Source organism: Pinus tabuliformis, chromosome 5_2 (genome assembly GCF_031772625.1).
Source record: "Pinus tabuliformis cultivar Carrire ecotype Pingquan chromosome 5_2, CPIR1, whole genome shotgun sequence".
Lineage (NCBI taxonomy): Eukaryota > Viridiplantae > Streptophyta > Pinopsida > Pinales > Pinaceae > Pinus > Pinus tabuliformis.
Genome location: NC_142306.1, coordinates 156890639 through 157467354, shown reverse-complemented (window position 1 = coordinate 157467354; position 576716 = coordinate 156890639). Strand labels below are relative to the sequence as shown.

At 40.0% G+C, this 576716-nt stretch overlaps 3 protein-coding genes and 1 long non-coding RNA gene across 5 annotated transcripts; 3 read left to right on the top strand and 1 right to left on the bottom strand.

The window, feature by feature from the left end:
* The first annotated feature begins 134032 nt into the window (after positions 1 to 134032).
* Positions 134033 to 162351, top strand: LOC149158000 (uncharacterized). Its single transcript, XM_089433848.1, has 2 exons — positions 134033 to 136828; positions 161800 to 162351. The coding sequence occupies exons 1-2, from the start codon at positions 134033 to 134035 to the stop codon at positions 162349 to 162351; spliced, it is 3348 nt and encodes a 1115-aa protein (XP_089289974.1).
* A 20141-nt stretch (positions 162352 to 182492) lies between these two features.
* Positions 182493 to 532322, top strand: LOC149157997 (Protein kinase superfamily protein). 2 transcript variants are annotated; one of them, XM_089436080.1, is made up of 11 exons: positions 182497 to 182920; positions 182994 to 183105; positions 207028 to 207170; positions 255613 to 255726; positions 299240 to 299428; positions 299520 to 299675; positions 361265 to 361530; positions 361811 to 361908; positions 426786 to 426964; positions 500862 to 500972; positions 531899 to 532322. In XM_089436080.1, exons 1-11 carry the CDS (start codon positions 182852 to 182854, stop codon positions 532088 to 532090), a joined length of 1629 nt encoding a protein of 542 aa, XP_089292206.1. In that variant the 5' UTR covers positions 182497 to 182851; the 3' UTR covers positions 532091 to 532322. The 2 variants fall into 2 exon arrangements, with proteins under 2 accessions (XP_089292207.1, XP_089292206.1); XM_089436081.1 differs by lacking the exon at positions 500862 to 500972 and having other exon boundaries at positions 182493 to 182920.
* On the top strand, positions 221133 to 221893 carry LOC149157999 (uncharacterized). The gene is made up of 2 exons (XR_016262019.1): positions 221133 to 221448; positions 221643 to 221893. It is a non-coding gene; the product is annotated as an uncharacterized LOC149157999 (long non-coding RNA).
* LOC149157998 (uncharacterized) lies at positions 302066 to 303555 on the bottom strand. Its single transcript, XM_089437590.1, has 4 exons — positions 303219 to 303555; positions 302752 to 303114; positions 302355 to 302602; positions 302066 to 302235 (listed from the first exon to the last, which is right to left on the bottom strand). The coding sequence occupies exons 1-4, from the start codon at positions 303473 to 303475 to the stop codon at positions 302066 to 302068; spliced, it is 1038 nt and encodes a 345-aa protein (XP_089293716.1). The 5' UTR covers positions 303476 to 303555.
* Positions 532323 to 576716: the final 44394 nt, after the last annotated feature.

The following is a 576716-nucleotide window of genomic DNA, read 5'->3' as shown; positions in this document are numbered from 1 at the left end:
TTGGGCCATATGAGATTGAAAAAATCTTTAGTAATGGAGTGGTAAGAATCAAAACCATTGATGAACATCAAACTCCTCTTATTGTGAATGGCCACAGATTAAAGATCTATCATAAGCCACTCTCAAAAGAGGAATTTGTCAAAATCTTTCAAGATAGTTCTGCAATAAGGCTGGTGAAGAAGAATCCTTCTTCTCCACCAGCCTAGCCTTTGTTCTTTTCTATTTTTATATGAAAAAAAATGTGTATAAGCCTGAAAACCAATCACTGATTGGCAGTCTTATACAGAAAATACAGGGCGAAAATCAGGAACTCCTGATGCCCTATATTTTCCAAAAAAAAAAATCTTCTCTCATTGTATTCATAGTTTCATGACATCTCACTTCACTTCATTTCACCTCATTTCACTTCACTTCATTTCATTTTCATTTCATCATCTCATTCCGTGTTATGAAACTAGCTCAAGAAAAGATAGAAAAGATAGATCAATGCCTTAGAATTCAGCCTCTTTGAGGGGGCAACTTCCTTTACATTACATAAATGAACAATTCTTGGATGATACAAATGAAAAGACCTCCTTTCTATATATAGGAGTCTAAGGGGTCATAACATAATCAGAGCTGACATAACAATAATAATGTAAGGGCACAATAGTAACAATATGGGCACTACATGGGTACATCAATATAATAAGTGGGTTGTAATAATAACAATAAGGGGTTACACTAGTAGTATAGGGGCCTAACATGCCCCTCTCCTTCAAAAAGCGTTTTCCTCAACGCTTGAGTAGTTCTTGATGCTTCTGTATAAAATTCTTGTCCTCCCATGTGGAATTTTCAGCAGGTAAGTTCTTCCACTTGATGAGATACTCTAAAATTGATCGATTTCGTAGCTGTCGGGTTCTTGTTTCTGTGACTGCTCCAGGTTCCAATATGATTTTTCCTTCCTCTTCAATTTCTGGCAATATTGTTTGAATTGGGATCTTTTGCAACTTTTGAATAAGTGGCCATACTTCTTCGTCCTTCTTCCATTCATCCCTTGCTTCGTTTATCCAATCTGGTTGGATAATAGAAATAGCACAAAACAATGCTTCCACATCCTCATCCTTGAAGAGTCTTCCCATTCGTTAAGGTCGCCATTTTTTAAGTGCATGTAGTATTGCCAACATTTCATTCTCATAAACAGTTTGCTTGAGATGTAGCAGTAAAAATACTCAATCCCCTACATCAAAACATTTTTCACTACGATGTTGATCTACTTGTTGTTTCGTTTGATTTTGCACCGAAGTGGCGTTATCCTTTAAAGTTTGGAGAACTTGTTGTTGATGCTCGATGTGATCTTTCACTGCTTGAACCTTTTTCTTCTTGATATGTCCTTCTATCTCTAGAGTTTGAGGAGTGGTAATTTCTTCCAATCCTTTACAAGATATGGTCGAATTCATTTCTTGATGCTCGATGTTATCTTGCACTTCTTGAACATTTTTCTTCTTGATATGTGCTTCTATCTTGATAGTTTGAGGAGTGGTAATTTCGACCAATGAATTACAAGATATGGTTGGATTCATTTCTTCTTTCTCGATGTGATCTTTCACTTCTTGCACATTTTTCTTCTTAATATGTCCTTCTATCTTGAGAGTTTGAGGAGTGGTAATTCTTGCCAATGCTTTACAAGATATGGTCTTATTCATTTCTTCTTTCTCTAGGGTGGGGTCCCGGCGTATAGCTTCTTCTTTTGATGTTTCTTGATCCTTTTCTTCCTCCTCTTCATATTCTATGTAAAATAATTTCGTCTCAGCACACTTATGACCTTTAGTGCATTTGCTATCACAATTGTAACAAAGCCCTTTTTCTCTTTTTTCTTCCAGTTGTTGTGGTGTAACCCTTGTAGGTTGTGGAAGGCTAGGAGAAACAACATTTCCATCTTTATAGTTGTGAGGGGTATGCTTCCTGGTTTCCATAATTTTCTTTCCACTATGTCACAAATCCCTCTTACTCTTTCCAATTGTTGTGGTGTTGCTCTAAAGAAGGTGTTGCTCTTTGTATCCTCATAATGTGCTATCATTTCCTCCATGAAAATTGACCACGTAACAAGTTGTTTACGAGAACAAAGTCCTTCATACCATAAAAATTGATCTGGTTCTAAATATGAAGATGCAATACATACCTTTTGTAACAGTTGTACACCATGTAGATCAAAATATTGCTCCATCTGAAGTATCCAATTTACCGGATCCTCGCCATCAAACTTCCTCATCTTGCTTTTTCTTGATTTTAGGATCTCGATCTTGAAACGACTGTAAATCTATATTTTTAGATCTTTAAGTTCTAAAATTGTGATGTGTAGTAGCCCTCTGTGTCCTCTTTCCAATGCCACCAGTCTGATCCAAATTGGATTCTCCAAGAAAGAGTTATGCACAATCTCCCAAGATGACCTGATTATAGACCTTTCCAGGAGAGTGAACTTGTATGAAGTGCCACGTGTCACTGTTTCGACCTTTGGATCTGAAAAATGCATACAAGAAACTACAGTCCGTCCTCTTTTTGTACCTTCTTACGAAATTTCAATCTGATCCTCAGAGAGAAAGTTATGACGCTTTTCCCCAGGTCACCTGTTTTGAATGTAATTCAGGAGTCTGCAAAAAGATCAACTTCCTCAGATCATATCTCCGCAAATATAGTGCGAACAGCTCTGAAATTCGGACCCTAGGTTCAGCGCGATTTCTTCTCAAATGGGTTTTTCTTGCAACTTCTGAAACGTCGCAGAAAAAACGTTATAGCGAAAATGCCACAATGACCTGTTTGGAGCAGCGAAACCCTAGAATCCAAAGCTCTGATACCAAATGTTATGAAACCAGCTCAAGAAAAGATAGAAAAGATAGATCAACGCCTTAGAATTCAGCCTCTTCGAGGGGACAACATCCTTTACATTACATAAATGAACAATTCTTAGATGATACAAATGAAAAGACCTCCTTTCTATATATAGGAGTCTAAGGGGTCATAACATAATCAGAGCCGACATAACAATAATAATGTAAGGGCACAATAATAACAATAGTGGGCTTCTATGGGGCACAATAGTAACAATATGGGCACTACATGGGTACATCAATATAATAAGTGGGTTGTACTAATAACAATAAGGGGTTACACTAGTAGTATAGGGGCCTAACATTCCGCCAATAAAATTCCTTTTATGACCATTTTCATTCACTCAGTCATTATTTATCCGTCTCCATTCAGTCATATGATCACTGTGTCAGTTTCCGTAGCTGAACCCAGTTTCCACAGCTAGAAGTTGATTCCGCAGCCACCACTCTATTTTTCAACACTGATAGTCAGATGTTAGTTAAATGATCATGAAAATCAAATGCAGGTATGGCAAAAGGAAGATATTTTGAAGATATAAAGCACCTAGAAACATCATCAGGAAGCAGCCAATCAAAGGTCAGTGGACGGAAGTGGTAAGTTCCAAGGTACGAGCAAAGTTCATTTCAAATAGCATTTTAAAACACATTTTACATAGTTATGAAACCACCAGCTCCATTATATGCAATGATTCGCCTTGATAGCTTCCATAACCACTCCATATCCTTTACATAATTCCACCACAAACCTTGCATTAATTTCTAATGGCTTTATGATCCATCTCCGAACTTAACTCGTGTTCAATCGTACTTTGAAACTCCATCTGTTAAACCGAGTAATTATGAGGACGTGATCGATTTGGTCACGACTCTTTCCTACCGCACAAATTCCGCAGCCATTTTGTGAGCATGCTAACGTCTATTCTGCAGCCGTCTAGTTCAAAACTTTGTCGGGTTCACGCTATTTCCATACTGCCCCATCGAAGTTGCATTTGTATTGTTGGTCTACGCACATAAGCCTTCATTCTGTGAACTCATTCTTGCTACCTATTCTCTGTCCCTCCATTTACGACTACTGGTTTTTCTGCACAGTCCTTCTACATTCCCCGCAAGCACAACCGTCTCACCTCCATCAGTCTATCATTCACGCAGACATATTTTAAAGTAGGGGAAGGAATGGGTCCTCTATTGAGAGCAGAACCGGAAGGGCCCAAATTTATGGAAGGGTATCCACAATTGAAAAGCATGCTAAGGAAGGCACGGTGGCTACAATTTATTCAGAAATTCAGAGGCTACAACAAGGAAGTTACGAAGACTTTTGTGAGGTCTTTTGATGGTGTGGAAGCTGAGGTTGGAGACCTTAAATTCTCAGTCACAGAGGCGTCCATAGCAGCCGCAACGGAACTCTCACAAGAGGGAGAACGGTGGTTCAAAAATAAAATCTTTGACGAGAGAGCATGGAGGGTTATCCTACGAAATCCAGGATGGATATAACCATCTTCAAACATGGAATCCCTGTCTCTGCTTTAGAAGAAAAATGGGCTAGTCTATTATTGATAATCCAGAAATTCATTACCTGTGAGGGACGATTCGGCTCAATGTATATGTACCACACCTGGTTGCTGATGACTTTTCTAGAAAACCAAACTATTCATTTTCCCTACTTCATGTTAAATAGCCTGAAGAAAATGTCCATCACCGTCCAAAAGAATCTGGGGGACATAGAACCCCACTTGTATCATCACGGCCTTGTGAAAATTTTGATTGAAAGACAATTAAAGGAAAAGAAGGACACCTGGGAGCAGTTTTTAGTTAGAAATTTCTTTCAAGATCCACATGAAACCCCTGAAAGCAGCTCATCAAGGAGAAGTAGAAGAAAGAAAACAAGTGTTAGAATTCAGGACACTCCTACTAACATAGTTAAAGAAACTAGTAGGGAAGAAAAATTGTCTGAAAGTAGGAAGGAAAGAACTGAGGGTAAGAAGCCAAGAAAATCAAAAGGGAAAAGAAATATTGAGGCTATCTATCAAACCCCAGAACCTTCCTCAGAAGAGGACCACCAAATACTGTCTGAAAGACTAGTTTACCTTCAAGAACAATCAGCTGCAGCAAAGAGAAAAGGGAAAGAAAAACAAAGTGTGGAGAAAGAAGACACTAGTTCACAAAATTTAAGGAGGAGCTCCAGACTTAAAGGAAAATTGAGGAAAGTACAAACGAAATGGCCCCACTTTATTGATTTAGGAGGAGAAACACCGAAACAAACTTCAGCAATCCCTCCTGGCCGTGGCCCACACCATACTCCCATTCCTCAGCCAGATTTTGAAAATAGTCCTTCTTGGCCAAAGTTTGAGATCAATCTTTCTCAACCAGATTTTAGGGACAGCCCAAGGAAGACTACACCTGAGATAGATCCAATCTAGCAAAAAATGTATGATTATATTGAGACGTTGGAGAAAACAGCCACAGAACAAGGCACTTCATCTACCTAGCCTAATACAGCTCAAGAAGCTCAAATCCAATCACTAAAACATGAATTTTTTGAGCTGGAGGTCTTAAATAGACACATCAAAAGAGAAAATGAAACATTGAAAGAACAAGGCAGGTTAGATAAAAATATTCACGACAACACCATGTTGCATCTTGGGCTATGGCAGAAGAAAAATAGAAAATTAAAGAAAAAGAACAGGAGGTTGAGCAGGGCTCTCATCAACCTCAAATTCAGGTGTCTAATGAGGAAGCCGAGGATGACAGTGGTCCCAAGAAAAAAGAAAAGAAGGCTAGATGTATTGGCAGAGGTCTCAGAACACATGAACTGAAAGGAGGATGATCAAAGTTTTGGTTGCATGGGGACATGCAACACCTTCACAGTGGGGGTATGTTGAGCTTTGAAATTACACCTCTCCTACACATTTTCCCAAACTTTTTCCCCTCACTAGTACTCCATAAGCTATCAGAAATCATTGCATATTGATTCTAAAAGAGCATTTAAGTGGTTTTCTAACTATGTTTTTGTGTTTGCTGTTTGACTTAGATTTTGCTCATTAGCTGCGGAATGCAACCACTTTCCGCAGCTGATTCAACTTTCCGCAACTGTTTTTGTTAAACTCCAGGTTGCAGGTGTCATCAGGCAAAATGGGACACGTGGGCAGATCAGGAATGACCTGGACATGGATCAGGTCCTATTGGTTCAGCCGGATTCATCAAGGAAAGTTGTGGTCAACGGTGGTCAAGCAGTGGTCAAACAGAGGAATCCTACAGCAACAGGACTCTGTCTTCAAGCAAGTGAAGGATTCGTGGCCGTTCCTAGATCCTTGGGGTCATGTTGACAGCTATAGACTACCCCACGATGTGAATCCAACAGCCACTTTTGATAGATTGAATAATCTCTGCAACCATTATGCTAAATCCATGGACGTTGTCTTTTACGTGTCCTCTGTTGACGTAGTTTCACAGGAAAACAGTTATAAAGCTTCTGTTATAAATAACACATTTCTAAACGCATAGAGTTAGTCTTTTTGAATGTAATTTTGCTGTTAAAGTTTACTGTGCCATGACATTAGTCCCACTGTGGTAACGAGAGAATTATTCCTCTGTTTTGAATTATAAAGAAGACTTTGTTTTTATATGATTACGTGCGCATAATTTTGGATTGATAGCCTATTGACCAAGGCCGTGCAGAGGGCCCCTGCACGCTGAGGTTTTGTTTCCTTATTGCTGTACAGTTTTTATGTATTGTTTCCTTATTTTCACTGCACATGTTTCATAGTTATCCACCTATGTATATATTTCATCTGTTATGATATTAACATTTCATTCCTGTTTATGATTTTACAAGCTTTGTATATTGCTGTTAACGCTGATCAATGTGTGTATGTTTCAGGATAGAGTAGGCCCAGGCATTTTCATATAATTTTCGCAATAACTAGTGACATGGGATTAGCCTCTCTACTGACTTTGCTTTTCTTAGTTTTTTTTTTAATTCCAATTCTGTTTTTTTTTTTTTCAGTCTTATTCACTTGCTTTGTTAGTTAGCTTAGATATCAACTTGCTCATATCATTGACGATTATCTCCGAAAGCCATAGCTTAGACTACCTGGCGAGGAATCGGATTATGAATGATGTGATTTAATTTTAGTTTTACTTTTCTGCAATTAGACATCAACTTGCTCATATCATTGACGTTATCTCCGAAAGCCATAGCCTAGACTACCTGGCGAGATATCAGATTATGAATGATGTGATTTGATTTTAGCTTTACTTTTCTGCAATTAGACATCAACTTGCTCATATCATTGATGTTATCTCCGAAAGCCATAGCTTAGACTACATGGCGAGGTATCGGACTATGAATGATGTGATTTGATTTTAGTTTTACTTTTCTGCAATTATACATCAACTTTCTCATATCATTGACATTATCTTTGAAAGCCATAGCTTAGACTACCTGGCGAGGTATTGGACTATGAATGATGTGAATTGATTTTACGTTTACTAGATTGCAATTTTTGATTTATTTGAGTGCAGTAGCTTAATTAATTTTTGTTTATTTAGACAGCAGCAGAGATAATGGTTTCATGATCAGTAGTTCATTATTTGCTTGATTTAAATAGCAGCATATTTTTATTCTTGTTCAAATATTAATTTCATCACTAGTATGCTCTAAGACCCTCTGAAGTGTTAAGTTATGGAAATAATTATAGAGGACATAATTGCCTTAAAATCTATATCCATACTTGCCTTCTAGAGTATTCTTAAAACTCAGGGATAGGATTTCCATTCATATTAGGAGATAAACGAATATAAAAACCCCCAAAACAAAATAAAAATTGAAAACGACAAAAAGGTAAGAAAGAGGTTGTCTTGCACATATAGTGCACCACACTTCATCAGTCTACGACTCCCGGATTGATAATTAATGTAGCAATTTAGAACACACTAAATTGACTAAACAATCAGCAAGATAATTCCTCACTAGAATGATTTAGTCCAAGGCCTAACTCCCTATATCCTAACCTTGTGCAAGATATGCATGAAAAAATAGTAATGAGAATATTGCTTCGATACAACTGATTTGGAATATGTTGAGAACAAAATGAAGATAGAAACATGTCAAATAACATAAAGATATTGAAAAAATAATAGTAGTACAGTGAATCCCAAACTCCATTAATGAATGAACTAGTGAAAACACCACAATATTATAAAGCTTTGCAAATTAGCTAGAATGTTGGTAACTTATCTCTAAAAAGAGATGTGTTGACTATGATTATACACAAAAATCCCATTATAATATGTTGAAACTACCTTTTAATGTAAATTCTAATAAATTTAGAGGAAAATACCCAAAGATAAAAAATCCCTAACCTCAGGAGATGTGGTGGTAAAAGGAATTTGGACTTTGAGGAGCCTAGTTGATATGAAAACTTCTTGAGGCTGCAACTTTCACATATGAAATCCATTTGGCACATTGCTTGGAATGTTACAAATATTATTATGATATCAATGTATTTTTCCATCCTACATGGAGACCTTTGAATTATTACTAGGCCATGTCAATTGGAAAAAAATGCATAGAATGTGACCCAAAAAGCATCAAAAGTCTAGGACTTGAAAAACTATTGTAAAGTTGGCAAGGTGTACAACCATTTCTAAGATGGTGGTATATTTTGATGGCCACTTATATCCACTTGGATCAGTCATCCCCTTATAAGAATAGATGGTCTCCATTGCATCAAATTCCTCCATCAAATGGGTAAGCTTATGTTGAATCTAACTCTTAATCAACCACTTACCCTAGTGAAGACATTATCCTACTTTGAAAACATGATAAAGTTGCATGACCAATTAATGAGTGACCTTCATTTTGGGATTCCATGATCTGGTTGATTGGAGACTACTCAACACATTCAAGGTTGATTTCTATATGATCTAAGTACTCTCCACTTATTAGGTGTCCAAAATAACTGGAAAACATGGTCGAAGAAACTCCACATTAAATACAAGTGACAGTAACCTAAGAAAAGAGAGAATACTCAATTCAAAATAAATCTCATCCTTAGACTTGATCCACACTAGAATGGTATGCCCTTCCTATGGGGGCCTATGAGTCACTCTTTCTACAATTGTAACCATATTGTATCTCCAACATGAAAATTACATGGAACTTGATGTTGATCATGTTGTTGATTATGCTTCACATTAGTTTCGCACAAATATCTTAAACTTTTTGTTGAATGTGTTGAGTTCTTCCAAAAAAATTGGTTGCATTGTTTGCCCATATCTAATCATGGGAGGACTCTTCATGTGTAGATGCAATATGCATAGTTACATCAATTAGGTCCAATGGCTAGAACCCTAAGTACACCTAAAAGGGGTTGTGGGAAATAGAATTTTGGAGCACACCATAATAGTTATGCTTAATTAAAGAAGGATTCCATCCCATGTATATTGATGCTTGAAGTTATACATATTGAGGTTGTGCACAATCATCATGTTAACTACCTTTATCTATCCATCAGTTTTTGAGAGAGACAGTTAATTTGACCAACCTAGTGTCTTTCATTGACCATATTCTAGAACAAGAATTATTGAGGAACCTATTGTCCCTACTTGAAAAAATGGTCCATGCCAACCAAAAATGAACCCAAACACAATTGAAGAATAGCTTACTAGTGGCTTCAACTTATGTACTCTTGTTGCAACTTGGTGCAAAAATGGTCATCTTAGAGAACCTAACAACCACTACAAATATGCGATCATTAGCATGCTTGGTTGAGGATAGGCCAAACATAGAATCCATGGAGACTAACTCAAAATATTACTTGATGTGTTACCTTCCTAGGGCGACAATTTTCATATAAAAACGTCATTTGGAGCATTTCTCAAAATGCTACAAACCTTATTCCACTACATGGAAATCTTTGAAATATTTTCTAGGAAATGTCAATTTGAAAAAAATGTATAGAAAGTGTTCAAATAATGCATTAGAAATTCAAAATTTGCAAAACTATTGTAAAACTAACAAAGTGGGAAGAAACATGTGACATTCTCTAGTTACCCAAGGTATTACAAGATTCTTGAGTTCTTCAAAGGAGCCTATGTTGACTTTTGGGTAGCTGCGGGAGGTATTCCTGATCTGGACTTATGCAGAAATGCAACAAAATATAGAAATACCCATGTACACAGAGATGCGGCAGAAATAAAACTTCATTTCATTAATTCAAAGAACTGAAATATGCTTACATACAGAAATAAAAATAAACTAGCTCAAGCGATGGTATCTTATCTTTGAGAAGAGATGTGGCATCTACATGCCTCTGAACTGTGTTACAATGAGGCTCAAAGGCCTATTTATGATTGAGAAACGATGGAAAACCCTAAACATACAAAAACCTAACCCTAGGAGATGAAGCGTGGGCCCCATTTGGGTAAATTGGTACATCAACTTCTCGGGGTCGTAACTCTAGCATACGATCTTCGTTTGGCTACCATAATAACTCGTTCCGAACCTTTCGAAGAGGAGGTTGAAACCAAATTGGTAAACTAGTTTGAACTTTTTTGGTCTCACTGTTTTCCCTAAAAACGTATTTTATTCCCTCAAAATGACTCCGGAAGTTTAGGACCCTAAAAACTACCAAAAATAGTAAGTTGTGCTAAAATTAAGAAAACTGAAAAGAAACGATGGTGGGGGTCCAAGTGGAATAGGCAGGTGGCCACCAATATCCACCTAGATCAGTCCTCACCCCTTAGGAAGCAATGGTCCCCATTGCGTTGAGTGCCTCCATGAGATGGGGAAACTTCTGCTGAACTTCGTCCTTGGTGAGCCACTTGCCTTGGTACAGGAGTTGGCTAACTTTGACAACTCGATACAGTTGGATCTTTTGTTGGTGAGTATTCTTTATTTTCATGTCCATGATCTGATCATTTGTGGCTTGTTCCATGCAGTCTGGGTTTAACTCTGTTGGTGTGAGTTGTTCTGCAATGTATGATGTGTCCAGTAATGGTGGAAAGTATGGTCGAAGCATGTCCAAGTTGAACACTAGGTGCAGGCCAAGGAATGGTGGAATGTTGAGCTCGAAACAATTATCCCCTACAGCCTTAGTGATGGTGTAAGGCCCATATCGGAGCAGGCAAAGCTTGCGGTGGGGCCCAACAAGGTGCTTCTTCTACAAATGTAACCAAAATTTGTCACCCACCTAGAACTTGTGTGGCACCTGATGTTGATCATGACACTGCTTGTACTTAGCATTGGATTTGTCCAATATGTCATGGACCTGCTAGCGAATGTGTTGAGTGCACTCAATGAAGTTGTTAGCCCTGTCAGCTTCAGATTGGACATGAGCCGAATCTGCCTATGTAACTGCAATGGTATGGCTACATCAATGGGACATAGTGGCTTGAATCCTAACCCCACGTAAAAGGGGTTGTGGCTAGTTGAGCTATAGAGAGCTCTGTTGTAGTTGTGTTGGACACAGGGTAGGATTTCATCCCATGTGTGTGGATGCTTCAAGTTACACATACACAGAATGTGTACGATAATCCTATTGACAGCCTATGTTTGGCCATCAGTTTGGGGGTGGAAAGTTGTGGACTTACTAAGCTTGGTATTCAACATCAACCAGAGAATTGACCAAAATGTACTTGGGAACCTGCTATCCTGATCTGAGACAATGGACTATGGGATCCCAAAATGTACCCACACTCGTTCAAAGAAGAGCTTAGTAGTGGCTTCTATTATGATACTCTCCTTGTAGGCCGCCATAATGGTCATCTTAGAGAATTTGTTGACGACCACAAAAACTGGCTATTTGTTGCTTGATATCCAAACTGGCTTCAGATTCTGGTCATATATTCAAATCTCATTCATGTCCAGTTGTTTTTGAGTATCTTGAAGACATTGATTTTGACAAGATTTTTGAGTTGTCCTTGTTCAAAACTAAATCTGAAAGTGCACTTGATTCTCTAGTTCCCAACCCTGATTTTGCAGTTGCCCTTGAAGTTGAGAGACACAATAAATTGGTTGACAATTTCATCCTAAGATCTCTTCAGTCAGATATTCACGCTAATAATCTTGCTGAGTTCATTGAAACTATATCTGTTCATATTGGATCCACTATCACGGCGCATGAGCAGTCCAATCCTCCTTTTATTTCTGTTTCTCCTATAATCACTTATCCGGAATCTACAGTTGGTTCGCCCTCTACATCCCATACCACTTCTTCTCCTCATACTCCTCATACTACATCTACACTTACTCCACCTGCTACACTTACCTAAAGCAATGGCTGCCCGATTTGCTCCTCTTGCTCTTCCCCAAAATCTGCATGATATGCCAGCCGATTATCAGAGTAAAATTCCCATGTTTGATGGCACTCCACAGAGTATTTCTGCTCAGCAACATATAGACAAAATGACGACTTTCTTTGATCTATATGAGATAGATGAAGAGGATGTAACTATGCATTTGTTTGTACAAACATTTGATGGCGAAGTAAGAAAGTGGTTCAGAGGTTTGACAGCCCGGAGCATTGCTACCTTAGAGGCACTTCAGAGGCAGTTTCTAGATCGATGGGAAATCAGAAAGGATCCACTTCAGATTAATGCCGAATACAACAACCTCAAGCGTAATCATGGTGAGTCCGTTCAAGACTACATAATCAGATTTAATACAGTGTACAATGCTATTCCCGATGATTTGAGACCGTCAAGAAAATCAGCACTTCTCAAATTCCAGGATGGCTTTGATCCGAAGATGGCTTATTCATTGTGAGATAGAGATCCGCCTACCTTGGAGGATATGCAGAAAATTGATGTTAATGTTGAAGCGAATTTGAATGATAAAAGAGCAAGGATGAAGGCGGAAAAGCAAGTCACAATCAAAGAAAGAAGCTTCTACATCAGATCAGCTCCTCCGTAAGGTTGAAAAGATTGAAATGGAACTTGAACATACTCATCTCAGCAAGCCGGAAACGCAGATCCGTAATCCTAATTTCCGAGGTCCACAGCAGCCGCAATATAGAATCAAACAGCGTGAAACAAGAGCACAAGAGGCAGCAGTTCAGCAGCAAATTAAACCTCCTTTTCAACAGAATTTTGTTAGCCAAGAATCCGAGGATGAAGGTGATACGGTGGGAGAGGAAAATCACTTTTTCACTCCTGATGATCTGCCTACCTATATTACAGAAGAAGAAGAATTTGTGAGAAATTCAGTCATTCATCAGGATGAGCATTATATCTTATCAAATGAGGCAGTACTTGAGGAAGAATCGGAGGAATACCAGAGAGGATATCTCAATGCTTTGTCCGCTCAGCAGAGGCAATTAAGAAACCGAGCTGTTCCCATAAATCCCATTCAGAAAAGGAAAGATACTTTAGCAAAGAATGATTCAGCTTCCCCACAGACAAAAGGAAAAGACATAATTGATCCTTCAGCAAGTCAATCATCATCAGCAAGCAAGTTAGATCAGCTAGCGAGTACACCGAGAGATAAAGTTGACAAAAGAGAAGTTCCGGATAAAGAAGGTGAGAAGGTTTCAGCTTTCAGTTTGGAGAATGAAATTTCAAAGTTGAAAGTGTCCATTCCTTTGACGGAAATCATGAAGAACAGCACTTACCGAGGCCAAATCTCCAAGATGTTGAATTTTGATCCAATGCTAGACACGGTGAATGTAGAAGATGATCAGCCGGAATTGATTTTTGGGCCTGCTTTAAATGGTGAGTCTCCCGAAAGTGATGTTCCTCCATTCTATATCAGTTTACGATTGCATGAGTATGTTTTACATAATGCCATGTTTGACTCGGGAGCTTCGCATAATTTGATGCCGAAAGCAATTATGGAAAAGCTGGGACTAGACATCACAAGGAAATATCATGATTTGTATTCATTTGATTCCAGCCGGGTAAAATGTATTGGTTTGATCAAGGACTTGGTGGTGAGCCTAGATCAAATCCCAGCAAAGAATGTTTTGATGGATGTGGTGGTGGCGGATATTCCTCCGCGGTTCGGCATGTTGCTTTCGAGATCTTGGGGAGCCAAGCTCAAAGGTACACTTCAGCTTGATTTTTCTTATGCTACAATCCTGGTCTTTGGTCAGATGAGGAAGTTATATAGGGAGCAAAAGATGAAATACATGATCACTAGTAAGGAAAAGCCAGTGAATCATCCTGTAAATTATGTACATACAGATTTGGAATCGTTTGTTTTGTTTACTGATAATTTTAATGAGATAGATAGTCAGTTGGTTCAAGCAGAAGATATACCAGAAATTACAGAAAATTTTAGAGAAATTTTGAGAAAAGAAAGTGAAGAAAGGTTCGTTGTCATGAAGCCAACAGCTGAAATGAATGGGCAGCAAACAGAAAATGCAGAGACATCACAATTTCAACATTTAGAAGATGATGAGGATGGTCTTTGGACCATGGATTTTGATGGCGCTGTGGGCAGCGATAGTGTTGGTATAGGTGTGTGGATTCGAAGTCCATTTTCTGTCCAAAACAAAGTCCCAAGCAAGGTACGAGTATGCTCTTACAAATTGGCATTTGATTGTTCAAACAATGAGGCGGAATATGAGGCTCTCATTGCTGGCCTGAAAATCCTTCGGAAATTGAAGGCAAAGAAGATAGCAGTATATGGTGACTCCGAGCTGGTTATAAAGCAAGTGAAAGGTGAGTTTCAGGCCAAGCATCCTCGTATGCGAGCATATCGAAATGTTGTCCTAGATATCTTGAAGTTGTTTTCTGAACATACTTTGACATGTGTGCCCCGTATCCAAAATGGTGTTGCGGGATGCATTGGCTAAGGCAGCAAGTAATCTAAAAATCCCCATGAATTCCAGCAATAAGTTTGAGATTTATGTGAAGCACTGTCCTACAGTCCCAGACAATCAAAGATGTTGGCAAGTTTTCCAAGATGATGAAGAAATCAAGGATTTTCTGCAAGTTGAAGGTGAGTTCAAAGACATTTCCATAGACACAGAACCTGAGGAAGTAAATCAAATGGATGTATTGCAGCTTAAAGACAATTTCATTCCTAAAGGATTAATTCCTTTGGAAAAGCTGTTTGATCAAGATGATGTGGCTCGCAAACCAACCTTGAGGCCAACGGAAGAAGGTGTCGAAGAAGTGAATCTCGGAACAGCTGAAAATCCAAAGATGGTGAAACTATCGAAAGCATTGTCGCCAAAGGTAAAGGAAGAATATATCAGATTGTTGTCTTCGTTTTCTAATGTTTTTGCATGGGATTATTCGGATTTGAAGACTTATGACACAAGTATTATTCAGCATACCATTCCCATAAAGCCAAATCAAAAGCCTTTCCGACAAAAGTTGAGAAGAATTAATCCTAAGTTGTTGCCATTGATTGAGAAGGAAGTTAACAGGTTGTACAAATCTGGAATTATAGTGCCAATCAGATTTTCCGATTGGATTTCCAACTTGGTGCCCGTGAGAAAGAAGACCGGTGAGATCCGCTTGTGTATAGACTTTAGAAATCTGAATAAGGTGTCGCTAAAGGACAATTATCCGCTGCCCAAGATGGACCATATACTGCAGCGGGTAGTTGGGGCATCAAGGATGTCGCTACATGATGGTTATTTAGGGTACAATCAGATTTTGGTGCATGAGGATGACCGCGACAAGACTGCATTCACTACTCCATGGGGAACATTTCATTATGCCAAGATGCCATTTGGATTGAAAAATGCAGGTGCCACCTTTCAGCGGGCGATGGACATGGCCTTTGCTAATGAGAAGGATGTCTTTTTGGTCGTTTATCTTGATGATTTAACTGTGTTTTCTAAATCTGATGAAGAACATTTGTATCATTTAACAATGGTGTTTCAAAAGTGCAGAAAATATGGTATCTCATTGAATCCAAAGAAGAGTCTTTTTGCCATGAGTGAAGGCAAGTTGTTGGGCCACATCATTTCCAAAGATGGCATTCGTATAGATCCTGCACATGTGGAAGCCATTCAGCAATTAGAGCAGCCCCGAAACAAGAAAGAGATTCAGTCCTTTAATGGCAAGTTGAATTTTCTGCGTCGCTTTATTCCGAATCTTGCCGAACACCTTAGAGAAATCAATAACATGCTTAAAAAGGACAGCCAACTCAAATGGACCGAAGAGGCGGTAAAGTCTTTCAATTTGGTAAAGTTAATTTTATCTTCAGCCCCAACTCTAATCAGCCCGGATTATACACAAGATTTTATTTTATTTTCATTTGCTTCTGAGCATACATTGGCAGCTGTGCTGATGCAAAAGAGAGATGGAGTTGAGAAGCCCATTGTTTTTTTCAGTCGTATTATAAGGGAAGGAGCGCTGAAGTATAATATCATTGAAAAACAAGCATTGGCGTTGGTAAAAGCCTTGAAAGATTTTCGTGTGTACATACTGAATTCCCACATTTTGACATATGTTCCTAACGCAACTGTTAAAGATGTTTTGGTACAAGCGGAACCGGAAGGAAAACGGGGTAAGTGGATTGTTGCACTATTGGAGTAAGATGTGGAAATCAAGCCTACCAAGCTGATCAAGGGCCAAGGTCTCGCTAAATTGATGGCTGAGACAAATCTCCATGTCCTAGACATTAATTTGATTGCTGCCTTGTCCGACGAAGATGAAGAAAATTCAGCGCTACAGGTATCTGATATCTTTATTTCCTCTCCTTGGTATGTTGATATTGTATATGTGCTTCACAATTTGTCTTCACCTCCTGGGATACCTCAAAACAAAGCTAGGACATTGAAGTTAAAGGCTGCCAAATTTTGCATCATCAAATCTGCACTATATTGGAAAGACCCCGGTGGCATATTGCTGAATTGTTTGGTTGAGGAGGAAGCTAAGAGAGCTGTAGAGGATTTTCACAAAGGTGACTGCGGGGGTCACTTGTTTTGGAAGACCACGGCAAACAAGATCCTAAGGGCAGGTTTCTATTGGCCTTCGTTGTTTTCAGATGTATATAAAGCAGTCAAGAGTTGTCATGAATGTCAAATTTTTCAAGGAAAGCAGAAATTACAGCTCTTGCCTCTCAAGCCCATTGAAGTCAGTGCACCATTTCAGCAGTGGGGCTTAGATTTCATCGGCGAAATTCATCCAGCATCTTCCGGGCAACATCGATGGATATTGACAGCCACCGATTACTTCACGAAATGGATTGAAGCCATTCCCACCCGGTAGGCCACGGACTTGGTAATTATTTCTTTCCTTGAAAATAACATATTGTCACGTTTCAGCTGTCCACATAAGTTGATTACAGATAATGCAACAGCGTTTAAATCAAACAAGATGGTTGACTTTTGCTACAAATATAACATCAGCTTGGGGCATTCAACCGCTTATCATCCGCAAGGAAATGGGCTGGCTGAATCTTCGAATAAATCTTTGGTAAACATCACAAAGAAACTGCTGGAAAACAATAAGAAGAGCTGGCACAAACAGTTAGTAAATGCATTATGGGTTGATCGTGTAAGTCAGAAAAAGTCAATTGGTATGTCACCCTTTGAACTAGTTTACGGGACAGATGCAGTGTTTCCTACTTCACTTAGTATTCTGGTAGCAAAGTTGCTTCAGGAAGTTGGTGCTGAGGAGGATCCAATGCAAAGGCAGATTAGTCAAATGATTCATTTACAGCAGACACGGGAGGAGGTTCTTCAAAATACTCTTAAGTTGCAAGAGCGCATAAAGAAAATCTATGACAGAAAAGCAAAGCCGGATGACTTCCAGATAGATGATGTTGTTTTGAGGTGGGATGCCCGAAATGAAGACAAAGGGAAACATGGAAAGTTTGATAACTTATGGAAAGGTCCTTACAAAATTGCAGCATATCGTGGTCCAAATGCCTTTCTTCTCAAGGAAATGAATGGTGATGATTGTCTCGGAGGGTCGGTCAATGGCCGGCTGCTTAAAAGGTACCATGTCTGAGCATTTTCTGCTCTAGCCATTATCATTGTAATTACCATTTTACTTTATATTTCACTGCAAGTGTGCACTGATCTTTCATCTTTAGTCTGGGGCCTGCGGTGAAGGCTATAATTCTGAAGATGGAGATTAGTTGGTGTGAGTTTTTTATGTTGTTTTTATCAGTCCATTTTCTGTCCAAAAGTTGAGTTAGTTTGGGTCAAAGTTAGTCCAATTTTCAGTCAGTTGTTAAAGTCAATAAAGTTGTCCCGGTTTGGGTCACATATGTAAATAATGACTCCATTGCCCAATGATTGAAAAGCACTGGTCTGCTCTCCCAGAGGTCTAAGGTTCTTGGTACCTCCAAGGAGCTACCATCCCCATTGGAGCCAATGTTAGAGTCGGTCTAGTAGCCCTCCATCAGCGATCAAAGCTCTTTGCATTTGCATAAGTAGGTGTCTCATCAGTGTCATCTCATTGCATTCCATTAGGCATGCCATAACCCTGATGGGGGAGTTGGTGTCTTTATTCCCCTCTTGGCACTGCTGGATCAAGTTGTTTCAGTCAATAAACTCTTTCAAGGTTTCTTGTCTTGTCTTGAGGTCAAAAGTCCTAGGTCTAGGGTTTAGGTCCAATTTTTCTTTGAGGTCATGTCTTTAAAAGTCAATAAATGCCCAGCAGGCCAGAGGGATGACTATCAAAGTATTTCTTCAAAAGATTTCATCTTGTACAGCTAATTTTTACCTTGGATTTAAAAACCCTGTTTTTAAAGACAAGGTCATTTTCTCATTTTTGTAAAAAGTTGTAAAAATTCAAAATTTTTCGAAAGTCAGCATGCAGCCCTGGTCCCCTTTGCCAAGATTTCTCAGAAGCTATCCCTGCAAAAATTTTCAAGAAAAAGAATCAGTTCAACCAATTTCAGGACAAAAGGAAACCATAAAGTCAACAGCATTTAAATTTTGAAAAAGTGTCAAGTTATAAACATTAGAAAGAGGGTTTGAGGGGAAATTAATTTAAATCAAGCCTATAAAGCCCCTCCCTCCCTCCATTTGATCATCATTTGCCTCAAAGCAATAGTGAAAAGCGATTTGGAGAGAAATTGGGTGAAATTGCAGACAGAGCCCGCGCGCGACCCGTCAAGACCTGCGCGCGACGTGTTGGGCAGGCGCGACGCGTCAAGGGGGTCATAGCAGTTAGAAAAAAGCACTGAAGTGACGTGTTGGCCGCGCGCGACCCGTCCAGACCTGCACGCGACATGTTGGGAATTCATCCACAAAAAATTGCCTGTAAACTGCAAAACGACCCCAAATTTCTTCAAGGTTGCTGGTAGGCCTCCAATCATCAAAATGTATTGTTTTCTAAAGCTTGAAAGAGCATGAGAATGTATTTAAAAGCCATTATTTTCAAATGAGGAGTCCATGTGTATTTGCTTAAGAATGTCAAAGTGCTAGTAAAGCTAGGGTTTGTTTTGCTGTTTTCAAGGTCATCCTTTTCACCCCCACTTTTTCCCCACATCCCTTTACCACCTCCCATATCATTTCTACCTAATCCCCCTCCCAAAAATACCAAAAGCCCTAAAACCCTACCCCTATTCCTAAAAATCAATAATATAACCCTAAACCCTATCTCCCATAAAACCCTTGCAAATTATAATTGTGTGATGGTGTATATGTCATGATTCCTTCCCTTAATTCCCTATTTCATATATTTTCCCTAATTTCCCTTAAAAGTCTCCCCTCCCTAACATCTCCCTTGTGTTATTTGTCCCCTTGAAACGACATTTCAACAATTAAAACAACGGATTTTTGAGCAGAAGCAGCAGTACATTTCAGCCACTTTGCTCTTGAAACCATGTCAGAAACCCAAACCGACTATGAGCAAAGTGATGACCGTGAGTCAACACCAAAGATTGAGGTACAAAGGAGGCCTCACAGGGGTGGTAAGAGTGGTCACCATGTGACAGAGGAGCCCACCTCTTTGACCTATTTGCAGGCTTGTCCACTTGCAGTCACATGTTTCCGCCACCTCTCATGTTATGAATTTTGCGAGAGGATTTCTCAAATTCAGCACCATAGGGAATTGGTCCGCTTGTTTGTTTTGCATCTGCATGATGGGCATGTAAATCTTGCAGGGGTGGATTTTATATTTTCATCTGAAATTATTGCTCAAGCAACAGGGATACCCAATGTGGGAGAAGAGTGGAACAAGCGCAAACTATTGGACAGATTCTAGTATGAGCCCTACATTAAACCTGTCTACATGAGGTACATGACTGGTGTATTTCCTTTCAGATTTTTGAGGGATGAGTATGCTCCCTTGATGAGGCTCATCATGCGCTATTTCACCTGTGAGGGCAGATTTTCATGTTTGTATTCGTACCATATTCGCTTGTTGATGCATTTCACACGGGTACGGATGATGAACATACCATTTTTCATGTGCCGGAATATTGAGAAGATGGTGCCCTTGATGCAGAGAAAGAGCCCAGCACAGCAACACAGGAGCATCTATCATTATGGTTTGATCCAGCTTGTGGTCATACATCAGTTGGCTCAGCAGGGTATCCCATGGGAGGATTTTATCTCTCGAGATTTTTTCACAGCACCAGCATCATCACCCCCTGAGGTTGTTCATGAGGAGGGAGGGCCTTCACAGCAGCATGATATTCCTGAGACCAGACATGTCAGCTCCCCTCCATGGGTCACATATCAGAAAGGCCACAGGGCCTTATTTGCATCAGCTAGGCGAGTATTTTCTCCACACCAGGTGGAAGGGGTCTCGCCTTCTTCATCAGCACCGTGAGTGTTATCTCCACACCAGGTGGAAGGGGCCTCGCTTCCGACAGTAGCATAGGTACAGGAGAGAGGCAAGAAGCCCAATATTGATGAGGGGCCATCAAGTGATCCAGGCATAGATGTTGTTGACCTTGATATCAGTTCTCCTAGCCTAGAGCCAAAGGAGATCATCCAGCACCTAAGGGCTGAAAATGACTCGTTGCAGCAAAGATTGGAAATGGAAAATTGGACAATCACCTACTTAGAGCAGCGCAACAAGCAACTTGAAGATGAGCACACTCTTGATGAGTTGCGGAGGATCCATGAAGACCGCAACTTGGCTCGTAAGAGACCCGGTGATTTGGTACCCGTTGAGCGAGAGGCTATGCTTCTCCAGGTCAATGCTCATTTGGAGAGGTTGCTGGCCAAGGCCAACAAAGATAAGGACCTGCTCCGGAACATGAAGAACCACTATTGGGCCCGAATGCACGTATGCAAAGCAAGAATGAAGGTGCTCCAAAGACGGTTGGCCAAAGCACTAAAACGAAGGAAAAGGCCCGATCCCCTCCACATCTTGGCTGAGGCTTCCTTGAAGGAGCATGATGCTAAATGACTTAACTCCAGCACAAATTTCAAAAAAAATTGAGCATTTTTGGGTCACTTGTGAATTTTTGGGCAAAAAACAGGTTTTCTCCACCAACACGTCGCGCGCCGCGCGCGACCCTTTCGATGGGCAACTCCATTTCGGGAAAACTCAGCATTTTTGGATTTTTCATGCAAAGATACACCTGCTCAGCAATTACCAAGAGATTTCATCAAATTTTGAGCCTCCAGAAGGTCAAAAAACAAGCAAAAAATGACTTTCTGCCACCTTTTTGACACACAGGAAGAAGTCTTGGGAGATTGCAATTTTGGAGGGGCAAATGGCCACCAAATTTAGAAATTCCACTTGGGTTGGAAAGTAGACATCCAGAACTTTCCAACAAGCCCACTTTTTCCTCATTTGGACACCTGGAAGTGCCTCAAAAGTAGCTCCAAAGGCGCACGACGTGTTCAGGATCGGGGCGGGACATGTTGGGCAGTTTTCACAGAAATTCACCTATAGCTCAGCAAAACACAGTTTTGACTGGATTTGACTTTTTGGAGTAGATTTTGATCCTCCTTGTTGTAAATTGGCTATTTGTTCCTTGATATCCAAACTGGCTTCAGATTCTGGTCATATATTCAAATCTCATTCATGTCCAGCTGTTTTTGAGTATCTTGAAGACATTGATTTTGACGAGAGTTTTGAGTTGTCCTTGTTCAAAACTAAATCTGAAAGTGCACTTGATTCTCTAGTTCCCAACCCTAATTTTGCAGCTGCCCTTGAAGTTGAGAGACACAATAAATTGGTTGACAATTTCATCCTAAGATCTCTTCAGTCAGATATTCACGCTAATAATCTTGCTGAGTTCGTTGAAACTATATCTGTTCATATTGGATCCACTATCACGGCGCATGAGCAGTCCAATCCTCCTTTTATTTCTCTTTCTCCTATAATCACTTATCTGGAATCTACAGTTGGTTCGCCCTCTACATCCCATACCACTTCTCCTCCTCATACTCCTCATACTACAGCTACACTTACTCCACCTGCTACTCCTAGACCCAATCTACCTAAAGCAATGGCTGCCCGGTTTGCTCCTCTTGCTCTTCCCCAAAAATCTGCATGATATGCCAGCCGATTATCAGAGTAAAATTCCCATGTTTGATGGCACTCCACAGAATATTTCTGCTCAGCAACATATAGACAAAATGACGATTTTCTTTGATCTATATGAGATAGATGAAGAGGATGTAACTATGTGTTTGTTTGTACAAACATTTGATGGCGAAGTAAGAAAGTGGTTCATAGGTTTGACAGCCCGGAGCATTGCTACCTTAGAGGCACTTCAGAGGCAGTTTCTAGATCGATGGGAAATCAGAAAGGATCCACTTCAGATTAATGCCGAATACAACAACCTCAAGCGTAATCATGGTGAGTCCGTTCAAGACTACATAATCAGATTTAATACAGTGTACAATGCTATTCCCGATGATTTGAGACCGTCAAGAAAAACAGCACTTTTCAAATTCCCGGATGGCTTTGATCCGGAGATGGCTTATTCATTGCGAGATAGAGATCCGCCTACCTTGGAGGATATGCAGAAAATTGTTGTTAATGTTGAAGCGAATTTGAATGATAAAAGAGCAATGATGAAGGCGGAAAAGTGAGTCACAATCAAAGAAGAAGCTTCTACATCAGATCAGCTCCTCCGTAAGGTTGAAAAGATTGAAAGGGCACTTGAACATACTCATCTCAGCAAGCCGGAAACGCAGATCCGTAATCCTAATTTCCGAGGTCCACAGCAGCCGCAATATAGAATCAAACAGCGTGAAACAAGAGCACAAGAGGCAGCAGTTCAGCAGCAAATTAAACCTCCTTTTCAGCAGAATTTTGTTAGCCAAGAATCTGAGGATGAAGGTGATACGGTGGGAGAGGAAAATCACTTTTTCACTCCTGATGATCTGCCTACCTATATTACAGAAGAAGAAGAATTTGTGAGAAATTCAGTCATACATCAGGATGAGCATTATATCTTATCAAATGAGGCAGTACTTGAGGAAGAATCGGAGGAATACCAAAGAGGATATCTCAATGCTTTGTCCGCTCAGCAGAGGCAATTAAGAAACCGAGTTGTTCCCATAAATCCCATTCAGAAAAGGAAAGATACTTCAGCAAAGAATGATTCAGCTTCCCCACAGACAAAAGGAAAAGACATAATTGATCCTTCAGCAAGTCAATCATCATCAGCAAGCAAGTTAGATCAGCCAGCAAGTACACCGAGAGATAAAGTTGAAAAAAGAGAAGTTCCGGCTAAAGAAGGTGAGAAGGTTTCAGCTTTCAGTTTGGAGAATGAAATTTCAAAGTTGAAAGTGTCCATTCCTTTGACGGAAATCATGAAGAACAGCACTTACCGAGGCCAAATCTCCAAGATGTTGAATTTTGATCCAATGCTAGACACGGTGAATGTAGAAGATGATCAGCCGGAATTGATTTTTGGGCCTGCTTTAAATGGTGAGTCTCCCGAAAGTGATGTTCCTCCATTCTATATCAGTTTACGATTGCATGAGTATGTTTTACATAATGCCATGTTTGACTCGGGAGCTTCGCATAATTTGATGCCGAAAGCAATTATGGAAAAGATGGGACTAGACATCACAAGGAAATATCATGATTTGTATTCATTTGATTCCAGCCGGGTAAAATGTATTGGTTTGATCAAGGACTTGGTGGTGAGCCTAGATCAAATCCCAGCAAAGAATGTTTTGATGGATGTGGTGGTGGCGGATATTCCTCCACGGTTCGGCATGTTGCTTTCGAGATCTTGGGGAGCCAAGCTCAAAGGTACACTTCAGCTTGATTTTTTTTAATGCTACAATCCCGGTCTTTGGTCAGATGAGGAAGTTATATAGGGAGCAAAAGATGAAATACATGATCACTAGTAAGGAAAAGCCAGTGAATCATCCTGTAAATTATGTACATACAGATTTGGAATCGTTTGTTTTGTTTGTTGATAATTTTAATGAGATAGATTGTCAGTTGGTTCAAGCAGAAGATATACCAACATTACAGAAAATTTTAGAGAAATTTTGAGAAAAGAAAGTGAAGAAAGGTTCGCTGTCATGAAGCCAACAGCTGAAATGAACGGGCAGCAAACAGAAAATGCAGAGACATCACAATTTCAGCATTTAGAAGATGATGAGGATGGTCTTTGGACCATGGATTTTGATGGCGCTGTGGGCAGCGATGGTGCTGGTATAGGTGTGTGGATTCGAAGTCCATTTTCTGTCTGAAACAAAGTCCCAAGCAAGGTACGAGTATGCTCTTACAAATTGGCATTTGATTGTTCAAACAATGAGGCGGAATATGAGGCTCTCATTGCTGGCCTGAAAATCCTTCGGAAATTGAAGGCAAAGAAGATAGCAGTATATGGCGACTCCGAGCTGGTTATAAAGCAAGTGAAAGGTGAGTTTCAGGCCAAGCATCCTCGTATGCGAGCATATCGAAATGTTGTCCTAGATATCTTGAAGCTGTTTTCTGAACATACTTTGACATGTGTGCCCCGTATCCAAAATGGTGTTGCGGATGCATTGGCTAAGGCAGCAAGTAATCTAAAAATCCCCATGAATTCCAGCAATAAGTTTGAGATTTATGTGAAGCACCGTCCTACAGTCCCAGACAATCAAAGATGTTGGCAAGTTTTCCAAGATGATGAAGAAATCAAGGATTTTTTGCAAGTTGAAGGTGAGTTCAAAGACATTTCCATAGACACAGAACCTAAGGAAGTAAATCAAATGGATGTATTGCAGCTTAAAGACAATATCATTCCTAAAGGATTAATTCCTTTGGAAGAGCTGTTCGATCAAGATGATGTGGCTCGCAAACCAGCCTTGAGGCCAACGGAAGAAGGTGTCGAAGAAGTGAATCTCGGAACAGCTGAAAATCCAAAGATGGTGAAACTATCGAAAGCATTGTCGCCAAAGGTAAAGGAAGAATATATCAGATTGTTGTCTTCATTTTCTAATGTTTTTGCATGGGATTATTCGGATTTGAAGACTTATGGCACAAGTATTATTCAGCATACCATTCCCATAAAGCCAAATCAAAAGCCTTTCCGACAAAAGTTGAGAAGAATTAATCCTAAGTTGCTGCCATTGATTGAGAAGGAAATTAATAGGTTGTACAAATCTGGAATTATAGTGCCAATCAGATTTTCCGATTGGATTTCCAACTTGGTGCCCGTGAGAAAGAAGACCGGTGAGATCTGCTTGTGTATAGACTTTAGAAATCTGAATAAGGTGTCGCTAAAGGACAATTATCCGCTGCCCAAGATGGACCATATACTGCAGCGGGTAGTTGGGGCATCAAGGATGTCGCTACTTGATGGTTATTCAGGGTACAATCAGATTTTGGTGCATGAGGATGACCGCGACAAGACTGCATTCACTACTTCATGGGGAACATTTCATTATGCCAAGATGCCATTTGGATTGAAAAATGTAGGTGCCACCTTTCAGCGGGCGATGGACATGGCCTTTGCTAATGAGAAGGATGTCTTTTTGGTCGTTTATCTTGATGATTTAACTGTGTTTTCTAAATCTGATGAAGAACATTTGTATCATTTAACAATGGTGTTTCAAAAGTGCAGAAAATATGGTATCTCATTGAATCCAAAGAAGAGTCTTTTTGCCATGAGTGAAGGCAAGTTGTTGGGCCACATCATTTCCAAAGATGGCATTCGTATAGATCCTGCACGTGTGGAAGCCATTCAGCTATTAGAGCAGCCCCGAAACAAGAAAGAGATTCAGTCCTTTAATGGCAAGTTGAATTTTCTGCGTCGCTTTATTCCGAATCTTGCCGAACACCTTAGAGAAATCACTAACATGCTTAAAAAGGACAGCCAACTCAAATGGACCGAAGAGGCGGTAAAGTCTTTCAATTTGGTAAAGTTAATTTTATCTTCAGCCCCAACTCTAATCAGCCCGGATTATACACAAGATTTTATTTTATTTTCATTTGCTTCTGAGCATACATTGGCAGCTGTGCTGATGCAAAAGAGAGATGGAGTTGAGAAGCCCATTGCTTTTTTCAGTCGTATTATAAGGGACGGAGCGCTGAAGTATAATATCATTGAAAAACAAGCATTGGCGTTGGTAAAAGCCTTGAAAGATTTCCGTGTGTACATACTGAATTCCCACATTTTGGCATATGTTCCTAACGCAGCTGTTAAAGATGTTTTGGTACAAGCGGAACCGGAAGGAAAACGGGGTAAGTGGATTGCTGCACTATTGGAGTATGATGTGGAAATCAAGCCTACCAAGCTGATCAAGGGCCAAGGTCTCGCTAAATTGATGGCTGAAACAAATCTCCATGTCCTAGACATTAATTTGATTGCTGCCTTGTCCGACGAAGATGAAGAAAATTCAGCGCTACAGGTATCTGATATCTTTATTTCCTCTCCTTGGTATGCTGATATTGTATATGTGCTTCAAAATTTGTCTTCACCTCCCGGGATGCCTCGAAACAAAGCTAGGACATTGAAGTTAAAGGCTGCCAAATTTTGCATCATCAAATTTGCACTATATTGGAAAGACCCCGGTGGCATATTGGTGAATTGTTTGGTCGAGGAGGAAGCTAAGAGAGCTGTAGAGGATTTTCACAAAGGTGACTGCGGGGGTCACTTGTTTTGGAAGACCACGGCAAACAAGATCCTAAGGGCAGGTTTCTATTGGCCTTCGTTGTTTTCAGATGTATATAAAGCAGTCAAGAGTTGTCATGAATGTCAAATTTTTCAAGGAAAGCAGAAATTACAGCCCTTGCCTCTCAAGCCCATTGAAGTCAGCGCACCATTTCAGCAGTGGGGCTTAGATTTCATCGGCGAAATTCATCCAGCATCTTCCGGGCAGCATCGATGGATATTGACAACCACCGATTACTTCACGAAATGGATTGAAGCCATTCCCACCCGGCAGGCCACGGACTTGGTAATTATTTCTTTCCTTGAAAATAACATATTGTCACGTTTCGGCTGTCCACATAAGTTGATTACAGATAATGCAGCAGCGTTTAAATCAAAGAAGATGGTTGACTTTTGCTACAAATATAACATCAGCTTGGGGCATTCAACCGCTTATCATCCGCAAGGAAATGGGCTGGCTGAATCTTCGAATAAATCTTTGGTAAACATCATAAAGAAACTGCTGGAAAACAATAAGAAGAGCTGGCACAAACAGTTAGTAAATGCATTATGGGCTGATCGTGTAAGTCAGAAAAAGTCAATTGGTATGTCACCCTTTGAACTAGTTTACGGGACAGATGCGGTGTTTCCTACTTCACTTAGTATTCCGGTAGCAAAGTTGCTTCAGGAAGTTGGTGGTGAGGAGGATCCAATGCAAAGGCGGATTATTCAAATGATTCATTTACAGTAGACACGGGAGGAGGTTCTTCAAAATACTCTTAAGTTGCAAGAGCGCATAAAGAAAATCTATGACAGAAAAGCAAAGCCGGATGACTTCCAGATAGATGATGTTGTTTTGAGGTGGGATGCCCGAAATGAAGACAAAGGGAAACATGGAAAGTTTGATAACTTATGGAAAGGTCCTTACAAAATTGCAGCATACCGTGGTCCAAATGCCTTTCTTCTCAAGGAAATGAATGGTGATGATTGTCTCGGAGGGTCGGTCAATGGCCAGCTGCTTAAAAGGTACCATGTCTGAGCATTTTCTGCTCTAGCCATTATCATTGTAATTACCATTTTACTTTATATTTCACTACAAGTGTGCACTGACCTTTCATCTTTAGTCTGGGGCCCGCGGTGAAGGCTATAATTCTGAAGATGGAGATTAGTTGGTGTGAGTTTTTTATGTTGTTTTTATCAGTCCATTTTCTGTCCAAAAGTTGAGTTAGTTTGGGTCAAAGTTAGTCCAATTTTCAGTCAGTTGTTAAAGTCAATAAAGCTATCCCGGTTTGGGTCACATATGTAAATAATGACTCCATTTCCCAATGATTGAAAAGCACTGGTCTGCTCTCCCAGAGGTCTAAGGTTCTTGGTACCTCCAAGGAGCTACCATCCCCATTGGAGCCAATGTTAGAGTTGGTCTAGTAGCCCTCCATCAGCGATCAAAGCTCTTTGCATTTGCATAAGTAGGTGTCTCATCAGTGTCATCTCATTGCATTCCATTAGGCATGCCATAACCCTGATGGAGGAGCTGGTGTCTTTATTCCCCTCTTGGCACTGCTGGATCAAGTTGTTTCAGTCAATAAACTCTTTCAAGGTTTCTTGTCTTGTCTTGAGGTCAAAAGTCCTAGGTCTAGGGTTTAGGTCCAATTTTTCTTTGAGGTCATGTCTTTAAAAGTCAATAAATGCCCAGCAGGCCAGAGGGATGACTATCAAAGTATTTCTTCAAAAGATTTCATCTTGTACAGCTAATTTTTACCTTGGATTTAAAAACCCTGTTTTTAAAGACAAGGTCATTTTCTCATTTTTGTAAAAAGTTGTAAAAATTCAAAATTCTTCGAAAGTCAGCATGCAGCCCTGGTCCCCTTTGCCAAGATTCCTCAGAAGCTATCCCTGCAAAAATTTTCAAGAAAAAGCATCAGTTCAACCAATTTCAGGACAAAAGGAAACCATAAAGTCAGCAGCATTTAAATTTTGAAAAAATGTCAAGTTATAAACATTAGAAAGAGGGTTTGAGGGGAAATTAATTTAAATCAAGCCTATAAAACCCCTCCCTCCCTCCATTTGATCATCATTTGCCTCAAAGCAATAGTGAAAAGCGATTTGGAGAGAAATTGGGTGAAATTGCAAACAGATCCCGCGCGCGACCCATCCAGACCTGCGCGCGTCGTGTTGGGAATTCATCCACAAAAAATTGCCTGTAAACTGTAAAACAACCCCAAATTTCTTCAAGGTTGCTGGTAGGCCTCCAATCATCAAAATGTATTGTTTGCTAAAGCTTGAAAGAGCATGAGAATGTATTTAAAAGCCATTATTTTCAAATGAGGAGTCCATGTGTATTTGCTTAAGAATGTCAAAGTGCTAGTAAAGCTAGGGTTTGTTTTGTTGTTTTCAAGGTCATCCTTTTCACCCCCACTTTTTCCCCACATCCCTTTACCACCTCCCATATCATTTCTACCTAATCCCCCTCCCAAAAATACCAAAAGCCCTAAAACCCTACCCCTATTCCTAAAAATCAATAATATAACCCTAAACCCTATCTCCCATAAAACCCTTGCAAATTATAATTGTGTGATGGTGTATATGTCATGATTCCTTCCCTTAATTCCCTATTTCATATATTTTCCCTAATTTCCCTTAAAAGTATCCCCTCCCTAACATCTCCCTTGTGTTATTTGTCCTCTTGAAACAGCATTTCAACAATTAAAACAGCAGATTTTTTAGCAGAAGCAGCAGTACATTTCAGCCACTTTGCTCTTGAAACCATGTCAGAAACCGAAACCGACTATGAGCAAAGTGATGACCGTGAGTCAACACCAGAGATTGAGGTACAAAGGAGGCCTCACAGGGGTGGTAAGAGTGGTCACCATGTGACAGAGGAGCCCACCTCTTTGACCTATTTGCAGGCTTGTCCACTTGCAGTCACATGTTTCCGCCACCTCTCATGTTATGAATTTTGCGAGAGGATTTCTCAAATTCAGCACCATAGGGAATTGGTCTGCTTGTTTGTTTTGCATCTACATGATGGGCATGTAAATCTTGCAGGGGTGGATTTTATATTGTCATCTGAAATTATTGCTCAAGCAACAAGGATACCCAATGTGGGAGAAGAGTGGAACAAGCGCAAACTATTGGACAGATTTCAGTATGAGCCCTACATTAAACCTGCCTACATGAGGTACATGACTGGTGTATTTCCTTTCAGATTTTTGAGGGATGAGTATGCTCCCTTGATGAGGCTCATCATGCGCTATTTCACCTGTGAGGACAGATTTTCATGTTTGTATTCGTACCATATTCGCTTGTTGATGCATTTCACACGGGTACGGATGATGAACATACCATTTTTCATGTGCCGGAATATTGAGAAGATGGTGCCCTTGATGCAGAGAAAGAGCCCAGCACAGCAACACAGGAGCATCTATCATTATGGTTTGATCCAGCTTGTGGTCATACATCAGTTGGCTCAGCAGGGTATCCCATGGGAGGATTTTATCTCTCGAGATTTTTTCACAGCACCAGCATCATCACCCCCTGAGGTTGTTCATGAGGAGGGAGGGCCTTCACAGCAGCATGATATTCCTGAGACCAGACATGTCAGCTCCCCTCCATGGGTCACATATTAGAAAGGCCACAGGGCCTTATTTGCATCAGCTAGGCGAGTATTTTCTCCACACCAGGTGGAAGGGGTCTCGCCTTCTTCATCAGCACCGCGAGTGTTATCTCCACACCAGGTGGAAGGGGCCTCGCTTCCGACAGCAGCACAGGTACAGGAGAGAGGCAAGAAGCCCAATATTGATGAGGGGCCATCAGGTGATCCAGGCATAGATGTTGTTGACCTTGATATCAGTTCTCCTAGCCTAGAGCCAAAGGAGATCATCCAGCACCTAAGGGCTGAAAATGACTCGTTGCAGCAAAGATTGGAAATGGAAAATTGGACAATCACCTACTTAGAGCAGCGCAACAAGCAACTTGAAGATGAGCACACTCTTGATGAGTTGCGGAGGATCCATGAAGACCGCAACTTGGCTCGTAAGAGACCCAGTGATTTGGTACCCATTGAGCGAGAGGCTATGCTTCTCCAGGTCAATGCTCATTTGGAGAGGTTGCTGGCCAAGGCCAACAAAGATAAGGACCTGCTCCGGAACATGAAGAACCACTATTGGGCCCGAATGCACGTATGCAAAGCAAGAATGAAGGTGCTCCAAAGACGGTTGGCCAAAGCACTAAAACGAAGGAAAAGGCCCGATCCCCTCCACATCTTGGCTGAGGCTTCCTTGAAGGAGCATGATGCTAAATGACTTAACTCCAGCACAAATTTCAAAAAAATTTGAGCATTTTTGGGTCACTTGTGAATTTTTGGGCAAAAAACAGGTTTTCTCCACCAACACGTCGCGCGCCGCGCGCGACCCTTTCGATGGGCAACTCCATTTCGGGAAAACTCAGCATTTTTGGATTTTTCATGCAAAGATACACCTGCTCAGCAATTACCAAGAGATTTCATCAAATTTTGAGCCTCTAGAAGGTCAAAAAAAAAGCAAAAAATGACTTTCTGCCACCTTTTTGACACACAGGAAGCAGTCTTGGGAGATTGCAATTTTGGAGGGGCAAATGGCCACCAAATTCAGAAATTCCACTTGGGTTGGAAAGTAGACATCTAGAACTTTCCAACAAGCCCACTTTTGCCTCATTTGGACACCTGGAAGTGCCTCAAAAGCAGCTCCAAAGGCACGCGACGTGTTCAGGATCAGGGCGCGACGTGTTGGGCAGTTTTCACAGAAATTCACCTACAGCTCAGCAAAACGCAGTTTTGACTGGATTTGACTTTTTGGAGTAGATTTTGATCCTCCTTGTTGTAAATGATGTAATTTCATGATATTTTGACACTTATTTATCTCTTCTAGAAGATTCATTCATGAGATAGGTAAAAATTTAATGAATGAATTGGTTTCCTAGCTTATAGAGGCAAGTTGTTTTCATTGCCTAGTTTTCAGTGCTCAGTTTAGAATTGGTTGAAACAGCTCCTAGGATAGTGAGCTCGACCCCTAGAGGCAATGAAAGATGTTAGATTGCCTATATTATGTACTTTCTTGGTCATTTTCATGGTTGGACTCTTGAGGGAGAAAGCTCTATTGTATTACTCATTGTATCTCTGCAATTTTGGCAAAGGAAGAAAGACCAGGGTTTTGCAGTCCTTTTTGGGATTCCTGTGGTTATATGTATTGATGGTGTGTTTCTCTTTGTACTTGTAAGTTTGTTATGTGAATCATCTCCTTACTTTTCCTTCTGCAAATTAGGCAAATGAAGTGTTAAAGTAGAATTCTTGATTGCCATGCTCTGCTTTTAAGTTTGCTTAATATTTATGTTTTCATCTGTCTAAAGAGAACTCTTGAAGGTTTCTTGCTCTCTTTAGCCCCTCACCGGTCATTCCTATCCATTCACTTAATTCAAAGGCATCAATACAGTCTCCTACCTTGCCCCAAAGAACCCCCTGCAAAAACTGTGTCCAATCCCCGCACCCAAAATTGCCTTTCCCCGATTTTCCACCAAAATCCTAAAACTTCCCAATTCAAACCTTTTTATCAGTTTACTAGCCTAAAATCAGTGTTTCCTTATTGGTTATCTCGCCCGTTGAAGATCTTTACCGAGATAGACCGGAGAGAGCCCTCTCCTGCCCCGTAGGGCTAGCTACGAGGCTAAGTGGTTTGATGTTGCCTTGGAGTTTACCTTTTTCAGCCTGAGGTGAAATTTCAAGCGCTAACAGTTTCCATGCTTAGTAGAAGGAAGTCCCGACATGTAATCCATGGAGATGGATTCCCAAGGTCAACTAGGAGTAGGCAGAGGAGTACTTCCCAACATCCTGTCGAAGGTTTGGCCAATAAAAATACTTCTGCAACATTGCCACTATTTTCTCTACCCTGAAATGTCCAACGACCTAACTGTAGTGCGCCTCACAAACCATCTTGGCACGCTTGCTTGAAGGAACGCATATGTTTCCCATGTGGCATAACAGTGCATCTTGGAGGTGAAAATTTGGAACTTGCTTACCTTCCAGGAGTGTCTGGTGTGTGCTGCCGAATTTTGGATCGCTCTTGTAAAGATGCCGCCACCCCTCAATATCGTGCCCACAAGAGTCGAGCACAGTGGTTAGCGCCATGACCGACAGTCAGCTGAGGAAGTCTACAACATTGTTGGTGTTGCCCTTCTTGTACTTAATGTTCAAATGGAATTGTTGCAGGTATGTGGACCATTTCTGATGGTGATCATTTTGAAACTTCCCTTGTGTCTGTATGAACTATAGGGGTTGGTGGTCTGTGTGGATGACCATTTCCTTCCCCATAATGTAATGCTTCCATTGTCGGTAGGCTTACACAATGGAATACATCTCTTTATCATAGGTGGGATACTTTTGGACTGTTTCTAAAAGCTTCTCACTATGACATGCCACTAGATGCCCCTACTGAGTAAGAACTGTACCAATAGAATAGTCGGAGGCATCTGTCTTGATCTCAAATGGTTGATGCAGGTTTGTTAATGTGACCACTAGTGTAGAGGAGAGGCGATGCTTCAACTTGGAAAATGCCTTATGTTGGGATTCATACCAAAATAACTTTGCTTTCTCTCCCCCCTTGGTGACTTGACTTAAAGGCCAAGTGATATGAGAGAACCCCAACACGAACCTGCGACAGAAATTGGAAAGACCCAAAAAGTTGCGAAGCTTTGTTAGAGTGGTTGGGGTTGGCCAATCCCGAATAACTTGTATCTTGGCTGGGTCCACATACACACCCTTCTCATCAATGATGTACCCCATATATTGAACCTGGGTCATGCTAAAAGTGCATTTCTTCAAATTGGCACACACCTTGTGTTGTCACAGGGTTTGAAGGACCTATCGAATATGGTGGAGGTGCTCCTCCCAACTCTGGTTGAAGATCAATATGTCATCTAAACAAACCACCATGAATGCATTGGTGAAGAGTCGCAAGATATCTTCCATCAATCTCTTGAAGGTTGTGAGGGCATTCGTCAACTAGAAAGGCATGACCAACCATTCGAAAAGGCCCTCCTTGGATTTTAAGGCAGTCTTCCACACATCGAAGGGTTCGATAGGCACCTGGTGATAACCAGACTTCAAGACAATCTTGCTAAAATATTTGGCCCCCTTGAGTTGGTCTAGAAGGTCATCAATCTGTGGGATGGGTACCTATTCCAAACAATGATCTTGTTCTGCATCCGATAGTCAATATAGAGTCTCCAGGTCCCATCCTTCTTCTGTACCAATACAATTAGGCTACCACGGGGTGATGATCTTGGCTTGATGTGCCCTTTATGCAACAACTCTTGAATCTGCCTCTTTATCTCATTGTTCTCCAAAAAAAGTGTCAATAGATCGGTCAGTTGGGTAGTGACGCGCCCGGGGTCAGATCAATGGATTGCTTGACCTGACAGTGCAAAGGTACCCCGGTAGGTGAGGCGAAAAAGTCCCTGTACACCTCCACGATCTTGTCCATCTGTTGCTGCTATAAGTAGGAGCCATGTCTGGAATTCGTGGCCATAACCTTCTTCTTGCCTTGAGGGAAAATCATAAGGAAAACAAATTTCCTGGTCTGGGAAATGATCTTATTACATTGTTTTGCAGTGATCAAAGAGATGGTGGTAGGCAGGGCTACCTCCGGTATCCTATACAAATTATCCCCAAAGTAATCTGAATTAGAGTAGATTAGTAATGTTGTGCTAATTCCCCATTTAGAAATAAACCCAAGATGCTTATCATTTTCTTTTCAAGTGCTTAAGGATTAGAAAACTTTTGAAATTAACAGATTCCCATGAGAGTTTCTTATGTAAATGTTATAAACAATTTAACATAAAAACATATGTTTAACAACAATAATATAACAAAATGGTCAATATACAACACACAACAAGAACATGATAAAGGATTTCACCCCTCCTAAGCTACGTCTCCTTGGTCCAACTTCCAATGGTTTGGGCCTCCCTATTATGTTCAAATTACATCAAAAGTGTGTTTTCAATGCTCATATGCCTCTGAAACCTACCTCAATGAGTTCATAATACCAAAAATTGGTAGAATTGATTATTTTTTCATCAAATTTTGATAAGAACTGAAGGAGTTATGACTTCTCCCAGTTCTCCCACTATTCGTTCACAAAATTCTCCAAAACTAGTAGAAAACTACAAATTATCCCCAAAATCTGATAACTGGGAAATAATTTTGCCACACTATGGGCCATATCCTTTCGGCCTTATCGCAGATCGCAATCGGCGGGTGGAATGTCTTGTTTACCCGGTGAAATGTTGTGATTTCGATAGCGCGGACCCGCCGGAGTTTTAAACTGTGACATATAATGTTACCGCGTCTAGGGTCTTTCGCATTCGGGACTTAACTTGTGTCAGGGCCTATTCCTGTTACTTTTGCAATTGCGATATGCAATCACATCACTAACCTTGTTGGGGCTAGGGCCGATACTTGTTCTCTGATCCCTTTCATCGATTGCAATTGTGATTTGATTGCATCGCAACCCAACCTACCAGGGGCTTATTTGAAACACCTTTTCAACCTACCGCTGCGATATGTGATTTGCGAGGACCAATGGCGGGCTACCACTTGGTGCCTCCTTATTTGCTGAAGACTTGCTACATAATCTTAATCTTGTCATATAGGCAAGTCAAACCTAAACTTTGACTTGCTCTAACTTTTGCATACAAACGCAGTTTTGAGTGTCGTTCACACTGTTAGATTCAGAATGACGAGCTCTTCAATCTGAAGCTAAGATTGACAAGATTCTAACACTTTGATTTTTTAGCATAATTCTGAGCACCTAATCACTCCTCCCCACTAGAAGCCTTTGGGACCCCAAAAGGATCATTTTCAGTTATTAAACAGATGAGGGTACTGTTCCCTCACCTTCCCCACTTCAATCCATTTGGCCTTTGATGGATGTGTACCTTTGAGACACACCCGAAGATAATCAATATTTCCTCTTTTAGTTGCCCTTGTCCTTCTGTCAAGTATAGTGTCTTGCTGAAGCATATCAAGGTATTCTGGAGAAAAGTTTTGAATATATGGAATTTGAACATTCTCTCCTTGATCTTCAATCAAAGGAGGTTCATACAATCTCAAATTTTCAACATTAAAAATGGAATAGATTTGCATATATGAAGGAAAATCAAGCCTGAAAGCATTATTATCAATCTTTTCTAGAATTTTAAATGGACCAAACGAATTGGTTTCAGCTTTTTACCTTCATCTTGAAGCCTTTCGTATAGCCAAACTTCATCACCTACTTGAAATTGATGATTCACACGATGCTTATTATGCCTTGCCTCATACTTTCCTTGACTCTTTTCTAGTTGTTCTTGAACTGTTTGGTGAATCAACTAAATTTTCTCAATGAATTTATTTTCCCTATCTATGTCACTATGTCCATCTACAACTACATTTTTCTCAAAAATGAAATCCAAAGGCGTTTTAGGAAAATAACCAAGACATGCCTCAAAAGGCGAAGTTAGAGTAGAAGAGTGTTTTTCTCAGTTGTAAGTATGGTGAATATAATGCAAATGTTCATCCCACAACTTAGGATGTTTGTTGCAATATTGTGGTGAAGTAAAATTATGAGTGCGAACACAAACAATTCCTCTATCTCGATAGCAGGTCTAGCCACTAACAAGACATTCTATGGAAGATTTCCATAGGTTAGAACCAATTAATAGGTCCTACCTCTTAGTACTCTTATCCCGTTTGGTGATGACCTTGCTTGCTCGCTTCAGCTATCTCCCGTTTCCTTCTTCGAACACCTGAAACAAGTAAACAATAGCAAACAACAACCGTGATAATAGACAAATTGTAATTCAACCTACTTAAAAAGTCAAGAAGCATTAAGCTATAAACATGTAAGATGACACATTATGTAGGAAATAAATTGATAGTTTCATATATATTAGATCAAGAAGAGATTACAACCATTGTCTTGACATTGTTGTTCTCCTTCGACAAAACCAGGTTCCCACACACTTCCGTTAGCATTCCATGATGGCCTTAACAATGATAGTTTTAAGTCTCTTCCCTTTAGGATTCACACTTCTCCCTCACACACAACTAGAGCGCTACAACTATGAACAACTTGTTGTTTACTCCAAACTTAATTAGCACTAGCACACCAATCTTAACACTTCAACACTAGCTTGTGCTTGGGGAAAAAGGGAGTTTTATATAGCATGAATGGATGGGAGATGGTTCCTCTTCTCATGGGAGAAGGTCTTATCTCTTGAGGTAGTTCCATCCTTATAAGGGAAAGAAACCCAAACTGACATCCTCGACTCCATCCGTCTCAACCATTTACCAAACTTCCGTTATGAAGCTTCTAGAGTTGGAAGCTTCGACTCCTTATTTAAAAAACTTTCCAAAAGAGGATCGGCACGACTGAAACAAAGCTCAGTCGCTCCGGTCGGTGCTAGGGACAATGTTAGTCCCTACATATCGGCGCAAGGAGGAAAAAGGTCATTAGCGCGGTCTTGTAAACTGGGAAAAACAAAAGATTTTTGGGAAATGGTGCAAAAGGGAATTGTTCTGCTCATGAAGAGGGACACAATGGAAGTTTCTTCATGAAGGGAAAGCATGTAGGGTTCAGTGTAGAGGTCCTCTAGGATCAAGGAACGGGGAGTACAGGGACAGTAGCAAAATTTTGTGTAATAGATGCCCCCTAAAGCGTGAAGGCCGAACTAGAGTGAGGGATGAAATGATTTATGAATCAGCACGGGGAACCAGAGTCTATCGTTGGAAAACCTACAAGTAAGTACATATGCATATACATAACTGATAACTCTGTCAAATGATACATGAATCATGGTGTGGACGTAGCCATCTAGAGAATGATCATGTAAATGGATCCAACCATGGGCGCAGCCATGTGATAAAGAGGACCATATCGAAACCAAGGTATGGTTGCAACCATCCAATAATGAGAAGGATCACATATGATAACTCATAGTATGGTCGCAGCCATCTATATAAAAGAGACATGTATATCAACATAATCAAGTCACACCGCTTCGCACCTGGACTTTTGTAATATGAGCCCAGGGTCTTGTGCTCCAACATGACCTGATCAAAGTACAAATTCTAGCATGTGAATAGATGTGTTGACGTCGAACATGCTAGAAAATCGCTTGATTAGATGTGAAATGTTAACAAGCGCGAGAGAAACCACCAATAATGACAATAGTCCTCAAGGTACTATCAGCACAATCCACAAAATGTGAATAAAGGAACATGAAGTTGAACACCCGTGAAATCACCTGATCGAAAGCCAATGATGTGAACTTGTCATCGAGTGCGAAGAACTTTCCATTAAGGCATGCAAGCTCTAAGGTACTGGAAGGGAGTCTCTAAGCCAACTTCCAAAATAATTAGCTGAAGTCGACAGGAATCAACTGCATCGAAGGAGGGCCATAATGTATCCCACATCATCGACACGAGACAAAGGGATGCAAAATTATTTTGGATGATACAAAGAATCAGGGGTAAGTGTAATTGCAGAAGGACAACTCTTAAACATATTGGAGACATGACTAGAAGTTTGGCAGCTTTTGGTTCCAATAGGATCGATGGTCATGATGACGTGGCAGAGATTGAATGGAAGGAAAAAATGAATGGCCCAACCCAGGAAGGTCAATGATAAAAAGGAGCATATCCCATCCTAACACGAAGCAGAAAGTGTCATGTTCAAGAGTGAGTTGCCGACACAACTAATTGAATTTCCAAATTTTCCCCCACCATTCCTGGCAGGTACCCCAATTATTTTTTAATCGCAAGCTTGAAGGGGATATCATATGCTTGCATTGTAAGTTCATCCTTTAGATGAATCTGACCTAGTAAGTTTAATGAGCCCTAGGAAAGAGAAGCTCATGTTTGTCATGGTGACGAATCCAATGTCGTTCAATATTTTAACAAGTCCAACAAAGGTGTAACTCAGTATCTTTTTCATGTTTAGAGAGTTTGAAAAAGACACGGAAAAGAAAAATCCACATTGTTAATTTCATACATTTGTGTCTCTCGAGCTCGAAAAGGTAGAAAACGATACTTGAGAGAAGCGCTTGACCATTTCAGTCAAGGAGTACCTTTCTCGTAAATAGTGCATCCCAGCCCGAAAAAGGAGTAAACGTATACTGGGTGCACGACGTTTCGCATCCATTAACAAGTTCGAAATGACAAGGGCTTAGCTATCTTTTCGTGTTTAAAGGGTCAAAAAAGAGCTTGAAAGTGAACCCCCCATTTTATTCTCTTTTACGATTCAAAAGGGAAAAATACTCACCAATATTTTCATTTGAGTTTTACCAGTCAAGAAAAGAGTTGAAACGTGACTCAACATCATTGTCGAACATCCATCACCTATTGTTGTGCAAAAAAGGTAAAGTATTATCCAGTTCTTGAGGCAAAATAGGTCAAAATACTTAAAAATCCCTAATATTTCATGAAAAACTTAATAAGAGGAGGGAAAAGTAAATATTTTTTTACGATTTACCATTTTACCTTGCTGTGAAAAACTTTTCACCCACTTTTTCCCTAATTTTTCCGGAGGAGATTGCGGGAGATCCTGGAGGTCATTCTCCGAGCTGCCAGTTGCAGTAAGAGCCAAGGCCCTAAGCTCCATTTCCATACTATTTATTCTTGTTCTCATCCATTTTTTGGATTTCTGAGGGAGGTTTTGGCAAAAAAAAAATGCCCTCGGTTAGCGCGAGTTTAGGGCACGGAATCGGGCTAGCAGAGGGTGATTAAAACACCTAATTGCACCGTCCACGCAATTGTTTTTAAAACAGGCGCACCGATGTCGTGAACAAGGAAAAAAATCATTTTCCTCTCAAAACCAGCATTGAAATCCAAATTTTACTGGCCAAAAATGATTATTGACTTGAATACATGGTTTTTGTAGGAAAGAATCATCGAAAATGGTAGACTGGAAAGAACATGAGCATGAAGATGTGGACACTCAGGCACTGAATGATCCAAATTTCCTGAACGCTTTGAGGAACTGTGGGCTCCTCAAGTTCTTTCTCACACCAAGGATGCGGGCTCAACCTGAGCTACTTTGATACCTTATTAGTCTTTGGGACATAAATCGGGAAATATTTGTCATTGGTGACCAGGAGCTGGAGTTAGAAACTTCAGACATATATTTCATCACAGGATTGTCCGAGAGGGGGGAACCAGTCAACCTATATGGGTCACGATCGATTGGGGAAAGCATATCCATGCTACTTTCCGAACATTGCCCTGAAGCCCTCAAATCCAAGAGCGGCAAGATTGATATTGCCACTGTGCGAGATCTGACACTGAGAGTGCTATTGTTGACTATCAACAGAGTGGCGGGGTCCCAAGCAGTGCACGAGACTAACAAGTCAAAATTTATATATGCCATCGACTGTACAGCACCGACGATCTTCAATTGGGCAGAAGCCATGAAGATCAACATAAAACACCAGCTGAAAAAAGCTAAGGTGGGGAATCTGAAGCAATTTTGCTTCGGATCTATACTAGTGACCTTTTTCTTGGAACGGGTGTCGTTGTTCTAGTACTAGTTGACTGAGGTAGATCTGTCGATGCCACGAGACCCACGGATGGCCCATTGGAGTCGTTTGATGCCTAGGATCACTGGGGGCCAGCATATGTCTTACAGGCCTGCCTTCTTTTCATGGCTACGATGACAGTTGATCATCGTGGAGGATTGGCCATACAGTGGTACCAACTTCCATGGAGATCTGGACATGTCGCTGCTAGATGGGGAGGATTTTGACGATGAAGGTAAAAAATCAATTTTTTATTTTGTGATTTTTAATTGTTTTTTATATATATGTGTTTATAACATTTCATTTTATAAATGCAGATGTTGGACCAGAATGTCCTGCTGTGAAGTCCTCGATAGCCAGGCGCATCACCCGCCAATTTAATGTTGCTCCTTATCAGGAGGGGAGTGACAACAAGGAGGAGACCGCGAGGAACCTTGAGGGGTTGACTCATGGTATCCCAGAGTATGCTCGAGTGGGAGACATCCCTTGCCAATACCAGAGACACACGGTGGGAGTATTGGATCGGATCCACCGATTGCAGACTCGTGTTGCACAAGCACTTTCATGCTATCACGATCACCATGTTGATTAGTTACTAGGTCCAGCATTTTACATTTTTGAGGCCTGCGTGCCACGGATATATGAGGCCTGTGAGCCATTGATGTTATTTGAACACACATATTATTTTTGGGGTTTTTATGTATATATATATATATATATATATATATGTTGTATTTTCTTGCTTATTATGGTACAAATGTTTTTTTTTGGCTTTTCACATGTTTCGTAAATGTCTATCCAACACATAATTAGCTAATGCATCTGTCAATGTATTCATGCATCTATGTTATAGCTCTGATATCACTTGTTATAGATCTGATCTAAAAATATAAGATAATAGAAATAAACCCAAGAATAACAAGATCTGAATATAGAAATGCTTCACTTTATTAATCAAACCCTTAAGGTAGGGCAACACCATACATTCACTCCTTAAGGAAGGAGAACACTCCACAAGCCATATGCCTGTTCATACAATAATCCTTGACATCTCTTAATAGGGAGTCTCTAGCCTCTATATAGGCCTCATACATACAATACCATGGGTCATTACCATGGTTCCCTCAATACCATCTATCTAATATCATGGGCTTATTACATTATTGCTAACTACTTGTGGTCCCTTACATGATACGAGTTAACCACCTTATTTATTACTATGGCCCATCCCAGTATTACATTATTCCCTTGGGTACCTCCCTTTGTACCCCATATTATCTCCCCTAGGTATACTACATTCCACCCCCCTTAAAATGTTTCGTCCCTGAAACATAAGAAGAACACAAATAATAAGATCTACTCAAAAGAGTAGTCCACTGGTACCATGCACGTGCATCTAGCCATCCCAGAGAAATGTGAACCCTCGATCTAGTTGGTGCCTCGCTCGCTTGAGATGGAAGTTGACCCTGGCGACTCTTCTATGTTGATGTGTAGTAGGTGGATCGGTGCCTCTCTCTATCTGTCATGCCGAGGTTGTTGTCCTTGTGGCTAATTCATTGCCATCTTGTTGGTTGTTTTCTTGTGGGGTGATCTCGGTGGTGATATGCTGAAGTGTTAACCAACGGTGTATCTTTCTTTGATTCACCACCTAATGGAGGCTGATTGGTATCTGGTACATGTTTTGGTGCCTGCTGTTGTTTCTTATCTTCCAATATTACTTCAACCACTGAGTCCTCATCTGATGTATCAGTACCTGTAACATTTTCTGCTTCAGCCTCCTTGGATTCTCCATGTTTTTCTGGTACCTGGTTCGATGTTTGTGTTTGGATGTCGACCATTAAAGTCTCATCATCTGATGTGTCAGTGTCATTAGAGATTTGTGCTTCTACGTCCATAATCTCTACTTGGGTCTTAATGGAAATATCCTGCAATGTAATTTCCTTCTTTTTATACCAGAGCTTCAGGAATTTCTTCTGCACATTAATATTGACAGTACCCACAGATTCCATCCAAGGATATCCCAAAACAACATCCATGTTATCCATATCTGAAGTATAAAGTTCACAATGCAACACATACTTATCCATAGAGAGCTTCAAATCTTTATAAACTTGAACATCCTCTTTATCAACCTGTGTGTTTTCAATGTGTTTTGTTGGAACTTGCAATTTTCCTGCCAAATTAACATTGATAAAATTATGCTTGCAACTAGGATTTATAGACACAATGATCTTGTCCTTCTGAATCAATCCATGAACTTGCAAGAAGGAGATACCAACAAAAAATAACCCTTTAGGTTTCTTGGTTTCCCTCTTTCCTACAAAAATAAAATCTTTTTTAGGTTGTGTGCATGTCTGTCTAAGCTTAGTAAGAGGACCCAAAAAGTTAGATTTATGATCAAAGTGGTCATAAATGGATTTTGTGAACATCTGCCAAGTAATTGTCCTTAGATAGCATTTAGAATGCGACTGCCACCATTGCCATCTTTCTTGGTCCAAGTAAATGGTTGCCACACGTAGTTTAGTTTCATCATTTATGATGTGTTCCAGAGTGAAATATTGTTCCATTTGTGCTAACCATATTGCCGGATCAGAGCCATCAAATTTGTACATCTTCATCGAATTTCGATCTAGGCACTGGAATTTCAGATTCGCACTGCAGTTGTCCCGCCTTCACAAAAATTTCTGAAAAAATAGCTGATTTTAAATCAGCGATATCTCCCTCATCCATACTCTGATTTGACCGGTTTTTTTTTTGAAATTGGGTATTTTTTCACAAAGAACTTAGATCTATAATTAGATTCTAAAAATATTTCCCCAGAACATATAGATATGATCTACAAACTCGCCGCCCCAAAAAATGTCTGCAACATAGCTGATTTTTAAATCAACGATATCTCCCTCATTCGGACTCCGATTCGGCCGATTTTTTTTTCAAATTGGGTATTTTTTCACAAAAAACCCAGATTTGCAATTAAATTCTGTAGATTTTTCACTAGAAGATACAGATCTGATCCGCAAACTCGCCGCCATGAAAAATGTCTGCAACACAGTTGGTTTTTAAATCAGTAATATCTCCCTCATCCGGACTCTGATTTGGCCGATTTTTTTTCAAATTGGGTATTTTTTCACAAACAACCCAGATCTGCAATTATATTCTATAGATTTTGCACCAGAACATACAGATTTGTTCTGCAAAGTCGCCGCCCCAAAAATTTCTTGCAAAAGATAAAAATAAAAATCTGCTTTGCCCAAGAAAGTGCTCTGATACCACTTGTTATAGCTCTGATACCACTTGTTATAGATCTGATCTAAAAATATAAGATAATAGAAATAAATCCAAGAATAACAAGATCTGAATATAGAAATGCTTCACTTTATTAATCAAACCCTTAAGGTAGGGCAATACCATATATTCATTCCTTAAGGAAGGAGAACACTCCACAAGCCATATGCCTGTTCATACAATAATCCTTGACATCTCTTAATTGGGAGTCTCTAGCCTCTATATAGGCCTCATACATACAATACCATGGGTCATTATCATGGTTCCCTCAATACCATCTATCTAATACCATGGGCTTATTACATTATTGCTAACTACTTGTGGTCCCTTACATGATATGGGTTAACCACCTTATTTATTACTATAGCCCATCCCATTTTTACATTATTCCCTTGGGTACCTCCCTCTGTACCCCATATTATCCCCCTAGGTATACTACATTCTAGGAATATGATGATATGTAATGTAATCAAAATTCCTTTCCAGTAGATGAATACGTAGATACATTCTCAATATTTGAGGGTTTCTGACGGAATATTGCTCGTTGATTTGAAGGACAACAAGCTGTGAATCCAGGTTGACAACCAATTCCTGAATGTCAAGAGCAATGGCTTCTAACAACAATTCGATGACTGCGCTGCATTTAGAAATGTTATTAGTTGTGTGACCTAAACAAATACCTTGAAGATCAACTCACCGTGAGGGTCATAACTGGCCCATCCCGCGGAGGATAGATTCCGGGTACTACGGCAAGCACCGTCAGCAAAATCGATGTGAGTCATGGACATTTGCAAAGCAGGGAAAAACATAATAAACAGGAAAGTTGTTTGAAAACTAACACACCAAACCACACTACACAAAAATGAATGACACACTAATGTACACAAGTAACAATGCAAGATGACCTATGCATAGTACTTTTGGAGGGAGTCCATGCTTGGACTCGGGTAATCAATCAACACAGATGAATGTCAGATTTTTACCATTGTCATGACGAGTAAGCATTGCCTCGGCCAAATAATAGAGTAGAACTCATATAAGGTGTTTCCCCCATGCCCCCTGGGCGAGGGAAGGTTACGAGTCAGATGACAACCCCATTGCAATAATTAGCAATTGGTAAAAACTCGGGGAGGGAGAAAAATCATGAATCCATGAGGGGATAAGAGTGCCTTTCGTTAAAATAACTTGACAATGTCAGGAGAAACTGACATGTCAATAGGCGGCTGAGAAGAGAATTGCTCGAGACACATAGACATGATCGTCAGGTGAGGTAGGAACGAGGAACGATGATGAGTATCATTCCAAGGTGGTTCCTCGAGAGACATTACTTCCATGATACTTTCGTTAGCAAGAAAAGTCTCAGCTAAGGGATCAGGAGATTCCGAAGCACCAAGCCATGGGGATTGAGAATATGTATCGAGAGAAGTCCTCGAAACAGGAGAATCAAAGGATACGGAACTTGAGGCCAAAACAATCTCCATGTAATTGATTTCGGCAGGACTAAGTGGCATAACCTCACCCCAGGTATCAACAAGATCTGGTGAAGGTATGACCCAAGGATCAAATTTGACTGAGATCATGTTGACAAAGGCAACATGAGGAGGTGGGAGTGGAAAAATTCCCATCAAGGCAGAATCTTTAAAAATACCTACCCCCACACTCTCATAAGGAGCACCAGTGTGCTTGCATAGGAAACATTGCTATCCGAGGAGGAAGAGGTAAAGAAGGACAGTTGGTCGACAGTGACAAACTTCCCTTGATGGGGAAAACGAATCACACGAAATAGGAAGGAGGCTACAACATGCATAGCATGGGTCCAGCTCCGTCTGAGCAGAAAATTATAATTGAGATTAGCATCAACAGTCTACCTCGACGTGTATTGTCTTGCCCTCCAAAGAAATGGCAAGGTTAGCTAAGACACTGAAGGGTCACGAATCATGCCCGTCAAAAGATTCCAAAGTGTTTTGGGATTGGTTCAAAGTAGGAGAACCAATTTCCTTCCAGCAGGTGACTAACATGATGCAGGTAGAATCACCTTCATAGATGACAATCGTATGAATGGTTTTCTCATTGATTATTACCTGAATGAGAAAGACAGTCTGATGAGTCAAGCGCGGAACGTGGTTCTCTAGATCAAAACATATCAAATTGGAATCGGTGGGATCAATACCCCAAATAGCTGACAGCAAGGATTTCCACTAAGACGGACAGTTCTGGAGTACCTCGAGAGCCGACATGGCTGATGGAGCTTAAGCCAAATCCTCAACAATATTATAGTGTTGAGCGGCTTGAGCGTTGGGATTGTATGAGGATTTCCTTAGCACACCTCGAGAGGGTGGACGAATAGAGGAATCAAGGTTAGGGCACTCAATATGAAGAGGGCCAGAACTCGAGGCAGAAGAATAAGGGGTGGCCTCTTTCTCTTTCCTGGCTGTCAGAGCAGGAGTTTGGTAATATTTTGATATAGTAGCCACATTAATAGGCATACTCATCATGAAAAATTGAGACCATGAGTAAGTAGATGATTGAGGTTGGTCTACCATTTAAGTCTGCTGAGACGGAAACAGCTGTTCCAGGACAACTGGGATCTCTTTGAGAAAATGACTAACTTTGGACCGTCGGGGAAAATCCTTGGTATAGTGATCCTCCTCACAAATGAGGCACAGATACTTAGGCTTCTGTTGTGAAGAATCGCCAACAGATAATTTAGGAGGACCCTGTTTTGGGGCATCGACTTTACCGTTGCCTTTGCCTTTCTTCTTACATTTTGAGGATTTGTCCATTGTGGTAGACTGGATAGCATGGACCTTTGAGGTTTTACCAGGGCCAGGTGGATTCTAGGAGGAACTATTAGAAGCATTGTTCGAGACCGACTTCTGTTTGGAAGAAGATTTAGCAGGGGTCTGCAACACTGAACCAATTACTCCATCAACAGGAGGTGTAGCCTGTGACTTCGATGTTGTGGGATCGGATGATGGCTGTGGAGCATCGAGTAATAACTCATACAAAGTGCCAGACTGAGAATAAACAAGATCTAAGTATTGGGCACGAGCAATGGCTTGTTCTTCGGTAACGCATCCACCCATAGCTATATCACGAGCAATTGGAGTGACAAATGACTTAGTAAACCATTCGGTGAGCAACTGATCAACAATCTCAAATTTGATCAGGCGACGTCTACGTCTCCATTCATGGATGTGATCGGAGATGTGTGTCGCAGTATCTTGCTTAAGCGATGTAAGCAAATAGGTGCCAATTTCATAGTGAACTGACAACTGGAAATGCGTGAGGAAATCCATGGCTAAAGAGTTTAAGCCATGGTAAGTACTTCGAGGAAGCTCAATGTACCACTTGGCTACATCACCTGTGAGGGTTCGTTGGAAAAGGCGGAGACAAATAAAATCATCAACATAAGAATTCGAAGAGCACTAGAGGTGATATGTCATCACATGGGTTAGAGGGTCTTCTTTTTCTTTCCCATCAAACTTAGGACAATCGCTCAAGATCTTGGACGAAACCGGAGGCCAGTATGGCAAATGAAGAATTGGATCATTCGTAAAACAAGGCATATCTGGCAACTCTAGTGTGGCCAAGAATGGCAATTGAGTATTAAAAGGCATTGGAGGTCGATAAGCGGGTCCAACCGAAGGAGCCATCCCTACTGGTAAGGATTTTGGCCCCATAGTGAAGGGTTTTGGCCATATGAAATTTGATTCTACACCCACTGTAGGTTACCTTGGCCCTAGGGAGGATTTTGACCTTGAACACCTTGGAAATGTCAGGTCATAGGCTGTTGATAAGTAATGTGCAGGTTAAGAGGTTATTGACCCTATTGACCTTGGACATATGGATATTGTACCTATTATCCCTGAACATATGATTTTGAGCCTCCTGCCCCTGAACAAGAGGATTTTGGACCTGCTATCCTTGGACATAAAGATTGTACACTTGCTACCCTTGGACATAGGGATTCTGGACCTACTTCCCTTGGACAAAAGGACCCCAGGCCTGTTGCCCTAGGACATTACGATTTAGGGCCTGTTGTTGCAGGACTTGACCCTAGCCTTGTCCTTGCAAGGGTTGACCCTGTTGATAGGTATATAAGGGTTGCTACTACCCGGGTTGGCACTGTTGCTACAAGGGTTGACTTTGTGGCTGCAAAGGTTGTCCTTGCGGCTACAAAGATTGGCATTGTGAAGACATAGGCTGGGAGGTTTGTGGAGCATACTGCATCTGTTGTTGCATGGTTTGTTGCAACAGTTGTGAGGGTTTCCCCTGCGGTTGTTGCAGTTGTCCTTGCTACAATATCATCTGCCCTTGTTGTTACGTGGACGGACCTTGCTGCAATAAAGGTTTCCCTTGTTGTTGCAGAGGTTGTCCTTGCTATTGCAAGGGTACTTGAACAGTTCCGGGGAAATTTCTGAACTGAATCTGGCCATAGCCACCCTGAAAAGTGGATGTGTAGAGCTAAACGTATTGCCCAGACTGAAGGACGTAAGGCGAATTGACCATTCCTTGAGAACCATACGGAACGTAAGGAGTTTGGTACTGAAATTGAGCCTCATAAGGCTGGTGATACAGGAAAATGCTTGACCCAGACAGACCAACGGGATTTTGAACCTGTTGGTACTAGACATTGCTTGATCCAGTAGGACCAGCAGGGTTTTGGATAACACCAGAAGAAGGCTAGTTCAATCCAACCATGTGAGCTTGTGAGCTACTCATATTGGTGGTGCCTGACACCATAGAAACACTCAGATTCTGCCCCCCAAGCGGTGGCACAACTTTTCCACTGATTGGAGGAATCGAAGAACTGATAGTAACATTCTTCAAAACCATCGGTTGAACTGGACGGGTGAATGGGACGGACGATACAAGAGGGTTCGGAATGGTGGGTTGCACCGGGACTGAGGTAACGACCTGTTGGGAGGTCGGGTTCACAATGAAAAGACCTGTAGTAGGCATGGAGTTAGACGCCCAAACAGGGTTATGATAGAGTGATGAGGCACTAGGTGTACCTGAGAAGAATTGTGCCAAAGGCACATAATTAGGTGATAACTCCCGATACACATTGATGGGAATGCTCCATGTATATGCGACACTGTCAGGAGGAAATTGATGTTCTTCCTCCTCGACAGTGCGTGGAGTAGAAACTTCTGACTCATCCGAAGAGGCAACTGGAGCATCACCTTCTGTTTCCATAGCTGGGAACAAATGACGACGAACGACCGAAGATGTATGAGGGGATAATTCCAAAGGAACACCTGGCTAGTCATACGGACTATACGAACACTGTGGTGATATCACAACATGGTCAAACAAAGGATTCGGAGGATATATAACCAGTCCAAGCTGACCATTAGTAGTCGGCGAACTCTCAGGAGTTTGGACGGGATTGTCCGGAGATTCCGGGCCAATATCAGCAGGTGACCCAGTATCTGAAGTAGGAGGAGGACGTGATGACAAAGTTTGAATGCTCAGAATGATTCCAAGTTCAACACCTTGGTCCTCGAGTGACTTCAGTAATTCAGGAAAAGGCTCCTCAGGTAATCTTTCAGATGGAGGAGAGGAAGAGGAACTAGGTGAACCAGATGGTTCAGCCACAATGACCTTGTCTTAGTTAACAGGAAAAGAGAGATAAACTTCAAGGCTTTAAAATGTTCTTTTAGGGAAAACTCACGATTTGGTCTAAAAAATACTAACAGGATGTTATAAGATCGTGGGCAATCAATTTTTTAAGACGCATAAATAAACTGGTGCTCTTTCATGTTTTAAGAGTCGAGAAAGAAACAAAGATGACTCTATCACTTTTGATTGGAAACGAGCTCGAAAGGACAAGCGCTCGAATGATATTTTAAGTTTAATGAGTCAAAAAGATCAAATGACTACTCTGGATGATCTAGGTAAAAAGGATTACCAGGCAATCGTGAACTACAGAATACCTCCCGACGAACCAAGAAGTACGGGCAGGCAATCTCCCTGAATGTTGTGTTCGATGTATCACGTTTGCAAGGCGGCCAAGTCGACTTCCTATGGATAAAGGATTGTAGCCTAGAGGGGTCTCCCATTATATACTCGGCGGTACAGGGAGCACAAATCTGTACTAGCGTTGTCTAGTGTCGAAGCTAACAACAGCTGTTAGGTTTAAACACGTCAGAACACGTCTCTAGCCTAGACCTTCTAGATGTGATCGTTAGGTTTCAAATGTGCCTTAGGTTAATTGAGTTCATTTTAAAGTTTATCTTGAATTATGTCTCAGTTTTCAGGCCTTAGCAATGTGACTTGAAAAGCACTAAAAGCAGCTAAATGAGATAAGACCCTTTCAATTCGATGAATTGTCTACACTAGAGAGGGTAGAAAACACAATCAAATGCAAACAACCAAGCAATCGAAAGCAAAAAGATTTTTCACTACTTCACTTTTCGAGAAAATAAACTAATGAAAAATACATTCCAATTCCTAATTTCCTAAAAAGTGCACTCTAACAGTCCTTTCAAAAGAAAAGATAATTCTATTTCTTTTCAAATGCTAATGCAATCCTAGCCTTCAATGATACTAACTACCGTAACATATAGATGCATCAAACTAGAATTTTGTACTTTTCATGAAATGACAAAATGAATTTCCCATAAAATACTTCAATGAAAAAGTTTTTGAGACAATCGATTCTCAAGCAAATGAAAAACACGAGGAGAGAATCTCTTTCAAACTAATGACACAACGAATTTGCCAAAAACAAGACAAGCAATGTAATCTATGCTGGAAAAGAGACGTTTATACAAGCAAACGAAAAATTTTGAAACTTGTGCAATGGAGGTCAAAGTCGTAGAAGGACCATAAACGAAATGTAAGGAGTAAATGCACCAACAACTTGACTCACTGAGTTCACAATCAGTTGAATGGATGACAATCTAGATGCCCTAGTGCCACTAACCATCCAATGACCCAAGAAATCAAGTGAAAAGATGACAAATCAACAAGCAAACAAACCAAATGAAAAGCAGCTTTCTAGTCAGGGAGAAGACGGTCTAAAAATCTTACAGGGTAGAAATCATGAGAGCAAAACACACTGGCCAAGATCTAGAGTGAACTCTAATCTTTAGTTACAGGCATCAACGCGACTTCCTAACTGCCAAAAAGTGCCAAAGGGGGGTCGGTGCGACTGTTTCTCAGCATATCGCGCTGATCGGCGTGACTGTCAGCGAATTAAGCGCACTGAGTGAGGATGCTAAGAAAAAATAAAAATTTTCAAAAGTTGGGACCAAACTTGCTACTATGAATTTCAAACCCAGAGCAGTAAGCAAAGGAAAACAAACATAACTAAAGGGAAATGGTGAAACTAGAAAAGTTCACACAAAACCATGAAATTCCAAGAAAACAAACAGAAGGATTGGTTCCCCAGTATGGTCGCCAATTTGTGGTGAAGTAAAATTATGAGTGCGGACACAAACAATTCCTCTAGCCTAATAGTGGGTCTAGCCACTAACAAGACATTCTATGGAATATTTCCTTAGGTTATAACCAATTAAGAGGGCCTACCTCTTAGTACGCTTATCCCATTTGGTGATGACCTTGCTTGCTCGCTTCAGCTATCTCCCTTTTCCTTCTTCGAACACCTAAAACAAGTAAATATAGCAAACAACAATCGTGATAATAGATAAATTGTAATTCAACCTACTTAATAAGTCAAGAAGCATTAAGCCATAAACATGTAAGATGACACATTATGTATGAAATCAATCGATAGTTGCATATATATTAAATCAAGAAGAGATTACAACCATTGTCTTGACGTTGTTGTTCTCCTTCGACAAAACCAAATTCCCACATACTTCTGTTAGCATTCCATGATGGCCTTAACAATGATAGTTTTAAGGCTCTTCCCTTTAGGCTTCACACTAAACCAAATTCACACTTCTCCCTCACACAAAACTAGAGAGCTACAACTATGAATAGCTTTTTGTTTACTCCAAACTTAATTAGCACTAGCACACCAATCTTAACACTTCAACACTAGTTTGTGCTTGGGGAAAAACGGAGTTTTATATAGCATGAATGGATGGGAGATGGTTCCTCTTCTCATGGGATAAGGTCTTATCTCTTGATGTAGTTCCATCCTTATAGGGGAAAGGAGCCCAAACTGACATCCTCGACTCCATCCGGCTCAACCATTTACCAGACTTCCGTTACGAAGCTTCTAGAGTTGGAAGCTTTGACTCCTTATTTAAAAAACTTTCCAAAAGAGGAACGATGCAACTAAAACAAAGCTCAGTCGCTCCGGTCAGCACTAGGGACAGTGCTAATCCCTGCATATCGGCGCGAGGAGGACAAAGGTCATTAGCGCCGGTCTTGTAAACTGGGAAAAACAGAAGATTTTTGGGAAATGGTGCAAAAGGGAATTGTTCTGCTCATGAAGAGGGACAGAATGGGAGTTTATTCATGAAGGGTGTTGTTCCTTAAGAAACCAATTTCCTGGTTGTGGGGAAATTGTGCTTAAGACAGTAATAAATATTATTTACTATCACTTATTGCTTGTTGTGTTTTCAAATGAAGAACCTGGAAAACTTGGCCTTTAAATCTTAATACATGTATGACCAGAACATCTCAGAATGCCATTTGTTGCTAGATATAAATGATGAATGAAGAAAGTTTGAAGGAGAAGTTAAAGATAATATGTTGATCTTTCATAGAAACTACTATATGTAACTTAGAGGAACTATGATAATGAGAACTGAATCATAGACAATATGTTGGTATTTCACAGAAACTCTTATTTATAACTTAGAAGGGAAGTGAAGACTTCAAGTATAGGAGCACTCTTTTAAGGAATTTTAACTTTATCTACATAAGCAAATAAAGCCCTGCAGCTTCATTACTATACTTGAAAATAAGAAAACATAGCATGAAACATGACAGAGAATCTTACAAAATTATATGCAACAACTCATGGAAACTTTTGATTCTTTCATTAATCAATAATGATATCAAGAATACAATGGCCTAGTCTCCGGGTTCTCCAAATTTTGAACCCTTTCTTAGTAAAATTTCATCTTTTTATACATTGTGGAACAATTGTTGATTTCTGAAACTTCCCAAATTATCTAACTGCTTTTCTAACTATATGAAGTAAACACTATTACATAATTTTACAGAGGGTAAAAGACACCTCAAAGAACATGAAATAACAAGAACATAACTGGATTCAGAAGGGGATGATAACTGTTGGCTTGCTCTGTTGATCCACTACCGAATTCCTCTGTAAATGCCCTAATGATGCTTAATTCGTTTTAGCCATAATGAAACGTGTTTAGTTTGTATAATCTTGGGCTTACATGGGCATTCTGATTGGCCAAAATGCAAAGAAACATACCAGATTGTCTTCCTCTTCAGCTTCGGCTCTAACCCTGATTATTCACTTTACACAGTGAAATTAACGCGAACCTCTGATTAATGCGAAACTGAAAAGAGTTAATTCTGCTTTATAAACCTGTCAAATCCACCCACTCAGTGCTCCGTTGACTTTCATCGCAAATCGCAATTGACCCAGTATATCACTACAAACTTAACTTTACGCACCCTTAAGCCGCATAACTATGAAAATATGCATAAATCCTTCATATTTGCTCTTTTCTATTATATACCTTTTATAATGAAAATACACCATAAAACATGCTTTTTCCGATTTTCACACAACTATCGAGGCTTACCCTTCCGCCAATATATCACCACCGTAGATCTGCGCTTTCCATATCGGACAGCCTATAAAGATTTCGGGTGGGACAGAAGCCTAGAGAATATCCACCTGAAATGGGCAGTTTTCTCTCTCCACCCAACTGCTACATGTTGAACAATAACTGGAATCAGGTGAGTTCCACTAAAACCATTTACCGCTTTTGTTCCACCCGAAAACCTACCTTGCAACTTGAAATTTGCCTTTTAATATGCCTTGCAGAACTGTCGGGGCTTTTAAATATAAAATATATATGCGTTGAGTCCGGCATTTCTATTATAATCCTTTATAATAGAAATATATATAAAACTGCGTAAACAAATATATATGAAGGGCCTTTGATATATTAATAAAAAACTTTATAACCCACGATAAGACAGACGCGCTGTGTTATAAAATATAGTATATAAACTTATCGGGTCCGGAATCCCCATCGCCCATCGCAATCAGCGCTTTCCATATATATATATATATATAATATATTATGCGATATTACGGACCCACCACGATTATCAAACATGTTATATATATATATATATATATATATATATATATATATATATATATATATATATATATATATATATATATATATATATATATATATATATATATATATATATATATATATATATATATTATATCGGGTCTGGTCCGCCATCGCTCATCGCAATCGGCAATCGGTGAATGAACCAACATATGTATTCAGTGCTTTACGGACCCGTCGGGCTTTTAAATATAACATAGATATGTTTCAGGTCCGCCATCATAAATCGCAATCGGCGGATCTATATACATATATATAACTGCGGACCCACCGAACTTTATAAGACACAACTTATAGTATTTCGGGTCCGGTGTTAACTCTTTAAGACTTGTTTCCTTTGTAAATCCGATATATTTCTTTATTTCAATATGCATATATATATATCGGTTATGGCTTCATTTATGTTGCGATTTAACTTTATCACATGGGCCAATTCCTTTATACTTGTTCCTTTTGCGATTTTGATGTATTATAACGAATAAATACCTCATTACTTTTAGACTTTGCGGAGTAGACAATATATAGGGCTTCTTTGAGGTTGAACCCCCTTAATGATTTTAGGCCACACATTGTGATAAAAATGAATAATAAGCTTAAACCCAATATAAGCTACAACATCTGGCTCCAACTGGGGATAGTGCTTTTGTCCCGGAAGCACTAAGAACCGCAGATCAGTGCCTTATCCATTGGGCATGAAGTCATATATTGCTTCGCCAAGTCTTAGCTGTGTGAAAATATGTACAGTGAACCCACACCAATATCTGCAGTGATTAGATGCTTGCGCTCTTATAACAAAATATTAAGAATCATAGATCAGTAGCCTTAGTTGGGCATGGAGTCCAAAACTGTGAAAACCGTGAAATCTGACAACTGAAACCTGACAGTCTTGAAGTCTGACACCTTTGCAAACCAGTTTCCAACTGGGAAAGTCCCCCTTATTCATCAACTAATAATTAAACTGAAGAACTGCAACTAGAAACCAAATTCTCAACACCTGAGCTTATTTATGTACAAGTCCCTACATATGTACATGACTAACCTCAATCAGGTGAAGTCAATCTTCCAATGATACCAGATTAGCATTTGAGTGCATAATCTTGAACCATTCTGCCAATGAATCTTGAAAATGAAATTCATCCTGAATAAAAAATAAATTATGCATAAAGGCAGCTCACAACAAAAATTAGAAGTATATCCACAAAATGATATGTGTAGACTGTTGATAAATTCCTCCATGTAATCTGCCACAGGATCTTCAAAAGTATAAGAAAAAATATGTTCTTGATCAGCTCCAAAAAAGAAATTCTCTATGTATAAAGGTTCCTGCTCGATAAAACCTTCTGTTGGGATAATATGTTCAACAGAACAATCAGCAACATCTTTAAGGAAATGATCTATGTCACTTTCATGTCCCCTCTTTTCATCTCTAAGCTTTGATTAAAAATAATTTGTAATTCTAACTTCAGGGAGAAAAAAAAAAAAAAATTATCATTACTATACGACATATGATCAACTTTAAATAGATTGTTTACCTCTGATCCATGGGCATCCTTATGTTCTTCAATGCACTGATATACCATCTCTTTATTAGCTTTCTCCTTACATAAGATAGCCTCTTTTGCTATGATAGATGGCTCAATATATTGTTGTCCAACATATTCCTCCTACTGGTTTCTTCCTATATGTTCAACACCCAACTGATGAACTTGAAGAGCTTCATCCTGTTCCCCATTTAAACCATTTTCATTATAGTTAAGAGGATCATCAAATTTAACAAAATAGGAACTCTGGGGATTTATTTGCAACTCAATCATTTCTTCCTCTTCTTGACTGCTGAGCAGAGACTCTTGATGCATGTTTTAACTTTCTTCCATCTAAATACTCTCTTGATTTGCTTGGCACATAGTCAACCAATTCTCTGCTTGGGAGACTATTGAAGAGGCATGCTTTATAAATTTCTCTACATCATTTTGAGAAAATGATAGTTCCTCGCTTTCAAAGACTTGCTCATAGTTAATCTAGCTATAATATTTCTGAATGCTTGATATCTTATTAGCAAGATCATCAATTTCTTCAACAGGATTATCATGAGCTTTTAAAGTTTCTTTAGAGTCATAATATTCACAACAACCTTCAAAAAGAAACCTGTGTGGATAATAAATTCTAAAAGAAGAATTGAATGCTAAATGGAAATCTTTCGAAGATGAAATGCTTGAATGAGGCAGAGACTTGAACCAATCCCTAGCTTCTAGGTCCAAAGAAAACATAAACAACTTCATCTTAACATCTTCATGAATGATGCCGTGCTGCTCCATGCATTCATGAAACTCTTGGAGATGTTGAGCTGGATCTTCATATTCCTTTCTACTGAATTTTGGAAGATACTTATCCCGGACATAATATGCAGGGATATCATGAGGATAACCAGTGATCCTAGTAAAATGAAATGGATCAAATTTATGGACTAAGAATGCAAGGAGAGTCATTAAAACCCAAGAAAGAAAACTTCAAAATACAGTGAGTTGCCAATCAATGTTGTAAATGAAAATCACAGGTGTGAATGTACAACCAATTGTTGAAACTTGTCACTCTCAAGAATCAGCTTCAAACTGTAATGAATTCAAGAAAAAGTGTTCGTATTCTATTGCTTTGCAGTCTGTGGTCTTTGTTACAATGGAGTCGCCTTTTATTGCTTTTATTCAAAACAACCAAGTATTTCCTCCTCACTGAACAACCAGAGGAAAATAATGAAAACCCAGGGAAAAGTGTTCTTGTCTTCTCTCCTCGGCAACAACGCCAATTAATGTTGTTCCTTAAGAAACCAATTTCCTAGCTGTGGGGAAATTGTGCTTAAGACAATAATAAATATTATTTATTGTCACTTATTGTTTGTTGTGTTCTCAAATGAAGGACCTGGAAAACTAGGTCTTTAACTCTTAATGCATGTATGACCAGAACATCTCAGAATGCCATTTGTTGCTAGATATAAATGATGAATGAAGAAAGTTTGAAGGAGAAGTTAAAGATAATACGCTGATCTTTCACAGAAACTACTATCTGCTTAGAGGAACTATGATAATCAGAACTAAATCATAGACAATATGTTGGTATTTCACAAAAACTATTATCTATAACTTATAAGGGAAGTGAAGACTTCAAGTATAGGAGCGCTCTTTTAAGGAATTTTAACTTTATCTACATAAGAAAATAAAGACCTGCAGCTTCATTACTATACTTGAAAAGAAGAAAACATAGCATGACACATGATAGAGAAGCTTACAAAATTATATGCAACAACTCATGGAAACTTCTGATTCTTTCGTTAATCAACGATGATATCAAGAATACAGTGGCCTAGTCTCCAGGTTCTCCAAAGTTTGAACCCTTTCTTAGTAAAATTTCCTCTTTTTATACATTGTGGAACAGTTGTTGATTTCTGAAACTGCCCAAATTATCTAACTGCTTTTCTAACTATATGAAGTAAAAACTATTACATAATTTTACAGAGGGTAAAAGACACCTCAAAGAACATGAAATAACAAGAACATAACTGGATTTAGAAGGGGATGATAACTGTTGGCTTGCTCTGTTGATCCACTGTCGAATTCCTCTGTAAATTCCCTAATGATGCTTAATTTGTTTTAGCCATAATGAAACGCATTTAGTTTGTATAATCCTAGGCTTACATGGGCATTCTGATTTGCCAAAATGCAAAGAAACATACCAGATTGTCTTCCTCTTCAGCTTTGGCTCTAACCCTGATTATTCACTTTACACAGCAAAATTAACGCGAACCTCTGATTAATACAGAACTCAAAAGAGTTAATTCTGCTTTATAAACCTGTCAAATCCGCTTGCTCAGCACTCCGTTGGCTTTCATCGCAAATTGCAATTGGCCCGGTATATCACTGCAAACTTAACTTTACGCACCCTTAAGCCACATAACTATGAAAATATGCATAAATCCTTCATATTTGCGCTTTTCTATTATATACCTTTTATAATGAAAATATGCCATAAAACATGCTTTTTCCACTTTTTGCACAACTATCGAGGCATACCCTTCCGCCAATATATCACCACCGTAGATCTGCGCTTTCCATATCGGACGACCTATAAAGATTTCGGGTGGGACATAAGCCCGAAGAATATCCGCCCAAAATGGGCGGTTTTCTCTCTCCACCCAGCTGCTACGTGTTGAACAATAAGTGGAATCGGGTGAGTTCCACTAAAACCATTTACCGCTTTTTGTTACGCCCGAAAACCTGCCTTATAACTTGAAATCTGCCTTTTAATATGCCTTGCGGACCCGCCGGGGCTTTTAAATATAACATATATATATGCTTTGAGTCCAGCCTTTCTATTATAATCCTTTATAATAGAAATATATATAAAACTGTGTAAACAAATATATATGAAGGGCCTTTGATATATTAATAAAAACCTTTATAACCCACGATAAGACGGACGCACTGAGTTATAAAATATAGCATATAAACTTATCAGGTTTGGAATCCTCATCGCTCATCACAATCAACGCTTTCCATATATATATATATATATATATGTTATGCGATATTACGGACCCGTCGCAACTATAAAACATAATATATATTATATCAGGTCCGGTCCGCCATCGCTCATCGCAATCGACAATTGGTGAATGAACTAGCACATGTATTCAGTGCTTTACGAACTCGCCGGCCTTTTAAATATAGCATAGATATGTTTCAGGTCTGCCATCATAAATCGCAATCGGCGGATCTATATGCATATATATAATTGCGGACCCGCCGAACTTTATAAGACACAACTTATAGTATTTCGGGTCCGGTGTTAACTCTTTAAGACTTGTTTCCTTTGTAAATCCGATATATTTATTTATTTCAATATGCACATATATATATCGGTTATGGCTTCATTTGTGTTGTGATTTAACTTTATCACATGGGCCAATTCCTTTATACGTGTTCCTTTTTCGATTTTTATGTATTATAACGAATAAATACCTCATTAATTTTAGACTTTTTGAAGTAGACAATATATAGGGCTTCTTTGAGGTTGAACCCCCTTAATTATTTTAGGCCACACATTGTGATAAAAATGAATAATAAGCTTAAACCCAGTAGAAGCTACAACAAAGGGAAAGCATGTAGGGTTCACTATAGAGGTCCTCCAGGATCAAGGAATGGGGAGTACAAGGACAGTGACAAAATGTTGTGTAACAAATATCCTCTCAACAAATGAATTATTGTCCCATTTACCACTTCAGTTTGACCATTTGTTTGTGGATGGAAGGCTGTACTTTTCTTCAACTTGGTGTCAATCAAGTTCCATAAACTTGACCAAAAATTCCCAACAAATCGAGAATCATGATCACATACAATAGAAGTAGGCAATCCAAAATGAACCCATACATTTTGAAAGAAAAATTGAGTTGTTTGTTCAGTTGTAATTTTCTTTTTAAAAGGCATTAATATGCACATCTTATTGAACCTATCCATAACTACATACAAATAATCATGACATTTCCTTAACAAAGAAGACCTCCTACAAAATCCATAGAAACACTTTCCCATGGTCTTGAAGGCACTGGAAGTGGTGTGTACAATCTTAGTTTCCTATTACTAGTCTTGCTGACTGCACACAATGAACAACCTCTTATAACACGTGAGACACTTTCAAGCATACGAGGCCAATAAAAATATCTTTGAAGATTTGCCACTATTTTACTTACATCGAAATGTCCAACAATAAGAGAAGTGTGTGCCTCCCTTATGACATTTACTCTCTCTCCGTGTGGAACACAAAGTTTTCCAAAATGATACAATAGATTATCATGTACATGGTAGTCTAATTCCTCAACTTGGTGGTCTTGACTCAAGTTTAAATACACCTCTTGAAAGTCAACATCCTGTGCGTATTGTTCGACATAACTTTAAAGCAAAACAGAAATATTCTTGAGTAAAATGACTACATTTACAATCGATCTAGAAAGCATATCAGAAACTCTATTATATATACCTTTCTTGTACCTGATCACCAAGTGGAATTGCTGTAAAAATCCTATCCAACGAAAGTGCCCTGATTGCTGCAATTTGGTTTGAGATTGCAGATATTGCAAAGGTTGATGATCGGTGTGAATAATGGTTTCTTTTCCCATCAAATAATTCTTCCATTTCTTCACACTTTGTACCAATGCGTAAAGTTCTTTATCATACGTAGGATAATTAATAAAAACACCATTAAAAATCTCAGAATGAAATGAAATGGGCTTACCATGCTGTAAAAGAAATGCACCCATGGCATAGTCACTTGCATCTGTCTATATTTCAAAGGGTTGTTTCAAATCTGACAATGCCAAAACTGGGGCTGAACTGATCTTTTGTTTCAAAGCATCAAATGCTTTTTTCTGTTTTCCTCCCCACTGGAAGACAACCTTCACGCTGGTCAACGCATGTAGTGGAGCTGCTATGGAGGAGAAATTGGAAATGAACTTCCTCCAATACTGCGTTGCTCCTAGAAAACTCCTTACTTCTGTAACTAATTTGGGTATTGGCCAATTCACAATGACCGAAACTTTAGAGGGATCAATCTTCATCTCACCTCCTCCAACTATGTGGCCCAAATACACTAAGGAAGTTTTCCTGAATTCACATTTAGATATCTTTATAAATAATTGTTATTTTCTCATGATATCCAAAACTTTCTTAACATGCTCTTTTCGTGATTTGATGAAAATCAAAATATCATCTAAATAGATAATTACAAACTCATCAAGAAATGATCTTAAAACATCATTCATAACTCTCATGAATGTAGTTGGAGCATTACAAAGATCGAAAGGCATAACCAACCACTGAAACAATCCCTGTTTGGTTTTAAAAGGAGTCTTCCATATGTCCTCCTCAGCTATTCTAACTTGATGATATCCACTTCTCAAGTCTAATTTAGTAAAATACTTTGCATTTTTCAATTGGTCTAGCAAATCATGTATTCTGGGCAATGGGTATCGATTCTTTATTGTGATCTTATTTAAATCTCGATAATCTACACACATGCTCCAGGTTCCATCTTTCTTGGGTACCAATACAATTGGTGAACCACATGGTGAAGTAGCAGGATGAATTACTTCTCTATCTAACAACTCCTAGACTTTTTTTTAATTTCTAAACTTTCCAGAATTGACATTCGATACATACCAATGTTTGGAAGTGGACAGTCCTGTTGTAGTTGAATTTCATGTTGAATTCCTATTTTTGGTGGCAGTGCCTTTGGTTCTTGAAACATGTCCCCATATTGATTGACCACATCAACCAATATAGCTTTCAGCTTCACATCACAACCTGTAAAAGATTCTTGCTCTGTGTCATTCTTTTGCTTCATCATGAGGAGCACGAGACTCTTGCTGGAATTAACCAGTTGTTTCATTTCACCCGCGCTTGCCAAGACAGACTCAGCTTTCTGCGATGAGCTCTCACAATGTACTTCACTCCTTATTTGAACAAATGATATTTGTTCTCAAATTTATGGAAAACAACGTTCCTGTCATACAAATACGCACTTCCCAACACAATTCCTGAGATATCCAATGGCACAACATCTAATTCAAATTCATCAATGAAATTGGCGGTGATTTCCATGTGACCTGCAAATTGGAATCCTTGGTTATCCAACCCAACGTATACAATTTATGATGAGGCACGGTTTCCAGATTCAATTTCTTGACTAAATCCGCAAAAATTAAGTTGGCCTGAGATCCACTGTCAAACAACATATCGATTTTTGTATGCTTGGAAATAACTCGAATATGGAACAGCTCGATTCGGTTTTCCTCATTTGAAACATTGTGAGAGTTATTTGTTGTGCTTGTAGTTTCTACGGCTGCCTCTTTGCTGACCTATTTGCTTTCTTTTGCCACAGATTTTCCTTTGGTGACTATGGCCGCGATTTTTGTTTCATCCCGTGAGTTTGAACCAAAGTCTTGTTGTGCAGCAGCATTGGTCTTGTGTTTCCCTTTATTGTTGAATTTCTTCGGTCATAATTCTGGATGAAGCTTCCAACAATGTGCTTCATCATGTCCTTCCTTGGAAAAATTCTTGCACACAGGTCTCTCCCCTTCTTTCTTAACAAAAGCATTTTTCTTCTGCTTTCCTTTAAACTTCTTCCCTTTTTCAACACTCTGAAATGGCTTCTTCTTACCTTCTTCCTATATATTTTTCCCTCTTGCTTCGAGGTGTGTAGCTTGAACACAGACCTCATCAAGATTCGTGGGACTGAACATAATAATGGTATGTCGAAGATAGCTATGCAACCCTCCTATGTATTTTAGCAAGGTATCTTGTGACTGTAAGTCTACTCCTAGCATAAGAGCTCTTTTCCTAAACTCTTGAGTATACTCTTACACATTTTGACCTTTCAACTATCTAAAATTTTTCCAATTCATAATGGCTTTTTGCATATGAGTTAAAGGGTAGAACTGTCTTTTTATAGCAGCAATGAAATCAGACCAAGTAATAGATATCTTACCATGTTTATTGATCTCATCTTGAGTCCTTGTTTCCCACCATACAAATGTTGCACCCTCCATTCTCAATGAAGCCAACTGAATCTTGATATCATCCTCTTGATTTTGAATTCTATAATAAACCTCCAACTGACAAATCCAGTTATCCATCTTCTTTGCATTAACTTCTCCATTATACGTAGGCAACTCAAATTTAACATCAAGCTTCAGAAAAGGTGATTTACCAACCCCTTTTGAAGAATGATGATGAGTATGAGTAGTGGTGGTATTGGTGGAAGAGTTTGAAGATGCTTTCGAAGAAGAAAATGAAGATGGTGGAGATGGTGGAGGTTTGCCTCCATTCCCATTATTTATCTTCTTTTCCATTACCTTCTCCTGAACAGCCTTCTCCATTGGGAGGCTTTGAACTTTCTCCTTGTAGTCTACTATTCCTCTCTTCATAGAGGACCTTAACCATCTCTATCATATCAAAGAAAGCCTTTCTGAAGGTCTTCTCATCTTCTGTCATGATAGGTTCTCCTTCATGAGACATGGTCTCTGAAGACTCAACTACAACTTGAGGTTGTACTAGTGTTGGAATCTCAACTGCAACTTCTGCAACTTGAGGCTGAACTGGTGTAGAATACTTTGGCAACCTCGCTCTTCTTCCCTTTGACCCAATTTCAGGGCTTTCAACCAACTTTCCTTCACCTCTTTTGAGCTTTAACCTTGTGAGCATGACATAAACTTGCAAACAATTAAATCCTTCTTTCACAAAGCAAATATAGTAAGAAAAACCAGTGCTCTGATACCAACTTGATCTGAATTGGAGCAGATTAGTAATGTTGTGCTAATTCCCCATTTAGAAATAAACCCAATATGCTTATCATTTGCTTTTCAAGTGCTTAAGGATTCAAAAAAAATTGCAATTAACAGATTCCCATGAGAGTTTATTATGTAAATGTTATAAACAATTTAACATAAAAACATATGTTGAACAACAACAATTAACATCAATATACAATGCACAACAAGAAAATGATAAAGGAGTTCACCCCTCCTGGGCTACGTCTCCTTGGTCCAGCTTCCAATGGCTTGGGCCTCTCTATTATGCTCAAATTACATCAAAAGTGTGTTTTCAATACTCATATGCCTCTAAAACCTGTCTCAATGAGTTCAGAATACCAAAAACTGCTAGAATTGACTATTTTTGCATCAAATTTTGATAAGAACTGAAGGAGTTATGACTTCTCCCAGTTCTCCCACTATTTGTTCCAAAAAATGCTCCAAAGTCGGTAGAAAACTACAAATTAGCACCAAAATCCACAAACCGGGCAATAATTTCACCACACCGCGGGCCATATCTTGTCGGCCTTATCACAGATCACAATCGGTGGGTTTCAGCGGGTTGAATGTCTTGTTTACCCGGAAAAATGTTGCAATTGCGATATCGCGGACCCACCAGAGTTTTAAACTGTGACATATAATGTTATCGCGTCCGGGGTCTTTTGCATTCGGGACTTAACTTGTGTCGGGGCCGATTCTTGTTACTTCTGCGATTGCGATATGTGATCACATTGCTAACCTTGCCGGGGCCAGGGCCAATACCTGTTCTCTGATCCCTTTCACCGATTGTGATTGTGATTTGATCGCATCGCAACCCAACCTACCAGGCGCTAATTTGAAACACCTTTTCCACCTACCACTGCGATATTTAATTTGCGAGAGCCAATGGTGGGCTACCACTTGGCTCCTCCTTATTCATTTAAGTCTTGCCACATCATCTTAATCTTGCCATGTAGGCAAGTCAAACCTGAAATTTGACTTGCTCTAACCTCTGCATACAAACTCGATTTTGAGTGTCATTCGTATCGTTGGATTTAGAATGATGAGCTCATTAATCTGAAGCTAAGTTTGACAAGATTCTAACACTTTGATTTTTGAGCATAATTCTGAGCACCTAATCACAAATTAATAATCACAAAGCAAGGTCCAGAATCATATACAGCATGGCACTTCCACAAGTATGGTTGTCCTAATAATACATCACAAACTTCAAGAGGAGCAACATCAAACATTACCTCATTTGTGAAGGGCTTGATGTTGTGGGGAAGGTGCTTGATGGCATCTCGGAAATAATTCCAAGTGGGTGCAGCTGAAAATAGTGAGGATTCCCTCTCATCCTTTTGTTCATAGTAGGTTTCCCACTAGTCCTTGACGTGTGGGGTGGCTTTGAGAAGTGCAAAAGTAATCTTTTCCCAATTGGAAAAGTCATGAACTAAAAAATATCCTTCCAACATATTTAACCATTTATCTATGACATCTGCATCTATCTAGCCCTCAAATATGGGAATATCAAAGTTAACTTGTATCTTAAAAGGAGTGGCACCTCCAAAGTGACTGCTGGATGAAGATGTGTTGCATGTGGGTAGTCGTCGAAGGATCTGGGCAAAGTTTTCCATCATCACATTCCACTGTCGCTCGAGGGCTTCCTCGAGCAATATTTTGAAAGGATCTCATGCCCCCTCATCTTTCTTTTCTTCTGTCATGGGAGGCCGTCGAGTTTTGCGAGGATGACCTTGCAATGGTTCAACCAGATCGAGCCCTAACTCCTTATACCCTGACCTCGTTGGGGACATTAAAGAAAAACAAAGAAAGAGTGGTCCGCTTTGATACCACTGATCAAGACTTATGTAGGTACGCAATAAAATACAGAAATACCCATGTACACAGAGATGCGGCATAAATAAAACTTAATTTCATTAATATCAAAGAACTGATATATGCTTACATACAAATAAAAATAATGCTTGGGTGATGGTATCTTATCTCTGAGAAGAGATGTGGTGGCTACATGCCTCTGAACTATGTTACAATGAGGCTCAAGGGCCTATTTATGATTGAGAAATGATGCAAAACCCTAAACATCCAAAAACCTAACACTAGGAGATGAAGCACCAAAACTATGGAACCCGTTTGGGTAAATTGGTCCATCAAATTCCCGGGGTCGTAACTTTGGCATACGATCTCTGTTTGGCTATCATAATACCTCTTTTCAAAGATCTTGAAGATGAGGTTGAAAAAAAATTGGTGAACTAGTTTGGGACTTTTTCAATCTCTCCTTTTTCTCCAAAAACGTCTTTTAGTCCCTCAAAGCAGCTCCGGAAGTTTAGGACCTGAAAAACTGCCAAAAATAGTAAGTTGTGCTACAATTAAAGAAACTAAAAAGAAACAAAGGTGGGGGTCAAAGTAGAATAGGTGGGTAGCCACCCATATCCACTTGGATCAATTCCCTAGCTACACAAGGTAAAGAAAGAAAAAATAAATTTTAAATTAAAAGAAAGAAAAATTAATCTAATTTTAAATTTAAATTTGATTTGCAAAGAGATGTGCCTTTTTTTCACCCTAAAATCACTATAAAAAGACACTTGAACTTCTCATTTTCATATTCAATCATCTCTCTCTCTCTCTCTCTCTCTCTCTCTCTCTCTCTCTCTCTCTCTCTCTCTCGTGAGAAGCAATATGAGGAAGAGGCTGAAATTTTAATGGAGTCGAATTTTTGAGATAGGCAATGGTTGACCAGTTGAATTTTGTGAGTGTAATTAACTAATGATGTTCTAGAGTGTGTTAAATTAATATCATATATCATTGGAAGTTATTGTCAGTTGTAGAAAATTGTGCTTGTCTAATTAGCACTAGAAAATCAACATGGTATCATAACATAAATGATAGTGGTCAATGTTAAATTTTTTTTGTTGTTACAATATTTATGTGCAATGTGTTTACTTTTACTCCTACCTAAAGTTATGCAAAGAATTGCATACATTATGGTGGCCGATAATTCCTAGTAAATATGTTTAACTATCGAAATATAAAGAATTAACTCCATATTTACTTTTTACTTCTACCCAAATGTTATGCAAAGAATCATATAAATTATGGAGGAACTATTTAATGAATTCAAGCCCTATGTGGGGGTAAATTATAACCTAATTCCAATGGAGTAAATTACAAATTTTAAATATAAGGGGGGATTTAACCCCATTGCACCAATGAGTAAATGGTTAGAGAATATGTGTGGGGTTAATAATGACATAGATCCACTAGTTTTCATAAGAAATTAACCTATGAGATTTAAATGGAATCTTAGAGGATTCTCCTAGGATCGAGCTTAAACTTAGCAAAAGTGATTTGTGTTCAAGAGGGAGAAATTGTACAAACATCTAGAACTATGTGAAATGACTGGAAGAGATTCTAGTTAAAAGGGATCAAATAGTCAGGTAGAATGGAAGGATGCAACCTACTAGAGATCCAAAGGGTCTCTCATGATGATGAGGAACGGGAGGCTCCCAAGGATGTGGGTTCAAGTGCCTCTATACCTATGAAACATCCTTTATATCATCAAGCAGACCCAAAAGGGCCCATTGAGCCAATGGACCCACTTAGGGTCGTTGTTCTGAAATCCAAGAAGCAGTTTACATTGCTTCAAACTACATTGAAGGATGCATAGGGGCATATAGCCCCTTGTGGAACCTTTAGGGAAACCAAATGTCCTAAGAAGTAATCAAGATATGCAACACTAGTGAGTCACATCGTTGATTCCAAGCCATCCAACTGTAAGGAGGCAGTAGGCCAACGAATTTGGAAGGATCCCATGATGGAGGAATATCAATCCATCATGAAGAATAATGTGTGGGAAATTGTGTTGAGACCTAAGAGGAAGTCAGTGGTAACTTCCAAGTGCATATACAAGATCAAGCATGTGGTATATGGAAGCATAGATAAGTACAGAGTGATATTCATGGAAAAAGGGAGACAACTATGAAAAGACATTCATTCCAGCCGCCAGATACACTTCTATTAAAACTATTATTTTTGTTGCTTCTATTATGGGTTGGTAATTGCATCATATGGATGTGAAAACCACTTTCCTCAATGGACTGATTGAGGAAGAAGTGTACATAGAGAAACCTCATAGCTTTGAGGTACATGAGAAGGAGTCTCATGTCTACGGACAAAAGAAGGATTTGTACGAACTCAAGTAGACACCTTGAGCTTCACACTCTCAAATTGATGGATACTTGATGATTCTTGGTTTCACTAAGAGTGATGTTGATCCCAATATTTACTACAAGGTAATATGATCCTGTGATCTTGTTGTTATATGTTGACGACTTGTTTTTTATAAGAGTAGAAAATCTCATTGATTAATGTAAGAGGGAGTTGACCTCTGAGTTCGAGATGAAGGATCTAGGTTTGATGCATTACTTCTTGAGATTAGAAGTGTGACAGAAACCATATGATATCTTCCTCGATCAAGGAAATTAGGTTAGATATTTGGGATGATGGACTGCAAGTCCATGGTCATTCCCATTGTGACCAATTTGAAGAAGCTAAGAGGATTTGACTCAGATTTGGTGGATCACTCTATGTATCAACAATTGATCAGATCCTTGATGTATCTAGTTAATACTAGATCCAATATTTTCTTTTTAGTGAACACCCTGAGCCAGTTCATGGTGAAACCTATGCATGTACATTGGATTGTCTCAAAGCATGTGTTGAGATATATGCATGGTACAATTAGTTATGGATTGAGATATGTCTCAAATGGTGAAGTATAGTTGCAAGGATACATAGATTTTGATTGGGAAAGAAGTGTCAAAGATAGGAAGAGAACATTACGATGTTTCTTCAATTTGGGTTTTACTATGATATCCTAGATGAGCAGGAGGTAAGCATTTGTCACACACAACACTACAGAGGCTGGGTATATTATAGCTAGTTTGGCGAGTTGTGAAGTAGCGTGGCTTGGGAAGTTTCTCACAAGATTATTTGATCAAGTGTTGGAGGCGATCGTGATGTCAAGATGAAACACATTGAGATCAAGTACCACTACATCCGAGACATGGTATAGAAGGGAGCAATGAGGCTCCAATACATTTATACAAATAAGAAGGTTGCTAACATCCTCACAAATCCTCTACCTCGGATGAAGTTTGTATACTATAGAGACAAGCTTGTAGTGGTCAAGAATGCCTCCCTCATTGAGAGGGAGTGTTCATGTTGTAGCATCAAGGCAAACATTCTCCCTAGGTCAAGGATATTGACTTGCTTCCATGTAATGTGACTAGGGATAATTCCCTAGATATCATCAGGGCCTAGAGTGCACCCTGGTCAGAAGGATCTGACCATATTTCCAAGGTTTACTTATCTAGTGGGTAGAGTGAGTGCCAAAAAGCATCAGAAAGTATTTTTACCATTCAAGTGTTATGTGACAACATGAGGGAATGGTAAATAGGCCCAGGATTTCACCATTGGTCAAGGAAAATTTACCTAGTTCCAAGTGATGACTTAGTTAGTTTATGACCTAGGACTAGTTTTGTTTTTACCCCTGTCAGGGAATTCCTGACCATATTACCAAAGAGTATTTTGCTAGTGGGTGCTTGGATCCTTTGCGTGATGTTGATGTAAGATGATTTCTACATGGTTTTGGAATGTAACATGAAGTGGATGGATACATTAACATATCAAGATCATTCAATCTTTTTTTGGGATGGAGCATTTTTTTAACTAAGTGGACATCTTAAGGAATTCAAGGTGAATATCTCCCGAGATGAAAGGGAGTATTGATTTTTGGGTAGTTGCGAGGTATTCCATGGCTACACAAGTTAAAATAAAGAAAAAAATAATTTTAAAGTAAAAGAAAGAAAAAATAATTTAATTTTCAAAGATATGTGCCTCTTGGGCACCCTAAAATCAATATAAAAAGACACTTAACTTCTCATTTTCATACTCACTCATTAGTCACAATTTTCTCTCTCTCTCTCTCTCTCTCTCTCTCGTGAGAAGCAATTTGAGGATGAGGTCGAAGTTTCGAAGGAGTTGAATTTCTAAGACAATCAATGTTTGACTAGTTAAATTTTTCTACTATAGTTAGTTAATGAGGTTCTGGAGTGTGTTAAAGTAATATCATATATCATTGGAAGTAATTACCAGTTGCAATATGACCCAAGGTATTAAGGATTAGCCATTTCCTCAAGGATTTTATTTTGTATGATCCACCTTGAGACCCTCATCTCATATAATATGATCCAAATATTCCACTTCTTGCACCCTGAAGGCACACTTGGAAGGCTTTGGATATAGTTGTTTCTCTCACAATAGTATTAAGAAACTATCAATATATATACATTCTCTTCCAAAAATTTATTGTAGATTAGTATGTCATCAAAAAATACTAATATAAGTCCGCATGGGGTAGCTCAAGTGGCAATGGCTGTGGAAATGAAGTCTCACCAAACCCGGAGATCTTGGGTTCGATTCTTGTGCTACTCTCCCCAGAAATGGGGTGAATAATGGACATGTAAAAACTCGAAAATGAGAAGGTCCTACCAAGCTTCCAAAAAAAAAAATACTAATAGAAATTTTGTTTGGAAGGGTTTGATAACATAATTCATCATGCCTTGAAATGTTGAAGGTTCATTTGTAAGTCCAAAGCGCATAACCAAAAAATCATAATGACCTTCATGTGCTCTAAAGTTTGTTTTGGGAATGTCTTCTTGCCTCATTCTATTTTGATGATATCTAAAATGAAGATCCAACTTAGTAAAGAAATTTCTCTATGCAACTCAACTAATAATTCATCAATGATAGGAATAAGAAACTTATATTTGATTGTCATTTTTTTGAGTTGACTGTAATCTAGACAGATACACCATGAACCATTGTTTTTCATAACCATCACCACTGGTGAAGAGAAATCACTTTGGCTAGGTTGAATGATGCCAACCTATAGCATTTCTTGAACCATATACTCAATATCACTCTTTTTTGCATGTGGATACTTGTAAGGCCTAATGTTAGGTGGTACACTTCCATGCTACAAATGAATAGCATGATCTTGATATTGAATAGGTGGAAGACCCTTAGGCCTTTCTCCAAATATCTTAGAATGATTGTTAATAACTTTTTGGAGATCCACTAGAGTAGAGGGTATAGATGTTTGAATTTCTAATGAACAAAATTATACAATTACACCCCAGTGTCCCTTTTTTAGAAAAAAATTCATGATATTAGAACTTATTGCTTTACTAAGTTTCCCCTAGATATCTCTAAGCTCAATTTCCTTTCCTTCTAGGAAAAATATTATGAAAAGATCTTGAAAAATTAAGGGTTATTATTCCCAGTGATTATAATCATTGGACCCCTAATACAACGTCAATACCACACATTTGGATTATAATCATGGGACTATCCAACAAATACCCTCCCATATTCAGCTCAATACTATGGCACTTGCCTAAAAAAATTATGGTACCTCAATTTGCAATCATTAATTGAAATTATAGTGTTGGATATATAAAGCAATTATGAATTTTTCCCAATTTTTAATTTATTAAGTTGCGGGTACTTCCTAAATCAATCAATACTTTTACGTTTTTATTTTTGATATATCCTTCTATCTTGAGGGTTTATGCAGTAATGATGCTAACCAATGTATTATAAGAGATTTTTGTAATCTCTTATAGCTCTAGATCTTGTGATGGTTTCACTTTTTGATCTTCTACATATCCATAGTCTATGAAAAATAATTTATTCTCACTTCATTTATGCCATTCATTATACTTGATGTCACAGTTCAAACATAGTCCCTTTGCTCATCTTTCATCCATTTGTTGAGGAGTGAACCTTTTCATTTTAGGAGAGGGATCATGGTTTTCTTTATCGTTAATAATGATGAATTTTCTAGGGGCCATATTACTACCTTTAACTTTCCTTGCAAGACTAAAATCATGCTCTAGATATCTAGTTTCAAAGAGACTTACCTTATGTTGGACGCTTTCCTTTAAAGTTCCCATAAATAAGTCTAACAAATTATCTTCTGAAATATTCTTTACCCTAAGACTCAACTCTGGAATTGTTGAATGTGCTTTATAACTAAACATTTTTGTCAAATATTTACCAGTTGACTAAAGAATGTATTGCTCTTAATATCCCCATAATGTGTTGTCAATTCCTCTGTAAAAACTGAACCAAGATATAACAAAATCCTTTTTCCTTTCACAAATACATTGATACCATATAGGTTGATCTTGTTCTAAAAACATGGATGCAATATTTACCTCTTATAATGTTTCCACTTGGTGTAAATAAAAGTATTGTTCCATTTCAAATATCCATGTCATAGCATCATTACCATCAAACTTCCCCATATTATTCTTTTGAATTTAGTAGTTCCTTGGTGTTGACTTGAAGCCCTATTGATGTGGATATTGGATTGATAATTCATGATTATGGTATTGTGATTCAATATTTGTGCTTTACAATTGTGATAACATACTCCTCGTATGTGATTGAGTCTCAACACCATGGTTCTCCTTATTTTCAACATTTCCCTGGATCTCCACATCTCTGGTTCACCTTAACCTTTATACCTTAGCTCTAAACTAGATTCGGTATTCATAATTGTCAATGTACTAAAATCATTATGTATACCTTATGTTACAAGAAAAATAAGAAAGAAAAATATTACTACTAAGCATGGGTCTCATGCTCCATTTTGATGGTCATCTAGGTTAAGGATGTTCTTCATGCTTCTAGGATTTGTTATGTCAAAAGAATATTTTTCTTGAGTCAAAAGAGTCTTTATCATTTATATAAGACCCTATCGAGCAAGATGTAACATGTAAAAGATATTGATTTTGAGTCTAGAAAGTCCTAAAAACCTCTAAGCACAAGTTGGCCCAGGAAATGACAAGTCGGCCCAAAAAAAGGAATTTGAACCTCACAAATATGTATAAATAGAAGCAACATCGAACTCATTTAGCACCAATTCGATCTCTCTCATCAAGAAGTTCGATTTGAAGCTGGAAGCATCAAGGAAGCAAGTGTGAAGGTCTATAAGGAAAGAATATCTCAAGAAGAACGAAGAAAATTTGTTTTTGAGCTTTATTCTCTCACAGGTGCGAAATTTATGGTTTCAACAGCTTCAAGGGAAGCCGAAAATTGCAGATCCAAGTTGCAGGAGAGCCAGATGCTCTATTTTAATCTAGAATGACTTTGGAGACCTTGGTTTGTTTGAAGGAAGTATTCTTGAAGAGTTGACACATGGAAAAATTATGGTTTCTGTAGCTGTTATAGGGTTGAAGTTGCAGGTTGAAGCTGGGGGCCGAAGTTGAAGAAAGATTGACTATTGTTATCTTGGTTTATTTCTTACCTAATTGGAATAGCTTCTTGGAGGGATGACTTATTGATTGGAGGAGGACTTGGTCTAGGGTTTACGTCGTGGTTTTCTCATTTGAAGTAGATTCTATAAGAAGAGAAGAGATTTTTTGGGCTTTCCCCTTGGAGGGGTTTTTCCTTGGCTTGGAGCTTAATTTCTATGTCCATTATATTTATTTTTTTGTTCTTGATAATTGTTTTATGAAGAATATCCATTAAATAAACACAAAAAGATAGATAAATTTCACAATCAATTATTAAGAAAATGAGAAATTGAATTAATAGCTTCCCTATTGCATTCTCCAACATGGTATCAGAGCTAAGTTGAACAAGAGAAGTCAACTAGAAAGACAAAAAGAAATGGAATCATTTGCAAAAGGAAAAAAGGAAAGAAGAGCGCACATTTATCTATAAGGAGGGTTACTACATTGAAAAATACTTCATCATCAAGTTGTCATTTAAAGTTCTCTAGTATACTTCATCATCTTGAAAAAGAAGGAAGCAACAAGGAGTCTTGGGATCATCATTCACTCTTTGAATTTGTTTGAATACGTCATTGTTGAAGGCATCTTAGAAGATATCATTCTAGGAAATGTTTTGAATTCTCCTTGTAGGTCTTGAAAGCATCAAGATAGTTGAAGACATCTAGAAGGATGACTCTTGGGTGGTAAAGAATGAAGTCATGGAGTATCTCTTAGGAGAAGTAGTTGTACCAGACAAAGAGAAGACTCAAGAGTTAGCAAAGTACAATAAGGGAGAATTAAGGGAACAAAGGATCATTGTCTAATCCATTAAATTTCATCTTGTTCCCTTTGTTGTTGATTTGAGGACATCAAAGGCTATGTATGATAATTTGGTAAAGTTGTACTCTATAAGTACAAAAGGTAAAAATATTTCCTTGAGGAACCAACTATATATAATAATGAAATCAAAGGATGAAGACATGGCCACCTATCTAGTGAAGATCTCACAAATAAGAGACCAATTGCAAGGTCTTAGGGAGACTGTTACATGCATTTCCACCTGATTGGAGTAGTTTCGCAACTAGCATCTACTCAAGGAAAGATACCGCACCTTTTAATGAATTGTGAAATCAATGTATCTTGGAATAAACTAGGATCAAGGAAAAGGATGATATTGAATCAAATGAAATATCTCAAGCCTTCGTTGCAAGAACTAAGAAGTTAAGGAAAGGGAAGTTTTGAAAGTCTTAAGAGAACACAGACATGTCCAAGATTCAATGCTTTGGATGCAATGAGTATGGACACTTTAAAAGGATTGTCTAAACAATAAAGTGAACAAAAAAAGGAAGGAAAGAAGTGAAGCTCACTTAGCTGAAGAAAAGGGAGAACTTAAGAAGAAGTTGAAAGGAGAAGATCCCAAGGATCTTTATTATTAAAGGAATTCTCATCTTTGTCAGGTTCTTTTTAAATTTTTGTCTTTCTTTTATTAAGTAGAAAGTAGATTAACATGCATTATTAGTCTAGAAGAGTCTTGGTGTTCTAAAAAGCATGGCATCATAGGTAGAATCACATGAAAGTAGAAAAAATGGAATCTACTTGTTTTAATTTGTTTTGGGAAAGATCATCTGGTTTAAAGAGAATGAGAAGTTTGCAACCATATTTCATATTATAGTTCATCCAAGAATTTTCTAACATTGTGTTAGAGGTAGTCATTTTGCAAAGAAGGATCATAAAGAGCTTATAAGAAACACCATTATGGAAGATTCTTGGAAGCAACATTATGACTGGTATATATTCCATCTAGTATGGAAACAATAATTTTGAATGATGAAGGAATGCATATGGTCAAGTTGTAGTGTGAAGGGAATAATGAAAGTCTTTCCACTCTTGAAAAAAGGAAACCTATGCAAGAATAAATCTCATTCAAAAGATGGCTAGATGATTCTACGAAAACAAAGGTATGCATATTTGAAGTAATTCTTCCCTACGATATGGTTCATATCTACTAGAATCATGAGGGAATAATTGGCCATGAAAGTGTGCTCAGTAAGTCTTCCATATGGTTGCATGATGCTCGAAAGAAGAAAATTGACATGCTTTGGAGTGGATGGAGATCAAGACTCTCTCACAAAATTGCATGGAATATGACAATGTTGATCAACATCAAGTATAGCTCGAGAAGAAAGATGGGGAGTTAACTATGGCAACTGCAAGGAAGATATTGTAGATCGATAATCAATTTTGATCCATGGGCACCCTGATTAAAAGGAATGAATGGAAGGATTCTTATATAATGTGGAGATGAATCATATGAAAGGATGTTGATCTCAAAGGACTCAAGTATGCAAATAGTTTGATGAAAAGGGTCCATTGTGATAAAGTAAGTTTGGTATTAATATTTTGATATTGGTTATTTGGTTAACATATTGTTTTGCTATCTGGAAATATATTTCAGGAATACATAATGAAAATTGAGGAAATTTCAACTATTGGTATTATACTCAATTAAAAGAACATATGGATTGAGTAAATGTTCTTGACAATCCTTGGAGGGTTATGTAGTCAAAGTGTTCATGTCATCATCTTAATATTGAAAGATAGCAGTGCAAGAAGATAACCCGATGTTCATGTTCCTACATCTACAAAGATCACTTTAATGTTCAAAAGTAGTTATGATTAGCTTAAAGTTTGATAAGGCTCAATATAATTCCTTCATTGATGATGACCAAAGGAAAGTGATGTGCATGATTGAGGGCTTGAACCCTGTCGCGAGATTATAGAAAGAGGATGGCTTCATAATATCCAAGAAGGAAGAAAGTTTGACATAACAATACGAAGGAAAGAGGGATCCATGTAGCTATCTCCATGAAGAACTAGTAGCTGATACATTTATGAAGACTTTTGAATTTCCATGACCCTGGTGCTAGGATAGAATCTTAAAATCTCTAATGCCACCAAACTAAGCATCTCAGCAAAGCTACTTTGCACAACTGAATATAAACGATAGTAAATCACTCATGCACAAGTATAGACAATTTTTTACAAAATATGTACAACAATCTAATCTTCATTATATTAAACCAACTGAATAATACAACTCTCTAGGGATGCCATACAAGGGATAATGGCCCTCAAATATCCACGAGTACAATAATATAAGTTACAATGAAAATCTTGTTGCTTTAAAGTAGAATCATGACATCTATATTGTATCTCATCATGTTGGTCCTTCACTTCCGATCTACTCTCTAGCTACCCCTTATTCCATCAAGAGACAACACATAGAGACTCTAGGAGGGTTACCACCTATAACTGCTACAAGTCACTTCTGCTTCAATGAACACAGGTTGACCCAATTTTCTCTTCTAGTTTGGCCAATACTTGAGCTCCAATATGCCAATTTACTATCTTATTTCGTCCATAAAATAACTACACATTAGGCTCCAACAAATTCACCCAAACTTTAGTTGTCAACCTTTCTTTATGACTTCTTTTCAAGGGCTACTCTTTGAAATCTGCATGATGCCCTCCAATAGTCCAAGATGCCCAATATCTCTGTGATAACTCCACTGTGAAATTTTCTCCTAGTTGAGGTTTTTAGCCACCCAAGTCAACCCCAACACATTGGTTCCACAACTTGCAACAAATCTGATCCAAACTAGTATAAACCTAGACCTAATACAAGTCAAATCTAGCTGCAAACATGTCCCATGTCTGGTGTACAAACTTTGGTATTATTGTGACCTAGTTAGGGCATAGTTGTAACCCACATTAGCCCTACAAAACACCCTCATAGTCCCTTCTCTAGTTGTGGCTTTCCTTTATGATAATCCTTTGCCTATATGTTGTTTATATGGGCACATATCAATCCCCAAACAAACCTACGCATCCTTGTTCTTAGGTGTTATGGCCTGCAGCCTACCCACAACAGCCTTGAAGGCCTACGGCTCTGCACAAAACCAGATAAACCCACACTTAGTTGACACCAAAACATACTTGTGTTTACCTTCTCTTCTTTGGACCTGTTGTAGGATGGAATATCCCTTCAAATCGTCATTAAAAGGCTATCAAATAACCTTTCCTCTTTCACTAAAATGCCTTCTATCCTACAGTCAAACAGAAGGTCTCTTATTCCCTTAGTCGAGTTTACTCTTCTTGCTGCCCTTGTATTGCACTCTTGGATGTGTTCAAATGATACTCAATCACCTCGTATTTATAACAAACAAGATATCTCCACCGAATTTCCCAAGAGACATTACTTTTGGAAATTCCTCCTTCAATCCTAATGACTTGAATGCCCAAAAATCAATTATTAACTTCAAAAAATCATAACTAATCTTCTACAACTCATATTTCAATGATTCTCATTGTGTTGGATTGTCATCAACACCCTCTATCATCTCCATCCATTACATTTAGAAAATTCCTCATGGTTTTGGCCCAAACATCGATGGGTGAAAAACCCCAACCTTGGGATCCAAGCCCACAAATGACTTTTGTGGTTCTCCAACCTCCAAACCCCAAACCCTAGGGTTTGGAGTACCTCCCAAGCTATCAAAAATCAATAAATACAAGTTTTAAATCTTCTGGTGATGAATTCCCAAATTGGAAGCAAGTCATGGATCTCCTCTATATTTGAGAGGGAGTAAAGGAGTCTCCTTCAATAGGAGCAAGGATCTATTCTTTAATGAAGAGGGAATGGGGATATACTCTGTAGTTAAGAGGGAGTGATGATGAACATCACATTTTTATTATCTTCTCCATGTGTCGTGCACTTGACTATGACTAACAACCGTAAGTATAAGTGAAGGCCATGAAGGGAGAATGGTGGAGGATTGGATAAGCGTTTGTGATTTCCTTGATGATAGAAAAATCCAAGAAAGGAAATGGACCAACACTCTTTGAGGTTTAGCTAGGTATCCAAGACAAGAGTGGTCGAAGAGGACCGATATTCTTTGAGGGTTGGGAATCCAAGATAAGAATAGTCCTAAAAGAACACACCTAGTGAAGATCTAGATAGGGTATGTGCCTTGTAGAGGTAGTGTGGTATCTCACATAAATCCTTCGAACATTATGCTTTGGTATAATAAAGAGCTTGTCAAGTTAAGGCCTTACTATATTAATAATTTTAGTCATGATGTTGATGCTTAAAGATGGCTTACCAATCTGAATCTTCTTATGAGAAATCTTCAGTTTGAGAATAACCTTGTACCAGGTGTACAATTATGAATACCTCCCTAGTTAAGAGGGAGTGTTGGAAAATGTAACTAGTTTCGGTCTTCATAATTGTTAATGTACTCAAATACTTTTGTATATATTATGTTACAAGAAAAAGAAGAAAGAAAAATATCACTATTAAGCATGGGTTTCATTCTCCATTTTGATGGTCATCTAGGTCAAGCATGTTCTTCATGCTTCTAGGATTTGTTGTGTCAAAAGAATATTTTCTTGAGTGAAAAGAGTCTTTATCATTTATATAAGACTCTATAAAGCAATATTTAACATGTAAAAGATATTGATTTTGAGTCTAGAAAGTCCTAGAAACCTCCAAGCACAAGTCGGCCCAAGAAATGACAAGTCAACCCAAAAGAAGGAATTTGAACCTCACAAATATGTATAAATAGAAGCAACATCGACCTCATTTAGCACCAATTTGATCTCTCTCATCAAGAAGTTCAATTTGAAGCTGGAAGCATCAAGGAAGCAAGTGTGAAGGTCTAGAAGGAAAGAATATCTCAAGAAGAATGAAGAAATTTTGTTTTTGGGCTTTATTCTCTCACATGTGTGAAGGTTATGGTTTTTGCGGCTTAAAGGTAGGCCGAAAATTGCAGGTATAAATTATAGGAGTTTGAAATGCATATCTGAGTTGTAAGAGAGCCGAATACTCTATTTTGATCTAGATTGACTTTGGAGACCTTAGTTTCTTTGAGAAAAATATTCTTGAAGAGATGACACATGACAAAATTAGGGTTTTTGCATATGCTACAGGGCTGAAGTTGCAAGTCGAAGTTGCAGGTCAAAGCTAGGGACTGAAGTTGAAGCAGGAAGTTGGTTGAAGCAAGATTGACTATTGTTATCTTGGTTGGTTTTTTACCTTATTGGAAGAGCTTCTTGGAGGGATGACTTAGTGCTTGGAGGAGGACTTGGTCTAGAGTTTGGGTCTTGGTTTTCTCATTTGAAGCAGATTCTATAAGAAGAGAAGATATTTTTTGGGTTTTCCCCTTGGAGGGGTTTTTCCCTAGCTTGGAGCCTAATTTCTCTTTCCATTATCTTTAATGTTTTGTTCTTGATAATTGTTTTCTGAATAAGATCTAATAAATAACACAAAAAATATAGATAAAGTTCACAAGCAATTATTAAGGAAAGGAGAAATTGAATTAAGACTTGCCCTATTGCATTCTCTAACAACTTGAAGCCCTAAATTTGATGTGGATATTGGATTGATAATTCGTGATTATGGTTTTGTGATTCAATATTTGTGTTTTCCAATTGTGATAGCATACTCCCCATATGTGATTGAGTCTCAGCACCATGGTTCTCTTTAATTTCAAGATTTCCCTGGATCTCCACATCCCTTTTAGGCATATCTTCTAATATAATGGCTCGTAATTCTTTTATTTCCTCTTGGATGAAATTTTGTATATATTCCTTATTTTCATTCAGCTTCTTTTCCATTTCATCCATCATTTCTCTTTTAACATTTTCTTAAGACTTGATAAATCCAACTTTTTCCACATACAACCATGCATTTCAATTGACTTTATTCTCTAATTAGGAGAACCTAAATTCTAAGCATTCACTTTCTTCATAAGTCCTGGATAAGCCTTTAGGAGGTTTAATTGGTGTAGTATATTTTGGATCTTTCTTTGGAGACTTGGTGCACTCCTATTTATCACAATTTCTAGTCACACTAAAAAAATGGATCTTCTAATCAAAAGTGGGGTTGTTTGTAAGTTATGTACCTTTAAAACCTTAATTTGGAGAATATTTGAATGGATAGTTTTTTTTTATATGTCTGTGATATTTGAGCCTTTATGAATCTAAAAATTTGGTCTATAATACTATAATATGACTTCTTTGTAACTCCATAGGTTTGACTAGAATTTCTTAGAGCATATCTCTGAAAAATACTAAATTTGAAGCTGAAATTTGACCAAGATGTTATCAAGGATTTCTCCAAAATATGATCCAAATATCACTATATAAAACATCCCAATAATATTTTTTTAACGAAAATGCTAAGATGACTTATTTGAAGTCGCAAAACCCTAGGATCATGAGCTCTAATACCAAATATTATGAACATTGCACCTTGAAAATTATAAGAAACTAATAATTACAATCCTCTTTTGAGGGGGAAACATCCTTTTATAATCAATACAATGTACAAGACAAGATTATATTATCATATGACTAGATCTCCCACGATTCTCCCTAGTATATATATATATATATATATATATATATATATATATATATATATATATATATATATATATATATATATATATAGATATGAGACAAGGGATACAATTATAATAAAATGTAATCACGAGAGGTTCTACCCTACATAACGCTATAACAAAAGAAATATAACCATTCAATATATAGGGATTAATAAGGGATTTTGGGGTTAACAAGGGACTTATATAGGTAAAATACTTCCAAAGACCAAACTTCAGATATCTTCGCAAAACCATTTGGCAAAATAAAAATTATTAATTTCAAAATTTATCTTAGTTTTTTTCTAATTATATGTTGAATCAAACAAGGGATTGTATATGTGTTTCTCATAGCAATATCACTAAGTGGAACTATATCAAGCCTATTAGGGGAATTTTGAGGTAAAAAATGAGCCTTAAAACAAAAAATGTACTAACAAAATTAACTTTAAAAGAACCAATAGGATTCAAGAAGATGATGTCATCCCCGTGGGAGAATATTTTGGATGGAAAAGAAGAAAACTATTGTTTTAATTGTATTTTTGGCTTATCTCCTTGTTGGATGTGACAACACATTATTTTCATATATTTAAAAAAAAAAAAATTGAGGTGGGTCGTCTCAAAACTATGCAAAGACGATACTCGTTGGATGTGGAATTTAATTCTCCATCCAATAGGTATCTATAGTTGACAATATAAAAATTAGTTTTTATTTTTTATTTTTCTTTAAAGAATCATAACTCTTATTTTATTATTTTAAATATTATTTTATTATTTTCCTTAGGAGGCCCATTTTAGACCTCAATATTCCCCTAGTGTAGTGATCTTCTTATCTAAATTTTTTGCACAATTCACCAATCAAGGAAAAGGGATTTGAACATTGCATAAAGCTTTAATGTCTTTAAAGATGGGGAATGCTAGCTAAAATTATAGTTTATATAGTCCAATAACAAGTGTGAATTATTCAAGAATATCCTCCATATCATGAACAATTTGTTTAGTAGGTTTTATGATTAGTTTTTATTTTTGGATTTTTTTAGGATCTCCGGAAGAAGATCTCCTAAGAGTAATGTTGTTTGGATCAACAATAAAACTAAATTTAACTTTAAACAATTATCTATTGATACAAAATTCATGATTTATTTAGCAAATAACAGAGTTTATTTAATGGTGCAGGAAATAAAATCTCCATCCACTGTTAACTAGTAGTGATAAATGTCAATGAAATCAATTTAAGAAAGGTTTTCAAATACTTACCTAGTTGGTTTAAATTAATAGCCAAAATTATTAAATATTTGAGTTCCACCAATGATGAATGCATTGATAATTTGAATGTGCCAATAAAATTGTTCACAAGATGCTATAACAATAAAGTTGTCTACTCACTCCAATTGTTCAAAACTTAACTAAGATTTATAATTAGGAAATAATGCATACAAATCTTATTCATATAGAGCGATATTTCAAATTTCTTTTAAGACGAATTCATAAACTTGAATATTTAGTAAGATTTGTAATCATGATTGTTTCTACTATTAAACAAAACATTTTAGTTACTTATTACATAAGTATTCAATGTAGGCTAATGAAGTGTAGAATTTCTCACTGTACATCACTAGATTATGCAATATACTAAAGCAAAATACTTGATCTACTTCTACAAACAAACTTGCGGAAGCTTAATCGATTTTTAGCAAGATCAAATAAAACACATATAACAGATGAAGAAGAAACAATCACACATGAACACAGAAGAATACTCTAGGGAAAGCCTCAACTAAAAACCCTGATCTCTGTATTATCATACAAGTGGAAATATGTTCGAATTACACAAAGCTTTAGCTCACAAGCTATCCAGCTCTCAGTACAATCCCTCAATGCTGCTCATAGACTGAACAGACACAAAATATGCCTACCTCCAGTCCTCCAAGCCTCCTATTTTCTTGCGCAGTTTCTCCTGGGTCCTCTAGCTGCCACTTGTGTGAATTGACCTCTCACACAACTCACCAAACTCAGAAGTAACTACACAATCTCCAAGGAATGAATTCCTTCTGCATGCAAGAGATATCCTCAATGGAATATTCCTACAACTGATAGTACACTACCCCATCATCTAATCTCAACTGGGTCTCTGATTGAACTGACATGAATGATTTATTTATGAGAGAATAGACAGTTATCTGAAGTGCGGCAGTTACATGCATGCATGCATTAACTAACTGAACTCACAATCAGTTCCACAAACTGTTGGAACTCATCTAACTAGACTTAACTCAGTTAACTGAGCTAACTAATTACAACTCAAAGTACAACTCATCCTGATCTCCTTAATCAAGGGATAACTTCCTAAATCAAAGGGGAAACGGTTGCATGTCTTCACATAGACTTCATGTTTTATTTTCTACAAAATTAACTCAAGATGAATTAATTAATTATTTTACAAACGGTTGCTAAGATCAAATTCGGCTTTTAATTCTCAATTTTAGTTTAGGGACTAACTAAAATTGGAACGTATCCCGAAATGCTATTTTTAGCACTTTTTAGCATTTCTTGTTTCTATTTTCAACACTCCGTCTTAAAAAGAAAGGGATTATCAGTCACCCCAATCTTGTCTCTGTGGAACTTGAACTTGCATTTTGACAATGCCTTAGTATAAATATTTGCATCTTGTTCCTCGGTCGAAACATAGAGCAACAACATGATCCTCTTCACCACACAGTCTCGAAGATGATGATACCGGATATCGATGTGCTTGGACCTGTCATGAAATACTGGATTCTCAGAGAATTTGATACAACTATGATTATCGCAATAGATCACAGTTGGATCCATCCTCTGACCAAACAATCCAACTAGAATCTTCCGCATCCAAATGGCCTCACATTCTGCCTAACTGGCAGCCATGTATTCAGCCTCTACTGAGCTACGTGTAGCTGACCTCTGTTTCTTGCTGTACCAAGAAACTGTAGCTGAACCAAGGTTGAAGATTCCTCCTGAAGTGCTCTTCCGGTCTGATGGACTCCCTGCCCAATCTGCATCTGTGAAGCCCTGAAGCTTCACTCCCTGTGTTCGTCTATACCACAATCCATACTGAGATGTGCCTCTGAGCTATCTCAGCACATGCTTCGCTGCCTTCCAAAACAGCTTGGTAGGCTGAACCATAGCTTGACTCATTTGGTTCACCGGAAAGCACAAATCTAGTCATGTGTTCACTAGATACATCAATGAACCCATAGGCTGTCGATAAACAGTAGCAACTACTACCTCACCTGAAGTAGCATCCTCCTTCCTCCAGTTACTAGCTAGAGGAGTCTGCATGGGCTTGCACGTCTCCATGTGGAATCGCCTGAGTATCTCATTGGCATACTTGCCTTGAGACACAAACACTTCCCCGTCCTTCTGCCACACCTCCATGCCTAGAAAGTAGTGCATAAGACCCATGTCTTTCATCTCGAACTCTCTTGCAAGGTCCTCCTTGCAAGACTTGATCAACTGATCATCACCTGTCAATATCAGATCATCAACATAAAGAACAATGATCAATGGCTTACCTCTACCATGACGTGGTAAAGGTTCCCATCCACTTCACTCTTGATGAAGCCCAACCTAGTGAAATAGCTATTGATCCTAGTGTACCAAGTACGAGGTGCTTGCTTCAACCCATACAAATCCCTCTTGAGTCGGCACACATGCGACTCACGATCAAAGGTCTTAAAACCTTCCGGCTGCTCAATGTACAACTCTTCCTCAATCTTCCGATTGAAGAACACAGTCTTCACATCCATTGATGGATCTTCCAACCCATCTAAGTTGATAGTGCCAACATCGATCTAACAGATGAGTACCTTGCTACAAGAGAAAAAGTCTCATCATAGTCAATCCCCTCTACCTGTGAGAAACCACGGGAAACAAACCTTGCCTTATGTTTCTCAACACTGCCATCAACTGCTTGCTTTACCTTGTAAAGCCATTGGGAACTCACCACTAACTTGTGCTCCGGTCTTGGGACAGCATCCCAAACACAATTCCAAACGATGGAGTCATACTCCTCCACCATTGCATCAACCCAGACTAGTTGTTGCACTGATTCTTCAAAAGAAGAAGGTTTGATCTCTACACACTCCCCAACGAGGGCCATGTAACCAGTGTATCGCCCGGGTGACCTCCTCTGTCTGTGCTGAGAAGATGGTTGTCCCACATTCTCTCGTGCATCCATCATCAACCTGTCAGCTTCCCTTGAGCGTTTCCACTCATCTCTGGAAGACTCTGCATGAGTGGATGTCTCCACTCACGGATCCTCTGCATGCGGCTGCTCCACATCAGTCTGAGACTCCTCCTCCTTAGGAACGAAAATTTCCTCCTCTGAATGCAACTTGAGCTCCCTCTCAAGTGATACTCGCATGGATTTCTGCTGGTCAAACTTCAGATCTCTGCGTACCACTGTCCTTTGACTGGTAGGCAAGAACACCCGATAGTTGTGGGGTGTATCAGTGTACCCCACAAGTATCCCCAACTCAGTTGTTGGATCTAGCTTCTTTCGGGCATCTTTGGTCACATGGCAATAAACCGATGATCCAAAGATCCTGAAGTGACTCACATCTGGTCTCTTCTCGGAAAAGGCCTCCATTGGTGTCTTCATCCCCAGTATACGATGCGGGCTTCTGTTCTGCAAGTATACTGCTGTATTGCATGCCTCAGCCCACAAATGAAGTGGTAGGCTTTGGTCATGCAGCATCGCTCGAGCTGCTCCCACAATCGATTTGTTCTTCCTTTCGGCCACCCCATTCTGCTGTGGGTTATGGGGTGTCGTCAACTCTCGTTTAATTAGAAAAAGTCCTTAAACTGTTGGGAGACATACTCTCCACCATTGTCGCTACGCAAGGCCCTTATTTTCTTTCCAGATTCTTTCTCTTCCAAGGCTTTAAACTCACAAAACCTTGAGAAGGTTTGATCCTTCTTCTACAAAAAGTAGATCCAACATCTACGAGAAAAATCATCAATAAAAATAACATAGTACCTTTGTTTAGCGGTGGAGGCTGTAGAGAATGGTCCACACACATCTGTATGAACTTGCTCCAGGATTTCTCTAGCTCTACTGTCTTGATCCTGAAAGGAATATTTTACATACTTACCCAAGGTACAACCTTTGCATGTATCCATTTGATCCAGTTTTCCCTTGGGAAGTCCAGTAGAAATATGTTGCATGATCTCCAAGGCCCCATGGTGCAAGTGGCCCAATCTTCTATGCCATAGCTCGCCAACATCTTGGATCTGCACCAACTCTGCTTTGGAACTCAATGCAACATAGTTGTCTACCTCTAGCTTGTAGATATTCTTAACTCGAATCCCAATCCTCTTGGTCTATCCAGTGCCGATATGCCTCGGGAATTCCTTTCCTTTGCTAAAGACTACATCATAGCCTTTGTCTTCTAGCATAGCGACGGACACAAGATTCTTCTTCAAACCTGACACATACTTTACATCAGTCAGGGTGAGAGGAGCTCCATGCTCCCTTTGAAACACAATTGTACCTTCACTTGAAACGCGGTACTTTCCATCATCGCCCATATCGATCCGCATCTGGAGGTCTTTCTCCTCCAAGGTACTGAAAATATTCTTGTCTCTGGTCATGTGGAATGAAGCTCCACTGTCCGGGTACCAAACACACCCCACCATCGATGAAACCATACATGCGATGAGGGTGAAATCCAATTCAAACTATGAGGCCAGTGCCTCACCATATGATCCCTTTGAGGATCCTTTCTTGGATTTCTTCTGTGGACAATTCGTAGCATAATGGCCCACCTCATGACAATGAAAGCATCTCACTTTCGATTTGTCAATCTTATTCCCACCATGGGAAGAATTGGATTTGGAATGGGATGTCTTCCCTTTTCCTTTCCTCGCCTTACTCGCTAAGGCTAGATTTTCTTCATCGTCTTGCTTTGATGAAGACCCATCTCTGGTGCTTCTTCTTATCTCCTCCTGCATCGGATCCGACCAAGGTCATTCCTAATCTGGCAGTTTCTCTCTTCCATTTACCGAGTCTTGGTAGTTATGCTAGCTCTTAGGAAGACCGAGGAGAGCAAGACTCACCATGTCATCATCGGTTGTCATGATCCCTACACTTCCAAGCTCATCCTTGCAGGTGGTGAGCTTGTTCAGATATGTAGAGATCGTGTCATCCTTTTCGCACTTGATTTTCTGAAGCTTTTCTTTCAGCGCCAGCTTCCTCTAATCGTTGTTGTTATGATATAGATCCTTCAATGTTTTCCACATTGAAAACGATGTCTCCTTCCCATGGAGACTCGAGACTATGTGGTCTCGAACTCCCTCTAGAAGGATTCTCCTCGCTTTAGCCACACATTTCTTCCATTACGCCAATTCTTGGGCATTAGCAGTTGCTGGCTTGGGGACTTCTTGATCAATGAAGTATTTCACACCGTTGTCCTCTAATACCGCTTCCATGCAATCCTTCCAAGCTATATAATTTGAGCTGCCATCAAGGGCATACTCGAGTCTCAAACCATTGAACGCCATTGGTGAAATTTGAGATGTGATAAGAATTTGAATTCTATAATCAGGAACTTTAAACTTTGAACTTCTCCCTTCTTTGTATAATTTTCTTCACTTTGATCACCTTTGCTCTGATACCATGTAGAATTTCCCACTGTAGATCACCAGATTATGAAATATACTAAAGCAAAATACTTGATCTACTTCTACAAACAAACTTGCGGAAGCTTAATCGATTTTTAGCAAGATCAAATAGAACACATATAACAGATGAAGAAGAAACAATCACACATGAACACAGAAGAATACTCGGGGGAAAGCCTCAGCTAAAAATCCTGATCTCTGTATTATCATACAAATGAAAATAAGTCTGGATTACACAAAGCTTTAGCTGACAAGCTATCCAGCTCTCTGTACAATCTGTCAATGCTGCTCATAGACTAAATAGACACAACATATCCCTGCCTCTAGTCCTCCAAGCCTCCTATTTCCTTGCGCAATTTCTCCTGGGTCCTTTAGCTGCCACCTGTGTGAATTGACCTCTCACACAACTCACCAAACTCAGAAGTAATTGCGCAATCTCCAAGGAATGAATTCCTTCTGCATACAAGAGATATCCTCAATGGAATATTCCTGCAACTGATAGTACATTGTCCCATCATCTTATCTTAATTGGGTCTCTCACTGAACTAACATGCATGAGTTATTTATGAGAGAATATTTAGTTATCTGAAGTGCAGCAGTTACATGCATGCATGCATTAACTAACTGAACTCACAATCAGTTCCACAAACTGTTGGAACTAATCTAACTGGACTGAACTAACTAATTACAACTCATCCTGATCTCCTTAATCAAGGTATAACTTCCTCAATAAAAGGGGAAATTGTTGCATGTCTTCACATAGACTTCATGTTTGATTTTCTACAACTAACTAACTCAAGATGAGTTAATTAATTATCTTACAAACAGCTGCTAAGATCAAATTCAAATTTTAATTCTCAATTTTAGTTCAGAGACTAACTAAAATTGGAATGTATCACAAAATGCTATTTATAGCAGTGCTATTTTAAGCATTTCTTGTTGCTATTTTCAACATGAAGTTCAATGGGTATAGAAAATAACTTTTCACTTTTAATGGTGTTTAAATCTCTATTATAGAAAAGTTTGAGAGTGAAAAGAAAAACATATAGTGATCAACGATGGTAGAAACTTTAATAGGATAAGCTATTGAAAAACATGTTTTGGAAAGCCAAATATTACTCTGATGCAATATTTTTCAAACATGTATCGATGAGTTTTAACACATTTCTTGACCTCCATGTTTTACTTTGTATTAATCAAAATGCAATTGTTTCCTCCCATCAATAGAGAAGCTTTAAAACTTTACTTCATTGGGTATAAACTTTGCATTGTAACTAAATTTAAACTTTGGCCAAAGTCAAAAAAAAAAATCTATTATTTTTTCTTAATAGAAACTAGGTGATACTATATTAAACGAAATATATAGAAAATTATTGTAACAAGATTGCAAAAAGGCAGGAGCATGTTCAAGTATTTTCTTGTCCAAAATCAAGGGCTTTTTTCATAACTATATAGGACTAATGTAATAATTTAGGTTCGCATAGAAGAGATTTACAAAATAAATCGGTAATAGATATCGAGAATTCGAGATAAGTGCTATGCATCATAATCAACTTTTTTGTTAAGGAATCTTGATAGCTACTTTCTTCCTTGTCTGCCTTGAGAACCTATGAATTCAAGTTTGGAAGTTGAATTATTGGAGTTAAAAGAGCCATTCCAATGTGTGCAGTTGGAGAAAAATTCTAGAATTATGGAGCATGTCATGGTTGAAGGCATTCATTTTGTATCTAGATCACCCCACATCCATCTTGTACTTTTTACATGACTTTCCTATGCTAAATTAGGATGTCCTTTGATTTCTCTACCTATACCTCCAAATTAGCATTTCAAATTTGGAACCATTGAATTGAAATCATTTATCAACTCTTCATGTTCATAGAGGAACAACCTCAATTATGTAATCTCACAATTTACCATAGGGTTAAATTCTATGGAAAAACACCATTATATTAGGGGACCATAGACAACTATGAAGAAGCAATAGTTATGAATAAAGGACTGACATTGTGCTAATGGAGAAATAGACCAACAATACAAAGACTCTCCCAAATCCAAATTTTGATAGCATCTCAGTTGTCTCATGATATCCTTTCCAAGCCATATATGTACCCTTATTTTATAATGATGGTTCCTTTGGATGAACTAATCTCGCACCTAAGGAAAAATCCCACCCTGAAACTAGAGAAAGGGGGGAATGGCTTAAACGGGAGGGAAAAGAATGCCATACTAAATCAATGATGGAAATGTCATGTCACCCATCTAATGGCATGGATTTGATTACCTACCACCTGGATGGAAAATGAATGTTCCATGAGTAATATGATGGATGTCAAGGTATCAGTTGGAAATAATGTCTATAATTAATTACAATGTCATTATTTCTTCCTTGAAATGCTTTATTGGTGTAGAAGTCTCTGTGAGAATTATTACTTCTCAATATATGGTAAACTCCACAATTGATATAGATATCAACACCAATTGAATTTAACGAAATATCGATCTTAATTTGGCAGCTTAAGGAGCAAAACATGCTTGTAGATGCCTAATTGTATTATTCAAATCACCATTGATGATTAATTTTTAAATTCTAAGAGAACTAGTGAGGTTGTATCTCTATAAGAGAGAATAAAATTCTGCCTAATTGTGGAGGTCAAGCCTAAACTCCATGAGTAGGTGAATTCAATGATTCCTTTCAAGTTAATGATAACCCCTCGCACACCTACCACCCTAGGTATGCGTTTTGATTCCCCATAAGCATCAAATGTACAAGAACTGGGATTTCACCCATTGTTGGAATTTAGTTAACTTGAATTGAAGCTTCCAACCTAATTTAATATTGACGTGAGCTGATGAAGAAGATTGATAGGTGAATTATTAGAACCAAGTCTCCTCAAACTTATTCAATTTTGGGGTAGCTAAATTTTAATCCAACGAAAGTTAAGGTGTTCAGTTAATAGCAATATTGCATTAAAAAAATAGACTCGTGGGAAACCTTCTCATTATGGAACATGGCTAATTTCCTGCTAGCTAAAGATTCTAGCAAATAAATTTTGGCAAGGATAGCCATACTCTTTTAAATAAAGGCTTGTTTTGAAAAGGTCCCATATAGAGCTTTTTCCAGTTGTCTAAAATATGTGACTAAAAATATGGCCATTAAATTTTATGACCAAGTCCTTTCAATATAGAGTTCCAAACCAACCTTGTGAATCAAATTCTAGAATAAGGTGAGTAGAAGATTCACTAGATGAGCAACATAAGAATTACACCTTGAAGGGTCATGAATGTCTCTTTTGCACAAATTTTTAGTTATGAAGATATTTCCATGAACAAGGATTCAATACATGTCTATGTTGGCCATCCAAATGCCAAATTTTAGTCCAAATTCCATATTTCAAAGTGATTTCTACATAGAAGAGTTAATGTTCAAATCCTTGCTTCATTGTGTATTCATTAGTTCCCAGTGTCTATAATCAAGTTCTACCATGTATCTTGGTGCACTTCCTTGAAGGTGTGGTATTAAAGAATGGATAGGACTAAACAGGTGCACTAGAAATACCCCAAGATCCCAACCTTTCCAAATGACCAATAATCTTGACCAAGACGACATATGAAAGACAATATTTTTCCCTTACTTATCTAGTCATTGCTTAAGTAGAAGAAGGGTTTGATCATGATGTAATGGTTCCTTTCCCATAATTTTATCATACCATATGTTGATTTTCTATCTATTACTTGATATCCAATTTAGATAACTTTGAAGTAAGGAGATGGATACATGAACAAGAGTCCAAATTTGTGATCCTCCACGTACTAACAGAGCCTGATCTAGGAAACAAATTCTATCTCCTTGTATATTTTTTCTATATAACATCATCTTTCACCAATTATATTTCTTGGTCATAAGTTGGCACCCAAATGTAATATTCATTAGGGTAGGTTATTTCACCCTTAATCCTCCATGGTTCTTTGGGGCTTGAACTATATCCCAAATAACTAAACGAAACTAGCTTTGTTTGGGTATTCCTACTTACCAAAGAAAGCATCTAAGATCCGAAGCGATGGAAATATTAACACCCATTAGAGGTGATAAGGCTAAAAAGTAAAAGATGGGAAGGGATGATAAAATAGATTACAAGACAACTAGTAGGATTTAGCCATTATGCTCCTTATTGATTAAAGTTAGCTTTGTTTTAAGGAGAATATGCTACAACAAATTTTATGAGGGAGAGAGTGAACAAAGAGGGATGCCACGATACTTAAATAAACACTAATATTCTTGAAAAGGAAAGTAGAGAATTATAGAAATAGTGGAGAGCATCCCTTAATCAATGTTCCAAGCATACAAGGGGCTTTTGGCATTATTGACCAATCCTCTTGAGACCCTAGTAAATAGATCCAATACTTCCTTAAAATAGGATGCAATAACAGAGGAATCCCCATCAAAAAGGAGCGTGTCATCATTGAATTGAGAGTGAATTATCTTTTTTAGACCACTAATTATCCGGTTTCCAAATATATTACTAGCCCTTATTTCATGTTCAAGATTCCTATTCAAAGGTTAAGCCATTATGATGTACATAAGGGGTGACAAAGGACAACCATGCCTTAGTCCGCTAGATTCTTAAAGGAATTTCATAGGTCATATATTTACTCAAAGAGCTCTTCAAGGGTTCCTTATATAGGATACCACCCAGCTAATAAAACTAGGAACAAATCCAAATTTATGGAGAACATCAAATTGAAAGCTATTCCTAACTCGTCATAGAATTTTCCATGTCAATATGTATTATCATCCCATTTCCCCTCTTGTTGTACTAGAATGAATTTCTTCATAAACTAGGATTATGTTATCCAAAATTTGTCGTTTCCCTGCAAAATCACCTTGGATGTCCAAGATGATTTTGAGAAGAAGATTTTTCATCTGTTGGCAATTATTTTCAACATAGTCCTATAAGAAACATAACATGGTGAAGTTAGGTTAAATTTTGAAAAATAAGAAGGGTTTAAATAATATCAAATTTTATAATTTGACAATAGCTCTTAATGCATGATGAATCCATTTGTTCTAGGAGCCATATTTGGTTCTAGATGATTAATTACTTCCACGACTTCCTCTTTAGTGATAACCTAATTTAATTTATCATTATCTTTTGGATTGATTATTATTGGAATATGCTCAATCATTTTACCTATATCCTCTCCAACAACTATCCCTATTTCTAAGTAAAATTATTCCCTTTAATTGAAGGCTACTTCTTTGATTTTATTAGACGAGGTTATATTCTCTTGTTTGGTTGTCTTGATCTCCTCCTCATTATTCCTCCATAGCTTTTCTTTAGCTTGTTTATGGAAAAAATTCATGTTCCAATCCCTTGTTTGCAACCACATACCTTTTAATTTTAACCTCCACTTTTCTTCCTCTACTTACACAACATTCTAATAGCAAAGAAAAATTCCTTATTCATTAAGAAATCATTGCTCGAGAAAACTATACATTTTCCATTTTCCCTTGAATAACCTCCATTTTTTTCTTTAATTCATTTATCTTCTAATCAAGGAACTGAAATAAAATCTTGGTCCATTCCTTTAAAGCCAACTTAGTTGCTTTAAGATTTTATTACTAGATATGGATAGGGAAGTTACCCACCTATTGATGCAAGGTTTGTGAGACTTTGTCGAAAAATGACTAATCTTCAAGTTAGAGAAAACTAAAGAGAAAAGGAATGGGACCATATTATGTGGAATCCATGATAAATAGATCTATGGGTTGATGATCATATCATACCCAATATAAGATATGTAATGACAAACTATAATTTCTCTAAATGAAAGAAATTTTCACCAAAAAATTGTCCAACCATTCTACAATATGCCCAAGCCCAATTCCTCTATTTGTCCAACTGTATATGGCCTTGGCTAGTTTAATATCTATCAAGTGGAAGTAATATATTCCATTCATTCTCTACATGGGTCCCTCGCTATACTTCCTCCTATCTTCTCTTTCTGATTGAAGGTAGTATTGAATTCCCCCACAATAATGCATCTCCACCCATGTTGATAGTTGCAAAGGCACATCAAAGAGTGCTAACATAGGATTTGTTCTTAATAGATAATGGGCGCATAGACATCAACCACATAGCCTCTAGGGTTTTCTCAATTACTCGAGTCCCATTTGCTAAAGCACCTTCTCTATTGAGAAGTAACAAGTTTAGTTCTCTCAACACTCTCGGGGTTAGGCTCCATGGTTGAGCCAACAGGAAATGATCCCTTCAGTTGGATTTGTTTGGTACAAATATTCCATAGACGTAGACATTAACCACATTAATTACCTCACCATAGGGTAAATGAATGAGATGAAAGAGAACTAATGTTGAGTATATTGGCTTTGATTGAAATGGAATATCATAGGGTTCTACAAGTAAAAAGACCCCCTGAAGCATCGTTTGAGTTGGACATGTTAGTCCTTACAATCTCCTAGGCTAAAAAGGAAATCGAGAAGGGCAACCTCAAACCACTTCAGCTCAGTAGCTAGCCCTACTGAGCATGAGAGGGATCTCTCTAAGTCTCTTATCAATGATATGAATTTAAAGCAAGTGGATTTTATACTAGATACGAGTATTTGTTTGTTTGTTTGTGAGAATTTGGTTTTTAAGGATTTGCTGAACTTAGGGTTTGGAGCCACAAGTAGGTCTAGGTTGTGGGAATGCAAGAGCAAGCATAAGAAGGAGGTAGATATCAGAAGAAATGGTGTAATTTGAGTATTTGTCAATGTATTATAGAGGATATAGTGTGGAAGAAACTAATGAGCATAAATAAACATGATTTCATTGGCTTAGGAAGACAAAACACATAACTATGAAAACTAGATAACAGAGCTTGAAAAACAAGAATTCTGAGTGTTTTATCACAAGGCATTCATAGAAAGAAGAGATATAATGTAGATAAAGATTTTTAGACCATGAGAAAACAAAAAGAATGAAGTACAAGCACCATGAACTCACTGGGCTAGAGTTCCTTGAAAATAGTTGCAACCTGTCTCTGTATTAGCTGAAAGATGATTACATGCAATCCTCCTTCACAAAAAGTTCAACCCTCTTCTCCTGAAGTGAAATGATACATATAGACTCTCCTAGACCACTTTCCCACCTTCAGGAGTCGAATTCCTTGGTGGAGGAAGTGACTCCAAGATTATCTCAACCAACAAGTGAGAGTGAGAAGGTGAAACTCAAACACATCATGAAGAGTTTGTTTAGGAGTTTGCTTCTTTTATGAGGCCTAATAAACATTAAAAACTACCTATGATGTAGATGCATTCATGCCTACATCACCCAGCCTCGCAACTAGTTCCATTACATAGAGAATCTCGACTTTGACTAAGTCAAACTAGAAACTAGAAATTTACACAGTGAATTTTACAATTTGAAACACAGAAAAGTGTAGAAGCGCAGCACCGACTTTGAGCTATTTTTAGGTTCCTTCCAAGGGTCAAATGAAAATATGAGAGAATGGTCAACTAGCCCTTCAAGTCTAGTTTCCAGAACAGTTTGAATTTCAGAATTTGTAGCATGGGAAGACCTTCAAAAATCCATTCTCCCAAGGTCGCTCCAAAAGCGTAGCGCCTGTCAAAAAATGGTCCAAAATGCAAGTTTTTTGCCACCTTTTTTCATCTTTATCCAAAACTAAGCCACCTCTACAAAATCTGGGAAAATGCGTTTTTAGAGGATGGAAAGACCTTTCCAAAAATGTAGACATTTCCTCAAATGGAGGCCTGAGGAAAAAACGTGGAGCAGCTGAATTTCTGAACTTAGACCAAAAATTCTCAAAAAAACTCAAAATGCTGAGAATTTGTTGAAAAATTGGAGGGAAGGTGTAAAAATAGGTTTGTTATAGCTTCATTGATGCTTCAACAAGCATCTCCAAGTTTCCCTCATCCTTTGGTCTTTTATGGCCTCCTTGAGCTTGTTTTCAAGTTGCTTTACCTTGACATTCGCGATCATGATTTGAGCTTGGTAGTGGTGTGCCATGTGTCTGAGCAACTGATTGTCTATGTTTTCCTTCTCAGGGATCTTCTCCAAATGTTCATTCACTCCATTAAGCTAATATTCCTTATCTTGATGAACCTCTAGGGCGATCCTATCTTCTAGGTCAAGGTCCTCATTCAACAGAATTTGTTCTTGCTCGTTTTGCAAAGCTTTCTTGTGGCCTCTTGTTCTTGGTCTTTTCTTTTTTCCTCTCACCTCTGATGCTTCAGTCTCGCTTGATTTCATGATCTCCTTACCTTTGACAACTTGTTGCATTAACTTGGCTTTTTCCTTTTCTAATATCAACTCCTTTGCTTTAAGTTGACTGTTTTCATGTTCAAGGAATGATATAACATACTTTGCCCTTTCCAAATTGATCACTAGCTCCTTGATTTGGTAATCCTTATCCCTAATAGTCTGTCTCATGTTTGTGGTTTGATCCTCAGTCTCTGGATCAATTAGTTTAAACTCATGTTCAACTGTGTCTTTATCCTTTGTTGTCGATTCCTGCTTTGTTGATGAAGAAGGCTTGGCCAACATAAGCCTCTGCCCCTTCTTATACACTTTAGTCACCTCAGGTTTGGATATCTAAGTCTCTCCACTATTTTTCTAGACAACCCCACCTCTGTTTGTTGTTTTGGCGCACTAGGAGACTGAGATGTTGCATTCCTCTCATGCCATTTCATAGCTACTTCCAAAAAGGCTTCCCAAGCCATACCTCTCTCTGCCAGCTGGTGAAAGACAATGGTTGTGATGAGACTGTGATGGAACAAGCTTGGGGAGTGCTCTTTGTCCTTTAATTGTATTTTCTCATACATTTTGGAAATGCTCCTGAATAGATAATTACACATGTTGAGTGGCTTTTGAGAGGTGAAATGCATGAGGAGGCGAATAAGATATGCATACAACCTGGAGAATCTACCTTCACAAGTGAAGAACCTCATGACAGTTTTCATCAAAGGGGAATATTTCTCCAATAAATATCTGAAAGTCATGAGGTGAGTATGTGTATCTCTGTATGGCGTCTTCAAGAAAGGCTTGTAGTTTTCAAGATCTAGGCTCATTCCTTTGAACCAATATTCGCCATTGTCCGATAACCCAGCTACTATTGAGATGGAGGCCACTGAGAAACTGAACTCAACACCATCAATGACAGTAGTTTCTACTTTCAGTTGTGTTGCTACCCAGTCTGTTAGTTGCTCATGAAATCCCGCCTCGCTCACCCTTTTGCAAAATTCCAAGCAATGGACATCCTCAAAGCACTGTTTGATGAAAGGATAGGAGTTGATTGTGTTGCAGTCTGATGGTTCATATTGAGGATCCTCCCTCCTTTATGTTGTCTCTTTCTTTCTAGCGAAGATTCTGCCTCCATGATGACACAAAGCCCTAGTAGCAGGAAGCTAAAATAAGATGTGAGGTGTGAATGGAAATGAAGTGATATGTAGGTGATTTTTAACAAAATGATGGGAGGGGTCTTGGGAAAGGTGAGATGACTTTGAAAGATGATGAAAATGAGTGGAGAAATAGTGGAAAGATGATTTGCTTACAGGTGGAAGCAACAAGGTTTATGATGAAACTTTCCCAATAACCTCTAGGAATGAGCTAGGATTTTGCTTTTTGAGCGTTTAAAATTTGTTTTGAGGTGGGTAAAATGGTCAAAATGGCTCATTAAACATGTATGCAGGTGTAGGATATCATTTTACATGTTTTGGAAATTAAAAATGATGATGGCCATTTTCACTCTAACATTTCCCATGCAAATTTTGCTACAAACCCTAACTTGAAGAATCATTGTCATGAGATGAAATTGGGAAAGTAAAAGATGGAGGATGATGGTGTACTGACTTGTTCCTTAGCTTAGAAGTCAGTGAAATCAATCTGGAAAGTGAAAAAATGAAGTTTGGGAGAGTTTTGATGAATTTCAAGGCACTCTGACCTATGCGTAGTGCAATGTTCCTACCCGCAGCGCCAAAGCGCAGAGAAATTCTTCAAAGCGCAATGCTGATCTCCTAAGCGCAACGCAGTACTTCTATGCGCAGCGCCTGCAAATTTTTGCTAATTTCTCCTAGGAAAACAACTTTTTTTCTTTTTTGGGCGAGATAGCTTAATGATAAAGAGTGAATAGGATGTGAATGAAGGAGTTATGAGGCTTTTGAGTTTATATAGGCAAATTTTCCTCACTTTTTCAAAAAGAAATGGGACCCATCCTCCTTTAGAAACTGATTTTCACTTTATGAAAACAAAATTTACCTTTACCATTGCAAACCTGTGATGTCCTTTGCTTTCCTGAGTGCTGGAGCTTATTTTTCTAGAACCTTTGATAACATGAGAGAATGAGGAGTGTGTGAAAAATCAAGATCAATTCTCCAAAAGTTGCTTTGTCATGTTTTACTCACTGTTGCTTTTATTCATGGAAATGATGGACCTTGGAAACCCTAGCGACCTAATGGATGACCTGAGACCTAAATGGAATGATGATGATGACTGCCCATTTTTATTGTGATACCTTCATAAAGTGTGATAGGCAACCAACATGAGTGAATTTTCAAACAATGACTTCATCTTTAGACTGAAAAAATAATGACCAAATTTGCTGTGTAAACCTAGTATCAAAAAAATTTGATTTTGAAAGCCTAGAAAAACATAGTAAAAGCATATTTGATCCAGGTGACAGGCTAACAAGACTGACACTAACATTGGCTCCAACTGGGGATGGCAGCTCCTTGGAGGTGTCAAGAACACCATAGACCAAGTAGCCTTATTCATTGGGCCATGGAGTCAACATGCATAAAAACTGACTTTTGACTTAAGACTGACTGACCTTTTGACATGACAGAAAAACTGAATAAAAAATGAAAATAATACTGACTTAAAGAGCCTTAGGGCCTTCACTTCGGGCTTCAAACTCTTATGATAGCTATCTAAAATGCTAGAAGTAAAATACACACTGGTATGTACAATGATGATGAATTTTCAAGATTTTTTAGACATAGTAGTGCTTGAGAAGCCTACCATTGGTTGCCCCTCCTGAATAATCTCTTCCATCCATTTCTTCCAACAAGAAAGCATTCCTTCCTCTGAAGGCAAAAATTTTGTAGGGTCCCTTCCATAAGTTTTCAAACTTACCATGTTTGCCTTTGTCTTCATTTCTAGCATCCCACTGAAGGACCACATCTCCCAGATTGAAATTGTCTTCCTTTGTTTTGCGGTCATAAATCTTTTTAATCTTTTCCTGGAGTTTGGATGTGTTCTGAAAAACTTCTTCTCTTGTCTGCTGTAAATGAATCATCTACCTTATTCTCCTTTATATGTCATTAGTTTCACTATCCAATTCCTGTAGGATTTTCATTACTGGGACAGCAAGAGATGAAGGAAATACTATATCAACTCCATATACCAGCTGAAAAGGGGACATACCTATTGATTTTTTTGGTGCTGACCCTGTGCGCCCACAAGGCATTGATGAGTTTTTTATGCAATTCTTTTTTTTTACCTCCAGGACCTTTTTGATGATGTTAACCAAATATTTATTGGAAGATTTAGCAAGACCATTCCCTTGCGGATGATAACCAGTAGAATGTCCTAGCACAATATGATATTTGGCACAGAAGTCCACCATTCTTTTTTATTTGAAAGCAGCAACATTGTTTGTAATTATTTTATGTGGGCAGCCAAATCCAGATAAAATAATAGACTCCAGGAATTGAATGATGACAGAATCAGTAGCTTGCCTGGTTGGGATAGCTTCAATCCACTTTGTAAAGTAGTCAGTGGTTGTTAATATCCATTTATGTTGTGTTGAAGATGAAGGATGGATTTCGCCAATGAAATCAAGACCCCATTGTTGGAAAGGAGATGAAATAAAAATTGGTTGTAGTGGTAATGGAAAAAGTTTCCTTTTTCCTTGAAAAATTTGACATTCATGGCAGCTCATGACTGTTTTGTATGCATCAGAAAAGAGGGTGGGCCAATAGAAGCCAGCTCTTAAGATCTTGTTTGTTTTAGTTTTCCAAAAGTGATGTCTGCCACAATCTCCTTTATGAAAATCCTTCATTATATCTTTAGCTTCATTTTCTACCAAACAATTCAGCAGCACACCTCCAGGATCTTTCCAAAATAAAACACCATCCAGAATACAATATTTTGAAGCTTTGAGTTTCAGTGATCTAGCTTTACCTTTGGGGAATTCCAGAGGGGGATTCAAGTGCTGCAAGACATAGACAATGTCAGAATATCAAGGTGAGGACATGGACTGTTAAGTTATGGTATGTTCTATGCTTATAACAGTTTACTTCTTTTTCTTATTATATTCCACCGATTAGCAATCACATGTACATAAAGTAAAGTGCAGATAGAACATTAAACGATCGACAGAAAACAAGCCAAGACAAGAGACACAAGATGTGGCGGCTAGCCAGGGACAAACCCCACAATGTGTGGGGAAACCCTTTGATCAAATCTTCTTTTATCTTCAATAATTCAGCAGAGAGAAATAGTACAATAAATCTGATTCATATCAGCAGTAGCAAACCCTAGATCAGTAGCATCAGCATTAGCGGCTTCATTATCAAACTAGGGCAGACCATATCTCACAAACCGACAGTCGAATTGACTTCATTCCACCACCAAAAGTTTCAGCTTCCAGAGGAGGTTCAGATGAACCTACAGCGCAGTTCATATGAGGAGATCTTCTAGGCCACGCAAGTCAATCTTTACTTCTGCAGTTGCAGCTTCAGTTTCAGCAGTTTCCGGCTTCAAACTAGGGCAGTCGATATCTTGCAAACCGTTCGTCGGATTGACTTCATTCCACCACCAAAAGTTGCGGCTTTCAAAGGAGGTTCAGATGAACCTACAGCGCAGTTCCAAAGAGGAGATCTTCTAGGCCACGCAAGTCAATCTTTACTTCTGCAGTTGCAACTTCAGTTTCAACAGTTTCTGGCTTCAAACTAGGGCAGTTGATATCTTGCAAACCGTTCGTCGGATTGACTTCATTCCACCACCAAAAGTTGCGGCTTTCAAAGGAGGTTCAGATGAACCTACAGCACAATTCCAAAGAGGAGATCTTCTAGGCCACGCAAGTCAATCTTTACTTCTGCAGTTGCAGCTTCAAATTCAACAGCTTCCGGCTTCACATGTGTGAGAGAGAGAGACCCATTTCAGTGCAGTAGAGAAGAGACTCATATCTGCGCAGTAGAGAGAGAGAGATGTGATGAGATGAGTGAGTCCAAATGAGGAAAAGTCCTCTTATATTTATACACAACGTTGGTGGGTGAATAGATGCGACTGTTGGGCTTCTGAGCCTACATGAGTTGTAGGTCGGCTTGATAATAATTCCATAATCAAAATAAATTCATATCTCCATGAATACTTATCGGAATCGGATGATATTTATATCAATCCTACACCTCTTGACGAGAGGAATCTAATAAAAATATTATCAGCGATCAATAAGATGACCCACATGAAGTTTTGCCCTGGTTGCCAATTTTAACACTCCCTCTCAACCATGGAGAACTTCATCTGCACTCTGTCTATCGGTCGTTACTATTCATCCATCAAATGCACTGCCTTGTACAGCCTGACCCTTGCCCTGCTCTGCTCTATTTTTCCTGTTCTGCTTTGTCTTGTTCTGCCCTGCACTGATCTGCACTATTTTGTTTTGTTCTGCTCTGCTCTTGCATTGTTCTGTTCTACTCTGCTTTTGTCCGAATTATGAAGAAGAAGAAATGATCAAGGATGTATCATACTGACTCAAAGTCAGTCTCAGAGTATGTACCACTGGTCCCAGACCAGTCTCAACCAACCCAAAGTCAGCGTCATAGTGAGTACAACTCCAATGGTCCCAGACCAATATCATCCTCCACTGACTCAAAGTCAGTCTCAGAGTATGTACCACTAATCCCAGACCAGTCTCAACCGACCCGAAGTCAGCGTCATAGTATGGTACAACTCCTACCACTGGTCCCAGACCAGTATCATTGATCCCAGATCAATGGAGGTCATCCTAGCGTAGGGAGTACGGTAGTTACAACGATGCGTCCATCGGTACTACTATGGTCCCTAACTTCATTTCCCTGCTCATTGATCAGATGAGAGGTACTTCCCATGAGTCCCAGACTGCATGGGTAGGATGCCTCGACAGGAGAACTAATCAATCCTGTCCTCACAGGAGAACACATCAATCCTGCTACAATTGCCATGGAGAACACATCAATCCAGGCCTCAAAGGAGAACACATCAATCCTGCTACAATTGCCATGGAGAACACATCAATCCAGGCCGCCATGGAGAACACATCAATCCAGGCCTCACAGGAGAACACATCAATCCTGCTACAATCGCCATGGAGAACACATCAATCCAGGCCTCACAGGAGAACTAATCATCCTGCTACACAGGAGAGCGAATCATCCTGTTCCACAAGACAGCAAATCATCTTGTCCCACAAGAGAGCGAATCATCTTGTTCCAGTGTGCACCACCAGGGAAGGATGAGTCACCCTGTGGTCGTATGTTGCTCCAGTAATAACCGCAAGCCCTCAGAGCTCCCAGAGCTCAATGTATGCAACATGCAGGACCCTTGTACAAGGGTTTCTTACCGACTCCAAGTCGTTTGGGAAAATCACAGATTAGATCTTTCCTCGGGGCTTTGACAAGGTGTACCAACCTGTACATCATCTTAATGCGATGGAGCCTCCTTGCTCATCAACTTACCATATCCAAGATGATGTATATCTGCTGGAGCAATCGACGAATACGGGATTCCTCAATAATCGAATCCCACCTCTGGTTGTTATAGAGAATCACAGTGGTATCCAATGTAAATCCAAACAGCTCTCTGAAGAGCTTTCGCAACCAGACTACCTCACACGAGGTTATGCTAGCAACAATATATCCTGCTTCGGCGGTGCTCAAAGCCACCAACTTCTGCTTCCTGCTCATCCAGGATATCGAAGCAGATCCCAAGGTGAAACAGCACCCGGAAGTGCTCTTACGGTTCACCACACTGCCTGCCCAATCAACATCAGTATATCCAAGTAGTCTCACATCTCCGGCAGTGTATCTTAATCCATGAGAGATTGTGTCCTGAAGACATCTCAGAAGATTCCTGGCATCAATCCAGTGAGGCTCAACCAAATATGAGCTCACAATGCTAACAGCAAAAAATATGTTCGGACGGAGGTTCACCAAGAACATCAATGCGAATGAGTTTATGAAACTTAGAGGCATTTCCCAAATCTGGTCCGACATCACTACCATATAACTTCTAAAAGTTAAGATCCTCGAGGTAGTCACAAGCTTGCAGTCCATCATACCAAATCTTTCCAATATCTTTACCACATATTTCCCTTGAGATAGGAAAATTTCCCTTGGCTTCTGCCATACTTCAAGTCCTAGGAAGTAGTGCATCAGTCCTAGGTCTTTCATTTCAAATTCAGAGGCCAGCTCCCTCTTACATTTGTGAATGAGAGGGTCTGCACCTGTTAGAAAGAGGTCATCCACATACAACACCAGTATGAGAGGCTTGTCATATTCAACCTTAAAGTAAAGGTTAGGATCGGCTTCACTCCTAGTGAATCCCAGCTTCATCAAGTAGCTATCGATCCTCTCATACCATGCTCGGGGTGATTGCTTCAGCCCATAGAGAGCTTTCTTCAACCTGCATACATGAGATTTTCGATCATAAATCTCAAATCCTTCGGGTTGCTCCACGTAGACCTCTTCTTTGATCGAGCCATGCAAGAACGCAGTCTTGACATCCATCTGATGTAGGTTCCATCCTTGTGAAGCGGCAAGGGCTATGATCGAGCGGATGGTCGTATATCTGGCAACAGGTGCAAATATCTCATCATAGTCTATACCTTCCTTTTGGGAGAAACCTCGAGCAACAAAACAAGCCTTATACTTTTCCGTGCTTCCATCTGCTGCATGCTTTATCTTGTAAAGCCATTTGGAAGTAACAACAGTCTTGTCCTGGGGTCTGGGAACTACTTCTCAAACATCATTCTTTATGATAGACTCATATTCTTCGGTCATAGCATCCTTCCATACTTGATGCTTGACGGCATCTGAGAATGACGAAGGCTCATTTTGTATGATCGTGCTCATGATGGTCAGGTATCCTTGATACCTATTAAGTTTCTTACTTTGACGGAAGGTTCCTCAGGGTGCAACATGTCCTTCAGCATCATCAAGTAACCCCTTAAGCCATGAAGGCCTCTTCCTAGAAGAGGAAGGCTCATATGGAGGAGGATCAATCGGATCCATGGGTTCTTCTACATCGGGCATTGATTCATCATCCTTTTCTTTCGGTTCCCTGGTGTCGGCTTCTTGAGAGCTCCTCAAAGTCGGAAGATTGATCACCTTGCTGAGAGCCATATCTTCGTCAAAGGTGACATCATGACTAATTATGACTTCCTTTTGACCGGCTACATAGATTCTATAGCCTTTAGTATTTTCACCATAGCCCACGAAAATTCCCTTCTTTCCAGATGCTCCCAATTTATTTCTTTTCTCTTTCGGCACATGAAAGTATACAGGGCTTCCAAAAATTTTAAAATGAGAAACATCAGGTTTCTTACCGGTGAATTTTTCTTCAGGAGTCTTGGAACCCAATGCTTGATGAGGGAATCAATTTTGTACATATACGACGGTGATTGTAGTTTCAGCCCATAGAAACATCAGAAGTCTTTGATCATGTAGCATGGCCCAAACAGCTTCCATCATCGTGCGGTTCTTCCTTCCCACCACACCATTCTGCTCAGGAGTATGTGGTGTAGTAGTCTCCCTCTTAATGCCAACCTCAGGTATGCCTGAGTGAACCAATTGTAATATATCAGAGGTCTTGCTTTGGCTTGAGGGGAATGGTCCCCTTTTGAGCTTTCCTTCAGCACATCCTGGACATACACCTTCATTCCTATTCAGAATTCGGGCATCCCTATCACCATTTGTCTTACACCGAGTATAGCTTTATAATGAAGGTGGGCAAACCTCCGATGCCAAAGTTCGGACTGAAGAGATGTGTCATAAGACATGACACCTAGCAGACTTCCATCGACCTGATATAATGAATCAACACTAAACCCAAGAGTAAAGGCATCTTTAACATTATTTTTCCATATACATACCTTGCCATCGCTGAAGGTTACCTTGTAGCCTTTGTCTTCCGTTCCCGAGATGGACACTAGGTTCTTTTTGAGGTCAGGTGCATTTAATACATCCTGGAATTTCTGGCCTTCTTGAATGCTTGTCCTCTTCCTTGATTCCCAGCTCTCCTCTTACCTTTGATGTTGAATTTGTCATTCCTTTGATTGCCATCAGAGGGATTTTGATCATCGTCCTAGAGTGAGTCCTTTCTATCAGGGCACTCCCTTGCATAGTGACTTGCTTTATCGCAAATGTAACATCGTCATTTTCTTCTAGCCTTAGGTCCAGCCTTTCCTTTTGATTTAGTCCCAGAATTATTTCTTTTCTTTGCATGAAAAGAAAAGGCACCAGGAGGACCTTTAGGCATGGGCATTTCTTACACTTCTTCCCTTGTTTCTTCTTGAATGCATCTAGCCATTAATTCCTCGAAACCAGGAATTACATTATAGTTCAAAAGAGTAGTCCTGAACACATACCATTCAGATGGTAATCCTTCAAGAGTTGTGAGTGCCATTTCTCTGTCAGTAATAGTTTCCCCAATAGATAGGAGATCGTTCTTGATCTCGGTGATTCTTAAGAAGTATGCTTGCATACTTTCATCTTTACCCTTCTTGATTTCCCTCAGCTTATTTCTAAAAAAAAACAAAACTTGATTTGCATCATTAACTTTAAATAAACTCACCAGTCTGTCGTAGATTTCCTTTGAGGTGTCCAGTTCAGAGATGTAAGCCACCAAGTTCTTGTCGATAGAGTCCTGGATGATCTTCTATTGTTTTGACTTCTCCATTTTTTCATTTGTTCCAGGCAGCAGCGGATGCATTTGATGGAGGCTCAACAATATTGCCTCTCACATGATCCAACACTCCTTGATTCTCAAGGGTTAGATCGATAGAAATCTTCCATCCGTGATAGTCAGCTTTCTCACGGAGCTTGTCTTCAGCAGGAAAGAGTGTTGAGGACCCCATAGTTCTTTTAGGATAGCCTTGCCAATCTTCTCTTTGATGATTGCTCTTGCTCTTGCTCGGGCTTTGTCTTCACCTCAGCTCTGATACCATGTTAAGTTATGGTATGTTCTATGCTTATAACAGTTTACTTCTTTTTCTTATTATATTCCACCGATTAGCAATCACATGTACATAAAGTAAAGTGCAGATAGAACATTAAACGATCGACGGAAAACAAGCCAAGACAAGAGACACAAGATGTGGCGGCTAGCCAGGGACAAACCCCACAATGTGTGGGGAAACCCTTTGATCAAATCTTCTTTTATCTTCAATAATTCAGCAGAGAGAAATAGTACAATAAATCTGATTCATATCAGCAGTAGCAAACCCTAGATCAGTAGCATCAGCATTAGCGACTTCATTATCAAACTAGGGCAGACCATATCTCACAAACCGACAGTCGAATTGACTTCATTCCACCACCAAAAGTTTCAGCTTCCAGAGGAGCTTCAGATGAACCTACAGCGCAGTTTAGATGAGGAGATCTTCTAGGCCACGCAAGTCAATCTTTACTTCTGCAGTTGCAGCTTCAGTTTCAGCAGTTTCCGACTTCAAACTAGGGCAGTCGATATCTTGCAAACCGTTCGTCGGATTGACTTCATTCCACCACCAAAAGTTGCGGCTTTCAAAGGAGGTTCAGATGAACCTACAGCGCAGTTCCAAAGAGGAAATCTTCTAGGCCACGCAAGTCAATCTTTACTTCTGCAGTTGCAGCTTCAGTTTCAGCAGTTTCCGGCTTCAAACTAGGGCAGTCGATATCTTGCAAACCATTTGTCGGATTGACTTCATTCCACCACCAAAAGTTGCGGATTTCAAAGGAGGTTTAGATGAACCTACAGCGCAGTTCCAAAGAGGAGATCTTCTAGGCCACACAAGTCAATCTTTACTTCTGCAGTTGCAGCTTCAAATTCAACAGCTTCCGGCTTCACATGTGTGAGAGAGAGAGACCCATTTCAGCGCAGTAGAGAAGAGACTCATATATGCGCAGTAGAGAGAGAGAGATGTGATGAGATGAGTGAGTCCAAATGAGGAAAAGTCCTCTTATATTTATACACAACGTTGGTGGGTGAATAGATGCGACTGTTGGGCTTCTGAGCCTACATGAGTTGTAGGTCGGCTTGATAATAATTCCATAATCAAAATAAATTCATATCTCCATGAATACTTATCGGAATCGGATGATATTTATATCAATCCTACACCTCTTAACGAGAGGAATCTAATAAAAATATTATCAACCATCAATAAGATGACCCACATGAAGTTTTTCCCTGGTTGCCAATTTTAACATGGACATATCGGACACGTACAGGAAAGGGTCGTCAGCAATCAAATTGATATCTAGTGCATGTAGATTTGATTCCGCCATGAGTTTGGCTAACCCTTGTCCTTTGATGAGCTTTGTAGGTTTTATCTCCAAGTCATACTCCAGCATGGCTGCAATCCACTTTCCTCTTCTGCCTTCAGGATCTGTTTGCACAAGAATTTCTTTTACTGCTGCAGTAGGGACATAAGCAATGGTATGAGAATGTAGAATATAAACTCGGAAATCCTTGAGGGATTTTACCAACGCCAATGCCTGCTTCTCAATGATATTGTATCTCAATGTTGCATCTCTTATAGTGCGACTAAAGAATGCTATAGGTTGCTCATTTTTCTGATCTTTTTTCTGCATTAGGACTGTTGCTAACGTATGCTTAGAAGCAAAAGAAAAGATGATGAAATCTAAAGTATAATCTGGGCTAATCAAAATAGGAGCATTAGATAATGCAAACTTTACCGCATGAAATTATTTCTTAGCCTCCAAAGACCACTTTACCTCACTATCCTTCTTCAACATATTTGTCATTTCTTTCAAGTGCTCAGCTATATTAGGAATAAATCTCCTCAAAAAATTAATTTTCCCATTGAACGACTGAATCTCTTTCTTGTTCCTAGGGAAGTCTAGTTGTTGAATGGCCTCCACTCTTGCAGGATCAATGCGGATGCCATATCTAGAGATGATGTGTTGTAGTAGCTTACCTTATTCCATGGCAAACAAGCTCTTCTTTGGGTTAAGTGAGATGCCAAATTTTTTGCATTACTGAAAAACAATCTTTAAGTGATGCAAGTGATCTTCATCAGATTTTGAAAATATTGTAAGATCATCTAAATAGATAACCAGGAATACATCTTTTTCATTTGCAAATGCTATGTCCATAGTCCTTTGAAAAGTAACTCTTGCATTCTTCAACCCAAAAGGCATCTTGGCATACATGAACGTACCCCATGGCATTGTGAAGGTTGTCTTGAGCTGATCATCCTTGTGTACCAGAATTTGATTGTATCCAAAGTATCCATCTAACATCCTAGAGGATCATACCACCCTCTATAGTATGTGATCCATCTTAGGCAGGGGATAGTTGTCTTTCAAGGACACCTTATTGAGATTTCTGAAATCAATACATAAACGAATTTCCCCGGTCTTCTTTCTCACAGGTACTAGATTAGACATCCATTCAGAAAACCGAATGGGGACTATTATTCCAGACTTATAAAGTCTATTTACCTCTTTTTCAATCGATGGCAACAACTTGGGATTGATTCTCCTCAATTTATGGTGAAATGGCTTCTAATCGGGCTTAATAGGAATGGTGTGTAGAAATTCCCACTATATATCACCTGGTAATGCAATGTTCTAAAGCAAAACACTTGATCTACTTCTACAACAATTGAGTGGAAGCTTAATCGAACACGAGCAACATCAAGCATGAAAAAATATAACTGAGAATGAGAAGTAATCAACCATAACGCAGAAGATATATCACTGGGGAAAGCATCAGCCTAAAACCCCAACTTTGTATTATCATGCAAGTGGAAATCTTGTTCAAGTTACAAAAAGAATTAGCTCTCAAGCTATCCTGATCTCTCTGCACTTAAACAATACAGCTCAGAGACTCAATAGACATAGAATATATCTTCCTCAAGCCCTCCAAGCCTCCTATTTCCTTGCGCAGTTTTGATTGGGTTCCAATGATATCACATGTGTGAATTGGCCTCATCACACTCACTGTAACCTCAGGTCCAAATGCGCAATCCATAAGGAATAATATTCTTTCTGCATGCAAGGAATATTCACCAAGTAATATCCTAGCAACTGATAGTACATTGTCCCTCCATCTGATCTCAACTGGGTCTCTGACTGAATTGACATGCATGAGTTATCCATGAGTGAATACTCAGTTATCTAAAATACAGTAGTTACATGCATGCAAGAATTAACTAACTGAACTCTCATTAATTTAACAAACTGTTAAATTAATCTAACTGGGCTTGACTAAGTTAAACTAAGTCAACTTATTACAACTCAATAGTACAACTCATCCTTATCTCTTTAACTGAAGGTTAAATTCCTCAATTAATGGAGAAACTGTTGCATGTGCTCACATAGACTTCAAGTTTGATAATCTTAACTAATTAACTCAAGATGAATTAATTAATTAATTTCCAAACTGCTGTTGATATCAAATTCGAATTTTACTTCCTATGTTTATTCCAGGGACTGACTAAAATAAGAAGGGATCCTGAAATGCTATTTTTAGAAAAGCTATCTTTAGCACTTTCAATTTTCACCCATTCTAGCTAAGACCTCCAATGGCTGAACTGCTATTTATAGCCCGGCTATTTATAGTAGTGTTATTTTTAGAAATTTCTATTTTTAGCATTTCTTGTTGCACACTTTTCTACATGGTGTCTTGAATGATACTTTTGTCATAAACTTTTAGATCTGAGTAGTCCCAAGAAAATGATTCAGTAATTTCCTTCATTAAAGACATATACTTACCCTTTGTTTCAGGAGATAAAGACTTTGATAACTTGACCAATTTAGGATTTTCAGCTGTGCCAATGTTTACATCTTCAACTCCCTTTTCTGTAGGAACCATGGTGGGCTTCTTGACGACATCATCTCTATCAAATAACTCTTCCAAAGGCACCAAGCCTCTTGGAATGTTGTTTTCCTTGAGATATAATACTTCAGTGTCAGTTGAATGGATGTTTGGATCATCAAAGTTGTATGCATCATCAATGTGAGAATTTTGAAATTCTCCCTCCAATTGCATTAAACTGTCTATTTTCTTATCATCACCAAACACTTGCCAAAACCTCATATTATCTGGGACAACTAGGCGATGTTTGACATGGATGGAGTACTTATGATTAGGATGAATAGGGATCTTCACCATACTTGTTGCAGTGGCGAGTGAATCAGCTATGACATTCGGAGTTCTAGGAATAAGAGATAAAGTATATTTTGAGAATATCAAGTACAACATTGCGATAAGCTCTCATTCTTGGGTGTTTGGTCTGGTATTCCCCTTTGACTTGCTTGATCACTAATTCGGAGTCTCCATAAACAGAAATCTTTTTTGCTCCCAACATTTTCAGAATTTTGAGGCCAGCAATCAATGCCTCATACTCCGCCTCATTGTTTGAACATTCAAAAGCCAACTTGTAAGAGCCCATTCTCACGTTTCGAGGGATTTTATTTGATTGATGTAATGGACCATGTATCTAGACACCAATTCTTGCTCCTTCTCTTCCCGATGCACCATCGAACTCCATGGTCCAAAGACCATTTTCTTCATCCAGAAAAAGGATTTCTGAAGACTGAATTTTTTTATTTTTAGGATTTTGAACAGTTATCTCAAAACTTTCTGTTTTCTGCACTATTCTTTGAATTTCCTCAATAGGATTTGCAGGCTGCCTATATTCTTCACCAACCTCTTTACCTTCTGTTGTAATAGTTTCATGTATGCTTCCCATTACGTTGGGAACTTCTGAAATTTCCACTAACTGACTTTCATCATCAACAGAATTCATATCACTAAACAGAATGAAAGAGTCAAGATCAGTATGAACAACATGTATAGGATGATTGACTGGCTTCTCCTTACTGTTGATCATAAATTTCATCTTCTTTTCTCTATAAAGTTTCTGGAGCTATCCAAAAACAGGGATAGTGGTGTATGAAAAGTCAAGCTACAGAGTGCCCTTTAATTTTGCTCCCCAAGACCTTGAAAGCAACATGCCAAACCTAGGAGGAATATTGGCAACTATGACATCCATAAGTACATTTTTGGCTGGGATTTGGTCCAAGGACACTACCAAGTCTTTAATAAGGCCAAGGCATTTCACTCTTCCAGAATCAAAGGAATAAAGATCATGGTAAGGTCGGGTGATGCTCAGTCCTAGTTTATCCATGATGGCTTTAGGCATCAGATTATGGGAGGCGCCAGAATCTAGCATAGCATTATGAAGGATAAAATCATGAAGTTTAAGACTCAGATAAAAAGGAGGAATTTCACTATCTTCAGGAGCTCCTTCTAAGGCTGGACCAAAAAGGATTGTTGGCTCATCATCAGCCACATTAATTGTATCAGACATCTGATCAACCTTAAGCATCTTTGCAATCTGAAATTTATATTTGTCATTCCTTACCAATTCGGTGAGGGGAATGGCGATTTTCAATTTAGAAATTTCATTCTCCAAACTAAAAAGATTAGATTTCTTTTCTACCTCTTTTGAAGCGATGTCCTTCCTTTTTGTTTGGCCTTTAGCTTGAGGTTCCTTCCTTTGACTTTCAGTTTGCAGTTCTTTATCTTTCCTCACATTGCTAGTGGAGGCTTCATTTTTTCTATCCCGATTCAGTATGACAATGTCTTTGTCTTTATTCTGGCCTACAGGAGTGGTTTCTTTTCTTGGTGCATCTTTTTTTAGATTTTGTCTTTTTTGAGTTAGAGTGACAGGTACATTTCTATTCCTCAAATTGTACTGCTTTTGGAGATGACTGAGGGCATTCTAATATCCTCTTTGGTAATCTTCAGTTTGAGCAGCCCACAAATCTGCGCTTGTGAACACAAACTGCTGATCACTTGGTATGAGAGAGTCTTCATAAAACTGATCTTCCTCTGTTAGGAAAGTAGGCAGATCATCTTCTTGAAAGAAGTGATTTTCTGCTAAAATTTATTCTTCATCTTCTTCCTGACCTTCAGTGTAATTTTGCTGGAATGGAGCTCTTACTTGACCTTGAGGATCTTGGTTTCGCTACTCTTTCTGTTGATTTCTGAACTGTTGTTGTTGTTGTCTACGAAAGTTAGGATTCCTCACTGAAGGTTTAGCTTGTCAATCAGTTATGGATATTCTATCCATCATCCTCTCCATAGTTTTTATCATATTGTCAAGCTTTGCATCAGAAGATGATGCAGGCTCTTCTTTGAAGACAACTTTCTTCTCCACCCTCTCTGGCTTTGATTTTGACTTCTTAATGAGAAAATTGGCTTCAACACTGATTGCATTCCGCTGCATCTCTTCAAGAGTAGTGGGGTCTCTTTCTCTGAGCTGGTAGGCCATGTCCGGATCGAAAGCATCAGGATAATGAAGAAGAGCCAAACCAGGAGGAGGCTTCATATCATCAGGTATAGAATTGTACATTGTATTAAATCTTGTTGTGAATTCTTGAACTATTTCATTTGGGTTCCTTTTCATTGAATTATACTCAGCCAATATCTATAATGGATTTTTCTTCTCTTGCCAATGAGCTAAGAATAATTCAATCAATCTTTGAGAACTGTTAATAGAATTAGCAGCCATACTTCAAAACCATTTCTTAACATCTCCTGAGAAACTCTGAGCTATAATCCTCATTTTGGCATTCTCCTCATCAATTTCTTCTAAATCAATGAAATCTATTAACTTGTCAACATGTTGCTAAGTTGTAATTTCTGCACTTCCATCAAACAAAGGGAGTCTTTGACCATAATTCTGAGGCAAAGCAGCAAGTTGAGCAGGCAGTAAAAGAGGCACAAATCTTGCCATGACTGCTGGAGATAGTGAAGGTGCTACAATGGATTGTGTAAGTAAGGGTGGTGATGCTGATGAGGATGATGGAACTACTAAAATGGGTTGTGAAGGCAAATATGGAACGAATGGGGGAGGTAGGAAAAATGATGGAACTAAAACTTTGGGAGATGTAGCAGATGTGCTTGGAGGTGAAACATAGGATGAAGCTCTGGCTAGGTATTCAAGTTGATATTGAACAAAATCTTTTTCGGTAGTGATCTGGAGTTGGTCAGCAAGGCTTTGAAGCTTATCAAAATTTAACCATAGTTCATGATCAGTCTTAGCAGACAAAGATTCTAAAGAGATAGAATGAGTTTCAACCTTTAAAGATTCTAATGTTATATCAGATATACAGGAGTCAGACTTGGACCTTGTAAGTGATAATTCTATCTGCTCTTCAAAAGTAATTTGCTCAAAGGCAAACCGATTTTTAGGCAGAGAAGTTGTTCTTTTAATTTTACGAACTACACTTTTAGTGATGGTTAGTCTAAGTTTTATTAGCGGTCTTTTCGGACCTTCAACAATAAAGGGTGGATTTGGGTTAGGGTTTGACCTGGGATGCCTTTTGGAAGACAGAAGGTATACACCCTAAACTGACGAGATTTATGAATTCAGCCTAACTTTAAATACTGGAAACTGAGAGGTCCAAAACCAATTCTTTGAAAGCTCTTAGATATTTCCCAAGAACAATTTAACAGTCGTTCCCCGGCAATGGTGCCAAAAATGTTAGTCCTTGCAATCTCCTAAGCTAAAAAGGAAATCAAGAAGGGTAACCTCAAACCACTTCAGCTCAGTAGCTAGCCCTACTGAGCATGAGAGGGATCTCTCTAAGTCTCTTATCAGTGATATGACTTTAAAGCAAATGGATTTTAGACTAGATATGAGTATTTGTTTGTTTGTTTGTGAGAATTTGGTTTTTAAGGATTTGTTGAACTTAGGGTTTGGAGCCACAAGTAGGTCTAAGCTGTGGGAATGCGAGAGAAAACATAAGTAGGAGGTAGATATCATAAGCCATGGTGTAATTTGAGTATTTGTCAATGTAGTATAGAGGATATAGTGTGGAAGAAACTAATGAGCATAAGTAAACATGATTTCATTGGCTTAGGAAGACAAAACACATAACTATGAAAACCAAATAACAGAGCTTGAAAAACAAGAATTCTGAGTATTTTATCACAAGGAATTCATAGAAATAAGAGATATAATGTAGATAAAGATGTTTAGACCATGAGAAAACAAAAAGAATGAAGTACAAGCACCATGAACTCACTGGGCTAGAGTTCCTTGAAAATAGCTGCAACATGTCTCTGTATTAGCTGAAAGATGATTACATGCAAGCCTCCTTCACAAAAAGTTCAACCCTCTTCTCCTAAAGTGAAATGATACATATAGACTCTCCTAGACCACTTTCCCACCTTCAGGAGTCGAATTCCTTGGTGGAGGAACTGACTCCAAGATTCTCTCAACCAATAGGTGAGAGTGAGAAGGTGAAACTCAAACACTTCATGAAGAGTTTGTTTAGGAGTTTGCTTCTTTTATGAGGCCTAATAAACATAAAAAACTACCTATGATGTACATTTATTCATGCCTACATCACCTAGCCTCGTAACTAGTGCCATTACATAGAGAATCTTGACTTTGACTAAGTCAAACTAGAAACTAGAAATTTACACAGTGAATTTTACAATTTGAAACATAGAAAAGTGCACAAGCATAGCGTCGAATTTGAGCTTATGTTTAGGTGCCTTCCAGGGGTCAAAATGCAAATTTGAGAGAACGGTCTACTAGCACTTCATGTCTAGTTTCCAGAAAAATTTGAATTTTTGAATTTGGATCATGGGAAGACCTCCAAAAATCCATTCTCCCAAGGTCGCTCTAGAAGCGCGGCGCCTGTCAAAAAATGGTCTAGAATGCTAGTTTTTTGCCACTTTTTTGAATTTTTCTCCTAAATTAAGCCACCTCTACAAAATATGGGAAAATGGGTTTTTAGAGGATGACAATACCTTTCCAAAAATGTAGGCCTTTCCTCAAATGGAGACCCGAGGAAAAAGCGCAGCGCCAAGGCGCTGCACTTCTAGAGCAGCTGAATTTCTCAACTTAGACCAAAAATTCTCAAAAAACTCAAAATGCTCAGAATTTGCTCAAATTGGAGGGAAGGTGTAAAAATAGGTTTTGTATAGCGTCATGGATGCTTCAGCAAGCATATCCAAGTTTCCCTCATCCTTTTGGTCTTTTTTGGCCTCCTTGAGCTTGTTTTCAAGTGGCTTTACCTTGACATTGGCAATCATGTTTTGATCTTGGTAGTGGTGTGCCATGTGTCTGAGCAACTGATTGTCTATGTTTGCCTTCTCAAGGAGCTTCTCCAAATGTTCATTCACTCTATTGAGCCAATATTCCTTATCTTGATGAACCTCTAGGTCAGTCCTATCTTCTAGGTCAAGGTCCTCATTCAGCAGAATTTGTTCTTGCTCCTTTTGCAAAGCTTTCTTGAGGCCTCTTGTTCTTGGTATTTTCCTTTTTCCTCTCATCTCTGATGCTTCAGGCTCGCTTGATTTCATGATCTCCTTACCTTTTCCAACTTGTTGCATTAACTTGGCTTTTTCCTTTTCTAAGATCAACTCCTTTGCTTTGAGTTGACTATTTTCTTGTTCAAGGAATGATATAACATACTTCGCCCTTTCCAAATTGATCGCCAACTCCTTATTTGGTAATCATTATCCTTGATAGTCTATCTCATGTTTGTGATCTGATCCTCAGTCTCTGGATAAATTAGTTCAAACTCATGTTCAACTGTGTCTTTATCCTTTGATGTCGATTCTTGCTTTGTTGATGAAGAAGGCTTGGCCCCTTTCTCTCTGTGAGAAGAAAACACAAGCCTTTGCCCCTTCTTATACACTTTAGTCACCTCAGGTTTGGATAGTTGAGTCTTCTCCACTATTTTGCTAGATGACCCCACCTATGATTGTTGTTTTGGTGCACTAGGAAACTGAGATGCTGCATTCCTCTCATGCCATTTCATATCTACTTCCAAAAAGGCTTCCCAGGCCATACCTCTCTCTTCCAGCTGGTGAAGGACAATGGTTTTGATGACTGTGATGGAAGAAGCTTGGGGAGTTATCTTTGTCCTTTAATTGTATTTTCTCAGAAATTTTGGAAATGCTCTTGAATAGATAATTACACATGTTGAGTGGCTTTTGAGAGGTGAAATGCATCAGGAGGCGAATATGATAGGCATACAACCTGGAGAATCTACCTTCACAAGTGAAGAACCTCATGACAATTTTCATCAAAGGGGCATATTTCTCCAATAAATATCTGAAAGGCATGAGGTGAGTATGTGTATCTCTGTATGGCGTCTTCAAGAAAGGCTTGTAGTTTCCAAGATCTAGGCTCATTCCTTTGAACCAATATTCACCATTGTTTAGTAACCTAGTTGCTATTGCGATGGAGGCCACTGAGAAACTAAACACAACACCAGCAATGATAGCAGTTTCTCCTTTCAGTTGTGTTGCTACCCAATCTGTTAGTTGCTCATGAAATCCCGCCTCGCTCACCCTTTTGCAAAATTCCAAGCAATGGGCATCCTCAAAGCATTGTTGGATGAAAGGATAGGAGTTGATTGTGTTGTAGTCTGATGGTTCACATTTGAGGATCCTCCCTCCTTTATGTTGTCTCTTTCTTTTTGGCGAAGATTCTGCCTCCATGATGACACAAAACCCTAACAGTAGGAAGTGAAAATAAGATGTGAGGTGTGAATGGAAATGAAGTGATATGTAGGTGATTTTTGACAAAATGATGGGAGGGGTCTTGGGAAAGGTGAGATGACTTTGAAAGCTGATGAAAATGAGTGGAGAAATAGTGGAAAGATTATTTGCTTGCAGGTGGAAACAACAGGGTTTATGATGAAACTTGCCCAAAAACCTCTAGGAATGAGCTAGGGTTTTATTTTTGAGTGTTTAAACTTTGTTTTGAGGTGGGTGAAATTGTCAAAATGGCTCATTAAATATGTATGCAGGTGTAGGATATCATTTTACATGTTTTCGGGGCACTCTGTCCTGCATGTAGCGCAGTGTTTCTATGTGCAATGCAGTTCTTCAAAGCGCAGCGTCGGTCTCCTAAGCGCAGCGCAGTGCTTCTATGCGCAGCGCCTGCAAATTTTTGCTAATTTCTCCTCAGAAAACAACCTTTTTTCTTTTTTGGTTGAGATAGCTTGATGATAAAGAGTGAATAGGATGTGAATGAAGGAGTTATGGGGCTTTTGAGTTTATATAGGGAAAGTTTCCTCACTTTTTCAAAAAGAAATGGGACCCACCCTCCTTTAGAAACTGATTTTCACTTTATGAAAACAGAATTTACCTTTACCATTGCAAACCTATGATGTCCTTTGCTTTCCTGAGTGTTGGAGCTTCTTTTTTGGAACCTTTGATAACATGAGAGAATGAGGAGTGTGTGAAAAATCAAGATCAATTCTCCAAAAGTTGCTTCATGTTTTACTCACTACTGGTTTTATTCATGAAAATGATGGACATTGGAAACCCTAGCGACCTAATGGATGACCTGAGACCTAAATGGAATGATGATGATCACTGACCCATTTTTATTGTGATATCTTCATAAAGTGTGATAGATGACCAGCATGAGTGAATTTCCAAACAATGACTTCATCTTTAGACTGACGAAATAATGACCAAATTTGTTGTGTAAACCTAGTATCAGAAAAATTTGATTTTTGAAAGCCTAGAAGAACATAGTAAAAGCATATTTGATCTAGGTGACAGGCTAACAAGATTGACACTAACAGGACACTTTTCCCTTATTGCGTCCATATTTGCTACTTTTCTAAAGGATCTTGATTTTGTTTCCTGGCGTAGGACTGCTTATGGATTTTCTATTCTAATTAGATCTTTGTCTAATTCCAACTTTATTGTACTACCCAAACCCATATAACTGTAGGAGATCACTTTCATTATTTACTAAGGGATTTATTATTTCCTACAATATAAAGATTTTTTCCACCCTAATTTTTTGTAATTTACAGGCCTTTCCCTATCATTCTTCCTATTGTGGCCTAACAATTTAGATACTTCTCTTTGACAACAATCTATTCTCATTTATATTTACTTGGTTTTCTCTCATATTTTCGTGTTGTCTTACCTGGGGTGATTTCCATGTATGTTTCCTCATTACAATGTCCTTCATTTTCTCTTGCTTTAATAAAGGGATAAATTCATGTGCCATGCAATTCCTTTGATGGGAAATGATCAATCTCATCCTCAAATCCAAGGCATTACTTGGATGAAAAGGAAATACTTTAGGGTTTCCTTTAGTAAGAGGTATTCATGCAGATCTATTGATAGTATAATTGAGGTATTCATTATTTTCTAGGTTTGATGTATCTTCCAAATGGGAAATAACTTCATACATGTTACGATTGAGATTTTACTCGTTTCCTTTATTTTCTCTCTAGATTTGGGTGTTCACCCACAAAAGTGTTGACTATGTGTTATATTATCTTCATGATTAGTTGTGTTACTAATAGGGAGGCTTACCCCCATATAATTATCGTCATGGGGGCTCCAGGGTTGGGGGACACACTTTTATGGAGTTCCCCCCTCCCTAGAGGGGGCTTTCAGGGGGAGTATCCCTGAAGCAAAATTTTTGGAAAGTTTGCCTTGTAAAATATTGTAGTCTTATAATAAATCTAGACATTTCATCATTAGGTCACAGATTTGATGGTAGAATTTATGTTAGGGTTTTTTTCCTTAGAAGGGAACCCTCTTTTAAGAGGGAATTGTATAGAGGCTATGTAATCATCGAGAGATATAGAAAAATATTGATGGTTTTATTGGTCTTGGGTTTCTAGGATAAAATATTTGTGTTAACGCATGTGTTTGCTATTGAATCTTTGTTGTTTTATATTGAGAATTTGTATGCGGGAATTATTTGTGCAGGGTTAAAACCTAAAAGAAGGCCCAGATCCAAGGAATTTCAATTGATTGGCTTGTACTTGAATATTATTTGGATGAGGTAGGGATATTTATTTGGTTGTATAATGTTTCTTCTTTGGTTGTTTCCATTATTCATTACTTTCTATATAATCTTATTCAAGGGCCAATTTAGGGAATTTTTTAGTTAAATGCCCATATTTGACTTAATTAATTAATTAATATTATGGCTAATTTACGTCAATTCTAATTAATACTCTCCCTTTAATCTCTTTCTTCAATTATTAATCTCTCCTAATGTATCTTTTTCTCCCTCAACCTCCTAATTGTTATACATAGATAACATTACTAAATTCTAGTTATTATTTGTCTTGTACCCATCCACACTCATTACAAGTTTCATGTGTCCCTGATGATGGGTGAGTGTCCACTCGAAACATCAAACATTTCCAAAACTCTACATAGTTTGAATCTAGAAGAATTACATCAACAAACATCATATTTTCCTAAATTTTCATAATAAGACATTCATATGCCTTGGCAAAGAAGGAAAGTAGAGATTTGTGCAAAGAATTCCAAAATCCATTTTTATAAGGGAGATTTCAACCTTAAAATTGAAGATATTTTTTAACAAAGGATGTCAACTACATGCATCCCATGTGGAAGAGCCTGAGAAGACTAAAGTGACCAATCTTGAAGATTATCCAATGTCATAGAAGTTTGAAGATGTATTTGGAGAAATACCAAGTTTGTTACCAAATAGGCACATAGATTTCTCTATTAATTTAATGTCTAAAACTACTCCAGTGTCAAAGAATCCTTACAATATGAGTACACCACAATTAAAATAGTTGCAAATGTAGTTGGGAGAATTGTTGAAGAAAGGGTACATATTACCAAGTGTTTCACCTTGTGGATCACTAGTATTGTTTGTGAAAAAGAAAGATGAAATATTGAGATTACTTGTTGACTTTAGACAGTTGAACAAAGCCAATGTGAAGAATAAATAACCTCTACCTAGAATTAATGATCTAATTAATCAACTAAGAGGATCAATGATATTTTCAAAAATAAACTTGAGATCAAGATGTCCCTAGGTAAGGATCAAGGAAGAAGACATAAGTAAAACAACTTTGGGAACAAGATATGGCATTATGAGTTTGTAGTGTTACCTTTGGTAAGTTTTCATCTATTAAAATATTTACTTACAACTACACCAATCTTACTTAGTGTAGATCCAAATGAATATTTTGTGGTGTGCATAGATGCATGTAACGAAGGACCTAGTGGAGTACTTATTCAAAATGGACATGTCATTAGGTATGAGTCGAGAAAATTGAAACATCATGAGATAAATTATACCACTCGTGATTTGGAACTTGCTACCATAGTGCATGCATTGAGAATGTGGAGACATTACTTAATGGGAAAGAAATATGAATTGAGGATTAGATTATATTGGTATGAAATATTTATTCAAACAACCAACTTTAAATGCTAGATAGATAATATGGTTGGAATTTTTGAGTGAATATGATTTTGATATCAAGCACATCAAACTTGGGAAGTAGAACAAAGTTGTGTGTGATCTCAGTAGAAGGATACGTAGTATGCATGCTACAACCATTAGTATACATACTTCATATTTAAAAATCAAAATTTTAGAGGTTACCCATACAAATTAGCACTATCATATGTAAAAGAAAATCGATAACAAGAGGAAGTACCTCACAAATTTAAGAAATATAAGTTACAGGAGGATTGTATACTTTTGTATAAAAGTAAAGTGTGTGTTCTTAATTCTTAGGAATTGAGGAATTCAATTATGAAAGAAATGCATGATGCTCCATATGTAGGACACCATAGTTAACAAAAAATAATTTAATAATGAGAAGCCAATATTTTTGGATGGAATTGAAAAGGGATGTAGTTGATTACATTCTAAGTGTGTGGGATATCAAAGATTGAAATTTTAGCATGAACACCCAACTGATTTCCTATAATCATTACCAATTTCAACATGGAAATGGGAAGTTGTAACCTTAGATTTTATAACCAAAATTCCCAATATAAAAAGGCAACATGACTCAATAATGGTGATAGTGGATAAATTGACAATGAGTGCTCATTTAATTCCAGTAAAACTCAGTCATAAGGCAACTGACATTGCAAAAATATACATAAAGGAAATTGATAGATTGCATGGAGTATCAAAAGCAATTATTTATGTAGCCACAAGTGGATGCAAATATATATGTCTTGTTTGGATTCTCACCTAACTAGCTACAATATTTCTATGGAACCAACCACACCATCAGTATGTTGTCCAAGCTTCAATTTTGTGGGGTATGTGTCTAGTCTTGGTTCAATAAGAATGATCTCATATATAACCCGAGATTGGGAATACACCAAATCAAGTTGTTAGACTCTAAAAATGGCATCTCTTCCTCCATTATGACCCTTAATAGGGTGACATCCTTTGACATATATAAACATTCTCACAAAAATTCTTTTTGGTATGAGCTTTAATCATATGGCATCTTATCTATAGGCCTTAATCTTGTACAAATAATTACTAAAAATAGATTCTTCATAAATTAGAAAATATACGATGGAAAACACACACATTAAGATAGAGATTTTACCTTGGAAACCCAAACTAGGAAATTCAAAAAAATAAAAATAATACATTATTCTTTATAGCATTACAATACACACACCCATATTTATATATAACCCATTGCATCCATAAACTACCAATCCATTTACCCTAGATTATAATACAACCATAGTTCCTCAATTGAAATTAACAAACCATGGGATAAACCACCATACACCACAAAATTTCTTAAGGCGAAAATAATGTAATGAAAATTGCAAAAAATGTACGCAAAAAACCACCCCATATTTTTTTCGGGAGGCTTGCTCCCGAACCCATACACAGGGGATGGATTCCCAAGGAATAAGAATAAGAAATCAAATGGATTAAATAACACAAACAATGATAATGTTGGCATGTTTAACAAATATAAAGAAGAAGGTTAAATTTACATGCAAGCTCTCTAATGAAGACCATCTAATGCATAAATTCCCCAAACTAGAGGGGGGCCAATGACTGTTGGCATAGTGGGATGCCTAGTAGCAACCCACCTTGTTAAGTAACTTCTTCCATACTCATGGTTAGGGATACCCTCAGCGAGGGGGTAACCCCTACTCAAAATCATAGATTGAACAACATTGGTTAATGAAAGATAGTTAAACAAACTTAGACGGATGTGAAAAATCATGTGAGGGAAGATCTCACCACAAATAGATTTTACTTGAGGGATTTTTTAAGGGATTTGTATTATCATGTTTCGAAAACTTTAACCCTCCCCTCATTGAACCTGCTAGTCCTCTTCCTTTGCACTCGTATACCATTGAGAATTTGAGCTACATGATGATTCATTTTCTTTAGTAGTCCATAGTGCATAATGCCACCAACACCTCGATATTATGGGGCACCCACACCCCCAAATATACTATATTCAATCCAGGATTTATTCCTCCTATTACAAGTACCTTAGTAGTAAGCACAATCTTGATCACCTTAGGGGCATCAAGTAGAGGCTCAGTACATCATGTGCTTATTCCCAATTGTAGTATGGGACCTCAACCCTCTACATTATATGGTGTGGGCACCTTTTATTTTTGGATTTCATTGATCAAGATGTTTCATATTACAACAAGGAAAACCCTTGCTCTTCCCTGATTCCAACACGTGTGCTAGTAATTTGTCAATTCCTCTTCATGTATTTCCATTTGGTGGTGGTCACAGCCCCACATTCATATCTCCATTAGTGAGCATATATTTTCCATCTTTTGGATTGTTAACAAGGATAAATCACTTTCAAGGATTAGGGAATTCTATAGATAGATATTTTCCTTCCTTAGGGTTTTTGATAGGAAGTAATCCCTTCATTGAGTTTGGAAATTTAGTGAGTAGAGCCTTTTCGTCCTAAAAAATGTTATCATAAAGAAATCCATTTCAAGGATTTGGAAATTTGATAATTATAGGATTTCCTCCTTATGTCCAAGCTCCTCCTAATTTCAATAAAGGTCCTATATATTAACTGAACAATGTTTTAGCACATGGCATAGGTTATGCACTAGGAAATTCTTTTATGAGTACCAACAAAATGATGGGGTAGAACCCTAGAAGTTGGAACTCAATCACCTATATGGACTTTCATTTTGGAAACATTAAATATTCTAAATTTGGTGAAGCTCATGAATGACTTCATGCTTCATGATCTTTAATGGCCCCTAGTTCCTACCAAAATTCCCTCAAATTTTCAAAATTTTGAAGGAACCTTGGAGAGGATCCTAGGAATCATGTGAAGAATTTCCACCTTTGTGCTCATCAAACTCCTTAGTGTATGATTCCATAAGACCGAGACTCTTCAAACATACCCTAATTGGGGTGATTATAAAATGTAATATCAAGCTCATGAGAGCTTCTTTTAGGAATTTTGATGCCTTTGCAAAGGCATTCCTCGACCATTTTGAATTACCATTTTGATACAGAGAAAGGGCTAGGATTTTATCTTCTTTTTAGTAGGATAATGACACTCATATATCTAACCATATTCAAGAGTGGTGGAGAATGTTGGCCATTTTTTATATTCTTTGCATGACTATCAACATGTGTTGTACATTGTGCCAAGTGCAGTGAGGAGGTTATAGGGTGGAGGAGTATTTCTACACTCTAAAGATTAAGAAAAGATTTTGATGCGAGATGTGTGAGACTAAAGTTAACAAAGTATAATTTGAGGCATGTAAAGAGATCTCTCCACATGTTTTGAGGATGTGCTCCCACACTTACCTAACACACCAAAGAGATTGGAAGAGAGAGGAAGATTGACTATGTCATCAATTACTAGTTAGAAGAACTTTGATGAAGTCGATGGTTTATTGTCAGTTATATGCATATGAAGCATTGTATTAATAATGCTCATGCAAAGGAGATGAGTTCCTTTGACGTGTTTGTGTTGCTACTTTTGATCTTTGTTGCATCATGGATGCAAACTATCATCATTAGAGGGAAGGCCTACACTTGGGTGTTCAATGCTTGTTTCCCACTTGCATTCTTGCTCATTTTTGAACTTATGTTCCTTTTTCACAAATTTGAACCTGTTTTTTCCCAAATGAATCCCTATCCCCCTTCCATATCATTCTCAAAACTTACCAAATCCACAAATAACTATAAAACATCAAAATACAAAACCATTAAAAAATTCCAGAAAAAAGAAAAAGGGGCAAGGAAATGAGTTATTCATCCTACCTCTAAGTTATGCCCCATTTTCATCTATTCAATAGTTTGAGAAGATGTTAGTTTCACCCTTGATAGGATAATCTATATTGAGTCACCCATGTATGCCCTTCCCATAGGTTTGATTTACTCCATCCTTTTGATTTTGTCTACATGCTCCTTGAGTCTCACTTATACCATTAGTTTAGTTTTATCTCTATGGTCTCTAGTATGCCAACAACATTACTTGCAACCCAGTCTCCACTATGACATCTGGTCAAGTTACTGTGTTAGGGTTCATGATTGTTGCCTACATTAGTCACCATTATGATCCTTTCAAAAAATTATTGTGTTTGATACTCATCCTTAACCCATCTTGTTGTTTCAAGTCCAAGTCATTATCATCAATCAATGATCTTCATACCCCATGATGGTTTCAAACACACATCATGGAGCTTTCTCAATGAATTTATGCTTATCAACCATAACATGTCTGCTTTGAGGGTTTGATTTAGAAACCCAATACATTGGTTACCATTTTCATCATTTAATCTTGTTTATATTGCATATAATAGTGGGTTTCCATCATTCAGTCATGATTTCATTCCACTTTTAGGTGTTGAACATTAAAACATCCATTCACATTATTTTAGTTTGTACTTGTGCCTTGGTTCCCATTATCATTATTAACGGGCCACCTCTCATTCGATAGTGGTTTTGACCATTGACTACTAATGAAATGATGTCTCTCATGCTTAACCACAATGCATATCTATATATATATATATATATATATATATATATATATATATATATATATATATATATATATATATATATATATATATATATATATATATATATATATATCTATATATATATATGTATGTATGTATGTATGTATGTATGTATGTATGTATGTATGTATGTATATCCAATCAACGATTATTCACAAGTATAACTCCTTTCCACCATTGGTGTACGCTTACACCTTAAGCCTATAACCTTTTGTAAGTTATCCACGTGTCTTACCTATCCTATCACCGTGGGATGAATCTACTATAATTTTATGCCTTGACTTAAGGATAATGTTCCATCACATATTTTAGACAAAACTAACATCCATATTTAGAAGTACCTTGACCTTGCTTCATAGTTACATGCACTTTTTAGACTTCAAACACCATTTTGTAGTGATTCAGTAACTTCTTTTCAATATATTCTTAGTTAGTCAAGTGACTAACTATAGTTTTGGTTGTTGCAATTCTTTCTCAAAGCTTCTTCATGGCTAGTGCCTTAAATAGGGCCTTAGTGGGTATATCATTAGTTTTTAACCAGTGAAGTTGGACTAAAAGGCAAGTTCCCTTAGCCTTGTTGGCCCTATCAACTTTTAAAAGACCTTATAGCTTGGGCATATAGTTTTACTTCTCTTCTCCATAAGGACCGGTGTAAAGAAATGGGACTATGAATCCATTTTCCTTTTTATTTCCTACTTATTTCCTTTTAACGTAAGTTATTTGTTAGTCATAACCCCAGTTGAAAAGCATGAATCTAGAGATGGTGTCCACACACAAGACAATTCATTTGTCATCTTCCATACATAAGAGCAGAAGGTTCTCAACTCTTTTGATTAAGGGAATATATTGGGTGTTTTGAAGGCATGATACATTCATACTAAAACTTATGTTGTCCATTTACATTTTATCATTCCCCCAATATATTAAGAACAAAATGAGTTGATGGTTTAAGAAAGTGGCCTCCCCTTAAACTTAGCAAGCTTGCTCCCTGTGCATTTGAAGAAAAAAGTTTCATTTTGAAAGGATTTACATGTAAAGCTTGTTTATTATTCTCTAAGTGTTCATTCAAAAATTGTTCTTGGTTAATCAAATTTTGACAAAGTCACAATGTCAAATCTTATAATGATTAAACAACCCTAGACTAGCCTTCAGTGCAAATAGGGCATTATTTTCCCATTGATCTATTCATCGTGTAAGACACTCTCTTTATCTTTTAGGTTTTCCACCATATTGAAAATCACTACAAATCAACTCGTGAGCCTCTAGTGGTTCATCAACTAACTATCACCAAAATTATGCTTGTTTCACTTCATAATTATATGCATAAATATTGGGTAGTCAAGAATTATCTATCTATATTACTAATGTAAAGTTCAATTACCATTTTAGATTTGTTCTCTAACAGACTACAATAAATTTTAACTTTGGGGAAAGTATAGTTAAACCCCCACTAACTTCTATCCATGGTTTGAAATGAAGCATGTAGTAATCGAACAAATCCCTTGTAAAAGCTACTATAAGAGGATAATTGTAAACTTCACTGCTTGAAACAAACAATAGTAAGATCCTTTAGAATGTTCTAAATTTGTGGGACTATGTTTTTCTATGAGGGATTGATAATATTTGACATTCCATGATGCATATTTTATTAGGAACAAGGATGAAATCCATCTCATCTGTATAGTCTCCAAGGTAATTTGACACACCACATGGATTGACCGTTCCATTCTCTTTCAATTATGGGAACTAATGATCCATGGTGATGGTTTAGTATACCAAAGGCTTCATCTTTCACTAGAGAAATAAAGGAGGTGCGGTCCATGCTCTTGAATCTCCCCCTCTTGATGTGGATGTCGACATAGGATGAGTCATGAGGCTTTAACATTGACTATGTTGTAGGTTGACTTTGATTAAAGGCACTAGATATAGGAGCTTTAGGGGTGGTAACCTTTCGGGAAAGAGTGGCATTTGTGCTTTAAGAATTCTTGTGAACCACTTGCATCGTATCACCCTCATTATGATTGTTTATTAATGGGCGATTTTTAACCTATATTTCTCAAGGAGTAGGAGTTTACTTGAGGATTGAGTTGTACTATTGGTGGGTGGTCATAGATCTTATGGTTCAGAGTTTTGTAGTGAAAGGAGGTGTTTGGTAGGTTTATATACATACCCAAATATTTCATGTTTTTGTCCCCAACTCAATTAAATAAAAAATCCTTGAGGTATTTTTCTAATTTGATGCAAAACTAAACTCTCTTTTAACACATGGGATTTTAAAAATGTATAGGTTCATGGCAGATAAAACTCACTAGTAAAGTTTCACACCAAAAATGGTTAGAGATTCATTGGAACATTAAAAAATTCCAATCAATTTGAATAAGAAGGCTAGGTAGTTTTCTCAATTGAAAACACTTTTTCCTACACCAAACAAAATATGAGGGTAGTCTTATAGAGCCATGGGTCATGAAAAATAATGTGATGGACACGAGCCTTTTGAACAAACTCGAGGCAAAAAATTCAATGGTTAGGCTTATGGTATGAAGGCATTGTCACCCACGAGACTGTAAAATCTCTTTGAATTAGGCCCTAATAACAAACTCAAGAGCGAATCTACACACAAATTATCCTGTAAGGTTCACTCCTTGAATACAATACACATATTATCATACTCCAAAGCAGAAATATCAATGTGAAACTCCTCATGTTCAAGATTACTTTGTGATACATTAGTGGTGCAAACTTTGTCATGTTCAAGCTTACCTTGTTGCACACTTTGGGTATAAACTTCCTTAGTGCCTTTGTTGGTACCATTATAAGATCAAAGTTCTCTATGTGATCTCTCATAATAGTCAAATCCATAACTTTGATATCATAGAAAGGGGAGGCCATTTAAGGCTTCATAAGGTCTTATTCAAAAATTGATGATTAATTAGGGCCAACTTAGGCTAAATAGAGGCATAAGACAATTTCTAAATGTGACATAAATGGAGCAAGGTAGAGTGCATTCAATCTATTGCTTAGACATTAACCATGTGGTTGCAAATGATTGATGTATGTTTGACAATCAATAATATGAACCATCTTTTTAGGAAGACCTTGCAAGGAAATATAAGGGATACTTCCCCACATTTGTGCATGACATCCCCGATAAAACCTTAGTAAGGGAATTTCAAATTGGCACTTGTCGACATAAAATTGGTTATAAATGATGATCAATAATGATGACAATTGATTGAACTAACATGTTCGAGTATGCAATATGAACTTCTTGTATAAATTGAAATGAGTTCAATTTCATTATTTTTTGTGACATTTATAGGGATTTTGTATATAAACGTGTCACACTACACACTCGTAAGATTTGCACATCCAAACAACAGTATATAAATTTAGTGTAATTTATCTTTTTGTTGCAGAAAAAACAAAAATATACAATCTAATTTATGTTTCAAGCGTGACTCTAATCATCATTTGCATCCATTTATTAATATAATTTGTTCAAGAATATATATATTTATCTATTTTTAAATAAATGAGGAAGTATGAATCTCATCTCCTCATTAATATGCTACACATTATATTTTCATCATATTTATGAGGAATTTGAATCCAAATTTACACTAAATATAATCACAACCCAATATTTTTATCATATTTCTAAGGAATTTGAATCCAAATTAACACTAAATATAACCATAACCCAAAATTTTAATTAGTTGAATTCACAAAATGTTTTATTTTTTAATGTTTTTTTGTTTTGTTTTTTATTTTTTTATTCAGAGAAAAAGACACTCGTATTTTATTCATCAAAAAGAAAGAATAATATTACATATTGTATATGCTAAACACATCTGGGAAATACATCCCACAATAATGAGCTATAGAGAAACAAAACAACAAAAACCTGGGATCAATAAGAAAACGTTCAAAGTTAAATGTGGGAAGATTAATTTAGCTTTCTTTTTTGCCTTTCTTTTTCTGCACTTTCTACCATCCCTTCGAGTTTGGTTCAATAAGGACCAAAGCCAAATATCGTCCTAATGACGTTGGTGAAGGTTTTTTGTCAGAATCTGAACTCTTTGATACATGTTCTTATTTTGAGCCCCCCATCGCATCAAGGATCTAAATCTCAACTGTTTCGTTGTGTTTCTGATTGTGGGTTGCAACTTCAGACCCAACCTTAGCACCCTCTTCTGTGTGGTTACACTGATGTACCTGAACATTCACTTCAGCTTGGATAGGTTGGATTTCATAGTTTCTTCTTCTTCTTCTTCAAATATGAGATGATGTGATACTTGCCAGCCTTTTGGCTTATGGCTTGACCTTTTTTTCTTTTTTGGATTATTTTTAGCCTAGGGGTAAGAGTTCTGTAGGTGTCCTATTTGAAAGCATGTTTTACATCTGAAATTCATGTTCTCATAATCTAATACTCGAGTCCATTGGAAATTTTTATAATTTAGTTGAATGTGGTCAGAAAAACCTTTGTTGAGGTCTATCTCAACGCAGATTCTAGGAAGAAGAATAGACCTTTTTATGTTCTTTCTAGATCCATATTTTTGAATTTTCCTAGAGTGTTTCCAATATCCTCTAGGACCTTATGGTGCCAGAAAGGAAGAGGGAGATTTTGGAGTCTCACCCAAATCGACATAGTTGTAACTACCATGTTTGTAACATCAAATTCTAGGAACCATGGAGTAATGAAGAGCCCTTCTCTACCCGAAAACCAAGGCCCTTCATTTAGGACATACTCTAAGTCTTTTTGTGTATCAAAGTGAACAATAAAGATACCTTTTGAACACAAATATATGTCACAATTGGGCATCCATGAGGAAAAAATCGAGTGATGTAATATGCTAGATTTAGACCAGATTTCTTTAAACCTACAAATAATCAACCTTTGATTGGAGAGAAGAAAGGAGAGAATTTACCTCTAGAAGATTTACTTCCATGACTGTAGCGTGTTCCATTTGCTCAACAATATAGGGGCATGGAATATTTTGGATATTTTCAGCTAGGATGAAGGCCTTCCTCTTTACTGCATCCTTGAAGGAGACAAATCCACTGGGATTTCTGGTACCCGAAGCTCCGCCTTGCGACCTTAGATTCATTATAATAATGGTGTTCTTATAGACACAATAGTCCTTCATTTGAAATGATTCATGTAGTAGCTTCCCTTCAAATATCAGACATTGAGAAGATGTAGGTATTCCTAGACTTCTTTGAATACTCTATTTTAAATTTCCCACCTGTTATCACTCCAAAATTTCTTCTAAGTTGTCAGAAAAAGAAATGATAGAGGTAACCACAAACCAACTTTGGAGATCAGGATCTAGCCTTTCTAATCTCAGAGAGGGCTCTCTCTTTTTAATTTAACTTTGTTTAGTTATTTGATTTTAGGCTAGTTATGATTGTGCTAGGGTTTTTGATTTGAATTTGGGTGGTGGGATCACTTACTTAGATGAAAAGGGTTGTCTTTTGCCATTGGGCTATGGGGTCAAATGTCAGAAAAACAGGACTGCATTAAGTTTTTAAAACAGTGTCTACAAGGCAAGATAGAGGAGTTACTATAGATCTCAAAGGCTTGATGGTGAAATGGTTTCCAATTGGATCTAGGGAGCAATTAAGGGTTCCCTGGGCTATATTGTGAAGAGAAGTGAAAGAGGTCAACCAGGATGGGAGAGCAATTAAGGGTTCTCAAATCTGGATATCAGAGGAAAACATATAAATGACTAACTGTGAAAAACATAGTGTACTTAAACAAATTCTGACTTAAATTTCCAGTTAATTCATTCAAATTTAGATAACATTTAATTTTATGAAACACATAAGAAAGTAACAAAATCAGACAAAGAAAATACTTCAGTGCAATAGCTCGTCTCATGAATCTTGTAGTGTAATCTTTTTATTACTTGCTCCAATCTGTTGACTTGAAAATTGGTACAATAACCCTTAGGTTTAAGATCAAAATAACTCTACAAATGTATAGCAATCCACACTCAATACTTCAAATTATGAAGTATTTATACAAAAGAACTTATAAAATATCTCAAACTGCATTGAGAACTAATCTAGAAAAAAGAAATATCTTCATGCAAGAAGATAGAGACATCTATTGAACTGTTGTTTGTGGTCCTTGTTATTTAGGTTTTGTTGTCTTTTAGTCTTTGATATTTTTCCCTTTAAAATACTTGGCCGTTTGGTCTTCATGCCGGATGTCATATTTACTTATGACCTTTCATCTGATACACTTTCATCTACCTCCTCTGTTTAGTCTTTTAACTGTATGCTTTGTCACCTGCTTTCATTTTTAGCTTTTACTGTAAATCTTACTCACTATTTCATGCTTTTGTGTTTTTAGTAAAAATGATTTTTACTAAAAGACACATGCAGAATACAAAATGTTGCTTGGAGAATAGTTTGTAACAATCTTTTGTTGTGCTAGTGAAAATGATTTCATCTCTGTTTTAACATTTACTGTGTAAATTGTTTCCTTCTGCTATGTGATAATTATCTTTTCCTTCTGAATAAAGCCTTTTGAATACATTTCCTAGCGAATCTTGGAGTAAACAAGGTTTGGAACTAGTATCAAAACTGTTTATCCAAGCTCCCATTCTGCTAATACCCTGCAAAACTAAACATTTCGTTAATAAAATCCAGGTTGGCAGGGAGGTGATAATGGCTTTATTTGAAGTGAGATGTCTGTGGACGGAGTCCAAAGTGTGTTCGGGAGGTAATCAATGGTGAAATTTGGTTGCAGAGGCTCAGGGTGGTGCAAATGGCTAAGGCAACTTTCAGTGAAAAACGAGTGAAAAGAGTGAAAATGAGGGTCTTCGGTGTTTTAACGAGTAATGGCTAGAATTGGCGCGGAATTTCATAATGAACAGTGGATGGTTTCAGACTACGCAGGGAGGCAGTATTAAGGTTCCTCGCACAACTTTTGGAAATCAGGCGGTTTTTCCATGAGAGCACGCAAGTTAACCCAAAGTTGCCACGTAACCGAAAGGGGCCCGAGAAAAACTATGAATCTCGCGTGTTCTCAGGCGGGTAAAGCTCGGAAAAGAAATCAACATGATATGGATGCGTGCCGTCAGATCTAGGGGTGCAAGATCTAACGATTGTCGCGTGGTGGAAATGCAAGGAGGGAATAAGGGTGGAGATTTGTGGGGCCCGGGGTTAATTACAACTGATTTGTAATTAATTAATGAATATGGTGCGGGTTAAAAACATAATGAGTGGGTTTAATACAATGGGACACTTGCCAGATAATATTTGATGAAGGTTGAAGATAGCGATGGATCCCTCATGGAGCGATGGTGGAACCCTAGCTAGGGTTTTCTGCAGTTTTACGAGCCATGGCGGTTAGCAGGCAGGGCTCCCGGATTCTGTGTAACGGCAGTCATAGACGCGGCACCACTCACGTTTTTCTTGGGTCTTGGTTTCTTACTCGCGGTCCCCCCTGTGCATTCTCTGGCGCTCTGACCTATCCTACTTTCCAGCGAACGGTCCCCGTTTCGAACCCCGTCTCCGCGGCGCTACCGACAGTTTGGGATGGAGGACGAGGAGCTTGTCGATTATGAAGCGGACCCCATGCCGCATCAAGCCATCTGGGCACACTCAAGGTCGCCTCATCTGCTGCCGCGAAGCTTTGCACTTGGTCTATCGACGGGTGCACAGACTCAGCTTCCACATCTGTCCGCTTCTGGAAAAGAAAAGGCGCCGGCTCTTCCCCTTGTGGTTTCCTCGCCCCTCGACTGCCCTCCCCTCTCCCCTGCGACGGCTCACCTCTTGGGCACCTGCTTCCTCAACTCCCCTATCCCTGATGTCCCTCCGCAATATCTCGCTCGACCTGTTACTGCTCCGCCCCCTCCGCTTTCGCTCCCTCCGCCCCCTCCCCCATCGAGCTCCCACTCTCCTTCCGTATCTTTTATGCCGCTGGCGCAGCATCAGTCCACCTTTCCCCCCGCATCGCACATCCCTGGTACCAGCCACACCTCTCCACGCACTCCGATTCTCTCCGGGGCTTTCAACACCCCGTCTCTGCCGGTACGCTCCGCAGCATCCGCCCAGCACAGCACCTCGGACCCGTGCCGAAATTCTCTAAGGGGATTTCCTTTTGGCAGACGCTCAGAGAAAATTCCACAGGGTCGCTGTCACCGTTCTATCGACCCGGATTATATCATCAACATCGGGCCGGAAGCTCCTCTTCCGGACATTATGGACGCCGCCAACAAAGTTCTAGTTGGTAGAGTTCGTGGCCGAACATACTCTGCAGCGCGACTTAAACTTTGGGTGGAAGAAATTTGGGGACCCTACTTCAAAGAACTCCCAGAGGTAATGGTGCTCACTAGAGGCTGGTTCGCCCTCCATTTTCAAAAGCCGGCATACACTCAGTGGGTTCTATCCCAATTTTGGCACATTGAGCTCGCCCCGGTCTTACTCAAGCGATGGGATCCCCTATTCGATCCTGAACGTGAAAAATTGGGGGAAGGACCCATTTGGGTGCGTTTGCCGGGACTTCCATGGCAATTCTGGAACCTGTACACCTTCAAACTAATTGGGGACACTCTGGGTACCTACCTAGAGCATGACAGGTCATATGAGAAGACTGGTAATAGGACTATGGCTAGAATTCTAGTCCATATGGATATCAGGCCCGGCTTGGTGGAAAAAATTACACTGCATCACAATCACGTCTCACGTAAGCAGCCTCTAGATTACGAAGGTGTTCCTTACCGCTGTCGTAGGTGCCACAAAGTTGGCCACCTCTACAAGGATTGCCCTTTGATCTCGAAGATAAATACTGAGGAAGCTAAAGGAATTCGCCAGCCGGCCACTGATATACAACATGAGGGAAACAACATCCCTATGGAGCAAGCGCAGAACCATCAGGTGAACCCCTCCTTGAAGAAAGGGGACAGCGTATCAAAAGCGGCACGCAAGAAGGACCTGGCTGCTTCAGGACCGCCGAGGACACGTTCAAAGACTGCTGTCAATGCTTCACAACCTGCGGCGACTACACTCTCTCGACCGGGTAATGACTCCATTCCTACTTTCACACAGTCTTTTTCTATGAACATGCTTTCTCTCGTTCATTCTTCTGTTCATGATCCTCTTTCGGCAAATGCGTCTATTCCTTCCATTCTGTGTACCATTGCCCCTCCGCCACCCACCTTCTCCACCACCCCTCCTTCTCATAATCCTATATTGGGTGGCATGGACACCCCATCCTCTCCGGGTGCATCCGGCTCACACCACTATCATCTTAGACCTCGCGCCCGCCCCTGCACCTTGGGTCTGGGATCTTCCCCTGGACGCCACTTTAACTAAAGCGTGGTCGACCCTCTCATTTATCTTCGGCAAAGCTACACGCTGTTGCTGATGTCGCCAAGGGGCGCCAGGTTACTATTGAACGGGCACTTAGAGCTATCGAGCCCTTGACCTGTGGTGATCCATGATCTGGCTCTCCTTCAACTGCAGGGGATTAGCCAACCCCAAAAAGCGCGTGGCTCTGAAGAGACTTCTTCTAGTCTCTCGATGTGACATCATTTTCCTCCAAGAAACTCTTTGCTCGGCTGAGACGGCGGTGTGTTACTTGCAATCCTTGCTCCCTGGTTGGACCCTGCATGGACTCGATGCGTGTGGGAGATCTGGTGGACTTCTTATAGGTATCAACTCTCGGAACGTTAGACCCCTTTCGGCCTGGGGGGGCAGAGGTTTTCTTGGCATGGACATTATCCTAGGTGAACTGGGTTTACCAATCAGGATCATTAATATTTATGGGCCAAATCAGAATCGTCTTCCTTTCTGGCAAGATTTTCTCAATGGAGGCCACATTACACAGCATACTATATTGGGGGGGGATTTCAATTTTTCTCTGGGTGCTGGTGAGTCCTGGGGTCATAATGCCCAGTGTGATCCCATTGTGGATCAAATGCAATTGCTCCTCGACTCACACCATATTGTGGACATCCCCATGAACAAGAAGCTACCTACTTGGCACAATCAGCGTACTGGTGTGGCTGCTCTGGGGCGGCGGCTGGACAGATTTATGATGCATCAGGAACTCATATAGATTTGCCCTCTATACAGACAATGGGTGGGATCTGGGGGGCTATCTGACCACCATCCGATATTCCTACAGATCAGTCAGCATAACTTGAAGCCTCGGTCTCCATTTAAATTCTTTGCCGGGCACCTAAAAGAACCGGATTATATCAAGATGGTCTCGGACTTCTGGACAACTCAGCCCCCTTTACGAGAACGGAGAAAAGCCTCTGATTTTTGTGAGAGACTCAGAAAACTCACAGGCTTAACTGAGCACTGGGCGAAATCAAAGAGGCACAGGGATGATCAGACTCTGCTAGATACCGAAGCTCAGATTGCCTCATTGACTGATGAGAAGGGGGAGGGATATCTCTCGGATGCCACAAAAACCTCCCTACAACAATTGCTTGAGGTCAAAGCAAAAATTCTACAAGAAAAGGAGGAGCAGTGGCGACTTAAAAGCAGAGCCATCTGGCTCAAAGAAGGGGACTGTAATACTAAATTCTTTCATAACATGGCTAATGGCAGAAAGGCTACTAATACCATCTGGAGACTTCCATTGGAAACAGGAGGTTGGGCCAACACACACCAACAACTGGCAGGTATAGGGGTCTCACATTTCAAGAGGCTCTTCACGGCTCCGAATGATATAATCCTTCCAGACATCATTAGAGTTGCAGAAAAATTCCCTCGGTTCGTTGAACAGGATGACATTGGAGACCTTACAAATCCTGTCTCTGCACAAGAACTGGAAGGTACCCTTAAATGGTTCAAGCGAGACAAGAGCCCGGGACCGGATGGCTGGCCTGTTGAATTCTACCTGGCATTCTATGATCTGCTGGGTGCGGATCTTTTAGCAGTTGTTGAGGAAAGCCGGATCTCGGGACACATCCACCCTCCTATGAACCAAACCTTCATAGCCTTGATCCCCAAATCCGATGATCCAACATCCTTCAATGATTTTCGGCCTATATCCCTCTGTAATTGCCTCTATAAAATTATTGCCAAGATTATTGCAAATCGTATCAAGCCGATCCTCTCCTCCCATATATCTGCTGAACAATTCGCTTTTCTTCAAAACCGCCATATTCATGAGGCTATTGGTGCTGCCCAGGAAGCATTACACTCTATCAAGTTGAAGAACCTTAAAGGAGTTTCCTTAAAAATTGACCTTTCAAAGGCATTTGATAAGGTCAACTGGCTATATCTGAAAATGATACTCACCCATCTTGGCTTTCCTCATATGTTTATCAATTGGATCATGGGATGTGTATCCTCTGTCTCTTTCGCTATTCTAATAAATGGCGCTGCCTCTGATCGATTCTTCATCAACAGAGGTATCCGACAAGGATGTCCCCTATCTCCACTACTCTTTCTAATAGTTATGGAGGGACTGAGTAGGCTCATTGTGGATGCAAAGCGGAATGGGGAGCTGTGCGGTATCAAGATTACTGATCAATACACCATAACACACTTATTATTTGTAGACGACATTCTTATCTTCCTCAATGGCAGCATCAGAGATAGTATTGCCCTATATAATATTCTCCTTCTTTTCTGTAAAGCCACGGGCATGGAGATAAATAGGGACAAGTCCACCAGATCAGTGACGAGATGTACACATCAGGAATCCTTATTGGCTGAACAATTCTTCCCATATCTGGAAAATAACCTTTTAGAAGGCATTAAATATCTTGGCTTCAGACTAAGACCGGATGGATATAAAATGGAACACTGGGCTTGGCTAGTCAACAAAATTGAAAAAAGGATCACAGGCTGGCACCATCGTTTTCTATCCAAAGCAGGCAGACTACAGTTGATCAAGTCAGTTCTGGAGGCCACTCCGGTGTATTGGATGTCCCTCACTTGGATTCCAAAGGGCATCTTACAAAAAATTCAACAACTCTGCTACAGATTCCTATGGAATGGGAATAAAAAAGGTAGGGTTTTTGCTTGGACAAGTTGGTCTATTGTATCCATGCCAAAGAAATGGGGTGGTTGGGGACTTAAATCCCTCACTGATTTTGCGCTTGCCTTATCAGCAAAACAGGGCTGGTCTCTTCTTAAGATGGATAGTTTACGGGCTGAAGTCATTCACTATAAATACATCTGGCCATCCAACATCATTGATTGGTTCCGCAGACCCTCATGGAACCAGCAGAGTGTTTCAGCTATTTGGAGAGCTACCCTCAAAGCTCTGCCTCTCATTAAGGATAATCTGTTATGGAAAATTGGGAATGGTTCTCAAGTTCGAATTGGGCGTGATCCATGGACTGGGTCTGGGAACGCACACCTTTTGCCGGACGACCTTATCCGTCACCTCAATGATCGGGGCATCAAATATCTGGCTCAAGTTGGGGATCCTCACAGATCCACCATTTTCTCTCAGGCATGGGTCACGGACCCACTGTGGCAGCTGACCGATGATTGGTCTGATAATTGGCAAAGATATACTCAGGCACTCACAGAATCCCATATCAAGTTACATGAGATGGATGATGAGCTTATATGGGCACCGGCCAAATCTGGCTCTTACGCTCCTAAGCTTGGATACATTAAGCTCATTGAAGACAGACAGCCTGAATCCCTCAATAGCTGGTGGTCGGATATCTGGAAGCTACATGCTCAGCCTAGGACCAGACTATTATTGTGGAACATTTTGGCAAATAAAATACCTACTGGGGAGAACCTGAAAAAAAGAGCATTCGCGGGTCCGAACTGGTGTGTTCTGTGCAGAAAGGCGGAGGAATCTACAATGCATCTCTTTATGACTTGCGAGACCACTGGTATGATCTGGCAGCAGGTTACTCAGTCCCTCAATATCCCCACTGTCTGGCAGGCAAATGACTTACTAGCTGCCTGGACGCACTGGTGGTCTGCTGTGCCCTCGGAAAAGGCTAGGAACCTACCTCTTGTTGTGTCTTGGTATATTTGGATAAATCGCAACAATATTATATTCGAGCAGGGCAGGGTAAACTGGCAGCTCCTCTCGCCCACCATTTGCGCTGCCTACTCTGAAATCCCTTTTGAGTCAAAACCAAATCCTCCCCGGCATATTGTGCCCGAAATCATCAACAGAGAGATACCTTGGGCTTATTTCGATGGGGCCGCATCGGAACGAGGTTGTGGCGGGGGTATTCTTTTTCATGTTTCAGACTCACATTTTTTCCACCTGAGATTGGGACTCGGGAGGGGCACCAATAATCATGCAGAGATTATCACTCTGAGACATCTACTATACTTTGCACTATCTAAACATTATCGACAAATTCAAATTTTTGGAGACTCAAAGATAGTGATTGACTGGGCCAATAATATTTCTGTCTGTCATACTTATTCTTTGAAACACATCTTGGAAGAAATTGTTTTTCTCAAAACATTTTTTGACCGGATCACTGTTTCTCATATCTACAGGGAAAGAAATTCAACTGCTGACCGGCTCTCGAAAGAAGCGGCGGATCGGCCTTTAGGTGATTGGATGATTGAAGAATACAGTCCAGATGGGATGCACAGGTTTTATCATCGTCCGTATATTGATGGTCACCAACTTGGGGGAGGCTTCCCCATCTAAAATTTTTTTGGATATACAGAACTTTTTGTACACATCGGCTTTACATGACAGTCACTGTTATTTTTGTTTCAGTACATGACCGGAGGTCATACCTCACTCTTTGCTTCTCTACTGAACTCTAAGTTATATATCTGTTTATATTGTATGGATACAGTCCTTTCGTATCCAAGAGACACCTACTGAATGTATTTTTTGTAACATTTCAGAACTGTGGTTGATACCACACATATGCATATGCCTCGGCATCTACAACATGTAATCTCTATTACTTCTTCATAATAGAAATTACGAACTCTATTTTCCCCGGAAAAAATACAATGGGACCAGGGTTTAATGTGGTGGGGTTCGTTAACCGCACCAAGGGTGGTGGGCTAAAAGGGTTTTGTCGGGAAATATATGAATGGCGGAGTTAATTAAGTAAATGCGGAGGGGGAATTTAAACTTAGGATAAGGGGGGTTTTGTGGGTTTTTTAGATAAAATAAGGAAATTAATAAGGGGAAAATGATTTTTTCAACGGGGAATGGGTTTCACACTAGGGAAGAGGGGTTTTGGGTTGGGAAATGACCTTTGGAGGGTAATTTTCTAGGGAAATGTGTGAAACCAAGGGGTAAGGGTCAAAATGAAAGAGAAAAGGGTATATTCTCAAGAAATGACGGGATGATGGGGAAATTAGCAAGTATGTAATGGGGGATGAAATGAAATGAGGGGAAGTTAATTAAATCAGCTTGTGAACATCTTTTCACTTTCATAACTGCTCCTGCACACTGAAACATAGGATTAAGCATGATAAATGTGATTTTGCTTTAACAACTTTGTACTTCTGCAACCTTTCTTGTACTTACCCTAACATTTTTTCTTCACTTTATTGGGTGCATTTAGGCTAGCAGACCCTTTCTTTCCTTTTTCTTTTGTAAAGCAAACTATGTAATTCTAACCTTATATCTTCCAATGGCTTAGACTAAGCTTATGAGCACATTTTATTTCTCTACCTAACTACTGATCTGCCAATATTAAACAGTTTGTCTAGATCTTTATTCTCTATCTGTAAACATGAAATTTAAAGCATGAACTAGTCAAAATTAAACAATTTGACTATCATGGGCTGTGGCATTTATGACAAGCTGCACACAACCATTATTTTGCACAGTAAAGTAAAAAGTAGTGGAACATAGACTTGCACACTTTCATGATCTGTTTTTGTTTGGGGTTCATATTTTTTCACTTTTTTTATCTTTTCTTATTCTTTTTGTCCTTTGATATTTATTTTAGGACATACCCTCTTTACATTTTTTTTATTTTTAATATGGAAAACATTTTGCACAAAGAAAAAGTATGTACAATATTACAAGACTAACCATAGCCAATTCAAAATTATGAATCATATTATTATAGGACCCTAATAGTGGCTCCACATGGGGATGGCATTTCCTGGTGAAATGTCAAGAACTTTAAGATCAGTAGCCTTTGAATTGTGACTGCAGTTACCCTGTAAACTGTTCTTCTGTGATTTCTGCCTTATTCATACTTATGATGGTGAAACCTTCAAAGCTCAGGGCCTTCTCTCTGGGCTTCAACTTCAAAAGATCACCATCCAATCCAATCTAAACTCTACAATGTTATGTACAATGATCAAAGTAAAGTGAACTATTGTTAATCTGTGGGAAAATGATGCTTTAGCATTCTACCATTGATAGGTCCTCCTGGTAGATCTAATCCATCTATCTCTCTCAAGAAAAAAGCATTGTTACCCCTGTAACCATAAATGACATAAGGGCGTTGCCATAAGAAGTCAAATTTTCCATGTTTGCCCTTGTCTTCTTTTCTTGAATCCCACTTAAGAACTTTATCACCTATGTAAAAATCATCAGCTTTGGTCTTTTTATCAAATATCTTTTTGATTTTGTCCCGGATTACTTGTGATTTTACATATACTTCTTCTCTGGTCTGCTGCAAGTGTATGGTATTTATCCTTCTCTGGATATCATTTGGTTCTACCCGCAACTCCTAGATGATCTTCATCACTAGCACTCCCAAAAAGGATGGAAAAACAACGTCCATCCCATATACTAACTGATAGGGAGATGTGCCAATGGACTTTTTGGTAGTTAGTCTATCTACCCATAAGGCATTGACCAACTTTTTGTTCCATGTCTTTTTGTTGTCTTCTAGTAATTTCTTAATGATATTGACCGAGCTTTTGTTAGAGGATTCTGCAAGTCCATTACCTTAAGGGTAATAGGCAGTGGAGTGGCCAAGGGTGATGTGGCATTTGTTACAGAATTCTATCATCTTTTTGGATTTAAAAGTAGTTGCATTATCAGTAAAGAGCTTTTGGGGGCATCCAAATCTTGACAGGATAGTATTTTCTAGAAATAAGATAATGACAGTGTCTATGGCTTGTCTAGAAGGGATGGGCTTAGGAGGCTGGGTGTATTTCTCCAATGCAGTCTAACCCCCATTTTTGAAATGGAATTTCTGTGGAGATGGGTTTGAGAGGTAAAGGTAAAAGCTTTCTTTTTCCCTCAAATATCTGGCACTTATGACAGGAGGTCACATTTTTCTTAACATCTGCAAAAAGAGCGGGCCAGTAAAAACCAGCCCTCAGAATTTTGTCAACAGTAGTCTTCCAATATAAGTGTCCTCCACAATCCCCTGCATGAAATTCTTGCACAATTTTATCAGCTTCATCTTTCAGTAAATAGTTCAAAAGAATACCACTAATGTCTTTCCAAAACAAATCATTATTTATGATACAATACTTTAATGACTTCATTTTCAAAAATCTAGCTTTAGTTCTTGTTAAACTAGGAGGAGCTTGTAAGTTCAGTAATACAAATATGATATCTGCATACCAAGGTGAATCTGTAAAAGGTTCACTAATCTGTGGAGTCGCCATCTCTTCCTGATCATCAAGGGCACCAATGAAATTAATATCTAGGGCCTGACAGTTCGATTCAGCCATGAGTTTGGCTAAACCTTGGCCTTTGATAAGTTTAGTAGGTTTTATTTCTATGTCATATTCCAATATAGTGGCAATCCATTTGCCTCTTTTTCCTTCAGGCCCATTTTGTGTCAAAATGTCCTTAACTACTGAGTTTGGAACATAAGCAATGATGTGAGAATACAAAATATAGACTCTGAAATCTTTGATAGCCTTTACTAAAGCTAATGCTTGTTTTTCCATAATGTTGTATTTGAGTGTGGCATCTCTTAAGGATTTACTGAAAAATGCAATTGGTTGTTCATATCCTTGGTCATTCTTTTGCAGCAAGACTACTACAATGGTGTGTTTTGAAGCAAAAGATAAAATTATAAAATCGTTATGAAAATCAAGACTTATAAGGACTGGAGTTTTGGTTAGGGCTTCCTTGATGGCTTCAAATGACTGTTTGGCCTCCACTGTCCATTTAAGTGCTGAATATTTTTCTTAACATGTTATTTAGTTCGCTAATCAATTATGCTAAATTTGAAATGAATCTCCTAAGAAAAATAATTTTGCCTAAAAATGACTGCAATTCTCTAATGTTTCCTACATTTAATGAAAACTCTTCTCAGGTGATCTAGGTGTTCATTATCAGATTTAGAAAAGACAGTGATGTCATCTTGGTATACTACTAAGAAATCATGGATCTCCTTGGAAAAAGCTATATCCATAGCTCTTTGAAATGTTGCTCCTGTGTTCATTAATCCAAAAGGCATCTTCAAATACATGAAGGTACCCCAAGGAGTAGTAAATGCAGTTTTGGCTTGGTCTTCTAGTTGAACTAAGATCTGGTTATATCCAGAGAATCCATCAAGTAAGGAGATTCTGGATGAGCCTACTACCCTCTGAAGGATATGGTCCATTTTTGGTAGAGGATAGTTGTCTTTTAATGAGACCTTGTTTAAATTTCTGAAATCAACACAAAGTCTGATTTCTCTAGTTTTCTTCCTAGTAGTGACTAAGTTTGAAACCCAATCTGAGTATCTAATGGGAGCTATAATTTGGGCATCATACATTCTTTTAACTTCTTTCTCAATAGATGGCATAAGAATTGGATTAATTCTCCTAAGTTTCTGTTTGAAATGCTTATGATCCTCTTTGAGAGGTATTTTGTGTTGAATTATGCTGGTGTCATAAGACTTCAAGTCTTCATAACTCCAGGCAAAAACATCTTGGAACTCTTTAAACAGATTTATGTATTTTACCTTTTCCTCTGGAGGTAAGGCTTTTGATATTTTAATGAGTTTTGGTTTTTCCTCAGTTCCTATGTTACATTCTTCTATGTCTGCTCTTAAAGGTTCCATTTTCAGTTTTCTAGCTACATCGTTTGAGTCAAACAAATCTTCTAAGGGGACTAATCCCTTAGGCAAAAAATTATTTTTAAGATTAATAATTTCAGGATCATCATTCATTATTTCTTCTATCTCTACATTTTCTAAGTTATCTACTTCTAATCTAGTGAAATTAGTAGGTTTAGCTATATCTAAAATATTTACATCTATGTCACTATCTATGTCATTGTCTACTGTACAGTCTGTATCTATTTTACAATTCTGAAACTCACCTTCAGCATTCATGAAATCATAAATTTGAGAACCCTGGGAGAAAATCTGCTAATACTTCAAATTGTCTAGTATGACAGGCCTATGTCTCACTTTTGCGGTATACTGATGGTTGGTTGAAAGGGAAATTTGCAGGTACTAGCAAAAGTGGCCAGACTGTGGGCCTGCATATTTTTTTCTAGGAATGGCAACAAAGTTTGTTTCCATGAGGTATTTAATCAAATCTAGGACAGTCTCCCTATATTGACTAAGTCTAGGATTGTTTACAGAGTATTCACCATTAATTTGTTTAATAATCAATTCTGAGTCTCCAAGTATAGAAACTCTTTTGGCTCCAAGTTTTCTAACCATTTGTAATCCTAAGATCAGAGCTTCATACTCTGCCATGTTATTTGTACACTTGAAGTTTAATCTGAATGCATGTCCCTCAAAATGATTATTCTCCATATTGTGGATCCACACTCCTGCACCAGCCCCTAACCTATTCACAAATCCATCAAAATCCAAATGCCATAGGGACTCATGAAATTTTTTTTCGCTATCAGCTGTTTTGTATTTCAGTTCTTCAGCTGTGATTTCCTTTTTGTCATGGTTTGAATTGTACAAGATGAAAGAGTCCATATCAGAATGCATGGAGTATATAGGAAAGTTTTGTGGTTTTTCTGCACTACTCACCATGTATTTCATCAAGGTCTCTCTATACAGTTTCCTTTGTTGGCCAAAAACAGATATGGTGGCATAAGACATATCTAACTGCAAGGATCCTTGCAATTTTGCTCCCCATGAGTGAGATAATAGCATTCCATATTTGGGTGGGATGTTTGCAACTACTATGTCCATCACAATACTCTTTGTTGGGCACTGGACTAGAGTTACACATAAATCCTTAATCAAACCAAGGCATTTAACTTGGCTAGAGTCAAAGGAAAACAAGTCCTTATATGGTCTGGTAATGTCTAAGTTTAGTCTCTCCATGATTGCTTTTGGCATCAAGTTATGGGATGCCCCTGAGTCTAACATAGCATTATGTAATATTTTTTCATGAATGTTCGGGCTAATGTAGAAAGGAGGGACTCCCCCTTGCTGATGAGCACCATTCACCTTAGGGCCAAACAATAATTCAGGTTGATCATCATTCAAATTGACAACATATTCTCCCTCTCCTACATTTAAAGTTTCAGTTATCTGTAATCTATAGGATTCATTCTTTACTAGTTCGGTCAAAGGAACTGATATCTTTAATTTTGCTATTTCAGTTTTGATGTTGAAAGGGAGCTGAGCTTTGTTTGTTTGGATGATATCTTCCTTAACAAATGTAGTCTGTGTGTTTTTATCTTGTTTCTCAGTACTAGGAAATTCAGTCTGTGTTTCAGCTGTTTTGCTTTGATTTGTGCTGTTTGGATTGTTTTGAGTGACTGTTTCAGTTTGAGTTTCAGTGGAGGTTATATCTACAATTTTTGGGGTAGAAGTCTCCGATGTTCCCCTAGGGAGGATTTGTAAAATTTTAGTGACTGGAGCTTCTGTTATCTTTTTAGTTTGGGTCTGGATTGATCTTTTACTGGGAGCTTCATTGTTCTTTTTACTTCTTAAGCTATACTATTTGTGAACTTCATATATAGCTGACTCATAACCCTGTTTAAAGTTAAAGGACTCACCAGATTCTAATAGCAATTGTTGCAACATGTACAACTCATGTTCTTCTTGAGTAAGAAAAACAACATCTTCATCCTTTATTCCTAATAATTTTTTCTAGGTGTCATCCTCTTTTTCATGGTTCTGTGAACCCTCAGCATAGTTCTCCTGGAAGGGAGGCCTAATTTGTTGATCTGGTATAACATTCTTTCCAGCATTAGGATTCTTCCTAAAGTTGGAGTTTCTTATTGGGGGTGGTTATTGATTCTCCCACTAAGTTTTTCTTTCCATGTTTTCTAATCTATCCATTATTCTCTCTACACTCTTTTCTAAACTATCTATTTTTCCATCAAAAGTGGAAGTTTCCTCTTTAATCCCAACTCTCTTTTCATTTCTCATTCTGGCTTTCTTGGCTAATGGGTTGGCCTCTACACTAACGACATTACTTTGCATTTGTTCCAATGTTTCAGGGTTTCTTTCCCTTAACTAGTATGACATGTCAGTGTCAAAACCATCAAGGAATTTGATTAATGCTAGGTCAGGTGGAGGCTTAAGATTAGCAGGGATTGCATTGTAGATGCTATTGAACCTAATACAATAATCTTGAACTGACTCATTAGGACCTCTTCTAATGTTATCATATTCAAAAAGTATTTGCAGAGGGTTTTTCTTTCTTTCCCATCTATCAATGAATAATCTATGAAAAGCAGCTAAGTCTGCAATATGGTGGACAGGTAAAGCTTTGAACCATTTATTAACATCCCCAGTTAATGTTTGGGCAAACAACCTCATTTGGACATTGTTGGGTCCCTATAATACTAGTGATTACCCCATTACTATTGTAGTTATACCCCTTATTAATATTGTTGTGCCCCTACTGCCCCCATATTGTTATTTCTGTGCCCCATAGAATCCCTCTATTGTTATTTTTTGTGGCTTTATATTATTATTGTTAGGTCGGCTGGATTATATTGTGACTCCTTAGACTCCTATATATAGAAAGGAGGTTTTGTCATTTGAATCATCCAAGAATTGTTAATTTATGTAATGTAAAGGAGGTTTCCCCCTTGAAGAGGCTGGATTCTAAGGCGTTGATCTATCTTTTCTATCTTTTCTTGAGCTGGTTTCATAACATTTGGTATCAAAGCTTTGGATTCTAGGGTTTCGCTGCTCCAAACAAGTCATCGTGGCATTTTCGCTATAACTTTTTTTCTGTGACGTTTCAGAAGTTGCAAAAAAAACCATTTGAGAAGAAATCACATTGAACCTTGGATCCGAATTTCAAATCATTTAGGGTGATATTTGCGGAGATATGATCTGAGGAAGTTGGTCTTTTTGCAGACTCCTGAATTACATTCAAAACAGGTGACCTGGGGAAAATCGTCATAACTTTCTCTCTAAGGATCGGATTGAAATTTCGTAAGAAGGTACAGAAAGAGGACGGACTGTAGTTTCTTGTATGCATGTTTTAGATCCAAAGGTCGAAACAGTGACTCATGGCACGTCGTACAAGTTCGCTCTACTGAACTAGTCTATAAGCAAGTCACTGTGGGAGATTTCACATAACTCTTCCTTGGAGAATCCAATTTGGGTCAGACTTGTGGCATTGGAAAGAGGACACAGAGGGATACTATAGATCACAAATTCAGAACTAGATGATTGGAAAGTACAAAGATACATCAGAGGCAATATCGAGCTCCTACAAAGTGAAAAAATGTGTGTAGATTTTCTTAAATTTTTGCTTAAGAGAGGTTTGAAAATTTATTTTGAAGGAATTCAAAGGGCATAGTAGAGCATTATTATCGGTAACTGATGCCCCGAGGAAAGAAAATGCAAACACCTAGTAAGGAACCTGAAATCTCTAACATGACTCATGAAGAAGAGGAAGAAATGCAACATGATATATCAAAATTACAAGACCAAGTGCAACAACTGTCCCTTGCACAAAAAGGAACAGAATCTAAGATGGATGGTTTAAAGAAAGATGTAGAAGCTAAGATGGATGGTTTAAAGAAAGGTGTAGAAGCTAAGATGGACTGTTTAAAGAAAGGCGTAGAAGCTAAGATGATTGACATGGAAGCTAAGATGGATGATTTGAAGATAGATTTGAAGACAGACATGGACGAATTGAAGATAAATATGAATAAGTTGCTACAAGAAATGGTTCCTAAGGGTGAAAGGGTACTAAAGGAAACTCATGATGAGAACAAAAGAAATGTTAATCATGATTCCATAGACGCTAATGTTGGATCGAAGGCTCACCATATTCCAAAAATCGATATGAGGAAGTTTGATGGCAAGGATCCTGCCACATGGATATTACAGATGGAGCAATTCTTTGATCTCAATAATGTGCAAAACACACAAAAGGTACGTATGGCAACTTTATATTTGGAACCAAATCAGTTTGTATGGTATCAATGGCTTTTCTCTCGTAAACCATTTATCACTTGGGCAATTTTTACGGAAGAATTGATAGCACATTATGAGGATACAAAAAGCAACACTTTTTTTAGCCAATTGATAAGTCTCAAACAAAAGGGTTCAATAATGGAGCACATTGAGGAGTTCCAAAAATTGAACATAAGGGTAAAAGATATTCCAGAGGAGCATAGGATTGATGTGTTCATAGGGTCTTTAAAGGATAATATCCAACATGATGTTCGCCTTTGGGAACCTGATTCATTAGAGAAGGCATTCAGGTTAGCAAGAAAAATGGAAAGCAAAATTATGGCAACCAGGAAGCATACCACTCACAACTATAAAGATGGAAGTGTTGTTGCCCCTAGTCTTCCACAACCTATAAGGTTGACACCACAACAATTGGAAAAAAAAAGAGCAAAAGGGCTTTGTTACAGTTGTGATAGCAAATACACTAAAGGTCATAAGTGTGCTGAGAAGAAATTATTCTACATAGATTGTGAAGAGGAAGAAGAAAAGGAGCAAGAAAGGTCAAAAGAAGAGGATATACTCCAGGAACAAAGCCTAGATGAAGAACAAATAAATCCAACCATATCTTGTAATGCATTGGCGGGAATTACCACTCCTCAAACCATCAAGATAGAAGGACAAATCAAGAAGAAAAAGGTAATAGTGTTGATTGATTCAGGAAGCACCCACAATTTTATTCATTGTAAGGTAGCAAAAGAATTGAATTGCTTCCTATATCCAGCACCAGAGTGTCAAGTGATGATTGCAAATGGAGGAACAATAAATTTCTCTGGAAAGTGCCATAATATCAAGCTATCCATGGGAGAATATGTATTGACTAGCCCAATGCTTTCCATTCCAATGGGAGGTGCTGATGTTGTACTAGGAGTCCAATGGCTACAATCCTTGGGTACAATAGCTTTTAATTTTCAAGAACTTTTCATCAAATTTTCTACGGAAGGAAAGGAAGTTGAATTAAGGGGTATTGCAGGGAAACCAGGAAAGATAATCAGCTCTAATGGTATGACAAAGCTTCTAAAAAAGGAGCAAAGAGGTGTAATTGCACAATTATGTTCGCTAGATGTTTCCACATCGGAATCATCTATTTCTCCAGATCTCCAAAAAGTCCTGGACAATCATTCCAAGGTATTTGAGACTCCCAAAGGTCTCCCACCTATGTGTGATCATGATCATGCTATTCATCTGATTCCAGGAAGTGTTCCTCCAAACATCAGGCCGTACAGATATCCCTATGTCCAAAAGAGTGAAATTGAACGTATGGTTGCAGAAATGCTAGAGGCTGGTATAATTCAACCGAGTCAAAGTTCTTTCTTTGCTCCAGTAGTATTGGTGCACAAGAAGGATGGATCATGGCGCATGTGTCCGGATTATAGGGAGCTCAACAAGCTCACTATTAAAGATAAGTTCCCCATTCCTGTCATTGATGAATTACTGGATGAATTGCATGGATCAATTTACTTCACCAAGTTGGATCTTCGTTCAGGATATCATCAAATCAGAATGAAGACTGAAGACATTCCGAAAACAGCATTTAGAACTCATGAGGGTCATTATGAATTTTTGGTCATGCCTTTTGGCCTTACCAATGCACCTTCAACATTTCAAGGTTTGATGAATTCAATTTTCAAACCATTCCTTAGAAAATTTGTGTTAGTATTTTTTGATGATATACTAATCTACAGCAAGTCTTGGAAGGATCATGTTGAACATGTTGACAAGGTGCTACAACTATTGAGGAGAAACAATTATATGCAAAAAGATCCAAATGTTTCTTTGGAGTCCAGGAGGTGGAATATTTGGGTCATATTGTATCTCATGAAGGAGTTAAGGTAGACCCTAGCAAAATTAAAGCCATTAAGGAATGGAAAATCCCCACATCCATAAAGCATCTGCGAGGATTTCTCGGGTTGACAGGGTATTATTGCAAGTTTGTTAAGAATTATGGGAGAATAGCAGCACCTCTAACAACATTATTGAAGAAAGATGCATTTTCATGGACTCCGGAAGCAACAAAGGCCTTTGAACATCTTAAAGAGGCAATGTGCCAAGCACCGGTCTTAGCTACACCGGACTTCACAAAAACCTTTATTGTGGAATGTGATGCTTCAGGAAATGGAATTGGTGTTGTTCTAATGCAAGATGAAAGACCCATTGCTTTTGAAAGTCGTCCAATCAAGGGAAAGTTTTTAAGCAAAGCTATTTATGAGAAGGAAATGTTGGCAATACTCCATGCACTTAAGAAATGGCGACCCTACCTAATGGGAAGACACTTCAAGGTAAAAACGGATCATGATAGCCTTAAATACTTTTTAGAACAAAGATTATCCTCTGAAGAGCAACAAAAGTGGGTCACAAAGATGTTGGGTTATGACTTTGAAATCATCTACAAAAAAGGGAAGCAAAATGTGGTGGCAGATGCACTCTCAAGAAAGAATGAGGATGTGGAAGCATTGTTGTGCGCCATTTCTATTATCCAACCAGATTGGATAAACGAAGCAAGGGAGGAATGGAAGAATGACGAAGAAGTGTGGGCACTTATTCGAAAGTTACAACAAGATTCCAGTACGTCTGATACATTTAGCTGGAAAAATGATTCGTTATGGTACAAAGATCGCTTATACCTCTGTAAGAATTCCCAGCTAAAACAAAAGATTCTTATGGAATTGCACACTTCTCCCTTAGGAGGGCACTCAGGATTTTTAAAAACTTACCACAGGGTTAAGAAGGAATTTTTTTGGGATGGCCTTAAATCAGATATTCAAAAGTTTGTGGCTGAATGTTTGGTTTGCCAGCAAAATAAAGTTGAAACAATTAAGACACCGGGTCTATTACAACCTTTATCCATTCCAAGCCAACCTTGGGAGGAGGTTTCAATGGATTTTATCACAGGTTTACCCAAGTCTGAGGGAAAGAGTGTCATCATGGTGGTAGTTGACAGACTTACCAAGTATGCACACTTTTGTGCATTATCACATCCATTTAAAGCCAGTACAGTTTCTACTACATTTATGGAAACAATTCAAAAGCTACATGGAAACCCAAAGATTATTGTAAGTGACAGAGATCCCATTTTCACTGGAAATTTTTGGACAGAATTATTTTCTTGTCTTGGTACTCAGTTAGCTCATAGCTCATCTTATCATCCTCAATCTGATGGGCAAACTGAGATAGTAAACAAATGTTTGGAAGGATATCTTCGTTGCTTTGTATCTGATAAACAGACACAATGGGTCAAATGGTTGCCTCTGGCTGAATGGTGGTATAACACTTCCTTCCATACAGCAACAAAAATGACCCCATTTATGGCACTTTATGGGTATCAACCACCATCCATCACATCATATTTAAGAGAAAATTCTAAGGTTCAGGCAGTGGAACATCACATCGAACATCAACAACAAGTCCTCCAACTCTTAAAGGATAACCTCGTGTTGGCACAGAATAGAATGAAACAACAGGCAGATCAACATCGCAGTGAAAGAAGTTTTGATGTAGGTGATTGGGTATTCCTACGGCTACAACCATATAAGCAAATGTCCCTTGAGCAAGCTAAGAAGGATAATAAATTATCACCAAAGTATTATGGTCCATACAAGGTGTTGCAAAAGATTGGTACTATGGCATACAAATTGGAGCTTCCTGCAGCTTCTCGATTGCACCCAGTTTTCCATGTTTCATGTTTAAAGAAGGTTATAGGCAACAAGCTCCCAGTTCAAACAATATTGCCAAAACTTGATGAGGAAGGAAAAATTATATTGGAACCGGAAGCAGTCACAGAAACAAGAACTCGACAGCTACGAAATCGATCAATTTCAGAGTATCTTATCAAGTGGAAGAACTTATCCGCTAAAGATTCCACATGGGAGGATGAGAATTTTATGCAGAAGTATCCAGAACTACTCAAGCGTTGAGGACAACACTTTTTTGAAGGAGAGGGGCATGTTGGGTCCCTATAATACTAGTGATTACCCCATTACTATTGTAGTTATACCCCTTATTAATATTGTTGTGCCCCTATTGCCCCCATATTGTTGTTACTGTGCCCCATAGAATCCCTCTATTGTTATTTTTTGTGGCTTTATATTATTATTGTTAGGTCGGCTAGATTATATTATGACTCCTTAGACTCCTATATATAGAAAGGAGGTTTTGTCATTTGAATCATCCAAGATTTGTTCATTTATGTACTGTAAAGGAGGTTGCCCCCTCGAACAGCCTGAATTCTAAGGCGTTGATCTATCTTTTCTATCTTTTCTTGAGTTGGTTTCATAACAGACATCTGATTCATCTACCTCATGCAACTCAAAATAGTCAGTCATTTTGTTCACATGTTGTTGGGCAGTGTACTGACCAGTAGCATCAAACAAAAAGATTTTTCTTTGATAATCTTGGGGCATGGCATGGAGTTGTGCAGGTAAAACCAGAGGTGCATATCAGTCTGCCATGGCTGAGATTCTGGCTTGACTAGGGGGTAAGGATCTGGTACTTGAGGAAGGGCTTGAAATGGATGGAGATGAACTAGATGAGGATGAGGTGTTTGGCTGATGAATAACTGGTTTAGGGGAATGGACTGTGGTGGATATTATTGGTGAGGTGGTGGTAAATGAAGGTGTATTTACAGTGATTGAAGATTGTGCAGAAATTTCAAAGGTAGCAGCAGTGAGGGCAGCGAGTTCAACAGATTGTTGAAGGTAAGCATCGTCTATATGGCTTATCAATGTAGAGGTCAACGCTTCTAACTTGTCAAAAGTCTCCAAGACAAATTTATCTAAATCTAGATGGATAATCACCCTTTTTGATTCAATGATTTGAATAAACTCAGGGTCTAACACTGTTTCATGGATTGCATTCTCCGATTTAGTTCTAAATAATGAGAGGTCAAATGACAAATCAAAAGGGATTTCCTCTAAAGTTGACAACTCCTCAGGGAGTGAGTTTGCTTTGACTAATTGGCTACTACTTGCCTGAGTTTCTACTTTTTTAGGTTTTCTTAAAATCCTGTTTGGGTCATCAACTATGGTAGCAGGGTTTGGATCTGGATTTTCCCTGGTATAGTGAGTCTTCTTGGGAGCCAAAATTTTAACCTTTTTTAACTATTTTTTATGAAAATTTTCAAAAACAACTTGTGAAAATGACCTTAAGGGGCTTAAGATTAAATTTAAGGTTTCCTTAAAGTTTTATTAGATTGAGGATCGAAGTCCCCAGTATGGTCGCCACTAATGTTATCACTCCAAAATTTCTTCTAAGTTGTCATAAAAAGAAATGATAGAGGTAACCACAAACCAACTTTGGAGATCAGGATCTAGCCTTCCTAATCTCGGAGAGGGATCTCTCTTTTTAATTTAACTTTGTTTAGTTATTTGATTTTAGGCTAGTTATGATTGTGCTTGGGTTTTTTATTTGAATTTGGGTGGTGGGATCACTTACTTAGATGAAAACGGTTGTCTTTTACCATTGGGCTATGGGGTCAAATGTCAGACAAACATGACTGCATTAAGTTTTAAAAACAGTGTCTACAGGGCAAGATAGAGGAGATACTACAGATCTCAAAGGCTTCATGGTGAAATGGTTTCCAATCGAATCCAGGGAGCAATTAAGGGTTCCCTAAGCCGGATTATGAAGATAAGTGAAAGAGGTCAACCAGGATGGGAGAGCAATTAAGGGTTCTCAAATCCGAATGTCAGAGGAAAACATATAAATGACTAACTGTGCAAAACAGAGTGTACTTAAACAAATTCAGAGTTAAATTTCCAGTTAGTTCATTCAAATTTAGATAACATTTAAGTTTATGAAACACATAATAAAGTAACAAAATCAGACAAAGAAGATACTTCACTGCAATAGCTCATCTCATGAATCCTATAGTGCAATCTTTTTATTACTTGCTCCAGTCTGTTGACTTGAAAATTGGTACAATAACCCTTAGGTTTAAGATCAAAATAACTCTACAAATGTATAGCAATCCACACTCAATACTTCGAATTATGAAGTATTTATACAAAAGAACTTACAAAATATCTCAAACTACATTGAGAACTAATCTAGGAAAAAGAAATATCTTCATGCAAGAAGATAGAGACAACTATTGAACTGTTGTTTGTTGTCCCTGTTATTTAGGTTCTGCTATCTTTTAGTCTTTGATCTTTTGCCCTTTAAGCTGCTTGGTTGTTTGGTCTTCACGCTGGATGTCATATTTACTTATGACCTTTCATCTGATACACTTTCATCTACCTCCTCTGTTTAGTCTTTTAACTGTATGCTCTATCACCTGCTTTCATTTTTACCTTTTACTGTAAATCTTACTCACTCTTTCATGCTTTTGTGTTTTTAGTAAAAATGATTTTTACTAAAAGACACATGTAGAATACAAAATGTTGCTTGGAGAGTAGTTTGTAAGAATCTTTTGCTGTGCTAGTGAAAATTATTTCATCTCTGTTTTAACATTTACTATGTAAATCGTTTCCTTCTGCTTTGTGATAATTGTCTTTTCCTTCTGAATAAAGCCTTTTGAATACATTTCCTGGTGAATCTTGGAGTAAACAGGTTTTGGACCTAGTATCAAAATTGTTTATCGAAGCTCTTGTTCTGCTAATAACCTGCAAAACTAAACCTTTTGTTAATAAAATCCAGGTTGGCAGGGAGGTGATAATGGCTTTATTTGAAGTGAGATGTCTGTGGATGGAGTTCGGAGCATGTTTGGGAGGTAATCAATGGTGAAATTCGGTTGCAGAGGCTCAAGGTGACGCAAATGTCTAAGGCAGCGTTCAGTGAAAAACAAGCGAAAAGAGTGAAAATGAGGGTCTTCGGCGTTTTAACGGGTAACGGCTAGAATTGGCGTGGAATTTCATAATGAACAGTGGATGGTTTCGGCCTACGCGGGGAGGCAGTGCTAAGGTTCATCGCACCGCTTTTAGCAGTCGGGCGGTTTTTCCATGAGAACACGCGAGTTAACCCAAAGCTACCATGTAACCGAAAGGGGCCCGAGCAAAACCGCGAATCTCGCGTGCTCTCGGGCAGGTAAAGCTTGGAAAAGAAATCAACATGATATGGATGCGCGCCATCAGATCTAGGGGTGAAAGATCTAACAGCTGTCGTGTGGTGGAAATGCACGGAGGGAATAAGGGCGGAGATTTGTGGGGCCCGGGGGTTAATTACAACTGATTTGTAATTAATTAATGAATATGGTGCGGGTTAAAAATATAATGAGCGGGTTTAATACAATGGGACTAAGGTTTAATGTGGCGAGGTTCGTTAACCGCACCAAGGGTGGTGGGTTAAAAGGTTTATATCGGGAAAATGTGAATTTTGCGGAGTTAATTAAATAAAGCGAGGGGGAAACAAAACTTAGGATAAAGGGGTTTTATGGGTTAAAAGGGTTTTGTCAGGAAATATATGAATGGTGGAGTTAATTAAGTAAATGCGGAGGGGGAATTTAAACTTAGGACAAGGGGGGTTTTATGGGTTTTTTAGATAAAATAAGGAAATTAATAAGGGGAAAATGATTTTTTCAAAGGGGAATGGGTTTCACACTAAGAAAGAGGGGTTTTGGGTTGGGAAATGACCTTTGGAGGGTAATTTGCTAGGGAAATGTGTGAAACCAAGGGGTAAGGGTCAAAATGAAGGGAAAAAGGGTATATTCTTAAGAAATGATGGGATGATGGGGAAATTAGCAAGTATGTAATGGGGGGTGAAATGAAATGAGGGGAAGTTAATTAAATCATCTTGTGAACATCTTTTCACTTTCATAACTGCTCCTGCACATTGAAACATAGGATTAAGCATGATAAATGTGCTTTTGCTTTAACAACTTTGTATTTATGCAACCTTTCTTGTACCTACCCTTTACTTACCCTAACATTTTTTCTTCACTTTATTGGGTGCATTTAGGCTAGCAGACCCTTTCTTTCCTTTTTCTTTTGAAAAGCAAACTATGTAATTCTAACCTTATATCTTCCATTGGCTCAAATTAAGCTTATGAGCACATTTTATTTCTCTACCTAATTACTGATCTACCAAGATTACACAATTTGGCTAAATCTTTATTCTTCATCTATAAACATGAAATTTAAAGCATGAAGTAGTCAAGATTAAACAGTTTGACTATCATGGGTTGTGGAATTTATGACAAGCTGCACACAACCATTATTTTGCACAATAAAGTAAAAAGTAGTGGCACTTAGACTTGCACACTTTCATGATCTGTTTTTGTTTGGGGTTCATATTTTTTCACTTTTTTGATCTTTTCTTATTCTTTTTGTCCTTTGATATTTATTTTAGGACATACCCTCTTTACATTTTTTAATTTTTAATATGGAAAACATTTTGCACAAAGCAAAAGTATGTACAATATTTTTTTTTTACAAGGTCGGGTACTTATATATTAAAAAATTTCAAAAGAGGGACAGAGTCCCATTACATATGCCTGAGGTAACACAGTGGAATTGGCGCCAAATGGGCACGCAGGCCCGATTTCCAATTCACTGCTCTTGTTTCTTAAGTTATGAAAGACATAACGGCTATATTGCCGTAGGAACTGACCTAAAGAAAACAATATTTACAATGAATAGAGAGTTAACACTAGAATTGGTTAACTGAGTCATCTGGGGGCCGATCCTTCTTATCACTGCGCTTGGTGGATACTTCACCTTGCACACTTTGGTTCAGCATCCTTATATAGTTGACTGCTTCTTCTAAGAGTTGTCACTTCTCTTTAAGTCCTTCTATTTCAGCTTTTTGTTTTTCAAATTTCTTTTTCTTTGACTTGTTCTCAGACTCGACTTTGACTTTCAATTTGTTGAAGTATTTTATGAATCGAGCTATCATAAAGCAGTGCGCCTTGTAGAGAGTGCATCTGCTATTAGTCTCAATACGGTCCAAGGGATTATCAGACATTATTGAAGCAAGATTGATTGACTCCTTGAGCTTGAATCGTAGCTTGATCTACAGTCTACAGGAGGAAGAAGGGTGGGAAGCAGAGATTCTGTGGGTAGTTATCAAGAGGTTCTAGGTATTCAAGACTCTGTTGCAATCTCAGGAAATCTTGTAATGCTAAAGAGCACCAAAAACTGGTTGGAGCAGAGGACTGAAGGGGAGGATGGTAGTGGAGAGGATGGAGAAACCGAAGGGATTTGACAAAGAGAAAAAGGGAACAAGAACTACTGGCACTGTAGAAAAAGAGAAAGGGGCGAAGACAATGGGAGAATGGAAATAGAGCGAAAAAGGGACCAGCCAGAGGGAGACGATCCCCACAAAACTTGAAGCAATCTGTTCCACAATTACATGCCAAGAGTTAGTGAAAAAATGTTTAAGGTAGCTACAGACAAAGGCAATACCTCTCTCGGCTAGCAGAAGAGAAGATAAGACGATCCACTTCCAACCAAGACCACTGCGACACTTTCTGCTCCCTGCGAGCAGCTTGATAAGGAAGCAACAAGAACCTGAACCTAAAACTTTGACAAGCAGATAGCGGTCCCTGAACTTGTTATCACAAACACTGTTTTTCGAGTGAAACCTGCGAGTCCCAACCTGCTTATAAGCTAGCTCGGTCACCGTTTTCTCATGATTCTGATCACCCTTCTCAAGATTGCACCTGTTGTTAGTGTCAGTCTTTCCAGCCTTCCTCCAGTGATCAAACGTGCTCTTACAAAGTGATTTTGAAGTGTCAAGGTCAAATTTTGTCATTTCAGTGAGTCTTCAAGCAAAATTTGGTCACTAGGCATTAGGTCTAGGGTTTGCTCTCACTCTTTTCAAAGTTGCCCAAATGCCAATCTATGTCACTATTCAGCTGAGTCTATCATCATTCATAGAGTTTTCATTATCATATCAGTGTCTAATGAGTCATTTTACACCTTGTTCATGCTTCAGTTGCGCCTAGGTAAGGTCATTTCCCTCTCCTAGGGTTTTGAAGGCAATTTCTCTTGGACGGTCAAATCATTGGCAAAACTTGTATCCAGATGTTCATACACCTTCCCCTATCCTTCATGTACCTTATCAAACACTTTCCATCACTGAGATCCCCCAAATTCCTCATTTTCGCGCAAACCCTAGTTTCTAGCTACAACCTGGCAATTTTCTAGGTTTGGCCTATGTTTTGCCCTTTTGGACCCCTTCCCCTCACTCGATCTCTGCGATTCCACTTTCCCCTGCTTCCTAACATCCCTCCCTACTTCCAAAAATTTCCCCAAGAATTTAGAAGCCTCTTATCCCCTTCATTTCGCTCCATTTCGACAAAATTCCTTGTTTCACACATCGGGACAAGTCGCACTCAAATGATGTTCCAGAGCAATAAAAGATGAATTTTGGAAAACTGAGAGAGGTTTTTGTCCATAACATGCCAAAGAAGAAAAATCTCCTTCACTTTTTGCACAGGTGTCATGGTTTTAGAGAAATGTCAAAATTGCAATCGCCAGATCCAAGGAGGTTGGCCAAGGCACTAAAACGACGGAAAAGGCCCGATCCACTCCAAATTTTGGCCAAAGCCTCTTTGACTGAGCATGGTACTTTATTGGGGACTCCCAGCCCAAATTTCAAGAAATTTGGAGAAAATTTTGTCAATTGTAAATTTTTTGTGCCAAACACAGGTTTTCTCCACCAACGGGTCGCGCGCGACCTTTTCGTTGGGCAACTCATTTTTGGGAAAACTCAGCATTTTTGGATTTGTCATGAAAAGTTACACTTGCTCAGCCATTGCCAAGAAATTTCACCAAGTTTTGGGCCTCCAGAAAGTCAAAAAAACAAGCAAAAAATGACTTTCTGCCACATTTTTGACACACAGAAAGCAGCCTTGGGAGATTGCAATTTTGGAGGGGTAAATGACCACCAAATTCAGAAATTCCACTTGGGTTGGAAATTAGACATCCAGACCTTTCCAACAAGCCCACTTTTTCCTCATTTGGACACTTGGAAGTACCTCAAAATCAGCTCCAAAGTAGCGCGACCCGTTCAGAAAGAGGGCGCGACCCGTTGGGCAGTTTTCACAGGAATTCATCTACAGCTCAGGAATTCGCCCGGCTTTGACCAGTTTTGACTTGTGATGGGATTTTTCACCCTTTTTGATGTAATTAATGTATTTTCATGATGACATGACACTTATTTACCTATTCTAGAAGATTCATTCATGTGATAGGTAAAAATTTAATGAATGAATTGGTTTCCTAGTTTGTAGAGGCAAGTTGTTTTGACTGCCTAGTTTTTAGTACTCAGTTTAGAATTGGTTGAAACAGCTCCTAGAAGTATGAGCTCGACCCCTAGAGGCTAGGGAATGGGTTGGCATGGTCTATATTATGTATTTTCTCAATCATTTTCATGTTTGGAGAGGTTGGACTCTTGAGGGATAAGCTCTTATTGTATTATTCACTGTATCTCTGCAATTTTTGGCAAAGGAAGACCAGGGTTTTGCAGTCCTTTTTGGGATTCTTGTGGTCACATGTATTGATGGTGTGTTTCTCTTTGTACTTGTAAGTGTGTTATGTGAATCATTTCCTTACTTTTCCTTCTGCAAATTAGGCAAATGAAGTGTTAAAGTAGAATTCATGACTGTCATGCTCTGCTTTTAAGTTTGCTTGATATCAATGTTTTCAACTATTTAAGGGGAATTCAAGGTTATTGCTTGCTCTCCTTAACTCCTCATCATTCATTCTCATCCATCCATCTCTATCAAAGGCATCAATACTGTTTCCTACGTCGCCCCAAAGAACTCCCTGCGAAAACTGTGTCCAATCCCCGCACCCGAAATTGCCATTCCCCAATTTTCCACCAAAACTTTAAAAATCCCAAATTTAAACCTCTTGATCAGTTTACTAGCCTAAAATCAGTGTTTTTCTATTGGTCATCTCGCCCATTGAAGATCTTTACTGAGATAGACCGGAGAGAACCCTCTCCTGCCCCGTAGGGCTAGCTACGAGGCTAAGTGATTTGATGTTGCCTTGAAGTTTACCTTTCTCAGCCTGAGGTGAAATTCCAAGCGCTAACACCTGTCACGGGAATCATTTCTTATTTTGCCTACGTAGACTCTACTGATTTTGAAGTGACTAAAACCAAAATTTTATATGTCCTTCAAGCAGGATTTTTCCGACTCCGACATCCAATGCAGATCATCGCTTGATCTATAGATTCTCCTCGCAGATCTAAGAGGACGATCAGAGATTTTTTCAGTGCTGAGATGATAGGTCCTCCTATTCTTTTGATTGTGGTGGGTTGTGTTCATTTTGCTGATATGACTGGTGGAACAATGTGACTCAATCCCATCCAATGGGAATGGAAAATCAGGGGATTGTTTTTCATAGATTTTATTGATGTCTTTGACCTGCCCAACAGACCAATTCACTGCATTATTTGCATGGGAGTCGGCCTCGTGATTAAATATTCTCAGAACATGTTTATACGTGATGTTTCCCAACTGCTTGGTGTTTTCCACAATCCTTTGTTTAATTCTATTGAGAGCCTGATTTTTAAAATCTCCTCCCTGATTCCATAGCAGCGATGATGATTGTTGAGTCGCCAATTATTATTGGGCCTTTGGCTTGGAGATCTTTGAGAATGCAAGTGCCAAGAAACAAACTGTAAGCCTCCACTTTATTATTTGTCATATTACCAAGCCCCCATTCATAAGTAGAGACGACTTTCCCTTCCTGATCAAGGATAAATCCTCCAACTCCTGCTTTATCGGGGTTGTTTTTAGAGGCCCCATCGAAATGAAGAGTGAATGTCTTTTGATTTTGGATCCAATTTTCAATTTCATTTTGGCTTCCCCTGAGCTTCCAGCCTTTATTTCTTCCCCCTGACCTTGCTTACACTTGTTTTTTCACTGAACACACCAAAGGGAATTTGTTGTACCATTCCTTTTCTTCATTCTGCCAGTTATTTTGATCGTCTTTGTACACTGAATTGGCACTGATCATTTCTGCCACTAACCCCACAATTTTAGCCAGAATGAGTGTTGGGATTGGCTTTTGGTTTTTGAAGATGCAGTTATTTCTAGAGAGCCATATTTTCTAGCAGAAAGCAGATGGAAGGCATTTCCAAATGCGAATAATAGCAGATTTACCTTGTTTCGTATTTGGGTAGCGTTTCTCCCAATTCATGTTTAAAGTTTTGAGCTGATCAAAATTTTCCATGGGCAACTTCAGAGGGCTTAAAATTTGTTGCCAACAGTGCTGAGCAATGGCACAATCTAAAAATAGATGTTGGCTGCTTTCCTCCTCCTTGCGACATAAACAACACATAGATGGCCCTTGAATCCCTTTTTTCCTGAGATTTTCAGCAGTGAGGATTTTACCCTTCAAGAGGGTCCAAGCGAAAAATTTTATTTTTGGAAGGCACTCGTTCCTCCAAATTGTTGTTCGAAGGTTCCAATTTTCAAGGTTGTTGCTAGGTTGGAGGAACTTATACCTGGCTTTCACTGTAAACTTTCCTCCGCTTGGGTCCCAAACAAAGCTGTCTTGGGATGTTTTGTTTATTGGGATGGCTCCAGTCAGTGTTGTCTTCAATTCAGCCCACTGATTTTTCAAGTATTTGGGAGAGGAAGGTCCTTCCATGTGGACCAACTATTTTGATCCCAGACAGAAATGTCATAGAGAGAATTTATAATTTTTGCATCCATCCAATTTTTCAAGGGTCTATACTTGTTAAACACACACATGGCAGCAACATAATCTGAAAGATAAAACATGAGAATACATTTTTATTAACAAGTGATATACATTTATAGTACATGGTTTGACTGTTGGGTTCCACATCCCAAGGTCTCTTGGACTCCTTTTGTCTATTCGGCTTCCACACTAACCCATTGAGGATTAGGTGTCCAACATTCCCCCCCTTAATCTGAAGAGTTATGTATGAGTCCAAGAAGAGAGCTGTAATACAAAATGTGCAAAAATGCATGGCAACACTAGACTGAATGTGCTCTTTGAAATGTTGGTATAAGGGGCGGTGTTTTAAGGATGACCACCAACACTGGAACACTTAGTGCAGTTCCCGGAACTCTTCCAAAACTGGCAAGAAGTTGAAGTCTTTTGCTAGAGGAAGTGCTCCTATTGTTTTGAAGAGGGAAACCTTCAACCATGAAAGGGAGGTCTCACCCCGCATAAAAGGGAGAACTTCAACCTGAAAAGGGAAGTCTCAACCTGTGATGGTTTAAGGATGACCAACAACTCTGGAATGCTTAATGCAATTCCTGGAACTCTTCCAAAACTGGCAAAAAGATGAATTCTTCTACTAGAGGAAGTGTTCTCAATTTTGTTCCTGGAATTCTTCCGAAACTGGCACGAAGCTGAAGTCTTCTGCTAGAGGAAGTGTCCCAGATTACCAACTGAAGGCATGTTCAGGGGCATCTTTATTTTTGGCTACAACTCTGAAACTGGTGTGGCAGGTTGTGGCTTAGGCTCGCTTGATGTGACTTTGAAGCTTGTAAATGACCATCATTCCCCCCCCCGTCAAATAGAAGGTGAGATGATGGAGAAAACTCAACTACAAGACTGTTCAATACTCTGGAACAAGTTCTGACATGTGACTGAAATATCTTCTTGGCTGTTGATGCCCATTGCCAAGAAGCGATCCATCCTAGATGAATCTTTGTTCTTGCAAGAGACTTGTTTCTGAAGCATCTGTTTGAAGAATGATTGGTTTTATGACAGTGCTTACATGGATGAAGATCAAAACAGCGATCTTTCAGATGGCCTACTCGGTCACAGTGTTGGCATTTCACAATCTGTTGTTGTTGTGGAAGAGGAGCAGAATCTGGAACAGCTGGAGGTGAATTGTCATGAAGGAATCCAACACTTTGAAATTGAATGGGCTTTGAGTAGTCTGGAATATGAAAGGACAAGTCCTTCTCATATCCGAGACCAGTTCTTTGTTTGTTGTGGACAAGCTCTTCCCAAGGTCTGATGGTGGGCTTGGGAAGTGCAAGCTGAACTTTTGCATCTACATGTAACCTTGCTGCTTTATGGGAGTCTATTTCAATCTTCTGAACAGAAATAGGTTCAGAATGACTTCTTTGTTTTAATTCTTCTTGCTGTAGCTGAGATTCGAGCTGCAAAAAATCAATTTTCTCTTGTGCATTTTGTAGACAGACCTGAATGTCTGTGAGATAAACTTTGCTGATTTTTAATGTATCATGAGTAGTAGACAATATCAGAGTTTTGAGGAACTCTAATACTTCATTGATTCTGGCCATTTTCTCTAATGTTTAATTTACACTTTAAACCAACTATGAACCAATGTCACTACAAGGTATTCTCAAAGTTTGTTCTCCCAGAAAACTACAATAATCAAGTGATATTATTCCTTGAGGAATGAACCAAAAGCAAGATTTTAACTCTACAATTATTTTCCAAATCCATACACAACGATGGTTGGTTGCATTCATATACAAGGAAAGTATATTATGCATTCCCAAACAATGAGACTCAAAGGCTACAACAAATAAAATACTTGTTTCTTCGTTATGAATACTCAAAAATATATATCAGCAAGGATGCAAGCTTTACACATTCATCTATTTAAGAAATACAGTGCGCAAATTGAAAAGGAACTTGACCCAGCCACCTGTATAACAAATTCAACTTCTAGAGAGTCTGCTACAGCCCTAGGATTGCCTGTTATGACAAGGGAATGAAAGTAAACTTCATAAAATTGTCCATTGTTAAGTCTGCATCAGAACTTGATAAATTTCGTCCCACTGATTTAAAGGTTTAATAATAGCAATTAGCAACCCATTCATCTAAGAATTATCTTCATGAAGAATTTTCCCCGCATTAGAGTTGAACTCGCCCCTTTAGGAGACAATCTGGGTGCTATTCTTTTTGCAGCAACTTCTCTGGAATCACAACTTAAAGTTGTTGCCTCCACCCATGTGCAAGTTGAGGATTTGAAAAAGAGGCCTTTCACGCTTCCATCAATTCTTTTTGATCCCACTGAAGCAACAGACGTTAGTTTGGAAAGCGTTTATGATATTGCTCTTAGAGGGCTTGATGAACTCTCCACAATTGAGAGATCCTTTGCTTTGTTCAATTCAGAAAGCCTACAGATAGACCCGAAGCTTCAAAATAGAGAATACAATGCAAAACTAGATAAATCTATTGCCACAGTCTTGCATTTACTGTTTGGATATCTGCTTCTTTGTAACCTTGCTCACAAGACACTGGAGTACTTGATTCGGCGATATAAGATATATGCATACAATGTATATGATGAAGTGCTCACTATTGAAACCCTTAACCATTCAATGCATTCAGATTACTTGCATTGTATTGTTGCACACTCATCACAAAACCAGGTTATCACAAGTTCATAGCATGGGATAGTTTGCTCCCAATCCGCAGGTGTTCATGTTGTTGTGGGGACACCAGGTAGAGTCTATGACATGCTGCAACGTCGTGCCTTGCGTCCTGATTCAATCACAATGTTTGTGCTTGATGAAGGAGATGAAATTCTCTCACGTGGGTTTAAGGACCAGATATATGATATCTTTCAATTGCTACCTTCAAATCTCCAAGTCGGTGTTTTCTCAGCTACCATGCCTCCTGAAGCTTTGAAGATTACTAGGAAGTTCATGAATAATTGCAAATAACTTCCACTGCACTTCCGCATTCTAGTGCTTTAATTACATCATCCTTTAGTACAGATTGACAGGTCGATAATATGCATTATAAAATAATACATACCAGACACCAAAATATCAAACCAACTCAATTAGTCACGCGTAGACTAGTAATAACTCAAATCAACTACCAGCTATTATAGATCTCACCATCTAATAATGTATACTTCAGTGTCTTCTCCTAACAAGACTCCTTGAGCGATGGCCCCCATAGGGTGACCTCCGACGAACAGTTTTGCATCAAAATGGACCATTGCTAAAGGCCCAATCAACAGATATGTTTTGAGTCAATAATTCTGCTCCATTAAGATTCATTATTGCAACCTAAGCCTCCTTAAATGTTTCATACTCAATTAAGGCATAGCCCTTGACGAAACTAGTTATTTCTTATTCCCGAATTCCTCTAGTGGATGTTGCTGCCTAATTGAGGCTCAACTCAGCCACTCCTGTGGCAGATGCTCGGAGCAGTGTTGCAAAATCAGTCTTAATGCTTTCTCCTGGAATCAAATATAAACTAAAATCAAAATGAAAATCACAGAGATCAAGGAACACATTCGTTCTTCTTGGTAGAAGCTTGTTTCTTCTTCGCTGCTCCGAGTTTCATTAGGGTATGAGATCGATTAACCGCAGGTAGCGGTAGAGAGGAAGGATAAGTCTGAAACAAAATGGCAGACAAAGAATCAAGACAGATTTTCTATCAAGGGAAAGAGGTAGAGGATAGAGAATAATGGCAGTGGAGTTACGATGCAGAAAACTACATTTGAAACTTGCGCTCTAGCTCTACAAGGGCAGGAATGCTAAAAATAGGGCTGGAGAAATGACAGAGGTTGCAGCTAGAATTTAGCTGAGAAAATATTCATGAAATGCATAAGTGATGGCAGAAATGACCTGCACATAAAGGCCATAAAACAAATGGCTCAAAGTAATTATGCAGGGCAGGAATACGCCTGCTCTGATACCATGTTAAACACATACATGGCAGCAACATAATATGAAAGATAAAACATGAGAATACATTTTTATTAACAAGTGATATACATTTATAGTACATGGTTTGACTGTTGGGTTCCACATCCCAAGGTCTCTTGGACTCCTTTTGTCTATTTGGCTTCCACACTAACCCATTGAGGATTAGGTGTCCAACAATACTGCTGACATTGAATTCGAGGCTTCGATCCCATTATTCTGTCAGTCCATAGATCTGTGTCTTTTCCATTTCCAGGGCTCTTTGAAATGTAATTTTTTATTTGAGGGATGGTTGTTTTAATGAGTCTCCAAGCTTGAGTGCATGGTCTTTCCATGATCAGATCAGAGAGAATCTTTGAATGTTGTCCATTGAGATAATTTTTAAGAAGAGCCTCGACCCACTAGTTGCCTTTTTCGATTAACATTCGCCAAACAAGCTTGAAGCCCATTACTTTATTTGTTAAACTTGGAATCCTGATGGAGATGCCTCCTTTTTCAAAGGGAAGGGTCACCTGTTCCCAATGAACCAAACTGAATTTTTTTGTGTCTTGCTTCCCTCCTTGCCAGAGGAATCCTCTCATGATTAGCTCCATTTGTTTATGGATGCTGGCGGGAGCCAATATTACAGCATACTGATAAATGGGAAGAGCTGATAAAAGAGCTTTAATGAGGATGGTTTTGCCCGCTAAATTTAACCACATCAACCCCCAGCTTTGAAGTTTCCCTCTCATCTTTTCTATCTGTTTGTTCCATGTCTTGGACTTGACCCCTTCCTTTGCCAGAGGTAAACCGAGGTAGGAAAAATGGCTCCAGTTCCTTTGGACCGAGATGTCCATAATTTGGGAAATCCTTTGCATTACTTTGGGCGAGACATTCCAAGTATAGATTCTGCACTTCTTATTGTTGAGCAAACCCCCTGAGACAGCCAGAAAGGTTTCTAAAATTTTCTTGAATCTCCTAGCTATTATACTTGAGGCTCCTCCAATTAGGAGTGTATCATCGGCAAAGAGAGAGTGATTGATTTCTTTTATCCCTCGTGCTATGCTGATGCCAGTTATCTCCCTTTTTTTCCTTTGATTTTCAAGATGTATACTTAAAGTTTCTACCATAATGATAAATAGAAAAGGAGAGAGAGGACAACCTTGCCTCAAACCTCTAGAACTGCGAAAGTAGCGGCTGGGAATTCCATTGATCAGGGGGGCTGTCCAAGGGTTTGAAATACATTCGATTATAATGTTGATGAACTTGTTAGAGATTCCAAACTTCTGAAGAACTGCCACTAGAAACTAATGACTGACCCTATCAAAAGCATTAGCCATATCAAGTTTGATGACCATGCCTTTTTCATTTCTTTGTATGCTACTATGAATGGCTTCCTGTACTAGAATTACATTATCCATTATCTGTCTTTTTGGGACGAACCCTCCTTGATTCTCCAAGATGAGACTAGGCAAGATCTTTTTCAGCCTATTTTCCAGGATTTTTGTAACAATTTTATAGGAGGCGTTACAAAGAGAGATGGGTCTAAAACGATCAAAAGAGAGGGGGTTTGGCTCCTTGGGGATGAGCGCCAAATGAGAAGTTTTTGTGTTTTCTCCCATCTTGTTTTTTTTGAAAACGTTTTTGACCATCCTGACAAAATCTTTCTTTATTATTTCCCAATGTGTCTTGTAAAAGGCTACGGTGAAGCCATCTGGACCCGGGGCTTTGTCCAGATGCATGCTCCATGTTAATTCTCTAATTTCTTCCTCAGACACCTCCTTCTCCAACTCGTTGTTTTGCTGTCCATTGATTTTACTGTCAATATGTTGAAGGAAATCAGTGTTGTCCAGAGGCTGAACATCAGCCGATAAGAGAGATTTAAAATGATTGTGAGCTGCTTCTTTGATTTCCTCCCGCTCGGTTATTTCTTTCCCCTCAGTGTGAATTCTGTCTATTTGGTTGCCATCTCTTCTAAGCTTGAGGTTGTTATGAAAGAAGGAAGTATTTTTATCTCCCGCTTTGAGCTAGAGGCACCTAGATTTTTGTCTCAGCTCCTCCTCCTCATGTCTATTTTGCCTGTAAAATTCCATAAAAATTTATTTTCCATGAACTTGTTCTTCCTCTATTATTTGTTGGTTTTCGTTTTCCTGGCTCCAGTTTTCCAGCTTTCTATGCAACTCAATTTTTTTGTTTTTCTCTGTTAGTGCATTCTCTCTTGCCCACTTTTTAATTGTTGCTCTTAGATTTTTTAATTTGGATTCCCATACAAAATGAGGAGAACCAAGGACTTCAATTTCCCAGCTGTCCTTAATGATCTTGCTGAAATCCTCCTTGTTGTCCCAATTTTTGTTGTATTTAAAGGGGATTGGCCCAAAGTTTTCGAGTCTGTCTAGAATCAGAACCACTGGCTTGTGGTCAAAGGCTGTGGCATGGACAATCTTGCTTTTTATGGATGAGAATCCTACTGCTATACTCTCATGAATTAAGATCCTATCCATTCTTTCTTTGATATTTTGAGTTCCGGCTCTTTTATTATTCCAGGTAAATTTCCCATTACCTGGGGGGATGTCAATGAGTTTATGGGCTTCGATAATTTCTTCCAAAGCAGCTCTTGACGGGTCATTGAGATATTTTCCTCCCATATTTTCTTCAATGTTCCTTATTAAATTCAGATCGCCTCCCAAGACCAACGTACTTCTTTGACACTCTTGCACCTCTGTTTTGACGGAGTCCCAACATAATGCTTTGTCCCTGTAATGGTTTGGGGCGTAAATATTTAACACTGTAAATTCTTCGTTTGTAATCTTGTTTTTGAGATTAGTTCTGACCCACCAGTTATTTGATTTTTGACTAGTGAGCTCCCATTTCCTTTTATTCCATACTGTGCCTATGCCTCCTGAAGCACCCATTGAATATGTTGCTATTCCTTCAAAACTTTTTTGTTTTTTCAGTAATTTTTGAAAATCTTGGTTGGACATTTTGGTCTCTTGAATCAAAAAGATATTTGCCTGTTCTTTTCTAATGATATCTCAGGCTGCGTTGGATTTAAGAGAGGAGCCCAAACCCCTGCTGTTCCAAGAGACCAAAATCATTACTTACTTGATTTTTGGTGAGCCCCGATCTTCTCCTTCTGCTTTTCCCTGTTTCCTCTTTGTTTGGCCAAAAAAGAATCCATTGGTTGTTGAGTACCTGTGGCCATTTCTTTAGCTGTTGTTTCGTCTCTTATTTCTTTGTTCAACTTCCTCCCTGCTTTTTTTGGTTGCTCTGAGGTGTTGCTTGATTCTTTAACTTTGTTTCTTGTAAGGATTTGGTCTATGGTGGGCAAAGGGGATGAGAAGTTCTGAATGGGAGAGTGTATGACTACTAAAGCTTTGTCTTGAGAGGGAGAACAAGGGGATGAAGGTTCTTCTTCTTCCAAGGATTCGAAAGGGTTTGATGATGAGGGTATTGGTTGGGCCATGATGAGAGGAGGAGTGGAGGTAGCAACCAGTTTTTCCATGTGTTGTTTTGGATTTGGACCTAATTGTTTGGAGTTTGTTTTCTTTCTCTTGACTTGTTCCCATGTGTCTTCATTTACTTCTACATTCTCAGTCGTTTCAGTTTCTTTTAATTTGCTACATCTATTAGAAAAACGACTGTATTCATGGCATGCCTTACATTTGAACGGGATTTGTTTGTAGTCCAGATGTTGAATATGAGTTCACTGGTCCACTTTGATCTTTATTGCTTCCGGGAGGCCCTTCCCCAAGTCTACTTCTACGCAAATCCTGGCACAGGCATGCATATTGTCCTTTGGTTCGCATCTGTCAATGTATTTTCCAATAACATTTCCTATTGCTTTGACCGATTCGTCTCCCCAACAATGGAGAGGGAGGTGAGGCAGTTGGACCCAGACCAGAACTGCATTAGGGACATCCATTTCTGGATCGAAATTTGGGGACCATCTATTCAAGTAGAGGCCTCTTGAGTCCATGAAGTACGGGCCGCTTCTGAAAATAAGGTTCCGGTCTTCTTTGGTTTCAAAGAGGAACGTATAATATCCTCTGCCACAAAATCTTATTGCTATTTTCCCTTGAATGTTAGCACTCCAGTTACGCTCCACCCATTTCTGAACAGCTCTGGGGGAGGGCCACAGTCTAGTAAATTGACCGAACAAACCTCTTTCGGCTAGAGAGATAGCTGCTTTCCTTGGGAGGAGGTAGAGAAATTTCAGGGATATCAGCCAGTTTTTTAACAAACTTGGTTGTTGTTGGTTTGATTCGAGGGGCACCATTTTCAGAGATTAGTGAAGCAAAAATCGCATCTTGTTCATCAGTTTCCTGCAGCTGGGGGGAGTCGCACCCTGCCATGAGGGGTGAGGGACAGAGAGAGAGGCCAGCAACGGGTCTGGCAAAGAAGGGGAGGCAGAGCCCGAATGCGGGGATGCCAAGGGCGCAACCAGGAGGCCCAGCAACAGGGGCTGCCAGGCAGAGGGCTTGCAGAAGGCAGCGGAAACTATGGCTGGGCAAGGGCACGTGGGAGCTCCAGTTCAAAAATCGCCATTGATGTGTAGCATGATTTTCCCATATTACAAAAGATGAAAGTTACATAAAAGTATGTACAATATTACAAGACTAACCATAGCCAATTCAAAATTATGAATCCTATTATCATAGGACCCTAACACCACCAGATTTGATTCCCTAATCCAAAAGAGGGAAGTCTTTCCATTTATATTTTTTAGGAAAATTTGAAAACAAATGTTTTCAATCTTTATCTATTCATCATCCAACACATATAAGGAAAAACATGAGGGAGTAAACTCCAAATGCATTTATTCCTTCGTCTCTGCGAACTACCATACATTATAGATAGAGCACTCATGTAAGGCCAAAAAAATAAGAGAGAAAAATGCGAAAAATAAACCTAATGGCCACTCCCACAATGACGCACCATGTAAGAGAAAGAAACATCTAAATAATTGATTAGGTGCTTCTCGGTGCTTTTAAGACAAGTAACATACATAGAAAGGGTCTTGATATAGGAATATTTTGCAGGGCCAACACCACATTTGACTGCAAAGTCCTTTGGCACGCAACAACTAAAAATGACCACAACACCACATGTATAACCTAAAAATGACCATGACCTGGGCCATGCTCATGGTGTTGCTCGACCTCCTCATGTATTTGATCATCGAGAGCACTAGGAGTGAACATAGGCTCGGTGGTGGTGCGTTCCACATCACAACGAAAAAACAAAACCCTAGTGCTCCTCTCCATACTTCCCTCTCACCTGAATTCACAAAATGTCAACTATGAATATGGAATATTCATCTGGTATTAATTTTCCCATTAATGATAAATATTGTGAAATTTCCATGAATGCACGAACTGGATATTATTTTCCTAACTAATTAGTGGTTTATTTTTTTATGACAAATATCAAATAATTCACTGTTGCATTCTTCACAAATAAAATATGTCGCGAAATATAAAATTCAGGAACTAAGAAATATATGTGCACACATAAAAATCAACACAATAATTTCGGACTAATAGTTCCCGAAAAAACCCCGGAGGGAAAACTGATGTAGCAGATGAGGGTTTATTTTATTATTATGCAACAATTTAGAGAGTACAATATTTTGGATGCCCAACTGGAAATCCTCCGTCAAATATACTAGAAAAATATCTGGGGGATCATTTTATCCCTCTGCAAATTGACTGGCCCTCCACTGGCTTGCTCACACTTCTCTTTGGAAATGTGCACTGCCTAGCCTAAAATAACTCACAGTACTTGCTAATTGGCTCCAAGTAGGCCATCCATCCTCCCTCTACTTCTAGAAAAATTTGCTTTGCCTCCCGAATAATCTTTCCAGTCTCTGACAACTGAAACAGTCCCATTTTGACAACTTACACTATGGTTTCTGGCTACTCGCATTGAGCCTCTTTTGCGGATAATTCAGCCTCCTTCCTCCTACCAATCCAAAATTGGAGAAACACTAGAAAACCTTTGGAAATCTCTTCCTCAAATTCTCTGCTTCTCCCTCTCTCTGATGCTCGATCTCTAGCTCGAACTTCTCCCTTGTTGAATCAATACAACTGGGTAGCTCGATCTGCCTTGGCTAACTCGCTCTCCCTCTTGTGTCTTCTCCATCCCATCAACTTGCTCTTATAATCTCTTGTTGGAGCATCAAAAACCAAGATCTAATCGTGATCAATGACTAAGATCATCTTTGACTTGATCCAAGTAATTTTCTAGAAGTCTCTGGAGAATAAGTCGATCTCCTCAATTAATTCCCTTTAATTATCCACTTTTCCTAAGTTAGACTTAGCAAATAATTAAATGATGGCTAATTAATTTAGTTAATGTGTTTCGCAAGCTTATCTCATGAAACCTTTTCTAGGTTTTGGAGATCTCATTTTCCTTAGCCTCTTAGACATGAATAGAGAGTAGAACACTTGTCTGATGCTACCATATCATCCAAAAACTAACACTCCCTCTTAGCAAGGAAGGTTTTCTCCACTATACCCATTTGTGCTTTGAAATAGATGAACTTAACTCTCCCTAGAGATTTCGTGAGTATATTTGCAACCTCCTGTCTATGGGAACATGTTGTAGCTAGATTGCTCCACACTGCACACAATCTTTGATGAAATGGTATCGTATGTTTATATGCTTCGACCTATCATGAAACAATGGATTCTCAAAGAGCTTGAATCAACTCTGATTATCACAGTAAATACTGGTTGCCTCCATCTTATGACTAAACAAACTCACTAGCAGCTTCCGAAGCCAAATAACTTCACATGTGGCCTTGCTAGCTTCCATGCACTTTTCTTTTGCAGAGCTCGACACCACAAAATTTTGCTTCCTGCTGCACCAAGACACAACCCCTAATCCAACGTTGAAGCAAAACCAATATGTGCTCTTCTGATCCATTGAATTTCCTACCCAATCTACATCCATATAACCACATAACCTGACACCATCACCTCGAGTATACCTCAACCCATATTTGATTGTGTTGTGCAAATACCTTAGTATATGCATCGCTTTTGTCTAGTGCACTCTCTTAGGACCCACCATAAACTAACTGAGAGTGTTGACCATGAAGCAGACATCTGGACTACTGTTGACCAGATACATGAGGGAACCAATGAGCTATATATACAAGGTTGGGTCAATCCCCCTGTCCTTTGATGCATTGATCTTCCTCTATTTCGTAATCATAGGCATAGACGTAGGCCTAAAGTACTGCATCTTGAACATCTTCAGAATCTATGTAGTGTATCTCCCTTTACCAAGGAATATTTCCCCTTCCCTCTATCATACTTCTAGGCCTAGGAAGTAATGCATTAGTCCCACATCCTTCATGTTAAACTCTACTGTCAGGTTCTTCTCGCAGTCTTTTATCAACCCTAATGACCCAGACAGAAAGAGGTCATCCACATACAACACTAGGATGAGTGACTCACCCTCTACCATAATATAATAAAGGTTGGGATTTTCATCACTCTTAATGAATCCCATCTTCTGCGAGTAGTTGTTAATCTGACCATACCATGCCCTGGAGCTTGTTTGAGCCCGTACATAGCTATTTTAGCTTGCACACATGTGTGCCCCTCTCATGTGACTTAAAGCCCTCTGGTTTTTTAATGTATACTTCCTCCTCTATCACCTTGTTCAAGAAGGTTGTCTTGTCATCCATATGATAAATTTGCCATACCATATGTACTGCTAAATATATAACGGGTTGGGTGGAAGTATATCTAGCAACTGGGGCAAAGGTCTCCTCATAATTTATGCCTTGCTTCTATGCATACCTCTTTGCCACGAACCTAGCCTTGTACTTCTCCACACTTCCATCTGCAACATACTTGATCTTATAGATCCACCAAGAGCCCACAACTGACCTATCCATAGGTCTCGACACTACCTCCCAAACATTGTTAGTCATCATAGAGTTGTACTCCTCTACCATGGAATCCACCCACACCTGATGCTATGCAGCCTCCTAATAGCTGGAAGGTTCAATAACCTATGTCACCAATGCCAAGTACCTATATGGTTGGCTGCATTCTCTCTTATTCATCATATGAGCTCCTACAAACTCCTCCACATCTCTCAGTGTTTGACAAACTTCCCTGTTGTTTCAACAAATAGTTGTGGGAGGGTCGACCAACTCCTCATCCTGCCTCTGTTGCTCAGTTTGTTGTGATATCATAGGATCCCTTGCACTTGAGGTTGTGCTCATACTAGTAATTGTACTAGATCCATGTGATTGTCCTTGTTGTTGTCCTTGCGGCTAGACCAATAGAGCTTTTGTTGGCTCACTCTGATCACTTGTTGGCATCTCGCAAGATCCCTTGAAAGCTCTGTCCTCCATAAAATTTACATCACATCTTACGATAATATTCCTAATGCTAGAAACATAGACCCTGTATGCCTTTGAGGTTTCGCTGTACTAAAAAAAGAACCCCTTATTTGTAGTCTATTCCAACTTAGTGCATTTTTCATCTGGTATATGGTAGTAAGCTATAGTGCCAAAGATCCTAAAGTGACTAACTTCCGACTTCTTCCCTAAGAAGACTTCTTCTGGTGTTATCTTCCCCAATGACTTATGAGGAACCCTGTTTTGTATATACATTGTTGTGTTACATGCCTCCGCCATAGAAACTTGGGCATGTCCTGGTCATACAACATAGCCTTTGTCGCCCCAACTATAGACCTATTCTTTCGCTCCACTACTCCATTCTACTATGGATTGTAGGGAGCTGTCCACTCCCTCTCGATGCCCTCCTTCTCACAAAAACCTGTGAAGTCACTATTTATGTACTTTCCACCATTATTTGAGCAAAGCACCTTGATCTTCTTTCTTGTCGCATTCTCCACTAGTAGATCCTTGAACTCTTGGAAGCAATTAAAGACCTCATCCTTGGTATTCAAGAAGTGGATCTAGGTTTTCCTAGAATAATCATCGATGAACGTGACGATGTACTCGTACCCTCTAAGAGATCTAGTGGACATAGGGCCACAAATATCTGATTATATAAGCTACAACACACCATTTGATCTACTGTCACTTATTGGGAATACTGCCCTAGCATATTTCCCAAGTACGCACCCCCTACACAGATCATCATGTTTTGTGCTCAATTCTAGAACACATGTCATTGTGTCCCTAAGCATCTTTAGTGCTCCATGGTGTAAATGACCCATTCCCCTGTGCCATAGTTCATTCAAGCCTCTCTCACTGATAGTGTTGCTAACTAGTGCCTTCGGAGAGTCGATCTGCAACTTGTACAATCTGTTACTGTGAACTCCAATCCGCCTCACCTTCTTCCATTGGTGCCTGGTGAACACCTTCTTCCCTACAAAGTGGACTTCATATCCCTTATCCTGTATTTGGGACATTGAAAGTAGGTTCATACCCAAGTTTTTCACATGCAACACATCTGTAACACTAGTGCTTGCTCCTGAATCCCTTTGAATCTTGATGGTACCTATTCCAACTAGAGTACATTTAGGATTATTTCCCATCTAAATATGGAAGTACATCTACTCTTCCTTATAGCTAGAGAAGTATTCTCTAACTCCTGTCATATGAGCTGATGCTCCACTATGTATATACTAGACTCCCTTTGAAGTTGAGCTAGAGAGGCAAGCTATTTGAGTGAATTCATCCTCTAATATGGAAGATAAATTTGTAGCCTCCTGAATGTTAAATCGCTATGTGACCATATTGGAGAAACTGAGAAATTTATTGGTGACGTCCTGGGTATAATTTCCACGTGCTTTTCTCTTCTTGCCTTGCCCAAATCTGCAACTACAAATATTTTATGCCTAGATCTTCTCAACGAATCAACTGATCTGCTCACTCTAACCCTGTATTTGACAAATCCACTGCCTGCAAATTATTCTCTGAGCAAATCAAACTTTTCTTGCACTCTACCTTTGGAAATCTATTTCTGCCCAGTAATTCGCACCACCTAGCTGCCTTGTGTAAATATGAAATTTGTTCTTTATATCTCCCTCTAAAACTGCATGATCTCTCAATCTTTCACATCGAAACCTCTGATCTAATAAAAAATGCTCTGGTACCATGTGAAATTTCCACGAATGCACCAAGTAGATATTATCTTCTTAACTAATTAACAGTTTATTTGTTTATGGCAAATATCTTCACAAATAAAATACATTATGGAAGATAAAATTCAAGAACTGAGAAATATATGCACATAAAAAAAAATTGACATAATAATATATGACTGATAGTCCCCGGGAAAACCAGTGCAACAGATGAGGGTTTATTTTATTATTATGCAGGAATTTAGAGTATAATAGTCTGGATGCCCAACTGACAATCCTTTGGAAAATATATTGATAAAATATCTGGGAGATAATTTTCTCCCTTTGCAAATCAACTGGCCCTCCACTAGCCTGCTTGCAGTGCCCTATGGAAATGCCTACTACCTGGTCTAGAATAACTCGCATCGCCTGCTAACTTGTTCCAAGTGGGTCGTCCAACCTCTCTTTGCCTCTAGAAAAATTTTCTCTGCCTCCCAGATGAACTTTTCGGGTTCCGACAATTGAAATGACCCCTTTTTGACAACCTGCACTGGGGTTTCTGGCTGCTCACACTGGCTTCTGTGACCTCTTTTGCAGACAACTCGACCTCCTTCCTCTTGTCAATCCTACATAAGAGAAACATTGGAAAACCTCCAGAAATCTCTTCCTCAAATTCTCTGCTTCTCCCTCTCTCCGATGCTCGATCTCTCGCTCGAAATTCTCCCTCGCTGAATCACTACAACTAGGTAGGTTGATTTGCCTTAGCCAACTCACTCTCCCTATTGTGTCTTTCTCCATCCCATCGATTTGCTCTTATAATCTCTTGTTGGAGCATCAACGACCAAGATCTAATCATGGTTGATGGCTAAGATCGTCTTAGACTTTATCTAAGTCATTTTCTAGAAGTCTCTAAAGCATAAGTCATTCTCCTCAATTAATTCCTTTTAATTAGCCACTTTTCTTAAGTTAGACTTAGGAAATAATTAAATGGGGGCTAATTACTTTAATTAAGGCGTTTCACAAGCTTATCTCGTGAAACCTTTTATGGGTTTTGGAGATCTCATGTTCTTTAGCATCTTAGACATGAATCGAGACAAGAACATCTCTCTGATACTACCATATCATCCAAAAGCAAAAAAATATACACTTTAAAAAGTTCTGTTTTTTTCTAATAAAAAAATTATAATATTATTTGTAAAAATTATAATTACATATTTCAAATGATTATATAAGATTTTAATAACTATTTAAGAGATTAAAAAAATCATAAATCCATGATTATTCATTAATAATATTAATCTATATTCACCTTTGAAAGATCACAACATGCCTCTCAAATATCTATGAACTAGGATAAAATGTTTTGTGTGTGTGTGTAAGCCACTCTATTACTGAAGAAGACATTTACATGCCAACGTTCTTTGTGTTACTAGTCTGCCCATCGGGAAACTAACCCAGTAACACAAATTGAGTGTCTTGAGATTATATGTGTCCTGTTTCAATATAGTGACAGTAAGAAAGCAAAAATTGCTCCAATGAACATGGAGATACATGAAAGAAAAAAAATAAAAGCTTTGTTTTCCAAAGTTATTATAGCCTAGCCAAAACAAATATTCATTGAACATTGACTGTTAAAACATAAAATTGGAGTGCCTCGAAACTTGGAGAAGCCATGGAGAAGGCCATGGGTGCTAAGCCTCGCTGAGAAGCACCATCTTCAGATCGCTATCGAGCCACAAGCCTGGGCAACCATAATGAACCACCACTAAACTATCACAACAAACCATGACCAAGCGTGCCCAATGTACCACGATGAAGCCTTCCCAACAAACATAACCACAAAGAGTGGACTATGACAAAGCATTCTCAAAGAACCACAATGAAGCCTCCCCAACAAACATGAGCACAAAGATCTTTGAAGAGCCCAGGGGAGATGACCACATTGAAAGGCTTTCAAATCTTGTGCTACTCGCCACCAACCATGTAAAACCATTACCCAGATTGCTTACGAGAAGCCACAAGATCCCTTGAGAGGATAAACTAGAAGACTATGATGAGATTAAAACCGTTTGCTGACCAAAAGAAGGTAGAGCATTGTCTTGGAGAGCCGAATTGTCACTGAGAGCCTTGGTGGCCAGCTGAGACCCCATATCCACCATGCACGCTTGGGTGGATTTAAATTGTCAATCCAGGGGAGGATGGCAACAAAGACCCTCCAATTTCGTGAAGTCCAATGCAGACCAATGTATGGGCCAACCATCGAGTGCCTAGACAAAATTAGGATCGCGGGCACGACAACCATGAACCAACGACCAGGAGATGCTAAGCATACTAACATCATTGAAAAATTAGGATTGCAACGCACCATGTTTGGAAGCAGGTTTAACGAAGACGACAAGTGAACCATCACGCCACCACAGGACAACCTTAATGGGAGCTGCTTTAGATATTGATAACGTTGCATAATGAGATTGCAAGAGATGGGAGAATGTATGGAATCGAGGGGCAATTAATTACTTCCATCACACCAAAATTAATCCAAGCATGCCAAACCGCAAAAGGACTTATGCCATGGGCTAGATGGCCACCTGATCCACACATGCTCATCATCACTACGACAAATGGTTGAAGTATGCACCCATCGTGAGAGAAAGATAAAACATTATTCAAAATAGTCTCATATAAATTTAAAAAACGAATAATATAACATATGCTCTTCACAATATGTCTATTTCATTAAATTAACCATAAAAAATTAACTAAACAAGTAAAATGTGAATGAAATTAGTTTGTACCTAATTGTTAACTAGTATGTGGTGTGGTTTTATTTTCTAAATTAATTTGTACCTAATTGTTAACTAGTGTGTGGTCTTTTATTGTCCACTAAATCATAAATATCTTTCAATAATATATTCATTTTTATATTTGCATATATGTTTGTGAAAAATAAAGAATAAGTATAATTTAAAAGATCAGTAGAATACACTAAGTATGATTTGTAACTGATTTTACTAAAATAAATGCTTGGCTCTTATCATTGTCAATTTTCAACTGTACCAATAGGGTTGCCTTCAGTCATTCTATTGGCGGACATGTTCATAAGGGGAGTTATTCAGTGATTCTAGAGACACTGAAACCACTATAAATTTTGAAGAAACACACCATGTACACAACGATGAAAAACTCGCATCCATTCACAGCAAAACCAGAGAGCATTGTAACCCAACTATCGCAAGTTGTTTAAAAAGAAATAATATTTCATTGCATGACCATCTTTAGTGATGATGTGCGTTGAAGACTGTAAAACGTCATTAATATCCCATAACAACTTCCTTGTTGCAGCCACTTAACCTCCTCCTTCGGCTCTCAGGCCAGCAGTTTCCATTGCAAGTTGAGACAGAGAGGCCTGTGCAAGCCATACCAGGGCTCTTTGTGTACATAGAGGTCGCTAGAACGGATATATCCATTTCTGGGTTTTAGCTCCCCTGCCTCCCGAAACCCTTATTATTCCAATCTCTGACTCTAGAATTACATGAATCGTTTCATACGGAAAAGAGATCAGTGTTAATGTCGAACTAAATCCCCACACAGGGAGACGTGAAAACTAAGTGGCCACTCGTTTTTCTCAATCTGAGTATTTACTGCCTCTGAGATAATTAAAATGCAGTTGAAATTTTCAGGGCATTTATGAGCAGAGCAGCGTGGTGAGCAGTGTGGTCAGCAGTATGAGCAGAGCAGTGTGGGCAGCAGTGAGAGCAGAGAGCAGTGAACAATGAGCAGTGTGAGAGCAGGGAGTTTTTATGCAACAGAAGTATCGAGCAGCGAGCAAGCAGCAACAAATGCATTCAAACATGACAAAGGAACCAGAAATTTCAGAACATGTGGAGACAAATGATTTAGGACAAGTGAAAATTGCCTCATCTGCCAAAGCTGGGAAGTGGGTTTGGGTCAATGCCAAACAATATCGGGGCATTTTAAAACGAAGAATAACCCGTCTAAAATGGGAGCAAACAAAGAAGAAACGGTCTAAAAAGAAAAGTAATCGAGCCCTTCACAAAAATCACTCAAACAAGTCTCCTCCACAAGCACGTGGCAACAAGAAGTCCAAAGGAAAAGTTATTGATGATTCTGCCTTATATAGTCCCACATCCACACCTCTCACCTGGTCATCTGATCTTTATGTGAGAGAATTGTTAAATGCAAAACAAAAGTTGGAGGTTTTAAAAGCTAAAGGATAGGAAAGAAATCATAAAATTCATATAATAACGGTTGAGAACAAGGCGTTAGCAGAAAGCAATAAAATTTTAAAAGAACAAGTGGCATTGCTACAGGAAGCTCTCCTGATAGGGAAGACAGAATGGCAACGCATGAAGGCGGATGTGCAAATCATAAATAAATTTGTAGTGGAAAGTACAGAGGTGGTGAATATGAAATCATCCCAGGATAAAGGGAAAATGATTGCCCAAATAAACAACCATGAAGAGAATGCAAGAGAAGAAACAAAAGAAGATTCCACCAAAGTTTCCAAAACTTGGGCTCAAGTTATTAGCAATTATGCTAATAAGGAAGGAGAAACAAATATTCAGGTTGACAACATGCAAGATAGTGAAGGCAAGGAAAGACAAAATAGGGCAGCAAACATAATTGTTAAAGGGGTGAAAGACTACAGGAAAAATGAATGTACTCTTGACCTTGCAAGAGACTTCTTGAAAGACACGTTGCTATGGCAAGGTCAAATATGCCAAGCATGGAGGGTGGGTAAGTTTAACGGGGAGAGATCCAGGCCCATAAAAGTCATTATGCCTAGCTTGCATGATAAATATATTATTCTAAGCAAGAAACATCTCTTGAGGGGTTCTCGTTTTTTCCTATAAGAAGATTTAACTGTAAAACAATAGGAGGAAAGAAGGGAGGAAATTTTAAAGGTTAGGGCAACAAGAGATGAAGGAAAGAGAGCATAGATTTATAAATGAAAAGTTGTGATAACGCAATTTGGACCTCCTTCCAGAATAGCGCAGCAAGATGGTAATAAAGAAGAGGCAACAAACTCTTCAACTGGAAATCAGAAAGCAAGTTCGGTATGGGAAAACAGGGACAAAGACTCAAATGTGAGTCTTGCATGTTAAAATAAATAGCAATCAAGTCATACCCAGGTTTCCTTAAGATTAGTTTGTTGGAACCGCAGAGGTTAGCCATGGAGATGAGGACCTGGGTTAGGGCCTATTGTGGAAAATAGAGATATAATTTGCCTCATAGAAACACATGAGCATGAAGGGTGCAAGACACCTTTGTTTGAAGGATACTGGAAGATGACAGTGTGGAACAAGGCTGCGGGGAATGGCAAAGGGCATGGGGGTATCATGGTTTTAGTAAGGGAGAAAGAAGGTCGTCTCATTTAGTTAGAAAAAGAAGACTCAAATAAGCAATTCATTTGGTTTAAAATATCAGAAAATGGAAACCACATCAGAATTGCAGCATGCTATTTTGCACCACAGGTTTCAAAAATCTACAAAGGTAGAGGGCTTGACCACAAAGATCCATTTGTAGCTTCAAAAGCAGATATTGCAACATATTCGCAACTAGGTGAAGTCCTTATAGTGGGTGATTTCAATGCTAGGATTGCAAGTGAGCAAGCTAGCATTCCTTGTTGTAAAGATGATTGTGACTCTATTTGGCTTACAGAAGAAAGTAATCATCAGTGGGAAAGAATTTCAGAGGACAAGGGCTGCAATCTCTTTGGTGAACAATTTCTTACTCTATGTGGGGCCTTTGATTTAGTCATTTGTAATGGCTTGACTAGATGGGCAAAGTGTGGTAGATTATGTAATTTGCTCGCATGGTTTGTGTGAGAAAATGGAGGAAGTTTTGGTTAGAGACCAGCAATGGGATTTTAAATCAGATCACAAGTCAATTTATTTATGTTTTTCTTGGATTGGAAGAAACAATTAGAGTAAAAAATTCAGCATATCCAACAAAATCTCCCACAGGGCAGAATTCTTTTGACCCCAAAAAATTGTAATACCTTCAAAATGACACTAGAGAGGCTCTTTGAGAAGGAGAAAATTACAATTCACAACCTTCATAGTCATGAATTAACACATTTAATTCAATGCACACTTGCAAAGTGCGAAAGAACAAAAATTAAGAAGTCTGAAACAAATTGCTTTCCGGTTAATGCTTGGTTTGACGAGGAATGCAAAAAGGCAAGGAGAATGTGGAAAGAGTCAAACAAGGATAACATAAAGCTCAAATCTTACAAGCAGTGATTAAGCAAGAAAAAAGGCCGATTTCATGGTTTCTAGGAGGGAAGAAATAATATTCCTTGGGAAAAATAATCCCAAATTATTTTGGAAGGAGCTCCAATCGAAAAAGATACAAATTGGAAATAATATTACAGCTTCTAAATGGTTTGACTATGCAAGACAACTCTATGAACAGGTTCCCAAGGTTGACCCTCCCCCCTTGGTCAACACTGATACTGAACTCTTCACTGTACAAGAGGTAGAGATGGGTATCAAGAAGTTGGGTATTGGAAAAGCAAAAGACTTAGCTGAACTCCAAGCAGAATATCTAAAGTGGGGCTCAAAGATTCTTGCACCTCACATTACAAAAATCTTCAACAACATCATACAACAAGGGCTCCCCACAGATTGGACAACTAGAATGGTAATACCTATTTTCAAAAGAGGTGACATCAATAATCCCTCCAATTATAGGACCATCATGATAAACCCTTTGTTTGCAAAGCTATTTAGAAGCATGCTAGAAAACAAAATTAGCAAGTGGGCAGAAGAAAGAGATAAGCGTGCTAAAGAGCAAGCAGGTTTTAGACCTAAGAATTCCACAGTTGATCATTGCATAACTTTAAGGCACATCATTGAAAAAGTTTGGGAGAAAAAGGAAGAAGTCTTTTGTTGCTTTGTTGATTTCAGAAAAGTGTTTGATTCGATTCCTAGGGATAAACTTTGGCAGAGAATGGAGGAACTTGGGGTTCCTAAACATTTGAGAGTAGTTGTGCATAGGCTGTATGAAAAGGTGAAAGTCAAAATTAGAACTTCAGCATACATTTCTAAAAGTTTTAGAAGCGATATTGGGGTCAAGCAAGGTTGCCCACTGTCTCCTACCCTTTTTGGTTTATATATCGACAAGCTTGAGGAGTGGTTAAATTCGCAAGGGGGTGATGGTATTTATTTGTGAAAATTTGCTATAAGGCTTCTTTTGTATGCAGATGACCTTATTCAGATTGCTAAATTGGCTCTTGGTTTGCAAGAGCACTTACTATCCCTTGAGCATTTTTGTAGAAGGGTGGGGATGCAAGTCAATATCAGCAAAACGAAAGTAGTGGTCTTCTCTAAGGAAAGAAAACATAACCAACATAAGTTCTACTTTGAAGGCAACATTCTGGAAGAAGTTGTGGATTACAAATACCTCGGAATTGACTTCAACAAAAATCTAGTTGGAGTGGTTGTAGAAAGAAAAGAACTTTGGGATCAAAACAGGTGTAGAGAGGTAGAGTTATGGGACTGGAAGACCACTCAAACTCTTTTTGGGCTTCTAGTGATTCCGGTGATTCTCTATGGTTGTGAACTATGGGCTAGCAATACCTCTGACATGTAGTGGAGACAAATTGAGAAAATTCAGAAGCGTTTGATTACAAACAAATTTAAGATTAAAAGTGCAGTTCCTTATAATATCTTGTTAAGTGAAACAGGGACTGCTCTTATTGAAGCAATTGCTATGGTGCAAGTCATAAGTTATTTAAAAAAAACTGAGCAAATGGAAGAGGGTAGATGACCTAAGGTTGTCTTTAATGATAGATTGTGTAAGAGCAAAAAAACTTGGATGCAGCAAAATAACAAATGGTTTAGTAAATGGGGTATTTGCTTGAATGCGTGTCCCATAAACAACAAAGAGATAAAAGCTTTTGTTATGGAAAAGTTCCACAAATGTACTTGGGATAAGGAGTTAGGAAGAAAGAAAAATTACTATATTGAAGTGTTTAATCCCACTCATAATCATCAACCAAAAGCATACATAGAGGCCAATATTTCTTGGAGAGCCAAAATTCTTATTGCTCAGTTAAAGACTAATTCTCATCAACTCCGTTGTGAAATAGGGCGCTGGAAAAGGCCAAAGGAAGTGTGAGAGGAAAGGGTATGCATTTTTTGTTCTTCCGGAAAAGTGGAAACAAAAAAACATTTCATTTTAGAATGTGAGGCCTCAAAGACAACAAGGAAAGTTATGCAGATATGCTAGCAGCTAGCTCTTGGGATAATCTATTTAGTGAAGGGTTGTCGAGATGCTGGGAGCATTTATTGTGAAGCTTCATAGAAAAAGGGCCGAATACATTAAGCAGATGAAGAAGCAATCTGTCCCATAAGCTATCTTTAGCCTCGTGGACATTAAAATAATCTCTCTCTTTCTTTCTTTCTTCTTAACTAAAACATTCTTCATCAATTTATTAAATATCCAAAATAAAATAAATGCTTAGCTCTTAACTAAAGCATTCTTCATCAATTTATTAAATATCCAAAATACAATAATACCTAGTTGCCCTTTTTTTATTATAATAAAATGCTGCCCACCTCTCAAACAACGTAATATATTAATCCATATTCATGATAATCATGGTCAATTTAACTCGAATCAATAACCTATTCATGATAAGTACAATTAATCACCCATAAATAATTAATATTGCATTTCTCAAGCATGGCGTTCCTTTTCTTCCAAAGATCTAGCTACACTTGGTGGTTTGAATAGAAGTACGGTAAGTACCAAGAACGACAACTTGTGACACGGAAGTTCTGCGACAACTATCAAAACACTGAACTGAATCGTGCTCGGGTCCGCTGCCTTATATACCCGCGGCTTAACAGCCCACCGTTGACACTTGCATCAACATGAATTGGTCAAGTTACAACTTGACGCATGGCTCCTGGATGTCTATTGCAACTAATTCAAGTTCTATTTTGACGACATTTGTGCCCCACACATAAATTGGGAAAATTTGGTTGGTTGCTGTTAAAGGGTAAACTCGGTTGCACCCCAAACGTGGTACTCAGATGATCCACAATTTAAAACTGATAATTGTACGTTATTCCCCCTTCATATATTCTTTTTCCCGTTTTCCTGAGCTCGTAATCGGGCCATGCCCGACCTGCCCAATTGAAGTCGCAACTCTTATAGTGAGATGGCAATGATCAGGCGGGGTGGGTGGCTTTTGCCATCACAGTTACACGGCACTCCTTTGCAAACTAAGGTTTCGCCCTTCTCCTACTCCATGTGGAAATTCGCCAACAATTTGTTATTAATGTTTTTATTACACTTGGCAGCTGTTTGGCGTGAATAATAGAGCTCGCCCACAGAAATGGGGCTCACACTCCAAGGGCCTAGCAATATCTGCTACCTATTCCCAGACCCCAGACATATCGGACGTGATACAAGGTCAGACTTCCTTTAATTGTTGTTTGTTTGTTTGTTTATTTGCCTAGCACTTGGTGAATTCTCTCTAAATTCTCAAGATACTTTTCTAGAGAGAATTTGAAGCTCACTAATTTTAAAAGGCTGTTTCAGTCAGACGTCATAGATATAACAATTTCCCCACTCTTTATCATTACTCAAGCCCAAATTAGTCTATCGGAGTTCATTATAAAGCTTACTCTATTATCTAAGATTTCTTCTATTAGATTCTCTAATGCAATGACAGTTCCTGTCGAGATTAGTTGACAAAGTGTAGGTGCATATTACCTTGTCTTTGATGTCAATATTGCTCTATTTAGGGCATTTCAAGAGTGCTTGTGCTCCATCTTTAATCATGCCTTGCTTGTAATAACTTACATCCGGTTTCATCACGGGTCGGTGGTGTGCTCCATCAATTTCTTGTGTAGTAAAGATGTATAAACTAGTTCTGTTATACTGATTTCCTTACAGAACTGTCAATTCTAAGATTTGAAAATTGATTGAACTAGTTCTATTATACTGATTTCCTTACAGAACTGTCAATACTAATATTTGAAAATTGATTCCCTATGGGTTTAACTTGTCAAAGGATGAGATAGCCGACTTTCTTGTATCCGTGATTTAAATGCTCCGCTCTTAGATGTTGTTTATGTACCAAAATGCAAGGATTTGAAGGTTCCTTTGGGGAAATGTACATGTTTTACGGACCTTCCTCCAACCTTAAAATGCATGAACAAAGAGAGAGTTCAAAGATTAGTATAGATGCAAGCATACTCAAGTACCATGGGTATGCTATGATCAACTTCAACTTTTTTTTTTTTTTTCACCATGTTGAATTGGTAACTAGTTGGAGTAATGTTGGTGAGGTCCAAGGTCAAACTTAGCTACTATAACACCAAGAGTATATCCAACAGCCCATAAGCTAGATATACCGGTAATTTATGACTTAGCAAGAGCCGAGACTCTGTGAGGGTGGCAGATCCTACTCCTTGTGAACCTTATCACAACGAGTGAAAGATGTCCCCCTGTGGGATTTGAGACTAGGTGGAGGGGATAACATCCCATTGTGCCAACCACTCCTCATCCCATGAGGAGACGATTAAGTCCAACATTATCTGCATAGTGAAAATTTCCTCAGGGATGAACCATATTCCCAACCAATCCTTCTAAGGGGGCCATGCTGTAGTGGTCACATGGTTCTAATACATAACATAGCAATGACCATAGAAATGCCTAACATGTGTTTGCACCTCTTGGCCAAATAACATGTGGTACGAGGCTTTACCTTAGCTCCTTGGACCTCCTTACCTAAAGGGTAAACAAGAGGATTCATGCACAAGGCACAACTCCCTCTTAGCTAGGTTTCTCATTATCTAGACATCATTAGTGAACACAATGTCATCAAGATAGATAATGATGAAGTTACCCAAATAGATTTGAGTGATTTGTTCATTGGCATTTGGAACACCGTTAGTGCATTGGTGAGTTCAAATGACATTACTAGTCATTCAAACAACTCTTGTCAAGTTTTCAACGTTGTCTTCAAGTCATCTTCTTCCTTCACCCAAACCTAGTAATATCTCAGCTTCAACTCAAGTTTGGATAAATCTTTTATTCCATAGAGCTAGTTGACCTAATTATTGATGATCACAACTACTTGGTTGGACTTCTTTCTTGAATTGATTAGAGAACACTTACTAGCTTTCACAAACTTGTCTTAATTTGGTTTCATCTGAAATTCATATGTCAATCCTATCAACAAGGACTTGTGAGAAAAACCCCTCAAAATTTAAGTGGCACAACTCTAAACTCAATTTCTTCGTAACATACTTAGGTGCAGCTAAAAATTGGAAATTGCATTTCTTGGTGATGGACAACTCGATATCTTTGGATAGCCATACCAAGGAATGTCTATGTCTAAATCAAGTGAACAAGTGAGTGAATAAGAAGGTTCTTTGAGGGGGCAGCTTCCTTTCACAATATATTAGATGCACAAGATGAAATGACTATTCAAATGAGTCTACTTTAGGTACATGCATGGGACAAGGAGCTCTAGAATGCAATAACAGTGTGCTGACACAATTATAATTAATGAAAATACAATGAATAATGTTATGGTTAGAGGCTTAACATGCCACTCCCATTCAAATCAATGTTGCTCGAAATACCAATCAGTGGTGGATGTCTTTGTATGAAGAACTCATTTTGCCATGTTGCATCTTTTGTTGGTAGGTTCTTCCACTTGATGATGTACTTAGTATTTGCTCAGTTCTATAGTTGCTGGATCCTTTTTTCAGTAAACTGTTTTACCTTCTAGTATGATTTTTCCTTCTTTACGTAGTTCTAGCAAATAGTTTGAATTGGGATCTTGTCACCCATTACCTTCTTTATAGGTTCTTCCACTTGATGATGTACTTAGTATTTGCTCGGTTCTATAGTTGCTTGATCTTGTTTTCAGTAACTGTTTTACCTTCTAGTATGATTTCTTCCACTTGATGATGTACTTAGTATTTTCTCGGTTCTATAGTTGCTTGATCTTTTTTTCAGTAACTGTTTTACCTTCTAGTATGATTTTTCCTTCTTTACGTAGTTCTAGCAAATAGTTTGAATTGGGATCTTGTCACCAATTACCTTCTTTAAACAAGAACGTCAAAAACCAAATGTAAGTTGAATGCAGCTCCACTTTGTAAACCATACTGCCAATCCTTTGTAACACCTTATAGGGGCCATAGTACTTGTGTATTTGTTGCCCTTCTTTTGTTGCTCGAGGGAATCTGTATGCATGGTTGTAGCTTTATAAACACCCAACCTCTTGCTTCCAAGTGCCTTTTACTGCAATGTTCATCTATTTGGTTGTTTCATCTTGTTTTGTTCTATAGCCAAGTTGTCCTTCAATAGTTGGAGAACCTATTGTTGGTGCTTGATGTGATCTTAGTTTCCCTTTCAAGGGTGACTTATGCATCCTTGCTCACATGGTTTCAATACTTTGTGGGGTTTTATTTCCCATGGTTTAATATTGGTTTGAACCCTGGGCGTGAGTGCTCTAACTTTATTGGGGTTTTTTCCACACATGAAACACCTTTTGATGACATGGAATATCTATCCTAGTAGAGTGCTCCTCTTGTTCACGCATGTTGAGGTGATTCTAGTATTTTCAACTACTAGTTTGACCTATTTTTACTTTGATGGAGCTTGATTGCATAAGCACCCTAACTCATATTGGCTGTATTCAAATTTGGAGTGGTTTGTTATGATGTGGATTAGGGTTTAGGATGGAGCACTCAACCCCATTGGCACACATGTTTAGGCATATTCTCACATATGATATTCTTTTATTGCTGGAGATGCGGTTGACCCCTTCATATGAGGAGTTAGTTGAGTATGAAGATGACTTTGACACATGGTTTCATGACATTATCTCGTTTTTTGACCTTATCCTCCTTGTACCTATCCATTTGCACACTTTTTAAGGAGTGGTTACACCTTGGAAACTGCATTGAGGAGGTCATTGAGGGAATGACCTAGTCTCGAGGGCTATTTTTGGCATTTGTTCACTCTTGTAACTTGCTCATACACCTTTACTGAAGGTTGATCCACATATATGTCCATGCCTTACATGGTTTCATAACATTATCTTGTGTTTTGACCTTATCCTCTTTGTACCTATCTATTTGCACACTTTCAAGGAGTGGTTACACCTTGGAAACCATGTTGAGGAGGTTTTTGAGGGAATGACCCAGTATTGAGCGCCATTTTTAGCAATTGTTCACACTTGTAACTTGCTCATACATCTTTATTAAGTCTCGATCCACTACTTGAGGACCCAGTGCACATATTTCTATACCTTATGGAGCTGATTTGTCATCAAAAGGATCAACATTTACTTGTTGGAGGAGTTTGTGGCACATTGTTTGAGGATATTCTTGTAGAGTAACTTCTCTAGGATACACTGCAAAGCTTACTTATCAATGTAGATAGGCTTTATTCCAGGATTGTGCTAATGTCAATGCCTTCTACTATCATAGTTTTGACTGCCTTCTTACACTTCTGTAGGTTACTCAATGCTGCCTTCTTATATTTCTGTAGACAACTCAATACTTGTCCCCCTTTTAATATTGGTACACTTGTATATTTGTGACAACAGTGATCTCCAAAAATCAAATGGAAAAATGTGATTCAAATCAGTATGTGTTATATTGTTGTCTTAATTTAGCTTACCATGTTACTCATGCATGAACTTGGCAATACACAGTCTAGCTGGTTGATTCATTCAAGGTGCCAAAGACACAACAAAATTAATCATTGGCTTTGTGCATGTATCATTGATTGGCCTAAGACATGAAGGGAACAATTTTTCTTTTGACTGTTGCATTCAAATTCCTATTGCTGAAGTGAAAGATGATGTAGTCTAACTGAAAAATGTGCAATCCTAATCATAGATTTTGCAAGGCAAAACACACCTCAATTTGCCACTGTCACATATCACCAAGTCTATCAGGAAGAAAAGCAATTTGTCAAATGAGTTTAGGTCTCTTCTGCTGATCTGAAAGTGTGTAGAGGTATGAGCCCAAGATTTGGAAGTTTCACAAATTATAATGGTAGAGTAGGTCTTCAACTTCAAATCAGGCCGCACTTGAATTGATGCCCTAGTCAATAGAGAAGAGCCAATGAATCCACAAAGAAGTTTCCCTAATGTACTAAGCAAACAAACACAAGAAACCACAACCTGAATAGGTTAGATAATCCAGCTCTTGACCAGCTAAAGGTCCTGAAACTCACACAGTGATATCCACTACCCAGACGATGAAGGATATGCTTCAGGATGTGATGTCCTAGTGGACTGAGCCTTAGGGATGTCATGAAATTGCTTGAGACGAGGCTGCAATATACAGAGGTGACTCCTCCCAAAAGTCCGAGCCTCCAAACATGACAATAAAGATTAACCGAGTTTCTAAAGTGACCTTTTAGAGGATCCGAAGTTCAAAGATATACAAAGACAAATCAAAAGAGTAAACTGAAGAAGGGTACCCTAGGTAGGCCGAGCTGCTTCAAATAGGTAACCCAATGTGTCCCTTAACCCAAAGCAAAATAAAAGAACCAAATCCTTTCACAAATATTGAATGATTTCCACAGGTTCGAATCATATTTCAGAGCAAGGTCACAAGATAGTTCGTTTTGGTCTATTATGAGGAGGACTAATCATGCCTTTAAATAGGTTTCCTTACGAATGAGAGGGGCTTCAAAATGCTAACGGATTCTTATTTTGGAGGAGTCCTTTGCATTTTAAATTTAATTTGTTTTATTTAAAAGAAAATTTCACATACCTTAGGTGAAGAATAAGTTATTTGGAGAGGCTCTTGAAGGTGTTCAAAGCAATGTTGCACGAAGCGGGAATGTTTTTTGGAAGCAGGGACGTGGAAACATCATTTTCCAAAAATCTAGGAAGTGAAGCGTCTCAGAAGTGTCTACTTTTTTTAAGGGTGGTTCACGAACACTGTGTGGCCGCTACATCCACGGGAAAATTCCAGGCAGATCAACCCGAAGGGATCTACTCGCCGGCCAAACAAGCAGGGCCTAACCCCAAGGGCATTGAGGAGATTTGACCCCATGACCTCCCAACTAACGATGTACTTAGCAATGGGAACTTGACCAACTGAGCTAACCCTTGGAGCTTTTTCAGAAGCATCTACTATATATATATTTTATATTTTTTTGCATTTACATTTAAAAAACATCCAAAATACCAAATTAGTTGTAGAAACATAAATTGAGATAGATATGGCATCCATGATTCCATTGTACATCAATGATTAATTATTCGAGCCTCAACCATCTAGATTCTAACAATTACAAACATAGGTCAAATTTTTAAGCATATCTTAAAACATAAAACATTTAGAAGATAAAATCATCAAACATTCAAGTAACTTATCTAGCAAGTGAGTAACTCTCAACATGAGTCATGTCCAAAATTCAAATAATAATGTTTACAAAATAGGCCACTTGGCCACCACCAAGACTCAAGTACACACTAAACTAGGAAGAGTAAGATAGGAAAGTTCAAATTCACAACAAGACTACAAGTCTAATCTATGACAAAAGTAGTCAACTATGAATATATCTACTCATCTCTCCTCCTTCCACCACGAACAATACGTGAGCCTCCACGAGGTGGCAATGAAGAAGATGGTGAAGATGGTGGTTCTGGAAGTTGGGGCAGTGGAATTGATGAAGATGAAGCCCTTGTTGTTGGTGTTGAAGCATGGAATCTGGGAACCAAGGGATCGAATGGGGGTGGCATCTCAACTTGATCATCATCATCTTGGATAAGAGCATCTTCCAATTACTCTAATCGCAAAACTCCATCCTCCAAATTGGGCTCCTATGGATTTTTGTCCCAAACCTTAAGGTCTTTTTTAGTCTTTGCATCATCACAGTAATGGGACAACAATTGCAAGTTGTAGTGAACATAAACCAAGCTCTTTGCGAGGTCTAAATTTAACCTGTTCCTTTTGTGGATGAAAGAATAAGAGCTCCAACACCTCTTTGCAGAAGAAGTGTTTAGCACCTATGATAGCACCCGAAATGCCAAAGTTTGTAGAAGTGGAGTAGCACCTCCATGTATGTTCCACCACTCAAGAGAAGATAAATTCTCTCAATCTCTAATTGCATGCATGCTCCCAAATGGACCAGTGCGAAGCGTATAGTTGCTTAAATGTTTTTGTAGCATGGCAGACTTCTCCTCACCAGGGACTAATTTATCCAATGCTTTCATATAACCAGATAGAACCTTTGGATCTAGGTGTGGGTTTCTCCTGCTCCCCCCACTGGTGTTGGTGTTGAAAGCCATGATAGATGATAGTATTTGTAATGCCCCATCCTAAATTATTTTGGAACAGGATTAATTTCTACATTTTGGGGACGATTTTGGATGTGATGGGGCCCATTCGATTTTATTAGGAGGCTAGACTTAGTAGAAGTTATTTCGATGTGGTTAATTTGTACATGGGGGCCACCCACACTAGGAGAATACGCATTCCGTAGTTTGATTTGCATGGAGGGGAAATCGATGGTTAAGTGAGGGACACACGATGGAGGGAAAATGGAGGGAAAAGTGCTCCACGAAATCTATATAAGGCAACTCTCCTCATTTCAGCGTCTTATCTTTTGACATATTGAACTCAATCTTAGATGCTTGAGTTGCTTAGCTGGGTTACTGTACTGTTTAGCACACGAGTGTCTCCGAACAGAGATCTCAACCCTTGCTTCGGTGGACTTCGAGTGCCAGCCCTAGGAGGGAGTTCTTCTTCATCTTAGTTCGTAGCAACAATAGGGAGACGAGTTACAACAATTGTAAGTTGAGTACCAACAGCAGGGGGAGTTACAACAACGCGAGGATTTTGCAGTTACGGTGTGCGGCACTTTGGGAAGTTGGGGAGACAGGAGCATCCTTTCATCATTTTCAGAGGTATAGTGGGCAGCTATAGACAAGAGGGCCATCCTACATGCAACTCTCATTTCATCACACGCAGGACTGCATCATCTCCTCCATGACTACGCAGTCATTGGAGTGAGACTCTTTGGGGCAGCACCATCTGGGGGAGTTTGGAGCTGGGGTGCTGGGAGATCATTTGGAGGGCCATTTGAGGAGGATTGCTGGAGTTGGGAGAGCAAAGATTGACAGGATCAGTCACAGCAACAAAATTCGAAATTGGAGGAGGGCCAAGCTGTGAAGGGTCAATTTTTTAAGGTTGGAACCAAGGGAAACCCTTTCTGGGTTTTTCTGGGTTTTGGGCAAGGATCACACTCCTAATTTTATAGAATTTTCTGGGTAGATCTGAGGGGTCAAACAGGGGTCCCAACTCAGCCAACAGCTAAAGGAGCTAAGGAGAATTTGGGCCAAAATTCCGAGGTCAACATTTGGCTAATTCCTTCGTGGGTTATTCTGAGTTTCTTGCGTAGAAGCTGGGATTAATGTCCTGTAATTTTCTGAGCACCGGAGGTGGGGTTTCCAGTAGCATCTTTGCAGTAGACAACATAGTTTCACAAGGGCAGCGCAGGGCATCATTGCAGTAGTTATTTGTGCCATCTGGGCTTGACATATTACCACCTGGGTTTGATCACGCTTGCCATTGAGGCAAGCCCAGGTGCACCACTTCCACATTATTGTACTTTTGTCCCAGATTATAATAAAACGACTCAACTATTGGTTATTCTTGGAATTTTTATGGGTGCGCACTAAATGTTTCAATTTTATGGTGTTGTTTTTATTATTTGCTTTGCATAGCACTATTTTTCCTAGTTTGGAACATTACAATGGTATCAGAGTATGATCTTGGCCCAATTGTGGGAAACTAGCTAGAAGATCACAGAAGCTTTGGGTATGAGTACACAGTGACAGGTGAAACCGGAGACAAACCCATGGCTCAAGGGAAATCTAGCATGCAAAAATTCTGGGGTAGAATTCATTGGGACGATGAGCGGTTGGCCCAGTTGAGGAGGGTGACAGACCAAACCCATCCTCACCCTTACAACAGAGATGTTATAGGTGAGCAGGTCGTGGGGGTGAAACCATCTACATCTAGTGGGGAAAGTCGACCAGATCAGGGCACCAGATCTTCTTAAAAGGAGCGGCAGGATAGAGATAGTTAGAGGGTGAGACCACTGGGCGCTTTTTTTTGGTGGAGACTTGGCTTTAGATATCAGGATCCTGAGGAGGAGGTTGAGCATGATGTTGAGAACCCACAAGATGCTGAGGAGCACATCGATATACCCGGTGTGGCACAAGAGTCACCTTTATTAGAGACCTCTTTGATAGCCCCAGTTGATACCTTGGTGGATAAGATAGAGCCTAGGCCCTACACACATAGAGCCATCTATTGAGGAGGAGCCACCCATGGACGAGATGCCAATAGTTGCTGAGGTATTTGGAGCTATGACCGAGTTTATAGGCGAGAGGTGCCCACAACATTTCCACTAGTTTCAGGCCGATCTTCTAGCATTAAAAAGGAAGGTCGCATTATTGCGTGAGGCTATTCTGCAGCAGAACAAGGAGTTGGAGGGCATGAGAGCGGTTTGTGTGGAGTCCACGGCCAAATTGACTCATGTTGTGGAGTGGTTGGATTCCCTACTGGTCCATCTAAAGTGCACGTTGGAGTGTGAGAACAACCCTCTTTGGGCATACATAGATGGGGCTGGCAGCACTGTTAGGTTACCATGGCCCATTGGACAGAGAGAGATAGAGCTACCTAGTCAGATTTTATGTATTGACCAGGATAGCGAGATGAGATGACCTGAGTTGCACAGGGTGCAACACCCACATGTTGGGGTTGTTCTATGTGCGGGAATTCGTGCATTCGATCCCTCTCTTGGGGTTGGGTGGCGAGAGATTCTGAGTTGGTACCCGGTGGGGTCGGCTATGGAGATGGTGGTGGACCTCGGTGGAGCTCAGTAGGAGTTTCTAGGCACAGGGGATGCTGGAAGCCCCGATTGGCATTGGGATCCAGGAGGGACCACCTATAGGATGGCATACAGGCGGGACACAAGACGGTATAGGATGGCATAGCCATAGCCGAGGGTATCCAGTGGTGTACAGGGACAGGTTGCGACATACAGTGGCATGTCGAGGAATGCAGTGTTGCTTGGTGGTGTGCAGTGACGCATGGTGCGGCGCAGCGGGCTCTTGGAGCGTTGCCTCCAAGGAGGCATATGGACAGGGGCATTAGGTGTACCGTTGGATGCAGCTCACCTAGGATCGATGAGGACATTGTTGAGCATCTAGGGACACCATGCTTAGTGGAGACAGGGCTTCGAGGGAGTTATCAACAGATCCGAGGTGGAGAGAGTGTCATCTGTAGGATCACTCTTGGGCATTTCGGCAGAATTTTGATCATACCGTTTGGGACATACCCGCCCATCATCCTCCAGTGTTGCTTACAGTCACAGAGTGTTTGGTTGTTTCCCCTTGACACTCTCCATTCAGGCAGCAAGGTATGGGAGGCTCACCCTAGACAGTTGGATGAGACACTGCGTGCCATGAGCTGGGAGGAGACTCTTCAGTTGAGACCCTTGGTAGGTGCATGAGCTGTCGGATACAGGCTTAGGGATGGCGTGGTTGATAGCCGAGGTAGCATATATTCCACCCCTGAGCTCACACTTGAGGGACGGTGGATGGTAGACTTCGTCTACAGGAGGGTACCCAGACTTTGAGCAGTGTTGAGGTGTATCATTAGGAGTTGGGATAACGGATTTCATTGCGTGGTCTAGCAGGAGCAGGGAAGGTTCACAGGCATGAGACCTACTCCTTATACTTGGGGTCCACCTAGGGAATACATACAGGGATCGGAGATGAGGGCCAGATGGGTTCTAGTTGGTAATGACGTTACGCAGCGACATCCTGTGAGGAGTGGGAGTTATGAGTTGGAGTATGTTTGGGGAATCTGGGGATTCGGTTGGCCGACAGATCACTCCACTTTGTGACGAGCAGGGTCATGGCAGAGGATGATCCAATTCACTTTGGGGTTGATACATGGGGGACCACTGAAACCTCCACTGCATGGCGAGGCAGACTTGTCCTATTATGGCTCAGAGTTGAGATTGGTAGTGGAGGGGTAGATATTGGCATCATGGAGATGCTTGGGCATGAGCTTGGCTCCCAGAGATTTTTCGCCACTAGGCCTCAGGAGGGGAGGATACTGTCTGCGCATGATGGGGAGTATGTCATAGTCAGAGTAGCGCAGCATCAACATGGTGGCACCACTCTGGGACTAGTAGGGAACTGGAGCATCACAACTCTTCACAACTCAATAACCTTTAGGGATGCGCTGGCTACTATAGGGGGAGATCATACAAATCTTCCATTGGGCTTTAGCGAGTCACTGATGGAGCAGGGGACTTCTGGTACTTGCACCGGGCAGGATAATGAGTGGAGCGAGGGGAGCTTCATGTTGGACAGGATGGCCTGGGATCCTGGTATTGAAGGATTCTTTCATATCAGGATAGTGCAGAGGTCAGGCACGATCCAGTGGCACATTTGGGACCCTGACACATTTTGCAGTGACAGTGGGGAGCAACAGTTAGAGAGGATGCTTGCTTAGGCATTGCTTGAGGACAAGCGATTTTTGGTGCATTGGAGGAGCTTGCCGGATGAGGATGCTACTTGGGAGGGCGAGCACATACTTGAGCATCCAACACTGAAGTTGCTTGGGGACAAGCAACATTTGGGAGGGGAGGACTGTAATGTCCCTTCCTAAATTATTTTGGAACAGGATTAATTTCTACATTTTGGGGCCGATTTTGGAGGTGATGGGGCCCATTCGATTTTATTAGGAGGCTAGACTTAGTAGAAGTTATTTCGATGTAGTTAATTTGTACATGGCGCCACCCATGCTAGGAGAATATGCATTCCCTAGTTCGATTTGCATGGAGGGGAAATCGATGGTTAAGTGAGGGACCCACGATGGAGGGAAAATGGAGGGAAAAGTGCTCCACGAAATCTATATAAGGAAGGCAACTCTCCTCATTTCAGCATCCTATCTTTTGACATATTGAGCTCAATCTTAGTTGCTCGAGTTGCTTAGTTGGGTTATTGTGCTGTTTAACACACGGGTGTCTCCGAGTGGAGATCTCAACCCTTGCTTCGGTGGACTTTGAGTGCCAGCTCTAGGAGGGAGTTCATCTTCATCTTAATTCGTAGTAGCAACAGGGAGATGAGTTACAACAACTGTAAGTCGAGTACCAGCAGCAGGGGGAGTTACAACAGCGCAGGGATTGCGCAGTCACAACATGAGGCACTTCAGGAAGTTGGGAAGACAGGAGCATCCTTTCATCATTTTTAGGAGTATAGAGGGCAGCTACAGACAAGAGGGCCATCCTACACGCAACTCTCATTTCATCACACGCAGGACTGTGTCATCTCCTCCATGACTGCGCAATCATTGGAGTGAGACTCTTTGGGGCAGCACCATCCAGGGGAGTTTGGAGCTGGGGTGCTGGGAGATCATTTGGAGGACCATTTGAGGAGGATTGCTGGAGTTGGGAGAGCAGAGATTGACAGGATCAGTCACAGCAACAAAATTCGAAATTGGAGGAGGGCCAAGCTGTGAAGGGTCAATTTTTGAAGGTTGGAACCAAGGGAAACCCTTTCTGGGTTTTGGGCAAGGATCACACTCCTAATTTTATATAATTTTCTGGGCAGATTTGAGGGGTCAAACAGGGGTCCCAACTCAGCGAGCAGTTAGAGGAGCTAAGGAGTTTTTGGGCCAAAATTCAGAGGTCAACATTTCGCCAATTCCTTCATGGGCTATTCTGTGTTTCTTGCGTAGAGGCTGGGATTAATTTCTCGTAATTTTATGAGCACTGGAGGTGGGGTTTCTAGCAACATCTTTGCAGTAGACAACACAGTTTCACAAGGGTAGCGCAGGGCATCATTGCAGTAGTTATTTGTGCCATCTGGACTTGACATATTACCACCTGGGTTTGATCACACTTGCCATTGAGGCAAGCCCAGGTGCACCACTTCCACATTATTGTACTTTTGTCCCAGATTATAATAAAACGACTCAACTGCTGGTTATTCCTGGACTTTTTATGGGTGCGCACTGAATGTTTCAATTTTATGGTGTTTTTTTTATTATTTTCTTTGCATAGCACTATTTTTCCTAGTTTGAAACATTACAGTATTTAGGTGTTAGAACATATGCTAAGGCATGCATGGAATGTTTGGCATCCCATTGATTTCCACCTATACACAAATATAATTGTATAAGGTGATATCTCTAGGCTCAACAATGTCTTTAATCTGCCCCAACATGCTATCCATTTGCTCATACACCTCCCTAATTATTGGCCAATCTGAATCTGTAAACTTGATCATGTAATAAATTGGTTTGGTGAATTGCAAAACATATTTAATCTTTGACCAAAAGTAAATGTCAAGAATAGTGTCTTTGGCTACATTAGCACCATCTTTATCAGTGTTAATGTCATCCCTTGATTTAGAGGTCACCATATTAGTTAAAGCTTGTTTCACCTTCACTCGCTGCCGAAAGGCGAAGTAATAACTCGCAAATCTTGTTTTTGCAAGTTTAAGCAACTGCAACTTGGAGTAAGTGCCATAAAAGTAGTTTACTCTTGTATGCCCTGTGATACATTTAATGAGTTGCTTCCATCTCTTGTAAATCTCATTAATCCATTCACATTCTTTATGCTTCACAATATCATGCATCAAAAGGTTCAATGTGTGCACCAATCACCCAGACCAAAAGATGTGTGGATGAGTACACTCAGTAATTTTTCTTGTTGCCTTACAATTTGCTACATTATCAGTGATCACTTGAACCACATTATTAGGACCAACATCTTTGATTGATTGCAATAGGAGATCTACAATGTTTTGGGAAGTTGCACTGATGGAGGAGTCATGACATGTAATAAACACTGCACCACTAGTAGAAACACCAAGAACATTTATCAAATGTTGGTTTCTAACATTTGTCCACCCATCTGATACGATGGATACCCCACAATCCACCCACTCATTTGTAAAACGTGTCAAAGCTCTTTGAACCTTTGCTTTTTCTCTTTCTAATAACACTGTTCTAGCTTTCTCATAGTTGGGGCTCTTGTATCCTTTTGGGGCTTCATTGATGCCCTTAACCATATCATGCCAATAGGGAGAGTGAAGCACATTGAATGGTACACTGCAAGCACAAAGAAACCGAACTATCTTTCCATCCAGAGGTTGCAAAAGTGCCATGAGGAGATGAGCTACCAAATCTAGAGGTTGCACTTGATTCAAAATGAGTTTTTTGTTTCTTGTTTTTCTGTTGTGCAACTTTCTCTATTTGGATGTATTTTCTTCTTTGTTCAATTGAAACCTTAGGGAAAATTGCTATCCCCACGACACCCTTTTTCTCATCACTTTCCAACACCCCACAAAGATGCCTCCTCACACAGGTATATGAACCACTATATGGTTTTCCTCCATGACAACCATGAGGGCACAAAAACTTGTAGCTTCCACCACCTTTTCCCCCTTCAAGTTTGGTCACATAATTCCACAAGGGTGTTAATGCAACTTTCCCCTCTTGTATTTCAGTGTCCTCTTCATCCCTTTCCTCTTCAAACCCTTCCTCCTTATCATACATTGGTTCACTCATAGGGGGACCACTATCCTCTTGTTCTTCTTCCCTTCTATTCCTCCCCCCTCTTACCATCATGAAAACCAAAAGTGGAATGATACATAGAAGCCAAAAGAACACCATTTTGGAATATGAATATAGATGGACAATCTGCAATGAAATGAGCAAGAAGAAAGAATGGGAAAGAGTAGGAGAGGGAAGAGGAAAAATACAAACAACAATGATAGAAAAATGAGGGAGTTTGGGGTTTGCACTTACCTCTTTAGCTTTTTTATATGGAAGCCCTTCTTTACTCCTCCAAGCTCGTCCTCCTTCACTGCTCCTAGCTCTTCCTCCATCACTCCTCTATCACTCCTCCAAGCTCGTCTCGAGCCTCTCTTCTCTTCTCTTCTCCAAGCTCTCCAAAAATACAAGAGTGAGAAAATGAGAGGGGGGAAATAAGTTTTATCCCCATCTATTATTTCCCTAACTCACCTTAAACCCACTCCCAACTCAAGTTAAAGAAAAAAAATAAAAAAAAAGATTTATGGGCCGGCCACCACGGAATCGCCCGCCGGGCCTCAGAACTGCTTGGGATTCGTACGGATCCTTGCCCAATTCGTTGTGGATTCGAGGCAAATCTGCTGGCAGAATCGCGGTTCAGAAATTCGGAACTGCGGATCGGGCCAGCATGGTTCCGAATTTCCAAGAATTGTCTTATTTCCTCCGATCCGCGGTTCTGCCAGTGCATCCCCCACGGATTCGTACGAGACACAGTTTCGGGTTTGGAACTTGGGGGGGGGGACGTTTTCTTACATTATTGACTCGAGGTCCTTTTATAGAGGAGGATTTAAGGTTTGAATTCGACTTTTAGGTTTGACTAGGAGATAGACCCTTTTGTGGGAGGCCAACTTCCTTGTGAATTAGAATTTTTAATTCTTATTTTAAGTCCAAGGAATCTTATATATAAACAAAGACCCTTTTTGTGGGAGGTCGACTTCCTTGTGAATTAGAATTTTTAATTCTTATTTTAAGTCCAAGAAACCTTATATATAAACAAGCCTTGTGGAGTTTGGGGTTTAATATTTGGTTTTGATGAGGGACTTTGGTTGTGTATGCTTGAGACCCTTCATACAAAGGTTAACCCTTAAACCTAGATGAGAAACACTTGATTTGATAAATTGGCCAATGATGAGATGCCATTTAACCACCCCTTGGGGTTTTGACCCATTGACTAGGGTCTTCAACTTCAAATGTGAATATCTCACAAACTAGGAGGCCTTTCGGGGCGTGCCACATACCATCAGAAACATCTTGACGAGGATTTTTGCGGCAAACTTAGTGATTTGCTACTTCAAAAACCTTGAACAAGTTCAGGGTATGTCCTTAGTCCAGGGAACCTAAACCCTAGAGCTAGGGTTTTTAAGCATCCAATAGTGGAGCTTCCAACTTGATGTAATTTAGACAAATATAAGAGCATTCATTAACAATTGTTGACATCAGTGACAAGTGTTTAGTCAAAGTCAAACCCTAGGGTTGACATCAATGACAACACCATTCAACATTTCGTTCTTCCTCCGGCAACTCAGCCTCTTCAGTCAATTTGCACCATTGCTGGGAAACTCGGCCTCTGCAGATAAAATCGATTGTTGAAGGAAATGTAACTATGTTGGGTCTTCGTAAATGTACTTTTGATATTTGTATTTATTCAAGAAAAGAAATATTATTTTTGCAATATATGTCAATGAGTTTCTTGCTCATTGAAATAGGTCTAGCACATGTTAATGTGCTATAGGTGAGTCAAATAGTCAAAAGAAAACGTTGAAGACCTTAAGGGCATGTTACTATAGGTATACTTATGTATTAAATTCAAAGAAGTCACCTCCAATCAAAGTCAAGTCTCCTCCAAAGCAAAGACACCTCCAAAGAAGCCATCCGAAGCAAAGATAGCAAGTCAGCCTACAAACAACAAGTCATCCTAAAAGGAGGGACAATCCTTTATATATAGAGGCTGTCCACTCCATCATAACGTCAAGCAATCACCTCTGAAATCAGCGAAGGTAGGAAGCCGAGAAAAGAGTAAAGAAGGACGAAGAAAGGGTCTCCAAGTGCAGCGAAGAAGAAGGGTACACAACCGAGCTCAAGAGGATTGTTTCTAGGGCAAGCTGCAATCACACGTGCGAAGATAAAGAGGGTATCTCTGCTGTCTTAGCAGCCCTCCACCACAGTCACACATATCTCATTGGTTGGGCTAGAAAACTAGGCCTATAAGGCCTCTCACTCAAGTGAAAAGGAAGCACACTCAAGCGAAGAAGAAAAGAGGACCTCCACACAAGAATCTTGAAGGAATCCCCTCACATGTGCGAAGAAACAATGATACACTGCTGTCATATTAGACTTGCATCTACATCTCAAGAAGGGGCTCGGTTGGAGGAAGGATAAAGTACTCTTCATATGTAAAGGAATCTACCAAGGAATAAAGAGGAATCTCTTATAGAAGATACCTAACAAGGACTACTGTTAGTTGCCGGAAGTAGGACAAAGTGCCGGAAGAAGGAAGACTAAGTGCTGGGGAACAAAGTGCAGAAAGGGGGAAGGACTTGACTTGTGCTTGGAGGACATTCTAGTCAAGGGTCCAGGGTTTGACATTGATCAATAAGAAGCTTCAATAAGAGAAACTTACTAAAGGGTTTTCCTCTCAAAGAGAAGAGAGGTTTTGGCCCTGGCAGAGAGCCAACATCTTGTGTTCTTGTTCTTATGTTTTTGGTAGTAGTTTGATGAAGTACACACACATGCATTAATAATAAGAAGAAGAAGATTAAGCTAAAAAGAAAAGTAAAAAGACTCCACAAATTGTTATCAATTCAAGAAGAATCACACTACACCTAATTGCCCTTGATTTTTCAACATGGTATCAGAGCTTAAGGTGACACATCAAGGAAAGGGCATCTCAAGAACACTCATCACGGAAGGACATCTACAAAAGTTGAAGCATCTAGCCAAGAAGTCTCAATCACTTCAAAAATGTCTACCATCTATCTTTCATCAAGGAAGACTACAAAGCAAGAAGAGCCTTACATAAAGACACCTACAAGAAGAGCAAGTCAAAGAAGGACCTACATCAAGCTACAAGTCATCAAGCAAGCCCACTTGAGAGAAAGCAACTTGAAGAACATCAAGATCTAAGGGAGGCAAGTCATCAAGTCTTCAAGGAGAAAGCAAGTCCACTACATCTCAAAATCTATCAAGTAAGTATATGTCCCCTTCTGAATATACATCAATGTCTTTTTGCAAGGAAATCAACAAATTGGTAGGTACCAATAAATTTTTTGCATGGAAGAAGAGGACTGATTTACTTCTCAAGGAGAATGAACTCCTAGAACACATCAAAGGGAATGTTACTATTCCTACTAAGGAACAAACTCAAGCCTTAGCAAATTGGTAGGTACCAATAACTTTCTTGTATGGAAGAAGAGGACTGATTTACTTCTCAAGGAGAATGAACTCCTAGAACACATCAAAGGGAATGTTACTATTCCTGCTAAGGAAAAATCTCAAGCCTTAGCCAAGTATAATAAGGATGAGACAAGAGCTCAAAGGATTATAATAGAATCCATCAAAGGTTCTCTCATTCCTTATGTCTCCAAACTTGAAACATCAAAAGAAATCTATGATAAACTAGTAGAGCTATTATCGGTAAGCACAACTAGAGAAGTGATATCTCTACGAAATGAATTGTACAAGATGAAGATATCGAAGGAGGGAATAACTCCCTACTTCATGAAGATCTCTGAGATGAGGGATCAACTTCAAGAGCTAGGGGAAGTTATGTCCGACAGGGAAATGACAACTGTAGTACTCAATGCTCTACCTGAGGATTGGGGCAACTTCACATCAAGCGTATATGAAAAGAAGGAAGCCACCCCACTAAGTGAAATGTGGTCTGTATGCAAGATAGAGGAAACAAGACTTAGAGCAAAGGAAGATGTGGGCTGAAAGGAGCAAGCATTTGCTACCATGGCCAAGAGAAAGGGAAAATTTGGCAAATTTGGTCCACGAAGAACAAACAACAAAGATATGTCCAAAATCCAATGCTATGGATGCCAAGAATATGGACACTACAAAATGAATTGTCCTAAACTAAAGAAGGACAACAAAAAAAAGAAAAGGGAAGAAGCTCATGTGACTCAAGAAATGAAAGAAGAAGACAAGAAGCAAAAGAAGGAAGATCCTCCGGATCTCTACTATGACTAAGTCTACTTCTTTACTTAAGGTCTTATTTCAAGGTTTTGAGTAGGATAGAAGCATGTAGTAATAGAATAAAATTGCATGGCTAGAAACACCTTCTAGAATCTAGAAGCATGATGTACAAGAGTTCTAAATACTCATGTAGAAGGAGCATTTATAATAGAACTAAATGCATGGTTAGAAATATCTTCTAGAATATAGGATCATGGTAGATATAGCTCAAGATATTCATGTAGAAGGAGCATACCTAGTATAGGACCTCATCCACAATGAAAGAAAATTGATCATGATTAAGAATCTTAGGAGACCTCCATCATCAAAAGGAAAGAAACATTTGCAAGGTAAGGGTCTTCAAGATCCTATGATGGAATCTTCAAAAGAAGATTCATAAAAAAAACAGATGTCTCATTAGGAATCCCATTCATGGGATTGAAGAAAAGGATGATATGTAGGCAAGCTAAGATGAAGCAAGAAGGGCCACACCAAGGACAACCAAATGAAGCTAAGATGATCAAAGGAGAATCAAGATGAGGTATGTATGCATCAAAGTTTAGTCATGTTATTATATGTATATTATTGAGTCATGGGAATAGTTCTATGACATGATCAAGTATGAAAGAATCTCTTTCACCAATGACATGCTCGAAGGCATGTACTACAATGCAATGAAGGTCAACAAAAAGAAATACTCACATAAGGAGTATAAGATTACTGACTAAGAAGCAAGTGAAGAAGGAATGCTGACTAGTCCTAGAAGCAAGCAATGAAGAAGTGCTCCCACAAGGAGCATAAGGTGGTTGATCAATCTATCCATGAAGAAGCAAATGAAGAAAGAGATCAAGCATGTGAAGAACACCATGATCACAAAGAATCACTATCTGACAAAGATCCATTGAAGACATCTCCCGAAAGAAGGTAGGACAACTCTGACTAAGAAAGGAAAAGATCAAAGGACCCTTGACACCTATGAAGGCCTTGGAGATATGAAAGGTGCAAATAACTGATTCTACTCTACGAAGATGTCATGATGAAGAAGCCATCCAGCAAAAGCACCATTTAATGTTGAAGCAATATCAGGATGAAGTCATGAAGGGCTACTAGATCAAAGCATGGGAACAAGCAAGTACAAAGAAGCATCCATGTGAAGAGTAGTCCGAAGCATAGACAAGATGACAAGGAATAACCAGATGACAAGAGAACCTGATATATGACAAGAAGGCCACTTTCCACAAAGGAAGCAATGACATGACAAACTAGGAAGGAAAGTGATCAATGGATGGTGCCCTACCAAGAAGAAGTTCGAACAAAGACTTCATGACATCAAAGGAAAGAAGGAGATCAAGCAGTTGAAGGACCCATGAAGAAGAAGTTGCTGATGAATGGACAAGTCCCTAGCTAAGAGGGAGTTATAACAAGTTCCCAATTACAAAGGAACTTGGACAAGTACCTTGTTAGAGGATACTTGGGCATGTCTTCCTCAATTGAGAGGAAGAGATAGACACAACATTCTTGTCTTCACTTGAGAAGAAAGAATGGGAGGATTGGGTAATCATGTGGCATCCGATACTCTTTGAGGATGTGTAGGGCATCCAAGACAAGAGTAGGCAAGAGGACCAATATTCTTTAAGGGTTGGGAACCCAAGATAAGAATAGTCCTAGAAGGTCATACTCAGTGAACACCCGAGTGGGTATGTACCTTGAGAGACAATGACTAAGGTGTCTATAAGTCATTGGTCTCACCAACATTGTTCTCTGATCTATTGAGAGATAGAGTTGTCAGTCAAGGCCTTGCTGTGGAAACAATGTTGGTTACTATGATGCTATAACAAATGGATTGCCAATCCGATTTCTCTTATGTGAATTTTTCAAGATTGAAACATAGCCAAACACCTTGTAATGTTGTATGAATACCTCCCTAGTTAAGAGGGAGTCTTGAAGGAAATGTAACTAGGCTGGGCCTTCATAAATGTACTTTTGATATTTGTATTTATTCAAGAAAATAAATATTATTTTAAAAATATATGTCAATGAGTTTCTTGCTCATTGAAATCGGTCTAGCACATGTTAAAGTGCTATAAGTGAGTCAAATAGTCAAAAGAAAATGTTGAAGACCTTAAGGGCATGTTACTATAAGTATACTTATGTATTAAAGTCAAAGAAGTCACCTCCAAGCAAAGTCAAGTCTCCTCCAAAGCAAAGACACCTCCAAAGAAGCCATCCGAAGCAAAGATAACAAGTCAGCCTAAAAGGAGGGACAATCCTCTATATATAGAGGTTGTCCACTCCATCATAACGTCAAGCAATCACCTCTGAAATCAGCGAAGGTAGGAAGCCGAGAAAAGAGTAAAGAAGGACGAAGAAAGGGTCTCCAAGTGCAGTGAAGAAGAAGGGTACACAACCAAGCTCAAGAGGACTGTTTCTAGGGCAAGCTACAGTCACACGTGCGAAGATAAAGAGGGTATCTCTACTGTCTTAGTAGCCCTCCACCACAGTCACACATATCTCTTTGGTTGGGCTAGAAAACTAGGCCTATAAGGCCTCTCACCCAAGCGAAAAGGAAGCACACTCAAGCGAAGAAGAAAAGAGGACCTCCACACAAAAATCTTGAAGGAATCCCCTCACACGTGTGAAGAAACAATGATACACTGCTGTCATATCAGACCTGCATCTACATCTCAAGAAGGGGCTCGGTTGGAGGAAGGATAAAGTACTCTTCATATGTAAAGGAATCTACCAAGGAATAAAGAGGAATATCTCTTATAGAAGATACCTAACAAGAACTACTATCAATTGTCGGAAGTAGGACGAAGTGTCGGGAAGCAAAGTGTCAGAAGAAGGAAGACTAAGTGCCAGGGAACAAAGTGTAGAAAGGAGGAAGGACTTGACTTGTGCTTGGAGGGCATTCTAGTCAGGGGTCTAGGGCTTGGCGCTTCAATAAGAGAAACTTACTAAAGGGTTTTCCTCTCAAAGAGTTTTGGCCCTGGCAGAGAGTCAACATCTTGTGTTCTTGTTCTTATGTTTTTGGTAGCAGTTTGATGAAGTACGCGCACATGCATTAATAATAATAAGAAGAAGATTAAGCTAACAAGAAACGTAAAAAGACTCCACAAATTGTTATCAAGTCAAGAAGAATCACACTACACCTAATTGCCCTTGATTCTTCAACATCGATCTCCCTCTATCACTGTGAAGAAATTTCTCTTTGGTAACTCAATCTTCAATCATTGCTGATCTCAATTGCTGGTGTCCTCCATGCTAACACTGCATGCTTGATCTCATTGCAATTCGTTGTGTCTCCAAAAGCCCCATCGATCTCCTCTTGTAATATCTTGCTGAGTAATGAATGGCCACTATTTAACTCCAATCGATGGCTAAGATCATCTTGACTTTTCTAGAAATCATTAGAGAGAAATCGATATGCCTCAATTAATCTTGATTAATTGACCACTTTTCCTAAGTTAGACTTAGAAAAATAATTAAACTGGCTAATTTATTCTAATTAAGACAATTTTCCTTAGAAACTTTTTCTCGTTATTGGAGATCATTAATCCACATTGTTCCTTAGTCTCATAGAGACCATCTGAGACTAGAACACCTATCCGAGCTACACAAACTAACATAGACCAAGTCTTTGACTCTGCCACTTTTTACTATGTTTGAGTTTGAGTAATTTCAATTTACTATTCTAGTCTTTAGACTTTAATATCTATTATTTTTCTTAGTACTAATCAGATTCTAGAATAATGAATGATGAATTGAAATCAACGTATACAATATTTTACTATTTCTATTCCATTGAATAATTTATAATATTTAAATCAATGTATTTCATTATGAGTTTGAATTTGAATTATATATATATATATATACCCTGATTTTCCCCCTCCCTTGAATGTCCCTAAAATTTGTGGGACGTTCACCCTGTGTGTCTCCCCATTCCCGCGTCCCCTCGTCCCATCGTCCCAGAAACTTGGTGGAACATTGCAATATTGCTATTGTAAAAGTAAAAACGATTGCCATAACTAGCCCCAGTAGGAGACAACCTAGGTGCTACAATATTCATGTTGAATATATTATCCCATGCAAAACAACGAAGCTTATTGACTAATTTGTATGTTTTTACTGAAACTGGAAAATATTTTATTATAAAAAGAGCTGTAGCATAGCTAACAACAGTCATACAAATAGTGCTGATTGGGAGTATTCCAGATTTCCAATCTCCTTCCATGAAATGGGGGGTGGAGGGGGAGATAAATCAAATTTTCCTACAGGGATTCATACTGGTTTCCTGAGTACATGGATAGATTCTCACAAATTGATTACAGAGTGAAATACAGAAACATAGCATAATTATCTTAGGAAGAAGTCGAGAGTTGCTTAACGTCCCCTGTGACTATTCACTTCTGCATCTTGAGCTATCTGGGCTCGATTTGATTTCCTTCCCCTTGTAAGGGAATAATAGGATTTGGAACATTCTTCAGGACTTTGGCAAAGGAGAAGGATTTAAAGGACTCAAGATGGATCTGCACTGCAGGTTTCGCCTCTTTTTCGTCTTCCTGCCCTGAGTCTCTTTCTTCCTCCTTTGTTTCCTCTGCTTCCTCCTCCGATGCCTCTGTTTCTTCTTCAGTTTCCCCTTCTTCTGCTTCCTTATCTTCTTATTCAGCATTGACTACTAGATTCTCAGGGGTTGGGTCTGTACCATTACCAGGATGAGCTGGTTCAGAGTTGAAATCTATGGTCTGTTCCTCTCCGTGACCCGTCTTCCTTCTCCATATTTTTAGGATTTGCTGAGCTCTCTAAATTCCCAGGAACTTCAAATTTTTTGTTGCTTGATGTGGGCAGACTCACTTGTGATGGCCTCTTATGCTGAAAATTCCTACTCTCACAACTGTCTTGAACTCAGGTTCCTTCCTTGACTGCTGCTTTAAAGTAGGCTGCTCTTCTTAGATTTTTGGACACTTTTTTAGCAAAATGTCCATAAACATGACAAGCTATGCACTTGAATGGATCTGCTCATAATCTAGCACTTGATGGTGACTCCACCCATCTTGATTGATGATTTGCAAAGCTTCTGGAAGTTCCTTCTCCAAATCAACCTCCATAGCTATTTTTACACAAGAATATAGATTCCCTTTTGGTTTTGACTTATTTGTATGTTGACAACCAATTGGTCCTTTATTTTTGACACAAACTAAATCTGTGTATGTATGTTTCCTCAGCTTGTCATTTTTGGATTTCTTGTACGTCCATTTTTGGATTTCTGCAGAAATCCAAAAAATGACATACAACACAGCCTAATTGTTTCTATAGTATGCACAGCAAATCATCTTTCAAGTTTTACAATATGGTGGAACTTATTGAAGTTTCACAATATGGTAGCACTTATCACTATTTTGGTATCAATTATGTAGCTTTTATAGCATTATGTTTAATGTTAAGAGTAAGCTTTAACTGATAAATTAAGGTGTGGAGCGATTTTACTTTTGGACAAGTTGGTTTCACATAACCAAGTCCCTAATTACATTTAATGCTATCGCAGATAGGATCAACAAACTGCCGAAGCTGGTTGAAGATGTTGTTCAAACTTCTGTCAATACTGGGCCTAGGGGAGTTATACGACTAGTGCAAGGAATTCAAGCAACAGTGGTTGTTGGCAGCGAATGGCTATCTGAAATATCAAAGGCAGTTTATTTCTTCTTTAATGATACAATTTAGTCATACATGTAGTACCAGTTTGTTTTTTAAAATGATTTTTGTAGATAGGGCTTTATGTTATTGAGATTAGTTTTGGCCATGGGTCAGGTAGCTCAAAGACGACTTATGTAAGGACTCAGGAGTCCAAAACTTCATTATCTCCCCATGGTTGGTCCCAGTTTTGAATGTTGGTAAAACAAAATATGTCTCATGAAAAAATTGTACTTTTGTAGGGTTGTTTGGTTCATTTCTCATTTGTAGGAACACCATATCCTTTTTACTAGCTAAAAGTGATGGATTTTTTTCTGGATTTTTGATATATGTCCAAGCAAATCAAATGGAATTTTTTTGCTGAGAAAATATGACACATATTTCACAGATAATTATATATGTACAAAATAAAGTAGGAACTACCTTAATGGAGAAAACACTGCAATAACATCTGAATATGCACCAACAGATAAATTTTTAAACAAAAAACCCTTGGCTTTGACTTCCTTACCTCTTCAAACACCAACTTCATAAATTTCTTCAATTACATGTTATATATGTATCATCACAAGCATAATGTCGATAGCTACCGGTCATACCATTAAATGTTGCCACATATGGCCAAAAATAAATTTACCATAAAGGCAGCATGAATTTAATATTCCTTTTGGGAGCTACAAGGAAAGATTTTGTTTATGTGGTATTACCTTTGAGGATTTTCTTATATTTTATCAGTAATTTGATCAAGGTATTCCCTTTCTAGATATTATTATATTTAATTATTGAGCGAGATTAGATATGGCAAACTTGGTGGAGTCACAAATTACTGAATCCATTTACCGGTGGGGAAAGGGCGATGGATATCAAGTGGCACTTGCATGGGAGGTTTGTTGATGGCCAGCCACCATATTGTATTGCATTCAATGTTCCACCAAGTTTTTGGGGCGGGGGGATGCAGGTTCAGGGAGATGCACAGGGGGGATGTGTGGGAGCACCCCCAAATTTTAGGGAAATTCAGGGGGGACAAGGGGATGTCGGGGTTTATATATATATAAACTTGATTCAAATTCAAATTCAATAACGAAATGCATTGATTCATAGTACATAATCATAAATGATTCAAAAGTAGATACTAATGTCTAAAGATTAGAATAGTAAATTGAAATTACTCAAACTCGAAAATAGTAAAAATTGACAAGTCAAAGACTTGGTCTAATGTCATCAGTATCTAGAGTCAAGACTCAAAAGTTAAAACAGGAAATCAACAATGGAATGAACCAATGTTATAACTTATAACTTATCAACATTGCACTGTTAAAACTGAAAATGAACAATGGACCAATGTTATAACTTGTCAGCATTGAACCGGTCATCGAATCAGTTGACCCCAAAACTGGGAACTGGAGAATAACTGGACAAAAAATCAATCGACCAAAACATACTTAAATATTCAAATCTTGAAAGAAAATATGCGAATAGTCATGTGCATCCAATTAATGAAACCATTATACACAAATATGTAAATATTTTGATGTATATAGTGTTTCCCACCACCAGTGGGTGACCCCATAGGAGAATTTTTCTCCTAGATTTGTCTTCAGACGACAGCCAACAACCCCTGTTAGCCACCAATGTAGCTGATGTTGTGGCAGAGGTCTTTGTTCCCTGAGTTAGTCAAATGTCCCCTCGCCCATCTGTCGAGATCGTATGTTTGAAGGTGGGCCATCCAATCCTAAAGGCGTGAATTTTCATTATGCAATTGGGTGCTTATGCTTGTTTTTCTTAGGCACACTTGGGTATGGATTAGGGTTGTGGGGGAGTGGCCCCCCCCCCGAACCCGCTCTCGAATCGCGCTCCCTTTTGGAGCGACCAGGGAGCATGCTCCCGAAATCGCTCTTGCATGGGAGCGAAATTTTAGCTCCCTAGCCTTTTTTGCAATTTTTTTCAAAGAAATAAATAGTTTTTTAGTGGGGTAGCCTAATTATCAAGCCTATGCCCCTAGTATTGATACGTGATTCATGGTAATGTTAAATTCTTAAAGTAAAAGTGACATTCTCCTTAATCTTCATTTTCATTATTTTACTTAAATTTTTAACATTACCATGAAATGACTCAGGATGTTTGAGAGTGGTTCCGACCTCATTGGATTTCATATGGAGAAAGTAGAATTTTAAATCTCATTCAAAATCCAGCAGACTTATTAGTTTTTCAGGATTTCAAGATTGGGGGGATTGCAATGTTTCCATTGGATTTTGTCATGTATTAGGGTATGGAACTCGTATTTAATGAAGAGCACCAATCCCTCTATGTACCTTGATGTTAGTGACATTGGTTGTCGAACTCTTCTATCATGACCCTACTAAAAATGTAACCATCACTCGAACAAAATCTTGACTTGACATGCTATGTTTTTTCTATCTTATGTTAATGAGGGTGATATTAATGACAAAGATCTTGATTTTCCAACAAGACTAAAAAATTAGACATTTCTCGTGGCGGCAAGAGGCCCAAGCATTAGCAATAGATAATAGATTTACTTGTCTTTTCTAGTTTCTAGTAGTTTTTATAACTGTTGACTCTTTCATATTTATTATGATATTTTTTGTAAACAATATATGACGATTTAAGTTTGAAGCTTGAAGCTGGAAATTATAACTCATTGGTAATGAATTATGAATATGATGCTTCGTGAAAGTTGAAAGTTGTTTCATTTCATTTCATTTTATAACATTTCATTTCATGTTAGATATTATTTGTTGTAATGGTTACACTTAGCTTACAAGTACAACTTTGGTGATCAATAATGATAAATGTTATATATTGAATTTTGAAAGCTTGAAACTTTAAGATTGATGAATCATGATTCATGAGACTCAATATGTTGTATGTTACTAACTTGTGGACGTGGTTGATGAAGATTATAACTTCTAGATGATTGTTGTTATATTGTTCAATCTATGTTTTTTTATATCTAATTCATCATTCTACATGTTTTTGTTGACATATATGCATCAAAATATAAAAAATATATATAATATATAAAAAACGCTTTGGGATTCGCTCTTAAATCGGGAGCTTCTGAAAATGTCGCACCTGCTCCCATTTTCGCTCCCGCTCCCAAGTAACCTTGGTATGGATTATTGGGTGACTTGGAAGGAGGAAAGATTTTGATTGTAGTCTTGTTCCCTTACCTTAATTGGGGGGTTAATCCTCAACCCTATTCCCATGGGATCTCCCCTACTGGCTTGCAGCTTTAGGATGGGCACTACTTGGGAAACCCTGATTTTGGTAGTGTGGCCCCATTTTCCCATTCCACATTTTTCATTTCCCGCCGCACATCACATACCCTATTTCATCATCTTCCCCCTCTAGGTCCACAAGGCTCTGGTGCTCCCCCTCCCCTTGTCCACATGTCTGGGTCGGGCCTAGAATGATGACCCAATGGTTGATGTAGCTTAAAAAAAGGATAAAAGCATATAATGGCCACATACAAAAGGAAATGTACCACAAAATGAAAAAGATGGCTAGGACAATAAAATTTAGCACGTGGGAAAAAGCCAAACATGAGCTTTACCCCTTATCATTATGGCCATGACTCTGGTCCCTGTTACCCACCACCTGTGGGTGATACCCATAGGAGAAAATTTTCTCCTAGATTGTCCCTTGCAGCCCCTAGATAGCTCGAAGTGCCACCATTCTCCCCCACCTGAGCCAACCATTATGCACCCTCGCCCATCTATCGTGATCATATGTTTGAAGGTGGGCCTTCCAACTCGAAGGTATGGCTTTCATTATGTAGTCGGGTATTTTTGGTTACTTATCATGGACACTTCTGGGCATGGATTGGGGGGGATTCGGCGGAAATAATGGGCTTGGTCTGTACTCTTGTACCCTTGTCCAACTTGGTGGTTAACCTCACACCCTAGTGTTGTGGGATCTCCTTTATTGGCTACTAGCTTTAGGAGTGGCACTACATGGGAAACCCCGATTTTGGTTGCATGGTCCCGCTTTCCGACATCACATACATCACTCCCCTCCACTTGTTATAACCCTTTGTCACATATTTCCCATTTGGGTCCACATTTGTCCATTGGGTCCACAAGGAGTTAGCCTCCCCCTACCCTTGTCCAGACTTTGGGTCGGCCCTGGAACGATGCCCGAGCGGTTGATGCAGCTAAAAAGAAAGTCAAAAGCATAATTTGGCCACTTATAACAGGAAATTTACCATAAAATGCAAAAGATGGCCGGGACATAAAAATTTAGCACGTGGGCAAAAGCCAAGCATGAGCTCTACACTTATCACGGCCATCACCCTGGTTCTTAGGGCCCTTATGTGAGCCCCCCTACATCATTAAGGAACCCATGATTGTCCCAACCCTTGGTGGGTGATGAATTGCCCAACCTTAAGGGGGTATTCACTGTGATATCATTTGCATCATGCTCTCATTCCCTAGAGCCTTGAGTAGTTATAAAAAGAAAAATTAATAAAAGGAAAAAGGGCATATGAAGAAGGTTGGAACTTGGAAAAGCAAAGATCGGGGTAACACATGTACCACGATTTCTCCCTCCTACATCTATACACCCATGTGTGGGCCTCCCTCATTATGGCTACCCTTGTACCATGATATGTGGCCTGGAGCCTTCCCCTGCTACCCCACTCCATTCCACTATTATTTCACATGAACCTTCCATTTGACGAATGTACGATGGACTTGTCACTCCCATAGAGGTTGAAACCACCTAATAAGGTCCTAGATTAACCTCCTTCTTGAACTTGGGGACACCTGAACATTCTAAAGCCCACTATGAAAGGGCATGCCACTATCAAGTGCCCACTTGATTCCATGATTTGTAAGCTCATTTGCTTAATCAGACTAATGAATTGTTGTGCTAGAGGGTGAGGAGACACATTGGATCTTATACAGGATTGCAGGTGGGTCTTCATCTTGGGGTTTGGTCTCCCTATATGGGATCCAAGCCTTCCAGAGGGTCATATTGACATTTGTAGGGTGTGCGTTGAGAGCCATGGGCCTCCACTATAACAGAGAGCAGATAACCATGCCATGGGATCCTTCAGCACCATCCATTGCTCGCTCGTATCTGACTTATTTGATGATGATGATGCACCTGGACCACCTTGCTCAGCCGACTACACACTTGCACCACACACTTGGTAGTTGATCCAGGGCCCAAATGGGGTTTTGTCTCACCATGAGAGTCAAGGGAGGGCTTGCATAATTGTTCTAGCCCCTATAGTTGGGAAACATGCTTGTTCGATTCAATTGGAGACCCATGAGGATGATTTTGTGCCCCCACAACCACTTGGGAGCACCACAGGTCATTTGCTTGGAGATCAAGGGGCCACCCCCTTCATCACTGTTATTGGAGCCCTCCTATTCATTATGGCACATGAGGGACTTCACTAGGCCTTCCAACGACCCTCCTAGCTATTGTATTATCATTATGGCTCTCTTGAGAGGCTTATTTTTCATATTATGGAGCTATTTAGTGGGCTTGTCACCAAAAGGATGTTATTTTGTACATTATTTTATTATTAGGGGCATTATCAGGCCTCATTTAGCCATTTGAATCCCTTGGAGGATCATATAAATTGATGAGAGGTTCATTTCATTCCTAATCATCACTTGGATTTCTATTCCTCTTGAGAAAAGAACTCGAACCTGCAATTTGGACGAAATTTGGATGTTTGGAATGCACTTTGATGTATGGAAATTTTTGCTATTCATTCTTGGAGCTTCTTTACTGCAATTATGATGGATGAATATCCTCGCTTTCTCTTGTAAGTGCAATTTTGATGCTATTTCATTGTTGCTGCATGTCTAATATATGAAATACATTGTAATAATCTCATTATTGTGCCCTAATGTGATGCAAAATTCTTAAAAGCACAGGATTATTGTATTATTGCATGCGTTATTCATTTTGAGAATGTGAATGAATGTTCCTAGAGGGCTATATTGCATCCTCGAAACTCCATTATACATTGTTAATGAAGTATAAATTTCTATTGCAGTTTTGTTGTTGCCTCACTAGGATTAGCAAAAGTTGCATTAGGACTCCTTGTTTGAGTGAAATTCCTAATTCAAGTAAATTTTGACTCCATTTTCTCCGATAGGCAGGCATTGGTCTAGGAATCCTTGGTGATCAACCCTAACCCTTTCCTTTCCTTTTTTATTTTTATTTTTATTTTTGCCTTAACCCTTGATGGTCTCCTAGGGCATAACACGAATTGCTTTAGAAACATCTCCTTGGGGTGCAAATTGGTACACTGCTACCCTCAAAGTTTCAAGCAATTCCCATGTCTAGTTTGAGAGAAATGTCAAGCCCTAGCTCCTCAACCGTTTCTATCTTTCGCCCATCTTGGTTAGTGGCATTTCTAGGGTCATTTGCACTTGAAAACTCATTGGAAGTTCACTCTTCTTTCACCCTTTCTTCTCATCCTTGCTTGACCTAGTCATATTTGTTGATGATCATCCCAAATCTTAGGTCTAGCTTGGATCCCCTAGGTCTCTCTTGTGGTCGCAGTCATCTTGTGATCTCTATGTCACAAAACCTTAAGAGAGGTCTTTTCCCTTTCTAGGAAAGCTTGATCTAGGAATAACTCTTCTTTCTAATATCCTTTCACCTAGGTCTAGGCCTCCCTCTCACAAGCCTTTTTTGGAGAGTTCTTCTTTTGCTTCTAAAACAAACAACCTATTATCTGAGCCTCTCCTTTGAATGGGCTTTGGAAATCACATTGCACATTGTTATTGATCTCATCGTTTTAGTGATTTCCCCCATATTGGGACTCCTCCCATTGGTGTGTACTATTCCTAACCCAGAATATTCCTCAAACCCCAGCAAAAACTCCAACCAAATATGTGCAAATGATATAATAACCCAGAAGTGATAAAATAACAGTGGAACAACATATAATAATGTAAACTAGAAATATAAGCAGATACATAAGAAATACAGCGAGAAATGCTAAGCCATTTTATTATAATGAGCAATAAAATGAGTACAAGAGGTGATTAGACAGATGGCACCTCGACTTGCACAAGGCAAGTGAAGAAATACTCTCAGAATGACAAGAATGGCCTCTCTGCGTGGATGTTGCTGCTAGAAAACAAATGATGATTTGGGGCTGCTCCCCACCTCGAAAAAAGTTGAAACTCTGGATTCGGGCTCTACTCAAGAAACCCAGAATAACCCAGAAAGCTTTCCTGGAATGGTTGACCTCCAAAAAACACCCTCTTGGGGTTTTGCGCAGTTCCTCAATGCCCTATGCTGCCACTGAAGGAAACCCCTCTAAACTCTGCCTGAAACACTGCCTGCACCCTGCCAAAAATCCTCCAATGAGACAAGAGCTGGACCCCCGCTTAATCTCCCAGCATAACTCCACCTGCAAAACCCCAATCCAGCACTACAACAAAAAAGAATTGCGTCCCTCTCCAAGTGCTGCGCAGTCCTCCAAAATGCTGATGAAACTGCTACTGAAATGCTGATAAAACTATTGCTGAAATTCCGATAGAAATACCTTGCCCGAGAAGGCACTTGAAGTCCCCCGGGGCTAAGGGTGAGATCTCCGAACGGAGACACTCAATGCACTAAACAGTGCTGCAGACCAGCTAAACAACCAACGTGCTCAGAAGTCGAAACGACTAGCTCAAAATGTATATAACTGAATGATCCAAAATGAGGGGGCTCCTCTCTATTTTATAGCCTCTGCCTCTCACAATCCCTAGGCTCACCTCCTCCTGCTTGCTTCTCCTCTTGCCACGTGTACTTCCCTCCTGCGCAGTCTCTCCATGTGTCTGCGTGGGCTCCATTTCTGCGTCCCCCTTTGGCCCCCTTGGCTCCCCTTTAAGTCACAACGTTGTGCTACCTAGGAAGTGACTTTTTATTCTAAAGTGAGTTATGCCCCCCTTCCTCACTTTTTTATTCACAAATAACTATAGAAGGTGAAAATTGAACAAAATCGAATATTCCAATTAGCCATAGCTAATTAGGATGGTGAAAGTTCATAAAGAGCAGGGGATATCGACTGAGGTGATAACGGGTCCTTGTCCCATTGTTGCCACTTGATCTAGTAGTAGTCCCTTAGGAACCTTGCTAAATTGAGCAGTAACAGTTCCTAGGGCCCCTATGTGTGCCCCCTGCATCATTAATGAACACATGTATGTCCCAACCCCTGGTGGGTGATGAACTACCCCACCTTAAGGGGGTAATCACTGCTATATCATACACATCATGTTCTCATGCCCTTGAGCCCCAAGCAGTAAAATAAAAAAAGAATCAATAAAAGGAAAAAAGAAAATGAAAAGGGTTGAAAAACAAAGGCCAGAGTAACTCATGTACCATGATTGCTCCCTCGTACATTCATACACCCAAATATGTGGGCATCCTTCATCATTACCACCCTTGAGCCCATGTCATTTGGCGTAGAGACCCATGTGTCCCATTCACCTCATCATTATTCACATGACACCTACCACTTGAAGGATGTACCTTGGACATGTCTTGCCCTTTAGGTGCTGGGAACACCTAATAGGGTTGTTTATTAACCACTCCTACCCAGGGAGGTAACACCATTACATGCTCAAAGCCCCAAATTTGGAAGGGAAACCCACTATGAAGTCTCATTTCTGCCTTTGATTAACAAGCTTATTTTGCATTAATTAATAATTGTATTTGAAGGTGAGGACACAAATTTGATCTTATACAAGATTGGTAGGTGGTTTCATCATAGGTTGGGCAACTTAACTGGAGCCCAAGCCCACCAGAGGGTCATATTGACACTCGTAGGGGAAGCGTTGAGAGCCATGGGTTTCCATCATGTGACAAAGCGTTATCTCATGCCATGGGCAACCTCAACACCTTCAACATCTTGTTCATTGCCCACATTATATGAGAGATGGTGCACTTGGACTAGCAGTGCCCCTAGTCAGCTTCACAGTATATACAGGGTTTGGTAATGATCTGAGGCCCAAAGGAGGTTTGTCTCATCCTTGAGACATGGGAGGGCAAGCACCATCTTCTGTGCCCTCATTTGGAGTAATCTACAGGCTTATTTTACACTAGGAGACCCATGAGACCACTACTTGTGCCCCAAAGCCACTTTGGAGCACCACATGATGTTTTACTTGGAGATCAAGGGGCCACCCCCTTGACCATCATTCATGGAGCCCTCTTCTTCATCATGGCACCTTGAGGACTCGATTAGGCCTTCCAATGACCCTCCTACACCATTGTTTCATCATTTCGGCTTCATTTTGGATGGCTTATTCTACACTTTATGAGCTATTTGGTGGGCTTGTCACCAAAGTTATGTTATTTTGCACATTAAAATATTTTTAGGGGCATCTTAGGCTAATTCAAATTCTTAGAGGCTCATATAAATAAAGCTAAGCCTCATTTGTATCAATCATCATCATCACACTTGGATATCTCTCTCTTGAGAATTTCACACTTTTTCCTTGGATGTCTATTGGAGATCATTTGATGCATTTCGATATTTTTGGGAGCTAAATTCGTTGTCTCTTGGAGCTGCTTTCTTGATCTTGGATTGGATATATCTCTTGTTATCTTGTAAGTAAATTTTGTTGAAGATTTTTCATGTAATAATGTCTAATGTGTGGAAATCTTGCTACTAGCTGGTTCTTCTTCTGCCCTAATTATTGAATATCATTGAAAAGATTGTTAGATTGCAAATTTGTGCATGTTACTCATTGAATAACAAGTAGATATGTTGAAATTCTAGTGATGCAAAGACTAGAATAGTTTTCACAATTTGGTAACTACTTCTATTGATACAAACAATTCTTTTTTTATCCTTTAATCAACAAATAGCTATCCTTGAAAAACTTCAACCATTAAATTCTTCAACAACAGACAATAAGCAAGAGACAAGTGACACCAAGATTAGGCTCACATCTAAAGAAAAACCCCACACAGGGAAAACTAAAAAAATCTTTCCTTATGAGAGAGAGAGAGATTCTGTCCATCAAAGTACATCAAAATGTTCCAACGAATCCAGGATAATCAACAATGCATTACCCAATCAAAGTCTGCTCATAAATTCCACTTCTGTCCAACAAATAAGGTCTGCAGAAGGAGGTTGAAATATAGGTCTGAAGTCACTGTGATAGGAGGCCAAAGTTTTCACTGTAATTACCAACAAATTTTCGAAAGTGTAGGCCCCAAAAACCCTCATCCAACTTTTGCAATATGTCACTTAAAAGGGAGCGAGCTATTCTGCAATTTTCAGCCACAAAAGTGTTAACAAAACATAGGTAGAGATGATCCCAAGTCACTGTATCAATGAGCCCTTGAAGATGATCCAAACCTCAATCAAAAGAAACCTTATAATCCTCTTTGCACGTGTGGATATGTTCTAGAATAGAAAGCCAAACTAGGTGTAATTGCAGACCGAATTGCTTGAGCTTGATGATGTCCCAAATGAATGCCAACGACCTCTTATTAATAGGTGTCATGTGATGGCTAATTAGTCTTAATGGGGCCGACTTTATGACCTTTCAAGGAGCCGACTTGTAAGGCTTGTTTGAGTCGACTTGAGGTGACCAATGATTAATTTCTTGTTTGTGTATTCAATGAAAAATTCTGACCAAAGCTACAATATATTTCAACACTCCCTCTTAGCTAGGGAGGTAGTTTTTCATTCTCTCTCAAAATCAATCTTCCCGACCAATCTATAGGTCTCACAGCCCACAACCTATGGAAGAGAACACAATCCAAGTTTCTCTCTCTCAAACTCATCATAAGGAAAGATACATAACATCCATCTCAAAGCATCTCCCGGCCACGAGGTCTCATGGCACACAACCTAAGGGAGGAACCCATCAATACATCTCCCGGACAACAATGTCTCTTGGCACACAGCCTACAGGAGGAATCTATCAATACATCTCCTGGACAACAATGTCTCCTGGCGCACAGCCTACAGAAGGAATTCATTAATACATCTCCCGGAAAACAATGTCTCTCGGCACACAGCCTACAGGAGGAATCCATTAATACATCTCTTGGACAACAATGTCTTTCTGCACCTAGCCTACAGGAGAAATCCATCAATACATCTCTCGGCGAATATTTTCTTGTGAACTTAATTATTCTTCTTGTGTTATTTTAGTTAGATCTTTTCATCAAACAAATGTTAAGAATGGAACAACAACAACAAAAGACACAAAAACCTCTCCAAGGGGAAAAACCTGGAAACTCTTCTTTTCTTAGAATCTGCTTCAAATGAGATACAAAGACCCAAACCCTAGACCAAGTCCTGCTCCTAGTACCAAGTCAACCCCTCAAGTACTTCCTTGATTCTGCACCAACCAGCTTCAATACTGCAACTTTGACCTGCTAGCTTCAATACTGCAACTTGTCTTGCAACTTCGACCCTGCAATTTTTGGCCTTGTAGCTTCCTTAGAAACCCTTATCCAACCTCCTCCTAAGACCTTCCTAGAGCAAGACAACTGTTCCCAAGGTCAATGAGGTTTAGATAGAGGATTCTCTTTTCTAGCTACAACCTACAAGTTACTGCATTTCGTCTCCCTGCAACTTCGGCCTTTTCCTAAAACCTAGAAACCCTAAAATTTTGATGTGTGAGAGAGATAGAGCCCAAAAATAAGATATTTTGACCTTCTAGCTTCCCCTAGACCTTCACTCTTCTTCTTCCTGCTTCCTAACTTCAGATCGAAATCTTGCTTGATAGATCAAACTTGTGGAGTGAGTGAGTGCTAAATGAGGTCGAACTACTTCTTTATATAGCCTTCTCAGGGGGTCGAATTCCCTTCCTTTAGCTGACTTGATGCTGCTAGGGCCGACTTGTACTTTTTGAGTTTCCTAGACTTTCTAGACTCAAAAATAATTCTTTTCACTGTTACATTTTGCCCGGAAGGGTCTTATAAACATGATGTTGACTCCTTTGACTCATGAAAATAAATCCTAAGACCTAACAAACCCTAGAAGCACGAAGAACATGCTTTTACCTAGAAGACCGTCAATAATGAGCATGAAATCCATGCTTTAATAATAATAACTTTTTCTTTACTTTTCTTGTTTGTTATATAGGATACATATTGAAATGAGTACAACAATTATGAAGATCAAAACTAGTTACATTTCTCAACATGGTACCACCCCAGATATGGCCACTAGCAGATGCTAATGGTAGGTATTGATGCTAATGATGACGATGTTGATGTAGGTCGAGGGTGTTGACCTAGATAATGAATGAATTGTACCTTTTCTTAGAGAGATCATGTATACAGAAAACATCTTGATAGTCATTATGAATACCTCCCTAGCTAAGAGGAAGTGTTGAATTTTGTAGCCATGGTCAGTCTTCATAATGTATCACTTGTACATTGTAATAGTTACAAAATAAAATTTTATGAAGCATGTTCTTCATGCTTGCAAGAAAAAGACTTATTTTGTATCAAAAGATTTTTTTTAAGGCTCATTAATATCAGGAAAATGAAAATTTAAATTTGTATTTTTGCCTCCAAAAAGACCAAGTCCCCCCTCCAAGGATCAAGTCGACCTGCCCAAAATACGTGTCCTTTTGCATGGAGGAACAACTATAAATAAGGTCTATTTGCTCTCCAAAAGACAAAATTTGGATCTATTATCTGAGGCAAGGAGCTCTCTAATCAGAGGCATGGAAGGTCATTTTTTTGAGGCAAAAGAATTCGCTCCTAAGGCAAAAAAAGGTTCGAAGTCTGAGGCATTGTCTCTCTGTCGAATACGAGCTATGAGGCTCAAATTGTCTCTATGGAATGTGGTCTGAGGCAGATATATTTCTATGGAATAAATGCGGGGTCTATGGCACATATACCTCTGTGGAACAATGCAAAACTAGAGGACTTGTTTCAGTATGTATTTTTGTGGAATAAATGCGGGTCTGTGGCACATATACCTCTGTGGAACAATACATATTTAGAGGACTTGTTTTAGCCCCATTGTATATCTATGGCATATCTCTGTTTAAGTTCACATCCTAAGGCAGAGTTGTAGGACCTCTTGGAGACCTTAATTTTGTTCGCATTCTAAAGTTGATCTCTGAGACATAGTGAGAGTTCTATGGCAAACTTGGAGGATGTTTTGTGACCTTGTTGCAGGGGCTCTGTGCACAGAATGATGGAGGGCTGACTTTGACTTTAGAGATTGGTTGACTTTGATGTATCTCTTGTTGCATTGATTCTCAAAGGAAAAGGTTGGCTAGGTTTTTCCCCATGGAGGGTTTTCCGAGGGTAAAATTTTGTGTTCCTTGTGTGGCTGTCTCTTTTTCTATATGGTGAATGTCTTATGTGTAATTATTGAATGATGTAATTAATGAATGGATATGCTAATAGATCATAACCATCAAATGTAATGTCCCCAATTTTTGGATTGCCTAGTGAGGAATGTAGGAGGGATCTCCAGAGTTCATGTCAGCTCGGTCATAGGGGTGGGGTTATTTCATTAGTGGGCCCGAAGGGTTTAGAGGAGTTTTATGGGTCTGACTGGGATTGATTACCATATTTCATCATCGGGAACAATTCCGCATGGTTTTCTCTTGGTTCCATTGCATTCCGACGATTTCCGTAAAACAGAGTTATTAATGGGCATATTTTAATTAATTACGTTTAAGGTGTTGTTTTAGGGCGATTACTTGGAGAAACACCTTAATGTAATAGCTTGTTGGAATTGGGGCGAAAATATCTACAAGGCAAGATGATGAAAAAGGGGCTTTAGGTGGCTAATGTGGCCGCAAAGATGAATTAAGCATTTTTCGGCATTAAACATGACTTTAATTAGTTTATAAAAACTTTATTAAATAAAGAAAGGAAAAGTGCTTTTAAATATTTAATTGGAGGGAAAAGGTAAGTGAGTTATAAAAAGGGAAATGAGGGGGTCTCTCCTCATTCACTCATCCATTTGAGTTTTTGAGAAAAGAGCTATTGGAGAGTTTTCTTGAGAAGGAGCTTAGGGTTCGGAAACCCTAGCTACCATAATTGGTTTTAGTGTTGAAATTAGACACTCCAACTGGTTCTAGGAGTGAGATCACATAGATTTCACCATTGGAAATCAAGGAGAAAAGAGATTATTGAAAGATTTGTACTAGAAGAGGTGTTATTAGTTGAATATCTAATTTTTTGTTCTTCATTCTTCATCTTTCAGGGAACAGACTCAAGCTAAATCTAAAGCCATTCCTACAGCTGGAGAAGGACGAGATTCCCTCACATTTCTATTGGTTGAATCCTCTAGACAAAGGTAAGACGAGTTATGGAGTTGGAGACACAAGTTTCTCTTTTCTTGGAGGCTGAGTCACTTGGTTCTTCTTTCTGGGCTGAGATCTGTATTCATGGGACTGAGTTCCTAAGTTCATAGCTGGGCCGAATTCCTTCAATGAAGCTGACACGATTTGTCTTCCATTTTTGTTGAGTGTGACAACTGTGGGGTTGTAGGACTGTATATGGAGCAAATCGAAGTTCTGGGTGTGAAAATTAGGCATTCCTGCTGGTAAAGAGCAAGATTGGACACTAGTTCGAGTGGGATAATAGTGTATTCCTCCTTACTGGTTATATGGTGGAGCTGCTGAACCATTTCCTTCATGTCTGGGTCGTATTTATGGTGAAAGGAGCTGCTGGGCATGGCTAATCGAAGGACTGGTATGCGTGGTTGATCTCCTTGAAGAGAGCTGATAAAACAAAGGTCATCTTGTGGGAGCTGATTTACCAGGTTCCTCTGATTTATTTAAACTCCTATATATTTGTACAGTGAATGTAATGGGATTGTTTTAGTTTTTTTTATTATGACAAAACTCATATATCAACTCCATGTAATTTTTTGAGTGATTAAATATATCAGTTGTGTTGTTGCCTAAGATGCACACCTTAATGTGGGCAAAGTCCTCAATCCCACAATGAAGCACAAGTAAACAATATCATGAAAAACTTGAAACTATAGCGGATGAAAATGCTAATCAAATTTAAATGTTAGAGAGACTACTTCAACTGGAAGCTACTTAAATGCAAATTAGATCAAGTAGTGAAATCAAACCAAACTAATTAAATGATGACTGATTAGATGATTAGAAAACTAGATCCAAATGCAAGAAACTAAACTAATCTAGCAAATTAGTGATCAATCAAACAAGAAGATCTCCTACCAAATGAGGAGAAGGGATACCATGGGGAAAATCCCAAGCTCCCTCAGGAAAATTCTTTTTATTATATTACAAAGAGAACCCTCTTGGACAAGAGCGAGGGTTTTAAAATCTTTATGGAGGGTTTACAAAAAATATAGAGCTTTGAAAAAGAAACACCCCTCCTCAAGATACAAGATGCTAATGAAGAATTTTACAAGGCTTATATCAATGAATTACAATGAAACTTCCTTAATAAACAACTTTAAATCCTCCAAGGATTTTCGTTCAAACCCTTAGCCGTCCAAGATGAAGAAATTTACGCACAAAGAGAGAGGGAGAGACCCTCTATTGCTCACGGCCAAGGAAGAAAAGGCCTCAAAAATTTCATCTCAATTTTACAAGCCTTAACATATGATTTTACTTGAATCTCTCAAATTTTTTTGTTGAAGACGACCTTCCAAGAAAAAATCGATCTCAATTTTCCAAGCCCCAAACGATGGGTCTATCGCAAATCGAACTTGAAAAATGGCTTGAAACCCTAGCTGTTTAGCCTCCTAGAGGAAGATTTGTGCAAGGGTTTGGACGAAAAATAAATGGCTCAAAATCACGAGCAAGTGTAGGGTTGAAGCTTCAAAAAATTTCGATGTATATCTCTTTAAATTCCCAAGCATTTACGTGCAAGACAATTATAAAAATTCCAAGCCAAAAACCCTCCTCTCCAGCTAGATCTGTGGAAGCCAAAGAGAGAAAAACAAAGTATAGACAATAAAATAAAATTATATACACGAGGGTTAGGAAATATACAAAATATTTACAAAATTTACAAATTTGTTAGCCCAAAGAGTACGAGTACAAGTCTGCTCTTGGGAAACAAAAATATAGCTCTAAAACTAGCCAGATTACCGAGTTAAATCACAATAATAGAGAGATAAATGAAATATAGAGTGGTTTCAAGTAATGGCAACAAAATGGCCTTCAAATCTTTTTTTTTGATTGATAAACCTTTGAAAAATATTAATGTGAGTTCTTTCACTTCTATGCTTGAGAGTTGGTTGGTTCAATCGAAAATGTCTCCAAACGCTCAAGATCTGATTCAAAAAAATAATTTCTACACACTTCCAAAAATATATTGTTAGATCCAAATGGGATTGGATAGTACAATGAAAAGGAAGACTGGGGGTTCAACCGAAAACTCACTAGCGCTTCTAGATCTAGAGTATTTCCCCAACCCAAGTATCAATGCAAGATAACTATACACGCCAATAAATCCACAATGGAAAATGATAAAAACAATTAATAACATAAGTAGAATATTAAGCACAATGAGTCAATAAAATATTACCATAGTCTGGAAGAATAATACCCCAAAAATTTACCCCCAAAGACATCCTTTATTATTCAAAAAATATCTAGTACATAGTCCAACAGAGCTTCACTTAGCCAAGAGCTCAATTTTATAATGATCATCCCATGATATAATGAGGAGCCAAGGGCTCAATTTATAGAAAAAATGAGAGAGAGGAGCCTCTCCTAGTGGAAAACAGCTCGGTCCAAGTTATTGCTCATCTTTGACCACAAGAGAAATCGATTTCTCTAGAAACCCTTGCGCAAACCATGGAGAGAGAAGTTCTTTTGCCTTGAAGAAGTGGATGGATGGACTTATGATTGATTGCCGGAGTGGTTTAGACCACCAAAAAATATTTTCCAACCTTTTGCGTTGAAAAATCCTCACTTAATTTAACCAACTTGGACCATCTTCCTTGAGAAAATCGATTTTTTGGACCATTAGCTGTTATGAAGGACCAACAAATTTTCCTTGGGACTTCTCTTGCTTGATTTGTGGAGATTCCTTCACTTTTTTGACTTGAATTCTTTGTTGGGAAAGTCCACTTCAATTTTCAATCATTTTTCCACTTTGAGAGAATTTTTATTTTCTCTCATTTATTTTTTGGGTAATTTCTGGCTAATTAATTGCCAGTTTTTGCCAAAAAATGGAAAAAATAGAAAATGAGGGGTTAAGACACATTTTTTGACCCTCAAAGTGTGTCTAGATAGAAAGTTGAGGTGTTGAGGTCTAATTTTGAGTACTCATACCCCATACAACTTCTATAGACAACATTTATTACATTTTACATCAAAGAATTATTAAAAATCTCGACCAATGGAAATTTTCAATAATTAAAAACTGACGCTTTGACACAACCAAATTCTGCGAAACTTTAGACATGATCTAGTATGGTAATTTACTTTGACTCTACACACTGGGACTCACCTAAGACTTAACCATCAAGCCTCACTACAACTTTGGGGGATATGTGGGAGAAAAACTCAACTAATTATTTAGTGTTAAGAAACACAAATAATTAGCTAAGGAAAAAAACTCCCTAGAGTGAAAACTCTCTAAAAAAATCTTAAGCTACGTAGGTGTATTAGATGACTCAATTTTCCTCATTCTAGAATCATCTTTTACAATGACCCTGCAGGGATGCAAAGTTTGGAATACGTAGTGCTGACAATCTGCTGGAAGATGATGATGAAGTTCTGAAATTCTTACTGCTCTAACCATGGTGGAATGCTTTGAAATATGTTCTGCTGATGGAGTCTTTGACAATTTTGTAGTTGTCACTTGAGTGGTCAACAAGTTGAAAGCTTTGAAGGCCTTATTTGGAATGCATCTTGTTCAATGTATGTATTTTCTGAAGTTGATATTGTGAGAAAATACCTATAGCAGTATACCATAATCAAACTGTTTGACAAAAGGCACCAGTGAAAATTTTAAATATAAACTCAGAAAATTATTCAAACTCTGAGGGTTAACTAGAAGGGAATTTTACATCAAAGATAAAGACACTTTAAAAATCAACAAGTGGACCCCATTCTATATAGATGGCTTACTGGTTCTCTTATATATTTGGTCAACACAAAGCAGGATATTTTTCGTTGCAGTTAATTCTATTAGTTCATGGTGGAACCAAAGAGAGTGCATTGGATAGCATCAAAGCATGTGCCACGATATCTATGAGGTACAATTGAGTATGGGTTGAAGTATACTCAGGGTGATGGTGTTAGGTTGATTAGCTACAGTGATGTAGACTGGGTAGGTAATGTAGTGGACCGGAAAAGCACTTTAGGGTGTTGCTTCAACATGGGATCAGGGGTTGTCTATTGGTACAACTGGAAGCAGGAGTTTGTTACGTTATGCTCTGCAGAAGCAGAGTACGTGGCAACGAGCATGGTAACATGTGAGGACATATGGCTTCTGAAGTTGCTAGTGGCACTGTTTGGTCAGGAGATAGAGTCAGCCATCATTCACTGTGACAATCAGAGTTGTATCAAGCTACCTGAGAATCCTGTATTTCATGATTGGTCAAAACATATTGACACACAATACCATTTCATCAAGGATTGTGTACATCGTGGATCACTTCGACCACCGTATGTGCCTACAGATCAATAGGTGGAAGACATTCTGATGAAGACCTTGATATAGGGCAAGTTTGTTTTCTTAAGGGACAAGTTGGTTGTCGTTGGGAACACCTTCCTTGCTAAGGGGGAGTGTTAAATATTGTAGCTTAGACAGGTGTTCTAGCCTTAAGAGGTGATGCTGAGGCTAGGAACATAGAGAAATGAATTACCTCTAAGGCCATGTAATTTTTCCTAAGTTTCACCTAGGGAAAATGTCTTAATTAAGTTAATTAGTGATTTTTAATTATTTCCTATGTTGAAACTTAGGAAAACTGGATAATTAATTGGCATTAGTTAAGATAAGGTTGATTTTACTCTAGAAGCTTCTTGAAAGTTTCTAAGACGATCTTAGCCATTGATTGGGACAAGATAACCTCTAATCTTGGCTGTTCATTTGTGAATGAGAGACTATAAAGGAAAATTGATGGGCAACATTGGAACACATTGAGTTGAGTATTGTTGGGTGAGTTTTCAGTGAGACACCAAGAGGGTTGCAACAACAATAATGGAGGACTTTTTCGGGGTTTATTCTTCATCAAGAGACTTCCAACTTCTGAGTTTCAGAGGGAGGCTTTGCTGGCTAGATTATTTTCTACAAATGGAACCGAGTTTATTCTCTAGGCCGTGAAGGGGCTGTGTAATTTGCCAGAGGAGGTAGAGTTCTCCTAGGGCCGCACATGTGGGTGGAGAAAGAGGGTTGTACAAGGGCTAAGTTGCTTCCAGAGGGCCGTATGGTTTGCAGAAGGAAGGCTGTGGGGTTTTCCTAGCCGATTTGATCAACAAAGGTGAAGATCGATTTGCCAGTGTTAGACAAATAATAAATGTAATTTCCCATTAGCATATTTGCTAAATATTTAATAATAAAACCCTCATCTTGAAAACTGGTTTTCCCCATCTTGGGGTTTTTTTAGGGACATTTGTCCAAAAATATTTGTGTTATTAGTGTGATTGGTTTCTCGTATATTTTGCTGCATTCTAATTTGGTGAATGGTGTCGTTCATGTTTTTTATTCATTACTTTCAGCTGAAAATTTAATTTTGTTGTGCATATGTAATCAAAATAATTACTGGGTTAATAACACCTTTTGGGTAGCGGAAATTTCGCATAGGTCTTGGGCACCTTCTCCATAGGTGCCCAGGGTCCTCCAGAGAAGTACATTGGCACAAACAGGTGAAGTGTTGAGACTCTTGGGCCTCCTAACAACAACATCAGATGAGACATGTCCCTGGGAACCTTTTGCACCTAGGAAGTTGGATCACTTTGTACCATAATCAAGATTCTTCAAGATGACACAACTGGACCGAACATGCCCCTAGGCTAACCTTGACAACAATTGATGGATGGTAGCCGATTCAGAGCCCAGATGAGAATGGTATCACATTGAGAGAGTAGGGAGGGCTTGTTGCACTTGAGAAACCCTCAACGTTGGAGCAGAGTAGGTCACTTTGAGTAGTTGGAGACCACTTTGTAGTGCCCTAGCTAGATCTTGGGACCCCACAAGAGGCAATGAGGTGGATTTGAGGGCCAACCCTCAAATCATGGACTTGACATGCTTCTACACCACCTTGGACGCCTCATCAGCCTTGGACATGCCATTTGGAGTCCTTTTATTGGATGTCGTTAGCCCTAGAGAGCTTATGACTCAAGTGTGGGCTATTTAGGCATATTTGCATAAAGTTAGTGGGTTGGCTTGTAACCCAAGTATATTGTGGCGCCCAACTTGTTTTAGAGGTGTTATTACGCTAATTAGTAGTCATCCTCATATAAATGGAGAGGATCAATGTATCTCATTAACATCACTTGTGACATCATTTCAGCGTCTTGGATTCTTGTGGAGATGTGACTCAATGGTGTATTTTGGCATATTGGAGCTATTTCTTGGCATTGGAGATGTTACTTTGGATCAATGAAGGATTGCTCATACATTTTGTCTTGTAAGTAGCCTTGTATTTGAGAAATTTTTGTTCGTGTCTGATGTATAGAATGCATTGTTATTTGGGTTTTTTCTATTGTGCCATTTAATATTGAAGGTCAATTGTATAGAATCTAGATAATGTCATTTTATGCATTACTCATGTATGAAAGGTGAATGGAAATCCCCTTGGTGTATCTTTGTAATAGCTCTTCTAAGTGACCTTGATCCCCCACAAAAGTAATAACTAGGGTTTTGAGCTAGGGCTTTAAAATCCCCTTACTCCTTACCAAGTTTTAGTCAATCTTTCACCTCCATAGACTCCATCATCCCAAGGATTAGGCATTGGCCTTGTAATTTTGGTGATCACACACAAACTTAACCTTAAACCTCAATTTCACTAGCTAGGGCTAGGGCGTGAGTTGACCTAGAGAGGGAATTAGGCCTTGTGGAAGGATTCAATAATAGGAGGATTCTTGATTGCCTCAAAATCAAATCCGTTTAGTGGCCAATTTATCCATTTTTAAGGTTGATTTCTCTTGCACTAGGAAACCCTAGTTTGTGCTAGGCTTCAACTTGGGGGCTTGTTGAAGGTTTCTTGGTCCATTTGATTGCTAGTATTCATTGTTGAGAAACCTTTTCTTGGCCTCTTGATTCTAGGCTAATCCATTTGGCTTGCCATCTCTCAAGCTCTAAATCAATTGTGCCCTAATACGGCATTGTTAGAGGATGCAAGTTGCCTCTTCTAACTTGTTGAGCTTGTCCTTAAGAAGTGTTGTCCTCTATAGACCAGGGTTGTAGGGGAGCAGCTCCTGCCCCTTCGAATCGCTCCCAGAGTGCACTGCGAGTGAGAGTGACCTGGGAGCGTGCTCTCACAAAAAAAAATCGCTCCTTGGTTTTTTCACAAACTTTTTGTCACAAAGATGTTCCAAAAGCAATTTTTTTCAAAGAAACAAGAGTTTTTGAGTAGGGCAGCCTAATATTCAAGCTTATGTCCCTACTACCTAGTATTGCTCTGCAATTCATGGTAATGTTAAATTCTTAAAGCAAAAGTGACTTTTAATTAAATTATTAACATTACTGTGAAATGAGTCAGGATATTTGAGAATGATTCCGACCTCATTGGATTTCATATGGATAAAGTAGAATTTTTGATCTCACTCAATAGACTTTTTTGTTTTTCAGGATTTCGAGATTGGGGGAATTGCAATGTTTCCATTGGATTTTGTCATGTACTAGGGTATGGGACTTGTATTTAATCAAAAGCACCAAGCCCTCTATGTACCTTGATGTTAGTGACATTGGTTGTCGAACTTCTCTATCATGACCCTACTAAAAATGTACCCATCACTCAAGCAAAATCTTGACTTGACATGCTACATTTTTTCTATCTTATGTTAATTTCTTAGAGGGTGATATTAATGACAAAGATTCCATGATAGGCAATGATTTTGATGATATGTAGCTATTTGTTGTAGCATGACTTTTTTGGATACTAGAGGCCATCTAGAGCCTATTTGTTGATGCATTTTCAGTTCAAAGATGGATTGCACTCGATGCTATTTTGGTTATGTGCACTCTTATATGCTATATAAATGAGAACTTGTAACTTGTGGACGTGGTTGATGAAGATTATAATTTCTAGATGATTGATGCTATATGGTTTAATCCATGTTTTTATGCTTTTTGTATCTAATTCATCATTCTACATGCTTTTGTTGACATATATGCATCAAAATATATAAAAATAGATATTATATAAAAATCCACTCCCGATTCGCTTCCGACTGGGAGCTTTTGAAAATGTTGCTCGCCACTCCCGCTCCCCGCTTCCACTCCGCTCCCGCTCCCGCTCCCGCTCCCGCTCCCGCTCCCGCTCAACCTTGCTATAGACCTCTTGTCACCTTGATCGTTGAACTTAGCACATCTCTCGTAGGTGACCTCTCTAAAGGGAAGCCTCCCATTGGTGAAAGTCCATAAAGTGCAGGGGGTAGTGTTTGTGGTGACAGTGGGCCACACCTCATTGTTGTCCCTTAGTCTAGTTCTTGCCTTGTAGGTTACCATCTACAAGACCTGCTAGATTTTGAGGCAACAATAACCAATAATAAATTTAGATCCACATATCTCTCATGTTGTTACAACCATTTGTTAATAATTAGGAAGTAATATCTCTAAATTTTTTCCACAAATCTCTCTAAAATATTTGATAATAAATGTTCCATGATTATTCTCCATCCAAAATATTTGAACGATCCTCTCAAATCCTCATCAAATCTTCAAGGGTTGAAGAGGAAATTCGAATTTGGACCTTAGTGGTAAAAAATTGCATTGTTGAAATCTCCAAATTTATTTGTAACCATCACCAATTTCAACTACCTTTCAAAGAAAAGTGAATACACACTATTTTTCTAATATTTAATGATAAACTCATTGGCCATCATGTAGAACAACACTAAGCTATCTAAATATCTCCAATGCCCTTGTGAATAATAGCATGTAAGCACCTAGTTGAGGTCAAGCAATTGTTGAGTAAGCCATCTCAAATGTGCAAATCGATCATGAACCATCTCCCTTGTGCAAATCCATCATAGATAATTCAGGGGTTGATCATACACCATGTAACCCAAATCTCGTGAAGCACCCCTAAACATGCTGTAAAGATTTTTGGTGTACCTTTGAAAGCTAGCATCAGGGATAGTTGTCAATAAAGGTGAGCAAGTGCTTGGCTCCATGAAGAGAAGTGGTGGCCATGGTTCACAAATGTCACTATGACTAATTTCAAGGGTCTTGGAAGAATGCCTTGATTTGTGATTTGAAAGGTTTTCTTTTTGATTTTTGCTCATCATAAAACCCTCACAAACACCACTAAGAGGGTTATGTTATCACTCAATCTAGCAGGGGTACCTAAGGGACAACTACTAGACCAAATGACAACGATGGGACAAAGATCCATTGTCACCTCAGTTAGTGTACCTTTCTCTTTACAGATTCTCACCGATGGGAGGAGTCTCGGTATAAGGGGAATCACTTGAGTGATAGGATCAGTGGCAAGGTACAGTGTGATTTCCAAGTCCTATTCAAAGGAGAGACTCAAATAATGGCTCAATGCTTCAAAAAGAAGCTAATGGCTCTCCAAGAAAGGCTTATAAGGACACCTAGATCTAGGAGGAAAGATAATTAAGTCACGAGGGATACTCCTAGACCTAAGGATTCCTAAGTGGGGGAAGACCTCTCTAAGGGCTTTGTAAGATGATTACCATATAAGGGTTTGACACCAATAGAGAGAACTAGGGGAAAATCCAAGCAAGGCCTAGGGCTTGCAATGATTGCAAGAGGATGATCTTCAATGTGATTACTAGGTCAAGCAAGGATGAGAAAGGCTAAACACTGATTAACTTCCTTTTAGTTTTCAAGAGCAAATGACCTTAAGAATGTCGCTAACCTAGGACGTTTCAGATTAATTTCAGGATGAGAGCTAGGGCTTGAGATTTCTCTCAAAATAACCACGAGAATTGCTTCAAATTCAGAGGGCTAAAAGAGGACACAATAACGCAGTAGCCTACCAACTCACTCTTAAAATTCCTCCCCTAAAGCAATTCACACTAGGCCCTAGTTGACCATCTAGGGTTAGGGCAAAATTTTGTAATGGATGAAAAGAAAATGGTTTAAGTTGATCACCTAGGATTAAGACCAGTGCCTTGCCAATTGAGAGAAATGGAGTCAAGATTTTCTTTTGACCTAAGAACTTCGCTCTATCAAGGAGACCTATGTAGCTTTCAGTAACCCTAAAGAGGCATCAACTCAGCTACAATAGATGTTTATACTTCATTTGACAATGATTGATGGAGATTCAATGATGCAATATGCAAAAGGAGCCTCTAGGAAGATTTATTCACATTATCTATGAGTAATGCACACGATACTTCAATAATCTTATTGTTTTCATAAATTCACATTAAATTAGGGCACATACAATATCATGACAAGATATTCCATACATTAGACATGTAACAATGTAAAAATATAGCCTCAAGTAACACTTACAAGAAAATGTGAGTATATCCATCCATTAATTTTGCAAATAGAAGCTCCAAGACAAGATAGTGAAAATCCCAAACATCAAATTGCATCAAGAACATCCAATTTCATCCATCAATTGCAGGGCCAAATTCTTTTTCAAGGGAGATCCCTATCCAAATGATGATGATCAAATACAAATGAGGTCTCTTTAATTTATATGAGCCTTTCACAAGTTCGAATTGGTCTAATTAAGCCCCTAATAATATTTTAATGTGCCAATAACAATAACTTTGGTGACAAGCCCACCAAGTAGCCAAAATGATAAAATAATGGTGCAAACGGTTGTTGAAAGGCCAAGATGAGTCCTTAATGTGCCATGATGAAGAGGAGGGCTCCAAAAATGATGATCAAGGGGGTGGCCACTTGATTTCCAAACAAAACATCCTGTGGTGCTCCCAAGTGGTTGTGGGGCACAATCAATGGTCTCATGGGTCTCCAGTGGCTCAATAACAACTCAATGCTCCATCAGTGAGGGCTAGAAGATGATCTGGGACCTAGATCAATTGCGAAGTGCTGGGTGCAAGTGTGTGGCCAGCTGGGCAACGTGGTCCAAATGCATCATCATCTCTGTATGACTGGGGCATGAGCAAGCATTGTGTGGTGCTGAAGAAGTCAATGATGTGGCAATCAATGCTTTGTTGTGGTGAAGGCCCATGGCTCTCAACGCTCACCCTATAAGTGCCATTATGACCCTCTGGAGGGCTTGGATTCCGTATAGGGAAGCCAAGTCCAAAATGGACACCCACGTGCAATCTTGTATAAGATCCAATGCGCCTCCTCACTTTCCAGTGGACACTTCACATTGGGGAAAACGTGGACACTTCACAGTGGCATGCCCTTCCAAATGGGCTTTAGAAAGTATAGGTGTTACGTTGCTTGACAAGAGAGGTTAATAAAGGATCCTATTAGGTGGTTTCAATCTATAAGGGAGTGACAGGTCCATGGTACATCCATCAAATGGTAGGTGGCATGTGAAATAATGATGGAACGCAATGGGGAAATAGGGAAGGCTTCAACCCACGTGCTATGGTACAAGGGTAGCGATAATGAGGGAAGTCCACACATTGGGTGTATAGATGTGGGAGGGAGCAATCGTGATACATGAGTTATGCCGACCTTTGTTTTTCCACCCTTCTTCATATGCCTTTTTCCTTTTATTGATTTTTCCTTTCCTTTACTACTTGGGGCTCCAGGGGATGAGAGCATGATGTGTATGATTAAGCAACAATTACATCCTTAATGTTGGGCAGTTCATCGCCCACTAGAGGTTGGGACAATCATGGGTTCCTTAAAGATGCAGGGGGAACTCATAGGGGCCCTAGGAACCAGGGTGATTGCCATAGTGATAGAGGGTAGAGCTCATGTTTGGAATTTTTCCCATGCCCTGTTGTAAGTGGCCAAATTATGCTTTTAACTTTCTGTTTAGCTGCATCAACCTCTGGGGCATCTTTCCAGGCCCAACCGAAAGTGTGGACAAGGGGAGGGGGAGGCTAACACCTTGTGGACCCGGATGGGAAAAATGTGAAAGGGGTTATAATGAACGAAGGGGAGTGAGATATATGCTGTTGGGAAGTGGGACCACGAAACCAAAATCAGGGTTTCCCATGTAGTGCCACTTCTAAAGCTAGTAGCCAATAGAGGAGATCCCACGGGACTAGGATACAGGATTAACCCCAGGTTGGCACAAGGGAACATGAGTACAATCCAAGCCCATTCTTTCCGCTGAATCCCCCCCACTAATCCATTTCCAAATGTGCCCAAGAAAAGCAAGCATAAACACCCAATTACATAATGAAAAGTCCTACCTTTAGGGTTGGAAGGCCCACCATCAAACATACAATCATAACAGATGAGCAAGGGCACACAATGGCTAGCTCAGGTGGTGGAGAATGGTGGCACATCGAGCTATTTGGTGGCTACAAGGGGTTGCTGGCGGTCGACTGCAGATAAATCTAGGAGAAAAATTCTCCTATAGGGGTCACCAACTGGGGTTGGGTAACACTAACAGGTTGATCTATGTAAGATCCTCAGCAAGGTGAATATGGCTCATATAGCTCAAGGATCCGTAATTGGTGTGACCTAGACAAAAATGACATAAATTACTATTGTCATCTACACTGGACACTATTCCATGGAAATTAGAGGTGATAAATTCTTCTACTACTTGTACATATGTTCAAAATCATCGCAAAAACATGAAGCAAATACTTTGAACCCATTGCTAATATCTTTGACAATCTACACGTCCTTCCAAAATTCCACCCTGTTTATTGGTGTGTATGATGTGGTAGATAGAGGGTAAATTTGGTTCAACCCCAAGAACACAGAGATCATGTTCATACTTAGCATTGCCAACCACAATAGTTCTACAACGAGAACCTAGGGGACTTGAGTCATCACTTGTCATGCCCCTTCTCAAACATATTAGTCACAGGGTGCAGCGACACATTTTTGGCTTAGGAGGAGGACCCCACACTTAGACTTAGGAACTATAGGGGAATTCGACTTTATTTTTGCAGCTAGTGGAATGTGGGGGCCACCCACATGAGTAATTCGAACTTGGCCATTCGATGAGCATGGAGGGAATCGAATGGGTGGATGGAGGCGCCCACATGAGGCTAAGGGGGCCGAAGGTGATAAAGGGAGGATGAGCTCTCATTTTCGACGATCTTGAGCATTTGCAAACAAACACACTTAGCACGCTCTTAGCGAGTCTATCGGCTGTTTTGCCACTAATCTCTCAAGTGGGAGATTCAACCTCTTCTTCGGGGGACCATCCGTGCCCGCCCTAGGGAGGCTGTTCCACAGGGATTTCAGAGAGTTCAACTCAGGTACTCACTTCAGCCAGCAACGCAGAGAAGGGGACTGCGTATTTCTTGGGCATCCAGAAACACGTAGGTGGAGTTAGAGCTAGCAGGGAGGCCCATTGCTTGCTGGGAGTTCTGGGAGCTGAGGAGGTTGTTTGTTGAGGGTTTTTTCACTGGGATTTGCAACCAGCTAGACTAGTGTATCAGTTGTACAACTTTCTGGGTAGAGGGATTGTGCAGAGGCCTCTAGCAGCAATTTTGTGGGGCTTGGGAGAGCAGTCATCTTGGCTAAGAGCCATCCGGGGAGCAAGGAGTTAGTTAGCACAGGTGAATCCAACATTCCAATGGTGTTTTCAGAGGGATTTGCACGCTGTTTCCTGCAAGTCGAATTTGGCAGCAACCACTGGGGAGAGGCTCCAAGGAGGCCAAAAATCCAAAGTCAAAACCAGATAAATTCCCTTCTGGGTTTTTACCAAGGAGTCCAGGGCTGAAAGGATATAATTTTCTGGGCAATTTTTGGGCACATTTTAGCAGGTCAAAGTACAGCAGGGCAATAGTTTATTGGGACAACGCAGTGCAGAGTGGTGCAACAGCTAGGCAGTCTTCAACTCAGCTATTTCTCACCTGGGTTTTGTCAAGCTTGTCCTTGAGACAAGCCCAGGTGCACCATTCCATTTCATATTGTATCTAGCTCTCTGATTTTATATTATACGGCTCAGTAGTTCTAGATTTGCAGCGTTTTCATGGATGTCTAATGCATGTTTTTATTTTATATGCTGCTGCACTATTTATTTGCTTAATATCACTCATATTCCTACTTAGGAACATTATAGCACTGCTAGTTACCTTTCTCTTTTTTGTTGACCGCTGTACTAAGAGAAAAGGTGCTTGTGCTTCATTATTTGTTTCATACCCCCAAAGCTTGTTATCCATTCTTGTGAAGATGTCGAGAACCATGAAGCAACGTTCACAACTAGATGTGCAAAGTTAGAAGAACCAACCTTGTCTTTGAAAAGGTTATTATTGCTAGTTGTTTGCGTAGAATTTTCTTTAATCTTTTAGATAAAGCTGATAACTCTTGAAGGAATGCCCCTCCTTATGACAATAAGAGCACATTGTCCTCTCTTCTTTGATGATTTCAATTTGAGAGTTTCCCTTATAGTTTCATGCTTGCATGAGGTAGGGGGTAGTGCATCCAAAATTGTCATCACCAAAGTGACTTGATGCTGGATAAGGTGAGAAAACACATTTTTTAAAGTAGGTGTAGGGGCCTTGAAAAAAAGAGGAATGCCATAAAAGATGATAGGAAAATTTTTGAATGTAGGAGGAAATTTATTCGGAACAATACTCACATATTCTGGATCTCATTATCCTTGCCATTAGATGTAATAATGTTAGCTTTTAGGTCCTCGAACCTTATAATGTACTCCTCGATAGTAGTGAAGTCGACTATCTTGAAATTGGAGAGCCAATTGACATTAGTCGTATTCATTGTGCCAAATAAGTTATGGAAAGTTTCCCAAACTTGTGTTGCACTTTTCTTATTCTTGGGATGATGAACAAGGTTTGGCTCCAGATAGTTGTTAAAATTTGGGTACCAGAGGAGAAGTGGTTTCCTAAGGCTTTGATCTTTGGCCTAGGGAAAAGTGTCCAAATTTATTTTTTTACTTTTTTCCTAAAGTGACTTTATAAGTGGTAAAGTCAATTTAATTTAAAAGTGACTTTATAAGCGGTAAAGTTACATTCTAATTTAAAAGTGACTTTATAAGTGGTAAAGTTACATTCTAATTTAAAGGTGACTTTATTAAAGTCAATGAAAAATTAGAAAATGAAAAAGTGACTATAGAAATAAAAGGCTAAGTGGGTTTTTATTTAAGTGGGTGAGTTAAAAAATAGAAAGTGAGAATTAAATGCACATTTATTCTCATCCCTAGATCGAAATGAATGTTATTAGAGAGTAAAGGGAGAAGAGAAGAGGAAAATATCATTCATTATTTCATGAGCATTTGAGAGAGAGAAGAGAGAGCAAGGAGAAAATTTCTAAGCAGTGAGAAGTGAAGGAGAGCAGCAAGAAGACATTTTAGCAAATCTGGACATCAACATTTATTGGCACACATCCCAAGGGAAAACCGTATAGTAGGAGAAAGGTACAGAAATCGAGGAAGAGGGACAACAACGAGGGCACAAATTTCGAGGCAGATTTGGGCACAAATTTCGAGGCAACAATACTACTGAAATCCATACAGTCCGTACAGTGTGTACAACTTATGGGCACATTTTTCGAGGCAAGCCATACAACATTTAATGTTGTTTTATCACTGTAAAAATTTCTGTTTTGGCTGTTTGCTAATTGGCACGATTTTCGAGGTGGAGTTCAAGCATGGAAATCGAGATAAGTTGTAATTTGTGGTTGCTGGAATTTTTATTGTGTATTTCAGATGCTCTGTAAAAGCATTTTCAGAAATAAAGAAGAGCTCTCAAGCTGGATTTCCCCAAGAGTTGTAGGGGGTTTTTCCAGGGTCACATTGACCAAAAATCACTGTCATTTTCTGTGTGTGGCTGTCATAATTTTGTTGTGTTTTATTTCTGCAATTTCAGCATTGTGAAATCTCTAAATTTGCGTTTTCAGAAAAATATTGTCATTTTCAGATTTTAGAATTTTTATCATGCTTGGATTTAAAACTAAATGCATGGAGTGATAAAGAAAACTGATAACCGGAGTGGGGGTTGAAATTTCTTCATGGTATCAGAGCTTGGTTAGCTGAAAAGTGCAGTTTGGGACAACAAAGTGAAAATTACTGCACGCTAATTTTTACACAAAAATAAAAAACCTTTACCACAAATTTGAAAATTTCAGTGTGATAGGACAGTGAAACATGTCTTTGGGTTTGAGAGTGGAAGACAGGTTGGATGGGCAGAACAACTATAGTGCGTAGAAGGAGAGAATCCATAGCATCTTTGAGGAAGCAAAAGTCTGGGGCATTATGGTACATACCATACAGAACCCAGTAGTGTACATGCTGACCCTGTACAATTGACAGAGTTCAACAAAAAGAATGCTAGGGCAAAAAGATTGATTCTGGAAGGAATCAAAGATCATGTCATTCCTCATGTGAGAGGAAAGACTTATGCACATGAGATGTGGACAGCCTTGACCAGTCTTTACTAGAGCTCAAATGAAAACAGAAAAATGGTCCTAAAGGAGACACTGAAGGCCATTAAAATGGCTAATACTGATAGTGCTACAACATACCTCACAAAGATCACTTCAGTGAGAGATGAGTTGGCAGCCATAGGTGAGATCATTGCACCCACTGAGTTGGTGAGGATTGCTTTAAATGGTCTTCCTAAGATTGGGGAGAATTTTGTGGATGACATTGTTGCATGGGAAAACCTTCCCGATTGGGAGAGGTTGTGGGATGATTGTATTCAGAATGAGATCAGAAAGAACCATCTTGGGGCAGCCAAACAAGTGGAGGAGGATGACAATGTGGCATTGTTAGAAAGAGGCAAGAAGGGCAAAGAAAAGAAGCAAGCTTCCAACAGTGGAGACAAAGGCAAAGGTAAAGGCAAGCAATAGAACAAGGAGGACTATTCCAAAGTCAAACATTGGAATTGTCAAAAGTTGGGACACTATGCTGTTGTGTGTCCGGAGAAGAAGAACAAGAAAGGGAAAGACAAATCCATGGCAGCTTCTGCAGAGATAGAGAGCTTCTCGGAGAGCTTTGATCGAGAGTTTGGGTTCATAGCTTGTGAGGCCACTAGTGCAGGATCACTTGCCATACAGATTCAGAGGGAGTGTGCATTCCCCGCTACTAGCAGAGCATCTTCTAGCATTTGGTATGTTGACAGTGGCGCTTCCTGCCACATGACAGGAGTTAGAGAGTACTTCTCAGAGCTTTCAGAGGGTGATACTGATATGGAGGTAGTACTTGGGGACATTGACATTTGATAGGAGACCCAAACCTCCCTTGAAAGTGTCAGATGTTCTATATGTGCCTGGAATGAAGAAGAACCTGATATTTGTCTCAGCACTTGAGGACAGAGGGTATGTGTGTTGTTTAGGAGAGGGCAAGTGCTTATATATCCTAGGGGAACTCCAACTTCTTTAGCTAGAGAGATTGGTGTGCACCATGTCAAGGTGTACAAGTTCTCATTCCATCCCTTGATGGCATTGAGTAGCAGCACCCAAGACATGACCGACAACAGATCTAGCAGTTCAGAGTTCTGTGAGATTTGGCACCGGAGGATGGGGCACATGTATCATGGGGCCTTGAGTACATTGCGGGGGATCACCACTGGTGTGCCAGATTTTAGTTCTGATCACCTTGATGTATGCAGAGGATGTGCTATGGGGAAGTTTGCCATATCCCCTTTTCCCAGCAGTGACAGCAGAGCGACCAGGATCCTTGACTTAATTCATACCGATGTGAGTGGTTGGATGTCTCATGTATCCTTAAGTGGCTATGAGTACTATGTTTTATTCATTGATGACCACTCCAGGAAGACCTGGATTTATTTCTTGAAGACCAAGAGTGAGGTATTCAAGCGGTTTCAAGAGTTCAAAGCTCTTGTGGAGACCCAAATAGGTAGGAGATCAAGGTCCTCAGGTCGGACAATGGAGGGGAGTATACCCTTGGTGAGTTTGTTCATTTTTGTGCTGAGGTAGGCATTAGGAGGGAGTTCACAGTTCCTTACTACCCCCATTAGAATGGAGTTGCAGAGAGGAAGAATAGATCCATTGTAGGGGCTACCAAAGCCATGCTTCATGATCAGGGGTTACCTTTATTTTTGTGGCCAGAAGCGTGCAACACTCTTGTGTACTTGCAGAATAGGAGTCCACATCGTGCCTTGGGGAATGTAACTCCGAAGGAGGCTTTTTTTGGGAAGAAGCCTAATGTTGGGCACTTTCGTATCTTTTGGTACCTTACATATTCCTATGTCCCCAAGGAGAACAGGACCAAGCTAGAGCCCACTGCAGACAAGGGCATCGTTGTGGGTTATAGCGAGGCCTCAAAAGCTTCTCGGATTTATATCCCTGCATAGAGGAAAGTGGTTGTCAGGCAGGATGTGAAGTTCGAGGAGGAGAGAGCTTTCAGGAGGTCACAGGAGTTAGAGTATCCACAGTCCCCAGACCCTCAGAAGCAACTGAGTCAGTCACACGGATCCAGTGATCAGGGATCAGGAGGTACATTGATTACAGTGTCAGGTCCATCAGTGAGCAGTGGCTCTCAGAGTCAGGTGGGTGGTTCTTCAGGCAGCATGCAAGGCAGTCCGCAGAGCAGTTCACAGGGTAGTCCACTAATAGACAGTTCGCACTGTACTTCAGCGTCAACAGGCACAAATTCAGGCATGAGGTCAGTTGGCAGGCCTTCAGGAGTTCAGGCTTCTAATGATGATGAGGATTCTTTCACTCCGGTGGGAGAAGCATGCTCAGGGAAGAGGAAGCCCAAGTGGCTTCAAGATACCTTGCGCGAGGCCACATCAATTGCTGGGCCAAAGAGATAGGTTAGAGAGAGTAAACCACCTGAGCGGTTCTATAGTTACATGGCATTGGTAACAAGCATTGTTGACTCTGAGCCTTCTAGTTATGAGGAGGCAGCCTGCTAGCAGGTCTAGAGAGAGGCCATGATGGAGGAATATTCTTCTATTATGAAGAACGATGTTTGGGAGATAGTGTCGTGGCCTGAAGGTAAATCAGTTGTTACTTCCAGATGGCTCTACAAGATAAAGCATGCTGTAGATGGCAGCATCGAGAAGTTCAAAGCTCGATTTGTGGCGAGAGGGTTCTCACAGGTAGAGGTAGTTGACTATGAGGAGACCTTCGCCCCTGTAGCTCGGTATACTGCAGTAGAGATGGGTTGGAAGATCCACTAGATGGATGTGAAGACCGCTTCATTCAGGAGGAGGTTTATATTGAGTGGCCACAGGGCTTTGAGGTGCATGGGAAGGAGTCCCATGTATGCAGATTGAAAAAGGCACTCTATGGCCTGAAGCAAGCTCCCAGAGCTTGGTACTCGAGGATTGATACATACTTGCAATAGCTGGGTTTCACAAAGAGCGAGGCTAATCCGAACCTATACTTCATTGCGGTGGGTGAGGAGCCTCTCATTTTGGTGTTGTATGTTTATGACTTGATCATCACTGGTGCAAGAGAGATCTTGCTTTAGAGTTTGAGATGAAGGATATCGGCTTGATGCATTATTTTCTGGGATTGGAGGTGTGGCAGGAGGAGGCACATTTCTTCCTGGGACAAGGGAAGTGCATTGTGGATATTCTTAGTAGATTCACATGGAGGAATGCAAACCCATGTCTACACCTATGATGACTAACTGGAAGAAGCTTCACGCCTTTGATTCCGAGTTGGTGGATCCTACTCTATACAAACAACTGATTGGTTATTTGATGTATTTGGTCAACACTCGACCAAATATATGTTTTGCAGTTAACACTATGAGTCAGTTCATGTGTGAGCCCAGGAGAGTGCACTGGGTGGCTGCAAAACACATTCTTCGTTACTTGCAGGGGACTGTGGATTTTGGTCTGGATTATAGACAGGGTGATGGAGTGAGATTGGCAGGGTACACGGATTCAGATTGGGCAGGTTGTGCTTCAGATAGGAAGAGTACTTCTGGGTGCTGTTTTGGGTTGGGTTCGACAGTTGTGTCATGGATCAACCGAAAACAACAGTCAGTTGCATTGAGCTCAGTTGAGGCAGAGTATATGGCTGCTAGTTTGGCTAGTTGTGAGGCCATATGGCTTCGCAAGATGTTGTTTGGTCCATTTGGTCAGGCATTGAGGACTTCAATAATTTACTGTGATAATCATAGTTGCATAAAACTCACGGAGAATCCATTTTTCATGACAGGTCAAAGCATATTGAGATCAAGTATCACTTCATTAGATACTATGTCCAAAAGGGAGCTATTAAGCTTGAGTACATTTCCACAAATGAGCAGGTAGCAGACATTTTCACCAAAGCCTCTTACCATGGGGCAAGCATGTCTATTTCAGAGACAAGATGGGGTGGTGAGGAACACTTTCCTCGGTAAGAGGGAGTGTTAAAATTTGGGTACTAGAGGACAAGTGGTTCCCTAAGGCTTTTGATCTTTGGCCTAGGGAAAAGTGTCCAAATTTATTTTTTTACTTTTCTTCTAAAGTGACTTTATAAGTGGTAAAGTCAATTTAATTTAAAAGTGACTTTATAAGTGGTAAAGTTACATTCTAATTTAAAAGTGACTTTATAAGTGGTAAAGTTACATTATAATTTAAAGGTGACTATTAAAGTCAATGAAGAATTAGAAAGTGAAAAAGTGACTATGGAAATAAAAGGCTAAGTGGGTCTTTATTTAAGTGGGTGAGTTAAAATATAGAAAGTGAGAATTAAATACACATTTATTCTCATCCCTAGATTTAAATGAATCTCAGCCATTAGATCTTAGGGTAACCCAAGAGGTCATTTAGAGAGTAAAATGATAAGAGAAGAGGAAAATATCATTCATTATTTCATGAGCATTTGAGAGAAAGAGAAGAGAGAGCAAGGAGAAAATTTCTGAGTAGTGAGGAAGTGAAGGAGAGCAGCAAGAAGACATTTCAGCAAATCTGGACAACAACATTTATTGGCACGCATCCCAAGGCAAAACTGTACAGTAGGAGAAAGGCACAAAAATCGAGGAAGAGGGACAACAAATAGGGCACGAATTTCGAGGCAGTCGTACTGCTGAAATCTGTATGGTCTGTACAATCTGTACATCAAGTTTTGGGCTCATTTTTCGAGGCAGGCCGTACAACATTTAACGCTGTTCTATTGCTGTAAAAATTTCTGTTTTGGCTGTTTGCTGATTGGCACGATTTTCGAGGTGGAGTTCAAGCACAGAAATCGAGATAAGTTGTAATTTTTGGTTGTTGGAATTTTTACTGTGTATTTCAGTTGCTCTATAAAAGCATTTTCAAAAATAAAGAAGAGCGCTCAAACTGGTTTTCCCCAAGAGTTGTAGGAGTTTTTTCCAGGGTCACATTGACTAAAAATCACTGTGTCATTTTTTGTGTGTGGCTGTCATAATTTCGCTGTGTTTTATTTCTGCAATTTCAGCAGTTGTGAAATCTCTAAATTTGTGTTTTCAGAAAAATATTGTCATTTCCAGATTTTAGAATTTTTATCATGCTTGGATTTAAAACTAAATGCATGGAGTGATAAGGAAAACTGATAACCAGAGTGGGGTTTGAAATTTCTTCTTCAGTGAATAATCAATCTAGGGGTTTCATCCTTTTCAAGCAAACTAGTCATAACTGTGATCATTATGGGTTAGAAGGGGTTTCTCGAAATACATCCATAAACTCTTATTTTGAAGAAGTGTTGTCATTTGTTCAACCCAACATGGTAGTTGCCCCCATTAAGATAGGGAAAAATCCATTTTCCATCCATAGATGTACAAGATACCAGCACAATCCTAAGAAATCTGTAGTGTTTTGGCTGAAAGGAAAGAAAGAGAATGGTGTTACCCTAGAAAAGGCACAAATCTGGAAAAAACTCCCCTTTAATTCATTGAAAATACAAAAAAAAACTACGAAGGAAGGAGCGTGTTGGTGCAAAAAGGGGTAAGAACCTGTAATATCCCCATTTTTGTGAGCTTGGGAATTTTGCCCAATTTTGGTAATGTTGTCGCTCAGATTGTACAGGCATTGCGACAACGACTCAGGTCGGGGGTTGTTACCTTGATCCCCGACCTCTCCGTTCTAGTTGTGTCCCAACAACATGCTATGGGGGGTAGTCCCTATGGAAATGTGAAGATGAAGGACAAGTTGGAAACTAACGAGTCCAGGAGACACGATGAGTGCCCTAGCTACTTGGTTAATTTTAGCAAGACTTAAAGATTATATTGAATTGTGAGACTAGTGCCTTATGGAGTCAACTTCTTGCTTTATATTAATTAGAGACCAAGTAACCGGATGAACAATCGCTGCTTGGATGCTTCACTAACTTATATGTTATGAAAATCTTAAGAACTAGGTGTGATGCAAGAATCTTGGTTGATTTTTGTGAAAATCTCTGAATCTACACATCAGAAACCCTACTGCAATCACTGGTTTATCATCTCCTACTTGTTTTTACATTCAACAAGTTATTTAATTATTTCAATAGTGATGAAAAACACTATTGCAGACTACACTGACATACAGATCATAAACTAAAATAGATACGAGACAAACACACAAGGGACACTGTTATTTTTGGACAACACGTCCCCGAAAAAACCCAATGCGGAAAAACCGGTGCAACATATAGAGGGTTTGTATTATTAAGTAAGCAAAATCTGAGTACAACAGGTTGCCTCTCACATCGACTAACCTTTCTGAGAAATCTTTGCAGCAAGAAATACATACGAGGGTTTACCTTGTTCTCCAAGTCACAATTGATCCACTGAGTGGCTTGACTCCAGCGAGCACTGTGAAAATCCTAGAGCAATCTCTGCCTGGGCCAGCGTCTTCCCTCTGGAAGACTGCGTCACTCCTTCTATTGAATCGATTTGTTGGAGGAAGACTGTTGTTTAGCCCTGCCAGCTTAGAACCTCGCTTCTTTGGCAAAATCTCGAACATCTGACGATTATCCTGCACTGCCACTGCAAGAGACTCTCTTGGCCTGCGTCAACTCTGCGTGAGCCCCTTCCTAGTCTGCGTAGGCCTTTGCGCTACCTCTCTGGTGCTATTGCTGCCTCTCTGCCTATTACTCTTTGGCTCGGACCTCCTTTCCAATCCAAATCTCTGCTTCTGCCCCTCACTGCAACTCAGATCACCTATTTGATTTTTTCAGCAAACCTCGCCCCAGAAAAATTGAACTGACTGACCACTTGGTGTATCTTCAACTGACCCTCAAGCCTCCTCTTATACTTTTCTTGTTGATAAATCAATGGCCGAAATTAAGTCCCTAATCAATGACTAAGATTAAAACAGACTTGATCCTCGCCTCTTAGAAGCTTCTCACCCATATTTTTATTAATACCCATTAATATTTTTATTTTCCTAAGTTTAGACTTAGGAACCCATTAAAAATATTAATTATTTTAATAATTCACAATCTGGGCGGAATTTCTCCAAACGATTTTTGGGTCTTCGAGATCTTATGTATTCTAGCCCCCTCCACAAAATTTCGGAGCTAGAGCACATCCGATGCTACCCAAAATCAATACTCCCTCTTAGCGAGGAATGTGCTCTAGCAATACTTCCAACTAGAAGCATCACACTGATCCATGACATCGGTCCTCTGTGCTGTTGATGCTTGGCTTGCTGCCCTTCATCCACTGCACTGCTGCCCATGATACTGCCACTGTCACTACTACATCTGTACTACAGCTCCCTCTCAATATGCTGCATCATGCTGCCCATAGCACTGCCACTACTAACTACAACACTACAACTCAGTTGCTGAGAAGTAAGCAACTGAAAAAGCCACCCAAAAGTTGACATGTTGGTCAGTCTGGATGCCTTGTGATGCTGAAGCTACCTCTGCTGCTAATCTGTGCTGACCCTCTGCTGCTACTGCGCTGTTGCAATCTACGCTGTGCCTCCTGCACTGCTGCAACCTCCACCCTGCTGCTTTAGACTCTGGCACTCTAGCTCTGCCACTGTTGCTCGATCATCCCTCGCACCAACTGACTCTTGTCATTCTGCTATTGTCGTTAAGGGCTCTCGTAGCCGTATGTGATCCAAGAGTTTGGGCACCTCAAAGATCTTGCCTGTGTGTAGTCCTCCCAACTACAACTCTATCGCCCCACCTCTTCTCCAGAGGTGCATGAGCACTCATGGCGCAATCGTCATCCTCACCTTCCCTGTTAGCTATCGTTGGAGCAACATTCGAGTCAGAAGCCTCCTCCTTGCCCTTCTTCCGGGGGCATTAAGTTTCGAAATGTCCAAGTTCCCCACACTTGAAGCATTTGACCTTGGATATATCCTTTTTCTTTCTTTTCTGTTGCCCTTGCTTTCCTGATGATGCGAGAGCTGCATCCTCCTCGTCCTCCTTCTTGACCCGGGCTCCTCTGCCACTACTTCCTGCCTTGGTCAGCCTCTTGATCTCTTCCCGTTGAAGAGCTGCGCACATCTCCTCCCAAATGGGGAGAGAAGCTATGCCTAAGATACTCTGGACAAATGTCTCTCAGTGTTTGGTGACTGCATTCAGGGCAGTCTTGACCATGAACTTAGGATCTGGTGTAGACCCCACGGAAGTCAGCTGGTCTAGAATCCCTTTCAAACTGAGAAGGAAGGGATCGATCTCTTCTCCCTTCAGCATCTGGTACTATCTCAGCTGATTCTCCAATAGCATCTTCCATTGAACGGAAGTCCCCTGGTACAAGGTAGTTAACGCCTCCCACATCTCCCTTGCTGTTTTCTTCTCAACAATGTGTGGGACCACATGATCTTTGACCCCGTCTAGAATCATGCACTTGGCCTTTGCTTGGGCCTCCTCGTACTTCTTTAGCGGATCAACATCGACGGGAACAACAACTACCTTCAAGGCATAGTCTTTGATGCGATGTTTGTCTAGGACTGCCAGGATCTTGGCCTTCCAGATGACAAAATTGGATGCTCCATCCAATCTGTCCTGATCCCTCAATCCATTGATTGCCATCTCTACTAAAAAAATAGGACTAGTTCTCTTCTCCCTCTCCTGCTGCTAATCTAGCAAGACTCGGATCTGGATTTCTTTGGCGCTAGAAATCCTCTAAGGAACAAACTCCTCTAGACTCCCTCTGAGTCCTGATTTCCTTCATGGAAATCCTCCCGCCAAATGTCGAATCACTCCTATCCAATCCTCTTTTGCTGCTACAACCCGGATCTAGATTTCTTTGGCTAGAAATCTGTCAAGGCAATGACTCCCTCTACCTCGGTTTCGTCTCCTAGACACTGTTCTGCACCAGCAACAACGTCCCACAAACACCTCAGATCGAATCTGCATTGCTCCTACTGCCTCGACAACTGAAGAATCTGTGCTCCTCTGGATCTGTGCAATCATTGCGTGAGCTAGATCAACGTCTCCTAGCCACTGTGTCACTCCTTCCTTGTCCAGAAAGATGACGTGGCTTTGCGTGACCTTGATCTACCCCTCCGCTTCTGCGCTGGCCTAGATAGCTGATGCAGTTACTGTGTAGGCTCCTCCCAGCTACTGTGTCACCCTCACCTAGCTTAGAATGTTGACGCAGGCACTGCGTGAGCCTCTGCGTCACCTCTTCTACCCTGCGTCACTCTCCCTCTGCGTCTCAGGCCAACGAAGGGGAAGAAAGAGGGAGAAGAAGGCATACAGAGGGATAAGAGGAGGAGAAAGGGAGGAGAAGGCTAGAGAAGGAGAGGAAAGGCCTTTTTAGGCTTGCGGCCAAGCCTTAGAGGCCCTAATTGGCCCATGGCAAGCCCTAAAGGGCTGCAATCTAGCTCCAGGAAGAAGGCTGAAGCCTTAGAGGGTCACGATCAGGGCTAGAAAGCCGCAAAAATATCCACGGTCAGGGGAGAAAGGTTGACACAGAGGCAAGGAGGGCTTGACGGCTAGGCTGGAGGATGACGCTGGGCCTAGGAGGCCCTAAAAAATTTCAAAACCCTCACAAAATTAAAATTTTGCTTTAGATCTTCAATATTTGCCCAAATCATTGCAAAATCTTCAGTAACTGACCTTGCAAAAAGTTTGGAGACTAGATCTTAGCCTCAAGGGCTTGATCTAGCTCTAATCCAGCTAACTTCCTTAGAGCTCACCTGCACAAATAAATTTACAAGTGCCCAAAACCCCAATATATAAAAAAAATTCAAAAAATCCCAAAACCTTAGCTACAAAACAAGAGTTAGAAAAATAAAATGATTTACAAGAATAATTATACAAAAATATATTTACAATTAATCAAGTGTACAATGCTTAGAAAGATTTTTGAAGAATAGAATTTTTACAGAGCTTGATAATGGTTAGTGTGAAAATTCCTACACTGAAGGAACCCCTACTGTAGCAAAATCTGAATCTACCTCACCTACTTGATTTTAAATTACATTCATCAAGTTATTCTTCTGAATATTGAAGAAAATTACTTCTGCAGCCTACACTAATTTAATATTTGATCTCATGAAACAGAAAACAGAGCAAAGAACAAGATACATAGGACACACTTATTTTTGGGCACAATAGTTCCCAGAAAAACCCAATGCGGGGAAACCGGTGCAACAACTCTGAGGGTTTATTATTATGCAGGAGAAATATCTGCATACAAATCTAGGATGCTCATCTAGCAATCCTTTACACAGAAAAATACTGGCAAAAAATCTGAGTGGGTTTTAGCTCACTTCACCCGGCAGAATTCCGGCTGATCCGACAGTAAGACTGGCTCACGCTGGCTACTTGTACGCTGGCCCTGTGTCAGCCTTTTAGGCTCTGCGTCAACTCTTCTGCCCTCTGCATCAGTTATCTCGGCTGTTTCGGTAGTTCCCGATAGTTCCGGCTTTTGCGTGATAGACAACTTTCCCTTCTGCGTTGGCCCTTCTAGCTCTGCGTCAAGACTGCGTGGGCCCAGATTGGCCCAACATCAGCTCCCCCGACTACTGCATTGCCTCTCTGCAAGCTCTCTCTGCCTCTCTATCAGTATTGTTTGGAAAGTCCTTTTCCCGGATTCTCACTGCCCCTCTACTGCAGAATGATCACTTAGTTCGAATTTCTCAGCTTCCTAGCCCTAGAAATCGAACTCCAGATCAATTCGTTATCTCTGTGTGTGTTTCCAAATGAACCCCAAGCCTCCATCTTATACTTTTCCTGTTGACTCTTCAACGGTCGAGATTAAGTCTCTAATCAATGAATAAGATTAAAACATGACTTGATCCACGTTCTAGATCATTCTCACCCATATTTTGATTAATACCCACTAATATTTTAATTTTCCTAAGTTTAGACTTAGGAACCCCATTAAAAATATTAATTATTTTAATAAAATACAATCTGGGTGGAATTTTACCAAACAGTTTCTGGGTTCTTTAGAACTCATGTGCCTTAACCTCTCCACCAATTTTCAAGGCTAGAGCACTTCTGATGCTACCAAAAACTAACACTCCCTCTTAGCGAGTTAAGTGCTCTAGCAACAATGTCCACCTGCATGCTGCTCTGTTTCTGAAGCACCTCCTTTCTGCACTTTTGCTGCTGCTACTACGGTACTGTTGCCCATGACACTATCACTACCACTGCTGCATCTGTACTATAACTCCCTCTCAAACGCTGCATCTGCTATGCTGCTAGCACTGCCACTGCTAACATTGCATCCGTACTGCAACTCAGTTGTTGAGAGAAGCAACTGAAAAACATCCAAAATTAACTGAACTTAACTGTGTTAAGCATAATACAATGAATGTTGGAATTTGACTACTACTAGTCTTTGACCCTATGAATCTTCTGCGCTGCTGTTGACTTCTGCATTGTGCCAACTGCACTGCTGCCAACCTTGCTCTACGCTGATTAGTCTTTGGTCCCATGCTACTGCATCTGTCCTGCAGACAATCCACTACATCATCTGATACTAAGTCCATCTCGCACGTGCTGAATCTTGGGCTCTCGTAGCAAGGAATTGATCCAAGTGGTGGACTCCTCAAGGATCCTGCCCACATGTAGTCTTCCTGACTACAACTCAATATCGTCCCATCTCCCTCCTGGAGATGCGTGGGCACTCATGGAAAACTCATCCTCGTCTATCTTTGCGGCTGCAACCTTTGGATCATGCTTCTCATCCTTATCCTTTTGCTTCAAAGGACACTGAGATGCAAAGTGACCCATATCGCGACATCTGAAACATTTCACCTTCGAAATGTCCTTCTGCTTCTGCTTCTGTTGTCCCTTCGATGCTAGAGCTGCGTTCTCCTCCTCCTCCTTCGTCTTTGTGCGACTCCCATTGCTGCCCTTGAGGTTGACCTTCACTAGGTCCCTCTTTAACCCCTCTTGTTGAAGAGCCCCCCACATCTCCTCCCATGAAGGTAGTTTTTCCCTGCCCAATATGCTTTGGATGAAAACTTGCCATTCTTCCGAGACTCCATTTAGGGCTATCCTCACCATCACGGTTGGTTGAGGAGTGGACCCCACTGCAGCAAGCTGGTCTCTAGTGTCTTGAAGACGTTGAAGATAGAGGTTCACCCCTTCTCCTTTCTGCATCAAAGTCCGCTTCAACTTCTGCTCTAAGTACATCTTCCGCTGTTCGAAAGAGCCTTCATATAGAGACGACAAGGCTTCCCACATCTCCTGGGCTGTATCCTTGCCCTGCAAGTGTGAGATCACATGATCTCGAACTCCATCGAGAATGAGCCTCTTTGCCTTCCCCTGCTCGGCCTTGTATTTCTTGTTTTGATCATTGTCAGCAGGAAAAACTACAACACTTTTGACGTAGGCCTCGAGATCATATTCCTCTAGAACAACTAAGATTTTGGTCTTCCCTATGACATAGTTGGAAGCACATTCCAACCTGTCCTGATCTCGGAGCCCATGCCATGCCATTTCACCTAATTGTCGAACTGACTCCTCTAGTCACTACTTAGCACTGCTCAACTGTTCAGCAAGTGAGAAATTTGAACTTTCTGGTGGAAAGTTCTCTGAGGAGAAAATTCCCCTTCTACGTGTCTTCGTTATTTTCTAGTGAATTTTTGCCCTGGTAGAAACTGCGCCCTTCAAGCATTGCGCTGAGGCTTTGCATCACTCCCTCTGCCTCTACAAACTCACGAATTGGAAATCGTACCTCTCTATCGTCTCACTCATAGAAAGATTTCCTCGAATCTGCTTCCCGGCAAGGACTGCGCAATCCCTTCAAGGGATTCGAATTGTTGCCAAGTGCAACTTTCAGCCTCACTGCTCAACATTGGATCTGCTCTTGCTGTTTCAAAATCAATTGTCTGATACCATGTGAAAATTCCTACACTGAAGGAATCCCTACTGCAGCAAATCTGAATCTACTTCACCTACTTGATTTTAAATTACATTCATCAAGTTATTCTTCTGAATACTGAAGCAAATTACTTCTGCAGCCTACACTAATTTAATATTTGATCTCATGAAACAAAAAACAGAGCAAAGAACAAAATACATAGGACACACTTATTTTTGGACACAATAGTCCTCGAAAAAACTCAATGCGAGATAACCCGTGCAACAACTCTGGGGGTTTATTTTATGTAGGAGAAATATCTGAATACAAATCTAGAATGCTCATCTAGCAATCCTTTATAGAGAAAATTACTGGCATAAAATCTGAGTGAGTTTTAGCTCACTTCACCCGGAAAAATTCCTGCTGATCCGGCAACAAGACTGGCTCACCCCGGCTACTTTTGCGCTGGCCTTGCATAGGCCTTGCGTCAGCCCTGCGTCAACTCTTTTGCCCTCTGCGTTAGCTATCTCGGCTGTTCCGGCAGTTTCGGCTTTTGCGTGACAAGCAACTTTCCCTTCTACGCTGACTCTTTTGGCTCTGCGTCAAGACTGCGTGGGCCCAGACTGGCCCAACGTCAACTCTTCCGGCTACTGCGCTGCCTCTCTGCAAGCTCTTTCCACCTCTTTGTCAGTATTCTCCGGAAAGTCCTTTTCCCAGATTCTCACTGCCCCTCTACTGCAGAATGATAACTTATTTTGAATTTCTCAGCGTCCTAGCCCCAGAAATCGAAATCCAGATCAATTCGTTCTCTCCGTGTGTGTTTCTAAATGAACCCCAATCCTCCATCTTATACTTTTCCTGTTGACTCTTCAACGACTGAGATTAAGTCTCTAATCAACGACTAAGATTAAAACATGACTTGATCCACCTTCTAGATCATTCTCACCTATATTTTGATTAATACCCATTAATATTTTAATTTTCCTAAGTTTAGACTTAGGAACCCCATTAAAAATATTAATTATTTTAATAAAATACAATCTGGGTGGAATTTCACCAAACGGTCGCTGGGTTCTTTAGAACTCATGTGCCTTATAGCCTCGCCACCAATTTTCAAGGCTAGAGCACTTCCGATGCTACCAAAAACTAATAGTTAGATGCATTTCGAAAAATAAATGTTAAGTCACATCCTTAGCGAAGTTAGAAAATCACATAAAATATTCAGAATCCAAACATGGTTAGTCTGTGTCCATAGTGCGTGAACTTGGAGCCCAAGGGTTGGGGAATCTGCAAACTCTATATATTTTGTCAAGAAGAAACCATTAGAACAGACAATGGATCAGATCACCTAAGATAAACCCAAAGCTTACCAATAGAATGTTCCTATCATCTACAAATGAAATAACGATTTAATTAATATTTAAAGCACAATATAGGAATGCACATACCCAACACATACCACAAATCAGTGAGACAAAGACACCATGAAATGCACCCCAAAGTCTTTTATTATGATGATCAAAACGCTCCTGGCATAACAGTGGCTTTACATCAGCTTTTACAAAGTTACATCAGATCAGAAGTCAAGATCAAGATGAAAATAGAAGCAAATTCCTTCTATTTATAGAGAAATTCCTCCAAGTGGAAAATAACTGCTAGTTGGCTTGATCCCCGTCAAAATAATCTTGACCATCGATAAATCTTTGATGATCTTTTAATCTCTGCTGTCAAAATTATTTATTTTTGAGGAATTTTCGAATTTCTCATTAAAACCATTTTTTATTAGCTCAAAAAAATTATTTTGAGTTCATTTCCTCAAAAATTTAACTTTGACTTAAACACCAAGGTCCAAAGGTCCAATTTTTCTTGAAATATCCAATATTTCCTTGGTGGGGGACCTCCAAAAATTAATTTCTTTTAGACCCACAAATTTTTCCACTTGGAGAATTTAATTTCTCTAACATTTTAATTTTTGACTCAAATTAATTAATTTTCTCTCTTAACATTTAATTTTAATTTTGCCAGAAAAATTATTTAATTGACACTTGAGGGGATTAATTATTTTTTCCACCCTCAAATATTTTAGCGATGTTGTCTAAGTATGAGGGATCATGCACTAAAATATTTTTTACATAATATTTTACAAATTCAACCCTCAAAGGGGGAATATCCATTCGTTATAGACCCTAAAAATACATACCCAATTCTATGACACAATATGATCTAGTAGACCAAGTGATCTGTAATAAAATAATTTAGCCAAATAGCTTTTATTATTTCCAAACTACTTTTACAAAAGATTCGACTAAAACACTAGGACTCACCTAAGACTTCAATGATAAATTCCACCCTAGCTTGGGGTGAGGTTGGAGTGAAAAACTCTGTCGATCATCCATATTTAGAAACATAGACGAATCAGAGAGACAAAAAACCTCCTAGGATGAAATTCATCACCAGAATAATACTTACCTAGGTTGTTACATATATACATGGTCTTACTTGCATCATTTACATTACAAATTTGCAAAATGGGTTTACAATGACATGAGAAAATGTTAGTTGATGATTCTGCCTTTGAAAAAAATTCCTTTGAGCTTTCAAATCTTGCTTCCTTGGAATGTTGAGAAAATGGCCGCAACAGGTAATATCAATTAAAAGGGGCAAATATTATTTTGGAGAAAAGTTACAAGTATTATTTTATTGGAGATTGGCGGCAAATTATTAATTTATTAAAATGAAGAAAAAAATCACTTAGTGGAAAATGACCCCCACCATAAAATAATAATTAAAAGGGCAGTTTAGAAGCATGGGAAGAAATTATAAAAGGAGGAACTCATTTGTTGATCATATTTTTGACTATTATACTTCACATTACATCTTCTCTTGGAGATGTTTAGCACAAGAAGAGAATAGCTGTTTAGCATAGGAGTTCTAAGCGGAATTCCACTCTCTTTTCGGAGAACTTCGAATGTCTCCTTAGTGAGGCAAATTTGGGGAGCTTAATTCAGAGTTTCCATTGGGAATATTTGCAAGTTATTACAATTAGTGTGTTTCTTCCAGGCCCCAAAAGTGGTTCGAATTACTTGTGGGGAGCTCAGTTACGGAGGAGTACAACATCGAAGGATTTGCAAGCATTTTCCATTATTTTATTTGGAGATTTTGTGGTGATTAGTGGAGATGAGTTTGAGGGAATTTTTGGGGCCGAAATTCTATATTTTTGGAATTGCGCAGGGGCTGGAGGAATAGAGGTTGAGGAGAGATAAGGGTCAGAGATTGGAGGTATACCTCAATCGAGAATTTAGCTAGAGCTGGGAGAGATTTCTAGTGGTGTATTTGAGATTAATTCAATAGTATCAAGATTGTGGGGCGTTTTCTGGCCAAATTGGGCAATTTGCACTTGTTGGGGGTCATCGGGGGTCGGTGGATTCAACCCAAACCCTTTTTGCGTTTTTGTGGGTTTATTGAGAAGAGTCTCCAACTAATTTTACAATTTTTTCGAGCGATATTCGGGCTTGAAATCCTCATTTTTGTAGCAGGGCGAATTGCTAGTTAACTGAGGAATTTGCATCATTTTGTGGGTTTGATTTTGGCTTGGAGATAGGCCAAACCTTTTCTAGGTATTTTCGGGTTTGAGGAGAGGAGTTTGCGGCTGCAATTTCAGAGCATTCTGGGCATTATTTTGAGCAGGACTTCCAGTTCCATTTGACAGCCTATAGCAGATTTTCTAGGTAGTGTGCATTATTAGTTTGGAGCCATTTTAGTAGTTGGATCAATGAGATTTCACCTGGGGTTTGTACAGCTTGCATAGCAAGCTTAGGTTCCTTTGTTCTTACTCATTATGTACTAAGATTCCCATTGATTAATAAAATGGCTCAGTTATTCTGCATATTTTCTATGGTGTTCTGATTTGAGTGCTTGGGCTTTAATTTTAATTGTTGTTCCTAGTTCATGTTTTTGGTATTTACTGTTATTTTCCAATTAGGAATATTACAGAACCCTAGAAACCTGTTTGTTCTCTGAAAAAAGGAGTGTTTAAACACTAGTTGAGGATCTGAAACAACTCTATAAGAATGCTGGAATGCCTAGTTTTGGACTTGAAATAACTCTGAAACAATGTGGAATAGAGAGAAAAATCCACACTGGTTCTTATACCTTGTTGAGATCATAAGATAGTGAATCTACTGTGAAATATCTAATAAACCTGGATCCAACCATCTGAAAAATATAACAGAAATGAAATAACACTTAAATGATTAACACACAAAGAATTGTTGTAATAACCGAGCAAAAAGGAACAAGAGAAGTACAGAAGAGGAAGGCTTCCCTTGGTGTTTATCAAATGATATATTGAATGAATGATTTTACAAATGAGGAGTGTTTTTTTCATTTATATACCTTCTTTAGGATTTACTTTAGGATTTAGGGTGCTAGCCCAAGAGGGTGACTGGGCTGACCTGGTCAACTATAGAAAATACAATGAAGTGAGTTAATTACCCATATGTAGGCTCAATAAAGCCACCATCACATCAAATAGAGGGTCAGCATATGGCCTCAAGTGAAGATTAATCATTATCTGAAATTAGGTTGGCTGATTACCAATACACCTGTAGTGAATATGTATATTAGTATGCTACTCTTGTTAAATATGTCTAAGAATGAGTTTCAGGCATAGCGAGACTCATCTGTAATATAATGGTAATGGTCTTGGGAAAAGAAGACATGCTTTTGTTTTGTATGCATAAAACCATTTCTGATTCATCTTTTGAATTGGATACTATTAGATGAGTTAATTTTTTTTCTTGATGCTCTACTATTTGCAAGTTCTAGTTTCTTTCCTATTAAATCATCAAATTAATTCATGTTGCACAAAATGCACTTATTGAGAATATCTAAGAACAATTCTTGAGTTCTAGTTTGAATCTAACGTCATTTCTTTAGTTCTGGTTTTATTGTTGTTGTATATGTCTTTAATACCATCCCCTTGTAGTATTTCATGGTTCTTAATAAATGTTTTGGACCTTCAGTATTTTTTCTCGGCTTTTAGCAGTGCAATTCTCTGATATGCATGTACAATGAAATTTCTGTTTTTCCTTAGAATATGATATAAGAATGAGTAAGCTTCATTTGGCTAGTAATGGTAAATTAGTTTTGTTGTGGTGTTTATAGAGTGCAAATGCCTCTGGGGATTCCTTAGCTAGACTTCAGTTTGGATTGCTCAGTCCTACCTATTTACGACGATTGTTTGAACGTATGGGCGCAACCTATATTAAATTGGGCCAGGTATGGTACTCTCATTATAAATATTAATAGTTAACTTTTTTTCGGTGTAACATAATATGTTGATATCTTATGCTCATTCTTTTTTTAAATCGCTTATAATATATTTGAAGTTAGCAATACACAAAACCATTTGTAATTTTGGGATATTTAGAAACTTTGTATTTAGTTAAGATCAACTTGGTCTAATGTGTCTTTAGATAAAGTGTGATTCTTTAGTGTTCTTTTGTAACTATCTAATCTGATGATCATGATTAAATTCTAAATAGAAAGTGATTCAGTGGCTTATTTTCTCCTTGCTATTAATGATGCTTAATCCGTGGCTTAACACTCAATTGGTCCATGCTCTCTATTTAAAGATGTAATGTCCCAACATGGTGTTACTCCAATTCCTTTATTGAAAACAATAACACTCAATTGGTCCATGCTCTCTATTTAAAGATGTAATGGCCCAACAAGGTGTTACTCCAATTCGTTTTCTGAAAATAATAACAATCCACTGAAGAACTCTAGATCCACATCCAAACATCAAAAACAATGTAACCAAAAAGAAGCGTATTACATAAGTACATCAGAATCCACAAGAAGTAAAGACATAGTGCCATTTAATTGAGCATGGTAACCATAATACCATAATCGACACAATATAAAATGCCTGTAAATCCTTGAGCTTTTTCTGAGATCCAATTGTAAAGTTGCCGATGTTCCAAATTCCTTGAACTCCTCTTCAATCCACAAGGGGGAAATCACACCTTGTTGATGCTATGAGCTTAGATAGGTGCTTTTGCATGGGTGTCTAGCATGCAAAATATGTCAGATTGCCTCTTTAAGTGCTTGCTTAAAAGGAGTAAGTGATTATGATGATTTGTTTCCTAAGTTTAACCAAGGAAAAATGCATTAATTTGTTCAATTCATTACTGCTGACTATTAAGCCAAGTTTCTAAGGATAAATAATTTAGTTATTTAAGTAACTTACATCTAATCGTTACTGTTGATCTCAAGTGAGGCTTAGGATCTAATCCTAGCCATTGATCACTTCAGAGATTAGGGATAGGGATCTGGCTTAATGAAATTATAAAATATGCCTAAGGGAGAGGTAAAATATACATTTTTATTGACAGAACAATTTTCTCAAGGAGTGAGAGACTCAAGGATTCAAGAGAAGGGCAAGGTGTGCTACAAGAAATTTTGGGGAGTGAAATTTAGGGACGTCGAGCTTGTGGAAAAGGCCGAGTTTTTGGGGCAGGCCGAAACCAAAGAAGAGAAGCTGAGTTTTTTCAGCCAAGTTTGTGCAGAGGAGGGAGGTTGAGTTTCCTAGTGTGCAAGGGGCTATACAGGGGGAAAATGAGTCTGATTTTTGCAGGTGGAGGAGATGAGATTTCTAGGGATGATTATTCTGGTAATGACAAATTTCTAGAGGAGATGTGTTATGCAGATCAATTGCTTAGAAAGGAGTGTAAGATGTTGAACTTGTGCTTTCATCTGGAGGAGGGATGGTGGGTTCTTCAATTATCCCGACATCAAGGTTCTCCTCATACTCTTGTTCTTCAATTATTTGTTGATTCTTGATGGGAAAACGAGGAGATGCATTGCTCTTTGCCTCAGAGTCTTCATCTTCTTTATTTGTAAGAGTATTCTTCCAATTCCACCACTCTATCCTCCTCAATGAGATGGGACTCTTTATTACTCTTCTCTCCTAGAAGAGACACACTCAACTCTGTTGTAAGCTTTTCTTGGTGTTCTTCTTCAATAAAATCCTATTTACCACTATTTTCAAGGTTGTGCAATGTGAACATTCCTTAATTACAATTACTTGATATTATTCTCCTAACTATTAGCAATTTAATTGTGTATGACAATTAACAAAATTGCAATCTTCACCATAAAAATACGTTGCGGAAAATAAAATCAGGTACTGAGAAATAGATGCACACACAATAAAATCGACACAATAATTTTTGACCTATCATCCCCAGAAAAATCCTGAAGGAAAAATTGGTGCAGCAGATGAGGGTTTATGTTATTATTATGCAGCAAATTTTGAGAGTACAATAATTTGGATGCCCATCTGGCAATCCTCCGACAAATACACTGGCAAAATATTAGGGAGATAATTTTCTTCCTCTACAAATCAACTTGGCCTCCACTGGCCTGCTCGCACTCCTCACTGGCAACTCGGCCTATGCCAGAAATGCGCATTGTTGGCCTAGAATAATTCGCATTGCTTGCAAACCGGCTCCAAGTGAGCCATTCAACCTCCCTCAACTCCTGGAAAATATTCGCTCCGCCTTTCGGATGATCTCTCGGTCTTTGACAATTGAAACGACTCCTTCCTAGCAACTTGCACTAGGGTTTTGTTAGGATATTCCGACACATAGGAAATAGTTAAGTATAACTTGGTCTAGTGTAGAGTTAGATAAAGTGTGTTTCTTTACTATGTACTTTTGTAACTTACACTCTGATGGTCACGATATGTAGTGATTAGACGGTTCATTCTGTCCTCGGTATTACCGACACTTGATCCATGGCTTAACACCCAATTGGTCCATGATCTCTATTTAAAGAGCATGGAGGGTCATTTGTAGGGTAACTGTTCATGAGAGAAGCTTATGTAAATTTTCATTATTTTATTAATAAATTGCCTGAAGTGGCCGCGTTGGCTCAAGCCGTGGACTGTTTCCCTCTTTGAGGGTTTTAAGCATGCCAACAATACTGGTGTATTGATCTGTGATCTGTTTGTGAGTGGTGTCCTTTGGTGTTCTGTCTGAGGAACTTACCTTGTAAATTCCTACATGGTATCAGAGCTATTTGAGGGCTGCATCCGTTGGTGATCCAAATTTGAAGCCGGTAGAACTGCATCTGACTGTCGTTTCCTAGATCTACTGTTACTGACTGCTTTCGGGTCGAGAGGACTACTCTATTGTGTTAGGAGCATCTGTTCCAGTGAGGAACCCCTTTCGTTTGACGCGAAAAGGTTTTCGATAGCCCTAACTACGTCATTTTTAAGATCTGGAGGTATACAATGTTTATTTGCAGTTTTTAGTTATTTTCTCTCTGTTTATTTCGGTTTATTTAGCTCTTTGTTTTTTTTATTACTGGATCTATACCTTTCATTTCTGCATATGCTCTTTGCCTCGCAACTCTGTGCGATCTGGGCAAATCAGAAACAGAAAGGAAGGATTTTTCTCATGTGAATGCACTTTTCGCCGCGCCTTACTGTGATCTTGGAAAATCAGAAACATTGAGGAAAATATTTAATTTCCGGCTAAAGCTAACTTCAAGCCGTAAGGTTTGTTTTTTTTTGTATGTCCGTGTTGGGTTTTTTGTTTTTTGTTTTGTAGGCAAAAAAGAGCTTTCTCAAGTAAGCATGCACCCCAAAGCTTCAGTGACTTTAAAAAAAAAACCCCTTCCTCTTTTCCAAAAATTCTTAATCTTTTAATCTAGCTCACTTGGTCTAAAGCTACTTTATGAGAATAGAGGTCTTCAGTTCAAGTCTTTCTTTTTGTTGAGCTAATTAGATTAAATTTGGAAAGGAGGTGGATTTTGTTTTTTAAATATAACATTATCATTCATTTCGCACATTCCTGCACTTCATCGACATCTTCAACAACTTTTCTTCAAAAGCCATAACTTCTTCATCCAGAAGCCGTTTTCATAGCCGTTTTTTTTTAATCAGCCTAATTTTTCAAGATCTTTCCATTGGAACACTTAGTTTCAGCATCTATAGCTTCAGTTTCTGTTAAAATGGAAAGTCCATGCCAAGTTATTCTTGACAGCACCGACTACTTCCAATGGTGGTCCTACATTGTGGATTTACTTAGAAGTAAAGGTATTTACAGAATAGCCTCAGGCCAAGAAACCAAATCGAAAGATGAAGATAAGGCAGCCAAATGGGAAAATAGGCAAGATTAAGCACGTGGGTTGATAGGGATGTCTATTTCTCCAGACTTTAGATTCCATATCACAAAACTTGATACTCCTAATGAAGCAATGAAACAGATCACTAAAGTTTTTGGAATTAAAAATGAACTTAGACCCCATCAACTCGAAAATGAGTTGCTTACATTGGACCCCAATAATTTTTCTTACATTGAAGATTTTTTGTCCAAGTTCAAGACCCTTAGACTTCTCTTGGAAGGTGTTAAGGTTAAGAAAGAAGATGGTAACCTTATCTATTCCATTCTTACTAAGTTGGGACCAACCTACTCTGTGTTTGTTTCCACCTTCCATTCTACAAGAGAAGCCTTCATTTCTCAAGGACAAGACTACAAGTCCCCTTCCTTTGATGCCTTTTGTGATTCTTTAATAAGAGAACAAGAAAAGCTCTTACATCTTGGTCTTTTTAATCTTGGAAACTCTTCTAAGAAAGCCTTAGCCACCCAGCAACAACCAAATTCAAAGAATCCTAAGAAGTCGTATCCTAAAAAGAATGGGCCTAAACCAAACAAGGGTCCTAAGCCATTTTAGTCTCAAAATGAAAAATCATTTCAACAAAATGATAAGCAAATAAAAATAAAGGGAAGGAGACTGATAGACATTGCCACTTTTGTAATCGAGATGGCCACTTAGAATCCAAATGCTTTAAGAAGATGGAAGCCTTGGAAGCAACAATGAAGAAACATAACATCCATTTGAAGCACTCAACAACTTCAATTTCATCTTCAGGAATAGCACTTTTTGCATGTGGTTGTTATGCATCTCGGTCTGGATATGCACTAAATGTATCTTCTTCTTCTCATTCTCATGAGTGGCTCATTGATTCTGGAGCTTCTTATCACATGGCCAAAAACAAAGCTATGTTTTCTTCTTTAAATGATTGTAACACCAAAAATATATATGTTGGTGATGATAGATCTCTTAGTGTTGCAGGGACTGAAACTGTTCATATAGACAATGGTCAATTCAATGATGTATTATGTGTTCCAACCTTATCCTGCAACCTTCTATCTGTATATTAGATAACTCATTCAGGTGAAGGTAAAATCGTTGAATTTTCACCTCACGATGTTGTAATTAAGGACCTAAGAGATCCTAGACAGATTTTAGCTACTGGCATTGCTGATGATTCTACAAGGTTGTATAAGTTTAACAACTTTGGGTCATCAAATCTTCTCTCAGTATTTGTTGCTCATAATGATGAAGTGAACAAACTTTGGCATGAGCGATTTGGTCACTTAAACTATTGCTCCCTTCAGAATCTATGTAAAGAAAATATGGTGTCAGGTCTTCCAATGGTATCTTGCAGAGATGGTGTATGTTCCGGATGTGTACTTGGAAAACATCATCGGGATAGTTTTGAAAAACATGCCTCTTGGCACGCCTCAGCCCCTTTACAGTTTGTGCATAGTGATTTATGTGGTCCACTTCCAATTGTTTGATTCTCTGGCTACAAGTATTTCTTAACTTTCATTGATGATTTCTCCAGACGCACTTGGGTATACTTCTTAAAACTCAAGAGTGAAGTATTTAACATGTTCTTGGCCTTTAAGGCCTTTGTTGAAAAACAATCTGGACAACAAATTCTTAAGCTAAGATCTGATAATGGCGGAGAATATGTTAACAACAAATTCATCAACTTTTGCACTGAGAATGGAATTCAAATGCAACATACTGTTCCATATACTCCACAACAAAATGGTGTAGCTGAAAGGAAGAATTGCACCTTAAAGGAAATGGCTAATTGTATGCTTCAATCTAAAGGACTTAGTCTTAATTTTTGGGTAGAAGCAATTAACTGTGCAAATTACATAATAAATCACACTCCTACTAAGGTTTTAAAGAATATCACTCCAGAAGAAGCATGGAGCTCAATTAAACCAGATGTAAGTCACTTTCGTGTTTTTGGAAGTGAAGCATGGGCCCATATTCTAGATGAGAAACATAAAGCTTTAGAACCTAAGAGTGAAAAATGTATTTTTGTTGGATATTCTGAAGATGTCAAAGGATACAGACTTATTCCACTTAAGTCCAAAAATGTTATCATTAGAAGAGATGTAAAGTTTGCTGAAAATATATCGGCCTACGAGCCTAGTTCGGCAGATGTGCCACCTCTCTCTATCCCTTCTACTTCTGAAAATATTTCTTCTTCAGATGATGACAGCGAGGATGACAATCCCCCCCACCTTCTCAGGATCCTCCTTTAGCTCCTCAGCTTCCAAAATGGGTCCATGCTACTCGGGATGCAGCAGGTGCTCCTACTGGTGATCCTATAGATCAACAACGTACACATTCTCAGTTTGATAGAGCCTATTATTTACTAGCTCAAGCTTCAACTAATTATGATCCTGACACCTTTGTGGAAGCTTTAGGCCATCCAGATTGGGACGCAGCTATGAATGAAGAATATCGTTCATTATTGGCAAATGATACATGAGATCTTGTTCCCCTTCCAAAGGGACGAAAACTTGTTAGATGCAAATGGGTTTACAAAACCAAGTATGGACCAGATGGAAAAGTTGATAAACATAAAGCTTGTCTTGTTGCTAAGGGTTTTTCACAAGTTGAAGGCATTGACTATACTGAAACCTTCTCCCCTGTTGCCAAATGAACTCTATCCACCTTGTTCTTTCCCTTGCTGCCTCTTTCAAATGGGAAGTCCATTAGATGGATGTTAAATCTGTCTTCTTGCATGGGGACTTGCATGAAGAAGTCTATATGGAACAATCTATTTGCTTTATACAAACAGACTCCAGCCTTGTATGTTGGCTTAAGAAATCCCTTTATGGTCTCAAGCAAGCCCCTCGGGCTTGGTATGCCAAAATGGATAGCTTTCTTTTAGAAACTGGATTTTCTAGGTGTCCTTATGATAATACTGTCTACACCAAGAAAGTGGGCAAGTCTCTTATCATTCTTGTTCTTTATGTTGATGATCTTATCCTTACTGGTAGTGATCCCAACCTTATAAACCATGTGAAGTCCAGCCTTAAAAAGAAGTTTGAAATGACAGAGTTAGGACACTTGCATTATTTTCTTGGTCTTCAAGTCTTGCAATCCAAGGAAGGTATTTCCCTTTCCCAATCCAAGTATGCATGTGATCTTCTACGCCATTTTCACATGGAAGACTGTAAGCCAACCCCTTATCCCTTTCAGTCTGGAGCCAAACTTTCAGTCACTTGTACTTCCCTTGAAGTTGATGCTACCTTATACCGTCAACTTGTAGGAAAACTTTTGTATCTGACCCATACTCGTCTTGACCTTTCCTTTGCTGTTGGCCTTATTGCTCGGTTTATGCAAAACCCACATGAAAGTCATTGGAAAGCAACTAAAAGAATACTTCGTTATGTTCGAGGTACAGTTCAGTTTGGGATTCATTACAGTGCAGAAGCATCTCCTCTATTGGTTGGTTTCACTGATTCTGATTGGGCTGGTGACCCTGATGATTGGAAGTCTACTGCAGGTTATGTGTTCACTCTTGGTTCAGGACCTATTACATGGGCTTGCAAGAAACAAAGTGCCATTTCTCTTTCTTCAGCAGAAGCAGAGTATCGTGGTGTCGTAGAAGCTAGTAAGGAAGCCCTGTGGCTTCGTCAGATCCTGTCAGAGTTTGGCTTTCAACAGCAGCATCTGACTACACTTTGGTGTGATAATCAAAGTGCCATTCAACTATGCAAAGATCCAGTCCAACATCAGCGCAGCAAACACATTGAACTGCACATGCACTTCATCAGAAAGCTCATTCACAACCATGTTCTTGAAGTGCAATATTGTTCAACAGATGATCAAGTTGCAGACATCTTTACAAAGGCCTTCACAGAGGGGAAGTTTACTAAACTTCGATTTATGGTTGGAGTTCAGGAAGTTGTCACTAAGGGGGGATAGGCTCTAATGCCTCCTTCCTTTTCCTATTGTATCATATTTGTACATCGTTCAATCCTATCCCAAGTTGTTCTTAAGGGGGGATGTTAGGATATTCCGACATATAGGAAATAGTTAAGTATAACTTGGTCTAGTGTAGAGTTAGGTAAAGTGTGTTTCTTTACTATGTACTTTTGTAACTTACAATTCGACGGTCACGATATGTAGTGATCCGACGGTTCATTCTGTCCTCGGTATTACCGACACTTGATCCATGGCTTAACACCTGATTGGTCCATGATCTCTATTTAAAGAGCATGGAGAGTCATTTGTAGGGTAACCGTTCATGAGAGAAGCTTATGTAAATTTTCATTATTTTATTAATAAATTGCCTGAAGTGGCCGCGTTGGCTCAAGCCGTGCACTGTTTCCCTCTTTGAGGGTTTTAACCACATCAACAATACAGGTGTATTGATCTGTGATCTGTTTGTGAGCGGTGTCTTTTGGTGTTCTGTCTGAGGAACTTACCCTGTAAATTCCTACAGGTTTCTAGTTGCTCGCACTAGCTGCATGACCTCTCTGCAAAATAATTTTGCCTACCTTTTCCTACCTCTCCGACATTGGAAAACCACCGGGAAACTCTTTAGAATCCTCCTCCTGAATTATCTGATGTTCCCTCTCTTCGATGCTCTCCCTCAGGCTCGAACTTTCTCCCTTGTTGAATCACTGCAACTAGGTAGCTCGATCTGCCAAGGTAACTCGCTCTCCCTCCCTTGTGTCCTTTTCCATCCCATCGACTTGCTCTTATAATCTCTCACTAGAGCTTCAATGACCATGATTAGATCCTTATCGATGGCTAAGATCATCTTAGACTTGATCCAAGTCATTTTCTGGAAGTCTCTAGAGCATAAGTCGATCTCCTTAATTAATTCACTTTAATTAACTACTTTTCCTAAGTTAGACTTAGGAAATATTTAAATGATGGCTAATTAATTTAATTAAGGTGTTTCACAAGCTTATCTTGTGAAAGCTTTTTTGGGTTTTAGAGATCTCGTGTTCCTTAGCCTCTTAGACACAAATCGAGACTATAACACCTGTCAAACGCTACCAAATCCATAAAAAACAAACACTCCCTCTTAGCGAGGAATGTGTTCTCTCCCCAACATCTCTTCTCTGTAGCCGGACCATGTTGGTGGTGTCTGACATCTACAACATGCTGTCTCGTCCACCAAGCTACCGCGCATACTCTGATTCACCTGCTAACCCTGTAGCTGAACCACTTTGCATCTGTGCTGCTGCTTGCACTGCATTGCGCCTCCTTGTACTGTTGCCAACACTGCTTGCGCTGCATCTGATCTCATGCTACTGCTGCTGCTGCAACTACTACAACTGAGAACTAATATATTGTCCCTGCATTTGGCTTCTGCAATTGTCCCTTGAGTCTCTGACTGCAACTAGCTATGCTTTGTCTACTGAGTATCTGACTGCGTCCAACTATCTTTGCGCCCCTCTAGTATCTAAATGCAACTAGCTCCGCACTCTCTCTCAAGATCTGACTACGCCTTGCTGATGTCTCGATTCTCCTGATACTACGTACTATGGGCCCCTGTAGCCAAGGTAATGATCCATGAGGAAACATTTGTCTGATGATGCACCTCCTCCGACCCTACCCGATCCTGCAACTTTAAAGCCTCACACTCCTCCATCTAGAGGTATAGCTGCTATCAATGCAAACTCCTTCAACTTGGAGGTCAACTCATCTATCTCTACAGAAGATGCTGCCCCTTCTTTTCCTTCTTTCTCTTGGGACACTAGGTGAGGTAGTGACCAAACTCACCACATTTGAAGCATTTGACCTTCTACAGGTCCTTTTTCTTCTTCTCGTCTCTGTTTGAGTTTTGTCCCTAGTCGGTACCTTTCTTTGCCTTTCCTTTACTATCAAGGGCTACGTTCTCCTCTTCCTTCTCAACATTTGCCCCCTTGCTACTGTTGTTGGTAGTATCCTCGACAAGACCGAGCCTTAGCTCCTCCTGAGTGAAGTCATTTCATAGGTGTTTCCAATTTGGCAGTTTATTTTGTCTAGTAATTCCCTAAACAATAGTTGCCCACTCTTTGCAAAAATGTTTATAGACACTTGCACAAATTCTTTGTCGTCAAGCTTCTCTCCTACAACTACTAGCTCATCATGGACGTTCTAAACTTTGGTGAGATAGGGAGTTACATTCTCACCCTTTTGCATCTTTGTGGTCCTTAGCTTCTCCTTGAGAATCATTTTACAATTCTCTGATGGATCCTGATATAGCTTCAAAACGACCTCCCACATGTCCTTTGCCGTATTCTTCTCTACAATATGCGAGATGATATGATCATGAACCCCGTCTAGGATCATCCTCTTAGCTTTGGTCATATCCTTCTTGTAGTCAAGGTATTGGATAGGATCTGTCGGTTCAGCGACAACTGCTATCACGAACTCCTTCAGACCATGCTCATCCAATAGGAATAACATCCTTGCTTTCCAGACACCAAAGTTAGAAGCTCCATCAAGTCTATCATGATCTCTAAGACCTGATGCAACCATCTTTGTGAAACTCAAATAAATTGGAGACTAGATCTGGAAATATCCTCTCCTTCCTGTTCAACCTTCCTTTTGCTACTCGCATTACCTTCGGAATGCGTAGATCTGCCTCTGGAAAACTGGATCTGGAAATCCTCTGAGAAATTCTAGAAATTCTTCTTAGTGTGCTTTTCTCTTCTTACCCCGCGCAAATCTATAGCTGTAACCCTTGTTGCAGAACTTTTGCGCCTAGATCTGCTCAACGAATCAACTGATCTACTCACCAGAACTGCTTCATGGCAAATCCAGTGGTTGCTAGAATTCTGCTCTGGGCAGATCGAACTTTTCGTTCTCTTTGCCTTTGGAAATCAATTTTGTTGCCCAACAATTCGCACTGCCTAGCTGGCCTTTACAGATCTGAATTCTGTGCTTTAGATCTTCCTCTGAAACTACATGATCTACTGATCTTTCGCTTCTAAGCCTTTGATCTGATCTAAAATGCTTTGATACCGTGTGAAAATTCCTTAATTGCAATTACTGTATATTATTCTCCTAACTATTAGCAATTTAATTGTTTACGATGATTAACGAATAATTCCCAATTGCAATCTTCGCCATAAAATTACATTGCGGAAAATAAAATCAGGAACTGAGAAATAAATGCACACACAATAAAATCGACATAATAATTTTTGGATTAACGTCCTCGGAAAAACCTCGAAGGGAAAATTGTGCAGCAGATGAGGGTTTATTTTATTATTATGTAACAAATTCTTGGAGTACAATAATCTAGATGCCCATCTAGCAATCCTTCGTCAAAAACACGGGAAAAATATCTAGGAGATAATTTTCTGCCTCTACAAATGAACTCGGCCTCCACTAGCCTACTCACACTCCTCACTGGCAACTTGACCTTGCCAGAAATGCGCACTGCTGGCCTGGAATAATTCACAATGCCTGCAAACTAGCTCCAAGTGAGCTGTCCAACCTCTCTCTACCCCTGGAAAATATTCGCTATGCCTTTCGGATGTTCTCCTGCCCTCAGATAACTGAAACGACTCCTTTTCGGCAACTCGCATTGGGGTTTCTGGCTGCTTGCACTCCTTGCATGACCTCTCTATAGAATAATTTCGGCCTCCCTTTTCCTGCCTCTTTGGCATTGGAAAAGCACTGGGAAACTCTTCAGAATCCTCCTCCTGAATTATCTGTCACTCCCTCTCTCCAATGCTCTCTCTTAGGCTCGAACTTTCTCCCTTGCTGAATGATTATAACTAAGTAGCTCGATCTACTAAGGTAACTTGTTCTCTCTCTCTCTCTCTCTTGTGGCCTTCTCCATTCCATCGACTTACTGGAGCTTCAATGACCACGATTAGATCCATATTGACGACTAATATCCTCTTAGACTTGATCCAAGTCATTTTCTGGAAGTTTCTAGAGCATAAGTCAATCTCCTTAATTCACTTTAATTAACTACTTATCCTAAATTAGACTTAGGAAATATTTAAATGATGACTAATTAATTTAGTTAAGGCATTTCGCAAGCTTATCTTTGAATCCTTTTCTGGGTTTTGGAGATCTCATGTTCCTTAGCCTCTTAGACACAAATCGAGACTAGAACACCTATCCGATTCTACCAAATCCATCCAAAACTAACATGCAACAATGGCTTAGGGGTGGTAGAAGAAGGTTGAGCCTCTTCCTGGAAATCTTTTCCTTTTTCACTATCTTTACCAAAAAGACTAGGGCCCTCTCCTATAGTTTTTCATCCCTAATATGGAGCCAACTTTTTGAATCACGATCCCATCTTGCATAACATGCTTCCCAAAATCTTGCAAAGGATGGAAAAATGCCTTTTCGAAGGATTTTGTACCAAATCATTGAAGATCCTTTGAAACTTATGGTGAAGTTACACATCATAGCATCCTCATGGAGGAAGTCATTTAAAAAAAAAATATTTGATGAATGCAAAAAGATGATTTACAACTGATTCCCCACATCCACTGAGTAGGGGTTTGTCATGTGACCCAACTTTATAAGCATGAAAAACTCATACCTGAAAAATTAACTAGATCATACTTTGGTGCTAACAAAGAAGGTAGCTCCATCTTTTCATTATTTGTAAACATTTGGCAGTAAGGCTAAAATGAAAATATAAGATGAAAAATATCAATGGAAATACTGTTGGAGAATTATCCTTGATAAAAGCTTGTGAACTTATGTAATCTTCTTTATGAGATTCTTTTCATCAAACAATTATCATGAGCATAAATCATAAAAGATAGTGGACACAAAATATAGGCTCCAAGCCAAGGAAAAACCTCTCTAAGGGTAAAACTTAGCAAAAGTCTCTATTCTTCTTATAGAATCAAATAAAATGAGACTTACAAGGTGCAAACACTTTGACCAAGACCTCCTCCAAGCACCAAGTCAGCCCTCCTTTAAAGCCTTTCCAAGAAGTCAAAATCAATCCTAGTCAACAAGAGTCAAACTTTCTCCAAACTCAGATTTCGGCCCCCAATTTCAGAACTTTGGACCTGCAGTGACTTCAGAAGTTTCGTCCTGCAATTCTCAGGTCCCTACAACAGAACAAAAACCCTAATCCTCACACACGTGAGCAGAAAAATCAAGATTTCAGCCTCTTTTCTTCGCTAGGGTTTTCCTTCTTGTCTTCTAGTCTCCTCGCTATTGTTTTCCTTCTTGTTCTATGGAAGATCGAACTTGTGAAGTGTGTGTCTCCAAATGTGTCAAATCTTCTTCTATATATATGCTTTTCATGAGGTTGATTAACCCTCTCTAGGCTGACTCCTCACTGATAGGGTTAACTTGTGCTTGGAGGCTTATTTTGACTTTTTAGACTCAAAATAAATTCTTTTACATGATACAACTTGCCCAAATGGGTCTTATATACATGACATTGACTCTCTTGACTCATGACAAATATTCTTATGACATGACAAACCCTAGAAGCATGAAGAACATGCTTAACCTAGTTGACCAATCAAAAGAAGCATGAAACCCATGCTTGAAAATAATAATTTTTCTTTCTTCTTTTGTTTGTTACATAAGATATACATAATGACATGAGTACAATAACAATTATGAAGACCGAAACTAGTTACATTTTCCAACAAATACCTTAATGGAGTCACCAATACACACCTTGCCTTATTTCTTACCTTGGAAAGTGGTTTCTTATGTTGTACTTCTTTTATGTTTTATTCAAATGGAGTCGCTAGATGAGATCTTGCAAATTAGTCTTGAAACAAATATCTCATCAAGTACAATTAGAAAATGAAAAGCTTACCAAGGTGATGTTGTATACAACCAGGGCTAATTGACCTTGTTCCTGGCAACGATGCAAAAAAATGTTAGCGATCAAACTAGTAGGGTTGCTAAGGTCCTGACAACCTGCTATGATTGGCACACACAACATTTGGGCAAACTGTCACCTCAGACCAAATTCCCACTCTCTAAGCCTAGCTTCCTCCAGAAATGCTATGGAAGGATTCCCGTTTGATACTTTAGCCATTGAAATAAAGACTAGTGCCAAATGGGGTGTAAGGATAAGGTGAAGGAGTTACTTGTTTGTTGTCTCGCTTGTTTACTATGCAAAAATATGCAGAAAATACTTGTAACCAACAATATATAACACTCCAACTCAAGAAATATCAGTAGGACCAACCAAATGAGTGTATTTAAAATACGATAATTGAATATGAAGTTATTTCTGTGATTTGATTGTTGGTTAGGGGGATTATAGTGTTAATTTGTGTTGAGAAATCTAGGGGAAACTTAATTAAGTGATTTCTCCTACTTTGATCACTACTTGTGATGGATTTATACTTAACTTGATTAGATTCTTCTTTCACTTGATTATTATTATGTTCTTATTATCAAACAACTACCAAACTATGAAGATCAAATAGATAGGAGGACACAAAATGTAGGTTGCAAGCCAGGGCCAAAACTTCTCCTCTTGAGAGGAAAATGCACAAGAATTCTTCTCTTTTTTATAGAATGTTTCGATGACGAATTCCAAAACCTAAGACCCTTGTCAAAGACCCTCCAAGACCAAGTCAACTTCCAAAAACTTCCAACAAATTCGACCTTCCTAGCAACTTCGAGCCCCAACAACTTCCAACAACTTGCAGCAACTTCGACTTTCCTAGCAACTTCTTCTGCAACTTCAACTTCTCTATCAGTTTCAATTGCAACTTCGAATTTCCCAACAATACCTTCTGCAACTTCGACTTCTGCAAAAACCCTAGCTCTTGCACGTGTGGGAAAAGATGGTGATTTCTTCCCTCTTATTCCTTCGCTTGAATTGGTTCTTCTTTCTTGGGAACTCGACTTGCAAAGTAGCTTTGGTGCCCTAACTCGTCTTCTTTCTGCAATTTGGTTTTGCTGTAATAATGTTGCCCTAATCTTTGCACGTGTGAGGAGAAGATAGCCCAAAAACAATACTCAAAGACTTCATTCCTTTCTTTCTTCTAGTCCTCTTCTTCTTTTCTCTTTTAGGTCTCTTTCTCTTCCTTGATTGAGCTTCTTGTGAGTTGAGTGAGTGATCTTCAAGTGAGGTCAGTGTCTCTTATTTATAGGCTTCTCTAAAGGTCGAATTGCTGTCCATGAGGTCGGCTTGATCCTTCTTGGGCGGTCTTTATGACACATTTGAATTAACAAAAAATTTCTTTACAAGACACAACATGCCCAAAGGGGTCTTATTGTTGAGAAATATAAGGGGCGACTAGATTATGTGATTTCTCTTTCCTTGATAACTGCTTGTGATATATTTTTACTTAACTTGATTAGCTTCTTCTTTCACTTGTTTATTATTAGTGTTTTCTTCATAAACAATTACCAAATCATAAAGAACAATAAGACAAGAGGACACAAATTATAGGCGATCAGCCAGGGCCAAAACCTCTCCAAATGAAAGGAAAACCCACAAGAATTCTTCTCCTCTTTTAGACCTTCAATTGACGAATTCTAAGACCTAGACCCTTGACCAAGACCCCTCCAAGACCAAGTCAACTTGCTCTTCTTCTCACAAAGTCAAATTCAAATCCTCCTTGTCTTGATGTTGTTGCAATTTCTCCTTGTCAAGATTCAAACCCGCATTTTTGCAATTTCGGCCTTCTGCAATTTTCGGCCTCATTGTAAGTTTTTGCAATCTTGCACGTGTGAGTTGATGAAGGAAAAATTAAGTGGTTTCTCTCCTTCACTTGTCTTGGACTCTTCTCCTTATGAATTCAGCTAGCAAAAGTAATCCTTTCTTAGGCTATATCTCGACTCTTTTAAGGTCTACAATACCTTACTGTAGAAACCCTAGTTGCAGTCACACGTGTGAGATGGATAGCCCAAAACAATTCTTAAAGACTTCGATCTTTTCCTTCCTTTTCTTCGCTGCTCAAGAGGCTTCTTTTCTTCCTTATTCACACTTCTTACCTTGGTAAGATGCTTGATTCATTCTTTCTTGAAAGAGGCCGAGTCCTCCTATATATAGGCTTCTCACCCATGCTAGTAGGCTGACTTGACATTGTTCCTAGGCCAACATGTTCTCTTGATAGGCCGACTTGCTTCTTTTGGAGGCCGATTTGATTGTAGCACATAGACAAGGTCTTGGAAGGTCTTTTGACTCTATCTTTGACTCAAATAATTTTATTTACAATATGTAACATGCCCAAGAAGGGTCATTCATACATGACAATGACTCTTATGATTTGTAAACTTAATGACAAGCCCTAGAGGCTCTTAATGGGAGCTTGACCTAAAATAAATTTCCTTGAGCATGAAATCCATGCCTCAAGAATAACAATGATAAATTTGTTCTCATTACATAAAATACATAAAGTCATGATTACATATGTCATTTTGAAGACCAAACCTAGTTACATTTTTCAACACTCCCTCTTAACTAGGGAGGTATTCATAATCCGTACAAAGTACTTGAACATTCTCAATCCTCAATCTGAAGAATTCTCATAAGAAGAGTCGGATTGGTAAGCCATCTATTTGCATTATACCAACCAACATTGTCATATAGCAAGGCCTTCACTAACAACTCTCTCGCTCCACAAGATTAGAGCACAATGCCGACAAGACCAATGACCGACAGACACCATCATCATTGTCTCTCAAGGCACATACTGCACCTGAGTGTTCATAGGGTATGTCCTTCCAAGACTATTCTTATCTTGGATTCCCAGTCCTCAAAGAATACGGGTCCTCTTCGACTACTCTTATATTGGATGCCCTACCATATCCTCAAAGAGTATCGGATGCCAGATGCTTAGCCAGTGCTCCATTCTTTCTTCACAATATGAAGACAAGAATGATGTGTTTCTCTCTCCCTATCAACTAGGGAAGATATACCCATTCCTATAAAGGAATGTACCCATTCCTACAAAAGGAATGTACCCCAGCTCCCTCTTATCTAAGGACTTGTCCAAGCTCCCTCTTAACTAGGGACTTGCTTTCAACAACTTTTGGCTCTAGGTGGAGATCATGGTACTCTTAGCTGCTTGTGGGGATCCTTCTTTCGATGCAATGTTACTTGGGAGCGGGAGCGGAAGCGGGGAGCGGGAGCGGAAGCGGGAGCCGGAGCGACCATTTTCAGAAGCTCCCGGTTTGGGAGCGAATCCCGGAGCGATTTTTTAAAAATATATATATTTTTTATATTTTTTAATTTTTGATACATATATGTCAACAAAAACATGTAGAATGATGAATTAGATATAAAAAACATAAAAAAGCATAGATTGAACCATATAACAACAATCATCTAGAAGTTATAATCTTCATCAACCACGTCCGCAAGTTAGTAACATAGTAACATACAACATATTGAGTCTCATGATTCATCAATCTTAAAGTTTCAAGCTTTCAAAATTCAATATATAACATTTATCATCATTGATCACCAAAGTTGTACTTGTAAGCTAAGTGTAACCATTACAACAAATAATATCTAACATGAAATGAAATGTTATAAAATGAAATGAAATGAAACAACTTTCAACTTTCATGAAGCATCATATTCATAATTCATTACTAATGAGTTATAATTGCCAACTTCAAACTTAAATTGTCATATATTGTTTAAAAAAATATCATAATAAATATGAAAGAGTCAATAGTTATAAAAGCTACTAGAAACTAGAAAAGAGAAGTAAATCTATTATCTATTTCTTATGCTTGGGCCTCTTGCCACCACGAGAAATGTCTAATTTTTTAGTCTTGTTGCAAAATCATGATCTTTGTCATTAATATCACCCTCCAAGCATTAATATCCAGAGGTATCTTTGTCATTACCTTTGTATCTGTATAGGGATCTTTGTCATTAATATCACCCTCTAAGCATTAACATAAGATAGAAAAAGCATAGCATGTCAAGTCAAGATTTTGTTTGAGTGATGCGTACATTTTTAGAAGGGTCATGATAGAGGAGTTCGACAACCAATGTCACTAACATCAAGGTACATAGAGGGATTGGTACTCTTGATTAAATATGAGTTCCATACCCTAATACATGACAAAATTCAATGGAAACATTGCAATCCCCCAATCCTGAAAAACTAATAAGTCTGCTGGATTTTGAATGAAATCTAAAATTCTACTTTCTCCATATGAAATCCAATGAGGACGAAACCACTCTCAAACATCCTGAGTCATTTCATGGTAATGTTAAAAATTTAAGTAAAAGGATGAAAATGAAAATTAAAGAAAATGTCACTTTTACTTTAAGAATTTAACATTACCATGAATAGCATATCAATACTAGGACCTAGACTTGATCATTAAGTTGCCCCACTCAAAAACTATTTGTTTCTTTCAAAAAAAATTGCATTTCGAACATTACTACAAAAAAAAAATGCAAAAAAGGCAAAACGCTCCCGAAAAGGCAGGGAGCGAAATTTTTTTTAGGGAGCGCACTCCCGAAATCGCTCCCTTTTCGGGAGCGCGCTCCCGACCCGCTACCGAGTCGCTCCCGCCCGGAGAGCGGATCGGGAGCGGGAGCGAGGGGGGGGGGCGCTCCCCTGCAACACTGTTTCGATGTCATGAAGTATAGCCTTTTCATTATGGAGCCTTCATTAGTCATAGGGCATTGGCCATCCATCACTTTCCTTCACGAACCATATCAGTCATGTCATCCTTCTCTTCATTGGAAAGTGATCTTCTAGTCTACATTTTTCTTTTCTTCATATTGCTTCCTCTTCCAAGTCATGTTTCCATTAGGATCTTTCATCCAATCACGAGTGCTAGTTGTAGGTGACATCTACAACCCATCCAAATGTTGTTCAAAAATCAAACAATGAACATCAAATCATAGTAACCTTTTGTGATGGCCTTTCATCATGACATCTTGCTTTCCTGCAACATCCTAATTAGGATCTTTCATCCAATCACATGAGTGCTAGTTGTAGGTGACATCTACAACCCTCTTTTGGTAACCCTATATCAACCCATCCAAATGTTTTTCAAAAATCAAACAATGAACATCAAATCCTAGTAACCTTTTGTGACGGCCTTTCATCATGACATCTTGCTTTCCTACAACATCCTACACATTAAACACATCTCCGAGACTTCATATGTCAAGGGTCTCCTTCCTTTACAAAGCTTATCATGTCTTCTTTTCTGTGGAGATGTCATGATTAATTCTTATAGTCATCGAATGTTGACTTCCCTTTTCTTACGTGACCATAGTTGCATCTTTCACAGTCTCTTCTTTCTTTTTTCACATATTACTTCCAAGGAACTTATAGTTCATCTTTGTCAACTACCTCATATTTTATATGAGGACATATTATGTTGATTTCATCTTGTCAATATGTGAACCATGCCTTCATGCATCTTTTCAAAGGAAGAGATCCTTGATCATGCTCACACGGTAGAGCATTTACCAATGTTCCACCAAGACTCCGGGACGGGGAGATGCGGGTGTGGGGAGACGCACAAAGGGATGTGTGGGAGTACCCTCAAATTTTATGGGGGGATGAGGGGACATCGGGGTATATATATATATATATAAAATTCACGTTCATATTCATTGTTCAATAATGAAATTAAATAGACTAATAGTAATACCAATACATTGAAATTTGATCCACACACACACACACATATATAATTCAAGTTCATATTCATTGTTCAATAATGAAATTAAATAGACTAATAGTAATACCAATACATTGAAATTTGATCCCCACACACACACACATATATATAATTCAAGTTCATATTCATTGTTCAATAATGAAATTAAATAGACTAATAGTAATACCAATACATTGAAATTTGATCCACACATAAAATTTAAATTCATAATTGAATCACATAATGACATATATTGAATCTTGATCCATCCTCATCATTCATTTTGATACATACATCATTCATATGACATACTCATTATTCATCCATACCATGAGATTCAGTAATAAAATTCAATAATGAAATATTGAAATACAATGTACATTGATCCATATCATTCATCATTCTACAATCTACATTGATTTAAAAATTAAATTCATCATTCATCATTATAAAATCTAAATTGAAAGCAAAACATACTAGTATATTACTATATACTATATACTAGATACTCAAGTTTGAACACTAATTTTATATAACTCCAAGTTTCAAACTCAAAAATAGTTAAGAGTGAAGAGTCAAGAATTAGTCTGAGGTCATCAATATCTAGTGGCACAACTCAAATGTTAACACTGAAAAGTAAAAATGGATAATGAGCATTGAAAATAAAATCAACATCAAGGACTCAATCTCAATGATTGGTGCTCTACATCCATCTGTTGCATGAAGTCATCGGGACCATCAATGGGAATGTCGTTATCTGAGTCAGAGTCACTCTCTTGAGTAACCAACAAAACTCCAACCAAACCATGCTGCAACTCATCTGGTCCATCCTCGTCATCTATCTGTGCACTATCCTCTAGATCCACATCCCATCGTGTTGCTGGCCCCCTCCGATACTCTGGTGTCTTCCTATGTGCAAGACATAGAGAACTGTGCACTGCAACTAGCTTCTTTGCTCTCCTAGAGGAAAGTCTATTCCTCTTGATAGAGTGGATGAAGCTATATGTGGACCAATTCCTCTCTGCTGCAGAGGAACTTGCAAGCTGAGACAATAAGCGAATAGAAAGTTGTTGGATCGCTAGAGCATCATCCCTATGCATGGTCCACCAACCAATGGGGTCAGTCTAGCCTAAATCATTGCGATCTTCCCTTGCGTCAGGCTTGTTGAAGGGACCATTGAGACTTGAAAATTGCATCCACTATCTCCTAATTGTTCTCCCTTCTTCTGAACTATACATCTTTGTAATGGTAGCTCGAAATCTCTTTTTGACCTCTGGATCTTCAATGGGAAGAATTCTACTAGTCCTTGCCACATACCATTTTGGGTTGAGTGCATATGCTGCCATGTGCAAAGGTGTATTCATTCAATCCCACCTACACTAAATAATGGGTTGAATTTGTGCCGTATAGAACTCTAAGGAAGGATCTTTCTCACTAATGGCCACCCTTACTTGATCCAACGTACTAGCAAATGTCTCATAGATTTCTCCAAGAGTAGGAGAATTTGTGTCAATGTAGCGAATGACCTCAACTACAAGACGTAAGAGTGACACCAAATAACTACAATTTGTCCACCAATCATTATCCAATATTTGAATTCTGATTTTCTTCCTTTCCTCTGTCTTGGATTCTGCCCATCTGTTCCAATCTGGAGTCACAACCATGGCCTACAATGCTGACTGCACCTCCAACATCCTTTCTAAGAAAAGAAAATAACTAGCATATCTGGTATCAGTAGGCTTGAGGAATTCCTTCCTCGCATGAGACCTGTACATGGCTAAAGAGGTGTGGTGATTGCAAATAAACATCTACACAATTTTTGCAGCTATCGACAAGTTAGATACCCACTCAATTTTGCCAATGTCTTTCAATGCATTATTGAGTACATGCACACAACAAGGGGTACAAAAAATATGTGTGTATTTACTCTGAATCATTAATCCTGTTGATCTACACACTGCTGTTGCATCTGTCACAACCTGTACAACATTTGTAGAGATAACCTCCTCTATAGCACCATGAAGAAGCTCAAATTGGAAAGCTACATCATTGCACTTTCCAGAACAATCAATAGCTCTAAGAATGAAAGGCCCCTCTCGACAAGTAACTATGATGTTGATAAGTGGACGTTTGGCAATGTTTGTCCACCCATCCATAACAATAGAATGACCTTCCCTCACCCATGTCTGCCTCAAAGTTACCTTTTGCACATTAACATTGGCCACTTGCCTTTCTAATTTCACTGTCCTCAACTTATGTTCACCTGGGGGCACATATGAGGGTCCTGTGGCTGCAATTGCCTTGACCATCTCCTTGTAGTAAGGAGAATGACTAACATGGGAAGGAATGCAATTGGCAAAAACAAATTTGCCAATTGCATCATTTATATCATCACGGTTAAGCTTACTATACATCCCTGCAAGAGTTGGTCCCACTGCACAAGAATGAGAACCCTTAGTTCCAACAGGAGATGGTGGAGGCATATTTTTCATCTCTTTTAATTTTCTTTTGGAGCTTGTGGCTTCATCAATATTTTGTTGAGCTTGGACCATGACATTTTTGCTTGAGAACATGCCCTTTGCATTTGCTGCCATTTGCATCCTCAAGAGCTCTGATTTTTGCAGCATGGTATATTCTGTATATATACTAACCCCTATGCCACCTACACTCAAAAAATGCATACTGATACGACTATAAATCCCAGCGCAAGAATGACCACAAACATTGCATTTCCAATGGCGTGTATCACCTCTTTTGCTTCTTGGTTTTGGTTGGGTTGAGGAGCCAACCATTTTCGTAGCATATATCATAAGAGGTTTGCTTGGATTAAATGTCCCATTTGCATATTCTGCCAATGACTTTGATGGGGTTGGAGTCATTGGACTGAGAGTAGCACTAGCTGCACTACTGCCATGGGTTTCGTTCATTGTTGATGGGGTTTCAGTTTGTAGAGGACTTGCTGTTTGAGGATCATATTCAGTTTTACTATCACTATCAGTGGCACTTTGGCTGCTGTCACTCATTTTGCACTTGCAGCTTGTTGGGTTTCAATTTAGTTTGTAGATTTGTTTATATTTAGTGCCCTGCAAGAAGGGTTTTAAAATTATAATGCCAAATGTTTTTGATAATTTGAATTTATCAAAATATGAAATTTAAAATCACTGATAATTTATAAATCTAAGTGGTTACTGGTTTCCAAATTCCATGGTTTACAAAAATTAAAAATTTCAATGCCACATAAAACATGAAAAAATTAAATTGCAGCAGCTTATCGTAGATGCTGGATGCTACAAAATTGCAAATGACAAAAACTGACAACGAAGTTAAATTTGGACGCTAGATGTTGGAGGTAAAAAATGATGGATGCCAACGTTGGTCGAGAGAGCTGCAGCCTGCAAGCAATGGCACAAAATGTCAATAGCGCCACAAAATTGTCGGGCAGGCAATCCCACAAATTTGCTGGTTGAAAAAAAATAAAAAAACGTATATGCATTGTGCAACTTTGTAGTCACTTGTGGCTTTAAAACAAAGAGTCGACAACAAGCAATGGTGCAACAGGGTCGACGATCGACGACGGCAAGCAACCTACAACCTGCAACGTTTGATGGTGTTTCGACAATAGCAAAGGCAAGTTGTAGGGAGAAGTGTGGCCTATGTAGCGGCCTGTGTAGTGTGGAGCGGCGAGGGTCGACGACGGCCTGTGTAGTGTGGAGCGTCAAGCCTTAACTGTGGAGCTGAGTGTCGAGCAACAACTGTTGTAAGCAGCGTCGTGGAAGCCGAGTGTCGGGCGACTGTGGAGCCTCAACGATAGTTTGCAGAGGGTGGGCATAGGGGCGCAGGTGAGAGCTCAAATGTGGAGAACGTGGGTGTAGGGGCGCAGGTGAGAGCTTGAATGTGGAGAACATGGGCGCAGGGGCGCAGGTGAGAGCTCGAATGTGGAGAACATGGGCGCAGGGGCGAGCTCGACTGTGGAGGGCGTGGGTGCAGCAGGTAAGAGATCGACTGTGGAGAGCATGGGTGCAACAGGTAAGAGCTCGATGTGGGCGCAGGTGAACACTAAAAACTCGATGGCTGCAGAGGTGAAAACTTGATCGCGGCAAAGTAAAGAGCGGAAATGAAATCTCGATGGAAATAAAAAAGGAAACCTAAGTTTTCATTGTTTAATTTTTATTTGTTAGTTTAGTTTTTTAATAAACTAATTTTCAATTTTTTTTTTTTTTATATTAAGGGTCATTAGACAAATTTGAAGGTGGGCGCGTCACCCTTTGTGGGGGACACCCAAAAGCACCCATTTTTCAGGGGGATGCCCAAAAGCACCCCTTTTGGGGAGTCAAGTCTTCCACACAGGGGAAACGAACCCCCTTGCGTCTCCCCAAAAGGGGTGTGTGGGGAAAAACACCCCTAAGAGTCCCCTCGTCCCAGGTGCGTGGGGTGCACACACCCGACCTTGGGGGATACATCCTCGTGGAACACTGGCATTTAACCATACTGTCAGCGACTATCTGATGACATGACTTAATTTATCAAATATATACATACCTCTTTTCTCCTTTTGGTCATCTAGACTTCCTTCAACAACTTCCTTTCCTTGATTGAGAATATTTCAATCATCTTGACTAGCTGCACTCCTTTGTCATCATACCATCATCCTTCTAAACAATGTATCCCACACAGGGTGGAATGATCAACGAGACACTTGCTTCTTCGAGGTAGAGGTGAACCTTCTAACGAAGATTTCAGCGGAGGATCTTCATTATCCTCATCCTGCAAATGTTCCTTTCTCATGATGATGATGTATGATGAACTTCTTCCATTATGTTGGATGAATTTATTTCAACCATATGTACTACATGAGGTTACCAAGAGCTACTTTCTTTATTTGATGACCGCTATATCCATGTAGACTTCTACTTCAGCTATTCTTTCAAGCTTATCTAATGATGTCATGAGCTCTTGTTTCAACAATATGTTTCTAGTATGATGCCATATTCTACGAAGATGCATCTCGTCATAATGCTTCTCATCTTGACTGCCATGGTGGAGGTCTTTTCCCCTCCTACTTCTCCTTACTATGGATTGGAGAAACCCTAATAGTGAAGATCTTTTTGAAGAATCAAGACAAGGTATGTATAATAGGATTCTTCTAAACTTGATAACAATTTGTGAAGCACTTTTACAATTTATCTTAGCTTGATCTTCTTCTTCTTATTAGTGTCTGTGTTTACTTCATCAAACTGCTATCAAAACATAAGAAACAAGAACACAAGATATTGGCTCTCTGCCAGGGCCAAAACCTCTCTCTCTTAGAGAGGAAAACCCTTTCGTAAATTTCTCTTATTGATCAATGCCAAACCCTAGACCCTTGACTAGAATATCCTCCAAGCACAAGTCAAGTCCTTCCTCCTTCCTGCACTTTGTTCCTCGACACTTAGTCCTCCTTCTTCCGACACTTCGTTCTCCTTCTTCCGAAACTTTGCTCTTCTTACAATTGTTGGTAGTCCTTGTTGTACTTACCCTAGAAGAGACACTTATCCCTGATCTCTAGTGATGTCCTTCACTAATGATGATTTCTTCCTTCTTGACCAACCAAGCTCCTTTTTCAATGTGTAGGTACAGACTTGATATGACAGTTCTGCAGCCCTAAATTCACGCACTTGTGGGAGGTTTAGTATTGTATTTGGTTCCTTTCTCCTTCGTATGAGAGAGTCTCTTCTTCGCTCTAGTGGGAGGCCTTGTAGGCCTAAGTTTCAAGCCCAAACCAAGATGAATATATCACTGTGATTTTGTGGCTGATATGACTGCAGACTGCCCTCCTTTTTCTCGCACGTGTGACTGTACTTTTCTTCCTTCTTTCTTCGCTGCACTTGGAGACCCCTTAAAATTCGTCCTCCTTCATTTTTCTTTGACTTCTCTTGCTCGAGCATTTCAGAGGTGAGTATTGGTCATTATGAGGGAGTGGACAACCTCTATATATAGAGGATTGTCCCTCCTTTAGGCCGACTGTAGGCCGACTTGTTGACTGTAGGCCGACTTGGTGTTTCTTCATGATTTTTTTTGCTAGGAGGATGTCGTTGCATGGAGAGGACTTGACTTTGCTTGGAGATATTTCCTTTGACTCTTATACAAGTTTATACATAGAGTAACATGCCCTTAAGGGTCTTCAATAAATACATTGACTCTTTGATTTCCTAGAAGCACTTAAATAAGTGCTTGACATACTTCAATGAGCAATAAACTCGTTGATAAATATAACAAAAATAATATTTCTTTTCTTGAATAAATACAAATATCAAAAGTACATTTATGAATACTTAACCTAGTTACACTTTCTTCAATAGAGCTATCCCTTTGGATTTCTTTTCATTAGATTCTTCCACTTCTTCGGTGATATGAGCTTCATTTCTTTCTTTCCTCTTGTTGTCCCTCTTGAATTTTAGACAATCTCTCTTGTAATGCCCATATTCCTGACAACCATAGCATTGGATCTTCGACATATCCTTCTTCTCCTTTTTTTGAGGACCAAATTTTCCTTTTCTCTTAGCCATGGCAGCAAATGCTTGAACTTGTTCATTTGATCCTACATCGCTTTTTACCTTCAACTTAGTTTCATCAATCTTACACAATGACCAAATTTCACTGAATGGGGAAGCTTCCTTCTTTCCATAGATGCTTGATGCAAAGTTGCCCCATTCCTTTGGTAGTGCATTGAGCACCACGGTGGTCATTTCTTTATCGGACATTATTTCTCCCAACTCTTGTAGTTGGTCTCTTATTTTTGATACCCTCATAAAGTATGAGGCTATTCCATCTTCCTTTGAGATCTTCATTTTGTATAGCTCGTTTCTCAAAGATATCACTTCTCCAGCAGTACTTACGGAGAACAATTCTACTAGCTTCTCATATATTTCTTTTGATGTCTCCAATTTTGCAACATATGGTATGAGGGGATCCTTGATGGATTCTATAAGGATCCTTTGAGCCCTAATTTCTCCTTTCATATACTTGTCTAGGGCTTGAGCTTCTTCCTTTGGAGGCTTAGTGATTGAACCCTTGACATGTTCAACGACTTCGTTTTCTATGAGGATCAAATCTGTCCTCTTCTTCCATGCAAGAAATTTTGATGATCAAACCAATTTGTTGCTCTCCTTGCAAAATGAGGTCATTTTGATAACAGATTTAGTGATAAATATAAAGGTACTTACTTGTCTGGTGAAGATGCTTCTTGATGACAATATCTTCAACTTGACGCCTTCTTGATTTTGATGATAGAAGATGTCTTCTCCATGAAGATGTCTTCCTCCAAAAGTGATCCTTGGCTCAAATAGAGGGAGATCACCTAGATTCCTTGATGACGATGACAATGCTTCTTCTTGCTTCCTTGGATTGATTGTGTAGAGTGTGGTAGCCTTCCTGAGATACTTCAAATGTAGGGTCTTTCCTTGATTGTGTGGATGATGGGTTCCTCAGGTCTTCTTTCCTTTGAAGATTGTAGGTTTTCCAAGAATGCTTTAAGTGAAGAGAACTTCTTTGGATGATCTAGGGTTTTTGAGGTCTTCTTTTTGTTAGAAATCAGAAAGGCAGAAAGATTTTCTTATTCCTGATAATTATGTGTGATGTTTTCTTGCTATTACGATTCTTTATATCTTCTTTCTTTTAGTTCATTAAGCAATTACCAAAGCAACAACACATAAAACAATAGACACTAGATGTAGGTACTATGCCAGGGAAAAGCCCCCCTCAAGGGGAAAACTCAGTCAAGAAATTCTTCCTTTCAATAATATTCTTTGAGACTCTTTACCCTAGACCAAGACCAAACCTTCCCTCCACACCAAGTCTGTAGTATACCTAGGGGCGATAATATGGGGTATAAAGGGAGGTACCTGAGGGAATAATGTAATAATGGGATGAGCCATAGTAATAAATAAGGTGGTTAACCCATATCATGTAAGGGACCACAAGTAGTTAGCAATAATGTAATAAGCCCATGGTATTAGATAGATGGTATTGAGGGAACCATGGTAATGACCCATGGTATTGTATGTATGAGGCCTATATAGAGGCTAGAGACTCTCCATTGAGAGATGTCAAGGATTATTGTATGAACAGGCATATGGCTTGTTGAGTGTTCTCCTTCCTTAAGGAGTGAATGTATGGTGTTGCCCTACCTTAAGGGTTTGATCAATAAAGAGACGCATTTATATATATTCAGATCTTGCTATTTCCTGAGTTTATTTGTATTTTCATATATTTCTGGGTTAGATCTATAACAAGTGGTATCAGAGCACTTTCTTGGGCAAAGTGGAGATTTTTTTTTTTTTTTTTTTGCAGGAATTTTTTGGGGCGGTGAGTTTGCAGATCAGATCTGTATGTTTTGGTGCAAAATATGTAGAATCTAATTGTAGATCTGAGTTGTTGGCGAAAAAATACCCAATTTGAAAAAAAAAATCAGCCGAATCGGAGTCCGGATGAGGGAGATATTGTTGATTTAAAAATCAGTTGGGTTGCAGACATTTTTCGGGGCGGCGAGTTTGCGGAGTAGATTTATACGTTCTGGTGCAAAATCTGTAGAATCTAATTGCAGATCTAGATTGTTTGTGAAAAAATACCCAAGTTCAAAAAATAAATCAGTCGAATCGGAGTTTGGATGAGGGAGATATCGTTGATTTAAAATCAGCTCTTTTTTCAGAATTTTTTTTGTGACGGCGGGACAGTTGCAACGCGGATCTGAAATTCCAGTGCCTAGATCGAGATTTCTACCACATGGGAAGATGCAGAATGGTTGTTCCATTTCCAAAAACAGGTCATAATAGGGATTCTGAGTAATATTAATGGAATTGTGGCCATTTCAAATTTTAGCCAAGTACGTGAATTTTTTTCCAAACCTTCTTCATGGCTTCTAGCAAGGAATATTTTACAGGGAATGATAAGGGTCCTACTATTGAAGAATTTATAAAATATCACAAATCTCGACGCAAACAATTTTGGACAAGTCGCCTGCTATTTAATCTAAAAGATGAGGTTACTAAATGGTGGGACTCACTTGACAATTCAGTGGTGCGACTTCCTCATGGGAAATTAGAAGAACTTCTTTTAGAAAAATGGTCTCATGCTAGAAAACAAGATAATGAGAAACATGTGGGGTTATTTCCTACTGGTATATTCTTATTGCAGGTTCATGGATTGATTCAGAAGGAGAAGATCATTGTGTCTATAAATCCTAGTTGCAAGCAAAATCTCATAAATGTCAATTTGGAAAAAAAATTACAAGTGCCAGCAAAACACATGGAGCACACACAGGTTAATAATGAACATGTGCAAGTTTATAAAGATTTGAAGATTTCTATGGACAAGTATGTATTGCATTCTGATTTTTATGCTTCAGATATGGATAATGAGGATGTTGTTTTGGGATACCCTTGGATGGAATCGGTGGGTACTATAAATATTAATGTGCAGAAGAAATTCCTGAAGCTCTGGTATAAAAGGAAGAAAATTACATTACAGGATATTTCCATCAATAAATAGGTAGAGTCCAAGGAGGCTGACGCAGAAGATGTTCCAGGGACTGACATATCAGATGATGAGCTATTGATAGTCGACAACCAAACACAAACATCAAACCAGGTACCAGAAAAACAGGTAGAGTGCAAGGAGGCTGAAGCAGAAAATGTTATATTAGATGAGGACTCAGTGGTTGAAGTAATATTGAAAGATAAAAAACAACAACAGGCACCACAACATGTACCAGATACCAATCAGGTTCCATTAGGTGGTGAATTAAAGAAAGATACACCGTTGGTTAACACTTCAGCATATCACCACCCACTTCACTCCGCAAGAAAACAACCAACAAGATGGCAAAGAATTAACCATAGGGACAACAACCCCTGCATGACAGATAGAGAGGGGCGACGATCCACCTACTACGCATCAACACAGAAGAGCCGCCAGGGTCAACATCCATCTAAAGCGAGCGAGGAACCAGCTAGATCGAGAGCTCACCTTTCTCTGGGATGGCTAGACGCACGTGCATGGTACTAGTGGACTACTCTTTTGAGTAGATCTTATTATTTTTGTTCTTCCCATGTTTCGGGGACGAAACATGTTAAGGGGGGTGGAATGTAGTATACCTAGGGGGATAATATGGGGTACAAAAGGAGGTACCCAAGGGAATAATGTAATAATGAGATGGGCTATAGTAATAAATAAGGTAGTTAACCCGTATCATGTAAGGGACCACAAGTAGTTAGCAATAATGTAATAAGCCCATGGTATTAGATAGATGGTATTGAGGGAACCATGGTAATGACCCATGGTATTGTATGTATGAGGCCTATATAGAGGCTAGAGACTCTCCATTGAGAGATGTCAAGGATTATTGTATGAACAAGCATATGGCTTGTGGAGTGTTCTCCTTCCTTAAGGAGTGAATGTATGGTGTTTCCCTACCTTAAGGGTTTGATCAATAAAGAGACGCATTTATCTATATTTAGATCTTGTTATTTCTTGGGTTTATTTCTATTTTCATATATTTCTGAGTTAGATCTATAAAAAAGTCAGCCTCTTAGAATTTCGACCCCTTTTCCAGCAACTTCGACTAAGCAATAGCTTTCGGCAACTGACATCTTCCGACAACAGTGAAACTTGGAAGACTTAGATCTCCCAATCTAGGGCACGAAACAGAGAGAGAGAGGCACCAAAATTTCGATTTTTCCTTTTTCCTTAGACTTCCACAAACTCACACTTACTTCGGCTTCCCGGCAACATTTTTTGTATACTCCTCTTCCTCCCAATTTTAGCCTCTATTTCTTTTTGCCTAGCTTTTTCTTCTTGAAACTTCTCAAAGCTATTTAACAACTCCTTTCTAATCTCCCCAATTTGTGGTGATTCACATGGAGTAATTTGGCCTCTAATCCCTGCCGAGTGTTGTTTCAGCCTATTAATGCCCCCAGGATCATCCTTAATTTTTCTATGGCAAAATTTGCAATGCATTTGACTATCAACCATTTCAGCATATGCCCAAGCAACATCTTTCACTCTAGGAGCCATTTTTTGATTTGGAAATGAAGGGAAAAATTTTGAAAATGAAAACAAAAAAAATAGAATTGCTTCAATGTTCATTTCTTTCACAAAAAACACTTTTTTCGATTTCCAGATTTGCACAAAAAAATAAATAAGAATTTTTTTTTTTTTTAGAAGTGAAAAAAATACCTCTAGGCACAAACTGCCTTCTCAAAGTTGCTCCAACAAACCTACTCGTCAATGTTGCTCCAATGGTTGCCCAATAAGCTCCTCACTCTTGCTCTAATGCTTGCCCAAGACTCCTCACTGCTGCTCCAAAAACAAACTCCACAACTCTTTACAAACTCCTCACAAATTCTCACTCAGATGCAATGAGATTGCTGTGAGGAAATGAGAGGGGTTGGTAGGTTTTATAGGGTTTGGGAGAGGGAAATAGACCCCAAAGAACCTAAAGGCATATAAGAATGGGCTTTGGGGTCCCCAAAAAATCAAACAGAAAAAAAAAATGCCGCTTTTCGGCCGCGACCACCGAATCGGCCGAGTCAGTAACCGACTCAGACGGCTCGGTAGCAACCCGACTGGCCGAACTGAGCTGGCCACTGAGCCGACCTGGCCAGGGTTTGACTCAGTCTGACTCGGCTATTTCGGAGTTGGTTCGGCCGAATTTTAAAACATTGCCTTCAGTTGAATGGTGAGGATGTTTTGCATGATGGGTTGTCTATGGAGGAGCAGTTAGAGGGTCAAGTTGAGCCCATGGTGGACGAGGACGAGCAACCATTTTTGGCGCCAACCATTGATGAGGGGCAACGAAGAGAGCACATGTTGGGATTTTAGCACAGTTTGCTTCATAGGCACGCTGACAGGGCCTACAATATTATTAGCCCATCTCTATGCGTTGGATAGAAAGATGCAGAGTTATCTAGACAGACCATAGGGGATGACTAGGTCAGTAGGATTGAGTGACATGAGCTGAGTATGGCACAACATCGACATGGAGGACTTGTTCTGTACGTAGGAGATTGTGCATTCGATCCTCCTTTGGGATTGGATTGCAACAGGTATTTAGTTGGTACCAAATGGAGCAGGCTAGGCGTTTGGATACATCCATGGCTACAATTCAACAAAGGTCGTGGGTTACTAGGGGGCTCGAGGGCCAGACTATTGTTGGGATCTAGGTGGGATTCCCTGTCACATCATGGACTTGGTTAGTGATGGTGTTAGCGGTGTAGTGATTTGGTGCCTAATCACACACACACTTTGAGGTCTTCATCAGATGCCCAGACAATACTAGTGGTAGGTTGGATTGAACGGGGGCAGGCAGACTTTGTGAGATGTCTTGGCATGTTGGTGGTGTGTGGAGTTGTCGGATGATTGACATACTCTTGCTCGAGTTGGTAGGGGGAGGTGGGATCGACAGGCCACCAGACAAGGCATTGTATGAAGATGATGCTCTCTCATTAGTGTATTGGACACAGGAGTTAATGAGGATCGACACAATAATGTTATTCCCATTAGCATGTGTGGAGTTAGGCTGCTCAGGACTACAAGGGAAAATGAGGTGTAGCTCACATCATGGTGGGTTCACTAGTAGAGTGGTGCGTGCATTGGCACATGTGCGATACAAGATGATATTGGGTGATACGGTAGTGGGTGTTGGTGTCCACCAGTGCACAGAGTTGTGCCATGCAGTTCAGTATTATGTAGAGGAGTGCGAGGGTGCATGTTTGTGCACAACAATGTATGATGGTGCACAACAGTTTGTTGGAGCATTGCCTTTGAAGAGATCTCCTAACGGGGACAAGCGTACCATTGGGGTTGCCTTACCTAGGATCGATGAGGGCACGAGTGAGCATCTCTTGGTCATATCCCATGGGACTCACATGCCTATTTCTCCTTCATATTGCTCACAATCTTAGAGGATTTGGTTGGTGTCCCTTGATACTCTTAGCACGAACAACAGGGTGCGGGGAACTCACCTGAGACAATTGGATGGGTCTCAGTGTGCTAGGAAATAGACTTCCCAACAGTGTCATATGGTTAGGGCGTGAGTTGGCAGATGTAGGCTTGGGTTTGGCCCAACTTGCTACAGAGGTAGCACATGCTCCACCCTTGAGCTCACACTTAGGGATATGCATGACACATTTTGGGTGAGACATTCTGAGGTGTCACAGGAGCATATACAGTAGGTGGTGGACCCTTCTTGAAGTTGGATGTTTAGATTCTAGGCAGTTTTGGGGTGCACCTTTTAAGAGTCAGGATCATAGATCTCACTGTGTGGTATGCTAGGCATAGGGCAATTTTGCATGCACCATATTGATTCATGATATATGGATTCTATAAATGGATTGCATGCAGGGACCAGAGACGTGGTGCAGGTGGATTCCAGTAGTTGTCAGGACTATGCTGCAATAGATTTGGCTATGGGATCCAAGGATTCAGTTGGCTGATAGGTCACTCCATTTTGTGATGAGCAGGATCATGGCAAAGGGTGATCTAGTTCACTTTGGGTTTGGCTCATGGGGGTTCGCTGAGACCTCCATTGTATGGCTAAGAAGATTTTTTCTATTGCTGCTCAGGATCGAGATTAACTTTGGATGGGTAGGCATTGACATCATGGAGATGCCTGGGAAGGATGAGCTTGACCTTTATAAATATTTCGTCATCAGATTCCAGGAGAGGAGGATATGGTACGAGCATGATGGGCGATCAGTTATAGTCAGAGTAGCACAACATCAACATGGTGGAATCCTCTTGAGATTAGCATGGGACCTCAACATTACTGGACCGAGCAATTCAGCTACCCTTAGGGACGAGTTGTTTTATGCAGGAGGAGATCAGGCAAATCTACCTTTGGGTTTTAGTGATTCATTGATGACATGGGGAACTTCACCAGTATGGTTGGATGTTCAACAGGGAGAGATTAGGGGGAGCACATGCGGGCAAGTTTTCATCTCCATCGGGGTTGGACTATATCTTTAGGAGTCTACTCTTGAAGTGCATGAGACTAATTACGTAGTAGGGAAACTTCTCGATGAGTTGATTAGGATTTCACCTTACCAAGGTGCTCTACTTACTAACAATATTCAAGGGGCTTCTAGTGACTATTTGGTTGGATGGCGAGTGGAGCGAAGGGGACTTCACTTGGATTAGGATGGTTTGGGACCTTGGTGTCATAGGATTTACGCAACAGTGAGGAGTGGTTCAGTGGCACATTTAGGACCCTGGCATTAGCTAGGCCAGCTTGTGGAGCAGCAACATATGGACATTGCTTGAAGGCACGCAATTTTTGGTGGGGAGGACTGTAATGTCTCCAATTTTGTGAATGCAAAAATCACTAAGGAGTTTTGTCAATTTTTGGTAATATTAAATAAAAAGGGGAAAATATTATTTTGTGGGAGAAAAGCGAAAATTATTATTTTAATGGAAAATGGCAGCAAAAAGTCTCCTAGTGGAAAATGGCCCACACCAATAAAATAATAGGAAGAAAGGAGAATCTAGAAGCTAGAGGGAGTCTCCATGAAGAATTATAGAAGGAGGAGGAACTCAATTGCAGATCATTCTATTCCTATCTATCTCCTTGACATAGAAAAGAAACTCAAGTGAGTTTCAAGATTTTCAAGCAAAACTCTAAACTGATTTCGGTGGATTTCGAGTGCCACCCTAGTTAGCTTTTGGGGAACATTACGTCAGATCTTCCATTGTGTTCATTGTAGAGAATCTTTAGCCGCTGATCATAATTGTTTGTAGGAGGATTCCAGTCTAGTAATTTGATTTGGTTGTAGGGATACATAGTCTCCAAGGGTTGAGTTCATTCTCTTTCCATGAAGGCCGAGTTCCAAGATTTTTATGATTGAATACTGAAGAATTCGTCAAGGCAGAGTACACAAATCTGAGGGACGAGTCTTCTTATTGAGTTTGCTGGTCGAGTTCTCAAGCGTGGTCATTATCCTTGCTTGGAGGAGGACGAAATACACTATAAATTTATATGCCCACGAGTTGAGAAAACTCATTATTCTGGCCATGTTATTATAGTAAGCAATTCTGGTACCCTTTTCTCTCTTTATCTCTGCGTGGAGGAATGTTACACAAGTCAAAGAGGCATGAGTCACCATCATTATTGTGGCTGGGCATAATCCTGAACATAGAGCAGATTCTGGGCATTCTTTGCACCTGTGACAGGGTTATTTTGTACACACCAGATTCACAAATTCTGTCCACACTGTGGCTATCCTCCATATCTTATTTCAATTTGGAAGTTCCTTGTATCTTTATGGATGAAGTCTATATATATATAAAGAAAAATTCAGTATTGGACACTGGGGTAGCTCTCTTGTCATATTGGTGGCTGAACTTAACTTTTGTGAAAGCATATTCTGGGCACATTGAACCCATTTGACACTTGTACCTATGAAGGAGCCTTAAGATATAGATCAGATGTATTGAAGATACAAGTTTCAGAGGTTTGTAAGGCTGGCTGAAATTCTATTTCCTGTAGCCAAAAAGGCCAACTTATATGCAACTAAAATTAGCCCAGATCTGAAGATTTTCTCCTGGTTTGAGTTCATCAACTTGTACCTGGTTGGTGGCCGAATTATCTGATATAGTGGGTCTGATTTTTGCATCAGGTTTGAGTAAACTTCAGGTGATTCCTCCCAATGGCAGCGTACATTTGACAAGTGCTCTCAAACTGAAATTTGTTCTTCAATGGTCTTGTAAACAACGATTTTTGCTCCCAATTGGAAATCATAATTTTCTTAAGTTATTGACTGAAGTTTCCTTCCTAGTTTGCTCACAAACTCTTTGTCAAAAACTGTGTGTGAACCGTTGGTAGTAGTTTCCAGAGTATGCACACTAACTGTTGTTAAAAAGTGTCAAAGAAAATTTCAAGTATTTTAGGAAACATTTGCTTGAAGAAAATTTGAAATAGCACAGTAATAGCTTAAAATCTGATTGGGAACATTACAAGTGTTCTTTTAGATGCATGAGTATGTGTGCATCAAGCCGTTAATAAGTGGATGTCCTTCTTAAGGAGGGTTTGAACCAAAGTCAAAACCCTAGATATAGCAATGAAACTTCCAAGTGGAGCATGTAACTTTGCAAGGTGAATATGCCCTCCATAACCATGATTATGTGTGTAATAAAGGCTCCAAGAGGACGTTTCACTTCATCCTAGTCATAAGCAAATAAAATATGACCAAGTGTGAACATGCATCAACATGTTTGTTGATTTCTGGTAGCATTAGATGTGCTGTAAGTCTCAAATTTTGCAGGGAAGCTTAGACACATGTATTCTCCAATACCCGGAAATCGTTCTAGGAAATTCCATCCAGAGACAGTTTTATTAAAATAATTAATTACTTTAATGGGACCCTAAGTCTAAACTTAGGAAATTAAAATAATTAAAGGGTATTAATATAAACTATAGGTGAAACTTCTAGAAGAAGGCGGAGATCAAGTCAATATGATCCTAGCCATTGGTTAGAATCTAATCTGGGCCGTTGATTGATCAATGAGAGGATTATAAGAGAAGGCTTGATGGCACTTGGAGAGCACACACAAAGAGAGATCAGAAGTTCGATTTTCTGAAGCAAAGCAGTTGTTGGAGAGATTTTCGATAGCAATCATTTGCAGTGAGGGGCAGAGATAGTATCCGAAAGAGGGATGTTTTCTTGGGCCGGCAAGTACAAGGCAAAGAGGTCAAACCGATGTCCAGAGAGAAGCTGACGCTGGCCCATGCAGAGCTGATGCAGTGGCAGCGTAGAGCCTAGAGGAAGATCGAATTCCTGCTGAGGAAATTGAGTTTCAGAAGTCGGGAGCTGGGGTGTGAGACTGGGAGGCTGGAAATCGAAGTTTCTGGGTAGCAGAGTATCCGGAGGAAGAGCAACACAGTCCCCAGTTGAGGTGACGCAGAGACTGCGTAGGGTTGACGCAAATCCGCGCAGAGGCTGCCGCAGAGCCTCCTTCCAGCGAGATCAGGGTCAGATTCTTCCAGTGACAGGGTGGGATCATCTCACTAATTGTTTTGTCCAGTTTCTCTGTATCAGATAGGCAGTTGTGCTTCCAATGAATTGTACTCAGATTTACTACTGCATAATAATAAAAACCTTCAGATTTGCCACACTGGTTTTCCCGCATTGGGTTTTTTCAGGGACATTTATCCAAAAATAATTGTGTCACTTGTGTTGTATCTTTTCCTGTTCAGTTTCTTGTTTCGGCATATTATTTTTAATTAAGTGAAGGTTGCAATAGTATTTACTTCGATATTTCTGTAGAACACAGTGAATAACTTGTATGGATTAACAAGTAGGAGAAGTAACATCAGTTTGCTGTAGTAGGGATTCTGGGTTTTAGGAATTTTCAAAATGTTTGCATCAAACCAGCAAGAATGGCAGCTGCTCATTAATATGTCCTCAAAAAATATAACCAACTATGAATATGCCTCAGCATGTGTGCATCAAACCACCAAGAATGGGAGCAATCCACTTGTTGACCACTACGTGTCAACTTCCCATAGCAGTACACCCCCTTTTCTTCGCAAAAAGGGATATCGCTTGATCGACATGTCTGTGCCATTCGACAGTCATCGTCGACTTGATCATACTATGTTGTAAACCCAGTTTGCATGTGTGAATTGTAAATAATCTTAGCAGATATGAGTCATGTATGTAAATTGCCTAGGTGGACCTAATTTCCTAGTGATAATCTACGTTCCGGAAGGTTTTTTGTCTCACCGATCTATGATCGGCAGAGTTTTCCTTCAGCCTAACCCCAAAGCCGGAATGGATTTTGTCATTAGAATCTTAGGAGAATCCTAGTGTGTTAATCTGCTAGATTATAGTTGTGTTGCAGAACTGGGTGGTTTATGAGGGTCTAAGTCAAATGGGTTCTCCCCCTTGAGATGTAAAGTTGTAAAAGTCATGATGTAAAGTGTCTTGAGGATTAGAAAATGTTTTAATCCCCTCATAAGTCCTAAGTCCTAGGTCCTAGGTGATTTTTCCAAAGGCTAAGTTCGAGGATTCATTTAAAAATAAATTAAAAATTATTATTATTATTATTTTTTTTTTTATAAAATAAATTAAAAAAATAAATAAAAATTTAAATAAAAATAAAAAATAATAATAAAAAGTAAAAACCTAAAAATAATAAAATAATAATATTTTTGAGTAAATAAATGCAGAATTTCAATTTTTAATGCATTAAAAAATTCGACGGATGAGATTAAGAGATGTCTTGATCCTCATCGACGGTCGAGATCATTTTGACGTGGATCACTCGAACTAGCTGTTGCGAATTTTTCCTTTAAATAGGATGCTAGGGGTCATTTGAGATCAGATTTGATCTGAGAGTTTGGTACTAAAGAAAGCTCTCTTGTAGTCATTTTTTGTGCAATAAAGAAAGACTTTGGGGTTAAAAATCTTGCTGGTGTTACTCTTCTGAAAATGCTGTAAGATTGTTCTATTTTTTTTTTCAGCATAATTTTATTTTCAGCCGTTGATGATAGCTTAATGAAAATTGATCTAGGCACAGGTATCTTGTCTGATCTTTGGGGTTTGAATAATAGTTTAGATTTTGAAATATAGTGGCAGGTATCTCCATTTGATCGGGGTTTCACTATTGTTTTCTCCTTCTATGTTAATGGTTGATTTTAAGCTGTGCAGGAAATCCTTTTTTCAGATTACCGGGCGTTAGGGGAAGTTCTTGGCTGAACCAGCCAACTCTTGGGTTGTGTTTTCTGAAAGAGCCCAGCCAGTTCTTGATCCCGGGCTTATCATTCGAAATATTTTTTATGAATGCATGTAGGGTTTTCTGAAGCGTTTTACATTAAAATTAAATTCTGATAATATTACTGTGATTATTGATAAATCTGGCTGCTTAAGAGCTTTCAGTTTGTAAATACTGTAATTTTTTTTTTGCTGGGTTTAGGGTTTTCAATTTTGTTTTATGCACATATCATTTTTGGGTGATTTTTCATTCCAGGTTGCAGGGTTTTTGAAGGTTTCCGAGGGTTTATCAGCACTGTTTTACTGCTCAATATTTATTCTCATTTGCAGGAAGAGATTCTCGAAATTATGCTGGCATTTTTCCTGCGTCCATCGTTTCTACCCTTCACGCAGCTCCACTCTGCCTGATCGCTGCCAAAGTCTGCAAGAATATTACACTGTTCCCAAAATCTCCACCCAGCCAGCCTCATCAAATGCACATTATTTTATGCATTTCCACCTGCGTTTCTTCTGAAGCCCTTTCGACTTCTCAATGAAATCATCACTCTTCGACCTACATCTTCTCCCATCGCTGTACATTTTTCTTTATCCAATCACTCCAGAAATTGAATTGCCATTTCAAAAAATTTGCAGCGCGTCCATCACCTGTGCGTTTGCTTCTTCACGCTGCCACTTCCAGCTGCAAATATAGCCCGCAATTCGTCCAGTTCCACTGTCGAAGCCTGCATGTATCCCCTCCATATCCCGCGTATCCTTCATCTGATCCCCACCTATTCCAGCAATCTTCTCCGCGTCCAGGCAGCTGTACCCACGCACCTCTCACGCAGCAAATGCAACTTCTCTCGTTGATCTCTTCCGCTGTCCACTGCGTCCATCATCTGCCTTGATCGATTTCTTCAGTTTCCCCCGGCAAGCCTGCAGAACGAAATACCAATTCGAATTTTTCTTTTTTAAGTGTTGTATTTGTGAAATATAGTTTAACTTTCTTGTTTTCTTAGTTAGCCCTTCGATTTTGTTTAGTTTTAACATGTTAATTTTTCCAGTGTGCGTTTCATTTAGTTTTATATCCATACGTTAGGTTTATTTAGTTTTGTTTTATTTTAAAAGTGTGGTTCATTTTAGTCTTACGTTATGATTTCAATAAAAAATTAAAAAATAAAAAGCTCTTATAGATTAGAATTTTTAGATTTAGTTTTTTGTTATAGTTTAATTAAATCTTATTTTATTTTATAAAAAAAAAAAAAAAAAAGAAGAAAAATAATTCATTCATAAAATTTCTTTAGGCTTTAGACTTAGTTTTGATTTTTATAGTTTTAGACTTAGATTTAGATATAAAGTTAGATTTAATCTCTCTTTTTTTTTTTTTTTTTTTTTTTTTTTTTAATTTTGATTTTAAAAAAAATTATAAAAAAATCTCATAAAATATATATATATATATATATATATATATATATATATATATATATATATATATAGATATATATATATATATATATATATATAGATATATATAAAATAAAAATAAAAATAAAAATTTCTTAGGCCTTTTTGTTTTATAGTTTAGATTTTAATTTAGATTTAATATTTGTTTATTTAGGTTTTATTTTTAATAAATTTTTACCTGGGTTTGGTTTTGTCAATAAAAAAAAAAAAATCAATAAAAAATAAAAAAAATTCATAAAATGATTAAAAAAGTTTCTTTTATTTTTATTAGACCTTAGTTTAGATTTAAATTAGATTTTTTTTGTTTTTAGACCTTAGTTTAAATTTAAATTAGATTTTTTAAAGTTTTGTTTTAGTTTTAGTTTAATTTTAAGTTTTGTTTTAATTATAAAAATAAAAAAATCATAAAAACTATAAAATTATAAAAAAAAAAAAAGATTTTCTTTTCTTGTGGTTTAGATTTTAATTTTTAGGTTCTTTTTTTTTTAAATTAAAGTTTCCCTTAGTCTTTAATTTTTATTTAAAAAAAAAAAAAAAAAAATTGGCAATTTCAGTCTTGGCTCGGGAATTTCTTAGGTTTCATCTTTTATGCTGAGGCTAAAAATTTTGACGTGGGAATTAGTGTTTAATATGATTCAATGTTCATCTGAGGATTAACTGCGTGAATGTGGTCTCTGGTTAGTATTTTACGTGATTGTTCAAAGCACTTTATCTTTCGAAATTTTAAATTGCTGGAGTATCATTAAGCTGTTAAGCATTTTCTCGCATTTGATAAAAGTTAATCTTCGCTCAGGCTTTGATGATAAATGATTGCTCTTAATGAGTTCATATTTCTGCAACATCTGATAATTAATCGTTTAAACATTAACTCCACAAGGCACTGGTCTATTAATTCAATAAAATCAACTAAGTGCTTGTTCCCCCTCGTGTCTCCCAACCCAACTGGTCCTCAGTTGGTCATTCATTTTCCCATAGGGTCTACCCCCCTTAGCCGCGGGAGACAGGCTTAAATGGAGAGATCGGGGATCAGGTTGACAACCCCCGGTCTGAGCATTGTCGTGACAATCTGTGCGAAAACACCACTAATATGCCCTCAAAATATTTGCATAGTGCTAGATCCATGAAGAAAAGAGTCAAACAAGTTGAATATCAGCATCCATCGATATGCCAAGGCATCCAAGTGATATGCCAACTCAATAAGAAAGGGAACGACCTCATCAAAGGATTCATCAAGTGGATGAAATTCATCCACATATGAGCCAAGGGATGAGTTCTCTACATACATTCATGCTTCTCATCATAGGCAACCCATCCATGTGCAAAATACATCCAAAACAGCTAGGGTGTTAGAGTAATGAGTGTCTAACCATGCTAATACCTGTGAAAATAGAGTAAAGATTATGTAAAAAAGGGGTATATTTCAGGTGCTATCCATAACAAAGATGCCAACAAAGTGAAGATACAATCTTCATGTCAAGATCCTCCATACAAGTTATGGGTGCTTACTTGATAGAGTCATGACTCATGTCCTCATATACGTTCAATTCTTAAGTGAAAATGAAAGCTATAAAATCACATGACCAAGCGCAATGCTATCTCTCTATGATAAGCAAGTATACCAGTTCAAGCACCATCAAGACACCCATGGCTACATTATCTCATCAACTATCAACCAATGCATCAAAAATCATTAGGTGAACTTATAAGCCTTGGGCCATCCAAAGCTCCATCGACTTGTAAAGCTGCCTATGTGATAAAAATCACAAATGTAGTGAAAAAATTCACTCGTTTAGGCCTCGTGTAAAATGGGGTGATAGCGTAATAGGTGGTACACAAGTTATAAAAGAACTACAACCACGATATGTTCTTATGAAATTTAGAGATGATTTACTTGAAAAATAATGATAAGATGAGCCCCCGGGGGTAGCTCACTTGGCAAAGCATGTAAACTTGTTACGTTAAATATTAGGAGGTCCTTGGTTTGATCCCCTGATTAACCCATGTCCATGTTAGGGGCAGGCATGGTGCACCTAGTGGTTATAGTGCTAGCAAACAGAATCTACTTTGTGTCACGCGAGTATGAGGACCACCTGAGTTGCTGATTCCATTAGTAAAAAAAATGATAAAATGAGGTCTTCAAACAAAAGGGAAAGGGAGAGGAAAGTGTGGTCAGTTGTAGGTATCTAGGTGACAGAGAATTGGTGGATATACTGAAGCATATCCTAGTGGAAGCAATTGCAGGAAAGGAATTCCTTAGGATGGCCATTAATTCAGATATTCAGGAGTTGGTTCCCGAAGGTCATTCAAAATTTATAATTAATGTGGTTGTGAAATCTGGAGGCAACCATTTCCAGTGCAATTGGATGTTGCAACCTATGATTCAAGACATCCAATAAGTAACAAGGCTTTTTATGAATTTCCAATGTATGCATGTCAAAGTTACTGCTAGTATGATGTCAGCTAAATTGGCTAATATGGGCACTAATGCCTATGGTGCTACACAAGTTATACAAGGACTATATCTACAACATGTTCCTAAGAAATTTAGAGATGCTTCACTTGATAAGTAATGACAAAATGAGGCGTTCAAACCAAAAAAGATGATGGACGTGAAAGATTGGGTAATTCTTGCCAATAAATGTAAATATACCTTTGGATTGCATGGTGTGTAACGAGACATCTTGGTATCCGGTTCAGCGTACCCCAATTACTGGGGGCAGCAGCGAATTTGTTATACAGATGGGCGATCTTTTTGAAATTCCATGTACTTAGCTTATCTCTCCTGTTTGTCAGTCCCTGGAGACTGTCAACCATTATTTTGTGGAAAAGCCGGTTCATCAAGTGCTGTTGGAATTGGTTTGAGGATCACCATTCTGCACTGCTGCAGGGCAGGGTGCATTGGTGGTTTTGTTGGGGGATGGCCTTTCTCTTGTTCCCCATGCTGTGTCTGGTCTTTAGCATTGCCTGCAGATTGTGTAGCTATTGGTGTTATGGAATCTCAGATATAAGTTTGTTTTTAATCAAAAGATTAGTTCTTTGTCTGCATTCAGTTCTTTGTGGAAAGATGATGTTTGCCACTAGCTTTTGGCAAAGGGAGTCTTGTTGACCAAAGATTCCCAATTTTGGATCGCACAGAACATGCTGCTTTTATTTCTGTTTTAGCAGCTCACAGGAAGAGGTTGTGAAGTTCATTATATATACTCTTCTGCTTTTTGCTTTTCTTATTGTAAATATTTTTATGTATATCTAAGATTTTTTTCAAAAAGAGAAAAAATAAAAAAGTCACTGCTATTGCTCTATCTGATATGTGTCCTGTTGTATCCTTCCGGCTTTGGCTGTCTGGAATGCTTCTTGCAGACTTAATCACGTGATTTTGTACTATTTTTCTTCTTGCAGACTTAATCACGTGATTTTGTACTATTTTTCTATGTTCCATTAATATATATTATTTTTCTTATGAAAATAATTACAAAAGGAATGCATCACCAATTTCCCTTTTGATTATGAGTTGGTTGCATTGCATACTAATTCTTTGTCTATATATGAAAATGTGGTTGAAAGGTGATAGAGAGACTCCATAACACTATCGTTCTATTCAAAGTTTTGTTTCCATTCTCCTCCTATTTGTTTTTAGTCAACATTTAAATTTAATTGCACAGTGATCTTTCTTATGCACAAACGTGGAACATACTAATGGAATAGTAATTAGAGTCTTATGGAACTAAAAACGTTTCTTCTACTCTCCCTCTTATTAATTTGGGAAATGTAACCATGCATAAATAAATTTACAAAGACTAATGTGCTTTATGGCGGCTAGGCTTTACATCTCTCTTTCAAAAAATATCCCTTAGTTGCACAGTTCAGTGATAGTTTCTACTTTTTGACAGTTTATAGCTTCTACACCAACTCTTTTCCCAGCAGAGTATGTAGAGGAATTCCAAAGCTGTTTTGACAAGACCCCTGCAGTGCCATTTCGTGAAATTGAAGCTATTCTTCGACAGGAGCTCAAGCAGCCATTGGAAAATATCTATGAATATATTGATCCAGTGCCAATTGCTTCAGCTTCAATCGCGCAGGTGTTTCTTTCATATTAGGCATTATTGTTTGTACCTTTGGCATACATGTTATTTTGACAAAATTGCTGAACTTAGGATCATTGGCATGCAGGTCCATGGCGCCAGATTAAGAGGGTCTCAAGATGAAGTGGTGATCAAGGTTTTAAAGCCGGGAATTAAGGATTTTCTGATTGCAGACCTGAATTTCCTTTATATTGTTGCACGAAGTTTGGAGTTTCTGAGTCCTCAAGTCAGCCGTACATCGCTGGTACATAATAAAATTACTAATATTTTACATTGCCTATCCTATGCTATGTTAATTCTGTTCATTTTTGGGTGTGTGGAGGAGGATTTGGTAAAGGTAAGATAAGATCATTTTAATAATGTCCAATGAATGACCACAAAGTAGGTCAGTGGGACTGCCAAGTACAATAGTGCCGATACAATGTGGGAGCACAAAAATATAAGGTGGATAATCTAGACTGAGAAGATCATGGACATTGGACAATGATAGGCCCTGAATACACTTGAATGAGAAGCATATTGTTGTAATAATAGAAAATATTAGTTATTTTTTGATCTCACTCTTTACATTGATGAATGCCGTCGAAGAAGCTCAATCTTGATGTGTCTGCTTGGATATATTCATATTGTAGTATTTGGAAAGCATGCCACATAAGAAAGAAAAGAAGTGATGGTGGAGAATGACAACACTATGAGGTGGAGGCCCATTGTCACCACAGCACAGCACCTGCTCTTTAGTGGAATTTCACCACAGGGGAGGCTTCTCAGTTTAGGTCACTGTTGCTGCCTAAACCACACCTTTGGTCTAAATGGAAAAAATCTTTAATCCACTAAGTGTGGCCTTGGGGGAATGTCTTGAGTTGAGTAGCTGTCGCTCAAATCTCAACTCCTCCGTCTAGGCTAACTCCTGGCAAAGCCAAGGGGAGTAGTCCCTAAAAACAACTAAGGTTGACTAAGCTATAGTTAACAAGAAATTATTCTATGAGTTAAATGTGTTACACAAGAATACATTTGCTATCAACATACAATATGAAAGAGAGATAAACAAATAATCACATGACATAAATGAATAGCTATATAGCCAAGTGCCAAAAGTAAATGCTTATGCTTGAAAATGAAATGGAAAAGTAAGTTCTTGCGCTTGAAAATAAATCTGGAAAATGAAATGATAGCCCAAGTGCTGTTTGCTGTAGAAATATTGTGGAGAGTGCTCTTGGTAAATTTTATTAAATTTGATTTCACTTGGATTTAGATTTATTAGTTAAGTGAGTGCACAATGGAAATGTGGGTATATGACCCATGTGATTGCAAGAAAATGAAACTAATCTAATGTGTGTTTCCTCTTTGACCTTTATCCTTTGATTGAGGTAGAGAAAGTTGCAAGGAGATCCAATGGGAGGAAGCTTCGCTTCAATGAGTACTCCCCTGATTTCACTAGTCAACTAGTTGCAAGGAGATCCAAAAATATGAGGAACTACCTCCTACCCTGATTTCACAAGTCAACCTTTTCTTTTCCCCCAAACTTACAGTAAATATTAAGAGGTTTTCCTTAGTTAAACTAAATCAACCAGCAAACCCTCTCTGATCACACACAAGGATCCAGCTAAGCTTGCAATGGCAGAAAGCATAATAGGGTTCATTACTCTTGCAAAAATGAAATCTAATCTAGAGCATAAATTGAATCTAATCTATAAAAATGAAATCTACTCTAATGTTTTGCAGTTCAAGGTTAATTTTAAGCCCAATACAACCACACCATGAAAGCGAGACACAAAACACAAGAGGTCCCCTTGCTGGGTAAGGGGGAATGGGATGCCTAGGAGACTCTCCTAGATTACAATGCTTTGTTAGGTGATGGTATCCCTTCTGAATAAAGGGAGAATAATGGTTTTAAAAGTTACAGTGGTGGTAAAAATCCTTGTTTTACAAAGGGAATTGTATGAGTTTCCTTCTGGGTGCTTGAATGCTTCAATTTGACCAAACTTCGGCAGCACCTCCCCTTGTAATTTTGCTGACTTGCTAAAAACCAGCAAGCCAAATATGTGAAAAGTGTCCAAAAATGCTTTTGGAACACCCAAATTGTTAGTACAAAAACCAAAAAATTATCAAGTAAAATGTGAAATGCTAGAATGAAAGATATCAATTTCTAAATTAAGCAACTAAGGAAGTATAATATTCCAAATGGAAAAATACCGTAGATAACAGAAGCAATGAACTAGCTACAACTACTAAATTCAGAAATGCACAGCCATACACATTTGAACCAATGTTACCAGACTTGGAATCGGCAATAAATCGGCGAGGCAAAAGAGCGAAGAGTTTTAATCGGATCGGGAAAAAATCGGGAAAAAATCGGCAAATTCATTAAATAAAAATATACACATATATTGAATAAAAAAAACCATTTTTCATTAATATTGGGTAAAGGTATGTCCAAACAATGCATAATATCAAGATTCAATAGATGTCCAAAATATCATGAATAAATAAGTATCTCATATATGTTATGAGTCCACACATGATCCAAAGCACTGAGTCTTGAGTCCTTAGAAGCATATGCTTCTAAAAGTTTACAAAAAAGTTAAAAACTGCATACTAATCAGAAAAAAATCAGTAACTAAGAGTCTAAGACTCTTAAGAGTGAGAACTAGAAGCGATTCCTTCCACTCCTTCGCTTGCTTGACTCTCAAAGTTCTCCAAGTCATGAAGGCTGAAAAGAGGAGGCTCATCTAATTGAACCCATTCTGCCGCATTTGTAGCTTGCAAATCTAACTCTTCAAGGTCGATTGGTGAATGATCCATACCTGTCATTATCATGAGACATTGAAATGTGAATTAAAATTTCACTTTGAAGTTTGAACTTTAAACTTTTAAAGTACGAACTAGATTATGAAACCTTCAAATTCAAGCTCTCGAATCTCACCTTGTATTTGTTTGTTGCGAAGTCGTAGATTGTAATGGACAAATACAAGGTCATTCAAGCGTTTTTGTGTCAATCGGTTGCGCTTCTTAGAATGTATTTTCTCAAACATGCTCCAGTTGCGTTCACAACCTGAAGCACTGCATGCTTGGTTTAAGATTCGAATGGCAAATCTCTTCAAATCTGGCGTATCACTACCAAAGTTTTGCCACCAAAGACCTAGCAAGTGGTAAGGGTTTGTGAGTAGAAGACTAGAAGTACCAAATTAGTAAATAGTAAAAAGTTAAAAACTTAAAAAGAAAAGAAAATTTAATAAAACATTTAACATACAAAATAAAGTTTAAACAAATCTAATGAATTGATGAAGCCTTCAAGCTGGGTACCTGGCAACATCTTTGACCTTTGTCTTATAGCACTGGTATAGGCAAACAATTTAGATGGTGCCCTATAATATTGTAGTTGGGAAAAGACACGACTTTGTTGTTCTGGATCAGGGAAGCACCTTTCCAAGCATGTCATAAGTCCTCTGCCAACCTCCCCATCCTCATTAAATTTGCTCTTATCATAAAAATATTGTGGGTTTAAGAAGTACCCAGCAGCATGTAAGGGGGAATGCAATTGCCTATCCCAACGTGCATCTATAATGTCCCAAAGAGGCATATACTTTGTCTCATCATCCCCATATCTTCTTTTGATGGCCTCCTTTGCGAGATCCATCGCCTCATAAATGTAACCCATAGCGGGTTTGTCACCATCAACCATCCTGAAAGTTCAAGCATTCAAATTTAAAGAAATATGAAACATTGTAAATAAAAAGAAGCTTGAAATGAAATTTAAAAAATGAAAAAGTTAAAAGACTAAAAGTACCTGAGAACTCTAACAAGGGACTCCGTCACAGCAATAATCTCTTCAGCATCTTTCCAGAAGCCATCATTAAACACAAGTGCAGCAATTTCGATGCCTTCAGGGGTCTTGGAATGTTTAGATCCCATCCACTCAGGTCCCAAGAACATCCTCTTCAGATTTATCTTTTGCTCAACCACAGATTGCAAAGATATGAAATTTGTTGCAAATCTAGTCACTGCAAGTCGAACAATTTCTTTACCTTCAGTGTATATTCTCATAGTGTTTAGGACAATAGTGTGGTTGTATAGGTATTTGGTTATGGATTTTGCCTTCTCCACAACCTCATGTATCCAATGAAGCTTACCAATGTCCTCAAGCATTAAATCTATGCAATGGGCAGCGCAAGAGGTCCAAAAAATAGTGGGGTGCCTCATCTCAAAAAGTCTACCAGCAGCCATATAATTCGCTGCATTATCGGTGACAATTTGTACAACATTTTCTTCTCCCACTAATTGAACGACTTCCTCCATCATTTCACAGATAAGTTGGGCAGTCTTAACCTTATCTGAAGCATCCACTGACTTGAGAAACATTGTGCCTGCGGGACAAGATACAAGGAAATTTATTAAAGTTCTATTCCTCTGATCTGTCCATCCATCACTCATGATGGTGCACCCTGTTTCTACCCATGATGAACGAAACTCAGCTAGCACAAGCATGGCATCTTCAACACTCTCTAACAACATATCTGTCCTAAGGCTCTCTGATGTAGGGGCTTTGAACCCTGGACCTGCAGCAGCAATTGCATCAATCATAGCTTGCCAATAAGGACTTCTGGCACAGTGGAAAGGTATGTCAGAATAGTACCAAAAGTTAGCAATGGCCTTCCTTGCCTGACTATGGATATTTTTTTTCCAACCAGTGCCATCCAAGGTAGGTTGGGAACCGGGTTTTGTGCGGGGAGCAAAAAAGGTGTTTATGTTTCCACCTCCAGTGTTGAAGGAAGGAGTTGAAGGACTAGCATGGCTTTGAGTTTGACTTGGCCTTGGAGGCATGTGTGGAAAACTTGGGAACGGCATTGAGGATTCAACAGATTGAGGTGACATGGGGCTAGTGGCAGAAAAAGTATCAACTCCAACATTTCCTATTTCAGCATTTTGCTTTGCTTTCTTGGCATTATGCTGCTCTAACATATCAAGGGCCAAGGCTGCTTGGTATTGGATATTCTCGTCAACATTGCCGCAAATACCTATATCATGGCTAGGTATTTTTGCAAGGTGGAACTTGAATCTATAAATGCCTCCACTGCATTCCTTTTTGCAAAATTTACAAAGGAGCAAGGATTTTCCGGGAATCTTGTCACAATAAGCCCAAGCAAAGTCCCGCTCTCTCGGCATTGTTGTTGCTTTGAACTTGTGTTTAATTTGTGGCTTCTGTTAAGATTTGGAGTCTGGCTTCTATTTAATTTGTGGCTCCTGTGAAAGACAACAAAAAATCAAATTTAAAAATTATCCAAAAATTTAAAATATGCTAGAAATATAAAAAATTAAATGAAGACAGATGTCAGTGAACATAATACATATAGAAATGTTGCCTTTCAAATTTCAATAAAACCAGAAAACATGCAGGCAGCAGAACCCTGGTTTTATTCAATGGAGCACAACAGAGCTCTGAGGTTGGTCATGACTCATAAGCTTTCAAAAGGGCCTAACACCCCAGATCTGAAACTATTATTCTAAGGATTATCACATCTGAAATTTAATAACAAAGGGCCTGAAATAAATATTTTTTCTTATCTGGTCATGGGCTTTAAAAGATTGATGATGATCTATCTTGGCAGTGAGAGTTTTTAAAGTCTGGTGCAAGTGACAAGTCTTAATTTTTAAAGGATACCCTTCAGCTCAGGTACCTAATCCTCTAGCTGCATCCACATGTGCTTCTTGGACCAACTTCCAAGTTCCAATCACTTTTATTTTCTTATTTTTAATGGCACTCCCTTCTACTAGGGGCATTAGGAGGCATTGGGAATCTAAAACTAGTTGAAGAATAAAACCAATTGAATTAAGAACCCCTCTTTTTCCTTTCTGCTGGACCAATGCCATCAATTTGGTCTGCCCCCAAAAGAAAACACAGGGATTGATGCTGCCAGTTCCTGCCATCAGGTAACGTCCAAAGAAAATTACAGCATATCCAAGTGTTGTTACCTTTGGGCAGCCATCTCTCTATCATAAGGCACATACAGTTTTGGAAGAAATTAGACTAATCACCCATACCTCTAACTTTGACATATGGACAAAACACTCATATCTATAACTCTGACATCTATAGTTAGACCTATAACCCTTGCATATCCACCATTTACTAATTCCAACCACTCCATGTTACCAAATCACATAAAACGCTAAGCCGAGGCATCAAGCACCACACCTAATCAAAACAGAGGATTTAGTCAAAGTTGCCAATCCATACAAAAAAAAAAAGGAATGATTATCAGTAGCATAATCTACACAACAGACGAATGATTAACAAGTAACAACAGACGAATGATTAACAACAGACGAATGATTAACAGGAGAACTCGACCTGTACATCAGATTGCCTGGTGCGGTTATATAATGTTATCTGGAGATTTCTATTTATACATATTTTGCATTTTATGTAGACCTATGAATTATAAGCTTCGTAGTGTTTCGAAAGGTGCACAGGTCCAGAGTTTTCTGTTTTTGTTTTTGACGAGTAAGACGCGGTTCATGACAGGAGGCGTAACCAATCACAATGGCAATAAAAGGCTTGATATAGGAAACCCGAAACAGTCCTTTGAAGCTCGCTGAACAAAAGATAAGTGCTAAGTTGCTAACTGCTACCTCTTTGTTACGTCAAGGCTGGCCGCTGAAGGCTCACGCAGGCTCTGCGGCTTCGAATGCTGCTCTGTGGCGCTGCGGTGTCGAGTCTGTCGACTGAAGACTGCGGACTCGGGAGTCGGGACTGTGAATCACCAGAATATCCTTGCCGCAGAAACACCAGTTACGCACGCTCACTGCCTCAGCGCTATCAGTATCACCGAGAAACCAATGAAACAGCGCTATCAGTATCACTCTGCCTCAGCGCTATCAGTATCACCGAGAAACCAATGAAACAGCGCATCAGTATCACCGTTAAACCGTTCACGACGCACGTTATAAACGCGTTAGTCACAAACCGGAACCCAAAACCCGATGCAAAATTGGCGGGACTCGCCAAAAAAACGCAGAGTCGCGTAAATCGCCAGAATCGCGAGTCAAACTCGCGTTGACCACGAGTCAAACTCGGTCAACGCGAGTTGACTCGCAGAGTTTCAAGTCGAACCTTTTTGCCACCGAGCCGAGTCATACTCGCGATTAATCGCCAGAATCGGCGATTCCTGTTTCACTGATTTGAACACAAAAATATGGGCAAAAACTCAGAGTCATTGTACTAATTTTGGTAAATATGAGTACAATGAATGAGATCATAGGAACCTGGGCTTGCTACTACAAGCTATGGCAAGAACCCAGGTTGGAATTGTGATGCCCAAGTGCTGGAATGACTCCAAACAAAAACCTCTGCGCTGACCCAGAAAATTACTACCATTGCTGCTATAGGTGCACTGAGATTTTGGCCCTCAGATCTGCTCCAGAAATTCTGCAAAATTAAATGTAGGCTTTCCACACTAGCTCCAACCAAACCCAGAAAGACCTCACAGACCCAAGTGGTGGAAATGGTCCAAGGGTAAACTGCACTCTCCTCCAATAATTTCTGCTGCTGGCTGCTGAATGAACTAGGAATTCGGCCCTAAGAAGTGCTCATAAAATTCTGTAAAATTAATCCTAGCCTCCTCTCACCAAACCCACAAAAACCTAGAAAGGGTTTGGGATGAATCCAACATGCCCCCATGATCCCCAAGAAGTGCGTGTGGCTCCAACTCGATGGAAAAATTCTTGTAGAAAGAATCCTACTGTAGGAAGCCAAATCAATTCCTGGAAAATCTCCAACCCCTGCAACCACTCCTCCAAATCTCTTTATCTCTCCTTACGCAACTCCCATGAAATTTCTCTGCTCTCTATGGCTTTGTACTACATAGTAGATGTCCAGTGATTTCCACGTAGTCCCAGAGTTTAGACAATTCGGCCTTCCAAAATACAACACTCTTGGCCCTACAAAATACTAAGAGGAAACTTTCCTTTCCAATGGATAAATTCCTGCAAAATCTCCGACCCAATCTCCACTTCCTGCTAGCTCCTCTCAACTCACGAATTCCCTTTCTGCACCCTAAGAAAAACATGCTCAAGCTGATGAATGATCTACAAATTAGCTCGTCAAACACCCGGAACAAACTCTCCCTTACTCTCCTAGGGTGACACTCGAAATTCACTGAAGGTAGAAGTGGAATTTTTGCTTGGGAATCCCTTGTGCTAAACAACTCAAGAGAACTTGTGTTCAGAAGTTAAGTTGACAAAAAATATAAATGAAGGTCTCTTTTCCTTATTTATGATTGTTGGCCTCCTTTTCTCCCTTGGTGCCCCCCACTCTTTCTCTCCTAATTCGCACCTCCTCCTCTCTCTCTCTTCCCTCCAAGAGTGCAAGTTCCCTTCTTGGGCCAAATTTGTCTCTTGTGGGCCCTACGATCCACTATAGCTGCAATTTCCTTTTTCCTCCTAAGTGCCAATGCTGGAATTGCCTCTTCCAAAAATCACCTCTAATGCAGAAAATCAAAGTTAGGGATATTATAGTCCTCCTTGCCAAAAATTGCTTGTCCTCAAGCAATGCCTGAACAAGCGCCCCGTTTGATTGCTGATCACCACTATCACCACCATTGATACCGGGGTCTCAAATGTGCCACTGAGTCATTCTCGATCTCTGCATTGTCTGATCACAAAGGAATCCTTCGACACCCAGATCCCAAGCCATCTTGATCATTGTGAAGCACCCCTTGCTCCGCTCACTATCTAGCTAGATATAGGTACCAGACGTCCTCTGCATACTGTCAATAAGTAGAGCATCGTGATAATGTAGGACTCTGTCCATCTCCCCATGAAGCTGCCATACCGAGTAGTGCACCTCCTGCACTCCAAGGGTAAACTCTTGAAGATACAACCCAATCCTTGTGGGAATGAAGTCTCTCCCGTTTGGGCTTCCCCTAATATCTTCTTGCTGACCAAGCTTCCATGCTGATGTAGTCCTCCATGCCATCAGTGAGTCACAAAAGCCCAATGGAAGATCTGAATGATCTTCCCTTGTAGAAATCAGCTCATTCCCAACTCCCAAGGGTAGCTGTACTACCAAGTACTGTGATGCCCGAACCCCATTCTAGTCTAAAAAGGGTGCCACCATACTGTCGCTGTGCAACTCTGACCATGATGGTCTGCCCATCATGCACAAATTGTATCCTCCTCTCCTGGGACCTAATGGAAAAATATCTATAGAGTCCCAATGCATATGGCCCAAGCATCGCCACGAGGTCACGACCTACCCATCCAACACTTATTATGATCCGTAGCAGCAACAAGGAAAACTAGCCTTGCCATGCGACGAAGGCCTCAACGCTCCCCCGCATGTCAAACCAAGTGTGCGCTGGGTCATCCTCTGTCTTAATCATGCTCATCATGAAACAAAGTGTCTAATCAACCAACCAAATCCCTGGATCCCACAGCCAAAACAATTGCGTCATAGTCCTGACAGTTGTTGGCTCCAACCTGTACCATGTCTTAGGTCCCTATGTGTAATCAATATGTGGACTCCACACATCACGAACCAAGTTGGTGCGTACGAAATTGCCCTGCGCCGTCCATACCACGCAATGGGATCTGTCATCCTAGCTCCTGAAAGCGCTCCCCAATATTGCCAAGAGTCTAAACATCTGCGTGCAAGTAATGTCCACCAACTGCTGTAGATGGTCTTGAGATGCCTCGTAATATCTCGCCAAAAGGGGGTCATGCATCTCCCTGAGTGTGGGCTCAAGGGTGGTGCAAGTGTCACCTCTGTAGAAGATCGGACTACCCCCAAGCTTGCATCCACCAACTCGCACCTTGACCATATGCCATAGCTAGAAAGCCTCTCTCCCAATGCACCGTGTCCTGTCCAACTGTCTCAAATGAACATCCTGGGTCCTGTTGCTTGTAATGACAACATCAAGAGATGATATCCAAGTCCCCTATGTCAGTGTGCAATGTTGGAGAGTGATAAATGGAAGCTCATGGTCGGCCCTGTGATCAACTCGCTCTCCAAATCTGAGTGTGTCAAACCCAATGGTGTGCCTGATCCCCTTGTCAGGAGATCTCTCTTGCAGCAACACTCCTGTTGTGCATCATCATGCTCTGCTGCACAAAAATACGTAACTGTACACTCCTCTACATAGCACTGAACTTCGTGGCACAACTCCATGCACCACTGGATACCAACGCTCAATGCCATGACACCATGTACCATAGGGCATCCCATATGTGCCCATGTATCCACCACTCTACTAGTACAGCCACCACGATGTGATCTACAGCTCCTCATCGGCCCAGGTACACCTGAGTGGCCCAACTCCTCACATGCAATCGGGATTAACGCTACCGTGCTGAACCTCAATAACTCTGGTGCCTAATACATCAATGAGAGAGCACTATCTCCATATGATGCCCCGTTTGGTGGCTTGTTGATGCCACCTCCTCCTACTTCCTCCTACCAGAGTAGGCTAATCATCCTGTGATCCCACACTCGATCAATATGCCAATATAACTCATGCAATCTACCTGCTCTCTTGTTAAACCATCCTGTCTCTATTGTTGATGTAGATCTGAAAATGTATGTGTGCCCAATTATCGGATCCATCACGCAACTACTAATGTCACCTATCGGCGCTATGATGTGATGGGAAACCCCACCTAGATCCCAACAATAGTCTGGCCTCGAGCCCCTCTGGTAATCCACAACCTCTGTTGAAATGCGGCCATGGATATACCCAACTGCCTAACTTGCTCCATCAGGTACCAACTCAGTACCTCTCGCCATCCAATCCCAAAGGAGGGATCAAATGTACAATATCCTATGTACGGAACAAACCCTCCATATTGATGTTGTGCGATACTTAAACTCAAGCTGATAGCCCCTGCTGACCTGGTCATTTGTTTAGACAATTTTGCCTCTCTCAGTCCAATGCATAAGGGTGAGATAATACTGCTATAAGCCCCGTCAGCATGCGTTTGAAGTAAACTTCGTTGAAATCCCAATGTGTGCTCTCCACACTGCCCCTTGTCAATGTCTAGCCCAAAGGACGCTTGCGCATCCTCCTCCATCACAGCCTCAACTTGAGCCTCCAACTGCGCCTCCGTCGACAACCCATCATATAAAACACCCTCACCAATCAGCTGTAGGTGACTGTCGTCCGAAAAATCTGTCATAGATCTGGATGCCTCTATACCTATTGGCTGCTCATCAACGGTGGAATTGTCTCTCAGTACCTTATCAACCTGTTGTGCGCTACTATCACCTGGAAACGCGGTCACGACCCGGGATACCTCATCAATGGATACCTCAAAAACAGATGGCACCTCCTCAATGGTGGACACCTTTGTGTCTCCTAGCACCTCGTCAATGGGTGGCCCTATGGGTGTATGCTTGATTCCCTCCCCCAAGGTGTTAGCTGGAACTATCAAAGGAATCTCCAACAAGGGTGACTCCTGCATCATGCTGGGTGTATCTATGTGCCCCTCACAACCCTGTGTGCCCTTAGTCTCATGCTCTGCCTCCTCCTCAGGCTCCGGATATTAAAAGCCAGGCCTCGGCCAACAAAAGCGCCTCCTGGTCTCACCCTCTAATTGTCCCTGTCCTGCTTGCTCCTTTTGAGGAGATTTGGTGCCCTAAGTCTGTCGGCTTTCCCCACATGGTGTAGATGGTTGCACCCCCACAGCCTGCACATCTCTAGTGTCTGCTCTAAGGGTGAGGATGGATTTGGTCCGACACCTTCCTCAACTGGGTCAATCTCTCATCGTTCCTGCGGATTCCACCCATAATTCCTGCATACTAAATCTTCCTTGAGCCATGGGTTGTCTGTGGTTTAACCTGTCACTGTGCATACATGCCCAAATCTTCCATGATCTAGTTGGCTACTCCATAGCTGGCCAAGATCATTTCTCTGATATCACTTTAATATTCCAAATGGAAAAATACCGTAGATAACAAAAGCAATGAACTAGCTACAACTACTAAATTTAGAAATGCACAACCATGCACATTTGAACACAAAAATATAAGCAAAAACTCAGAGTCATTGTATTAATTTTGGTAAATATGAGTACAATAAATGAGATCAGATGAACTCAGATTCATTGTGATGCCCAAGTGTTGGAATGACTCCAAAAAGAAACCTATGCTTTCACCCAAAAAATTACTGCCACTGTTGCTATAGGTGCATTGAGATTTCGACTCTCAGATCTACTCCAAAAATTCTACAAAATTAAATGTAGGCTCTCCACACCAGCTCCAATCAAACCCAGAAATACCTCATAGACCCAAGTGGTGGAAATGGTCCCAAGGTAAACTGTGCTCTCCTCCAACAATTTTTGTTGCTGGCTGCTGAATGGAACTAGGAATTATGTCCCCAGAAGTGCTCATAAAATTCTATAAAATTAATTCTAGCTTCCTCTCACCAAACCCACAAAAACCCAGAAAGAGTTTGGGCTAAATCCAATATGCCCCGGTGACCCCCAAGAAGTGTGTGTGGCTCCAATTGGTTGGAAAAACACCTTGTAGAAAGAATCCTATTGTAGGAAGCCAAATCAATTCCTGGAAAATCTCCTCCAACCCCTGCAACCACTCCAAATCTCTTTATCTCTCCTTGCCCAACTCCCACGAAATTTCCTTGCTCTCTATGGCTGCGTAGTAGATGTCCAGTGATCTCTGTGCAGGCCCAGATTTTAGACAATTCGACCCTCCAAAATACAACACTCTTAGCCCTACAAAATACCAAGAGGAAACTTGCCCTTCCAATGGATAAATTCCTGCAAAATCTCCAACCCAATCTCCACTTCCTGCTAGCTCCTCTCAACCCACGAATTCCCTTTCTGTGCCCTAAGAAAAACACGCCCAAGCTGATGAATGATCTACAAATTAGCTCCTCAAACACTCGGAACAACCTCCCCCTTACTCTCCTAGGTTGACACTTAGAGTTCACCGAAGGTAGAGGTGAAATTCCCGCGTGCTAAACAACACTGGTTGTCTTAGCTAAACAACTCAAGAGAACTTGTGTTCAGAAGTAAAGTTGACAAAAGATACAATGAAGGCCTCTTCTCCTTATTTATAATTGTTTGCCTCCTTTTCTTTGTTGGTGGCCCCCACTCTTTCTCTCTCCTAATTTGCAACCCCTCCTCTCTCTCTCTCCTCTAAGAGTGCGAGTTCCCTTCTTGGGCCAAATTTCTCTCTTGTGGGCCCCACATTCCACTATACCTGCAATTTCCCCTTTCCTCCTAAGTCCCAATGTCGGAATTGCCTCCTCTTCCAAAAATCGTCTCTAATGCGGAAAATCAAATTGGGGATATTACAGGAAAAGCCAAGGTATCTTTTGGCTTTTTCATAGTTGATTTCATTGTTGTTAGGACATAAAATAATTTAGATTCCAAATGCAAGATTAACAATGAAAATATTCAAAATTGAACCAAGAGATATTGAAGAAAATTTTATGTGCAAGAAAAGAAGGAAAGATCTTGGAGAAATCTTCAAAGGATTGCAGGTGAAACATGGTGCAAGGTGGGAATGAGCTTCTTTTGTATGTTGAAGATAGTTGCTCCAACCGAGAAGGATTCCAAATCTTCAAACTTTGAGGCACTTGCTATTCCTTAAGATCTTTGCCAAGAAAAAATGTTAGTAGATAGGTGCTCCCTGTGAAAATTCCTTGCAATGTAGCAACTGGAATTTATTCTTCTAACTAATAAATTATGCAGTTTATTGTGTTACGACAAAATAATGAGTAAATCACACTGCAATTTCTTCACAATAAAATTGCTGCGGAAAATAAAAACAAGAATTGATAAAATAGAGCACACAATAAAATTGACACCGTTATTTTTGGACAAATTTTAACGCCCTAAATTTCACAATTAACCAGAAATTTAACTGAAACCAAAATTTTGTTGAGAAATAAATGCTTATAGGAATTAGGGTTTGATTCCTCATTCTTGATAATTACTTGTGAGTTATGTTGGCTTCTTTTACTTATTTATTAGTTTATCTTTCATTAAGAAATTACCAAATTCAATGTATATGAAGACCACAAGAAGAAGAGACACAAAATGTAGGAACTCAGCCAGGGGAAAACCCCTGCAAGGGGAGAACCTAGTCCAATTCTTCCACTAGTGGATTCAAATCAAGATGAGATAATCCAAGACCCTTTATACCTAGACAAAGACCTCCTCCAATCACCAAGTCAACCCTTCTAATAGATGATTCTTGCCAAAGTCTCCAAGTGTCAGCTTCTTAGTTGCAACAACAATCCAAAGTTTCGGCCCCTAGATACAAATTTTCGGCCCCTAGATACAAATTTTCGGCCCCCAGCTTTAGAATTTCGGACCTGCAGTAGATTTAGAATTTCGGCCCCAACTTCAGCCCAGAAACTTCACACGTGAGAGAGATATTGCCCAAGAACTTGATTTAGGTCTTCCCAGCTTCTTTCTTCCTTCTCCTGCAACTTCACTTTTATTTTCTGTTTCTTTTTCTTGTAGATCGAACTTGTTGAGTGAGTGCATCAAATAGGTTGAGCTACCTCTCTATATATACCCTTTTTGTTGGATTGAATAGCCCTAATCCAGGCCAACTTGATGAGGACAGGGCCGACTTGGTGTAGAGGTGACAAATGACCTTTTTGACTCAAAAATAATTCTTTTTACATGATACAAAAGCCCAAGAAGGGTCTAATAAAAATGACAATGACACTATTGACTCAAGATAAAACCTAGAAGCCTTCAATCGAGGCTTTGACCTAAAAATCATTGACCCAAGCATGAATCCCATGCTTTAATAAGTCAATTTCTTTTGACAAATACACTTATAAAGACCAACACTAGTTACATTTTTCAACACTCCCTCTTAACTAAGGAGATATTCATAATTACATACATGCATAGGTACATGGAAGATCTCAAAATGATATGAACTATGAAGAGTTCTAGCACACGTAGTGCTACAGATTAGATACCTGACCAAGGTACTCTAATCGGGTGGGACTAAGGTGTACTCAAGCTTTCGCCTCTCTAGGTAGCATCAAATTTTTAAGCTCTAACACCAACCCTGGGATCTAGGTGCGTATCCAAGGTTGGAGCTCCATGATGTTAAAATTGGCAACTAGGGCCAAACTCCATGTGGGTCATCTTATTTATGGCAGTTGATATTTTGATTGGATCCCTCTCATCGAGAGGTGTAGGATTGATCTAAAGATCATCCGATTCCGATAAGTATTCATGGAGTTATGAATTTATTTGGGTTATAAGACTAATTATCAAGTCGGCCAACAACTTATGTAGGCTCAAGAAGCCCAAAGGTCATGTCTATTCAACCTCTACATTTTAGTATAAATATAGAGGACTTGAAGTCATTTTGCAACACACATACACTCTTAAGGTGATCTCCTCCTCTCCACGTCTTTGGGTTTTGGTGAAGGAGAGACACTAAAAGTGTACGCTGGTCTTGTATGGTGCCCTAGCCGCAGAGCCGCAGATGAAGCCCTAGCTGCAGTATGATGATCCTAGCAGCAAAGATGGAGACCCTAATACGTTGTGCAAGAAGCCCTTATACAGTCAACTAATACGCTGTCCAAGAGGCACTTATACGTTGTCATACGCTGCCTGTAGAAGCATAAACACAGATCAATAGAGAGCTGTTCACGCAGTAGGAAGGAGACATGTTCACGCATCGAAGGAGACATGTTCACGTAGCAAAGGGAAGACATCATACGTTGTAACAAAGACCCTCTAAACGCAGTCTATACACAGCATGGAGCACTTATACGCTGTCCAACATAAAGGGTAGCCGTAGTAAAATAAAGGAAGCCGCAGTCATAAAGGGTAGCCGCAGTGATATAAAGGAAGGTGCAGTCAAGACCTAGCATGTATGGGAGCAGATCTGCACTGCAGGAAGAATGACGCTGATCTTAGGTGAGTATCTTAGGTGAGTACAGGTTCTCGATGTCAAGGTGCAGGTTCAATATGTCTCGGTTAAACATCACTTCGGACCTACCTTCTAAACAGCCTAAGCACATGGATATAAATGTATATGGGTACTCTCTCAACATCACGCTTTAACGCTATCTCAGCGAAATGGAGATCACGTTAAGTGATTACCTCAGTCTTGCATATATATATGACTGTCTTGGCATAATAGTCATAATGATGAACAACAATGATAGAATGGCATACTTGTAGCAGCCCTATCACAATGAACAACAGTGATAGAACTATGATGGTTAAGAGATCCTTGGTATGCCTGTAAAAGGACTCAACATAATGGAAATAATAAGGATGAACAGTCTCAGATCATAATGATAGAAGCAGCATCATGGGCATGTCAGTAAAGGGAAGCACGATGATGAATGAGACAACATGATGGTGCTACACGGTAAGGTGCAACAAATGGACGAGATGCAACACTAAGATAGGTGAAGGAGTCACCTCAGAGAATCGGTTGAAGCAATATGTCTTCAACTGATCTCATGCGATATCAAAAGTCAAGTATGGACTTCTATTGTAAATGTACTATCTCTCTCACTTTCTTTGCTGAACTATGAAGACATAAAAGAAGAATTGATCAAGGGTTTCCCCACATTGGGGTTTGTCCTTGGCTGGCGCCACATCTTGTGTCATCTTGTCATACCGGCACTTATGTCTGACAGGTGTAGACCCTCTCATTTGTAGAAGACAGAGGGAGTTGGATTCCAAATGTGGAAAGATAAACTGCAAGTCTGTGACCACCTCGAGGATCTTAACTTTCAAAAGTTATATGGTAGTGATGTCGGACCAGATTTGGGAAATGCCTCCGAGTTTCATAAACTCATTCGCATTGATGTTCTTGGTGAACCTCCGTCTGGACATATGTTTTACAGTTAGCATGGCGAGCTCATATTTGGTTGAGCTTCACTGGATTGGTGCCTAGAATGTTCTGAGATATCTTCAGGGCACAATCTCTCATGGATTGAGATACGTTGCCGAAATATGAAACCACATGATTATTCGAACGCTGAGTGGGCAGGTAGTGTGGAGGATCATTAGAGCACTTCTTAGTGCTGGTTCTCCTTGGGATCTGCTTCAATATCCTGGATGAGCAGGAAGCAGAAGTTGGTGGCTTTGAGCACCGCTGAGGCAGAGTATATTGCTGCTAGCATGGCCACCTGTGAGGCAGTCTGGTTATGAAAGCTTTTTAGTGAGCTGTTTGGATTTACATTGGATACCACTGTGATCCTGTGTGATAACCAGAGTGGGGTTTGTTTACTAGAGAATCCCGTATTTCATGATCGCTCTAAGCATATTGATATCAAGTACCACTATATTCGAGATATGGGGCAGCGGGGAGCTATAAGGCTCCAACATATCGGTACAGATGAACAGGTTGCCGACATTTTGACAAAGCCCCTAGGAAAGGTCAAATTCTTGCCTTTTCGAGAACGACTTGGTGTCGTTCAGAGACCCTCTAACGAGGGTCAAGTATGATGTATTGAGCTCTGGGAGCTCCAGGGGGGCGCGGGGTACTTATTGGAGCCTGGTGGTGTACGTGTACAGGGTAAAAGAATCAAAACTTTCCCTGTGATACCTCGTGGCGACTATGTAGCAGGACAATTAGTTCTCCTGTGAGGTCTCGATGGTGTGTTCTCCATGACGACTATGTAGCAGGATGATTAGTTCTCCTGTGAGGTCTGGATGATGTGTTCTCCATGACGATTGTGTAACAGGATGATTAGTTCTCCTGTGAGGTCTGGATGATGTGTTCTCCATGATGATTGTGTAGCAAGATGATTAGTTCTCCTGTGAGGTCTGGATGATGTGTTCTCCATGACGACTATGTAGCAGGATGATTAGTTCTCCTGTGAGGACTGGATGATGTGTTCTCCATGGCGATTGTGGAACATGATGATTCGCTCTCCTGTGGGCTAGGATGATTAGTTCTCGGTGGCATCCACTGGATAGGATGATTAGTTCTCTTGTCAAGGCATCCTACCCATGCAGTCTGGGACTCATGGGAAGTACCTCTCATTTGATCAATGAGCAGGGAAATGAGGATAGGGACCATAGTAGTACCGATGGATGCATCGCTGTATCTACCGTACTCCCTATGCTAGGATGACTTTCATTGATCTGGGACCAGTGGTAGGAGTTGTATCCACTATGATACTTGACGTCGGGTCGGTTGAGGACTGTTCTGGGACCAGTGGTACATGCTCTGAGATTGACTTCGAGTCAGTAGAATATTGGTCTGGGACCAGTGGTAGGAGTTGTACCCACTATGACACTGACTTCGGGTTAGTTGAGGACTGGTATGGGACCGGTGGAACATACTCTGAGACTGACTTCGAGTCAGTAGAGTACTGGTCTGGGACCAGTGGTAGGAGTTGTACCTACTATGATGCTGACTTCGGGTCGGTTGAGGACTGATCTGGGACTAGTGTTACACACTCTAACACTGACTTCAGACCAATGGAGAATGGTACGACACATTCTCGATCACTTCTTCTTCTTCATGGTTCAACAAAGCTAAGCAGAGTAGAGCAGAGCCAGTAGAGCTGAGCAGAGTAGAGCAGAGCAAAGCTGAGCAAGCCAGTAGAGCTGAGCAGGGCAGAGCAGAGCCAGCAGAGTTGAGCAGAGCTTGCAGAGTTGAGCAGAGCAGTGCAGGGCACTGATGGCAGAGATAGTATAGTCGGACATATGGATCATCGGATGGAGTTCTCCCTAGTTGAGAGGGAGTGTTAAAATTGGTAATTAGGGCCAAACTCCATGTGGGTCATCTTATCTATGGCAGCTGATATTTTTATTGGATCCCTCTCATCGAGAGGTGTAGGATTGATCTAAAGATCATCCAATTCCAATAAGTATTCATGGAGTTATGAATTTATTTGGGTTATAAGACTAATTGTCAAGTCGGCCAGCAACTTATGTAGGCTCAAGAAGCCCAAAGGTCATGTCTATTCAACCTCTATGTTTTAGTATAAATATAGAGGAATTGAAGTCATTTTGCAACACACATACACTCTTAAGGTGATCTCCTCCTCCCCACGTCTTTGGGTTTTGGTGAAGGAGAGACACTAAAAGTGTACGCTGGTCTTGTATGGTGCCCTAGCCGCAAAGCCACAGATGAAGCCCTAGCTGCAGTATGATGATCCTAGCAGCAAATATGGAGACCCTAATATGTTGTGTAAGAAGCCTTATACAGTCAACTGATACGCTGTCCAAGAGGCACTTATACGCTGTCATACGCTGCCTGTAGAAGCCTAAACACAGATCAATAGAGAGCTGTTCACGCAGCAGGAAGGAGACATGTTCATGCATCGAAGGAGACATGTTCATGCATCGAAGGAGACATGTTCACGCAGCAAAGGGAAGACATCATACGCTGTAACAAAGACTCTCTAAACGCAGTGTATACGCAACAATATATATGCATAGCGTGGAGCACTTATACGCTGTCCAACATAAAGGGTAGCCGCAGTAAAATAAAGGAAGCCGCAGTCATAAAGGGTAGCCGCAGTGATATAAAGGAAGGTGCAGTCAAAACTTGGCATGTATGTGAGCAGATCCGCACTGCAGGAAGAATGATGCTGATCTCAGGTGAGTATAGGTTCTTGATGTCAAGGTGCAGGTTCAGTATGTCTCGGTTAAACATCACTTCAGACCTACCTTCTAAACAGCCTAAGCACATGGATATAAATGTATATGGGTACTCTCTCAACAGAATGCTCTAACATTGTCTCAGCTAAATGGAGATCACGTTAAGTGATTACCTCAGTCTTGCATACATATATGACTATCTTGGCATAATAGTCATAATGATGAACAACAGCGATAGAATGGCATACCTGTAGCAGCCCTATCACAATGAACAACAGTGATAGAACTATGATGGTTAAGAGATCCTTGGTATGCCTGTAAAAGGACTCAACATAATGGAAAGAATAAGGATGAATAGTCTCAGATCATAATGATAGACGCAGCATCATGGGCATGTCAGTAAAGGGTAGCACGATGATGAATGAGACAGCATGATGCAGCATGATGGTGCTACACGGTAAGGTGCAACAAATGGACAAGATTGAACACTAAGATAGGTGAAGGAGTCACCTCAGAGAATCGGTTGAAGCAATATGTCTTCAACTGATCTCATGCGATATCAAAAGTCAAGTATGGACTTCTATTGTAAATGTACTATCTCTCTCACTTTCTCTGCTGAACTATGAAGAACATAAAAGAAGAATTGATCAAGGGTTTCCCCACATTGGGGTTTGTCCCTGGCTGGTGCCACATCTTGTGTCCTCTTGTCTTGGCTTGTCTTCTGCGATTTATATTTATGTTCTATCTGCAGTATTATTTTAAGCTGATGTGATTGCTAATTGTGAAAATTTAAATAAATTGCTTTAGCATAGAACATACCTAAAATTAACACATGACTAATGCCACCCTCCCTACTTCGGGATCTAGACATCAACACATAGGCTGGCTAGATGTCTTCCCAAGCATCTTATTCCCACAAGATGCTTCATCTCTCCTTATCAACTAAATTAGATATACATCCAACACTCCAAGCATGCTTCAAACATTCAATCTTTTTATGGAGAGATCTTGCACAATCACAACTTCGATCAATAATAACCTTCAAGTATATATACAAGTAAACACAAAACTTCGGGGTCCTTAATCATTTTGATGCTATTTTATATCATTATCAAGTTATCCGAATACAACTTGTCAGAAGTTTTCTTCTTCTTTCACTTCTTTAGTAGCACCAAATCCAACCACAATACTTTTCAAATCTTTTGTTTGCAAATCCATCTGTAGTACTTTCATTCATTATTTAGTTTCATTCTTTCTTCAAGGTATTCACTATGGCTGTCATAATATGCCCTCCCTCGTATCTAGTAAGATATACCCTTTCTTTTATCCAAGCTCCCTCTCAACTTGGGGAGATCAACTTCCTTCCTTCTTTTATAGCATTGGAGAAGCTTCAACCTTTCAAGGCTTCATTCTTTCTCGTGGCATCGAGGTCATCTTGATCATCATCATTCTTATAGCTTCCTTTATTTTGCTCATCATTATTATCATCTTCAATTATGAACATCTTCAACAACTTGATGATTATGTACCTGCAAAACTTTAATAGAAAGTACAACCATATACAAATATATAGAAGCATGAAGTCAACTATATCAAAATCAAGTTATTACAATGGAAGCATCAAAACATTCAAACTTTAGGCATCAAATACCTAAACGGAGTTAGGTTCATATTCAACAAGTGTTACATCTTTTTATATTCTAGACTTCAACAATTTGCTAGGGTTTTGTCACAAACCCTAAACTTTGTTTCCGAGACATAAAGCCTCAGATATCAGCAATTCAATCAAGATATCAATCCAATCATAGTACTATACATGTAAGGTTTCAACAATATGCTCTTAGACATATATGTCAAATTCTACTAGGGTTTGTTGCAAACCCTAGAAAATTTCATCAAAAGTAAATCATATTAATGATCGAAAAACAATATACTTCTAGGGTTTCATTATCATGCCCTAGAATATCATTCTTTACTAGGGTTTTGTTATATATCGTAGATTTCATCAATAATCAAGATAGCATACTAGCGTTTCATCTCTAGGGTTTCATTCCTTATATTGAATTCTTTCTATGTTGTAAACCTTAGATGCAAACATCAAATTTGAAAATTAGATAACAATTTTGACCAAGCTATGGTTTCGATCATATGAAAGAATATACACACATGTTTTCATTCCTAGGATCTTACTATAACTATTACAAGGGTTTTGTTCATAAACCCTAATTCATCAAACCTTAAAAATCTAGGGTTTCAATATATAACCTAGACATTAACAACAAATCCTAAAGGACTAGGGTTTTTTGTTGAATAAAGTGTAACTAGGTTCAGTTTTCATGACATTGTAATTATGATTTTTGTAAACAAGAAAATGAATTTGTTATTATGCCTTGCTGCATAGGTTTCATGAGCAAGAGGTTTATTTTATAGATGGCTCCCATTGAGAGCCTTAGGATTTATATTTAAAGGTCAAAGAGTCAAAGTCATGAATAAAGAGCTCTTCTTGAGCACGTGTATTGTATTCAAGTCTATAGAAAAGTCTAAATGCCCTCCAAAGACAAGCATCATCACTCTTGATGAAGTCGGCCTCCAAACAAGATAAATCACAGTCATGTTGGCTCAAAAGGAAGTCACATCGGTTCCCTCACTTATGTTGGCTTATATAGAAGACTAACTACTATATATAGGCGTGGAAAGTATCCGCATTACAGGCAAACATAATCTCGGATGTCTCTGAAGTTTCGGTGGTGATTACAGTGAGTAATCACAGTCTCAAGATCTCGCAAATCTCTGAAATCTCTGTTCTTCGGATGGGTACTATCAAGATGAATGTTCTCGGTCTCCTCACTGCCTTAAGGAATATAATCTCGGCCTCCTCCCTGTCTCAGTGATCATATAAGCAACACTACAGTCTCGACATATTTGAAAAGAGGAGAATCATGAAGTGACACTCTCTCGACTTACTGTCTAGATGAAGTTAGAGTCTTGGTAGAATTAAGATGAGAAGGTTTCATAGTAACACACTTTGTCTCGAAGGTGCAACCATGATTTTAGCATAGATATGGTCTCAATCTTAATGGAGACACAGTCACACGGTTATGATCTCAGTGAAGGTGCAACAATAGTGTTGCAGCAGTAATGAAGATCTCGGTGGTGCAGTAATGGCCTTAGTATTATCTCAGCAGTAAGAAGAGGATTGATGTCTTGGTCTTGGAGTGGCATAATAGGTCAAGGGTCATGGTCTTGGTATTCGTCAATTGGAATCTCTATAAGAAGATTTTTGTGCGGGTTTTCTTCTCCAAGAGGGAGAGCTTTTGGCCCTGGCAGAAAGCCAACATCGTGTGTTCTTGTCTCTTTGTTTTTGGTAGCTATTTGATGAACTAAGAAGACTCTCTCTAAAAATAATAAGGGAAGATTGTGTTAAGAAGTAAAGTTAAATAACTCACAAATAGTTATCATGCAAAAAGAATCTCATTAACTCTAACTACCCTAGATTCTTCAACATGGTATTAGAGCTAAGGTGCTGAAGTCAAAGAAAGGGCAACAAAACGAGACTTTCAAGGATCAACTTCAAGAAGGGCATCATAGCAAGTTGAAGGGCGTTGTCAAAATTGGAGGGTCAGTCTACATCAGCAAGGGTTTTTGTCTATGCAGGCAAGGAGACAATCTACAACAACAAGGTCTTTTGTCTCCTCAGTAATCATCAAAAGGCCACCAAGACACTCATCAAGCTGTCTACAAAGCAATGAAGCTCAAAGGACCTCAAAATCAAAGACTACATCATTTGGAAGAAGGTCAAAGTCCTAGAAGCAGTGTTGATCTAAACTACAAAAGAAGGCAAATTGAAGGCAATAAGGCATGGAACATCTTCAAAGGATCATCTCCTTGCCCTAAAAGAAGGTCATCCAAGAAGAAGTACTAATACATCTTCTTCAATCATCATCAAAGTGATCAAGGTGAAGATTTAATCTTCACATGTCAAGTAAGTATCTTTTCATTCTATAATCAATTTGATAAAATGACTTAATGATTGTAAGGAGTTCTATAGGTTGGATGGGTCATCAAGATTCCTTGCATGAAGAAGAAGGATAGACAAAGTCCTCTAAGTAGCTGAAGTCATTGAACATATCAAAAGGTCTCCTCTAAATTCATGGAAAGGGATACTTATGAAAGATCCCCTCAAACAACAATATTGGTGACATCAAAGAGATGTATACGATAAACTCATTCTTTGAAGGTGCAATGAAGAAGGTCACATGAAATCTGATCTACATGAAAGTAAAGGGCATCAAAGGATGTAGGATATCTTCATAAGGTCCGATCTACAAGATCTAGGAAGGAAGATAACCATCATTGATTCATGATGCACTAACAATCAAGGTAACAAATATCCATGGGATAAGAAAGTTACCTCATTTGACAACTTATGATCTCTATGCTAAATAGAGAAAGACAAGTTGATGGCAAAAGTATTGAAGGATAAAAGAACTCAAACATGTGCAGAAAGGAAAGGCAAGTTTGGTACTCAAATAAGACATAATATTATAGCTAAGATTCAATGCTATAGAAAGATTATGGAAAGAAGCTCATATCACTGGAAAGATGGAGGAAGCTGAAGAAAAAAGGCCAAGGAAAGAGGGAGTAAAAAGTATCTACTATGACTAAGATGGTGTCCCTCACAAAAGGGTCCTATTATAAGCTGCTAAATCTTGTGTTATAGGTATGACCAAGATAATAAGATGCATTGTGGCACCATGAAAGCATTAGAAACAAGAACTCGTGACATCACCATGGGAATCATGAAGGACAAAATCCATGGCAATCAAACATGAAGGATATAGCTCTTGGGAACCTCATTGGACATGGAAGGAAAGAAAGAAGTCATCTAGGACAAGGCTCATCATACATCAAGTCAGAAAGGAAACATCTACTAGATGGGGACATACAAGATCCTCAAGATTCTCTAATGGAATCCTCATCAGAGTGTTCACTAATCTAGAGAGGAAGCAAGTGTTTCTTTTGAAACTCCAACTTGTGGAATTCGTGAATGATGTTATGGTGACATAAGAGGAGAATCAAATCAAGTGGTTGAAGACATTGAGTCAAGGACGCTGCTGAAGGAAGCCTCGATGACCTAAAGATGAAATAAGGTATGTATGCTTGTGTTTAAATTTATAATGTCATGTCGTATGGTTGCAGGTAACATGGATCATTACTTCTAGCTTAAGAAGCATGATCAAGAGAAACAAGATCTCCTCCTCTGAAAGGATGCAGGAAGGCATAAGACACACTAGATGAAATCAACATAATATGACTACAATTAAGAAACTCTGATTGAAAGCACCTGGGAATGGAATGTGTGGAGAAGGAAGAGATCGTGAGATAAGCAACCCTGATGAAGGTGATCAACATCCAAAAGACCAAGAAGACTTAACTAGGAAATCTCTCGGAAAGATATGAAGACTCTGATGGAAAAGATGAAGACCCTTGACAATGGATATCTTTGGGAGATGTGTCAACATGTATGCAGGATGTTGATACCTACCGAAAGACGTCATGATGAATAGACATCTCATAAGGTATGATTTGACTTAATATTATGTTTTGATTTCTTGAATAATAGTTGGATAAGTTCATGCAGGGCTACTCGAACAAGAGCACAAATAGCATTCATGTGGTGGATAGAAGAAGCATGATGAGAAAGAAGTAGTCATATGACAAAGGTTCCAGATATGAAGAAGGCCACTTTCCATGAAGAAAGGAATGACATGACGAACTAAGGAGGAAAGTGATTGATGGTTGTTGCCCTACAAGGAAGAAGCTCAACTGAATTTCATGACATCAAGAAGAGAAGTTGATCAAGCAACTGAAGGACCCACGAAGAAGAAGTTGCTGATGTATAGAAGAGTCCCTAGCTAAGAGGGAGCTTTGAAAAGTTCCTGATTAAAAGGGAGCTTGGGCAAGTTCCTGGTCAGAGGGAGCTTGGGCATATCTTCCCCAGTTGAGAGGGAGAGATAGACACAACATTCTTGTCTTCACTTTGGAAGAAAGAATGGAGGATTGGGTAATCATCTGGCATCTGATGCTCTTTGAGAATGTGTAGGGCATCCAAGACAAGAGTAGGCAAGATGACCAACATTCTTTGAGGGCTGGGAACCCAAATCCCTGGGATAATGTTGCCCCAACAAATCTCACTCCAATGGTTGCGCAGCCTATGCACTGCTGTTACTCTCCCTGTTCTGCGCTGCTGTTACTCTCCCTGCTCTGCGTTGCTGCTACTCTCCCTGCTGCTGGAACTCAACCTCCTTGCTGCTATTTTCCTGTTGCTATAACTCGACCCTCCTGTTGCTCCTTTCCCTGCGGCTGTAACTCGGCCTCCTTGCTGTTACTTCGCCTGCTATTGGAACTCGATTGCAACTGTTGTAACTTGTCTCCCTACTGATGGAACTCGACTATAGCTTTCTGTAACTCATCTCCCTATTGTTGCTACGAACTGAGATGAAGAAGAACTCCCTTCTAGGGCTGACACTCGAAGTACATTGAAGCAAGGATTGAGATCTCTGCTCGGAGACACTCGTGTGCTAAACAACATAGTAACTCGACTAAGCAGATCGAGAAACTAAGATTGAGTTCAATATGTCAAAAGATGATGAAATGAGGAGAGCTGTCTTCAATATATATATTTCGTGGAGCACTTTTCCCTCCATCGTGGGTCCCTCACTCAACCATCGATTTCCCCTCCATGGAAATAGAACTAGGGAATGTGTATTCTAAATGCAACCAAAAGATGGGTATCTGATACTCGTAATCGACTCAGGGTATGTGGATCCCTCTTGTCCCTGCCAATCATCTCTCCTGGTTCTGCCATCCACCCTCTCGATAATGTGCCAATATAAGGTCTGGAGCCCGGACACATGCTAGTAAACTACCTCAACTGTACTTGGTATCCTCTGCTCATGCATGGTCCCGACATGCCGTGAGAAAAGAGTGACACGTCTCCCTCGTGACTAGCTCCCTAGACGTAGGTTTGGTGATAAACGATATGCCACCCCTGCAGAGGATCACCTCATCTCCAAACCTGTCACTGTCAACTAGTGCACCAACTCAATGCCACTGCTAAAAAGTCTCCCCCATAGTGCGCTGAGTGTCACCCAAATATCTCGGGTGAGCTCCTCGTCCCCCGTTGCTCATGCCCAGAGTGCAGAAAGTCTACAACAAAATCAACTGCGCTCGTGAGGGATGTAGAAGAGTGTCAGGCGTGTGAGTCCCCGCGGATACAATCAAGTACCGCTCATCTGTGTCCTCGTCGATCTTGGGTGAACTATGCCCAAAGGTATGCTTGTGTTTGTGTCCAAGGGTCTCCCTGGAGCCAACACTCCAAGACCTCGCTGTGCAACACTACACACCCCTGCATACTACCGATCATCCCAGTACTCCTGGACATGCCATTGTACACTGCGACCTACCCTTGTACATTGCGACCTACCCTTGTACACTGCTAGATACTCTTGGCTATGACTATGCCATCCTTTACCGTCCTGTGTCCCGCCTGTGTCACTGTACCTGTCACTCCCCGCATGTACTCAATGCGATGTGAGGCACTCCCACTCCACAACGTAGTCCAACATACTATGACACACCCCCATGCATCTCCATGCCCATTTGCAGACCACTACTCCACGCTAGATGCTCCTACCCGTCCCTAAATGAGATGGCCTAAAGCTATGTCCATATGCATCGGCTCGCATCCAACCCGTATCATCACCTCCACTGTCGCATCACCATGCTCTTCGATGAGGGGACCTCCCCTCCAAGTCCTCCCTAAGGGACCAAAGAATTGAATCTCCCCAGGTGTCAACAGCGATGCAACCACTGCTTTGCTCCTCTGTATCCCACACAAATGCGAAGAATCCCCAACTCCATACAAGGGACTGTCTGGTGGCTTGCCAATGCCACCACCTCCGACAAACTCCTGCTAGAGTATGCTGATCACCTAATGGTCCCGTGTACAAATGCCATACCAAGACAACCAAAAGACTTTGTCCATAAACTGGTTGGCCACTGGTGCCGACCGAGACTCCCCTAGCGAATGTACACGCTCAACTGCTATGTCAACTGTACCATCCAGGTTGTAGTCAATCGACATACCTAGGAAATGACAGGTAGTCCCACTGAGAACCCAATGCTAGTCTGTGCTGTCGGTATCCCCAGTGCCTGGAAGCTCCCGCTGAGCTACACCCAAGTCCACCACCATCTCCATAGCCCACTCCACGGGATACCAACTTAGAATCTCTCGCCATCCAACCCCAAGAAAGGGATCGAATGCACAGAGTCCTGCACATAGAACAACCCCAGCATGTGGGTGCTACACCCTGTGCAACTCAGGTCGTTTCATCTCGTTATCGTGGTCAATACATGAAATCTGACTAGGTAGCTCTGTCTCTCTTTGTCCAATGGGCCAAGGTAACCTAACAGTGTTATCAACCCCGTATATGTATGCCCAAAGAGGGCTGCTCTTGTGCCCCAACGTGCACTCTAGCTGCACCAGTAGGGAATTCAACTGCTCCCCAACGTGAGTCAATTTGGCTGTGTACTCAGCACAAACCGCTCTCATGCCCTCCAGCGCCTCGTTTTGCTGCAAAATAGCCTCATGCACTAATGCGACCTTCCTTTGTAATGCTAGAAGGTCGGCTTGAAATTGGTGGAATTGCCGTGGGTATCTATAACTTGTAAACTCGGTCACAACTCCAGATACCTCAGCAACTGTTGGCATCTTGTCCATGGGTGGCACCCCCTCAACAAATGGCTCTATGTGTGTAGGCTCTATCCTCTCCACCAAGGTGTCAACTGGGGCTATCAAATAGGTCTCTAATAAAGGTGATTCCTACGCCACATCGGGTATATCGATGTGCTCCTCACCATCTTGTGGGCTCTCAACATCATGCTCAGCCTCCTCCTCAGGCTCTTGATATCTAAAGCCAAGTCTCCACCAACAAAAGTCCCCCCGCTCTCACCCTCTAACCGTCTTCGTCCTGCCTGCTCCTTTTTAGGAGATTTGGTGCCCTAATCTAGTCGGCTTTCCCCACATGATGTAGATGGCTGCACCCCCACGACCTGCTCACCTCTAACGTCTCCATTGTAAGGGTGAGGATGGGTTTGGTTTATCACCCTCCTCAACTGGGCCAACCTCTCATCTATGAAAATTCCTACACTCAAGGAACCCCTACTACAGCAAACCTGAATCTACTTCACCTACTTGATTTTTAAATTACATTCACCAGGTTATTCTTCTGAATATTGAAGCAAATTACTTTCGCAACCTACACTAATTAAATATTTGATCTCATGAAACAGAAAACAGAGAAAAGAACAAGATACATAGGACACGCTAGTCCCTGGAAAAACCCAATGCGAAAAAATCGGTGCAGCAGTTTTGAGGGTTTATTATTATGTAGGAGAAATATCAGAATACAACTCTAGGATGCTCATCTAGCAATCCTTTATACAGAAGACACTGGCGGAAAATCTGAGTGAGTTTTACCTCACTTCACCCGGCAGAATTCTGGCTTATCCGACACAAGACTGGCTAACCCCGACTATTTCTGCATTGGCCCGACGTAGGCCCTACGTCAGCCTTTCAGGCTCTGCTTCAGCCTCGCATCACCTTCTTTGCCCTCTACGTTAGCTCTCCCTGCTATTTCGGCAGTTCCTGACAGTTTCAGCTGTTCCTACAGTTCTAGATTCTGCGTGACAGGCAACTTTTCTGTGTCAGCTCTCCCGGCTACTACGCTGCCTCTGCGTCAGCTCTCCTGGCAGTTCCCGATAGTTTCGACTGCTCCGACAGTTCTGGATTCTACGTGACAGACAACTTTTCTGCGTCAGCGCTCCTGGCTACTGTGCTACCTTTGTGCAAGCCATCTCTGCCTCTTTGTTAGTATTCTCCAGAAAGTCCTCCCGAATTCTCACCGCCCCTTTGCTACTGAATGATCACTTAGTTCTAATTTCTCAGCTTCCTAGCCCCAGAAATCGAACTCCAGATCAATCCTCTGTTTGTGTGTGTTTACAAATTAACCCCAAACTTACCATTTATACTTTTCCTGTTGAGTCTTCAACGACCGAGATTAAGTTTCTAATCAATGGCTAAGATTAAAGCATGACTTGATCCGCCTTCTAGATCATTCTCACCCATATTTTGATTAATACCATTAATATTTTAATTTACCTAAGTTTAGACTTAGGAACTCTATAAAAAAATATTAATTATTTTAATAAAATACAATCCGGGTGGAATTTCACCAAACGCTTTCTGGGTTATTTAGAACTCATGTGCCTTAGCCTCTCCACCAATTTTCAAGGCTAGAGCACTTCCGATGCTACCAAAAACTAACATCATCATCCCAATGAATTCTACCCTAGAATTTCTACATGCTGGATTTCCCTTGAGCCATGGGTTTGTCTCCGGTTTCACCCATCACTATGCACTCATACCCAAAGCTTCCATGATCTTCTAGCTAATTTCCCACAGCTGGGCCGAGATCATGCTCTAATACCAATGTAATGTTCCAAACTAGGGAAAAATAGTGTTATGCAAAGCGAACAATAAGAACACCATAAAATTAAATCAGACCATCAGACCACAAAATTGGCAACCAAACTGCGTTGTCTACTCATTTTATTAAATGGGAAGAGGTGTACAACAAGGTGCTGGAATGTGTGCACCTGGGCTTGCTCTAGGCAAGCTAGCAAAAGCCCAAAATGAACAATGGAACACCCTTCTCAAATCTGCTGGTAATCCGGCCCAAGAGTTGCGCTGTTACTTCCTAGAAAGGTGTTGCTCCCTGAAATGATCTGCTTTTAGAGCCTTCCCTGTTGCTCAGAAAATTTTGGGAAATTAATCCCAGCCTCTACACAAGAAACCCAGAATAACCCACGAAGGAATTGGCCAAATGTTGACCTCGAAATTTTGGCCCAAATTTCCTTTAGCGTCTCTAGCTGTTGGCTGAGTTGGGACCCCTGTTTGACCCCTCATATCTGCTCAAAAAATTCTATAAAATTAGGAGCGTACTCTTTGCCAAAAACCCAGAAAAACCCAGAAAGGGTTTCCTTTGGTTCCAACCTTCAAAAATTGACCCTTCACAGCTTGGCCCTCCTCCAAATACAAATTTTGTTGATTTCACTGATCTTGTCAATCTATGCACTCCCAACTCCAACAATTCTCTTCAAATGGCCCCCCAAATGATCTCCCAACTCCTCAGCTCCAAATCCCCGGAAATATGTTGCCCCAACAAATCTCACTCCAATGGTTGTGTAGGTCCTGCGTTGTTGTTACTCTCCCTCTTCTGCGCTACTGTTACTCTCCCTGCTCTGCACTGCTGCTAATCTCCCTGTTGCTGGAACTCAGCCTCCTTGCTGCTATTTTCCTGCTACTGTAACTCGGCCCTCTTGCTGCTATTTTCCTGCTACTGTAACTCGGCCCTCCTGCTGCTTCTTTCCCTGTGGCTGTAACTCGACTTCCTTGCTGTTACTTCCCCTGCTATTGGAACTCGACTATAGCTGCTATAACTTGTCTCCCTTCTGTTGGAAATTGTCTATAGCTTGCTGTGACTCGTCTCCCTGCTGCTACTACGAACTGAGATGAAGAAGAACTCCCTCCTAGGGCTGGCACTCGAAGTCCACCGAAGTAAGGGTTGAGATCTCTGCTTGGAGACACTCGTGTGCTAAACAACACAGTAACCTGGATAAGCAGCTCGGGCAACTAAGATCGAGTTCAATATGTCAAAAGATGATGAAATGAGGCGCTGTCTTCCTTATATAGATTTCGTGGAGCACTTTTCCCTCCATCGTGTGCCCCTCACTCAACCATCGATTTCCCCTCCATGCAAATAGAACTAGGAAATGTGTATTCTCCTAGTGTGGGTGCTCCCCACGTATAACTTAACCACACTAAAATAACTTCTACTAAGTCTAGCTTCCTAATAAAATCGAATGGGCCCCATCACCTCCAAAATTGGCCTCAAAATGTAGAGGTTAATCTTTTTCCAAAAAAAAAACTAGTAAGGGACATTACAAACAACCCTAAGAAGACTCAGGTTTCATAATCAATATTGACATACCCTTGACATCAAGAGGCTAGGGTTTTTTAGTGAACCCTAAAGGATAGGGTTTCACAAGAATGATCAAATGACAAGAGATAGTATAACGAGGGTAGATTCAATCTAATGATTAATCACCCTAACAAGAATCTTTATGATTCAAAATCCTAGACATAATGATGTTAGTAATGTAAAGCAAATTTTAAATGAAGAATGATCATATCCTTTTGATGCAAAACTTTATACATACCTAGAGTTTCTCTTACAAACCTTGCATGGTTATTTATTGAAGGACTCCCTCTGAAACTTCTTATAAGTCTTCTTTTGGATACTCCTTGTGAATCCAATCATTACTTTTTGCAAGTTTTCCTGCAATAATTTTCTTGACAAACACTATCAAAAGTATGCAAGTACAAGACTATGATCTTGGTTCCTAGAATTTCAAGTACAAAACCTAGACATTATTCCATTTCATTCTTGCCATGAATTGACATATAACTTGAACTACTTATAAATCCTAGACACTATAAGATAGGGTTTCTGAATGAGGTTTTTCAAGTGTATTATTCTCATTCCCTATATATAATATTGCAAATCCTAGGATCATATAAACAACTAAATCCTAAGACATTAACCTTTTAACAAATGAACCATGATATACATACCTCAAGAATTACTTACCTTTGTCTTCCATTGAATTTGTTGTCCTTCTTGCAAACTGAAGGTATAGGAGAGAAATAATACTTACCTTTCTTTTGATAAGATCCTCAAAGCTTCTTCCATAAGTGCAAGATAAACAAGTTCTTTATTGTTGTAGACTTCTTCCTTCCTTGAGACTAAGATTGTTTTTTCTTTACGGTTCCTTCAATTTGAAATGATTGAAGCTTTGTAACGGACCCACAACTCCACAAGTTTTTGTCTTCTATGCCACTCCACAGATCTGTGAATTAAACAAGGTGATTATAGCTTGATGATAATCCTCCAAGATAGGCTTAGAGCACTTCCACGTAATTCAGTCTATGATTTATGTACACAGGTCTATAGTATGGGTCTTCAGCCCTTTTACGAGACGACAGTGGATAAGTTCTAATCCCTCTAAACAATGTATTTGAGTTCAGAACTTTTCGGCTCCCTTTCCAAGTGATTGAAGCTTCAAATCAAGCTTTTTGAAATATACCTATGCCCAAAACTTAGTAGGAGACTCAATTCCTCTTGTAGCAATGCTATCAGCCCTCCAACCATTTTGATCCTTTTTTATAATCAATAGATCCCCTTGTTGGCTTTACAAGGTTTCTTTTAATCCTCAAAAATGAGATTCGGTTACCCATCAATATACACAGTGTTTTGAAGTTCGAATCACAGAATTATCAAAGCTCTTGGCAATAATTTCAGACCTCGTTCCTTATGCATAGTACTTCGCTCCTCTTAACAAATTGCTCAGCCTTGAATGGGCTGCTAGACTAGCCCTTCAATGCTCCAGAACAAGGCTTATATGCTCTTTAACAAAACTTGCTCTTACTGTAAATACCTGCGGCCTAATCACTGTAACTAGGGCTTGAGATTTTGTTCTAAGGAGCTCGACCTTATGAGAATGACTTCTTTTGTTTGACTTGAAGTTCTTGTGATCTTCTAACTGCCCAAATGCCAATGAACCAAGCTCTAATACCATGTTGAGTAATCAATGCTTATAGTAATTAGGGTTTGATTCCTCTTTCTTGATAATTACTTGTGAGTTATGTTGGCTTATTTTACTTCTTTATTACTTTATCTTTCATCAAGCAATTACCAAATTAAATCTATATGAAGACCACAAGAACAAGAGACACAAGATGTAGGCACTCAGCTAGGGCAAAACCCCTCCAAGGGAAAACCCAGTCCAACTCTTCCATTTGTTGATTTGGGGTAGCATCGGATGTGCTCTAACCATGAAAATTGGTGGAGGATAAAGCACATGAGAACTCCAAGACTCAGAAATGGTTTGGGCAAATTCTGGCTGGTTTGGGAGATATTAAAATAATTAATATTTTTAATGGAGTTCCTAAGTCTAAACCTAGGAAAAATAAAATATTAATGGGTATTAATATAAAACTGGGTTAGAAGGTTCCAAAAGTCATAGATCAAGCCAAATCTAATCTAGCCGTTGATTAGAGATTTAATCTCGGCCGTTGAAAGATCAACAGGAAAAGTATAAGAAGAGGCTTGGGGGTCAGTTGGAGAATTTACTGAGGGAGACTAGTCAGTTCGATTTCTGGAGCGAGGTTAGCTGAGAAATTCGAACTAGTGGTCTGGAGAGTAGCAGGAGGCAACAAGTACGAAACAAAGAGTCGGGAATAGCACTGGGGAACAATACAGAGGTTGGAGAGGCAGACGCAGAGCCTCTCAAGCAGACGTAGAGGCTGCAGACTGCACAGTCACTGGAGGGCTTGCGTGGGTGACGCAAAGAGGCCCAGCGCTGACGTAGAGAGGCAGGGGCTGACGTAGAGGGTTTGGGAGCTATGCAGAGGTCAGCCAGTGTTAAGTTTAGGTATGTTCTATGCTTAGAGCAATTTATTTCAATTTTCATAGTTAGCTCAATATCTTTTCCAGATTAGCAATCACATCAGCATTAAAGTAAACTGCAAATAGAACATAAACATAAATCGCAGAGGACAAGCCAAGACAAGAGGACACAAGATGTGGCACTAGCCAGGGACAAACCCCAATTGGGGAAACCCTTGATCAATTCTTCTTATATGTTCTTCAATAGTTCAACAAAGAGAGAGAGAGATAGTACATTTACAACTGAAGTCAACACTTTGACTTATCTAGATGAGAGCATAGATCATCTCTAAGAAGATGATACATGAGATTAGTTGAAGACATGCTGCTTCAACTAATTCTCCAAGGTGACTCCTTCACCTATCATCGTGTTGCATCTCATCATCATGCTGCGCCTCATCGTGCTGCACCATGTTGCACCCATCATCACAATGCTGCATCTCATCATGCTTCATCAATCATGACGGTACCCATCACTATACTGCATCATGTGCCATTGCTGCACCATGTTGCCATACTGACCTATGTGTTTGCTGCACCTAGCTAGCTTGCTGTCCCTTGCTTGCTCGTTGTCCCTAGAATGCTTGCTGTCCCTGGCACGCTCGCTGTACTTGCTGCACTAAGTATCATGCTGTTGTTCCAATGTGTTATACTAGCAACACTATGAACTTGCTATATCATACTGCTGTACCTCACCATTGTGCTGCCCCTCATTATGCTATGATACACTTCATTGTTGTACCCATCATGCTGCAACATTCATCAACATGCTGCTGCAATATATCTGCTGCTTGCAACATCATGCTGCGTCAATGTATCATCACTGTTTTCCCCATCCAAGTGACTGTACTATTATCAACATAGTCCTAACATATGCTGCCTTGCTGGACAAACTTCAACGTATACCCTTCAACACTCTTTTCCCTGTCATACAAGCTGCTTTCAGACCTTCCTTCCTCCATGGCTGTGACCGGGCCATGCTTGAATAGTCTTCCTTTATATCACCTAGAGGACTACAGTTAGGGCAGCATAGAGCTTCTCCATAGGGCTGCATATAGGGCAGCGTTGGGCTCTCCATAGCGCTGCATATAGGGCAGCGTAGGGCTCTCCAATAGAGTTGTGTGTAGGGCAGTGTAGGGCTCTCCATAGAGTTGTGTATAGGGCAGCATAGGGCTCTCCAATAGAGCTGTGTATAGGGTAGCGTAGGGCTCTCCATAGAGCTGTGTATAGGGAAGCGTAGGGCTTCTCTTTTAGACCAACAATTAGATCTCTCCTTGCTGCGTTATGTAGGCTTCCTTCACTGTGTTAAAATCTCCTCCATGATAGCGTTAGGATCTAGGGCATCCTCTAGGGCAGCGTATCCTCTTTAGATCTCTCCTCCCACCAAAACCGAAAGACAAGTGGAGAGGAAGAGATCACCAAGAGGATATGTGTCCAAATGACTTTCAAGGCACCTCTATTTATACTAAAATGTTGAGCACAAGTGGGGTTTATTTGGTTGCTGGCCGACCTTGACGAATTGTCCCATAACACAAATAAATTCATATCTCCATGAATACTTATCGGAATCGGATGATCTTTAGCTCAATCCTACACCTCTCGATGAGAGGGATCCAAGATAAATATCATCTGCCATTAATAAGATGACCCACATGAAGTTTGGCCCTAGTTGCCAATTTTAACAGCTAGGTTGATGCTGAGACTGGGGGAAGTGCTGAGGAATTTTCTCTCTGTTGGGTAAGCCAGTTTGGCACCCAGTTGTATTGAATAATGGCTGAATAATAAAATCCTTCCTTGCTGCACCGGTTTTCCCACATTGGGTTTTTCCGGGGACTGATTGTCCAAAATATTTGTGTCGATGTGTTAATTCTTGTGCATGTGTTTGTTTCTGTATTATGATGTGATATCTGCAGCATAATTTGTTTTAATGTTTACTGAAGGGTTTTCGTAAATAACTTATAGGGAAATAAGTAGGTAAAATAAATCAGTTGTTGCGGTGATAGAATTTTCACATGGTATCAGAGCAGTAACTAGAGACAGGAAGGGAAAATCAGTTATGGGTCGAGACCATAATGCAGAGGCATCTACGTCAGGAGATTTGCACAGATTTTCAAAAAATTGCACAAGAGAGTGATTTCGATTTCTCTATGTTGGCTTCCAGGCTGGAAGAAGAAGTGGCTTGTGTGACTAGCTCTGTATCATCAGAGGTATGGTATAGAGATAGTGGGGCCTCTTGGCATATGACGAGAATCCGAGAATGTTTCTCAGGTTATCGGGAAAAGAAGATGAACTTTCAGATCACCATGGGGAACAAGGCAAAATGTACTCCAATAGGGAGGGGTACCATAGTTTTTCAAACAGAAACATGAGAGTGGTTCCGTGCTACCAATGTGCTGCATGTACCAGGATTGGGGATGAACTTACTTTCCGTGTTGCAACTTCAAGTCAAAGGCTATGACGTTTTCTTCATCAAGTAGAAAATATACGTCAAACACCCGAGCTGGAAAACGAAAGTGTAGACCGGGATCAAAAGTAACAGGTTGTATAGACTACAACTAGAATCACCAATGGCACTAATAGGCAGTCATGGAGACAAGGATTTGAACGAACTATGGCACATAAGAATGGGACATTTGCACCATGGGGCTCTGAGAATTTTCAGGAGCACTGTAACAGAAGTTCCGGATATTAGTACGGAACAAGATGATGTATGCAAAGGATGTGCTCTAGGAAAGTATGCCAAGGCATCATTTCCTAGAAGTAAAAACAGGGCCAAGAGTGTACGCCAAGAGTGTACTGGGATTGATACACTCAGATATCTACAGACCCATGTCCACTAAAGCTCTTAGTGGTGCCGAGTACTAACTTACCTTCATTGATGACCACTCAAGGAAAACTTGGGTTTATTTTCTGAAAACAAAGGATGAGGTTTTTTGTCAATTCAAAGAGTTCAAGGCTCTGGTGGAGAATTTGACTGGGAAAAAAATAAAAGTTTTGCGCTCAGATAATGGTGGAGAGTATGTCGATAAGGACTTCATTGATTTTTGCGCTAAGGAGGGCATCAAAAGAGAGTGGACAGCTCCGTACAATCTGGAGCATAATGGAGTAGCAAAAAGAGAGAACATGACTATTGTAGAAGCAGCTAGGGCCATGATGTATGATCAGGATATGCCAAAATTCTTGTGGGTAGAAGCATGCAACACAACAGTCTATGTTCAGAATAGAACTCCTCATCAGGCATTGGGCAAGATGATTCCAGAGAAAGTCTTCACAGGGAAAACGCCTGAAGTCAGTCATTTCAAGATATTTGGGAGCTTAGCATATTGTCGCATACCCGAGGAAAAGAGGAAGAAGCTGGGTCAAACTGCAGAAAAAGGATATCTAATGGGATATAGCGAGAACGCTAAGGTATACCGAATCTATCTTCTAGGGAGTAGGAAGGTAGTAGTTCGATGAGATGTGAAGTTCATGGAAGACAGGGCTTTTAGAAAATCTCAAGAAATGCCTTCCAAGGAGTAGTCAAAAGAGGAATTGTTGGTCAAACCTCTTCAACCAACAAAAGAAAAGAATTCTTCCTCGGGTCAGGAAGAATCACAGGATGAGGAGGAGCCAACAAAAGCACCTATTGGCAGAGGAAGAACGAGCAGGGAACTTCGTCAGATTTTGCGAGATGGGGAGGTCATCGGTGCGTTAAGGAACAATAAGTTGAACGAAAACAATCAGATAGATATCAGGCATTAGTAGCTTAGGATGGGGAGCCTGCCAGTTTTAAGGAGGCAACTCAACAACAGGTTTGGCTGGATGCGATGGTAGAGGAGTACAACTCCATAATGGTGAACGATGTCTGGGAGGTAGTGCCAAGGCCTCAAGACAAATCAGTGGTAGGTTCGAGATGGATCTACAAGATTAAATACGCTGCAGACGACAATGTTGAGAAATACAAAGCCAGGTTTGTGGTTAAGGGGTATGCTCAGAAGGAAGGAATTGACTCCGAAGAGACCTTCGCCCCGACAGCCAGGTATACATCTATTAAAACCGTGATATCTCTTGCAGCACAGATGGGGTGGGAGATTCTTCGAATGGATGTCAAAATGACATTTCTGAACGGTGTGATAGAAGAAGAGGTATACATTGAACAACCAGAGGGCTTTGAGACACATGAGAAGAAGTCTTATGTATGCAGATTGAAGAAAGCCTTGTATGGGTTGAAACAGAGACCTAGTGCGTGGTATGGGCGAATTGATGGCTACTTGCAAAAGGATTTGTCAAGAGTGACGCAGATCCAAATCTCTACTATCTGGTTGTAGAGAATGAACCTCTAATCTTAGTATTATATGTGGATGATCTCTTCCTGATAGGATCATCTAGGCTCATAGGGGACTGCAAGAAGAATCTAGCCATGGAGTTTGACATGAAGGATTTGGGACGAATGCATTATTTCCTGGGGTTAGAAGTTTGGCAGCGAAAGGGGGAGATGTTCCTTGGGCAAGGCAGATATGCTACAGAAATCCTGAAGAAATTCAGGATGGAGGACTATAGACCCATGGCTACTCCAATGATAACCAACTGGAAGAAGATTGATGCATCAAAAGACAAAGATGTTGATCCCACTTTATACAGGTAGCTCATAGGGTCCCTGATGTATCTAGTCAATACCGGGCCAGACATTTGCTACCATGTCAACACCCTTAGTCAGTTCATGGTGGAGCCGAAGAGGGCGCACTGGGCAATAACCAAACATGTTCTCAAATATTTACTGAGAACAGTCGATTATGGACTCTTGTACACCAGGGGTAAGGATATTAGATTGAGTGGGTTTATTGATGCAGATTGGGCAGGAAGTTCAGTGGATCGAACAAGTACCTCTAGGTATTGTTTCAACATTGGATCAGGTTTGACCTCCTTGTGCGGTAGGAAACAGAAATCCGTGACACTGAGCTTAGCCGAGGCAGAATATATGGCCGCAAGCACAACTTCGTGCGAGACCATATGGCTTAGAAAACTGCTTGTGAACCTATTTAGAAGAAGGATGGAGACGACTAGGATCATATGTGATAATCACAATTGCATCAAGCTCTCTGAGAATCCAGTGTTTCACGATCAGTCAAAGCATATTGATATCTGATGTCACTTTGTTAGACACTGTGTCCAACGAGGAGCTGTACAGTTGAGCTACACTCCTACAGGAGAACAAGTGGCAGACATCCTTACCAAGGTCCTTGGAAAAACCAAGTTTGATTATTTCAGGGAGAAGTTGGGGATGATAAGGAATCCATTTCAGTGGCAGAAATGGGTATGATGTTGCAGTGCAGTAGCATGATGCAACATGATGAGAAGGAGTTTGCAGTGCAGATGGAGTGTTGGGAAAATGGACTAGTAGCAGCACAAATGCAGAGGGAGCTGCAGTACAGATGTAGCAGTGGCAGTGATAGAGCCATGGGCAGCAATACAGGATGCAACAGTGTAGAGGATGTTGGGCAGGGAGGCTTAGCATTAGCACAGGTACCGATGCCGTATGATCAGAGTAATGCTTAGTGTGAAGTATTACTAGAGCACAATACTCGCTAAGAGGGAGTGTTGATTTAGGGTAGCATCGGATGTTCTCTAGCCATGAAAATTGATGGAGAGGCTAAAGCACATGAGATCTCCAAGACCCAAAAACAGTTTGGGCAGATTCTAATTGGTTTGGGAGATATTAAAATAATTAATATTTTTAATGGAGTTCCTAAGTTTAAACTTGGGAAAAATAAAATATTAATGGGTATTAATATAAAACTGGGTTAGAAGGTTCCAAAATTCATGGATCAAGCCAAATCTAATCTTAGCCGTTGATTGGAGATTTAATCTCGGCCGTTGAAAGATCAACAGGAAAAGTATAAGAAGAGGTTTGAGGGTCAGTTGGAGAATATACTGAGGGAGACTAGTCAGTTCGATTTCTGGAGCGGGGTTAGCTGAGAAATTCGAACTAGTGGTTTGGAGAGTAGCAGGAGACAACAAGTACGGAACAGAGAGTTAGGAACAACACCAGGGGAACAACGCAGAGGTAGACGTAGAGGCTGTAGACCGCGCAGTCACTGGAGGGCCTGCGTGGGTGATGCAGAGAGGCTTAGTGCTGACGCAAAGAGGCAGGGGCTGACACAGAGGGTCTGGGATCTATGCAGAGGTCAGCCAGGCTGACGCTGAGACTGGGGGAAGTGCTGAGGAATTTTCTCTCTGTTGGGTAAGCCAGTTTGGCACCCAGTTGTACTGAAGAATTGTTGAATAATAAAATCCAGCCTTGCTGCACCGGTTTTTCCACATTGGGTTTTTCCGGGGACTGATTGTCCAAAATATTTGTGTCGATGTGTTAATTCTTGTGCATGTGTTTGTTTTTGTATTATGATGTGATATCTGCAGCAGAATTTATTTTAATGTTTATTGAAGGATTTTCGTAAATAACTTATCGAGAAATAAGTAGGTAAAATAAATCAATTGTTGCAATGATATAATTTTCACACAATTAGAAGATTCAAATCAATATGAGCCAATCCAAGACCCTTTTGACCTAGACAAAGACCTCCTCCAATCACGAAGTCAACCCTTCCTTCCAATAGATGATTCCTAACAAAGTCTCCCAAGTGTCAGCTTCTCATTTGCAGCTACAATCTTGAATTTCGGTCCCTAACTACAAATTTTCGGCCCCAAGCTTCAAATTTCGGACCTGCAGTAGATTTAGAATTTTGGTCCGAGCTTCAGCGCAAAAACTTTGCGCGTGTGAGAGAGAGATTTCCCAAGAACTAGATTTAGGTTTTCCCAGCCTCTTCCTTCCTTCTCCTGCAACTTCGCTCTTCTTTTCTGCTTCTTTTTCGTGTAGATCAAACTTCTTGTTGAATTTTTGAGCAGCTAGGGAGAAATTTCCCTAGAAATCATTTTATGTGGTTAGCCCCTTTCACCTTTGAAGCGAATTATTTCTCGAGCAAATTATTTTTCATAAGAGCAAAAGTTATTTAAAAAATATTTTATAAAGCAATTAGACATGTGCAAAATAAAATCATTTAAGTGATTCAATTAGACGTGCAAAATAAAATCACTTAAGTGATTCAATTAGACATGTGGATAATAAAGTCACTAAGTTATCTAATTCAAATGGATCACTCTAGGAGCTTCCAAAACACTTAATTCGACGAAAGGATTTTGCCTCAAAGATTTCTGTATATTGAAGAGAAGTCTTCATTTGCAACACATCGAGTTCTATCTCTCTCGCTTTTGTGATCTAGCTCTCACATTGATGATCAAGCCCTTGCATCGGTTATTTATCTTTCTTATTATCAGTAGCAGATCTATTGCAGATTTGCAGATCTCTTATCATCATTGGCAGATCTCTTATTATCAATAGCAAATCTCTTATTATCAGTAGCAGATCTCTTATTATCAGTCGCAGATCTCCGATTATCAGTAGCAGATCTATTGCAGATTTGTAATCTCCTATCATCATTGGCAGATCTGGTTACCAACGAAAAATCTCTTATCATCAACGACAAATCTGATTATCAGTGGAAAATCTCTTATCATCATTGGTAGATCTCTGATTTTTAGTGGCAGATCTGATTATCAGTGGTAGATCTCTTATCACCACTGGTGATCTCTTTCACCAATGATAAAGATTTTGCATCAATATTTTATCTCTCTCACTGTTAGTAGATTTATTGGAGCTCTGTTATTTCATTTCATCATTGGTAGATCTAGTGGAGATTTCTCTCTCACAATTATGGAGATTTCTTTCTTGCATTATTGTTTGACAGATTTCGTATTATTGGCTAGTTCTCTATCTTGTATTGTCATTGGTGGCAGATCTTCCTTGTATAAGTTTTTGCAGATCTCATATTACAAGTCTCATCCTCTTGCACCTGGAGGATATTTACTTATTATTTGTGGCCAGATCATCTTGTTGTGAAGGCGTATTGTCTTGGATTTCTAGCACGCATCTGGAGACTTGTCTATCTCATTTGTGAAAGCTAATCTTCTTCTCACACTTGTAATATTTGTTGAAGGATTGAAGGATCTGTTATTCTACATTTGTGATCAGATCACACATTTCAGAAGATCTATCCTAAAGGGGTAATGTTGTTGTCATTGAGAAAAGAGTTTTGTACTCTGCTTATGTATCTCCGCTGAACATTTGATGAAGATCTAATAGAAGAATCTTCTTAAAGAGTTAAACCTCACAATTTCCTTGGTCTTGGACAAAATTTGCTGTCTTACTGTTCATTGACTGTCTTCTATATGGTTATTGGTTACTATCTGCACTTAAAGGTTGAAGATCTAAGATAATTAAAATCAAAATTGCAAAATTTAACACTTGTTGAGTGAGTGCATCAAATAGGTTGAGTTTCCTCTCTATATATACTCTTTCTACTAGGTCGAATAGCTCTAATCTAGGCCGACTTCATGAGCACAAGGCCGATTTGGTGTGGAGGTGACAAATGGCCTTTTTGACTCAAAAATAATTCTTTTTACATGATACAAAACCCAAGAAGGGTCTAATAAAAATGACAATGACTCTATTGACTCAAGACAAAACCTAGAAGCTTTCAGTCGAGGCTTTGACCTAAAAAACATTGAACCAAGCATGAAAGCCATGCTTTAATAAGTCAATTTCGTTAATAATAAAATTTCTTTTGACAAATACAATCATGAAGACCGACACTAGTTACTTTCTTCAAAAAACTTAAATGCAGGTACATGGAAATCTTGTTTGGAGTCTATTTTGGCTGTTGTTGCGCCCAATCCATTCCTGCTACCAAATCGACTATTTCCTCCCAGCCTATTTGGGATAAACCTATCTGGTTCCTAGATCCAAAGACTTCGAAATTGAGGTCTTCTAGCCCCGGTGTCCAAAACTCCAAGAACAATTGCTCAAACTTCCTCTCTGTCTATGACTCTCTCAGTATTTCCTCCTATGCCTGTGAGGCCAGAAAATAAAACTGTCCTCTCATGCCCTCCTCGGTCTCCTTATTTTCACCCAATGCCCACCTTCTCAAAGCCCTTTTCCCAAAACCTTCCCACCACATTTATTTAAATAAAATTTTAAATTCCACCATTGCCCCTGTTGGCATGATAACGACTGACTTTAATAAATGAATTAAAATGAAGTTTTGTTTCAATGCATTTTAACCAAGGTATATTAATTAATATACTTTATTAATGTCATATTTACATTAATTAAAGAGTATACTAATTAATAAGGTTTATTATTATATTTACATTAATTAATGAGTATGTTAATTAATAAGGTTTATTATTATCAGAGTTATATTAGTTAATAAACTTTATTAATTGAAGTATTACTTTAGAATACCCATTGGATGATATTATAGAGTCCTAAGCTTAATACATTTATTACTTTTGATAGTTAGGTATTTAATTTGGTATTAACTATATATTATGATGGTGGTATATATATCAAGTACCCCACTTAATTATTCATTATATTCTGATGAGTTAGGTATTTATTTAGTATTTCCAATAATTAATTCATTACCCTATACTTGGACATTTAGTTAGTATGTATACTAGTGTTGTACATGTGATGCATGCATATGTAGCTATCATATGGATGCCTCGTATGCATGCTAGTATTCCCATACTCACTGTAATTCAAGATGGTCATTACACAAATATCCTTGGAAAAACCCAATGTGGGAAAACTGACGCTGCAGATGAGGGTTTTATTGTTACTATTCAACAACAAAATTATGAGTACAATATCTGGATGCCAAACTGGCAATCCTCTCCTGAGAAATCACTGGCAAAATTATTAAGGGAATTTTCCCCTTCTCCACAAGCAATCTTGCAACAAATTGGCCACTGAAACTGACCCCAAAATACCCCTGCGCAGGCCTCTGCGCAACTTGTAGCTCGCACTGCTCGACACTGCCTCTGAATCAGATGTCCTGCTTGTTGCTGCCTTTGGAAGTGATTCTCTGTCCTTCTAGAAAATTATCCTAGTCTTCAGCAATTGAATCGACCTCTCCTCTCGCTGAATTTGTTAGGTCCCTATAATATTAGTGTAGCCCCCTTATTGTTATTGTTAGTGTAGCCCCCTTATTGTTATTGTTGTGCCCATGTAGCCCCCATATTGTTATTTTGTGCCCCATAGAAGCCCACTATTGTTATTGTTGTGCCTTTACATTATTATTGTTATGAAGGCTCTGATTATATTATGATCCCTTAGACTCCTATATATATACTAAGGAGGTTTTATCATTTGTATCATCCAAAAATTGTTCATTTATGTGATGTAAGGAGGTTGCCCCCTTGAAGAGGGTAATTTTCAAGTTATTGATCTATTTTTTCTTTTGTTGTGATCGGGTTGCATAACATTTGGTATCAGAGCTTTGGATTCTAGGGTTTCGCTACTTCAAATAAGTCATCTTGGAATTTTCGCTATAACATTTTTTATATGAGGCTTCAGACGCTGAAATTTTGACCACGTGGAGCCAAATCTTGATGAATTTCGTGTATAAGTTTTAGATCTTGGTTCACTATATTTTCTGAGATATGGTTCAAAGAATTTAGGGTTTTTGCATGCTTCAGAATTCAATCTCAAACATATTGCCTAGGGAAAATCGTCATAACTTTCTCTTTGAGTATCGGATTTGAATTTTGTAAAAGTGATTGAAATTGCACGAAATATAAGTTATCGTTTATCAATTTCAGAGAGGAAGGCTGAAACAGTGACACGTGGCATCCCATACAAGTTCACTGAAGCTAAGATGGATGGTTTAAAAGCAAACATGGGAGTTTTTAAAGTAGACATGGGTGTGATGAATGCCAAGTTGGAAGGATTGACAAAGTCGCTGCAAGAAAGGCTTCCCAATGGTGACAAGGTAATCCATGAAAATCATGATGAGGACAAAAAGAATATGAATTATGATTTTAGAGACTCCAATGTTGGGTTTAAGACCCACCACATTCCAAAGATAGATATGAAGAATTTTGATGGCAAGGATTTGGTAACATGGATACTACAGATGGAGCAATTCTTGATCTACATGATGTGTCACACACACAAAAGGTACACATTGCATCTTTATATTTAGAACAAAATCAATTTGTGTGGTATTGATGGCTTTGTTCTCATAAATCAATTGTCACTTGGACAATTTTTGCAGAAGAATTGGTAGCACATTATGAGGATACAAAGAGCAATACCTTCTTTAGCCAATTGATAAATCTTAAACAAAAGGGTTCAATGGCAGAGCACATTGAGGACTTCCAAAGATTGAATATCAAGGTAAATGATATTCCATAGGAGCATAGGATTGATGTCTTCATAGGAACTTTAAAGGATAACATCCAACATGAGGTTCGCCTTTGGGAACCTGATTCATTGGAGAAGGCATTCAAGGTGGCAAGAAAAGTTGAAAGAAAAATTATGGCAACAAGGAAGTCTACCACTCACAACTATAAAGATGGAAATGTTGCTACACCTATTCTCTCACAATCTACAAGGTTGACACCGCAACAACTGGAGGAAAAAAAACCAAAAGGGATTTGTTACAGTTGTGATAGCAAATACACTAAGGGTCATAAGTGTGCTGAGAAGAAATTATTTTACATAGATTGTGAAGAGGAGGAAAAAAGAAACAAGAAATATCAAAAGAAGAGGATGTACACCAGGAACCAACCCTAGAGAAAGAAGAAATGAATCCAACCATATCTTGTAATGCATTGGCAGGAATTACCACTCCTCAAACTCTCAAGATAAAAGGATATATCAAGAAAAAAAGGTAATAGTGTTGATTGATTTTTGTAATACTCATAATTTTATTCATTGTAAGATAGCCAAAGAATTGAACTGCTTTCTATATCTAACACCAGAGTCTCAAGTGATGGTTACAAATGGAGGACCTATAAAGTGCTCAGGGAAGTGTTATAATATCAATCTAACCATGGGGGAATATGTATTGAATAGTCCAATGCTTTCCATTCCAATGGGTGGTGCTGATGTTGTATTAGAAGTCCACTGGTTACAATCTTTGGGGACGATAGCGTTTATTTTTCAAGAACTTTTCTTAAAATTTTCTTGGGAAGGAAATGAAATTGAATTAAGTGACATCACAGGGAAACCGAGGAAGATAATCAACTCTAATGGAATGACAAAGCTTTTGAAAAAAGAACAATGAGACATAATTGCACAATTATGCTCACTAGATGTTCAAACATCGAAATCATTTGTTTCTCTAGATCTCCAAAGAATCTTGGACAATCATTCCAAGGTATTTGAGACTCCCAAAGCCCTCCCACATATTCATGATCACGATCATGCTATTTACTTGATTCCAAGGAACTTTCCTCCAAACATTAGACCTTACAGATATCCCTATGCCCAAAAGAGTGAAATCGAACGTATGGTGTTGAATTTTCGAAGTCTATCCGTTAGAAAATTAATCTGTATTCTGTTGGTTTATTTCTTCTACTTGTAAATTTTGAACAAGTTATTTAAAACATTTAAATACTGAAATAAACACAATACAGTCACAACATCTACAGATCATCAGCTGAAAGAAAACAAACACACAAGTGACACCATTATTTTTGGACAAATGTCCTTGGAAAAACCCAATGTGGGAGAACTGGTGCAACTATTCTGAGGGCTTATTATTATGCAATATTTCCTTGAGTACAACTGGGTGCCTAACTGGCTCACCCGACAGAGAAAAAATACATGGCAGCAATACCTTTATATTCAGAAATAGGTATTTAGAAAACCTGTCCCGTGAAACCCTCTCCGGCGACTTTGAAGCTTAGCGCTGGTCCTTCTGGCCTTTGCGTCAGCCTCCTGCTGACCTGCGTCAGCCCCAGGACCCTCTGCGTCAGCCCTCTGAGGCACTGCAGAGCCTCTGGACCCTCTGTGTCACTCCAACAGCCTCTGTGTGGATGACGCAGCCCTCTGGCCTCTGCACTGTCTCTGCTGGGCTCTGCGTGGCCTGAACTAGATGCTGCTCTTCCTCTCTCTGCTTCTACACTGGTCTCTCAGTACTGTCTCCGCCTCTTTGTCCAGTACTCACTACTGATCACTGATTCACTTTTGCTTAGCAACTCTGCTCTAGCAAAATGAATGACTGATCACTCTAGTGTTTTCTCCAATTGACCCTCATGCCTCTTCTTATACTTTTCTCGTTGGTCCTTCATCGACCGAGATTAAATCTTTAATCAACAACTAAGATTAGATTTGGCTTGATCCATGACTTTTGGAACCTTTTAACCCAGTTTTATATTAATACCCATTAATATTTTATTTTTCCTAAGTTTGGACTTAGGAACTCCATTAAAAATATTAATTATTTTTAATATCTCCCAAATCGGGTACAATCTGTCCAAACCATTTCTGGGTCTTGGAGATTTCATGTGCTTTAGCCTCTCCATCAATTTTCATGGATAGAGCACTTCCGATGCTACCCCAAATCAACACTCCCTCTTAGCGAGGACTGTGCTTTGGTAATACTCCTCATTGAGCATCACTCTGATTATCTGGCACCGGTACTATGCTGATGCTAGGCCTCCCTGCCCAACATCCTCTGCACTGCTGCATCTTGTACTACTGCCCATGGCCCTACCACTACCACTGCTACATCCGTACGACAGCTCCATCTGCATCCGTGCTGCTGTTGGTCCATCCTCCCAACACTGCATCTGCACTGCATCCCCCTCTCATGATGCTGCATCATGCTACTGCATACCGCTACTGCACTGCAACTTAGTTGCTGAGAATTAAGTAACTGATCCACCCAACTTCTGACATCCCTGTCAGGCTAGAAACACTCGCGATGTTGAAGCTCCCTCTACCGCTAACAAGTGCTCCCTCTACTCACCTCTGCACTGCTGCAACAACACCCTACATCTCGCACCATTGCACACCTCTCTATGCCATCCTGCACTGGTGCAACACTCCCGTGCCTCTTGCACTGTTGCAGCCTGCTAGCCTCGCGCTGCTCGGGGACTCTTGCACTGTAGCACTCTCTGCCGCTTCATCCACATCCGTCTCTACCTACATCTGCCAGTCTTGCTACTCCTCTGCGGGGCTCCCGGTGAAAGGTATAATCCAAGAGGTTGGGTACCTCAAGGATCCCACCTCTCATCGCCTGTAGTCCTCCTGACTACAGCTCGATGTCTCCCCACTTCTTCTCAAGTGGCACATGAGCACTCATGGCACAATCGTCATCCTCCTCGACTTCTTTCTCCGCCTTCGCTGGCGCTGCCTTAGACTTAGAAGCCTCTCCCTTGTTCTTCTTCCTCGGACATTGATTCACATAGTGACCCAGTTCCCCACAATGGGAGCACTTGACCTTGGAGAGGTCCTTCTTCTTCCTCTTCTCCCGCTTTCCCACAGATGCCAGAGCTACATCCTCTTCCTCTTCCTTCTTGATTCGGACTCCTTTGCTACTACTTCCCATCTTGGCTAGCCGTCTGATCTCCTCTTGGCAAAGAACCGCCCACAGTGCTTCCCAATTTGGAAGACTCGCCCTGCTCACAGTGCTTCCCAATCTGGAAGACTTGCCCTGCCCAGTATGCTTTGGACAAATGTCTCCCACTCCTCGGAGACTGTGTTAAGTGTGGTCCTCACCATCAACTCCTGATCCGACATGGCCCCTATGGAAGTCAGTTGGTCCCGGATCTCCTTCAACCGACCAAGGAAGAGATCTATCTGCTCCCCCTTCTGCATCTGGTATGACCTTAGTTGATTCTCAAGGAGCATCTTCCTTTGCATGGAAGTATGCTGGTACAATGTCTTCAAAGTGTCCCACATCTCCTTTGTCGTTTCCTTCTCGACAATATGTTGGACCACATGATCCTTGACCCCATCAAGGATGATGCACTTTGCCTTAGCCATTGCCTCCTCGTACCTTTCATTAGCTACCAAGTCAACTGGGATAGCCATTACTCTCAAGGCGAAGCCCTTGATACGATGTCTGTCTAGAATGGACAAGATCCTGGCCTTCCAGACCAAAAAGTTGGATGCTCCGTCCAACCTGTCCAGATCTCTCAGCCCATTCACGACCATTTGTCTGCTCTTCTCTGTCGACTCTTCCGAGTCTCTCTACTTCCCGTCTGGAAGTTCACTTTTGAACACCCTTTGAGTCCCGATTTCCTTCCTGGAAATCCTTCTGCCAACCATTAAGTTGCCCCTCTCCAATCGTTTGTGCAATTGCAACACTGATCTAGATTCCTTGGCTAGAAATCCGCCTCGGTAGCAACTCCCTCTACCTTGGTTTTGCCCTGTTAGGTACTGTTCTGACCACAGTACCCCACCAGCTTCGCTCTCGCAAACTGCCCACAGCTTCCTTTGCCCCAACAACTGAAGGATTGAGCCTCTTGGCTCTGCGCAATCCCGACACCGGCAAAACAACTCCCTCAACGAACTGTGTCAGCCCTCCTGGCCTCTGCGTGGCTCTGCGTGAGCCTATTTCTGCCCTTCTCAGCCTTTGAGCTGGCCTCTTTCAGGCCCAGACTGATGACATAGTCCCTCTGCGTCAACCCTTCCTCTATCGCTTTGTGCAAGGATCAACTCTGTCACTCGGGACAACTGAATCTGCTGCAAATGCTTTGCTCAACTGATGCCTTCAGCTTTCCTGTGATCTGCAACCATGCTCTAATACCATGTTGAATTTTCTAAGTCTATTCGTTAGAAAACTAATCTGTATTCTGTTGGTTTATTTCTTCTACTTGTAAATTCTGGACAAGTTATTTAAAACATTTAAATACTGAAATAAACACAATACAGTCACAACATCTATAGATCATCAACTGAAAGAAAACAAACACACAAGTGACACCATTATTTTTGGACAAATGCCCTCGAAAAAACCCAATGCGGGAAACCGGTGCAACTATTCTGAGGGTTTATTATTATGCAGTATTTCCTTGAGTACAACCAGTTGCCTAACTGGCTCACCCAACAGAGAAAAAATACATGGCAACAATACCTCTATATTTGGAAACAGGTATTCAGAAAACCTGTCCCACGAAACCCTCTCCGGCGACTCTGAAGCCCAACGCTAGCCCTTTTGGCCTATGCGTCAGCCTCCTGCTGACATGCGTTAGCCCCAGGACCCTTTGCGTTAGCCCTCTGAGGCACTAAGCAGCCTCTAGGACCCTCTGCATCACTCCAGCAGCCTCTACGTGGATGATGCAGTCTGGCTTCTGCGTTGTCTCTGCTGGGCTCTGCGTGGCCTGAACTGGATGCTGCTCTCGCTCTCTCTGCCTCTACGCTGGTCTCTCATTATTGTCTTTGCCTCTCTGTACAGTACTCACTGCCCCTCGCTGCTGATCACTGATTCACTTTTGCTTAGCAACCCCACTCTAGCAAAATGAATGACTGATCACTCTGGTGTTTTCTCCAACTGACCCTCAAGCCTCTTCTTATACTTTTTTCGTTGGTCCTTCAACGACCAAGATTAAATCTCTAATCAACGGCTGATATTAGATTTGAGTTGATCCATGACTTTTGGAACCTTCTAGTTCTAACCCAGTTTTGTATTAATACCCATTGATATTTTATTTTTCGTAAGTTTAGACTTAGGAGCTCCATTAAAAATATTAATTATTTTTAATATCTTCCAAACCGTGTACAATCCGTCCAAACCATTTCTGGGTCTTGGAGATCTCATGTGCTTTAACTTCTCCACCAATTTTCATGGCTAGAGCACATCCGATGCTACCCCTAATCAACATATGGTTGCAGAAATGCTAGAGGTAGGTATAATTCAACATGGCCAAAGTTCTTTCTTCGTTCGAGTTGTATTGGTAGACAATGTAATATTCCAAACGGGATATTTGACTAATTTTGTAGAAATTTAACTCAACCAAAATTTCTCCATAAAAATTACCATTTATTTAACAAAACATTTCCATGTAAAAATCAACCATTAGAATACGACAAAATATCAACAAGATGAACAAGACCAATCTCAACTTTTATTATAATAGATAAACTGGGGTTACATGTAGTTACAACAAATATAGTTCAGATGAAAAGATGGCCTCAAGAGTTTGCTCCAATGTTGTACTAGACCTCCAAAACTGAACTGAAATCAATAGCTGCAATTTGTGATTTCTGGATGAATCCACCAAGGAAATGAGGTGGGTTTTCGTCCACTCATCGAAATCACTAGATGAATCCAAAGCAGAGAGGCAGCGTAATACGCAGAAGGGGTGACGTAGAAGCTGCCCAGGGTGGTGCAGTTTGATGCAGAGGCCATCAGAAGGTGATACAGAGCTTCCAGAGCTGAGGATCAGTCACTGGTTCTCTAGTGATAGGGTGAGATTATTTCACAAGTCTTTTGTCTAGTATTTTCTCTGTAAAGGATTGTTAGTTGAGCATTCTAGATTTGTATTAAGAATTTTCTCCTGCATAATAGAAAACCCGCAGAGCTGCTACACTGGTTTTCCCGCATTGGGTTTTTCCGGGGACTATTTTGTCAAAGAATAACCGTGTCTTATGTATCTTGTTCTTTGCTCAGTTATCTAGTTCATGTAATCAAACATTAAAGTAGTGTAGGTTTCAGAAGTAATTTGCTTCAGTATTTAGAAGAATAATTTTGTTAGGCCCCTATAATACTAGTGATTCCCCCATTACTATTGTCATTGTATCCCTTATTGTTATTATTGTGCCCCTATTGTCCCCATATTCTTATTAGTATGCCCCATAGAAACCCACTATTGTTATTTTTGTGCCCTTATGTTATTGCTGTTATGTCAGATTGATTATATTGTGACCCCTTAGACTCCTATATATAGAAGAGAGGTTTAGTCATTTGTATCATCCAAGAATTGTTCATTTGTGTAATGTAAAGGAGGTTTCCCCCTCGAAGAGGCTGAATTCTAAGGCGTTGATCTATCTTTTCTATCTTTTTGTGAGTTGGTTTCCTAACATTTGGTATAAGAGCTTTGGATTCTAGGGTTTCGCTGCTCCAAACAGGTCATCGTGGCATTTTCGCTATAACTTTTTTTCTGCAACGTTTCAGAAGCTACAAAACAATCGATTTGAGCCGAAATCGTTTTGAACTTCGGGTCCGAATTTCAGAGCTTGTCTTGCTATATTTGCGGAGATATGATCTGAGGAAGTTAGGGTTTTTGCAGACTCCCGAATTACATTCCAAACAGGTGACCTGGGGAAAATCGTCATAACTTTTGTTTTGAGCATCAGATTGAAATTTCGTAAGAAGTTTCAGAAAGAGGACGGTCTGTAGTTTTTGTGTATCTGTTTCAGGTACTAAGGTCGAAACAGTGACACGTGGCACGTCGTACAAGTTCGCTCTACTGAACTAGTCTATAATCAGGTCACCGTGGGAGATTTGGCATAACTCTTCCTTGGAGAATCCAATCTTGATTAGACTTGCGGGGTTAGAAAGAGGACTCAAAGGGCTACCGCAGGACGAGATTTCAGATATTCGAGATCCACAGTTACAGAGATACAACAGATTCAATATCAAGCTCTTACAAAGTGAAAAAAAGATGTGTAGTTTTTTAAAATTTTGCATAAAATTGGTTTGAAAAATTAGTTTGAAGGAATTCAAAGGGAATAGTGAAGAATTATTAGCATTAATTAATGCCCCGAAGAAAGAAAATGGAAACACCTAGTAAGCAATCTGAAAGCTCTAGCATGACTCGTGAAGAAGAGGAAGAAATGCAACATGATATATCAAAATTATAAGGCCAAGTACAACAAATTTCACTTTCACTAAAGGTAAATGAAGCCAAGATGAATGGCGTGGAAGCTAATATACATGGCATGCAAGTTAAGATGGATGGCATGGAAGCTAAGATGAATGGCATGGACGATAAGATGGAAGAATTGAAGATAAATTTGAATAAGTTGCTACAAGAAATGGTCACTAATGGTGAAAGAGTAGTAAAGGAAACCCATGATGAGAACAAAAGAAATGTTAATCATGATTTCATAGACTCTAATGTTGGATTGAACACCCACCATGTTCCAAAAATCGATATGAGGAAGTTTGATGGCAAGGATCCCGGAACATGGATACTACAAATGGAACAATTTTTCGATCTCCATAATGTGCAAAACACACAAAAGGTACGTATTGCAACTTTATATTTGGAACCAAATCAGTTTGTATGGTATCGATGGCTTTGCTCTCGTAAACAAATTGTCACTTGGACAATTTTTACGGAAGAAATGATAGCACATTATGAAGATACAAAAAGCAACACTTTTTTTAGCCAATTGATAAATATCAAACAAAAGGGTTCAATGATGGAACACATTGAGGACTTCCAAAAATTGAACATAAGGGTAAAAGATATTCCAGAGGAGCATAGGATTGATGTGTTCATAGGGACTTTAAAGAATAATATCCAACATGAGGTTCGCCTTTGGGAACCTGATTCATTGGAGAAGGCATTTAGGTTAGCAAGAAAAATGGAAAACAAAATTATGGCAACCAGGAAGCCTACCACTCACAACTATAAAGATGGAAGTGTTGTTGCCCCTAGCCTTCCACAACCTACAAGGTTGACACCACAACAATTGGAAGAAAAAAGAGCAAAAGGGCTTTGTTACAGTTGTGATAGCAAATACAGTAAAGGTCATAAGTGTGCTGAGAAGAAATTATTCTACATAGATTGTGAAGACAAGGAAGAAAAGGAACAAGAAATATCAAAAGAAGAGGATATACTCCAGGAACAAACCCTAGAAAAAGAAGAAATGAATCCGACCATATCTTGTAATGCATTGGCTGGAATTACCACTTCTCAAACTATCAAGATAGGACATATCAAGAAGAAAAAGATAATAGTGTTTATTGATTCGGGAAGTACCCATAATTTTATTCATTGTAAGATAGCAAAGGAATTGAATTGCTTCCTATATCCAGCACCAGAGTGTCAAGTGATGGTTGCAAGTGAATGAACTATAAATTGCTCTGGAAAGTGCCATAATATCAAGCTATCCATAGGAGAATATGTATTCAATAGCCCAATGCTTTTCATTCCAATGGGTGGTGCTGATGTTGTACTAGGAGTCCAATGGCTACAATCCTTGGGTACAATAGCTTTTAATTTTCAAGAACTTTTCATGAAGTTTTGTGCGGAAGGAAAAGAAGTTGAATTAAGGGGTATTGCAAGGAAACCGAGAAAGATAATTAGCTCTAACAATATGACAAAGCTTCTAAAGAAGGAACAATGAGGTGTAATTGCAGAATTATGTTTGCTAGATGTTCCCACATCGAAATCATCTATTTCTCCAGATCTCCAAAAAGTCTTTGGACAACCATTCCAAGGTATTTGAGACTCCCAAAGGTCTCCCACCTATTCGTGATCATGATCATGCTATTCATTTGATTCCAGGAAGTGTTCCTCCAAACATCATGCCGTATAGATATCCCTATGCCCAAAAGAGTGAAATTGAACGTATGGTTGCAGAAATGCTAGAGGATTGTATAATTCAACCTAGTCAAAGTTCTTTCTCTGCTCAAGTAGTATTGGTGCACAAGAAGGATGGATCATGGCGCATGTGTCCGGATTATAGGGGGCTCAACAAGTTCACTATTAAAGATAAATTTCCCATTCATGTCATTGATGAATTATTGGATGAATTGCATGGATCAATTTACTTCACCAAGTTGGATCTTTGTTCAGGATATCATCAAATCAGAATGAAGAGTGAAGACATTCCGAAAACAACATTTAGAACTCATGAGGGTCATTATGAATTTTTGGTCATGCCTTTTGCCTTACAAATGGACCTTCTACATTTCAAGGTTTGATGAATTCCATTTTCAAACCCTTAGAAATTTTGTGTTAGTATTTTTTGATGATATACTAATCTACAACAAGTCTTGGAAGGATCATGTTGAACATGTTGATAGGGTGCTCAAACTATTGGAGGAGAAACAATTATATGCAAAAAGATCCAAATGTTACTTTGGAGTACAAGAGGTGGAATATCTGGGTCATATTGTATCTCATGAAGGTGTTAAGGTAGACCCTAGCAAAATTAAAGCCATTAAGGAATGGAAAATCCCCACATCCATAAAGCATCTGCAAGGATTTCTCGGGTTGACAGGGTATTATCGCAAGTTTGTTAAGAATTATGGGAGAATAGCAACACCTCTAACAACATTATTGAAGAAAGATATATTTTCATGGTCTCCAGAAGCAACAAAGGCCTTCGAACATCTTAAAGAGGCAATGTGCCAAGCACCGGTCTCAGCTACGTCGGACTTCACAAAAACCCTTATTGTGGAATGTGATGCTTCAGGAAATGGAATTGGTGTTGTTTTAATGCAAGATGAAAGACCCATTGCTTTCGAAAGTCGTCCAATCAAGGGAAAGTATTTACACAAAGCTATTTATGAGAAGGAAATGTTGGCAATACTAATGCACTTAAGAAATGGCGACCCTACCTAATGGGAAGACACTTCAAGTTAAAAACGGATCATGATAGTCTTAAATACTTTTTAGAACAAAGATTATCCTCTGAAGAGCAACAAAAATGGGTCAAAAAGATGTTGGGTTATGACTTTGAAATCATCTACAAAAAAGGGAAGCAAAATGTTGTGGAAGATGCACTCTCAAGAAATGATGATGATGTGGAAGCCTTGTTGTGCACCATTTCTATTATCCAACCAGATTGGATAAACAAAGCAAGGGAGGAATGGAAGAATGACGAAGAAGTGTGGGCACTCATTCGAAAGTTACAACAATATCCCAGTACATCTGATACATTTAGCTGGAAAAATGATTTATTATGGTACAAAGATCGTTTATACCTATGTAAGAATTCCCAACTCAAACAAAAGATTCTTATGGAATTGCACACTTCTCCCTTAGGAGCGCACTCAGGATTTTTAAAAACTTACCACAGGGTTAAGAAGGAATTTTTTTGGGATGGCCTTAAATCGGATATTCAAAAGTTTGTGGCGGAATGTTTGGTTTGCCAACAAAATAAAGTTGAAACAATTAAGACCCCAGGTCTATTACAACCTTTATCCATTCCAAGCCAACGCTGGGAGGAGGTTTCAATGGATTTTATCACAGGTTTACTCAAGTCCGAAGGAAAGAGTGTCATCATGGTGGTAGTTGACAGACTTACCAAGTATGCACACTTTTGTGCATTATCACATCCATTTAAAGCCAATACAATTTTTACTGCATTTATGGAAACAATTCAAAAGCTACATGGAAATCCAAAGATTATTGTAAGCGATAGAGATCCGATTTTCACTGGAAATTTTTGGACAGAATTATTTTCTTGTCTCGGTACTCAGTTAGCTCATAGCTCATCTTATCATCCTCAATCTGATGGGCAAACTGAGATAGTAAACAAATGTTTGGAAGGATATCTTCGTTGCTTTGTATTTGATAAACAGACACAATGGGTCAAATGGTTGCCTCTTGCTGAATGGTGGTATGACACTTCCTTCCATACTGCAGCAAAAATGACCCCATTTATGGCACTTTATGGATATCATCCACCATCCATCACATCATATTTAAGAGAAAATTCTACGGTTCAAGCAGTGGAACATCACATCGAGCATCAACAACAAGCTCTCCAACTCTTAAAGGATAACCTCACGTTGGTGCAGAATAGAATGAAACAATAGGCAGATCAACATTGCAGTGAAAGAAGTTTTGATGTAGGTGAGTGGGTATTCCTACGGCTACAACCATATAAACAAATGTCCCTCAAGCAAGCTAAGAAGGATAATAAATTATCACCAAAGTATTATGGTCCGTACAAGGTGTTGCAAAAGATTGGTACTATGGCATACAAATTGGAGCTTCCTGCAGCTTCCCGAGTGCACCCAGTTTTCATTGTTTCATGTTTAAAGAAGGTTATAGGCGACAAGCTCCCAGTTCAAACAATATTTCCAGAACTTGACGAGGAAGGAAAAATCATATTGGAGCCGGAAGCAGTCACAGAAACAAGAACTTGACAATGACGAAATCGATCAATTTCGGAGCATCTCATCAAGTGGAAGAACTTATCCGTTGAAGATTCCACATGGGAGGATGAGAATTTTATACAGAAGCATCCAGAACCACTCAAGCATTGAGGACAACGCTTTTCGAAAGGAGAGGGTCATGTTAGGCCCCTATAATACTAGTGATTCCCCCATTACTATTGTCATTGTATCTCTTATTGTTATTATTGTGCCCCTATTGTCCCCATATTGCTATTAGTATGCCCATAGAAACCCACTATTGTTATTTTTATGCCTTTATGTTATCACTGATATGTTTGCTTGATTATATTGTGACCCCTTAGACTCCTATATATAGAAGGGAGGTTTAGTCATTTGTATCATCCAAGAATTGTTCATTTGTGTAATGTAAAGGAGGTTGCCCCCTCGAAGAGGCTGAATTCTAAGGCGTTGATCTATCTTTTCTATCTTTTTGTGAGCTGGTTTCCTAACAAACTTGATAAATTAAAATCAAGTAGGTGAAGTAGATTCAGATTTGCTGCAGTAGGGGTTCCTTGAGTGTAGGAATTTTCACAAATATCACCCCGCCTTCCTTCTGGCTCAAACTGCGCTTCCTTGATCGGATCTCTGCAACTGGGTAACTCGATCTGCCAAGGAAAGTCTCACTACTGGTGTATTTTCTCCATCCCCATCGAGTTGCTCTTATAATATGTCGATGGTGAACCAATGACCATTATTAGATTCTCATCAATGACTAAGATCATCTCCAACTCGATCCATGTGAGTTTCTAGAGAAATGTCACCTTTCTCAATTAATTGTTATTAGTTAATCACTTTTCCTAAGTTAGACTTGGGAAATATTTAATTATAGATTAATTAACTTAATTGAGACATTTCTAGGTGTTTTCTCCAGAAACTTTTTATGGGTTCTAGAGATCTTGTGTTCCTTAGCCTCTCTAACCAAAGTCGAGACTAGAACACCCGTTCGATGCTACAAAAACTAACACTCCAAGAATAATTTCGCTTTCCCTTCAAAAATATTTCACTGAAGAAGCTAGACGTTCAAGCAGGGAAATAATTTTCGCACAAGAGGAAAGGAGAGCCTCTCCTAGGCTTGTGCCAAAGAGAAAAGGCTAAAAAATGAAGGTGACCTCCCTAAAAAATTTTGATCTTAATTTTTCCAAGCCCCAAATGATATATCTCTTCAAAATTGAACTTGAATTTAGTGTTGAAACCCTAGCCGTGTAGGATTTGCACATGCAAATGCAGAGAGGAGCGGGTTTGATCAATGAATAGGTGTTTAGCTTCAAAAAAATAATTTGTCTCTTCGATCTTGAAGATTCCACCTGCAAGAAATTTTTTATGAAATTTCTCTAAGCCAAACCCTTGATCCTTTCTACAAATTTGCACAAAAAATAGATAGAAAATCCAAATACATTCAAGATCTATATACAAGAGAAATATATACACAGAATGGGTTAGAAATATATAAAAAAATTTACAGATCTACTAGCCCAAAGAGTATGAGGATAAGTCCGCTCGTGTAGCAAGAAACAAGCTCTTAAATAGCTAGTTTTGACAAATAAAGTGAATAAATAGATAAATTTGAAGAATTATTGATATGATTTACAAGCTATGGCAAATAAACTCCCTTTAAAATATATTTTCTGATAAGCCTTTAGAGAGATCTATGTGGGTTCTTCCACTTCGTTGCCTTAAGAGTTGGTTGGTCCAACTGAAAACTTCCCAAAACACCCAAGATTTGATTCAGAAAATAAAATCTCTACACACTTTCAAAAAATAATGTTAGATCTAGAAGGTATTAGATAGCATAGTGAAAAATAAGATTAGGTATTCAACCGAAAACCCACTAGTGTTTCTCGATCTAAAGTGTTTCTCTAATCCAAATATCAATGCAAGATAACTGTACATCAATAGATCCAAACTATGACAAATGGAAATAACAATTTAATTATTTACCAGTAGAGCATTAAGAACAAATGAATCAGAAAAACATTACCATAGATGTAGAAGAAAAACACCACAAAGCTTTAACCCCAAAGACTTTCTTTATTATTCAAAAATCTAGTACAAAATTTCTAGCAGAGCTTCTAGAGCCAAGAGCTCGATTACATGACGTTATAATGAGAGAGAAAAGTCTCAATTTATAGAAAAAATGAGAGAGAGGAGCCTCTCCAAGTGGAAACGTCTAGATCCATGGAAGAAAACGACTAGATCTAAGCCACAAAATTGTAACCCTTGCTTGTGCTTGCGCAGATCTCGAGGAGGAGTCGTTTGCCTTGGTGGAGTGGCTTGGTCGAGGAGAAACTTGATCCCAGAGTGGTTTGATCCCAGAGTGGTTTGAATCGCTCAAAAATATTTTCCCACCTTTTTCCTCGAAAAATTCTCATTCAATTCAACTATTTTGGACCATCTTCTTAAAAAATTCATTTTTTTGGGTCATTAACTTCTTTTCTGGACCATCGAATTTCCTTGTTGATTTTCTTTGCTTGATTTGTGGAGATTCTTTCACTTTTTGACTTGACTCCTTTCTTGAGAAAATCCACTTCATTTTTTTTTATCTTTTTTCCACTTTGAGAGAATTTTATTTTTCTCTTATTTGATTTTTTGGCTAATTAATTGCCAATTTTTGCCAAAAAATGGAAAAAATAGGAAATGAGGGGTAAATATACATTTTTTGACCCTCTAAGTGTGTCTAGAATCTAGATAGAAAGGTGAGGTGTTGAGGTCTAATTTTGAGTACTCATACCCCCTACAACTTCTATAAACAACACTTATTACATTTTATATCAAATAATTATTAAAAAATCCTGACTAGTGGGAAATTTTTAATAATTAAAAACTAACACTTAGACACCACCAAATTCTGCGAGATTTTAGAGATGATCTAGTATGGCAATTTACATCGATTCTATATACTAGGACTCACCCAAGACTTTACCATCAAGCCTCACTCTAGCTTTGGGGCATAACTGGGAGAAAAACTCAACTAATTATTTAGTGTTGAGAAACTTAAATAATTAGCAAAAGAAAAAAAAACTCACTAGAGTGAAAACTTTCTAGCAAAATCTTAAGCTACCTAGGTGTGTTACATGACTTATTTCTTATCATACTAGAATCATTTTTACAATAAACCCGTAGGGCTTGCAGAATTTGGAATGCAAAATGATGACCAAAAATTGAATGATGATGATGAAAACTGAAATTCTGAATGTTATGACGATGATGGAATGCTCAAAGTGTACTTTGACCAAGGGGCAGTTGACAAATCTTCAAATATACATTTGAGTGGTCAACAAAACCCTCATTTTGAAACTCACTTGAGCTTCTTCATTGGCAATAGGAAATCATGGGATAGAATGAGCTCCACCCTCCTCCTATAATTTTTCATTGAGCCTTCTCCAAGCTTCTAGATCTTCTTTTAATATTATTTTATTGAAGAAGCCATTTTTTCCTCCTAAGTGACTTTTTGCCCCTTTTTTATTAATTATAATTTACCCCTTTTATTTAATAATATCAAAATTGGGTAAATTTTCTTTGGGTATCCTAGATAATTTTTCTTTCTCGCTAGCTTAAAGGAGACAATTAGGCATGTGGAAACCATGGCTCCAGCTCAAGAGATAGGTGACATTCCCAATTTATTAGAAGGCTTAAAACAATTAGATCTGATGGCTGGGCATTTCTTTCCTTTCTGGAGAATTATCAACAGTTGAAACACTCTCAGATCTGCCAAAAAGGGTGGCTCAAAGTACTGAACTTATTGATCATAGTCATATTCTGAGGAGTTATTCTAACAGGCATGTAAACTTGCTATTTTTTATAAATATCAAATCTGGTCTTTTCTTTATTTTGCAAGCTTCAGTGATTTTTCCAGCTTGTTATTTGTCTAAAAAAATTATGCATGCAATACCACAAACTTACATCAACAAAGTAAGTACTGAAAACACAACAAATTCAGCAAGAAACCTTCAGCATACTCAGAAAATTCATCAACGGTAGAAGAGGGACATTACAGGCAAAGTGTTTGATGAAAGTCCAACACCAAAGGTTCCACTCTAAATAGCTGTGCTATATAGTATGCTGGATAGAGGCACTCAACAGTCTAGACTGTCGATGTTTATATTTGCATAAAAATAATAAATTTTATGCCCAAAACATAAAAAGGAGAGAAAAACAGGACAACTATTTGTGTTGTGGAGTTATGATTGGTAGCCATTACATAACAAGAGTATTTGGCTTGATATTTAGTAAACTATTCTTGACATTATAGCTTCAAGCACATACTACTTGAATTTTAGACCAAATCACATATTAGTTTTACTCCAAAACTATCGATCTCAATCTCAAAGTATAAAATTTATTTGACATAGAGTTCATTTTATATCATGTGCACGGCTGCATCGAGATTTTATACTTATATCTTTTGGCTGGGGATGACATGTGATGTTATTGTCATCTGTGTCTAATATACCATTACTGAAGAAGATGACAATAATGAACCATCATTTATTCCATGCAATGTTAAAGCTTCCAAATATGTTACCTAAAAAGAATCCTCTATACCTCAATGAATTCCTTTATTTTATACTTTACCTCCTAAAATCGGGACAGGATGTGTAGATAATAAATATTACTAGAGGATATAATACATTAATGCTTCTTTTTTTTCTCAAAATTAGGTAGGTATTGTCGGAGATATAAGGGAATCAATGCTAGAAGAAGTTGATTTTCAAAAGGAAGCTGCAAATATTGAGTCGTTCAGAGATTACCTAGAAGCTACGGGGCTCACAAAACAAGCAGCAGCCCCAAAAGTCTACTACCACTGTAGCACAAAACAAGTGTTGACAATGGAACGATTATATGGTGTTCCTCTGACAGATCTGGATTCCATACGGTCACTTGTTTCTATTCCAGAAGCAAGTTTAATTACGGCTCTCAATGTATGGTATGTTTTGCACGCCTTGAAAAACTTCCCAATATGTACCTTGTTTGAACTTCCTTTTTGAAGTTTGAACTAAGGCATAGTAATGGTTTTGGCGTCAGTGAAGTTATTTAGTGTTTTATCACAAAAACATGAATTCATAGAATGCGGGTTTCTTACAAAATGGTGATGCTTATGAGCATATGCTTTTTCATTGGCACTAGAGAGGAACAGGATTGATCTGGACAATTTATTTCAGGGATTTGGCAACTGTTAAACTAATACCAGATCAAATTGGCTGCAGGTTTGGGAGTTTACTTGCTTGTGAAACCTTCCATGCAGATGTGCATGCAGGCAACTTGTGGTTGCTTCGTGATGGGCGTATTGGCTTTCTTGACTTCGGTTTGTAGATGCAGATTTTAATCCTCCTTGCAAAATGCATCTTAGCTATGAGTGTTTCCATGACTACTATGCCATGCATTGAAATCATTGAAATGCTCTGAAGAACACACACTGTGATGCATATCTGAAGGTCACACGGTATCCTTTGATGTGGTTGGCATTGTTCATAAATATAATTGATTGGTTATTAAAAACAAGGATACTATAACAATCATGGAATGTACCTTCCCTTCCTAAGGTTTCAAAGAAGATTTTTTCATTCAACTTTTCCTTTAACCTATTTCTCTTTCTATTTTCAATAAGAAGATTTTTGAACTGGGAGAGCTTGCAATGATCCCTACTAGGGCTTGCTGCAAAACACAGTAAAAATTGCAAACACATTCACAGTAATATCTACAAAACAGAAACAATGGAAGACAAATAACTTTCTCAAAGCGTTGATTCACGCATAACTGAGTATTGCTATGAAAAATAAACTTTTGACCAGATGGTGAAAAATGCACAGAATGATGAGTATATTAGGGGCCATGATGGGCTATCCTTTAAGTCAATCAATGTATTAGGGTGCATGATGGGCTACTTTCTAGCTTACCTGAAACAGGGAAATGATTAAAAGTTTTGAAAAGGCCACTATCAAAAAAATAGGAAATGAGTAAAGGGCAATATTCTCTCTCTCTTTCTCCCTCCATTTATATCTATCTCTATATATAGCCCTGATACCCCTCATTTTAGTAGGGATATATATGCACTTTTTTATTTTTGGCAGCACCATTGTAAGCCCAAAGAATGCAAGTCAAAAGCCTTGTAGGCCATGTGGAGGCTTTGTATGATGGTATCTTAGTGCTATTGTGGTTGGCCATGGCTGGTCTCACTAGTATGGGTTCTCAGCTCTTTTCGTCCTATATAGGATTGGAGGACTCAGGTTTATCTTTTGGGACTCATGGTTTAGAGTAACCATTGGTTTTGTAGGGGTGATCACACATTGTAGGGCCAGTCTAGCCCATGTCTCCTGTGCACTTACATTTTTCCCACATGGTTAGTTATTGAGCTTGTATGCATTCTTTGGCCATAGTATATTCATTATGTCACAATTCTTCAACATGGAAGTCTCACATTTTTCGACATTTCATAGTTCCCAAGATAGTTTGTGGATCCCAATGATAGGGTGCCAGGGTTCAAAAGTCAACAAAAGCTCATATTGCTAAGCATGATTTATACTTGCCATGTCTCCTGAAATTTTTGGAAAATGTCAAAGCAACAGGGAGATATTCGTAGTAAAAAAGGGCCATCTTCCTTTTGTGGCATGTGTGGACTTTTTTGAGGCAAAAAGGGGTCAAGTCTTCCTCAAATGAGGAAAGCAAGGTACCAAAAGGCATCCATAATTTTTTTTGCTAGACAACCCATGTCTTGGAATTGTCAAATCAAGCAAAGTGTTGGAGATTTACACTTGGGGCTATCTTTTGAAGAACACAACCAGATGTGTGAGGGCTAGGAGATCCTTTCAAGAAAATTAAAGTGAATGTTAGACCAAGTCAATGAATGGAAAGGTCAAATTACTTAATCAAAAATCAGATATTTAAGCAAAAAAGTAAAAAGGCGTCTGTAATCAAGTCAAAGGACCAAATCAACCTTAAAACACAAGTCATGGGATGTCTCAAGCAAATGTTGAGCAAGAAAGCAAGTTGTTGGGCCTCTTAAGGAATCTAAAAATTATTCGAAGTCATTTCAAGTGAAATGTTGCACCTTTAAGGCAAACCATTCTTCTATGTTTGATGTCAATTTTTTTATTGGGGGTTTTCTGACCCATTTTCGAATTTGAAAAGCCATTCTCGTGCTTCATGGAAATGCCTTGACGTGTAGTATGGGCATGGGCCTTCATTTAGGGCATATTTTGAAGGATAATAAACATTATTTGAGTTTTGATTGGAGTTGTTTTTGGAGATGCCACCCCCTTTGGAGAATTTTATCACCTCTATTATGAGGTTTTCAAGCAATGTAAAAATTATTTCTCATTTTAAAGCCTTAGTCTTGTGGTTGTGGATGACAAATCTAATCATTATTGTGAGGGAGGGTTTTGTTACCCTGCTTGTCAATATGGGTACATATACTTTTCATTGTAGCATTCATCACCATTGTAATCCCGAAGTCACAAGTCAAAAGCCATGTAAAATCCATGTGAGGCCTTGTATTAGGTATCCTAAACCTGTGCCTTTGTCTTGTCCCTTGAAGTTCCACTTAAGCCCACTTTCATCCCTAACTGGATTGGAGGGCTTTGGGTGAACTTTCTTGTAGACTCATGGTTTTATGGGAGCTTGCATTTGTAGAGGTGATCACTGGTGTATGGGACAGTCCAGCCTGTGTTGAGGTGCACCTTTGTCATTCCACATGGTTAAAGTCTATTGAGATTGTATGTGATCTTGGTGTTGGTGCAATATTCCTCATGACAACTCTTAGAGCATAGTAGTCTCTTTTAACAACATTCATGTTTCCCATGGCAGTTCACGGTTCCCAATGCAAAGTGGTTCTAGTAGTAAAAAACTCAACTTGGTCTCAAAATGAGTAGTTTGAAGAGAAGAATCCATGCCACGTCAAATTTTTTCAATTAGAGATGATATTGGCTAGTTACAGCTCGGTCAAACTTGGTTAACAGGTCAAAATAGGTTTCCAGGTCATAGAATACGGGCAACTTTGGGTTGTCTGTGACATGCATTATGTCAAAGGTGGTCTACTCAATGACAGGAACAAAGTCCATGTTTCAGATTTTGCAAATCTTGAAGGGCATTAGAGATCATCCACTTAGGTGTGATGATCTAGAAAGAAAGGTGTTTCCAGGAGGCATAACAGGGGAAAATCTTGACAATATTTGACATGTAATATGTCAAGATTGGTTTATAGAACAAGAGGAATGAAATCCACGTCTTGGTTTCTAAATTCCCAAGGGAGTTAGAGCTCTAGTAGAGAGCATGATGACATGGTAGGTAGGTGATGATGTGGCAATGTTAGGCAAGATATGAATATTCTGAGAGATACACATTTTACTCTAGGCCAGTGTTTGCATACCCAAGTGTTGGAATTGTCAGAAATTCGAGGGCATTGGAGATCTAGCTTATGTGCGGCTAAGTTAATTTACTCAAGGGAAAAGACAAGTAAAAAATAACCACTGGTGAAATCAACTAGTTGTTAGAAAGTGTAACTAGCCATTGGAGACTTGATGGACAAATTAGTTAAACAATGGACCAAGAAAGTGGTTGTTAGAAGATGAATTTATCCTCCAAAGGAGCAAGTCAAAATTTTCAAGTGTGACCAAGTGGAATAATGAGCTAAATTGTGGAAATTTGTCCAAGTCGACCCCCTTGTGGCCAATTAGAAAGTATTTTGTAATATCTTATGAATTAATTTATCAAGTCTCTGACATTTGAATGACTAGTAAAATATTTTATTGGGAGAGAGCCTAGCTGGTAGTTATAATTGTTTTTTTTTATAGAGGTTAGCCTCTTTGTAATATCCCCATTTATGGTTTCCCTTATGATGCAGTTAGGGTGGATTTCAAGGGTTTGTGACAACCAGGTCACAAGAGTGAGATTACTTCATTAGTGGGCCCGAAGGGTTTTGTAGGAGTTTTATGGGGTCTGTTGGGGTTTGCTTGCTATATTCCCTCATAAGAGTGAGTTATAGTTTGTTCTTAGTTTTGTTGCATTTTGACGATTCTCGTAAAACGGGGTTATTATCAACATAGTTAAATTAAATGCTAAAGATGTTATTTGGAGCAGATTATTTGGAGAAACACCTTAGTGTAATAACTTGTTGGAATCGGGATAAAGAGATCTACAAGATGGGAAAATAAAAAGTGGATTTTAGTGGCTGGAAAAAATCGTGGAGACAGATTAACCATTTTTTGATATTAAAAGTGACTTAAATAAAAAAATAAAAGTCACTTAAATAAAATAAAAGGGAGAAGCCTCTAGAATGGAAATAGAATAATAAAGCAAAAGTGCTTCTAGAAGGTTGGAGAGAGATCCATCAGATCTTTAAAAGAGGGGGGGTAGCAAGACTTTTGACATCTTGGATTTAGCATATTTTTTCTGAGAGTTTGAGAATCTGGTTTTTAGGTTTGGAGATCCCTAGGACAAAAACCCTTGGGTTTCTTGGTGTGTTGGACGAAACCCCAACTCACTATTGTGGAGGTTTCATTTAGAAATCTCATTGGGATTCATTGACATCAATTGGTGAGTAGATCCATGAATTGGAAGTGGGGATCACCCAGTTCTCCAATTTCGGCTTCATCTCAGCTATTTTCTAGCTATTTTGTATTGACATGTAATCTAGTTTAGTTTATAAAATAAAGCTGAGTTTGTTTGTTATGTCTCGTGTTTATTCTAAGTTGCAACATTTCTAGTTTCTTTTACATGTGCAATTTAATTTGTGTTAGTAAAGTTGTGCAATTTTATTATGGTGTATTGTTCTGAAACGAATTGTTGGGGATTTTAGCCAAAAATTTCGAAAGGAATATTACAGTGGTATCGGAGTTAGTTTTCTGCCAGCTTAAGGGATTTAGTAGTGGAAGGATTATTATCTGCTTCTAGAGTGATAAATTTTCATGCAAGTTGAAGCCTTGGCCAATAATTTTCACAAGGGTTAAAGGGTAATTTCATTCATAAGTGTTTGTGCAAACCCTAGCCGGGTTATTTGATTGCGAGGGTCGAGTTGTAATGTTCCTAAACATGAATATAAGTGATATACAAAGCATGCAAACAATTCAACAATGAGAAAAACGAAATATACATTAAGCACCCATGGAAACACAAGAAATAGAGAACGACTGAGCCATTTTGTTGCTTCTTCAGGAGCAAATACAATAGTAAAATAGAATGGTGCACCTGGGTTTGTCTTAATGGATAAGCATGACGAAACCCAGGTGAGAAAATGCTGAATTGGAGGTTGCTACAACTGCTGCACGAAATTGAACTGTGTTGCCCCAGAAAACTGTTTTGTCTGCTGACTTCGAAGGGCTAGAATCACTGCTTCCCATGCTCAGAAAATTATGAGATATCAGCTCCTTGCTCCTTGGCCTAAACCCAAGAAAACCCACAAAGGAATTGGCCAAATGTTGACCTCAGAATTTTGGCCCAAATTCCCCTTGGCTCCTCTAGTTGCTGACTCAGTTGGGACCCCTGTTTGACCCCTTATATCTGCCCAAAAAATTCTATAAAATTAGGAGTGTGATCCTTGCCCAAAACCCAGAAAAACCCAGAAAGGAATTTGGTTGGTTTAGACTTCAGAAATTTGACCCCCTTGGAGCCCAGTGTCAGTTGCAACTGCAAAACTCGGCCTACTGGAATCTTCTTGTAAATCCTCCCGGAAATGGACCCAAAGTGCTACGCTGACCTCTGCTATCAATCCCTTGACTTCCCGGATGGGCTTCCAGCCTATGGCACCTGCTCCTTAGCTCCACGAAATTGTTGGATTGGCCCTCTGCGCTGTCCCCAAGCCCAGTAATTCGAACTGCTGGGATGTTGGCTCTGCTGGCTCCAAAACTCACAAGAAAATCTGGCTCTTTGCTGCTCTCCCTATCCTCTAACTCTCCCGACAAATGCTTGATCACTAATAGCTCCAAACTCCCCCTGCGTATTCTCCAGCTAGCCAAAAATACGCACTCCCTGTTGTGGCTGAATGGTAGTGCTGTAACACACCGTGGGAGCTCCTGAAATACTTATGGAACTGCCTCTCTAGGGCGGGCACAGATGGTCCACTGAAGTAGAGGTTGAATCTCCCGCTTGAGAGATTTGTGGCTAAACAACTGATTGACTCAGCTAAACAACAAAGCGAACAGTCAAGTAATTTTGATTGCAAGGTGTAAGAATGAATCCAAAATGAGAGTTGCTCCCTCCTTATAAATCCTTAGGCCTCCCTAGACTCATGTGGGCCCCTCCATCCTCCTATTCGAATTTCCCTCCAAGCTATTCGAATGGGCCAATTCGAATTCCCATGTGGGTGGCCCCCATATTCTACTAGCAACCAAATAAAGTCGAGTTGCCTCCTAAGTCCCTAAGTCGAAAATGATGGGTTCTCTTCCTTAGCCAAAATTGTGCAAAATTGTGTAGTAGCACCCTGTTACTAATGTTTTGAGAAGGGACATGACAGTCGTCCCCTCCCAAATGTTGCTTGCTCTCAAGCAACCTCAAAACTGGGTGCTCCAAAATGTGCTCACTTTCCCTGGTGGCGTCCTCATCCGACAAGCTCCTTCATGCACCAAAAATTGCTTGTCCTCAAACAATGCCTGTGCAAGCATCCTCTCTAATTGTTGCTCCCTACTGTCACTGCGAAATATGCCAGGGTCCCAGATGTGCCATTGGATCATGCCTGACCTCTGCACTGTCCTAATACGAAAGAATCCTTCAATACCAGGATCCCAGGGAATCCTGTCCAACACGAAGCTCCCCTCACTCCACTCACTATCCTACCCGGTGAAAGTACCAAAAGTCCCATGCTCCATCAGTGACTTGCTAAGGCCCAACGGAAGATCTGTATGATCTCCCCCTACAGTAGTCGGGGCATCCCTAAAGGTTATTGAGCTGCGAAGAGCTGTGATGCCCTAGTTCCCTGCTAGTCCCAGAGTGGTGCCACCATGCTGATTTTGCGCTACTCTGACTATGTCATACGCCCCATCATGCACAGTCAGTGTCCTCCTCTCCTGGAACTTGATGGTGGAATACTGAAAGAAGCGAGACACATCCTGCCTAGGCATCTCCATGTCACAAAGGCCTACCCATCCAAATCTAACTCCGAACCTATGCAGCCACAGAGAATGTCCGCCTCCCCATATGATGAAACCCTCTATGAACCCCCATGTGTCATCCCAAGAGCGAACTATATCACTCTCTGCCACGACTCTGCTCATCACGAGTGATCTATTGATCAACTGAATCTGTGTATCCCATAGCCAGACCTGCTACGACATAGCCCTGTCAACCGATGGAATGCCTTTGGCCCTCGTCTCTAGTCCCTGCATGTGATCACTATATAGGCTCCATATATCGTGGGCTAATTTAATGCATGCTACTCTGCCCTGTGCCTATGTAATATTCCTAATTAGCCATGGCTAATTGGAATATTCGATTTTGCTCAATTTTTCCTTCTATAGTTAGTTATAAATAAAAAAGTGAGGAAGGGGGACATAACACACTTTATGAATAAAGTCACTCCCTAGTAGCACAACGTTGTAACTTAAAAGGGAGCCAAGGGGGCCCAAGGAACACGTAGAGAAGGGGCCCACACAGACACTTGGAGGGATTGCGCAGATGGAGAAGGAACACATGGCAAGAGAGAGGCTACGTTGGAGGAGGTGGGCCTTAGGGTTTTGAGAGAGGCCAACGCTATAAAGGAGAGAGGAGCCTTCTTATTTTGATCATTTGATTATGTTGCATTTGAGCTAGTCACTTCGACTTAGAGCACGCTAGCTGTTTAGCTTGTCTGCAGCACTGTTTAGTGCATCGAGTGTCTCTGTTCGGAGATCTCACCCTTAGCCTCGGGGGACTTCGAGTGCCTGCTCGAGGAAGGTAGTTCCATCAGTATTTTGCAGGAGGAGCGATTTCTGGAGTTGAGTATTTTGATTACTGCGCAGTCTTGAGAGGGGAGGATGCAGTTCTTTTGGGTAGGAGCTCCGGATTGGGTTTTTGTGGAGGATTTGAGCTAGGAGATTGAGCAAGGGATCAAACCTTGCATATTGGAGGATCTTGGCAGAGTTTTCGGGCAGAGTTTTGGAGGTTTCTCTTCAGGAGCAGCGTAGAGCCTTGAGGGATTGCGTAGATCCCCAAAAGGGTGATTTTCAGGGGTCAACAATTTTAGAAAAGCTTTCCGGGCTTTTCTGGGTTTATTGAGTAGAGGTTGATTCCAAAGTTTCAGCATTTTCTGAGGAGGGGAACAGCCCCAAATCCTCATTTGATTTCAGCAGTAGCAACAGCACAACAGTTCTCCGGCAGTTTGGACGCAGTTCAGAGAGAGGCCATTTCCTTACCATTATGAGTGTATTTCTTCACTTGCCTTGTGCAAGTCGAGGTGCTATCCTTCTGATCACCTCTTGTACTCTTCCCATTACTCAGTATAATAAAATGGCTTAGCATTTCTCTCTCCATTTCTCGAGTATATGCTTATTTTCTATGTATACATTGTTGTATGTTGCACTATTGTTATTTCTCTGGTTGGAGTCTGCTTGTATTTGAGGGATATCTCTGGTAAGGGATATTACATTGGTATCAGAGCATAGATCTGGCTCAGCCTGTGGAGATAGCAGTCTATGACACCGAGGGAGAAGCCCTACATCTGTTATAGAGGTAGGAAATACAGAGATATTGAGCATAGGTTGGAGAACACCTACGGAGAGGGAGACTGTGTTAGGGTGGTGGACACAGAACAGGAGGAGCTTGTGGTGAACACATAATAGAAGGAGGTTGTGGTGGACGCAGAGCAGGAGGATCCGATGGTAGATGATGATGGGAAGAAATTTGCAGATATGCTCCTCAAATCAGTGCAGGATCTGTCGAGGCAGATCGAGGTGATGGGGCAGAGATTCACGGCGGTGGAGGCTAGACAGCGTGAGAGCCCACGGGTTTTCCAGGTTGGAGAGGGATCGGATGCATCTCACCATTTTCCAAAGCAGGGTGCCACTCAGCGTGATACTACTCAGCAGGTGGCCTCACATGCCCCTATACGCTCTACAATGCCCACTTTCCTAGGAGCAAACTTGGGGGCCGGAGCAGGAGGTAGAGCCCAGTGATATGGGCGATTATTTTGCGGAGTACCAGGCCTATGGGCAGGAGTTCAGGGATGCTCTTTCATTCAGAGACTTTGTTCAGCTCCAGCAGGATAGTAGACCTCGCGACCATCACAGAGGATACTGACATTATCATAATGGAGACACCCATCGCACAACTAGTAGATTTCACTTGCCTACGTTTGATGGCTCATCAAACAGTTCGGCAAAGTCTTGGGTGGAGAAGCTGGACATCTATTTCCAACTTAACCAGATGTCGGAGACAGAGGCCATCAAGGTGGCGAGATTACATTTGGATGGTGAGGCCCAGGATTGGTGGTTCCATGGGTTGGTTACACTTGGACACTCCACAGTGACGACATATGTCGAGTTCACCAGGAGACTGATATAGAGGTTTGACTGGAGAGATCTGGAACAACACTTTTTGAGTTGACGAGGCTCAAACAGACCAGAAACCTAGAGACCTACATTGCAGACTTCTTGAGGGTTTCAGTGATGGTGCCAGATCTATCCACGACACGGAGGATCTACATGTATGTTGAGGGGTTAACAGAGCCACTTCTGGGTCTAGTCAGATCCACTAGACCAGCCACACTCCAGGATGCTATTAGCAGGATCCGGGACTTACAAGATGCCTTACCCAGGACCCGGGACTTATAGGATGCCTTACCCAGGACTCGGACACCTTACCCCTAGAGACAGGCTTTCCAGCCTAAGGGGAAGGATGTGAGGATTCCGCCTCCTAGGGGGAATCCAGGATGAGCACAGATTGATGATGATGCCAGGAGGGAGCTGAAGAAGAAGCGGTTGTGCTTTACTTGCCAGGAGCCGTGGGCACCGAGACATAGATGTGCTGCTGGCAAAGAGACATACTGGGAAACTACCTCAGTCGTACCTAATATCATCTTCTCATGCATGGTCCCAACATGCCCTGAGGAAATAGTGACACATGTCTCCCTCATGACTAGCTCCCTAGACGTAGGCTCGATGATGAACGATATGCCACCCCTGTAGATGATCACCTCATCCCCCAACCTGTGGCTGTCAACTCACACACCAATCCAATGCCACTGCTGAAAAGTCTTTCCCCTAGTGTGTTGATTGTCATCCAAATATCTTGGGTGAGCTCCTCGTCCTCCGTTGCTCATGCCTAGAGTGCAAGAAGTCGACAACAAAATCGACTACGCCCGTGAGGGATGTAGAAGATGTTCAGGCATGTGAGTCCCCGCGGATACCATCAAGTATTGCTCATATGTGTCCCCGTCAATCCTAGGTGAACTACGCCCAAAGGTATGCTCGGTGTTTCCGTCCAAGGGTCTCCCTGGAGGCAACACTCTAAGACCTTGTTGTGCGACACTATACACCCCTGCATACCATTGATCATCCCAGTAATCCTGGACATGCCATTGTACACTGCGGCCTAACCCTGTACACTACTGGATACCCTCGGCTAGGACTATGCCATCCTGTATTGGCCCGTGTCCCGCCTGTGCCACTGTACCTATCACTCCCCGCATGTGCTCAATGTGATGTGAGGCACTCCACTACTGAAAAGTCTACCCCCTAGTGCGCTGAGTGTCACCCAAATATCTTGGGTTGCTCCTCGTTCGCTGCTCATGCCTAGAGTGCAGAAAGTCGACAACAAAATCGACGACGCCTGTGAGGGATGTCGAAGATGTTCAGGCATGTGAGTCCCCGCGGATACCATCAAGTATCGCTCATGTGTCCCCATCGATCCTGGGTGAACTACGCCAAAAGGTATGCTCGGTGTTTCCGTCCAAGGGTCTCCCTGGAGGCAACACTCTAAGACCTCGTTGTGCGGCACCATACGCCCCTGCATACCACTAATCATCCCAGTACTCCTAGACATGCCATTGTACACTGTGGCTTACCCCTGTACACCACTGGATACCTTCGGCTACGGCTATGCCATCCTGTGTTGGCCTGTGTCACTGTACCTATCACTCCCCGCATGTATTCAATGCGATGTGAGGCACTCCCACTCCATAGCGCAATCCAACATACTACGACACACCACCATGCATCTCCATGCTCCTTTGCAAGCCCTTGCTCCTTGCTCCATAGCCCCGCACACCACTGGAAGCTATGGCCTAACATTGGGTCTGTATGCATTAGACTGCATCCCTCTACATAACACTAGACCCTATGACATACGACATATAATATTAGTTGCCTGATAGATACTGGAGAACATGCCTTTGGTCCAGTCCACTGTCTACGAGGTCATGAGACTCGAACCCCCGGTGCCCTACCAGTATGGCAGAGCGAAGGAAAATTTCGTTCTCGAATCCCACGACGGGTGCTTCAAAGTTCGAAAGGGCGAGCTCCTGGGCGGTTACCAGCCCTTTGCTACCCGCGATCCCAAGGTCTTTGTTGATGATCCGGAAGAGTTCAAACCCCGTCGGTTCATGGGCGAGAAGGGGCAAGACCTGCTGCGCTACGTGGTCTGGTCCAACGGCCCGGAAACAGAATCCCCGTCCGTTAGCAACAAACGACGCATCTTGCATGGAACCCAAATCCTGGAACTCAATGTTCTAAATCTGCTCAATGGGTTCACAGATCTGCCTTTATTACAGATTTGCAGCCTTCGAATTCTCATGATCCGATGTCAAGGGTCATGGATCTGCTCTGAATCGGGAGTACTGACTATGCATGGTAGTCAGATGATCAGATCTGCAGTTAAACCATCAAATCAGGAGCCCAGAAGATCTTGGGGCCTTAAAAAAACCCAGATCGATGGACAAGCAGCTTGCAGGAGGCAAGTTCAGACGAGATCAACTCTGAAGCAGCTTTCGATCGTGAACCAGCTGGATCTGCCGGAAGAACCTCATGCATTCCAGATCCAAGTTAATCTTTCCGGCAAAACGACAATGTTATGGGTCTACGCAACAGATCTTGTGCAGGATCTTCTGCAAAAACTTGAATGCCGGCTGGGGATTCCCTCCTCCTGCCTCAGATTGCTGTATAAGGGTAAGCAGCTTATGCATTCCCTTCCTCTTTCTTTTTACAGCATTCAAAAGGACGCGTCTATTGGGGTTTGTTTCCGTCTAAGAGGTGGTTCATCTAGGCAAACCTCCTCTGCCCCATCTTTCTCTTACAAAGATGCAGCACGCAAAAACGCTGCCCAACCTCAGTTCGCTTCAAAGGCATCCCAGCTACATGAAGCTCCAAAGCCGTTTCTGGTAGACAAATCAGAGGAAATTCCCTCCATCGACTTCTCTACTCCTAGGGTTGAAAGCCGCTACCAGAGCTTTGCAGAATCCGCACTCATTTGCAGATTTAATGGCCTATGGCCTCGCACAGCAGATCTTTATCAATGGGTCCATTCCTCTTGGACTAAAAAGTGTAAAATCTTCTTATGTTCAAAAGGTTTTTTCCTGGTGCTTTTTGAATCAAGTGAAGACTACCAGAAAGCCTTAACGGGAGGCCCTTGGTTCTGGGGTTCAGCTGGGCTTTTTCTAACCCCCTGGTTTCCTGACTTCGACCCCTCTACAGCAGTCATCTCCAAGCTTCCCATTTGGGTCAGGCTCCCGAATCTTCCGGCACATTTTTGGGATTTCTCTGTCTTCCTAGCTATTGGAAACACTTTGGGACGATACCTGGCTACAGATACCTCAAGAAGGGAAAATGGTCTCTACACTTATGGCAGACTATGTGCAGAAATAGATATCAGCAAAGGACTGCCGGATCAGATTAATCTCAAGTTTGGAGATTTCCATTGGACTCAACCACTGGATTACGAGAACACAGCCTTCCGCTGTCGCCATTGTCATCAAACAGGGCACCTTCAGAGTACATGTTCACAGCTCAAAGATAAAAAGAAGAATCTGAATCGTAAGCCCAAATCCAAGAGATGGAATCCTTTTGAACCACCCCGTCCGCTGGACGATTTAGGCTTCTCGAGTTCGGAGGAGGAGGAATCTGAGGCAGATGTGCAGGTTGATGAGGAAATTGAAGCTGATCTACAGAATGAGGAAATTCCGAAGGACGCCCCCTCGGCTCACCAGGAGGCTCCCTCTAACCAGCAGATTTCTCAGAAACGTACCCATCTCTCTTCGTCCTCAGACTCTGACAAGGATGATCAGTCATCAGGACAAAATAATCTACAACTTGTCATGACACAGCCAAACTCCACTGGGTGGATAAAAGTGAGCAAGAAAAAAGGCAAAAAATGTCGATTTGCAGGAAACAACCCTTCGGGGTAGTCTTTTGATCAGTACTTTCCTTTGTATTCCTTTGCTTCTATGACCTGTCCCTTGTTTGTCTATTTGGAGCAAGGTTGATTCCCTATCACCTTCGGCTCCATTGCTTTTCTGCTAAGCCTGTTTCCAGGCTTGATTGTACTATATTTTCCATCACTTAATAGAATTAGTCTTTACTCAGAAAAAAAAAACACTAGACCCTATGACATAACTCTGTGTAGTCCTGTGTACCATTGCCCACTATGGTACCACCTTGTAACATACAGTATCTTGCATGGGCCAAAGTATCCACCTCTCTGCTAGGACACCCTTCATGATGTGGGCTACATCCCCTCATCTGCTCTGAAAGACTTGAGTGGCCCGACTCCCCACATGCTAACGGAAATGACACTACTGCGCCTATCCTCAATAGTTCCTACGTCCCAGATGTTAGTAAGAGAGCACTCTCTCCATACCATGCCCTGTCTGATAGCCTGTCGATGCCACCTCCTCCTACCAGCTCCTGCTAGAGCAAGCTAGTCATCTTGTGACTCCACGCACCGTCAATATGCCAAGACAACTCATGAAATTTGTCTGCTCTCTTGTCAAACCATCCTATCACTAGTGTTGACTGGGGCTCTGATGGAGATCTGAAAATGTGGGTGCGCTCAAATGTCAAGTCCATCACATGGCTACTACCATCACCTACCAACTCTATGATGTGATGGAAAATCCCACCGGGATCCCAAAAATAGTTCGGCCCTTGAGTTCCTCTGGTAATCCATTGCCTCTGCTGACATGTGGCCATGGATGTATCCAACTGCCTAATCTACTCCATCGAGTACCAACTCTATACTCTCGCCATCTAATCCCGAAGGAGAGATTGAATGTGTAGTCCTCTGTGGAAGGAACAAGTCCTCCAAGCTGATGTGGTATCATGCTCAGCGAAGTCTTGCTAACTTGTCCACCCCCTTGGGTACGTCTAGACAACTCGACCTCCCTAAATCCAATGCATAAGGGTGGGTTGATAACGCTATAGACCTCACCAGTGGGCCTATGAAGTGAACTGTGTTGAAAACCCAACTCGCGGCCTCTATGCTTCCCCTCATCAATGGCTAGCCCAAGAGATGGTTGCACATCCTCCTCCATCACGGGCTCGACATGAGCCTCCGACTGCTCCTCGATAGACAACCCAATATGCACGATATGCTTACCAACGCTGGCGGTCTTCTGGCACCTCATCAACCTGTGGTGCATTGTTATCCCCTGAGAACTCAGTCGCAACCCTGAATACCTCATCAATGGATTACACCTCATCAATGGGTGTATGCCCAACTATCTCCTTGCCAACCATGGCCCCTTCAACTACTATTTCATCTTTTTCCTTAACACTTCTCATCATCCCTGCAAAATCCCACTGAATCTCCATTGGTTTGTGCATACCCTTAGTTCACAAAATTCCCAAAAAGAGAGGGACGCCTAAATGCCATAACCCATTGATTGGTATGCCCTCCAGTTCTCCCCCAATAACTACACATCAGTTGCAATCATGTCCGGATTCCCAACTGAGGAATGAATCAACTTCTTCCCCCCATAAATCATCATTTGTTGTATCCTCACCACCTCATTACAAGTGACCACCATGTTGTTTGATTCTAATCTTTCCCACAGGCTGAGCCAAGATTATGGCTCTGATACCACTGTAATGTTCCTAAGCAGGAATATAAGTGATATACAAAGCATGCAATCAATCCAACAATCATAAAAATGAAATATACATTAAGCACCCATGGAAACAATGGAAATAGAGAATGATTGAGCCATTTTATTACTTCTTCAGGAGAAAATACAATAATAAAATATAATGGTGCACCTGTGCTTGTCTCAATGTACAAGCATGAGGAAACCTAGGTGAGAAAATGCTGAACTGGAGGCTGCTACAACTGCTGCACCAAATTGAACTGCGCTGTCCCAAAAAACTGTTCTGTCTACTGACTTCGAAGGGTTGGAATCATTGCTTCCCATGATCAGAAAATTATGAGATTTTAGCTCCTTGCTCCTTGGCCTAAACCCATAAAAACCCACGAAGGAATTGGCCAAATGTTGACCTTGGAATTTTGGCCCAAATTCCCCTTGGCTCCTCTAGCTGCTGACTCGGTTGGGACCCTTGTTTGACCCCTTAGATTTGCCTAGAAAATTCTATAAAATTAGGAGTGTGATCCTTGCCCAAAACCCAGAAAAACCCAGAAAGGAATTTGGCTGGTTTAGACTTCAGAAATTCAACCCCCTTGGAGCCCAGCATCAGCTGCAACTGCAAAACTCGGCCTACTGGAATCTACCTGTAAATCCTCCCAGAAATGGACCCGAAGTGCTGGGCTGACCTCTGCTATCAATCCCCTGACTTCCTGGATGGGCTTCCGGCCTATGGTAACTACTCCTTAGTTCCATGAAATTGTTGGATTGGCCCTCTACGCTGTCCCCCAAGCCCAGTGATTCGAACTGCTGGGATGCTGGCTCCGAAACTCACAAGAAAGGCTGGCCCTTTGCTTCTCTCCCAATCCTCTAACTCTCCGACAAATGCTTGATCCTTGATAACTCCAAACTCCCCTTGCGTATGCTCCAGCTAGTTAAAAATATGCACTCCCTGTTGTGGTTGAATGGTAGTGCTGTAACACTCTCGAAACTCCTGAAATACTTATGGAACTACCTCTCTAGGGCGGGCATGGATGGTCCCCTGAAGTAGAGGTTGAATCTCCTGCATGAGAGATTTGTGGCTAAACAATTGGTTGACTCAGCTAAACAGCAAAGCGAACAATCAAGTAATTTTGATTGTAAGGTGTAAGAATGAATCAAAAATGAGAGTTGCTCCCTCCTTATAACTCCTTGGACCTCCCTAGCCTCATGTGGGTCCCTCCATCCACCTATTCAAATTTACCTCCAAGCTATTGGAATGGGCCAATTGGGCCAATTCGAACTCCCATGTGGGTGGCCCCCACATTCCACTAGCAACCAAATAAAGTCGAATTGCCTCCTAAGTCCCTAAGCCGAAAATGATGGTTCTCTTAGCCAAAATTGTGCAAAATTGTGTAGCAACACCCTGTTACAAATGTATTTGAGAAGGGACATGACACGGGTCTTCCCAAAGGTCAAAATTCCAATTGCATTATAGGAGCTGAAGTTAATGATCTTCCCTGGGCCAAGCTTACTGAGTGGTAATTATTGTTCTTGCTGGGACGAATCAGTAAAGACGGGGCCGAGTTTGTGCATTTACAGAAGCTGAATTCAATGGTTTTGAGGAGCTGAGTTTGTGGGTTTGTAAGGGCCAAATTCGTGACTAATTTCATAAGTTGATTTTGTGGTATTCACAGAGGCTAAATTCTGTTGATTTTTGGGTAGCATTGGATATGCTCTAGCTCTGAAATTTTGTGGAGGGGCAAGAAGACATGAGATCTACAAGACCTAGAAATCATTTGGTGAAATTCCACTCGAATTGTATTTGATTAAAATAATTAATATTTTTAATGGGGTTCCTAAGTCTAAACTTTGGAAAATTAAAATATTAACGGGTATTAATGAAAATATGGGTGAGAAGCTTCTAACAGATGAGGATCAAGTCTAATTTAATCTTAGCAGTTGATTAGAGACTTAATCTCAGCCGTTGATTTCTCAACAGGAAAAGTATAAATGGAGGCTTGGGGTCAGTTGGAGAACACACACACAGAAATTGAAGAAATTGATTTTCTGAGGTGAGAAGTTCTCAAGAGGGAAATCGATTGGGGCAATCTTGCAGTTGAGGGGCTGCGATAGTTCAGGAATACTGATAGAGAGGCAGAGATAAACTTGTGGAGGTAGCACAATAGCCGGGAGAGCTGACGCTGGTCTAGTCTGGGCCCACACAACCTTGATGCAGAGCCAGGAGGGCCAGTGCAGAGGAAGAGTTGCCTTCCACACAAAAATTCAGGCGGCTGCCGAAAACTATCGGAACAGCCGGGAAAGCTGATGCAGTGGGCAAAAGTGTTGACGCAAAGCCTTAGAGAGCTCCACGCACGCCCACGCAGTTATTGCGAAGGGGCAGCGAAGTTGTAGTCGGGGCTAGCCAATTTTGCTGCCGGATTAGCCGGATTCTGCCAGGTGAAGTGAGGTAAAACTCAGTTTCTTCGCCACTGTATTTCTCTGTCACTGGTTTGTTGGGAGGGAAACTAGCATTTGTATTCAGAACTTCTGCTTAATAATAGAAAACCCTCAGAGTCGTTGCACCGGTTTTCCGGCATTGGGTTTTTCCGGGGACGTTTAGTCCAAAAATAAGTGTCTTTTGCATGGTTGTCTCATTTATTTTTCAGTACTTGATCTGTATGGTGGTGTAGGCTACTGTGTATTTACATTAGTATTTTTTGAATATTTTTGAAAATAACTTGTTAAATGAAGAATACAAGTAGGTACTGTAAATTAGTTTGCGGAAATAGTATTTCTGACTTGTTCGATTCAGAAATTTTCACATGTTATCAGAGCGAATGCAAATCAAGGAGGACTGAAGACATCGACGAAAGAACAAAAGAAAATTTGTGTGCTAAGGCAACTGTCTCGAGTGACAACGCAATTTCTGGCCCAGAGAGCAGTGGAGGGGTGACGCAGTCACCAAGGGAGGCTCACGTAGAGCCTACATCAGCCTGTTTGTGTGACGCTATTGCTGCAGAGGGCAACACAGTGATTGCTAGGCCAACGTAGAGACTGTTGAGTCTCGGTTTTCAAGTTCCCGGGGCTAGAGGTGCAACACATATTTCATCTAGAGTTGCTAGTGGGGTGTTGATTTTGTTGGTGCAGAACAATACCTAGTGGGGCAGAAGCAAAGTAGAGGGAATAAGTTCCTCAGAAGATTTCTTGCCAAAAAATCTAGATCTAGTGCTGAGTAGCAGCAAAGAGAGATCAGAGAGGGGTGGTTTGACAATTGTTGGCATAAGGATTTCCGTGAAGGAAATCGATTTTCAGAGGGAGCTTGTACCTTAGAGGATTTCTAGTGCCAAAGAAATCTAGATCCGAGTTTTGCTAGGGTAGCAACGAAAGAGGGAGAAGAGAACCTGTTCGACACTCATTTGAGCCGAGATGGCAATTAATGGATTGAGGGATCAGGACAGGTTGGATGGAGCATCCAACTTTGTCATCTGGAAGGCCAGGATCCTGGCAGTTTTGGACAAAAATCGCATCAAGGATTATGCCTTGAAGATGGTTGCTGTTCTGGTTGATGCTAATCCTCTCAAGAAGTACGAGGAGGCTTAGGCAAAAGCGAAGTGCATGATCTTGGACGGGGTCAAGGATCATGTGATCCCACATATTGCTGAGAAGGACACAACAAGGGAAATGTGGGAGGCCTTGACCACTTTGTACGAGGGAACTTCCGTTCAACAAAAGATGTTGCTTGAGAGTCAGCTGAGACAGTATTAGATGCAGAAGGGAGAAGAAATTGATCCCTTCCTTCTCAGGTTGCAAGGGATCCGAGACCAGCTAACTTCCATAGGGTCTACACCAGATCCTGAATTCATGGTCAGGACTGCCTTGAATGCAGTCACCGAAGACTAGGAAACCTTTGTCCAGAGTATCTTGGGCAGGGCTTCTCTCCCCAATTGGGAGGACATGTGGGCAACGCTTCGACAGGAAGAGATCAGATGGTTGACCAAGGCAGGAAGTAGCGACAAAGGGATCAGAGCCAAGAAGGAGGAAGAGGAGGATGCAACTCTCGCATCAGCGGAACAGCAAGGGCAACAAAAGAGGAAAAAGAAAGATATATCCAAAGTCAGATGCTTCAGATTTGGAGAAATGGGTCATTTCGCCACTCAGTGCCCTCAGAAGAAGGGCAAGGAAAAGAAGTCTGACTCAAAGGCTGCTCTAGTGCATGCTGACAAAGAGGGCGATGATGATGATTGCGCCATGAGTGCTCATGCACCTCTAGAGAAGAGGTGGGGTGTCATTGAGCTATAGTCGGGAGGACTATAGTAATGAGTAGGATCCTTGAGGTGCCCAAACTCTTGGATCACATACGGCTACGGGAGCCCTTAATGACAGTAGCAGAATGACATGAATAGTTGGTGTGAGGGATGATGGAGCAATAGTGGCAGAGCTAGAGTGCCAAACTCTGAAGCAGCGCAGTAGAGTGTTGAGCAGTGCGGGAGGCACAGAGCAGATATAACAACAATGTAGTAGCATTAGAGGGTTAGCACATATTAGCAGCAGAGGTAGCTTCAGCATCACGGGGTATCCAGACTGAACAACATGTCAACTTTTGGGTGGCTTTATAATTGCTTACTTCTCAGCAACTGAGTTGCAGTGTAGCAGTTAGCATTGGCAGTGCTATGGGCAGCATGATGCAGCATATTGAGAGGGAGTTGCAGTACAGATGTAGCAGTGATAGTGGTAGTGTCATGGGCAGCGATACAAGTTGCAGCAGCGCAGTGGATGAGGGGCAGCAAGCAGAGCGTCAACAATGCAGAGGACCGATGTCGTGGATCAATGTGATACTTCTGCTGGAAAGTATTGCTAGAGCACATTCCTCGCTAAGAGGGAGTGTTGATTTTTGGGTAGTATTGGATGTGCTCTAGCTCCTAAATTTTGTGGAGGGGCTAGAACACATGAGATCTCCATGACCCAGAAATCGATTGGTGAAATTCCACCCGGATTTTGTTTATTTTTAATGGGGTTTGTAAGTCTAAACAAAGGAAAATTAAAATATTAATGGGTATTAATGAAAATATGGGTGAGAAGCTTCTAAGAGACGAGGATCAAGTCTATTTAAATCTTAGTCAGTGATTAGAGACTTAATCTCGACTGTTGATTTCTCAACAGGAAAAGTATAAATGGAGGCTTGGGGTCAGTTGGAGAACACACACAGAGAGATTGAGGAAATCAATTTTCTGAGGTGAGAAGTTCTTAGGAGGGAAATCGATTGGGGAGATCTTGCAGCTGAGGGCTGTGATAGTTTGGGAATACTGACAGAGAAGCAGAGAGAAACTTGTGGAGGCAGCGCAGTAGCTGGGAGTGCTGACGCTGGGCTAGTCTGGGCCCACGTAGCCTTGACGCAGAGCCAGGAGGGCCAATGCAGAGGAAGAGTTGCCTTCCACGTAGAAAGGCAGGGAGTTGCCGGAAACTGTCAGAACAGTCGGGAAAGTTGACGCAATGGGCAGAAGTGCTGACGTAGTGGGTAGAAGTGCTGACGTATAGTTGACGCGGACCCTCAAAGAGCTCCACACAGTTACTGTGAAGGGGCAGCGAAGTTGTAGCTGGGGCTAGCCAGTTTTGCTGCTGGATCAACCAGATTCTGTCGGGTGAAGTGAGGTAAAACTCACTCACGTTCTCCGCCATTGTATTTCTCTATCACTGGTTTGCCGGGAGGGCAACCAACATTTGTATTAAGAACTTCTGCTTAATAATAAAAAACCCTCAGAGTTGTATCGGTTTTCTCGCATTGGGTTTTTCCGGGGACATTGAGTCCAAAAATAAGTGTGTCCTTTGCATGGTTGTTTCATTTATTTTTCAGTTCTTGATCTGTATGGTGGTGTAGGCTGCAGTGTATTTACATTAATATTTTTTGAATATTTTTGAAAATAACTTGTTAAATGAAGAATACAAGTAGGTAATGTAAATCAGTTTGCTGCAGTAGGATTTTTGACTTATTCGTTTCAGAAATTTTCACAAATTCATGGGCTTATAACGGTCAGATTCATGAGCGAATTTAGAGGCCGAAATTCGTCAAGTGTTGCGGTCGTGTTTACCAACTCATGTGGAGGTTGAAATTAGGGCTTAATTTATTAGTTGATGCCGAGTTGAAGCTTCGGTGAGAAATATAGAGAAATCAAATTTTGTAATAGCTAGGCTGGATTCCATTTCTTTTGCGAGCCGAATCTCCCTATGTGAATGAGAGATATTTGGTGCAAATTGTTGGTCGACTGAAGGACAAATTGAAGAGGCCATAAACAAATTACCTGAGAGCCGAATTCAAAACCAATGCTCAGGCTAGAGTGGCCGGATTAATTTTTATTGGAGCCGAATTTTCTTGAGTATGAAATTCATGGGTTTATGAGGATAGAGTTTGTGGGACAAGTTCAACACTTTAAAGGGGCCGAGTTTGACCATTTGTTGTAGGTCGAGTTGTGTTAATTTTAGATAACAATGGTATGTTCTATGCTTAGCACAATTTACTTCAATGTTCCTTTAGCAAACCAATGACAATTTCTAATAATTTCTAGTAGTAATCACATTAACCATTAATCACATTGACAGTAAATGCAGATAGAACATAAAAACATATGCAGAAGACAAGCCAAGACAAGAGGACACCAGATTTGGCAGATGCCAGGGAAAAACCCCAATGTGGGGAAAACCCTTTGATCAAATCTTCTTATTATTATTCAATGTTTCAGTAGAGAGAGAGAATACAAAAGGCAAATAGCTTAGCCCAATATAAAGTCAAATCAGCACTGTCAAATTCTGCAGCCAGCTGCAGTCAAACTTCAATCCTAACCAGAAAGTCAACGCTAGTCAAATCAGCAGCAAGTCACCTCTTTTGAAGCTCGGTCAAAGGCAGATTAATTCAGCCTCCATCAAGGGGCAATGTCAACCCAAAAACAATTCCACAAATGCTGGTTAAACTCAATCAAACAATAGTTAGCCGTAAGGTCAATGCTGGTCAAACAGTCCCAAACACCTCGATTTTTGTGCCAATCAATGCGGCCTCAAGAGAGTGAAATTCTACCTCCAAAATGCAGTCAAAATTCGGTCAAATCAGCAAGGGTCAACGCTGGTCAACAGTCTGAAAAACTCGGTTCTGTTTCAGCCTAGAAAAACAGTCCTCCTAGCCACACGTGTGAGAGAGAATATTCCCAAGCTATACGAAATAATCTGTTGAAGAGAGAGAAGAATTGTTGAGTGAATGATGTCCAAATGAGGAGAGAGGTCTCTTCTATTTATACACTTTGATGTGGGTGAAGAGACACATCTATTGGGCTTCTTGAGCCTACATTAAGCGAAGGCTAACCTTAACAATTTGTACATGTGAGAGAATAAATCCAAAATCACACTTCTGCTTGTCCGCATTAGATGATCTTTATATCAAACTTGGACCTCTTGAAAAGAGGAATCCAATGCAATAATCATCTCCATCATATGAGCTGTCCCAAGGTGGAATTTGGCCCTAGTTGCTAATTTTAATGCTCCCTCTCAACTAGGGAGAATTCTACCCGTCAATCCAGTTGTCATCATCATGCCATCTTGTCATCATGTACCATCTCTGTCATCATTGCTCTTCTTTGCTCAACCATGAAGTAATAATGGAGAAGTGATCAGGGGTGAGTCACAAGACCTTACGACTCTCCACTGGCACAAGTTAGTCCTTGATCCTAGATCAAGTTGTTGAACACCATGCATCCTAGTCATAGTGAGTACGGTAGTACACGATGCGTCCATCGGTAGTGCTATGGTCCCTAACCACTTTTCCCAACTCATTGGCCAGATGAGAGGTACTTCCCATGAGTCCCAAACTCTATGGGTAGGACGTACGACGGGGCATCGACAGGAGAAGGTGAACCACTCATCCTATGCATATGTCAATCGTAGGGGAAGGTGAACCACTCACCCTACATACATGTGTTTGCAGTCGTAGGGGAATGTGAACCACTCACCCTACACACATGTCAACCATCATGGGGTATCACATGGGAAGGTGAACCACTCACACTATACATAGCGCACCACTAAGGGAAGGTGAACCACTCATCCTATGGTCGCTCTTAGCTCCAATAAGTACCCCAAGCCCCTAGGAGCTCCCAGAGCTCAGTGTCCAACTCTCCACGACTCCAAGTCTCTCTCGGAAGGTTAAGAACTTGACCTTCCCTAAGGGCTTCATGAGAATGTCTGAGACCTGCTCATTGGTCCTAATGTGTTGGAGCCTTATTGCTCCTCGTTGTACCATATCCCGGATAAAGTGGTACCTGATATCAATGTGCTTGGAGCGATCATGGAACATACGATTCTCTGAAAGGTGAATCCCACTCTGGTTGTCGCAGAAGATCACGGTGGTATCCAACACGTGCTCAAATAGCTCGCTGAAGAGCTTCCTCAACCAAACAACTTCACAACATGCCATACTCACAACAATGTATTCGGCTTTAGCAGTGCTTAAAGCAACCGATTTTTGCTTCCTGCTCATCCAAGATATTGAAGCAGACCCCAAAGAGAAGCAACACCTAGACGTGCTCTTACGATCCACCATACTACCAGCCCAGTCAGCATCTGAATATCCATGTAGCCTCAAATTCCCGACAGTGTATCTCAGTCCATAGTGGATTGTGCCCTGGAGATATCTTAAGAGATTCTTAGCAGCAATCCAATGAATGTGATAAGGCTCGGCCATAAATTGACTCAACGTTCAGGGCGAAGCATATGTCAAGACGAGAGTTTATCAAGAACATCAGGCCCCCCACAAGTTGTCGATATTCGGAAGGATTTGCTAATGCGGGCCAACAACATTTCCATAGCTTCTTGAAGTTGAGTTCCATCGGAGTAGACACGAAATTGCAATCCACCATACCACATATCTCTAGAAGCTTCACATTGTATTTTCTTTGAGAAAGGAAAATCTCACCTAGCTTTTGCCAGACCTCCAGCCCTAGGAAGTAGTGCATTAGTCCTAGGTGCTTCATTTCGAATTCGGAAGCCAACTCCCTCTTGCATTGATGAATGAGAGGATTTGTACTTGTCAGAAAAAGATCATCCACATAAAGAACCAAAATGAGAGTCTTGTTCTTTTCAACCTTGAAGTATAGGTTCGGGTCAACTTCACTCCTTTCAAAACCCAACTTCATAAGATAGCTATCTATGCTCTCATACCAAGGCCTAGGGGCTTGCTTCAACCCATAGAGGACTTTCTTCAACTTGCATATGTGTGTCTTATGATCTTAAGCTTTGAACCCCTTGAGTTGTTCTACATAGACTTCCTCCTTAAGCGAGCCATGCAAGAAAGCAATTTTGACATCCATTTGGTGCAGGCTCTGTTGTTGCATAGAATGTCTAGGCACCGCGACAATGACTCAGATCGAGGGTTGTCACCATGATCCCCAATCTCTTCGTTTAATTTGTCTCCCTAAAGCAGGCTAAGGGGGTAGACCCTATGGAAAAGTGGAATGAAGAAGAACTAGTTGGGAACCACAGTGAAGCGATCAAGTACTTGATTAAGATTTAGCAAGACTTATAGGATTTGATTAGATTTTAAACGATTGATACCAATGCTTTATGGAGTCAACGATCTTGCTAGGGAAATTAAGACCAAGTAATTGATTAACAATTGCTGCTTAGATGAATGACTATTTAATATGAAATGCAGATTCTAAAACTAATGTGAGATGCAAGAATCTTGGTTAATTTTAGTTAAATGCGTATTTAAATGTGAACCCTTCAATCCTTTCTGTGTTGAGCCTGATTTCGTAGTAATTGGCAGAGAGAAGATCAAGAGAAGCACACTAAGGTGTAATTAATGATACCTCTCCTGAAATTCTAACATACCTAGTGCCTCTGGTGCTTGCAGAGAATTCTGGCTCTGACGACTGCAAGGTGACCATTTTAAGTACTATTAAAACAAGCTTCTCAAGAAAAGACGGATGGAGATCTATCTGTCTATCGACCAAGCTTATGCTTGGAAGTAAATTTTATCTATGCAAAGTTAACTTATATGCAAATGCACCGGAAGATGAGATGAAGTTAGACTCGAGAATGGGAAAACACTTATGTCGCAAAAGCCCTCAATTACCCAAATGAAATGCTCGCCTTTTTTTAGATGAAGACTTAGAAAATAAACTTTTGAAGATACTATAGTTAAAACACCAGCTTATTTCAAATCTTCTTGATACAATTTAGCTCAAAGAGAACAAAAACAACTTTGCAATTTGATATCAATGTCAACAGATGCTCAAAAAAAATACTCAAATTATGAAACAAAGGATATGCATTTTGTCAGAATTCCATGACAGAGTACTTAATTTTCAGAAATTAATTTTTAGGACAGCAGTAAGAAAAACTTTATGACAACAACGATATGACAATGAAAACAATAAGTTATCAATGATATCTTTATGCCAAAAATTTACTGAAATTTTTCCGAACTTGCCCACATGAATTATCAAAAAAATTTAGCCTGTTGTGATGTGATTTCCAGAATTATATCAGATCTGATATACTTAGTACAACCAACAATTAAAACATGGAATAAGCTTAATGATGAATGGCCAACTCAAGAAATCAATTCCTTAATGTATTAGACAACTTAGGCACTGATTTTAGGCTAACCCACATGAAATTTTTCCATTATTATATTTCAGACTTCAGAAACAGAATTATTTAGAGATAACAGTGACTCAAAATGTAGATCTAGGCCAAATTCCGATATACATCAAACATAAATGACTTATTAACGTATCTAACAATTTTTTAGCTAATTTCAAACCACTTAGATGTGTTTTTCACCACTATTAGAAATGTATATGATTGTTGTAACAAGCAGTGAGGAAAAAGATGGTTTAAAGATCAAACCCTTAGGCCCTAGGCCTTGAAGATCACTTGCCCAAGTTGCCAAAAAAATTTCAATATCTGAAACACAAATTTTTACCAAATTTTTTGCAAAAACCCACCAATGATTAGCCTTAGAAAATCAAATATTCAAATCAGAAATGGAGCAAGGGAATCTAGGGCCAATAAGAGCTAGCGCTAGGCCGAATATAACTAGCGTTGGGCTAGGAGAAGGTAGATCTAGGCTTAGGAGCCCCAAAACTTGAAACCCTTGTTCTGAAAAAAACATTATTTTTCTTCAGATCTTCAGATTTATTGCAAAATCTTTAATGGCTGGCCTTGTAAAAAGATTTGGGATAAGATATTGCCCTCCAGGGCCTAGATCTGTCTCAAAACCCGCGATCTGCTTGAAAAAATCTCAGATTTGAAGATTTACTTGATTGATTTCCTAGATCTATTCTTGCAAACAATCTTTGAGCCCAGATCTTGCCCTCCAGGGCAATGTTACTTGGGAGCGGGAGCGAAAGCAGGGAGCGGGAGCGAAAACGGGAGCGGGAGCAACATTTTCAAAAGCTCCTGGTTTGGGAGCAAATCTCGAAGCGATTTTATAAATATATATATATATATATATATATATATATATATATATTTTGATACATATATGTCAACAAAAACATGTAGAATGATGAATTAGATATAAAAAACATAAAAAACATAGATTGATCATTGAACCATATCACATCAATCATCTAGAAGTTATAATCTTCATCAACCATGTTCACAAGTTAGTAACATACATATTACAACATATTGAGTCTCGTGAATCATGATTCATCAATCTTAAAGTTTCAACTTCAAGCTTTCAAAATTGAAAATTCAATATATAACATTTATCATCATTGATCACCACAGTTGTACTTGTAAGCTAAGTTTAACCATTACAAGAAATAATTTCTCACTGTTAACATAAAATGAAATGTTATAAAATGAATTATGAAATGAAATGAAAAAAATTTCACGAAGCATCATATTCATAATTCAGAATCATTACCAATGAGTTATAATTGCCAACTTCAAACTTCAAAATTTCATTGTCACAGTCATGTATTGTTTACAAAAAATATCATTATGATATGAAAGAGTCAAGAGTCAAGACTCAACAGTTATGAAAACTAATAGAAACTAGAAAAGACAAGTAAACTGTAAATCTATTATCTACTACTGCATGTAGCCCTTGCCACGAGAGTCTATTGTATGAGCAGGTCGTGGTGATCTTCTAGGAGTCTCCTGCATAGACCAACGACCAGAACTAGAAGGCACATGCCCTCCACGTGAGGGTGTAGATGGAGGTGGCGACAGCAAAGGAACAAGACTCGGAACTCGAGCACTGCCATTGGATGGTGGAGGTGGCATGGTTGCTGCTTCATCTTCCTCCCTTATAAGTTCCTCTTCCAGTTCTTCAATATGTATAGTGCCATCCTCCAAATTGTCATCCTTTGGGTGGTTGTCCCAGATTTTATATGTTGGATCTTCATAAGCCCGATCACAGTAATGACTCAACAACCTCAAGTTGTAGTGCACATAAAACAAGCTTTCTGCCCGGTTTTTATTGAGTCTGTTTCTTTTCATATTATGTATGAAGCTGTAGGTGCTCCAACACCTCTCTATAGAAGAAGTATTTACAACCTCTGATAGAACTTTTTTTGCCAATTTTGGCAAAAGTCCATGGCCGCCATATGTTTCCCACCATGTGAGAGCATCAAATCTATCTCTGTCTTCCATTGCATGGAAGGTACCAAACAAACCAGTGCCACTGAAGTATTTGCCTATTTCAAGGCGCACACTAGCACATTCCTCCTCGTCAAGTATCAACTTTTCTTATGCTTCCAAATATCCTTTAGATACCTCTTCATCTATATGGGGTTTGGTCCTAACCCCACCCCTTGGTGCAAGTTGGCCCAACCAAGATGTAGAGTAGTATTTTGGTGTAAGGATATACGCCAAGCAATGTAGTGGAAGATTAAGTTTATTCCACCGTACACACACACAATCGTGAATCAGTTTGTACAAGTCGGGATCATTGTTATGAACAATATCTTTTATTTGCCCCAACATGGTATCCCTCTGCTCATACACCTCGCCAATCACTGGTTTATCTGTATCTGTAAACCGAATCATGTGACAAATGGGCTTGGTGAAATCCAATACTTGCCTCACACGTGCCCAAAACATACCATCAAGAGCGGCCTCCTCCACTAGTTCAAAACCTCGCCTATCCGCTGCATTTGTAGCCCTTTCCTTTAATATTTGCCAGTGTGGACTTGATACCATGCTAGCCAACAACTCTCTTACCTTCAAAAGGCGCCTGAAGGTGAGGTAATAGCTATCAAATCTAGTCATCGCAATCTTCAACAACTCCAATCTTGAGTGACTGCGGAAAAGGCCATGGGTATTGCTATGATTTGTAATAAATTTTATCATTTGTTTGCCTTTCTTGTACAAATCACCAATCCATTTGTATTGTTCATTTTTGTTCTTAACAACATCATGCATCAAAAGGTTCAATGTGTGAACCAAACACCCAGACCAAAATATGTTGGGGTATTTATCCTCAATAATTGCTCCTGCCGACTTACAATTAGGAGCATTATCAGTGATGACTTGGATGACATTGTATGGCCCAATACGGTCAATTGTTTCAAGTAATGCTTCTGCAATGTTGATGCCGGTCTTGAATTTCTTTGAGTAATCATATGCATTTAGAAAGATGGCACCACTAACAGGCACATCAAGAACACTTATCAATGGCTTGCCTTTTACATTTGTCCATTCATCAGATACAATGGACACCCCATGGTCAGTCCAATAACTTGTCATTCTATTCAAAGAATGTGATATTTTTGCTTTTTCATGATCAAGTCCAACGGTTCTTGCCTTGTCATACCCAGGGCTCTTGTATCCTTTAGGGGCATCATTTATGGCAGAAACCATTTCGTGCCAATAAGGTGAGCGAAGAACATTGAATGGTATCCCACATGCATAGAGAAACCTGTAAACTTTTGAATCCACATCATTCCTACACCCTTCATCAAGGAAATCTGATATGGTTCTATGCCTTAAAGATGGTGACCCTGTGCCTCCATATCCATTGCCTTGGGAGGATACTGAAGGAGTTCTTTGTGCTTCTGATTGTGAGCTTGGTTCAAAGAAACCCCTTGATTTTTTAGATTTGTATTGGGCTTCCTCCTCTTCCCTTGTGTATTTGGCTCTATTTGCTGCTGACACAGCTGCACAAGTTTTGATTCCTATTTGTTTATCTCCATCCCATGGCATTTTCCCGCAGAGGTGTTTTTTGGCACGGGTGTATGAATCTGTGTAATTATTGCTGCAAGGGGGGCAATGAAATTTAGTGGTTCCACCCCCTTTCGCTGCTTTAGGCCTGTTAACATATTTCCACAATGGGGTTTGGTTTTGTTTAGTTTTTTTAGCTGCTGAATCATGTTCACCCTCCTTCAGCTCCTCCTCACAGGGGTTTTCATCAAATCCACTTTGTCCCCCTTCTTCATTTTGAACCCTCCTTTTCCTACTCTCCAGCACCATAATAACCAGAAAAGGAACCAAGAAGAAGAAAATGCCAAGAAATATAACCATGATGTTTGAAATTTGTAGTTTTGAATATGCAAAATTTAATAAAATAGAATGGGAATGGGAATGGCCCAATGGGAAATTGAAATAGAGAAAAATTTATTTATTTATTTAAAAATTAGGAGTAAATTAATAAACATTAAAAAATAATTGCTAACCTACCTCAAATGCGCCCAAGACTCCTTGCTGCGTGCTCCTTGCTCCTTGGCACCTTGCTCTTAGTTTCACTTCTTGCTCTCAGTCTCACTCAAGTCACAATGAATCATAAAAGCCCTCCCTCCCTCATTATATAAAAAAAAATTCGATTTTTAGTCACACGATTTTTTATTTATTTTTTATTTTTTCCATCAAATTCGCTCCTGGCCTCCGCACGCGTTGCTCCAAGAGCGAAATTTAAAGCCCTGGAGCGATCGCTCCCTGACCGCTCCTGGAGCGACGGGAGCGAAAGTCGCTCCCGGCCTCCGCACGCTTCGCTCCAGGAGCGAAATTTAAAGCCCGAGAGCGATACGGGAGCGATCGCTCCCTGACCGTTGTCAGAGCGACGGGAGCGATGCTCCTGAAGTCGCTCCCGAATTTGGCAAGGAGCGCAATTTTTTTTATCCGAAGTGCGCTCCCGACCCGCTCCCAACCCGCTCCCGCCTGGAGCGCGGATTGGGAGCGGGATCGGTGGGGGGGGGGCGCTCCCCCGCAACACTGCTCCAGGGTCTAGATCTAGCTCAGATCTGAAGATTTACTTGGCTGATTTCTTAGATCTATTCCTGCAAACAATATTTGAGCCCAGATTTTGCCCTCCAGGGTTTAGATCTAGCTCAGATCTAAAGATTTACTTGGTTGATTTCTCAGATCTATTCCTACAAACAATCTTTGAGTCTAGATCTTGCCCTCCAGGGTCTAGATCTAGCTCAAATCTGAAGATTTACTTGGCTGATTTCTTAGATCTATTCCTGGACAAGTGAAAAGAGAAAAACCTAATACCCAATATGTACAAAAATAGAGAAAATCTAAAAAAAACCTAAGTGTTAAAATTCAAAATTATGTTACAAAAATTTCAGATCTACACAAGTAAATAACAGATCTATACAAATAATCTACAGATCTATACAAATAAATAACAGATCTATCAGATCTGAGGAGTGTGAATCCAACTCCGCTCCCAGATTTGATAATTTAAGGCTCTTAATAGCTAGATGTATCAAAATTTCCACAAAATATTTAGAAGGTTTTGAAATTTTAGAGAGTTACTAGCCCAAAAACATCGCAGAAAAAAAGATTATCGTTAGATAAATCTTGAGGCTTATATGAAGTAGGCTCTTCAGAAAATATGTGTTGAGAGTTCGCTGGTCCAATCGAGGACTATCCCCAAATGCTCAATGAAAACCTGAGAGATCTTCTGCAAACACTAGATCAACCATCATATCAAGTAGAGAAATAGAACACCAATAAAATTATGAAGAAATAGAGATACATGCTACTTCAATCAAAATTAAAAATGTTACCCTAGATCTAACAAATTGAATAAGATACCTGTATTCAGATTATTCTAAGAGAGTTATTGATTGATAGTTTTCACATAATATTAAGCAGAAATTAAAACAATGTTACCATAAATTCATGAAGAGGAACACTACAACACGTTGAAACCCTAAAGACTTTTGCATTAATTCAAAAAAGTATACAAGAGAGCCTGAGAGCTTAGTACACGATCTAGAGATCGGATGATCCTGATTGACAAAATGACCTCCTATTTAAAGATAAATCCTCCAACCGCTAGTTCGAGTGATCTACGTCAAAGCAATCTCGACCGTTGATGAGGATCAATTTTTTTTTAATCTCATCCATCGAAATTTTAAATTGTTGAGGAAATTCGAAATTTTCAATTAAATGTATTTTAATTAATTCAAAAATTAAATTTATTTTTGAATTAATTTCTTCAAAATTTTGACTTTGACTTAACCCCAGGGACCAAGGGCTTAAAATTTAGTAACATAATTAATTTACCTTGGTTCCTGGACCTCTTAAAATTTAATTTTTTAAGGACCAACAAATTTTGTCTTCGGAGAATTTAAATTTACCTAGGACCTAGAATTAATTAAATTTCTGGCTTAGAATTTTAATTAATTTTGGCCAAAAAATTTAATTAATTAATCTGAGGGGATAAATTGTTTTTCCAACCCTCAGGACACTTTACATCATGATTTTCACATTTTTTACATCACAATAGGGAAAACCCATCTGAGAAGGACCCTCATAGACTACCCAGTTCTGTGACACAAATATAATCTAGCAGATCAACCAATTTGTAATAGAATAACCTAACCAAATAGTTAGGATTATTCCCAAATCACTTTTACATAGACTCGATCTAGAACACTAGGACTCCCCTAAGATCCCAGTGAGAAAATCCACTCCGGCTTTGGGGTAAGGCTAAAGGAAAACTTTGCCGACCATCCGAGAATGGATTGGTGAGACAAAAAACCTCCCGAAATGTGGATTTGTTAAGTTATGGTATGTTCTATGCTTATAGCAGTTTACTTATCTTTTTTATTATTATCCACAGATTAGCAATCACATGTACATAAAGTAAAGTGCAGATAGAACATTAAACGATCGACAGAAAACAAGCCAAGACAAGAGACACAAGATGTGGCGGTTAGCCAGGGACAAACCCCAATGTGGGAAACACTTTGATCAAATCTTCCTTTATCTTAAATAATTCAGCAGAGAGAAATAGTACATAAATTTGATTTACATCAGCAACAGCAAACCCTAGATCAACGAAACTAGGGCAGAGAATATCTTGCAAACTGACCGTCGGATCGACTTGATTCCTTCACCAAAAAATGTGGCCTTAAGAGGAGATCCTGATTCACCTATAGTGCTATTCTGAGGAGGGTTTGATGGTCAAATTTCTGATCTGCAGTTGTAGACCTAAATTCTGCGCCTTCCTTTCACACGTGTGAGAGAAGAGTCTCTTTCTGCACAGTAGGAGAAGAGCCTCTTTTTTGCGCAGGAGAGAGAGAGAGATGTGATGAGTTGAGTGAGTCCAAATGAGGAAAAGACCTCCTGTATTTATACACCACTCTTAATGATTGAATAGATGCGATTGTTGGGCTTATGAGCCTACATGAGTTGTTGGTCGGCTTGATAATTATTCCATAATCAAAATAAATTCATATCTCCATAAATACTTATCGGAATCGGATGATCTTTAGATCAATCCTACATCTCTCGACGAGAGGAATCTAATAAAAATATCATCAGCCATGAATAAGATGACCCACATGGAGTTTGGCCCTAGTTGCCAATTTTAACATTCCCTCTCAACTAGGGAGAACTCCATCTGCAATCTGTCTGTCTGTCAGTCGCTACTATTCATCCATCAAATGCACTGCTCTGTACAACTTGACCCCTGCTCTGTTCTGCTCTATCCTGCCTGCTCTGCTCTGTTCTGTTCTACCATGTTCTGATCTGCTCTACTCTGCCCTGTTCTGCTCTGCTCTGCTTTGTCCGAATTATGAAGAGGAAGAAATGATCGAGGATGTATCATACTGACTCAAAGTCAGTCTCAGAGTGTGTACCACTGGTCCCAGACCAATCCTCAACTGACCTGAACTTAGTGTCATAGTGGGTACAACTCCTACCATTGGTCCCAGACCAATATCATCCTCCACTGACTCAAAGTTAGTCTTAGAGTGTGTACCACTGGTCCCAGACTAGTCCTCAACTGACCTGAAGTCAGTGTCATAGTGGGTACAACTCCTACCACTGGTCCCAGACTAGTATCATTAATCCCAGATCAATGAAGGTCATCCTAGCATAGGGAGTACGATAGATACATCGATGCGTCCATCGGTACTACTATGGTCCCTATCCTCATTTCTCTGCTTATTGATCAGATGAGAGGTACTTCCCATGAGTCCCAGACTACATGGGTAGGATGCCTCGACAGGAGAACCAATCAATCTTGTCCTCACAGGAGAACTAATCATCTGCTACATAATTGTCATGGAGAACACATCATCCAGACCTCACAGGAGAACTAATCATCCTACTACATAATCGTCATGGAGAACACATCATCCAAACCTCACAAGAGAACTAATCATCCTGCTACATAGTCGCCAGGGGATGTTACAGGGAAAGTTTTGATTCTTTTACCCTGTGGTCATATGTTGCTCCAAGAAGTACCCTGCACCCCCCTTGGAGCTACAAGAGCTCCATACATCATATAGGACCCTCATCAGAGGGTTTTTGAACCACCAAGTCGTTCTCGAAAAGTAAAAAATTTGACCTTTCCTAGGGGCTTTATTAGAATGTCGGTGACCTGTTCATCTGTACCGATATGTTGGAGCCTTATATCTCCCCGCTGCACCATATCTTGAATATAGTGGTACCTGATATCGATATGCTTGGAGCGATCATGAAATACAGAATTCTTTGACAAACGAATCCCACTCTGGTTGTCACATAAGATCACGATGGTATCTAGTGTAAATCCAAACAACTCACTGAAGAGCTTCTGCAACCAGACTGCCTCATAGGAGGCCATGCTAGCAGCAATATACTGTGCCTCGGCGGTGCTCAAAGCCACCGACTTCTGCTTCCTGCTCATCTAGGATATCGAAGAAGATCCCAAGGAGAAACAGCACCTAGAAGTGCTCTTACGATCCACCACACTGCCTACCCAATCAGCATCTGTGTATCCAAGTAGTCTCCCATCTCCGGTAGTGTATCTTAGCCCATATGTAATTGTGCCGCGAAGATATCTTAACAGATTCTTGGTACTAATCCAATGTATGTGATGAGGTTCAACCATATGTTGACTTAATGATTTGACTGCAAAGCATATCTCTGGATGGGAGTTCACCAAGAACATTAATGCTTCGACGAGTTGCCGATACTTGGTAACATTTCGTAAAATAGGTCCAACAACTCTACCGCTTAACTTCTTGAAGTCAAGCTCCATCGGGGTAGTTACAGGCTTGCAGTCTACCATACCAAATCTTTCCAATATCTTCAACATATATTTTCCTTGAGATAGGAAAATTTCCCTTGGCTTCTGCCAGACTTCAAGTCCTAGGAAATAGTGCATCAGTCCTAGGTCGTTCATTTCAAATTCAGAAGCCAACTCCCTCTTACATTTGTGAATGAGAGGGTCTGCACTTGTTAGGAAGAGGTCATCCACATACAACACTAGTATGAGAGGTTTGTCATCTTCAACCTTAAAGTAGAGGTTAGGGTCGCCTTCACTCCTAGTGAATCCAAACTTCATCAAGTAGCTATCGATCCTCTCATACTATGCTCGGGGTGCTTGCTTCAGCCCATAGAGAGCCTTCTTCAACCTGCATACATGAGATTTTCGATCATAAATCTCAAATCCTTCAGCCCATAGAGAGCCTTCTTCAACCTGCATACATGAGATTTTCGATCATAAATCTCAAATCCTTCGGGTTGCTCCACGTAGACCTCTTCTTTGATTGAACCATGCAAGAACGCGGTCTTGACATCCATCTGATGTAGGTTCCATCGTTGTGAAGCCGCAAGGGCTATGATCGAGCGGATGGTGGTATATCTCGCAACAGGTGCAAATATCTCGTCATAGTCTATACCTTCCTTCTGGGAGAATCCACGAGCGACAAAACGAGCCTTATATTTTTCCGTACTTCCATCTGCTGCATGCTTTATCTTGTAAAGCCATTTAGAAGTGACAACTGTCTTGTCCTGGGGTCTGGGAACTACTTCCCAGACATCATTCTTCATAATAGACTCATACTCTTTGTTCATAGCATCCTTTGATACTTGATGCTTGACGGCATCTGAGAATGATGAAGGTTCATTTTGTATGATCGTGCTCATGATGGTCAGGTATCCCTGATACCTGTTGGGTTTCTTACTTTCACGGAAGGTTCCTCGGGGTGCAATGTGTCCTTCAGCATCATCGAGTAGCCCCCTAAGCCAAGAGGGCCTCTTCCTAGAAGAGGAAGGCTCAGGTGGATCAATAGGATCCATGGGTTCTTCCACATCAGGCATTGTTTCATCATCCTTTTCTTTCGGTTCCCTGGTGTCGGCTTCTTGAGAGCTCCTCAAAGTCGGAAGATTGTCCACCTTGCTGAGGGCCATATCTTCGTCAAAGGTGACATCATGACTAATCACGACTTCCCTTTGACCGGCTACATAGATTCTATAGCCCTTAGTATTTTCACCATAGCCCATGAAGATTCCTTTCTTTCCAGATGCACCCAATTTATTCCTTTTCTCTTTCGGCACATGAAAATATACAGGGCTTCCAAAAATTCTAAAATGAGATATGTCATGTTTCTTACTGGTGAACATTTCTTCAAGAGTCTTGGAACCCAATGCTTGATGAGGGCATCGGTTTTGTATATATACGACGGTGTTTGCAGCTTCGGTTCATAGAAACTTCGAAGGTCTTTGATCATGGAGCATGGCACGGACAACTTCCACAATTGTACAGTTCTTCCTTTCTGCCACACCATTCTGTTCAGGAGTATATCGTGTAGTGGTCTCCCTCTTGATGCTAGCCTCTTTACAAAAGTCATGAAACTCGTTAGATTCATATTCAGTCCCATTATCAGTCCTTAAGATCTTGATCTTCTTTTCGGTTTGATTCTCGATCAAGGCTTTGAAGTGTCGAAACCAAGAGAACACTTCATCCTTCTTCTTTAAGAAGTATATTCAAGTCTTTCGAGAATATTCATCTGTAAAATTAAAGTAATATAAATATCCTCCCAAGGAGTTCACAGGCATCATACCAGATATGTCTGAGTGAACCAGTTGTAATATATCGGAGGTCTTGCTTTGGCTTGAGGGGAATGGTCCCCTTTTGAGCTTTCCTTTGGCACATCCCGGACATACACCTTCTTTCTCTACTCGGAATTCGGGCATCCCTATTACCATTAGTCTTACATCGGGTAGAGCTTTATAATGAAGGTGGGCAAACCTCCGATACCAAAGTTCGCACTGAAGAGATGTGTCACAAGACATGACACCTAGCGGACTACCACTGGCCTGATATAATGAATCAACTCGAAACCCAAGAGTGAAGGCATCTTTAACATTATTTTTCCATATACGTACCTTACCATCGCTGAAGGTCACCTTGTAGCCTTTGTCTTCCATTGCCGAGATGGACACTAGGTTCTTTTTGAGGTCAGGTACATATAATACATCTTGTAAGTGGATCGTATTACCTTGATTCAATTTAAGAGAGACATTGCCGACACCTTTCACAGGATATTTCATATTATCTCCAAGGACAATTTCCAGGTTAGTTTATTTCTCTGTCAGATTATGGAGAACTTCTTTGTAACCAGTGAAGTGCCTTGAGGCACCACTATCAATGAGCCAAATTCCCATCGAGTCCGAAGGAGCAGAGGTAGATAGAGTAGCTGGTAGATAATATTCATCCTGCTTATTTTCAACAATGTTGGATTCATACCTGGAATTTCTAGCCTTTTTGAATGGTTGTCCTCTTCCTTGATTTGCAGCACTCCTTTTACCTTTGCTATTAAATTTGCCATTCCTTTGATTGCCATGAGAGGGATTTTGATCATCGTCCTGGTGGGAGTCTCTTCTATCAGGGCAGTCCCTTGCATAGTGACCTGCTTTATCGCAAACGTAACATCGTCCTTTTCTTCCACCCTTAGGTCCAACCTTTCTTTTTGATGTAGTCCCGGAATCATTTATTTTCTTAGCATGAGAAGAAAAGGCAGCGGGAGGATCTTTAGGCATGGGCATTTCTTGCTCTTCTACCCTTGTTTCTTCTTGAATGCATCTAGCCATTAATTCCTCGAAACCAGGGATTACATTATTGTTCAGAAGAGTAGTCCTGAACACGTACCATTCGGATGGTAATCCTCCAGGAGTCGTGAGTGCCATTTCCCTATCAGTAATAGTCTCCTCAATAGATAGGAGATCGTTCTTGATCTTGGTGATTCTTAAGAAGTATGCTTGCATACTCATCTTTGCCCTTCTTAATTTCCTTCAGCTTATTTCTAAGAAACAAAACTTGATTTGCATCATTAACTTTAAATAAACTCACTAGTCTATCGTAGATTTCCTTGGAGGTGTTCAGGTCAGAGATGTAGGCCACCAAGCGCTTGTTGATAGAGTCCTGGATGATCTTCTTTGTTTTGACTTGACCGGTTTTCCATTTGTTCCTGGCAGCAGCGGGTGCATTTGATGGAGGCTCAACAATATTGCCTCTCACATGGTTCAACACTCCTTGATCTTCTAAGGTTAGATCGATAGACATCTTCCATCTGTGATAGTCAACTTTCTCACGGAGTTTGTCTTCGGCAAGGAAGAGTGTTGAGGACCCCATAGTTCTTTTAGGATAGCCTTGCCAATCTTCTCTTCGGTGATTGCTCTTGCTTTTGCTCGGGCTTTGTCTTCACCTCAGCTCTGATACCATGTTAAGTTATGGTATGTTCTATGCTTATAGCAGTTTACTTATCTTTCTTATTATTATCCACAGATTAGCAATCACATGTACATAAAGTAAAGTGCAGATAGAACATTAAACGATCGACAAAAAACAAGTCAAGACAAGAGACACAAGATGTGGCGGCTAGCCAGGGACAAACCCCAATGTGGGGAAACCCTTTGATCAAATCTTCCTTTATCTTCAATAATTCAGCAGAGAGAAATAGTACATAAATCTGATTTACATCAGCAGCAACAAACCCTAGATCAGCCAAACTAGCGCAGACAATATCTTGCAAATCGACCATCGGATCGGCTTGATTCCTTCACCAAAAAATGCGGCTTTCAGAGGAGATCTAGATTCACCTACAACACAGTTATGAGGAGGGGGTCTGATGGTCAACGCTGGTCAAACTTCTGATCTGCAGTTGCAGCCCTAAATTTTGCACCTTCCTTCCACACGTGTGAAAGAAGAGTCTCTTTCTGCGTAGTAGGAGAAGAGCCTCTTTTCTGTGTAGGAGAGAGAGAGATGTGATGAGTTGAGTGAGTCCAAATGAGGAAAAGACCTCCTGTATTTATACACCACTGTTGATGATTGAATAGATGCAACTGTTGGGCTTCTGAGCCTACATGAGTTGCTGGTCGGCTTGATAATTATTCCATAATCAAAATAAATTCATATCTCCTTAAATACTTATCAGAATCGAATGATCTTTAGATCAATGCTACACCTCTCGACGAGAGGAATCTAATAAAAATATTATCAGCCATGAATAAGATGACCTACATGGAGTTTGGCCATAGTTGCCAATTTTAACAAGATCGTCACCTGAAAAATAGGTTTACCTAGGCAATTACATACACGACATGGATCTGCTGAGATTATTTACAATTTACACATGCAGAAAGGGTTTACAATATAACATGATGATCACATTGATGATGATAGTTGAACGACACGGACACGTCGATCAGGCGCTATCCCTTTTGCAAAAAAAAGGGGGTGTACTGCTCTGGGTCATTCGCACGTAGTGGTCAACAATCTCCATCCTTGAGAGGCAGCAAGGGCTATGATCGAATGGATAGTGGTATATCAGGCAACTGTTGCAATTATCTCATCATAGTCCACTCCTTTCTTTTGAGAGAAGCCTCGAGCAACGAACTTGGCTTTGAACTTTTCAACACTCCCATCAGCTCCATGTTTGATTTGATCATTCTTCATGATTGACTCATACTCGTCGTTCATCGGATCCTTCAAAACTTGGTGCTTCATGACTTCTTCGAATGTACATGGCTCAGATTGTACTATGGTACTCATGGCAACCAAGTACCCTTGGTACCTGTTCGGCTTCTTGCTTTCACAAAATGTGCCCCTTGGTGCAACATGTCTCTCGACATCTTCATGAGTATCTTTCAGCCACAAAGGTCTTTTTCTTGAAGTAGAGGGCTCACTAGGAGGTGGATCAATGGGATCCATCGAACTTTCAACATCAGGCATCAGATTAGTCCTCTGCGCTGATGCTTGGCTTGCTACCCCACATCCACTGCACTGCTGCTTCCTGTACTGTTGCCCATGACACTTGCCACTGCTACATCCGTACTGCAGCTCCCTCTCAACATGCTGCATCATGCTGCCCATAGCACTGCCACTGCTAACTGCTGCACTGCAACTCAGTTACCGAGAAGTAAGTAACTAAAACTTCACCCAAAAATTGTTATGCTGGTCAGTCTGGATGCCTCATGATGCTGAAGCTACCTTTACTGCTAATCTGTGCTCACCCTCTGCTGCTACTGCGTTGCTGTAAACTGCTATATACCTCTCGCACTGCTACAACATCCACTGCGCTGCCTCAGACTTTGGCACTCTAGCTCTGCCATTATCGCTCCATCACACCTCGCTCTAACTGACACCCGTCATTTTGCTATTGTCGTTAAGGGCTCCCATAGGCGTATGTGATCGAAGAGTTTGGGCACCTCAAGGATCTTACCCGTTTCTATAGTCCTCTCGACTACAGCTCAATGTCTCCCCACCTCTTCTCTAGAGGTGCATGAGCACTCATGGCACAATCATCATCAGTCTTGACATCCTTCTCCACCTTTGCTGGAGCAGCCTTTGAGTCGGAAGCTTCTCCCTTGCCTTTCTTCCTGGGGCACTGAGAGGCATAATGTCCCAGCTCCCCACAGTTGAAGCACTTGACCTTGGAGATATCTTCTTCCTCTTCTGAACCCCCTGCTGTCCTGCAGATGCTAGAGCTGCATCCTCCTCTTTCTTGATTCAAACTCCCTTACCACTACTCCCTGCCTTGGTCAATCTCCTAAGCTCTTCTTGTCGAAGAGCTGCCCACATCTCCTCCCAACTGGGGAGAGTCGCCCTGCCCAAAATGCTTTGGATAAACGTCTCCTGATCCTCGGAGACCGCATTAAGAGCAATCCAGACCATGAACTCTGGATCCAGTGTAGACCACACAGAAGTAAGCTGGTCGCGAATTCCTTGCAACCTGAGAAAGAACAGATCTATTTCCTATCCTTTCTGCATCTGATATGACCTCAGTTGATTCTCTAATAACATCTTCCGCTGCACAGAAGAGCCCTAGTATAAGGTGGTCAACGTTTGTCAGATCTTCCTTGTTGTGTTCTTCTCAGCAACATGTGGTATGACATGATCCTTGACCCCGTCTAGAATCATGCATTTCACCTTCGCCTCGGCCTCCTCATACTTCTCATTTGCATGGGTCAATTGGGACAACAATTTTTTTCAAGGCATAGTCCTTGATGCGATGTTTATCCAGGATTGCCAGGATCCTGGCCTTCTAGATGACAAAATTGGAAGCCTCGTCCAATCTGTCCTAATCCCTCAATCCGTTCACTGCCATCTCTGCTCCTCTTCTCTAGACTCCCTCTGAGTCCTGATTTCCTTCTCAGAAATCCTCCGGCCAATTGTCAAATCACTCCTCTCCAATCCTCCTTGCCACTGCAATCCAGATCTAGATTTCTTAGCTAAAAATCTGTCGAGGTAGTGCTTCCCTCTACCTTGGTTCAGTCTCCTTAGACACTGTTTTGCACTCACGGAAACAACGTCCCACCAACTCCACAAATCAAAATCTACACAACCCCCTTAGCCTTGGCAACTTGAAGAATTTGAGCCCTTTAGGCTCTGCGCAATCTCTGCGTGGGCTCAATGTGCTTGTCCCGGCCAACTGCGTCAATCCTTCCTGGCTCATAATGATGATGTGGCTCTGCGTGAGCCTGATCTGCCCTCCTTTGCCTCTGCGCTAGCCCTGATGGCTGACGCAGCTACTGCATGAGCTCCTCCCAGCTACTGCGTCTTCCTCTCCTAGCTTATAATGCTGAGGCAGGCACTGCGTGAGCCTCTGCGTCACACTCTCTGCACTGCGTCACTCCTCTCACCTCCTCAGCTCTGGAACAACGCCGTCTCTCGGGACAGCTGCTTCTCTACTTCAAATTCTCAGATTTTCTCAATTGGTGTCTTCAGTCGCCTTTGATTTGCAATCACTCTGATACCATGTGAAAGTTCCTGAATCTAACACATCAGAAACCCCTATTGCAATTTTTGGTTTACTATCTCCTACTGGTTCTTTACATTAACAAGTTATTTAATTGCATAAACATCAAAGTAAACACAAATGCAACCTTCACAGATATACAAATCATGCACTGAAGTAAACAGAAACAATAACACAAGGGACACCATTATTTTTGGACAATCGTCCCCAGAAAAACCCAATGCGGGAAAACCGGTGCAACATATATGAGGGTTTTATTATTAAGCAGATTTCGTGAATACAACTAGGGTGCCAAAAATGGCTCACCCAACAGAGAATGTCCTCGACAGTAGTACCTCTATTTGGAGACAGATATTCCAGCAAATCAACAACCAGATGATCAACCCCACAGTGACTCTGATTGTTCCTTGTGTTGGACAGCAAAAGATACTCCAAGCACTGCTCTGGAACTGCGTCACCCTCTCCCGGCTCAGAATCCGCTGATCTTCTCCCAGTCTGCCCCACAGAATCTCCCCAGCGCTACCTTTGAAGCCCTCTACAACTTCCGCGTCCTCTACGTTAGCTCCTACAGCCTTTGCGTCAGCCTCTGCGACCCTCTGCATCCTTTGCATCAGCTCCTATGGCCTCTGCGTCAGCCTCTACGACCCTCTGCATCCTGTGTCAGCTCCTATGGCCTCTGCGTCAGCCCTTCTAGGGCTTGCACTGTCTCTCTCGGCACTTTATTGCCTCTCTACTATGTATTCTTCCGCCTCAGATGGAAATCCCTTACTGAACTGCCCTTCATTGCAATTGATCACTAACTTGATTTCCTCAGCAAACCTCGCCCCAAAAAATCGATTCTTGATCTCTCTTGGTGTGTCTCCATCTGACCCTCAAGCCTCCTCTTATACTTTTCTTGTTGACGATTCAACGACCGAGATTAAGTCCCTAATCAACGACTAAGATTAGAACTGGCTTGATCCTCGTCACTTAGAACTTTCTCACCCATTTTATATTAATACACATTAATATTTTTATTTTCCTAAGTTTAGAACCCATTAAAAATATTAATTATTTTAACATCTCTTCATACGGGTGGAATTTCTCCAAACGATTTCTGGGTCTTGGAGATCTCATGTGCCTTAGCCTCTCCACCAAATTTCATGGTTAGAGCACATCCGATGCTACCAAAAATCAACAGATAATCAGAGTTGCATCAGGCTCTCTAAGAATCCAGTCTTTCATGATAAGTTGAAGCATATCGACGTAAGGTACCACTTCATCAGAGATTGTGTGTAACATGGGGTAGTTCGGCTACAATATGTTCCCACAGATCAGTGGGTTCTAGATATACTCACAAAGGCCTTGGGCAAGGCGAAGTTTGTCCTCTTCAGGGACATGATGGGAGTAGTGGAGAACACTTTCCTAGCTAAGAGGGAGTGTTAAGTTTTGGTATCAATGGACATGTGTTCTAGCCTCTATGGTGTGTATGAGGCTAAGGAACACGTTATCTCCAAGGCCCTGAAAGTTTTTGCAAGAAACGCATTAGTAACACCTCAATTAGATTAATTGACCCATTATTAAAATTTCCCTAAGTCTAACCTAGGAAAACTGGTTAATTAAATCATATTAATTCAGGAAAATCAATTTGAAACTTCTGAAAAAGTCACTTGATGGAGTCAAGATGATCTTAGTCATTGATTGTGATTAGATCATGGTCATTGGTTGCTCAACGAGAGATTATAAGACCAAGTTGATGCTTTTGGAGAGAGACACTTGAGCAGTTCGAATTACCCAGTTGTAGTGATTTAGCAAGGGCACGGTTGAAGCAGACAGAGACACCGGAAGCAAGGGTTTCAGCAGAGATTTTGGATAATTTCGGAGAGAGATTCCACAAATTTTATTGTGTTTTAGTGACATGAAAGGAGGCTGATTTATCTGCAGGAGGATGCCAAAATTAGCAGTGTGAGTTAGCCAATTTGACAGTGCGAGTCGCTGAGGAGCTTGTTTGATTGAGCTAGTATAGGATCTATCACCCGGAGGCAGAGCGAGTAGGCCAAGAGCAGTGTTGGACGCTGTACGACTTGCAAGAAGTGATTTCCAAAGGTTGCACTAATTTCCCAGACCAGGTAGTGCGAATTTTTGGCAGGCAATGCAAATATCCAAGAGGATTGTGAGTTGCTTGGGAGAGTCCAGATTGATTTGCAAAGGAGATTTTGTATCTTTTGATTATTTTTCCAGTAGAGATTATTATTTGCCGGAGCTTTTCCATTATCAGGGGAGAAGATCATTGTGCTCTTAAATTGTTGAAGAATAATAATAAAACCCTCATTTGTTGCACTGGTTTTCCCCACATTAGGGTTTTTCCAGGGATTATTGTCCAAAAATCTTGGTGTCCAATTTTTTGTGTGTGGATTATTTCCTCAGTTCTTGAATTTAATTTTGTGAAGATTGCAATAGTGAATAAATCATTATTTGTCGTAATTTTTGAATACAAATAAACTACATAAAATTAGAAGATTAATATCCAATTGCTGCAATAAGGAAATTTCACACAGTGGACCCATTTGTTGAAGCTAGGGTTTGATCTTTTTGGTGAGTAGAGAGAGTTGATTGATATTTTTATGTTGATATTAAGCACATGTGGATCTAGTTTGAAAATAAGATGAAATTGTAGTTAGCTGTGGTGAATTAAAGGTTGGAGCCTCTGGGGCAAGTGGTAGCTTGCTAAGTAGGGTGGTAGGGTGGCGTAAAGCGAAGAGTGGAGTCTCTTACAGGTTGGAGCCTAAGAACACTTCAAGGCGGTAAGGTGGTGCTAGGGTAGGTCAAAGCATGTGTGGGATGTTAGAGCATCCTTTCTGTCGGAGTTGATAAAACCAGGGCGTTGAAGCGTCCTTCCTGTAGTCGCTAGTAAATTAGGGAGTAAGGGGCATGTCTCTTAGTGCAGGGCCAACTTAAACAATTGGAGCTGACCTTAGTTTTGGAGGAAAAATTTAAATTCAAAATTCAATATTTAAATTTCTTCTTCATTTTTCCTTAGGGCCGACTTGTCGCTGGGGGTCCCTTTGATTTCTTAGGATATTTTCACCTTAGAAAAGTATCGAAGTGTAATGTCACTTGGGGCTGGTCGACCTTCATTCTCAACAAGTATCATTGATAACAAAGTGGGCAAATGATGGTCTTAGTGGTCATACAACCTTTATAGGTTATGATCAAATATAGAAATAAGACATTTAAGACTCAAAAATAGGATAAGTGGTCCATTCACCTTAAAAATTGTAGTTTTCTATGCTTGATTTTGGAATTTAAGGCTCAATGGTTTTGAGCTAATGTAGAATGCATCGCAGGTCATCTTGAATCATTTGTTGTGGAACTATTAGGTGTTGCATAGAGTTTGGGTTCTTGAGAGTTGAAGCATTAAGGAAGAACTTCAAACTTCATTGTAATGTTCCTAAATGGGAATACAAGTGATATTAAGCAAATAAATTGTGCAACAGAATATAAAAATGAAATACACATTAAACATCCATGGAAACGCTGCAAATAAGGAACTGCTGAGCCATATTATTAGAAATCTGTAGGCTAAATACAATATATATTGGAATGGTGCACCTGGGCTTGTCCATTGACCAACCCCAGGTGGGAAAATGGCTGAGCTGAAGGCTGCCCACCTGTTGCACCACTCTACACTGTGTTGCCCCAGAAAACTATTGCAGTGCTGAACTTCAACTAGCTGGAAAGTGCTCTAAAACCAACCCATAAAATTGTGTGCTTTTAACCCCGGACTCCTTGGAAAAAACCCAGAAGGGAATTTCGCTGGTTTTGACCTCTGTTTTTCGACCCCCTTGGAGCCTCTCCCCAGCTATGGCTGCCAAATTCGACTTGCTGGAAACTGCCTGCAAATCCCTCTGCAAACTCCTCCAAAATGCTGGATTTACCTCTGCTATCCAACTCCTAACTACCCGGATGGCTCTTGGCCAAGATCAACTGCTCCCCAAGTCACCACGAATTGCTGTTAGCTGGCCTCTGCACTGTCTCTTTGCTAAAAATTGCAACTGATTGATGTGCTGGTATAGCTAGCTGCAAACTCCAGCAAAAATGCCTACACTATGTTGCTTCCTCAGTTCCCGGATCTCCCAACAAGCAATGAATCCCCTGCTGGCCTTCAACTCCTCATGCATGTTTTCTGGCTGCCCAGAAGTACGCTCTTCCCTTTCTGCACTAATGACTGAAGTGTGTTGCTGCCCCTGACTCCTTGAAACTCCTGTAGAACAACCTCCCTAGGGCGGACACAGATGGTCCCCCGAAGTACAGGTTGAATCTTCCGCGTGAGAGATTCATGGCTAAACAGTCGGTAGACTTGCAAACCAACAAAGCGTACAAGTGAGTGTTTGTTTACAAATGTAGAAGATGATCCAAAATGAGAGATGATACCTCATTATATTCCCTTGCCTCCTTAGCCTCTTGTGGGCCCCTCCATCTACCCATTCGATTTCCCTCCAAGCATATCGAATGGCCAAATTCGAATTCCCCCTTGTGGGTGGCCCCCACATCCCACTAGCTACTAAATAAAGTCGAATTTGCCCCAAAGTTCCTAAGTCAAAGTGTGGAATCCTCCTCCTAAATAAAAATTGTGCCAAAAATGTGTAGCTGCACCCTGTGACTAATGTTTGTGAGAAGGGACATGACAATCCTCCCCTCCCAAATGTTGCTTACCCTTAAGCAACCTCAAAGCTGGGTGCTCCAATATGTGCTCACCCTCCTAAGTGGCATCCTCATTTGACCAGTTTTTCCAGCGCACCAAGAACTCCATGATGGTCTTGCTCCTCAGTCTCTTTTTCCTGCTCTCCAAAATGGCCTCTAGTTCCAACACTGAGTAGCCCTCATCATCCAGTGGGGTTAGATTAGTTGCTATCGTCACTTGTTGTCCTAACACCTTCTTCAGGCATGAGACATGAAACACATTGTGGATCCTACTCCCTTGAGGCAGCTCCAACTCATAAGCTACCTCCCCAACTCGTCTAGTCACCCGGTAGGGCCCATAGAAGTGTGGTTGTAGCTTCTCGGCCCCCTTCTGTTTCAGTGTAGACTGCCTGTAAGGCTGCAGTTGGAGGTATACCAAGTCTCCCTCCTCAAAGTGTCTCTCTGTTCTGTGTCGGTCTGCGTAAAGTTTTTGCTGATTTTGGGCTATCACCAAATTATCCTTGACAGCCTTGAGGATATCTTTGCTCTCTTGGACCCAGTCTTTGGCCTTTGGGGCCCGACTATCTCCAAAAACAAGATCAACAAAAGTTAGTGCATCATATCCATAAAGGGCACGGAAATGAGTCATACCAATGGACATGTGGTGCGTGGTGTTATAGCAGTACTCACCTAGATGCAACCATCGAATCCACGTCCTCTGTTGACCTGTCACATAGTTCCTTAGGTACCCCTCCAACCATTGATTAACTCTCTCCATCTGGCCATCTGTTTGAGGGTGATAACTGGGGCTAGGAGTGAGCTCCGTCCCAACCAACCTGAAGAGTTCCTGCCAACATCCACCCATGAATCTATTGTCTCTATCGCTCACTATGTTCTTGGGGAGCCCATGCAGTTTGAAAACTTCCCGAAAGAACAGCTCAGAAACCTGTTCAACCATGTACCTAGTGGGGATGGCGAAGAAGTGGGCAAATTTGGTCAACTTGTCGACCACTATGTATATGCAATCCTTCCCCTGTACTGTGGGGAGCCCAGTGATGAAATCCATTGAAATACTTTCCCATTTCCCCTCCAGGATGGGAAGTGGCTGTAGCAATCTTGCAGGGTGGGTCAGCTCCCCCTTGTTCCACTGACAGGCCTCACACTCCCGTATGTGCTGCAACACGTCCTCCTTGGGGCCTTTCCACGTGAATCTCTCCCGAACAGCCATATAAGGCTTCCGGAACCCCTGGTGTCTGGACAGTGGTGAATCATGAGCTGCCTGGAGTACCCTCTCCTTTAGGTGTGAGTTGGGCACTAAGTAAATGCGCCCCTTGTAATAGATGACCTCATCCATCACTTGGTAAAACTCATCTGCATGTGTCCCCTCCAATACCTTGGATGCACTTCTGTCCTTGGAGTACTCCACCAACAACTGAGCCTTTCAATCATGGCAGATGCTCCTGAGAGATAACCCAACTGGTCTCCGAGATAGAGCATCAGTCACCACATTGTGCTTCCCCTGCACTTACTCTATGTCGAAATTGTAGGTCTGCACCTTCCTGACCCATCTCTGTTGCCTGTCATTGAGGCCCTGCTGCCCCATGAAGTGTCGAAGGCTGTTATGATTAGCCTTCACTTGGAACCGATTGCCCACCAAGTACTGGCGGAACTTGGCCAATGCATGCATAATGGCTAGCATCTCCTTCTCATATATGGAATATGACAACTCATGCGGTAGGAGCTTTCGACTCTCAAAAGCTATGGATGCCCCTCCTGTGACAATATTGCTCCAACTCCTACCCTGGATGCATCTGAGCCTTCAAATCATGGCAGATGCTCATGAGAGATAACCCAACTGGTCTCTGAGATAGAGCATCGACCAGCACATTGTGCTTCCCCCGCACATACTCTATGTCGAAATCGTAAGCCTCCACCTTCCTGACCCATCTCTGTTGCCTGTCATTGAGGCCCTGCTACCCCATGAAATGTCGAAGACTGTTATGATCAATCTTCACTTGGAACCGGTTGCCCACCAAGTATTGGCGGAACTTGGCCAATGCATGCATAATGGCTAGCATCTCTTTGTCATATATGGAATATGACAACTCATGCGGTAGGAGCTTTCAATTCTCAAAAGCTATGGGATGCCCCTCCTGTGACAATACTGCTCCAACTCCTACCCCGGATGCATCACACTCCACCGTGAATGGCTGGGAAAAGTTTGGAAGTGCCAAAATAGGGCAACTGCTCATCACCTCCTTAAGGCGATCAAAGGCGATTTGTGCTCCATCAGTCCATGCGAAGGCCCCCTTGTTGGTCAAGTCAGTGAAAGGCGCTGTCAGCTGCAAGAACCCTTGGACAAACTTTCTATAGTAGGTGCAAATTCCCAAGAAGCCCCTCAGCGTAGTCACGTCTCGGGGTATTGGCCAATCCCGGATGGCCAGAATCTTCTCCTCGTGGACTCTCACCCCGTCTGCTCCAATGATATGCCCTAGGTAGAGCATCTCTGTCATTCCAAACTCGCACTTGGAGAGCTTGGCATAAAACCACTGCTCCTCCAAAATGCGCAATACCTCCTCCAAGTGTTGGAGGTGCTCCTCCCATGTCCGGCTATAGATCAGAATGTCATCGAAGAACACTAGCACGAACCTCTTCAACTATCCCTGGAAGACATGGTTCATGCATGACTAGAATGTGGCTGGAGCGATGGTCATCCGAAATGGCATGACTAGAAACTCAAAGTGCCCATAGTGGCACCGAAAAGCTGCCTTAGGGATTTCCTGATCCCTCACCCTGATCTGGTGGTACCTTGAATGCAAATCAATCTTAGAGAAGTACTTGGCTTGTCTAAGCTCATCCATCAGCTCGTCAACGCGGGGAATAGGGTATCGGTTCTTTAGAGTCTTCCGGTTGAGGGCTCGGTAGTCAATGCACATCCGAAGGGTTCCATCCTTCTTCTTCACCAGCACCACTGAAGAAGTGAAAGGACTGGAACTTGGCCTGATATGGCCCAATGCAAGCAACTTCTGGATGGCCTTCTCTCTCTCTTCCTCATAGGCTTTGGGATGCCTGTACACTCGACTCCAACTCAATGGTGTGCTCAAATCCTCTATGTGGTGGTTGCCCTGGTGGAATGTCCCCAAACACTACTGCATACCTGTCCAGCAAAGCCTGTATGTCTGCTGGTTGTGGCTGCGCCGGTCCCCTAGCCTCTGAGATCTTTAGCTCCACTGCCCATGCAATGTCCCCATGTCGTAAGTTTGCCTCCATCCTGTGGGCTGAAACTGTTTGAGGTGGGTAAGACTGCATGCCTTCTCAAGACTACTAGTTTGCCATCTGGCCCAATGAACTCCATCTCTGGTTTCCTTCCATCCGCCGTGACTTGCCTAAGGGAATACAGCCACTAGACACCCATCACCAAGTTGGTGTTTGGCACATCGACCACAAAGAAGTGGTTTGTCATCGAGTAGTTCCCAATAACTACTGTCAAGGAGGGCACATATCTAGTGCACTGGATGGTACGATCACCTGGCACTAGGACTGAGAAACCCTCGAACTTTGTTGTGGTGAGGTCCCTCCTCTGGAGCAACTGGGCATCTATGAAATTGTGGGTAGCCCCACTATCCACTAGTACTGACACCCTTTGTCCCTGTACAATGCCTCCGATCCTCAGTGTTAAAAACTTGGGAATCCCGCATAAGGAAGCAAGAACTCCTCCTGTTGAGGCAAGATATGCCCCTCCCTGTGGAGGTGGTGGTGGTGGCCCTCTGTCTGTTGGACACTCTCCATCTGTTCCATCGCATTCCTGCTCCACCTCATCCTCTTGGTCACTGTCAGAAAAGACCTCAATGTAGTGTGCTCTGCCTGCAGTGCACCTATGGCCAGGTGCCCAGGGCTCCTTGCATGTGAAGCACAGTGTCCTCCTCTGGAGGTCCTTGTGAAAATTTCTGTATCTAACACATTAGAAACCCCTATTACAATTTTTGGTTTACTATCTCCTACTTGTTCTTTACATTAACAAGTTATTTAATTACATAAACATCGAAGTAAACACAAATACAACCTTCACAGATATACAAATCAACAACTGAAATAAACTGAGACAATCACACAAGGGACACTGTTGTTTTTGGACAATCGTCCCCGGAAAAACCCAATGCGGGAAAACAGGTGCAACATTTATGAGGGTTTTATTATTTAAGTAGATTCTGAATACAACTAGGGTGCCAGAAATGGCTCACCCTTTAGAGAATATCCTTGGCAACAATACCTCTATGCGGAGACAGATATTTCGGCAAATTAGTAGCCGAATGAACAATCCCACAATGATTGCGGTTGTTCCTTGTGATGGACAGTGAAAATTGCTCCACGCAGTTCTCTGGATTTGCATCACCCTCTTCAGAACTGCGCACCCTTTCTCGGCTAATCTGCTCTCAATTTGCCCCACAGACTTCCTCAACGCCGCCTCTGAAGCTCTCTGCGTCAACTGCGTTAGCCTCTACGGCCTCTGCATCAGCTCCTTTGGCCCTCTGCGTCCTCTGCGCTGGCCTCCTTAGCCTCTGCATCATCCCTTGCTGCATCTGTGTTAGCTCTCCTAGGCTCTGCGCTGCCTCTCTGATATGTATTCTTCGGCCTCCTGTTGAACTGCCCCTCACTGTAGTTGATCACTTGTTCGATTTCCTCAGCGAACCTCGCCCCAAAAACTCGAACTGACTGATCTCTCTTGTATCTTGGTGTGTCTCCAGCTGACCCTCAAGCCTCCTCTTATACTTTTCTTGTTGATGATTCAATAGCCGAGATTAAGTCCCTAATCAACAGCTAAGATTAGTTTTGGCTTGATCCTCATTATTTAGAACTTTCTCACCCATATTATATTAATACACATTAATATTTTAATTTACCTAAGTTTAGACTTAGGGTCTCATTAAAAATATTAATTATTTTAATCTCTTCATCTGGGTGGAATTTCTCCTAACGATTTCTGGGTCTTGGAGATCTCATCTGCCTTAGCCTCTCCACCAATTTTCATGGCTAGAGCACATCCGATGCTACCAAAACTCAACAGTCCTTCCGTGTCTCCTCATCTAACTGACCCCTCCCTTATGTGGTCTTAGGAAGTGGGGGTCTAGTCTCATGCCCCTTTTGTGGGAAAGGGGTTCGTGCAGGGAATGGCGCTCTAGTCTTGGGGATGGTCCCCTGTAGATCTCTGGCACACAAAACTGCTTCCCGCAGCGTGGAGGGTCTACGTGACTTCATCAGTTCACGCAGGGGCTCAAACAAGCTCTCAATGAAGGTATACACCCCCCTTGCCTCGAATAGATCTGGGACCATCACTGACACCCGCAGAAAATTTGAAAAGTACTGCTTTGGGTTGCCTGTTTGGCGCAGTGGTGTCAACTCTCTGAAATAAGCCTCTGAATCCCTCTGATCAAATTGCCCCACCACCCTCTGGGTGAAGTCCTCGTAAGAAACTATTTGGGCATACCCTAGGGTGGTCAAGCCATGAAACCACCAATCATGGGCTTCCCCCTCCATGTGCAGCGTGGCCATCTTAATGGCTTCCTTCTCTGTTATCCAGTTGAGTTGAAAGTATCTGTCCATCTTTTCAACCCAAGCCCTGGCCGTGCACTTGGCAGTGCCATCAACGTAGGGAATACATCCTCCCTATGGTTCTTTGTAGCTCTTAGTTCTGGGTCCCTTTTTGTCCATACCCCTTGTTCTTCTCACTCTGCTTGAGCTTGCAATGATCTTTGAAGGAGAGGGCTTCTTTGAAGTCTTCATCCATAGGCTGCCACTCCCTAAAGTAATCCCCCATCTGAGGAGGGTCTTCCTCCCTTGGAGGCTCGAGTTGTACCACTGGCATGAAAGAAGGCCCGAGTCGGCACACTGACTAAAGGGCGTTGTGCTACTAATGAGGGGTGATTGAATGGTTGAGAGGCCCTGGAAGTTTCCCCACATAGAAACCCTCTAGGCGTGGTCCTCTCTCTGTTATGTGACTTGATCTCCTCCAGCATGTCTTTTTGCGACTTGGCCAAGTCACTCAAGGCCCTCAAAAGGTTGTCTAAAGCCATCTCCTCCCTGCTCTTGGGCTTTGTCATTCCCTCCTCTTCGGCCACTTCTTTCCCCCTGCCCTCCCTGTTTGGAGTAATCTCTAACTCCCTTTCTCTGCTCCTATACCTTTGTTTATGGTAGGTGATGTTCTGCTGGTCCCCTTCTCTCATAGGAGACAATCCCCACATGTGAGCCAAGAACTAGGCTCTAATACCACTGTAATGTTCCTAAATAGGAATACAAGTGATATTAAGCAAATAAATTGTGCAACAGAATATAAAAATGAGATATAGATTAAATATCCATGGAAATGCTGCAAATAAGGAACTGCTGAGCCAGATTATTAGAAATTTGCAGGCTAAATACAATATATATTGGAATGGTGAACATGGGCTTGCCAATGGACAAGCAAGACCAACCCCAGCTGGGAAAATGGCTAAGCTGAAGTCTGCCCAGCTGTTGCACCACTCTGCACTGCGCTGCCCCAGAAAACTATTGCACTACTAAACTTCAACTAGCTGGAAAGTGCTCTAAAACGCCCAGAAAATTGTGTGCTTTTAACCTCAGACTCCTTGGACAAAACCCAGAAAATCCAGAAGGGAATTTAGCAAGCTTTGACTTCTGTTTTTCGACCCCCATGGAGCTTCTCCCCAGTGATGGCTGCCAAATTCGACCCGCTGGGAACTGCATGCAAATCCCTCTGCAAACTCCTCCAAAATGCTGGATTTACCTCTGCTATCGAGCTCCTAACTACCCGGGTGGCTCTTGGCCAAGATCCACTGCTCCCCAAGTCACCAAGAATTGTTGTTGGATGGCCTTTGTGCTGTCCCTCTGCTAAAAAATGCAACTAACTGATGTGTTGGTCCAGCTAGATGCAAACTCCAGAGAAAATGCCTACACTATGTTGGTTCCTCAGTTATCGAATCTCCCAACAAGCAATGAATCCCCTGCTGGCCTTTAACTCCTCTTGTATGTTTTCTGATTGCCTAGAAGTACGCTCTTCCCTTTCTGTGCTGATGATTGAAGTGTGTTGCTACCCTTGACTACCTAAAACTCATGTAGAACAACCTCCTAGGGCGAGCACGGATGGTCCCCCGAAGTAGAGGTCTCACGTGAGAGATTCGTGGCTAAACAGTCGGTAGACTTGCTAAACAACAAAGCATACAAGTGAGTGTTTGTTTGCAAATGTAGAAGATGATCCAAAATGAGAGTTTATCCCTCATATTCCCTTGCGCCTCCTTCTCATGTGGGCCCCTCCATCCACCCATTCATTTTCTCTCCAAGCATATCGAATGGCCAAGTTCAAATTCCCCCATGTGGGCGGCCCCCACATCTCACTAGCTGCTAAATAAAGTCAAATTTGCCCCAAAGTTCCTAAGTCGAAGTGTGGGGTCCTCCTCCTAAGTCAAAATTGTGCCAAAAATGTGTAGCTACACCCTGTGACTAATGTTTGTGAAAAGGAACATGACATTCATCTAGCGTGTTGGGCATGATCCTTAGGTTGGAAAGAAGAAAGTTGTGTGAAATGAGTTTGACTTGCTGGCATGATATATGGGATGCAAACAGAGTTGATTAGAACTTTTGGAGATAAGTTTCTTTGAAATAAGTCTTTCATAGTAAGTACAATGTAACTAACTCTTGTAGCGGCTACAACCACCCTCCAAAATTTTTCCTTAGCTTCATTTTGGAGCCTCCCTACCGACCATCCTTAGCAACATGTCTTGCACTGTCAAGCACATCAACTTTAGTTGTTTCATAGAGTCTTGTCAACCTGTGCATGCAAGTTTGTTTCACCTCCTTCATGGGCTGCTTTCCAGACTTAGTGTTAGTTCTTGGTTGAGCAGCTCCCTTTGGGAATTGTGCAATTCTAGAGGGGAGCTAGCCTTCCCTCGAGAAATTGCACAAACCCAGCTGGGCTCCTGAATTGCGCAATTCTTCCTGACAGTCTTCCTCTAAAAAATTAGACAATTCATCCTAGGACAGCTGCTCAGCCCAGAAATTGCACAATTCTGGGAAGCAGTCATTTGCTGCTCCCAGAAATTGCGCAATCCCTTTGGGATAGCTAGCCCAGCAGCTAGTAGAAATTGCGCAAATCAGTCAGGCAGCTTGCTGGGCTCAGAAATTGCGCAATTCAGTTAGACAGGCTTCCTTGAGAAAATTGCGCAATCTGATCCAAGACAGCTGCTCAGCCCAGAAATTGTGCAATCCTGGGAGACAATCGCCTGTTCCTCCCAGAAATTGCGTAATCCCTTTGGGACAACCAGCTCTGGTAAGCCCAACAACAGCGCAGATTTTCATCCCAGGCTCGCAGACCGATGCATGTACGTCTAGGTTGACTGGTTCTCTCCGAGACCAAGTAAAACTGATTTGCATGCACACACTGCTTTTCCCAAGGCAGCGTGCAAAGGCATCCCTAGATTTAGGGATCTATTTTTAGCAGCTGGAGGTTAAATGGAAGGATTACTTCAGAAACCTCCCGCCAAGTGTCGCTTTTCCTATATTTGTGGCATGCGCGTCATAACCTTGATCTTATCAAAACTCATCAACCGGACGCTAGCTCCGACATCCCACATTGCATCTAGGAGTTGTCGGCACATTCAGCTCAGCTGTTTCGAGGTAAGCTCGCTTTTCATGTCTTGCGCTGCGTTTCTGTCGCTTTTTGTGTTTCGCTTTGTGTGAGTGTTGTTTGCTTGATTTCAGTGAGCGCTTGTTGTCGTTTTGATGTATGTTATCTTGTAGAAGCACCGTTTTAGTTTTCGTTCGCATCTCACTGTTGTCGCATGTATGACACTGTTTTTGCATCGATGGTCACTGTTGCAGTGACTCACTTTACACACATGCATGCTTTCTTGTTTTCTGAATCCTGCACTTACTGTTTGCATGCATAATCATTCACTCTTGTCTGCACTCATCTCATCACGCATTCAGACTTCTCATGTTTTCAGTCGCCCGTCGACCGATCTGGGCTGCCTTGGCCCGGACTGTGCCTTGCCCGGCTAGCACTGCGCATTTCCAGAAGCGAAGGCTCTGCCTTCCCTCCAGAAATTGCTCAAGTTTGGCCCAACACTGACCTCCACACTGGCATTGTGCAATTCTTGGAGGTAGTGTCCTACTGGCTCTAGAAACTACACAATGCAGTTTGCTGTTTGCATGTCACTGCTGATTGAAATTGCGCATGCCGCAGTTTCAGTCCTCAGCAGGCCAGGCTGGATTATGCACTGCGCAGTTCAAGCAGTCAGTCAGCGTCCTAACAACCCGAACTATGCCTTGCGTAATTTTGGCAGTCAGACTCCTGACCTCCCGACGGAAATTGCGCAACCTTCACGATCAATCACACAGGTATCTTGCAAGTCAGTCCTCAAGTTTGTTTTGGTTTTCGACTGACAGATTGCTTGTCATGAGTGTTGCTATCTCTCCAGGCATCACAGGTGTTCGTCTGTCTCTCAGCAGCATAAATACAATGGCCTTCAAGAAGGTAGAGTCAAAGGACACCGTTAAGAGCACAACGTGGGTTGCATCCAAGCAAGTGTCTATGAGCTTGCCTACCTATGAAGACATCAAGTTGTTCGTAGACAAGGACATCAAGATAATATGGCAGCAACATCACAACGAGCAGCACCATCAACAGCAGTAGAAGGTAGCACACCCGCACGCGACGAATGCAGGAGGAAGGTTGTTGACAACACAAAGGCAGAGCAAAGCTGCGAGTTCAAAGCAAATCCACTCATGACGAAAGCAGCTTTGGAGATTGAAGCTATGAGGTGATGGCGCGACATGAAGATCGCATGAAGGCAGAGAGAGAAACAGAGGAGTTGCATTTGCTAAAGCGACAACTCAAGGAAGAACAGGGGCTGCATAGACGAGAGAATGAGTTGCAGCAGGAACAGGTACAACATGGGGCGCAACATGCACAAACGGAAGAAACTACGCCCGTACAAGTTATAGATCCATCCCAGCAGCTGGGACGGAGCAGACAAGGTGAGCAGTGTTGTTGATCGCATGCAAGGGAATTCAACAACATGCATGTCATTGTGCAAAGACAAGAAGAAAGTCCGATTGGAGATGAACATGTACTTTGACAGGTTGATGCGCATGGTCACCAACACACACTTGGAGATCAACATAGACACTATGCATCAGTATGTTGTTGGTCCAGCCACACTCAAGGCGATGATGCACATTCTATCAAACGCGTTGGACAGAGGGGCCATATCAGTGTACCCAGATGCAACGGAGGCAAGTGTTCGCTTTCAGCAGGATGTCACCATTGAGTGCACGGACACCATCACGGATGACCAATCTTGGCGTCAGTTCGCCATCGTCGATCATCGCAAGGATGTCGAAGAGTTGGTCTTACCACAACGGTCTGAGTGTTAGTGATGTCTTGCATGGCTTGCTCAAGCCTATTTTGTCTCACATGGGTACGTGTGCAAATTGTATGTAACATCTTTTCAAGTGTCAATAGTTGAATGTAACTATCATAGAGTAGTTGAAGAGTAATGAGGGTAGGTGAGCAATCACAAAGGAGAATGTCAAGGGCCACCCCACCCTTTGCTATATGTAGTCCCTCATAACTCATTGTAGAGGCTTTTGGTCAGCCAAGCTTCCAATAGGAGTATCTTAGAGAAAGCTTGGACAATATTGTAATGAGCCTTGGCTTCTCCACTGTGCGGAGCTAGTATATGTTTTTGGAGGAGCAAGTGGCAGTGGTTGTAACGTTTTGCTGTCAAAACTAGTGGTTGGTCATGGTTGTATTGTATGATTGGAACTTTCACTTCTTAATATAATAGAGCCAGCATGTTTCATGCATATGTTGTATTGTATTTCAGCTATCTTGTTTACTCTAAATGATATATGTATCTGTTTGCTTACGCATGCATGTGTAGCTATTTTTTGTATATGTATGTATGAATCTTACTGAAATGTGTTGTTGGTTTAACCATCACTTCGGATTGCCAACTTATTTGCTTTCCATGTTGTGATGCATCTTTGCTCGTGTGTTCCCTTCTTAACTCCATGCTTTCACAGGTTTCCAAAGGGCGCACTCACCTCACCCTCCGTGTGTTAGAACCGTTCATGCACCTTCCTTGATTCGTTGCATATGTCACACCCTTGCTACCAACAGGGACATCTTACTTGCCTCTGCGCGCAACCGCAGTCAAGGCGATACTGCACGACCCACTGCTGGGACTCCTACACCAAACGGTCTGAGGTCTAGTTGGGACTTCTTACTGGGGAGATCCCCTGACATGTTGGCGGGTCCAGCACCGTCAACATTTTGGTGCTAGAAGGAGGGCTAGATGACAAACTGAGTCCTCACATCTGTTTTGAATCTCTGCATATTTATCATGACTAACTACAGAGTTTCTCCTTTGAAGTGTATGTCTTATGGAAACGACTTCGAAATATCAGAAGAGCTCTCGGATAACTTGTCACATAAAACATATGATGGTGGAGGCTATGTAGCCTTGGTTAGGCACGCGGTTGGCATTGTAGGCTCATGCGAAAGACATGGAATCTTTGAAGAATACATGACCTGCGCATTGTTCATCTACACGCTTCGAGGGCACCCATTGCACTGGTGTGCCACGCTGCCTGAAAAATCTATTCATTCTCTTGCTCATTTGGTTGCAGAGATAGACCGTGCTTTCAATCACTTTAACCGTAAAGCACTCGATAAAGAAATTATGAAATTACGAAAAGCACCCGATGAATCCGTTGAATAGTTTCACACACGCTTTTGTAATCTTGCATACCGATTTCCTGAAGATGAAATTGATTGGGAATTTCTCGATGGAATATTTGAGTATCTTCTTTACATATCCGAAAATCTGCAATTCTTGAAATCACTTGGATCCCGCTCAACACACTTCGGTGATGGAGTTGCGCAATCACAGGCGGGCAGAGTTGTTCTCGCAAGTGATTGTTCGCCTTCACCTCATCAAACAGCTCCGTCACTGCAGAGTGACGTGGGAGATTATGCACACACATCTGTTGAACTGTCACATCCTCCGACCCCACCTGCTCTTGATATCTGCGTAGATTTAGCTTGCAAGAATGTTGGTTGTCACGTGGATTTGTTCCCTCAACCTCTGTCCTCGCATTCTGTTGATCCTTCGGATTGTACTATCTTGTGTTCTTCCATTCCGGACTCCTCACCTGTTGTGAACAAGGATCAAGTTGTTGACGGAGTTGGTGTTATGCAGCCAACCTGCGCCATCATTCATGATGAGTGTGTGCGGGAATCTAAAGAAGAACTTGCGGTGAAGGATGACTCCCTTCGATCCGTGCCTCACCCGCTCTATCACAACATCCCTTGTGATTCTGCCACTACTGATTTCCCCTATGAAAACCCATTTCCGGATGTTTCTACTTACGATCGTTCATAGGACAAGTCGGATGTAAGTCTGTCATTACATTGTGGATATGACACATCTTCCTCTGAAAATCCGTCCAATATGTCATCTGTCATTCCAGAAAACATTGAGGGTGAACATCCTTGCTTCTCATCTACCCCTCTGCCTGATTCATCAAAACATGAGGATGTCGACAAACATCCTGAATTTTCTGATCTTGGTTGTCATGATCTCTCTACTTCTTCATCTAATCACGATGTTGATTCAATCGTTGTTAATTTGTCTAAGGCACTGGTCTACGATGATCTATTTGTTGACAAAGTCGAAACCCTGCAGATTGTCGAGGCACTTCAGCTTGAGTTGATGGTTATGTCAGGTCCTCGCTGTCCTGAGGTTGGTTTCACTTTTGATCAGGAAATTGTTGAAACACGCAAGGCTCCTCATCACTCTCTGCTTTGCATTCAAGATCAATCCAACACTCAGATTTCACTTCCTCCACTCGAACTACACGATCCCATCGCTCATGCATTGGAGGAATCTTACACAGTAAGCACACTTGCACAATGTAAGTGGTCTACCTTTCTCACGTTTGCTTGCATGTCATAGTCAAGAGAATGCATACACTCAACATCTGCACGCAGTGTAGCACAACACCATGGCAAGTCCACAGAGTGCATGTCATGTGCTTTCACTCATTTTTGTTCTGCGGATGCTTGTAAGCCCAGAGTGTGTCTGTCTTCATCGCTATATTTTTCATGCTTACTAGTTTGCGCAACTGCGATCTTCGCAAACCATGCCTTCACCAACATGGGTCATCCGATGCGTCGGTGGCTGCATTGGAAGTATCACTTCATGTGAGACGACCCATGCACTGTTAGCATAGGAGTAGGAGTAATGTTTGCTTCTTTCTTTGTGTGTTTGCTTGTTTGTTTGCTTACTCACTTTGCATACACATTTGCTTCTGCTTCTTGCTTTGCTTTTTGGTTTGTTTGCTTATTTATGTCCGTAGGTTAATTTCGCATGGATCGTGTAAGAACTTGTAAGAACTTGTTGTCTTCAGTCCATGATACATCAATGGAAAATACATACTCTTCGAAGTGAAGCTTGGTGAAAACACAACACTTGCGCGTGAACTAGTATCACATACTCTAGTTGGTTGGTTTTGGGTTAATCCTTGTCAGCTCAGTCAAGTAGAGTAAGGTGAGGGGGAAAACCTTAACAAGCACGTCAAAGGTATATAAAAACTACTCCTCTAAAGGAACAACCTCTTCTGCTCTAAATAAGTCGGGATCCCTCTTCTGCCTCTGAAATGAATAAGTGTTATGCACAGTTATGAAAAATAAAAATAAAATAAAAAAAAATGAAAATGAACAAGGCGAAAGAAGAGAAAGGCTTCCTGCGCAGAGAGGTGATGCAAGTAACTTCGCCGGGGTATTGACCAAGCTCGCTGGCAGCGGAGCGATGCTTATGTTCCTGCGTGACTCCGTCGAGGTACTATCCAGGCCTGTTGGCAGCGGAGCAACACCAGAGATGAAACTAAAACTCTGACGATCATATGACTTGTGCACCAATATTCCCCTCATCCCCAATTGAAACAGCTGTGTTGGCTTGGGTTGGAATGTGTGTCGACTGACCAAGAGTCTGGAAGATGCTACATCTTACAATTAAGAAAGTGTGGAAACCAAGACGAACAAAGAACTGAACAATACTTCCGGAGGTGTTAGACTTGCTTTTCACGAACAAGGTCCATTCAGAGAGTTGGAGTTCTACCAGTGTGTCGCGAAGTGTTGTAGTGGCTACAACCACCCTCCAAAATTTTGCTTTAGCTTCGTTTTAGAGCCTCCATACCGACCATCCTCAGCAACATGTCTTGCACTGTCAAGCACATCAGCTTCAGCTGTTTCATAGAGTCTTGTCAGCCTGTGCATGCAAGTTTGTTCCACCTCCTTCACACGCTACTTTCTAGGCTTAGTGTCAGTTGCTAGTTGAGCAGCTCCCTTTGGGAATTGCGCAATTCTAGAGGGGAACCAGCCTTCCCTCAAGAAATTGCGCAAACTTAGTCTTCCTCTCAAAAATTGCACAATTCTTCCTAACAGTCTTCCTCTCAAAAATTGCGCAATTCATTCCAGGACAACTGCTCAGCCTAGAAATTGCGCAATTCTGCGAAGAAGTCACCTGCTACTCCTAGAAATTGCGCAATCCCATTGGGACAGCCAACCTAGCAGCTAGCAGAAATTGCGCAAATCAGTCAGGCAACCTGCTGGGCTCAGAAATTGCGTAATTCAGTCAAATAGGCTTCCTTGAGAAAATTGCGCAATCTGACCGAGGACAGCTGCTCAGCCGAGAAATTGTGCGATGCCTTTGGGATAGCCAGCTCTGCTCAGCCCAGGAACAACGCAGATTTTCATTCCAGGCTCGCAGATCGATGCATGTGCCTTTTGGTTGATCGGTTTCCTTCGGGACTGAGTAAAACTGATTTGCATGCATGGACTGTTTTCCCAAGGCAACATGCAAAGGCATCCCTAGATTTAGGGATCTATTTTTAGTAGCTGGAGGTTACTTGTACGGATCATTTCAGGAACCTCCTGCCAAGTGTCGTTTTCCTAGATTTGTGGCATGCACGTCATAACCTCGATCTTATCAAAACTCATCAACCAGACGCTGCAGAGCTCATTCCTCACATCGACCTTGCAGCTCTGACATCCCACATTGCATCTAGGAGTCGTCGGCACATTCAACTCAGTTGTTTCAGGGTAAGCCCGCTTTTCATGTCTTGCGCTGTGTTTCTGTCACTTTTTGTGTTTCGCTTTATGTGAGTGCTGTCTGCTTGATTTCAGTGAGCACTTGTTGTCGTTTTGATGTATGTTAGCTTGTAGAAGCACCATTTCAGTTTTCATTCGCATCTCACTGCTATTGCATGCATGACACTGTTTTTGCAACAACGGTCGTTGTTGCGGCGACTCGCTTCACACACATGCATGCTTTCTCGTTTTCTGAATCTTGCACTTACTGTTTGCACACATAATCATTCACTCTTGTTTGCACTCATCTCATCACGCATTCATACTTCTCATGTTTTGAGTCGCCCATTGGCCGGTTTGGGGTGCCTTGGCCCGGACCATGCCTTGCTTGGCTAGCACTGCACATTTCCGGAAGCGAAGGCTCTGCCTTCCCTCTAGAAATTGCGCAAGTTTGGCCCAACACTGACCTCCAAGCTTGCATTGCGCAATTCTTGGAGGTAGTGTCCTGCTGGTCCCAGAAACTGCGCAATGCTGTTTGTTGGTTGCATGTCACTACTGACTGAAATTGTGTATTGCGCAGTTTTAGTCCTCAGCAGGCTAGGCTAGACTGTGCATTGCGCTGTTCTAGTAGTCAGTCAGCCTCCTGACAGCCCGCACTGTGCCTTGCGCAGTTTTGGCAGTCACTCTCCCGACCTCTCGGCATAAATTGTGCAACCTTCACGATCAATCACACAGGTATGTTGCAAGTCAATTCTCAAGTTTTTTTTGGTTTTGAACTGACAGATTGCTTGTCATGAGTGTTGCTATGTCTCTAGGCATCACAGGTGTTCGTCTGTCTCTTAACGGCACAAATACAATGGCCTTTAGGAGAGCAAAGTCAAAGGACACCATTAAGAGCACAACAGGGGTTGCAGCCAAGCAAGTGTCTATGAGCTTGACTACCTATGAAGACATCAAGTTGTTTGTAGACAAGGACATCAAGATAATATGGCAGCAACATCACAGCGAGCAACACCATTAGCCGCAGCAGAAGGCAGCACACCCGCACGCGACGAATGCAGGAGGAAGGTTGTTGACAACACAGAGGCGGAGCATAGTTGTGAGTTCAAAGCAAATCCACTTGTGACGAAAGCAGCGTTGGAGATTGAAGCTATGAGGTGACGACGCGACATGAAGATCGCGTGAAGGCAGAGAGAGAAATAGAGAAGGAGTTGCATGTGCTGAAGCGGCAACTCAAGGAAGAACAGGAGTTGCACAGACAAGAGAATGAGTTGCAGCAGGAATAGGTACAACAGGGGGCGCAACATGCATAAACAGATGAAACTGCGCTCGTATAAGTTGTAGATCCATCCTAGCCACTGGCACGGAGCATACAAGGTGAGCAGTGTTGTTGATCGCATGCAAGGGAATTCAGCAACATGCATGTCATTGTGCGCACGTATGCGATCCCACCCATATGGCACACTCACCGAGGCGAAGACAAGAAGCAAGTCCGACTGGCGCTGAACATGTACTTCGACAAGTTGAAGCACATGGTCACCAACACACACTTGGAGATCAGAACAGACACTATGCATCAGTGTGTTGTTGGTCTAGCCACACCCAAGGCGATGATGCGCATGCTATCAAACGAGTTGGATAGAGGGGCCATATCAATGTACCCGGATGCAACAAAGGCAAGAGTTCGCTTTCAACAGGATGTCACCATTGAGCGCACGGACACCATCACGGACGACCAAGCTTGGCATTAGTTCGCCACCGTCGATCATCGCAAGGATGTCGAAGAGTTGGTCTTACCACAATGGTCCGAGTGTTAGTGATGTCTTGCATGGCTTGCTCAAGCCTATTTTGTCTCACATGGGTACATGTGCAGATTGTATGTAACATCTTGTCAAGTGGAAGTTCAAGTGTTGATAGTTGAATGTAACAGTCATAGAGTAGTTGAAGAGTCATGAGGGTAGGTGGGCAATCACAAAGGAGAATGTCAAGAGCCACCCCACCCTTTGCTATATATAGTCCCCCATAACTCATTGTAGAGGCTTTGGTCAGCCAATCTTCCAATAGGAGTATCTTAGAGAAAGCTTGGATAGTATTGTAACGAGCCTTGGCTTCTCCACTGTGCAGAGTTAGTATATCTCTTTGGAGGAGCAGGCGGTAGTCACTGTAACATTCCGCTGTCAGAACTAGTGGTTGTTCATGGTTGTATTGTATGACTAGAACTTTCACTTCTTAATATAATAGAGCCAACATGTTTCATGCATATCTCGTGTTGTATTTAAGCTATCTTGTTTCCTCTAAATGATATATGTATCTATTTGCTTAAGCATGCATGTGTGGCTATTTTTTGTATATGTATGTATGAATCTTACTGAAATGTTGTGTTGGTTTAACCATCACTTTGGATTGCTAGCTTACTTGCCTTCCATGTTGTGATGCATCTTTGCTCGTGTGTTCACTTCTTAACTCTGTGCTTTCACAGGTTTCCAAGGGGCTCACTCGCCTCACCCTTCGTGTGCTAGAACCGTTCATGCACCTTCCTTGACTTGCTTTTTATGTCACATCCTTGCTACCAACAGGGACATCTTACTTGCCTCTGCGCGCAACCGCGGTCAAGACAATACTACACAACCCATTGCTGGGAGTTCTACACCAAATGGTCTGAGGTCTAGTTGGGACTTCTTACTGGGGAGATCCCCTGACATGTTGGCAGGTCCAGCACCGTCAACGCTAACATATATCTAGTCCATTTTATTTAGCTAGAAGATAGTTTCAAAGTGGCCATATGACATGAAAGCCTGATTTGAAGAGACAGGGCATGGTCTAATAGCAATGGTATACTCATTATCATATGCTTGTTGTATAATTAGATTAAATCTAACGCAGTAGAAAAGTGAAATATAAGGTGGATAGTTAGTTGCACATAGCACTGCAGAATTTAGTCTATTTGAATTACCTTGTGTACTTTTAAAGTCAGGGTGCTTGGATAGTTGGATCTCTATTAGATATTGGCCAACAAACATAGACTTGCGAAACAGACTTGACAGATGGGATTTATGCTCAATGTGGGAAAAAGGAAGATATCAAGCAGATTTTTTGGGACTGCATTTGTGAAGCAGTTGTGGAACGAGATTCAATAGGCATTCTAGGACATCTATTATAGACATGTTCACTGGAGAGGCTCTTTTTGGTATATATATGATTATATATGAAGGTGATTTAGAGCTTTGGTTTGGTTTTTGGTGTTAAGCAAGAGCACTGCAATATGAATATCTGTTGCTTTATGGCTGATTCAACAACAGTTTTTCACTAAGCTTCACCTTCTTGGAAAATATTTCACATCAACTAACCTAGGGATTCAATTAGAGCTGCTCAGTGTAGAGAGGAAAGGAAAGTCTTTGCATAGTTTCTGGCTAAGCTCCATCTTTTGGGAAATATTTCACATCAACTAACGTAGAGATTCAAATGGAGCTTCTCAGTGTAGAGAGAGAAGGAAAGTCTTTGCCATGCACCTAATTGTGGTTTTATTGATTTTGTATAATCACTAGTACACGACTTTACTTTTCCAAAGTGGAAAAAAAGAAAATGTGGTGGTACATAATATACATGATTAAACTGCAAAATGGTGCTAAGAATTATTCATAATTACCTCAAAACGGTCATAGAGAGTTATTTTTGCATTAGTTTCTTTTGAGAAGAAGATGCTTATTCAGAAGAAAATGACGGTGAAATTTAATGGAATTACAACCTATGGTCTTATTATTATGCATGGGAATTAAATGCCTAGTGAAAATCCTGAAGTGTCAAACCGAAACTCATTTCTGATATCCATTTCATGTCTAATTCATTGCTTTATATCTCAAATTTTCCTGAACTTTGCTATTTTCTGCTCAAAAAATTGCTCTTTGTGCTCATTTTTTTCCATGGGATTATTTTTATAGGTATTGTTGGTCGCATCTCTCCCAGGACATGGGCTGCAGTGGAGACATTCTTAACATCAATAGCAAGTGGACAGTATGAAACAATGGCTGTTTCCCTGATTCAAATGGGTGCCACAAATAATGATATAGATGTTAGAAGTTTTGCACTTGACTTGGAAAAGATATTTTCGTCAATACAAGTATGTATGCATGTCTTTTGAACCAGTGTTTTAGTGTAAAAAAATCAATCAACATGTTTTTGATTGAAATTCATTGTTGTCACTCTTCACAGTGAATCACTGTAAAGGACCTATTTTCTTGTATGTTTAAGACCATATACCTGCATTGTTGAATGCAAAGCCATAAGCCTCGTTACTTTTAGTAGTCATAAAGGATTGAATTTGTAAGTTATTTTGTGTCAAATCCCTTGTAGAACATGGGTGGGACTACTGCAAATCGATTCCAAACACCAAAACTCCAGAGGCCAGAGTTGGTGATGGGACTTGCTTTTATATTGCTTGTATCCTCCTACACTACGGGCATAGGTGTTAAATTATCAGAGACCTGCTCCTACATCTTGTCATAGCTGGCATACCTTAATGTATTGATCACCAAAAAGTATGAAGTCCAGTCAACATGTTAAATATGGTTTTAATATCTTGCGGCCCAAGTGCTCAAGTTTTCTCATTGCATATTCAAATTCCAAATAAGTATGGAACTATGGGAATTGGCACTGTAATAGCATTTCACGTATTTAACTAAGAAATTCTAATGCTCAGTGTTTGAAGTTGGGTTCATGACAATTATTTATCTAATTTTTGCATATGTTTTCAAAGCATTTGTCTAACTTTAGTTATCACAACTTTAGGATGCTGTTTCTCATACTTTTCCTGTTCCTGTACTTCACATACCTTCCATATCTTGTAAGTTACCAAGTATGGATTTAACACCTTGCTCTCAAGGTTTGTGAAGCCTCTGTATAATCAATAGAGTTTTCACCTGGGGTCGTAGTTGAATTTGCAATAAGCCAAAATGTGACTATTGTTTAGTGTATGAAAGATGGCAATTTGTATTGATATGACATCTTCAATTTCTTTCTTTACTTTTACTGTGTCTAACTGTCGCATAACCAACAATCTTTGTTTGGTGTCCTTGTCCTGGTCCATATCTAGGAGCAGTGACAGATGGATTAATGATCAAGTATGGTCTGCCAAATTGTTTCTTTCCATAGTCTTCTAAATTATTATATTCCTTGATAATCCTTGCAATATAGTAGAAAACAAACATTCAAACTTGACATCTCCAAGAGATAGTGCATCTGTGTTTGATTATTCTGACTGTCGATTCTCTGCTTCTGTCAAACACCTATTTTGTTATTGTATATCCCCATGTATAGCTGAAATTGTGCATGAATTTACGATAATATTTCAAGTTGGCAGAGAAAGGTCTTGAATTTTACATGAATATATGCTGATAATTTGTCACTGTCATTGACTGGAGTGTTAGTTTTTGTAGTATCGAAGGTGTTCTAATCCCGAAACTGTGTGGAGAGGCTAAAACACAGGAGTTCTCCATAACCCATAAATCGTTTCTGGAAATTCCAACTAGAAGTGTCTCAATTAGATTATTAGCCTATTTTTAAATATTTCCTAAGTCTAAACTTAGGAAAATGGGTTAATTAATCAGAGTTAATTGAGATAAGATGTGAATCATCTAGAAACTCACACGGATCGACTCCAATATGATCTTGTTCTTTTATTAGGTTTTAATCTTGGCCGTTGGAGGTCCAAGAGAAGATTATAAGAAGTCGATGGGTAGATGGAGAAAACACACCAATAGTTCGAGTTCCTTGGCAGATCGAGCTATCCAACTATAGAGGTCCAACAAGGAAGAAGAGCTCGAGCCGGAAGGGCTGTAGGTGTCAGAGGGCAGGGACAATGCAGCCAAAGGAAGATTTTCCAAATTTGGCGAGTACTTTGCAGAGAAGTTGAAATTTCTCTAGGAAGTTGCGCAGAGGCTTTAGAGGCCAATTCGATTTGCTGAAATAAGAAGACATTTTCAGTTCTAGAGGTCGGGCAAAGGTTCTAGAGGGCCGGAGAAGCATTTTCCCAGTTAGTAGCAGGTAGGACGACTTGATTTTGAATTGTTCCGAGCAGAGCGGGTGCAGGCAGCACTAGTGTGGGCAGCACGAGTTCGGGTTGAGTGTGTAGCAGTCTGCGGCAAGGTGACGTAGAAGTTGCACAGGGCAAGGTGGACGACTTGATTTTCAGTGGCATTCAAGTGTTGGGATTGCTCAAAGTGAGGGTAATTTCCCTCAAGATATTTTTTCTAGTATTTTTCTTTGCAGGATTGCCAGTGTTCGACATCTAGATTGTACTCAGATTATTTCACGGTTGCTTAACATTAAAAGCCCTCAGCCGCTGCACTGGTTTTCTCAAGTTGGGTTTTTCTGCGGACAATTTTCCAAAAATAATTATGTCGATTTTATGTGTGTGCTAGTATTTCTCATTTTCCAACGCTATTATTTTTTGTAGTTTTGTTTGTGAAGGGTGCAATGTGATTTATTCAGTATTTTTTGTAGCAAATAAATTGTTAAATATTAACAATTAGGAGAATAATTTCCAGTTGTTACAATAGGATTTCAATGGTCATTGACAATATTAGCCAATTTCTTGCTACATTTTCATACTTGGTTCTTGTTACCCACCAAAAGTAGGTAACCCATAGGAGAAAATTTGTCTCCTCATTTGTCAGTCAACCAACCAACAACCCTATGATGGCCAACAAATAACTTTAAATCAAAGCTCGTTATGCTTCGGTCAGTTCTCTCTCCCATTTGGCATGCTTCTTGAAGGAAGGTGGTTCATCTATTGGAAGGGTACATTAACCATTTTTGTAATCTTGTGCTTTCATTTAATGTTTTGGGGCATATTAATATGGATCACAGGACAAGATAGAAGATTGACTACCCTTGATTGTACCCTTGTTCCCATGCTTCACTTAGTAGGTTATTGTTTTCCCCTAATTCAATGTGTCTACCCATAAGGTCCTTCCTTTAAGAGGGGCACTAATAAGAGGCATTGATTGAAGTATGCATAATGGGTACTCATTGGATGTGGAATTTAATTCCGCATCCAACGAGTGTCTACACTTGAAATTTGAGTAAACCTATAAAGAGATAAGCCAAAAAATACAATAAAAAAAGTAGTTTTCTTCTTTTCCCTCCAAAATTCATAACTCTTATTTTATTATTTTAACTATTATTTTAATGTTTTTCCTTAGGAGGCCACTTTTAGTCTAAAATTTCCTCTTATGTCAATTTAAACTCGTTCCCCACCATGTACTGTTTAAATTTGGCCAATGCATGCATGATGACCAACATCTCCTTATCATATATTGAGTAATGTTGCTCATATTCTCTGAGTTTGCAGCGCTCAAAAGCAATGGGATAGTTAATTTGCATCAATGCGGCTCCTATCCCTGTCCTCAATGCATCACACTCAAGCACAAATGGCTGAGTGAAGTCTGGTAATGCTAGCACAAGACATGAACTCATCACTTGTTTCATGATTCATCCTCTCAATGGTTGTTTGTGCCTCCTCTGTCCAGCAAAAAGCTCCCTTCTTAGTGAGGTCTGTAAGAGATGTTGTCAGTTGCAAGTACCCCTTAACAAACTTCCTGTAATATGTGCAAAGACCTAGGAAGCTTTTTTAGTTTCGTCACATTCTTTGGGGTAGGCCACTCGATGATTGCCCCAATTTTCTCCTAGTGTACTTGGACCTCGTTCTCCCCTATCACATGCCCCAAATAAAGCATCTCGGTCATACCAAACTCACATTTGGACTCTTTAGCATAGATTTGTCCCTCCAAAATTCCCAACACCTCGTCCAAATGCCTAAGATGATCCTCGTAAGTCCTATTGTAGATGAGTATGTCATTAAAGAAAACCAACATATACTTTCGTAATCGTTTATTGAACATGTGGTTCGTGTGGAACTGAAATGTAGCTGGTTAGCCCAAATGGCATAACCAAAAACTCATAGTGCCCATAATGGCACCGAAAAGCAGTCTTTGGGATATCCTGTTCCCGAACTCCGATCTAAGGGTACTAGGTAGCAAGAGTGAAGATGTATCTTCGAGAAGTAATTGGCTCCCTTCAACTCGTCCATCAATTCATTAATCCTCGGGATCAGATACTGGTTCTTAATTGTTTTCTTATTAAGCGCCCAATAATTGATGCACATCCTCAAAATGGCCAACACCACCAAAGAAGCAAAGGGACTAGAACTAGGACGAATGTGGCCCAATCTCAACAACTCCTTGATGGATTTTCTGATTTCATTCTTGTATACCTTGGGATGGTGGTAAGGGTTGGTTATAATTGCTCGTACCCCCTCCTCTAACTCTATAACATCCTCAATTCTCTATATGGGGGTCTACCTAGAGGAATCTCACCAAAAACTTTATGATATTTATGGAGTAATACTTGGATATCATTTGGATGTTATCGAGGTTGATCTAGTGGCTTTGTGTCCATGATATAGCACTCAACTGCCCACTCTATGTCTCCATGCCACAACATTGCCTCCATGCTTTTGACATGACACTAATCTTGGGTGGATTCTAGTGCATGGCCTACAAAACAACCTTCTTGCTGTCATGGTCTATGAACTCCATCTGCATCCTCCTCTGATCACTAGTGTATGTCCCGATGAATAAAGCCACTCTACTCCAAGTACCACATTGGTATCTGGTATGTCCACCTTAAAGAAATCATCTGTTAATGTGTAATTCCCCATGGATATTTTCAACTTAGGGATCCATCTGGTGCACTCCATATGATGACCACCCTGTATGACCATAGTGAAACCATCAAACTCCTCCATTGGAATCTCCCTCTGATCCACCATAGATGCATCTATAAAATTGTGGGATGCCCCACCATCAATCAACACTGTCGCCTTTTGTCCCAACAGAACCTTGACTCTGGACACATGGTACCTGGAAAATCTTGACATGGATGCAATAACAAGGCCTTTAGCCCCAGCCTATGATGTCTCCTCACCTGCTGCGAGATTTCCCTGTTCTTGTATCTATCCCTGCCCTGATTCCTCATCCTCCTCAGCACGATCACTATCTGAGTAGACCTTAATGTAGTGTGCCTTGCCCGACTTGTCCTTCCCTACACATCTGTGTCTTAGTGCTTAAGGCTCTTGACAGCTAAAATAAAGCTTCTTCTTCCTCAACTCCTTTCGGGTCTCCTCATACAGCTTTGGTTTCCCAGTGTACTCCCTTTGAAATGGTTTAGCTTCTTTGTTCTTTTGAGGAAAGGATCGTTTGGGAGGAAATTTTCTCCTAGGAACAACATCCTACTTATCTCTGGCTCTACCAACTGCATCCTATATAGTGGTAGGTAGAAGCCTTAACCAGTGTTATAAGGACTGAACTGGACTAGTCGGTTCAGACTGGTCCAACCGTTTTGAGGCAAAAATTGGTTCTAACCGGTGACTTGAACAATTTTTGTTGGGTTCGGTACAGTAAAGTCACATAGAATGTAGCAAATGGGTTTGTTTTTCTTTTCTTCTTTTAATGTTTGTCTTAGTTGGGCACTAGCCCAAAATAGGTGCCGAATATTCAAGCATATGGCCTTATTATTGCTATGCATTTCATGGTAATGTTAAATTCTTAAAGTAAAAGGATGAAAATGAAAGATAAAGTGACATTCTCCTTTATCTTTCATTTTCATCATTTTACTTAAATTTTTAACATTACCATGAAATGAATCAGGATGTTTGAGAGTGGTTTTGACCTCATTGGATTTCATATGGAGAAATTATAATTTTAGATGTCACTTAAAATCCAGCAGAGTTAACAGTTTTCCAGGATTTCAGGATTGGGGGGATGGCAACGCTACATTGGATTTTCTCATGTACGAGGGTATGGAACTAGTATTTAATCAAGAGCACCAAGCCCTCTATGTACCTTGATGTTAGTGGCATTGGTTGTTGAAATCCTCTATCATGAGCCTACTAAAAAAAATACCCGTCACTCAAACAAAATCTTGACCTGGCTTGCTATGATTTTTCTATCTTATTTTAATGCTTAGAGGGTGATATTGATGACGAAGGTCCCAATATAGGAAATGATTTTGATGATATGTAGGTATTTGTTGCAGCATAATTTTTTTCAATGCTAGAGGCCATGTGGAGCTTGTTTGCTGATGTATTTTCGATTTAGAGATGGATTGCACTCGTTGCTATTTTGGTTATGTGCACCCTTACATGCTATATAAATGAGAACTTTTGCTTATTTGTGTAAATGGTCTAAATTCATATGAATGCACATGAATATATTGTTGGAATTTCTAAGTCTAACACGTTAGAAATTCTTCGTGTACTATCTGGTTTATTTCTCCTACTTGTTTAATTACTTAACAAGTTATTTACCATGTAAATATTGAAAATAAAGACAAGTACAGTATCAACATCTACAGATCATCAGCTGAAAGAAAACAAGTGACACCGTTATTTTTGGACCAATGTCTCCAGAAAAATCCAATGTGGGAAAGTCGGTGCAGCTATTCAGAGGGTTATATTATTATGCAATTTATCTAAGTACAACTGGGTGCCTAAACCGGCTCACCTGACAGAGAAAAATATATGGCAACAATACCCCTATATCCAGAAACAGGTATTCAAAAAACCTGTCCCATGAAACCCTCTCCGGCATAATTGAAGCTCAGCGCTGACCCTTTTGCCCTTTGCATCAGCCTCCTGCTGACCTGTGTCAGCCCTAGGACCCTCTGCATTAGCCCTCTGAGGCACTGCGCAGCCTCTGGGAGCCTCTGCGTCACTCCCTCTACCCTCTGCGTGGATGACGCAGTCTCTCTGGGCTCTGCGCTACCTCTATTGGGCTTTGCGTAGCCTGGACTGACTGTTGCTCTTGCTCTCTCTGCTTCTGTGCTGGTCTCCTAGTATTGTCCTTGCCTCTCTGCCTCGTACCCACTGCCCCTCGTTGTCGATCACTGATTCAACTTTGCTTAGCAACCTCGCTCTAGCAAAATGAATGACTGATCACTCTAGTGTGTTCTCCAACTGACCTTCAAGCCTCCTCTTATACTTTTTTCATTGGTCTATCAATGACCGAGATTAAATCTCTAATCAATGGCTAAGATTAGATTTGGCTTGATCCATGGCTTTTGGAACCTTCTAACCCAATTTTATATTAATACCCATTAATATTTTATTTTTCCTAAGTTTAGACTTAGGAACTCCATTAAAAATATTAATTATTTTAATATCTCCCAAACCGGTTAGAATCTGCCCAAACCATTTTTGGGTCTTGGAGATCTCATGTGCTTTAGTCTCTCCACCAATTTTCATGGCTAGAGCACATTCGATGCTACCCCAATTCAACACTCCCTCTTAGTGAGGACTGTGCTCTAGTAATACTCCACACTGAGCATTACCCTGATTATCCGGCATCGGTCTTTGTGCTGATGCTAGGCCTTCCCGCTTGTTGTCGCACAACGTGTCTAGGTAGCGCGACAACGCTCAGAGTGAGGGTTGTCACTCTTAATCCTTACACCATTTAAATTTTCTCCTAGACAAGTCAAGGGGGGTAGTCCCTAAGCTAAATGGATGAAGATAGCCAGTGAAACACAGACTCTAGGAGATTTTAATGATGGACAACTTGATGAATCTAAAGCGAGTCTAGGTCAATTAAGATAGATAAATCAAAATAAGACACCATCCCAAGATATAAATGACTACATACCAGTTCCTTTAATATTTGAATTAATCATCGACTAAATAAAACAAGTTATCCAGAACAATTTTCCAATATGCGACGAACAATGACAATCATGAATAATCAATGTAAAATGCCCAAAACTTTATCACGCAAGATATCCTAGATTTAAAATGATTTTCATTAACTGCCCAAATCTAGGTTTAATATGGCCAATATAAATTTTAAAACACTAGTCGCACTTTGACCATAGAAAAATCATGAAAATGCATTTAATCACCAGATAACACCAAGGAACTTTAGATTAGTGCTTCAAATATTCCTTAAGCAAAATATAAAGAAGTAAAACAAATCAACGGGTTAATAAATCGAATTTTTAATGGGCCATAGGCCACATTAAAAAATTTTAATCTTTAAGCACAAATCCTTTAATTTATTTCATTCTTAATTTTCACGACACCAAAATTTAAAATTTTTAGATTTTTTAATTATTTTTAATTTTTAAGATTTTTCAAAATTTTTAAATTTTTTGAATTTTGTAAAAATAAAAAAATAAACAATAAAATTTTAAAATCAAATGTCATAAAGAAAAAAGAAAAAAAAACTTTTTTAATTGTTTTTTTTTAAATGTTTTAGATTTTAGATTTTTTTTTTTTTAATTTTATTTTAAAGTTTTAGAATTTTCTTGTGCTTTTTGAAATGCTTTTCAAATGAAAAATGAAAAAAAAAAAGGAAAAAAAAATGAAACACAAATAAAAAAAAATGTAAAATAAACTTAAAATCAAATCAAAAAATAAATAGACACAAGTCAAAACAAAATATTAAAAAAATGAATGTAACTAAAGTAAAAATAAAAATAAAAATTGAAATCGGATTGTTACAAAGGGAAAATCCTAACACTAAAAAGAAACTTAGGCAAAACCAAAACAAAAGGAAAATGAAAGTGTCAAAGGGTTTGATTGTTTTGTATGTAGGTTAGAGGGCGGCGGGAGAGCTCGTAAGCAGCGAGGAGGGTAACGCAGGTCTGAGGAAGGGGCAGAGGGAAAGGCAGCAAAAAGAGCAACTGGAGGAGGCAGCATGCAGGAGGGAAGCCGCGAGTAGTGATGATGGATGCATGGGAGCTTGCAGAAGGGAGCCACGAGGATGAAGGCTAGGGGAGTGAGGGAATGAGGATTCTGCAAGTCAACGGGCAGGGTGTGGGTAGCATGGAGCGTGGAGCAGAAGATCCGCGGTATGGAGGAGAAGAAGAATACGCAGGAGGCAACACGTAGTTGAGGGATCCGAGGAAGATAGACTGCGGGCTGGATGGAATTTTGAGGGATTATGGCAGGTGGGAAGAGGATGCAGATGCAGATTTGAAGAGCATTGAGCTGCAGAAGATGGAGCTGCTTGTGGATGGAGGAAGGAGCAGTTGAGGGTTTTATGGACGACGGATTGGGCTGTATTGAATAAGGTTGGGAGTTGAAAATCGCAGGAGGAGACGGCAAAATCGAGCTCAGGCAAATGAATGGGAAATATGAAATTTCTAGAAAACCCCAGGATGTAGATAGCATGAACAAATTCGAAATTTTCTGTTAGAAAAATCAACCTCAGGCAACAGAGAAACTGAAAACACAGGTAGCAGACAGGTGGCCTAGAAAACCTTTAAAAAAATTTCCGAATTTTTTTATTAAAATATTGAATCCAATTGCTTCAGATTTAACAGTGAAATCCTTAAAAAAATTTGCAGATTAAAAAAGTTTTAAATTTAAAACCCTGCACTGCAAAATGTCTGAATAATATCCCTGGAAAACGATATTTGATGAACCCCAGAGATCCAGATCTTACCCTCCAAGGCTTAGATCTGGACTCTATGTAGATTTCTTCCTCAGATCTGTAGCTACAAGACAACAATAAAACACCCAAATGATATATACAAAAACCCAGAAAAACCCAAGTCAGAAAACCAAACATAATTACAGATCTATGTACATGAATGCCAGATCTATCAGATCTAGGGAGTGTGAGTCCAACTCGGCTCCCAGATCTGATAATCTGAGGCTCTTAATAGCCAGATTTATCTTTTTTGGCTGAAGCAAGAAACGGACCTTCTATTCATATGAAGCTAAAAAATGTTACATAAAATACAACTGGCGCCCTGTGCTTAGGGATCTGAGCCAACTGCTCGAGAACTAGGCTAAGGGCCCACAAAACCGAGCAACCTTCTAAACCAAACCTTCAAAAAGTCAATAAGCGGACCCGATGCGGAAATAGAGACCACAGTGAAAATATTTCGATTCCGTAAGGTGGATAACCATCGAGTAGTTGTTCTGCCTGAAATCCCTTAACCCGCTCCTGAGCAGGAACGTGCAAGGAAGATATCCCGGTCCCACCAACCAACAAGCACAACAAATCTCAGCCGTAGATCTGCAACCTCTAGATCCAACGACTATGAAGGATATCGGGCTAGAAAGATGAGCGAGGAATACCTGCCCGATGAAGGCGGTATTCTCTCTCCTCCTTGGGCCACGTGTAGAATGGTTAGTGGCATCAGAGGCATTTTTGTAAAACCATTTATGGTAATGCGGACGCCCGATAACCACTGTTACTGTAGCAAAACCACCATGTACTTTAGCAAAGCTATTGGTGCCTCCTTTTGGTTTCGTGCTCTTTCTCCTCTACCTACCATCCATCTGTGGGGCCCAAAAATACCAATAAGCGGACCCGATACAGAAATAGAAATAGTTCGAATCCGCAAGGTGGATAACCATCGAGCAGCTGTTCCGCCTGAAATCCCTCAACCCGCTCCTGAGCAGGAACGTGCAAGGAAGACAACCTGGTCCCACCAACCAACAAGCACAACAAACCTCAGCCGTAGATCTGCAACCTCTAGATCCAACGGCTTTGATGGATATCGGGCTGGAAAGAAGAGCGAGGAATACCTGCCTGATGAAGGCGGTATTCTCTCTCCTCCTTGGGCCACGTGTAGACTGGTTAGTGGCATTGGAAGCCTTTCTATAAAACCACTTATGGTAATGTAGACGCCCGATAACTACTGTAACTGTAGCAAAACTACCATGTGCTTTAGCAAAGCTGTTGGTGCCTCCTTTTGGAATCGCACTCTTTCTCCTCTGCCTTCCTTCCATTTGTGAGGCCCAAAAATACCAATTCTCGTGTAGCCTGTTTGTTAAACCCTTTACAACCATCTTCTTAATTTTCAACTGGCTGCTTCCCCTTCATGTATTGGTGCTGCTCCCTGTCTGCATGTGCCAGAGTGTAGCAGTCCTCACGCAGTTGTCCTGTAGGAACCAACTCCCACGAGCAACACTTGTTGCCTCTTATACAAAGCACCCCTTCATTAGCAAGCCGGTCCGCCACTCTGTTAGCATCTCTGCGCACATGAACAAAGCTAAGAGTTCTGAGTATTCTTAGGTGAGATTGAATTCGGTGATAGACCTACGAAAGTCTCCAGTGGTTCGAAACTTTGTCTGGTGCTGTGCCAGTGCCTATCCTTTTGACCGAATTGATTGTTAATTCCGAGTCTACCTCTATGATTGTGTTATGTAAATTGTGATCAATCAGAATTTCTAAGCCTTGCTCTATGGCCATGAGTTCCGCCATGTTGTTAGTTGCCCTCCCCAAATGACTATGAAAGATAATTTTTATATTGCCCTCTTCATCTCTTATGACTCCTCCGTAACCAACATCCCCAGGGTTTCCTTTTGAGGCTCCATCTATGTTGAATTTCAAAAAGCCATGGGGAGGGGGTTGCTAGAAAGTCTTTCCTTCTGATATGTGCCTTGCTTTCTTTTTTATGCCCTGAGGGACATGTGATTGGAGCCCCAACAGTTCGAGAATGTGAGCATCCCATTGTCCAGGGGGTTTCTCAGGTGGTTTCTGTTAGCGCTCGAATTTGCCTCAGGCTGAAAAAGGCGAAACTCAAGGTAACATCAAACCACTTAGCCTCGTAGCTAGCCCTACGGGGCAGGAGAGGGCTCTCTCCGGGTCTATCTCGGCAAAAAAAAATCTTCAAAGGGACTGAGATGACCAATAAGGAATAACTGATTTTAGGCTAGTAAATTGATAAAAAAGGGGTTTTTAATATAATGAAGGGGTTTTTCTGGGCTGCATGGGCAAAGTAACAGCTTGAGCAGAGAAATGTAATCAAGAACACAGATTATCCCCTGAGGCAAGGTAGGCAAGAAATTTAACATCAAATTGAGATTAAATGGAATGGCAAGACTGCTGAGGAGCTGACAAGGGCATAGAAGATGAATCCTTGTCAAACAGAAGAAAACATTAAATATGAACAAACTTATATGCAGAGCATAAAATATTATGAATTCTACCTAAACACTTCATTTGTTCAATTGGAAATGATCATGAAGCGAAATGAAAACATAACAGGTTACATATGAAACAGAAGGAAAACTTATGCTAAATTGTCATACCACAGGAATCTCAGGGGTCAGAGCTGCATTTTTTGATTAAAATCTCTGTCAAAATCTGTACAATGAAAGCTCTGTTCTCCACCAGCTCTCAGAATTCTCCCTCCCCTCTCACTTTGCTTTTTTAATATATCAAATAAACTCCGCTGGGGGAAAACAAATCGACCCCAAGACCAGGAATTTGTTTTTATCATTATTAATAAATAAAACTAAAAAAAACAATCAGCGCTTCTAAAGATAGAATAGCGCTCCTTCTACTCGAATCTGCTGAATCTGATGAGGAGGTGGCATTACAGGTGTCAATCCCATTTACTGAAGATATAGGCAATCGAATCTTGTATGCCACTTTGCAACTGCTCCCCAAATTCCTGGAGATACGTTTTGCCACTTTACGGAAATTGCTAAAATATGGGTCAAACTGCCACTTACTGTAGTATCCATTTCCTTTACAGCCTCTAAAGAATTTAATGCCTCAGAACTCACACGAACTTGGTCAGCATTAGCTTCTTGACACCTTGAAAACCGTATCTTCATTGAACCCAACTTTGCCTTTTGTTCCTCGAGCATTTCAACATCATGGCTTTTTCTGAGATGATAAGCATCTTCGGCTTTGCGACACCAAAAAGAGTCACAGATCGGCCTGCAAGGGTCTTAATTGTTTCCAAACGAATTTGCCATGGCGTGCTTTGAACGTCTTGGAATGGTTTTATAAGTTCTTCTAAGCGTCCCATGGGTACAAAGTGCGACAATTTCAATGCAATTTGTGTCAAAGTACGAATGCAACTGATGGTTAAGACTCCATTGTGGCTTGGCATCAATCTGTCAAATTGCAAGAGAGAGTTTATTCGCTTTAAGCGTGGCAGTAACGCTTGAATACTCTGTTGCCCAAATTCAATCTTGCCTATCGAGTCCACAAGTGCTGCCAGCCAATATACATCTGAGTATGAATTTCCACTATTGTCGTTATACTTTAACAACTGCAAAATAAAATCAATTGCTTCTGGTGGACGCCCCTCACAATAGCCATTGCACTTGGAACTGCCTTACATCATTACCTCAAGAACCAAGTACTCAGAAAAATCATGATAGTCGTTTGGCCTTGGAAGTTCAATATCTGGATCAAAGTGCCGACTTTTGTAGAACTTAATTAAATGCATGAGGCCAGCCCAGTCAGTTTCTTCTGTAGCTGTTTTTGCTAAAGCAAATGCTGACTCAATCCTCACTCTCCAGAACACCTTTGAATCAATAAGGCAGTTGTTCAAAACATTAACAATTGAACATGACAATCGTGGAAAACTACACAACATTGCAATTGCTTGTAGTTGTGCAACAACATCTTGTCCTTTTCCAATTGACTTATCCACATTTGCACAGGTTGATGGATTTGTATCTGTGCCAAGTACTCCATCTCCGGATCTGCCCGCAACCCCAGCAATGGAGATTCTAATCCCATTCGTGAGTCTAAAGTCGCTATAACTTCTCCATTATCATCTGACCCATCACCTTTGCCACCCTTCTTGGGGCGTTGAATACGACGAGCAGCAAGCTTTGAATGACATTGTATTTCTAGTAACTGACAGGTGTCTCCAGCCATAGGCAAGCTTGGATGATCATACATACCATCAAGTTCAAAAAACCCTTACACTCATCATTCCTGGCCATCCATCATCACCTGCTTGTAACTTGCTTTGCCTCTGATTGCTGATGATGTTTTGTTTTCTTCTGTTTGTGCTTTTGCAGAGATAGGAGCTGAGGAAGCTGCTGCCTTTTGAAGAGCTGGAGAATTTGATACATATTCTAAAAACACATTTAATGATTTCTTCTTCAAAACAGGGTTTTGAAGAAGAATCAATCTCACATTTGACATACAAGACGGAGTCTAACATCGGCTCCACTTGGGATGGCAGCTGCTGCTTTTTGGAGGTGCCAAGAACCGCAGAACTTTGGGAGAGCAGACAGTGCCTCCACCCATTGGGCAATGGAGTCATCATTTGAACAAATCAACACAACTGAAGACTCAACTTATTGACTGGAAACTGACTGAATTGATTGAAACACTGACTCGGCAAACTTCACACTAAACTGTAATAAAACTCAAAATACTGCCCTTTGGCTGCTTATTTATTTACAAAATCTACCCTACTTGGCTGTACAAATGATAGATCAGGTAATACGGAAATGCCAGATTAACCATTCAAGTAAACCTGAGAATGATGCCGCTCGAGAATGCTTCCGCCAGGACACAGATGTAATTGTTGGTAGCCCTTCCTGCACGTAAAGAACCTGGTCACGGAAAAGACAACCTGATCTATCAATCAAACTAAACAACATTTCCATGTATGTTGCTATTGGATCGCGATGGCCAGACTCTGTTGGCTGCCCCAACTCCGCAATACATATTTCCAGCTGCACATTGTCAATGTAAACATGTGTAGGCAGTTCTATGACTTCTTGTTGCAAAGGAGGAAGGATTTCCAAGAACTTTTTAGGGTCTTGGAAATCATATGACTGGATCTGCTCATCTAAACATTGAATCTCCTTTTCGATTCTTTCAACAACTAACTCACAAAATCTAGCTTTAGTTTCAAAAGGGAACTTTGGAGATTTCAACCCATGAAGTATGGCACTGAAAAATTCTTCATCAAATTCAGAATCTGCTAACTCTTTTCTTACTTTTTCTCGCCATGCAGGGTTTGCCACATACCCCACCATTGCATGAGTGAATCAACAAGCACTGGAATGTCTGGATCGAGTTGGAGTCGCCAGGTGAATGGTTCTGCCTGCATATGTATCTGACTGCTGTCCACCACCAGCATCAGATCTGCAATGTGATTTCATGTACTGGGACAAGACAATCAACAAGTCGAACGTTCTTCCCCAGTATGGTCGCCAATATGTTAGCGCTCGAATTTGGCTCAGGCTGAAAAAGGAGAAACTCAAGGTAACATCAAACCACTTAGCCTCGTAGCTAGCCCTACGGGGCAGGAGAGGGCTCTCTCCGGGTCTATCTCGGCAAAAAAAAATCTTCAAAGGGACTGAGATGACCAATAAGGAATAACTGATTTTAGGCTAGTAAATTGATAAAAAAGGGGTTTTTAATATAATGAAGGGGTTTTTCTGGGCTGCATGGGCAAAGTAACAGCTTGAGCAGAGAAATGTAATCAAGAACACAGATTATCCCCTGAGGCAAGGTAGGCAAGAAATTTAACATCAAATTGAGATTAAATGGAATGGCAAGACTGCTGAGGAGCTGACAAGGGCATAGAAGATGAATCCTTGTCAAATAGAAGAAAACATTAAATATGAACAAACTTATAGGCAGAGCATAAAATATTATGAATTCTACCTAAACACTTCATTTGTTCAATTGGAAATGATCATGAAGCGAAATGAAAACATAACAATTACATATGAAACAGAAGGAAAACTTATGCTAAATTGTCACACCACAGGAATCTCAGGGGTTAGAGCTGCATTTTTTGATTAAAATCTCTGTCAAAATCTGTACAATGAAAGCTCTGTTCTCCACTAGCTCTTAGAATTCTCCCTCCCTCTCACTTTGCTTTTTTAATATATCAAATAAACTCCGCTGGGGGAAAACAAATCAACCCCAAGACCAGGAATTTGTTTTTATCATTATTAATAAATAAAACTAAAAAAAACAATCAGCGCTTCTAAAGATAGAATAGCGCTCCTTCTACTCGAATCTGCTGAATCTGATGAGGAGGTGGCGTTACAGGTGTCAATCCCATTCATTGAAGATATAGGCAATCAAATCTTGTATGCCACTTTGCAACTGCTCCCCAAATTCCTGGAGATACGCTTTGCCACTTTACGGAAATTGCTAAAATATGGGTCAAACTGCCACTTACTGTAGTATCCATTTCCTTTACAGCCTCTAAAGAATTTAATGCCTCAGAACTCACACGAACTTGGTCAGCATTAGCTTCTTGACACCTTGAAAACCGTATCTTCATTGAACCCGACTTTGCCTTTTGTTCCTCGAGCATTTCGACATCATGGCTTTTTCTGAGATGATAAGCATCTTCGGCTTTGCGACACCAAAAAGAGTCGCAGATCGGCCTGCAAGGGTCTTAATTGTTTCCAAACGAATTTGCCATGGCGTGCTTTGAACGTCTTGGAATGGTTTTATAAGTTCTTCTAAGCGTCCCATGGGTACAAAGTGCGACAATTTCAATGCAATTTGTGTCAAAGTACGAATGCAACTGATGGTTAAGACTCCATTGTGGCTTGGCATGAATCTGTCAAATTGCAAGAGAGAGTTTATTCGCTTTAAGTGTGGCAGTAACGCTTGAATACTCTGTTGCCCAAATTCAATCTTGCCTATCGAGTCCACAAGTGCTGCCAGCCAATATACATCTGAGTATGAATTTCCACTATTGTCGTTATACTTTAACAACTGCAAAATAAAATCAATTGCTTCTGGTGGACTTTTTCCATCTCTGCCCCTCACAATAGCAATTGCACTTGGAACTGCCTTACATCATTACCTCAAGAACAAAGTACTCAGAAAAATCATGATAGTCGTTTGGCCTTGGAAGTTCAATATCTGGATCAAAGCGCCGACTTTTGTAGAACTTAATTAAATGCATGAGGCCAGCCCAGTCAGTTTCCTCTGTAGCTGTTTTTGCTAAAGCAAATGCTGACTCAATCCTCACTCTCCAGAACACCTTTGAATCAATAAGGCAGTTGTTCAAAACATTAACAATTGAACATGACAATCGTGGAAAACTACACAACGTTGCAATTGCTTGTAGTTGTGCAACAACATCCTTGTCCTTTTCCAATTGACTTATCCACATCTGCACAGGTTGATGGATTTGTATCTGTGCCAAGTACTCCATCTCCGGATCTGCCCGCAACCACAGCAATGGAGATTCTAATCCCATTCGTGAGTCTAAAGTCGCTATAACTTCTCCATTATCATCTGACCCATCACCTTTGCCACCCTTCTTGGGGCGTTGAATACGACGAGCAGTAAGCTTTGAATGACATTGTATTTCTAGTAACTGACAGGTGTCTCCAGCCATAGGCAAGCTTGGATGATCATACATACCATCAAGTTCAAAAAACCCTTACACTCATCATTCCTGGCCATCCATCATCACCTGCTTGTAACTTGCTTTGCCTCTGATTGCTGATGATGTTTTGTTTTCTTCTGTTTGTGCTTTTGCAGAGATAGGAGCTGAGGAAGCTGCTGCCTTTTGAAGGGCTGGAGAATTTGATACATATTCTAAAAACACATTTAATGATTTCTTCTTCAAAACAGGGTTTTGAAGAAGAATCAAGCTCACATTTGACATACAAGACGGAGTCTAACAGTTTCTTCAGAAGGGCATTAGCTGTTTCTTTGAGTTGTTTAAGGATCTGAGTCATGATGCTTTGTGTTGAACCAGATTTAGCTTTGAAGATCCTGTTGTTGCGTTCTTTCCACACATCCCAGATCAAAAATCTTGGCGTCAGAGTCCAGGCTAAATTGACTGTTTCATTTTCTGAGAAGTCTTTCCTCCAATTCTTTAAAGTTTCAGTAATGTCATTTTCGTTCCTGACTGTTTGGTTGAAGATAGAGGCCACCCAATTCCATAAGGTGGAGGTGAAGGAGCAGAGGTTGAGAAGGTGATCCATAGTTTCCTCCTGCAGACCACATAACTGGCATCTTGATGGACCAGCAAAACCTCTCTTTCTGAGATTTTCCCAAGTCAGAATCTTTTTATGTTGTACCAGCCACATGAACAGTTTGATCTTCATCCAATGTGGGTTGGTCCAAAGGTCTTTCCAAGTTTTGTCAGGGCTTGGATAGTTAAGTCCAGTGACTATTCTCTTTGCTTCTTTGAGGTTGAAGATGCCCCCATTGTTGCTGCCCCATCTTAGTAGATCATTCGAGGTTGAAGTCAAAATTTGCCTCTTTTCCAGAATCGCTTCAAGAACTTGAGCTTGGGCCTTCAAAGGGGTCTCTTCACTATAATCTGGTACCTTCCAAATTCTCCATTTACCTGTGTCTCGTGACTGATCCCAAAAGTCACTTACCCTTTTCAATCCTTTATTAATGGTATCACTTTTGATGATGTCCAGTCCTTCTCTACAGAGGTTGTGTTCCTGCTGCCAGTTGTCCTCCCAGAACCAGGCTAGATTCCCATTTCTGATCTCCCAGAAACTATGTTTTTGAACTAAGGCTCTATTCTCCCAAGCATTGTTCCAAATATGGGAACCCCTGATGTGTCCTATCATTCGAATGTGGTCCTCTTCCTGCCAGTCTGTTGCATATTTTTGTTTCCAAAGCTTAGCCCAGGGGTTTCTCATTTCCTTTAGCCATCTCCACCAAAGTTTTGCCCCCAAAACTTTGCTTAGAGTGTCCGGGTCATGGAGACCCAAACCACCATGTGTTTTAGGTTTGCAAAGCTTGTCCCATGCAACTAGAGCCCATTTCTTTTTCTCTTCTCCTTTACCCCAAAGAAAGTTTCGATTTGCTATAAAACCTCTATTGGGACAAGAAGGGCTGAAAACATGAACATTGGAATGGTTTGTAGAAGAGCCTTTGTAAGAATTAGCCTTCCTGCTAAATTCAAGGATCTACTAGTCCAGTTGTTGACTTTGTCCTTTAGTTTATTTGTAACTGACTCCCACACTTCCTTACTCAGAGGTTTATCAGTGAGAGGGATTCCCAGATATTTGGAGGGAAGATGATCTCTTTGAAAGCCGAGAATTCTGGAGAGATTTCTTTGAATAGAAATATCAATATTAAAAAAGAAAACTTTCGATTTTGTGAGGCTTACCTCAGTGCCAACAACCATTGCGAAATCATGCAGGATTTGTTTGAAAGCTTTGGCTTCCTTGACTGTGGGAATGCCCTGCAGCATAGTGTCGTCCACAAATTGCTGATGAGTCAATGTGTCCCCATTCTGAGTAAGTTTGAGTCCCTGGATTCTTCCTTCCTCCTTGGCTGAATTGATCGCTTTGCCCAATCCTTCCATCATGAGAATGAAGAGGAATGGGGAGAGAGGATCTCCTTGCCTGAGGCCTCTCGATGGCCTGAAGGTTCTGGATGGAGAGCCATTAAGAAGGATTGAACAACTAGCTGTGGTAACCAGAGCCATGACCCACTTTATCTAGTTGTGGTCAAAGCCATAAGCTTTAAGAACTTCCCTAATGTAAGACCAACTTAGCTTATCATAAGCTTTCGCTATGTCTAACTGCATTATCATACCTGCTTGCTTGTTGGTCTTGAGGGAATGAACCACTTCGTGAGCTTGAATGATATTATTGAGAATTTGTCTACCTTCCACATATCCAGTCTGCTCCTCTGACACTAGCATTGGAAGAAGAGGTTTGAGTCTGTTAGCAATAACTTTGGAAATGATTTTGTACACCACATTGCATAAAGCTATGGGTCTGAATCTGTCTGGTGTCATGGCTTTTTCCTGTTTAGGGATTAATGCTATGAAGGATTCATTAAGCGCTCTCAGAACAGTTCTTGATTTTCTCGAGTCCTCCACCACATCAAGAATGTCTTGTTTGATAGTTTCCCAGCATGCTTTGAAGAAGTCTACATTGAAACCATCCGGGCCTGGAGCTTTCCCGTTGTGCATCTCTTTGATTACTTCCTTGACCTCTTCTTCCGTTACTGGCCTGTTGAGGTTATAATTATCTTCCCTGGTAACCAGTTTTGGAATATGCTGAGTGAAGCTCTTGGTGAATTGAGATCTGTCTGCCATGGTCTCCTCTGCTATGTTTTGAAAATGTTGTACCAGAACAGATTCCATTTCCTTGTGAGTATTTAGCTCTTTCCCTTGAGGATCTATGAGTTTTGTGATCCGATTATTTGCCCTGTGTTTCATGGTAGACTTGTGGAAGAACCTGGTATTTCTCTCCCCTTCTTTAATCCATTGTACTCTTGATTTCTGTCTCCAGAAGATTTCCTCCTGCTGGCATCTATTGTCCCATTCTTGTTGTAGCGATTCCGCTTGCATTTTCCTCTCCTCTGTGAAGCCTTCTGTGATGAGGATTTGATTAGTTTCCTGTAATTTTTTCTCCACTTCTCTTTTGGCTTCAAAAATATTGCCAAACTCATTTTTGTTCCATTCTTTGAGCCTTAGCTTTATGTGTTTGAGTCTCTGTTGCAGGAGGAACATTTTTGTGCCTTGGGTGGGCATGTCTTCCACCCACCATTTTCCAATATTAGTGATGAAGTCAGGGTGAGTGAGCCAGACATTTTCGAACCTAAAAGGTCTGTTCCTCAGGGTACCAATAAATGAGGCTTCCAACTGGATGGGCCAGTGGTCCGAGCCTCCAAAAGGAAGGATAAAAGCTGTCATGATATGACCGGAGAGAAGGAGATCCTCCGAGATTATGAATCTGTCTAATTTCGAGGCAACTTGGGAGGTTCCTCCTCTCCTATTATTCCATGTGAAGGTACCATTTATTGTGTCCATATCCACCAGTCTCATGTTGTTTAAGAAGTTCTGGAAGGCAATTGAGTCTCGTCCAAGCATTCTGGTCCCTCCTTTTTTCTCTGTGAGCGATTTGATCATGTTAAAATCCCCTCCCAGAATCCAGGGGATTACTGGGTGTCTCTCTCTCAGCTCCTCCAGAGAGGTGAGGAGCCTGAGTTTGTCTTCAAGAAGTTGTGGACCATAGACATTTGTGATCATGTAACAATCCTTGTCCCCCAAAGGTTGGATAACCATTGAAAGGTGGTTCCTAGATGCTTCAGCATCCAGGATCTCAAATTTCTGAGGATTCCATAGAGTAAGAATTCCCCCTGCTGTGTTATTTGCTTTGACTTCTAGGTACTCATATTTGATAAGCCATTTGCTATGTATTTCTCTGATCTTGTCTACTGAGCATTTTGTTTCCTGTATAAACACCATGTCTGGTTTTTCTTCTTTTATTCTGTTGCTGAGATTTCTTTGTTTTCTTTTACTTCCTAGTCCTCTAATGTTCCAGGTTGTAAGCTTCATAATGATGGGTTTGTGAAAGAGTAACTGGTGAGATCTTTCATCTTACCTGAATTAATCATGAGTTTCCCACACTCTGACAGAAGTTCATTCTGTCTCTTTCTTCCTCTTTTCTTGCCTGGGTTCTTGGAGGAGTGTCCTGAAGTTATCTCCATTGATTTAACCCCTATGTTCTCCTGGCTGTCGTAGTTCCTTTTGACTCCTGTAGCCTTTGTTTGAGACCTTCGGAGGAATAGTTGTTGTACTCTATCAAACTCCTCTTGTGGCAGAGAGTCAATCCCTTTGTTGGTTCCCTGCTCTAGAAACTTTTCTAGTTCAAGGTTCTCCCTCTCAAGAATCTCCTGTAGGTCTTGGTCCTCCGTACCTCCTTCGCTTGGGGTCATCTCATGGTCCCTGCCAAGTTCCATAGTGCTTGGTGGGTTCTCCTTTTGTTCATTGTATTCCTGTATGATTTCCATGCTATCCTCTTTTTCTTTCTCTGTATGGATGTCCTCCGGTTCCTTATTCGTTCCATTCCCCCCCCCTCTTCTTCTAAAATCTCGAAGCTATTATGACTTGGTAGCTTGCTCTCGCTAAGTTTCTTTTGGTACATTTTCCCCCTCCTTTCCCTCTGCCTCCCACTTTGGTGAAACCTTCAGGGTCTTTTCCTGTGTTGGTTTTCAGGTTATCCTCCCTTTTGTTGAGTGGGCAGTCTCTGAAGAGGTGCCCATGTTCATGACATTTACGACATCTGAATGGGATGTGTTCATAGTCAACTGCCTGTACCCATTCCTCATCATAAACTTCTAGGATGACTTCATCTGGGAGTGCTCTCGATAAGTCCATTTCAACACATATACGGGCGAAGGAGGTATATTTACCACGCAGTGTCGCCTCTGAAATCTTTATAAAATGCCCTAATTTATTACCTATAGCTTTTAAGGATTCTGGTAGCCAATAATCTAAAGGTGAGGAGTATAATCTAATCCATACCGGGAACGATGTGAACGTTTCTCGCTCCGGAACAAAGTTCATCATCCAAGGTCGCATGTAGAGGCCAACAGTAGCATAGAAGTAGGGTCCTCCTTCGAAAACTTTGTCTTTGTCCTCTAGGTTAGTGAAAACCACTGTGAAAAAACCCTTGGACCCAAGATGTAGGTTTATTTCTCCCTTCGGTTTCTAGTTGTTTCTTATCCATGTGTACAACACTTTCTCTGTGGGCCATATACCCATAAACTTGCATATGACAGCATAAGTTGCCATGTGATCCCTGTGCACCTATAAAGCAGGATCATTTAAGACCACCCGGGGTTTGATGTTAGACTTGGGCTTGCAAGGTCCCGTCGTAGATATATTCTCCATTCTCTGACTGCTGTCTCCAGATTTTGCTTCCTTCCTCGCCTCCTTGTGGGTCCCTTCCTTTTCTAGGGATTTGCTGCTTTCCGGCTTTTGAGTGCTGGTTGTCTTTGTCTCTGCCTCCGTTGGTTTCCTGAAATTTTTCAGACTCGTCTCTTTGCTTTTGTTTGAAACCATGTTACTGTAGGAGGGAGTGGAGCTCCCTCCTCCATGCCCCTCCATCGTTACCAGCTTGCTTCTGTCGCCCCCTGTTCAAAACCCTAGTCGCTCCATAAAAAATTCCAAAACAAACATAATCAATCAAAGATGGATAGAAAATATTAACGATCGGATTTATCAATTTAGCACATAAAAATATTTTAATTTTTAAAGTTTAAAGGAGGTGCTGAGCTCAAAACCCTTCATGCATCACCACTTAAAATCTTATGATAAGCTCGGGATCAAATCAAGCTGGGATTTTCAGAAAATACGAATCGGGGGTTGGCTGGTTCAACTCAAAACTTCCCCCAACGCCCGATGATCTAAAAATCAAGATCTTCCTGCAAAATTCAATCCAGCCATTAACATAGAGCAAGAAAACAATAATAAAACTCAGACAAATAGAGATACCTGCTATTACGTTCAGAATTTAGATTATCATTCAAACCCTAGCAACTGAGCAAGATACATGTACTCAAATCACTCTTCAGAAGCTATTATCAATGGCTAAAAAAAAAAATTACGCATAAAAAATGATACATCTTACAGTACTTCCATGAAGAGTAACACCGATGAAAATTAACCCCAAAGTCTTTATTTATTGTTCAAAAAAAAGATTACACGAGAAATTTTAGCTTAGCACACAATCCAAAGATCGGATCAATTGACTGACAAATGACCTCCTATTTAAAGATAAATCCTCCAATGGTTAGTTAGAGTGATCCTCATCAAAGAAATCTCGACCGTTGATGAGAATTAAAATTTCTTTTAATCTCATCTGTCGAAATTTTAAATTCTTGAGGAAATTCGAATTTTTCAATTAAATGCATTTTAATTAATTCAAAAATTAAATTTTTTAATTAATTTCCTCAAAATTTTGACTTTGACTTAATCCCAGGGACCAAAGGTTTAAAATTTAGCAAAATAATTAATTTACCTTAGTCCCAGGACCTTTTAAATTTGAATTTTTAAGGACTGACGAATTTTGCCTTCGGAGAATTTAAATTTACTTAGGACTTAGAATTGATTAAATTTCTGGCTTAGGATTTTAATTAATTCTGGCCAGAAAAATTTAATTAATTAACTTATGAAGGGATAAATTATTTTTTCAACCCTCAAGACACTTCACATCATGATTTTCACATTTTTTACATCTCAAGGGGGGAGCCCATTTGCAAAAGACCCTCACAGACTACCCAATTTTGCAACACAAATATAATCCAGCAGACTAAGCAATTTGTAATAAAATAACCTAACCAAATAGTTAGGATTATTCCCAAATTACTTTTACATAGACTTGATCTAGAACGCTAGGACTCCCCTAAGATCCCAGTGACAAAATCCATTCCGGCTTTGGGGTAAGGTTGAAGGAAAACTCTGTTGACCATCTGAGAATGGATCGGTGAGACAAAAAACCTCCCAGAATGTAGATCATCACCGAAAAAGTAGGTTTACCTAGGTAATTACATACACGACACAGATCTGCTGAGATTAGTTACATTATACACATGCAGAATGGGTTTACAGTATAAGATGATGATCAAGCTGATGATGATAACTGGACGGCATGAACACGTCGATCAGGCACTATCCATTTTGCGAAAATATGGGGTGTACTGCTATGGGTCGTTGACACGTAGTGGTCAACATTGCCCAACATCCTCTGCATAGCTACATCTTGTACTGTTGCCCATGGCCTTGCCATTGCCACTGCTGCATCCGTACGACAACTCCCTCTGCATCCGTGCTGTTGCTGGTCCATCTTCCCAACACTACTTCTGCACTGGATCCCCTCTCATCATGCTGCATTGTGCTACTGCATACTGCTACTGCACTGCAGCTCAGTTACTGAGAAGTAACTGATCCACCCAACATCTGACATCCCTGTTAGGGTAGAAACACTCTCGATGCTGAAGCTCCCTCTACTGCTAACAAGTGCTCCCCCTACTGACTTCTGCGCTACTGCAACAACTCCCTGCATCTCGCACCGTTGCATACCTCTCTGTGCCATCTTGCACTGGTGCAACACTCTCGTGCCTATCGCACTAGTGCAGCGTGCTAGCCTCACGCTGTCCCAGGACTCTTGCATTGTAGCACTCTCTGCCGCTCTATCCACATCCGTCTCTACCAACATTCGCCAGTCCTACTACTTTTCGGGGCTCCCGTAGCAAAGTATAATCCAAGAGGTTGGGTACCTCAAGGATCCTTCCCCTCATTGCCTGTAGACTTCCTGACTACAGCTTGATGTCTCCCCGCTTCTTCTCAAGTGGCATATGAGCACTCATGGCACAATCGTCCTCCTCCTCGACTTCTTTCTCTGCCTTTGCTGGCGCTGCCTTCGAGTCCAAAGCCTCTCCCTTACTCTTCTTCCTGAGACACTGGTTCGCAAAATGACCCAGTTCCCCACAATGGAAGCACTTGACCTTGGAGAGGTCCTTCTTCTTCCCCCTTCTTGATTTTGACCCCTTTTCTGCTACTCTCCGCCTTGGTCAGCCGTCTGATCTCTTCTTGACGAAGAGCTTCCCATAGTTCTTCCCAATTTGGAAGACTCATCCTGCCCGGTATGCTCTGGACAAAAACCTCCGAATCCTCGGAAACTGTGCACTGTAGTCCTCACCATCAATTCCTTATCTGACGTGGCCCCTGTGGAAGTTAGCTGGTCACAGTTCTCCTTCAGGCTTCAACTGACCGAGGAAGACATCTATCTGCTCTCCCTTCTGCATTTGGTATGCCCTTAGCTGATTCTCCATGAGCGTCTTCCTCTGCACAGAAGTATGCTGGTACAATGTCTTCAAGGCATCCCACATCTCCTTTGTCGTTTCCTTCTCGACAATATGTCGTACCACATGATCCTTGACCCCATCAAGGATGATTCACTTAGCCTTAGCCATTGCCTCCTCATACCGTTCATTAGCTATCGGGTCAACTGGGATAGCTATCACTCTCGAGACGAAGCCCTTGAGGCGATGTCTATCTAGAATGGACAAGATCCCGACCTTCCAGACCACAAAGTTGGATGCTCTGTCCAACCTATCCAGATCTCTAAGCCCATTCACGGCCATCTTGCTGCTCTTCTTTCGACTCCTCCGAGTCTCTTTACTTCCCTCCTGGAAGTCCTCTGTTCGACTCCTGCTGAGTTTCTCTACTTCCCGTTTGGAAGTTTTCCTCTCAACTCCCTCTGAGTCCTAATTTCCCTCCTAGAAATCCTTCTGCCAATGTCAAAATTCCCCACTCCGCTCGTCTGTGCAACGGCAACACTGATCCAGATTCCTTGGCTAGAAATCCACCTCGGCAGCAACTCCCTCCTCCTTGGTCTTGCCCTGTTAAGTATTGTTCTAACCACAGTACCCCACCAGCTTTGCTCCGCAAATTACCCACAGCCTCCTATGCCCCAACAACAGAAGGATTTAGCCACTTGGCTCTACGCAATTCCAGAACCGGCAAATCAGCTCCCCCAGCCAACTGCGTCAGCCCTCCTAGCCTCTGTGCTACCTTTCTCTAGCCCAGAATGATGATGCAGTCCCTCTGCGTCACCCCTTCCTCTGTCGCCTTCTGCAAGGATCAGCTCTGTCACTTTGGACAACTGAATCTGCTATAAATGCTCTGCTCAATTGATGCCTTCAGTTATCTAGTGATCTGCAACCATGCTCTGATACCATGTTGGAATTTCTAAGTCTAACACGTTAGAAATTCTTCTTGTACTATCTGGTTTATTTCTCCTACTTGTTTAATTACTTAACAAGTTATTTACCATGTGAATACTGAAAATAAACACAAGTATAGTATCATCTACAGCTCATCAACTGAAAGAAAACAAGCACACAAGTGACACTGTTATTTTTGGACCAATGTCCCCAGGAAAACCCAACGCGGGAAAACCGGTGCAGCTATTCAGAGGGTTATATTATCATGTTGTTTATCTAAGTATAATTGGGTGCCTAAATTGGCTCACCTGACAGAGAAAAATATACGGCAACAATACCTCTATATCCGGAAACAGGTATTTAGAAAACCTGTCCCATGAAACCCTCTCTGACACAACTAAAGCTTAGCACTGGCCCTTCTGGGCTCTGCGTCAGCCTCATGCTGACCTGCGTTAGCCCCAGGACTCTCTGCGTCAGCCCTCTGAGGCATTGCGCAGCCTCTGGGAGCCTTTGCGTCACTCCCTCTGCCCTCTACGTGGATGACGTAGTCTCTTTGGGCTCTGCGTAGCCTCTCCTGGGCTCTGCGTAGCCTGGACTGATTACTGCTCTCGCTCTCTCTGCTTTTGTGCTGGTCTTCTAGTATTGTCCCTGCCCCTCTGCCTCGTACTACTACCCCTCACTACTGATCACTGATTCAACTTTGCTTAGCAACTCCGCTCTAGCAAGATGAATGACTGATCACTCTGGTGTGTTCTCTAACTGATCCTCAGACCTCCTCTTATGCTTTTCTCGTTGGTCCATCAACAACTGAAATTAAATCTCTAATCAACGACTAAGATTAGATTTGGCTTAATCCATGACTTTTGGAACCTTCTCACCCAGTTTTATATTAATAACCATTAATATTTTATTTTTCCTAAGTTTAGACTTAGGAACTCTATTAAAAATATTAATTATTTTAATATCTCCCAAACCGGTTAGAATCTGCCCAAACCATTTCTGGGTCTTGGAGATCTCATGCGCTTTAGCCTCTCCACCAATTTTCATGCCTAGAGCACATCCGATGCTACCCCAAATCAACATATATATATATATATATATATATATACGTATATATATATATATATATATATATATATATGTATATATATATATATATATATATATATATATATATATATATGTTTTTCTTTGAATATTTTATGTGTTTCTGGTTGACCAGTTTTTTGGTTTGGTTTCCGTACAGTTCTGACAGGTTCCTGGTTTGAGGGGTCTACCGGTTCAATGACTGGTCTAGTTCTGATAACTATAGCCTTAACCCAACCACATAGAGGATTAGATAGCCCCTCAACAAACAACATCACCAACCGTGCATCAAGTATGTCGGTGACCATAATTGCGAGCCTTTGAAACTTTGAGATATATGTCTCTGGACTGCCAGTCTACTTGAGCTGTGCTAGCTCTCTGAAATGAATCTTTGGGTCCTGTTGTCGCGCGGATTGGCACGACAACGCTCAGACCGGGGGCTGTCACTCTGATCCCCGGTCTCTCCGTTTAAGCCTGTCTCCCACGGCTAAGGGGGGTAGACCCTGAGGAAAGATGAAGGCCAACTGCCAAACAGTTGGGCCGGGAGACGAGATGCACTAAAATGGTTTTATTGATTCGATAGACCAGTGCCTTGTTAGATTGGTGCCTAAATGATTGCTTTCCAGGTGATATAAGAGCATAAATCATAAACATCAATCACCATTCATCAAATGACAGAACAATGCTTTAATTATCAAATAAAAACCGCAAAGCTCCTCGAATAATGATATCCGGCAAACTAAGAGAAATAAATTGCTTTGAATAACAGAGAGACCAGATACTTATTTCGTATTTCAAACCACAGCATGAAAGATATATGATGATAAACCACTGAAGGCGGTAAGAGCAATTCTCCACAAAAGAAATTTTTATGCCTTTTCAAATTTTTTTTTTTTTTTTTTAAATTAAAACCTAAGTAAAAATAAAAGAAATTAAATCTAAAATTTTAAAATCTCTAAAGCCTAATTCTAAAGAAAATTTAAAATCTAAATTTAGAAGCTAGTCAAAATAAAAGTATTTTTTCTCTTTTTATATTTTTTATATTAAACAAAACCTAAAAAAAATATATTAAAAAAAGGAAATCTAAGATAAAAAATCTAAAACTAAGCTATTTTTTATTTTCTTTTTATATTTTTTGTAAATCTAAAAGAAAAAGAAAACTATGAAAATTTCTTATGTAATAAAAAGAACCTAAATCTAAAATTTAATAAAAAAAAACTACAATGAAATAAATTCTAATTCAAAAAATCATTACACACTCTCATCTAAAATCAAACCCCACGACATCGAAAAAAATTAGACACAAAGCATTTAGAAATGGTCGAAAAACTGAAATGCGTAGCTGGTGGAGGCGTGAACCCTGATCTGTGCCCACGCTAAACGTTAAAACCCAAAGGCAAATGCAAAAAACCGTGAAACCGATGGTGAGAACGCAGCAGACGGCGGAGGGTAGTCGACTTGCAGCCAACCTGAAGACGCAAACGATTATGACGCAAAGCTTCAATGGCATGATCAGAAAAACGAAGGGGAACGCTGCTACGGTGAGACTCCAGCACACGTAAAACGAAGACTGCAGAGAGAACAAGGGTTCGGTAATGGCTCAACGGGAAATCAGTAAACCGAAATCACGACGGCGGGGCGTATTTCAGATCTGGGCACTAAAAATCGAATGGAAGACGGCATCAAAGAGAAAACCCAGCTCAAAACACAAGGAAAAACAATGCATTCACAGTATCAACGCATGCGTTTGAATGACGATTGGAGGCAGCAAGACCAGCGTAAATGAGACAAGGGTTTTTTGCTGACAGGAGCGGAGAAAATGGGCGATGCAACCCCCAGCGACGCAACACAAGCAGTCGACAGACGAACAGATACCCAGAAACAAAGAAATCGTGACCTTGGCCTGAGAAGAAAATGCGCAATAAGGCTACACGTGATTGCGGTGAAGGGATTAGACGCAGAAAAGTCGAAAAATGTTTAACGCTCACCCCTTTTTATATGCGAAAATTCAAAACAAACAAGAATGCTAACAACGCCTGGCAGACAAAAATGACTTATGAAAAACAACGGCAGCGAATAATAGATTCAACGCAGCTGCATAAGCACTCTGAGCACAAAATCGTGAATGCATATACACAGAAACAAGGCGTCAAAATGATGAGCAGCGTTTGGAAAAAAGCTTTACCGCACAGAACTCAGGTCAAGACGATTTTACACTGACATTCCAACAAGAACAGGTTTGCAAGCAAACGGAAAGCGTACCTTATGGAAATCGATTGAGAGATTACGCCAGTTTGCAGATATCTCACCCAGATTTGGCAGTGTTTGTTTGTGCTAAAGGCGTTGTGAGACACGATCCACAGATTTCCCGGTCCTGATGAAGGCTGTAGGTTATAATCTGCAAAGACGAAAACAAAATCTGGCAGACATGCACAGAATTTTGCAATAAACCCTTTAAAATCTACCCAAAGTCACAAAAATTTACAGCTCTGGACAGCTAGATTTGACAATAATTGCAGTAATATTTTGAAATATCAGAAACTTGAACTTCACTGTGAACATAAGAAGATCTCTCAATGTAAAACACGCAATAAAATTTAAAAGATTAACCCAGGGCACAAATCAGCTGGGCTCTGCACAGAAAAGCCTGTGGGAGTCGGCTGGTTCAGCCCAGAACTTCCCCAAACGCCCACAAATACCCTTCACCTAAAGATTTCCTGCACACCTCCAGCAAACATCAGTAAAGAGGGCAAGAAATGCTGCTAGATTTCAAGAAATAATGGAGATACCTGCCATTATTCCAGAAACCCTACAACATTCAAACCCTAGCACGTGAGCAAGATACCTGTACTCACAATACTCTGAAAACCAGCTATTATTAACTGCTGAAAACTGAAATATGCAGAAAAAATGAAAATCTCACAGCAATTCCAGAGAGTAACACCAGCCAGTTTTGAACCCCAAAGTCTTTTTATTAATCAGAAAATCAGATTACAAGAGAGCTCTCTCAGTACAGACTCACAGATCAGATAAAACTGTAAAATGACCCCCTAAGACCCTATAAGAAGGAAATGATCCCAACGGCTAGTTTTGGGTGATCCATGTAGAACTGATCTCGACCGTTGATGAGGATCAAGACATCTCTTGATCTCATCCGTCGATTTTATTTAAAAATGATATTTTGCATGTGTTTCACAAAAAATATTATTATTTTATTATTTAGGGTTTTTGCTTTGTTTTATGAATTTTTTATTATTTATTATTATTATTATTATTATTTTTATTTTTATTTTTTAAATTTATTTTAATATTTTATTTATTTTCTAAATGGATCATTTGAACCAAACCGTTGGAAACATCCCCTAGGACCTAGGACCTAGGACTCATGAGGGGATTTAAACATTTCTCAACCCTCAAGACACATTACATCATGACTTTTACAATTTACATCTTAAGGGGACGAACCCACTTTAACATAGACCCTCATAAACCACCCAGTTCTGCGACACAACTATAATCTAGCAGATTAACACGCTAGGATTCTCCTAAAGTCCTAATAACAAAATGCATCCCGGCTTTGGGGTCGGGTTTGAAGGAAAACTCTGCCGATCCATGGATCGGTGAGACTAAAAACCTCCCGGGACGCAGATCATCATTAGAAAGTTAGGTCCACCTAGGCAACTTTACATACATGACTCTGATCTGCTTAGATTATTTACAATTCAAACATGCAGACTGGGTTTACAACAAAAATGATCAAGCTGTCGATGACTGTAGGCTGGCACGGACATGTCGCTCAGGAGCTACCCCTCTCTGCCAACAGAAAGGAGGTGGACTGCATGGGCAGTTGACCAGTAGTGGTCAACATCTGGCTCTACTTGGGGACACGTTGCTGCACTGGTAGGAATGTGAGAATCCAGAATCTACATCCATACAACACACAAATAAAAATAAGTAGCGTCCATTCCAAAATCATCATATATATTAAGCACAGGAAAGATAAAAGCTCTTCATTTATTGAATAACTAAGAACATGAAAAGTAAATCTAATCCTAAAAACAGAAATAAAATGCTGAAAAGACAAGGAGTAGGGATAGAAATACAATACAAAAGATGCCCCATGGCATCAGATATCATCTCTGAAGAACAACTTGAGCATTTGGCCGTTCACTGGTAGATCAAGTGGTTCGCCATCCAATCTGCTCAAGTAGAATGAGTTTGGCCCAGCTATATCTCTAATGATGTATGGTCCCAGCCACAAGCTGTCAAACTTTTTATGCTTTCCTGGTTTTTCATTTTTGCGATCCCAAAGTAAAACCATATCTCCAACCTGCAAAGATCTAGATCTAGAGCATTTATCAAAGCTTTTCTTAATATTAGATTGATTTTTACATATAGTTTCAAAAGCTGTCCGGCGAGTCTCATCTAATTCCACAATCTGATCTATCCTATTCTGAACAACATCTTTATCAGTGGAAAAAATTTGGAGAAGCTGATAGGCTGGCAATTTTAGGTGCACAGGTAAGGTAACATCCAAGCCATAAACCAATTCAAAGGGAGATTTACCAGTAGATTTCTTCTTAGTAATTCTGTCTGCCCACAAAGCATACTTGATTTTGCTGTCCCAAGACTTCTTGTTATCTCCTACTATTTTCTTGATAATGGTTATGAGATTTTTATTACTTGATTCAGCCAAACCATTACCTTGAGGATAATAATTCGACGAATGAGATAAGACAATACCATATTTGAAACAAAAAGATGTAAACTCTGAAGAACTGAAAGCCTTGGCATTGTCAGTAGTGATCTTAGCGGGGACACCAAATCTAGTAATGATATTATTCTCAATGAAATCCATAATCACCTTTTCAGTGGCATTCTTAGCAGGAATGGCTTCGACCCATTTAGTGAAATAATCAGTAGCAGTCAAAATCCAAGAGTAGCCATTGCTAGAATTTTCATGGAACTTCCCTATGAAGTCCAGACCCCAATGCTGAAAAGGTGCCTCTACAATAACAGGTTGTAGAGGAAGGGCAGCAAGCTTCTGTTTCCCAGTGAACAGTTGACAGGCTTGACACGTTCTAACATACTTGTGCACATCAGAAAAAATCGAAGGCCAATAATAGCCAGCTCTCAGGATTTTGTGGGCAGTAGTTCTAGCGGCATAATGACCACCACAAAATCCTGAATGAAATTCGGAGATTAATCTTTTGGACTCAATATCGTCAACACACCTAAGCACTATGCCCTCTGGATTTCTCCATCCAAGGCCATCCTTCATAAGGCAGTACTTAGTGGCTTTTAGTCTAAGAGCCCTTTTCTTATGAGCGACTAAGTGGTTAGGACATGCAAGGTTTGTTAAGTAGTAAACTATGTCCTTATACCATTCATGCTCAGCTAACCTTCTTAATTCTGGTGAAGATAGATCGTCAAGGCAGAACAAACCAAGAGTCTTTTCATTACTTTCAGCTAACATTTGAGCTAAACCTTGGCCTTTGATCAGCTTAGTGGGTCTAATCTCTAAATCATACTCCTGTATCTTAGTAACCCACCTAGCACGAGTCCCTAAGCAATCAGTTTGAGTTAATATGTCCTTAACAGCAGAATGTGGGACGAAAGCAATGATCTTAGAATAACCCACATAAGTTTTAAAATGCTTAAGAGACTTGACCAGGGCGTAAGCCTGCTTTTCCATGGTATTGTACTTCAATTCGGAGTTTTGAAGTGCTCTACTCATGAAAGCGATAGGCTGCTCATGACCATCTTTATTCTTTTGAAGCAAGACACCGGCAATGGTATCCTCAGAAGCGAAAGAAAAAATCATGAAATCTTTGGAGTAATCAGGACTAACAAGGACAGGAGCTTTCGCGATAGCAGACTTGATTTCTTGGAAAGCCCTTTTGCCCTCTTCCTGCCAGACAAATTTCACATCTTTCTTCAGAAGACTTTGAATGGGCTTAGCTATTTCCGCATAATTCGGGATGAATCTTCTAATAAAATTTATCTTTCCAAGGAAAGACTGAAGGGACTTGAGGTTATGCGGGAGAGGAATCTTTTGAATTGCTTCAACTCGTTCAGGATCGACCTTGACTCCTTCCTTAGAAATAATATGACCCAGAAGTTTCCCTTCAGTTACCCCAAAGACAGATTTAGCCGGATTCAAAGAAATTCCATATTCTCTGCATCTATCGAAAACCTTCCTAAGATGATCTATATGGCTGATACCATCTTTAGAGAAAACAGTAAGATCGTCTTGGTAAATCTCGATGATTTTCCCGATTAACCCTTTGAAGGCATAATCCATGGCCCTCTGGAAAGTAGCCCCAGCATTTGTTAACCCAAACGGCATTCTGATGTATTCAAAAGTGCCCCATGGTGTTGTGAATGTGGTCTTGTGTCGATCTTCCTTTTTAACCCAAACTTGATTATACCCAGAAAAACCGTCTAGCAATGACATCATTCCAGACCCAGTTACTCTTTGCAACAAAGTTTCCATTTTTGGCAAAGGGTAATTATCCTTTTTGCATGCTAGATTAAGGTTTCTAAAATCGACACAGAGTCTTATTGTACCATTCTTTTTCCTGACAATCACTAAATTCGAACACCATGTCGAATGCCTAGTTTGAGCGATGATCCCTGCTGCAAGCATTTTCGTAAGCTCTTTCTGGACCAGGGGGGCTAACTTAGGATTAATCTGCCTGAGCTTCTGCCGGAAAGGTCTAGCATTTTCGTCCTTTAATGGAATAGTATGCTCCATAATATCCTCCCTATAGCCCTTCAATTCATCATAGGAAAAAGCTAAAACATCTCGATATTCGCGAAGTAAATCGGTTAACTTTTTCCTTTCCTCCAAACTAGTACCTTTACCGATTTTAACTATTTTCGGATTTTCAGAAGTACCCATGTTGACTTCAAGGTACTCACCTGGGTCCATCTTGTTTTCTTCTCTCAGCTTCGTGGCATCATGCCGATCAAAATGTTGCTCTAAGGCAACCACATTTCTGGGAGTGGGATTTATGATATGTCTATGATCTAAAGACCCATCCTCGTCAGAAACTAACCGGAAATCCTTAAACTCGTCTAAACTATTGAGAAAACGAACGACTTGCTTTTCATCATTAAAAACTTGCCAATGCTCTGAGTTGTCTGGGACAGATGGTCTGAATATTACCTCCATTCTAATTTTATCGTTAATTAACTCATCAGACAACTGGAAAGTGGTAGCAGCTACGGCAAGTTCATCTGCCGAACTATTTAGTTCTTTAGGAATTGCTTCAAGGTTAAGGGCATCGAAGTGCTCCATAGTATCCCACACAGCATTCCGATAGTTTCTTAATCTCTGATTTCTACATGTGAATTTGTTCTTAAGCTGCATGATAACCAGATCGGAATCCCCCTTTATGCTAAGCAACTTAATCTTCAAGGCTTTGGCCAATTCAAGGCCCAACAATATGGCTTCATACTCAGCGACATTGTTGGTTGCTTCAAATTCTAGACGATAGGCAAACTTGAATTGGTGACCAAGGGGGGACTTAAGCACAATTCCAGCACCCTTACCATGACTAGAGAACGCACCATCGAAATACATATACCAGACTTCATCTTTAAGACTTTTGACCTTTTCATCGGGAGGAGTTATGAAGTTAGACAGGATAGCATAGTTCCCGATGTCAGATTGCTCTCTAATTATTTCGTTATGAGGCTTTTTAGGATTTTCAACATGAAATTTCCTCTCAGGCTCTCTATTTAGTCTAACGAAACCGTCACCGTTAGGAGAAGGAATCATAGCATATGACCAATTCATCTGAATGCTTCCCCCTAGATCAGAGGCCCACTTCCTAGATAACAGCATACCCCAAGCATCAGGTACATCAACGACAACAATATCCATAACAACCATGATGTCTGGATAAACCGAAAGATGAACTTGTAAATCCTTGATTAAACCATGTACTTCGATTTTCTTAGAATCCATGGCACATATATTATAATAGGGTCTGGAAACTCTTAAGTTAAGCTGTTCCATAACCCTTTTAGTCATGACACAAGCAGATGCACCTGAATCCAACATGCAGTTATTCAATTTATACCCATTGACTAACAAGGTGATAAAGAAGGGTTGATGATCCTTGTTATCAGCATCTACGCTTTGCAGGTAAATAGGAGCATCCTGATAGTCAACCTCACGAATCTTCTGTTGAGAAGCATTGACTTGAGGACCCTGAATTGCTTTTAGTAACTTGTCTCTTTGGGAAGGGATCTTAGCAATCTCAGATACGGGAACCCAGATTTTAGCATTATTAAACCAACTCCCCAAATCGACATCTATTCCAGAGTTTATACCAGGGTTTAAAGTTCGAGGAGGAATTTGATTCCCGCTCTGATCTTTATCCCTTCTCTGGTATGTTAAACCCTTATCTCTAGCAATTTCCAGAATTTTCTCAGGAGAGGGTTTCTCACCATACAACCTAGCCAAAATGTCATCTTCGTCTTCAAGGTTATTTATATTAAAAGCAGATTGAGGATTCCCAACATCATAGCTCCTTTCCTTAACATCTATCCAATCATTCATAGGCAAAGGAAACTTCCCCCCTACTACGTTTATTTGCTCACCTGTCCCAAACATTCCATTATCGAAAAGTCTTCTGATAATGAGACAAGAGGATTCTTCGTGAAAATCAGCACAAGCACGACAGTAAGGAGGAGCATCATCCACCAGATTGGTAAGCGGATTAGGGGGCCTCTGCTCACTAGATTGATCCTTTCTTTGCCAGTTACTATTTCTGTTATTATTATTTCGAGGCTGAAAATTTTGCGGTTGCGCTCTTTCCATTTGAATTAACCTATTCTGCAAAGTGTTTATCTCCTTGTTATGATTGATTTCCATAGTTTCAATTTTTTGAAGCAATTTAAGAACAAGCTCATTTTCTGGCTCCTGCGCTGCTTTTCCCTTAGGTTCCTTTAGTTTCGTAGCAGCCCTATCAAAGCCTGGGATTTCAGACTTCCCAGAAGCTGCCTTGTCCTTTTCAAGTTCTACAGCTAAGGCTTGGCAATCTCGATAATCAGTAAGTTTAGCACGCCTTAACTCATAAGATGGTTCAGGACCAAAGGCATCGATATAAAAATCTTGGAGAGTTTTATCTAAAGGTTTATAGTCTTGAGGTAATTCTCTAATAATACCATTAAACCTTCTATTAAATTCTTCAACAGTTTCGTCTTCTATCTTTTTCATCAGAGTAAGAGCTCTTACAAGATGTCTTCCCTCTCTCTTATCTCCAAATTTTTCTCTAAATGAATTAATGAGTGATTGTAGAGAGTCAAAAGAATTAGGAGGTTTTTCAGTATACCAGTCATGAGCATCACCTCCTAGAGTCAAGATAAAAAGGGTCATCCTGACATCTTCATGATCAAAATCAGGAGATCTAGCATACTTAGCCATCCATATGTTGAAATCACGCAAATGGGAATTAACAGTAATGGCATTATCTCCATGAAAGCTAGGCAATTTGTCTATCCCAACAGATGGAATATCATTGGGGGCTCCAGGAATGTTGGAAAAATCACAAGGGGCAAACAGACTCATGGTGCTGCGCTTAACTTGACTTTTAAAGAGCAAATGAATATCGGAGAGGGCTTCTTGTCCAAGATTTCCAAGAAGTGTACGAGAGGCGAGTTTGTGTGATCGCACCCTATAAACCTTTTCAGGATCAGGAGTAGGATTGCACAGACTGCTCGGATGTCTTCTAGTGTACACTCTTGCAGATAATATAGGAAGTGGAGTCGCCACTTGAACAAGAAGCTAAGCACGGAAAAGCTTGAAAAACAAGGACCAAGGACAGAAAAACTCTATCCCCGGCAACGGCGCCAAAAAATGTTGTCGCGCGGATTGGCACGACAACGCTCAGACCGGGGGCTGTCACTCTGATCCCCGGTCTCTCCGTTTAAGCCTGTCTCCCACGGCTAAGGGGGGTAGACCCTGAGGAAAGATGAAGGCCAACTGCCAAACAGTTGGGCCGGGAGACGAGATGCACTAAAATGGTTTTATTGATTTGATAGACCAGTGCCTTGTTAGATTGGTGCCTAAATGATTACTTTCTAGGTGATATAAGAGCATAAATCATAAACAGCAATCACCATTCATCAAATGACAGAACAATGCTTTAATTATCAAATAAAAACCGCAAAGCTCCTCGAATAATGATATCCGGCAAACTAAGAGAAATAAATTGCTTTGAATAACAGAGAGACCAGATACTTATTTCGTATTTCAAACCACAGCATGAAAGATATATGATGATAAACCACTGAAGGCGGTAAGAGCAATTCTCCACAAAAGAAATTTTTATGCCTTTTCAAATTTTTTTTTTTTTTAAATGAAAACCTAAGTAAAAATAAAAGAAATTAAATCTAAAATTTTAAAATCTCTAAAGCCTAAGTCTAAAGAAAATTTAAAATCTAAATTTAGAAGCTAGTCAAAATAAAAGTATTTTTTCTCTTTTTATATTTTTTATATTAAACAAAACCTAAAAAAATATATTAAAAAAAGGAAATCTAAGATAAAAACTCTAAAACTAAGCTATTTTTTATTTTCTTTTTATATTTTTTGTAAATCTAAAAGAAAAAGAAAACTATGAAAATTTCTTATGTAATAAAAAGAACCTAAATCTAAAATTAAATAAAAAAAACTACAATGAAATAAATTCTAATTCAAAAAATCATTACACACTCTCATCTAAAATCAAACCCCACGACATAAAAAAAAATTAGACGCAAAGCATTTAGCAATGGTCGAAAAACTGAAATGCGTAGCTGGTGGAGGCGTGAACCCTGATCTGTGCCCACGCTAAACGTTAAAACCCAAAGGCAAATGCGAAAAACCGTGAAACCGATGGTGAGAACGCAGCAGACGGCGGAGGGTAGTCGACTTGCAGCCAACCTGAAGACGCAAACGATTATGACGCAAAGCTTCAATGGCGTGATCAGAAAAACGAAGGGGAACGCTGCTACGGTGAGACTCCAGCACACGTAAAACGAAGACTGCAGAGAGAACAAGGGTTCGGTAATGGCTCAACGGGAAATCAGTAAACCGAAATCACGACGGCGGGGCGTATTTCAGATCTGGGCACTAAAAATCGAATGGAAGACGGCATCAAAGAGAAAACCCAGCTCAAAACACAAGGAAAAACAATGCATTCACAGTATCAACGCATGCGTTTGAATGACGATTGGAGGCAGCAAGACCAACGTAAATGAGACAAGGGTTTTTTGCTGACAGGAGTGGAGAAAATGGGCGATGCAACCCCCAGCGACGCAACACAAGCAGTCGACAGACGAACAGATACCTAGAAACAAAGAAATCGTGACCTTGGCCTGAGAAGAAAATGCGCAATAAGGTTACACGTGATTGCGGTGAAGGGATTAGACGCAGAAAAGTCGAAAAATGTTTAACGCTCACCCCTTTTTATATGCGAAAATTCAAAACAAACAAGAATGCTAACAACGCCTGGCAGACAAAAATGACTTATGAAAAACAACGGCAGCGGATAATAGATTCAATGCAGCTGCATAAGCACTCTGAGCACAAAATCGTGAATGCATATACACAGAAAGAAGGCGTCAAAATGATGAGCAGCGCTTGGAAAAAAGCTTTACCGCACAGAACTCAGGTCAAGACGATTTTACACTGACATTCCAACAAGAACAGGTTTGCAAGCAAACGGAAAGCGTACCTTATGGAAATCGATTGAGAGATTACGCCAGTTTGCAGATATCTCACCCAGATTTGGCAGTGTTTGTTTGTGCTAAAGGCGTTGTGAGACACGATCCACAGATTTCCCGGTCCTGATGACGGCTGTAGGTTATAATCTGCAAAGACGAAAACAAAATCTGGCAGACATGCACAGAATTTTGCAATAAACCCTTTAAAATCTACCCGAAGTCACAAAAATTTACAGCTCTGGACAGCTAGATTTGACAATAATTGCAGTAATATTTTGAAATATCAGAAACTTGAACTTCACTGTGAACATAAGAAGATCTCTCAATGTAAAACACGCAATAAAATTTAAAAGATTAACCCAAGGCACAAATCAGCTGGGCTCTGCACAGAAAAGCCTGTGGGAGTCGGTTGGTTCAGCCCAGAACTTCCCCAAATGCCCACAAATACCCTTCACCTAAAGATTTCCTGCACACCTCCAGCAAACATCAGTAAAGAGGGCAAGAAATGCTGCTAGATTTCAAGAAATAATGGAGATACCTGCCATTATTCCAGAAACCCTACAACATTCAAACCCTAGCACGTGAGCAAGATACCTGTACTCACAATACTCTGAAAACCAGCTATTATTAACTGCTGAAAACTGAAATATGCAGAAAAAATGAAAATCTCACAGCAATTCCAGAGAGTAACACCAGCCAGTTTTGAACCCCAAAGTCTTTTTATTAATCAGAAAATCAGATTACAAGAGAGCTTTCTCAGTACAGACTCACAGATCAGATAAAACTGTAAAATGACCCCCTAAGACCCTATAAGAAGGAAATGATCCCAACGGCTAGTTTTGGGTGATCCATGTAGAACTGATCTCGACCGTTGATGAGGATCAAGACATCTCTTTATCTCATCCGTCGATTTTATTTAAAAATGATATTTTGCATGTGTTTCACAAAAAATATTATTATTTTATTATTTAGGGTTTTTGCTTTGTTTTATGAATTTTTTATTATTTTTTTTTTATTTTTTTTATTTTTTTTTTTTATTTTTTAATTTAATTTTAATATTTTATTTATTTTCTAAATGGATCATTTGAACCAAACCGTTGGAAACATCCCCTAGGACCTAGGACCTAGGACTCATGAGGGGATTTAAACATTTCTCAACCCTCAAGACACATTACATCATGACTTTTACAATTTACATCTTAAGGGGACGAACCCACTTTAACATAGACCCTCATAAACCACCCAGTTCTGCGACACAACTATAATCTAGCAGATTAACACGCTAGGATTCTCCTAAAGTCCTAATAACAAAATGCATCCCGGCTTTGGGGTCGGGTTTGAAGGAAAATGCCGATCCATGGATCGGTGAGACTAAAAACCTCCCGGGACGCAGATCATCATTAGAAAGTTAGGTCCACCTAGGCAACTTTACATACATGACTCTGATCTGCTTAGATTATTTACAATTCAAACATGCAGACTGGGTTTACAACAAAAATGATCAAGCTGTCGATGACTGTAGGCTGGCACGGACATGTCGCTCAGGAGCTACCCCTCTCTGCCAACAGAAAGGAGGTGGACTGCATGGGCAGTTGACCAGTAGTGGTCAACAGGTCCTTCATGCCAAAGCACTCGATTTGTCACTTGAGTAAACTTTGAATACGAAGTTATGTTGGCATGACCCAAAGTCACTAACCCATGGTACCACCACTCATGGGCCTCACCATCTAAATGTAACATAGCCAACTTAATGACATCAACCTCTGTCATTTGATGTAGTTGGAAGTATGTGTCCAGATTTTGAACCCATGATCTAGCTGAACATTTTGATGATCCATCAAAACATGGGATGGTCACTTTCCCTAGTGTCTTCTGAAGCTCATGGTTCTGCATCATAGCCTTCTTAGCTCCTTTAGGTTTGTTTTTCATCTTGAGGTTGCAGAAGTCTATGAAATTCATGACAACTTCAAAGTCTCGTCCCAACCTCCTATACTCCAAATATTCCCCAAAAGGTTATCCGGATCAGTCTACTCCACTGGGTCGGTTGTTGTCTCATTTAGAAATTGTGGCATAGTGAGTCTAGATGACTTGCTATATATGTGTGGGTGGCTTTGCATGGTTGTGCATACCTAGCTGCCTTCTCCACTATTAGACCCTTCACCATTAATGGTGTTGGAAAATCAAGGGTTTTGCAAATTATTGTTGACTTTCTTTACTTGATAATTACTTGTGATGTTAGTTGGCCTTTTATTACTTATTATACTTTGTTCATCAAGCAATCACCAAAACAATTAAGATCACAACAAGACAAAGTACACAAGATATAGACTCAAAGCTAGAGAAAAACCCCTCTAAGGGGAAAACCCATAAGGAATTGCTTCTCTTCTTATAGAATCTTCTTACAATGAAACTTCCAAGACCCAAAGACTAAAGCCCAAAATCCTCCCAAGCACCAAGTCAGCCCCTCAATAAGATCTCTCCAAGGCAACTTCAAAACTTTGACCTTTTGTAGCTTCGCTCTAGAATTTCAGCCCTACAACTGCTTCTCTGAATTTTGGCCCTACAATTTCGACGTCCTGCAACTGGCAGCTACACAGAAACCCTAACTTTGCACGTGTGGACAAAGAGAGAGAGATTATCCCAAGAAACTTCAATTCTTCCTTCTTTTCTTCGTCCTTCTAGCTCCTTTTCTCATTCAATACAGCGGATCGAACTTGTGATGAATGAATGCTCCAAATGAGATCGAGCTCCTTGTATTTATAGCCTTCATGAGGGGTTGAATAGTCCTCCCTTAGGTCGACTTGTCCTTGATTGGGGCCGACTTGGTATTGGAGGAATAAATGGCTTTTTCTTGACAAAAATAAATTTTTTCTTTTCTTATAGTGAGTCCAAATGGGACTATAAAACATGACAAAATTTCTTCTTTGTCCTAGAAAGACCTAGAGGCACGAAGAACATACTTTGACCTAGACTTGAGTATGAAACCCATGCTTTAAATAAAATAAAATAATTTTCTTTCTTTATACAAAATATACAATGTCATGTTTACAAAAAGGTCATTATGAAGACCGAACCTAGTTACAATTTCCAACATTCACCCTTAACTAGGGACGCATTCATAATCCCATCATGAAGTACAAGGAATCTCATCCTTGAAGCATTCTCATAAGAAGAGTCGGATTGATAAGCCATCCATCAAGCATATGTATCACAACCAACATTGTCATTGAAGGCCTTAACTAGAAATCATGTTGGGAGGCTTTACGTGAGCTTCTGCACAATCTCTAAGGCACATACCCCATCCAGATGTTCACCGGGTATGCCCGTTTAGGACTTTTCTTATCTTGGATATCTAATCCTAAATCCTCAAAGAATTTTCGTCCTCTTTGACTACTCCTATCTTGGATGCCCTACCTCATCCTCAAAGAGTATCGGTCTCCAACTTCTTTTGTGGACTCTTCAATCCACACGAATTTCCAATCTTAGATGCTTATCCAATCCTCCAGAATCCGTTCTTTCCTTATGGCCTTCACTAAGACTTACGGATGTTAGCCGTAGTCTAGTGCATGACACATAAGGAGAAGAACTATCCAACATCACTCCCTCTCAATTAAGGTAGAGATGTCCACCAAACCAAGCTTACCTCTCAGGTACTCAAGCTTCTTGTTTGGTAATGCTTTTCTTAGAATATCTGCTACCTATTCATCTATAGGTAGATAATGTAGCTACACTACCCCATCTCATACCAAGCTTTTGATATAGTGGTACTTATTATTTATATGCTTCATCCTAGCATGAAACATCGGGTCTTCAGTCATTCTTATGCAACTTTCATTTTCACAATGTATGTGTGTAGGGCTAAGTGGTCCTAAATGTTGAGAAATCTAGGGCATTAGCATTAGATGATTTCTCTTTATTAGTAACTGCTTGTGAATGCTTTTTACTTCTTTAGATTAAAATCTTCTTCTTCTTAAGTTATTAGAGTTCTTCTTCATCAAACAGTGACCAATGCATGAACATAAATAGACAAGAGACACAGAATGTAGGCTATCAGCCAGGGCCAAAACCTCTCACTCTTTGAGAGGAAAACCCGCACAAATTTTTCTTATAGAGACTCCAATGGACGAATACCAAGACCAATACCCTTGACCTATTAGCCACTCCAAGACTAAGACACAAGTTCTCTTGATAGTCAATTCTCTTCTTGACTCCTCTTCTACTTTGACGAGACCTTGTTGTCATCGAGATCTTCATCACTGCCTTGATACCACAACCTTCATCATTGCCTTGACAACATTGTTTCCTTCACCGATCCCTTATCACTGAGATGATACCTCATCACAACAAACTGTGGATACATCGAATTGTTATGTTACCAATATTGCCTTTCTGCACCAAGATAGAGAGACTCTTTACTGTAAGGTAGCACCGAATTTATCTCTGTCATATTGTACCCTTGAGAGATCCTCGTTGTCCATTAATCTCTCTTCAGAAATTCATTTGAACTTGTCTTGCTGCCACTGTGATCTGAGCTTTAGAGGGATATGATTTCCCTTCAATACTTTGTCATTCCAAACTATTTTCTTATATGTTACTATCCATCCGAAATACAGAGAGACATCTGAACTGTCTTCTCTGTGGAGATCCGAACTGTGTATTGTGACTTCCCATCCAAATTCACAGTGAGATCCGAATTCCTGAACTATGTAAATGCAAAGAGCCTAGCCACATGTGCATCCGAATGGGTATGTCTTCTTAATTGAGTGAGCCGACATGAGCCATTACTTCATCTATAGGCCATCATGAAGAGAGGGACTTGTGTTGGTCGTTGGAGGGCTTTATAGACTCATATACATTTGACACATGCTCAAGAAGAGTTCTTCATACATGACATTAATTCTTTTGACTTTAATGACAAATCCTACGGCTCTCAATGGGAGCCATCTATATAAAATCTCTTGCTCATGAAACCCATGAAGAAGGCATTATAAAAATAATTTTATTTACTTCTTTTCATCATTTACAAAGATCATAATTACATGTCATTATGAAGACTGAACCTAGTTACACTTTACAACAGTCCCTCTTAACTAGGGAAGTATTCATAATGGTACTTGGTCATTCTCAATCTAAAGAATTTCTCATAAGAAGAATCGGATTGGTAACCCATTTGTTTAGCATCATATTAATCAACATTGTTATATAGCAAGGCCTTGACTGACAACTCTATCTCTCCACAAGATTTGAGCTCAATGCTGGTGATACCAATGATTTATAGACACCCTCATCATCATTGTCTCTCTCGGAACATACCCCACCCAAGTTCTCAGAGTGTGTTCCATGAGTACTATTCTTATCTTGGGCTCCCCAACCCTCAAAGAATATCGGTCCTCCACGACTCCTCTTATTTTATATGCCCTATCACATCCTCAAAGAGTATCGGATGCCAAATGATTACCCAATCCTCTATTTTGTCTTCCCAAGTGAAGACAAGAATAATGTGTCTATCTCTCCCTCTTAATTAGGGAGGACAGATTTACTCATACCTAAGCTCGCTCTTGGCTTAGGAATTTCCAAGTTTCTTCCAAGTAAGAAACTCGTTTCCAAGCTCCCTCTTAACTAGGGATCTACAATAGCTCCTCAGGTGGAGATGATGGGACAACTAGCTGCTAGAAGAACTCCTTCCTTCGATGTCATGTATTTTCTTTGTCAAGGAGTTTTCTTCTTTTGGGGACTTTTTTCATAGGGCACAGACAATCCATCACTTTCATCCATGAGTTAGTCATGTCATCAGCCCTTTCATCAGAAAGTGAACTATTAGTCTACATCTGGTATTGCTTCATGTCATGCTGCTCCCTTTGGTAGGCCTGCATAAACCCATCCAAATGTTTGTTCAATAAGAAATGAACACTTAAATCAAAATTACCTTTGTGATGGTCTTTCATCATGACATCTTCCAGTGTGCGGCATCCTGCCTACATGTTGACCAGAGTTGCAGGGGAGTGCCCCCCCCCCTTTCGAACCTGCTCCCAATCCGTGCTCCGGGCGGGAGCGGGTCAAGAGTGTGCTCCCAATAAAAAAATTTGCGCTCCCTGCCAAAACAGGGAGCGACTTCAAGAGCGTCGCTCCCGGAGTGAAAATTAAATCCCGGGAGCGATCAGGGAGCGATCATTCCCGATCGCTCCCGAGCTTTTAATTTTCGCTTCGGGAGTGAAAAAGGCAAGAAAAATTCGTGGACGCCAAAAAAAATTTAATTTTTTTTTTTTTTTTGTTTTATAAGGGCTTGGGGGGCATTTTGTATTTCATTGTGACTTGAATGAGTTGAGGAGAGCCAAGGAGATTGAGCAAAGGAGCGAGGAGGAGCAAGGAGCGAGCGCCGAGGAGCAAGGAGCAAGCCTGCAAGGAGGTTAGTAACTTATTAATTTAGTAGTTTAGGCTTTAGTTACTTAGTAATTTAGTAATTTAGTTTAGTTTAGTTAGTAATTTAGTAAATGTATAACTTATTTAGTAAATGAATCATGAATCTAAATAAATTAAATTAATAAATAGTAAAACTAAATACTAAATAGTAAAACTAAATACATTTTTAATTTTCTCAAGACTCATTCCCATTCCCATTAAATTTTGCAGATTCAAAAGCCTACAAATATCAAACATCATGGACCTAGTTATATTTCTTGGCATTTTCTTCTTCTTGGTCCCTTTTCTGGTTATTATGGTGCTGGAGAGTAGGAAACGTAGGGGCCAAAATGAAGACGGGGATGAAGAAGCTGGAGAAAGTGGATTTGATGAAAACCCCGGTGAGGAGGAGTTGCAGGAGGGTGAACATGACTCTCAAAAAACTAAACAAGACCAAACCCCATTGTGGAAATATGTTAACAGGCCTGAAGCAGGGTAAGGGGGTGGAACCACTAAATTTCATTGCCCCCATTGCAACAATAATTACATAGGTTCATACACCCATGCCAAAAAAACACCTCTGTGGGAAAAGGCCATGGGATGGAGATAAACAAATAGGAATCAAAACTTGTGCAGTTGTGTCAGCAACAGATAGAGCCAAATACATAAGGGAAGAGGAGGAAGCCCAATACAAATCTAAAAAATCAAGGGGTTTCTTTTAACTAAGCTCACAATCACAAGCACAAAGAACTCCTTCAACATCCTCCCAAGGTAGTGGATATGGAGGCAAAGGGTCACCAGCTTTAAGGCGTAGAACCATATCAGATTTCCTTGATGAGGGGTGTAGGAATGATGTGGATTCAAAAGTTTACAGGTTTCTTTATGCATGTGGGATACCATTCAATGTTCTTCGCTCCCCTTATTGGCACGAAATGGTTTCTGCCATAAATGATGCCCCTAAAGGATACAAGAGCCCTGTGTATGAAAAGACAAGAACCGTTGGACTTGATCATGAAAAAGCAAAAATATCACATTCTTTGAATAGAATGACAAGTTCTTGGACTAACCATGGGGTTCCCATTGTATCTAATGGATGGACAAATGTAAAAGGCAAGCCATTGATAAGTGTTCTTGCTGTCTCTGTTAGTGGTGCCATCTTTCTAAATGCATATGATTACTTAGACAAGTTCAAGACCGCCATCAACATTGCAGAAGCATTACTTGAAACAATTGACCGTATTGGGCCATACAATGTCATCCAAGTCATCACTGATAATGCTCCTAATTGTTAGGCAACGAGAGCAATTATTGAGGATAAATACCCCAACATATTTTGGTCTAGGTGTTTGGTTCACACATTGAACCTTTTGATGCATGATGTTGTTAAGAACAAATATGAACAATACAAATGGATTGGTGATTTGTACAAGAAAGGCAAACAAATGATAAAATTTATTACAAATCATAGCAATACCCATGGCCCTTTTCGCAGTCACTCAAGATTGGAGTTGTTGGAGATTGCGAAGACTAGATTTGGTAGCTATTACCTCACCTTCAGGCGCCTTTTGAAGGTAAGAGAGTCATTGGCTAGCATGGTATCAAGTCCACACTGGCAGGTATTAAAGGAAAGGGCTACAAATGCAGCTGACAGGCGAGGTTTTGAACTGGTGGAGGAGGACGCTCTTGATGGTATGTTTTGGTCAAGTGTGAGGCAAGTATTGGATTTCACCAAGCCCATTTATCACATGATTCGGTTTGCAGATACAGATAAATCAGTGATTGGCGAGGTGTATGAGTAGATGGATACCATGTTGGGGCAAATAAAAGATATTGTTCATAACAAAGATACCGACTTGTACAAATTGATTCACGATTGTGTGTGTGTACGGTGGAATAACCTTAATATTCCACTACATTGCTTGGCATATATCCTTACACCAAAATACTACTCTACATCTTGGTTGGGCCAACCTGCACCAGGGGTGGGATTAGGACCAAACCCATTTAGATGCAGAGGTAACTAAAGGATATTTGGATGCATTAGAAAAGTTGATACCTGACAGGGAGGAATGTGCAGCTGTGCGCCTTGAAATAGGTAGATACTTTAATGGCACTGGTTTGTTTGGTACCTTCCATGCAATGGAAGACAAAGATAGATTTGATTCTCTCACATGGTCGGAAACATATGGCGGCCAGGGACTTTTGCCAAAATTGGAAAAAAAAATTCTATCATAGGTTGGAAATACTTCTTCAGCAGAGAGGTGTTGGAGCACCTACAACTTCATACATAATGTGAAAAGAAACAGACTCAATGAAAACCGGGGAGAAAGCTTGGTTTATGTGCACTACAACTTGAGGTTGTTGAGTCATTATTGTGATCAGGCTTATGAGGATCCCACATATAAAATTTGGGACAACCACCCAGAGGATGACAATTTGGAGGATGGCACTATACATCTTGAAGAACTGGAAGAGGAACTTATAAGGGATGAAGATGAAGCAGCTGCAGCAGCCATGCCACCTCCACCATCCAGTAGCAGTGCTCGAGTTCCGAGTCTTGTTCCTTTGCTGTCGCCACCTCCATCTACACCCTCACGTGGAGGGCATGTGCCTTCTAGTTCTGGTCGTCGGTCTATGCAGGAGACTCCTAGAAGACCACCACGACCTGCTCATACAGGAGACTCTCGTGGCAAGGGCCACATGTAGATTTACAATTTACTTGACTTTTCTAGTTTCTATTAGTTTTCATAATTGTTGAGTCTTGAGTCCTTGACTCTTGACTCTTGACTCTTTCTTATCATAATGATATTTTTTGTAAACAATATATGACTGTGACAATGAAAGTTTGAAGTTGGCAATTATAACTCATTGGTAATGATTGTGAATTATGAATATGATGCTTCGTGAAAGACTAAAGTTGTTTCATTTCATTATTCATAATTCATTTTATAACATTTCATTTCATGTTAACAGTTAGAACTAAGAAATATCTAAGATATTATTTCTTGTAATGGTTAAACTTAGCTTACACGTACAACTTTGGTGATCAATGATGATAAATGTTATATATTGAATTTTCAATTTTGAAAGCTTGAAGTTGAAACTTTAAGATTGAATTTGATGATTCATGATTCACGAGACTCAATATGTTGCAGTTGTAATATGTATGTTACTAACTTGTGGACATGGTTGATGAAGATTATAACTTCTAGATGATTGATGTGATATGGTTCAATGATCAATCTATGTTTTTTTATGTTTTTTATATCTAATTCATCATTCTACATGTTTTTGTTGACATATATGTATCAAAAATTAAAAAATATAAAATATATATATATATATATATATATATATATATATATATATATTTTAAAAAATCGCTCCGGGATTCGCTCCCAAACCGGGAGCTTCTGAAAATGTCGCTTCCGCTCCCCACTTTCGCTCCGGCTCCCAAGTAACATTGATGTTGACATATCTCCCAAAGATATCCATCGTTAAGGGTCTCCATCTTTTTCAAACTTCCATTAGAGTCTTCATATCTTTCGGGGAAATTTCCTAGTCAAATCTTCTTGGTTTTTCGGATGTTAATTGCCTTTACTATGGTTGCATATTTCACGATCTCTGCCTTTCACATTTCATTTCTAGGAGCTTCCGTTCAGAGTTTCTCAATTGTAGTCAACTACCCCATACTTCATATGAGGACATATTATGTTGATTTCATCTAGTGTGACCCATGCCTTCCAGAAACCTTTCATAGGAGGAAATTCCTTTCCTTTGATCATGCTTCTCAAATCAAGTAGTGATCCATGTTACCTACAACCATACAACATGACTTTATAATATTGAATATAAGCATACATACCTCATTTATCTTTAGGTCATCTAGGCTTCTTTTAGCGACTTCCTTGATTGAAAAGAGCTTCAATCCCTTGATCTGCTTCATCTCCTTTATCATCATACCATCATCCCATGAATTCCACACATTGGAGTTCTTGATGAAACACTTTCTTCCTTTCTAGATTGGTGAACTCTCTGATGAGGATTCCATCAGAGAATCTTGAGGATCTTACATATCCCTATCCAGTAGATGTATGATGAGCCTTGTCCTAGATGACTTCTTCCCTTTCTACTTGAGCTTTAAATGAGGTCACCAAGAGCTATGTCCTTCATAGTTGACTGCCATAGAATTTTGTTCCAATTGTCCTATCACAAGCTCTTGCTTCTAATGCTTTTCCTCTTTCAGCTTCCTCCACTTCTTTGGTGAAATGGACTTCTTTTCTATCTTCCTTGTTATTCCCCTCTTAAGCTTAGGACAATCTTTCCTGTAATGTTCATAGCATTGATTCTTAACTATGTTCTTCTTTCCTTTCGGCAAATGTCTGAATACTTTTTTCCCTCAACCTGTCTTCTCCTATCTTGCATAGAGACCACATATTGTTGAATGGGATAGCCTTCTTATCCTCATAGACATTTGTTATCTTATTCATCAGTTAGTGTATTTAGAACAATGAAGATTGTCTCTCCCAGATCTTGCAATTGAGATCTTATGAAGATAACCTTTTATCCTTTGATACCTTCAATTTGTGAAGATCGAATCTTAAGTGATATGACCTTCTTTATCGCATCTCCAGAGATTAGTTCTACTTGTTTATCATATATCTCTTTGATGTCTCCAATCCTGCTATATATAGGGAATGAGGGGACCTTTGACATATTTCATAAGAATCCCTTGAGCCCCTTGATCCCTTTCCATGTATTCAGATCATACTTGATCTTTGGATGGTTTGGAGACTTTTTCATGACTTCACCTTCTTCGAGGACTATGTCTATCCTCCTTTTCCATGCAAGGAAATTCGATGACCAAACCAACTTGTAGATCTCCTTGCAAAACGAAGTCATTTTACGAGATTAGATTTATAGAATAAAAGATACTTACTTGACAAGTGAAGATGAAATCTTCAACTTGATCCCTTTGATGGTGGTTGATGAAGATGTATTAGTGCCCATTTTGAATGATCTTCTTCCAAAATAACTCCCTTCTTCAATAAAAGGAGATTTCCCCTTTTTATGATGACAATGTGTTAAAATTGGCAACTAGGGCCAAACTCCATGTGGGTCATCTTATTTATGGCCGTTGATATTTTTCTTGGATTCCTCTCTCCTAGAGGTGTAGGATTGATCTAAAGATCATCCGATTCCGACATGTATTTATGGAGATATGAATTTATTTGTATTATTTGACAATTTGTCAAGGTCGGCCAGCAAGCAAATAACCCCAGCTCAACCTCAATGTTGCATTATAAATAGAGGTGACCTCTAGTCATTTGATACACACATCTCTTGTGATCTCTCTCCACTCGTTTTGGGTTTTGGTGGAAAGAGAGGTCTAGAGGGAGAGCCCTAGCCACAGTCCTAAAGGAAGGAGACCTAGCCACAGGTGAAGAAGAGACTCAGCGGCAGTTGAAGGGAGAAGCCCTAGTCACAGTCAAGGAGAAGCCATGCCCTAGCCACATTCATAAAGAAGTCTTATCTGCAGTCAAAAGGAGAGATCTAGCCGTTGTCTAAGAAGACTCCTAAGCCGCAACAAAAGAAGCCCTAGCCGTAGAAAAGAGGGAGGCTCCTATCCACAGCAAGCCGCAATCAAGGGGAGGCTACATACGCAGTCAAAGGAGGCTCCTATCTACTGTCAAGAAGAAGGCCCTAATCCACAGTTAAGGAGGCCCTAATCCGCTGTCCAAAGAGGCTCTAATCCGCAGTCTAGAGAGACCTAGCCACAGCAAATAAAGACCTTTAATCCGCAGCAAGAAGGAGCCTAGACAGCGTGGGAATTGACAACGTTTAATAGGTTGATCTAGTGCATGAACTAAGGTCTGGTGTAGCCTCAAAGAGAAGGTCAAAACAAGTCTGTTTAGGGTGATCTCTTAGGATAAGACTGGAAGTCGTGTTGCTGTTCAAGGGTCAAGATTGTAGGGCTGTCAGCGTTGCCAATTGGAGGCTGTTGGGTGCTATGTGTAGGCCTAACTTGCTGCTGGGCTAGGCCGTAGGCCATAGCCAGCAGCAAAGATTGTTCTAAGGGTTGCACAAGTCAGACTTGAAAGTGTAGCAGTGGTGGATGGAGCACTGCAGCCTTTGAAGGCCTGTATTGTTGATTGTATGAAGGATGAGGACTGAAGGTTGATGCCCTAACTCATGAAGCAGTGACAACTAGTGCAACTTGAAGACAACAACATTTTGGGAGATATATTGGGTCAAGGTTTAACTATGTTTGGCTCAGTTGGATGAGCATCCTGTTGATGCCACTTGGATGAAAGATTCAGTCTTGTTTGACCAGCATTGACCTCTCTGGTCAAGGCTTTACTACTGCTGTCATAAAATCTCATATTTGTATATTTGTACTATCTCTCTCTGTGCTGAACTATTGAAGAATATAAGAAGAATTGATCAAGGGTTTCCCCACATTGGGGTTTGTCCCTGGCTGGTGCCACATCTTGTGTCCTCGTCTTGGCTTGTCTTCTACTATTTATGTTTATGTTCTATTTGCATTTTACTATCATGCTGATGTGATTGCTAATCTGGAAATTGATATTGGGCTTGTTGTCGCATAGATTGTCACGACAACGCTCAGACCGGGGGCTGTCACCCTGATCCCCGATCTCTCCGTTTAAGCCTGTCTCCCGTGGCTAAGGGGGGTAGACCCTATGGGACAATGGATGACCAACTGTGGACCAGTTGGGTTGGGAGACACGAGGGAAAACAAGCACTTAATTGATTTTATTAAGTTAATAGACCAGTGCCTTATGAAATAAATGATTAAACGATTATTTATCAAATGCTGCAGAAATATGAACTCATTAACAATCGTTTACCATCAAATAACTCAAACAAAGATTAACTTTTACCAAATGTGAGATAATCAATAAACGTTCAATGGCTTAACAATACTCCAACAATTAAAATTTCGAAAGATTAAATGCTTTAAACAACCACGTAAAATGCTAACCAGAGATCACATTCATGTAGTTAATCTTCAAATGAACAGTTAAGCATGTTTAACCATATAAAGAAGTGATAAATATTATTCCCACATCAAATTTTAGCCTCAGCAGAAAAGATATATCGCAAACATAACAAATCCCTAAGCCAAGACTGAAACTGGCAAAAATTTCCAAAATATTTTATATTTTCAAATAAAACAAGACTAAAGACTAAGTAAATGAAACTTTAAATCTAAAATCTAAATAATACTAAAATCTAAATTAAATTAGAAGGAAACCTTTTTATTTTATTATTTTTTTATATTTTTTTATAAATGAAACAAAAAATGAACAAAGAAAAATGTCTAATACTAAAAAAACTAAGTCCTAAACTATGGGCTAAAAAATGAAAATCGATATTTTTATTTTTTATTATTATTATTTTTGTATTTTAATTTAACTTTTTGATATCACTTTTTTAGAATTAAAATCTCAACAAAAGCTAAATCTAAATTTTAAGAAAACTAAATCTAAAAAAAACTAAACAATTTAATCAATCTAAAACTAATCTATAGGAGCTCTTTTTTTTTTCTTTTCTTTTATTCTTCTTTTTTTTTTTTTAAATCACAACATAAAACTTTAAAATAAAAAGCCAAAACTTTAAAATGAAACAAAACCAAATAACAGTTAATAAAACTAACCGTATGGATTATAAAAAAACTAAACTAAACACATAAGAGACTTTACACATGTAATAAAACTCACCGCAGAACCTGGCCCGTATTCAAGAATATTTCGATTTGTTTTGCCGCAGTAAGGAGAAGACACGATGCAGGTTTGCTTGATGGCGGATTCTTTGCAGGTGCCTGGAGTATGCGGATCTAGCAGTGTGGAGATTAAGGGATTGCGGATTTGCAAAAATTTTGAGGGGTGGACGCGAATCAATGTCAACTTTGGCAGCTAGACGAGGGGGAATAGACACGGCTGAGATAGCGTGGAGCTGAAAGGAGCTACGGTAGCGTTTTGAATTTTGTTTGCAGATGGTGGTACACAATACGGACGAGGGAGAGCAGGACAACACGATGGTGATGGCTGTGTATGACGGAGAGAGAGCCAATAAACGCAGGCAGAGAGTGTATGAGGATGGTGACCAGACGCAGGCAGAGGGAGTTTGAATGCTTGCAGTTTGCAATTTCTTATGACAACTGCATGATTTATGGCAGCGTAAGGCAGCGATGGATGCGGGTTTTGAAGAATGGATTTGCAACATTGGAACTTGATGAGGGACGGAGCCAAGAGATGCACAAAGGGAGGGATGGTTACAGGTAGTGTGAAGTTCCAGTAGATGGGCAGCGCCGAGTGATGTGACTGCACAGATTTTCTTCAAGAAAATTAAAAAAAATGCCCCTTGCAACACAAAGAAACCCTGAGAAATAGCAGGAAACTGATCAAACCCTCAGAAATTTTCAGGAAAAACCTTGCAACCTGTAAATGGAAAGGAAAAACACCCATAATATATTGCAAAAGATAAAACCCTAAAAAAAACTAGCTACAAAATTTACAGCTTTGTGACTCTACAATAGCCAGATTTGTCAGTAACCCTCCTTAATATTTTCCAAATATCAAATTTACTATGAGATACTGAAGAAATCTCTCATGCAATTCAAAAAAAAATAAACTTTAAATGTCAGACCTAGAATCGAAATTGGCTGGGCTCTACAAGAAAATGCTTTGTGGGAGTTGGTTGGTTCAGCCGAGAACTTCCCCAAACGGCCACTGATTTTCTCAATAAGGGTTTCCTGCACAACTCACTTCAACCATCAATAAAAAGGGAAAAACAATATTAAATCCCAGAAGCAATGGAGATACCTGCCATTATTTCAAAAATTTTACTACCATTCAAACCCTGGTAAGTGAACAAGATACCTGTGTTCAACAATATTCTACATCAAGCTATTACTAATGGTTGAAAATAAAATTATGTAGAAAATAAAATAGCTCACAACACTTCAGGAGAGTAACACCAGCAAGATTTCAACCCCAAAGTCTTTCTTTATTTGCACCAGAAAAAGTTTACAAGAGAGCTTTCTTCAGCACAAGACTCACAGATCGAATGATCTCAAATGACCCCTAGCACCCTATTTAAAGAAAAAATTCCCAACGGCTAGTTCGAGTGATCCATGTCAAAATGATCTCGACCGTTGATGAGGATCAAGATATCTGTTAATCTCATCCGTCAAATTTTTAAATGCATTTTAATATATTAAAAAATTGAAATTCTGCATTTATTTACTCAAAAATTTGACTTATTATTATTTTATTATTTTTTAAATTTTTTATTTTATTTATTTATTTTTTTAAATTTTATTATTATTTTTATTTTTTTAATTATTATTATTATTATTAATTTTATTTTATTTTATATCTTTTATTTTTTATTGTTTTTTTTTTTTTCAAATTTTAATTTTTATTTTTAAATGGATCCTCGAACTTAGCCTTTGGAAAAATTACCTAGGACCTAGGACTTAGGACTTAGGACTTATGAGGGGATTAAAATATTTCCTAACCCTCAAGACACTTTACATCATGACTTTTACAATTTTACATCTCAAGGGGGGAAAACCCATTTGACATAGACCCTCATAGACCACCCAGTCTTGCGACACAAATATAATCTAGCAGATCAACGCACTAGGATTCCCCTAAGATTCTAATGACAAAATTGATTCCGGCTTTGGGGTTAGGCTGAAGGAAAACTCTACCGGTCATGGATCGGTGAGACAAAAAACCTTCCGGAACGTAGATTATCACTAGAAAATTAGGTCCACCTAGGCAATTTACATACATGACTCAGCTCTGCTAAGATTATTTACAATTCACACATGCAGACTGGGTTTACAACATAACATGATCAGGTCAACGATGACTGTCGAATGGCACGGACATGTCGATTAAGCGCTATCCCTTTTGCGAAAAAAAGGGGGGGTACCGCTATGGGAAGTTGACACGTAGTGGTCAACAAGGCTTATAAGAAATTTGAAGTAAATTGCTCTTAAGCATAGAACATACCAAAAATTAACACCATGCCTTTGATCTAGCTCTCCTTTGATGGTGTTGATTTGATGAGGTTCTCTTGATGCTTCCTTGGATGACCTTGTTTAAGGATAATGAGGATATCCTTGCTGCAATTAGGGGAGACTACCTTAGAACCTTTTGAAGATGATGGCAATGCCTTTTAGCCTTCTTTGGAATCTGGATAACTAGCCTTCAAGATACTTCAACTTCCTCGGTGGTGAATGAGTGCAGGTCAGAAATGCTTCTAGGGTTTCGACTTCTCTAAGTTGTTGTGATCTTAGACCTTGAAGTCCTTCTCTTGGATGTCTATACTTTGGGCTACCTTGCTTTGTAGATCTCTTCAACTTGATGAGGGTCTTTGTGGTCTTTTGACGGTGACTAGAGGATCCAACACTTTTGCTATTGTAGACTTTTAGTTGCCTTGATTTGATTGATGATCCCAAGACTCCCTTTTGAATTAGACTTTCTTCTTCAATGTAGATCTCAACTTCACTCTGATATCTTTCAACTTGCTTTGATGCCTTCCTTGAAACTCGATCCTTGAGTGTCTCTTTGATTGGATGCCCTTCCTTAATTGTCACCTTAGCTCTGATACCATGTTGAAAAATCTAGGGCATTAACATTAGATGATTTCTTTTGATTAGTAATTGCTTGTGAATGCTTTTTACTTATTTAGATTAGAAACTTCTTCTTCTTAGATTATTAGTGTTCTTCTTCATCAAACAGTAACCAATGCATGAACATAAGTAGACAAGAGACACAAAATGTAGGCTATCAGGCAGGGCTAAAACCTCTAACTCTTTGAGAGGAAAATCCGCACAAATTCTTCTTATAGAGATTCCAATTGACGAATACCAAGACCAAGACCCTTGACCTATTAGCCACTCCAAGAACAAGACACAAGTTCTCTTGACAGTCAATTCTCTTCTTGACTCCTCTTCTACTTTGACGAGACCTTGTTGTCACAGAGACCTTCATCATTGCCTTGATACCGCGACCTTCATCACTGCCTGGACAACACTATTTACTTCACCGAGCCCTTATTACTAAGATGATACCTCATCACAACAAACTATGGATACATCGAATTGTTATGTTACCAATACTGCCTTTTTGCACCGAGACAGAGAGACTCTTTACTGTAAGCTAGCACCGAATTTATCTCTGTCAGCTTGTACCCTTGAGAGATCCTCGTTGTCCATTCATCTCTCTTCAAAAATTCTTCCAAACTTCTTAACTGTGATTATATTTGAACTTGTCTTGCTGCTACTGTGATCCGAGCTTTAGAGGGATCTGATTTCCCTTCAATACTTTGTCATTCCAAACTATTTTCTTATATGTTACTGTCCATCCGAAATACAAAGAGACATTCGAACTGTCTTCTTTGTGGAGATCCGAACTATGTACAGTGACTTCCCATCCGAATTCAGAGTGAGATACGAATTCCTGAACTATGTAAATGTGAAGAGCCTAGCCACATATATATAGTAATTCATCATGTATAGTAAGCCTACATGTGCATCTGAATGGATTCGTCTTCTTAATTGAGTGAGCCGACATAAGCCATTACTTCATCTGTAGGCCGACATGAAGAGAGGGACTTGTGTTGGTCGTTGGAGGGCTTTATAGACTCATATACATTTGACACATGCTCAAGAAGAGCTCTTCATACATGACATTAATTCTTTTGACTTTAATGACAAATCCTAAGGCTCTCAATGGGAGCCATCTATATAAAATCTCTTGCTCATGAAAGCCATGAAGCAAGGCATTACAAAAATAATTTTATTTACTTCTTTTCATCTTTTACAAAGATCATAATTCATGTCATTATGAAGACCGAACCTAGTTACACTTTCGAACACTTCAGACAAATATGATAGTAACATCCTGAGCCAAACAACTTCCCAACAGACTTTGCTTGCAACAACATTCTCAGCTTCAACACTACTCAAAGCAACTGTATCCTGCTTTCTGCTCATCCATGAGACCATGGAAGATCCTAAGCTGAAGCATCCACCTATGGTGCTTCTTCCATCTGTCTCACTGCGACCCCAATTGGAATATGTATATCCCATTACTTGAATCTCATTACCATTATAATAAAAGCAGTGATGTATAGTCCCACGAAAATATAATAAGATGTGTTTGGATGCTATCCAATGGTCATGCTTTTGGCTCCATTTGAAACTGACTGAAGACATTTACTGCAAAAAAATGTCAGGTCTAGTGTTTACCAAATACATCAAGGACCCAATGAACTGTCTGTAGCAAGCAAGATCCACTGGACTAGAATCAAAACTCCTCAATTTCTTTAGATTGGTAATGATAGCAGTCATCATAGGCTTCTTGTCCATCATGCCAATTTTTTGTAGAATCTTGACCACATATTTCCCTTTACCAAGATATATTTCACTTGGCTTCTACTAAACCTCTAGCCCCAAGTAGTAATGCATAATCCCTAGATCCTCCATATCAAACTCAACTACTAACTGCTTCTTACATTCCTAAATTCGATGCTCTACACTTGTAACAAGTAGATCATCCACATTTAATAGTATGATGACTGGGTCACCCTGGACCACCCCGATGTATAGGCTAGGATCTGCAAAACTCTTAGTAAAACCAAACCTTAATAGGTATGCATCCATTCTTGCATACCAAAATCTAGGTGCTTGCTTTAAGCCATATGGAGATTTCTTCAGTCTGCATACATGTGTCTCCCTCTTATTTATTTCGAATCCTTGAGGCTGCTCAATGTAAACCTGTTAATCAATAGTCCCATTCAGAAAAAAAGTTGTCTTAACATCCATTTGATGGATGCTCCATCCCATAGTAGCAGCTAAAGAAACAAGCGATCTAATTGTTGTATATCTAGTTGTAGGAGCAAAGGTCTCTTCGTAATCAATACCTTCTTTCTGTGAGAAGCCTCTTGCTACAAACATTGTTTTTGTATTTATCAATGTTTCCATCTGTAGCATGCTTTATCTTATATATCCATTTTGAAGTGACTATTGATTTGTCACTTGGTCTAGGAACGATTTCCTAGACATCATTCTTCATAATTGACTGGTATTCTTCCTGCATCGCATTCCTCCACTCTTGATGTTTCGCTGCATCTTCATATGAGGAAGGTTCAGCTTCAATGAGCTTCGTCATATATGTTGCATATCCATAATACTTTTTCGGTCTTTTACTTTCTTTAAAGCCCCCCTTTGCTGTGTGTCCTTCTACTTCTTGTAGAGTAGTTCTCAACCAAGTAGGCCTCTTTTGAATTTCAGGAACAATTACTTGTTGAACAGGCTCACTAGGACCTTCAACATCTTCTTGAGTTGATGTCAGATCTTGGCCATCATTTTCGCTTGATATATCCTCAAAGATAAGTATCTCTGCTTCATCAAAGTCGACTAGAACATCCTTTGATTTCTTGCAAGCTATACTTTCATCAAAGATGACATCTTTGCGTACTTCAATTCGGCGATCCTCCTTGATATAGATTTTGTAAACTTTTGATAAAGCACTATACCCAACAAAGATGCCCTTCATACTGGTAGGATCCAACTTCTTCCTTTTGTCCTTTGGTATATGAAAACATGACATCCAAATATTGGAAGATGATCCATATTCGGCTTCTTTCCAATAAATGCTTCTTCCGGACTCATGTTGTTGAGAATCTTGTGAGGACTTTAGTTCTGCAAGTAAACAATTGTCACACATGCTTCTCCCCATAGGAATTGAGGGAGATCTTGATCATGTAGCATGGCCCTGACACATTCTTCAATTGTTCTGTTCTTCCTTTCAACCACGCCATTTTGTTTAGGATTGTAAGGAACAATAAGCTCCCTCTCAATCTTTGCTTCTTTGGAGGTATATTCTCCACCATTATCAGATCTTAGAATCTTGATCTTTCTTTTAGTCAAATCATCCACTTCATTCTTAAATTCTTGAAACTTCTTGAATAATCATCTTTGTTCATGAGAAGGTATAACCAAGTCTTCCTTGAGAAATCATCAATGGTCACATAATATTGATGCCCACCAAGAGACTTCATTGCCATATGACCACACACATTAGAGTGTATGAGATCTAAAACTTCCTTAGATTTGGTATCACTTCTTGCAAATGGCTTCTTCACGTTCTTGCCTAGAGCACAACCCTTATAGGTCCCTTCATGTTCTTCCTTCAATTTGGGGATGCCATTGACCATTTGATTTAGAGATGGCAAAATCTTATAATGAAGATGTCCATACCTTCTATGCCATAGTTCAGAAGAGTTCACATCTAAGTGAACTAGGGCTTGAGATAGGGGTGTAAAAATTCTATGTAATGCCCCCTCAAGGATCCCAATTGCCCTATCATTATCAATACTAGAGTTCTTGCCCCAAACCAAAACCTTGCCATCAACAAAAGCAATTCTATCACCCTTATCCTCTAGATAAGAAATAGAAAGTAATTTTTTCTTCAAACTTGAAACATATAGAATATTGTTGAGGTGAATACTTCCACTAGATTCGAGCTCCAATGAAGTAGATCCAATCCCTTTCACTGGATAGCTCTTCTTGTCTCCAAGTTCGATTGAATGAGAGGAGGTTCCTTTTGACAAAGTTTGGAGTTGATTGCATTCTCCTGTCATATGTTTGGATGCACCACTATCAATAACCCATACATTCTCGTCCTTGAAGGTCCCAGACAAAGCGGAAAATAAACTTCCATCCATCACTTCTTTTGCTAGCTTGGAGATGATCTTTAAGATGTAACCCTTGATGGAGATAGCGAGATTCCTAAGAAGCTTGAAACCCTTCTTCATAATCCTTGCCATAGTGCCAATTAGGATGTGATATTCAACGTCCTTCTTGCACCTTAGCTCTGATATCATGTTGGAAAATCAAGGGCTTTGCAAATGATTGTTGACTTTTCTTACTTGATAACTACTTGTGATGTTAGTTGGCCTTTTATTACTTATTATTCTTTGTTCATCAAGCAATCACCAAAACAATGAAGATCACAACGAAACAAAGTACACAAGATATAGGCTCCAAGTTAGTGAAAAACCTCTCCAAGGGGAAAACCCAGAAAGAATGCTTCTCTTCTTATAGAATCTTCTTACAATGAGGCTTTTAAGACCCAAACACCAAAGCCTAAAATCCTCCCAAGCACCAAGTCAGCCCCTCTGCAAGATCTCTCCAAGGCAACTTCAAAATTTCGACCTTCTACAGCTTCGCTCTAGAATTTCGTCCCTACAACTACACCTTAGAATTTTGGCCTTGCAATTTCGGCTTCCTGCAACTAGCCACTACATAGAAACCCTAACTTGGCACGTGTGGATAGACAGAGAGAGAGATTATCCCAAGAAACTTCGACTCTTCCTTCTTTTCTTCACCCTTCTAGCTCCTTTTCTCCTTTGCTATAGCAGATCGAACTTGTGATGAATGAATGCTCCAAATGAGACCGAGCTCCTTGTATTTATAACCATTCTTGAGGGGTCGAATAGCCCTCCCTAGGCCGACTTGGTCTTGGAGGAATAAACAGCTTTTTCTTGACAAAAATAAATATTTTCTTTTGTTATAATGAGTCCAGTGTTTTAAGATTCGGCCGGCTCATAATCTATTCGACTAAGTTGGTCCGAGTCAAGGCCTCACCGGGTCAACTCGGCCAGTGAACCGGTTCGGCCGGCGGGGTTATTACTGAGCAGGTCGAGTTCGAGCCTACTCAGCCGGGTTGGATGACAGCGGCCCGTGAACTAGAAAACAACGATTTTTTTCTTGTCTTTTGGGGGACTCCAAAGTTTTCACTATGATAATTTAATGGTTTTTTGTCCCTAAATAAGTTTATCTCGTTTGATTTTGAGAGGTTTGTTTAGGTGGTATCACATATGTAGTAGAGATTCCTTAAGGGATAGCTTCATTCTTGTCCTGACGATGAACCACACTCGTTGGTTCGAAATGCGTTGACAAATGTATTATCATGTGATTTACGCCGAAAAACTTTTTCTCATTAGCTTCATTCTTCTTCAAAACCTTCCAATAGGTTCTTTGCCCCTTTCTTAAAGCAAACTTAAATTTGTGGCCCCAACCTTGGCCCTCCAAAGATGAGCATCGAGCCTTGAGTTGATTCCACGTGATGCTTCACCCCTTGATGAGCCTCCAAATGCTAAAACACTAAACTTAAAACCTTGGACGTTGGACTATTTGATGATATGCCCAAAGGACTGAAGATGCCCTCTGGCTGGCCTTGACCCTGTTTTGGTGGACGGTGCCTTCTTCCAAAGCACAGACGAGGATGGTTATCATTGAGATGACTTAGGAGGGCTAGCACATCCCTCTTTGATGCCAATGCTTACCCTTAGGGGTGCCATGTCACTCACATGCTTGAAAAGGGTGACATAGGGTCTCTCCTAGATGACATCATGGTGGAGGATGCACCTTTTGAAGATGTACACATGCACTTTGGGACTTTCTTGGAGTGAGGAACACTCTTGGACCCTTGTATTAGTTCCTTGATGACTTACAATCTATTTTGGAGGATAACGCCATTTCTAGCCTCCTTGGTTATGTGTTTTTGTTTTGATCGCTATATCATCATCATGTATGTATTGGACAGTGCACTGGGTACCATTTTGATATAATGGATATATTCATGAGCCTACTTTGATCATATGTTGTCTTCTATCTATATTCTAATGCTGTGTTTGGAAACAGGAATGAAAATCTTTAAAATTATGTTTTTTAATAAAAAAATAAATATTTAATGTATTTTTTACAATGACTGAGTCATTGAAATCGAGCCGACCGAGTCGATACCGAGTCGGAGTCAAACTCGGAGTCGACCCTCGGCCGAGTCGGAGTCGGAGTTTTAAAACATTGAATGAGTCCAAATGGGACTATAATACATGACATAAATTGTTCTTTGTCCTAAAAAGACCTAGAAAGACCTAGAAGCATGAAGAACATGCTTTGACCTAAACTTGAGCATGAAACCCATGCTTTAAATAAAATAAAATTATTTTCTTTCTTTTTCTTTCTTTATACAAAATATGCAATGTCATGTTTACAAAAAGGTCATTATGAAGACCAAACCTAGCTACAATTTCCAACAAATGGGACCCTTCTTCAGCTTCTCTCCCCCTAAGATCTCAGTAGAACCTCCATTGTTGGCTAGTTTCCCCATTCGTTGCACCATCACTTTCTGGCCCTTAGCCAAATCATTTAGGATGCTAATCAAATTGTTAAATTCTTGGTTTTCCTTATCCCCCATGATTGTCTCCTCTTTTTCAGAGGGTACTTCTTCATCTTTCTACCTTTTACGAGTTTCTTCTTCTTCTTCCCAAAGTAGAGTGGGTTCTCTGCCTTGATAATTTCTCCTATAGATGACACCTTTGTAGCGATGGTATTTAAAACTCATCGAGCCGCAGATATGGGCTGCCCTTCAAACCACAGTTGTCCAAGATCATGCTCTGATACCACTGTAAGATACCTGCCTTGGAATACCTCAGATTTTCCCACAATTTTTTCTAATTTTTGTTGAGTTTATCAGTGATGAGTTTTATCAAATAGTTTGTGTACACATGGATGTAGCTGCACTTTTGTAATTTAATTGAATAAAAGTAGTCACAGTAATACAATTTCATCATGAACATGCTTCAACCCAGCGATATATAATTTATATTATACTCAGGAAGGTACATACCATGGATAGAATTATGCTGCAGCAACATTAGAAGGAATAATATGAGAAATATCAGCTACCTTGGCATTGTAGGTTAGGTTGTTATAGGACAGATCTGAGAAATTCTTCCCACAGAGGAAAAGATAACAGAGAACACCTTCAAACTCCTACATGTCCTCAACCAGAAATGAAGTTATGTCTTTAGTAGCTCGAACAGGCATTAAATAAAGGACTAGTCCCTCTTGGAATTGTAACTCGACCTTTGATCTAAGTCACAGGGTTTGGCGAACCTGAAGCTTCAGGTTCGAAATTCGGCGAACCTGTAAAAAAAATTTGAGGTTCGTTCAGGTTCGGCGAACCTGAAAGTCGAACTCGAACCTCATCGAACTTTATCGAACTTCAACGAACCTCACGAACCTAATCTAACCGAATCGCGAACTTAAACGATTTTTTCAGGTTCGGCGGTTTTCCTTGACGGTTTTGTTGACGGTTTTAGAAAAAAACTAGGGGTTTAATAGCTTCACTTACAAGTAGCTGAATTGCTATGACTCAAACGCAAATGAAAAACGAGGACAACCCTATTAAGATCCAAGGCGCGGACTTTCGGATCATGTAGTTCCAAAGTACTAAGCATTCTGGTTTCCAACGTAAACATTGGAGGATTTGGATTTATTTTGAAGGATAAGGGTTTACTTCTTCGATTGCGGGGAAGTTTATGTAAAAATGACGGAGTCTGCACAAAATTTTTTCCATAATCATTATAGGTGTGTTTGAAATGCTACTAGTTAGTTTTTTAAAGATTTTTGAAATGCAACTAGTTCGTTTTTTTTTAAATAATAAAATTTAAAATTTAAAATTTTGTAATGAAAACTATTTTTAAAATTAATTTGAAAAATGAATAATTTTTTAAATCAATTTAAAAAGACAAAATTTTGATGTAGAATTTTAAAAATATTTTAATCTATTATATTTTCTTAATATTTTATTTTTTATTTAAATATAATAAAAATAAAAATTACTAATAAATAAATCAATTTTAAATTTAACATATATAAAGCTCATACATTATTGAATTTCTTCCGTGCATATATAATATTTCTTTGTGTTATCATTTTATAAAGCAAATAGATAACATAAAATCAAATTTAGACATTTCTTTAAAGGAAGAATTCAGTTTGAATACAAGCCCAAGAAGTTAACTGAGAAAATATTTGGACATTTTAAAAATCGGAATATTTGGAAAAAGCAAAAATATATTATGCGAAAAAACTAAAAAATTAAAATTGAAATATTATCGATGGAAGAGGTAAAGGAATCGTCTTTCACAGGATAAGAATTGTGGAATCGAGAATTTTGATATATATTCCTCTGCTACTATGCCTTCACCTATAAGGTTTTGAAGTCATCAGGGTTAAATGGTAAAATATTTGAATAATCCGAATGAAAAGAGATATTTGAAAAGTGTTAAATAGTTATTTTGTTTTTTATTTTTAGTTATTTTTATTTTTAGTTAGTTAGTGAACAAATTCCATTAGTTCAAACAAAATATTGATAATTTATATAAACCAAAATCATCATTTTAGCTCCAAAAATAATAAATAAAATATTCTTTTCCAGTCATACTAATCACCTGATCACTTTTCCAATCATACCATCTGCATTTATCAACCATCTATTTATATAACTATTTTAATCTTTAAAACACTAGTCACAAAACATTATTTTATTTATTGAAAAAAAACCACAGAACCTTATTTTATTTAAAATAAAAATAAAAACCAATCGGACATGGCACATGTAGACTTTTCATGTTTAGTAAATTATTTTCCCAAAGACCTGTGCCATTGACTAATTAGTAGAATTTCAAAAATTCTTTGAATCAGTGCCCCTTTAGCGTTGCAATCTTAAAAGCAACCAAGGTTGTGTTCAGTAACTAGTCATTATATATATATATATATATATATATATATTGAAAAATATGTATAGTCAAACCTAATGTTGAACCTCATTCGAACCTGATTAGAAAATTCGAATTCGAATCGAACTTAATCGTTGTCGAACTCGAATTCGAACTCGAACTGTGTGACATAGCCTCTGATAAGCGGCTGTTATTCGACCCTCAGGAGATAAGCAAACACGGCCCCTTTCAACAGTAATACTCAACCAAAAAGAGGACTATTTATGATAGTCACTCAACCAACAAATAATGAGGTTCAGACCTCAGATAACAAGAGTACCCAGCTTCCTAGAAAAGTTATGATTCGACCCCCTTGATGGCTCAGATATGGCCAACACGCAGAGAAAACTCGACCCCTCCCCCCTTCAACAGTGAAACTCAGTCCAAATACACAACAAGACTTGGCCCACAGAGCTAATGTAACTTGACCCTCTTTTCTAGAGAATTTTGGCCTCTTTGACAGTGGGAAACTCAGCGAAACTCAGCCACCTAACTCTGAAGGAACTCGACCCTAATACTCCAACAAACAATAGTGATTTGGTCCTGCAAAATAACCCAAAAAGTCATCCTCTTATTGGGTATGCTCAGCCTGTATAAGAAATATAGAATAGCAAGAGTCGGTCCATAAAATCAATTGATAACATCACTGAGTTACTTCCTCCTGCAAATATCTTCTTCCTAATGAAGCACAATCTCAGAATCTGAGTGATCCCGCTCCAAGACTAGCTAGGGTGTATAGTTTCAACACTGAAACCAGCGACTAGAATGAGGGTTTCCAAAAACCCTAGTCTCTTTCTCAAGAGCTCTCCAAAATTTTATTTTCCCAATGAGTGAATGGAAGAATGAGGAGAGACTCCTCAGTGTCCCTTTTTTATAACTCACTTGATTCTTTTGCCACCTTTTTACCTTTTTATTTTAATAAAGTCACTTTAGTAGGTTTTCTCACTTTATAATTTAAAAGTCACCTTTCATTTTCTTAAGACCCGTGTCTCATTTCCCCCCTTTAACTTTCTAAGGTTTTCCCCTAAGCGAATTTCCTTGATTAATTTTCTCATACTAGCCTACGAGCACTTATTTAGGCTAGCGGAATGTTATGAATATAATTCATATAAAAATAATAAATGTAAATATAAATATAATAATAATAAATAATAATTAATTAACTAATGGTTAGCTAGTTAGTAGTGAAGAGGCATGTCTTAGAGACATGACAATTCATGGAAAAGAACTTGCCTAGGGTATATAAGTAGGCCCTCATTCTCATTTGTAATCATCTCATAACTCATATCAATTCTTATACAATATTCAATATACAATTACATGCCTTACAATGGACATTTACGTTTTTGAAGTATTTTAAAGATTTCCGCTGCGTATATGACTTTTGGTCATTACATTGGTATCAGAGCCACGTTGGCAGATCCCGACCTTTGGCCATCAACTTGTCGTTGCAACTAAAGCGTTTCGCTACATGAGTTGGAGTTTCTCCGTTTTCGGTTAGGGCCTTGGCCACTTCAAAAAAAAAAAAGAGTTGAAAAGATGATAAAAGAAAAGAGTTAAAAAAGAATTATTTAATTAAAAAAAATAAAATAAGGCCTTTGGCCATTGACATTTCAATGGTTCTAGTAAAAAAATATAGAAGGAGAACATTCATATATATATAAAGGTTCTACATTAATGATAAAAAGTTCATGATAAAGTCAAAAGAGAATCTTTCCAAATATCTTTAAAATACTTCAAAGACGTAAGTGCCCATTGTAAAACATGTAACTGTATATTGAATATTGTATAACAATTGATATGAGATATGAGATGATTACAAATAAGAATGAGGGCCTGTTTATATACCCCAGGCAGGTGCCCTTTCATGAATGGTCATGTCTCCAAGACATGCCTCTTCATTACTAACTAATTAACCATTAGTTAAGTAATTATTATCTATTATTATTATATTTATATTTATTATTTTATATGAATTATATTCATAACACCTTCTTCCAACCAATTAAGACAAAGCCAAGGGAAGAGACTAGAGTGTCTTTCACAACCAATGGATTCCCTAGCTGATTAGTATAGCTTACTTAGAGCTCTTAGAGGCAAGGAAACACACAAAAAAGCTTCAACATGTGAAAGTTGTCCTTGAGGATGGTGGCCACTTTTCTGGGGTATATCGGAAGGTTCAATACAAGCCTCAAAAAAGGGTAAAGGTAATTTACATACCTGCAATGTCCCCATCTTCCTAGGAGACATAAGGGGATGATTCTGCTAGCCTAAATAAGTGCTTGTAGGCTAGTATGGGAAAATTAATCAAGGAAACACAATTCGCCTAGGGGGAACCTTATAAAGCTAAAGGGGGAAGAGGAGACACAGGTCTTAAGAAAATGAAATTGGATATACTTGTATTAAGAAAATGCAATTTAAGATGTCCAAGGTGTGGAATATTATTTAGTACCGAAGAGAATAACGATAATGAGCAGATGCAAATAAAACAATTAAAGGAAGAAATCACAAAACTTCAACAAAAGAATGAAGCATCAGAGAAGTAATATAAAAATCTCGAAGATCAGTTTCATGAAAAATAAACAGAAAGTAATGAGAAGATTTTGCGCCTCAGAGACCATAATCAAAAATTACTTGAACAGGACAAAAAGTCCAAGAATAAGAAGCAAAATTTAAAGCAAGAGAATGAAAATTCTAAGGAGAAAGTCAACGAGAATCTATCGAAGAAGAAACAAGAAAATTTGCGTTTAAAAACTCTAAATCAAAGGTTATTAGAACAAGTCAAAAATAAAGAAAAAGATACTAAAGACAAAGACGACAATTCAGAAAATGATGAACTTTCATGTCTAAGGAATCATAACCAAGCCCTACTTATCCAAATTAAGAAGCTTAAAGATGACTAGAAGTCACTAAATGACAAGATAGAACATCTTCAAGAAGTAGTATCGAAGTCTCCAGTCGTTTTAGTCCAGGTTGAAGATAAAGAAGCAAATACCAATCCAATCAAAATTGTAACTCAAGCAGAGGATAAACCTACTGAAGTGAAGACACATGCAGAAGTTGTAGTTCAAATGATGGACATTCCAAATGATGATTCAATAGCCAACTCAACAACAACAACGCCTGAAGGAAATCAGGAAACAACCACTAACATGATAAGGGAAAGTCCAACCAGAAGAACTATTTATCGACATCTGAATCACAAGAGCAGACTTTCCAATCAATCTACGTACCAGTATCACTCAGAACATAAACGACAAATTTATGTTCCCAAGAATACTGAAGTTTGCAGAATCCAATCCTACAATAACTATTCATCACAAATTTTCAGAGATCAGAAGATTCCATAGAAGATTAATCTAGGATGATCCAATCAGTTCTCAGTAAGACAATTTTTTCTATCACTCAGAGCATCATCTTGTATCAACAAAGAAGAAAGTCCAATGACGAGAAGATATTCTTAGTAAGATTTGAGGACAAAACTTCTTGAAGAGAGAGGCAATGTTATGAATATAATTCATATAAAAATAATAAATATAAATATAAATAGAAATATAATAATAATAAATAATAATTAATTAACGAATGGTTAGTTAATTAGTAATGAAGAGGCATGTCTTAGAGACATGTTTGTTCATGAAAGGGCACATGCCGAGGGTATATAAGCAGGCCCTCATTCTCATTTGTAATCATCTCATATCTCATATCAATTCTTATACAATATTCAATATATAGTTACATGTCTTACAATGGACATTTACGTCTTTGAAGTATTTTAAAAATTTCCGCTGCATATACGAGTTTTGGTTGTTACAGAAGATGGCATATATGAGAATGGTGCTTTATTTTGAATGTTGGAGGCATCTCAATTCCTAATTCTATTTGTCAGATTTGATTACAAATTTATGGTATATTTATAGTGCAAGATTGAAAGTTCTCTTTTATCTAAGATTTGGGTGCCATCTATCTTTTACTTATTAAATTTCATTGTAAATGAGTGCATTTTCAATTGAAGCCAACACCCTTAATCTTCTAAGCTTGAGTTATTATAAAATGGCCATAATTAATATAGTATTAGAGTTATTGAATACTCTAATACTATCTATTGTTGATGACACGATGAAAATTAGGAAAGCCACTCTTGCTGGTATTAAAATCTATCTACATCATATGGACAGGAGAAGATTAAGTTTCTCCAACTTTAGTCACAACTACAACAAAATGAGTTGTAGCAGAAGAGTCATCGTTCTGAACTGGTTCTGTTTCACAACAACACCCTTTTTGAGTCTAAAGTTGACTCCCATCAACAGTCAGAGATTAATCACATTTGTGAGGTCATTTCAAGAGCAGATTTACATAAAGATGCAAAGGTCCAACCTACATTTCCCAAACCCACATTAGACCTTGGGAAGGTGTTGTTAACAACATGAATAGAACCGGTCTTGGATATGACAAGGATGTGTCCTCTCATATTCCAAACTATTCCAAGACCTTCTAGTTTCATAGTGTTGGGTTTCTTCAGGATGATTCATCTTCACTTGCTCCTGATCCACAATGATAGCAGATTTGCAGATGCCAACATTGTAATTGAGTTGGCCATGTGAAAGATTAGTGTTTTGATCTTCACCCTTGTGAGCATTGTGGTAAGCACACTCATCATTCAAATAGATGTTCCAGTAACAAAACTCTTACAAGAACAAATATTCACCTTGGATGGATCGCTTCTTGGCAATGGTCAAGAACCAAGAAGAGATATTGGTCATACCACAAAATTTGTTCTCAAGTATTGACACATCTTGAAGTGGAGATTTCTTCATCCTATCGCCTTGTATCTGACAGGGGGGAATTGATGGTCAATTACTTGCTTCAAAGATTTATCACGCAAGCTTGAGCCACAACCTGAACTAGATTCAGCTGCCAGAGCCTAGAGTCAGAGTCAAACATAGTCAAATTTAGAGTTGTAGCTAGAGATAGATTTATGCTCCATGAGCATGGTTTTTGGTTGGTGGCTTGCCTTAAACCAACACTTGTAGAAGACTTCGGTTTCCACTACATCAGTTTGCAGTCATCTTCAAACCGACATCAGTTTGTGGTCATCTGCAAACCATTATCAGGAAGCACTTCCACCTATAGAAGACTTCAGCTTCTAGCCAGATTCGAAACTGTTCCAGGAACTGCTTTGAGCTTTAGTTCCAAAGTTTGTGGTCAGCCAGAAACCACCACCAGTAGATACCTTGTGTTCTTCTACCGCATTTGGTTTGTGGTCTTCCTTAAACCACCATTTCTGAGAGTACAGTCAGCCATTGGCTTCCATGCATTTTTACACTTTAGCTCTCTTCTTGGACTCATATACACCCCTTTGGATTAAGGGGGGAATTTGGACACCTAATCCATTAGGATTATGGTGTGGAATGTAGACAATTACTAGAAGTCCAAGAGACCTTGGAAGTTGAATCCAATGATCAAAAATTGTATTTATATATGTATCATCTTTAATGAAATGCAATTCTTGCCTATTCTTTCATTCTGGTTGCACATTCCAACAGTTTGCATATGTCATGATTGAAGTGTTAATAGGCATGTCCTCCAGTGGAATGATGTAGCAATTTAATGTTTCATTATACATGTTCACTAAACTATTACATTTTAAAACATTAAGTTTTAGCCTTGCTGCTATTGAAATCACTAATTAATTAGATATGTGGCATATATTATATAAATATTTATAATATAAGTTATATATTATAATACAAATATAAATATTATTTTATAAAGTGCATATAATGTTTAATACTTTATAAATATAATATTTAATATTTAAAAAAAATATACGGTAAAAAAATTATTTGAATTAGGAAATTTATAAACTAACTTATATATTGTTAATTTTAGGTATGTTCTATGCTAGAGCAATTTATTTCAATTTATTTTCCACATTAGCAATCACATCAGCATAAAGTAAACTGCAGATAGAACATAAATATAAATTGCAGAAGACAAGCCAAGACAAGAGGACACAAGATGTGGCGCTAGCCAAGGACAAACCCCAATGTGGGGAAACCCTTGATCAATTCTTCTTTTATGTTCTTCAAAGTTCAGCAAAGAAAGTGAGAGAGATAGTACATTTACAATAGAAGTCCATCACTTTGACTTTTGATATCGGCATGAGATCAATTGAAGACATATTGCTTCAACTGATTCTCTAAGGTGACTCGTTCACCTATCATAGTGCTACATCTCGTCTATTTGTTGCACATTACCATGTGACACCTTGTTGTACTATCACATGTGTTGAACCTTGATGACTGAGCTGCTCTCATCTTCATGCTGCTCATCATGTTGCATCTTCCATGGTCTTATTCATCATCAAGCTGCCCATGCTCATGATCTCATTCATCATTATGCTGACCATGCTCATATCATCATGCATCATTATGTTGCCCATGCTCATATCATCATGCTGCTTATTATGCTGCCCATGATCTCATACATCTTGCTGCCTTCCTTCGGAGACAGATGCTCCTGCTGTTTCGGCAGTTCCGGCTTTTCCGCCATTTCTGGCTTTTTCAGCTTTTCTGCCTTTTCCGATATTTCTGGCTTTTCCGGCGTTTCCGGCAGTTCCAACTTTTCCAGCAGTTTCAACTTTTCCGACTTTTTCGGCGTTTCCGGCTTTTCCAGTAGTTTCGGCTTTTTCGACAGTTCTGGCTTTTCCGGCTTTTCCAGCCTAAGTTGCAGGAAACGTTGGAGAAGGGTCCGTTTTTGGCCGGAAACGAAACGGAAGCAAGGAAACTCGTACCATACAGCCTGGAAACTCGTTTCCACGCTGTACGGTGGAGTTTCGTCTTCTAACTTGACTTCTTCTTGTATTTTATTTATTTATTTATTTATTTATTTTTTTAATCGCTTCTAATTTTTTATTAGGCGACTAAAATATCTTCTGGATGCTTCTAGATGCCTCTCAAGTTATTAAAAAGAGGATATTTTGAGTGGGGCAGCCTAATGTTCAAGCCTATGGCCCTAATGTTGATATGCAGTTCATGGTAATGTTAAATTCTTAAAGTAAAAGTGACATTCTCTATTTTTCATTTTCATCCTTTTACTTAAATTTTTAACATTACCATGAAATGACTCAGGATGTTTGAGAGTGGTTTCACCCTCATTGGATTTCATATGGAGAAAGTAGAATTTTAGATCTCACTCAAAATCCAGCAGACTTATCTGTTTTTCAGGATTTCAGAATTAGGGGGATTGCAATGTTTCCATTGGATTTTGTCATGTACTAGTGTATGGAACTTGTATTTAATCAAGAGAACCAAGCCCTCTATGCAGGGGAGACTCCTAATAATCAAAAGCATGTAGGGTACTAGGGTATGGAACTTGTATTTAATCAAGAGCACTAAGGTTGTTCAACTATGTAGGAGGAGATTCCCAATCAAGCACAAGACAAGAAATTAGAAATTTCTCGTGGCTAATTTTGGATATTGCTATTTTCATTATGTGATCATTCATGAGTAAATGTGATGTAAATTTAGAGACTTATAGTTTATGCATTAATAATTGACAATTTAATCATAATGTAATAAATTAGAATGTATCATATATGCTTAATGATTGCACATATTTCTTAAATGTCCTAATATATATATATATATATATATCGTTTCCCCCCCGTTTCCAAAATTTGGGGGGTCACGTTTCGTACCCATGCCCATTTCGGAAACTTGTACCCTTTTCCCCGTTTCGTGCAACTTAGGTTCCAGCTTTTCCAGCTATTCCGGCTTTTCCGGCAGTTCCGACTTTTCCGGTTTTTCCTTAGGATCTCTCCTTCTACTAAAACCCAAAGACAAGTAGAGAGAGGAAGAGATCCAAGTGTGTGTAGAAATGACTTGAAGTCCTCTTCTATTTATACTAAAACGTAGAGGTTGAATAGACATGACTGTTGGGCTTCTGAGCCTACATAAGTTGCTGGCTGACTTAACAATTTGTCCATAACATAAATAAATTCATAACTTCATAAATACTTATCGGAATCGGATGATCTTTAGATCAATCCTACACCTCTTAATGAGAGGGATCCAATAAAAATATCAGCTGCCATAAATAATATGACCCACATGGAGTTTGGCCCTAGTTGCCAATTTTAACACACACACACACACACACACACATATATATATATATATCAATTTAGTACAGTTGAATTTAATGGCGAACCTCATTCAAACTTTATTGGAAATTTCGATTTTGAATCAAACGTAATTGTTGTTAAACCTGAACTCAAACTGAACCACGTAACATAGGTTAAAAGTATGAACATGTCATTTTTTAACACCATACCCATTTTCCTATTTGAGATGGCATAGCATACAACAATTGAAGACTCACAATTCTCCAAATCATTTACTCATGTCTTCTTCATCAACCTCTTGAATTTAACTAGTAAGACACATTTGTAAATCCCTACCATGGCTATTTACATTCCTTGACTTTTTGCTTCATCTTCTCTCCACATCTCTCTTTCATATAGTTTGTCAAAGAAATTTAGGAGCGCATGTTAAATGTTTCAATGGTGGCCATCCATGTATCCCTCTTATGCCTTCCACTAAAATTAAAGAGCCTCTGGAATTGAAAATATATGACATTATGCAGATAACATCACTCTATTTGAAAATGAAAGAATATATACATTTTTGATTTCTTTGGTAATAAAAACATGTTTACATATTTCCTTTTTCAAAGTGGTAGCCACATTCTTCACAAGCAAAACCATTTCCCAGCGTTGCCTTTAGCGACTAAGATTTTGCTCTCATTAAAGTATACTGACCTAGGTTTCTTCATTTTTATTATTTCTATATGGGATTTATGTCGCTTACACTGCTTTGGTGTGGTCAGGATTTGGATTCTGAACTTATAATTGCTGCAAGTAGAGGACCAAATAGTGCAAGAATCTCAACAAACATAGCCGTTGATGAGCAGCAAATGAATGCTTTATTTCTTGACGTGGTAAAGTTTTGTTCTTTATCATTTTTTCTCAGAGCTAGGAATCTCGTGCTTTTAAATGTTTGCATTATCTTTTTGATGTGTTATTAAAGCATAAGAACCTAGATAGTGAAACTCAATGCCAATTTCTTGTAAAATTGCCTATGGCTTGTAAGTTGTGAATTTGTTTTCAACATGACCATTAGATGGACAGGTTAAATGTTTGTAGATGCTATTTTAAAAAGAACCAACAATATTGAACTTAAGAAGGAATTCAACAGAGAAATAAAAAAAGACAAAAATTCCACAAAGCACATATTAACAATTGATGATTTGAGATATTGATCATTAACACGGAGTTGCAAGTATGGCGTGAGAGTCCAAGCACAAAAATCTAAATCTTATGGCTACTACATTTTAAGTATTTTCATCCAACAAGGAATTTTATTGCAAAGCCAACATTCCCAAGAATGCCCAAACCTTATTTTTCTTTTTAGAACATATGTATTATGTTTCTAACACATCTAGATATTGCCTTGAAATATGGGACACTCTTACATGCTACTAAGAAATCTTGTGATTTGAAATGAAATGCTTTGATAAAACTTCCTAACAAATTTAGGCCCTCTATACCACAACTAGCTATAGGAAAATATAGTGTGTTTATACGAGTGTACATTTCAACAGATGGCATTAAGTTATGCTTCTAAACCACTCTATCAAGTTGCATCAACTCTAGATACATTATTTATTGTGCTTCAATGTAGTATCCCAATTTTGATTTTTCATTGGGGGGGATTAACAGAGTTTATTGGGGAGGTGCTAAGCATAGCACAATTTTGTAATCTAGGCATTGGAGACATTTTTAGCATATGGGACTTAGGAGAAATGGAAAATTACAGCTCTAGTGGAACGTGGGGGCCACAAGAGAAGGAAGTTCGACCCAATGGAGCAATTCGCACTTCTTGGAGGAGAGAGAAAGAGAAAGGGTGCGAACTAGTGGAGAGTGGGGGCCACCAAGGATGAGAGGGCCAACAATTATAAATAGAGCATGAAAACTCTCATTTGGATATCTTTTTTCATTTTACAATTCAACTCTAGTTCTCTTGCGCTGCTTAGCCAAGACAACCTGTGTTGTTCAGCACAAGGAATTTCCAAGTAGGAATTCCACCCTCATTTCGGAGAACTTTGAGTGTCTCCCTAGTGAGGCAATTTGGGGATCTCAATTCAGAGCTTCCATTGGACATCACTACAAGAGTTCACTTAGTTGTGCGCATTTCTTGGGCACAGAGGTATTTTTGCGGAGCACATTGTGGAAGCAAGTGTGGGTTAGAGGCTTCAGGTTTTCACAAGTAATTCTCTTATTGTTAGACCGGAGTTTTGACAGTGATTTGTCGGGCTGGATTGGAGGCTATTACTTGGGTCGATTTTTCTATCTTTTGACAGGGTTGTAGAAGCTATCAACCAAGTGTTGTTTAGGGGTTTAGAAAAGTGGAGCCAAAAGAGATAAGGGCTAGAAATAGGAGTTATTTCTTAGTGGAGAATTTAGCTAGAGTTGGGAGAAATTTTCTTTGGTGGATTTGGGCATAATTCAGTAGTATCAATACTGTGGGGCATTTTTTGCCCAGATTGGGCATTTCGCACTTGTTGGGGGTCTCCTAGGGTGTGTGGATTTAGCGCAAACCTTTCTGGGTTTTTGTTGGTTTATTAAGAGGAGTCTTCAACTAATTTTATAGAATTTTTTGGGCGATATTCGGGCCTGAAATCATCATTCTTATGGTAGGGCGTATTGTTGGTTAATTGGTAAATTTGCATCATTTTGTGGGTTTAGTTTTGGCTTGGATTTGGGCCAAACCCTTTTTGGGTATTTCTGGGGGCTTGGAGGGGAGTATGTGGCTGCAATTTCAAGGTGATACAAGGATTCTTCAGAGAATAATCTCCACTCCCATTCTAGCAGTAGCAACAGTTATTTTTTGGGTAGTGTGCAGTACCAGTTTGGGGCAGTATTTCCTTCGAATCAGAGTTGTATCACCTGGGGTTTGCATATCTTGCATAACAAGCCCAAGTTCCATTGTTCTCACACTTGTACTCAGATTTTCCCCATATTAATAAAATGGCTCAGATTTTATGCTTCTATTTACTAGTGTTCTAGATTGTGTACTTTGATTTCATATTTTGTCTGTTGTTCTTAGCAGTGTGGAAAAAGTCTGCAAAAAATCGCGATTTAATCCTAAAAATGTGATTTTTTGAACTAAACGATTTAATCCCCCGACTTTTTGGCGACATTTTCACAAAGGAAAAAATCGCGATTTTTCCGTTATACTCCCGATTTAATCGGGAGTCGACCCAAAAAGTCGGCCTCCCTTCCCAGGCCACGGATAAAGAGGCCGCAAAGGCGAAAAAGCTATAAATTGAAGCTTCCATCCATGCATTTTCAAGTTATTGCATTGATTTGTTTGTCATACTTCTTGCGAGCATAGCAGTCTCATTTGTAATCTGTCAGTTTTGAGGTTAAGATATGTTTTTGTTTTCCAAGGAAAAACAAATCTTTATACTTCATATTTCTAGTTAGAAAGCAAAGTATACATTGGCTAAGCCTCCAGGCTTTTAGTGATCCAGACTCTAACAACCACTGGCCCTTCAAAAGATTACAAAAGTACCAAAAGGACAGGCATACAACAGTCTTCCATAGAAAGAACCCCACACCATCAAAAACATTGTTACAATTGTTGAATGCTTCCAGAAGCAACAACAAAGAGGAGGTCATGAAGATCAAACAGCAACAACCTGTCCAAAAAAAACAAAACCAGTGCCTCAAAAAAGAACCCATTTTTCAGACAGGAACAAAGTACCTGTGAAATATTGTGACAGCAAATATCCTTCCTGCAATGAGAGCACATTTTGAAAGGGAATTTTCTTTAGTGGTGAACTCCCTGTAAATGTGGGGAAAGGTTATGTATTAGAAGTGGATTTTACCTCCAAGAGTTTTTGAATAATAGATGCCAAGGCTAGGTTAGTAATCTGACATCTACTGTTTTCTTAGAAAATAAGCAGCTTGGAGTCACCAAGCGTTAATTTTCACATCTACTGTGATACTCACTGTTAATTTTCATTGGACCTACCACCTGACACCTTATTACCCAAGCAGATTACAATCTACTGAATAAATGCATGACTTATTTCTTAATACAATTAGCGGAAACAAAAATTAAAAGGGGAAGAGGATCTCAGACACTGATTACTTGATGACTTTTAGATGACTCAATGATATACATTTATTATATTTTTTGTTGATATTTTGACTCTTGAGAGTTGAGACTCAGACAGGACTCAAAATTCAGGAGTTGCTTCACTATTTTGATATGTGATGTAGCACTAGACTTCATATACATATTATATATTAGTTTTCTTTGCATTTTTATGTGGAAATGCATTTATTTGATGTTGTGGATACTCTATATGTTAAAAAAAAAAAAATTGAATAATTTTGTGTTTTTTTAATTTTGCCGACTTTTTCAAAAATCTCCTGACTTTGACGAGTTTTTCAACTTTTGGACCCTTGCCGAATTAATCCCGACTTCGACTTTTTCCACATTGGTTCTTGGCACATGTTTGGATATTATTGTTAATTTTTCCATTAGGAATATTACAGTGGTATCAGAGCATCATCTTGGCTAGTATTGGGGTAGTCAATAAGATCATGGAATATTTGAGCATGTATGTACCGTGATGGGTGAAACCATAGACAAACCCATGGCTCAAGGAAGATTTAGTATGCAGGAATTTTGGGGTGGAATCCGCTGGAACAATGAGAGGTTGGCTCAGTTGAGGAAGGTGATGGATTAGATCCATCTCATCCTTATAACAGAGACACTAGAGGTGTGCAGGACATGGGGGTGCAACCAGTTACACCATGTTGGGAAAGTTGACTGAATCAGGGCATCAAAATGTTGGCATTATGACATAGGTGTTGTCCTTGATGGCAACTCACTTAGGACAATTCAGATGTGATAAAGGGCAACTCACATTGCAACAGGTCAATTCAGAGGTAACAGGGAAATGGTACAGAAGAACATGAAATTGGAATAAAGGACTATAGATCAGAATCAAGAAGTTGAAGAAAAATGATGTTTTAAGTCAGTTTAAGTTGTATACGTAGGTTCACCTTATCCAAGCAGCGTATACACATTGGTTCACAGAACAAAAAGGGCGTATATGTATGCACGCACTTTCACAAGAGGAAAAGCACATATGGGTTGGAAAATCAAGGAAATTTAGGATTAAAGAATACCAAGGGTCAATACCATGGTATTAGCCCACAATATTGAGCGGAGTAATGGTTATTTGATCCCGTCCAAGAATACCATAGGCTCTAAGTGTTGTTTTGGTCCGAGGTATTGAGGAAGGCCAAAACTATATAAGGAGGAGAAGATCAAAGGACCAAGTGTGCAAGTGAAAGGGTTTCTCAGGAATACTTCTATCTGAAGTATATTTTATGTTGCAGGGGCTATGATTATGATATGATCTGAAATATTTTGTGCACCTTGGATACAATGTTGGATCAGGATCATGAGACCTGAAATGACTTATCATTGTATGATTTGATATTGGTTGGGCTAGATTTGATTTCTTACGCATGTTTTATTCTTTAAATGTCATGATCTATGTATGTCTGAAGTTTGGATTAGCAACAAAGTTGTAAGTTAATATTTGTAGATCTATACGCTGATTCGCCTTGGTAAAGGAGCGTATACACGCAGGTTTGACTCTTTCAAGTAGCGTATGCAAAAAGAAAAGCCTATTGTTCAGAAATGATTGATCTGTCTGATCAGTGTTGTTGTTTTACAGTTGTCTATCAATGAAGTCTTTTTAGATCTGAAAGTAAAACTGAATGCATAAGGAGTTTGTGTCTCATTGACTGATTGATTACGTGAGAAGGGTTATATTTGTTGTTGACTGTCTAAATCTCTGTAAATTGACAGTAGATGTTCAAAATATTACTTGGTACAGATTTGATTCAGAAGTTTGTATGATTCAATAGTTTGGAGGTATATGCAGGTTTTGTTACAGGAAGTAGCGTATACATACAAGTTGGGTTCATTAAAGTAGCATATACATTCTGATGTATGATTTTTGAGGTTGCAGCTGGTTCTAAATGATGATGCAAGTTTCTGGGTTTAGCGCAGTGTTTTTGTGACAGTGATCTGACTGTTCAGATTGACTGGTTGTTAGTTGATGCAGTTATTATTATAGAGTTTGAGCTTCAAAGTTTCTGATGGGTCCAGTGTGAAAATTTGATGAAACGAGGCCTTCATATTGTGTTGTTGTGTACCAGGAGCATCCAGTCTAAAAATTAATGAAATGTGGTCCCTGGAGGAAGAGAGAAGGTCGTAGCCTTCTGTAGGCCGACGCCTACATACTAGTAAACATATCGGCTAGTACAAGAGCTAGGGGGTTGTAGCTCCCTTCCAATAGAAGCTGGAAAACAAGAGAAGGTTGTAGCCTTCTACAGGTGGGTGCCTGCGTACTGGTATGAGTCTGCACCAGTACAAGATTGTAAACAGATTTTCTTTATATTAAGAAGACAAAGACGACAACAACAGGTGGTTTTTCTCCCGCATTGGGTTTCCACCTTAAATCTTGGTGTTCATGTGTGTTGCTTATGTGTGATGGTTTATTATGTTATTACTGCACATAGTTATTGTATAATAAGATACTAATACACTGATTGAAGATCAACACATGATAAATTAACTAAATCATAAGTTTTCTGGGTATACACTGGTTTCTTTAATCACAATAGTGTGCACATGCAATTTCACTTCACTGAAGTAGCGTATATAAATTTGATTGGGAATGAAAGATTATTGAATTGTAAACACTGATTGACCCGCCTCACCCCCCCCTTCAAAATTATCTCCAACAATTGGTATCAGAGCAGGTCCTTCAGAAGAAGCTTGATTGCTTGAAGGGAGATCTTTCAAGATGAACAATCACAAAGGCATGGGATCTATCATACCACCAATCTTCAATGGGAGCAACTTGGTATATTGGAAAATAAGAACCATAGCCTATCTTCAGTCGCTTGGAGCCTATGTTTGGGAAATTGTGGAAGGAGGATACCAATTTCCAGCAGCAATACCTACAGATACAGCAGGTAAGAAGTTATACGAAATGAATAACAAAGCAGTCAATACTTTATTGGGAAGTATGTCAGAATCAGAATTCGTCAAAGTCATGCAACTCAAGACAGCGAAAGAGATATAAGATAAAATCATTCAGAGCTACAAAGGGGACTCCCAGGTAAAACGTGTTAAGCTCCAAACTCTTAGAATTCAGTATGAAACTCTTAAGATGCATAGTGATGAAAGTATTGTTAGGAAGGTTTTGTGTGTAAATGAGATTGTTAATTGTATGAAGAATCTGGGTGAAGAGATAAAGGAGGCTACTTTAGTAGAGAAAATTTTGAGATCTTTGTCTTCTAAATTTGAGTCAAAAGTATCTTCCATAGAAGAAAAGCAGGATCTTCAATCTATTACTATGGTTCAACTTCATGGAATTCTAACTGCCTTTGAAATGAGGAAAGGAGGTCCATCAGATATGAGAGAAGCCGCTTTCAAAGCTTCAGCTAAAGGAAAAGAAAAGGAAGAGCACAATGAATTAGGATATATTTCAAAAGAAGAAGATGAGGTAAACTTTGTCAAGAAGCTTCAACGGGGCTCCAGAAGATTCAAAGGTAAGCTACCATTCAAATGCTTTGCTTGTGGTAGAGTTGGCCATTATGCTGCAAAATGTCCTCGTAAAGATACTCATGAAAAAGGAAAGGAATCTGCGAAAGGCTATAGAAAACAAGTTGTTAATAGAAGTTACTATACTCATGAAGATAGTGATGAATTATCTAATAGTGACAAAGATGAAACTGAACAAGATTATAAACTACTCATGGCTTATGACAATGACAATTTTTTGGATGCCTTAGAAGAGGAAGGCTTTTTTGAAGAAATCACTAAACTCAAATATGTTTGGAAGAAAAGAATATGATCATAGACACATTGACACATCAACTCACTGAAAGAGAAAAGCACAATGAAAAACTAAAATGTGAAGTTGTGGGTCTAAGAAAAGAACTTGAGAAGACAAAATCTCTTAATCTTAGATTTGCTAAAGGATTAGAAACTTTAAATGGGATCATCAAGGTTCAGCGTTCTCCTCTTATATGGATAGGACTTGGATATACTGAAGAATCAACCCAATCACAAAATCCATCAGCCTCCACCAGAAGCTATCTTGATGCAGCAAAGACTAGTGAACAATATGTCAATCGTCAGCAAAAGCTTTAAAGTACTCATTAGGTAAATCATGTTCAATTTACTCTAAGGATGAACATCAATAGAAGCATCAACCAAAAGGTAAACAATACCAAAAGATTCTATGATCACAGAAAATTCTTTAATGGACAATGTTTTTCATGCCATAACTTTGGGCATAAGGTTGCTCAATGTGTTGCTTACAAAACTATCATGACTAGAGAAGCACGAAATCAAAGGAGCGTAACAGGAATCAAGAAAAGTTCTTATAATAACTTTTCTCCTCTTGAAGATGAAATTGAATGTTCGTTTTGTAATAACTTTGGTCATGAAGAATCTGAATGCAGGAGCAAATTTCGACCAACACTTCAAAAGGAGCAAACATCATCAAATTCCAGGGTATGGAGAAAGAAGGAATTTCAATCAGAAAGATGTGGCATAGCTCTGTTTGCAGAAGGACAAGAAAATCAGTGGTACATTGACAGCGGATGCTCTAAACACATGACAGGTGATAAAGAGAAACTTCATTCATATAATGCTTTAGAAAAGGAAAATAATGTCTCCTTTGGAAATGACACACCAACTGTCATTAAAGGTAAAGGTTCTATTTATTTGAAAGAAAAGGTTAAAGATGGAAATGTCATGTATGTTGATGGTTTAAAACATAACTTGTTGAGTGTTAGTCAAATGTGTGATCAAGGAAATGAAGTTGTGTTTCGATCAAATGGATGTGTGGTTCGTGAGCTTGATACAGGAAAGACCGTAATCAAAGGTACAAGAACTCCAAACAATCTATACATACTAAAAGGAGGACAAAAACAATGCTATCTAAGCAAAACATATGAAAACTGGTTATGGCACAAAAGATTGGGGCATCTAACCTTTTCTCAAATAAGAAAAGCATGTAGGCTCAAGGCAGTGCGTGATCTTCCAGATATCAGCGTCCCATAAAACACCATATGCAAACCATGTCAAGTCGGTAAGCAAACCAGAGTTCATTTCAGTGAAAAAGAAGGATCAGCAAGTAAGCCTCTTGAACTCATCCATACTGATTTGTGTGGACCAACAAGGAAAAAGTCACCTCGTGGAGAAGAATACTTTATTTTATTCATTGATGATTTTTCTAGAATGTGTTGGATAGGTCTACTAAAGCATAAAGATGAAGCATTTGAAAAGTTTAAAGCCTTCAAAGCTTTAGTTGAAAATGAATCAGATCGAAAAATCAAATGTCTCAGATCTGATCGAGGGGGAGAATTCATATCAAATGAATTTTTTTATTTTTGTGAACAACATGGAATAAAAGGGCAGTTCTCTGTTGCCAGAACTCCTCAACAAAATGGCGTAGTGGAAATAATGAACAGAACAGTTCAACAAATGGCTCGAGCTATGCTTGATGAATCTGGAACTCTTGCCACCTTCTGGGGTGAAGCTGCATTTACTGTCGTGACTATTCTCAACAAAGCTAATGTTCGGGTAAATAGTGATTGAACTCCATATGAACTTTGGTATGGTAACCCTCCCACTGTAAAACATTTTAGAGTTTTTGGAAGCAAATGTTTCATCAAAAAGACTGATGAAAAACTTGGTAAGTTTGAACCCAGAGCAGACGAAGGAATTCTTCTTGGTTATTCATCTAGAAGTAAAGGATACAAATGTTATAACAAGAGACTTTGGAAAATTGTTGAATGCATTGATGTAGTAATTGATGAAGCATGCAGAAATCCGGAACAGACAAAGGATGATGACAATGAGGAAGACGGTGAATTCTTTCCTGTATCAAATCAAAATGATATAGAGGAAGAAACCAATGAAGCATCAGAAGAAGATACAACTGACAGGGAAAAGACTCCATCTAGGTATGTTCAAAAGAATCATCCAGAATCTCAAATTCTAGGAGAAAAAGGGTCTGGAGTACAGACAAGAAGAACTCTTGTAGGAACTTCCAGTTATCTAGCATTACTATCCTCCATAGAACCACAGAATGTTAATGAAGCTAGCAAAGATGAATGTTGGGTTAAGGCAATGAATGAAGAACTTGACCAAATTGAAAAGAATGATACTTGGGAACTAGTTCCTAGACCTCTTGATAAAAATGTTATAGGAACAAAATGGATATTCAAGAATAAATTGAATGAAAATGGAGAGGTTATTAGAAACAAAGCAAGACTTGTATGTAAAGGGTATGCTCAACAAGAAGGTATAGACTTTGAAGAAACATTTGCACCTGTTGCCAGACTTGAAGCCATAAGAATGTTTCTTGCTCTTTCAAGTTTTCGGAAATTCAAAGTGTATCAAATGGATGTAAAATTTGCATTTCTTAATGGAGAGTTAGAAGAAGAAGTCTATATTGAACAACCAGAAGGATTCATTCTAGGAAATGATGCAAAGCTTGTATGCAAGCTCAAAAAGGCTCTTTATGGACTGAAACAAGCTCCAAGGGCTTGGTATTATCGCCTTGACAAATATCTACAACAACAAGGGTTCACAAAAGGATCTGTGGACAACAACTTATACGCCAAGATTGAGAATGATAAACTACTAATTATTGTTGTTTATGTTGATAATATCATCTTTGGCAACAATGAAGAATCTATGAGTCAGAGCTTTGCTTCAGTTATGCAGCAAGAATTTGAAATGTCCTTACTTGGTGAACTTATTTTCTTGGTCTACAAGTACAACGAACAAAAGATGGTATTTTTCTTTCACAAACTAAATATCTCAAGCAAATTCTGAAGAAGTACAGAATGGTAGATTCTAAACCATTATGCACTCCAATGGTAACAAGGTGCAGTCTCAGTTCTAACGATGAATCACCTACAGTGAATCAACCAGCGTACAGATCTATGATTGGAAGTCTGCTCTATCTAACAAGTACCAGACCTGATATCATGCATGCATTGGGAATTGTTGGAAGATTCCAAGCAAATCCAAAGGAATCACATCTTTAGGCTGTAAAAAGAATATTCAAATATCTTCAAGGAACTCAAGGCTTTGGTCTATGGTATCCTAAAGATACAGATCTTACTCTTCATGCATATACAGATGCAGATTGGGCAGGAAATGTTGATGATCGAAAAAGCACCAGTGGAGGTGCATTCTATATGGGATCACGGTTAGTATCTTGGTTTAGCAAGAAACAAAGTTCGATTGCCTTATCTACAGTTGAAGTGGAATATGTGGTCGTCGCATCTTGCTGCACACAACTACTCTGGATGATGCAAACATTGCAAGATATTCAAATCACATGTTCTCCACCCATCTCCATTTTATGTGATAATACAAGTGCCATCAGTATTTCAAAAAATCTTGTCATGCACTCCAAGACCAAGCACATACCCATTAAGTACCATTTTCTACCAGAACAAGTGCTTGAACAAAAAGTTAAATTGGAGTATGTTCCCTCCAAAGAACAAGTTGCTAATATATTTACCAAACCGCTTCCCAGAGAAACATTTGAATATCTCATACACACGCTGGGAGTAGTTTCTGCATCATCTTGTTGTTAAATATAGTTTTCAGAAGAAGGTTCCTATACGTGAGTTTCATGAAGTATAGTCGCGTATATACGCAGTTTCTGTGGCTGAAGGGGCGTATATGTTTTTCTGATAGAAAAACAGTGGGTCAGACTCTGACATGGGTGCTCAGTCTGATATTGATGATTATTGTCTGCTGATATGCTTTGTTCATTGATTTTTATCTGACTGATGAAGATGCCTTGATGAATGATTTGTTGACAATGCACAGGTAGCACAGGTTCAGGGGGAGCATTAGCCTTATCAAACATTCTACATTGTTGGCATTATGGTTGCTGATTTCAGCTATGGTTTCAGATATTCATATCAATTGTTGCATAGGTCATGTAGAGATCTAGGGTGTAATATGTCTCCTTCTATCATAGTCTATTTTTGAATGAGTCCTATTGGACATATGATGTAATTTGTATCCCCACTATGCATGGGAAGGATGATGTAATAATTGTTTTTCAGACATGTATAAACAATTGGTGTATCCCCACTTGGTTGGGTGATTGATGTATGTATGATTCATTGGTCTTAGGGAGGTCATACTCACTTAGTTGAATTATAGAGTCATGTTATTCTTTTGAAACATATCTCTGCAAACTCTGCATGTACTCAGGGGGAGCATGGTCAACATAGTGTATCTCAAAGGGGGAGATCTTGGTCCGTACTTTGCCCTTGATGTCAAAGGGGGAGAGTATTTTGGTGTTGCTTGATATCTCTAACAATTTCTACAGCTTGCAGTAATCAACACCAATATGGTTGCCATCAATTCCAAAGGGGGAGATTGTTGCCATTATGATACAGGTGTTGTCCTTGATGGCATCTCACTCAGGACAATTCAGATTTGATAAAGGGCAACTCACATTGCAACAAGTCAATTCAGAGGTAATAGGGCAATGGTATAGAAGAACATGAAATGGAACAAAGGACTACAGATCAGAATCAAGAAGTTGAAGAAAAAGGATGTTTTAAGTTAGTTTAAGTTGTATACGCAGATTAACCTTATCCAAGCAACGTATACACGCTGGTTCACAGAACAAAAAGGGCATATACATATGCACGCACTTTCACAAGAGGAAAAGTGTGTATGGGTTGGAAAATCAAGGAAATTTAGGATTAAAGAATACCAAGGGTCAATACCATGGTATTGGCCCACAATATTGAGCGGAGTAATGGTTATTTGATCACATGCTCTAAATGTTGTTTTGGTCCGAGGTATTGAGGAAGGCCAAAAACTATATAAGGAGGAGAAGATCAAAGGACCAAGTGTGCAAGTGAAAGGGTTTCTCAGGAATACTTCTATCTGAAGTATATTTTATGTTGTAGGGGCTATGATTATGATATGATCTAAAATATTTTGTGCACCTTGGATACAATTTTGGATCAGGATCATGAGACCTGAAATGACTTATCATTGTATGATCTGATATTGGTTGGGCTAGATCTAATTGCTTACGCATGTTTTATTCTTTAAATGTCATGATCTGGGTATGTATGAAGTTTGGAATAGCAGCGAAGTTGTAAGTTAATATTTGTAGATCTATACGCTGGTTCGCCTTGGTAAAGGTGTGTATACACGCAGGTTCAACTCTTCCAAGTAGCGTATGCAAAAGAAAAGCCTGTTGTTTATAAATGACTGATCTATCTGATCAGTGTTGTTGTTTTACTGTTGTCTGTCAATGAAGTCTTCTTAGATCTGAAAGTAAAACTGAATGCATAAGGATTTTTTGTCTGATTGATTGATTGATTATGTGAGAAGGTTTATCTTTGCTGCTGACTGCCTGGATCTTTATAAATTGACAGTGGATGTTCAGAATATTACTGGTTGGTACAGATTTGATTCAAAAGTTTGTATGATTCAGTAGTTTGGAGGTATACATAGGTTTTGTTACAGGAAGTAGCGTATACACGCAGGTTGGGTTCATTAAAGTAGCGTATACATTTTGATGTATGATTTTTGAGGTTGCAGCTAGTTCTGAATGATGATGCAGTGTTTTGGGTTCAACACAGTGCTCTAGTGACAGTGATCTAACTGTTCAGATTAACTGGTTGTTAGTTGATGCAGTTATTATTATAGAGTTTGAGCTTCAAAGTTTCTGATGAGTCCAGTGTGAAAATTTGATGAAACGAGGCCTTCATATGGTGTTGTTGTGTACCAGGAGCATTCAGCCTGAAAATTAATGAAACGTGGTCCCTGGAGGATGAGAGAAGGTCGTAGCCTTCTGTAGGCCGGCACCTACGTACTAGTAAACATATTGGCTAGTACAAGAGCTAGGGGGTTGTAGCTCCCTTCTAGTAGAAGCTGGAAAACTAGAGAAGGTTGTAGCCTTCTGCAGGTGGGTGCCTGTGTACTGGTATGAGTCTGCACCAGTACAAGATTGTAAATAGATTTTCTTTATATTAAGAAGACAGAGACGACAGCAATAGGTGGTTTTTCTCCCACATTGGGTTTCCACCTTAATCTTGGTGTTCATGTGTGTTGCCTATGTGTGATGGTTTATTATATTATTACTGCACATAGTTACAGTATAATAAGATACTTATGCACTGATTGAAGATCAACACATGATAAATTAACTAAATCATAAGTTCTCTGGGCATACGCTGGTTTCTTTAATCACAGTGGCGTGCACACGCAAATTCACTTCATTGAAGTAGCGTATATAAATCTGATTGGGAAATGAAAGATTATTGAATTGTAAATACTGATTCACCCCCCCTCTCAGTATTATTTCCAACACAGAACTCCACGAAAGGAGTGGACAGGAGAGGGGCAGTTAGAAGGTGAGACTAGGAGGTGTTTATGCTGGTGGAGACCTAGCTTTAGATATCAGGAGCCTGAGGAGGAGGTTGAGCATGAGGCAAAGGACACACAAGATTATGAGGATCATGTAGATCGACCTAGTGTAACACAAAAGTCACCATTGTTGGAGATCCCTTCAAATAGTTCCCGCTAACATCTTGGCAGAGAATGTAGAGCATACACCAGTAGGGACATTCGTTGATGTAGCGTCCACTAATGAGGTGTCCAAGGTTGTGTTTGAGTTGTCAAGTGATAGCAGCCCACAACTGATTGGCGAGGTGCTAGGAGGCATATCCATTGATGAGGTGCCAATAGGCACAAAGGTACCTAGAGTTGTGCCCAAGTTTACAGATGCTGGCTGCCCACAACAATTTCATCAGCTCTAGGCCGACCTTCTAGCATTGAAAAAGAAGGCCACGACAATCTGAGAAACCATTCTGCAGTAGAACGAGGAGCTAGATGGTATGAGAGCGGTTTGTGCCGAGTTAGCAGCGAAGTTGACTTGCATTAGGGAATGGTAGGATTTCCTAATGGTACAGTTAGAGGATTACACATTGGAGCGTCGGAGCAACCGTCTTCAGGAATACATAAGTGGCGTAGATAGCACTGTTAGGTTACCTCTACACATTGGAGAGAGAAAGGCAGAGTTACCCAGATAAATCTCATGTGTTGATAAGGATTGTGAGATGAGGCGACATGAGTTGCACAAGGCATAGCGTTCGCAAGTGGGAGTTATATTGTGTACGGGAGTTTGTGCATTCAATCCCTCTCTTGGGGTTGGACGGCAGGAGATATTGAGTTGGTATCCAATGGAGTCAGTTAGGTGCCTAGGTATATCCATGGCCAAGAGTATAGTCCAACAGGGGTTGTGGGTTACCAGAGGAGTAGGAGGACCATATTGTTGTTGGGATCCAGGTGGGATTCCCCTCCATGACATGGGCTTGGTTAATGAGGGTATTAGCGGTGTGATGGATCTAGTGACCGAGAATCCACACACTTTCATATCTCTAGCAGCATTAGTGGCAGGTTGGATTGGCAAGGGAGCAGGTAAACTCCACGAGTTGTCCTAGTGTGTTGGCTATACATGGGATCACAGGATGATCAACACACTCTCGCAACAGTTTTTCGGAGGAGGTATTATTGGCGGGCCACCAGATAATGCCTTGTTTGGGGCCAAGGGTTCTCCCCAGTTATGTGGGGCACAGTGGTCACGGTGGAGCAACACAGTGGCGGCATTGTCACTGGTACATAAGGGATTCACCTCTCGTGTCTCTCGGGGAGGATTTGGAGGTGAGGCCCATGCATCAAAGGGTATGGTGATGTAACAGTGGAGGTGGCAATATCGGTAGGGTGTAGGCCGATACGTATTGTCTCAACTTTAGACCATGGCTTCTAGTGGTGTGTAGGGGCATAAAATGTTGAGCAGTGGTTTGCAGGTGAGCACGGAGGTGAGTGGCAATGTGTCGCGGTGCATGGATTTACACCATGGAGTAGGGGGAGCGACTCACACCACATTGGGGTTGTTAGTGGAGTGACGGATGCATTGGTGCATATGGGATACCCAACTGTACAAGGTGATACAGCAGCAGGCAAGAGAATCCAGTGATGTACAGGGATAGGTTGCGATGTACAATTACATGTCGAGGGGTACGGGGATACTTGGTGGTTTGCAGTGGCATATGGTGCAGCACAGTGGGCTCTTAGAGCGTTGCCTCCAAGGAGACTTATGGACAAGGGCATTAGGCGTACCATTGGGTGCAACTCACATAGGATCAATGAGGATGTTGTTGAGCATTTGGGGATGCCATGTTCAACAAAGACAAGTCTTCGATTAGGTTATCAGCAGATTCGAGGCGGAGAGAGGGACATCCCTGGGATTACTCTTCAGTATCCTTGTAGACCCTTGAAAATACCCTTGGGGACCTACCCACCCATCACTCTCCAGTGTTGCTTAGAATCGCAGAGCATTTGATTGCTTCCCCTTGATGCTCTCAATACAGGCAACAGGACATGGAATTCTCACCCTAGGTAGTTGGATGAATGTTAATTTTAGATAACGATGGTATGTTCTATGCTTGCAACAATTACTTCAATGACCTTTGGTTAGCCCAATGACAATTTCCAATTTAATTTCCAATATCAATCACATTGACAATAACTATAGATAGAACATGAATAATAAACGCAGAAGACAAGCCAAGACAAAAGAACACTAGTATTTGGCAATTGCCAAGGATAACCCCAAGATGGGTAAAACCCTTTGATCAATTCTTCTTATTATTATATCAAATTTCCAGCAAAGAGAGAGAGTACAATAATACAAAGTCAAAGTCAAAATTGACTTGCCAAATCACTGTCCAAAACAACCCTGTCAAATCTGCAATTTTGCCCTCAACCAATAGCAGTCAAATCAACCCTAACCAGAAAGTCAACTACAGTCAAAGTCTAGTCAAACTTCCCAAAAACAACTCAATCAAAGGAGAGAGGGACTCGTCCTCTCTTGTTGGTCAAAGTCAGCTCAAAAAAGTCAACAAATCTGCAGTCAAATTTGGTCAACCTGAAGTCAACACAGGTCAAAGTGCCCAAATCATGTCGGTTTTTGTGCCAATAAATGTGGCCTACTGAGATAGAGATTCTCCTAGAAAATCGAATTCAAAAGTTGCCCAAAAAGTCAAAGTTAGCGCTGATCAAACAGCAAAAAAACTTCAGATTTTTGGCCCTATAATTTTCGTCATCCTTTCTGCCACACATGTTAGAAAAATCAATGGCCCAATAGTTTTATGAACCAATCAGATGAGGAGAGAGAAGGATGTGAGTTGATGAGGTGTCAAATGAGGTTTGAGGTCATCTGTATTTATACGTGTTGTTGAGGGTCAAAAGACATGTCGCTTGGGCTTCATGAGCCTATATGATGATGTGGTCGAACTTGACAATTCACACGTGTGGGCTTGACTTCAAAAACATATTTCTACTTGTCCAAAATTAGTGATTTGTAGATCGATTTTGGTCCTCGAAAACCAGAATTCAATGCAATAATTATCCTGGTCAAATGAGTTGTCCAAAGTGGAATTTGGCCCTAGTTGCTAATTTTAACACACTCTCTCAACTAGGGAGAATTTCACCTGTCAATATCTGACCATCAATCATCATGCCATCCTGTCTACCATTTCTACATCTCGTCTCAACTCTACTGAACATTGATATAGATAATGAAGTGTTGGAATTTCTAAGTTTAACCCGTTAGAAATTCTTCGTGTACTATCTGGTTTATTTCTTCCTACTTGTTTAATTACTTAACAAGTTATTTACCAAGTCAATACTGAAAATAAACACAAGTAGAGTATCAACATCTACAGATCATCAACTGAATGAAAACAAGCACACAAGTGACACCGTTATTTTTGGACCAATGTCCCCGAAAAAACCCAATGCGGGAAAACCAATGCAATTATTCAGAGCGTTTTATTATTATGCAGTTTCAGAATACAACCAGGGTGCCAGAAATGGCTCACCCAATAGAGAATGCCCTTGACAGTAGTACCTCTCCTCGGAGACAGATATTCTGGTTGAATAATCACCGAATGAACATTCCCACACCAACAATTGTAGCTCCCACTGCTCTGCGTCACTCTGATAGGGGCTGCGTCACCCTACAGACTCACCAGGACCCAGTCTGTACCACGAAATCCTTCTGGCACTGCCTCTTGGCCCTGCGTCAGCTTCTGGAGCTTCTATGTCAGCCCCTAGACCCTCTGCGTCTCACACGCTGGCCTCTCTTGGCTTTGCGCAACTCTTCACTGCCTCTGCGTAGCACCCAGCTGCCTCTACGTCGACCTCCCCGAGCTCTACGCTGTCTCTCTGGTACCAACTCTGCCTCTCTGCTATGTATTCACTGCCCTCGTTGTTGATCACTGATTCTATCTCTCTTAGCAAACCCCGCTCTAGAGGATAGAATGACTTATCACTCTGGTGTATTCTCCAAGTGACCCTCAAGCCTCCTTATATACTGATCCGGATTTAAACAGGAACGCAACAAATTACAGAGATAACCATAAACACAGAGATGCAGCAGAAATAATACTTCATTTCATTAATGTAAAATACTGAAATATGTTTACAAACAGAAATGGCAATACACCAACTAGGGCGATGGTAGCTTATCTCTGAGAAGAGATGTGGCAGCTACATGCCTCTGAACTGAACTACAATGAGGCTCAAGGGCCTTTTTATTATTGAACAATAAGAGCAAACCCTAAACAACCAAAACCCTAACCCGAGGAGATGTAACACCAAGAGTTTATGAGCCCTGTTGGGGTGAGTTGGACAGCGAACTTCCTGGGGTCGTGACTTGGTCATATTATCTCCGTTTGACGCACATGATAGCCCCGTTGGAAAGATCTCTCTGAGGACTACGATGGAAAAAACAATTTTAACAAAAAGACGCTGGTAGTAGATTTCCAAAAAAACATCGTTTAGGGCCTCAAAACGGCTCCGAAAGTCTAGAACCCGAAAAACTGCTAAAAATAGTACACTGTGCTACAATTAAGGAAACTGAAAAACTGAAAGAAGAAATGGTGGGGGTCCAAGTGGAATTGGCGAGTGGCCACCAATATCCACCTGGATCATTCCTCCCCCCTTAGGAAGCAATGGTCCCCATTGTGTTGAGTTCCTCCATGAGATGAGGAAACTTCTGCTGAACTTGGTCCCTGGTGAGCCACTTGCCCTGGTGAAGGAGTTGGCTTGCTTTGACAACTCGATATAGTTGGATATTCTACTGGTGAGTGTGCTTGATCTGTGTGTCCATGATCCGATCAATTGCAGCTTGTTCCATGCAATCTGGATTTAACTCTGTGGGTGTGAGCTATTCTGCAATGTCGGATGTCTCTAGTAATGGTGGAAAGTATGGCCGAAGGCGCTCCACATTGAACACTAGGTGCAGTCCAAGGAATGGGGGAACGCTGAGTTCAAATGCATTGTCTCCCACAGCCTTGGTAATGGTGTAAGGACCATATCAGAGTGGTCTGAGTTTCCGATAGGCTCCGGTAAGGCATTCCTTTTGCAAATGCAACCAGACTTTGTTGCCCACCTGAAACTTGTGTGGCACCCGATGTTGATCATGTCGCTGCTTGTACTTGGCATTTGATTTCTCTAGAATGTCATGGACCTGCTGGCGAATATGTTGGATGTGCTCAATGAAGTTGTTTGCCTTATCTATTTCAGATTGGACATGAGCTGAATCTGCGTGAGTAGCTGCAAATGGTATGGCCACATCAATGGGACATAGTGGCTGCAATCCCAAGCCCACCTGAAAAGGGCTGTGGCCAATCAAGCTGTGGAGGGCCCAGTTGTGGCTGTGTTGAACATAAGGGGGTCTCTCGTCCCATGTGCATGGATTCTTTGAGTTGTACATGCGCAGAATGTGTAGATCATTCTGTTGACAACCTTTGTCTGGCCATCAGTTTGAGGATGGAAGGCTAAGGACTTAGTGAGTTTGGTGTCTAGCATCGACTAGAGACTAGACCAAAATGTACTGAGCAACCTGCTGTCCTGAACTAAGATGATAGACTGTGGGATCCCAAAGTGTACCCACACTCATTCAAAGAAGAGTTTAGCAGTGGCTTCAGCTGTGATATTCTTCTTGCAGTCCGGCATAATGGCCATCTTCGAGAACCTGTCGACGACCACAAAAGCATAGTCGTTTCCATGCTTAGTGGAAGGAGGGCCTAACATGTAATCCATGGAGATGGATTCCCAAGGTCGACTAGGGGTAGGCAGCGGGGTATATAGGCCTTGCTTTGGGATGGTCGGTTTGGCAATGGCACAAGGAGTGCATGATCTGATGTACTTCCCGACATCCTGTCGAAGATTCGGCCAATAGAAATACTTCTGCAGTACTGCCACCATTTTCTCAACCCCGAAATGTCCAACAGCCCCACTGTAGTGTGCTTCCCAAATCATCTTCGCACACTCGCTTGAAGGAACACAAAGGTGACCCAAGTGGCATAACAGGGCATCCTGGAGGTGAAAATCTGGAACATGCTGACCCTCCAAGAGTGTCTGGTATGTGTGGCCGAATTTTGGGTCGCTTTTGTAGAGAAGTGGCCAATCAGAAGTCTCGTGCTCACAAGAGTTGAGCACGGTGGTTAACGCCATGATCGGTGGTCGACTGAGGCAATCTGCAACATTATTGGTGTTTCCCTTCTTATACTTGATATTCAAATGGAACTGTTGTAGGTATGTGGACCACTTCTGATGGCGATCATTCTGCAATTTCCCTTGGGTCTGTGTGAAGTTTGAACTGCAGGGGTCGGTGGTCTGTGGATGACCGTTTCCTTCCCCAAAATGTAATGCTTCCATTGTCGGCAGGCCTGCTCAATGGAATACATCTCTTTTTCATAAGTGGGATACTTCCGAACTGTGTCTGAAAGTGTCTCATTGTGATATGCCACTGGATGCCCGTGTTGAGTAAGGACTGCCCCAATAGCATAGTCAAAGGTATACGTCTTGACCTCAAATGGTTGTTGCAAGTCTGCTAATGCGAGCACTAATGCCTAGCCGAGGCGATCTTTCAACTCTGTGAATTCCTTCTGTTGAGATTCAGACCAAAAGAATTTTGCTTTCACTCCTCCCTTGGTGACTTAACTCAAGGGCCAAGTGATATGAGAAAATCCCAACATGAGCCTGCGGTAGAAGTTGGCAAGACCTAGAAAGCTGTGGAGCTCTGTCAAAGTGGTTGGAGATGGCCAATCCCGAATCACTTGGATCTTGGCTGGATCCACATGCACCCCTTATTCATCAATAATGTATCCCAGATACTGAACCTGGGTCATGCCAAAAGTGCATTTCTCCAAATTGGCACATAACTTGTGTTGCCGCAGTGTTTGGAGAACTTGTCGAATGTGGTGGAGGTTCTCTTCCCAACTCTCGCTGAAGATCAGGATGTCATCCAAGTATACCACTACAAATGAGTTGGTGAATGGCCACAAGATGTCACCCATTAACCTCATGAAGGTTGCAAGAGCATTCGTCAATTCGAAAGGCATAACCAACCATTCGAAAAGGCCCTCCTTGGCTTTGAAGGCAGTCTTCCACACATCGGAGGGTTCGATTGGTGCCTGGTGATATCTTGACTTCAAATCGATCTTGTTGAAATATTTTGCCTCCTTCAGTTGGTCCAGGAGGTCATCAATCCGTGGGATCGGGTATCTATTACAAACAGTGATCTTGATCAACCCTCGATAGTCAATACAGAGTCTCCAAGTCCCATCCTTCTTCTATACCAACACAATCGGGCTCCCGCAGGGCGATGAACTCAGACGGATGTGACCTTTCTACAGTAGCTCCTAAGTCTGCCTCTTGATTTCATCGTTTTCCAGAACGAAGCGCCGATAGATTGGTCCATTGGGCAACAGTGCACCTGGGGTCAGATCGATGGAGTGCTTGACCTGATAGTGGAGAGGAACCCCTGCGAAGGAGGTGAAGATGTCTGCGTACTCCTCTACGACCTTGTCCATCTGTAGTTGTCGTGCGGAAGGGCCCTATCTTGAGGTCATGGCCACCATCTTCTTCTTTCCTTGAGGGCGTATCATCAGGAAAACAAATTTCCCAGTTTTGGAAATGAGCTTATTGCATTGTTTTGCAATAACCAAAGAGATGGCGGTAAGCGGTGCTACCTCCGGTATCCTGTACAACTTATTTCCCAAAGTAACAATAACAGCACGGGGCCTTGATTGATACACAACATGTCGCTTCCACAAGTATGGTTGTCCTAATAATACATCAGAAACTTCAAGGGGAGCAATGTCACACAATACCTCATCCGTGAAGGGCTTGATGTTGTATGGAAGGCGACACTGCTGGCTCACGCGAAGATCCCGTCCTTGGTGAAGCCAACCGATGGTGTACAGTTGTGGATGTGCTGTGGTCGGTAAGCCCGACCGCTTCACGACCTCTACCGAAATGAGGTTCTTTAGGCTCCCGCTGTCGACAATGAACTATAGTGGGGGGCCCTTTACCCACATCTGGGAGTGGAAGAGACGCTCCTCCTCCTCTGGATCTTCGGGTTCCTCCTTTTGGATCTTTGTGGTGGCGACGGTGGTGTTGGGCTCCGCATCGATAATCTGCTTCCCTTTGTCATTCCCCTTGTCGGGTTCCGACTTAGAGTCAGAACATGCATCTGATTCTAAAACCTTTAGTTCGGCCACTAGTGACTGCTTGGCCCGACATTCACTTGTGTTGTGAGTGGAGCTCTTATGGAACTCACACCACTTTCTTGTGTCCTTTTTCGGCTTCGCGACGCTGTTCTTTGCTTTCAGCTTTGGCGGGTTGTCTTGGACCGCCCCGCCTTGGCTTTGTCCTTTGTTCTACGGTTTGAGGGCACCTTTCCCTTGCTTCGGATTCACAGATCCAAAGTCTCACTTCTTCTATTTAAACTTTTGCTCGACCTTGACGGCATATCAGTATGCTGTGCTGAGCAAGGAGATGTTCAGGAATTCTATTTCTTCCTAGATGTACTTGTGCAGGCAGCCGCAGTATTTGAGTACCAAATGCTGCTCCGAATTCTTGATACGCAACTTTGTGCGAAAGGTATGGAAAATATTGGTAAACTCTAGCACGTCTTGGTCCCTTCCCTGCCGCAGCATGGTCCACTTTATGTATTGATCCTCATAGCTTCTGACAGGGTAGTACTGCTCCTTGATGGCATCCCGGAATGAATTCCAAGTGGATGCAGCTGAAAATAGTGAGCCTGTACTTTCATCCTTCTGCTCACAGTAGGTTTCCCACTAGTCCTTGACGTGGGGGGATGCTTTGAGAAGAGCGAAAATAATCTTTTCCCCCACTAGAAAAATCATGAACAAAAAAATAACCCTCTAGCAGATTTAACCATTTATCGACGACATCTGCATCTATCTGACCCTCGAATATGGGGATTTCAAAATTAACTTGTACCTTAAACTGTGTGGCGTTTCCAGGGTCGTTGTTGGAAGCCGATGCATCGCCCCTGGGTAGCCGCTGAAGGATCTGGGCAAAGTTGTCCATCATCGCATTCCTTTGCCGATCGAGGGCTTCTTTGAGCAAAATTTTGATAGGATCTCCTGCCCCCTCGTCTTTCTTTTCATTAGCCATGGGAGACCGTCGGGATTTGCGAGGCTGGTCTTGCAAAGGTTCGACCAGTTCAAGCCCTAACTCCTTATATCCCGACCTCGTTGGGGACATGCAAAGAAAAACAGAGAAAAAAAGAAGACCGCTCTGATACCACTGATCCGGATTTAAGCAGGAACGCAACAAATTATAGAGATAACCATAAACACAGAGATGCAACGGAAATAATACTTCATTTCATTAATGTAAAACATTGAAATATGCTTACAAACAAAAATGGAAATACACCAGCTAGGGCGATGGTAGCTTATCTCTGAGAAGAGATATGGCGGCTACATGCCTCTGAACTGAACTACAATAAGGCTCAAGGGCCTTTTTATTATTGAACAATAAGAGAAAACCCTAAACAACCAAAACCCTAACTCGAGGAGATGTAACACCAAGAGTTTATGAGCCCCGTTAGGGTGAGTTGGGCAGCCAACTTCTCGGGGTCATGACTTGGTCATATTATCTCCATTTGACGCGCATGATAGCCTGTTGGAAATATCTCTCCGAGGACTACGACAGAAAAGACGATTTTAAACAAAAAATCGCTAGCGGTAGATTTTCAAAAAAACGTCGTTTAGGGCCTCAAAACGGCTCTGGAAGTTTAGGACCCGAAAAAACTGCTAAAAACAGTAAACTGTGCTACAATTAAGGAAACTGAAAAACTGAAAGAAGCAAAGGTGGGGGTTCAAGTGGAATTGGCGGGTGGCCACCAATATCCACCTGGATCATATACTTTTCTCGTTGACAAATCAACGACCAAGATTAAGTCCCTAATCAACGGCTAAGATCAACTTTGGCTTGATCCATGACTTTTGGACTCTTCTAACACAGTTTTATATTAATTCACATTAATATTTTATTTTCCCTAAGTTTAGACTTAAGGACTCCATTAAAAATATTAATTATTTTAATATCTCCCAAACTATTTAGAATCTGCCCAAACCATTCTAGGTATTGGAGATCTCATGTGCTTTAGCCTCTCCACCAATTTTCATGGATAGAGCACATCCGATGCTACCCTAAATCAACATGAAGAAGAATTGGTTGAGTGAGTCACAAGACCTTGTCACTCTCCACTGACAAAAGTCAAGCCACATAACCACGGATAGAACCCCAATCAAACTTGATCCCAGATCAAGTTGTTGAACATCATGCATCCTAGACATAGGGAGTACGCCAGTACATGATGCATCCATCTGTAGTGGTATTGTCCCTATCCTCTTTTCCCAACTCATTGGCCAGATGAGAGGTACTTCCCAAAGAGTCCCAGACTACATGGGTAGGATATATGTTGGGGCATCCGCAGGACAAGGTGAATCACTCATCTAGCTCATATGCCATAGGAGAAGGTGAACCACTCATCCTATGCATATATCATCAGCTTTGGGGGAAGGTGAACCACTCACCCTATGCTCTCATATATCGACATGGGGTATCACAGGGGAAGGTGAACCACTCACCCTATGATCGCACATAACTCCAAGAAGTACCCCAAGGAACTCCTAGAGCTCAATGTTTAACTCAAGCGAGACCCTTATGGGAGGGTCCTTCTACGACTCCAAGTATTTCTCAAAAGGCTAAGAATTTGACCTTCCTTGAGGGCTTAGTGAGGATGTTAATGATCTGCTCATCAGTGCTGATGTGTTGGAGCCTTATTGCTCCCCATTGTACCATATCCCGAATAAAGTGGTCCCTAATATCAATGTGCTTGGAGCGGTCATGGAACACAGGATTCTCTGAAAGGCAAATCCCACTCTGGTTATCGCAATAGATAACGGTGTTATCTAGTACGTGCTCAAATAGCTCATTAAAGAGCTTCCTCAACCACGCAGCTTCACAACAAGCCATAATAGTTGCAATATATTCAGCCTCAACGGTGCTTAGAGCAATCAATTTCTGCTTCCTGCTCATCCAAGAAATTGAAGCAGCTCCCAATGAGAAGCAACATCCTGATGTGCTCTTTCTATCCACCACACTCCCAGCCCAATCAGCATCAGAATATCCATGTAGCCTCAAATTCTCGGTAGTGTATCTCATCCCATAGTTGATTGTGCCACGGAGATATCTCAAGAGATTCTTAACAGTAATCCAATGTATGTGATGAGGCTCAACCATAAATTGAATCACAGTATTTACAACGAAGCATATATCTGGTCGAGAGCTTACCAAGAACATTAGGACCCCCACAAGTTGTCTATACTCGAAAAGGTTTGCCAATTCGGGCCCAACAACACTTCCACATAGCTTCTTGGAGTTGAGTTCCACCAAAGTAGGCACATAATTGCATTCCACCATCATGCATCTCTCTAGCAGTTTCACAATGTATTTTCCTTGAGAAATGAAAATCTCGCCTAGCTTTTGCCAGACCTCCAGGCCTAGGAAGTAATGCATTTGTCCTAGGTCCTTAATCTCGAACTCAAAAGTTAACTCCCTCTTGCATTGATAAATGAGAATGTCTGCACCTGTTAGAAAGAGATCATCAACATAAAGGACCAAAATAAGAGGCATGTCCTTTTCAACCTTGAAGTATAGGTTTGGATCAGATAATTGTCAATTCTTTCGTACCAAGCCCTAGGGGCTTGCTTCAACCCGTGGAGAGTTGTCTTCAGCCGCCAAACATGTGTCCTTCTATCTTGTACTTCAAACCCTTGAGGTTGTTCCAAGTAGACTTCCTCCTTAAGCGAGCCATGCAAGAAAGCATTTTTGACATCCATTTTATGTAGGCTCCATCATTGATTGGCAGTGAGAGAAATAATAGATCGGATAGTGGTATATCGGGAAACCGGTGCAAATATTTTGTCATAGTCCACTACTTTTTGAGAGAAGCCACGAGCTGCAAACCTGGCCTTATATTTTTCAACACTCCCATCAGCGCCATGCTTAATTTTGTAAAGACATTTAGGGGTGACCTCAAACTTCTCCTTAGGTCTAGGCACCACCTCCCAAACATCATTTTTCATGATCGATTCATATTCCTCATTCATTGCATCCTTCCATACTTGTTGCTTTACAACTTCTTCGAATGTGCAAGGTTCAATTTGAACAATAGTACTCGTGGCAGCGAAGTACCCTTGGTACCTATTTGGCTTGTTACTTTCCTGAAATGTCCCTCTTGAAGCAATATGTTTTTCAGCATCTTCGAAAGTATCTTTGAGCCATAGTGGTCGTTTCCTTGAGGTAGAGAAATCACCAGGAGGTGGATCAATAGGATCCATCGAGCCTTCAACATCAGACATAGGCTCATCCGTCTAGGGTTCATCCTGTTTTTCGGCAGCGCCTTCATCGTCCTTCCATAAGATGGGGAGATCTTTGGCTTTACCAAGGGCAATGTCTTCATCAAAGGTGACATCATGACTTACTTCCACATCTCTTTACTAGGTACATAGATTCTATATGCCTTTGAATTTTCACTATAGTCGACGAATATACCTTTCTTCTCGGAGGCTTCCAACTTATTCCTTTTCTCTTTAGGCACATGAAAGTATACCGACAACAAAATATTCTAAAGTGAGAAACATCAAGTTTCTTACCAGTGAAGACTTCCTCAGGTGTCTTGAAATCCAAAGTTTGATGTGGACTCCTATTTTGAACATATACGACAATGTTGGCAAATTCTCCCCATAAGATTTTCAGTAGACCTTGATCATATATCATGGCACGAGTGGCTTCCATAATTGTTCGATTCTTCCTTTCAGCAACACCATTTTGCTCAAGAGTGTATGGAACAATTGTCTCCCTCTTAATGCCAAACTCTTTGCAAAAGTCATTGAATTCATTTGATTCATATTTGGTTCCATTGTCGGTCCTCAATGTCTTAATTTTCTTCCCTGTTTGATTTTCCACCAATGCCTTGAAAGAACGGAACCATTTGAACACTCCATCCTTCTTCTTCAAGAAATAGATCCATGTTTTGTGTGAGAAGGCATCCACAAAGATTGCATAGTGTATGTATTCTCCCAATGAGGTTAAGGGCAGGGCACCAAACAGGTTAGAATGGACCAATTGAAGAATATTTGTTGTCTTGCTTTCATTAGAAGGGAATGGTCCCTTGTTTCCCAGATGCACAACCCTAGCAAACTCCTTCATGGTTCATGTTAATGTCGCACATCCATGTGACCATCTTCCTTACCCCAGGGAAGCCTTTGTAATGTAAGTGGGAAAATCTTCAGTGCCATAATTCACATTGAAGAGAAGTATCACACGCCAATGCTCCCGAAGGACTTCCACCAACTTGATAGAGACCATCAACCCTAAATCCAAGAGTAAATGCATATTTAGGGTTTCTTTGCCAAATACGTACCTTTCCATCAATGAATGCTACCTTGAAGCCTTTGTCTTCCATCGCAGAGATAGATACCAGGTTCTTCTTCAAATCGAGCACATACAACACATCTTGTAGATGAATAGGTTAACCTTGATTCAAGTGGAGTGACAGTATCTCCAAAAACTCACGTCAAACAGATGGTCAACTCTCAGTCAAACTCAATCAAATACAACTCGGTCAACTTTAGTCAATGTGTTGGTCAAATAGTCCTTCTCACATGTGTAGCCAAAATAGGAGAGAGAGATAGAATAGATGATCTCTAGCAACAGATTTTCTCCTTGGACGAATTTCTCCCCCACTAGAAAAGATTCAATGAGCTTGTTGTGTTGATGATTTGCCTCTCGCTTGCTATCTATTTATATAGAGCTCTAATGTGGAGTAGAGACCCATCAAGGTGGCTTCTTATCACAAGAAACCCCTTCACTAATGGAGCCTACATTACAACTCTACATTAGACTAGAATTGTTTACCCATTTGTTGGATGAAAAAACCCCGATCAATAAACAATTCAAACCTAATCTATAAAAATTAGATCACTCCATCCCAGAGCACAATGTGAGCATCGTTGGCCATTTGCCCCTAGCCAAATCAACATGGCCGCACGGGTAAATGCATCAATCTCCCTTAGTCAAATCAACATGACCCCATGGGAAAAATTCTGCCCCTAGGCCATTCACTCCTAGCTAAATCAACATGGCCCCATGGGTGAATGTACTATCCTCCACTACTCAAATCAGCGTGACCCTGTGGGAGAATGTCTTCATGATGCTACAAAAACATCAACACTCCCTCTCAGCAAGGGATCCATTCTGCATCACTCCAGGCTTGTCTCAGAAGTATACACACTTCCCCCTAGACAGAGGCTTGGTGAGAATGTCAGCAATTTTCTCATCTGTGGATATGTACTGGAGCTTCGCTGCTGCCTTTTGCACCTTGTGTCAGATAAAGTAATATTTGATCTCAATGTGCTTCAACTTGTCATGAAATACTGGATTCTCCAAAAGTTTAACACATCTTTGATTATCACAATGTATCAAGGTCATCTCAAGCTCCTGATCAAATAGCCTTGCAAGCAACTTTTGAAGCCATACTGCTTCCAAACTTGCAGCATAGGCTGTGATATAATCTTTCTCTGTTGTATTGAGTGTGACAGAAGTTTGCTTCCTTCTTAACTAGGAAGTCATAGCCGATCCCAAGCTGAAGTAGTACCTCGAGGTGCCCAATCAGAATCAGTATATCACTGCAACCTCACTTCACCACCTAAGACATATCTCAAACCATATCAAATTGTACCATGTAGATACAGCAAGACATGCTTCGTTGCAACCCAATGTACATGCCTCAGCTCAACCATATATTGGCTCAAGGTGTTTAGTGCAAAGAAAATATCTGGCCTGGTGTTAACCAGGTACGTCAAGGATCCAATCAACTGCTTGTACAGCATGGGATCCACCAAATCTGAATCTGAAGTAGAATCACTCAACTTCTTCAGGTTAGTCATCATAAGTGTAGCCATTGACTTGTAGTCCAACATACCAAATCTCCTCAAGATCTGCACTGTGTACTTTCCCTATCCAAGGAAGATCTCATCTGGCCTCTACCACACCTCCAATCCCAAGAAATAATGCATCAAGCCAAGATCCTTCATCTCAAACTCTGAAGCCAACTCCCTCTTGCACTCGACAATGAGCCTCTCTGCCCCAGTAAGGAACAGATCATCAATATACAACACCAAGATCAAAGGATCACCATTAACAACCTTGTAGTAAAGGTTAGGATCCGCATCACTCTTGGTGAAGCCCAAACTCATCAAGTATCCATCAATCCTAGAATACCATGCCCTAGGTGCCTGCTTGAGTCCGTACAAAGCCTTCTTCAATCTACAAACATGGGACTCCTTCCCATGTATCACAAAGCCCTGAGGTTGCTCTATGTACACTTCCTCCTTAATCACACCATTGAGGAACGTAATCTTTACATCCATCTAATGTAACCTCCAACCCATAACTGAAGCAAGAGAAATAATAGTCCTGATGGAAGTGTACCTGGCGACTAGAGAAAAAGTCTCCTCATAGTCCTCTCCCTCTTTCTAGGAGAACCCTCTCGCCACAAACCTCGCTTTTTACTTCTCGATGTTGCCATTTGCTGCATGCTTGATCTTATAGGTCCACTAGGAAGTCATTATTGACTTCCCTTCAAGTCTAGGAACTATCTCCCACACATTGTTCTTCATGATAGACTAATACTCTTGCATCATGGCATCTCTCGAAACCTGTTGTTCTACTGCCTCCTCATAACTGGAAGGTTCGGAATCAATGATGTGGCTCATCAATGCCATATACCTCGAGAACCTCTATGGTCATCTGCACTCCCTGAAAGTACCCCTAGGAGCTGCATGCCTCTCTGCATCCTGCAAAGTGTCACAAAGCCACAAAAACCTCTTCTTGGTCCTTACAACATCTCTAGGTTGGTCCATTGGCTCTGCTGGCTCAACTAACTCTTCCTGATAGTCTGAAGGATGAACAATTGGACTAGAGGGATCTGTACCTGCATCCTTCAGAGCCTCATGCTCGTTACTATCAATCTCCATATGAGACTCTCAAGACCTCTTGAAGGCTACCTCCTCATCAGAGACATCTCATCTAACCTCGATCTGATGTTATCTTGGAATGTCGATCCTGTAGGTGTTGTTCGAAGCCTTGTTGTATTCCACAAAAGTACCCTTCTTCCAAGAAGGCTCTAACTTCTTCCTCTTCTCCTTGGGCACATGGATGTATACTAGACATCCAAAGTTCCTCAAATGATTGACCTTCAGGCATTAGAAGTTCAAATTCTTTACTAGTTCAACTCTAATTTGAACTTACTTTGAATTCCCGACTAATAGCTATACTATGTGGTACTTGCAGCAACCATCATATCCCAAACAATAACTGTTTCCTAAATCCCTTCATCCTATCTTGGAGATCTTCTTTAGTCGAGACCTAAAACTTGCTTCTTGTATAGATTTGTATTCAGAGATGTTTTTGTTTTGAGGAATACCATGGCTAGTAGATTTCCTTTTTCTCATGACAATCTATTGTTGGTGCTCATAAAACGGTTTGAAATAATTCCAATTCTACTTCCTTAATTATATGAAAGCTTAGTTTTCCACAGCCTGGCATGTCCAATTAGTAAACTTGGCCTGGACCAACAACCAGTGAATGATCATAACTCAGATATATTATTTGCCATCCATTACCTCAGTGGATCTTTAGGTTGAGACTTCAGTATACACATTCTCAACGGCCGTTGGTTGCCAGACCTTGGACTGCTGTTTGTTGCTGGACCTTGGACTGGATTTCTTTACTTTGTTTTCTGGATAGGTTTAACACTAGTGTTTTCTTAAGTTGCTAATTCCTGACACTTTGCCATGTGCAACAACTGTGAAATCAACATATAAAATCCTGAGAATTGTATTGAATTCATGGTACGGGGATAAGATATAAAAATAATGACTCTTTGGAATGTTCTAGCAAGAATTCATTGCTAAATGACGATTTTTGGCATGTTCTAGCAAGAAGTCATTCCCAAATGATGATTTTTGGTATGTTCTAGCAGGAAGTCATTGCCAAATGTTTTGGCATTAAACATACCAGACCTTGTAAATATATCTATGCACACCCAAATGTATTGTCATGCACAAAATGACACATCACTCAATTTTGTGCTAAATCTTCTTTGATGGGTCATTGTGTTACATGTAGAGAGGTAAATTAACTCTTTATCCCATGAGAGAGCAATGACATTTTCCTTCTAGGCATGAATGCATGATATTGGCTGATCTATGTTTTATATTGTCTTTGAAGGTACGCGTGAGTGAAGCTTATGGACTAAAGTTTCCGCGTGAATTTGCACTTCTTATCAAGCAACTTCTCTATTTTGATCGCTATACACGCTTGCTGGCCCCAAACCTGAATATGTTAAAAGATGACAGGATTGCAATCGGGTCTAAACGAAGAGATTATGGCAGCGGTATGAATACGGTTTATAACATTTGAAAGGTACTGTTATTGATCTTTACTATTGACAAACTGTCATTTAACGGTGATTTATGGATAGGCTTTGTTTTTCCTTTTAAACGCCCGTGTATGAATTAAGTTGGCATCAAATTATTCTTGGCCAATTACAATATCATGCTTCCATTATTCATGATATCTGATCAAATCAATCTGCTACATAACTAAATCATAAGAGCAAGTGGAGGTAGCAAGTTTAGAGGCTTCAACATAATCAATGATAGCTAATGGTCCAGTCTGCATTGCATCAAACTAAGCCTGTGTTTTATATGATTAAACTTGAAGTGGTACATGGTACATCCAAGTTTCTCACACTTGTTTGTCAAATCTAACTAATAAACGATAAATTTCTACTTTAAAAAGGTTTGTTTATATAGAAACTCACTGGTGTGGAGTTTTTTACTGGTATCTGGTTTTAACAAAAAGCATTTCTCTTTTAATATGATTCTTCGTAATCGTTAGTTCGATCTAAATACACATTACATAATTAAAGAAACAGCATTCTCTTTCAGAGTGAAGTTTGCATTTGAACTAAAAGATTTATCAGATATTGACCTCTAAATGAGGAAAATCATATACATAAAATCGATTTGTAAAGAGATTTTGTTACAAGAGAAAGAGTCATCCACAGAGAAATAATTTACAATGGTTTTTAATAATAATCAAACGATTACAAAAGAAGAAGATTAAATGGAAGAGATAAACTATGAAATAGTAACTATAAAGCTAATATTGAAAATGATGGTAGAATATAAGGTGGTGCAATTATGACGACAACAATGATGATAGTTGTTACTGACCACTGACCAATTTTGATTTATCAAATGTTTGAAAACATGAGAAGGAAATATTTGGATTACTTGAAAATCTTGCTAATTTGAAAAAAAATAAAAATTAAAAAAGCATTTTTAAATCTTCATAGCTTTGATGAGTTAAATAGTTATGAATATTATTATTTTTATAAGTGTTATGAAATTGAAATCTAATGTATATGTTGAACATTTTAAGGGAATCTGTTTTTTATCCTCTAGCTTTTTAGTCACACAAAAATGGAAAAATCTTCCATTTCATATTGTTTTAGGAATTATCGATACATTGTTTAATTCATGAAGAGATAAACTATGAAAGAGTAACTATAAAGTTAATATTGAAAATGATGATAGAATATAAGGTGGTGCAATTATGACGACAATTCATGAAGAGATAAACTATGAAAGAGTAACTATAAAGTTAATATTGAAAATGATGATAGAATATAAGGTGGTGCAATTATGACGACAACAATGATGATAGTTGTTACTGACCACTGTGACCAATTTTGATTTATCAAATGTTTGAAAAAATGACAAGGAAATATTTGGATTACTTGAAAATCTTGCTAATTTGAAAAAAATAAAATAAAAAAGCATTTTTAAATCTTTATATCTTTGATGAGTTATAGTTATGAAAATTATTATTTTTATAAGTGTTATGAAATTGAAATCTAATGTATATGTTGAACATTTTAAGGGAATCTGCTAGCTTTTTAGTCACACAAAAATGAAAAAATCTTCCATTTCACATTGTTTTAAGAATTATCAATACATTGTTTAATTCATGATTTTTTAACATTGTTGTTTTTCTTCTTAAAGTTATTTTAAAATAGAAAGATACTTTTGATCTTCTAGATTAGGGTTAATGATCTCTTTGTAGTATCTTAATTTTCTTTTATCATCTAATTATTTATCACATAACTTCCTAAGTTGAGATGTAATAAGGGCTATATAGTAGCTAGTACCTATCGTTGAGCTTAAATATAGCTTAATTAAACTAAAAAATAATAAAGAGAAAGATTTCATCACAAAAATATGATTCAACAATATTATTTATATTAACATATATACACTTTAATATATATGTGTGTGTGTGTTTTATTTTTTATTAATATATATAATTTTGTATATTTAATTTATTAAAATCTGTTTTTAATATAATAATAAGTCATCTTAAATTGAAAATATGGACAAAAGAACTATAATTCATGAAAATTCAATAAGGAATAAATAAATAAATAAAGTCTCGGGGGGTCAACTCAATTGGTAATCCGAGATATGTGAAATCGTTGAAACTCGAGAGAGCGAAGTTCAAATCCCCTTATTTGCGACCTAGTTTACGGAGAAGAGGACATGTCGTAGACTCCCAGAGGTTTACTAGTAGTTATGTGTCAAGCAGGCCACTGGGTTCCTTTGGTCAAAAAAAAAAAAAAACTAAAAACATAAAATTTGTAACTAATAGAAATGGAAGTTACTAAACAGCTCATAATAAGACCTCAACCAATTAGCTTACAACTAAATGAATTTAAACAATAACAAAAAATGAATTTTCAATGTTAAACTATGCATAAGAGGCAAGATTTTTTGGTCAAAGACAAACTAATACACAATCAAAGCAAAACTGAATGCATAATATCATGCCTGCGGAAGGTATAATAATACTTTTAATGGTATCAATATTATGTAAATATAACTCATCTATTCCCAAATTATTTAACTAAGACTTGGCATCTTTATGTTAACTTTTTTGAATTGCATGTTACTTTCACTAGAGTTTGAAGCAATCTTAGGAAGCCTCTTTTCTTTCATGAGACATACTCTCAATAGGGAAAAGACTCATTTCTATCAAGAAGAGAGGAGATGGTATATTGCTTTTAATTTTAAGACTAAAAATTTTTAAACGCTTTTGGATGTGCACAATCTTTATCCGCGATTCTCTAGAGATACTAAATACCCAAACTTCACTATGGTAAGATCATAGGAATGATGAGTGTCAAGGAGTTTATTCGTAATGATCCAATTTTTTAAAGAATCATAATTAAATTACAACACAATTAAATTTTAATTATTTCTAAATAAGAAAATGACTTACCCAATGGTCACAAATGGTAGCTTACTTGCACAAAGGTTGGCATAGATCTGACACATTCCAGGTTCGACCTTTTTTATCAAAAGAAATATATGGGGGACAACTCTCCACCCAATTTTAGAATTGGGAACTATTGTCGCTGCGACAAACACCCTCCAAAATTTTTCCTACATTCAAATTTTGGAGCCTCCTTATGGTGATGTCTTTCGGTTATGTTGATCAATTTTTCAAGTCTCTCTGTGGGAATTCTAAGTGATAAATTACTTCACATGCCTAACTCATGGTGTTTTCACAAGCATACTCTTTCTCAACAGGCCTAGCAGTCCATGAGTCAAGCACTGTGCAACCCTTCAAAATAGTCACTGCGCAATTCCTGATGACAGTAACTGAACATTTCCTTGAGGATGATGTTTGTGCAACTCTTGAAGACAGTGCTTGCACAGTCTCTGGAGACAGTGCATTGTGCAGTTCCTAGAGATAGTGATTGCGCAATCTTGATAAATAATGATAGTGTAAGGTAATCATTTGCAGATGGTGATTGCACATCTTTTGCTGACAATGAGAATGTATTTCTACAAGTTAGTTAATTCGCTCATGGCTCCTAATTTCAGATGTGCACAAAGCGCACTCACTAATAGTAACCCTAATTGCATGTTTGTTCTTCTAGTATAAAGAGTCCATGTTAAGTTATGGTATGTTCTATGCTTATAACCGTTTACTTCTTTTCCTTATTATATTCCACAAATTAGCAATTACATGTACATAAACTAAAGTGCAGATAGAACATTAAACGATCGACAAAAAACAAGCCAAGACAAGAGACACAAGATGTGGCGACTAGCCAGGGACAAACCCCATAATGCATGGGGAAACCATTTGATCAAATCTTCTTTTATCTTCAATAATTCAGCAGAGAGAAATAGTACAATAAATCTGATTTATATCAGCAGCAGCAAACCCTAGATCAGCAGCATCAGCATTAGCGGCTTCAACGTCAAACTAGGGCAGACGATATCTCACAAACTGACCGTTGGATCGGCTTGATTCCACCACCAAAAGTTGCGAATTCCAGAGGAGGTTTAGATGAACCTACAACATAGTTCAGATGAGGAGATCTTCTGGTCCACGCAGGTCAAACTTCACTTCTATAGTTGCAACTTCAGTTTCAGCATCTTCCTTCAAATTAGGGCAGTCGATATCTTGCAAACCGTCCATCGAATTGACTTGATTCCACCACCAAAAGTTGCGGCTTTTAGAGGAGGTTCAGATGAACCTATAGCGCAGTTTAGATGAGGAGATCTTCTGGTCCACGCATGTCAAACTTCACTTCTGCAGTTGCAGCTTCAATTTCAGCAGCTTCCTTCAAACTAGGGCAGTCGATATCTTGCAAACTATCCATCGGATTGACTTGATTCCACCACCAAAAGTTGCGGCTTTCAAAGGAGGTTCATATGAATCTACAATGAAAATCAGAAGAGGAGGTTTGATGGTCCACACTGGTCAAAATTTGGATCTGCAGTTGCAGCTTCAGTTTCAGCAGCTTCCGGCTTCACATGTGTGAGAGAGAGACCCTTTTCTGCACATTAGAGAAGAGACTCTTTTCTGTGCAGTAGAGAGAGAGATGTGATGAGATAAGTGAGTGCAAATGAGGAAAAGTCCTCTTGTATTTATACACAAATGATGATTTTTGAATAGATGCGACTGTTGGGCTTCTGAGCCTACATGAGTTGTAGGTCGGCCTGATAATAATTCCATAATCAAAATAAATTCATATCTCCATGAATACTTATCGGTATCAATCTTACACCTCTCGACGAGAGGAATCTAATAAAAATATTATCAGCCATGAATAATATGACCCACATGAAGTTTGGCCCTAGTTGCTAACTTTAACAGTCCAGTCCAGAGCTCATCCTTATATCCATCTTTCGCTTTTGAGCTCTAGGCACTGTTGGAGTATAAGGAGCATTCCTTCACTCTTGGTTGCAAATGCTCCATCTTCTAAGTGAGTTTCTCAATTGTTGCTTTTGTTTTTGCATGTGTTGTTTTCACTTTTTTTTCTCTTTTTTTCTTGTTTTTGCAAGTGTTGTCTTTGCCTACTTTCATTCTTGCATGAGTCGCTTGTGTTTTCTTTTGAGTTTGCATGTGTCACTTTCACCCTTGCATGTACTGCTTTTGTCTGTTCTCACATATTTCAAGAGCACCATGACACACTTTATATAGGCATCTCCATCACATTCTCTTGCACTAGTTGATGATTTTTACAATTAGAATATGTGTTGGACACTTTCCCATGGCATAGCGCACTTTTCGATTGTAGACTACACTTGTATTGCCACTTGCATTTCAAGTGTCGCAATCTTACGTTTTAATTGTCACACTCAAATATAAGTGTCGCTTTACTGTCGTTTCAATCTATAAGAGTCATTATGTTTGTTTACTTTGTATTTGGTGGTATACATGTATGTGATCTCTGTTTGGAACTTGCTTGAATGTCTTTCTCCCTCTTGTTCCATTAATCCCACACTTAACCATTTTGGAGCTCTTCTTATTCCTTCTGTTAGGCGCAAGTTATGAAAGCACTAACCCTCCACTAGGTGATGAGAATTGCTCATTCATAGCCCTCATTGATGAAACTTGTACCTCCTAGACTTGTACACTAAGCCTTCTTAGGGACAACTCTCACTATTGCGCATTAAGTACCTTAAGAGTATAGTCACTAAACCCTTGATGCTTGTACCACCTCATTTCACTAAGCCTTGATCAATTATGCCCTGTATTGTTCTTTGAGAACTAAGGCCTTCTTTGCCTCCTTGCAGTGACAGACTGTGCAATACGAAGACACCTTTCTCTTCATTGTGTAGTGAGCATCCTCAAGGTATAGTGGTGTAACCTTCTTCTGCTTACCCAACCAACTGCACAATCCCTTCACCAAGTGAGCCTCTAATTGTGCATTTCACAATTCTAGTGGACAATAGGTCCATCTCTAGGCCACTGCAACCCTCAACTGCACAATATTAGAGCTTGCCCCTCAATCATTATGCATTACGCAATTATAGTGTCTAGTCTTGTCACTCCTACTGACTGAAACCCCTCATTGTGCAGTACCTTGTCCTTTCTTTCCTCCTACTACGCATTGCACAATTCTAGTGGATAGTGGGGTCATCCCTCAGTCCCTATGAAGCTCAACTACGTAATCCCTGTGTCCGCGTCTTGAGCACTGCACACTATGCATCCTTTGTCAGCAAGTTCATCACCTTGTCTCCTAGACTTTCGCAGTCTACAGTACTTTGAAGAGCCTCTCCTTATTGTGAATTATGCAGTTCTAGTGGAAAACATGGTCATCCCTTGGTCATTACTAAGCTCAACTGCGTAATTCCTAGGCTCCCTCTCTCTCTAAAAACTGTGGCCCATGGTCCCATCACAATCAATATATTGTATGAGCAAGCACAGATAGAATAGGTGATTATGGGACTAATGTGTCTTGTCATGAGTGAATTCATTTGCAAGTGATATCATTGTACCATCACAAGATGATGTCAAAGGGTTAGCAAGGAGAGGTTGTTAATTTTTTCAACTACAATCAAACTCCATCTTGGATAGCTCAAATGACCAAGATGATGATTGCATTAGATTCCTCTTTTCAAGAGGACCAAAATCGACCTAAAGATCACCTTATTTGAATAAGCAAAAGTTGATTTCTGAATTTATTTATTCACTCATGTATATTGGGTTAGGTCGGCCCTAAGCACTTGTTAAATTGGACATGTCAGCCTCAACCCCAAGTGGACCCTCATGAAAGTCTATAAATAGAAGAGACCTCAAGCTCATTTGGACACATTGATCAAGCCATCTTATTTTCTCTTATTGTCTTGGTTCGCACAGATCTGATGGAGGAAAGTTCGTGCAAGGGTTTGAAATCTTGGGGGTGAAGCTCGCAATGATCTAAGGTTTACTAATTCCTAGACGCTAGCACAAAACTGAGCATTTTAGTCCCTAGATGCTGGAAAACAGTGGTCAAGACAGTGTCTAGAAATTCCTAGACGCTAGCACAAAGTGTTTATGGGAGCGTCCAAGAGGCTAGGGTTTTCGCTGCTCAGTTTGGTCTCTGGGCGCATGCACAGTATGGCCTTGAGAGTGCTCAGGCTGCAATAGACACTTGCACAGAAGCCTTATGAGAGCGTCCAAGGTTTGAGGTATATCTGGGTATGTTTGACCCCGGACGCCCTCATCTAGTTCACTTGGGAGAGTACATATATGTTCCAGACGCAATCTTCCAGTTCTGTAGAGAGCGTCCAAGACTACTATAGACACTCGCACAACTCCTCCTCCCTGTGTCTGGGACTCAAATATGAGATTTCAATGTTCTGAAGATTTTGCTCAGTGACAACAATGTTTAGCAATATCCAGCAGTTAACTACACTCAGTGACGGCACATTACAACCATCAGAATGAGGGTTTTGATTATAAGCATGATTAGATTTGTTTCATGGATATCATAGTTGTTTTGTTGCATAGATAAAGTTATGGATCATTGTACTCTATTTTGCTTAATCATTTGATGACGATCTAAGAAGAAGAAGATTTGCAAGGGTTTTCCCCATTGTGGGTTTTGCCTTGGTCTCGGACCAATCTTGGTGTCTCTATGTGTGTGTGTGATTTTCTTCTATTGTTCCTTTATGTTCTGCTACATTAATTATGATGATGTTGTTCTTTCTATATAATTGCATATGCTGATGAATAATGGTGTAGATCTGAATAATGTAATGATGATATGGGGTGAATGTAATATATTAATGAAGAAATGTAATTATCAAAGCAAAGAACAATGTAGCCCTATGAAAAATTAACAGAGGTCACAAGGAGGACACATGTCAAGATGTGACTCAAAGATGCTATCATGCAAGAGTAAAGGAGTCTTGGACCAAGACAAAGAGGTGGCAACTCATGCTAACTTGGAAGGTTCCAACACTTATCTAAACCCTTTGGAGGGTGAAGATGGAGTACAAGCAAAGATCTATCAAGAAGAAGCCAAAATCATAGTTGCAAAGAGAAAAGCTTGGCATTGATATAATGAAGTCTTATACCATCATTTCTAAGTCATGGCTTCTCAAAGTGTCACCACAAAAGTCATATGTCAATGTATTTTTCCACATCACTTGTGGAATGTAATGTTAATTTGATAGCTTAGGGACAAATTCCTTGCTTTGGATAGTCTTCCTCATCAAAAAATACTCCTCCTAGCCCCTGGAAGAATTTAATTTAGTTAAGGAAAATTGTATTTTTAAGGAGAAAACCCTTATGTTCACAAAAGTACAAGTTGGCTTTAAAGAAAAATTGGGCACCCCTTAGAAGCATATAAATACAAGACAAGTCAACCTCATTTGGACACATCACTCACACATTCATTCTTCTTCTCTTGGAGGTTCGATCTCTCTCTTCTTTGGATTGGTTCGTATAGGTCTGAAATTGTAGGGTCTGAACTCACATGTGCAAAGAGAAGAAATTAAGATAGAGTCGCAAGGTTGGATTGAGGAAAATTCAGCTAAAACCACTAGGTTAATAGGGTGCTCCCTACGGCTGGAGGGATACAGCTGCATTTTCTATCACTAGGTCCCTGTGACTGTGACCTAAAATTATGTTGGGCGTTGACCACATACTTGGATTAGTTTTGAAGACTTTGACTTTGATTAGATTTGTCTATTGGGCTCATCTCTTGGATATTGTTTGGTTGGTTTTGTTGGATAGTCAAAGGATTGATTTGACTCTTGATTGATGAATTGGAACATTCTACTCTCTATGCTGAACATTTTATGACAATCTAATAAGAAAAATAATTTGAAAGGTTTTTCCCCCTTGTGGGGTTTTCCCTGGTCTTTGACCAATCCTGGTGTCTCTTGTTATTGCTCTTGATTGTCTTCTATTGTACATTGCATTTATTGTTCTATCTACAATTGTTATTTATTACTGGAAGATTGATTTGATTGCTAATTGAAGTTAAGAATTGGGCTAAAGTGATTGTAACAACATAGAATAGTGGAAAATTAACATGGTATCAAAGCCAAGGTGAGGACAACCCCAAGGAGACAAGAGACAAGGGCAATAATTCTTGAAAGAAGTTGAAGGAACCTACTTGATTTGGTCAAGATGTCTACCTCTTACTTCAAGGATTATGAGAAGTTGGGTGACTCATCAAACTTTGTTGCTTGGAAGATCAGGTTGGAAGTGATATTGGATGAAAATGATGTCTTGGAATATGTGGAAGGAAAATTTCTTGTACCTCCGGAAAATGCTACTGCTACTGCCAAATCCAAGTATAAGAAAGTTGAGCTCAAAGCCAAGAAAATTATCATTAATGGTTTGACGCAGTCTAAGGATACTTATGACAAGTTGGTCGGGATGTGTGAAGTCAACAACTCGAATCGCATCCTCTCCTTGAAAAATCAACTCAAAGAGATGAAGATGAACAAGGGGGAATTTGTGCAATCTGATATCATGAGAGTATCTCACCTAAGGGGTCAATTACAATCTGTTGGTGAAGAAATTCCCAATGCACTCTCTTGGTGGCCATCTCTACTACATAATCTTTATTGATAAATTCTCCATGAAGGCATGGATATACTACTTGAAGCATAAGGATGAGGCTTTCAATATGTTCAAGGATTTCAAGGCACTGGTAGAAAATCAAACAGGGAAGAAGATCAAGATCTTCAAGTCTGACAATGATGGAGAGTATACGTCAAATGAGTTCGTTGATGCTTGCAAGTAAGCTAGAATCAAGAAGAAAACTATTGTTCCTTATAATCCTGAGCGAAATGGTATGGTTGTTAGGGTCCAACCCTAACCCCTTTATTTATGTAATAGGGTCAAGTCATAGTTATAGTTAGTTAAAGAGTCAATAAAGCCCGTATTAATAATTGTAAGCGGTTGACCCACATTTAAGAAAGGGACCGTAGTTAGTTGCAAACGGGACATGGTATTAGATAGATGGTATTGAGAGAACCATGCTAATGACCCATGGTATTGAATGTATGAATTCTATATAAAGGATAGAGAATTCCCATTGAGGAATATCAAGTCTTATTTTGTAATCAAGCTCTGCTTTGCTGGAGGTTGCCCCCTCGAAGAGGCAAGTGAACATTGCTTTCATCTCTAAATAATAAAATATTTGTTGTTTTTCTCATTTTGTTCTATATTCTAAGTTGTATTTCTTCGCATATTTGGTATTCTGGAATTTCTCGCAGGTCAAGAGCATAACAAGTGGTATCATAGCACTTTCCAGGGCCAGTGGTACCTCCATTTTTGGCAGAATTGTTTTTTAGGCTAGAGATGTGTTCCAGCATCTTTAAACCACAAGATCTGTTGTTGAGTGCATAAACCTGCGGATTTGGAGAGGCATGCACGCAGGAAATACAAGAGGTGGTCACACTTGTTGGACTCCCTTGTAATCCCTGTGGGTACCCCTTCGAGTAGTAACGCATTAGATAGAACCACGCACAGACTGCCTTCCACATACCCTCTAGCTATATCGGAATCCCCCTAGGCTCACCTGAAACCTCGCCTTAGATAAATTGTCGGTCATCTTGCTACTACAGTACACCGAGAATAGCACTTGGGGAGATTACTCGCGCATACGAAAGGGTAGTTGGGTACTACAACTAAGGGTATGATTGATCATCCTTAGTTAGTGCCCTGAAAGATTGGGTCAAATACTATTGTTGGACCCTTATGTATATTGTGATCTATAGCACCTGACACTCCTTTGAGACCATAGTTCCCTCGACTCTCTAAAGATCGCCCATTATCTTATTTTCCATATCAGATCTAACAGTTGGGGTTATGTCACCGCCGCAACAATCAGATCAGTTGAGGTTCTACCGCCACAATACCATTCAGATCTAGCAGTTGGGGGTTTCATAGGCAGATCAGACCATTTGCGTAGTGCGGCTTGTGGCTCCTATAGCCTGGAGCGATTCTTTCAGGACATTGGGCAGGATCACGTTTTCTGGAATTTGGCCACTGCAGTATTGATAAGCGGGGAGTAAAACTCCATTCGGAGTTGAAAAAAACCCTCCTGGGATGCTTACAAGAGACTTAGCCCATAAGAATCAGGACAATGATCTTATCACAGTAGTGTCATTCACTTGTCAGCTTCAATTTTTGGGCGGTCCCAAATTTTGTCAAAATGACGACAAGTGACCAAGATTTGTGTATGGTAGCAACTAGAGCTCAAGTCATGGCCAACGAGAAGATCGAGCGCCTTGAAGAAAAGCTGGATTCTTTCCAGAGCCTAGCAAACCAGATGAAGGAATTCTTGGCACAATTCAAAGTGAGCACATCGAGGTTGCTGTTAGGTCCCTATAATACTAGTGATCACCCCATTACTATTGTAGTTGTATCCCTTATTAATATTGTTGTGCCCCTATTTTCCCCATATTGTTATTACTGTGCCCCATAGAATCCCTCTATTGTTATTTTTGTGGCTTTATATTATTATTGTTAGGTCGGCTGGGTTATATTGTGACTCCTTAGACTCTTATATATATAAAGGAGTTTTTGTCATTTGAATTATCGAAGAATTGTTCATTTGTGTAATGAAAAGGTGGTTGCCCCCTCGAAGAGACTGAATTCTAAGGTGTTCAACTATCTTTTCTATCTTTTTGTGAGCTGGTTTCATAACATTTGGAACCAGAGCTTTGGATTCTAGGGTTTCGCTACTCCAAATAGGTCATCATGGCATTTTCGCTATAATTTTTTTCTGCAACATTTCAGAAGCTAAAAAAATAACCATTTGAGATGAAATCGCACTGAACCTCGAATCCGAATTTTAGAGATTTTTGCACTATATGTGCGGAGATATGATCTAAGGAAGTTGGTCTTTTTGCAGACTCCTGAATTACATTCCAAACAGGTGACCTGGGGAAAATCGTCATAACTTTCTCTTTAAGCATCGAATTGAAATTTTGTAAGAAGGTACAGAAAGAGGACGGACTGTAGTTTCTTGTTTATATTTTTCAGAGCCAAAGGTCAAAACAGTGACTCGTGGCACGTCATACAAGTTTGCTCTACTGAACTAGTCTATAACCAGGTCACTGTGGGAGATTTGGCATAACTCTTTCCTGGAGAATCCAATTTGGATCAGATTGGTGGCATTGGAAAGAGGACGCAGAGGGCTACCGTAGGTCGCAATTTCAGAGCTAAATGATCCAAAATTACAGAGATATATCAGATTCAATATCAAACTCCTACAAAGTGAAAAAAGGTGTGTAGTTTTTTCTAAATTTTTGCATAAGCTTGGTTTGAAAAATTAATTTGAAGGAATTCAAAGGGCATAGTAAAGCATTTTTAACGGTAATTGATGCCCCGAGGTAAGAAAATGTAAACACCTAGTAAGAAACCTGAAAACTCTAGCATGACTCATGAAGAAGAGGAAGAAATGCAACATGATATATCGAAATTACAAGACCAAGTGCAACAAGTGTCACTTGCACAAAAAGCAACAAAATCTAAGACGAATGGTTTAAAGAAAGATTTAGAAGCTAAGATGGATGGTTTAAAGAAAGGCGTAGAAGCTAAGATGGATTGTTTAAAGAAAGGCATAAAAGCTAAGATGAATGACGTGTAAACTAAGATGGATGATGTGAAGACAGGAATGGAAGATTTGAAGACAAATTTGAAGACAGATTTGACAAAGTTTCTACAAGAAATGCTTACTAATGGTGAAAGAGTAGTAAAGGAAACTCATGATGAGAACAAAAGAAATGTTAATAATGATTTCATAGACTCTAATGTTGGATCGAAGACCCACCATATTCCAAAAATCGATATGAGGAAGTTTGATGGCAAGGATCCCGCAACATGGACATTACAGAAAGAGCAGTTTTTCGATCTCAATAATGTGCAAAACACACAAAAGGTACATATTGAAACTTTATATTTGGAACCAAATCAGTTTGTATGGTATCAATGGCTTTGCTCTCGTAAACAAATTATCACTTGGGCAATTTTTACGGAAGAATTGACAACACATTATGAGAATACAAAAGGCAACACTTTTTTTAGCCAATTGATAAGTCTCAAACAAAAGGGTTCAATAATGGAACACATTGAGGAGTTCCAAAAAGTGAACATAAGGGTAAAAAATATTCCAGAGGAGCATAGGATTGATGTATTCATAGGGACTTTAAAGGATAATATCCAACATGATGTTCGCCTTTGGGAACCTGATTCATTAGAGAAGGAATTCAGGTTAGCAAGAAAAATGGAAAGCAAAATTATGGCAACCAAGAAGCATACCACTCACAACTATAAAAATGGAAGTGTTGTTGCCCCTAGTCTTCCACAACCTATAAGGTTGACACCACAACAATTGGAAGAAAAAAGAGCAAAAGGCTTTGTTACAGTTGTGATAGCAAATACACTAAAGGTCATAAGTGTGCTGAGAAGAAATTATTCTACATAGATTGTGAAGAGGAAGAAGAAAAGGAGCAGGAAAGGTCAAAAGAAGAGGATATACTCCAGGAACAAAGCCTAGATAAAGAAGAAATGAATCCGACCATATCTTGTAATGCATTGGCTGGAATTACCACTCATCAAATCATCAAGATAGAAGGACAAATCAAGAAGAAAAAGGTAATAGCGTTGATTGATTCAGGAAGTACCCACAATTTTGTTCATTGTAAGGTAGCAAAAGAATTGAATTGCTTCCCATATCCAGCACTAGAGTGTCAAGTGATGGTTGCAAATGGAGGAACGATAAATTGCTCTGGAAAGTGCCATAATATCAAGCTATCCATGGGAGAATATGTATTGACTAGCCCAATGCTTTCCATTCTAATGGGAGGTGTTGATGTTGTACTAAGAGTCCAATGGCTACAATCCTTGGGTACAATAGCTTTTAATTTTCAAGAACTTTTCATGAAATTTTCTGCGGAAGGAAAGGAAGTTGAATTAAGGGGTATTGCAGGGAAACCGGGAAAGATAATCAGCTCTAACGGTATGACAAAGATTATAAAAAAGGAACAAAGAGGTGTAATTGCACAATTATGTTCGCTAAATGTTTCCACATCGGAATCATCTATTTCTCCAGATCTCCAAAAAGTATTGGACAATCATTCCAAGGTATTGAGACTCCCAAAGGTCTCCCACCTATTCGTGATCATGATCATGCTATTCATCTAATTCCAGTAAGTGTTCCTCCAAACATCAGGTCGTATAGATATCCCTATGCCCAAAAGAGTGAAATTGAACGTATGGTTGCAGAAATGCTAGAGGCTAGTATAATTCAACCTAGTCAAAGTTCTTTCTCTGCTCCAGTAGTATTGGTGCACAAGAAGGATGGATTGTGGCGCATGTGTCCGGATTATAGGGAGCTCAACAAGCTCACTATTAAAGATAAGTTTCCCATTCCTGTCATTGATGAATTACTGGATGAATTGCATGGATCAATTTACTTCACCAAGTTGGATCTTCGTTCGGGATATCATCAAATCAGAATGAAGACTAAATACATTCCAAAAACAGCGTTTAGAACTCATGAGGATCATTATGAATTTTTGGTCATGCCTTTTGGCCTTACCAATGCACCTTCTACATTTCAAGGTTTGATGAATGCCATTTTCAAACCCTTCCTTAGAAAATTTGTGTTAGTATTTTTTGATGATATACTAATCTACAGCAAGTCTTGGAAGGATCATGTTGAACATGTTGACAGGGTGCTACAACTATTGGAGGAGAAACAATTATATGCAAAAAGATCCAAATGTTTCTTTGGAGTACAAGAGGTGGAATATCTGGGTCATATTGTATCTTATGAAAGAGTTAAGGTAGACCCTAGCAAAATTAAAGCCATTAAGGAATGGAAAATCCCCACATCCATAAAGCATCTGCGAGGATTTCTTGGGTTGACAAGGTATTATCGCAAGTTTGTTAAGAATTACGGGAGAATAGCAACACCTCTAACAACATTATTGAAGAAAGATGCATTTTCATGGACTCCAGAAGCAAAAAAGGTGTTCGAACATCTTAAAGAGGCAATGTGCCAAGCACCGATCTTAGCTACACCAGACTTCACGAAAACCTTTATTGTGGAATGTGATGCTTCAGGAAATGGAATTGGTGTTGTTTTAATGTAAGATGAAAGACCCATTTCTTTTGAAAGTCGTCCAATCAAGGGAAAGTTTTTACACAAAGCTATTTATGAGAAGGAAATGTTGGCAATATTACATGCACTTAAGAAATGGCGACCCTACCTAATGGGAAGACACTTCAAGGTAAAAACGGATCATGATAGCCTTAAATACTTTTTAGAACAAATATTATCCTCTGAAGAGCAACAAAAGTGGGTCACAAAGATGTTGGGTTATGACTTTGAAATCATCTACAAAAAAGGGAAGCAAAATGTGGTGGCAGGTGCACTCTCAAGAAAGGATGAGGATGTGGAAGCATTGTTGTGCGTCATTTCTATTATCCAACCAAATTGGATTAAAGAAACAAGGGAGGAATAGAAGAATGATGAAGAAGCGTGTGCACTTATTCAAAAGTTACAACAAGATTCCAATACATCTGATACATTTAGCTAGCAAAATGATTAGTTATGGTACAAAGATCGCTTATACCTCTGTAATAATTCCCAACTTAAACAAAAGATTCTTATGGAATTGCACACTTCTCCCTTAGGAGGGCACTCAGGATTTTTAAAACTTACCACAGGGTTAAGAAGGAATTTTTTTTGGGTGACCTTAAATCGGATATTCAAAAGTTTGTGGCGGAATGTTTGGTTTGCCAACAAAATAAAGTTGAAACAATTAATATCCCGGGTCTATTACAACCTTTATCCATTCCAAGCCAATGTTGGGAGGAGGTTTCAATGGATTTTATCACAGGTTTACCCAAGTCTGAGGGAAAGAGTGTCATCATGGTGGTAGTTGACAGACTTACCAAGTATGCACACTTTTGTGCATTATCACATCCATTTAAATCCAGTACAATTTCTACTGCATTTATGGAAACAATTCAAAAGCTACATGGAAATCCAAAGATTATTGTAAGTGACAGAGATCCCATTTTCACTGGAAATTTTTAGACAGAATTATTTTCTTGTCTTGGTACTCAGTTAGCTCATAGCTCATCTTATCATCCTCAATCTGATAGGCAAACTGAGATAGTAAACAAATGTTTGGAAGGATATCTTCGTTGCTTTGTATCTGATAAACAGACACAATGGGTCAAATGGTTGCCTCTGGTTGAATGGTGGTATGACACTTCCTTCCATACATCAACAAAAATGACCCCATTTATGGCACTTTATGGATATCAACCACCACCCATCACATTAAGAGAAAATTCTAAGGTTCAAACAGTGGAACATCACATCGAACATCAACAACAAGTCCTCCAACTCTTAAAGGATAACCTCGTGTTGGCAGAGAATAGAATGAAACAATAAGCAGATCAACATCGCAGTGAAAGAAGTTTTGATGTAGGTGCTTGGGTATTCCTACGGCTACAACCATATAAACAAATGTCCCTCAAGCAAGCTAAGAAGGATAATAAATTATCACCAAAGTATTATGGTTCGTACAAGGTGTTGCAAAAGATTGGTACTATGGCATACAAATTGGAGCTTCCTGCAGCTTCTCGAGTGCACCCAATTTTCCATGTTTCATGTTTAAAGAAGGTTATAGGCGACAAGCTCCCAATTCAAACAATATTGCCAGAACTTGACGAGGAAGGAAAAATTATATTGGAACCAGAAGCAGTCACAGAAACAAGAACTCGATAGCTACGAAATCGATCAATTTCGGAGTACCTCATCAAGTGGAAGAACTTATCCGCTGAAGATTCCACATGGGAGGATGAGAATTTTATATAGAAGCATCTAGAACTACTCAAGCGTTGAAGACAACACTTTTTTGAAGGAGAGGGGCATGCTAGGTCCCTATAATACTAGTGATCACCCCATTACTATTGTAGTTGTATCCCTTATTAATATTGTTGTGCCCCTATTGTCCCCATATTGTTATTATTGTGCCCCATAGAATCCCTCTATTGTTATTTTTGTGGCTTTATATTATTATTGTTAGGTCGGCTGGGTTATATTGTGACTCCTTAGACTCCTATATATAGAAAGGAGGTTTTGTCATTTGAATCATCGAAGAATTGTTCATTTGTGTAATGTAAAGGAGGTTGCCCCCTCGAAGAGGTTGAATTCTAAGGTGTTCAACTATCTTTTCTATCTTTTTGTGAGCTGCTTTCATAACAGTTGCATTCGGCGGCACATGGTATTAATGAAGACCTTGAAGGAGAATCTAACCATCATCTTCACTTCCATGGAAATCACCAACATTCCCACCCTCGCCCACCCAAGCTAGACATGTATAAATTTGATGGCTCTAATCCGATAGTATGGGTAGCACAAATGGAACAATATTCCTTTTAAATGATATCTAATATTATCAAACTAAACTACGTGTGGGAGCCCTTTACTTGGACCAAGAGAGATGGCAATGGTGGTAGTGGCATTAGAAATGCTCTCTCAGGAACTTAACTTGGTAGGTGTTCTCAAAATCTCTTTGTGACCACTTTGACAGAGACTCTAATTTTTTGGGTCATCTTACTAAGCTCCGACAGACAGGCACAATAAAAGAATACATTGCACCCTTTGAGACATTGGCCATTCGCACAGAAGGTCTAAGCGATGAATTCTACTTGGAATGTTTTATAAGTGGTCTCAAAGAAGCCATCCAAGCACATGTCCAGATGCACCACCCACCTACATGGATTGACGCTTGCAACAAGGCTATTGAAGTGGAACGTGCTTTAGCTACCCAGTCTCCTCGTTCAAATTTCATATCCAAGGGATGCCCCACTCGGGCTTAGGGCCCTACCCAAACACTTACGGTTCAAAAGGTGTCTCTAGTAAAAATGGCTGAAAGAAGAAAACAAGGTTTGTGCTACCACTGTGATGAGAAATACTCCCCCAGGCATAAATGAAAGGAACCCAAATTCTTTCAAATTGATGTCACTGATCACAACTCATCTGAGGAAGCCCCACCCCTTGAGGGACCAGAGGATGAATTTGAGGAAACCCAACAGGACAATGAACTCTCAGCTACGCCAGAGGAACCAGTTATCTTGCTACATGATTTGGCGGGCATTTATGCGCCCCAAACTCTCAAAATCAAAGGCTTTATTAAACATCACCATGTAGTAGTATTGATTGATAGTGGCAACACTCATAACTTTATCCATCAGTGAGTCGCCAAAGTTGTTCATTGTTTTGTCAAGGTAGTCTCTAATTTCCAGGTCTAGATTGTTGATGGGGGGACAATGAAATGTGAAGGCCGTTGCGAAAATATCAAACTTCAGATGGAGATTGCCACCTAAAGACCCACATGTTTGTAATTAACATGGGTGGTTGTGACATTGTCTTGGGTGTTGAATGGCTTCACACACTAGGCCCAATCACCATGGATTTCCAGGAGTTATATATGAGCTTTAAGCAGAATGACTACACGCATACCCTCTGTGAACTCTTGGCAGGTCCTCCTTATATCATCAGCTCGCATCGCATGGAAAAGTTGTTGAAAAAGAGCCATCATGGAGTTATTTCCCAGTTTAATGCCATCCAGACCATCGAACCCACTACTCTTCATATTCATCCTAACATGCAACAAGTCTTGAATCGACACCAGCAAGTAGATAAACCTAAAGAGATTCGACCCTCTGGAGAGGAACATGATCATAGCATCACTTTGGCCCCAGGGGCACAACCACTGAATGAGCGGCCATATCGATATCCTTTCGCCCAAAAGAATGAAATTGAAAAAATCATCAAGGAACTCCTTGAAGTCGGTGTCATTCTTCCTAGCATCAATCCTTATTCATCACCAATGATCATGGTGCTTAAGAAAGATGGGGAATGGTGCATGTGTCCAGACTTTAGGTCCCTCAACAAGCTCATGGTCAAAGACAAAGTCCCTATCCTAGTTGTTGATGATCTGCTGGATGAACTACATGATGCTCAATTCCTTACTAAGCTAGATCTTCGCTCTGGCTATCACCAAATACACATGAAAGAAGTAGACATTCCCAAGATTGCTTTCCGAACTCATGAAGGTCATTATGAATTCTTGGTCATGACATTTGGTCTCTATAATGCCCCATCCACTTTTCAAAGCCTCATGAATCACCTGCTGAAACCATATCTTCGAAAATTTGTCCTTGTTTTCTTTGATGACATTCTCATCTACAACCTAACCTGGGAAAAACATCTTCAGCATGTAGACCTGCTCTTGCAACTACTCTGAAATCATAAATTATTTTTCAAATTGTCCAAGTTCTCTTTTGGCATGGAAGAAGTCGAGTATTTGGGTCACATTGTGGGTCGTGAAGGTGTCCGAGTGGATCCCAAAAAGATACAGGCAATGCAAGATTGGCCCCAACCAAAAACCTTGAAGAGTTTGAGGGGATTCTTGGGTCTCACCGGCTACTATCGCAAATTTGTCCACAATTATGGTCGCATTGCTAGACCCCTCACTAACCTTCTCAAGAAAAATTAATTCCTCTGGACTGATGCGGCACAATAGGCGTTTATGGCTCTCAAACAGGCCATGTGTTCCACTCCCGTATTAGAACTACCCGACTTCACAAAATCTTTTGTGATTGAATGTGATGCTTCAAGTATTGGTATTGGTGTTGTCTTAATGCAAGAAGGTCGACCCTTAGCTTTCACCAACCAACAACTGAGTGGGAAACATATGGGACAATCTACCTATGAGAAGGAGATGATGGCCATCTTACATGCAGTGGATACTTGGCGACCATACTTATTAGGGCAGCGTTTCCAAATCTGCACAAACCATCAAAGCCTCAAATATTTTTTCGAGCAACGTCTATCCTCGCCCTAGCGAAATAAATGGTTGACCAAAATGTTGGGATACGATTGTGAAATAATTTACAAGAAAGAGCATGACAATGTACTTGAGGATGCTTTATCACAACAATTTGAGGATGAAAGCACCCTACTATCAATCTCTCTTCCCATACCAGAGTGGATTGAAGAAGCCCGCAAGGAATGGTTTTCACATCCCTCTCTCTCCCAACTCATTAATAACTTGAGAGTAGATCCTAATTCCTCAGTTGGCTACTCTTGGAAGGATGAGATTCTTTGCTACAAGGATAGAGTAGTTATATTGCCAACATCCACCCTCAAAACATGCATTTTGGCAGAGTTGCACCCATCTCCCATTGCAGACCATGCAAGCTTTCAGAAGACTTATGCTCGCACTCGTTGTTCTTTCTTTTGGATAGGAATGAAAATTGACATTCTTACTTTTGTAGCTAAATGTGATGTGTGTCAACGCCACAAAGGAGAAACAATCAAGTCACCAGGCACCTTACAACCATTGCCCATCCCCACCTCAATCTGGATGGATGTTTCTATGGATTTCATTACTGGTCTTTCGAAGTCAAGCAACAAATCATTCATCATGGTGGTTGTGGACAGAATTTCTAAATATGCTCATTTTTGCGCTCTACTCCACCCAATTACCCCCACTTTTGTGGCTCAAGCTTTCATGGACCAGATCTTCAAACTGCATGGCATGCCCACTTCCATTGTGTCTAATCGTGAACTGACTTTCACTAGTAACTTTTGGCAAGAACTTTTCAAGCTACAAGGCACCCAACTCCAACTAAGTACTTCATATCATCCCCAAACTTATGGTCAAACTGAGACAGTCAACAAATGTTTTGAGACATACCTGAGGTGCTTCACTTTAGAAAAGCAACATCAATGGGTACAGTGGCTACCTCTAGCTGAATGGTGGTATAATACTAACTATCATGCAGCCACCAAGGTGACTCCATATGAAGCAGTGTATGGTCAACTCCCACCTCCACCTACTTCTTATATCCCTGGATGCTCTAAGGTGCAAGCAGTGGATCAACTCCTACAGAACCATGTAGCCATGTTAGCCCATCTCAAAGATAATCTCTATCAAGCTCAGAGTCGCATGAAGCAACAGGCAGACCAACATCGTTCAGAGTGCACATTTCAAGAAGGAGATCAGGTATTCCTGCAGCTGCAACCATATAAGCAAACATCGCTCAAAGAAAAGGGCTACCAAAAATTAGCTCCAAAATTCTACGAACCTTATCAAATACTTTAGCACATTGGAGCAGTAGCCTACAAGCTAGCTTTGCCACCAACTTCAAAAATCCATCTAGTCTTCCATGTATCATGCCTCAAGAAAGTGGTGAGGAACAATTGCAGAATTCAAACCAGTCTACCTGAATTGGATGAAGAAGGTTCACTCTGGCTCCAACCTAAATAGGTCCTTGATACGCGAGAACAACATCTGTGCGATGGCAAGATAAAGCAAGTCCTCGTCAAGTGGAAAGACACCTCTCCAAAAGAAGCGACCTAGGAACCAGCCACTATTCTTTAGCAGTTTCCACAGCTTCAGCCTTGAGGACAAGGTTGTTTTTTATGGGGGAGGGCATGTTAGGGTCCAACCCTAACCCCTTTATTCATGTAATAGGATCGAGTCATAGTTATAGTTAGTTAAAGAGTCAATAAAGCTCGTATTAATAATTGTAAGTGGTTGACCCGCATTTAAGAAAGTGACCACAGTTAGTTGCAAACAGGCCATGGTATTAGATAGATGGTATTGAGAGAACCATGATAATGACCCATGGTATTGTATGTATGAATCCTATATAAAGGATAGAGAATTCCCATTGAGGAATATCAAGTCTTATTTTGTAATCGAGCTCTGCTCTGCTGGAGGTTGCCCCCTCGAAGAGGCAAGTGAACATTTCTTTCATCTTTGAATAATAAAATACTTGTTATTTTTCTCATTTTGTTATGTGTTCTGGGTTGTATTTCTTCACATATTTGGTATTCTGGAATTTCTCGTAGGTCAAGAGCATAACAATGGTTGAAAGAAAGAACAAGTCCATCGTGGAAGTTTCCTGAGCTATGTTGCATGATCAAAACCTGCCAAAGTTCCTCTAGAGAGAAGCTACAATTATAACAGCCTATGGATGATCCAGGTCCGGGTGTGACAAAAGACCCTTCCAAGACCTTTTACTTTCGTGATGTGTTAAATTGCATTTGTTAAAGAAACATAAATGAATACATGTGCATGTTGTAAAGAAGAGGAACATGACAATCATCAGCAACATAAAAACTCAAAAACGTTGATAACGGAGTTCGTCCAGGAGGGACTACGTCTCCGGGCCCCAGTGTCAAGATGGTGTATGTCGCTGCATTAAGTGTTGTCAATAGTGATGATGTACACAAGAGATGATGTCGCGATCATACAAGAAAAATGCCCTCACGCAGGAGTGGCTCTAAGAGATGTTCCACTATAGGAACTCTCAGTCAAAAGACTCCTATCAGTATGACACAAACTCATGCATGATGAGCATCTCGCCAACATGGCATAAAAGGGTTCTCAATGCAAACATGCATGACAACAACATGAGTATCCCATCAACATACAACAAAGGGATCTCAAAAAATAACATGATGAATCATAAAAACAAGTACATCACATAGATGATTCCGCGTCACATCAAGCAGGAATCATGAAAACGAGTAAGAAACAAGATCCCACATCAAGCATCAACAGGGATCTGTGCAACAAAATGCATAAAGAAGAAGTACATGAACACAGTATATACCTCACAATCAAGGGCCATCTAAAGAAGCGGATGTCAAACTGCTAAAGCTGTTTGGACCATCGATCTCACGGCATCAATCACATGACTGCTTGCACATGGATGTTGACACCTGCATTCCACTTAGAAAAGTGGCTGAAGAATAGAATGAGAGAATGAGAAATCTGAACACACCATCAAATTTGTGGTGTCGAATAGTGCAAAATTGATTGTCCAAAATCTGAATTCTGAGAAGTTGAGAATCTGGGGCTCAAGGAATCTTTTAGATTCCCCCTAGATTCCTCAAAGATTCTGCTCCATGGGTGGACTGGAAATCTGCAACTCAAAAGGAAAATCTAACCTCACCATTGCGATCCCTACAGAAAACCATGAAAAATGACTGTAAACTTGACTATATTCCGACATGGAGAAAAATTACCTCCTTAGGAAGTTTACAAGGGTCATGGTTCCACTCCCTATTTTTGCAGCAACCATGGTTCCACCCTCATACTGAAAATGGCTGCAAAATGCAGAACTCTGATGGAGACATGGACAACGCCATTGCGTTCGTGACGTCGAGAAGTATTTAAACCATATAAAATTTGTCAAATTCTGACAAAATGAAATTTCGCCCCTCTTGCAAAATTCTTCCTTGAACTGCGTGCACTGCCTCCTCTCCTTGAGTGCACTGAAAAATTGTGTTTAAATAAAAAAACACTGGCAGATTCTTCAAGGAGGCCGTTGTAGTGTAGTTGGTTAAAATTGGCGAGTTCTTGAGGAGGGGTTGGGGGATCAAATCCTGCCCCTCTCCTTTTATCCATGCAATATTAAATAATTTATTGGTTGGGGGCGGGTCCGTCGTACTTGGTGGCCCGCTTCCCCCATTTCCCGCTAGCTCCATGTACAATTGGATGAGGTGGAGGGGTGACAAGGTTGACAGCCCGCACCCCCCACTATTTTAATATGTTTGTTGTGGTTGTGGGGTGGAAGGTTGGGTTCGTGCCCCAAGAGCTAGCCCACCTTTCCCTCGTTGTTTTATTAGTGTCATAGGATGTGGGGAGGGGTCGGGGTCATGGCCCACCCCTCCATATTTAACATGGTTGTTTCATAGTACGAGTTGGGGTGGCGGGGTTGGTGGCCCGCCACCCCCTTTTTTATATATTTTTTGTTCTTTTAAAAACAACTATGCATTTTTTGGTCATTCGGTTTTGGACCGAAGGAGTCTTTTTAATGAGGCCACGATTTTGCCCGGAATCTGGCTGGAGTTGGCCGGATTCCATCTACCAGAAAAGTGCAAATTGTGTCCTCATTAAGCCTGCCTAGTCATCAAAAGTCAACCCAACTTTGACTGACTCTATCTTCTTCATCCGGATTCATATTGGAGTGTCGTTGGAATCAAGGCGACGAGCACTTCAATCTGATGTCAAGTTAATCGCCTTTCCACCACTTTGAAATTTGAGCTTTTTCCATGCCACTGTCTGAAGATCCATCTAGATCAATCCTCCCCACTGAGGAGCTTTTGGTCCTCCAAAAGCATGAAAAATAATCTGCAACTTCTTTGTACCTTGTCTGCATCACAAGCGTCCTCAAAAGGTCTCACTTCCATCTCCTTCACTTTTGTTCTTCGGAGCCTTAATCGATGAGCCGACACCTATAACCTCTGCAACATGTAGCACATTGTTTTGCAAATTACATGCTTAACTTTCATGACCAACTAATGATCCAAGCATCCCATACTTGCCACGAGTTTATAACACATACTCGGTGGTCAAGTTTACATCGAAATGGACACAATACCCCAGCTATGAAAACAAGGCCAACATATCATTGTTGCTCCAACAAGTGATGGAAAACACATCATCACTACAACACATAATTTACAACCATAAGGCCAGACACCATTTTGTTTTGACAAGTGATGGAAATACAACATCACTTCCACAGTTTAACATGCGACACAATATAAGACCAGACATCATTGTTGTTGAACAAGTGATGGAACCACATCATCACTTTTACATTTTAAAATGAAACAAATGATTTACAAAACCATGAGCATGAAACACTAACATATCTAGAAACCATTTTTCACTTATCAAGGTGAATGGGTCGCCTTCTTGTGGCGATTTTTCTTGTCGAACAATCGTTTCACCTGGTTCATGCACTGACACTTTGTCTTTAAGGCACTGCTCTGGATGGAGCCTCCAACAAGTGGCTCTTTGATGGCCACTTCTGTTGCAATGACTGCAATACATCTTCTTCCTCCAAAGTTGCTTAACCTATTTCTTTACATGCTTTTGAGAGGGTCTTTCACGCCTTATCCTTTTGTGTGTTGCCATTCTTTTCCAACACTTGGAAAATGTATGGTCATGTAATCCACAAAAGGTGCATGTTTTTCGTTGCCATGTTCTTCGTTCATCATTAACAACATGATCATAATCGAAATGAACATTTAAATGTTAAGAGTGGTTATACCTTTCCTTCTTGTCTCTGGTGTAAGTATGGCGATGAGAGCTAGCATCAGCGCTTTCCTTGCAATGGAAATTGCCATGGGATGATGGGGATGGGTTCCCATCATTCCCTTTCCTTGGCGATTTCGACAATGTATCTGAAGCATACGACACCTTTGAGCATTCTCCTTTGGTGTATCTCGAGCCTGCAAATTGAGGTCTCTGCATAACCTCCAATGGTTGAGTTATGTCTTGGTTATTGACACCAAGTTCTTTTTCCTTCTTATGCTTCGTCCTGGTAAGGAGCCTCATGTTTGTCCCTGTAATTGGGATCTCCAAATCTCCAACAGAAATCATATTATTTGAAGACGAAACCAAAGGAAATCAACATCTTTTACCTCCTCTATTGATTTGTAAAGAACTGACGAAGGCTTCTCATCATCTGTTGTTGGTGGTTCGCTAGCTGTCTCAGTGCATTCCCCAATTTCCTTTCTGACATACCCAAGTCCTGTTCGACACAGTAATTCCTCTACTTTGATGGGGTTGATGATGCCTTGGCCATTAATGCCGAAGCCTTTTCCTTCATACCCCATTTTCTTCAACAGTTTGGAGCCAATTCCTGTGGTATGATTTTCGAAAACAGCGAAATCATCATCAGGAAACATACATGAAGATGGAGAACTACTTTTTACCTCACATGGGTCACGCTGCAACTTTTCCAAGGCCTCTTCCTTTGCTTGCAGCTGTCGTAGCAAACTTTTTTTTTCCTCTTTCTCTTCATGTATACACATCTTCAATTCAACATTCTCTGTTTGAAGATTCTGCTTGTTGTGCTTCAGTTCTTCCAGGGCCTCTTCTGTGGCTTGCAACTGAAGCTGTAATCGCTCCTTTTCCTGTCTCTTTCTGTAGAGTTTCATAAATTATCTCCACTCTTTTGAAAATTTTGAGCATGGTCTTGTACATCTCTTTTTCATCCTCTGTTGCTACACATTCCATTGTTCACGCTTGAAATTCACATCAATGCAAAGACCACTCTAATACCACTTGATCCAGGTCCAGGTGTGACAGAGGACCCTTCCAAAAGACCTTTTACTTTTGTGATGTGTTAAATTGCATTTTTCAAAAGAAACATAAATGAATACATGTGTGCGTTGTAAAGAAGAGGAACATGACAATCATCAGCAACATAAAAACTCAAAGATGTTGATAACGGAGTTTGTCCAGGAGGGGCTACATCTCCGGGCCCCGGTGTCAAGATGGTGTAGGTCGCTGCATTAACTGCTGTCAATAGTGATGATGTACACAAGAGATGATGTCGCAATCATACAACAAAAATGCCCTCATGCAGGAGTGGCTCTAAGAGATGTTCCACTATAGGAACTCTCAGTCAAAAGACTCCTATCAGTATGACACAAACTCATGCATGATGAGCATCCTGCCAACATGGCATAAAATGGGTCTCAATGCAAACATGCATGACGACAACATGAGTATCCCATCAACATACAACAAAGGGATCTCAAAAAATAACATGATGAATCATAACAACAAGTACATCACATAGACGATTCTGTGTCACATCAAGCAAGAATCATGAAAATGAGTAAGAAACAAGATCCCACATCAAGCATCAATAGGTATCTGTGCAGCACAATGCATAAAGAAGAAGTACATGAACACAACATATACCTCACAACCAAGGGCCATATGAAGAAGCGGATGTCAAACTACTAAAGCTGTTCGGACCATCGATCTCACGGCATCAATCGCATGACTACTCGCACATGGATGTTGACACTTGCATTCCACTTAGAAAAGTGGCTAAAGAATAGAATAAGAGAATGAGAAATCTGAATGCACCATTAGATTTGTGGCATTGAATAGTAAAAAATCGACTGTCCAAAATTTGAATTCTGAGAAGTTGAGAATCTGGGGCTCGAGGAATCTTTTAGATTCCCCTAGATTCCTCAAAGATTCTGCTCCATGGGTGGACTGGAAATCTGCAACTCAAAAGGTGAATCTGACCTCGCCATTGCGATCCCTGCGAAAAACCATGAAAAACAATTGTAAACTTGACTATATTCCGACATGGAGAAAAATTACCTCCTCAGGGAAATTGCAAGGATCATGGTTCCACTCCCTATTTTTGCAGTAATCATGGTTCCACCCTCATACTGAAAATGGCCGAAAAATGCAGAACTCTGATGGAGACATGGACAACGTCATTGCGTTCGTGGCGCCGAGAAGTACTGAAACCATATAAAATTTGTCAAATTCTGACAAAATGAAATTTCGTCCCCCCTGCAAAATTTTGCCTCGAACCGTGTGCACTACCTCCTCTCCCTAAGCACACTGAAAAATTGTGTTTAAATAAAAAAACACCGGCAGATTCTTCAAGGATGTCGTTGTAGGGAAGTTGGTTAAAATTGGCGAGTTGTTGAGGAGGGGTTGGGGGATCAAATCATGCTCCTCCCCTTTTATCCATGCAATATTAAATAATTTATTGGTGGGGGGTGGGTCCGTCATACTTGGTGGCCCACTTCCCCCATTTCCCGCTAGCTCCATGTACAATTGGATGAGGTGGAGAGGCAGCGAGGTTGACGGCCCACGCCCCCCACTATTTTAATATGTTTGTTGTGGTTGTGGGGTGGAAGGTTGGGTCCATGCCCCAAGGGCCGACCCACCTTTCCCTCGTTGTTTTATTAGTTCCATAGGATGTGGGGAGGGGTCGGGGGTCATGGCCCGCCCCTCCATATTTAACATGGTTGTTTCATAGTACGAGTTGGGGTGGCGAGGTTAGTGGTCTGCCACCCCCTTTTTTTATATATTTTTTGTTCTTTTAAAAACAACTATGCATTTTTTGGTCATTCAGTTTTGGACCAAAGGAGTTTTTTTAACAAGGCCACGATTTTTCCCGGAATCTGGCTGGAGTTGGCTGGATTCCGTCTGCCAGAAAAGTGCAAATTGTGTCCTCGTTAAACCTGCCTAGTCATCAAAATTCAACCCAACTTTGACTGACTCTATCTTCTTCATCTAGACTCGGATTGGAGTGTCGTTCACACCGTTGGAATCAGGGCGACGAGCACTTCGATCTGATGTCAAGTTAATTGCCTTTCCACCACTTTGAAATTTGAGCTTTTTCCATGCCACTATGTGTGAAGATCCACCTGGATCAATGGACAAAAAGACTCCCAAAGAAGAATTCATAGGTGTGAAGCCCAATATTGGACATCTTAGCATATTTGGTTGTCCTGTATACTTCCATATGCCAAAAGATAAGAGGAACAAGCTGGAAGCCACCAAAAAGAAAGTTATGTTTATTGGATATTGTGAAAATTCTAAATCTTTTAGAATATATATATTTGGTCAAAGGCAGATCGAGTTTAGCAAGGATGTAACTTTCGATGAAGATGTTTCCCTTGGGGATCTTCCTCTGCCTCCTCCTATTGAGAAGAGAGATGATGACATGGGCCTACAAGAAGGTCCTTTTTGCCGAAATCCTAGAAGGATATTGTTGATGATCCCATGGAGCCTGTGGACCCCTAAGATGCTCCTCCAAGTGATCCCCCGGCCAAGAAAAGACCATTGTGGTTTGTGATACATTACATGATGTTGAAAGACATGTTTCTGCCAAAGGGACCTTTAGAGAAGGCAAGAAGCCATGTCAGTACCCGGAATACATTGTAGCTATGAGCATTATGTTTTTTCTCCGCGACCTTGGTGTCTGGGATAGAATCTTAAATCTCTAACGCTACCAAACCAAGAATCACAACGAAACTACTTTGCACAACGGAATATAAACAACAAATCACACGTGCACAAAATATAGACAACTTTTTTATAATTTTCAACCCAACTTCGTTATATTAATCAACATATAATACAATAGTCTAGGGTTCCCGTACTAGGGATAATGGCCCTCAAATATCCACTGGTACAAGAATACAAAACTAAGGCTTGGTGTCAGTCCATTGACAACCAATATACCCTCAACAAGATGCTCTGAACATCTGGTTGATGTAGTCGACTCTCTCAACTCCTCTTGGTTGTACCTTGTACGTGCCCAGTCCTTCAAGTCTCAATGTGCAGCACTGCCTCTTTCAATGATCCAAGCCCATCTGGCCACTAAACCTCGATTTTCAATCTACTCACTAGTTGTGCCTTAGTCCATTAAGGGCACAACACATAGAGACTCCTGTCGAGTTGTTCACAGCTCCACTTATGAACAACTCTCTATCTGCCCATTGCTACTCCTCAGCTACTTAGGGACTTCATCCCACTATGGTCTTCCTATGCTACTCCAATGAAGACCAACAGAGGGCATGGAGGGCTGCCACTTATCACTATAAGATGTTCATGTCCCACAATGAACACAAGGTCGGAGGACTTCCCATCATTTGTTGTAGAAGTCCTTCTCCACACACAAGTATAGGGCTACTCCACTGCTCCTCTGGCTCATCAACCCTTGAGCTCAACAACTGCCACTCTAGCAATCATCTAAGTCCGTGAATATGGTGCACACCAGGCTTACTGGACTCCAACTTGGGCACTATCACGTTGTCCTCCAACAGACCTTAAATTCCCCATCCACGTCCACACTTGGTCCACACTCACGCTGCCCTCCAACAATCCATGAGTGACCAATACTTGTTGTAGCATCTTCTCCTAGTTAGGGAATCCAACACCTAGGAAACCCTTCCTCTTGGCTGCTAACAAACTCTGTCAATCAATCCTCTCCTAGGACACCATTAAGAGAACATATTTAGCATGCTATTGTTGATCTCTTGCCAAGGGATGCAAGCATATTATTGTAGTCTCTTCCAAAACTCCCACAATTGTCCTCCAAGATTTTTTCTCCCTGTCCAACAAGTGTCCAATACACCAACTAACAATCACTGTAACATTGCCACTAGTTATGGCGTCTAACCTCCAAGTCTACCCTTCCTCGTTTGGCTACTACAAGCTACAAGATCTATCATCCAATTTGGTCAACTATTGACCCAACACAAGGCAAGAATGGAGAAAGATCATACCTCTTGATTGTTGTTCATGTACAGAGTTTTGGTCACTGGTTAAGGCTTCTCCTTTAGCCCATAACAGCCCACCAATTCCACCAAAACTCACCCCAATTAATGTGGCTTCCTTTCCTTCACAAGGTTGGTAACTTGTTGTGTGAATGGACTCCTGCAACTCCCTGTGTAGGCCTTGTTTGACCCTCAAAATACCCACTACAGGCATGCAACCTTTTCATCACAAGTTTGTTATCATTTTGACCTACTTCAGGGAGGAATTCCCACGCTTTTCTAGCCTATAACAGGTCCCTATTATTATGGTCTGCGTCCTTAGAAGTGTTTCTCTTGTACGTTGAAGATTGGGCTAGGTACCAACCCCTAATCAAGCCTTACGACTCCCTCTCCTCATTGTACAGGACTGTGGCCTCTCTTCCAGAAGTCTGCTCACACAAACCACACCAAAATAGGCCCAACCTTACCTCCTTTCACTCAGCCCTGCTGCTAGATAAAGGTGTCTCCCAAATAGTCATGAAAAATGCTTCTCCAAGCCTTTTCCTCTTCACTAGTCCTGCTCCTTTTATATATGGCCAAGATAGAGATATCCTCCTTCAACGAGCTTCTCTTTTGCTTTGTGTTACTTCTTCTTCGCTTTCGCTTATGTTTCTCTCATGGATGATGAAATGACTCCACACATGAGCTCTTTCTCTACTAACTCATGTGGCTCCAACGTCTACCCTTTAGGGCTTGAACAGATGTCATTAGGCCTCCTCAACACTAGGTCGGCTTTAACTCTTCATGTCTAAGCCTACACAAACTTCAAAAATTTATAACTCAACAACGACACCTCGAAATTGAACAATTCTCGATGCGTTGGATTCTTCTTGATATCCACCATCATCTTTTTCCATCACATGTTGAAATCTCGTCACGGTTTTGGCCCAAACATCGATGGGTGCAAAACCCTAGGCTTGGGTTTCAAGCCCACAAGGAAACTTGTGGAGCTCCTTCCTCCAAACCCTTGATCCTAAAGGCTTGGAGTACCTCCCAAGCTACCAAAAATCAACATTCCCTCTTGGCGAGGGAGGTACTTCCAAGACTAGGAAGTAACTCATCGTCATTTGGAAACACTAGCCCATCTGGTGTCCATCACTGCAACATACTCTGTAGAATGAACCTGGTAACCTCGATAGTGCCTCTACCTCATCACATTTGAACCTGAAGATCCCAAACATCCATAGAGATTCTCCCTCTGAGGCTAGACTCCCTCTGAACCTACATAATCTCCACTGTCTCAGTCCTCCAAGCACTCATCCTCTTGGATCAAATACTACTCGTGAAAATCCCTCCAATCTCAGATGTGCAACATCATGATCCAATGAAGACTCTAGCTAGCCAATTTGTAGTCCATCACATGAAACCATCTCAATCAACCTGATCTTGTCCAAGCCAAAGAAACCCTCGAGTTGTCCCAACCATCCCTGAGAAATCAACGGAAGTCCATGATCAGTAATCTACCCTACAACAAATTGTTGTTCACCAGGCTCACCACCAATCCACCAGAACTCCTAGCCAATCTCGTTGCCAAGATAGTCAATACCACATCTCCATGTCTTCAGTTGAACCCTCTACTCCATGATCGAGACACCACAACTCCCTCTAAGTTGCTTCGTTGTGCACACTTTGATTCACTGTCCATCAAAGTAGCTCAGATATGCTCTGATACCATTTTGTTTTTCCACGACCTTGGTGTTTGGGATAGAATCTTAAATCTTTGACATTACCAAACCAATAATCACAACGAAATTACTTTGCACAACGAAATATAAACAACAGTAAATCACATGTGCACAAAATATAAACACCTTTCTACATTTTTCAACTCAACTTCGTTATATTAATCAACATATAATACACCAATATAGGGCTCTCGTACTAGGGATAATGGCCCTCAAATATCCACTAGTACAAGAATACAAGACTGGGACTTGGTGTCGGTCCATCGACATCCAATCTACCCTCAACAAGATACTCTAACCATCTGGTTGATGTAATCAACTCTCTCATCTCCTCTCGGTCGTACCATGTACTTGCTCGGTCCTTCAGCTCCTAATCTGCGTCACTACCTCTATCAACGATCCATGTCCATATAGCCATTGAACTTCGATTGTCAATCTAGTCACTAGTTGTGCCTTAGTCCATCAAGGGCAGAACACATCAAGACTCCTGTCGAGTTGTTCACAACTCCACTTATGAACAACTCTAAATTTTTCCATTGCTGCTCCTCAACTACTCAGGGACTTCAGCCCACTATGGTCTTCCTGCACTGCTCCAATGAAGACCAACATAGGGCACGGAGGGCTTCCACCTATTACTTCAAGATGTCCATTTCCCACAATGAACACGAGCTTGGAGGATTCCCCATCATCTGTTGTAGAAGTCCTTCTCCACACACAAGTATAGGACTACTCAACTACTCCTCTGGCTCATCAACCCTTGAACGCAATAACTGCCACTCTAGCAATCATCTAAGTCCATGAAGATGGTGCACATCGAGCTCCAACTTGGTCTGTCCTCTAGCAGACCTTAAATGCCTAATCTACGTCCACACTTGGTCCACTCTCACGTTGCCCTCCAAGAGTCCACGGGTGACTATACTTATTGTAGCATTTTCTCTTAGTTAGGGAATCTAATACCTAGGAAACCTTTCCTATTGCCTGCTAACAGACTCCATCAATCAGTCCTCTCCTAGGACACAATCAGGAGAACATCTTTAGCATGCTACTGTTGATCTCTTGCCAAGGGATGGAAGCATACTATTGTAGTCTCCTCCAAAACTCCTACAATAGTCCTCCAAGAACTGCGCTCCCTTTCCAACAAGTGTCTAATACACCAACGAACAATCATTGTAGCAATGCCACTGGTTAGGGCATCTAACCTCCAAGTCTACCCCTCCTCGTTTGGCTACTACAGGCTACAGGATCTATCATCCAATCTAGTCAACACTTGACCCAACACAAGGCAAGAGTGGAGAAACATCATACCTCTTTATTGTTGTTCATGTACAGAGTTTTGGTCACTAGTTAAGGCTTCTCCTATAGCCCATAGCAGATCACCAATTCCACCAAACCTCACCTCAATTAATGCGGCTTCCTTCCCTTCACAAGGTTGGTAACCCTACAACAAATTGTTGTTCACCAAGCTCACCACCAATCCACCAGAACTTGTTAGCCAATCTTGCTACCAAGCCAGTCAAGACCACATCTCCATGTCTTCAGCTAAACCCTTTGATCCATGATAGAGACACCCACAACTCCCTCTAAGTTACCTCATTGTGCACACTTTGATTCACTATCCCTCAAAATAGCCTAGATACGCTATGATACCATGTCTTTTTTCCATGACCTTGGTGTCTGGGATAGAATCTTAAATATCTGACGCTACCAAACCAAGAATCACAACGAAACTACTTTTCGCAGCGAAGTATAAACAACAGTAAATCACATGTGCATTACATTTTTCAACCCAACTTTGTTATATTAATCAACATATAATACAACAGTATAGGGCTCCCATACCAAGGATAATGGCCCTCAAATATCCACTAGTACAAGAATACAAAACTAGGACTTGGTGTCAGTCCATCAACAACCAATCTACCCTCAACAAGATACTCTAACCATCTGGTTGATGTAGTCAACTCTCTTAACTCCTCTCGGTCATACCCTATACCTACCTGGTCCTTCAGCGCCCAATCTACATCACTGCCTCTATCAATGATTTAAGTCCATCTGGCTACTGAACCTCGATTGTCAATTTGCTCACTAGTTGTGCCTTAGTCCATCAAGGACATAACCCATCGAGACTCATATCGAGTTGTTCACAGCTCCACTTGTGAAAAACTTTAAATTTTCCAATTGTTGCTCCTTAACTACTCAGGGGCTTCAACCCACTATCGTCTTCCTGCTCTACTCCAATGAAGACCAACATAGGGCACAAGGGTTGCCACCTATCACTGCAAGATGTCCATCTCCCACAATAAACACGAGGTCGGAGGATTGTCTATCATTTTTTGTTGAAGTCCTTCTCCACCCACAAGTCTAGGGTTACTCAACTGCTCCTCTAGCTCATCAACCCTTGAGCTCAACAACTGCCACTCTAGCAACCATCTAAGTCCATGAATATGTTGCACACTAGGATCCAAATTGTGCCCTATCATGCTCTCCTCCAGCAGACCATAAATGCCCAATCCACGTCCACACTTGGTCCACTCTCACGCTACCCTCCAACAGTCCATGAGCAACCAATACTTGTTGTAGCATCTGCTCCTAGTTAGGGCATCCAACACCTAGGAACCCTTCCTCTTGGTTGCTAACAGACTCCATCAATCATTCCTCTCCTAGGTTACCATCAATAGAACATCTGCAACATATTGTTGTTGATCTCTTACCAAGTGATGCAAGCATATCGTTGTAGTCTCCTCCAAAACTCCTCCAAGATCTATGCTCCATGTCCAACAAGTGTCCAGTACACCGAAAAACAATCATTGTAGAATTGCCACTGGTTAGGGCATCTAACCTCCAAGTTTGACCCTCCTTTTTTGGTTACTATAGGCTATAAGATCTATCATCCAATCTAGTCAACTCTTGACCCAACACAAGGCAAGGATGGATAAATAGCGTACCTCTTGATTGTTGTTCGTGGATAGAGTTTTGGTCATTGGTTAGGACTTCTCCTATAGCCCACATTAGCCCACCAATTCCACCAAAACTCACCTCAATTAATGTGGCTTCCTTCCCTTCACAAGTTTGGTAACTCGTTGTGTGAATAGGCTCCTACAGCTCCCTGTGTAGGGCTTGTTTGACCCTCAAAACACTCACTATAGGCCTGCGGCCTAGTCATCACATGTCTATTATCATTTCGGCCTACTTCAAGGAGGAATTCCCACACTTTTCTAGCCCATAATAGGTCCCTATTATTGTGGTCTTCCTCCTTGGAAGTGTTTCTCCTATACGCTAAAGATTGGGCTAGGTAACAACCCTTAATCAATCCGTATGGCTCCCTATCCTCACTGTACAAGACTACAACCTCTCTTCCAAAATTCTTCTCACACAAACTACACCAAAACAGGCCCAACCTTACCCCCTTTCACTTGGACTTGCTGCTAGATAAAGGTGGCTCCCAAATAGTCATGAAAAATGTTTCTCCAAGCCTTTTCCTTTTCTCTGGTCCTGCTCCTTTTATCTATGGCTAAGACAGTGATATTCTCCTTCTTCAACGACCTCCTCTTTTGCTTTGTGTTTCACCTTCTTCGCTTGCTCTTATGTTGCTCTCTTGGATGATGAAATGACTCCACACATGAGCTATTTTTTATACTAACTCATGTGGCTCCAACATCTACCCCTTAGAGCTTGAACTACTATCATTAGACCTTCTCAACGCTAGCCCGACTTGAACTCTTCATGTGCAAGCCCACACAAAAACTTCAAAAATTTGTAACTCAACAACGACAACTCGGAATTGGACAATTCTCAATGCGTTGGATTCGTATCGACATCTACTATCATATTCATCCATCACATGTCGAAAATATTCACGGTTTTTTCCCAAACATCGATGGGTGCAAAACCCCAAGCTTGGGTTTCAAGCCTACAAGGCCACTTGTGGAGCTCCTTCCTCCAAACCCTCGATCCTCAAGGCTTGGAGTACCTCCCAAGCTTCCAAAAATTAACACAATATCATCCAGTTTGAGCCTCCTTCCTTTGAAGAAGTTGTAAAAGAGCATGTTTGGAAGGATGCCATGGATGAAGAGTATGAATTGATTATGAAGACTAATGTATGGGATGTTGTTCGCAGACATAAAGGAAAGTTTGTCATAACTTCAAAATGGCTATACAAGATCAAGCATGGAGCTAATGGAAGCATTGAGAAGTACAAAGAAAGGTTTGTGGCCCAAGGTTTCTCCCAAAAAGAGGGAGAAGACTATGATGATATAATTGTTCACGTTTCCCGTTACACTACCATTAGATCGATTGTTTCCCTTGTTGTTAGTCAAGGATGGACCCTTCACCAGATGGATGTAAAGACAACATTTCTTCATGTAATACTACAGGAAGAAGTATATGTTGAGTAGCCTCAAGGATTTGAAGTGAAGGACAGAAAGACTCACATTTGTAGGTTGAAGAAAGTAGTATATGGTTTGAAGCAAGCCCCTAGAGTTTGGTATTCTCACATTATCAATTACCTAGTGAAGCTTAGATTCATGAGAGGCAGTGTTGACCTCTACTTCAAAGTGGCCCAAGGTATGCCTTTGAATTTCGTTTTATATGTTGATGATCTATTCTTGACAGGTAGTGAACCCATGATTCTTGAATGTAAGAGGGAGTTGGCCTGTGAGTTTGAGATGAAGGATCTTGGTTTGATGCATTACTTCCTAGGACTAGAGGTGTGGCAAACACCCAGAGAGATTTTCCTTTCTCAAGGAAAATATGTCATGAAGCTCTTGGAAATATTTAGAATGGTATAATGCAAGTCCTTGGCCACACTGGTGGAGATAAACTTCAAGAAGTTGTGCGGAGATGTTGTTGGACCTGACTTGGAAAACCCTTCTGAGTACCGATAGTTGATTGGGGCATTAATGTTCCACCATACGAATATATGCTTTGCAGTGAAAACTTTGAGGAAATTTATAACTGATCCCCTTCATGCACATTGGATTGTTTCCAAGCATGTACTGAGATATTTGCATGGGAAGATTAACCTCGGTCTAAGATACATTGTTGGAGATATACGGCTTCATGGGTACATTGATGTTGACTACACATCTGGGTGTTACTTTAGTTTGGGTTCCACCATGATATATTAGATGAGAAAGAAACAAAAGTTCATAGTTTTGATCACGGCCGAGGCAGAATATATTGTTCCTAGCATGGCTAGTTGTGAGGCAGTTTGGTTGAGGAAGCTCTTTGGAGAGCTATTTGAGCAAGTTGTTGATACGTCCATGATATACTACGACAACAAGGGTGGGATCTAATTGGCAGAGAATCTCATATTTCATGATAATTCCAAGCATATTGAGATCATGTATCATTATATACGAGACATGGTGCAGCGAGGAACAGTGAAGCTCCATCATATTTCGTCTGATGAGAAGATAGCGGATATACTCACAAAGGCTTTACTGAAAGGGAAGTTCTTGGTCTTCATAGAGTAGCTTAGATTGATGGATGTGACCCTCCTAGGTAAGGGTCTTGGTTGATCAATAACATTGAGCATTCTCTTCCCCCCTATTGAGCTCCTAGGGTGGGAATGTAGCAGTAAGGGCTCTTGGGGTTGAGGGACCTCTAGCAAATAGGATAGGTTGTGAATCCTTACCCTTGTGGTAAGTCGATCTCATCTATTGTATTTTTATAGAGTATATCCCATCTTGCATCCAACCCACAAGTTGGGCTTGTTGGGATTGGACCTCCCCATCTGGCCAATGGGTTGAGGTGGCTTGAGATAGGGTGTGTATCCTTACCCATGTGATAAGTCGATCTCATCAAGTCTTGGATGCAAGCATTCTATCACTTAACTCTTAAGGATCTCAATGGAGGATCAGCAGACAATAGGACAAAGTGTGATCCTCAAGTCAGTCTCGTGTATTGTCACTAGACGAAAGGATAGAGTGTGATCCTTGAGTAGTGTTAGCACTCCAAGAAACTCTCCTAGGCTGTAGATCGGAGATGCCTGGTAACATATAATCTTCAATATTGTTCTCTGAACTATTGGAATAAATGATGGTTTGGATCAAGCCAGATAACAATTTCAACTATGTTTTTACTCAATACATGCATGAACACCCCCCAATAACACAAGGATTTAGACTGCAAATTCTCAATAGTTAGTAGATTTAATGGATAGATGGAGAATACTGACCATACCAGCAGATTGCATACATGAACACATATGAATGGCTAGCTATAGGCAACAAAGAAGCTTGCAAATCTACTATATCAAAGCATAAATAAGATGACAGTTATCTGGCCTTAAACACAGAAGAAACATGAACAACCTGTTCAAGTGCAAGCTTAGAACAGAAGAGAAAATGGACATTGAACGTATAACAGAAAAAGAAGCTTGTATTACTAATGAATGAAGATGAGAAGCTTGAGTAGCAAAGTCTAATGAGTCTCCAGAAGTTGAACCTCTATTCCATCGTACTAACAACTATTTATAGCCTGTTTACAATGCTCCTGAGCTCTCTAGAAGGCTCAGAGTCTTAATCTTCCTGATCCGTTCCCTAACTGTTTGATTCCTTCTATTGGAAATCATGGCTCGGTGGTTTCTTCTTCTAACAAAAGACTAACCATATTCAGATATTTTAGGTTGTGTTGGCAGGGAGCTCTCTTGTGCCAGATATGCTCCATAATTGATTCTGTTGGTTTGTTGAGCTGTGCTGTCGATGCCCATGATTGCTTCTCGGCCTCTGTCTCCCGGAAGTTATTTCCTGGCCTTTGTTTATGTGATAGAATGGGTCTTCAGGCCTCTGTTATCTTTCTCGAGCAGGTGGAGTGTTGTCTGAAAGAAGCTCCATAACTGATAACTGCGCTGATCTGCTCGAAGCATGTCCTCTTCCCCTCGGCCATACTATTTGTGGAGCGAAGTTGTTGAGGAGGAAATGCACCTGGCACTAGAAATTGACTACCTTCGTCCTTTCGGGAGCATAGAATGGTTACAGTACGTGGATTGTACAGTGGGCAGAGTGGTTGGATGGTGGAGCAATATTGGTCGTTGGATTAAACAAATGAACGGCGGGGATCTCTCGGCGGGAGGCATCGGGAGAAAGCGGGGGTGGACAATCGTGAGCCATTGGATCTCGAGCGGGTAGATCCAACGGTCACTGGGCGAAGGATATGCACGAAGGTTAACGAGCGGGGACGACGGACGGGCGGTAAGTGGTATTTCACACACCGCTTATCGAAGGTGAGTGGTAAACGTACAAAGGCCAACGATTACATCCATCGGGCGATGCGTGGCGGATGGGACGTGACGAAAACCGCGTTCCCCGCAGGTTAATGTGTGGGCAGTTCGCGGGATCAGGGAGGAGCAACTGTTGTCCAATCGCGGCGGGGAACGACTGGGCGAGTTATGTGTGGCGCGGGATTGTCAGATCGGGGCGCAGCAAATCAACGGTTGCGATGACGGGTGATGATGGGTTACAGAGGCGTGAGGGCACATGATCATGGTCTTTTAGACTTTGCACTTTGTGATTAAAGAATGGGGGCTAAGTAGGGGATTTGTTGGGTTTCGGAGGGTTTAAACGGGGAATGGAGAGGTTTTAGGAGGAAAAACAAAGATGGCGGGGCTATGGAGTATAAGGAAAATCAAGGAGAAGGGATGAAAAGACTGTTGCGATCTGCCTTTTCTGCATAAACTCATGGTCGAGCTGATATTTGGTCCTCCAAATGCTGAAGTATGTAGCAGAGCTAACACTAGCTCCTTCTGAGGATGAGATCCTCCCTGTGAGGTCTCAAGAACCTACAGATCACTGCCTTTCTAATGAAAACAAATTAGAAAAATTTCCTAGTGTTCCATTGGGCATGGAGTCTTACTGAACCTACACTAAAACTGCTAAAATAAAATATTTACAATTTTAAGGCCAAAAGGCCTTAAATCACATAAATTTTCAGAAAACGCCCATTAACTGGGCCATCAAAAACTGCTTCTCCCCCCATACTTTGTAGCATGAAGGTATTGTTCCCTTGGATCTGAGAAATGATAAAAGGCCCTGTCTAGAAAGCATCAAACTTCCCATGGTTTCCTTTCTTTTCTTTTAGTGCATCCCATTTAAGGACCATGTCTCCAACCTGAAAATTATCTGTTTTTGTCCTTTTGTCAAAGGCTTCCTTGATCTTTTTCTGATGTGCTGCAGACTTTTCAACCAGCTGCTCTCTAATCTGATGTACCTCTGCTAAATCTGTGATTCTTTTTGCCATATCTTCTTCCTCATCCTGTCCTTGTTGCAGGAACTTTGCCATAGGGAGAGTTAACTGAATTGGGAACACAGCTTCAGTGCCATACACCAATTTGAATGGAGAATTCCCTGTGGATCTTTTAATGGTCACTCTGTCAGCCCAAAGTGCATATTTGAGCTTAGAATCCCAATTCTTTTTGTTGTCCTCCAACAACTTCTTAATTATCCTTATCAGACTTTTGTTGGAAGATTCTGCTATACCATTGCCTTGAGGGTAGTATGAGGTGGAATGAACCAGTTTAATGCCCATTGAATTACACATTTCCACCAATTCTTTTTCTCTGAAGGCTGCTGCATTATCTGTGACTAATTTATGTGGACAACCAAATCTGGTGAAGATATGCTCAATCAAAAACTTCATGACCACATTATGATCAGCCTTTCTGGTAGGGATTGCTTCAATCCACTTAGTAAAATAATTAGTGGCTACTAATATCCATTTGTACTGGCCACTAGAATGTGGATTGATTTCTCCAATGAAATCTAAGCCCCACTGCTGAAAAGGTCCTTTTGCATGTATTGGTTTTAAGTGCAGGGACTTCAATTGATGTTTCCCTTCGAATCTTTGGCACCTGTCACAAGATTTAACAAATGAAAAGACATTAGAAAATAAGGTGGGCCAATAGTACCTAGCTCTGAGGATCTTGTGGGCTGTAGTTTTCCAGTAATGATGTCCTCCACACATGCTAGAATGAAACTGCTGCATAACTTCCATTGACTGTTCTTTGTCCAGACACCTCAAAATCATTCCAGATGGGTCCCTCTAGTAGAGCAGATTTTCATGGATGCAATATTTTGCTGCCCTGGGTTTAGCAGTTCTGGCCTGACTTTGAGTAAGGCCTGGAGGGATTTCTAGCTTCAGCAAGAAATTAGCTATTGCAGAATACCAATCACAAGAAGCTAGATTCTCTGTCAATGACTGCTTTTCTCCTGGTTCAGCTGCTTCCTCTTCTTCTATTTGACCATTTTCTGAATTCGAACACATGAGGTTCATGTCCAATGTTCTGCAATTTTCTTCAGCTAATAGTCTGGCAAGACCCTGACATCTGACAAGCTTACTGGGCTTCAGTTCTATATTAAATTCAATTAACTTTGCAATCCATTTAGCCCTTCTTCCATCAGCATCAGGTTGTGTTAAGATATCTTTTATTGCAGCAGAGGGTACATATGAAACTATTTTGGAATGCAGAATATAAACTCTGAAAAATTTCAAAGACTTGATAAGAGCGTATGCTTGTTTCTCAATAATATGATACCTTAGCTCAGCATCCCTTAAGGTTTTACTGAAAAATGCCACCGAATGCTCTGAGCCTTCTTCATCTGCTTGCAATAAAACTACTGCAATGGTGTCAATAGAGGCAAAAGAAAATATATGGAACTCCTTGTTGTAATCTGGACTGATTAAAGTGGGAGCCTCCATTATAGCTTGTTTAATGGACTCAAAGGATTTTCTTACTACGCTATTCCATTTGATTTCTGACCCCTTTTTTAACATAGAGGTAATATGCTTCACAAGTTCTGCAAAATTTGGGATAAACCTCCTTCCAAAATTAATCTTGCCCAGAAAGGACTGGATGTCCTTCTTCGATCTCGGACAGATAAGGTCCGTATCGCCTTTACTCTTTCTGGGTCAATTCGGACACCTGCAGCGGAAAAAATATGTCCCAACAACTTGCCTTCTTCTAAAGCAAACTGTGACTTCTTAGGATTTACTAAAATCCCAAACCTCCTGCACTTCAAAAACACTTTCTTCAAATGTTTCACATGGTCTTGATGGCTGTTGGAGTATACCGTTATATCATCAAGGTAGATAAGGACAAATTTATCCTTCTCTCCCACAAATGCTATATCCATAGCTCTCTGAAAGGTGGCTCCAGCATTCATCAACCCAAAAGGCATCTTGGAATACATAAAAGTGCCCCAAGGAGTGGTGAATGCAGTCTTCTCTTGATCATCTGGATGCACAACAACCTGATTATACCTAGAAAATCCATCCAAGAAAGACATCACTTTGGCTCCTGAGACTTTCTGCAACAAATGCTCCATCTTGGGTAGGGGATAATGTCTTTCTTAGAGCATTTGTTTAAGTTTCTGAAATCAACACGAATTCTGATTTCTTCACTTTTCTTCCTTACCACTACCAAGTTGGCTACCCATTTTGAATATCTGAGAGGGACTATGATTTTGGCAGCCAATAACTTTTTAATGTCTTTTTCAATGAGTGGAAGGAGTAAAGGATTTATTGGTCTCAGCTTCTGCTTGAAAGGGATGGTGTCTTTCTCTAAAGGGATTTTGTGTTGGATGATCTTCCTGTCATAAGTTTTCAGGTCACTATATTCCCAGGCAAAGACATCAGCAAATTGCTTCATTAAATTGCAGTATTCAGAACTTTGGTCAGCAGACAGATGAGTGGACAGATTTATATATCTTGGCTGACCTGGACTCCCTATATCATACTTACAGACTGCAGATTGGTATTCTTTTTGTGCAGCCTTATAAGGCACATCATTCTGATCAAAAAATCTTTCTAGAGGAATTAGACCCTTAGGTATATGATTGTTGGGAAGTTGGACAATGCTATCTTTACCAATTTTATTTCTAAGCTGGGATTGGGGGCTTTCTTCCAAGGCTTCATTCTCTTGGTCAATTCGCATTTCAGAAAATTCATCAATGACTTGCAGGAACCTATTCACTTCATCATCATCTTCAAAAACTTTCCAATGCTGGACATTATCAGGCAAGGATGGTCTATATTTCATTTGAACTTCATAAACTAGTCTGGGAGGCATGGGAGGTATGAACATGCTAGCAGACACAGCAAGGGAATCAGCAAGCTGATTTTTGGCTCTAGGGATATATGAAATACATAAATTATCAAAGGAATCTTTGAGTCTCCATACCTCATCTCTGTATGCTTTCAGCCTTGGGTGCTTTACTTGAAACATTTTGTTTACCTGTTGAATGATCAGATCAGCATCCCCAAACACTTTTATGCTTCTGATTCCTCTGTCTTTAGCTGCGTTAAGGCCCAATATCAGAGCCTCATATTCTGCTATGTTATTAGTGACTTGAAAAGCCAGCTTAAAAGACAGTTGTGTGCTTTCTTGTTTTGGAGATACCAGCACCACCCCTGCTCCTGCAGTCTCCCTAGAACATGCTCCATCAAAGAACATCTCCCAAACCTGACTTCCTTGCTCTTCCTTGGCCTGATTTGCTGGTTTCTTGATCTGGGTCGAGGCCTTCTAAGATTCTTCTATTTGGAGTATACATGCTCCAAAATCAGTGTCCACAACATATATAGGATGATTGGAAGGATTTTTCTCATCACTGATGATATATGCCAGCTGTGCTTCTCTATACAATCTCCTACTTTCTCCTCCAAAAACTGGGATAGTGGCATAAGATAGATCATTCTGTAATGTCCCACCTAGTCTTTTAATCCATCCTCTTGACAACAACATGCCAAATTTGTGAGGGAGATTTGCTACCACAATGTCCATAACCATACTCTTCATGGGAAGCTGAGTTAGGGTAAAGGCTAATTCTTTAATCAGTCCCAGACATTTCACCTTTCTTGAATCAAAGGAGAATAGATCATGATATGGTCTGGTGACATCAAGGCCTAACTCTTCCATGACTGCGTTAGGCATCAGATCGTGGCTAGCCTCGGTGTTTAGTAGGCAATTGTGAAGGATTTTATCGTGAATGGTCAAGGAGACATAAAATGATGGAGAATTATCATCAGCATGTTCAGTCATTGGGCTAAGCACAACTGCGGGTTTATCATCTTGCAAATTGACATATTCAGTGGAGGTTTGTGTGGCTTTCAGCTCAAGGGCTTTAAGGATAGGCTTTCTAAACTCTTCACTTTTTACAAGTTCTAACAGAGGTACAGATATTTTTAACTTCTGGACTTCTGCTTCAAAACTGAAAGGGGAAGGGGACTTGTCAGAACTTCTTACCTCTTGAGCTGGTGCTTTGAGGATGACTTGATCAGTTGCTGGCCTTTTTTGTCTGGTGTTTTGTGGCTCTGTTGGGACAGCAGCTCTTTGAGCAGGATTCTCCTTGACATTGTTTTCCTTTGACCTCAAATTATATCTTTGTTGTTCACCAGTCTGCAGAACAACTTCACCACCCCATTCTTGGTTAGTCTGGTCGTTGCATAATGACTTTCATAGGCAGCTACGGTCAAAAAGGAAGCATTGCCTTTGTCTTCAAGCCAATGGATCTCATCATCTTCTTCAAACTGATCTTCCTCCATGATTACATTCTGGAAAGGGGTCTTGACCCTTTGGTCTTCATTGGCATCTTTGCTTCTTTGCAATATCTGCAACTGTTCATTAGCTCTTCTATATGGATTTGGATTTCTAGGAGGAAAGGTATTGGGAGCTCTCCCTTTCCCAGGGTGCTACTCAAACTTTAATTTGGAAATTTACGAGGCTAATGACTTGATCATTTTGGTCATTTTATCTATCTTGGGATCAGAGGAGGATGAAGACTCGCCCCTCTGTCTTCTTCTATCAGCATTTCCCTTGAGTTTTTCTGCAGCCATGATGTTTGATTCT

What these genes read in the sequence shown, in the direction of transcription:
- LOC149157997 (XM_089436080.1), top strand. Translation starts at nt 182,852, where the DNA reads ATGGCAATGATCAGGCGGGGTGGGTGGCTTTTGCCATCACAGTTACAC. An exon ending in CCTATATTAAATTGGGCCAG is followed by an intron (nt 255,727 to 299,239) that starts GTATGGTACTCT and finishes ACTTTTTGACAG; the next exon opens with TTTATAGCTTCTACACCAAC. An exon ending in AGATATTTTCGTCAATACAA is followed by an intron (nt 426,965 to 500,861) that starts GTATGTATGCAT and finishes TGGTGTGGTCAG; the next exon opens with GATTTGGATTCTGAACTTAT.
- LOC149157998 (XM_089437590.1), bottom strand. Translation starts at nt 303,475, where the DNA reads ATGAGAATATACACTGAAGGTAAAGAAATTGTTCGACTTGCAGTGACT. An exon ending in TCCCTTGTTAGAGTTCTCAG is followed by an intron (nt 303,115 to 303,218) that starts GTACTTTTAGTC and finishes TTGAACTTTCAG; the next exon opens with GATGGTTGATGGTGACAAAC. An exon ending in TCGCAACAAACAAATACAAG is followed by an intron (nt 302,236 to 302,354) that starts GTGAGATTCGAG and finishes TGATAATGACAG; the next exon opens with GTATGGATCATTCACCAATC.
- LOC149158000 (XM_089433848.1), top strand. Translation starts at nt 134,033, where the DNA reads ATGGTCTCGGACTTCTGGACAACTCAGCCCCCTTTACGAGAACGGAGA. An exon ending in TTATATTCGAGCAGGGCAGG is followed by an intron (nt 136,829 to 161,799) that starts GTAAACTGGCAG and finishes ATCTTCATGAAG; the next exon opens with AATTTTCCCCGCATTAGAGT.